Source organism: Pelobates fuscus, chromosome 1 (assembly GCF_036172605.1).
Source record: "Pelobates fuscus isolate aPelFus1 chromosome 1, aPelFus1.pri, whole genome shotgun sequence".
NCBI classification, from domain to species: domain Eukaryota; kingdom Metazoa; phylum Chordata; class Amphibia; order Anura; family Pelobatidae; genus Pelobates; species Pelobates fuscus.
Window position 1 is genome coordinate 439,837,214 of NC_086317.1, and position 576,716 is coordinate 440,413,929.

General features: G+C 41.4%; 2 protein-coding genes across 6 annotated transcripts; one reads left to right on the forward strand and one right to left on the reverse strand.

Annotated features, from left to right (window-relative positions):
* Positions 1-74,622: 74,622 nt before the first annotated feature.
* SACS (sacsin molecular chaperone) lies at positions 74,623-163,644 on the forward strand. The gene is made up of 10 exons (XM_063429749.1): positions 74,623-74,956; positions 94,918-95,339; positions 117,624-117,774; positions 135,372-135,459; positions 135,548-135,633; positions 138,419-138,530; positions 139,383-139,529; positions 141,870-143,352; positions 144,142-144,233; positions 150,768-163,644. The coding sequence occupies exons 2-10, from the start codon at positions 95,320-95,322 to the stop codon at positions 162,314-162,316; spliced, it is 13,728 nt and encodes a 4,575-aa protein (XP_063285819.1). The 5' UTR covers positions 74,623-74,956; positions 94,918-95,319; the 3' UTR covers positions 162,317-163,644.
* Positions 163,645-188,405: 24,761 nt separating this feature from the next.
* On the reverse strand, positions 188,406-451,689 carry SGCG (sarcoglycan gamma). 5 transcript variants are annotated; one of them, XM_063429771.1, is made up of 8 exons: positions 451,439-451,689; positions 332,080-332,274; positions 267,930-268,031; positions 248,626-248,713; positions 222,793-222,912; positions 206,038-206,110; positions 189,794-189,917; positions 188,406-188,912 (listed from the first exon to the last, which is right to left on the reverse strand). In XM_063429771.1, exons 1-8 carry the CDS (start codon positions 451,484-451,486, stop codon positions 188,739-188,741), a joined length of 924 nt encoding a protein of 307 aa, XP_063285841.1. In that variant the 5' UTR covers positions 451,487-451,689; the 3' UTR covers positions 188,406-188,738. The 5 variants fall into 5 exon arrangements, with proteins under 5 accessions (XP_063285841.1, XP_063285832.1, XP_063285857.1 ...); XM_063429762.1 differs by having other exon boundaries at positions 332,080-332,277; XM_063429787.1 differs by lacking the exon at positions 451,439-451,689 and adding an exon at positions 369,149-369,295.
* Between the last annotated feature and the right edge of the window lie 125,027 nt (positions 451,690-576,716).

Consider the following 576,716-nt stretch of genomic DNA (forward strand, 5'->3'; position numbering starts at 1 on the left):
GGAGCATACAATTTGATACGTATTAAAAAGGACCACGAATGGAAGACAGCCTTTAACACTCGGTCAGGTCATTATGAGTATACCGTCATGCCATTTGGGCTTTGCAATGCCCCAGCAGTGTTCCAAGAATTTATTAATGATGTCTTAAGGGATTTTATTCACTCATTTGTTATTGTGTACTTGGATGACATTTTAATATATTCTACAGACATTCACGCTCATCACAGACATGTTACAACAGTTCTGAAGACCCTTCTTGCTAATGGTCTTTATTGCAAATTAGAAAAATGTCTATTCGACCAGTCCGAGGTCCAGTTTTTAGGGTATTTGATTTCCGCCGAGGGTTTTCGGATGGATCCCCAGAAGCTCGCTGCAGTCATAGAATGGCCTCTGCCGCAAGGTCTGAAAGCCATCCAGCGTTTTCTGGGGTTCTCTAATTATTATAGACGTTTTATCAAAGGTTTTTCGTCTATAGTAGCGCCTATAACTCGTATGACTAAAAAGGATGGCAATACACGTGTCTGGTCTACTGAGGCACTTCAGGCTTTTGACTTTCTTAAGACTACGTTCGCCTCTGCCCCTATTTTACAGCATCCTGTCCCCTCATTGCCATATATACTTGAGGTTGATGCTTCCGATATAGGGGTAGGTGCTGTCTTATCCCAAAGAGAGTCTCCTGACAAGCCATTGCATCCTTGTGGCTTCTTTTCTAAACAAATGTCCAAGGCAGAGAGGAATTATGATGTGGGTAATCGCGAACTCCTTGCTATCATTTTAGCACTCAAAGAATGGAGACATTTGCTAGAAGGAACTAAGGATCCTATTCTCATATTTACAGATCATAAGAACCTATCCTACCTTAGCGAAGCTAAAAGATTGTCTTCAAGGCAGGCTAGGTGGTCACTGTTCTTGTCTCATTTTAATTATATAATCACCTATAGGCCAGGTGACCGGAACACTAAAGCGGACGCTCTGTCCAGACAATTCGAGACTATTGACAAACAGGAGATTGATGTCACTCCTGTCATTCCCCCAGACAGGATAATAGCAACTACTATATTGTCTATTTCCTCGTCCCTCTTGCAGGCCATACAAGCGAAACAAGGCATGGCACCCAGCGAGAGGCCTAACGATAAATTGTTCGTTGACATTCCCGAGAGACGGGATATTCTGTCACTTTATCACGATACTAAGACTGCTGGACATCCTGGTATTTCCAAAACAGTGTCAGCCGTTTCTCGGTATTTCTGGTGGGATACCTTACGTAAGGATGTTACTGACTATATAAGTGCTTGTACTACTTGTGCATGTATGAAAACCTCTCGTAGAGTTCCTTGTGGGCTGTTGCATCCGTTGCCCGTTCCCGAGAGACCTTGGTCTAATCTATCAATGGATTTTATTGTTGAATTACCCCCTTCGAATGGTAACACAGTCATCCTAATGATAGTAGATCGGTTTTCCAAAATGGCTCACTTTGTGTCTCTTCGCAAGTTGCCCACTTCCAAGGAATTGGCTCTTATCTTCGCTAGAGAAGTGTTTCGATTACATGGTATTCCCTTATCTATTGTATCCGATAGGGGTAGCCAATTTATTTCCAGGTTCTGGAAAGCCTTTTGTTCGGAGATGGGTATTTCCCTCTCATTTTCTTCCGCTTACCATCCCCAGTCTAATGGAGCTGCTGAACGTGCCAACCAGTCTCTAGAGCAGTACCTCCGTTGTTTTGTGTCTCACCATCAGGACAATTGGTCTGACCTGCTTCCTTGGGCTGAATTTGCTCGGAATAATGCCACTCATGATTCCTCCGGCAAAAGCCCTTTTTACGTTGTCTATGGCCAGCATCCCGTTGTTCTTCCGGCTGCATTCTCCTCTCAGGACATGCCAGTTCTGGATGAGCATTTGGCTGGTTTGCGTAATACTTGGGAGCAGGTTCAGCGTTCTTTGGTGGACTCTGCTGCCCGCCAGAAGGCTCAGGCTGACAAGCATCGCAGAGCGGCTCCTTCCTATGTTGTGGGGGACAGGGTTTTGCTTTCCACACGGAATATTCGCCTCCGGGTGCCTTCTATGAAATTGGCTCCCCGCTTCATTGGTCCTTATCGCATTATACATAAGGTTAATCCCGTTTCTTATGCCTTGGGTCTGCCTAAGAATCTGCGTATACCCAATGTATTTCACACCTCTTTGTTGAAGCCTTACGTACACAACCGCTATACCCGGCATACTCCCCCTCCCCCTCCTGTCTCTGTGGAGGGTCATGAGGAGTTCGAAGTATCTGCTGTTATTGACTCTCGTTTTCTTAGGGGTCGGCTTCAGTACTTGGTACATTGGAAGGGTTATGGGCCTGAGGAGCGCAGTTGGATTTCTGCGGATGCTGTTCATGCTCCCCGCCTTGTACGTTCTTTCCATTCGCGTTTTCCTGCCAGGCCTGGTCCTGCCCGCCCGGAGGGCGTGTCCTCAGGGGGGGGTACTGTAGCGGTACTTACCTTATCCGGGGGCCGGACGCGGTCCTCTCTTCAAGCCGCGCGCGGTCCTGCGGCTGCACGAGCCGCGCGCGGCTCGTCCGACTGTTCTGACAGGAAGGCGGGCAGTGACCGCGAGAAGCGGTCACGTGTCCCGCCTGCAGCTAAGAGCGCGCCGCGAATCTCGGGCGCGCTCTTAAAGAGACAGTGGGAGCCTAAATTGCAAAAAGGCTCCCATTGGCTCCTGTCATGCCAATCACCCCATACACTTACCTGTTGGGGGAGTGGAAGTGACAGGAGCCAATCACATTAGTTTGAAGGCTACTTATACTTACCCTTTTCCCTTAGTTCCTTGCCCTATCGTGGTTTCTGCTACAGTTCCCTTTAGTGCTTGTTGTGTTCAGTTGTGTTTCTCCGTATTTGACCTTGGCTTTGTATTCTGACTTCGTTTTCGCTTTATCCTATTCTGTACTGTTTGCCGGCTTGCTGATTCCTGTGTACCAGTCCCCGGCTAGTTTTCGTTTACGCTGTCTCTTTGTGCCCTTGACCTCGGATCGTTCCTGACTCTGTCTTATCCTATTACGTCGAGTCCGGCCACTCTAAGGTCCGGTAGACGTATCTCTCCTCTGTACTGTCATCTGTTAGGACTGGATCCTGCGTGTAGGGGTATATACTCGTTACAGATAATAAGATAGGTCTCCTTGCTCAGCCCTGAGTCCCCTTACCTGCTTAAGCCTCCAGGGGCCAGAGACAGCTGCAGCGTATTGACAGAATGCCCCTCACTCACTGGGTCCTCACAAATTGCTTGGGAAGGACTAAAAACTTGGCTGTGAGGAGGGTTCCGGGACATGACATGACACACATCATATCCCTGCACTCTGTGTCCATCACATCAATGATATGAAGTGGCCCTTTGGTTATGAGGCTTGGCAGATCTTATTGCTAACCAAAACTACCAGTAGTTCAAACAATGGCCCGGAACGAGGGCTGGCTGGAAATCACCAGCCCACTGTCAGCTGCCCAACAAGGGACATCCCCTCTCAATTATTCTGTCTAACTTTTAAAGCCTACCTTTCCTCAAACCAATTTGTTGTCTCCCCATCTCCTATCTTGCTCAGTCTTTCAATCCCACTGTGGAGGAAAAGCTGTCAGGGCTCAGTGTAAATGGTTGCCAGGCAACGAGTTTTGGCCTTTCAAATGTCAAAGATGCTGTCACGCTAACTGGCATTGTGTGGGCAGCACTAATATGGCTGGTCCATGCGCAATGAAAAATCCTACTCAGAACAGCAAGATTCAGACTTCAAATGTACAATGGAGCTGTGAATCTCCAAGAACTGTGCAGCATTTTCCCCACAGGTTACCAAACGGACAGGAGCTAGTTGTAAGTTTCATGAAGGGGACCTAAGGCTGTGTATGAATTTGTGCCTTCATATTTGCATTTGTGTGCTTTTTGCCTATATGTCTGTCTGAGTGCCTCTGTCAGTTTCACTGTGTGGATGTATGCCTTTTTCATTGTGTGCCTGTATATTGTTGTCCTGGCATGTTTGTGACTGTGTGCCTGGATGTCTGTTTTACTCTCCCTGTATGATTGTCTGTATGATTGAGTCTGTGCGTCTGTATCTTTGTGTCTGTATGATTGTGTGTCTATATGTATGTGTCTGTATGCAAGTACAACTGTATGTCTTATCACTGGACCACCAGGGATAAAACCCCCTCCTGCCAAAAGGTAAGCATGAAGGAGGGCAAATGACAGACTCAGACACTATACACAACACAGAGTCTCTCCCTGTGGCGGTACTTACCTTATCCAGGGTCTGGCCGGGGTCCTTAGCTCTAGCCGTGTGCGGCTCAATCTTCCCTCCTGTGCGGGCTGCGTGCACTGACTGCAATGAGCGGTCACGCGGCCCGCCTGGCACTAGGAGTGTGGTTCGCGTTACAAGAGCGCTCTTAAATGGGCAGTGGGAGCCAAAACTAGATTCAGGCTCCCATTGGCCCACGTCATTCCGACGCCACCACACACGCACGTTTTGGGGGCGTAGGCATGAAGTTTACGATTACGATTTTCTCTATCTAACGTTAAGTCCGGCCATTCCAAGGCCCGGTAATACGTTATTTCCTAGTCTTGTCCCTGCCTATCCTAAATTCTACATGTTGGGGTATTACACCGTGACACCCCAACACACTTACTGCAGTCAGCCATCACACACAACATCAGACAAATATAGTCCAGACCTGTAGGAGAGGATCCCAATCAGACACCCGACCTAGGGCCCTGGGCAATCTTAAGCTGGCACTGAGTCGAATACCAGGCCACTAAAATAAATATTTCAATGTGACAGTACCTAGGGTTCTATAGGAGACCTGTGAAATTACTCACTCTATGAGACAGTACGCACTGTTCTCTGGAATACTGGACAAAGATTGGTGAGCAACTCTTCAGGACAGTGCTCAGGATTCTACTGGGATACCTGGAAGCGGCTGACTCTAGGAGACAGAGATCAAAAGTTTATGGAATATAACCCAAAGTTCTGAACTGAATCAGTGAGGTGACTAACCCTAAATTATGATTTCATTAAATTGAACATTTAGACCAGTGAGATGACTGGTTCTAGGAGACAGTGAAAATGATAATCTTGGAATACAGGACAAGTGAGGTTCTTTTACTTAAATACCAGGTCAGTGCAGTAAGAATACTAAGTCTAGAAGACAGTGTCCAGAGTTCTATTGGAATATTGATCCATTCAGATGTCAGATTCTAGCAAATTGTGCAAAATTCTATTTCAATACATGATCAGTGAAATAATAATTCTTGGATATAGTGGCCATTGTTTTCTTGGAATACTGACCACTGAGAACTTTATCTAGAAGAGTGTGTCCAGGGTTTAACTGGAATACTGGACCAGTCAAATAACTAACTCTTGTAGATTGTGCTGAATGTTCTTTTGAAATACTGTATGGTGACATGCCTGATTCTATGAGAGAGCTCCCAGAGTTCTGTTGGAATATTGGGCAAGTTGACTTTAGAAGACAATTCCCAGAATTCTGTTGCAAGTGAGGTGACAGACTCTAGGAAGCAGTGCCTTTTATATAAATTTCTGAAGTCAGAGATTAGCAAATCACACTATTGTAGAAAGAAACATTTAGCTGGAGGAGTTACATGCCTAAATAAACAGAATTACTGATCCCTGCAGTAAATGTTTTGTCTTTTAAATATATTTTTTAAGTAATTTACATTAACAATACATTCTATAGGTACCAATGCTTACAAAGCCAACTATTACAATATACACTGGACTTTGATGAAGTGATTATTATTATTAGTAGTATTTACATAGCGCCAACTTAATCCACAGTACTTTACAAAATGATGGAAGGGGGGAATTTAACAATAAAATGGACAATTACAAAATTATACAGGAACAACAGGTAGATGAGGATCCTGCTCAAATGAACTTACAGTCTACATGAGTGAAGTGTAAGGACACAATAGGAAGGGCATCAAAGGAAATTATAGAAACAAGGTGGGAAAGTAACAGAACTGGAGGGGAGAGTGGAGTGTGTCTCTTTAGGAGAGAGCCAGAGACAGATATGTGACAGAGTTACTCTGTGAGGCCATCAGCATTTCTAAACAGATGGGTTTTGAGGGATCTCTTAAACACTAGGGGAGAGTCTGATGCGGGTAGGCAGGCGGTTCCAAAGGAAAGGAACCGCCTGTGAAAAGTCCTGCAAGTGTGAGTTAGCAGTGAGGATGCAAGGAGCGGACTGTGGAGTGTTACCGGCAGAGCGGAGAGCCCAAGAAGGGGCACACCTACAAATCAGTGAAGAACTGATTCATTGGGGCAAGAGTTGTCAGCACTTTATAGGTAAGGGTTAGTATTTTAAATTGACACCTTTAGGGTACAGGAAGCCAATGTAAGGATTGACAGAGGGGGAGGTGTGAAAGGATCGACAGGAGGGAAAGATCAGCCTTGCAGCAGCATTCATTACAGATTGTAGTGGGGCAATACGGTTCTGGGGAGGCCAGTTAGGAAAGAAATATGGTAATCTACGTGAGAAATTACCAGAGCATGAACAAGCTCCTTGGCTGCATCTTGGGTAAGAAAGGGCCGGATGCAGGCAATGTTTTAAGGTGGAATTGACAGGTTTTAGCAACATTCTGTACAGGAGGTGCAAATATGAGGTCAGGATCAAAGATAACACCAAGATTACGAGCTTGCAAGGACAGACTGATGCAGGCACCATCAACTTGCAGGGAAAGTTGAAGAGGAGAATAAGAAGATCTCTTTTAGAGAGATTGAGTTTCAGAAAGTGGAGGACATCCAGTCAGAGATTGAAGAAAGACAAGAGGTGACATGTTAAGGGAAAGTGTTTTTAACAGCTTAAGGACCAAACTTCTGAAATAGTCACACATGTCATGTGTCCTTAAGGGGTTAAAGGAACACTAATGTAATAGGAATACAAACCAGTATGCCTAACACTTTTGTGTCTCTTTCTCTAGTTATATGGATCCCTCCTCCCACCCCCTGTGTGTCATAATAATAATAATAAAATAAAGTTTTTACTTACCTTTTTCCATCGCCGAGGCTCCCTCAATGCTGCTTAAAACTCCTCCTCTCGTGATGTCATGGAGGAGGCATGGTCTCTGCTGCTATGGTCCAATCCAATACTTCTACAGCATTGGGGACCTGATGCACATTACAAAATATTCCACTCAAGCTTTGGCCTCTGAAGGTGCTCTTTTTTTTTTTTTCCTGTTGGGCTATTCAAAAAACTGAAAATTGTGGAAGATTCTCAAGATTTTTTTTTTGTCTCCAAACGTGAATGCATTATTACATTGATGTTCTGCTAGTATGATAAAATGCACTATTTCAAATATGAATATGATTTAGCATCTCCAATTGCTCTTTAACACGTCTTTACAAGTTTTGCCTGGGGAATGCTTCTAGTGCTGAGTAAGACTTTTTTGTGAAAAAGCCTTACACAGCTTAAATTCTCATGAAATATATTTAGGCTTAAAACTGATTTTCTACTGAACATAGATAAATAATTTTAGATTTTTTTTTTTATTCTTTATTTTGGTTGTGCATTTATGAAAATTACATACAAGCGTTCTATAGGTCACAGCATCATAAACGAGCTTCAATACTATATGTTTAAATCTGGAAGTGGCATTAGAGGAACATGCACATTTTTATATTAATGTTTAAACAAGCTTTAACCATTTAGTTGCATCTGAAAAGTCCCGCTAAGCATAAAATAATGATGAATAACACAAAATGTTAACATAGAGCTCCTTTAAATAATAAGAATAAGAAGAATAATATGGTAGCTTAAACTATGCGGTTAGGTACAGGAGGCACGTTACAAATTGCTACGGGCATCGGGAGAGAGATTATCTGGTGAGACAGTGTCGTCAAGGCATATTGGGTTGGCAGACATTAACATGGTCAGAGAAGCATTAAACCGCGTAGATGGGGTAAAACAATGTGGATTAGAGCAATGGCATATACTTTGTATAGATTGGTCAACCTTGTGTAGATATAACACTCTGGAGGCTAAGCTAGTGCAGTAGGTACCAAAAACCAAGTAAAAATGGCGCTAAAACTAATATGTACAGTACAATAAAAATTTAAAGCAGCACTATATATCGTGAAAAAGCTCCTCTCACATAAATTGCAAAAAACAAAATTAAAGTGCGCTGTGCCTTTAAGACCATCAACAATATAAGTGAATAATTTTCACACAAACGTTAAATAATAATAATTTTCAAAAGTTATATAAAGTGCACTGTGCTTAAACACACTACAAATCAATTTGAGTGATATAAATACCACATACATATGCAATATCATAAAAGTGCATGACTGCTGACCCTCTCCCTTTTTATCTTCCGTTACCCTTCCCCCCAATAAAACACAGACAACCAAATTGTAGGTAAGGGCAACGGCCACAGCTTTTATTATTAAGCCAGCATAATTTAAACCAACTGTCAGCTGCTGGGTTTTCCCAGCAGACAGCTAACACAACAAATCTTCCAGAGCCTCTTCAGCCTGAAGTCCGTCCTCAACCAGACCAGGCTGCGACTCCCCAAGCCCGTCCGGGCACTGCTCTCAGTTCCACTTGCTGGCGAAGGACAAACCGCAGCTGTGACAAAAGAAACAGAAAAGAAAACACACCAAACACAACACATATAACCATAACATATCCCGTGTTCACACCAACCCAGGGAGGGTGGGCGAGAAACAGCTCTGCTAGGTTCCCTCAGCGTGCTCTCCAGTGGTCTGGTAAGTATTTCCCAGTGACCCCGGTCCAAGTTCATCCCAAACATTGTATCAATTTTTTGTCACCATGGCAACCTCTCCGGGCAGCAGTCATGCTCCCCCTCCTTATCCACTCCGGGGGTTGGCCTTGACTGCTGACCCTCTCCCTTTTTATCTTCCGTTACCCTTCCCCCCAATAAAACACAGACAACCAAATTGTGGGTAAGGGCAACGGCCACAGCTTTTATTATTAAGCCAGCATAATTTAAACCAACTGTCAGCTGCTGGGTTTTCCCAGCAGACAGCTAACACAACAAATCTTCCAGAGCCTCTTCAGCCTGAAGTCCGTCCTCAACCAGACCAGGCTGCGACTCCCCAAGCCCGTCCGGGCACTGCTCTCAGTTCCACTTGCTGGCGAAGGACAAACCGCCACCGCAGCCTCTCCCCTATCCCTGGAGAGGACTGCGTCCCCCCGAAGCCAGCGCCTGTTCAATGGCTGACTGTAATCCCAAATTAAATATATCCAGCCCAATTTCATTTAGGTGGACCCCATCAGCCCTCATTATGTTTGCGTTGTTCCCTTCCAGCTCCACATGACGAGCCACAAAGCCACCCAGCCTACACACAAAACGTGAAATCGTCATGTTGAAACGACGCCTGCCACGCTCCACCGCCCTGGCGTGTGGCAGCGCCCCCCAAGCCGGTCGAGGAATAACTTCGGACCACACCAGTGTGACCTCGCTGAAAAGCGCCATACAGCGGGCCAAGTCGTGCTTGCACGCGTAAATTAAATCCACAGCTCGGCACCATCCCAAGTCATTCCCCCCGGCATGAAGTACCAGAACCACTGACCCGGTCACGAAGCGCCGGAGCGCGACGCACTCCGGATACACTTGGTGCCACTCCAAACCCCGTATCCCCCGCCATCGAACCCTAACCTGCTCATGCGGGAGCCCTAGATTCCGGCCGTATGGTCTGTGCTCAGCGCGCCTAGCCGCCCAATAAATAAAGGAGTGACCGATGATCCAAACATACCGGGGGGAACCTGTGAAGAAAACAACACATCATAACTAACAACAGACTATAACAGATGAGGACGTATATACAGTTGAAACCTGCGAGAATCCCATCGACCCATGCGCTGAATTGCAGCATCGGACAACCGTACCTGTCGCGCCTGAGTTGCTGCACCAATCCGGAAGGAGTGGGGAGAATATCCCTTATCCTCTATGCTCAAAGCCCGCAAACTAGTCTTAAAAACACTGGAGAACTGAGACCGGGTTAAGACTGACCCATCTGCGTGAAGCAAAAAGGACTCTGCAGCCTCCGGCCGTAAGCGCGCGTATTGACCTACCAGCGCCACAGGACACCACCTACCCCCAGTAGCACCAATGCTAACCGACCTCCCCCGACCTAACTGATCTGTTTTGGACTTCCGAATGAAAACCTCCACTTCACTCTGCCCTATGCGAACGTCCCCCCTTCGAAGAGATGCCAGAGCCCTAGCCGACGCGGCCACCAACTCACCTATCCGCAGCGCAGCGTAAAAACACAGAGAAAAGGCCACCCTGAAAAGCAGCGCCTTGAAGGGGGAGAAGCACACCGCAGAGAGAACCCCACAGAGATCATCCAATAAGTGGACGGACACCGGCCGTCTACAATCAGGAACCCTTTCTTTCCTCCATCCCCGAAGAACCCTCTGGACCACGAACTCTTTTGAAAGGTCCTCCCACCCCATACAACGCATCAGGAAAGAAAGAGCCCCTAAACTGCGTTCCACCGATGACACCGAAGCTGCGCGCTCCCGTAAGGAGGACATGAAAGCCAAAGTAGACAGCAACCTACCCTCAGAGGAGTACAAACCGAACTCTCTCGCAAAGACCAGCCACCGATCCCACACTGCCCGATAGGCAGACCACGAAGGAGCCAGCGATCTCCTGAACAGGTCTGCTAGGTTCCGAAATCGAGGGTCCATAAGCACGTGGGACATACCAGACCGGCTTCCTCGGCTCCTGGAGCGACCTCCCGAAAACGATCCCACTGAAAGCGAGAAAGAGAGTCGGCAATGACATTAGACACTCCGGGAACATGGATTGCTCGGAACCAAATGTTAAATTCCAAACAACGCAGAACCAACCGGCGTAACAAAGCCAATACTGGAACCGAGCCAGATGATAAACGATTCACCACATGGACCACGCTCATGTTGTCCGTGCGGAAAACCACCTGAAGGTTCGCAAGCTCCTCCCCCCACAATTCCACTGCTACCACAATAGGGAAAAGCTCGAGAAAAGTCAAGTTACGTATCAGGTCCGCCTCGCGCCATGCAGCAGGCCAAGGCTCCGCACACCAACGTCCCCGAAAAAATGCCCCGAAGCCCAGGGAGCCGGAGGCATCCGTAAACAACTCCAGGGCCACGTTAGATATCGCTTCTCGACGCCAAATAGTCCGACCATTGTACCCTGCGAGGAACTCACTCCAGACATTCAAATCGTCCTTGAGCCGCTTGGTGACCCGAATAAAATGATGGGGAAGGCTAATGCCGACAGTAGCCAGAGACAGCCGTCTACAAAACACCCGACCCATAGGCATGATCCGACATGCAAAGTTCAAGTGGCCCAACAGGGATTGCATCTGACGAAGCTGCACCTTCCGCGCACCCTTCACCCGATCAACCATGGTCGTAAGGGTCCCCAATTTATCACTGGGCAAACGAAAGACCAAACCGATGGAGTCAATCTCTATACCCAGGAAGGAAATAACCGCCTTTGGGCCCTCTGTCTTGTCCTCTGCCACTGGAACCCCTAAATCTCGCATAACTGCCTTAAACTGTCCCAACAAATATTCACATTGCGAAGAGTGAACCGGACCGACGAACAGAAAATCGTCAAGATAATGCAAGAGGGAAGAAAAACCTGACACCTCCGATACGATCCATTCCAGCAATGAGCTAAAAACTTAAAAATAATAACAAGAAATCGAGCAACCCATGGGGAGGCACATATCGTAGAAAAATTCCCCCTGAAACTGACATCCCAACAAATGAAAACAGGAAGGGTGAACTGGGAGCAACCGAAAGGTCGATTGAATATCAGACTTCCCGAACGACATCCAGAGCCCGATCAAAAGAAGCGTATCGGACCCGACTATGCTCCTTCGCAATCCCGTCATTAACCGAAGCCCCCGCTGGAAAAGACAGGTGATGAATCAGCCGAAACACCCCCGGTTCCTTCTTAGGAACGAGGCCCAATGGGGACACCCGCAAATTATCAAACGGAGGAAAGGAAAACGGACCCGCCATCCGTCCCAAGTCCACTTCTTTTTGCAGCTTAGCCGCCAGAATCCCTTCCCTACCCCGAATCGAGGACAAATTGTGCGCAAACGACGCCTCCCCAGACGGAGTAAATGGGATCCTAAAACCGTCGGTGAAACCTTCCCAAAGCACCCGCGCATCCCTATGCCTGGGGTACCGTGCGAGCCACGGAAGCAGTTTTTCCGCCCGTACCGGGGTCCTCCCCCCGAGGAGCGTCATCCTTAGATGCCGTCCTGGGGAGGGGTTTTCCTCTTCTAAAACACCGAACCGCCGGGTGAGCCCCACCACAGTGGGAACACTCATGTTTAAATCGACAACTGTTGTACCACCTGCACTGACTCTCATTGAAGAGCCAGCAGATGCCCTTCTTGATCCCGGCCGACCCTCCACCAGGAGCGCCGGCGGCCGAAGGAAAGGACGATGAGGCTGGACGGCACGGGGTCATGAGAAGTAACCAAAGGTTACCATCTTGCATGCCAAAATGCATGTGCGGTCGAACCGCCATTTTTTGTCTAAATTGCTGGTCGTATTTAAACCAGCATTGACCCCCATAAACTTTATAAGCCCCCCAAATTAAATCCAAATAAGAAAACAAAGACGGGGCCCGCTCTGGAAACCTCGTCGACAAAATACTAGCGTAAGTTGCAAATCCTTGCAACCAATTACCGAAGGTACGGGGGAGCTCCTTACCTTTTCCAATCTCCGTCGCCTCACCACGTCGCGGTCTATCAGCAGATTCCCTATCAAAAGGGACTAACGATATGAGGTCCACATACTCACCCTTCAATATTTTCTCCTTCACCTCCAGCGACACATGCATCCCCAGGGGGGCTATGTCACACACCGGCCCCCCTGCAGTACCCTCCATAGAACCCAACGGAGGGGGCCCCGTGGGAAGCGAAGCGTCCTGCGCAGTTAAGCCAACCTGCCCTAAGCGATCTAATACTAAGCGCAGCAATTTTATGACTTCCCCAGTATTCCCTTGTTCCAGCCCAGAGACCCCCTCTGCCCCTAACCAAGCGCGTGCGCACTCCAACTCACGGTTCTGGAGCAGGGGTCTCTCCATCAGCTCCACATCCGATTTATCCGTCAATACAGGTCCTGTGGCCAGCCTGCCAGGCTGCCCTCCAGGGGGCTGGCGGCTCACCCCCATGGTAGCTCCAGATCTTCTGGGGTCGGTGTGTGGAGGGGAATCCTGCGTCCCTCCCTCCTCTGTGGCTGCAGAAGCACCTTCAGGTCTCCTGGGGTGATGAAGAAGAGGGGAATCCTGCGTCCCTCTCCTCTCCCTGGTGGTCCCAAGATGCCCTGGCGAGTTCCTCCGCCGGCCTGCCTGCACCCGCTGGCCATCTCCACTTTCGGGGGGCCAGCGGTGCTCCGTTCCGGAATCCCCGGATCCATCTTCACCCGGACTTCCGGGTTCGGCAGTGGCCTGTGACGTCTGCGCTCCTTGACCCGCAGACGTTACGTACGCGCCACCAGCGTTCCGGCGTGTGGCGCCCGCCTCTTCCGGCGTGCAGCCGCACGCCCTGACGTCACATCCGCTGCAGCCGGAAGAGAAGGGTGAGGACTGCGCGACCTCACCTCTCCCACAGCGCCATCTTGGGATCCGCCATCTTGATGGCCAGGCCCCGAACGGGCCATCCGACGCGTGGAACACCTCTCCCCGCTCCTTCTTCTTCCGGAAACCGGATTCCTCCGCAGGGGGCCAGCCTCACTCGGCCCTGGACTGGTATTAGTTGGTGGCACAGCCCTGGCTCTCCTCACCGGACTGGGAGACAATCTGGATGGCGGCCTGGAACGGCGGGTACGACGTCCTCTGGTGGGCCCCGACCCCTCTTGAGACTCCTGGGTGTTTTGGACGCTGTGAAGCAGGGCCGTCTTTAAGGAGGGGCAAAAGGGGCAGCTGCCCTGGGCCCAGTTACTCCTGGGGGCCCTAAGGCAGCTGCCCCATGGGCCCCCTGCAGCACCTGAGGTAATCAGGGGCCACAGCCTTTTAATACTGCTCTGGACCGGGCCCTGTAATATGTGGGTTGGCTGAATTCCTACTCACACACTGCCCTGTGATCCCTTTTCTTCTCCGTGGCATGCTGGGAGGAAGTGAGGTCAGATCACTTCCTCCTCAGTGCCTCTGGGGAAGGGGTACACACCACAGGAGGCATTGTGGGGGAGAGGGATTGAGAAAGCTGATGGCAGACTCCCACCAGCCTGGGCCAGCAAGCTCCCACTGGACCCCAGGGAAGCCACCCCTCTGTAGCCAAAAGGTAAGGAGACAGGAGGGTGGCTAAATATTGTTTGTTTTTTTGTTTTGCTTATTTCTGATATCACATTTATTCAAGTGTTGGTGTTTGTAATGTAACACACAGGGAATAAGTTAAAATCATAGAAGAACCTGGCAGGTCCCTATTAAATATAAATGTAAAAAGTATTTATTTTAACATATTATTGCATCAAGTGTTATCAAAGGCTGTACACCATTTCCAAATGTCACTTTTTCCAAATTCTGGACCAGGGTATGTAAGAACAGAGTTGAGACATTATCTTGGCTAAGGTTGCTTGGAGTTGCTGTCCAAGAGCTGCTAGAAGGCAGAGATTAAAATATGTAAATGTACACATATATGTGTGTGTGTGTGTGTGTGTGTGTATCTGGCTGTGTTTATGTCCTTGTGTGTATCTGGCTGTGTTTGTCTGTGTGTCAGTGTTTCTGTGTGTATGTATACCTCTGTATGTGTACGTGTGTGTGTCAGTGTGTGTGTGTATCAGTGTCTGTGTGTGTGTCTGTCTGTGTCTGGTAATGCATACATCCCAGCATTTTAATGCCAACACAAATACATTCCATCTCTAGCACTGTACACATATACACCCCTGCATTTATACCTTCATGTATGTATGTATCTGAATGTGTGTACATACCTGTGTCAGTGTGTGTGTATCTCTGTGTGTATCAAAGTGCTTGTATCTGTGTGTCAAAGGGTGTGTATCTGAGTGTGTGTGTATGTGCCAGTATGTGTCAAGGTGTGAGCATGTGTCAGTGTGCTTATGGGTGTATCTGCGTGTTAATGTGTACGTGTATAAGTGTTTAAGAAATAACACAACATGCAAACAGACCCCTGCAAACACAAACATTACATACAAACAAACACACCAGTTTGCTGAAACACCAATACTACATACAAATGTACATATGCATTTAAAAGACAACACTACATCCAAACACCCCCTGCATGCAAATACAAACATTACATACAAACACATTCCTGTATTAAAAGGCTAAAATTGTATACAAACACCAACTCTACACACAAAAGTACACCTGCATTTAAAAGCAAACACTACAGACAATCACACATCCCTGCATTCAGATACAAATACACCCCTACATGCACATATACACTCTATACAATAATATGCTGACATTCAATTGCACAAACACTGCTCAAAAATACAACCCTGCAAGGATGGTAGATCCCCAGCTGGCATAGCATCGCAGGAGTTGTATGACAGAAGGGGATCTATCTTTTCTTTACTCTTGTGCTACAGGGCAGGCCTGACACATTTTTTTGCACCAAGGCACTCTCTACATTAGTTTCGCCTCTAGGTTGGGGTGGAGGGAGTGATTGCATGCCCAGGGGGCCCAAGCAGATGCTTGCCCAGGGTCCAATCAATATTAAAGACGGCCCTGCTGTGAAGCAGTGCAGCATAGGACTCTGCGCCGTGTGTCCTCTGAAAGGCCTGCAAAATCGTGAGTAGAGCCTCTCTGGGCATGTCAGGGACATGAGCCATGATGTTAGGTTATTAACTGCAGTGGCAAAATTCTGGAACAGCAGTTTTAAAACACTAACAGAAGTTTTTCTTTTTTAAGGTGACCAGAAACAGCACTGCTAGGTTCCCTCAGCGTGCTCTCCAGTGGTCTGGTAAGTATTTCCCAGTGACCCTGGTCCAAGTTCATCCCAAACATTGTATCAATTTTTTGTCACCATGGCAACCTCTCCGGGCAGCAGTCATGCTCCCCCTCCTTATCCACTCCGGGGGTTGGCCTTTAGTGACAAAACACATAAGTGCTAAATGAAAGATAAACTCACTTTTAAACTCACTTTTAAAAGTTTTGAAGTTGCTTCTGTTAACACTTCAGTGAAATACTCAAAGAGAAAAACAGAACAAAAAAACTCATAGGGCAATATGCATAAAACTACAATATTAAAAATATATATCAAAAACACTCACAAGAGTAGAGCAATTTAGTCTGCTCTGAACTGTGTTGGCATCTCAATATATAGAGGCTTGAGGCTGTGATGGTAGTTAAAATCCTTTATTAGACACTCCAATCATTAAAAGTAGTTGTCTGGCTGTGTGTCCTTTTCCTCGCAGATGTGGTATAGTCCCAAACAATTCCGTCGGTCCTTTTCAGGCTCTAAGGGCTACTATCACTCACACTTGTTCAGGGAGGCGGGGCATACAACCGTTGGACGTAATGACGTCAGAGCGTGATGACGCGTTTCGCCGACGTGTTCGGCTTCATCAGATCCGCCCACTAGTCCATCACAGTCTCAATATAAAGCATTTACACAGGGCCAAAAGAGTCCGACATTCTGTCCTTTGATTGGTTATCTTAACCAACATATTAACATCTATAGATGCCAAACCTTTTTGTACACACTCGAACTGAAACAAGGGGATTATTCACTAAATGTCTAAAAAATATATATTTTATTTGTCTACACATACAGCTTATCATTACACCTCTTTGGATATTAATCCAATTAGGTGGGATGAGTTAATATAACTTGTAATATATGAAAACATATACTTATATGATTTACTAAAGCTTTTTTTTTTATTTATTCTCAACAGTACCTACTTGAATAGAGGAAGAAAGGGATAAAATTAGTCCAATATATAATATCATATTTCTGAATCACATTTTAAGTGCTAGATTACATATGTTAAAGTGAAATATGCAACATGCAACATGCAGAAAGTGCAAATTTTCTCAACACTTACAAAAGATTGTATATTCTGAATATTATGTGAATGAGTCTGTATACTTGATCAGGTGATTGTATTTAAAAATTAATTAAAAATCCGCAGGATTCTGATATAAAGTTATAAAAAATTAAAAAGGTCGAATTCTATATTAAGACCCCGTGGTTCTAAGGTTTTCAATTTGTGAACCCACATCATTTCTTCTCTTCCAATTTTAGAAATATAATCTCCACCTCTGCATGGTTTCTTCACTACTTGAATTCCTAAAAAGATTAAGCCCTTCGGATCCATATTATGCTTTGCTTTAAAATGGGCCGAGACACTATGATGAGTGACTCCCCTCAACATGTTATTTATATGCTCTCCTATTCTATTGTGGAGTGGCCGTATAGTGCGGCCCACATATTGTAGTCCACATGGGCAAATTAGCAAGTATATTACATTTTTTGTAAAACAGGTAATAAAATCTTTAATATCAAATTAATTATGGTTATGCTTGCTTATAAACTTGTTTATACATTCGAGGGTCCTGTTTTTGCTATATTTACATCCTGTGCACTGACCACAGGAATAAAAACCTTTTCTGTCATTCATAAAATGTTTTTGTATAACATTGAAAAGATGTTTTAACATCAATAAGAACCATACTGTCTTAGATACTAATCATACCTCACTGAGAAATAAATCACATTTTTATCCAAGAACTTACCGTACAAGTGCAATAGATATGTTTGAAAAAACAGTAACCAGTGATCTTGAAAAATTGGAAAATAAAAATTACAAAAGGTATTTTAACTTAAGTTATAATGAAAAAACTGCTTTAGATGGATTGAGAAATAATAATAAGATCATTATTAAGCCAGCCGATAAAGGGGGGAGTATCATCATTCAGGATACAGAGCAACTTCAAAACTTTTAAAGTGAGTTTAAAAGTGAGTTTATCTTTCATTTAGCACTTATGTGTTTTGTCACTAATGCACTTTTATGATATTGCATATGTATGTGGTATTTATATCACAATTGATTTGTAGTGTGTTTAAGCACAGTGCACTTTATATAACTTTTGAAAATTATTATTATTTAACGTTTGTGTGAAAATTATTCACTTATATTGTTGATGGTCTTAAAGGCACAGCGCACTTTAATTTTGTTTTAAGCTAGTGCATTGCCTAACTGAGGTGTATGGTTATTAGCGTCCTCAAGTGTGTGAGCTAAGCCCACTGACACTAACTAACCCTAACTGGTGTTAACTGAGCTCATGAGTGGGTGTGTGGCGTTCACTGGTTAACCCCTTGAGGACCAAACTTCTGAAATAAAAGGGAATCATGACATGTCACACATGTCATGTGTCCTTAAGGGGTTAAAAGGGGTAAGTGTGTAATTGCGGAACAGGAGCTAGGCTCTTAACAGTGAAACAAGCTGTGTTACTTAAGTGTCCCAGAATGTCTCTTAGCCCACGCCAGCAGCTGGTATGGCTTTGTCCCCAGAGTGGCATTTTCGGTGGTGCTTGAAGGTGTTGCCCTCAGGTCGTCGCCGTTTTCCACAGCCAGGGCTTGTGTTCGATGGCCGCAGGAATGAGAGGGGCATGCTTTGCTTTGGTGGGTTCACCGTTTAGTTCGGGTGTTCCCACTGTGTCCTGATTTAACGCCTCTTCGGCTCCAGGCCTTTATGAGAGCCATAATTTTAGATTTTGACTTAAGGTTCCTGTAGGCCAATACTCACCAAACCGTATGTGGTTTACTCACTAAACATTTAATTAAATGGATTAAAACCAAACTGAAACATTTAGTTCAATATAGCTGATATGGGAAAATATCCTATTTAGCTATAGTAATAATTTGGGTATTTTTACCTCTATTTTGCAACTAGATTTTCAATTTATTGTTGTTTATGGAATATACTGTATATCTATGAATATACTCTGTACCTCCTGTGATACTCTGCCAGTTCTATAACAGATCTAGGAAAGAATTCTAAAATACCCACTAAAGGCTAGGGAGCTGAAGGCAGTGAGCTAGCAGATAGCACATACCGACATAAGAACTCATACCAAACAAATACTTTTCTTCTGAGACATACAATAATAGATATGGTGGTGTGATATTCGAAACCTGCATATTGTAGAAATTGAATATGTGTGTTTCTTAGTCAACTTCCATATTCAGGGCTCAGCAGAATTTAGATGGGATGAACGAGCATGTATTTTATTACAATGTCACCTTGAATATGTAATCTTGGATTGCAATTTAAAGCATAATTAAGATTACTTAATTATACAATTATATCATTGTAAAGCCATCAATTTATATATGTACCGATCAGTCATATTTGGAATATTTATCTCATGTGTAACCTCACGTTAGAGTTTTCTCGAACTCTTTCTTTGATCACTGTCTCCCCAAATTAGAATTTTTTGGTTATCAATACCATATCCCTACCTTAGCTCCCCCGTGTTATCTCACCTACGTCTACAGTTGTAATCAAAATGATTCAACAAACATTGAAATTCAGGTTTATTGTAAAAATTTACAGAATTTCAGCTGTTTGCCATGAAATAAATTTGAGAATTTAGAAGTGATTATACGTTGTATTTTCAGTTGAATTTGGGGAATCCACTTGAAGCATTCATTGTGTTGAGCTATTTCACTTGCTTTTGTTTGATCTGTTCATTGCAAACAGTCGAAAGTCTATAAATAATATTCTGTGAGAATAAATCAGATTTTCAATTGGGGGTTGAATAATTTTGATTACAACTGTAGGAGGGTGAGATAACACGGGGAAGCTAAAATGGGGGAGCTGAGGTAGGGATGAAAAATAAATATCATTTGGGGGGACAGTGATCAAAGAAAGGAGTTAGAGAAAACACAAATGAGTGAAAGGTAACTTAGTGAGCAACTTAGAAATGTGCGGACAAAAATGTAAAAGCAAGCTGAGAAGAGAAACGATGAAGAGAATGGGATTTGGGTGCTTTCAGATTTATTTCTCGTTTTTGCAGACAACTGGCCGCTCAAGTTCAAGAAGATTACCATCACTACAGTAAAAGAGTCCAAGCATTGTTTGAGATTTCCATGAATCTGTCCTTCAGAACACACAATCGGGCTGAGATTTTGTAATGGGCACATGCAGTGGGCCATGTGGCTCAAATCTTATCTACAAGCACCACTTGTGTTCTGTGTTACCCCTTCCATTTTGCCTTGATGCAATGTAACATTTCTACCATATCTCTTTCATATCTTCCCCCTTCCTTTCTAAGAATCTACATAACATCCTAGACAGCATGCAGATATAACTGAAACATTAACCCAGAGGTCTAGGCAAACAATCATCTACTGAAGAACAAGAAATTAGCAGTTATCTATTTTAGTATTTACTCTTTCTTATCAAACCAATTGTTTTTGACTCAACCAAATTCAATCAATAATTTCATATTCTAACCTAATTTAGGCAAACATTCATATCCCATTCATATTTTTTACTCCATTTATTACATTTCACTCCATATATATATTCATTTATTGCATGAAAACCTTTATCCAGTACTGTGTTGTAGCGGTATAAATAAGGTATAATAATAATAAACATTGTGGACCATTTTTATACCTTTTGACCATGAGTTAATGGAATACAATGTAATACATTACTCTGAGTAAGATGCATTTTCAATTTCGAGACCACTTAAACTGTATCAATCCTCTCAGAAGACCGGGCTCTTTAATCTCAAAGTAATTTAATGTCCTACTATCTCAAAGGGTATAAAATCAAATGCTTGCAATACATGGTGTGTACATGATCAATATTAATGTCCATGTTTATAATACTTACTTAGTGTTAACATCAACTATTTTTGAAGAACAGACTATTTGTCAGATTTCTAAAACCTTGAACATGATATAAACAATAAGTCATCAATGCCTGTGCTTAATTGTTTAATAGATACCACAATTCATTTTACCAGAGTATTTACTCTTTCCAAATGGGTATCCAAGGTTTGTATGCTCACGTGACTATTCATTTTACAGGATAACCCCATTTATATCTGATATTGTTCTCTCTTATCCAGGAAGTAATTGCCTAGCATCTTTGGAGATTTTCTCCTAGTAAAAGTCATTTTAAGTAAATACCTTCTCTGAATTTATAAAATTTGCTTTAAACATACTTTGAAATCCTTCTATAAGATTATCTTTATGACCCTTCATTAGAGATGAGAGAACATATTTCTGGTTGGGTTTGTTTCAACATGTTTGTGATGTGGAACAGTATTCATTATACTCTTTTTGTTTGTGTTTGTTTGTTTGTTTAATTTAAATATGTTCACCTTTATTCAAGAATGAGTGTGATGATTCTGGTTATGCTCAATTCTTTTGAAACATTTTTTTTATAATTCTTTATTTTTGTAGTGCATACATATTCAACTGGTCTTACAATGCCACGACATGATAAGTAAGCATTTCAGAAACAGACATAATGATACATTGGCATGGATGTCGGAGAAGAGGCACAATTTTTTGTAAAATAAGAAATCAGGCTAGACACGTATGAAACGGTACAGTATTTTGAACTAATGTCAGGCTACTAAAAAATAAGAAAGTTAGGAATAAATAGCTAACAGCTTTTAAGTCAGGTTGCTTTAACTGGCGATACAGTAATGTGAATATGTTTAGTTACATTATTTTCATCGAGCCCACTATATGATGGTTCAGAGGAGAACTTAAATGGGATGTCAAGTCATAACCACTGATGGTGGGCCCATGGTGATTGATGCCCAATTCTTTTTGACAACATATTTCCCATTCTCTCTCTGTCTCTTTTTCAAGATATAAATACATTCTCTTAATGCTGTGGTGTTTTATTTTTATTATTTTAATTTGTTTTTTTAATTTTAACTGTTTTCCTATTCATCTATTTAGGGTTTCTAGAAAAATGTTAGATTTATAGAATGAGTTATAATTTATTGGATGATAGAATGTTCTCTTAAAATTCCATCAAAGTATGGGCATCTGCCATTTAGTACTTGATGTATTTAGTGCTTGTGGATGCTCTGTGGTTAACCCATGACTGTGGCCAGACTGTGGCCTTGACACTCATCAGGCCCTGATCTCCTTCTGTAATGATATTGATATTACAAAGTGTTGGAGTCCAGTAGCCAGATCAGCAATGTTTTCTGCCAGAGGTAAACTCGTTACCCAGCTGGTTGAGCCCCTGAGCCTTGAGTGGCCTTCTGGTCTTAAGCAGAGATGGGAGACTGGAACAGAGAGATGATAATCGTAGTGAGGCAAGCCGAGGTCAGTGGGAAGGAGAAGCAGCAAAGTCAAAACGGTCCAAAGTCAGCAACAGGTAGGAGAAACAGGAACAAGCTTGATTAGAGAGTATAGGAACCACAATAATCTGGCAAAGGTACAGAGACAGGAAGTGGCTTTTATAGGCCAAGAACCAGACACATGACCAGACACAGCTGAAGAGACTTGTCACTGATACCAATGCTTATAGAGTCAAGGTTACCAGATCTCAGGTACATTTGCAAAAGGCAGGCTGGTGTAGTGGTAAGGAAGAGGTTTAGCAGCATGTAAACCAGGGTTTGAAACCCAGCAGAGTCAGTTCCTCACATTACTCCCACCTCTACAGGCGCAGCCTCTGGATGCCCTATTTCCTGGTTTAGCAGGGTACTGTGCATGGAAAGACTGAAGAAGATCAGGAGCATGAATATTGTCCACTGGTTCCCATGATCTATCCTCTTCACCATAGCCTTTCCAAAGAACCAAATATTGAAGCTTGTTGCAGAATATCCTGGAGTCAAGAATTTTTTCCACCTCGTATTCATCTTCACCATCCACGAGGACTGGTGGTGGGGCAGGCAGGGCTCGACCAGGGAAAGTATTTTTATGAAAAGGTTTAAGCAGTGCAACGTGAAACACCGGATGTATTTTCATGGAATCTGGAAGTTGCAGACGGAAGGTGACAGCATTGATCTGAGCGATGATCTCAAAAGGTCCCATGAACTTTTGACCCAATTTATGAGAAGGAATCCTAAGCTTAAGATTCTTTGTTGACAGCCAAACCTTGTCACCAACATGATAAACTGGGGCCTCCTTTCTATGCCTATCAGCAGCTCTTTTGTAACATTCCTGAGCCTCCGAAAGAGTCTTCTTCAACAGTTCTTGGGAATCTCGTAAGGCGGTTAGCCGGTCAGTGACTGCAGGAATGGAAGTAGTAATTGGGAGACTCACTAGAAAGGTTGGATGGTAACCATAATTAGCAAAAAATGGGCTCAGAGAAGTGGAGCAGTGTTGGGCATTGTTATAGGCAAATTCCGCCGTGGGTAGAAAATCCAGCCAGTCATCCTGCAGGTAACTAATATAGCACCGCAAATATTGTTCTAACGTCTGGTTGGTTCGCTTAGTCTGTCCATTACTTTGTGGATGAAAAGCTGACGACAGATTTACATTAATACCTAGAATAGAACAAAAATATTTCCAAAAATGAGATGTAAACTGCACTCCCCTGTCAGAAATTACTTCATCAGGCACTCCATGCAAGCGAAATATTTCCTGAATAACTAGGTCAGCAGTCTGTTTAGCTGAAGGGAGACCACGAGCTGGTATGAAATGACTCATCTTAGTTAACCGGTCCACAACAACAAGAATGGTAGTGTGTTCCTTAGAGGGGGGTAGTTCCACAATAAAGTCCATGGATATAGATCCCCAGGGACGATGAGGAATAGGAAGAGGCTGAAGCATGCCAACAGGGGATGAGCGAGGAGTCTTATGTCTGGCACATACATCACAAGAGGACACATACTTCTTAACATCCTCATAATATTTAGGCCACCAAAAGGATCGGGTAAGTAGTTCTTGTGTCTTTCGGATTCCTGGATGACCTGCTGGTTTTGAGTCATGGTAGAGACGTAAAACGTCCAGTCGCACTGATTCTGGAACAAACAGACGTTGTTGAAAAATCCAAAACCCATTAAGCATGGTCATATGAAGATCACGAGGAGGATCACGAAAAACTGGATCATCAGCGTAGCCCTTTTTAATGCGAGACATTAGATCAGAAGGAAAGGTAACTCCTAAAAATCTACTCTCAGGCAAGATGGTGGCTTTGGTTACTGTAGTATGGAGGGGGTCAGCTATCCTAGACAAGGCATCTGCCTTGCCATTTCTGGAACCAGGGCGGTATGAAATCAAAAAATTAAACCTTGAGAAAAATAGGGACCAGCGTGCTTGTCTGGCTGACAGTCTCTTAGCTGATTGAATACATTCCAGATTTTTGTGATCTGTGAGGACAGTAATTGGATGGGTGGCTCCCTCCAAGAGATGTCTCCATTCGGCAAAGGCAGCTTTTATAGCCAAAAGTTCTTTATTCCCCATGTCATAATTTCTTTCTGCTGGTAACATCTGGCGGGAATAGAAGGCACATGGATGTAACAACATCTTAGGTCCAGTCCTTTGAGACAGTATAGCCCCAACAGCTGAATCAGAAGCATCTACCTCTACAGTAAATGGCAATTCTGGCTGAGGATGTACCAGGATAGGGGCAGATGTAAACAGAGTCTTTAATCTGGAAAATGCAGTGTCAGCCTTATTGGACCACTGAAAAGGAGTCCCTTTACGTGTAAGTTCAGTGATCGGTGTAATAACGGCAGAGAAATTCTTAATGAAACGCCTGTAAAAATTGGCAAACCCCACAAATCTCTGAATATCTTTTTCATTCTTGGGGATGGGCCAGTCAAGCACAGCTTTAATTTTACTTGCGTCCATACTTAAACCTTTAGGAGTTATTACATATCCCAGGAATTTAATTTCTGTTTGTTCAAACTCACATTTTTCCAGTTTAATGTATAGGTGGTGGGTACCAAGGCGCTCAAGAACAATGCAGACCTGTTTTCTGTGATTTTCAAGATTATCAGAAAATATCAGGATATCATCCAAATATGCCACAACAAACTGATCCAGGAGATCCCGTAGTACATCATTGATTAGATGCTGAAAAGTTGCAGGGGCATTACAAATCCCAAATGGCATTACTAGATATTCGTAATGTCCGTACCTGGTTCTGAAAGCTGTTTTCCATTCATCATTTGGTCTTATGCGAACCAGATTATATGCCCCCCGTAGATCAAGCTTCGTAAATATTTTAGCTGAGAGAAGTCTCTCCAGAAGTTCAGGAATGAGAGGCAAGGAATAGCGGTTTTTAACAGTGATTTTATTAATGTCCCTGTAATCGACACATGGCCTTAGACTGCCATCTTTCTTTTCTACAAAGAATATAGGAGCTCCTGCTGGAGAAGTAGATGGTCGAATAAAGCCTTTGGCAAGATTTTCTTGTATGTATTCACGAAGTGCTTTCAATTCAGGCTCAGAAAGGGAGTATATACGGCCAAATGGGATAGCAGCTCCAGGTAGCAGCTCTATGGGGCAATCATAAGGCCTGTGAGGTGGAAGCTGATCAGCATTCTTCTTATCACAGACATCTGCAAAATCACGATATTGTAGAGGAAGCTTAGTTAAGTTTGTATCAACCATTTCATTAATTGTTGTGGCAACAGGTGTTGCCTTAGAGGGTTGACAATTCATTAAGCAGTGTTCTGAAGGAAAGGACAAAGTTCTAGTCTTCCAATCAATCTGTGGGTTATGCAGAGCAAGCCAGGGTATACCCAAAATCACTGTGTTGAGGAAATTAGGTGGAAAGATATAGACTCATGGTGATTCACTTCCAGAATCAATTTTAAGGGCACAGTTTCATGTGTAACCGGGCCTGACGTAAGTGGAGAACCGTCTACTGTTTCCATTAACACAGGTGAAGATTTAGGAATAGACTGAATTTTATTTCCTGCTGCAAAATTAATATCCATAAAGTTTCCGCCTGCTCCAGAATCTATCATAGCTGTAGTTGAAATTTTATTATCACCATATTGCAAAGTGATAGGCACCACCAAATGAGGATGTTGAGTCATCATACCCTCTTCACCCTGAGTCAGAGAAAACAAGGGTTGTGTGACAGAATCCAGTTGGTCTGAAATCTGGGATTGGTGTTGAATCTGTGCACCCTCAGCAGTCTTAGCTATTGTTCTTTTAGACTTGCTAGGGCAATTGATGGCATAATGCCCTGCACTACCACAATACAGGCATAAATTGTGAGTGCGTCGCCACTGTTTTTCTTCATTGGATAATGACCCTCTTATTAGATCTACCTGCATAGCCTCAGGTTCAGAGTCCGTAGGTGTTTGTGGGGTCGGAGTAGAAATTCTTGAATAGAAAGTAGGAGTAGCACTTGGTTTAAAAGAGCCCTGTCGCAACCTGCCAGACCACAGACCTCTGCAACACCAGACCCTTCTAGCTTGCAAATATGGTGCCGGGACAACTCCTTCTTTAAGCTCCACATTGCTGCCACCAACTCCAGTGTTCCAGCTCACCTGCCACCTGACGGAATCGGCTGAGCTAGTTTATGGGACTGACAACGGGCTGGACTTGATGACCTGAGTAGCTAATTTTGCCTTTAAATGCCATACTCCGAGTAATATGTTCTTTTCTACTTAGATTTTTCATTTCTGCTGTCTCTCCATATGCTGTCTAATGTCACTGCGGGGCAACTTGCTACTATCACTATGCCCAGGGGGGCACTAACCCGATAACGTGTCTACTCACAGTTACACTGGTTTTGACCTTAAGAAAATCTGTGTCTTAGCTACACTATCTGTCGACTACCTATATACTTCACATTGCTTAGACACACTAGCCTTAATTGTTTAACTAACCAATATTTAGGGCTGCATGACTCTGCTCTAACCTTAAGCAGGATACTGAATCGTATGCATATCTAGCCTAACATGTACATAATTTGCTACAATCCTCTGATGTCTTATAGCTGGCTAATAACATGTTAATTGTTATGGCACGGATACTACTTACTATAATCTATCCATGTCACATAGTCTGTTAGCCCCACGTCCTAACATGTTAATTACCTATGATAGATGTCTTATAGCTTGTTAACTTCTTATAGCCTGCTCTGACTTGGCGTCAATCTCAGGTGACTACCTCGACAACTAATTGGTGTAAGTCACACTTAGATACCCCAGCATGCACAGACCAAGTTATTTTACTTTTGTTCATGAGCCATGCTCTTACTTTCTGCTAGATTTAGCACTCTTCATGAGAAAAACCCACATGCCTGGCACTAGAAGTGCGAACCCCGCCTGCTGTACACACACTATGTAGGCAAGAGCTACATCTAATCAGTGGCCCATGACCAGCTTGTATCTAGCAAACACAATATTTAAACATGCCTCATCATGATGATGCAGCCTACATAGAGGTATAGCATGATCAGCCACCAACAACCAGGCAGCGTACATACCACCCACTCACACTCAATACACTACACCTAATGTGCATTAAGCTACTCACCTAACACACTACCAAATGATACTCCACACTTGCCTTTTCAATATATATGGCTTGTTATTTACTTTTATATCTGCTCTAACTGTGCTAACTGTTCATCTTACTATGTTGTTAGGATATTTATAAGATAATACATTGCATGAATACTTATGCATTGTACCGTAATTTAGACTATAACATTTAGAAAATATTTCATTGACCAGCTTGTTTATCATAGGAAAGCGTATTTTAGACTAACTAACTCACTTACGCTAATCGAAAACCTATATTGTTGCAATCTTGATCTCTTAAACTTAAAAATGTGCCTGACTATCGATTACCACAACCTGTATTGCTAATGTTCAATAACATACCTTGAGGTTGCCGTTGTGGCCCACCAAGGATTACTGTTCCTATTGTGCACATCAAAAATAAAGAATTTAAAAAAAAAAAAAAAAAAAAGAGCCCTGTCTTTCCAATCTTCTTTCTGAAAGTCTCCGATCAATACGGATAGCCAACCGCACAAATGCATCAAACTCAACAGGAAGATCAACACGAGCTAGCTCATCTTTTATAGCTTCTGAGAGACCCCTTCTGAAGTGGAACCTCTGGGCTGATTGGTTCCAAGTAGTATCAGCAACCCACTGTCTGAACTCAGCAGCATATTCAGCCACAGAGCGCCTCCCTTGATGTAAATGAAGGAGAGTGGCTTCTGCTGTAGCACAGCGATTGGGGTCATCAAAAACTAGGCACATGGCCTCAAGAAAGTCTTTTAAATTTCCCAAGACTGGACTGTCCTGTTCCAGAAAAGGTGAGCCCCAAGCCAGGGCTTCATCTTTGAATAGGGAGAAAATAAATCCCACCTTCTCTCTTTCAGATGGAAAACGGTTAGGTAACATCATGAAATGCAAACGGCATTGATTTAGGAAACCCCTAAATTTTTTGCGGTCTCCTCCAAATTTTTCTGGTAGAGGCAAGCGGGCATCTTGTGCAGGTGTAACAGTAGTAGTAGCAGCAGCCGCAACATCATGTGCCCTGTAGCTGGTAAGCTCACTATGCATTGATCGAACTTCATTTTGCAGTTCAGCTACCTGATCTTGCAGCACTTGAATTGTCTGTGCCTGGGTCTGCATAGTTCTTGCATTATAAGCAACCTGCTGGGCCAATGCAGAATCTGATCCGACGGTCTCCATGAATGGGCCAGATTATTCTGTAATGATATTGACATTACAAAGTGTTGGAGTCCAGTAGCCAGATCAGCAATGTTTTCTGCCAGAGGTAGCCACTCGTTACCCAGCTGGTTGAGCCCCTGAGCCTTGAGTGGCCTTCTGGTCTTAAGCAGAGATGGGAGACTGGAACAGAGAGATGATAATCGTAGTGAGGCAAGCCGAGGTCAGTGGGAAGGAGAAGCAGCAAAGTCAAAACGGTCCAAAGTCAGCAACAGGTAGGAGAAACAGGAACAAGCTTGATTAGAGAGTATAGGAACCACAATAATCTGGCAAAGGTACAGAGACAGGAAGTGGCTTTTATAGGCCAAGAACCAGACACATGACCAGACACAGCTGAAGAGACTTGTCACTGATACCAATGCTTATAGAGTCAAGGTTACCAGATCTCAGGTACATTTGCAAAAGGCAGGCTGGTGTAGTGGTAAGGAAGAGGTTTAGCAGCATGTAAACCAGCGTTCGAAACCCAGCAGAGTCAGTTCCTCACACCTTCCTTCCATCTGGTGTACAGTCTCTGGGTGCTGGATTTCGGGTGGAGTCCTCCATTCATAGTGATTAGTTTTCAGGTCTTGAAATCCGTGGTGACCAACTCTTCTCTTGGACAGTATATTATTCCAGATGGGTACCTGATGATTGGTAGGACACATGTGTTGATGGCTTGGATCTTGTAGCTGGTATTTCCTCCTCTTAATGGTTGTCATGTGTTTGTAGTACCCCCAGGTACTGGTAGCCGTTCTATATATAGAGAGAGAGCATGATACAGGAGAGGCTGTGGAATAAGTGCCCACCTCCCAACAGCATACAGTGTAAAATACTAGGGAAGGCCAAAAAAGAAACATCCTCCAGCCTTGACAATAAAATGAGAATATATGCATAAAAAGACACAGATTATACATGAGGGGCCAGCAAAACAGGGTAACCGAGACCACCATCTAATAAGCTTGTAGTATGAAACATGTTTCCCTTTTTTGCAGTTTCCCTTGTGTGTATTATCTGTGTGTCTTGGTGAGGAAATTCTGATTGTATTATCAAGTCAGGGTTGAAGGCTGTTTGTTTGTTGGCATTCCCAAGTAGGGGTCTGATCAGTATACTAGATTGCGTGCTTTTCTAGTGTTCAAACATATAATGTGGACAATATTACTTTTAAGTTTTTTATTGGATTACCTCAAATTTTGCTGCTGCATATTTCAATACATATGGTTTAAATACCTAATTTTGAAAAGTCACACACAAATTCACTTCAAATTCACTCTGTGTGCCTTATATTCTCTGCAGGGGGACTTTGAATTCCAGTATTAATCATTCAAAGGCAAGAGATTCAGATAACATGATGACAGCTGTAGTTATTGTCGGTGTTTAAAAAGGAGTTATAGCCATTTAATGGCCTCAGAGGGGTTAGCATAATGTTACAGTCAATTAAGCTGGTTAGATTTTTGCGAGAGATAATTCTTCTGTAATATCTGATTTATGTAAATTGTCTCAACTTGTTAAATAGCTCAGACAGATGCAGCAGAAGTGCAAACTGCAACTAAAAAAAAGAGTGTGGAACTTTGCAACATCTCTTGTTTAAAGGAACATCAAGCAAATCTAAATCCTCACCATTTAGATTTGTGGGGGCCCCCTCACAAGCGTTACAAAAGCTGCTTTACTCACTTTATATCCAGCAGCACATCAGTCTCTGCGCTGCTGCCATCCTACTTCCCTGGCTAAGATGATCAATCTTGATGATCTTAACCCACCCAATTTGCGATGCTAATGCACATTTACAAAAATCACTGTGCGTCAACATTCAGCATCTCCTTATAGAGATGCAATGGATCAATGCATTTCTATTGGGAGTGTTCGGCATCTCATCTGAATGTAGGTGCAGCAAAGATTGCAGGACCTCATCCAGGAAGCAGCACTACTGACTAGATGTGTGCTTAGGAAGTAGTGTAAACACTGCCTTTTCTTGGAAAAGGCAGTGTTTACATCGCTCACCTTGTAGAAACATGTTATATGCCCCATAATTACTATATTAAGCTATAGAGGTTCTGGTGACTATAGTGCCCCTTTAACCCCTTAAGGACCAAACTTCTGGAATAAAAGGGAATCATGACATGTCACACGTCATGTGTCCTTAAGGGGTTAAACTCATGGATGAAAAAAATCCCTTCTTTAACCCATGACTTTTACCTAGAATTCACAAGCCAAAATGCTAACAAGTGTATGCAGAGTAGGTTACATTGCTGCCTTTCTGGATAGAAATTGTAAAATAGAGCGTGTGCAACTTTGTGCTTTCTTGTAATCTTGTTGAATCAATCTCACTATGAAACTGTAAGTTCTAAGCCAAAAATTCCATTTAGATGCATTACACGTTTATTATTAAAATGTCCCCTTAAAATTTAGTTATAAAATCATCTACACTTTAGAAATAAAGAAGTGACAAACACTTTATAAATAAAATTTTATCACTTACAGATAAATATATGCACTTAAACATTTATAACATGTCAAATATTAGAATACTTGAATTGATATATTTTTTTTTTAAATAGAACATGACATTTTTCACCAGTGTTAATCCTTGCCCTGAGGTCCAACAGTTATAATACATTTTACAAATAAGCAATTCAACTGACAACTTTCAAAAATGATTGCTTCAGTAATCTAAAGCAGTGATTCACATGGTCACATTATAATATTATTAATCATTTTTTGAACTCACATTTTATGGTGCTTGTATGTGAGTCGAGAAAAATGGTGGTTCCATCTGGGGCAAGATAACAAAAAAAGTTGATCTAATTTTGATTTTGTAGCAGTTTATCTATAAACTTGCGCAGTAAGAAAAGTCACGTCACATAGAAAATCATGACAAATATAAGAATAACAAAAAAACAAATCAGAGAATTAAAAACATTCCAAATGCGCCCTTCCTATTGAAGATATATACATTATTTCTTGTTTTTGTGGTGGACGTCTACTGGGAAATTTCTCTAAACACATATAGCAAATATATATTTTTTGGACTTGGAAAGAAAAGATTTTAAAAGGTTTTAAAGGCCTTCTTGGAGATTACTGATCTAAATAGCTACATCTAAATGACAGTGAAAAATACTCTATGATTGAATAATGTCCCAACATGCTAATACATGCAGATCAAGTCAAGTGCACAATTTACAGATGAACATGACCTTAAAGAACAAGCAGATAAACGTACGGGAGATTTTATAGATAAAACATATGATGTGCCCTCCACCCCTTCTCACCCCACCCCCCATATTCCCACGCCACCATCCCTCTAAGTCACCGGTCTTTTTAGTAACTAAGGACGAACAACCCACCAAGGTATAATCCCGTTTACAATGTGAACTGAATAACACCAGGCTGTTTCTTCCTTGGGACGAACGGCCCTATTACTCTCCTTACTGCATACCCGCTGACTCTGAAACCCTAAAACATAAACTATACCACACAGCTCCTCAAAACCTCTGTTAGGCCTCACTAACACACAGTTCAAGTCTTCTCATATTGTACCTTATCTGATGTCAACAATGAACTACTTCTGCGTAACCCAGTGTTAGATGTGTACTGGTGTGCCAACATCTAAGGCAAACGCTTCACCTTTGTGTAAACCCGTATTCAATGTGAATCTGTTCATACGAAGATGCTTCTTATCCGTGGGAGAAGGGCCCTATTACTCTGCATACTGTATTCTCGCTGACCTGGGAAATTCGAAATATGAATATAGCATAAGGCTACCCAAAACCTCTGTTAGACCTATATACCACAAAGTTAATGTTTATTAATATTGTTTCTAATACGATGTCAACGTTGAACTATTTAGTGTGTTACCTGATGTTACATGTGTGCCAACGACAAAATTAAAATAAAGATTGTCAAAAAAAAAAACACACAAAAAAAACAAAAACAAACATGATGTGACTTAATTTTGACAGAAGAAAGGAACATTAATGATATGAGAAGAATGGTGATGTTTGAGGGGGGGAATAAAAAACAAGGATAACACCCTCAATAAAGCAATTAATAAGTTATGGCCTATATCACATATTGTAAAAGAAAAAAGGTGATTTGCGCACAAAGAAACAGATATTTAGTTTACCTTACACTTATTAATTTTCAGATAACCAAACCATAGGTAGTCCTTTAAAACCTATATTTAGATAAATTAAAAACACACGTAGTGTAAACTGTATATGTGAGGTAGTGTGAAATTAAAATATTTCTTCAAACTCACAATTTTCAGAGCCTATTAAAAGTTGGCTTTGTACTTATGGTGTTTTTCATCTCATCCGTGAGATATACAATGAAAATGCAGAGAATGCTCCCTCAAGAACTCAGTGCTGGTGAATTGCAGGAAAATCCAGAGTCCAGGGTAGATACTTAATAAAGGTTTTATTTAACAACTTGTTAAACAAAAGTTTGTTTAAGAATAGAATAAAAAATAAATGAAATCGCACAACGCGTTTCAACCATTCAAACAGGGCTTTCTCAAGTGCATATATTTTCCAAATGAGTATATTTGCTCTTATATACCAAAAGAAACATCAGAATAATTAAACTATTTGATACACATGTCTAAATTCACCACCCACGTCCATATATGGTCAAAACCGGAAGTCTCTCGTCTCTCGCCTCTCGCTACTGCTACTACCGCGTCTATTATTATTATTATTATTTTTTTTTTTTAATTCTTTATTTTTGAGTGCTTGAGTGAACATAAGCATCTCACAATGCCACAATAGCATATGCAAGATTGGTATTGTTACAGCATTTTACAGTTATGACATTTAGGTTTTAGCACATTTTTTAAGTATAGAGTTAGTCAAGTAATACATACACGTCTTATGGTTGTACACAGAAATGAAAATAAAGCGTATAAACTAGACGCGGCGAGTAACAGGTAAAAAATAAAGATAAAAATATTAAGGTCAACAATTATACTGTGTTAGCAATCTATTTAAGTATTGTTTTTTTCATTTAAGTATCGTTTAAGAGAACATTAAGCATTGTACGATTCAACGTGTTTGTCGGTAACAGCATTTAAATGGCTAGGGAACATGTTGGTCTACGCATTTATCATGTATATAAGTAACACGCTTATCTATGTTGACAGGCTAGTAGGCAATGTTTGTAATATAACACGCTAGGGTGGGTATGCCTTTGGAAAAGTTATTCAAGCATGCATGGGTTAAACACTATTATTGACAATATGGCATTCAAGAGGTGCACATTTTTTGGAAAGGCATAATTGAAACAATCTAGGAACAATTTTGCATGTAATGAAAGTGATATACGTTTAACTGATATCAATAAAACAATATGAAAGTAGCTAGTGCTTCTCGGTTCAAGCCAGGGTCATGTGGTCGTGTGGAGGGAGGGTGCGTGCACCACAGCTTTGGGCCCGATCTGGGGGCTTATGTATGTAGTCCAGTAGCCCCTCAACCTATGCCTGTTACAGGCATCGTTAGCAGATACTTGCTGTGTCTATGTAAAATTCGCTGCTCAGTGTGGCCCCCTGGTTCCTTTCCATCTGTGGTGTTTCTACGTGAGGCGTCCTCCTGTATAGCCACGCGGTGTTCAGCCATCTTAGGTGTGAGTAGGTGATGTGGCTGCAGGGATGGCTTGTGTATCTTGCTGCTGTGTGTCTGGGAGCGAGTGCGTGGGTTCCGGCAGCTTGGCTCCTCGGTCCGCCATGACGGGTCCTGGCACCTTCGTGGCCGCTTAGAGGGCCTGTTGGCTTGGAGTGGGTACCTGTAATGGCGTCTGCGTGTCACAGGTCGGATCCATAGGGCGATTGTTCTGGCTGCTTGGGTGCTGGACACCCCGCGGCGACGAAGCAGCGTCCAGAGGCCCGTACAGAGCCTGTCAAAGCCCTCCATGCAGCGAGCTGGTATTGTAGCGTGTGCGCCCGCCAGTCTGAGCTCCTGCTGGGCGGCCATCTTGTGTATATTTCGGCGGTCTAGCCGGAGGGCTGATTAGCTTGCCTGGTCTCGCGGCCCAGTGGGGACCGGGATATCCCCCACCGGTCCAAAGGGGGGGGGGTTGGAGACCTGTTTGGTTGCTTTGGCGGGTCCGGTGTCTGCGAGAGCGGCCGCCTCCCGCCGGCTCTGGCTGCTGTAGGCCGCGTGCGGCGTCTTGCTTTTGTAGCTTCCACTTGCTTCAAAGAGGCTTCTATCTGTTCAGGGGTGCACCCCCGATGTGGGTGATGCACCCTGGCAGGTCTTTGGGCTATTTGGCCCTCGTATATGCCTCCTTTTCAGCCCGTCGAGCAGGAGCTTGTGTCCCCTGCTTCTGCTCCGCTCGGCGGTCAGGCTCCGCCCCCCGCGTCTATTATTATTTAATCTCTTTTTTTATTTTTTGGGGTTCTCCATCACAGGGCTGCGACAATAAATAAACAAATAAATAAATAAAAATCATGGAATTTTCTATAAAAGGTTAATATGTTTCTTACCTCTGTAACAGTGTGTAAGATTATGAGGATCATATTTACTGCTTTTGATTTTTTCTAAGTCTTTTGTAACTAATTTCTCGAACATAATAAGAGGGGCAGATTTAAAATGAGAGATTTACACTGTGAGCTGACAGAAGAGCTGAACGGACCGGCGGAGGAGGAGAGAGCTGACAGGAGCTGCAGGAAAGGTAAGTAACATCTCTCTGCAGCCCCCACAGCCCCAGTCTGTATTATGGCAATGCAAATTGCCATAATACAGACTATTGACTCGAGTATAAGCCGAGTTGGGGTTTTTCAGCACAAAAAATGTGCTGAAAAACTCGGCTTATACTCGAGTATATACGGTACCTCTGTATATATATTTTCATCTTGATACTTCATCTATTTTATACATACACACACACACAGACTGTATTTTATATACATATGATGTTTAAAGCATATCCTCCCTATTCATGTGTTATAAATTATACTTAAGTTAGGGCTCAAGATATATTATTAAATTGGGATATATTAGTATAACATCCTGTTATACAACAGTTATGGTTAGCCTACATTACGGCTCCTTTTTCTGTCATGCTCGTACAACATACCACAAGCTCAAGGACACGGTCCTATTTTCTAAGAGTATAATGGAGATATGATGTTATTACAACCATGTACATTACGATTACATGGCACTAACTATTCAGGCCATTTCTTATCATACTCATACGAAATACCACGAGTATATAAGAACACGGTCCTACCTTCCACAGAGGGTTTCGGGTTGAATCACACGCATTGGTTCAACCACTCATACGTCACAACATTTTCTGCATAGATTGTAATTTCACATAATTTCACATGGCATTTACAAACTCAGGCCTTTTCTTGACACACTCAGACGACGTAACACGAGTATTCAAGAACACGGCATATACGTCTCACAAGACTTTCGGTTTTGAATCACACGTTCTGGTTCATACATTCATACGTCACTTTACAGCAACATTTATGATTCTGCATATTGTCATTTTCACATTAAAAAGTCCCTTACATTCCCAGATCAGTTTAGTGACATGCATATCATCTGATCACCTTCCATATATACACATTACAGGGCCAATCCCCTGCTGCCAGGTATCAGACTCAGCGTAACGCTTGTCACCAAGCATGGGCAGTCATGTCACTATCCTACTCATAGACTTTTACACCTCCCACACATACTGCTAGAAGCCCTAATCCCAGCCTATACAGATTACACAGGTCTCACGGGATCCATTCTCACTCTATCCCTTTTTAGGTTTATCCAGGTTTTCATACCTGTCGATTCTCAAAACTTTATACATACTACCAGGTACGTAAGCCTGCTCACGTTGTAGTTCACATACGTTTCATTCTTCTAGGCCATAGAGTACTGACAAGTTAGGGGTATAGGCCCAAATAGGTATCTCCCTTCTTGGCATTTCTGCCTATCGTTTAGTGGTCCGCGAGGCCAACACCCCGCCTCAACGTTTCGGAGGCAAACGCCATCGGGCCACACGTGAGTTAGCCGCCTCGCAATATTTATAGAGAGGGCCTCACCTGTCACTCCCTCCCCCTGTTTTCTTTTACTATCACCGAGAGGCCTACGATTCCTGCCACTACGACGGGTGGCCTCAATAACCCCTCGCGCCAACTCATAGACAGAGCCTCTCATAGCCACTTGGCAACTAGCAGGGCCTCACCTGTCACCAAAGAACAAGATTAATGGTTTCGCCTTACCCGGCATAATTAGCTTGCCAGTACATCCCCTAGGATTTTTCCAAAGTGTCTGGCGCATTCTCACAGTACGGGACAAGGTCCAACTGGAGCAAGATTAATACAGTCATTTTCTGCAGACACTTTGCAGGTCTGAGAACACCGGCCCGTGCATACTGCTCCTCCATGGCCATACTGCCAATTTTTGTCCTACCACTGCAAACGAACCTACTACCTCACAGGGCACTGGTTCCGCTGGTTCAGCAGAGGAAACGCCAAAGATAAACTGGGTCGTCCTATCAAGTTTTTGGGGAAATCCCAAATATGTAATAATTTCAATGTCTGTGCATGTAATTACAGTGGATGTAGGTTATTGCATATATGTTCAAACATGCTTTAGAGCACAGGCGAAAACTATGTGTCCGAATAAAATGTACCCTAAGCAATACTTAACGGATATAAACATTTCTGTACTCACGGCATTACTGTCACAACATCCATCTAGACATCTGGTAGACTTCATCATCACTGGTCTATCACAAGGATTCCATACTGGTCTAATACACATGCCTACAGAAATCATTGAATGCCCTAATTTGCAATCTGCCCAACAAAACCCTACAGCGGTTAGCACACTTATTGCCAAAGAAGTGGCAGAGGGCTTCTTATTAGGACCCTTTCAGTCCCCTCCTTTTTCCACATGGAGGACAAATCCCATTGGTATTGTCACAGGGAAATCTTCCCACAAACAAAGACTTATCATCGATCTGTCTGCACCTCACACCTCTGCCACACCGAGTCTGAACTCCCTTATCCCCTCTGAGGAATTTTCTCTTCACTACTCCACCATAGATCACGCCATTACGGCTATCATGCAGGCAGGTGTCGGAGCACGGCTCAGCAAGACTGACATAACACATGCTTTCAAATTATTGCCTATCCACCCTACACTATGGCACCTGCATGGCATTAAGTGGGCCGGGCACTACTACTTTTTCTCACGTTTAACGTTTGGTTCAAAAGTAGTCCGGCCATTTTCGACGTATTCGCCGAAACACTATGCTGGTTATTGTTAAATGTAGCCAGATGCCCTACAGTTATACACTACTGGATGATTTCTTACTGATCGAAGAGAATATTTCTCCACCCAGTAGCCTCATAGAAACCATCAGTCTTTTTAAACAGGTGGGCGTCCCAGTTTCCCCCACCAAAACCGAAGGACCAGATACAGTTATCACTTTCCTAGGAATCATACTAGACTCAGCCACAGCCAGCAAGCCAGCCTCCCACACACCAAGATAGAGAACATTCTTACCAACATCAACCTTTACTTACACCTTGGTACTTGCAACCGCAAGAATTACAATCTCTACTTGGGTCACTAAATTTTGCCATTCGCATTATACCCCAAGGCCGGGCTTTCATCTCACGACTCCTAAACATGTTCCCACTGTTTAGCATGATGCACACAGGTTACCCCTGGATACCCAGGCCACGGCAGACCTACTTATGTGGAGAAACTTTTAACCACCTGGAATGGGAAAAGCATGTCCCCCCCTGAATTGTCTGACTCTTCACCTACCGTCTGGTCAGACGCGGGTCTACCACAGGTTTCGCAGTAATTTACGGGAATGAATGGCTTTGGGGTAGTTGGCCTCCAGAGGTTCAGGACCTGGAGAGTTTTTCAACTACTTCAGCTCTATTTGAGATATATCCCATTGTGGCAGCTGCCGTGACATGGGGGCATCTATGGGAAGGTTCGTCAGTACGTTGCTACTCAGACAACCAAGCAACGTACCACATCATAAACAAAGGTCGATCCAAATCACTGACCATTATGAGGTTCTTGAGGAAACTCACCTGGCTGGCCGCGTGTCACAATTTCTTCTTGTTTTGTGTGCATGTCCCAGGTGTATGCAACACGGCTGCTGACCATTTGTCTCGTTTCAATTTACAGGCTTTTCGACAAATACTTCCGTCAGCTGCACGCACAGCCACGACCACTCCACCTTTCCACCAACTAGTCATGGACTAGACGCTATAATGCAACATAGCGTCTCCGCCAATACCCGGAAGACCTATGACAGGGCTTTCCTTCTATTCAAAAGATTTCTGTCATCACACAATATCGCACAACCTTTCATTATGACATCCTTGTTGGGTTTTGCTTCCTTTTTGCCACCTCAAACTCAAATTATCATACAACACAATCAAGCTATATCTAACAGGCATACAACATCACATGTTAACATTACAACCAAACAACACAAGTTTCATGTCCTCCTACCAGATCAAAAATATCCTTAGGGGTATTCAGAGATCCGAACCCCCACGTACTGCGCAAAGGCTACCCATAGACGTCAATATTTTCAAAGATCTATCCAAACTACTAGATTTAAAACCCTTTGCCAACAACACAAACCTTGTTATTAAAACCGCCATCTATATGGCTTTTTATGGGTTTTAAGACCAAGAGAATTTACCGCCATCTACACAACCCAGTTCACTCACATTCTGCTTCACTCACACTTAACTAAACACATAGATTACTATATCTTGCCTCTGCATCACTCCAAAACCAATCAACACGCACCTCCGGTAGAGGTTAGATACTATCCTACCCACAACGAGTGGTGCCCCGTCACATTACTGGACACATATACCCAGGTTTTACAAGCATCACCATCTCAACCACTTTTGTCTACAAGGTTCGGTACTCACTACCACCACCTTCATGACCCACGTCAGGTCATTACTTACACAACTAGGCCTAAAAGCAAATAACTATTCGGGCCACTCCTTCCGCATAGGAGCAGCCACTACAGCGTCCAGTGCAAACATTCCAGTACATGTTATCAAGTCACTAGGTCGCTGGAAGTCCTCTGCATACTCTAGATACACACCTAACCCAGTACAAGAAGTTAGAAATGCCTTTCAAGATATGTCTGGTTAAAGTATGTATATTGCTCGTTTCGTAATAAATTTTGATTTTCTACTTTTGCCCTCTTTATTTACAGGTCTACCTCATCGTCGGTTCCAGCACACCACAACCGACTTGCTCTTGTAATACCATCACACACCTAACAGTGTTTGTATCTTCTGTACTATCAGGAGCCCTTAACACAAGTATTAAGGCCTTTTGGCCTGTAATTGTGGGAGGGGCGTATGACTCACCTTCTACCTACTTAAGGGACACCCCTTACCTGGCTCCATACCGTCCGAGGTCAGCGCTGCATCACCCTCCCACCCACTCCTCTTTATCAACTCCTTTTTCTTACATTTCTTCTTGGTGGGCCCTCTTTATTTACAGGTCTACCTCATCGTCGGTTCCGGCACATCACAACCGACTTGCTCTTGTAATACCATCCCACACCTAACAGTGTTTGTATCTTCTGTACTATCAGGAGCCCTTAACACAAATATATATATAGATATGAAGGTATATATATATATAGGTATATATATGTCTAAGTAACATCCACATGAATGCCAGGACCCAAGGTTTCCAAGCAGAGCATTGCCCAGAGCATAACACTCCTTCTGCTAGCCTGCATTCTTCCCATAGTGCATCCTGCTACCATTTCCACAGGTGAATGTGTCACACCCACCTGGGGTTTTGTATCGGTGATGGAACCCAATTCCAGCGGAACAGCACTCCCTTACAATCACGACCCTCAGAAGCACCTTGAAGTGGGTACAGGGTCCTAAAAGGTCTGTGGTGGCACGGAGGCCTTTAATGGGTAGAAGCCAAGCGAGGTATCATATATACATACCCACCAGGGGGCGACCAACTCCTACTAGACCCACAAGGTCTGTTTCTTTATATTTCAAGAGGGGAAGAAGCAGGAGGCGTAGTCAATCAATCTGGAATCAGGTCAGGCAGCAGGCAAGAGTAGTCGATCAATCCGGGATCAGGTCAGGCAGCAAGCAAGGGTAGACAATAATGGAGCCAAGGATCAGGAACCAAGAAGACCAGTAGGGAATCAGGGCAATAAGCAGGTATACAAGAGCAAGGAAAATAACCAAGCACTGACTGGAAGTCATGCTTGGTTTAAATAGGGAGCCAGGATCCGATGACCGGCAACCTCCCACCAGCAGGTGGGGCACACAGGAGGTCAGGGACTCAGCGCCATCTTGGCTTACCTCACAGTCCCTGACCTGCCTCCTCTCATCAGGACTGCAACTCCTCCCCTCCCCCGCCTAGAACGCCGGGTCCACATGGTGGCCACCATCTTGCCGAGACTACATGCTCGCTGCGGTCCTCAGTAGTTAGAGGGGGAGAAGGAGATGCCACAGCCCCAGAGGAGGGGATTTGGAGAGCGGCGACTGCCGCCATTCTGACACGAGGAAGCCGTGGGCGCCCAGGAGCAGGTAAGTGACCGGCTTTGCCGTGACAGAATGACAGACAAGTACCTGGCCATCCACCTGATCTAAACGATATTAGACAAGATGTGACTCTACCTGAGTTTAGAATGTGTCAATGTCAGCACTTTTTGCCGAAAATTTGAATTTCACTGTTCAATTCACTACAAGTATATGCTTAGTAAAAAGCTAATTTTTACTAGGAATTGCTGTTTATACACTTACTAATCTGAATACTACTTGGACCTCTTCCTTCTTAGGAATGAGGAAGCATGGTCTACCTCTATCAGAACAGCTGATATGGATAATCACTCCTATCACAGACAGCCATCCTTCTGGTTGTAAAATAAAAATGTACAATTTTAATTATTGTACATTTTCAATGATTCACAACGGCAGAACCTACAACTGCTACAATGAGGTTGATTACAATATAATACACATTCTAAATGTATTACAACAGAAGGGATGGCTTAATATTGGTTGGTGTTCTTACCTGTAATGAGTAAAACACAGCAGGCAGTATAGAAGACCACCATATGTGCCCTCACTGATTAATACCATAATTTCAACATTTCCATCAAGTGTATACATGCTTTAGTATGTATAATTCATGATAGGAAATCAATTCATTAATGAGGAATCCTGCATCATAAATTCTTCATATGGTAGAGCAGAACTTTTCATATGCTGATCCCATCATCCAGGTGACTGTCAGGACTTATCTTTCCGATCAGCTCCGTTCTGACACTTCCGGGTATGCGGAGCAGTCCCCGCCCCCTTCTCTGACGTGGCTCTCTCAAGCCTTATATAGAAACCGCGCCAGTTTCAAAATTGCTTAGTGATTTGAGTTAGGTTACTTCCGCATTCATATTGCCGGCTAAGCTACTCTTCGTTAACACTTGTGTACCGACCTCTTGGACTGTTTAAACTGATTCCCTGCCTTCTCCTCTCCTTTGATCTCGGACTGAATATTGGACTTTCCTGCTCTCTGCAACCCCGAAGACCCGGACTGAAAGAAGTTTATCCTCTATCTTGGCTCAACTACCTGAATCCTTAAAGCTACAGTAACTGTCCAAAATAAAAAGGAACTTTCAAATCTGCAGTTGTGTTCCACATCAATTCTACTTGTAGCATAACAGTGACAGCCAGTAATCTATTAAGGGGTTGAGTCAAGCAGCGGGGCTCATATGGACCGGACTGCATTGTAAAAAATATTATAGCAGGATTGCACTGACTGTTTCCTCTTAACTTTTGTGTAGCATCGCCAGGAGGAATTAATGTCAGATTACTTTCTCCTAGAACTTATAAAATTCATGCAGTAGGTGAGGAGCCTGCCACTCATGGCACTGTAACAGCTTGATCCACACTGGACCTCAGGGAAGCCACCCTCCAACTGCGAAATTACATAAAAAGGAGGGTGGCTAAACAAAACATTAGTTTTAACGTCTGTGTATGTAGAGTGTGTATGTATGAAGCCATGTTTGTTTAGCAGTGTTACTGTGTGTAGCAAAGTGTAGAGTTTGTGTGTGTAGTAATGTATGTGTATGTACCTAGGTGTGTGTTTAGCCATGTATGTGTGTGTAGCAGAGTGTGCACATGTAGCAGTGTTTGTATATCAGTCTAATTGTGTGTGCATATGTTTAGCAGATTGTATATTTAGGACCTGTGTATGTGCCTGGCATTTTGTATTCACGTTTACATGCATTACTGTGATTGTATATCTGTATATGTGTATCCTTTGAGTGTGTCTAGAAAACATATCTATGTGTTTCTGTGAGTGTGTGTCTTTCTCTTGGAATGTATATATTTGAATATATCTGTGATATCAAAAAAATAGAAATGAGATTCAGTTGAGCACTTTTGGCTCTCTTATGGATTGAGTGCGGCTCCTATGGATATATTGGATGTATCAGTGAGTGATATTTTGGTGGGAGTTTTTCAGGGTTTGTAAGGAGCCCCAACATATCAAAAACATATCAAAAGGCTGCCTTGCTGTCCGTCAACATGTAGACATTATTTGTGTCCAGGAACCATGGTGTATATGGCAGTCCATAGTTAGTACAAATCAGGTACTGCGTATAGTATATAAAAAAAAAATAACTGCATATCTGGAATCCACTTAATTAAATATGCAGCATTTTAGAGCTGAGTAATATGACGTTACAGAACTGCTTTGATTATCTCTCAGGTTTTGGTTTATAACTGTAAGGATATAGAAACCAATTTTCCCCAGGCCAGACGCTCCTCAGAGATGTAGCGTCAGGCAAGAATTCCCCTGCAGGCAGATTGCATACGTGGCAGAACATGGCATGTTAAATATGAATGTGATACTGTATTCACTGTTATTCCCACATATGATACAGTATCCCCTAAAGATGTACAGGCATTCTATAATATTATCCAGGTGATTGATCACAGGATTGCATTACATAAATACTGGGTGGGGTGACAAGCATTCAGTACTGCCCACTGTTTTAAAACCAGAGCACACAGTGAAGGAGAGCATGAGCAACCCCAAACAGTTCTGTGCGAGGGCCCCCTACCACCCTCTAATCTGTGCGATTGAATCCAAACCTTTTTTAAGACTGAATATGGAGGATACCAGTTTCATGCAGAACGTCTATATGGCTTCTTTAGGGCCTCAGGCGAGTGCTGGAACTGAATGTGGAGGGCTGGTTTATTTTTTTCATGGGATAGGAGGGTATGGAAGGCTGTCCCATTAACTAAATTTTCCCAAAGGTCCATGGTGCTATCAGTCTGCCATCAGTATGTGACTCTCCATAAAAATAACATTCTCAGTACTGTAGTTCATGTACTCCCTTTGTCCCTCTTATTTGTAGAGCAGGATTCAAACGTATTCCCCCTCGCCCTAATTACCACTTCCGAGCTGCTACCAACACTAAACTTGTACTTCACTTAACTGTAACTAATTGCACACACATCCATGTTGGTCAGAAAACAAACTACTCTGATAAACTCTTATTCCTAAATTCCAGTTGACTCATACTCTAACTCAAACATACGTTCTTACTCTTCAGCTCTGAGGGGTGAGTTGGATATTGAAGGGACACTCATAGTCGTGGCTATAGTCTTTGAATGACTGCTTCCAGGTCTGTGTGAAATTACTTTAAAGTGATGAAACAAAGAACAGGATTCTCCCAGCATCTAAAGCCCGGCCCATGTGCTGCAGCATAGCCATTGGCTAAAGGGGACTTCTTCATTAGTCGTCCAAATTTTCAGGGCAATGACCATAGCCATTCAAAGTTGACCAGCTAATGAGTAAATTAGTGAAACAAAATAATTATTATATACGCCCCTGGGATGGAGAAGTATATGATGGGGTAGGGGGGTTATGGAGTACACCCAGATAGGAACAATACAACCTGTGTGTTGCTATCTGGGTGTACTCCATAAACCCCTACCCCGTTATATACTTCCCCATCCCAGGGGCGTATATACCCCCCTGGTAATAATTATTTTGTTTCAGTATTTTGAAGTGTTTGTGAGGTACACTATTCAGGGTGGTTTATCCTTCTTTCTGCGTGTATATATAGTAACTATTTTAATGCGTAAATTAGATTCCACCTTAGCATAGTTGCAGCAGAGAGGCCATAATTGCTTCAAAAACAACTTATTTTTTTTTACCACTGTACAGTTAACCCCTTAAGGACACATGACATGTCTGACACGTCATAATTCCCTTTTATTCCAGAAGTTTGGTCCTTAAGGGGTTAAAGTATGGGACAATTCTACAAAATTAGCTGATGACAACTCAATTTATTTGTGAAAAGCACTGAAAAACTGTTTAACACAAAACACTTAGCTACTATTAAGGCAGTCTTGGAACCCATGGCTCTCAATTACTGGTCACCAACCTCCACTGTTCTATCCACAGGTATGGAGCCCGCAGCAGCAACACCATCTCACCAAGATGAGGGTCACCATGCAGGGAGACCAGCCAGCGTATTTGTGGGCAGAGGGGAACATGACCTGAGGTGAAGCAAGGACGATGATGCAACCAAGATAGATTGACTCCCATGGCTTGATTTATAGACCAGCAGCACACCTCTTGCAGGAGAGAACCAGTCATGTGATCTATCAGCCTCTTAAATCCATTGCCACCTTCCAGTCATTTCTTGGTTATTCATTACTGGGATTCTCTGATTGCTTTCCCAGGTATTTTGAATTTGGCCTGCCTCCTGACTTCTTAGCTTGCTGCCTGCGATGACCTTTGGACTTCCTGACATTGTTTTATACCTTGCCCCTATTCACATACCTCATCTTGAACTCCCATTGTACCAATAACAGACCTATCATACTCTCTCCTCGACCCTCTTCAGTCCGGCTTCCGCCCCTTCCACTCTACTGAGACTGCCCTTATCAAAGTCACTAATGACCTTATCACAGCTAAATCCAAAGGTCACTACTCCATACTAATTCTTCTTGACCTTTCAGCTGCTTTTGACACTGTTGATCATGTTCTCCTTCTCCAAACTCTTCAATCACTCGGTCTCTGTGACTCTGTCCTCTCATGGTTTTCCTCCTATCTCTCCCAACGCTCATTCAGTGTCTCCCTTTCTAATGATACCTCCACCATTCGTCCTGTCTCAGTTGGAGTCCCTCAAGGCTCTGTCCTTGGTCCCCTTCTATTTTCTCTTTACACTGCCTCTCTTGGCAAGCTTATTACCTCTTTTGGATTCAAATACCACCTGTACGCTGATGACACCCAGATATATCTCTCCTCCCCAGACCTCTCCCCTGATGTCCTGCAACGTGTCACCTCTTGCCTTTCTTCTATCTCTAATTGGATGTTCTCCTGCTTTCTGAAACTGAATCTTTCCAAAACAGAACATCTTGTCTTTCCTCCTCCTAATATTAATCCTCCTCTCTCGCTCTCCCTTCAGATTGGTGGTACCCATATCAGCCCATCCTTACAAGCACGTTGTCTTGGTGTTACTTTTGATTCTGGCCTTACCTTTGAGCCTCACATCCAGTCTGTTGTCAAATCATGCCAATTCCACCTCAAAAACATCACCTGCATCCGCCCCTTTCTTACACAAGATGCTTCTAAAGAGCTTGTCCATGCTCTAGTGTTCTCTCGCATGGACTATTGTAACTCTCTTCTAATTGGTCTTCCCAATAGCCGTATTGACCCCGCTACAGTCTGTAATGAATGCTGCCGCCAGACTGATTTTCCTCTCTAGTCGGTCCTCTCACACCTCACCCCACCCCTCTGTCAGTCCTTACATTGGCTTCCTGTATCCTATAGGAGTCAATTCAAAGTGCTAACCCATACCTATAAAGCACTGAATAATCTTAGCCCCTCTTATATTTCCCCTTCTCGGTACCTCCGCTCTGCCCATGACCTTCTGCTGCATGCACCCGTATGGCCAACTCGCGCTTGCAGGACTCTTCACGGGCATCTCCCGTCCTATGGAATAGCCTGCATACTGCCATCAGACTGTCCCCTAGTCTTCAATCATTTAAGAAGTGCCTTAAAACTCATTTCTTTAGGAAAGCTTATGGCCTCCCAGACTAACCTCTACCTCACATACCTGTCTCTTGCTCTCTCCTAAAGGGCAGCACTCTACTCTCTCCTCCAGCTCTGCTCCATTCCCACCCTATTTGATTGCTAGTTCCTGTCCTAATGTGTTTTATACCCCACCTCCTATAGACTGTAAGCTCGTTTGAGCAGGGCCCTCTTCAACCCTTCATTCCTGTATGTTTTCTTGTAATTGTCCTATTTATAGTTAAATCCCCTCTCATAATATTGTAAATCTCTACAGTATCTGTTGGCGCTATATAAATCGCAATAATAATAATAATAATAATAATAATAATAAAATAATATCAGAACCCTGTTTCCACCTTGCTTGTAAGGGAAAGCTATTTCACTGCACCTGAGTGCCAGAACCAACCAACCAGCTATCTGTCTATAACAATTATTGAATGTATAGGAAGCCAGAGGAGGGCTCTACATAGAAGCACATAATCAAATATGAGTTAGAAAAATGAGCCTTGAATCAGCAGAACTCAAGCCAAATTTGAGAAAAAGGCAGTTGTTGAGTGGCGTAATATTCATGGGGTGAACTCGTTTTTGCAGTGTTTTTGGTAAAAAATGCATCAAAGTGAACAGTGATAATAGGTATTAACTGGTTAGGAATTAACTGTGTGGGTATGGAGAAGAAAGTTAACAGTAGAAATAATGTACATAGAGGATATATATACCAAATTCACTCTGGATTGGCAATTCTCAGATTCTTGTATAATCCAGTTAAAATTTAGTCATCCCAAACGAATCTGCACCATTTGGTCAGATGGATTCGGTGTCAACTTTAAAATCAGTGCTTTTTTGCATCTGATTCCAATATAATGATAGGATCTGGATGTAAGCTCATTGAGCAGGGCCCTCAACCCCCTCTGTTCCTGTACGTCCAGTGGTCTGATTATGTGTCTGTTAGTCCACCCATTGTACAGCGCTACGGAATTTGTTGGCGCTATATAAATAATAAAATAATAATAATAATAATATTTAAAATTAAATGTTGTGCTAGGATTCACATTTTAAATTCAATTTACTGTTCACCTGCTATTTGCAAGCAGGCAAATCCCTGCGGCTTTGTTTATATTAACATTCTTTAGTTGCTGCAGCACCTTGTCTTGAGTCATCCAATCATATTTTATTCTGCAAGTTCTACACATGCTGATAGCTTGATATGGTATGTGGTATTTTACATAAGCCATCTTATCTATCTAGAACAGTTACTCTACCCTTTAAACGTTATAGAAAATGTGAACATTACTGACACTTCTCAAGTATGGAATGATTGCACCTATATGAAATTCAGGTTATTACGGTCCAAAACTGAAAGGAGTGTGTGAACTCTCATAAGGCCAGTTCTAAATTTAAAGTGTGATCTCTGTTATGGGAAACTGTAGAAATGAGCACATGACCTCTGACAGAGGAAGCTCAGGTCTGTAGGTGTACCACCTACAACTGCAATGAGTCGTGTGGTTTCTGATAGAAGAAGCTTTGGGCTGTTTTATATAAAACCTGTCAATGCACATGTGACCTCTGAAAAAGGAAGTTCAGACTTTGAAAGAAGGCCTACAAATCACAATGTGCACGACCTAATAGGACTTATGGACTTATGGTGGCAATGGCATAGAGGAGGTTCCGTGCTGGTATTGGTCCTCTACCTAAAGTATGTGTGCTGATAATGGACCCCTTTTATGTACAGAATTGACGTTAGCAGCTGGAAACTCTCATCAAAGTTCTATATGTGTGTAAGTGCAGCTTTTGAAATTCTAAATCCCTGAAGTGGTCATGGTGCACCAAGTTACCATTTAGTATATATGTAAAAAGTGGGGGGAAAAAAACAGGAAATGTGTTAAAACCATAATAAACTATTTAGAAAAAACTTGGGGAATGGGAGAATGGGAAGCATTTTGTCATTGATTTTAGTGTGACCCAATTACCAACATACAGTTGTTAAATGTATTTTTTTGTTAATCGAAGAAAATCCTATTTTAATTTTATTTTTCTGACTGTGTTTATTTTTTTTCATAAATCTTTATTGTGTAAAGATGGCAGCGTAACATGGATCATGCTTTTGCAATAATAGTATCAGGCATAAGTTTCATATGAGTTAATCAACTTTACATCTGAACAATAAATTTGTGGATAAACACAGTTACAGCTTAAATTTCCACCCGTGTGGGTGTTTTTTTTATTTATTTTTTTTTGAATGTCCATACATGAGAGAAAAGTTTATAGGTGATAATATCACAGTGAACGACGTAGTCGGGGATTTAAAGGTAAGGGTGTGGCACATGGTCGGCAACAAATAATTTTTTGATCAAACCTGCAGGGGCAAGAAAGATTAATTCCATCATGCAAATGTGAGACATAGCATAGGGGGATCTACTAGGAGTTCCACGTTTGACGAGTGGGATGGGCCGGGTGTCCGTAACATTGAGCCTGACAATGCCCACCAAAGACAAGCTATAGCGTTAGAGTTCGTGGGAGTGGCCTTAACCTAGGTATCTCAAATCACAACCAGACCGCCCTATCTGGGCAGTGGATGTCATTACCCCTAGCCAGTCAGCAGAGCGTAGGGGTACCCCTCTCGTCTAATGTCAATGGTTAGATACGGTTCATATGGCCATGACCTCTCCAGAGGCTTTTCTGTCTTGGGTCTGTCAGTGCTCTAATGTAATGGTTCGGGGATGCGAACAGGAGCTATGTGAGAGTTAGGTTCGGCAATGTGTCATTCCACTGTATCTTAGTCCCCCCAGCCTTAAGCTCTGTGCGAGTCAATGATGCATGTGTTATGTAGGTTATCCTCTCCTTCTTCTCTAATGCGTAATTGTGTCATAAGAAGTAAGAAAGCCACGGCAGAGAAGGCTGTGTCATCTTTACTATGTTGCAGGTAGACCAGACTATAAACTATATTTCATATGCTTGGGGTAGTTGGTGTGGGGGGGGGAAGAGGTGGAAAAAAGAGGGGGGGGGGGGTGTGGTAAGGGGGGGGAAGGGGGAGGGGGAAGGGGGGGAGGGGAAAAGAGAGGTGAAGGGACCGTGGTCGGCCATGGCGGTTGTGTAGGTTACTGTATATGGTGTAAAGGTCAGTTTGTAACTTGAGATTTATGGATTATACGTTGGAGGTGTGTGGTAGTGGCTCAGTGCCTCGTGTGCCATAGGTAAGGTATCGGTAGTGTGCGGTGGCTTATGGTGGTCTACAACCGTCCCTACTGCTCCTGAATTCCCCCAGACCGGCACCCCACCGGCCTGACATATAAAGTTGCTGCGGGAAAATGGTCAAGGTGAGAAGGTAGGATGGGAGGAGAGGGAGGGTAAAGTTGATCACGATCCATCACGTGGTGCCCATCCCCGCAGACGCTCCCTCCGCTGTTCCGGTATTACCATCGTTTCGCCGGTATCATGAGATATATTGGAACCATGGGAACCACATCTCTGCATGTTTAGTTCCTCGGTCCATCAGGGAGGCATGCGCCGCCTCAGCTGCCTGTATGTCTTCGACTCGTTGTATCCACTCCTCCTTAGTGGGTATCTCGGTTGTTTTCCAGTGTACCGGTATAGAAGCTTTAGCTGCATTCAGAAGGTGCCGGAGTATCGATTTCTTATATACCGGGATAGGTTGCGTCGAAATGTGGAGTAACGCTAGTCCTGCACTCCAGTCTGTGATGTCCCCCAGGATGGACGTTATCTCGTCTCTTATCATTATCCAATATATGGTGATGTCTCGGCATGACCACCAGATGTGGGCCATAGTGCCCCTGTCCGTATTGCAACGCCAGCAGGTGGGGGAGGTGGATGGGAAGATCTGGTGTAGCCTTGTCGGTGTTCTGTACCATGATGAGATCAACTTATAATTTACCTCTTGATAGTGCGAGCTCATAGAGCTCTTTTGTTGCCAGATAAGTGCTTTATTCCATTGAGGAGTTGAGAAGGTCGTTCCCAGTTGTTCCTCCCATTGTCGCTGGAACGTACCGGTGGCGGGTATGTCGGCCGTTATAAGGTTTTGGTAGAGTACCGATATCGCATGTTCCAGGAGGTCGCCTCCATCGCAAAGACTCTCGAACCAGGATAAATTCCGGAATAGGTGGTCCTTGTGGGGTATGGTGTTGAAATAGTGTGTCAATTGTATGTATCTCAAGACGGCGATGGGGGTCCTAGGTTCACCCTCCAGCAGCGAGTCCAGAGTGCGAAGTGTCCCAGGCCCTAGCACTCTGTATATTGGTATGTATGTCCCAGTGGTTGCGATAGGCCACGCGCCGGGTGGGAGCCCTCCCCCTACTGATATGTTGTATGTCAGGGGGGTCATCGGGCTAGGCGTGGGAGAGATGTGGGACTGGCCTCTCATGGTCCTCCATCCCTGGATCGTCTGCAGGACCGTCCCGTCCTCTCGGTGTTGCGAGACAGAACTCCCGTCGCCTCCCCAGATCTTAGCCTCGATTGTAGGGCCTATAAGGCCTCTGTCCAGCTCTACCCATTGTTTCCAAGTTGTGCTCGCGTGCCAGTCCAGAATACGCTGCAGTATTGTGGCTTGGTAGTACTTCTTGAAGTCCGGTAGCGCCAATCCCCCTCTGTGTCTGGGTCGAGTAAGTATGTCATATCGCAGCCTGGATCTTCCGCCTCGCCACACGTATCGGATAACTGCCGATTTCAGGGGAGAGAAGAAGGTTGTCGGTAGTGCCACTGGGATGGTCTGCATTAGGTAGAGAAGTCTTGGGAGTATGTTCATTTTCAGAACAGCCATACGACCATGCCAGGAGACGTGCGGATACGACCATTTGGTCAGGTCAGCAACTATCTTTTGGGACATGGGTTGAAAGTTGAACCGGTATACGTCCGACGGGTCAGTGGGTATCCAGATGCCGAGGTACTTCATTCTATCGTGACACCATCGGAACGTGAAGAGTGGTTTCAGTGAGTCGTATTCTGAAGAGGGTAGCGTGAGATTCAAGGCTTCGCATTTCGCAAGATTAAGCTTGAACCCTGATAGTTTCCCATATTTATCAATTTCAGAGAGGAGGCAAGGCAAGGTGGTTCTGGGGTTGCGGATAAAGAATAGCAGATCATCCGCATATGCAGCCACCTTATGACACTTCTCCTTCCATTCGTACCCCTGAATATCGGGGTTCAAGCGGATCGACTGGAGTAGCGGTTCCAGCGTTATTGCGAACAGCAGGGGTGATAACGGGCACCCCTGACGGGTGCCGTTATTGATTGCGAAGTCGGTTGTCGTGGCTCCGTTGACCCTGATCGTGGCCCTAGGTCTGCTATACAGCGCTGCTATCCACGTGAGTAGCCTTTGTCCGCGTCCCATCTGTCGAAGAGTCGCTATCATATAGGTCCAGTTAACGCGGTCGAACGCTTTTTCCGCGTCCGTCGACAACAGCATTAGGGGAGTTTTTGTTCGCCTTACGTGGTGTTGAATGGAGAAGAGTCGGAGAGTGCTATCTCTAGCTTCCCTGCCCGGGATAAAGCCAGTTTGGTCCACGTGTATCAAATTTGGGAGGAGTTGTTTCAATCTAGTGGCCAGAACTTTGGTGAATAGTTTAGCGTCCACATTGAGCAGTGAGATCGGGCGGTAGCTAGCGCAGGACAGCGGGTCTTTCCCTGGTTTTAATAGTACCGTGATGGTGGCCGCCAGTGATTCCATTCCAAAGTTACCCCCTTCCCCAGCTTCATTAATCGCCTTGGTCAGCCATGGAAGTAGGGTATTGGAAAACTTTTTATAATACCCGTCCGAAAAGCCATCCGGTCCTGGGGCCTTGCCTGTTTTAGAAGATTTAAGAGCTGCTGCGAGTTCTTCAGTGCTAATCGGGGAGTCCAGTATCGAGGCCTCGTCTCGGTCAATCGTGTTCGCGATGGTGCCACGTAAGTATTCCTGGGTCCGCTCAGATTGTCGAGTCGGAGACTCCCTGTCCAGCGGTGATGGCAGGTTGTACAGGTTTTGGTAGTACATCCTGAATTCCTCCGCGATTTTTTGTGGGAGGGGTGACACTTCTCCCGTCGCGAGCCGTATCTTGTGTATCTGTCCGGGAGACAAAGGGCCCCTGAGGATTCTCGCCAAGTATTTGCCCCCTTTATTTGCGTGAGCGTAGTAGAAGCTTTTTGAACGCCGTAGCGTTCTGAGGTGCCTTTTCAGGATGAGATCTCTAAGGTTTCTTCTTTTTTCCATCAATTCGCCATATACTGCATTAAGATGGGTTCTTTTGTGTTGGCGTTCTAGGTGCGCTATAGATTGGTAAAGGTCGGTCATTTCCCGCATAGCTTCTCGTCTCTTGATCGTGGCAACGCGTATGAGTATTCCTCGGATGACACTTTTATGGGCTTCCCAGATAGTGATGGGGGACATCCCGGGGGTATTATTGTCTCTGAAGAATTGTTCCAGCTCTTCGGCGATTTGTGTTCTGGTTCCTGGGTCCGACAGGAGAGTTTCGTTGAGTCGCCATGTCCACCTGGACGGTCGGAATAGTGGGGACTCTAACTCCATTATGACTGAGCCATGGTCTGACCACGCAGCCGGCTCGATGACGGCGTTACGTAGCCTAGATAAGCCTTCTTGCGTAACAAATAAAAAGTCGATGCGGGAATATCTGTCATGTAGGGCTGAATAATACGTATAGTCCTTGGATGTGGGATTCAGGGTTCTCCAGCAGTCGACCAGCCTCATGGAGCTCAGAGAGTCTCGGATGTTTTTAATTTGGCGTTGTGGCAGGCAGCTATGTCCTGATGAGGAGTCTAGTGTCGGGTCCAAAGGAGCGTTAAAATCGCCTCCTACCAAGAGGATCCCTTCCGTAAAATCTTCCAGTTTGTGCAAGACGTCGCGTAAAAAGGGTGCCTGTTTCCTGTTGGGGGCGTATATCGTCGCTAATGTGTACACTTTGTCGGTTATAACGCCCTTTAAGAAGAGGTATCGCCCTTGCGGGTCAGTTTCTCGTTCCAGTTCTCTAAATGACATCTCGGCCGCCACGACAATCGCAACTCCCGCCCTGTGGGCCGATGGGTGGTTGCAGAGGTAGGCATCAGGGTAATGCCTATTGTGTAATCTGGGCGCTGAGCCTTCCCTGAAGTGGGTTTCCTGGAGCATGGCAATCGAGATGTGTTGTTTCTTCAGTGCTCTTAGTAAATGCGACCTGCGTTCCGGGGCGTTTAAGCCTCTGCAATTTTGCGTGAGGACCCTCAGGGGTGTGCAGCGGTACGCCATGGCCCAATCACGATCTGTGCGGTTCGAGCGCCAGTCAGGTCCGGGGCCCACGGTATAGGTCCGTGTCGAGGAGCTGGAGAAGGGAGGGGGAGGTGGGGAAGAGATGGGTTGGCCCGTGAGGCACCAGGGGCGTGGGGGAATCCGCAGGAGCTCGATGCGGCCGCTAACAGAGTCTATCAGTGGGTGAGACAATTAGGGTTGAGACAATTAGGGTTGGAAGGGTTCCGACCTCCAACAGTAATCGTGTGTAGTGTTCAAGTGCGCCCTGAATCAGGGGAAATTAATGGCAACCAGGTCCCTTGGGGGGGGGGGGGGAGGTTGGTGAAGGGGGAGGAACTAGCGCTGCAACCAGCGCCGATAGGCACCAGACCTGGGACCCGCCCAGAGGTTGGAAAAGCCTACAGCCTGGCTGTGAAGCCTGGGCACTAGTGAGAGTGTGGGTAGCGTGATGCAAGGTCCGCACCAGATGAAGTGGTAGAGGAGATAACAAGGAGTGTTAGAGATGTAGGGAATTTAAGGTCACCCGTCTCATCCCTCCTATCGAAACTGAGTGGTGAGCTTACTTATGCGTCAAGTGTAAATGGTCACATGTGTCATACAGAGGTTGTATGCAGTATCTTATAAACTTTAAACATTACAATTGTGTGTCAAAACCAGACATATCAACTCTTTACGTATTATTAAATGCAAGATAGAAAACATAGAATGCTGAATAACAATCAATGAATATTCCAGGCTGAAGACTATCCCTGAGTCCTGAATCGGGTCCCCTTAGGCTATGCGTTATCTGGGACTTTCATTAGTCCCTGGCCTTATCTTATGGCTAGGATAGCCTTATGCCTATCCCACGCATGCTTAAACTCCTTTACTGTGTTAACCTCTACCACTTCAGCTGGAAGGCTATTTCATGCATCCACTACCCTCTCAGTAAAGTAATACTTCCTAATATTATTTTTAAACCTTTGTCCCTCTAATTTAAGACAATGTCATCTTGTTGTGGTAGTTTTTCTTCTTTTAAATATAGTCTCCTCCTTTACTGTGTTGATTCCCTTTATGTGTTTAAATGTTTCTATCATATCCCCCCTGTCTCGTCTTTCCTCCAAGCTATACATGTTAAGTTCCTTTAACCTTTCCTGGTAAGTTTTATCCTGCAACCCATGAACCAGTTTAGTAGCCCTTCTCTGAACTCTCTCTAAGGCAGTGGTAGTCAACCTTTTTCTACCTACCGCCCACTAATGCATCTTTTTGGTTGAAAAAATTTCCTTACCGCCCACCAGTTTTCGCGCAAATGCGGAATATTTTTAAGAAAGGGGGGTGTTTTTAAAAAAAATAAATGTACGTATTTATCTTTTTATTTCTACTTAATGCAGGTTTATAAGGATTTTAACTTTATAACGTTTAATGAGAAAACAATAAAGTAAATTGAAATTACCTTTACTAGTGATTAATGAGATCCTTGAGGTTGATGCTGCGAGACTAAATATTTGATATCTGGTTCGATTTTCGTAAGGAACAAACAAAGGTCTCTTTCAGTGATATTCAAACGACTTCTCTGTTTGCGCATAATATGATTTCTCATTTGTGCGTCAGCTCATCTCCTCTCCCTCCTCAATTCCCCTCCCCACCTTTTATTCCCCTTTTTTTCTATTTTTTAGCCGTCCTTATAGCAATGCCCAGTAGGAAGGCTGAGCTAGGTAGCCCACTTACTATAGTCCACTATAACATACAGACACACACACACAGGGGACACACACAAAGACACACAGGACACACACACAAAGACACAGACAGGCACACATACACACACACACACACGTATGTGTGCCTGTCTATGTCTTTGTATGTGTGTCCTGTGTGTGTGTGTGTGTCCTGTGTGTGTGTGTGTGTGTGTGTCCTGTGTGTGTGTGTCCTGTGTGTGTGTGTGTGTGTGTCCTGTGTGTGTGTGTGTCCTGTGTGTGTGTGTGTGTGTCCTGTGTGTCCTGTGTGTGTGTGTGTGTGTGTGTCCTGTGTGTGTGTCCTGTGTGTGTGTGTGTGTGTGTCCTGTGTGTGTGTCCTGTGTGTGTGTGTGTCTTGTGTGTGTGTCCTGTGTGTGTGTGTGTGTCTTGTGTGTATGTTATAGTGGACTATAGTAAGTGGGCTACCTAGCTCAGCCTTCCTACTGGGCATTGCTATAAGGATGGTTAAAAAATAGAAAAAAGGGGAAAAAAAGGTGGGGAGGGGAATTGAGGAGGGAGAGGAGATGAGCTGACGCACAAATGAGAAATCATATTATGCGCAAACAGAGAAGTCGTCTGAATATCACTGAAAGAGACCTTCGTTTGTTCCTTACGAAAATCGAACCAGATATCAAATATTTAGTCTCGCAGCATATACATACAAACAGACAGGCACACATACAAACAGACATGCACACACACATAAGACATACATAGACACACACACATGCAGACACACAAACAATGACACATACATACAAAGACAAGACACACATACATACAGACAGACACATACGACACACAGACACATACGACACACACAAGACATACATACAGACACAGACAGGCACATATACAGACACACAAGACACACATACATACACACACACACAAAGACACAGACAGGCACACATACACACAAGACACATACATACAAACAGACACACAGACATGCACACACACATGCAGACACACAGACATGCACACACACATGCAGACATACATAGACACACACACATGCAGACACAAGACACACATACAATGACACATACATACAAAGACAAGACACACATACATACAGACACACACACACACACACACAAGACATACATACAAAGACACATACAGACACACACACACATATATACACAGACAGACACACACACATATACACAGACAGACACACACACAAGACATACATACAAAGACAAGACACACATACATACAGAGACACACACACACATATATACACAGACAGACACATACACACACACAAGACATACATACAAAGACACATACAGACACACACACACACATATACACAGACAGACACATACACACACACAAGACATACCTACAAAGACACACACACACAAACAAACACACACACACACTTCATATTTAAGTCACCCTCCTGTTTCCTACCTTTAAGGTGCAGGAGGGTGACTTTCCCTGGGGTCCAGTGGTGGCTCAGGTGGATGGGAGTCAGAGTTCCCACTCTGACTCCCTGGTGTTTCCTCCCGCGCGGCTCTCAGTTTTAGCTGGGAGGAGTGACCAGGGAATCACTTCCTCCCAGCTCTGATGTCATCACAGGGGGCCCGGTCGCGCTGTTAAAGCGCCCAGCGCTGACCGGGCCCCCTTACAATCCGCATCCATCGGGTGGCCCTGACAGCATGGGCCACCCGATGGACACTTTGGAAGGCGGCCCCGGCGGTTTACCGGGCGGGCCGGAGCCGCAAATGGTCACGGCGGTACCCAGTCGCACGGGTACCGCCGGCTCGCACCGGCCCGATCAACCTGGAAATCCCTACCGCCCACCTGGAATCCTGAAACGCCCACTAGTGGGCGGTAGGGACCAGGTTGACGAACCATGCTCTAAGGTATCAATATCCTTCTGAAGATACGGTCTCCAGTACTGTGTACAGTACTCCAAGTGAGGTCTCACCAGTAGTGATGTCCTGAATGGTTCGCTGGCGAATAATTCCTGGCGAACATAGCTTGTTCGCGTTCGCCACGGATGGCGAACATATGCGATGTTTAGTCCGCCCCCTATTCGTCATCATTGAGTAAACTTTGACCCTGTACCTCACAGTTAGCAGACACATTCCAGCCAATCAGCAGCAGACCCTCCCTCCCAGACCCTCCCACCTCCTAGACAGCATACAATTTAGATTAGTTCTGAAGCTGCATTTTTTTTGTGTGTTTATTATACATTATCCCCCATAGCCATTAACCTGTGTTTATTATACATTATCCTCCCATAGCCAGTAACCTGTGTTTATTATACATTATCCCCCATAGCCAGTAACCTGTGTTTATTATACATTATCCCCCATAGCCAGTAACCTGTGCTTATTATACATTATCCCCCCCATAGCCAGTAACCTGTGTTTATTATACATTATCCTCCCATAGCCAGTAACCTGTGTTTATTGTACATTATCCCCCCCATAGCCAGTAACCTGTGTTTATTATACATTATCCCCCCATAGACAGTAACCTGTGTTTATTATACATTATCCCCCATAGCCAGTAACCTGTGTTTATTATACATTATCCCCCATAGTCAGTAACCTGCGCTTATTATACATTATCCTCCCATAGCCAGTAACCTGTGTTTATTATACATTATCCCCCCATAGCCAGTAACCTGTGTTTATTATACATTATCCCCCATAGCCAGTAACCTGTGTTTATTATACATTATCCCCCATAGTCAGTAACCTGTGCTTATTATACATTATCCTCCCATAGCCAGTAACCTGTGTTTATTATACATTATCCCCCCATAGCCAGTAACCTGTGTTTATTATACAATATCCTCCCATAGCCAGTAACCTGTGTTTATTATACATTATCCCCCATAGCCAGTAACCTGTGTTTATTATACATTATCCCTCCCATAGCCAGTAACCTGTGTTTATTATACATTATCCCTCCCATAGCCATTAACCTGTGTTTATTATACATTATCCTCCCATAGCCAGTAACCTGTGTTTATTATACATTATCCCCCATAGCCAGTAACCTGTGCTTATTATACATTATCCCCCCCATAGCCAGTAACCTGTGTTTATTATACATTATCCTCCCATAGCCAGTAACCTGGGTTTATTATACATTATCCCCCCCATAGCCAGTAACCTGTGTTTATTATACATTATCCCCCATAGTCAGTAACCTGTGCTTATTATACATTATCCTCCCATAGCCAGTAACCTGTGTTTATTATACATTATCCTCCCATAGCCAGTAACCTGTGTTTAATATACATTATCCCCCCATAGCCAGTAACCTGTGTTTATTATACATTATCCTCCCATAGCCAGTAACCTGTGTTTATTATACATTATCCCCCCATAGCCAGTAACCTGTGTTTATTATACATTATCCCCCCATAGCCAGTAACCTGTGTTTATTATACATTATCCTCCATAGCCAGTAACCTGTGTTTATTATACATTATCCTCCCATAGCCAGTAACCTGTGTTTATTATACATTATCCCCCCATAGCCAGTAACCTGTGTTTATTATACATTATCCTCCCATAGCCAGTAACCTGTGTTTATTATACATTATCCTCCCATAGCCAGTAACCTGTGTTTATTATACATTATCCCCCCATAGCCAGTAACCTGTGTTTATTATACATTATCCTCCATAGCCAGTAACCTGTGTTTATTATACATTATCCTCCCATAGCCAGTAATCTGTGTTTATTATACATTATCCTCCATAGCCAGTAACCTGTGTTTATTATACATTATCCCCCCATAGCCAGTAACCTGTGTTTATTATACATTATCCCCCATAGCCAGTAACCTGTGTTTATTATACATTATCCTCCCATAGCCAGTAACCTGTGTTTATTATACATTATCCCCCATAGCCAGTAACCTGTGTTTATTATACATTATCCCTCCCATAGCCAGTAACCTGTGTTTATTATACATTATCCCCCCATAGCCAGTAACCTGTGTTTATTATACATTATCCTCCATAGCCAGTAACCTGTGTTTATTATACATTATCCTCCCATAGCCAGTAATCTGTGTTTATTATACATTATCCTCCATAGCCAGTAACCTGTGTTTATTATACATTATCCCCCATAGCCAGTAACCTGTGTTTATTATACATTATCCTCCCATAGCCAGTAACCTGTGTTTATTATACATTATCCTCCCATAGTCAGTAACCTGTGTTTATTATACATTATCCTCCCATAGCCAGTAACCTGTGTTTATTATACATTATCCCCCCATAGCCAGTAACCTGTGTTTATTATACATTATCCTCCATAGCCAGTAACCTGTGTTTATTATACATTATCCTCCCATAGCCAGTAATCTGTGTTTATTATACATTATCCTCCATAGCCAGTAACCTGTGTTTATTATACATTATCCCCCCATAGCCAGTAACCTGTGTTTATTATACATTATCCCCCATAGCCAGTAACCTGTGTTTATTATACATTATCCTCCCATAGCCAGTAACCTGTGTTTATTATACATTATCCCTCCCATAGCCAGTAACCTGTGTTTATTATACATTATCCCCCCATAGACAGTAACCTGTGTTTATTATACATTACCCCCCATAGCCAGTAACCTGTGTTTATTATACATTATCCCCCCATAGCCAGTAACCTGTGCTTATTATACATTATCTTCCCATAGCCAGTAACCTGTGCTTATTATACATTATCCTCCCATAGCCAGTAACCTGAGTGTAATATAGAGATACTGTGTGTAATACAGAGATACTGAGTGTAATACAGGGATACACTGTGTAATACAGGGATACAGTGTGTAATACAGAGATACTGAGTGTAATACAGGGATACTGTGTGTAATACAGGGATACAGTGTGTAATACAGGGATACAGTGTGTAATACAGAGATACTGAGTGTAATACAGGGATACTGTGTATAATACAGGGATACTGTGTGTAATACAGGGATACTGTGTGTAATACAGAGATACTGAGTGCAATACAGGGATACAGTGTGTAATACAGGGATAATGTGTGTAATACAGAGATACAGTGTGTAATACAGAGATACTCTGTGTAATACAAGGACTATTGGAGAGGGACAGTAAATGTAATATAATAGAATTAAGGGAGGAAGACATGGAGAGGGACATGGCACTAAACGACTGTGTCCCCTGGGTATTCAGAGGTTTGGTTTTATATTTTGTGTCTCCAATACGTACTGTGATGGTTTTCCCTTGTGTATGTCTTGCTATTACTGCATTGCAGAACATTTAAAAGTTGACAGTTGACAGTTAACTCCTGGATCCGTGAATATAAATTGTCAGTTGACTCCCAGGCTATGTGTCGTGTGGTCCTTGGGAATGGGAATTATGCTGTGTGTCCTGCCTTCTGTATGATGAATCCTGATTTCCAGCGGAGAGCCCTTGGATTAACCCCTGCCGCTCCGCTACAAGGCTCCCATTGGCCCTCGTCATTCCAGCACCCCCACACACGAACGTTTTGGGGGCATAGGCATGACGTGGGCCAATCACTGGTGTAACAGTAGTGTACATTAAAAAAAAAACTAGAAATTTAACTGTGAAATAATAGCAGTCAGTTTCCTTCACACGTGTGCGTTTCAGGGCCTGCCAGGGCACAGTGTCACACCAGTGCAACTCATATCTGGTGTAACAGTAGTGTACATTTAAAAAAAAAAAAAAATTACAGGGGGCTTGTTGTTAACTTTCATGGGGGCCCTTGGTGTTGTACATGACTGGGTGGAGGAAGAGACCTTCAATGACATCAGTGAGGACAAGGAACGGGACATGGCTAGCTTGGTATCCAACCTTGTGCAAATGGGGAGTTTGCGGTTGTGCAAATGGACTGTTTGCGGTTGTTTGCGGTGCGTTAAACGGGGAGTTTGGTCTGTCACTGTGAAGCGGGCGTAATCCTTACACTACCTGATCGATACAACATCATACCTGATGTTTTAAAGCACGTTATTCCAAACAATTTAGGAATGTTAGGTGATTTATGCCCTTTATGGATTAAAACCAGACTCTGCATCAACTATGTCATTTTCCATGGGAGTTTTGCCATGGATCCCCCTCCGGCATGCCACAGTCCAGGTGTTAGTCCCCTTGAAACAACTTTTCCATCACTATTGTGGCCAGAAAGAGTCCCTGTGGGTTTTAAAATTCGCCTGCCTATTGAAGTCTATGGCGTTTCGCCTGGTTCGCCCGTTTGCGAACATTTGCAGAAATTCGCGTTCGCCGTTCACGAACCGAAAATTTTATGTTCGCGACATCACTACTCACCAGTGTTCTGTACAATGGTATGAGCACTTCCCTCTTTCTACTGCTAATACCTCTCCCTATAATGTAAGCTTTACATTAAATCCCTCTAATCATTTTCTAAACTTAACCCTACATACTGATGTGGGATTATTTAAAAAACCTTATTGTATTTGTATTCAATTATTGCACTAACTCCATTTTAACTTTATACTGTGACAATCCTCCATTTTGTCCCCCTAACCTGACTTCTTCAATCCTCCATTTTGTCCTCATAACCTAACTTGTTCATTTTAAAATCACCTTACATGACAGAATTTCCCAGCACATCTAATACAATAGAACAAAGACTGTATTTTCTATAAAGATATGATTAACACAGGAATTGCTGACTTTTCCTTAGATTTGCAACAAAGTATAATTTGAAGGCCATGCGAACACAGTAGTAATGAAATGTTCTATTCATAAGAGACCTTGCACCTGGCCACGAGGCCTGAGATCACCGACCGTGTAAAATGACGCTCAAGACCCCTTGTCCCCCACCCGTGTCCAGAACAATCCCACCTCTTGGTGGGTGGACACGGGATTAACCACTTAGTCTTTTGAGCCAATTAATAATATTGATAGGTGGACACTAATCCCGACACTTGACAATTAATCCAATTAATGATGTTTATTTACTGATATTCTAATAAGCAATGATGACGTAAAATGTCTCTTAAAAGGACCTGCGTGTCCGCTTTTTAATCACTTGCCAATAAATTTTCTCGAAGTTATTTTAACCTGAACCTTGTGTGTCAGACTTAATTACTTCAGCGTATATACGCAATTTATTTTATTGATTTGGACAGGAACAGATAGACATTTAAACATTTTGGTTTACTGCAAAAAGTACCATAACAACTTGGCTGCCCAACGTGGGGCACCGGGCTATGTCTGGCCGGTGAGCCGTCCTAAGGAAGACGCTGTTGGACGGAGGAATCCAGGGGGAAGGAAAGGAGATTGATCACCTCCAGGTACACGGTAGAGACTTCTGCAGAGCCACCGGTATGTTCCGGCCCCTTTGATTGACCCGTCCACGTGTCTGTGACTGCTTCCCGGGAGGACATCAAAGACAGGTAATATCTTGCCCGGTGTCTCGTTACTCATTTGTTTACCTGCATTTTAGTCTATCTGTTGCCTGGGTGTGTTTGAATTGTGTTTGAATTGTTTGCCTGTTTCCCCATTTTGAGATAAAGGGGGGGTGGACCTGCAGGGGATTTGCCTGGGGTTCTGTCTTGCTTGTTTTCCCCTTTTTGGGATAAAGGGGGGTGGACCTAAGGGGATTTGCCTGGGTCTTCAGTATATCTGTCTATCTGTTTGTATTTTGCCCCTTTTGGGATAAAGGGGGGTGGACCCGAGGGGATTTGCCTGGGTCTTCTGTTGCCTGTTTTACTCCTTTTAGGAACCACGGTGCCGTGGTTGTAGGGAAAAAGGGGGGTTGACCTGTGGATGCGTTCCTGGGGGTCTTCTTTGCCTGTTTACCTCTTTTAGGAGCCTCGTGGCTGTGGCTGTAAGGAAAAAGGGGATTGTTGGAACTGTGGATTTTGTGTAGACTCATAATTTCCTGTGATCCTTCTCGTGACACTCTGAGAGCTTAGCTAGCCTCATTGTGCACGTGGTAACCCACAGTTTCGAGTACTGGGGCTAGTGGAATTCCAATTTTGGTAACCACTGTCCCGAGTACCGAGGCTGGGGGGATTCCAGTTTTGGTAAACCTCAGCTTCGGCTGGGGGGATTCCAGTTTTCTCTTGGTAACCGCCGCCCTGAGCGCTGGGGGCTGGTGGAATTCCAGTTTTTCTGTTTATTTGTGGTAGTGAGACTTATAAGTGGGTTTTATAGGGGCACTACGGGGTTGAGGGAGGTGACTTTGGAGTAAGCACATGAGTAAAGGAAAGGAATTACTGTTGATTTCATTTGAACTGTGATGCATACACTGTATTTCAACTGTATTGTTGTCTTGTTTGTTTAAAGAGGAGTCTCATGTACTCCTGTGTCTGTCTCTAAGGATTTTTTTTTTCCTTGCCTTTCATCTTTTCTATACTCTCTATATTGTTATACTATCCACTCCCATTCCTCTTAAAAGAGAAGTGATTGGTCACACACTTCTCACCTCGCTCCAATCCGTGTCTACCACCCCGGGTAGGCGGATTCAGTGACTAGTCTACGTTTTGGGAAGACGCACCTGAGAAAGTCCCACGATTCTCGGGTGGCAGTCGAGCATTGTAGACGTTCTTGTTCAAATTTCCCTCTCTCTCTCTATATCTAGGACGCTGGTATAGGGGTAAAGGGACTATGGGACAGGATTTAGATAAGCCCAGCAAGGGCTGGTTAGCATGTGATTTGGTAGAGAACAGAGAGGGTGAAGAGATGGTTAAAGGTGTTGAAAAGATTGCAAAAGTATGTAAAATTGCTGTACCGACATGTGGGAGATTGCAACCAGAAAGTTGGCGCAAGTTACTAGCAGAAATGAAAGGCAAGCTTACAGATAATGGTTTATTAAAGACTGCTGAAGCATGGTACAGAGTAGCGAAGGCTATTCAGTTAGAAGGTTGGGTTGAGGAAGAAGTAAATCACAAAGGTGTAAAATTGTTTGTGTATCATAAAAATTGTGTTGCTGGGGTTTACCCTCAGCCAGCGCCCCAAAATGGCGCCCAGGGGATGTCCGTCCCCAAGGTTCAGTCAGCCATAGGTGATAGCCAGCTGACTATGTTCCCCACTCCCGATCCTCCCGAATCCCATCCCATCACCTCCCCTGTCTGCCCGGTCCTGAATTCTGATGGATCTTTCTTTACCCCTTCCCTTTCTCTAACGGTCCCATCATCCTCAGCCATCCCCACGCTTCCTTCCATGCCTAATCCTAACATCTCATCTGCCGCCTCCTCCCTGCAATCCCTCTCTATGGTTAATCCCCTTCCATCAGCACCCGTCCAGCTAACTACCCCTCCCTCCCATGCTACGACTCCTCTTTCTGCATCCATCCCTACTAATCCTGTCCTGTCTCCTCCGATAACCAGCTCCGCCCCAGCCCAATATCCTACCTCCTTAACCGTACCTGCCCACCCTACTCTTTTGCCCTCCCCTGCCTGGCCCTACCCCTTCCCATATCCCATGGCCCTGCCCTACCCCGGTTACCCTCCCTTTCCCCAAGCCACTCCCCAGGTTCCGGTCATGCCCAGTCCGGCCCAATCTACCCCGGAAGTGCGCATATCAAATATGGCCGCCGCTCCTTCCCTTAATCCTGAAGCAACTCCTTTCCCCGCCTCCAATATGGCGGCTCCCAGTTCAGCCCTGATGCCAGTAATTCCCGGCGACTACCTGTCCCCAGGTTACGACTCGCTAGCCACCCCTGCATCTGGGGCTCATTCCCAGCCACCGACCCTTTCACCTCACGCGGGACCTGCACCGCGTAGAAGAGTCAATATCATAGAATTCGATGATGACGAGATGGACAGGGTGTCCCATGTCTCATCGGAACTTGCTGCGGGAGCCCCATCTCATCGTTCTATCGATGATCCCTTCGGCCACAAGGGTCGGGGAGAACAGGCCCCTCCTAAATATGTAGCTTTTAACCCCACTCAAGCTAGTGCTCTGATGAAATCACTCCCGGACCCAGAAAAGCAGCCCATGCCCTTCTACCGAGGGATAGTCCAAATTCAAAAGACTTATTCAGCCGCATGGCGTGATCTATTGAGCATTTGTGCTATTAAAGCAGGGGATGCATATTGGCCAAGTATGGCCCGACACCTCAGTACAGATCAGCTCAACAGTGATGTTGATTACCCCTCTGGAGTAACTTTTTGCACCCAATTAAAAGAATGGGCTAAGGACAAACTTGCAGATCAGGCTGCTGGCCTTACTGATGTTATTCAAGATAAAGGAGAATCAGTGGAAAGGTTTCATGCAAGACTGTATCAAATGTTTACAGATTTGGGGTTTGATCTTACTGACAAAATTCATTCACAAATGCTGTCAGGTGCGTTTGTCCAAGGTGTTAAGGACTCTATACGCAAGGGAATCATTGCTGCACGCCCTGAATATAAGGTTGTTCCCCTGGACACCCTACTTTTAGTTGCTAGAGGTTTGGAATCCGCTCAGACCCCAAGAAGATCCACTTCAGCGCCTCTCATGGTATCCCGCTCCACCCCAGTCCCAAAAGGTACTAGACCGGAGGAGGGGGGACATTGTTTTAATTGTGGAGCCAAGGGGCACTTTAGAAGTGACTGCCCAGAACCTAAAAAGGAGCCAAGGGAGCCCAGAAAGCCCTCCAAACCTGCCCCAGCTCCCAAAGCCACCAAACAGGTTCCGATAATTGAGGAACCAGATGATTAGGAAATTGGCAAGCCTGTGTCTGCAACCCCTGTCATGGCAGTGTCTACAGGGGATAAAGGGGGGCCACTTGCCACAGTGACTTTGCCCATTGAAGGCCACCCTACCACATTTCTAGTTGACACAGGTGCAGCCCGTAGTGTTCTGCGAGAACAAGACCTGCCAGACCCATCCTTTCTGTCAAATATTGACGTCTCTTGTGTTGGAGTGGATGGCCAGCCAAGACATAGCCCTTTAACAACTCCATTACGAGTTGGCTCTAGCCTGCTTGCTCGCTTTGTGGTATCCTCCACATGCCCAATTAACCTATTAGGTGCTGATGTTCTCTCACGCCTGCAAGCATCCATCACCTTTACCCCGGATGGGCAGGTAGAAATGTCCACACCTCTATCTGAATCAGACACCTCAGCCTTGTGCTCCTTGCCTCTAATGCTGCATTTAGAAAAGCCCCGTGAGAAAGCAGCAGAATTAAGGTCCAATTTCCCAGAGGCATTAAAGATACAGGTGCCCGCCAAGTTATGGTCCTCAGGCCCAGAGGACATAGGTCACCTAAATGTTCCCCCTGTGGTGGTAAAGCTCATTCCAGGAGCTAAATTACCAAGAAAACCACAATATCCATTAAAACCAGCACAGGCCGCTGCCATTTCTACCCACATCAAGGCACTCTTGGAGAAGGGTGCCCTGGTGAAATGTAAATCTGAATGTAACACCCCATTATTCCCTGTGAAAAAGAAAACTCCAAAAGGTGAGCCAGAGAAGTACAGGACGGTTCAGGATCTCCGTGCTGTCAATGAAGCTACCGTCCTGGACACCCCTCTTGTACCAAACCCCCATACTCTGCTCTCTGGAGTCCCACCATCTGCAAAATTTTTCACAGTCATTGACCTAGCAAATGCTTTCTTCAGTGTCCCACTGGACCCATCCTGCCAATACCTGTTTGCTTTCACTCATGAGATGCAACAGTATACCTGGACTGTCATGCCCCAAGGGGCACAAAATTCACCAAGTCAATTTGCAAAGGCCATGGCCACCATCCTTGACCCATGGCAAGCCGAGCACCCAGAAGTTGTTCTGCTTCAGTATGTGGATGATTTGCTGCTCTGTGGAGATGATATACCCACTGCTGAAAAGTGCTCAATTAGCCTGCTTTGTTATTTGGCAGAACAAGGATGCAAGGCTTCCCTCATCAAGCTACAGTTCTGCCAACCCTCAGTAATTTTCCTTGGACATTGCCTATCTCAAGGTACCAGACATCTTACCCGGGACCGGGTAAGAGCCGTACTGGATATTCCAACTCAAAATCTCTCCATGCCTTCCTAGGCCTTATTTCCTACTGCAGAGCATGGATCCCAGAGGCCTCCCTGCTCATGCAACCTCTCTATGACGCACTTAAGTCTGACCCTTTCTGTTTAACTAATGAAGCAATAGACAATTTCAATGCTCTAAAACGTGCCATTGCTTCTGCTCCTGCCTTGGGCCTGCCTGATTACTCCAAACCTTTCAAATTATTTGTCTCTGAAAGACAAGGCCATGCAACAGGAGTTCTCACCCAAACTAATGACTTAAGAGGCCGCCAAAGGCCTATTGGATATTTCTCATGTCAACTGGACATTGTGGCCAGAGGGACCCCTTCCTGTCTCAGGGCTGTTTTTGCTGCAAGAGAGCTCATAGAAAGAACCTCAGACCTGGTCCTTGGCCACCCTCTGGTTGTTTTGGCCCCTCATGACATCTCTGCCATCATCAACCAAGTCCAGCTCAAGCACGTGTCTCCTGCCAGACACCTACGCCTACAGTGTCATCTTCTTCTACCTGACAACATTTCCATTCAAAGATGTCAAGTTCTTAATCCATCCACTCTTCTTCCACTCCCTGAGGGGGGTATCTATTATGGATTTGTCACAGATGAAACCTACATTTACCTGCTTTGTGGATGTATCAAGAAAGTCATGCATCCACATTTGACATTTTATGAAGATGGGAAGCCTCTCTGTGAAGGCCCAGATTACGCCTTCTGTACCATGTGGTACAAACCAAACATTACTCCCGAACCTTGCTATGAAGATGAGCTTTACCACTGGACTGATGTGAAGCTCACTGCTCAAGATTTCTATTGTGACTCTGAAGGCAATAGCATGGTCTTGGTCCAACTACCTCAACAACTTATCTACCTCTACCGCCATTGGGATACTGCTATCCCACATATTCCTGTTACCAAAGCAAAGACAAGGTCATGGAATGATCTTGGGCCCATGGCAAAGTTATGGGCCACCATGGATGAAGAACAGCTACAGGAAAATGGTATTGTCAAATACCCAACAACTGACCTTCTGGAAGCATGGCCACGCCACTTCCTAGAAAAGGAATTTCAAGATCTGGTCATAGTGAATGATTATGACCCCGAAACACCTCATGACTGTTTTGAACAGATGAAGATGGAGACAGTGCACCTACCAACTGTGCACGAGAATCCATTACCAGATCCAGATTTCACCCTGTTTGTGGACGGTTCAAGATATGCTGATGAAGAAGGAAGATACCATACAGGATATGCCGTAACCACAACAGATGAAGTTATCAAATCATCATCTTTACCGCCAGCAATGTCTGCGCAAGAACCTGAATTACAGGCTCTGACCTCAGCATGCAAAATTTCCGAAGGAAAACGTGCCAATATCTATACAGATTCAAGGTATGCTCTAGGCGTGGCACATGACTTCGGCCTCATCTGGAAGACAAGAGGATTTCTTACCACCGCCGGTACGCCAGTCAAGCATAGTACTGCAATCAAGGAACTAATGGATGCCCTCCTACTCCCTAAAGAAGTGGCCGTTTTGAAGGTAAAGGCCCATGGGAAATTGGATACAGATGAAGCAAAGGGCAACCATTTGGCTGATCAGGCTGCTAAGCTAGCAGCCAGGGATTTTCAGGAAGTGGATGAAGACGTGTCCGGACAAGAAGAAGAAGAAGAAGTCCCTATTTTTACTCTGCAAACTCTTCCTACTGATTTGCGAATTTTGCGAGAACAGCAAGCTGTAGTCACTCCTGAAGAAATCCAGAAATGGAAAAAGAAAGGAGCCGTCCAAAAGGATGGAGTATATTACAACAACTTCAAATTCTGTCTCCCCAAAAACTTATATCCAGCAGTGGTCCAATGGGCACATGGGCCTGCACACTTGTCAAAGGAATTAATGGCCGCCCTCATACAGAAGTATTATGAAGCACCCGGAATCACAACATTGATCAGCAGCTTCTGCAAGGCCTGTGTCATTTGTGCAAAATGCAATCCAGGAAGACCAATCAAGGTGCCTGCAAAACACCTGGCAAAGCCCATGTACCCCTTCCAGCGAATCCAAATTGACCACATCCAAATGCCCAAGAGTGGGCCCCATGAATATGCACTAGTCATAGTGGACATGTTCTCAGGATGGCCAGAGGCCTACCCAGTGGCCAATATCACTGCAAAAACAACCGCAAGACGCCTACTTACAGAAATAGTATGTAGGTTTGGACTCCCAGAAGTCATTGAAAGTGATCAAGGCCCAGCCTTTACAGCAACAGTGACTAAAGAAATTTGGACTGCTCTAGGGGTGACCCTAGCCTTCCACACCCCTTACCACCCACAAAGTAGTGGTAAAGTAGAGCGCATGAATGGCACTCTAAAAGCCAGAATGTTAAAAATGTCACAAGAAACAAAGATGCCCTGGCCAGAAAGCCTGTCAATAGCTTTATTCAGTGTTAGGCACACACCTAGAGGGAAGCATTCACTGTCCCCATATGAGATTCTATTTGGGACAGCACCCAGACTAGGTTGTTATTATCCGCAGCAGTTACAGCTCCAATCAGATGTTTTAGTAGATTATGTAACTGAACTTGCAAGTGCCTTAAACAAAATACATGCCCAAGTTTTCTCTTCAATTCCAGATCCCGAATTGGATACAGGTGCCCATAACCTGCTCCCCGGAGATTGGGTTCTGGTCAAGAAGTTTGTGCGGAAAAATACCCTGGAACCAAGATTTGACGGTCCATTCCAAGTTCTCCTGATTACCGCAACTTCCGTCAAACTGGCCGGTAGGCCAAATTGGATCCACGCTTCCCACTGCAAGAAATCTCCTGCCCCAGAGGAAGCAGATACCGCACAAGCATGTACCTCTGGCACATCTTCTCCTTAATCAGCCTCATAAAGGCCCAACAAGTAGCCATCACCAAAGATATTAGTGGGTATACCTTCTGGTACAATTCATCATGCACCCATGTGGCTACTTACACCTTTGACTATTGTGATATTGTAGAATGCCCGTTCCCCACATCACAAATCCAGAGTATTTACAGAGATATCCCTCATTCAAAAGATCCATATGTTTGTGTAGTTGACAAGCAATGGGGGCACAATTGTAATCATTGGGGGGCGGCGGGATGGAATGCCGGGCCTGCCTGGGGTTACAAGCCAAAAAGTGCCTTATCTAAAGTAGATGATCAAGGTAGATCCCTTCTCCAGAGAATGACTTTAAGAAAGCCTGGGGGGGGTACACCAATGAAATTAATCCTTAACATTGAGCATCCAAGCCCAACGGATGCAGACCAGTATGTGATGGGAATGTATTGGAAAAAGGGTTCCTACCGTAAATTAGGGCATTTCTTCTTAAAAGATATGTGCAACTCTTCTGAGTGGCAAGGGGCCACCCACATGGTCCCTAACCCATTAAAACCTCACATCCAGACCTTTCAAGACATGATGGCCATTGCTAACCCCACCTTTGAAGATACCATGGCCGCTGAAACAGGTTTTAATGATGTAAATCTATGGTTAGAATGGATGAAATATAATGCCAATAAGCATAATAAGACTGCATGCTATGTGTGTGGTGGTGCCCGGCCTCACCTGGGCACTGTACCTCTAATCCTGCCAGTAGATATAGAGGAATGTGTTTTAAGCCTTTTTGCCTATCACTATGATTTTAACAGGTCCATATGTATTGCATGGACAAAGGAGTATCCTCTCCTAACCAAGGATGTCAAACCCCCAGATGGTATTACCGTGTATAAAGGTAATTACACTTGTTATGCTAATTATGATGGAATTGGTAAATTCTTGGGTAACTTCTCTAAGGGGTATTGTGCTACCTACAGGAGTGTCTCTATGAACTTGTTGCAGTTTCACACCAGGTCATTAGGGGATATCTACTGGTTGTGTGGGGATTTACAGTTAAGATCCAGAATGGACAAGGAGTGGTGGGGGGAGTGTACTTTGGCTAAAGCTATTATGCCTATACATATCATCTCTGACACACACCTCAACACCCATGAGTCCAGACACACTAAGGTTAAGCGTGATGCCCCAGTAAAAGGAAGTTTTGATCCTCATGTCTATATTGATGCCATTGGGGTGCCTAGGGGGGTGCCCAATGAATTTAAAGCAAGAGATGAAGTTGCTGCAGGATTTGAATCACTTTTTGCCATAGTTACCACAAACAAGAATTTAAATTGGATAAATTACATTTATTATAATCAACAGCGTTTTGTTAATTATACCAGAGACGCCCTCCAGGGATTGGCCGAACAATTGCAGGCCACATCCCAAATGGCTTTCCAGAATAGAATGGCCCTAGATATGATCTTAGCCGAAAAAGGAGGAGTTTGTAAAATTTTGCCCGACACCTTGACATGTTGTACCTATATCCCAGAAAACACAGGCCCTAATGGTAAAGTTACATTAGCCATAGAGAAATTAAATGACCTGTCTATAGAGTTGAAAAGGAATTCTGGGATACAAGATCCCTGGGAAAGATGGTTTGGCTGGATGACGGGATGGCAAAAGGCTTTAATGCATATTGGTATGGCTATACTAATTTTTCTTTTTCTCTTTGCTCTTCTCTTTTGTTGTATTCTCCCATGTCTGAGAAAATCCCTCCTGAAGACTGTTGACCAAGCGGCACCCACTTTCGCCCATCTTGAAGTTGATGACCAAGATTTCCAAGACATCAACTCACCCTGTCTGCCGCTGCAAACAATCCCTTTTGTTGATAAAGTGCAGGAATTCTAGGAAGGGACTAGCTCAGGGACAGCATCTGTCAGTGAATGGTAAAGGCCCCATGTGGAGAAGTGGTGGGTTAGCTGCCATGGGATACCCTTGGGTGTGAAGTGTTCGAGAGCCATACTGACGGATGAGTTAGCCTATTAGGGTCAGATCTAGGGACAGCCTTGCACTTTGCATTAACACCTAGCTAGCGGCCACGGGGTTTCTGTGCCTTTGGGTTAACACGTCTTCCTGGTACTAACTTAATAAAGTTTTATCTCTTAGAATCTAACATTTCATAGGGGGGACTGATGTGGGATTATTTAAAAAACCTTATTGTATTTGTATTCAATTATTGCACTAACTCCATTTTAACTTTATACTGTGACAATCCTCCATTTTGTCCCCCTAACCTGACTTCTTCAATCCTCCATTTTGTCCTCATAACCTAACTTGTTCATTTTAAAATCACCTTACATGACAGAATTTCCCAGCACATCTAATACAATAGAACAAAGACTGTATTTTCTATAAAGATATGATTAACACAGGAATTGCTGACTTTTCCTTAGATTTGCAACAAAGTATAATTTGAAGGCCATGCGAACACAGTAGTAATGAAATGTTCTATTCATAAGAGACCTTGCACCTGGCCACGAGGCCTGAGATCACCGACCGTGTAAAATGACGCTCAAGACCCCTTGTCCCCCACCCGTGTCCAGAACAATCCCACCTCTTGGTGGGTGGACACGGGATTAACCACTTAGTCTTTTGAGCCAATTAATAATATTGATAGGTGGACACTAATCCCGACACTTGACAATTAATCCAATTAATGATGTTTATTTACTGATATTCTAATAAGCAATGATGACGTAAAATGTCTCTTAAAAGGACCTGCGTGTCCGCTTTTTAATCACTTGCCAATAAATTTTCTCGAAGTTATTTTAACCTGAACCTTGTTTGTCAGACTTAATTACTTCAGCGTATATACGCAATTTATTTTATTGATTTGGACAGGAACAGATAGACATTTAAACATTTTGGTTTACTGCAAAAAGTACCATAACAATACCACTAGTGCTAAAGACCCTCTAACCCCAACTTTCCCGTTAACTTCTTTTTAACGTTACCTTATCCACCTCACTAACCCTTATAGGACTGTTAGAAACGGCATTATTAATGATGATGTAATGTTGTCGCAATGGAACGCGTCTGTTTCGCTATAATGATAGTTGACATTTAAAAAGAGCCATTTTTGTTTTAAAGGACCACTCTAGGCACCCAGACCACTTCAGCTAAATGAAGTGGTCTGGGTGCCAGGTCCTTCTAGGGTTAACCCATTTTTTCATAAACATAGCAGTTTCAGAGAAACTGCTATGTTTGTGAATGGGTTAAGCCTTCCCCTATTTCCTCTAGTGGCTGTCTCACTGACAGCCGCTAGAGGCGCTTGCGTGATTCTCACTGTGAAAATCACAGTGAGAGCACGCAAGCGTCCATAGGAAAGCATTATGAATGCTTTCCTATGTGACAGGCTGAATGCGCGCGCAGCTCTTGCCGCGCGTGCGCATTCAGCCGACGGGGAGGAGAAGAGGAGGATCGGAGGAGGAGAGCTCTCCGCCCACCGCTGGAAAAAGGTAAGTTTTTACCCCTTTCCCCTTTCCAGAGCCGGGCGGGAGTGGGACCCTGAGGGTGGGGGCACCCTCAGGGCACTCTAGTGCCAGGAAAACGAGTATGTTTTGCTGGCACTAGAGTGGTCCTTTAAGTTTTAAATGTACAGACAAAACGTTCCTGGAAAACATGCATGAACAGCAAATCTTGCAAATATGTTCTGCCCATGAATTGTAGCAAAATGAAATAAGAATGGCAACAGTTAAACTTAAATTACGCATCTGGAAAATGCATATATAATGCAATTTATTAGTAACATAATAGTAATAGTAGTCTGTCTATTGCTATAATTTGGTGTTTAATGAATATTACCCTGGCAATGTTTTTATCAACACTTGCAGAACTTTCATTTTAACTTCTCTTTTCCAAACTACCAAATCAAAGTCCCAGTTCAAACTATTCTGGTTGTAAAATCCCAAGCTCACAAAACTGCAAATAATAATTCTTTCCATAATATCTTATCCAACCTCCCTGAAGCTAACGGTTATTTAGGATTTACTAACTGAGCATGTGCACTGCCTCATCACTGAAGGGAACCTTGTAGTCCACCCTCTGTGCTCTGAGCATGTGCAGTGCCCTTAAACATGGCGGCCTGTTCGGAGTCCCTTATCCACTGAGCATGTGCAATGCCCACAACTCTCCAACTCAGCCTGACTTGTGGCAGGGGCTGTGATGACTGCATTTTGGGGAAGTCTCATATACCAACTTAAAAAAATATATCGATTTGTTGGTGTTATCTGGAAATATGGAGAGCTTTATCACCATGACTTGAAAGCAGAAGAAATGTGTCCTGTGTCTTTAAGAGCTATGAATGCAGGGGCTTTAGGTGATGGAGCAGTAGACTTGTTTGGATCCGTCCGGGCTGCAGCCTTCCAGCACTATTTACTAAAGCTGCTGACTTTACAGTAGAATAAAATCCCCTCTGGCTCCCGGGTAACCTTCACTTTACCTGGGAGCTCTGTATCTCTTACCAACACCTAGCCTGGGTCTACATCATTCTGCAACAGCCAGCAAAATGTAAGTACTCTGTGTGATTTTAGAACTGGCTTACAGTTACTGTTTCAGAGAGAGAGAGAGAATCATTTAGCAATTCTTGGTTTGGAACGTTGATCAGATCTGTATTGATGCTCTGGTATGATCATGGCATTGGGAGAACCTTGTCAGCAATGATGTAATGCAGTAGGCTGGTACTGACCCAGTCTCTGCCCAGAGATAACAGAATTCTATTCACTCTTCATTCCTCAGCTGGATGATACAATGTATGGTGTGGGGCTGGATGACAGTATATGATGAATAGTTATATATAATAATAATTAAGGCTGCATTGAAGTCTATATTACATTATATTTATGTTAGTACCTATATTAATATTAATATGTTATAGAATCTATGGGCACTTAATAAATCCTATTAATAATAGGTACAGGGGGCATTGTAGTTTACAGAATGACAGTTGTGGGTACAATGCAGCTCATAATGCAGAACGTGGGATGATGCATAGAATGCAGGATGCAGAGCCCCAATTCAGAATATAGTATAGCCTAGGATGCAGACTGCAAACAGTGAGAAGCTGTAGCCCAAACGGCGAAGGACTTTAATATATACTATAACCCATAATGCAAACACAGACTGATGGTTAGTGTTCTTCAAGATGCAGAGCAGTTTAGGATGCAGAGCACCTTTTAAGAAATACTGTCACCCAGGATGTAGAGCACCTTTTAGGTTTAGGATATAATGTCACCCAGGTTGCAGAGCAGCTTTGAGGATATACCGTCACCCAGGATGCAGAGCATCTTTTAGGTTTAGGATATACTGTCACCCAGGATGCAGAGCATCTTTTAGGTTTAGGATATACTGTCACCCAGGATGCAGAGCATCTTTTAGGTTTAGGATATACTGTCACCCAGGTTGCAGAGCATCTTTGAGGATATACTGTCACCCAGGATGCAGAGCACCTTTTAAGATTTAGTGTCAACCAGGATGGAGAGCACTTTTCAGAATACTGTGCAACAAAGATACAGAGCACATATCGGGTGCATTGTACAATGATGCAGAGCAAATTTTAGGATACATTGTAACTCAGATGCAGAGCAGATTTTAGGATACATTGTAACTCAGATGCAGAGCAGATTTTAGGATACAGTGTAACTCAGATGCAGAGCAGATTTTAGGATACAGTGTAACTCAGATGCAGAGCAGATTTTAGGATACAGTGTAACTCAGATGCAGAGCAGATTTTAGGATACAGTGTAACTCAGATGCAGAGCAGATTTTAGGATACAGTGTAACTCAGATGCAGAGCAGATTTTAGGATACAGTGTAACTCAGATGCAGAGCAGATTTTAGGATACAATGTACAGTGATACAGGGCACATTCTATGATACATTGTACAGTGATACAGGGCACATTCTATGATACATTGTACAGTGATACAGGGCACATTCTATGATACATTGTACAGTGATACAGGGCACATTTTAGAATGCATTGTACTGTGATGCAGAGCACATTTTAGGATACACATTGTACACTGATGCAGAGCACATTTTAGGATACACATTGTACACTGATGCAGAGCACATTTTAGGATACACATTGTACACTGATGCAGAGCAATATAACCCTCTCTGTCACTGACTCACTAACCTTTCATCACTTTCCAGAAGCTGCATTAAGTCTCTACGCCCACACATCCCATACTGTGGGTTCATTTGCCCTTCACAGTGATTCCCTCTGTAGATCAAATTAGAAGATCCTCATCTGATATCATTACAAACAGTTATTTGTGTATAGCTTGGATCAAGAGCTTCAGAATAGATAACTGTGTTCCTATGAGAAGTATGAACAGAGCCAAGCAGTTTATACTATAATAAAACATCTGTTGGGCTACTGATCATAAGTTTTATTTTTGCGGGTTACAAATTAAAAGCGTGAAATGTTTATTTTTATTTTTTAAACGAGTTCTTCTCGTCCTGATTGAACATAGCAGAACTGTTGGTACAGATCTAAAAATACTGACAACTTGTTCCCTGTAGGCTGCTGTGATGGGTTATGTAAATTCCTCCCATGCCATTGTTCAGTGTGACTGATGTCTATTGATAGGATAAGGATTTCAGTTAATACATTGCTTAGGGCTAACATCTTTTTTAACATACAATGCAATGACAACTGTACATGTATTGAGTCATCTACATGTCATCAAACTGTGTGAAACTTTACTTTGTGATTGGCAATAATAAGGATACGTGAATGGATATTAATTCATTCATTGTATATTTTCCTCCCATACACTATAACATGCATTTTCATTAACTTCTTGTTGTAGCTCACTGTGTCAATATATTTGTCTCTGACTTCCTCAAATATTCTGTCAATTTTCTCACTCTTTTTTTTTCTTCACTTTTGTACATGTAAGATTAACTAATTCATTCATTCATTCATTCATTCATTCATCCATTCATTCACTCTCTCTATATATTATTTTCAAATTCTCTCTTATAAACCGTATGATATTAATTATTTTATCTATTTGTTTTATTTTTCTCACTCATTCACTCACATAATTCGTAACTGCCATTCTTTCATCGATTCTCTCTCTTTCCCTTTTTCACTTATATAGTCCATACAATTTACCTTTTTTAAAATCATATACGCTATATTACATTCGTTTATTGATTATTTTTCTCTCTTGCCGTCTAATATAAGCCTTGTCATCATGTCTGTTCATTCTCTCACACATTTTCTCTTTAATTTAGAAAAGCCAATCATGTTTTTTGGTGCTAAGTCATAGCTTACTTGTTACTAGACTATTCTGTATTTTGGTGATGTAGTTGTATCATATATAAGGATTTATTATTTTGTTTCTTTTAGGTATTTTTTTTTTTTTTTTTAATCAATTTCTTTTTGGACACTCGCACCTTTTCCTCCAAAACAAAAATACCTCCAAAGTGATTTTCTTTTGACTCAATGACTTTTGGCCTAAATTTAGCATTTACTTTTTATAACTGTGCATAGATAATCACTGTTGATTTTTTTTTAGCAGCGAAAGTCTAGATACCGCTGAACTGTATTTAACCTTTTGTGTTAACTATAATCTTTTTTTTCCTGTGATCTGATTTAATGATCTACTCATTATTTCCCTTCCTTAATTGTCCTCCTGATATTTGCGAATAAAGTTTATTTCGAAGAGGTAGCAATGCAATCCTGGTTTGCCAATAGGTGGCCCTTCGAGCTGCTGCAGCTTAGCAAATCCTAGAACCCTTTGCCAGCTTGTGTAATGTTAGACGGTAGTAGTGGTTATCGGAAATAACCTCCTAGCAAAGTTGGAAAAATTAATATAGGAAATTAAGTAGTTATTGTGCCATTCCCAAACCCAAGGTCGGGTCATGAAGATAACAACATTTGAACATTTTAGAGGTTGGACAAACAGTTTTTAGTTTTTTCTGGTAGCCAGAACATTCCAACACTAAACCCAGGAAGCCATGTTAACACCATTGATGCAGGGCTGGATTAAGAACCTACTGGACCTGGTGCTGATGAGTATGATGGGCCTAATTACAGAATCTGATAGACAAAAAACATGACAACAGTCATACCTCCCAAGTGTCAGCTGGAGGTGATGGTAGAAGGAAACTCACAGCATGCAATAATATGAAAAATCACACCCTAAGCTAATCTCGCTTTCATCTCTCCATAAAGTCTATCTGTCCATCTTACAAGCCCCCAGCTCTCAGATCTCTCACTAATAACAAACTCTGAATCATTTCTCCTCTGCACTCACTTGTCTACTCCTCTCCATCCCTTCTAACCAGCAGACAGAAACTCCTAGTATTTAGCATGGGACACAGAAAGAAGTGGATGTAGTGAATGTATCAGAAAGGGGACATGTCACCCTGTAGGGAGACCAAAGCAGCAAGAGCATTTTCACACTGTGCATAGCTAGCTTAAGGCAAATTATTTTACAGTCAGACCATCCACAGAAGCCTTGCTCTCCTGAATCCCTCCTAAGTTCCCACACTTAATTCCTGTTGCTGAAAGCAAGAACGTGATGATGATGAGTAAAATAACTTTTTTGAATTTTTATTTTAATGAATGGGCCTATCCTATGGGCATAGGCCTGGAGCTTCAACTTCGTTAGCCCCCAACTAAATCTGTCTCTGCACTGATGAATCAGTGTTATAAATAATGATATTTTCTTATTAAACAAAAAAAACAAAACATTTTAGTACATGTGTTATTTTCTATTTATATTTTTTTACCGGGCCAGATTAATGCAATACTGCAGCCATGCGACACAAGTAGAGCACAGTGATAGGTTAAATGCCATTTAATACCAAGTGTCCTGGAGAACCCAGTTATGCTCTGCTTGTGTAAGACAGTATATTTGGCAATTTTGCTTCCCTTGGTTGATTTATTAATTATATTGTCACTGTCTTAGATTTATATGTTTGTTTTATTTTTATTATTATTATTATTATACGCTAGGGATTATTCAGGCCAAATTAAAACAATTATGTTGAGCTGCAGATCTAATGTCATGTTTTACCTTTGCAACCGCGAGAGAAGAATTATAGTTACCAATGAAACATTTTAACGACCAGAGCAAAACACATACATAAGATAATACATTACAATGATATAACATATTAATTTATGTGTTTAATTTAATGCCATTGTATTCGACAGTACCAAGTCAACTGACAGGCAAGAAGAGTTACACAAATAATGGGATTCTGCTAAAACCATTTTGAATGTTTTTTTAAACCCAGGCGCTGGGAGCTTTACATTAAATGTTTTCACTTTGCATGTAAATAGCATTCTACTGGGAGCAATCCACTCCATGAATCTAGCAATACACTAGCCACAGATGACTCTTCTGAGCACAGATGATTCCTAGTGACTCTTATCACCAGCTGTTTGCTTTTATATTCACGGCAGTGGCGTACATACCGGGGTCCCGGCCGCCCTGCGACCCAGGTATGTTCCCACAGGGCCAGCCTCTTCTCCTGGGGGACCCAGCCACCTCAGGGCCCCCCGAGGCTGGCCCTGCTGTCACCCGGCTGGCGGGTGCGCGAGGGAGCACTCTCCCCTGAGTGCTCCCTCTTCAGCTCCCTCGCGCACCGCACCGAAACCGGAGCCGGAAGATGACGTCATCTTCCGGCTCCGGCATCAGTACGCGCGCGCGAGGGAGCTGAAGAGGAAGCACTCAGGGGAGAGTGCTCCCTCGCGCACCCGCCAGCCGGGTGACAGCAGGGCCAGCAACACCACTGGACCCCAGGGAATCCCCTCAGCTCTCCCACAGGTAAGGAGGCTGGGGGGATTAAATAAAAAAAAAAAAAAAAAAGTTAGAGTGTGTTAGTGTTAGAGTGTGTGTGTTAGTGTGAGTGTGTTAGTGTTAGTGTGAGTGTGTTAGTGTTAGAGTGTGTGTGTTAGTGTTAGAGTGTGTGTTAGTGAGTGTGTTAGTGTTAGGGTGTGTGTTAGTGAGTGTGTGTGTGTGTTAGTGTGAGTGTGTTAGTGTTAGAGTGTGTGTGTTAGTGTTAGAGTGTGTGTTAGTGAGTGTGTTAGTGTTAGAGTGTGTGTTAGTGAGTGTGTGTGTGTTAGTGTTAGAGTGTGTGCGTGTGTGTGTGTTAGTGTGTTAGTGTTAGACTGTGTGTGTTAGTGTTAGAGTGTGTGTTAGTGTTAGAGTATGTGTGTGTCTGTTACTGAGTATGTTTGTGTGCGTCTGTCACTGAGTGTGTGTCTGTCAGTAAATGTGTGCGTTTGTTCATGAGTGTGTGTGTGTGTGTGTGTCTTAAGCACTTACCTTTCTCCAGCGCCGGACTCCCTTGGCGCTGGGAATCTCTCCGTCCCGATCCGCCTCTCAGCTCCGAATGCACATGCGTGGCAAGAGCCACGCGCGCATTCAAACCGCCCATAGGAAAGTATTACTCAATGCTTTCCTATGGACGTTCAGCGTCTTCTCACTGTGATTTTCACAGTGAGAATCGCAGAAAATCCTCTAGCGGCTGTCAATGAGACAGCCACTAGAGGCTGGATTAACCCTCAGTGAAACATAGCAGTTTCTCTGAAACTGCTATGTTTTCAGCTGCAGGGTTAAAACTAGAGAGACCTGGCACCCAGACCACTTCATTGAGCTGATGTGATCTGGGTGTCTGTAGTGGTCCTTTAATAAGTGTATGTCTTTATGCATGCACTGGCGTACATACCGCGGTCGAACGGGTCGCAGCCCTGCGACCAGGTTCCCGCCGCCATGTGTTGCGGCCCCAGCCTGCGCAGAGTAAGCGCTCGCGCGGGGGGGGCCCCCGGATCAGTTTTCGCACCGGGGCCCCATGGGTTGTGTGTACGCCACTGATTCACGGGTTTATTAATCCACTAACAATCACAGGGTTAGTCACGAAAGAGTGGCAACGGGAAACTCCAATTCAATTCAAAGTGAATTTCAAATTTTAGGCTAAAACTAAAAAGCCATTGTGGCCTAAATTTAAAATTAAAATCTTTAATTCCTGACAATTCATACTTTTAGAGAATAATCATTTTAACAAGGAATTCTGGGGAATTGAAAAAGAAACTGCAACATTTAGGCCAAACAGCCTTGTTAAAAACTTAAGTGAGTCTGAGAATTTGTTTTTTGAAATTAGTAGCGCAAACTTGCAGTAGAGATTGTAGCCGTAATAGTCCAGACCAGAAAGGGAGGTTCTCCAGAAAGCTTGTCATTAAAAAATTCTGTTAGTCCAATAAAAAAGGTATTATAAGATACAAATTTTATCTGTTTTTTACATATATATAATGGAAAAATAAAACTGGTCCAAGCTCTTGCACTCCAACTAAATTGTTAGTACCCGGTGCCCAGTCACAAATTAATAATATATACAAAAATTACCGTCACTCTGGGTTTTCTTCTATCGTTATTTAAAGCAAATCCCAGTTGATGTTTCAGCTCCTAAATGGAGCTCTCATCAGAACATGCCTGATGTCCTGATGAAAGCTTTGTTTAGGAGCTGAAACGTTGACTTGGATTTGCTTTAAAGAAAGAGAAGATTATTGCTTACTATTTAAAATATAAGATTAGATGTGTTATAGCCTCTGCATGGATTACCATATTTTGTCATGTATACATACAACTAAATAAGTAAATATGTGTTTTTAGTGCATCTCTTGGCTTGCCATTGCTCTGTGAGGGAGGCCACTTAAAAGGATCACTCTGGTGTCAGGAATACAAATGTGTTAGGTAGCTGCCCTCTCGCTTTACCCCCCTTGAAAAGATGAAAACTCACCTATTTTCCAGCACTGCGCGGGTCTGCCACTGCTTGCCCACCCCTACTCTGTCTCCTTGGCTACGATCATTGAATCCAATGCTTTCCCAAATCGCTGTGGTGCACCAATCACCATCTCCTCATAGAGATGCATTGAATCAGTGCATCTCCATGGGGAGCGTTCAGTGACTGCCACTAGAGGTGTTCCTAGGCTAAATGTTAACATGCCTTTTCTATGAAAAGGCAGGGTTTACATTAAAAAGCCTTTAGGGACATGCTATAGACACCAGGACCACTGCATTAAGCTGTAGTTGTTCCGATGATTATAGTGTTCCTTTAAAGTTCACTTTGATCAGATACAGCACAACTGAACAAAATCATGTGCAAGCAGAGGGGTATTTAAAAAAAAAAATGCACCCCAAGACGAATTTAGACCTTCAATATGTGAATGGTTTTAGCATAGAAATGGGGAGAAAGAGAAAGAGAAGAGAGCTGAAATTAGAGAACGAGAGAGAAGTGAACAGAAATTGTTATTAAAGGAACACTCCTATGTTAGAAAGGCAAATAGGTATCTGTAATTATTATTATTTTATTATTTATACAGTGCCAGCAAATTCCGTAGCACTGTTCAATGGGTGGACTAACAGACACGTAATTGTAACCAGACAAATGGACGCTCGGGAACAGAGGGATTGAAGTCCCGGCTCAATGAGCTTACATGCTAGAGGGAGTGGGGTACAGTGACACAAAGGGTATAAGTAGAGGTAATGAAATATGAAAATGAGCCTCGCCGCCGCATTCACTATAGATTGCAGCGGAGCAATATGGGAACACGTCGGGCCACTGACAAGGGGATTGCAGTAGTCAAGTAATGTAAGAGAGTTCCTGATTTTTTTTTTGGATTCCCCTCACAACTTGGTAGAAATTTAAAAAATAAGTTAAACTGAACTTTAATCCAGCGGTGTCTTGGTCTGGCCATGGCCACCGCTCTTAATCTGAAGTAATTTGGACGTATTGCCTTGGCCAATCAAATGCTTTTCCATAGAGAAGCATTGAGTGCTGTATTGTGCATCTTTGTTCTGTGTCTTTAGTAGTCTATTGGGGAGACCTAACTGCATTCAGTGTCGTCATGTGTCTGAATGTTAACACTGTACATTTTATACAGTCCTCACAAAGAGGTGCCTCTAGTAGCTGTGTGATTGACACACTGACTGATACATGTTAACATTGCCATTTCTTACAAACGGCAATGCTTATCAATATATTTGATTTGTTACATTGCATGGACAACAGCGGTGGCTTTGTGGTCAGAGTATTTCTTTATATGTGCTTATTACAATATAATGCCAATGTCAAAGTTATGCAGATGTCCCTGGATAGATTAGACATAATTGCAAGCATTTCCCCTTGTGATTAATTTCACCAATTTTGTGCAATTTTCTACAATATAACTATGATCTGAGTATTTTTGAGATACCTAGATTTTCCTGTTCAATCATTCCTGTACAAGACTCGTCTCATAGACATCCTAGGAGGTACTGCCTTTATTAACACTCCAGATTCACTATTACATTATTAAAATATTTTTGGAAGACTCTCCTCTTACAGATTACAAAGTTTCCCTCTCTGGGGGTTTCAGATTTGCTCTCTATACATTAATTAATGATCTGTAAACCAGTTAATCACCCATTCCCTACTTAACTCCCCACACAGATATACCAGACATACTTTATAAAAATAATGTTGTGTTATTTACCCAAACCATAGACATCACAAATGAACTCTGCAAACAGATACATTCACTTTCCTCATATGCATCACACATTATACAATCCCCAACAATATTAGGGGAGCACTTCATTCTATACGTTAGGACATCACCAGAGGCCCCAGCTCACTCACAAAAGAATAAGTGGGGAATGGCCTTCACTCAGTCCCATATTAGTACTCTATTTGTCAATATCAATTTTCAATCAAGACCAACTAAGACACAGAGCTATGTGTAATACATTTACATTGTGACATTGTAGTGATTCCTGCGGTACACATTGTATACCCTGAGTTTGTTCAGATGCCATGCATTTCTAGTTACTAATAGTAGAGATATTACCATCTGCTGCAGACATGTATGTTCTGTTCTGTATGTATGTCACTCAGTGATGTATTTCATATAGTGCAACGTTAACATTCCATACCTATTGCTCATTGGCTTTCTGTAGTTTAATACATTCTCCAGATGAGGAATCTGAAGACGAAAGACCATATATTTCACCGTAGACGGCAAAAATATTCTGATACAGTAACGTGTCATGCTAAAGAAGGCAAATTCATCTAATGAGCTGTCTGTATAGTTTTATACCACACATATTAAAAAGGTTATTTGTTAGAGATGTATGCATACAAAGTATCCTAAAAGAATCCTTTCCCCTTGAAACATTTAAATGGGTTAATAAGTAAAGTGTAGGTTTGTAACTGAGAATTTCTTCTACTTGAAAATTCAGAGAGAAGAATAAGAACCAATCGGTAAATAGCGGAGTGACCTATGAACAGGAGACAATAAATCATGTGTTGCACAAAACGTTTTCAGTTGAGAGGAAAGTCCTCTAGGTCCCAGTGAGGGAATCTCAAGTAGGGAGCAGGTTGAAGAGCAATAAATTTATGACTAACATTGACACGTTAAGTGTTTCTGAACTACACTTCCCATAATGCTCTGCCAGCTTTAATGAAGTTTATAAATATCCATCATTCTGCTCAAAGGAATGATCGCAATGCCTGGGTGGTGTGTCCCGTTGTGCTTGCATGTGGAGTTACTTGTTGCTATATAGTATCCACCTATAGGTGGTGTTCCAAAAACAGTGATTTTCCCTTGTTCATACACAAGAAGACATTATGTGATAATCCTAGTCATTGATTCTCCTTCCTCCTCATTTGGAGATCTTCTTAACAAAGTTCATCAATACCAGGTTTACCAAATATGCATATTTTCATACTCCCACACAATTTTTTGTTAAGCATGGCATTTTTGCACTCTATGATCTTGTATAATGTACCAAACTGGTAAATCGATCAGTTAACATCAACATTTCGCCCCCCCCCCCCCCCCCCGCCAGGCCTCTGTCTCTCTCTATAAAATCCTGAGGGCCGTAAAGTGTATAGATTGCTGTACCACTTGGGAACATTGAATGATTTTATGAGGCTTGTATGATCGCCACTTTTGTCTTGTCTTGACAAAGAACGTCAAATAGGCTTTTCATATGACCGAAATACAATGCATTACAGTGCATTTTCCTATGAAGATTCGAGAGTTCTTATATTCTTCTTACTAAGGCTGTTTCAACTATAGATTCTTCAAGAGCTGATCTTATTTTATGTAAAGCATCTGTCAAGGGCCAACATGAATGCAATGCCAGCTGCTTGAGTCTTAAATTTCCATCCCACTTCCATATTGCAGTAAATTCTTTACTGGGGAGAATCCTAAATGTAGCTTTGTCAAAGCTCCGAACTCAAAATGCTTTAGCTATGTATAGTAGCAGTGCACCTACCTCTATAATCACAGTGTTGGTGACTTTAAGGATTTATCAAATCCTGCCTGTAGAATAATGTGCCGTGGGTCTGCTTTGCCAAAGTTCCACGATAAGAATGTCATGAATCATAAAACGAATATTTTCCAAAACCTTAATGCATTTGTGTATTAAGCAGACGTAATATGATTCTGGAGACTTAGAGTCACTCTGGTTGAACTTTCTCTAAAATTTCTTCCTTTTAGAAACAAATGTTTAAAGTTAATTTTTTTTTGGGGGGGGGGGAGGAGACAGATTGGACTTTAAGTGAAAAGGTCTTACTGGAATGGTGGTTTTAACAGGAACAAGTGTTTTATCATTGTTAGAATACCTTCTCACCTACTAGGAAAAACTATTTACCAGCACTTAGTTTGAGGTTTGAGCATCCACTACCATGGACACTCATCTAACTCTTTTCCAAGTAACTCTTTATCGAAAAGCGCAAGTTTTCCTTTCCTTTCCTTAGGTTAGCTATTTTTTTTTAAACCTTTACTTTAAGTGGTATGAAACCACAAAAACTTGTTCTTAATAGTGGTGAATGTTTCTTTACGTTAACCAGGATTTGACCCCAGAAAGTACGCCGCAGGAATAACTCTGGATGTGCTTCAAATTATATTTTACAATTACACAGGCTTTTCGTGAAAGCTCTATTTTGCACTCAAAGCTTTAAGCTATAATGTAATCTGTCCTGCTACCATCAATGCTGAAAGGTGTGCTGCCATTGCCATATTGATTGTCTCTAATGAATCATCATTATCAGCCTTATCAATGTTACATTCTAGATTTGTTCCCTGGTGACTCTGCATGAAATATTTTCGTAAATCAATTATTGTGTGATTTATTTCTAAATCAATTATTAGATTGTTTTTGGTCCTCCATATCAAATGATCTAAGCAGTGAATTGTCAGCTCTGGCCATGGCACTATTAATTTTACAAAAAGTGCAGATTTCAATCCTCTTTAACGCTTTTAGAGAGGGGGAGCTACCAAACAGGGACATGTCTATGGCCAATATAGTCTTAATCCCAAAGCCAGGCAAGGATCCTCTGCTCCCGGGTCACTATAGGCCAATCTCCCTGACAAACCACGACAAAACGATTTTGTCAAAAATGTTTGCAGTATCATAGTGTTCACAGAATCCAAATAGTTCAGCGATCCATTAAGTATTTGGGTATACAACTAGCAGCTGACCTGTCAACTGTCAATTGAACTATTCCCTATTGATAAAGCTCTTGAGAAATGAAAACTGGATGGACAAACCTATCTCATGGGTGTGGAGTGTCCACTCAGTTAAAATGAAAATACTACTGCAAATACCTGATCCAAACTCTGCCCCTTCCCATTACCAAATCAGACCTAGCACCTCTACAAAAAGCAATAGGCTTGTTTATTTGGCCGATTAAATGCCATAGGGTCTCACGAAAGGTTCTATACCGCCCGAAGTTGAAGGGGCAGTTCGGACTTCCACATCTCTACTTCTATTACGTGGCAGCACAATTGGTGCAATTGCCAATGTGGCACGCCTCTCTTGAGGAAAGAAAATGGGTGAACGTAGAGTCACTATGGGAGGAGCAGATCCCCCCCAGTATTTCATGTGGGTACCAAGGGAGAATAGGATACTGTTACGAACTACCTGCCCCGCTATCCTCAATTCGCTTAGATTTTGGGATGCTTCAGCTAAGAAATATGGTTTAGCATTAACCCCTTCACCACTAACAACGTTGTTACGGAACAGAGCATTCCATGTATTGGCCCATATAGGAACCTAGAAAGGGAGGGTCTACAGAGAATCTGCCACTTATACGATAGGGGGAACTCAACCATAGAGCTCACCTAAACCCAGTAGGCTTCTTTAGATACTTACAACTCCAGAACTTTGCGAAACAACCACACAGGGAAGCAGCACACAAACCTATTTTGTTCTTTGAGAATATGTTTCGGAACAAATCTATGCAGAAAAGCCTAATCTACCTAATATATACTCACTGTCAGGATCGGGACAGGGATCCAACACGCAGAATACAAACAGGAGATAGGTACGTATACCGGACCTTAGAATGGCCGGACTAACGTAAGGAGAAAGCAAAGAATGGTCAGAGACAAGCCGAGGTCGAGGGAACGAGAGAACAGGTAAGCGAGAGACGAGCCGAGGTCAAAGGACACGAGAGATAAACTGGAACGAAAGTACAAGCCGAGTCAAAACCAAATAGACAATAGTAATAAGAGCACTGAGGGACCAGACAAGCTAGAACCACGACAGGGCACTGAACCATTGCACACATCCCTCTTTTATACCTTGGTTCTTTAATTGATGACTCCGCCCTTGCCGAGCCCTGATTCGTTGTTCAGAACTAGATTGACAGGTCGGGATGTGATTGCCGTCATGACGTCGGCTCCTGAGCGCCGCGTCATAAAAGGAAGCGGGGCTATCGCGGCCGGTGTGTGAACGGCTATGAGAGCTGTGAGGATTGGGTGAATCAGCCCCCCTGAGAGGACGGCCGCTGGGAAGTCTAACCTCCGGGGTAGAGACTTCAGGTACCCTGACAGTACCCCCCCTCTCAGAAACGCCCACCGGGCGGAAGGAACCGGGGCGAGACGGAAAACGAGCATGAAAAGCCCTGAGGAGGCGAGGAGCATGCACATCTTCCTGGACCACCCAAGACCTTTCCTCAGGACCATAACCTTTCCAGTCAACAAGATATTGCACCCTCCCCCGAGAAATTCGAGAATCGAGAATGGACTTGATCTCATACTCCTCCTGACCCTCAACCTGGACAGAACGAGGGGAGGACACAGCGGAGGAAAATCTGTTACACACCAAAGGTTTCAATAAGGAAACATGAAAGGAGTTCGGGATGCGCAGGGCAGGTGGAAGAGCCAGACGATACGCAACCGGGTTTATACGAGACAGAACCCTGTAAGGGCCTATGTAACGAGGAGCAAATTTCATGGAAGGAACCTTCAAGCGGATGTTTCTGGTACTCAACCATACCCTATCACCCGGGGAGAACACTGGAGCCACCCGTCTGCGTTTGTCAGCGTGTCGTTTGGACACCGTGGAATTATGAAGAAGAATTCGTCGAGTCTGATCCCACAACTTTCTCAGATTGGCAACATGAACATCAACCGACGGTATCCCTTGGGAGGGGGAGACCGACGGAAGAACGGAAGGATGGAAGCCATAATTCATGAAAAAGGGGCTAGAACAAGTAGAATCGCAAACAAGGTTGTTGTGCGCAAACTCCGCCCAAGGAATCAGACCGACCCAATCGTCCTGGTGTTCAGAAACAAAACAACGCAAAAACTGTTCAACCTTTTGGTTGGTGCGTTCGGCAGCTCCGTTGGACTGAGGATGATAGGCAGAGGAAAAATTTAATTTGATGCCAAGTTGAGAACAGAAGGACCTCCAAAACCGGGAAACAAATTGGGACCCTCTATCAGAAACAATTTCAGAAGGAATACCATGTAAACGAAAAATCTCCCTCGCGAAAATCTCAGCCAATTCGGGAGAAGAGGGCAATTTAGGCAGAGGTACAAAATGAGCCATTTTAGTAAACCTGTCAATCACTGTGAGGATAACAGTATGTTTCTTAGAAACAGGCAAATCAACAATGAAGTCCATAGCCAAACAAGACCATGGTTTCTCGGGAATTTCTAGGGGGTGCAAAAGCCCACATGGAAGCGTATGAGGTTGGTTAGTTCTCATAAAGACATCACATGCCCCGACGAAGTCCTTTACATCCTTACGTAACGAAGGCCACCAGAAATCTTTAGAAATCAGGGAACATGACTTGCGTATGCCAGGGTGTCCGGCAAATTTACTGTTATGAAAACACTGCATTAGTTCCAGTTGGAGTTTAGGAGGAACAAAGTACCGATCCCCAGGACTAAGTCCGGGTGCCAGATGCTGTAACTTCTTGATCTCAGCCAGCAACGGAGAGTGAATCTTGATGCTAGTGCTGGCAATAATATTACACTTGGGAACTATAGAAGAAAAAACCATATCAGACATAGTAGAAGGTTCATGTTGGCGGGACAATGCATCGGCCTTAGAGTTCTTAGAACCAGGTCTATAAGTGAGCACGTAGTTGAAATGAGTAAGGAACAAAGACCAACGAGCCTGCCTGGCGGATAAGCGTTTGGCTTCCCCTATATATGACAAATTCTTGTGATCCGTCAAAATAGTAACCGGGTGTAAAGTCCCTTCCAACAAATGTCTCCACTCCTTTAAAGCCATAATGACCGCTAATAGTTCCCTGTCACCAATATCATATCTGCTCTCCCAGACAATTTCTTGGAAAAGAAACCACATGGGTGCAGCGGTTTATTCAAACCTAGCCTTTGGGACAGGATAGCGCCTACACCTGTCTCTGAGGCGTCTACCTCGAGTAAAAACGGCAAAGATGTGTCAGGATGAACTAATATCGGTGCTGAGGCAAACTGTTCCTTGAGAGTACTGAAAGCAACAAGCGCCTCCGGAGACCAGGTCTTAGTATCCGCACCGTGTCTAGTCATGTTGGTAATAGGAGCAATAATAGACGAGTACCCCTTAATGAAGCGCCTATAGTAATTTGAGAATCCGATAAACCTCTGAATGGCCTTGAGTCCCTTGGGCAATGGCCAATCTAAGATTGATTGGAGTTTAACCGGGTCCATCTTAAACCCCTCTCCAGAAATAACGTAACCAAGAAAATGTATCTGAGATTGGTCAAAGCTACACTTCTCCAATTTGCAGTACAAACCATGTTGTAGAAGCTTATGCAATACCCTTCTGACTTGTTTGTGGTGAATCTCAGGCTCTCTAGAGTGTATTAGTATATCATCCAAATAAACTATAACACATTCATGTTGAAATTTCCTAAGAACCTCATTAATTAAGTCCTGGAATACAGCAGGAGCATTGCAAAGTCCGAAGGGCATTACCGTATACTCATAGTGGCCATACCGGGTATTGAAAGCCGTTTTCCATTCATCACCCTGCTGAATTCTCACCAAGTTATAAGCTCCCCTCAGATCTAACTTGGTAAAAATCTTGGAGCCTTTCAGGCGATCAAATAGCTCAGTAATCAGGGGAATAGGATAACCATTTCTGATCGTTATCTTATTCAAGCCCCGATAATCAATGCAAGGCCGTAGTGTGCCGTCTTTCTTATCTACAAAAAAGAAACCGGCCCCGGCTGGAGAAGAGGATCTCCTAATAAATCCTTTGTCTAGATTCTCCTGTATGTATTCCTCTAAGACTAAGTTCTCCTTAGTGGATAGAGGATATACATTACCCCTCGGAGGCATAGTACCAGGTAGGAGTCTAATCTTACAGTCAAAGGACCTGTGTGGGGGTAAAGTATCAGCCCTCCTTTTATCAAAGACTGCCTTTAAATCCAGGTACTGTGAGGGTATCCGTAAATCTGTGGGCTGGTTAGAGTTACTAGGTGTGTCCACTACGCAAACCGGTGAGATTTTCTGTACACAACCCTTCTGGCAACCCTGACCCCAGGAGACTATCTCACCTTGTTCCCAATCAATAATAGGGTTATGCTTTTTAAGCCAGGGGTACCCCAAGACTATAGGAACTGAAGGAGATGAGATAAGCATGAGAGAAATATCCTCCTCGTGTAAAATACCAATGGTCAACTTAACTGGTATAGTCTCACGAGAAATAACAGGATCTGATAATGGTCTACCATCTATGGCCTCAACGGCCAAGGGTGTCTCCCTTAGCTGAGATGGGATAGAGTGGTTCTTGACAAAGGCTTGGTCAATAAAGCTTTCAGCTGCTCCGGAATCTATTAATGCCATAGCATTAAGTACTCCCTTTTCCCAAGTTAAAGAAACAGGTAACAGTAGCCTATGATCCTTGTAATCATATGTAGAGGACAAAATAGAAACACCCAAGACCTGTCCTCTTGAGGAACTTAGGTGCGAGCGTTTCCCGGACGGTTAGGGCAATTTAGGCGTAGGTGACCTCCTATTCCACAATACATACACAGACCCTCCCTTCTCCTATATTGTCTTTCATTTTCTGAGAGACGAGTGTTACCAATCTGCATAGGTTCTGGGAGAGCTAGAGTAGTAGATTCAGAATTCTGAAATGCGGGAGCTAGTCTTAAGGAAGGTTTATAACTTCTATCACGAGTGTTCTGCCTCTGTCTCATGCGTTCATCTATTCGAGAGATAAATGAAATTAATTCTTCCAAATTTTCAGGAAGATCTCTAGTGGCAACCTCGTCTAAGATCACATCTGATAATCCGTTCAGAAATACGTCCATATAGGCTTGTTCATTCCACTTGACCTCTGCTGCCAAGGATCTGAACTCTAACGCATAATCCACAAGGGTTAGACTTTGCTGTCTAAGACGTAATAGTAATCTAGCTGCACTGGCCTTTCTTCCTGGAGGATCAAAAGTCCTCCTAAAAGTAGTAACAAATGCATTATAATTATAGACTACTGGATTATCATTTTCCCACAGAGGGTTAGCCCATCTAAGAGCTTTGTCAATGAGTAGCGAGATTATGAATCCAACCTTCGCCCTGTCTGTAGGGTAGGCGCGGGGTTGTAATTCAAAATGAATCCCTATCTGGTTTAGGAAACCTCGACAGGTATCCGGAGAACCGCCATACCGTAAAGGGGAAGTAAAACGGGAAGAGGCTCCCACTGTGGCTACCTCTAGGCTTGTATTAGCAAGAGAGATGGGTGGTGTACGCATCTCCTCTGCTTGATTACTTGGATGGGATAGCAATGCTTGCAGCGCTAGAGCCATTTGGTCCATTCTATGGTCCATGGCTTCAAACCTCGAGTCAGGAGAACCAATCTGAGCGTTTGTACCTGCAGGATCCATGGCCCTGTCGTAATGTCAGGATCGGGACAGGGATCCAACACGCAGAATACAAACAAGAGATAGGTACGTATACCGGACCTTAGAATGGCCGGACTAACGTAAGGAGAAAGCAAAGAATGGTCAGAGACAAGCCGAGGTCGAGGGAACGAGAGAACAGGTAAGCGAGAGACGAGCCGAGGTCAAAGGACACGAGAGATAAACTGGAACGAAAGTACAAGCCGAGTCAAAACCAAATAGACAATAGTAATAAGAGCACTGAGGGACCAGACAAGCTAGAACCACGACAGGGCAATGAACCATTACACACATCCCTCTTTTATACCTTGGTTCTTTAATTGATGACTCCGCCCTTGCCGAGCCCTGATTCGTTGTTCAGAACTAGATTGACAGGTCGGGATGTGATTGCCGTCATGACGTCGGCTCCTGAGCGCCGCGTCATAAAAGGAAGCGGGGCTATCGCGGCCGGCGTGTGAACGGCTATGAGAGCTGTGAGGATTGGGTGAATCAGCCCCCCTGAGAGGACGGCCGCTGGGAAGTCTAACCTCCTCCGAGGTAGAGACTTCAGGTACCCTGACACTCACCTATGCATTGAAACACAGGAATCAGGTCCCCTAACCTACACAGAACAATGGGAAAAAGATTTAGGTGAAGACCTAGAGGTCATTGAGCAGCAAGAGATTTGGAAAGCCAACAACGCCACCTCCATCTGTGTATCCCTGCAGGAACAAGCATTTAAAATGTTTATATGGTACAAAACTCCAGCCAAACTCCATAGAATGAATAAATTACCAACGAACATCTGTTGGAAGGGATGCGGCTCACAGGCACATATTCATATGTGGTGGGAGTGCCCCCAAATGCAGACATAGTAGAAGACTATAAGGGACCTTTTAATTCAGATATTCTAAAGAGCCCTGGAACTGAACCTTGGCACAAGCGTGGCTCAAATCAGATACTCCACCTATACCAGTGGTTATAGCCAAAATTAAACACACGTGCCTCATGGACAATTGAACTGAGAGATAAAGGATCAACAAAGAAGTTTGACAAAATCTGGGAACACTAGGTGACTAGCAATCTTTCTGATTGACAATCTGGCTGGTTTCTGTTTGGGTTTTTATGATAGTAGCTTGACCATGGGAGCCCATAGGATGATTCGTAGACAGAGATGGGAGACCCCTTTGTTAACCCCCCTTGTGGTCGGGGGAACGGTGCTGCATCTATGGCCCATTCTTTTGTACTTTATTTCGCTGTCTCTCTCCTGCTTCTCTTTTCTTTCTCCCTCTCTTCTTTATTTACCCCACCTTATTACACTCAGAGGATACATTGGAGATACAATTCTATATGGTGGCTCTCCATATAATAACAAGCCGAACAATTTAGAGCCTCTATCAGACACTCCCTTTCTAGGAATAAAGGGAATATACGGTTCAAATATATTTTTGTATTAAAACATTGTAAAGTGCTGCAGAATCTGTTGGTGCTATATAAATGGTAATAATAATAATAATAATAAAAAAAACATTTAAAAAAATGACACCTTTCTGTTGGAAAATGACCGAGCTGTAAACTATATCAATGTAATGTACCCGATTGTTATTGCTTGCTTATTATTGTTTTATTATTGTTTTTCATTGTGTACTTCATGGTGACTTCCACATGCTGTATGTTCTATTTATCATACCAAAATAAAAAATTAAAGAAAAAATACAAAGTGCCGATTTTAATAGAGAGCTTAATTCAGAAGGCTCAGAGCATCTACTTCTTGCAAATACTTCTCATTGAGCTGCATTGCGAAGTCTGTAATTGGACAACCACAGAAAGTCTGGGCGGAGTTAGAAGGGGAGGGCTTTCAAAGGCTGCAGACAAAAGATCTGCAGCATTTGTAAGCTGTTTTTAGGTATACCCACAATGAATAGAAATGCATAATTAAATACATGCACATTTTCATTCGGGTATATATACCAAACTGTGATTTTATTTTTTTTGTATTTGGATTGGAGTGTCCTTTCAAATTATGATAATCAAGAAGAACTCTGGTATTTTTGAACACCCCTTTTACTATTGAGCCTCCATCTAATTGGAATACCATTCCAGACACAAGTCATTTTAGGGACATTAGACGTCAGGTGGTGACTGCTCCCTTTTGTATCACACTACTTATAATGCTGTACTTATTTACCAATAATGTTGTTTTAGAGGAAACTCTCAAAGGTTCAGACCTTATCGCATTTGCATAAAACTAGAAGTTGACCATTTGAGTTCTCTTGTGTGACATTCAATTTATATACTTCTAGTTTATTAATGCTATCTCGTTTTTCTCATTTCAGATTGGCAGCAAGAACAATAAATCATCTTTTTTTTTTTTTATTGGCAAACGAAAAGCAAATTAAACAACACCCAGAATATCCTGTAATAAAATCTAAAAAAAATGGTGTAAGGTGAAAAAAGGAAATGTGAGGTCTCAGAAGAATTGAATGCTTGTTGTTTTTATTTGACTTAAATAGAGAACACGTTACACTGACGAGTGACGACTACAAACAAGTCACTGATCTGGACCAGACTGGAAAATAAATGTATTTTCACAAGTGCTGTGGAGATTTGGTTTACTGTGAGTGAATACGTTGGCGAAAAAGAATTAGCGACGACAACACAGAAAGGAATCATGAAACTTTAAGTTCTAGCTGTTAAATGTTTCCTTTGTGTTGGTCTCAAAAAACACAAAGTTAAGGATGGAACCTGCAGATAAAAGGTAAATTTGTGCCTTAGTGTCACTCCTTTTTTTTTTTTTAAATAAATTCTTTATTTATATTTATTTTTCATATTTAAGTTAGCAAGGAAGGGAATTCCAGAATGAAGAAGAAATGTTATGGGTGTCGATCACATCTTTACAGTGATGATATAACAGGGTACAATAATAAGCATTTATACATTCAGTAATATATTCTGCCACAAAGGAGGTGCAATGTACTTCGACCTTGTTGACAAAGTGGTGATACTCATATATCCTGTATGGTGGTGGAGAAGAAACCTCCTGTTTTATGAGATGTGAGGTTTGGGAATGTAGATGGGTAAAAGCCATAAGGGTGTTTGTGTGTGCGTTGATTTGTATGTTTAAGCATTTTGAATCTGGCCGCGGTATGGAATCATTAAGGTTAGAGAGAGTTGTTAATGCTCTGTAGCTAGTGGGGTGTGGGGTGTACCCTCGGTTGTTAGTGAAGTGACCAGATGGGGCCTACCCCTCTCGGTAGGTTTGAGAGGGAGGGAAAGAAAGCAAGACAGCTAGAAAGGAGATGAGAGATAAGGACAAATAGTAGGGGAGGAGAGGGAGGGAAAGGGGGGAAAGAGAGAGAGGGAAGCCAAATAACCTTGCGTCGGGAGCCAAATATTTAGGGAAGGGAAGTCCTTCCCAAAGATGGTATGTTCTAAGTCTACCCATCTTTTGAAGCCATAGGGGGCATGAAGGTTCTGAATTTGGGCCAGTTGCGCTGCGTGGTAGTAGTGAGTATCACTCCTTCTTACTGACTGTTTAAAAGCATTCTAAGCTGTGGTGCCGGGGACTCATTGAAAAATGTATTTTCTATAGCTTTTCTTAGATTTACATTTTCCTTAGTAAACATCCCATTAAGGGAGCATTATATCACCTTTTGTGGAAACACACAGGGTAACAGAAATATTTAGGTCACCATTCCTGGCTGTTTTTCCATAATAAACACCCCCTCCCAGCCTCGTTTACACATGGACTCCATTTAATTTTCAGTTAATAAATCAGTCAAGGAATGCAAAACAAAGCTTAGTCCATTAATTCTGATTTATCTTTCCCAGGGATGGGCAGCAAAGTTGGGGCAAACATATCGTGAACTTGTATCACCCGTGGCGCTTTTTTTTTTCATATTTCTCCACAATCTTGTTTGCCAGGACTTTTTGTCATTGCCTTTTTTCACAGTCAAGCACAAAAACGCAAAAGATCTTTTTTATAAGTTTATAAGAAAAAATATGCAAAATGGCTAACATCCTGCAAAATGGCTAACAAGAGCTAGATGTTCACAAGTCTCTTCACGTGCAAGTGAACTGAATACAACATTCATAACAGGAGTAGATTCATGAAACTGATAATGTTCAAGAGGTATCGGCAAAATGGCATGAGAATTTAAAATTTCCCAAATTTTGGTCTCCATTTGCCTTTGCCTTAAATTGGTCAATGCACAGCCAGAGCTACTTTTATCAGAGTTTATTTTCATTCTAAAAACTATTTTTCTATTTAATACTTTAATTTCATATACATCTAAACAAAATACGGAAGGCATTAACATAAAACTTCAGTCTGTGACAACATTCCATTGTGGTTTCCATTAAGCATATTTGAAAGTGTGTCCTTTAATTACTTAATTGTTTAAAGGTGCATGTGGTTATAACCCCTTTACCACCAAGGCCATGTAGTTTAAAAAAATATATAAAACAAATAAAAAGAAATAGCCATAATATTTTTGCAGTAATGAATCTTTATAGCATACTCAGAATGCAGTTGATGTTTTTAGTTGACTTAAAGTTTAACCTACAAATGTTTCAGTAGAATCTGATAGGAGGGATAACCTGCCATTTTGTATTCTGCAGAGATGAAGGGACCAAATCGACTGAAGCAAAGTGAAATATAAGCATAGCGTTATGGGTTAAATATTGTTTTGAACTGTCATGAAAAAAGGAAAGTTAGGAAATGTGTACACATTGTTGAAAGAGAAGAGGTTTAAAAGCCAACACGTTCATAAACAAAACCAGTAATTCTGCAGGGCCTGGCTGGCTGCTATTATATGCCGTCAGATCCTATTCACTGCGCAAAAATAGGAAACAGCTTGCATTCCACTTAGACCACTTCATGTTGCTCAGGACCCCATGGGCGAATGAGCTCACACAGTTCAGTATTTTGTTTTTGTCTTTTTGCCAAGAAATTTAAATTTTTCTTTTGTAGGTTTTATGTATTAACTAATGTAAAATCTTTTTATTTAATTTTTTTATTAAAATGCTATGCTTTATCTGTCAATCATTGCTAAATTATATGACTTGAAATCTCATACATTCAATGCTATATTCTTGCATTTTAGTAGAACATTCAACTGTAAATCTGTTTTTCTATAAAGACAGTGGTATTTATTTTTTTTTTAGCTTTTTTTGTTTTGTTTTGATTACATTATGTGTTAGGTAGTGTTGCCACATATGCTGTTTGTAATGGCAAGCTTATAAAAAACAGCCAATAGTTACATTGGATGAAATGTAAACTGTCTACCAAATATACAGATTACAGTAAGTAAAAAATCAGAGCACTTATGATGTTTCGCCTGTGCCCTAATGAATGCTATTACCATTACAATGCCACTCAAATGGAACTCGATATTTTACAAACTCTGTTTTGGCTACAATAATAGACGCAAATTAATTCCTATGCTGAAAGCTCGATTGACAGCTGAGTTGTATATGGCTTTCTTATCCCCCCTCCCAAAGTTATGGTCTCAAGAATTAAGCATTCTTGTGCGTCCAGAATTATTGGATAAAGCTCAAGGGATGCTTCTTGGCTCAAAGCAAAAAAAAATACCCCAAAACACGATCTGTGAGAAACCGAATGTGTAAGAGTGCGAAAAATAAGGATGAAATGAAATTAAATAAGATATGTATTTAATACCTAACGTAATGTTGTACCATGGAGATGTTGTATTGCCAATAGCAAAGTTGTGTCAAACTGTAAACCTAATTGCAAACTTCATGTTAAGAGATCTTAGCGGAGTTTAAGACATTTTCTAAGTCCGCTATTTGGGCTATATTATGTTAGGTCACCACTGACTGCACTCCATTTCACTGTATAGTGAATAACACCCCAAAGTCCATAAATCCTAATGTAACCTTTTCTTTAAATTGTTAGAACCTGGATTCTTTGATGTCTTATGGGGTGTGCTTACTTGTATCATAGGAAAGTTTCTTTTCTTTTTCGTTGAGGTAGTGCTAGTTTTAAATTTGGTTTTAGTGCAATACGTCCCTGTCTATACATTAATTGCATAATAATTTCTTCTGCAAGTTGCAGCCCTCAGCTGATTTGTTTACACTCAGTGGATGTATGTACTACTGGCTGCTTCCTCCACCTTCATGTTTAACATGACCTGAGTCTAAATTTAGCCATTGACTCATTGTTTCTTGTATGCATCGACTGCAGAATCCAGCTAACGCAGCTCCTGATCCGTGCTTGAGTCTTTCCTCTGCTGACTATAGGAGTCGGTAACACATGCTTCCTGTGCTAGATAGCTTTGAAAACATAGGTGACATAAAAATGGATAAATGACATCCATGAGTGGAAGTAGGAAGGACTGACAGTGTACTGAGATTTGTAAATACAATATGGGGGCAGATGGTCTGCATTTAATATTGACACACTGAAGACAAACAACTATTTATAGTGTCTTCCAAATGAGCCATATGGTATGTACGCAGATGTCACATTTACTAGATAGACTATATCACAGCACAGATGGCTGAAATAGACACTTAAAAGTTAAATATTAAAATTGAACAATAAAGAGAACGAATTACCATCTTTATGTGTGAAATCTTAACGAAGTACATGAAGTGATTTTTTTGTTTTAAAGCTAAAATATATAGGTTGGAAAAATACAGTCTAAGCTAATCACAACATCCTGTTAAGTAAATAAAATAGTAGATTTTCCACCCTGATGAGTTCCATTTTAACTTATGACTTCTGTAAGATTTTGTGAATAGACCTGGGAGTGCCGACTACTGTGATGATATTCTAGATATAGTAACACTCAGGTCTGCGCTTTTTTTATTATGTTTTAATACAAGATTTTAGCACTAAATGAACACTCTTGAGCAAAATAATAACTACAGTCCACTGTGATATTATGGTGCCAGTATGTCCCTGACTTCCTGTTTCAGTGTCAAACTGTTTTTGCTGAACTGTTTGGACAAAATTGACTTACGCCCCACATCCAATCCCTGTCCACAAGAAAATAGTTAAAGGTGAGGTTAGGAGGTACAAATGCAAACAGTGGAAGCAGGAATTTTTCCGGGGGCGGGTAGCATAATTGTAATGACATCCATGCTTGGTCCCTTTTTGACAGTGTCATGATAGGGAAGGGGCATAGTCATTATCACATAAAGCCAGGGTGAATAGCGTTTTCACAACTATGGTGTCTGTAATACATGTTTGTATTTCTGACAATATAGTGTTCCTTTAAGCAAATTAAAGGAACATTCTGGTCACCATAACAACTTCATCTAAATGAAAGTCCTATGATGCCAGGATGCCCCTGGGTGCTCTCTTTCCTTTTAAGGGTTAAACCGCTCTCAAATGGTTTAACCCCAAAGGCTTCCTCCAGTTCCAGATCTCCAGGTCGCTCAGTGTCATTCGGCTTCTGAAACGGAGTGTCAGGAAGTGCAGGTTGACGTCGGGCGTGGGTGCTGCAGATTGACTACAGTGGTCAGCTGACGCTCTAAGCCAATCGCTAGTTCCCGGTTCATAATTTTTTTTTTACTTTTTATGTATGGGGAGCTACTGATTGGCTTAGAGTGCCAACTCTAGCCAATCAGCGACACCCCTACCCAGCAGCACTCTGTGCTTCCTGAAACTCAGTAAATAACAGTGCACACATTAACACTGATTTTTTTTTACCTGGGGAGATGAGAAGGTCCAAAGTTTCCCTGCCAGACCCAGGTACCAAAGCCTTATGATGTGGTGTCCAGAATAAAGTGGAGAGTTCACTTCACTTGTCCTTCCTGCTTCAATCTCCTTTTCTTCGCCTTCATTTGACAGTCTTCTTTTTCTTCTGCTCCTTTACCTGTCTGCTTATTTTGTTCCCTTCTGCTCCTTTCTCTTTCTGATCCCTTTCTGCTCCTTGCAGAACCTTTTTGCTCCTTCTGATTCTTTCTGCTCCTTTACCTTTGTGCTCCTTCTGTCCCTTTCTGCTCTTTGCAGACCCTTCCTTCTCCTTGCTGCCTCTTCCTGCACCTTGCTGACCCTTCTCCTACTTTACATTTGTGCTCCTTCTGCCCCCTCCAGCTCATTGCTGATCCTTTCTGCTCCTTGATGTCCCTTCCTGCTCATTTTTGTTCCTACTCCTCCTTTACCTTTGTGCTCCTTCTGTCCATTTCTGCTCCTTGCTGCCCTTTCCAGCTCCCTGCTGACCCTTTCTGCTCCTTCCACTTTACCTTTGTGCTGCTTTAACTTCCAGCTCCTTGCTGACCCTTCCTGCTCCCTGCTGACCCTTCCTTCTCCTTGCTGACCCTTCCTTCTCCTTACAGCCCCTCCCTGCTCATTTATGTTCCTCTGTGCTCCTTCTCCTACTTTTGTGCTCATTGCTGTCCCTTCCAGCTCCTTGCCGACCCTTCCTGTAGGCTGTCTCCCTCATCCCTGGCTTACCTGATCTATAGACAGTCTCTCCCTCATCCCTCGCTTACCTGATCTATAGACAGTCTCTCCCTCATCCCTCGCTTACCTGATCTATAGACAGTCTCTCCCTCATCTCTCTCTTACCTTATCTATAGGCAGTCTCTCCCTCATCTCTCTCTTACCTTATCTATAGGCAGTCTCTCCACCCCTCCCCCCTACTCACTTCCCTGATCTGCAGTCTCTCCCCCCATCCCCTTCCCTCACTTACCTGATCTATATGCTCTCTCTCCCCACCCCCTTGCCTCACTAACCTGATCTGTAGGCTGCCCCCCATGCCTCACTTCCCTAATCTGTAGGCTGCCCCCCCATCCCTCACTTACCTGATCTGTAGGCTGTCTCTGGCTGCTTGTGCTGTTCCTCTGCGGATTCAGTCAGAGAGAAGCAGGGATAAGATGTAGCTTCCTATACCTGTCTCTCTCCATACACAGCGACACCTACTCGGTATTTCAGTGTATTTTCAATCTCACACGAATAACTCCCCCCCCCCCCCCACCTCTCCCCTGCGGACGCCCATGCTTGCTTGTTAGTGAAGGTATGTCCATTGCAGACAATGTGTAGAAGAGCCCTAAGCCTTCAAATGAAATCCTAAATATAATAGGAAACCAGTATTAGGATAGAGCCTTTATCCTCTTTAAAAGGACCAAACTTCTGGAATAAAAGGGAATCATGATATGTCACACATATCATGTGTCCTTAAGGGGTTAAAAAAATAGATGTGTATCGTTTTATGAGAGAATTAAAGTAAATGTGTCATTCATGTAGAGTGCAGGATCAGTGGCCAGGCACCAAAGACCAAAATAAAGGGATACCAGTACTGAGAGAAGAGGGCTGAGTAGCATAAAAGGTAAAGAGTATAAATAAGAGATGGGGTAAAAAACATTACACCGGGAAGGGTGAGAGGCAGAGAGACAATGGAATGAATCTATAAATGGAAATAAAACTGGATATATTGCTGTGAGAATGAGACAGGATTATTGGATTATTCCAAGCACCATGAGCACTTGAAGTGGTCATGGTGCTTGGAGTTTGCATGTGCAGCGTTTCACTCTGAAACTACAATGGCAGTCGTTGGCTGAAAGCAATTAGCTGTCAGTCAATGAATGGATATAGACGCGGCTTCCGACTGCTGCAGATCTGCAGAAGCGTGTCACCACTAGACCACCAGGTAGCCTCAGAGCCTGTGAGGGTGTGGGCTGTGATATTGGGACAAACAATTGCCATGATATACAGGGAGGCTGGTGATGGGAGGGAGGGATATAGAGGAAAAAGACAGCATGGGGGAAAAATTAAATAAAAGGAAACTGGGCCCCATTGGAATTAGACAAATGCAAAGGCTTGGCCTGCAGTTGTGGGAGGGGCATGTTACCCTACTTAAACCCCTTACTCACCTTCCTCCGTTCTGTACGTGCTTTTAGCGATCCGCATGTCCCTATTTCCGGTCGCCATTACCTCCCTAATCCTCGTGGCTTCATTACCTGGCCTGCTGTCTCCACGGTCCTTCTGAGCTCTCCTCTGGCTCTCATGTTATCCCTGGCGCTCCGGGCCTCCGCTGTCCGTCTGGTCGACTCTCCATTTCGTGAGTTGCTTGCCCTTCCGATGCGCCGCGGTCGCTGTCCCACGGCATCATCGCAATTTGGGTCTATCCCCTCTCTAGTCCTTTCGCACGCCTTGCTCGTGTTGTTTGCCTGTTAGGGTGTTTTCCCTTTCCTCTTGATGTTGCGTTTCGTTTTCTGTTTTCCCGCGAACGGCCCGCTGGTTCTCTGCGCTGGGGCTCTGTGGCCGGATGGAGGCTTTGTGCAGTTTTGGTCGCTGCTGTTTCCCCTGCTGCATGCCTCGCTCATGCTACCGTTGAGGTGCTCAGACTGTTTTGATTTTCCTATGGGTGTTTTGTGTGTCCGCAGTGTCCATGCCCATAGAGCTGACAATTTCGTTGTCTGTGTCTGGAGCTTGCCCTGATGGGAGGGTGAGCCACAATCTGGGAAATTCCACTGTGCCAGCCGCGTGCAGGCTGAGCAGTAATCGGCTGGCACAGTTGGAATGGGACTACTGTTTGTATAGGGGGGCAGCCCAGCCATCCATCCCTCCCTTTATATCCACTGTTTTTTCCAATCTCCCCCACGAGCAACCTGCTTGCTAGAGTCTTACAACACTTACTCACTAGCAGCTCGGCTTGCTGTGCGCGTTTTTATTTTTTTTTATTTCTTTCTTTATTTATTTTTCACTACGGACTGTTAACCTTTCACTACCTGCACACTCTATCAAACATGCGTCCATGTGGCCGCCCCTCATTCCATCGTGGGTACACTTGACTCTTCCTCATGCCCCTAGGGTTAGCACAGCTGGATGGTGCATATTTTAGTATTTTTCCCCTCCCCCTTTAAAAAAAAAACAAACATTTTTTTTTTTAAATATACCCGGTTTTTCGCGTTCGGGTTTCCTTTTTACTGCTGTATCAATACGCGGTCTCAAGCTACATAGTTGCTGTTATAGAACGGTTTTTGCGAAGTCAGACCTGCGTTTTAACTTTATAAAAAAAAATATATATATAATAAAAATAAATAATTCTCGTTTCCCTGCTTGGCAGGGCCACATTTGCCCGCCATGCTCGTGCTACATTATTTTCCGGATGGAGGGTTATGTGTTTTTGTTCCCGGACCCGCAATCTGGCCCTCATTACCCCTTTGGGCTATGCACACATGCATTCTATTTCCTTTTTCCATGCATACTCCATACAGCATGACCACCTGGACTCCGACGGGCTCACTCTGCCCTCAAGTTACGGTCGACCTTACGATTCTTCCTCGTACCCCCCCCCCTTTTTTCATCACACAGTACATCCCCTCTCTCACAGTACATCCCCACAGTACATCCCCTCTCTTAGTTAGCTGTTGCTGGCTGCCAGGGTCCTAGTTGTCTACTAGTTGTAATTCCCCATGGCTTCTAAGCCTTAGGTTAGTGGTCCCGCGAGGCCAACACCCATCCTCATACTCGGAGGTACTACACCCCTCGGGCCAAATCATAGTTAGTCGCCTTGCATTGTGGCATAGAGAGGGCCCCACCTGTCACTCCCATTCTATCTTATGTTTAACTGTCACCGAGAGGCCAACACCCCGCCATAACGTTCAGTGGCCACGTTATCCCCTCGCGCCAACGCATAGATATAGAGCCTCTCACGCCGCTTGGCACCTAGCAGGGCCTCACCTGTCACCAAACCTAGTTTTAATTGTTTCGCCTTTTGGCTTTAGCTAGTATGCCAGCACTCACATGCTTTACACCAACACATACTCCACTACCTATTGCGGGGCATGCTCCTTTCGGCCTGACCGCCTGGACTCTGTGACGTGCTTACTCTGCTTTCCGGTTACGGGCGTCCCTGCGGTACTTCCTCATTCACCCTCACGTTCTTTCGATACCCTCACTTACCAAAATTCATTGTGCACTCTGGAATGCCCGCTCCATCTGCAGTAATTTAAAATCAACAACCATACACGACTTTTTCATCTCAAACTCACTCACACTGCTTGCACTTACAGAGACCTGGCTGTCCCCCTCTGATAGCGCTACTCCTGCCTCTTTATGTTTTGGTGGGCTACAATTCTCTCACACTCCTAGACTCAACTGTAAAGGAGGCGGCGTAGGCATCCTTCTCTCCCCTCAATGTACCTTTCAACCAATCATAACTCCCCCTGCCCTATCCTTTTCTTCTTTTGAAGTTCACACTGTCCGCCTATTTAAGCCCACTCCTTTAAGAATTGCTATCATCTACCGCCCCCCCCCCCCCCCCGGTTATCCTAGACTATTCATTGAGCACTTTTCTTCCTGGCTTCCCCACTTCCTCTCATCTAGCACTCCTTCCCTTATACTTGGGGATTTCAATATCCCAATCAATAACCCTAATTGCACTGATGCCTCTCGTCTGCTCTCTGTAACCTCCTCCTTTGGCCTTACGGAATGGTCCAATTTAGAAACCCATACAGCAGGAAACACTCTTGATCTTGCCTTCACCAACTTCTGTAGTGCCTCTAATCTCTCCAATATTCCTTTTCCTCTCTGACCACCATCTGCTGACTTTTGACATTGGCATACCTAAGACCCAATTGACACCACCATCTGAACATCACTCTCACAGAAACCTCCAATGTCTTGACCTAGAGCATTTCTCCACTAATCTCCAAACTCTCCTTTTACCTATCTCAAACCTCACCTGTCCTAGTTCTGCAACCTCCTTCTACAATTCCACCCTCTCCTCTCAACTAGACATCATGGCACCTTGTACATTTAAATGCCACAGGCCCCACCCAACAACAACCCTGGCACACCAAGCTCACTCGATACCTCCAAAAATGCTCCAGAACTGCTGAACGCTGTTGGAGAAAGTCTCACTGTGCATCTGACTTTCTGCACTATAAATTTATGCTGAGCTCATACAGCTTGGCTCTTTCCTCTGCAAAAGTTAGTTACTTCAATACCCTCATAACCACACTCTCCCGCGAACCCAAACGACTATTTCACACATTTAACTCTCTTCTTCGCCCTGCTGTACCTCCTCCACCTACTAACTTGACTGCCTCAGACTTTGCAACTCACTTCACTGACAAGATCTCTACAATCAGAGACGAGATCTCTCATCTTTCTCCTCCCCCTTGCAATACTTCCCCTAACTTCACTCCCTCTGCTGTTCTATGTTCATTCGCACCCGCTACATTTGCAGAGGTTTCTGCTCTGCTCCAGTCCTCCCGCCCCACCACCTTCTCCCTAGATCCAATTCCCTCGCATCTCATCCGTACTCTGTCTTCTTCTCTTTCTCCACCTCTCACTAAAATTCTCAATATCTCTCTCTCCTCTGGTATATTTCCATCGCCCTTCAAACATGCAACTGTAACCCCAATTCTAAAGAAGCCCAATCTTGACCCTAACTCCCCATCCAACTATCGTCCTATCTCGCTACTGCCTTTTGCATCCAAGATCCTTGAAAGAATTGTGTATGCGAGATTGACAGACTTCCTCGAATCAACCTCTCTGCAAGACCCACTTCAGTCTGGTTTCCGCGCTAAGCACTCTGTGGAAACGGCACTGATCAAAGTATCCAATGATCAACTCGCTGCAAAATCTCGTGGTCACTACTCTATCCTAATTCTCCTTGACCTGTCTGCAGCTTTTGACACTGTTGATCATCAACAGCTTCTTCTCATCCTTAGCAATATCGGTCTACAAGATATTGCTCTCTCCTGGTGCTCCTCCTACCTCTCCCAGCGCTCTTTCAGTGTTTCTTTTTCTGGCTCTGCTTCTTCTCCCCAACTCCTCTCTGTTGGTGTCCCTCAAGGTTCAGTCCTTGGTCCCCTACTGTTCTCCATCTATACTGCCTCCCTTGGTAAACTCATTAGCTCCTTTGGCTTCCAATATCATTTCTATGCAGGTGAGACGCAAATCTACCTGTCCTCTCCTGATCTCTCCCCGTCCCTCTTGACTAGTGTCTCTGACTGCCTCTCTGCTGTTTCTAACTGGATGGCTGCCCACTTCCTTAAACTAAACCTGACCAAAACTGAAATTCTGGTCTTTCCTCCCTCAAGTGTTGTTACTCCTGTGTCTGTCTCCCTCCAAGTCAATGGTGCTACCATCAGCTCCACCACGCAGGCTCGCTGCCTAGGTGTTCTCTTTGACTCCGACCTCTCCTTCAAGCCTCATGTTCACTCTATCGTCAAATCCTGTCATTTCCATCTCAAAAACATTGCGCGCATCCGCCCCTACTTAACGCCAGATGCGACTAAGGTGTTGGTCCATTCCACTGTACTTTCTCGCCTTGACTACTGTAATCCGCTTCTCAGTGGTCTTACGTGCTCCCAACTTGCGCCGTTACAGTCCATAATGAATGCGGCGGCGAGGTTCATCTTCCTGTCTGCCCGCACCTCCCATGCCTCACCCTTCTGTCAGTTCCTACATTGGCTTCCTATAAAATATAGAGCTCAATTTAAAATTCTGGTTCTTGCTTTCAAATGTCTACATAATGCTGCTCCCACCTATCTATCCTCCCTTATACACAAGTATGTCCCGTCTAGGCCCTTACGATCTGCTGAAGACTTACGTCTATCTTCTGTCCGTACTCCCACCTCTGATGCTCGCCTTCAAGACTTCTCGAGGGCTGCACCGTTCCTGTGGAACTCGCTTCCCTCCTCCGTTAGATGCTCACCCAGTCTCCACTCCTTCAAAAAATCATTAAAAACCCACTTCTTCATAAAAGCGTATCAATTAAACTCTTAATAGCTCCCAACTGATTCCTCTTCTGCAGCTGTCACTAGTCTAATACTATCCTTACCTTTTGTGTCATTTTACCCCACTCCCTCTAGCATGTAAGCTCAATGAGCAGGGCCCTCAACCCCTCTGTTCCTGTGTGTCCATCTTGTCTGGTTACAACTACATGTCTGTTCGTCCACCCATTGTAAAGCGCTGCGGAATTTGACGGCGCTCTATAAATAATATAATAATAATACACGTTCATCAAAATCCGTCTCTCTCACGCTACCTTCCCTCCCCTCTTAGTTACCTGGCTGGCAGGGTCCTAGGTGTCCACTAGTTGTAATTCACCCTGGCTTCTTCGCCTTAGGTTAGTGGTCCCGCGAGGCCAACACCCATCCTCATACTCGGAGGTACTACGCCCCTCGGGCCAAATCATAGTTAGTCGCCTCGCATCGTGGCATAGATAGGGCCTCACCTGTCACTCCCATTCTATGTTATGTTTAACTGTCACCGAGAGGCCAACACCCCGCCACAATGTTCAGTGGCCATGTTATCCCCTCGCGCCAACGCATAGATAGAGCCTCTCACGCCGCTTGGCACCTAGCAGGGCCTCACCTGTTACCAAACCTAAGTTTAATTGTTTTGCCTTTTGGCATTAGCTAGTATGCCAGCACACACACACGCGCACTCTCACACACACACATTGGGTCGCTTATGTGCCGTTTATTCGTCCCTTTTCTAGCAGGTTTCCGCTGCCAGGCGCTGGCGTGGCACTTTATCCGCCCAGGCTCTCTGGCTAGGTCTGGTACTCATCACACTGTGGAGTTGTGTCTTGGTCTCTTCCTCGCTTCTTATTCCCTCCCCGGCAGCCTTTCGGACAGCTGAACTCTCAGCATCTGTCCGCCTCCAGGGGTAACGCTGTTGTTGCGGGGGCCCTGAGTTCGCTCTTACTTCTCCGCTACTGTTGTCTATAGGGCGGTTTCGGATGGCAACTTGGGTAATTTTCGTCTGCCGCTCTGGCTGGATTCGAGCCAGACTTCCTGCACCTTTTTTCTTCATACGATCTCTCCTGTGCCTCCTCTACGTATTCCACTTGGCTCTGCCTTCGGCCTTTCCCATAGCCGCTGCCGTTCCCTGTGTTTCACGGTCTGCTCGCGGACTACCAGCCTTGTTAGCTCGTGGTCGTCATCTTTCCCATCTGGCTCTTTCTACTAACACTTGCGGTAGATGTGTTAGGGCCTTCTTCTCCTTTGAGGCTCCTTTTTCGCATATTCTGTTACTGTCTCTTTTGCTATGTTGTCTGAGATTGGTTTTCGCTTCTTTTGCCACCTCTAACTTACATCAACTCTGCCTATCCGGATTACAACTTCACATGCTGTACAGGTTTACCATTCATACGCAGTTTCATGTCCTCATACCAGACCTAGTACCATACTCAAGACATTTCCGGCTCCCAGAGAAATTCAAATCTTTGAGATTCCCCATCAGCATCCAATTAGTTCAATCACTATCAGACCTATTAGATGCCTGTCCCTATGAACCAGGCACCAACCTTCAATGTAGGGTTATAACTGCTTGATCCAAGAATAAATCTGACTGCCATTCTGGGGTCAAGAAGGATTTTTTCCCTAGCTTGTTGCAAAATTGGAAGTGCTTCAGAGGCTGGGTTTTTCGCCTTCTTTTGGATCAACCGCAAAGAGCGAATGTGAGGAAGGTTGAACTTGATGGACGCAAGTCTCTTTTCAGCTATGTAACTAGGTAGCCTAGTAGTTGAGCTGTTATACCTGCTCTCACGGTTCTTGGGTCCCACATATTTACCACAACCACCATGTCTATTCCCCATATGTACCACGTACCGTCAAGATTTTCAACATGCATTTACCATATAGCTAGGCAATGTAAGGTCTTTTGTCTTATCAGTTGTTGAATGTTCTACGCTTCTGGCATGTATCCATTTTTGCCCTCTTTTATTACAGGCCTACCGCGACGTCGGTTCCGGCACACCTCAACCGACTTATTTGCCCTTTTTACTATGCTACTCTTTGTACTTTTCCTATACGGCCTTATTTGCCCCTCACACAAATGCAAAGGCTTGGCCTGCAGTTGTGGGAGGGGCATGTTACCCTACTTAAACCCCCTACTCACCTTCCTCCATTCCGTACGTGCTTTTAGCGATCCGCATGTCCCCACCCTCCACTCCCTCTATCTATACTTTTCATTACACCTCATGGGTGGGCCCTCTTTTATTACAGGCCTACCGCGACGTCGGTTCCGGCACACCTCAACCGACTTATTTCCCCCTTTTACTATGCTACTCTTTGTACTTTTCCTATACGGCCTTATTTGCCCCTCACACAAATATATTTTGAGAAGGGAGATATGGGAAAAACCTGCAAGGAGACGGTATGCGATAAAATGGTCAACATTTTTATCCCCTTCATCTTGGTTCCGGCTTTCCAATTCATTCATTCATGTACTAATCATTTGTTTTCAGACTTAAAGGCACACTCTGGACCTCTAAAGAGTATGTCCCCCTTTTCTAATTTACAAAAAGTGCATATTTCAATAGAAATTTGCACTTTTTATGAATTAACCTGGTTACACCCGTCCTAACTGTCAATCAGACAAGCAGTCCTGTTACTTCCTGGTTTGTTTAGCTCGGTGGTGCTAAATTCAAGAGGCAGCAATTGCCCAGAGTACCTGCCTTGCAAAGACTTCTCATTGAGCTGCATCGGGTCTCCAAGTCTGTGACTGGACAGCTACAGAAAGTCTGAGTGGGGTTAGAAGGGGAGGGCTTGCGGAGGCAGCAGAAAAGAGAAATGCAGCATTTGCAATGTTTTTAGATATTCCTTCAATGAAAAAAATTATAATTAAATGCAAGCACGTTTTCATTTGGAGCATATCTACTAAACAGTGGCTTTTTTCGTTCATTCCCTCCCCCGCCCCCCGTTTGGGCAGTGGAGTGTCTCTTTAATTTTGGAGGCAAGACTCTATGTTAAAACATTGGCCAGCACTGAAGTATATTTTATTTTCTAAATCTCCTATAAGGTTAATTGTGAACTGAGAACTAAATAATAAAACGGCTATGCATTAAACTTACTACTGCTGAGTTGGTGAAGGTTTTCACATCAGCCAATTTGTCTTAAATTTTACAGCTGAGTATTTAAACGCACCAAAATGTACAGTTTAATAAAAAGCCCTTAATTTTTTTTGTGCTTAAAAACATTGTTAATTCTACACATAAAAAGGCTTCGAACATACCAGATACACCAGAGATGGTTAGTCATACTGACCACTTTCTAGCTATGTAATAATGAATAATCATACTGCATTCCCAGTACAGAATGACTACATTTTCAGTATTTACTCATTTAACTGTGATATCTATTTCATTTTATGTCAAACCACAACAGGCAGCCTTTCCTAACAGTAACTGTAAACACGTTCGTCGTCATGGGACATAGAATAGTTTTTCTGCATCCTTGGCAGCTACCCAACTCTGCAGAAAAAGATATAATAAAAAAAAAAAATGGGCATCTACAAGGCTTAACCACTGCAGGCTTCCTCTTTAGTTGTTGCAAAATAGTTGTTTTATATTATTGTAATTGTTAAATCAATTGTGGAACTTCTTTTTGCTATGAGCAATGATTTCAATTATACCAAGCTAGGTGTGTTTAGAATGATAGACATTAATAAAAAAGTGAATTGGAACCATTGACTAGAAAATCCCCCAAATTGTCCTTAAAGTGGAACTGTTTCTCCTATGGAAATGACATAATTGAATAAAACATTAAAAATCACCTGTATCTTCTGTTAACCCATGGCCCATGTGATGCTCTTTAATTTTAACATGAATATTAATGATTTAGCAAGTGACATCACAATCCAGTTCATTCCAGGCACACCCAGGGCACACAATGCAAATGAGGAATAGAAGAGAAACGTTGTTTTGATTTCTCCTCAAACTCATTTTAATGTTAGAAAAAAAGGACAACATTTATGACAGTGATTTACAGGAAGCCAAGGTGGAGGTGCTCAGTTCCAGGATAGATGTGTAGATTTATGCATTTAATTTTCTTTTTACAGGCCTTATGAAAAGACATTTGATAAATTTAGGGGATAAGTAAACAACATATTAAAAATCAAGTGTGATATTTCCCCTTTGAATTGAAACTAACACAGCAGTTAGACTCTAGGGGCATGACCTGTACACGAAAGCTGTTTCATTAAAAGGACAATGTAGGCACCTAGACCACTTAGGCTAATTAAAGTGGTCTGGGTGCAGTGTCCCTATTGCCCTTAGTGCTGCAATGTAAAAACTAAGTCTGCCTCCAGTGGCTGTCTATCAGACAGTCACTAGAGGGCTTCCTAGATCCTAACGAACCTTTGGTCTGGTATCTGACACTAGTCAACCTCACGCTCTGCATGAGGACATCCAGCGTCAGATTTTTTCCCCATAGGAAAGCATTGATTCACTTGACAGAGGAGCCGCAACCCAGCGCTGGGGACCTCGTAAGTAAATAAAGGGTTTTTAACCCTTTATTCTCCTGGTAGGGGGGCGCAAGGGAGGTGAGAGGCAGAGGGGCTATAGTACCAGGAACACAGCTTAGTATTTATGGCACTTATAGTATCCCTTTAAGCTAAAGTTGTTTTGGTGCCTATAGCGTCCCTTTAAAGTTCCATTCATGTATATTCTGAATAAAGCTATGCATGTGACAGTGAATGCATGTAACTATAGCTCCTTCATAAAAATATATGAAAGAACATGCCAGAGGACGTGGAGATTTGTATGGAAAGTGCTCACCCAATTGCAGGGTGAGAGTGGGTAAGCGTAGTAAATGAAGTATGTGAAGGGCCCTATAGTTTGTTGCAAGTGGCTACAGCTGTGAACAAATGTGCATGGGGGTACAGCAACTGGAGATGTATGATTACCATAACCTATGCAAGCAACGTAAATTGGTATGGTGCTTAGAGTGTCCTTTTAATTTCTCACAAATTTTTTTGGCTATATACTGATACCTCTCTTGGTTTCCATATTCTCTTTTCAACAAAGCTTCTGTTTATTAATCAGGTTTTGCTTGATGGAGCCCAGTTTATCACCCAGTTTGCTGAAATGAGGCCTGCCGTAGGCATGCACAAGATCTATTGAATGAGATGATGGCCATATGGCTTTTTAGAATAGTCTTCATTCATTGATTTTAGGTCTTAACCGTACATCATAGAAAATGGCCAAGAGCCATATGTGATTATCAGCCATAAATCCTTTAACATCTGCTGGTGTCAAAAGCATAGTATGCAGGGCCAGATTAAGAGCCCAGGGGGCCTGGTGCTGACAATTATGATGGGCCTAATTACAAAATCTAATTGACCAAAAACACTAAAACAGTCCTACCTCCTAAGCGTCATGTATCTGATGGAGATGGTGCTGGAGGGAAACTCATAGGATGCAGCTATGAGAAAACACATACCCTATACTAATCATACGCTTTCATCTTTCAAGTAAACCCATACCCACTAACAGCAGTGTCCAGTAAAGCAGGAAGTATATGGATCGCGTAAAAGGGTTGGCCACTGACAAATCACATAACCAGAACTGCCGAAAGAGGCAAACATACACAAAAAAGGGGCATGTCTGTGTCCCCATGTCTCCCAGTCCCTTAGCGTCTGTGTCCCCATTTCTCCCAGTGTCCCCATGACACCAGGGGACATTGAGAGACATTGGGGCACTGGGAGACATGGTGACACTGAGATACTAGGGAACACTGGGAGATCTGGGGACAGTGAGATTCTTGGGGACACTGAGTGACATGGGGACACTGGGTGACTTTGAGACATGAGGGGACACTGGGAGACATGGGGCACTGAGACACTGTGATACATAGGGGACACTGAGATATATAGGGGACACTGGAGACTTGATAAAGACCTGTGTACAGGGCAAAACATTGCAGTGTCCAATAAACCTGCTTAAATCTATCACAGTGAGTGCCTGGGATTTTTTTCTTTTATACTTGGGGACACTGAGAGACTTGAAGGCACTGTGAGACATGGGGACCCTGGGAGACTAGGGGACACAGACACTACGGACACTGAGAGACACCAGGGACACTGGGAGACATGGGGCACTGAGACACTCTGATACATAGGGGGCACTGTGATACATAGGGGACACTGGAGACTTGAGTGCCTGAGATTTTTATTTTATACTAGGGGACACAGACACTGGGAGACATTGGGACACTGGGAGACTAGGGGACTTTGGGAGACTAGGAAACACTGAGGCACTAGGGACACTGGCACATTACGGACACTGAGAGACACCAGGGACACTACGAGACATGGGGATACTAAGATACTAGGGACACTGGCTGGGAGACCTGGGGACACTGGGAGTGCCCCATATCTACCAAGTCTCAAAGTCGCCCAGTGTCCCCATGTCTCCTTGTGTCCCCCAGTGTCTCCATGTCTCTGTGTCCCCCAGTGTCTCAGTGTCCCCATGTCGCCCAGTGTCCCTTAGTGTTTGTAGCCCCATGTCTCCCAGTGTCCCTTAGAGTCTGTGTCCCCATGTCTCCCAGTGTCCTGATGTCACTAGGGTACTATGGGACACTTAGAGACATTGGGACACTGGGAGACATGGGGACACTCAGAGACTGGGAGAAACATGGGGACACTAGGGACACTGGGAGAAATGGGGACACTAGGACACTGGCTGGGAGACATGAGGACACTGAGAGACTAGGGCCACTGAGAGAGGGTCAAAATGTTGCAGTGTCACTGTGTCCCTAGTGTCTCAGGGTCCCCATGTTCCCCAGTGTCCCAATGTCTCACCGTCCCCATGTCTCGCAGGCTCGGAGCTGCTGTCTGGACTCTCTGCGCAGATCTGCTTCCCCGCGGGTCAGTGAGTAGAGAGAGGCAGGGAGGGAGATGCTGTAACTTCTTATCCCTGCCTCCACACAAACAGTGACCCCTACTGGCCGGTGTGGGTATTGCAGAATAATCTGTTTATACTGAGAGAGACATTTCTATTGCCAGTATTACTGCAAAACCAGCACTGGCTAGGCAGCCTCAAATACCTGAGAATTACTTCTGAAAAATACCTGGCAACCCTAAGAAATACATTAGAAATACCTGGCAACCCTAAGAGTAGTGTGTAAAAAAAAATAAAAAAATTTTTTTTTTCTTTTTACTAAAATCAATGGGCCTATTCCATGGGCCTGGGCCTGGAGCTGCAGCTCCATCAGCCCCTATGTTAATCCGGCCCTGATAGTATGGTGAGATTCGTATTTACTAAGAAAACACAGATTAGACCTGTGCTGCAGATACTCCACACTGAGCTCCCAACAGTGTATATACAACCAAAAAACAAACACGAGTCCTGCGCATACAGTATAGATAGGTGTGCACACCCAGGTGCTACCACAATTTATTTGCGGACAAAGTTAAAGATGCAAACTTTTCGAGCAGCAGCCCTTTCTCAATGCTCGAAACGTTTGCTGCTTTAACTTTGTCCTCAAATAAATTGTGGTACCACCTGGGTGTGCACACCTATACTGGATGCGCAGGACTCGTGTTTGTTTTTTGGTTGTATTCAAATATTATAGCTGACAAGGGAATTGCCAATTTTAGGTCAAAGTAGCTAAATGAGAAAATAGTTGAGCTGTGGAATTTTTCTACCTTGTCTGTGTTGGCCTAGATTGTTCGCAAGCCCTGATTTTGTGATCAAACCCCTAAAAGTTGGAATTTTAGCCTCATACTTTTAGGGTCACACACCCACACCGCTGTGATCTAGACTTCTCAACTTAAAAGTCTTCTGCTGAGATCCAAGGTATACCACTCCCTGTGTTCTTTGATGTGAAGGGATTTCATATGATGGGATTGAGTATATAGCAGTCATATGATCACCAAAGGCTGCATTTTAAACACTGCCAGTGCTTTGATATTGGACCCATTAAAGCCATTACTGAATTAATTTAGCAGTAAACAGGTTGGTCATTATGGAAAATGTACTTTTTTTTTTTCTGTACCCTGGCAGGTACCCAGCCTTGCAAAAGGAAATATAATAATGTGCCCTACCCATACTGTATCTTAAAGAAAATCTGTTTGTTTTTTTTATTAAAAAATGTCCGCTTTTTTGGGGTGGGAAGGTAATATATCTGATAGTGAAAATATTAGTAAAGCAATTCAACTCTAATATTTTACATCTCAGGAAGGAAGGGCATCATGCCATTTTCTGCCAGTCTGCCAACTCCTCCCTTCCCGGCGGTAGCACTTTGACTCCCATCGCTCTCGGCCAGCCGTTGAAGACCTGTTAGGAGATGCTGGCTGAGAGTGATGTGCCCGCTGTGTGCTGAGAGTGATGTGCCCGCTGCCGGCTGAGAGTGATATGCCGGCTGAGATTGATGCACCCCCGGTGTGCGGAGAGTGATGTGCCCGCTCTGTGTTGAGAATGATGTGCCCGCTGTGTGCTGAGAGTGATGCGCCCGCTGTGTGCTGAGAGTGATGCGCCCGCTGTGTGCTGAGAGTGATGTGCCCCCTGCCGGCTGAGAGTGATATGCCCGTTGTGCGCTGAGAGTGATGTGCCCCCTGCGTGCCATGCAGCCACGGCCTGTCCGCAGTGCTGGAGGCGGGATGCTGCTGACAGGGTAGCGGTTTTGGGGATGTTATAGGGGCGGGTCTGTGCGCATGTGTGTCCGGAATTTCCTGCTTGGAGCCGGCCGACCCCCCAGCTCATACCTCGGGGGGCATGTGAGTGCAGTGCCAGGGGAAAATGGTGTGGAGAGCGGTGGGCTTGGGGGTCTCAGGGGGTGATAACCACAGTGTGATAAAATGCTACGGTAGTGCAACGTATCCTCCTCTAACAGTCAGCTCTCACCAAGAATGCCACTCATTCATCAGCCTACATTGGCACAGGGGCTCCAGGCTGGCACTGGGCTGGCACACATATAGTGCCCTAATAATTTGGGGCTGGCACACACTGTGTAATGGTGCCCTAATGACTCCAGGCTGGCACACACTGTGTAATGGTGCTCTAATTATCCCATTCTGGCACTGGGCTGGCACACACTGTGTAATGGTGCCCTAATGACTCCAGGCTGGCACACACTGTGTAATGGTGCTCTAATTATCCCATTCTGGCACTGGGCTGGCACACACTGTGTAATGGTGCCCTTATGAATGCAGAAGTAGACTACCCAACATGTATAGAGTAAAGGAGTACAGGTATATTATAGGCCAATGGTTATGTACTAATGCCCTATCACTGGCATATCTCATAAACCATTATAGCCATGGCACAGGGCACCAGGGTTATAATCTGATGGCGCTATATAAATAATAAAATAATAATACTGATAGTCATGGGGAAGGTTGGCACTCACTGGAGTCTGGATACAGTAGTGGCATGGTAGTGATGTCTCAAATATTTAAGAGATATGGCTACAGCAGTATGCACTTGTATGGGGCACTACGAAAGGCATCAACAGGGAGTAGGCACAACTTGAGCGGGTCTTTTGGAAATATGGCACAAGGAAATTTACAGAACATGAGTGTCACTTGATCAGCAGGAATGTGGAGACTTATTTTTGGGACATCAGCAGTTGTGCACTATCTCATGACACTTAGCCAGCCACATGGAAGTGTGAGCATCAAGAAAAAACAACTTTGTAGCACTTGCAATGTCCAATATTAACCATGCCTGAAATGGCCGGAAAAAGTTCTGTATACAATGTTTAAAGTTAATGTCTTCCTTCCCCTGGCGAATCAAGTTTTTCTACTCAATGAACCAGACCTTGATGATGGGGCTGTTATTAGAGAAAGATTTTATTAATATCCCTCCCTTAGCCATCCTAAAAGTTCAACTCTTACTTTTAAAAAAAAGGCACTCCTTGGTTCAAAAGAATAGGCACTTTAATAGAACCACAGCAACGATATTGGGGATCTGGTGTTTGGTTCCGGTGCAGCAAAGGCACCCTGGCTCAGATTAATGGGAGTGAGTGCAGTTCCCTACACACTCTACAACAACTCTTACTTTTCAACCCAAGACTCCCCAATAACCACATCAGAAAAAGCTGATATTGTATCATAGGACTGTGCACCACCATTCATTAATACCTGGGCTGAATCATGTGTTGGGACTTTAGGAATGAAAGAATAAATTGTGTTAGGGAGAATTATTTTTGTAAGTCTCACGAGTTTTTATAACACAAAGAGAGTGTTCAAAGCATTGCTTCAGGCTCTTTTTGTGTTTCATGCTACTGTCATATAACTAATACTAATTAAAATAAATTCGGAAAACCATCTGTGAATGTACGAATGTGGATTTTAATTTTAATTTCTTTTTTTTTTTTTTATTAGGTTGTCCAGAGTAACCATCCTGCATGACTATGTTGGTTGTCGGACTTATGAGGTGCCCCCGTCTATTGTCATTGGAGAGATCAAGCATTTGATCTATGGGGATACACATTTTCCTGTTTCTGAACAACGATTACTGCTCTACAATAAAGAGGTTTGATATATGCATATTTTTCACTTAATAAAATACCTTACATTTACGTTACACAGGCACACTTCCCAATATTTCAAACTAACAAAGAGGGAAACATTAATTTTGGGGGTGTGAGTGGGGGTGAGGGCAGGGCTTTTCTGAATATTTTTAGGTGTTTTACTAATAACAATTTATGGAATTAAAATGTAATTTAGAACAAGAACAACGTGTCTTATTTAAACAGACTGATTTCTAAACGCAGTTATTGTAGGTTAAAGACACATTACTGTGAGTAGTATTTCTGTGGAGCTCTGGTAGACACTCATACACACTAGCAATACAGAGCTCATAGAAAAGAGGGACAGAGGATTCTGGCCCAAAATGGGACTGTCCCTTCTAAATATGGAAAGATAGTAGGTATGCACAATATATCACTTGGATACAAATGGACTATAAAAAAACAGCACTCATATTGGTGTGTGGGCACTTGATTTTTCTAGGGGATGACCAACCAGAAGCCTGTTAATTTTACTGTTAAATGTTTAGATTTAAAATAGATAGTTTGGCAGCCACAGAGATAGGGTATAGATTAATGATCGGGGACCCACAGTGATGAAATGGGTGGCATGTGTCATGTAACCTTACTTTATAAAAGCATTTGCTAATTTTTCTTTAAGGGTGCAACACCTAGTGAATGAGGTAATGTCAGATACCCAATTTAATCAAGACATCTGGAAGAGAATTATTTTAGCATCTGAAATCAATTAATGGTATTGATGTGACAGTGCATCAAATCTAGTCTAAATCTGCATGTTATAGCAAGTAATGCCACCAACTAATGGAATCCAATGTCATTGATTATAATTGTCTGTGTCTTTTATTGCTGGGTGTTCTTTCTCTGTTTCTTTGTTTATACCTGCAAAGATGCTCCCGTTGTGCTGAACGCTCCGGGAGGAAGTCTCGCACCTAGGCAGACTATCTCCATTATAGATTCATATTGTGTTCATACAGCACAGACCTTGCCCTCGCCAAACAGTCATACTTTTCCTCTCTCATTAGTTCATGCACCCTCAATCCCAGGCGTCTCATTGACACCTTTTTACTCTATTCTTCGCCCTGCTGTGGCTACCCGCCAAACTAACCTTACAGCTGATAGCTTTGCATGCTACTTTACCGACAAGATTGAACAGCTGAGGAAAGATTTCTCCCCACCTTGCCGTTCTCTTTCTCAACCACATGTAGGTCATGCCTTTCTTACCCTTCAGACTTTCTCCCCGGCTACTGAACAAGAGGTGGCTGCGCTTCTCCTTTCGTTGTCCCTGCTGACCTTAAATGTGCCACTGCAGTACCTATTCTGAATAAACATCTCTCGACCCGTCCTCCCCCTCCATCGTCCCATATCCCTGCTCCATTTTTCCTCAAAGCTTCTGGAAAGACTTGTCTTTACCTGTATATCTCACTTCCTCAATTCCAACTCTCTCCTTGACCCTCTTCAATCTGGCTTCCGCCCTCTCCACTCTACTGAGACTGCTCTTATCAAAGTTACTAACGACCTAATCGCAGCTAAATCCGAAGGCCACTACTCTATACTAATTCTTCTTGACTTCTCTGCTGCCTTTGACACCGTTGATCATGCTCTCCTTCTTCAAACTCTTCAATCACTCGGTCTCTGTGACTCTGTCCTCTCGTCCTCCTCTTATCTCTCCCAACGCTCATTCAGTGTCTCTTTTTCTAATGATACCTCCTCCCCTCGTCCTGTCTCGGTTGGAGTCCCCCAAGGCTCTGTCCTTGGTCCCCTTCTATTTTCTCTTTATACTGCCTCTCTTGGCAAACGTATTACCTCATTTGGAATCCACTACCACCTGTACGCTGAAAACATCCAGATATCTCTCTCTTCCCCAGACCTCTCCCGTGCCGTCCTGCAACGTGTCACTGATTGCCTTTCTTTCATCTCTGACTGGATGTCCCTTCCGCTTTCTGAAACTCAATCTCTCCAAAACTGAGCTCCTTGTCTTTCCTCCGCCTGATACTGATCCCCCTCTTTCGCTCTCCCTTCAAGTTAGTGGTATCCACATAAGTCTATCCTTGCAAGTGCGCTGTCTTGGCGTCATACTGGATTCTGGCCTCACCTTAGAGCCTCACATCCAGTATGTTGCCAAATCCTGTAGATTCCATCTTAAAAACATAGCCAGCATCTGCCCCTTTCTTACGCAAGATGCTACCAAAGATCTTGTCCATGCTCTAGTAATTTCCCGCATGGATTATTGTAACCCTCCCCTAATAGGTCTTCCCAAAAACTGTATTGCCCCGCTACAGTCTGTAATGAATGCTGCCACCAGACTGATTTTCCTCTCTAGTCGGTCCTCTCACACCTCACCCCTCTGTCAGTCCTTACATTGGCTTCCTGTATCCTATAGGAGTCAATTCAAAGTGCTAACCCATAACTATAAAGTACTGAACAAGTCTAGCCCCTCTTATATCTCTTCACAGATCCATAGGTATGCCTCTTCTCGGTCTCTCCGCTCTGACCTTCTCCTGTCCGCTGCTCGCACCCGTACGGCCAACTCACGCTTGCAGGACTTCTCAAGGTCGGCTCCCTTCCTATTAGGGAATAATAGCCTGCCTACTGCCATCAGACTCTCCCCTGGTCTTCAATCTTTCAAGAAGTTCCTTAAAACCCATCTCTTTAGGAACGCTTATGGCCTCCCAGAGTAACCTCTACCTCACATTTGCTATTTCCTGTCCTAATGTGTTTTATCCCTAACTTCCTATAGACTGTAAGCTCGTTTGAGCAGGGACCTCTTTAACCTATCGTTCTTGTGAGTTTTCTTGTAATTGTCCTATTTATAGTTAAATCCCCCCTCTCATAATATTGTAAAGAGCTACAGAATATGTTGCCGCTATATATATATTATTATATAATAATAATATCTAACATTAGCTTTCACTGTACTATAGTACGTGATTTCAACTTTCTATTTTTATTTTTATTTTACTCAGTCTCACTTGTACATTAAAGGGACACTATAGTCACCACAACAACTTTAGCTTAATAAAGCAGTTTTTGTGTATAGATCAGGCCTCTGCAGTCTCACTGCTCAATTCTCTGCCATTTAGGAGTTAAATAATTTTTGTTTCTGTTGATGCAGCCCTAGCTACACCTCCCCTGGTTGTGACTTACGCAGCCTGCATGGAAACAAAATGGTTTCATATTTAATCAGATGTTATCTCCTGCTCTGTAAATTGAACTTTGATTACATACAGGAGGCTCCTGCAGGGTCCAACAAACTATTAACAGAGCAGGAGATAGGAAATTCTAAATTAAACAGACTTGCAATAAAGGGAGTGTAAACATCAGATGACTCTTTACAGGAAGTGTGTAGGAAGGCTGTGTATGTCACATGCAGGGAGGGTTGACTGCATAAACAAAGTGATTCAACTACTAAATGACAGACAATTGAGCAGTGAGACTGCAGGGGCATGTTCTATACACCAAAACTGCTTCAATAAGCTAACGTTGTTTGGGTGACTATAGTGTCCCTTTAACTGAGGACTTGTCTAGAAATGACCATTGAATTGGAAATGACAGCTGCACTTTTAGAACTTTGCTCTAGAATTACTGTTTATGTACAACACCATTGTATAAGAACAGTAGGATTTTACATATTTGCATCAGGAGTGCCCAAAAAGTAAAATTATATGTTGTAGACCTGCAACTCCTGTAATACGGTGCCTGCCTGTAGTTCTATCTAGACCATATGGTGAGCCAGTGGTGTCTCCAGGATTCATACTTGGGTGGGCACATAAGGGGCCAGGGACAAAAGTAGGGGGGCAGTTATTAAAAGTGTGTATATATGTATATATATATATTTAACATCACTGCAAATTTGTGATTTCTGTGGGAAAAGCAAGTTTAACATTGTATTAATTATATATATATATATATATATATATATATAAATATATATATATATATATATATATATATATATATATATATATATATATAAATATATAGCTAAACACAAATACACACACCAGTCAAGACATACGACTTGCTTTTCCCACAGAAATCTCACTTTAACAGTGCTCTCACTACTTCAAGGGATTCTGGGTAAGTGTATGCAAATTAGATCTACAAAGAACCACATTTTTGCCCCATAATTCCACTTTAAACATGGATTCCTTGGAGTATGTGATTGCTGTATACAACAGCTTTGAAACACAACTCAGGAAGAAGAGCAAAGCCAGTAAACCACTCATGGACATCTCTGCGGTAAATACTATATATATATCTCTATATATATCTATATATGTATATATATCTATATGTACACGTTTTATAACTGTGTGTGTATATATATATATATATATATATATATATACGTGTGTGTATATATATATATATATATATATATACACACACACACAGGGCTCGACAAATTCCAGGCGTCAGGTCGCCATGGCGACTAGACATTTCACCCTGGCGCCTGGCATTTGTCAGCCCTTTGCTAAGCTGCGCAGGAAACATTAAAGCCGTCCGCCACGGAGATCATGAAGGCGGCGCGTGAGGGAGCAGTAACCTTCCTGCAGTTCCTCTCTGCTCCCTTGCGCGCTGTTTAGTGACATGATGTCACTAATGATTTGGTGTGTTATGGGGTGGAGCATGTATGTATGTATGTGTGTGTGTGGGGGTAAAGGTATGTGGGGAAGAAGTGTGTGTGTAGGTGAAGAGATGATGTGTGTGAGGGGTGCACTGTGTGTGTATGCAAAGGTGTACTCTGTGTTGGTAGGAGTGTACTGTATGTGGGGGGTTCACTGTCTGTGAGGTTGTACTGTGTTCAGGGGGTGTAGAGAATGAGATAGGGAAGAACTTTACAATTTTTACTTTAATAATTGTTTACAAAAAAAAAAAAAAAAGAATATTCCCCTTTCCCTCATCTTACTTTGCAGGGAGGGGGTGTCACAATCAGATCCGTGGTGGTTGAGAAGGCTGCCTATCCATCGGGTACAGAGGAGGTCACGAGATGAGTTATCTCTCTTGGAGCTCTAGAACTTACACAGACTGACCCAGACAAACCCACAGACTGACCCACATACATACACAGACAGATCCATACAGGCACACAGACTGCTCCCTTACACAGACTGACCCATACATACACAGACTGACCCCCACACACAGATTGACCTATACACACACACAAACTGACTCACCCACACAGACCAACCCCCCCCCACACACAGACTGAACCATACAAAGCAAGACTGACCCATACAAACCAACAGACTGAACCCCCCACCCCCACACTGAACCCCCCAACCCCACACTGAACCCCCCAACCCCACACACAGACTGACCCCCCCACACACAGACTGACCAATACACACACACACACACACATACAGACTGACCCTCCTCCCCACACAGAGACTGAACCACACACACACACACACACACACACACAGACTGAACCACACACACACACAAACCTTCCCCCCCCACCCCACACACACACACTCAGACTGAACCACACACACTGACTCACACTTACCAGCAGCTGCCTGGATGCCTCTGTGCAGAGCTGAGCTTCCTCTCCCTGTCTCTCCCCTGCTCTGCTCTCTGTGACCCAGGTGGAAGTCCTCCCAGCACAGTACCCCCTCTGGCCGCTTGTGGGAAAAGGGTGGAACACAGTTCCACAGTGACAGCACTGCTGCAGCTTGTGAAGGGAGACGCAGTCCCCTCAACTCCAATTTCAATTGGGGGAGAGGGGCACAAGGAGGGGCACTGCATGATGGAGGGGGGAGGGGGCATGGCCCCCTCTTCCCTCCCCCCCAGTAACGCCACTGTGGGCATCTATTCCTTGGCCACCTTTTTGTTACATATAGCTTGTATAGCATACATGGTCACACATTCTATGGGTAATGCTGGCCATCCATACTTGTTTATTAAGGGTTACTGATTAGAGGTCATAGCAAAATGAAAATAAACAAGAGGTAAATAATATAAGCAATTGTAAGTTGTGAGACAGAATATGAAGGCAGTGGTATAGCAGACTGCAGTTTAACAGTTTGAATAGCAACTTTGATGATGCTTCGATGCAGAGATACAGGACACACAGTAAGCAGATTCAGGTTTATAAGGCCCCTAGGGAAGGACGTTTAGTCATAGAATGCTACTCAGCTCCTGTTAATCTGCAACAACCGCATAATCTACCAGCACAGTTACACCCAGCGGGAAGGCATGCAATCCCCATCTATGTATAAAGCCGTTATTTTTGGTTTGCCAATTTAACATCTTCAGACTAAGAAATGCATTGTCTAAGTGTGGAAGCAATGCCCAGGATTTTGGTTTGCTTCGTGGTTAATACCTGTAAGGTGATGGTCTATAGTTATCTGTATAAATATATAAATTGTCCTCAAAATAATTCCTCTGAAAATCAGGTTTATTATCAAAATTTACAGACTTCCAGCTGTTTGCAATGAACAAATCAAACAAAAGCAATTGAAATAGCTCAACACAACAAATGATTAAAGTGGTTTCCCCACATTCAACTTATAATGACTTCCCCAGTCTCAAAATTATTTAACACCTTCATGGCAAGCATCTTTAGTACTTAGTAGGGCGCCATTTTGCTGTTATGACCTGCTGCAAATGAGATGCATAGCCAGACACTAGGTTCTGGCAGTGTTCTTGAAGAATCTTAGCCCATTGCTCATGGCCTCAGGTTCAGTAATATTCTTGGGTTTGCATGCTGCAACCACCTTCTTCAGATTTTCTATGGGGTTTTAAGTCAGGTGACTGATAGGCCACTGTAGAATTTACCAGGACTTCTTCTGCAACCAAGCCTTGGTGGAATTTTAGGTATTTCAGGAACATTGTCTTGTTGGAAGGTCCAATGATCCCCAAGTTTCAGGTGTCTCAAAGACGGCATGAAGTTTTATCCTAGGATTTCCTGATACTTCAATTAATCCATCTGCAGTGCCAGAGGATGCAAAGCAACCCTAGAGCATCATTGAGCCACCACCATGCTTAATTGTAGGCAGAATGTTCTTTTTAGCATATGCTTCATTCTTCTTCCTCCTGACATACCGCTGATCCATTGGGCCGAAAAGTTCCAATTTTGTTTAATTGCTCCACAGAACAGGATCCCAAAACTTCTGTGGCTTAATTAAATGATTTAGAGCATATTGTAGTTGAGTTTTCATGTGCTTTTGGGTCAGTAGTGGAGTACATCTTTCTCAAGTTCTGGCACGGAAACTTTTCGCGTTTAGTACGCACCTTACTGTGCTCAGTGAAACCTCAGTGCCTGTTGCCACCAAGTCTTGCTGCAGATCTTTTGCAGTCACTCCAGGGTTTTTCACAACCTGCCTTCTCAGAAATCTGGTTGCAACCATTGGTAGCTTCCTTTTTCTGCTAGTGTTATCACTGTTCCTTCAACTTTGAACTTGCAAACTATGCCCCCTACAGTGTCTCTAGAAACATTTAGTGCCTTCACCATCTTTTTGTATCCTGTAAACATGGAAAGAAGACGTGATAAACACTCTAATATAAACACTTTTGAACACACACATATTTAATTCTATTTATTTGCCTACTAACGGCTGTCAACATTGACGGTTGACCTCCTTTTGATTGGCCAACATTCTTTACAAGTTATCAATAGAATATGAAATAACAGACAGGTGTATTGATAGTATAGAGTTGCCTGATACAGTGTTTCCACAGAGAAAGAGGCTATAATTTCCTAGTTAAGGAGCACCAACACAACATACGTGCATTTAAAAGTCTACTACTGGCATACTCTGGGCATTAACCCAACTTGCATTTGATAGGCGTGGACCTCATATTCATGTAAAACAAATAGTTTTGCTACTTTTTGCAGTATAAGCCCCACCCTTAGCCACTCATCCCCTTTTTAAAAATGTCTTATTGATTGGAAGGTAGCTCAGCTAATGAGACATATGTGTGAGCAGAGATGCTAAATCTACTCTACCCAATAGCCAATCACCACCCTCTTGTTTTCTGTCTAGTATTTTAAAGACATGCTAAAGGGAAAATATAATTCGAGGACAGTGATTGGCTGTGGGGTAGTCATGTCAGATACTCATCTCACACAAATCCCCCACTGTATGAGCCTAGTATATACTTAAAGTTTGTGACAAGCAATGTTGTGGCTACGGTGACTGCCTTTTTCCAGCCGAACAGCCAAAACGTATTTTTTAAAATCATTTTAAGCAAAAGTAAAGAGACATTAAAGGACCACTATAGTGCCAGGAAAACATACTCGTTTTCCTTGTACTATAGTGCCCTGAGGGTGCCCCCACCCTCAGGGTCCCCCCTCCCGCCGGGCTCTGGAGAGAGGAAGGGGTTAAAATCTTACCTTTCTCCAGCGCCGGGCGGGGAGCTTTCCTCCTCCTCTCCTCCTTCCTAGCAACGTCATCGGCTGAATGCGCATGCGCGGTAGGAGCCGCGCGCGCATTCAGCCGGTCTCATAGGAAAGCATTATCAATGCATTCCTATGGACGCTGGCGTCTTCTTACTGTGATTTTCACAGTGAGAAGCACGCAAGCGCCTCTAGCGGCTGTCAATGAGACAGCCACTAGAGGTTCTAGAGGCTGGATTAACCCTCAGTGTAAACATAGCAGTTTCTCTGAAACTGCTATGTTTATAAAAAAAAAAGGGTTAACCCTAGCTGGACCAGACACCCAGACCACTTGATTAAGCTGAAGTGGGCTGGGTGCCTATAGTGGTCCTTTAATGTAGAGAAATCTACTTCATGTATATGGTACTAAATCCTATCAAATTCAAGTTGTGTTGGTTCCCAGAGTGGCTGTAGCATTGTTTCTTGTTTAGTTTCCTAATAAAGAGTAAATCATTTCTTAAAATTAACGTGTTGTTTTGACAACATTGTGCTGTTTTAATTTATGTAGTAACAAAATCTCACTAGTGTTTAAGGTTCAACTCCCAAACGGGATGTCTTGGCATGAAAGATAATGTTACAAGTTTTGGCAATGTGCCACAACTGTGTGCACTCTTGTTGCGGTCCTTTAGTGACTCCCGATTTGAAGCAGGTGTCCCAGCTTATAGAGGTCAGTTTGAGGAGACACAGAACTTGAAATTGGGTCATTAGAATAAACATTACAGATAACATGAGCTATGGTCATTTAATTTAACTTAATCTTTGTCTGTAAGCCAGCTGTCTTTTTTTTTTTTGGTCATTATAAAGAGTCTCATATTTTTCTAGTTTCAAGCATTTTAACTTGCAGTGAATCACCTTGGCTTATGTCATTGGGTCAATCTCTTCCAGTGTTTCTAAATCCCTTGGTTGCACTTACCGGGATATTAATGTCTCAAAGCTAAAACCGTTTTTTATGATGTTTAACTTTGTGGTTTATTTTGTAACACTGACATCATTTTGTTCCACGCACTAAGTGATATTAAAATCTTCTGCAGATAAAAAAAAAAAAACAGGTCTGAGATATCCAACTAGAATTCTAACAAAGCGTTCTTATACAACACAGGTAATGCAGTGACAAAAGATCTCCACAACTACAATCAAAGAAGTCATGCTTTTTTAAGAAAATACAGACTTATAATTGATTCTGACCTTCTAGGGCAAGGGCTGTGCGGTATCCTTACCATGATACTTTGCATACAGCTCACTTGCTACATTATAGGTCCCATGATGCTTCGCAATGTTTAAAGGAACACTATAGTCACCTAAATTACTTTAGCTAAATAAAGTAGTTTTAGTGTATAGATCATTCCCCTGCAATTTCACTTCTCAATTCTCTGCCATTTAGGAGTTAAATAACGTTGTTTCTGTTTATGCAGCCCTAGCCACACCTCCCCTGGCTATGATTGACAGAGCCTGCATGAAAAAAACAAACTGGTTTCAGTTTCAAACAGATAAATAATTGTATCTCAATCTCTAAATTGAACTTTAATCACATACAGGAGGCTCTTGCAGGGTCTAGCAAGCTATTAACATTGCAGGGGATAAGAAAATCTTAAAGGACCACTCTAGGCACCCAGACCACTTCAGCTTAATGAAGTGGTCTGGGTGCCAGGTACCTCTAGGATTAACCCTTTTTTTTTTATAAACATAGCAGTTTCAGAGAAACTGCTATGTTTATAATGAGGGTTAATCCAGCCTCCAAATCCTCTAGTGGCTGTCTCATTGACAGCCGCTAGAGGCGCTTGCGTGCTTCTCACTGTGAAAATCACAGTGAGAGCACGCAAGCGTCCATAGGAAAGCATTGTAAATGCTTTCCTATGCGACCGGCTGAATGCGAGCGCGGCTCCTGCCGCGCATGCGCATTCAGCCGATGACGTCGCGATCAAGATGGAGAGGAGGAGGAAAGCTCCCCGCCCGGCGCTGGAAAAAGAGGTAAGTTTAACCCCTTCCTCTCTCCAGAGCCCGGCGGGAGGGGGTCCCTGAGGGTGGGGGCACCCTCAGGGTACTCTAGTGCCAGGAAAACGAGTATGTTTTCCTGGCACTAGAGTGGTCCTTTAATTAAACAGAACTTGCAATAAAGAAAGCCTAAATAGAGCTCTCTTTACAGGAAGTGTTTATGGAAGGCTGAGCAAGTCACATGCAGGGAGTTGTGACTAGGGTTCATAAACAAAGGGATTTAACTCCTAAATGGCAGAGGATTGAGCAGTGAGGCTGCAGGGGCATGTTCTATACACCAAAACTGCTTCATTAAGCTAAAGTTGTTCAGGTGACTATAGTGTCCCTTTAAAGTGGCAGGAGACACTGGGCAGGGAGGGGGGACATGCAAAGGTGAGTTTTACCTACCTGAACCTGTTCCTCGTGGACGCTGCCATCCTCTTCTGGTGAGTCCTCTTTTGCTCCTGGTGCTTCAACTGCAAGTAACCAACATCACTACTGTACTCTCGCACATGCGCAATAGTAGAGCAATGAGGTCTATGGAGAGGCTTGTGAGACCATAGGATCCTCCATAGATATAACTAATTCATTGCAGCAGTCACTGGTGATGGCTGTGGGACTAAAACTTCTTAAAGGCGGTAGCTCCGCCAAGTGTCAAGAGGTCTTTACGAAATCCAATTTTTTCCAGGTGGTTGACAGTGCCGCTTTAAGAATACGGCCACTGAGCCAATAGGGCAGTGGGATTAGTTTCAAAACTTATTTTCTGTTTCCAGAGGTAAAGTAAGATGGTGTGATTGAATTAAATAGTAGACTCTGAGATAAATTTCAGTCCTCACTACAATTTTTCCAAATTTGGGCCAATTGGGGGTTTCTCAAACTCTGTGCCGAAATTTATCCGGATCACAATCCACCCGAAGCGTGCAATGCTGAAAACACCTCAGTTTGGGTCGTGATTCTGAGTTCTGGAAAAAAAAACAGATGATTGATGGCCAGGGGACACTAAATTTGATTGTATTCACAGATTATTTGTGAAGTGAGCAATAGAGGAAAAAAGGACAAGCAGTAAAAAAAGTAAATAAAATCCTATATTTAATACATATATAATATATAAATGTAGATTTCTTTTTTTCTAATCCTCCTGTTTTTCCCTCTTTTCCCTCCTTTTCTCACTTGGTCCGTGAACCAAATGTAGGGAAAATGCTCCTACCTGTGTACTGCAAAATATACCCATATTAATATATATATATTGTGGCATGCTGATAATTCAATTTATGAATCTGAATCTTGCTTACGAAATTATGCCAGGCCAAACCAACATTTGGATGAAATTTGAGTTTCCTGAAATTTTTTTAAATTTTTTGAAAAAAAATGGGAAGACACTAAGAGAAGATACTAAGACACTAATTTCTGAAAAAATATATTCTAATATTAATAATATTTGACTTGAAAAATGTGTGGAACAAATTTATTATCCACTACCACTGGGTAGCAGAGACATTGGGGAAATGTATAAAGTGTAATTCTAGGGGAAAATATCTAAATGTATAGATATCACCATGGAAACATGGAATCTTAATGTGGGAAATTTGAAAGCATGGACCAGCTATAAAGATGTAGAATATGAAATTTCTTAGAATATCAATTTGCTGCCTCTTCAGGGCACCTATTACAAGGAAGCAGGATGTACATATTTCTTGTTTCCAAAAGAATGATCCACACACGCTTTAAATTACATGATTGTTTGATTGTACGTGTTAGTGAAAAGGACATGGGAAAAGGAAGGGAGCATATGTTTGCACTAGGTCCCAAAGATTCCTACCAGCACCTCTGATACTAAGAATGTAAAGTGTATTAATATTTACCGTAACTGGACAAATAGGTGCACTCAAAGGCTTAAAGGTTGAATTGGCTATTCTTGTTTTAGGATATACAGATATAGCCTGTCTCAATGTCATTTTACTATTTCTGTTCTGTGAACTTGGTCATGTCATGCAAGTCTATTTATTTCAACTGCCAGAGGAAAGATAATGTATTGTCTGTAAACCTCATAGATAGTACAGTATTTTCGTTTGACTTTATGATATTTTTGAAAGATGAACTCTGATTTTGTTTTGGGAAAAAAGACCATGTATAGCCAATTTAACAGGCTTTCCACATGAGCCCCATGCCCCCATCATCAGTGACATTGGACATTGCACTGTAGTCAAGCTCATATTTTATCTCTATAGGATCACAGGAAGCTGCTGTAGTGGTTATTGTGTCAGGTTGCCCTAGTGTCAATGCACCCATAATCAGAATTTTACCCCAGAGAGAGTTAGCTCCGTTAGCAAATTGCACAAATTGCCAGTAATGGAGCTTGAGATTGAACTTAATAATAGAAATTAAAATTAAAAGCCTTTATTAATCCCTCTTGAGGGAAAGAAACGAACACCACAAAAAAATTATAATAAATAAGTAAATAGACAATGTGAAGTATATGTACAGTGATAAATGTGTAAGTCGTCTAGTCCCACCTAGGATACTGGTATGTGTAGTCCTAGGAGACTACCGTAGTAAAGTAAATACTGACCGGTCCCTAAAACAAGGCTCCGTTACAGACCGTGAGCCGAGTATGCAGTGAATGTATGTGGCCATTCACTATTCTGAACAGCTGAAAAAAGCTGTTCTATAGCAGCTCATAGGCGGATAAAAATCCCCCCGGTCTAATTCTACGAGGTGTGGCTGGACAAAGCCTGTTACAAAAGTTAAAATAGGAACAAAAATGTAACAAAAAATATAATGGTATCAACCCAGGAACGATACAAACTAGGCTGGTAATTATCAGTTGCAGAGGGTGTATAGGGAAATAGAGGGGGTAGCGTACGCCCAACTTAGTAGTCAAGTGGGTAAGTAACACTGACTCCCCGGTTCATAATATTCCCGATGACCTTCCAATAGCACCCTGGACTGTCATACACGCCAAATAGGCTAATACCCTGGTTAGTTAGTTGCAGAGGGTGCACAGGAATGTATGGGGGCAGTGTACGCCAAATTTAATAAAAAAGTTGGTAAGTAATCCTGCCTCCCCAATTAATAATATTCCGAATGGCCTTCCCAGAGCAACCTGGGCTCCCAGAGAGTAAAGAACGGAGAGTGAACGGCAGGTGAAAATATAAGTATCTCGAAATTATAAGCCTAGACCTCTCTTAGTATCCTCATTTTCTGGAGCCCCAGTGGCTCTTGACAAAGGCGCATGCTGCGCCGAAACGCGCGTTGAGCGTTAACCGACAAACCTTGTCCTACTTAGGATAACTATTTAGCTTACGAGCGTCATTTTCAGTATGTCCTAGTTAGGAAAGTATTTAACTTATGAGCAATTCTCTTTGGTCCTACCTAGGATAGCCAGCCAGCTTTGTGTTTTATCGAGGAAAGTTCTGAGCACTTAGCGTTATGTCTTACTTAAGCAAACCATTTAACGTAAGAGCAGTTCTTCTTTGTCCTATTTAGGATAGATAGTCAGCTGCATGTTCTATCCAAGTAAGTCCTGAGCATTTAACTTTCTAGCGTAATTAACTATACCGCTTTATTCAGGATAGCTAATCAACTCACGAGTACTATCTACAATGTGTCCTATTTCAGGATAGCAAGTTTGTTTATTTAAAAGCATTCTTCAACAAGTTTACCGTATTTTGGTTAATTACTTAAGTTTCTAACTGCTGTCTTATCTAAGAAAAATACTCTCTACGTAGCACGTCCCGTTCACACGGTGCCGCTGCCACTTAGTTTCAATCCAGGTTTAATCTAAGGGCTACTCTATACTTAGATACCTTGCTGTCTCACGGCTTATATGCCGTACATACAACCCTGTCGTATTAACCCTCAGCTCCCCTGGTAATCACTTACACTCATTTGTTTTGGGGATACCTGGGACGTGTACCCTGGACATCTAACCCACGAAGGGTGTTCGTGTGTATATTTCAGTGGGAGCTGGGAGGATTTAAATACCACTGGGGCTCCAGAAAATGAGGATACTAAGAGAGGTCTAGGCTTATAATTTCGAGATACTTATATTTTCACCTGCCGTTCACTCTCCGTTCTTTACTCTCTGGGAGCCCAGGTTGCTCTGGGAAGGCCATTCGGAATATTATTAATTGGGGAGGCAGGATTACTTACCAACTTTTTTATTAAATTTGGCGTACACTGCCCCCATACATTCCTGTGCACCCTCTGCAACTAACTAACCAGGGTATTAGCCTATTTGGCGTGTATGACAGTCCAGGGTGCTATTGGAAGGTCATCGGGAATATTATGAACCGGGGAGTCAGTGTTACTTACCCACTTGACTACTAAGTTGGGCGTACGCTACCCCCTCTATTTCCCTATACACCCTCTGCAACTGATAATTACCAGCCTAGTTTGTATCGTTCCTGGGTTGATACCATTATATTTTTTGTTACATTTTTGTTCCTATTTTAACTTTTGTAACAGGCTTTGTCCAGCCACACCTCGTAGAATTAGACCGGGGGGATTTTTATCCGCCTATGAGCTGCTATAGAACAGCTTTTTTCAGCTGTTCAGAATAGTGAATGGCCACATACATTCACTGCATACTCGGCTCACGGTCTGTAACGGAGCCTTGTTTTAGGGACCGGTCAGTATTTACTTTACTACGGTAGTCTCCTAGGACTACACATACCAGTATCCTAGGTGGGACTAGACGACTTACACATTTATCACTGTACATATACTTCACATTGTCTATTTACTTATTTATTATTATTTTTTTGTGGTGTTCGTTTCTTTCCCTCAAGAGGGATTAATAAAGGCTTTTAATTTTAATTTCTATTATTAAGTTCAATCTCAAGCTCCATTACTGGCAATTTGTGCAATTTGCTAACGGAGCTAACTCTCTCTGGGGTAAAATTCTGATTATGGGTGCATTGATTCTCTTTCACCCATTTCAGTTTTTTCTTATGTTACTGTTGCTTTTGGGTTATGCCCTATTTACCCTTCAACCATTTACAACTCTAGTGGATTGATCAGTTGGTCTCTCCACTATTGTTGCACTTTCTATTGCCCTAGTGTCATACCAGAATAAGCTGTTAAACCATTTATAATTGGTTTGACACTTGCCTGGCTCTGTTGGACACCAACCGCTCTTCTAATCTGCCTTGCTGTGCTAAAGTGGAAGGTCATACTAACTTTGGACAAGAGCCATTGACAGAGATTGTTATCTAGGAGTTCTCAGCCAATAAGTAATGTGAAAAGTTGGTGTGCTGATATGTAAGTGTGAACTTCTGCTTTAACATAGCAAGGCAGACCAGAAAGACCTCAGACTCTTGACAGGGACAGCATTCTTTGGGAATGGTGCCAAGGGGCTTGTGATGTCAGAACAACTACAGTTTCATGAACACCAAAAGGAAGTCAAATGCTTTCACCACCCTCCCCAAAAGTCTATCTAAAAATCTTTGACCCACTTTGGTTCATTGTGGAACGCAGAGATTTAAACTGTGCAAAGCAGATTCCCACCTTCTTCATCATCACCAAAGTAATAGCAGGCTTTTTACCTTGACAGACTTTGCAACACCCCGTACATACAGTTCATAACACGTGTAATGACATTCTGAGAAGAATTGGAATGTTATAGAAGGCCTTTTTCTCATTAGAACCTTGGTATAAAAAGAAAGTTAGGTGATTCTATTATTTTGACCATCATAATACTGTCTCTCTCATGGAAGAGCAATAGAGAGTGTTTAAATAATGAAAATAAAATGATTTTCATGTACTTAGACAATTTAAAAAGGACTTGGGAGCCCTGCTTTGGTATTTAACTTCCTCTCCAATCTAAACATGGTGCTAGTAAGACAATGAATGCTGCTGATAGTGGTCCCACCAAAAATTATCTGTAAAAATTACTTCCTCTTGGTTCTTGCTTTAGCAGTGATCAAAATAAAATAAAATAAAACTAATAAAAATAATTCATGGATGCAAAATTCTCAGTCTTCAGTGAACAGAAAATTAAACAAGACTGTTGGGGCCACATGACCCCCCATATAACTAGAGTGGATGTGCAGTTTGTCCTCTCTTAGTCCTCTAACAGCCGATAATGACTACTAGTCCCCTAGTAATCTTTGGGAACCAATGTTGCATTGTCCAGTTTAAAGTCTTTTAGACCAAGAATCCTGTGATGTTATGGAAAATCAACTGGCTGTGCAACCACAATGCCTACTAAATGGAAACTTTTTTTGTGTACTTTTTGTATTTGGGCGGTAAATCAAAACTAGATAAGGGTGTTAAATCAAAGCATTGCTCCAAGCACAAGTCCACTTCAGTGATTTGAAAACATCATGAAGCTTGGAGTCTGTATGTGCAGCATTTCATTTTGAGAGACCGTTCCAAAAGCTCCAGGGTGTCACATTACCTGGATCTGCTAGGCATTGTGCTGATATACATATTGATGCTGTACATACATCACTCTTGATGCACAGCTTCACTCCTTCATTGATATTGACGTGAGGCCACACTCGTGTCCATAGTGACGACAAGCGTCATTCTGATGCTAATAGTGAAGCAGAATGATTCTCCATAAGCTCTGTTTAAGGCTGGCTCATAACTGAAAGCTGAGCCAATCCGCATTTATCAAAGGAGGTATGTCGTGCATGTTTTGGCATTATTATTGACACAAACAAATTACAGTTCTCTTGGAATTAACAAAAAACCTTCCTGGCTGCTACCTAGTACCCGGTCGTGGATTCTGTATACCCAAAAGTGTACTACACTGTTTTGGCTTTTTTGTTGTTTGACCCCGACTTGTCTGTTTTCCTTGACCTTAGCCTTTGTAGTTTACCTTTCTGTCTGCACGCAGATATTCTGTTTTTCTGTCTCTGGCTCCAGCTCAGCCAGCCTAAGGACCGGTACGCACGTTTGTCCTGGTTCCCCTTAGGTTTGCGTGTTTGGGTTGGGCTATTGCTGACACAGGGTACTCGAGCAGCTTGTAGTGGTTATGATGTTCAGAGTAACCCCTTAAGTTTAAGTTTGGCTTGCTGATGACCAAGTGTATACACAAGGCAGATAATTTACATATAATATCAGGAGAACATGTATGACGCAAGTACCGGTACATTTTAAATCCAAACTAAAGATACATTTATTATCTTTATACATTGTTTAAACTAGCATCTAACTCCCAAACCACAGAAAGAGCAATGCAAAATAAAATAATGTAATGTTCTGATTTTCTAGCTATGCGACAATACAAGGATTGGAGACCTGGCTTCATCAGACCCCACTTTATTCCTAAATCTACAATCAAAAGGGCTCAAAGGAGGAGGTATCTGTTCGTAAACCTTGGATTCAATACTCATATTCTATTATTTGTGGATCTGTCTGCACATTTGTTGATTTCATTTGTTTTGTAGGTAAATTTGGACAGACAACCCCTCCACTTGTTGATTTTCTTAAGGACATATTGAGAAGATACCCAGAGGGAGGACAAATCCTAAAGGTGAAAATCTTTCATAGTTCTCTCTGCCTTTTAAAGGGGTATATATAGACTCAGTCAATTATATGCAGAATTGTACTCATCTTTATTTTTTTAAAATTCATTTTGCATTCAATTTATTCAATTATTTTTCACATTTCTAAATCTGTCAAAAACATTATTCTGTAGAATATTAATTAGCACAAACGTGCGCAAACAAAACACCTACAAGAATAGCCTACAATGTAATTGGAAGTATTTTGTAAATGTATTTGAAACACAGGCCGCATAGTTTTTTTGATAAAAAACTAAATTAGTTTTGTTGTGTTTTTTTTTTGTTTATTATTGTTCAGAAACAACAAATTAATTAAAATCATGAACATATACAAATATATCTTTTATTTTATTTACTTGCAGACATTGTGGTGGGACATGCATGGTAAAACGTATTGGTTTAATTACTTTAAGGATATGCAGTGCATAAGACGGCAAGCAATCAATACAATTGTTAAAATAGCCCATTTTTTATTTTTGTTTTTATTCTTTTTTACAATTCTTTATAGAGTTAAACTTACAAGCTCGCAGAGACATTTTACTGGAGTGTATTCGACAGTAATAAAGTAGAAATGTAACAGTAAATGTTTAGGGTACTGCACTTTTTAAAAAAAAAATATAGTAAATGAGAAGGCAAGTTATAAAAAAAAACCATGAGAAACACAGCTCCAACATAGTAAACAAAGAAAGGGTGTACAATGGTGAAAACCACTGTGTGATCAGGGTCAATTAGGGCATAAGAGCTGAGAGTCCAGACCACAGCATATTTTGTGCTTAGAAAGGTTAACTGCAAGACATGAGATCAAACTCTAGCAATCATATAGTAAAATATATTTTGCTGAATATAAGGAGCATAACCTGCTCAGCCGATGCCCTTAGAGGGAGGATGCTTTTGTGGTACTTGAGTCCATACAAGATGTCCCAGAGGACTTCAGTCACCGCACTCATCCGGACAATGCTTCCTGTGGTCTGAACAGGTCTGGTCCTCATTGCTGTGACTGGTAAGCGTCCTGGGAGAGACATCGATGCTCGCTGACCTTAGAGGTCATACCGTGAGGAGATTCCTCGTACAACACGCCGTTCAGGTAGGTATATGCCAGCTTGAGAGTTAGGTCGCCGGGACCTAGTCACTGGTCGGGGTCTCCACTTGCGTCTCCCGTTCAGCAACAGCACGTGGAGGAAATCCAAATGCAGTCTCTGATGCACCGTGGGGCAGTTGGGACCTGTGAGGAAGTTGAGGAAGCACTCGGCTACTTAGAGTCTCCCAGAATCGCTCCCACAACTGGCCAACCTTTTGGAGAAGCGGATCCACACTGGAGGGCTGCTGTGAGGAGGCCATAGAAGCTGTAGGCTCAAGCACGGCGGCCATCTTAAAAGACAAGCCTCAGCCCCCATAGTCACCTGATACTTTTTGGCACACCAGGGCAGAGGATCAGCCGCATCTCCTGCCTCTAGTATAACAGCAGGCCGCATGATCATTTGTCACAATGAATGGTGAATATGAGTAAATTTGTGTGATTGGGGAGCCTACTGATCTGATATAGGAGAAAATGAGGAATCCAAAAAAATCTCCATTAATAATGTACCACTTACCAGTAACATTAGAAATGGAGAGTGAAAAATTTTACTGCAATCTACCTGTATCTATTGTCTTGTTTGCTCCTGTTTGCTGACCTATGCAGCATGACTGGTCATCTGAGAGATAATTTATCTAGAGAACAAGCTTTAGGGTCAGTTTAGAAATCTTGGACAAGGTAAGTCCATTTTTAGTAAAAAAAAAAAAAAAAGTAGTACTTGTGCAAATCTAAAGAGAGGCGTTAGCACAGGTTTTATAGTGACAGGTATAGCCCTGTTGTCTCTAATGATATTATTATTATTATTATTATTATTGGTATTTATATAGCGCCAGCTTATTCCGCAGCGCTTTACAATAAATATATAAAAATATATTCTTATAATAAAAACACAATAACAACAACAACAACAATACTATTATTCTGGAACGGTACCTGCTTTCTTTGCAAATGCCTGTACTTTGTAACACAGTGCAGTGAGTTATTTTTCAATAAACTATGAGGTACAGTGAAATGACAACAGATTTGCATACCTTTAACTATATAAAAGGCTAATTGAAACTTAAAGGGATCCTATAGTGCCAGGAAAACAAACCCGTTTTCCTAACACTATAGGCTCCTAGAGTGCCCCCATCCCTCGCGGCCCCCCTTCAGCCACTTACCTGAATCCAGCGCCGATGTCCCCCGGCGCTGGGTCAGGCTCCGTCCACACTCCTGCTAAATCCTATGGGAAAAATCTGACACTGGAGGTCCGTGAGGACGTCCAGCGTCAGATAACGGACCAAAGGTCGGTTTGGATTCTGGAAGCCCTCTAGTGGCTGTCTGTTAGACAGCCACAGAGGGCAGAGTTAGAGCTGCAATTTGAGTCACAGCACCCAGACTACTTCAATTAGCTGTGTGCCTACAGTGTCCCTTTAACTAAGTTATTGAGTTTTTCCAATTCTGCTCTTTTTGTCTACATTTTGCCGTTTTGTTTTCCATGTATCATAATTCACATTTCAGTTAAAAAAGCCTTTATTAGCACTTAATATGAGTGTTTAGATAACTAATGGCAAGGCTCTTGATATATCATTGTAATTTAATTTTCCCTGAAAACAAGTATTTTTGTTACATTTTCTGGAGTCATCAAAAATGTTGAATGTTCATGTTATCTTCTCCTGTGTATTTACAATATTTCTTAGGAATTGATTCAGAATGCTGAAGATGCTGGAGCCAGCGAAGTCCGCTTTATGTACGATGAAACAAAATTTGGCACCGAAACGCTTTGGTCAAAAGATATGGCTCAATATCAGGGTATGTATACTACTCAATGTATCCTTAAAAGTAAAAATATAAAATAAGAATTTTATAGTTTTTTTGTTATGTTTTTTTAATTGTAATCTTTTTTTTCATTTATTCTGTAGTGTTTTCATGTGAAATTTTATGTTTGTGCGTAATATGCAGGGTAAATGGGCATTAAACACTATTTGCATTATATGCTCTGGCTGTGTTTAGGCAACCTTGCATATGAGGTGTGTATATATATATATATATATATATATATATTAAAAAAAGCAATTACACCCCAAGCAGTATGGTGCAATTGATTGGTGCATTAGGTACCTTTGTGTACAAGTGTACACAAAATAATGGAAACAAACTATATTTCATATTTTTAGTTTTTCCACTTAGGGCATATGGATTGTTTGGCCCTGTACTTAAAATTTCAGAGACAGAGAGAGATTTTATGAAAGAGGTAACATCTCCTAGTACGTGTGTTTGTTTTACGCAACAGATCTTGCACGTGGTCAATGAGAGACCCTAATGAACAGATACCCAGAGAGATCCACAGCATTAGGACTGATCGAGCATTATGGTAGATGTTTGGCAATAGCTGGTTAGCTCCTCTGTCCTAAAGGGTGCATTGGTGTAGTCACCAAAATGAAATGTCTTCAAAGGGGAAGCATTTGCTCCTTCACACTGACATTTTTGTAGACCATTTCATAAATGAGGCATGAAAATAAATGTCAATGACCGTAATAAAAGAACAAGACATTTCAATCATTAGCAAATTGACTGTATAGTAGTAGGCATATTTTGTAACTATGTTGACCCTTCTGTTTTGCCCTGACTGCTGAGTTTACACTAATGCTGTTCTTTGTCTAGGCTCTGCACTTTATGTCTACAACAATGCAGTTTTCACACCTGAGGACTGGAGTGGGATTCAAGAAATAGCAAGAAGTCGAAAAAAAGATGACCCTCTGAAAGTCGGGCGATTTGGAATCGGGTTTAATTCTGTCTATCACATAACAGGTGAGAGCTGGTTTCATTGTTCTTTCCAAATAGTTTTACAAAATATAGCCAAGACGCCAGAAGGCGACAGAGCTGCTTTAATGTTATATTTTTACAAGTTAATTTCTGATGACTGTTTTTTTTTTTTTTAATAGTTTTACTTTATGTTTTTATTTTATAGGCAGATGTTTTCCATGTGTTATTTGTTTTTACAAAATTCTACCTCTAATTCTATACCAATGTGGATTATATACACGTTAGTGTGAGAGCTGGGAATTAAAAGAGAATAAAGGGCTTACTTCAACCAAAGTGACCACTTCTGCTTTTAGAAGTGGTTATGGTGGTAAAATTATGTATGTGCCGCATTTCTGCACACTCAGAGATATTTGCACTTTTGTACCAGGTGCTAGGTACACATCTAGAACGTGATTCTGTGCACAGCAACAGCCGTCAAGGGGAAGCCTTCATTTTCCCTTTCCTACCTCCCGTCTTCATTTGCGCCCTCACTGCAATCCTGTCTTTTTTTGTTTCTCTCCCTTTTTGTTGCTCATTTTTAAGTAGTTAAGTTGTTGTAGGAAGTATAATGGTCAGAATAGATAACCTAGTCACAATGACAATGAAAGTAGAAGTGGAACTTTGCCACTGCAAATAGTTTGGAGTAGTATACAATGTGTGATATTGTTAAGTCAATTACCCATTTTGTGTAAAGATATTAAAATTATGTGAGTTAAGTCCAATAAAAAGCAATTGAACAAATGGTAGATAATAGGATTAGAACCCTCTTTCAGACCTGACTATGACCAAATCTTTACAATAGCTAATATACATACATGAGCTTGCCAGCTTTCCTATTGGATATGTGAATGCCAGTATATAGACTCCCTGTATCCATTTATTAAACATATATTATATGCATATGTTTAACTGGTAATATGTCACATGACCAGCGGGGTCTGGTGTGCAATTTGATTGTTTATGTCTGGATGCATGATTAAGGCTTGGTAGCCATGGTTTCCTTGTTTATATTGGTTCTATTAGCTAAACTGCAGTTGGGGAATATTCTATATTCCCATCATGTCCTGAAGCAGTGGATAGCGGTGTAATATATATGATAACAGTTTAGAAGATCTCGAAGGCCTTTGGCAGAAACACTTTCATCTTTATGAAAACAAAAAGAATGTGCTTAATACCCCATATTAGATAATGTGAAAATTTCATTTCAATGTTACTCATGTATTGCAACTCACCAGCTATGTAAATGAATACAGATAAAACCTAACACACCATCAAAAATAACAGACTGAGCATAAAGGAAAGGCAAATCACCATAATCACTTTCTCACACTCCTTGAGTAGGTTATGATGCCAGAAGCTCCTGGTCACAATCTCTGGTCTTCATGCTAACATCCACCACTGTGATGTCATGGTGGAAGCTATACTTCCCTCCACCCTAAGAAGATTGTCATAGTATGCATGATAAGTGTTCTTTGTAGAACTCCTAATTGACTTTTATGGACTCGTCATATCCATCTAGCAGCTGTGTGTTATGTTTGCATTTTGTTTTTAGTGCATCATATCCAACATACTTTAAAAATAGGAAAACAACTCTTGAGTCTTGAGTGTCCCTGTTAAAAAAACTAAACTGACCATAAACCCAACCACGTAGATCACCACATAACTACCCAACCACCACCTTCAACCCTCCTGCATACTCCCTTATTCCACCCCCCTCCCCACTCCCTATTTTTTTCTCCTCTTCCTCCTACTCCTCTATATCTCTTATCTTTCTCTCCCCCGTCCCCCTCTTCCCCATCCTCAACTATCTCTTTCTCTCAGCTTCAATGATGGAGCTGTAAAATAAGACTTGGCTGGGCTAGGGCCGACATGTGCTTTACACCTCACTGAGACACCACTCAGACCAAAGGACACTAATTTAACAACGCCACCTGGAATTGTTGGTGGGAGCGAGTTGTGTCCAGTGTCCCAAATTCTGGAGAGGACACAGAAACCTCATTAACAGGAGACGACCTGGGATAAGTAACAACCAGAATGAGATAGATGCCACCTCAGTGTCACGAAATGTTAGCTTAATGTAAACCCCATGACCACCCACAAATTGTGGCCAGAGTTAAAAAAAGTAAAAAAAAAATAAAAAAAATACAGTCCTCCAGTTCTGTCAGTGAAGTAAAATGTGACTTCTATGTAAGCACATTTTAATAGATACTCTAAAGTCAATAGGACAATGCGTGGATGTATTGTAAATGCATGTATGCATAATTTGCACAATATTATCACATCATATGTTATGGAATATCATTGTAGAATCTTATTTTTGTCCATATTTTTTTTTTCCATATCTAGATGTTCCCAGTATTTTTAGTGGTAATCAGATTGGGATGTTGGATCCACATCAGTTACTGTTTGGACGCCACGAATCAGGCCAGTGCTGGAATATTAAAGATGACGGCAAAGAAATAAGTGAGCTGGTGGACCAATTTGCACCATTCGTTGGAATTTTCGGAAGCTGCAAGGAAACACTTACAAGAGGTCATTTTTCTGGAACAATTTTTAGGTTCCCGCTTCGGGTCCAACCTTCTTTGCTGAGCAGCAACCTTTATAACAAAGCAAAGGTTCTGGAACTCTTTGAGTCATTTAGAGCAGATGCAGGTACAGTGCTTCTTTTCTTGAAGAATGTGCAGAAGGTTTCTCTGCATGTTCGAGAAGCAGATGGCACAGAAAAACTTCTATTTCGGGTGACTGCTAGCGAAGACAAGTCACTGAAACACGAGAGGCCCAACTCCATCAAAGTACTCGAGACAGCAATAGACAGCTACTGTAAAAAGGTTCCTAGCAACAGTGTAACCTGTGTAGCATATCATGTAAATATTGACGTGGAGGATGAAACTGTCAAGGAGATACAGAGGTCATCATGGCTGGTTTGCAACAGTGTTGGAGGCCGGGGTATATGCAATGAATTAGACTGTCTTGCTGATGACTTAAAATTTGTTCCAACAATTGGAATAGCCATGCGTCTTTTCAATAATGGAGGAGAAAAGGGGACTGAAACAGAATTTATAGGGAGGGCTTTTTGCTTTCTTCCGTTGCCACCAGGGGAGGAAAGCAAAACAGGTCTTCCTGTTCATGTTAGCGGGTTTTTTGGTTTGACTGATAACCGTAGGAGCATAAAATGGAGAGAACTGGATCAGTGGCGAGATCCTGCTGCACTTTGGAATGAACTTCTAGTAAAGAATGTTGTGCCAAAAGCATACACCACACTTATTTTAGAAGCAATCAAGAGAATGAGTAGAGAACAAGGCCCAGATTTCCGTCTGTCGCCAGAAAGTATCTACAGAGTGTGGCCTGATGTGAAAAAAGTAAGGACTCACTGGAAACCGGTCATCGAGCCACTGCTGAATGAGTTATTCCAGCACGCGGTGATTTATTCTGCCAATAAGTGCTGGTTGAAAGAAGCTGATGTCAATTTTTCAGAACTTGATGAAAGTAAAGAATACTCACAAACAATCCTGAACTACCTCCAGACCTCAGGGACTCACACAGCTAAGGTACCAAGTAATGTTGCTGCTGCATTCCAAGTTCCTATCAATAATTCAAAACAGGTGAAAAAGGTGACACCAGCACTCGTGCGTCAGGTATTAAGAAAGTCAGCACACAGAGGAGACACTCATGAGAAACTTCATCTACTTGAGTTCATACTCAGTGATGAGGTCTACAGTGAACTTATCGGACTTGAATTGCTTCCCTTGCAGAGTGGGAGATTCATTCCTTTCTCTTCATCTGTATCAGATAAAGATGTCATTTACATAACCTCAGAGGAATTCCCGAGGTACTGGAAACATTTTTCAATATAATTTAAACAAAATGTGTTTATGTATATATGTATGTGTATTTGACTTTCTTAAATATTTTTTCTAGCTTTAAATTTCCAGTTTAGCTGTTTTGCACATATATACATATAAGAAGCTATTAAGGTTCTGATCAAAACACGGTTATTAACCAAAGTGTGGATTGGTAGGAATTTAAAGGAATTTTAACATTCTATGCCACAATGAACAACCTGGTATATACAGAAGCTAAAAGCACAGCTATTGTGTATAATTTATCCAAATTGGCTACTAGAGCCTAAACATTTAAATTCACTTTGAATTCCCACCAATTTACACTTTAGTGGATAACGTTCAGAAAGCTAATTTGGCTTAAAAGTTAAATATATAATAATATATTCCTGGAAATTCACCCTTTAGTGAATAACCCTGAAAATGCATTCACAGAGCTAAATTAAACATATTTTTGATTTGTTTTTCTAGCAGTGCACTCATTTTTTAATCCTAGTTATTCACAACTTTATTTTGTTGATGACATATTGAACAATATTACCACTAATGGATGTGTAAGTGCAGGAAAGTCTGCGACTGAAGTTTATACACTAAAATGGGAATTGAGAATACTTGAAAAATATTTTTTTACATTTTTACTACTTTGGCCTCAAGTTTGCGGTATGCTTGTCAATTCTTTGTAAACCCCAGTTTAGTGTTTAAACCCTTCTGTTTTCTTTAGTTCATTTTATTGTGTTGAAATAATTGTAATTATTTGATCCATATTTATTTCTTTTTAGAACATTGTTTCCAGGTCTAGAAGGAAGACTTCTTTTGGATAATCTGAAGCCTGAGATTATGTCAGCTTTGAAGGAGGCTTCTACCAGTCGAGGTAATAACTAGGATCCATTTTAGTCTTTTTTGTTTTGTGTGTAACTGTAAGCTATTTTATGAGGTATTGGGGTATTCTACACTTTCTTTTAAAATTCCTTTTCCTGTTTTATAGAAAACTGGTTCTAGGTTCAGGTTTTGTCCTTATTAGTTAATTATTCATAATATCACAAAAAGATCATCACTGGATTCTACCTTAGCAAAAAGATACATACTTTTTCAATATAGTATTCTCAGAAACCTTTTTTTCCCTTCATTTAACCTCCTTCTTTCCTGTCATTTGATTTATTCTGATCTCTTTATCTTTTGGTCTACGTTTTGTTTTGTTTTCTCCGCTCTGTGTCATTCTCTTTTCGTTTACCTTCCATTGACAAATTGTCTATACATTTTTTTTAAGTTAGTGGACAGGAAAGTGACTCACACTTAAGTTAAAGCGGCACTGTCACTCCCGCTCCTTGAAAATGAGTATTTTATAAAGAGAGAATCTTTATGAAATCCTCAAATTGTCTGTTAATCCAATCCCATCAAAAGATCTACTGAGACAAAGTAGGGAAATATCAGTATTTTTCCTACACCTGACAAAGTTTGGCACTAGGTGGAGCTAGCGCGGTCAAGCCTTCTCATTTTCCCCAGCTGTCTATAGCGTTGGCTATAGGGAAATTAAGCTCTTTCTGTGGAGCGCTGACCTTGACTCATAGCAGCTAAAGTGCCAGGAGCTGAAGAAGAGTGGCAGGAAGAGGATGGCGGCACCTGCAAGGAACAGGTTCAGGTAAGTAAACCTCACCTTTGCATACCTACCCTTTGCCACTGGACCCTGAGCGGCAATGTCACAGTCAGCGGTCTTTTCAAATTAGACAAAGATCCCAGAGAGTGACAGACCTGCTTAATGGCCTCTCCAATTCTACGTGTGCCCCCCAAATCCCTAGAAACTGTTAATCATATCATTTTGTTCCTTGCATATGTCAACATTATGTCCAGTTTTGGCCTTCAAGGTATTGTCACACTATATTGCCCAAAATTATTTTCTTTGTTTCTAAATTTTCAAAACAATGAATAGAAGTACCTGTAGGCAATATCCCCAATTGGTGCATCAGGAAACAAATAATAAAAATAGTAGTAACCATATTAGAGAGAGTCAAGTCAAGAACAAGTGGAGACAGAGAGAGAGATAAGGGAGGTCATAAAGGGTTGTCTAAGAGTCAAGAAAGCTGGTGGGAGGAAGCGAAGTAGCCAAGTGAGATTGGGTTAGAGTTGTCAAATTATGCTCATAACTCTGATCTCAAAAATACATCCCATTAAAACCCAGATCGATAATGCTATTGGATTTGCCCTGGATATTGTGTACCAAGTCTGATTATTATTATGATTTCCTTAACATTGGATATCTATTCACTAAATGTAGGCAGCAAGGTGTTTTGCCGATGTAGTGGTAGCACTACCATAGCTGCGCTGTGCAGGTGTCTGATGATTAACTTTTTGTTAGTGGAAATCTTTGCAGGGTGTGACATAACTTTCTGTCAAAGAGGCACATGGGGCACTCAAGCTAAATTTGAAGAACACACCAGAAGCACTAGAACAACTCTAGGACCTATCTACACCTTTGGGAAATACATCTTGCAAGGCATATGGGTTTATATAACAGCAGTATAGTAGCTTAAAAGAGAACACTTGCGATTTAAAGCTCTGTGAGTGCATGAGAATGAAGATTTGATAGATTCAATGGAAAAGTTAATTCAGCTCTGGTACCCATTTTCTAGTGTAATAAGGTAGTTGATCAGCAAACAGTGAAAGCAGTATCCTACAGAGGGCAAATATGAAGTGAGCTCATGTTGATTCATTCTTTTTGTAAAATGTAGAAGTAATCATAAGTTGCTCATCGAGGAACGATTGGAGAAAGCCACATGATGGTAGGTCTGGGTCCAGGAAAAAGGCACATGGGTATTTACCAGTACGAAGGAAAGTGGCAAGTGATGATTTTGGGTGGCATGCAAAACCTTCAATGGGTGGGATTCCACCCCTGACTTTGGGGGGTGCAAGACACAAGAGAAACTGGGACATAAAGTGCAAATTTGGTTTCAGTGATCCCATGTCCTGCTACACCTTGACTGTGGCCAATATAGCAGTAGGCATATCAACCGTGTGAAATTACAGACTTTTCTTTCTTTCTTCTTATAATAATGTGATATATCCCATGACACAGAGAGAAAAATAATACTTAAATTCCCCCCCCCCCCTCCTAAAAAATTAGTTATCAGTCTTCTTAATATTTAACTGTCTGCTAGATTTTCTTCTTCAAACTAAGGTTTTGTATTCTTGAATATATTTTATATTTTTCAACCTATAACCTATCCATCCCAGCACCCAATTAGTGTTGCAATGACCTGACCAAGGATACGGTTAGAATGTTTATTTTATTACATTTTAATTTATTGCATTATAGCTCAACAACTCCTATGGGGATATGCAGGTATGTTTGTGAAATGGTTGCAGAATGATAATTAATGTACATGTATTTATATATATATATTGACATGGTTTGCTGTTCCTCTTAAAACAATATAACAAAATAATTGGATGCAAATGAAATTGCTGTATGATTTTAGAAAATTACTAACTATTTAAAATGCATTTTGAAAGGCAAAAACATATTCGAGAGTCCCAAATAACCCCATTTGATTGTAAGAATTGTAGCAATGATATCTGTTTATTGACATATAAATGGTCACTTTTTTCTGGTCCTTCAATGCCTGCAGAAATCAGTATGATAACAGGTCATAGTGTTTGTAACTTGAGATTTATGAGTATTTGAAAATTGCACAATAGGCATTCATTCAATTCATGTAGTAAAGGTTGCATTGATTGAAGGGACATGCATCACTTGACAATTTGTCTTTTAACCCTTTCCCAACAATAGGGCGTACTATGCCATCCTACAAAATGTCTGTGCCGATCTTGAACGGGGCACCTGCTTGATAACCCCCCCCCCCCCCAAAGCATCTTCACCTGTGTGCCTCTTAACCCACCTTTTGTTTCTTACCCCCTTTAGTGTCTTATCCCCTATTTTTTCCCCATTGTGTGTCTTACACCTCCCCTGCGTATCTCTTACTACCCTCCTTTGTGTTTCTTACTACCCCCAGCCTCTGTGTCTTCTTCTTTCCCAGACCCTTTGTGTATTTTACTCTTACCAGCTCCTTTCTGTGTTTCTCTTTCACCACCAGCCCGTCTATCTCCTCCCAGCTTGTCTGTGTCCTTTTTTCCTCTTCTTAAGTTCCTCTGTGTCTCTTTCACCCCCAGCCCCTTTGTATTTCCACTTACATGCCCTTCTGTGTGGCGCTTTCATCCCTAGCCCCTCTGTTGACTTTCTCACCCCTAGGCCCATCTGTGTGTCTTTCTCCCCCCTCATGTCCCTCTGTGCGTCTTTCTCCCCACTCAGGCCCCTTTGTGTGCCGTGCCACTCTCCCCTCCATGTCCCTTAGTGTTCCTCTTTCCTCCCCTCCATGTCCATTAGTGGTCCTCTCCCCTCCATGTCCCTTAGTGTTCCTCTCCCCTCACTTCCCTGTACCTTAGTGTTCCTCTCCCCTCCCTCCCCGTTCCCTTAGTGTTCCTCTCCCCTCCCTCCCCTGTCCCTTAGTGTTACTCTCTCCTCCCTCCCCTGTCCCTTAGTGTCACTCTCTCCCCTCCCCCTTACCTGTCTCTTAGTGCCCCCCATTTCCCTTAATGTTCATCCCACCCCCCACCCATCTTAGTGTTCCTCTTTTAGTGGTTCCCCCACTACCACAGTGTTCATTTTTCCTTTCCTTCCCTCCCCTCACCTGTACCTTAGTGCCCCGCCATTAATGTTTATCTCCCCCCCTAGTGTTCCTCAATCCTTCCTCTTTTTTAGTGTTCTTCCCCCACACTCCCCTGTCCCATAGCATTATTTTCCCCTGTCCCCTGTCTCACAGCATTCTTTCCCCCTCCCCTGTCCCATAGTGTTCCTTCCCCCTGTCCCATAGTGTTCCTTCCCCCTGTCCCATAGTGTCCCTTCCCCCCTCCCATAGTGTTCCTTCGCTCCTCCCATAGTGTTCCTTCCCTCCTCCCATAGTGTTCCTTCCCCCCTCGCATAGTTTTCCTTCCTCCCCACCATAGTTTTCCTCCTCCTCCCTCCCATAGTTTTCCTTCCTCCCCTCTCATAGTTTTTCTCCCCACCCCTTAGTTCCCCTCTCTCTCCCCCCTCTTGGTCCCCGGTGTGTCTCCTACCTTTCTTGTAGAGTGGCTGAGCGGAACGGACCGCGGTACAGGAGCTTCAGTTTCCTGTACTCAGCCGGACTGACAGGAAGTGCTCTCGCAGTGAGCACTTCCTTCCAGTCCGGCCAGGTACAGGAATCAGAAGTTCCTGTACCACGGCGCGCACTGCTCCGCTCGGCCCCGCTACACAGAGTGCCTGGCAGGAGGGAGTGCTGTGCGTCCACCTCCTACCGGACACTCCAATCTAGCACCCTGTGGGCCGGTGCGCCCTAAGGAGGCTGCTTGTGCCGCCTTACGGACGCGCTGTTTCTGGAGAGAGTTATATATTAGTGGACCCGCCTGACAACCCAGGCAAAAATTCCAGAGAATTTAATTTGAAAGCCCTATAATTGACCCCGTAACTTTCCAAAACACCATAAAATCTGTACATTGGGGTACTGTGTACTTGTGGTTCATCGCTGAACATAAATATGAGTGTTTTAGAGCAGTAATATGTATAATGACAACTTGGCCAGGGTTTGTGTTTAAGTACCTACTAAAAAAAGACTGGACATACCCCATTTGAATAACCTAGGTTGTCTAGTTTTGCAAGTGGTATGCAATGATGGGGTTCATTTTCATTCCTGGGCTGCCATACAGTCTCAAAGGCAATATAGGCCCAGAAAACCAATCTGACAAATGTCAATGTTTAAAAACTGCAAGCAAATACCAGAAAGCAAATGCTTTTAAACAAAACCAAAATAAAGCCAGTAACATGTACTATGAAAGGTATGTAATCAATACTTGTGAACTTACTATAAACGTCAGATTGCATTTTTGGGCACGCCTCTCAGCTAAGGGAGTTTCTTCAGCCTCCCCCCTCCCTCTTACTCACCCATATGAGTATCCCTCCCCTTTACCTATCCATCCCACCAATCACATGCGAGGTAGGCTGTGATGAGGCGTGGAAAGGAGGAGTGTTGTGATTGAAGCCTAATTTATAGCTAATTTGCTCTTTTAAATGGGGATGAGGGCCAGTAATGATAAATGTCCAATGGTGCATTCTAAATTAAATATTGTATTTTTTTTTTAAAAAGGGGTTGGGCTAACCTTTTTATCTCTGGTACAAGTGGTCAAGGTTTTAAGTAGTAACATCACAATGCAGGAAACATTTCAAAACGGAATGCATGATAATAGTTTGTAACAATGATTACAATAGAGGTGCTTGCATGGATTTTGTGTGGTGTGTGTAGGATTTCTGCATGTGAATTTAATACTTACATTCGCAAGTAAAAAAAAACAAACAGGATATCTATTAAGAGTTTTTTAATGTTAAAAAAAATGGGTCAGTGTATATGTATTTAAAAAAAAATATATATAAAAAACATTTTTTGTTAGTACAGACTACGTTGTAACGTTAAAAGATCAGTCGTGGCACCATAATCACTGCACGCTGATTTAGTGGTTATTGCTCTATTTGGCAGTTATAAGATACTCTCACAGCTGAGAGTAAATGCAGGATACTCTTATACAGTAATACAATAGTGCTTAGAGGGACCCTTTACAAATAGTAATGTGATGATGCCATTCAGAAGCATAACATCATTTGGGGCCCTCAGAATAAATGTTACAGAGTCAAAAAGGTTTATGGCATGCCATAAGCAAATATATTATGCAGCTTATATGGAAGCAGTAGATTGGTAGTGAAGCTGTTAAAGATAAATAACATAAACGGAAAGGCAGTAAAAACAATTTGGTACTAAATAATAAAAAAAGAATAGTATAAAAGGAAAATTATACAGAAGATATCACAAAGGTAACAAGTAAATTGATAGAAAAACTTGCAGACTCACCCGAGCTGCTTGGCATTCCGATACCTTTCTTAAATGCTATGATTATAAACAAATGGTAGGGTTCAGGTAAAATCAAATATAGGCCAGAGGGTGCCAAGATGCTGTAGTGGAGAGACCAAAATTAAATTCTGATGGATATGAACTAAATTAAGATTGACTAATTTTATAATACTGCAGGAATTCAAATCGTAATGATTGGTGGCCAGCAGACAGAAAAACAACGTCAACTCCTAGTCTGCAATAACATGCAGACTTCCTTAAAAACGTATTTAAAAAAAGTAGGCAGATTTGATTGCATCTAATTTCACGGAATATACTGAGTAGATTACAATTAGTATTAATGTGTTTTAAAAAGATTATAGTGTGAAGGTTCAAATTAGGACTTTACAACCGCACTATCGAGTACTAAACAAAATGTGAAATTAAGGAACAGCTGCTACTGATAATTATCTAATGTACAATTTCTTCTCTTTCAGGGAGATTGTGCACTCAGCTACAACTTCTGAATCCTGAGCGTTTTGTACGTCTTATTAAGGAGGCTATGAATATGCTATGGCCTACCAGAGACTTGGTTGTTAAGTGGTTTCCAGGCAAGGATAAAAAACATCCTGCTATATCATGGATTAAAATGGTCTGGAAGATATTATACATGCATTTTTCTGAAGATTTATCATGCATGGATGATATGCCACTTATCCCTACCAAAATGCTAGCAGAGGAGGAAACATCATTGGAACTCATTCGACTTAGGACACCTTCACCTGTAATGTATGATGATGAATCTGACACTCAACTTCCAGAACATTTACCTGAAATAATTAAGAATCTTGGAGGAATTGTGATGAAGAATTTAGATCCTTCTGTTCAGCATCCTCTTCTTAAAAGATATGTTTATCCGCCTACTCCCAGTGCTCTCCTTCAGATAATGGATAGGATGTCTTTGCAGAAACTGTCCAGCCAAATTGCCTCATTAAGTCCAATTCACAAAGATGCGTTAAGGCGATTTCTTGCTAGCTTAACTGACATTAATGACAAAGAAAAAAAAATTATACAAGAGTTAACAGTATTTCGAAGAATTGAGCTGTCATCGCAACAACGAGATGCTTTCGTTTTCTTGAGAGGCTGCAAAGTTCTCCACCATAATGCCAAACTTCCACCCAACATCAAGTTGTCTTTCCCTATAATCGATAGCAGTGATGAAGAAACAATACGTTTGGCCAAGATGCTCAAAGTGGAACATTTGAAAACTACAGACTGCCTAAAAATTATCTTACAAGATACAGAAAAAGGGTTTTATTCCAAAGAAGAGAGAACAAATATTATGCTCTGGGTCCTTGAAAATCTGACTTACCTAAAAAATGAAAATTCTGCTGTTATTTATTGGCTATCCACTCTTAGATTTATACCAATATTGAAAGACAAAATGGTGGCACCAAATGAACTTTTTGATCCAGAAGTGGATATTCTCCAGAATCTTTTCTGTGGTGAAGATCAGATGTATTTTCCACCTGAGGCTTTTTTATCGTCAGATGTTTTGCACTCACTGAGGCAAATAGGTTTGAAAAACGAGTCCCACTTGTTGGAAAAAGACTTTGTCCAGGTTGCAAAGAAAATTGAGGCTTTGAATTCTGCATCTACCACAAATGATGTTATTGTCTTAAGAAAATCAAAAACATTATTAACTCTTCTGAAGAAAGATTTCAAATTACTACAGTCACCAGAAGCTAAAGCCATTTTGAAAAAGATCAAGTGGATTCCTGCCGTCAAAGAGCGACCACCAAACTATCCTAATTCTTTGGTGTGGCTGGGAGACACTTTCAAACTCTACGCTGCTGGTGAAGTATGTAACTTACATTATGCTGTTCTGGTTGGTTCCTCAGTTCCACTGGTAGAGAGCATGAATGGTACGATTGAAAAAATCCTTGGCATTGCCAAAGAGCCCAACATAGAAGCAGTACTAAAACATCTAAAAGTTGTTGTTGACTGGAATAATTCAAAGACCATTACAGATGAAGATTATTACCAGTTTCAGCACATTTTGTTGGAAATATACAGCTTCATGCAAGGATGTCTGGAAAAAGGCAAAGAATTGATTCAAGCATTATCATTTTCTTGGGTTTGGACAGGAAAAACATTTTGTTTCCCTCAACAAGCTATAATATCATCAATTCATAGCCTCGATTTACAGCCCTATTTGCACAATATCCCAAACACCATGGTTAAATTTAACAAATTGTTCAGGTTTTGTGGTTCAATTGAGCAACTGACTCCTGAACATATCTTTCTTGTCATTAAAAAAATATATGAGCAAAGTCAGCAGAATTTGGACAAAGAGGAGAACAAGCAGAATATTGACATTATGCTGAACATTGTGAGATGGATGTATAGTCATCAAATTCCTACGAGCCTAGACATTCCTTTACCTGTACACTATAACAAAGACCCATCAAAGCTTGTGATGAAACCTATCCATGAATGTTGCTACTGTGATATCAAAGTTGATGACCTTAATGACCTGCTTGAAGATTCAGTCGAACCTATAATATTGGTTCACGAAGATATTCCTATGAAAACTGCAGAATGGCTGAACGTGCCATGTTTAAGTACAAGGCTAATTAATCCTGAGAATATGGGATTTGAACAGTCAGGTCAAAGAGAACCACTGACTGTGAGGATCAAAAATATTTTGGAAGAATACCCATCTGTATCAGACATCTTCAAAGAGCTACTTCAAAATGCTGATGATGCCTCTGCCACTGAATGTAATTTTTTGATTGATATGAGAAGGAATATGGATATTAGAGAAAATCTTCTAGATCCAGGGATGTCAGTCTGTCACGGACCTGCTTTGTGGTCATTTAACAATTCTGAATTTACAGACAGAGACTTTCTCAACATAACAAGGCTTGGTGAATCTTTGAAAAGAAGCGAAGTTGACAAAGTAGGAAAATTTGGTTTAGGATTCAATTCAGTGTATCATGTTACAGATATTCCCATCATCATGAGCAGGGAATTTATGATAATGTTTGATCCTAATATTAATCACATTAGCAAACACATTAGGGATAAATCTAACCCAGGAATTAAAATTAATTGGAGTAAGCAGCAGAAAAGACTCAGAAAATTTCCCAACCAATTCAAACCATTTCTGGGTGTTTTTAATTGCCATTTGCCCCTTGCAGTAGAAACTCCTTATTGTTACAAGGGAACTCTTTTCAGACTGTCCTTTAGGACTCAACAAGAAGCTAAAGTGAGTGAAATCAGTAATACCTGCTACAATACAGCAGATATTTACACTCTTGTGGATGAGTTTAGCCTTTGTGGCTACAGATTGATTCTTTTCACCCAAAATGTTAACTCAATGGTCTTGAAATACCTAAAACCTGAAGAATCTGATCCAGCTTTATCCCAGGACACAGTAACAATTAAAAAGTCATTCTGCACATCCCGGGTTTTAACAACACCTGCAAGAATTTTGAGGGAAGCAGCAAAGGTGATGCATACTTGTAGTATTACCAAAAAACTTCCATCCGACATGCCAAAGTCATCTTGTATCTTACAGATTGTTGTTGAAGAGTACCATCATGTATTCAGACGCATAGTTGATCTCCATTCCCCACTATTTAGAGGTCCAGAAGATGACCCAGTGACCATTTTTGAAAATGCAAAAACTGGACAATCAAAGAGGACCAATGATGAGCTGCCACAAAAAACGGTAGAGTGTACATCATGGCTATTATGTTCTTGCATGGATGTTGGTGAAGCATTGAGATTTGCACTTAATGAAAGTGGACAACGACTTGGACTTGTTCCCTGTGGTGGTGTTGCAGTAATGCTTTCTGAAAACCAAGACAAGAAATGGAATGTGAAACCCTTTTCCAATAACATTGGAGAGATTTTCTGCTATTTGCCTCTCAGAATAAAAACAGGGCTGCCTTTTCATATCAATGGTTGTTTTGCTGTGACCTCAAATCGGAAAGAAATCTGGAAAACGGATACCAAGGGGAGATGGAATACTGTCTTCATGAGAAATGTTATTGTTCGCTCCTATCTTGAAGCATTGTGTGTTTTACGGGACATGTCAACATCCGGTGAACTACTTAATTACAGCTATTACTCAGTGTGGCCTGATCCAGACTATGTGCATGATGATTTCTCTGTAATTTGCCAAGGACTGTATGAAGATATTGCCAAAGGGAAAGGCAAAGAACGCATGAAGGTGTTTTCTGATGGGTCTTCCTGGGTTTCAATGAAAAATGTGAGATTTTTAGATGACTCACTGCTGAAAAGAAAAGATATTGGACCACCAGCCTTTCAGATTTTCTTGAAGTACTTAAAAAAAACAGGGTTAAAAAACCTTTGTGCTGTAGAACTACCTTCTTGGGTAAAAAATGGTTTCATAGAGGCAGGCTGTACAGATGTGTTACTTGAGAACACTTATTCTGAAAGACAATTTTTTTCAGAGGTATTCTTTCCCCATATAGATGAAATCCAGCCAGAGTTACGAGATCCATTAATGCTCTTTGTTTTAAATGAAAGGCTACAAGAATATGGGGAATTTTTGCAAATGACACCATGCATTCCTTCATCAAGCCCTGGTCATCCACTTGTCCTTCCTTCAAGATTAATTCATCCAGAAGGTAGAGTAGCTAAGTTATATTATGACAGTGATGGCAGATTTCCTTTTGGAACTTGTCAAAATTACCTAAACCCAGTAGTGCTGGTGAAACTTGTTCAGTTAGGTATGATAAAAGATTACATTTTGTGGGAGGACTTGATTGAACGCATTGAATCAATTGTAGAAGTCAATAAAAGTGATCACACAGCAGCATGTTCAAGAAGCAATATTATCTTAAGTCTTATTGATGAAAAGCTTAAACTCAGAGACCCAAAAGCTAAAGAGTTTTGCAAGAAATGTCAGAGTATTCCGTTCTTACCATTCCTATCAAAGCCTGCAGGATTTTCCTTACATTGGAAAGGAAGTGACTGCAAAGTTGAGGATATGTTTGCTGCAACAGAATTGTACACAGCTGAATACCAAGACACAGTTTGTCTACTCAAACTAATTCTCAATGAAAATTCACCTTCCTTCAGGGGTTGTGGATCTATATCCTTGGCGGTTAAAGAGTTTCTGGGATTACTTCGAAAACCATCCACTGAATTAGTAATTGAGCAACTAAAAGCAGTCTCCAAGTATTCTGACGGAATTACATTGTACCAAGAGAATATTACAACTGCCTGCTATAAATTTCTTAGTGAAGCCATTTTACAAAATGAAGCCACAAAAACATTGGTAGTTTCTGAGCTAAAGCCATTCAATTTCATCCTAGTTGAGAACATATATGTAAGTCCCGAAAAAGTTTCTTTCCATCTGAATTTTGAGGCAGCACCTTACCTCTACCAGCTGCCAAATAAGTACAAAAACAATTTTCGAGAACTATATGAAAGTGTTGGTGTAAAGCAGGCATTTATGGTAGAAGACTTTGCAGCAGTTCTTGAAGTTATCACACGTGAAAGCAAAGGTAAAAAAATATCAGATCAAAATTTTGAGTTGTGCAGGAGGATTATTAGTGAAGGAATATGGGGACTTATTCGTGAGAAGACGCAAGAATTTTGCGAGGAAAATTACGGTCAGATACTACTGCCAGATGTTAACCTTAATCTCCTACCAGCAAAATCTTTATGCTACAATGATTGTCCATGGATTCGGGTAAAAGACACCGCTGTTAAATATTGTCATTCTGACATCCCTCGAGAAGTAGCAGTAAAGCTTGGATCAATACCCAAGAGACACAAAGCTTTAGAAAGATATGCTTCTAATGTTTGTTTTACATCACTTGGAAGTGAATTTGGACAAAAAGAAAAACTTACCAGCAGGATTAAAAGTATTTTGAATGCTTATCCCTCAGAAAAAGAGATGCTGAAAGAACTTCTTCAAAATGCAGACGATGCAAAAGCTACAGAGATCTGTTTCGTGTTTGATCCAAGACAACACCCAACCGACAGAATATTTGATGAGAAATGGGCACCTCTGCATGGACCAGCACTGTGTGTATTCAACAACCAACCATTTACAAATGATGATGTCAGAGGGATTCAAAACTTGGGAAGAGGAACAAAGGAGGGAAATCCATGCAAGACAGGACAGTACGGTATAGGATTCAATTCTGTGTACCATATCACAGACTGTCCATCATTCATCTCTTCCAATGACATACTATGCATTTTTGACCCGCATGCAATATATGCCCCTGGTGCAACATCCATAAGCCCAGGTCGAATGTTCCGAGATTTGGATGCTGACTTCAAAACACAGTTTTCTGATGTGCTAAATCTATATTTAGGAAAGCATTTTAACCTTTCCCACTCCACCATGTTCCGATTTCCACTGCGAAATTCAGAAATGGCAAAGAATTCAGAAATATGTTCAGCTCCTAGCTCAGACAGGATGGTCCAAAACCTCCTTGACAAGTTGCGTACAGATGGAGCAGAACTTCTCATGTTTTTAAACCATATGGAGAAAATATCAATTTGTGAAATAGAGAAATCAACTGGTGACTTAAAAGTGTTATATTCAGTAAGAGGAAAAATCACGGATGGAGACAGGCTAAAGCGTAAGCAGTTTCATGCATCTGTAATTGATAGTGTAACCAAGAAAAAACAATTGAAAGATATACCTGTGCAGCAAATTACTTACACTATGGACATTGAAGATTCTGAAAACAATTTGACAACATGGTTAATCTGTAACCGTTCTGGTTTTTCGAACATGGAATTGGTATTGAAGGGTATTATATCTGCTCACAAAAATAAAGATATCACACTGTTTCCACGTGGAGGAGTTGCTGCTTGCATAAGCCATAATTACAAAAAACCTTACAGAGCATTTTGCTTCCTCCCCCTTTCTCTTGAGACGGGTCTTCCTTTTCATGTCAATGGTCATTTTGCTTTGGACTCTGCACGGCGGAATTTATGGAGAGATGATGATGGAGTTGGTGTAAGAAGTGACTGGAACAGCAGCTTGATGATCGCATTGGTAGCTCCAGCTTATGTTGAACTCTTGATTCAGCTTAAAAAAATTAATTTTCCTGGTAACGACCCTACTGTTTCCATTTTGCACAACACACCAATTCATGTTGTAAAAGACATTTTGAAAAAGTTCTTGTCTTTTTTCCCTGTAAACAGACTTGATTTACAGCCAGACTGGTACTGTCTTGTAAAGGCTGTATACGTGTATATCCATAAAGATGCTAAACGTCTTTTACCTGTAGTACGGGCACCAAATGTTGATGGATCAGACATGCAATCTGCTGTTATCGTCACATGGGTTAACATGTCTGCAGTGAACTCTGGCAAGCCATTCTTTGATAACCTCCTTCAAGATGAATTGCATCACATGAAAAATATAGAGTACAACATAACAACGAGAAAAACAGTAGCAGAAAATGTTTACAGACTGAAGCATCTTCTTTTAGAAATCGGATTCAATCTTGTTTATTACTGTGACGAGACAGCAAATCTTTTTCATTGCCTTGTTGATTCTGGAATCCCTGTTACCTATGCAACCCCTTTGGACGTTCGAAATTTTTTGATGACGTTTTCATCTCCTGACAGTAGTTGTCACATCGGAAAGCTGCCATGTCGCCTTCAGCAAACAAATCTGAAATTGTTTCACAGCTTGAAGCTTTTGGTTGATTATTGTTTGAAAGATGCAGAAGAAAATGAAATTAAGATCGAGGGACTCCCTCTGTTAATAACGCTAGACAGTGTCTTACAGGTTTTCGATTCCAAACATCCAAAATTTTTAACCACTTACCATGAATTAATTCCATCCCGTAAAGACCTGTTCATGAACACACTGTATCTAAGATACAGCAGTATTTTGCTGTCTTGCAAAGTATCAAAGGCTTTTGATATCAACAGCTTTGCTGAGCTGTTGTCATCTGTGCTGCCTAGAGAATATAAAACAAAAGTTGTTGTTCAGTGGAAAGAAAATTTTGCAAGTGAAACATGGCTTAAAAATGCGTGGCATTTTATCAGTGAGGCGGTGAACGTCAAAGATGAGCAAACTGACATGAACACAACATTTAATACAGTGGTTGACACACTTAAAGAATGGGCTTTACTTCCAGGCACAAAATTTACTCTGTCCTCTAGTAATCTTGTTGTACCAGAGGGTGATGTATTATTACCACTGAGTCTAATGCACATTGCAATTTTTCCAAATGCACAGAGTGATAAGGTTTTTCATACCTTGATGAAGGCAGGTTGTATTCAGCTTGGGCTCAACAAAATTTGTTCAAAAGATAATGCCTTGCTCCCTCTTTTGTCAACCCACTCTGCTAACATTGACAATCCTCTGAGCATTCTAAAAGCCATACAATACATGATTCAGACTTCAACATTCAAGACTGAAAATCTAGCAGAGGCAGATTTTGATGCACTTTTAATGTATTTTAATTGCAATTTAAATCATCTGATGACTGATGAGGCTATTAACAGTTTGAGGTCCCTTCCATGTTACAAGTCCGTCAGTGGGCGCTATATTACACTGTCAAAATTTGGAGCCTGTTATGTTCTAACAAAAAGCATACCCCCAGCTGAGGTGGATAAATGGTCTCACTCTTCATCGTGTGCATTCCTGGAAGAAAAAGTGAATTTCAAAGAATTGTATAACGTTTTAAAATGCGTCCCGGTTGATGACCTAGAAATTTATCTAAAACACCTTCTACCCAAATTTGAAAACCTTTCCTATAATGCAAAACTGGAGCACTTAATTTACCTGAAAAATAGATTATGTAGCGCTGAAGAAACGTCATGTTTAAAAGACCAACTGTTTGCCAAACTGGAAGATCTTTCATTCATTCATGATGCCAGTAATCGTCTTAAGCCTGCCAAGCATTTCTATGACCGGACAGTGCGAGTTTTTGAAGTAATGCTTGCTGAAAAGCTATTTATACCTTTGGATTTCTTTAAAAAACTGGAACAAATGACACAACCGAAGAACCAAGCTGCTTTTCTGTTATCATGGATCAAGTTTCTTAGAAACATTGGTCTTAAGCACATCATTTCCCAGCAGCAGATGTTACAGTTTGCAAAAGAAATTAGCATGAGAGCAAACACTGAAAGCTGGACCAAAGAAATTCTGCAGAATACTGTGGATGTTCTTCTTCACCACGTGTTCCAAGAAAGAACAGATTTGCTGATAGGAAACTTCTTAAAAGAGCTATCTACTATTCCCTTTCTATGTCCGGAAAGAGCGCCTGCAGAGTTGGTACGTTTTCATCCTCAATATCAAGAAGTAAATGGAACATTACCTTTAATAAGATTCAATGGGGCCCAAGTAAATCCAAAATTTAAGCAAACAGATGTAATTCAATTGCTATGGACATCGTGTCCTATTCTTCCTGAAAAAGCAACTCCATTGGGTATTAAAGAGCAGGAGGGGACTATCCTCGATCCTCAAGAACAACTTGACCAGGTTTTGACATTGCTTAATGTAAATATTGACCCATCCCTTGATAAAGTCATAAATAATTGCCGAAACATATGCAACATAACCGTTGTGGATGAGGAAATGGTGAAAACACGATCAAAGGTTTTGAGAAGCATCTATGAGTTTCTCAGTACTGAGAAAAGAGAGTTCAAGTTTCAGCTGAGAGGTGTTTCCTTTGTAATGGTTGAAGATGGGTGGAAACTTCTAAAACCCGAAGAGGTTGTCATTAACCTAGAATTTGAGTCTGATTTTAAACCTTACTTATATAAGCTACCTTTGGAGCTTGGCACATTTCACCAGTTGTTCAAGAACTTGGGAACTGAAGACGTTGTTTCAACAAAACAGTATATTGAAGTTCTTAGCAGAATATTTAAAAGTTCTGAGGGAAAACAGCTTGACCCTAATGAAATGCGCACAGTTAAAAGAGTTGTGTCAGGCTTGCTGAAAAGCCTTCAGAATGATTCAGCCAAGGTGCGTAGTGATTTTGAAAATATTCGTGATGTTGCACTATATCTGCCAAGTCAAGATGGGAGGTTGGTGAAATCAAGCATTCTAGTCTTTGATGATGCCCCACATTACAAAAGCAGAATACAGGGCAATATCGGTGTTCAAATGCTTGTTGACCTTAGTCAATGCTATATGGGGAAAGATCATGGTTTTCACACAAGAATTATAATGCTTCTACCCCAGAAATTAAGACCACGACTTCTTAGCAGCATCCTGGAAGAACAGCTAGATGAAGAAACGCCTAAATCGTGCCAGTTTGGAACACTGTGTTCTCTTCAAGGAAGATTGCAATTGCTGCTTTCGTCCGAGCAGTTCATCACAGGACTGGTAAGGATCATGAAGCATGAAAATGACAACACCTTTTTAGCCAATGAGGAAAAAGCCATAAAGCTCTGCAAAGCCTTACGTGAAGGGTTAAAAGTATCATGTTTTGAAAAGTTGCAAACCACTTTAAGAGTAAAGGGATTCAATCCAATCCCCCACAGCAAAAGTGAGACCTTGGCCTTTTTGAAGAGATATGGCCACGCTGTTATCTTGCTTTACATACAACACTCAGACAGCAAAGACATCAATTTCTTGCTGGCATTAGCTATGACCTTGAAATCTGCAACAGACAATCTAATTTCTGACACATCTTATTTAATTGCTATGTTAGGATGCAATGATATATACAGAATCAATGAAAAGCTTGACAGTTTAGGTGTCAAGTATGACTCGTCAACCGAGCAGTCAAAACTTGAACTTCCAATGCCGGGTACTCCAATCCCAGCAGAAATTCACTATACACTTTTAATGGATCCAATGAATGTCTTCTACCCAGGGGAGTATGTTGGATATTTAGTAGATGCTGAAGGTGGAGATTCTTTTGGATCATATGAACCAACCTACACATATGCCATCATCGTGCAAGAAGTGGAAAAAGAAGATGAAAACTCGGACTCCATGGGAAAGTTTTACCAGATTGATATTGGCTACAGTGAATACAAAATTGTAAGTTCCCTTGATCTGTACAAGTTTTCAAGACCAGAAGAGAGTGCTCAGAACAAAGATAGCACTCCTTCAACTCCAACAAGCCCTACAGAATTTCCCCCTGCAGGTACACGCACACCACCATCTTTTCCTGGCAAAGAGAGCAACAAAACATCATCTTCCAAGCATCAGTCTCCTAAAAAGATCAAGCTAAATGCTTTGCCAGAAATTCTAAGAGAAATTACAACAATAATGGAACAAGCCTGGAAACTGCCTGAATCTGAACGTAAGAAGATTATTAGGAGGCTCTACCTAAAGTGGCACCCAGACAAAAATGCTGAAAATCTAGACATTGCCAATGAAGTTTTCAAACATCTCCAGAATGAAATCAATAGACTGGAAAAGCAAGCGTTCGTGGATCAAAATGCTGACAGAGCTGCAAGAAGAACTTTCACAACAACCTCGGCAAGGTTTCAGTCAGATAAATTTTCATTTCAAAGATTTTATACTTCATGGAATCAAGAGGCCACAAGCCATAAGTCTGAAAGGCAACAATACAATGAAAACTTTTCTTCTTCCATGGGGCCAAATGATTCTAAACGCTTTTTTGTACCACCCACCTTTAAGTCTGTGGGGAACCCAGTAGAAGCACGTAGGTGGTTAAGGCAAGCAAGGGCGAATTTTTCCGCTGCCCGAAATGACATGCACAAAAATGCTAATGAGTGGGTGTGTTTCAAGTGCTATCTCTCAACCAAGCTAGCCTTAATTGCAGCCGACTATGCTGTCAGAGGAAAGTCAGACAAAGATGTGAAACCAACTGCACTTGCCCATAAAATAGAAGAATATGGCCAACAGCTTAGTGGTCTTACCAATGATGTGCAGACATTAGAGGCATATGGTGTTGATAGTCTAAAGACCCGGTACCCTGATATGCTTCCCTTCCCACAAATTCCGAACGATAGGTTTACGTCAGATGTTGCAATGAGGGTAATGGAATGCACTGCGTGTATCATTATAAAACTTGAAAATTTTATACAAAATAAATTATTGTAAAGATTTCAGAGCATATTATTCTTATTATGAAAATGTAGCAGATCTAATTTACATGCTACTTACATACATGCATAAATAAAAACGGTGTTTCCATAGAGATATTCTGTAATTATAAAGTAGACGCTGGCACCTCATGGCACGCTTGCATTACAGAGCTACTTGTTTTGCAATTGTCAAAATATACGCAACACTATGTCATAGTACTTTTTACACATAGGGGTTTATTCACTTATTAGTGAGACAGTGAGTTGTTGATGTGTGTGGCAACTAACATGCAAAATAGCCAAGTTAAAAAAAAAATTGTTCTACTTCACCAATATGATGATGTTTTTTAGAACTGGGCTACGAGGCCTCAATTTTGCCAGTTGATTGCAAAACTCACACACTGAATGTTTGTTTAGAGTATACCTATGCACTTTTGTGATATACAAAGTAGCATGCTCTGTCCAAGTAAAGGGGCCATGAATGTTATATGCACAAATGTGGACTGCATTTTGATGTACACTCAAGAGCTAATTGTAGTTGAACATGGAGCAACACGTTTCGAAACCGTTGTCAACTCAAAATTAGTACATTTATTTTAATATATAGCTACAGACATGTTAAATACCAAATACCGGAACAATTCCTGTGCTAAAAAACTGCACAATTTATGGGAGTGCCATGGCAAACCACCCCTCCAGAGACACCCATCCAAATGCCCCTTAACATAACAGCACAGAAATGGAGTGTCCCAACTAGCTTAGTTGCACTTGTGAGCCATGTCAAATCCTGGCACACATGAGACTGGGCTGGAGAAGGAGCACAGAAAGAATGCCTTTAGTTTAGAAATTCTGCCTCAAGACTTGTCTGTCTGTTTATTGCAAAACTCACTGTGGCCAAATGTTGAAATTGAAGTAAAAGAAAATTGTTAGATTGTCCTACATTCTAAAAATTAGAACAGAACTTGCAGCAATTTCCCCAAGTGCCATTTTGCCCTACCACACCTCCAGGTGTATATAAAATAATTTAGAAGCATGCACACCACGGTGGTACAGGCAAATTGACTTTTCATTTAATAAACCTTGTTGTGAATTAGTTGAAAGCGAACTCTACATACTCTGAGTACTAGAAGGTTAAACAACGGTTTTAGTGCTACAGGTCGCTCAGAGCTAATTTTCTGGCACCAGGACTAGTACAGCTTAAAGTAGTAGTTCTGGTGTCTACAGCCTGTCCCTGCAGGCTTTTCAATGTACAATATTTTGAGAGGTAAAGGCAGTGTTTATATTACTGCCTAGTGACACCTCCAGTGGCAGTCACTCAGACGGCCACTAGAGGTGCTTCCTGGGCCAGTGCTGCACAGTGTGCAGCACTGGCATTTAGCGTCTCCACTCTCTGTATGGAGGCGCTGAACATTTCCCATAGAGATGCATTGATTCAGTGCATCTCTATGAGGAGATGCCTATTGTCGCGCGTGTGCAATAGCCTCCCAATGCTTTACTACGGGAAAGCATTGGATTGGCTGAGGTCATCAAGATTGATGATCTCAGCCATGGAGGTGAGGCCAGCCATGGAAAGACTGTCACAGCGTGGTAGAAAAGGTGAGTAAAAACACCTTTTCCATGCAATCTTAGGGAGGGTAGGGGGGCGCTGCGGTCACGCACATAGTTAGACACTATAGTGTTCCTTTAAAGCTAAATGTATAATGTGAACTGAATTGATTCAGAATGCTGGGCTACATTTAGTAAAGCAAATCTGCTACAATTTTATAGCAAATCAACTGGATCAATTAAAACACGAAAAATTAAATGCTTCCATTGACTGCACCAAATATAGCATTTTGTCCTAGTTTTCAAATTGATCCGGATAGACTATTATGTTGTAAATTGATTGCATGTTTTTGTGCAAACTAAAAAAGTGCACTTTATTTAACCAAGGCTGAACAGTACATTAGACAATCCCCACATATCTGAGTTTTCCTCCGTTTCCATGTTATTATCAATTCTAGAACGTCCCTCTGTCGCACTGTTCCAGGATAACCTTCTCATACACATATAATCAGCTGGATCTGGTTTTATTATTATTGACATTCGAATGTGCATTTTCCAACCCATCGCAAACCCGCAGAACAACAATCCGAGCATTTGCCTTGCATTACAACTGCCTTTTCATTCTATACTGTGTACAACTAGTTTTTTTTTTTTATGTTTTTGTTACATCATGTTTTTTTTTCTTTTTTTTTTAAACATTCAACTGAGGAGAAATGGACATTAGTTAATAAATTACAGATATGCACTGAAACTTCTCAAATGTTCAATGGACGCTGGAGCCTTAATGATTATTTGACTTATTTTTTAATTGGAAAAAAAAATGTACAAAGCTTGTAGATGATTTTAAATTATACTTGTGTAATTGTGTTGGGTTCGTGCAAGAGATCAGCCTCTCTTGCATTTGTATTTCTTGTTTAATACATACCTTAAAATGCTTTGTTTCATCTATATGAATAATTTGTAATAAAAACATTGTTAAAAAAACAGAAAAACAAATAAAATAGTTTTAATTCCTATATGTAGATGCACACACAATTATTTTAAAAAATAGGGAATGGGTGGAGACTTATGTGTACGTTTTAATACCACACCACACCCTGGAGTTGAAGGGGGCCTTTTACTTCTCTTGAAATTACACGGCTGAATAAAATATTGACAATCAATTACAGATTTAACTTTTTGAAGTGGTTATGGTGCGGTGACCTTGTTACAAATATTTAATTTGGGAGAAAAGTATCTTTTATTTTTTTGTATATAGAATGGCTTCCCTGGGCTGTCAGTCAGCTACTTTGAATACATATGTACTGGTTGACAATATCGGTTTTCTGCAACTTTTGTTTTGCCATTCAGGTTTAATTTGACACAATATTTTAGTGTATAGATAAAATGTGGTGTGTAACCATGACAGCGTCAAAGCTCCTGCTTCACATGTTTTAGATAATTTGTCCTGTTTAAATTCATGATAAAGAAAAAATATACAGGTTCTAGTTTTTAATCTTTGCTCCACTTAGGTGCACAGGTCAGAGATACAAATAACTCAGTTTGACCCTGTTCGAAATACATGTCCTTCTTTTGGATCAACAGCAAAAACATATGTGAGGAAGGCTGAACTGATGGACGCAAGTCTCTTTTCAGCTATGTAACTATGCAACTATGTAAATGGCGTGCAAGAAGTTTCAATGGAATCGCTTGCTGGACTACAACTATCATGCTTAGTGAGATTCTGGCTAAAGTTGGTGGGAGTTAAAATGTAATTCCATTGTAATAGGATGGCGAGGCAGCCACTTAACAGCTCATGTGGATTATAATTGCAGTCAACTTCATCTTGTGCTTGGACTGAGCCTGGTAAGAATTTAAGTTCACAATAGCTTTGTGGCATTATCGATTGACCAGGGAGCGCTCCCTAGCCTGCAGAGACATTGAATGCTGGGCTTTTTGTGTGGATGTAGAGGATTGTATGTATGATGTAACTGTGTGTATAAATGGGGAGTGTTTATGGTGTGCTTGGATGTGGTGTGTGAAGGCAGAAGAGTATAAAGTGAGGTTTAGTAGCCTGAATGTGTCTTGTTTTCATTTGATTTCCTGACCTCCATAATCCTCCCACACCTGTACCTCTCTCTATATTCCCTACATATGCCTCTCCCCATCCCCTAATGTCTCACAATCCAATCCAATCCAATTTCCGCAATCCCACCAATCTTCCATCACCCCTTACTGTCCCTCTCTCACGATTTCCATCATCCTCAAATGTCTGCTTTGGGGGGGGGGAAATAAAGTGACAGGGTGAAAAAATAGCAAAGTGGAAGGTGATAGGGAAGTGCAATAGTAGCAACATTCATTACGGCAGTATCTTGTCCGGGAGACTAATTAGGAGATAATTACAGTGGTCAATGCTAGAAATTATTCTATTGATACTCAGCATCTTAAACATGCAATAATGATAAATCACTGTTGGCTGAACACGTACATATATAGAATATGCAAAAAAATAGGTGGCTCGAAAGACCAATACGCCATCAGATGACGACAGATATTGCTCCAAAAGCCAGTGTTCCACATTACAGGATCCTCAATTCATAGAGCAAACTTTTTATGTGGAGGCACAACAACTATGAATGTATGGTAGTTTGGATTCCAGAATTAAAATGTAGAGTATAGATAATGCATTTTGTGTATGAAATACTTAACGATAAGTGAACACATACTGCAAACCGTTTTAAACCCCACACTCACATAACTATAAATTAAAGATACAAATATATATGAATGCCAAAAATAATTTTGCATAATACATGCCAGCAATAATACAAAAATATATATTTTTTTTCCAGAAAATACACAGAAAACAAAACCAGCGTATAGTGGTAATCAAAGGAAGTGCAAGTTTATAAATAAGCAAGATAATTAATAAAATATTCAAATAGTCCTAAATAAATCCTTATGGGGCAAAATTCTCATTAGAGTGGGTAGTTCAAATGACAGTATGGTTCTCTCACTGGAACGAAGGATGAGATATGACACAATAATAAACACAAGGATACCCTGATAGTGTGATTTTGTATGGGAAGGAGTGTTTTATTAAAGCAAATAAAAATACACTCACAAGTATGGAGCTATCATCTTACTCACATGCATCAGTTTATAGTAATATAATCTTTTTTAAGGATATGTGGTGGGTAGTCGTGTAGATCTACCATATAGGTGGGCATACAACCAGTCACAACTTTATAGGGGCGTCTCACAGGTGATATGCAGACAAAGCAAACAGAAAATCAGGGGATGCCAATGGTGTAATCCAGCTGAGGCAAGTAAATAGTAAAAGTGATAAAAATAAATAAAATCACATTCACAAACCGAGAGCTTGCCACTGTTCTTTTCTAAAAAATCCACAAAAAGTTCTATAATGCAAATACAACAAAATTGATGAAATATAGTGCTCTCTATTTATAGCATTATATACAGCAAAAAAAAATCCAAATAAATGTACTCACATTTTCAAGAGCAAATACATGCTCTGTAGGAAATACTTGGGTGGTACAATTCCAACTTGGGATTTATGTGAATGGTGAAAGTGCAGCAATACCAGGGGAATCCACAATGTAGGAGCGATGTCTGATAAAAACAGGACCAGCAATATTCTATAGATAGTAGTAGAGAATTACATTTTATTCTAAATTGCCAAAAATCGAGTATAAAAACAAAGGTATGATATCAATAGTATTAAAATGACAACGCATTTCGCCACTTTAGGCTTTTTCAAGTGAGTATAGGTAAATATGTTTTAGATAATTCCACAAAGCTGTAAAGAAAACTCCAAATTAAAATTGATCAAAAAATGATTTAAAAAAAATATATATATTTATTTGCATATATTAATTCATCTTATTCCATAAAATAGTTATTTGGCGAATTCAATCCCTAGGAAAAAAACATCCTATTCCCTCCAAATTTCAATGAACCGTGCATCAGGCCATAAAATATTAAATAATAATGCTCTCAAGTGATGCAAGAAACTTTTGCCTTGCTTGTAAAGAAAGTGCAAAAGTGTACAAGCGTTTAATGTGCAAGACCAACCTAAAGTTGCAAGTGAAAAATACAGTTCACTTCCATAAGCAGTCATTGCAAAGAGACATGAGAAACGATAAAGTACATTAAATAACTAAAAGTGCACATTTAATAAACTCTAATACAGGATAGTAAAACAAACAAACACATTCTACGTATATATAGAAAATATTAACTCCAAGCGATAAATCTTTATACTAGCCTAAGTATTCTATAGGATAGCCTGACCTATGGGAAAAATTCTATATTTTTCCTTCTGCCATGTGAATTCACCAGGTGATATGAACCAGAACAATGTACATGTAAGAATACATATTAAACAGGATAAAATACAAAACAACCAATGTACCAGCAGCATATACAGTATTCTACTTTTTCTGACGTTTCTCAAACTAATCAAAGATGGGAATAAAATATCTGGAACTTGTCTTTGTGATAATAAATGAAAAATGTGTCTCTTTCGGTAGCCTTATATGAAGCGTGAATATTGGAAGACTGCACTCCCACTGACAAACCCATTGGAAAAAGTAATCCCTTATTTTCTCAATCCCCTGAAAAGCAAAATAATTAACATTATTGTTATTGTAAATGATTATTTTTATTTTCTACATATAATTCTTTCTAATTCTTTCTTTAACATTTTTTTTAAGTCCTCCCTATATATTGTATTCTACAAAATATCACATGCATTCTCTTCTTGCCACAACACTCAATTCCGTTTGCAATTCAAAAGGTTTCCCAGTAGTTTTAAATGTAAAATATGTTGATTTTGTTAGAAAAAAGGCAAGCCCTTGCAGATTTTGTGACCACATTGAAACATGTCTGGGTCTCCAAGCCATCTCTCTTCAAGCCTACTGGTTTGTCTTTTAATAGAAATGTGGGAAGGGGATAAACATCTCTTAGAATCTTGGCTCTTCTTGCACTAAATCTAATTCTATTCTCTAGAACATTGTGAAATTTCACATCTAACATCAATACTGAATACCTCTCAACTTGGCGCCACCACCTGCAACACTGAGAACTTCGCTATAAGCAGGGATCAGCAAAATATGAAATTATCACAAGAAACCATGCCTCACTGATTGGAATTGCCATGATCAGACTTCATTCCTACCATCAGGGTGTTCACTACAGTGAGAATTCAAAGTTAATTTCAAATTTAAGGCCAAAATAGCCAAAGTGGAAAAATCCAAGTCAGTTAAGCTATCAGTTTGGAAGCTTTGGCCTTAAATTTGAAATTCACTTTGAATTCTGGTAATTCTTACGTCAGTGGATAACCCTGCTTATTTACGTTCACATTCAAGTATCTGAGTTTCATGGACAGGCTGAGATTTGTTTTGGTACAAGCTGCACTTCGTCCGAATTAGGGCCAATTGGGTGATCTGTCAAATTCCTCAACACCAAGCAGAAATGTAGCCCAATCACAAACCAAATGAATCGCTCAGTGGACGAGCATCCCTGTTTGATTAATGAACCTGTATTTTTTTTTTATCTTACATTATATATTTAAAGGGACACTATAGTCGCCAGAACAACTACAGCTTATTGGATTTGTTCTGGTGAGTAGAATCATTACCTTCAGACTTTTTGCTGTAAACACCGTCTTTTCAGAGAAAATGCAGTGTTTACATTAAAGCCTAGTGATAACTTCACTGGCCACTCCTCAGATGGCTGTTAGACAGGGCCGGACTGGGGATACAAAGCAGCCCTGGAAAAAAAAATCTATGCCAGCCCCATAAGTCATTGCGCCATATATTGTCGCATGTAATATGTCTTGCAACCCCAGATGATTGAGTAATTGTATATATATATATATTGCTTTTTCTTATATAATTTTTTTTTCTTATATAATATATTGGTCCTTTCAGAGTAAAACATTTAATTATACAGTAAGCATACTCACATGCAGACACAGACAATCTCACTGACACACACAAGCTCATTGATACACAGCCTCATAGACAAACAATGTCACTAATATACATAAGCTCATTGACATAAAAACACAAGCTCACTCACTAGCAGGCACACACACACATGCAAGCAAGCAAGCTCACTAGCAGGCGCACACACACACAGCTTAATGTAGTGGTTCTGGTGTCTATAGCCTGTCCCTGCAGGCTTTTGAATGTAAACAATGACTTTTCAGAGAAAAGGAAGTGTTTACATTGCTTCCTAGTGACACCTCTAGTGACAGACACTCAGACGGTCACTAGAGGCGCTTCCTGTGTCAGTGCGGATTGGCTGAGATCATCAAGCTTGAGATCTCAGTCATAGAGGCAGAGACCAGAATGACGTTGGAAAAAAAAAAGGTGAGTAAAACACTATTTTTAAAAACACACACAGACACTACGACTGACACACACACACACACACCATGACAGACATACACACACCATGATAGACACACACACCATGACACAGACAGACATACACACACACACACCATGATACAGACACACCGTGACACAGAGACACACACAGACAGACACACACACACAGCATACCACAGGCACACACACAGCATGACACTGACACAAAGACAGCATGACACGGACAGACACACACCATGACACAGACAGACACACACACAGCATGACACAGACAGACACACACACACACACAGCATGACAGAGACACAAACACACACAGAGTGACACAGACACACACACACAGCATGACGCAGACACACACACACACAGCATGACACAGACAGACAGACACACACCATGACACCATGACCAGAGAAACTGCTATGTTTATAAATTGGTTAAGCCTTCCCCCTAATCCTCTAGTGGCTGTCTCATTGACAGCCGCTAGAGGCGCTTGCGTGATTCTCACTGTGAAAATCACAGTGAGAGCACGCAAGCGTCCATAGGAAAGCATTGTAAATGCTTTCCTATGCGACCGGCTGAATGCGCGCGCAGCTCTTGCCGTGCGTGCGCATTCAGCCGACGGGGCGGAGAGGAGGAGGAGAGCTCCCCGCCCAGCGCTGGAAAAAGGTACGTTTTACCCCTTTCCAGAGCCGGGCGGGAGAGGGACCCTGAGGGTGGGGGCACCCTCAGGGCACTCTAGTGCCAGGAAAACGAGTATGTTTTCCTGGCACTAGAGTGGTCCTTTAAGTATGAAAATGGTACAGAGGTCCACAGCAATAAAGGTAGTATTGTCTGATGTGTGATGCGTATCAGCGTATGCAGACTTGTGCTTTCGCTTTTAAACGAAACGTAATTTAGACAAAAACTGGTTTATTTGACCATTCATTCCCATAACAAATCACCAAACCCCATAATGGAAGACTGAACGAATCATGCAATGAACACAATCCATTCATTCAATTTATTCATTCAGATACATTCATAAAATTGATATCCTTATGTGGGAGCTGTTGTGTTTAGTAGACAGTTCCCTTATTTGGTATGCTTAAATATGACTATCCCACAAAGAGATACCAAAGTTGGGAGCTATCTATTAAACAGCTGAAAGACCAACATTAAGAAAAGGGCCTTTCTTAATTTAGATTTTAAAGATGCTTATCTCCCTAATTCGGTATGCTCACATGAGATTGCCATGTTTAAGGATGCCAAATTAGGGACCTATATCTACTAATAAACACAATTCCCTTCCTAAAATGGTATCCTTCAATATGGCAAACCTATGTCAGGATACCCAATTAGGGAGCTATCTACTTAACAGCTGAAAGACCAAAATGAAGAAAATCCCTTTTCTTTTTATTAAATGTTCAGATGGTTTGTAGATAGCTCTGTATAAGTGATAGGATGTTTTAGGGATTCTGCTGGTGTACCTAAAATAGAGGATAAAACGTTCTTGTCCTACGCGTTTCGTCCTTATGCCTGCTGACAAGGCATGTCAGCCATTGTACATGTCATTGCTGTTTTTACTAAAAGAGGTCCCTGAGGAAGTCCTTTTGCATAAGGACGAAACGCGTAGGACCGGTGACCTGTTTATATTTATATTTGTTTTTATTTATTTTTGTACACCTCCTGATTTTATGAGTGAATAAATTGCCTTGGAAGTATTCATTTGGTCGGAGTATTTTGATCATCTTGCTGACCCTAATACCCCATCGGCTATCACTTGAGGAGGGACACTGAACAGTACCCCCCATCTACATCGTGGGGAGGCACCTTGAAAACGCTTTACCAATTTGAAATTTGTGAGTGCATATATACCAGTACATTATTTTGAGTACCAAACAATATTTGCACTATGTTTTATCCTCTATTTAAGGTACACCAGCAGAACCCCTAAAACATCCTATCACTTATACAGTTCTACCATACGGTTATCAGCTGGGAAATAACCTTGGGAAGCTGTGTATCTATAAGTTAAGTTTTTTAATCACTTTGTTTCACGGGTGATTTTTTTATTTGTTTGAATTTCGGTTTGTAGATAGCTCCCTTATTTGGTATCCTTATATGGGATTGCCATATTTAAGTATATCAAATAAGGGAGCGATCTACTAAACAGCTCTGTAATTTGGTACTCTTAAATATGCCAATCCCACTTCAGGGTACCATGTTAGGGAGTGATCTACTAAACAGCTCCCCAATCCAGTACTCTTAAATATGGCAACCCCACATCAGGGTACCAAGTTAGCGAGGTATCTACTAAATAGCTCAGTCATTTGGTGCCTTTAAAAATAGCAATCCCACATCAGGACACAAAGTTAGGGCACAATTGCTTCCTAATTTGGTATTCTTAAAAATTGACAATTTCACATCCTACTACTAAACAGCTGAAAGAGTATAATTAAGAAAAGTGCTCTTTAATGTAATCCTATGTGGGATTGCCATATTTAAGGATACAAAACAGGCAGCTATCTACTAACCACAGATCCCTCCCTAATTTGTTAACCTTATATATGGCAATCCCACACAGGGGTACCAAACTAAGGATTTATGTACTTCTCAAAACCACTGAAAGTTTCACCAGCGATTATGGCATTTCATGCATCCGAATTGACATCCGGAACCAAAAATATTGGCTGAATTTTGTCCAAAACAAAAAGCCTAATGGCTGAAATTTGTTTTGAATTATTATTTTTTTTTTTAAGTAACAAATAATATGTTAGAAAACAATAACTTCCCAAACAGCCTGCTGAATGACCAGCCTTATCCCTGTCCCTTAATTGTCAGCCTTATCCTGTCCCTTAATTGTCAGCCTTATCCCTGTCCCTTGGTGTCTGACACTATAATAATTTGTCAGTAGGTGGCAGCACAGTACTATTTAGTTTAAGTGAAGTCAAACTTTGGGCTACTGTGAAAATTAATACTGAGAGCAAATTATTATTATTATTATTGTATTATTTATATAGCGCCAACAAATTCCGTAGCGCTGTACAATGGGTGGACTAACAGACACATAATTGAGATCAGACCACTGGACGTACAGGAACAGAGGGGGTTGAGGTGATTACTTTTGAAATGGAAATTCATGCAAATGCATTGTTGACACTGAGTAACACATCCATCTGTAAATTAATCAATATACAGATTATATATATATATGTAACATTTCCCTGTAACGAATGGGTAATAATGTTCAGATGTCTGAGTGCTTGAATGTTGGGCAAAACTGGGACATAGATGTTTCATTCTGCCAGAAAGTAGTGGGAGTTATGCTCATCAGCGGGACTTGCCCATAGGCATGTGCTGCTGTAACTCCCACTAAGCTCAGGCAGAACTGGAATATGTTTCTACACATTAGAATAACATGAAACTAAACATTAACCCTTACACTGCACTAAACACCTACATTATACTAACACTATTACTAATAATTAACACCTGCATTACACTAAATTAAACAATAACCGTAACACTGCACTTAACTAAACATTAACCCTCACAATAAACTAAACATTAACCCTTACACTGCACTAAACACCTACATTATACTAACACTATTACTAGTAATTAACACCTGCATTATACTAAACTAAACTTTAACCCTTACACTGCACTAAACACCTACATTATACTAACACAATTACTAATAATTAACACCTGCATTACACTAAACTAAACATTAACCCTTACACTGCACTTAACTAAACATTAACCCTCACACTAAACTAAACTTAAACCCTTACACTGCACTAAACTAAACATTAACCCTTACACTGCACTTAACTAAACATTAACCCTCACACTAAACTTAAAGGGAAACTCCAGTGCCAGGAAAACGATCCATTTTCCTGGCACTGGAGGGTCCCTCTCCCTCCCACCCCCCAATCCCCGGTTACTGAAGGGGTGAAAACCCCTTCAGTCACTTACCTGAGGCAGCAGCGATGTCCCTCGCCACTGTCTCCTCCTCCGCGACGCTCCTCCTGTCCATTGTGTCGGCCGGTGGGCGAGACTGATCCCGCCCACCGGCCGAGGAGACCTAATGCGCATGCGCGGCAATGCCACGCATGCGCATTACGTCTCCCTATAGGAAAGCATTGAAAAATCATTTCAATGCTTTCCTATGGGGTTTTGAGTGACGCTGGAGGAAGTGACCTCTAGTGGCTGTCTAGTAGACAGCCACTAGAGGTGGAGTTAACCCTGCAAGGTAATTATTGCAGTTTATGAAAAATAATTACACTTGCAGGGTTAAGAGTAGTGGGAGTTGGCACCCAGACCACTCCAATGAGCAGAAGTGGTCTGGGTGCCTGGAGTGTCCCTTTAACTAAACATTAACCCTCACACTAAACTAAACTTTACCCTTGCACTGCACGGAACTAAACATTAACCCTTACACTGCACTAAACACCTACATTATACTAACACTATTACTAATAATTAACACCTGCATTACACTAAACTAAACATTAACCCTTACACTGCACTTAACTAAACATTAACCCTCACACTAAACTAAACTTTAACCCTTACACTGCACTAAACTAAACATTAACCCTTACACTGCACTTAACTAAACATTAACCCTCACACTAAACTTAACTAAACATTAACCCTCACACTGCACTAAACTAAACATTAACCCTCACACTAAACTAAACTTTAATCTTTACACTGCACTAAACTAAACATTAACCCTCACACTGCACTAAACTAAACATTAACCCTCACACTGCACTAAACTAAACATTAACCCTTACACTGCACTTAACTAAACATTAACCCTCACACTAAACTAAACTTTAACCCTTACACTGCACTAAACTAAACATTAACCCTTACACTGCACTTAACTAAACATTAACCCTCACACTAAACTTAACTAAACATTAACCCTCACACTGCACTAAACTAAACATTAACCCTCACACTAAATTAAACTTTAACCCCTACACTGCACTAAACTAAACATTAACCCTCACACTAAACTAAACTAAACATTAACCCTCACACTGCACTAAACTAAACATTAACCCTTACACTGCACTATACTAAACATTAATCCTCACACTAACACTATCACTGAACATTAACCCCCACACTGACACTATTATTAAACATTAACCCTTACACTAACACTATAACTGAACATTCACCCCTACACTAACACTATTATTAAGCATTAACCCTTACACTATCACTGAACATTAACCCCTACACTGACACTATTATTAAACATTAACCCCCACACTAACACTATAACTGAACATTATCACCTACACTGTTATTAAACATTAACCCTTACACTAACACTATCACTGAACATTAACCCCTACACTAACACTATAACTGAACATTAACCTCTAAACTGACACTATTATTAAACATTAACCCTTACACTATCACTGAACATTAACCCCTACACTATTTTTGAGAATGGCATTGATGTCACCTTATACATGCTTCACCATTATGTATTGTTTATATTACATAATATTTTAGGTTAAGACTAGTATCAGTATAGTGTCAAGCTAATGTAGTGGTTGATTGCTAGTGATTGTGTAGTGTTAGAGTTTAATGTTTGGTAATAGTGTTAATGTAGTGTAATGGGTATGATTAATTTTTGTTTATGCAACTCTAGTACACCTCCCATAGCTTTGACCGATACAGCTTCAATTAAAGGACCACTATCCTCATTTTCCTGGCACTATTGTGCCCTGAGGGTGCCCCCACCATTCAGCCAGTCCATAGGAAAGCATTCTCAATGCTTTCCTATGGTCGCTGGCGTCTTCTCACAGTGAAAATCACAGTGAGAAGCGCAGAAGCGCCTCTAGCGGCTGTGAATGAGACAGCCACTAGAGGCTGGATTAACCAATTTGTATACATAGCAGTTTCTCTGAAACTGCTATGTTTACAACAGGCAGAGTTAATCCTAGATGGACCTGGCACCCAGACCACTTCATTAAGCTGAAGTGGTCTGGGTGCCTATAGTGGTCCTTTAAAATAAAATGTTTTATTTACAATCAGATGTTAACTTCCTTTAGAATATTGTATCTCCTGCTCTGTAAATTCAACCCTAATCACATGCAGGAGGCTCATGAGTAGTCTACAAGACTATTAACAGAGCAGGAGATATTCTAAATTAACAGAATGTGCAATAAAGGAAGTTTAAACATTAGATATCTCTTTACAGGAAGTGTTTAGGAAGGCTGTGCAAATTACATGCAGGGAGATGTGACTAGGGCTGTATAAACAAAGTGATTTAATTCCTAAATGGTAGAGAATTGAGACTGCAGGGGCATGATGTATACACCAAAACTGCTTCATTAAGCGAAAGTTGTTTTGGGTACTATAGTGTCCATTTAACGTTGAAATTTACTTTGAGTTCATCTTGAATTCTCACTTTAGTGAATTACCCTGTGTAAATTGGAGAGAGTGTTTGGGCAGGAAGTATAGAGATGTCTAGTTCATCTTTGCAAATGTAATATTTTGATGCTGGGCCTATGTCCTCTTTTGGATGAATTTAGCAGGTTGTCATCATATAACTTACACAACTAACATAGTAACTTTCCCTTAATCTTCACTTCTTTGAGAAATCCCTAAAAATTCAGCATTTAGTGAATGCAATGAGTGTTTTATGTATACCCTTGGTGTTTTGTTGTCTGTTGTGTCACCCCCTGTCCAGCAAGCATTGTTGGTCACCATAATAACCTCGCTTACATTCCAGTAGTTATACAGCAGGGTAAAAGGTCATTGCTAATCGATTTTATTTAGTAGTTCCATTGGATCTCCAGTAAGAAAATAAACATGCCCTGCCAAAGAGGGAAAATTAACAAAGGAATTTTAAAATATAGGAAGAAAATAGCCCAAGATGAAAAATTATCAGACTCTCGCAATTTTTCCAGGAAAGCTAGTCTGGGTTAAATTTGGAAATCCTTTGTCAGCTTCCGTAACATACAATAACGTTCAAATAAAATATTTTGTTATTGTTATCTGGAGCAAGCGGAATCAGTTGAAGATACAGGGTTAACTGCTTTTAGAACAAAACACAGAAAATATTCTTGAATATAATATTTTTGAGAAAATATTCCGGAGCATATTTGAAAGTATTCTCCTCTGTGAGGCATGGCTAGGAATTTAATACCATCTCCGCAGCAGTTTAACTTTTCCTTTGTGACATTTAATAATCCAAAAGGGCAGCTATAATGCAGTAAAACACTGCGTTTACACAAGATTTAACAGATTCATATCTTTAAATTGTTCTTGAGGCTCTTTCTGTGCAGCCGCAATTAACAACGGCTATCGGTGCTACAATAAAGAGCAAGAACCCAGAACGGTGGCATCTCCACAATGTTTAGGATTTATTCAATGTTCTTATCTGAGAATCTCCAAAATTAAATGACCTATGGATCAGTGAAGCACGGTGCCCATCTTCAACACAGAGAATTTTTAAAGCAGTCCATGACATATATAAATCTGTACCTCTGTAAGTGTGGGTAAATTAGATTTAGAAGTGCTTAATGTTATAAGGTACCTAGGCTTGGGGGTTAAAATAACACTATAGGGTCAGGAACACAAACATGTATCCCTGACCCTATAGTGTTAAAACCACCATCTAGCCCCCTGACTCCCCCTCTCCCTCCTACATATAGTAAAATCTTACTTTCATTCCAGTCTGCTGCTGCTGGCTGTGCCCCTGATCTGCCTGCTTGGTTGACATCATCAGAAGTGTTGATCTGAGCCAATCACAATGCTTTCCCATACCTATATATCTCAGGTAGAAGGTAAACAGCAGGTCGGAAAAATAAGTCCCGCTGGACAGGGCCAGGAGCTAACCTAACGCAGGAAAAAACTACTGAACCTATATGGATTCCGGGAGGCAAATACGGAGTAGCTGGTAAAGACAAGGAAAAACACTGCTTTCTCCTGCAGGAGTCTGAGTACCGGTCCTTGCTTGTGCGAAGTTCTCCTTGGGGATGTGCCGTCGCCGGTTTGGAGTAACCGTGGATGTGTCCGGGGTCATCATAAGAAACTTTGCCCTTCAGGCAGGAGGTTTAGGGCCGTCACCCTTCCCACCGTATTCAGATGGCCGTATACAGTTGTCTTCTTGAACACTATGGCAATGGTGTTTGTCTGGACACCTGCCTATCTCCCTGTCAGTGGTGGGCACTGGGTTTTCCTCCGTGATCTTACCCCAGGCCTGCGGCCAAAAGAGGCTCGGTACCAATAATGTAGGCCCGCCAGTAGGGCACAGGCCCAGCAGGCCAAACGAATGGACACAGAAAGGATAGCCAAGCAAATAGTTACAGACATAGCAGGCCATTCAAGCAGGCACCGACATAGCAGGCTATTCAATGGGCATAGACATAGCAGGCCAATCAAAGGGGCACAGAAATAGCAGACCGTTTTAACGGGCACAGACATAGTAGGCTGTTCCTATGGGCACTGACATAGCAGGCCGTTCTTATGGGTACAGACATAGCAGGCCATTCTTATGGCACAGTCGTAGCAGGCCAATCTTATGGGCACAGACATAGCAGGCCAATCTTATGGGCACAGACATAGCAGGCCAATCTTATGGGCACAGACATAGCAGGCCAATCTTATGGGCACAGACACAGCAGGCCAAGCTTACGGGCACAGACATAGCAGGCCAATCTTATGGGCACAGACATAGCAGGCCAATCTTATGGGCACAGACATAGCAGGCCAATCAATGGGGCACAGACATAGCAGACCAATCAATGGGTTGTGTATTGCCATAATGTTATTAATAACATGTATTTATATATAGCGCCTTCCAATTCCGCAGCGCTTTACAGTGGGTATCGAATGAGAAACGAGGACCTCTGAGTTCGGGTAGAGGTCCCTAAAATGGTAGATCCACAGGGCATCTTGTGACCTAGGACCCTTAGCCAATCAACCCTTTTTGACAGCGTAATGCTGCGTGAGTAACTTGAAACCGGGACCGGCAGTCCCTAAACGCCCAGCAGGTAAATAGTGGTATTCCATCTGTATTGGGTATAAGGGGAAGTTGTACCAGTGACTATCACGTCCATGAATGTAAGATACACTAGCGATACTGTCCTTGAACTGCGAATAGGCATATGTTCACACAGATCTGTTTGAAATTTCTCAGCATTCTATAGATACCATCATCATACCGCTTGAAGGGTATTGTAACCATGGACTCATCCCGGAGTAGGGCTAGACCATAGTCCTCAATGAATACCCCCAATGACCCGATAAGATTGCACAGAATCAGCGCAGACTGGTCTCTCATATCAGTCTGAGTCAGAGCCAGGTCTGTTAGCTTGTATATACGCCATGGACAGATAATGCATCTCAGGGTAGTCCCATCTGAGGCCTCAAAGCAGGACCAGAAAAAATATCTACTGAGAGGGATATGAAGCCTGGAGTTAACTGACACAGCATACACCCTGTACAGAGCCTGTATAACTGAGTTCATATAAACCTGTAACTCACAGAAATCTGTGATATACCCTGACAGAGAACGCACAGTAGACAGCAATATGCACTGCCCGCAAAACTCTCAGTAAATCTCACATTGTCGGTAAATCTCACAGTAGTCTGTGATGTACACTGTCAGGAAAACTAAATCTTGAAGCACACTGGCAGGAAAAACTAAATCTGTGACATACCCTGTCAGTAGAGCACACAGTAAAAGTGTAAACTTAAACTGTGATACACACTGTCAGAAAAATCCAACAGCAGTCTGTGAAATACACTGTCGGCAGAGAAACCACAGTAATCTGTGATACACTCTTGTCAGCAAGATTCACAGCAATTTAGGAATATAAAGTCAATAAAACCCACAGCAGTCTATATGAAGTCTGCTATCTAAAAGGTAAAAGGATGAGCTATACATGTAAGATCACACAATGCATATAAAATATGTGGACTATAGAAACATAAAGATTGAAACACAAGTCCTAATGTGGAATGGCAGTACAGAAAACGTTTCCCATAATAACTAAAAATGCCCCGTGTGGTTTGCAGACTCTGCCAGATAGGGGGAGACTATGTAAGCTGATCTGCGCTCAAATCAGCAGTGACACGTGGCAGAAGTTGCATGGGAATATAATTTGCCAGAGCAACCAGTATGCTACTGTGCCAACTATAGTCCTGAAATAAAAACCAATATTCACATTAGGGAAAGTGAAGGCAAACCTGATAGTACTCTGCCGGCCAGCAGGGCGACAAAACCGAGAACCGATCACCGTGGGACGGAGGAGGGGCCGCGGGTAGGCGCACTCTCCTCCACCCGGTCGGGTGCCCGCAGCTCCGAGAGGGAGCTTTGTGCGGTGGCGTCCACGTGGCGCGCGTGGCGGCCACGTGGGAGAGCGGAGCGGTCGCCGGTAGATACAAAGGGTTTCGGGGAAATCAGGAGACAGCCAGAGGCTAGTCTCCTGAAAACCCCGACACAGTACATACAGCCCGCGGATAGGAAAGGCGGGAGAAAGAGAGTGGGGTAGCGAGGGGAGGGGGAGGAAGGAGATAGGAAGGAATCCCCAAGAAAAAACCCTCAAACCCCCTACAGAAAAGGAAAAGGTCTCCCCAAAGAGACAGGGGGAGCAACAATCTGAAGGAAAAGGATTTCAAATAAAATCTAAATATCTATATACTATACAACCTACATAAGCAGGAAGAAGTAAACATATATCAGAAATAAATATAACTAAACACACAAAAAAAAAATATAGCATAAAGATACAGAAGAAGAAGATAAATGATGTCAAATATCAGAACATCATACACAAGCTACAGTTGATACAGAACGCAGCTGCAAGGCTACTTACGGGTGTGGCCCGTAATGACCATATCACTCCATCATTAAGAGCCTTGCACTGGTTGCCCGTTCGTGAACGGGTTCTGTTTAAAAATGGTTGTTTGGTATATAAGGCAGTCCATGGTATGGGACCAGACTATCTGAAGGATAAATTCACACGCTATACTCCCAGTCGATCCTTGAGATCGGCTGATTTAGCCTTATTGAAGATTCCAAATTTTAAAAAGAAAAAGTGCGGAGGGAGAACGAGTGATGTTCAGGGAGCGCAATTTTGGAACTCCCTGCCTCTGACATTAAGACTTGAGAATGATCTACTGAAGTTTCGCCGGAGCTTAAAAACAGTTTTATTTGCTCAGGCGTATGGGATGACATGAAACTTTTAACCTGGTTCAAATGCATGTGATTATAATGCTGTTGTTTGCTGGATATTGTTTTGTCTGTTTTATTGCTGGTATGCGCATCGAGACCCTATGGGTAATAAGACTGCGTTTCTTAAGAATTTTTAATAAATAAATAAATAAATAATAAATTAAGAACAGTATAACAAAAACGTAAATACACTAAGATAGCAAATATTAATCCCAATAAATCAAAATAAAACCCAAAGCCACCCACTATCAGCAGGAGGCAGTGGTACTCTGACCTGTACTGATGCGGAGCAGCAAAGAAAGAGGAAATGATGCATGGGGAGGGGAGTTTTATAGTACCTAACTTTTTTCTGATTGGTTGTTTTCTGTGCTGCTGTGGAGTTCTAGTAAAGAGAGACTTAAGCAAATACGAAGCCTCCTGTCATGTTATAAAATTACTTTTCAGTTTAATATCACATGTTCTGTTCCCTAATATCATATGATCTCCATTTAAGAAAATGTATAGCTATTTCTTTCAGTGTTTGTCTGCCTTTTGTCTGCTTGAAGCAAGTTGCCCCAGTGGCTAGTCAGTTAGATCTGCAGTAAATAACAGAACCCAGGGTAAACAATTAATTTGAGTGGAATGAATTACAAATGTAACAGTTAAGAGTTCATACCTTAAAGAAAATGAATAGATAAATATTTTCAAGTTTCGGGATGCAGAATGTGGAATTTAAGGGACACTCCAGGCACCCAAACCACTTCTGCCCATTGGAGTGGTCTGGGTGCCAACTCCCACTACTCTTAACCCTGTAACTGTAATTATTGCAGTTTTTTAACTCCACCACTAGAGGGCACTTCCTGGTTTCTAACACAGGAAACCTGTGCTAGAGCGTCTCTGGACGTCCTAACGCTGTGTGAGGACCTCCAGCGCAGTGGCGTACATACCGGGGTCGCAGGGGTCGCGGCTGCGACCGGGCCCGGCCCACCAGGGGGCCCGGCCGCCCTGCGACCCAGGTATGTTCCCACAGGGCCAGCCTCTTCTCCTGGGGGACCCAGCCACCTCAGGGCCCCCCGAGGCTGGCCCTGCTGTCACCCGGCTGGCGGGTGCGCGAGGGAGCACTCTCCCCCGAGTGCTCCCTCTTCAGCTCCCTCGCGCACCGCACTGAAACCGGAGCCGGAAGATGACATCATCTTCCGGCTCCGGCATCAGTACGCGGCGCGCGAGGGAGCTGAAGAGGAAGCACTCAGGGGAGAGTGCTCCCTCGCGCACCCGCCAGCCGGGTGACAGCAGGGCCAGCAACACCACTGGACCCCAGGGAATCCCCTCAGCTCTCCCACAGGTAAGGAGGCTGGGGGGATTAAATAAAAAAAAAAAAGTTATAGTGTGTTAGTGTTAGAGTGTGTGTGTTAGTGTGAGTGTGTTAGTGTTAGAGTGTGTGTGTTAGTGTTAGAGTGTGTGTTAGTGAGTGTGTTAGTGTTAGAGTGTGTGTGTTAGTGTTAGAGTGTGTGTTAGTGTTAGTGTTAGAGTGTGTGTGTGTGTGTTAGTGTTAGAGTGTGTGTGTGTTAGTGTGTTAGTGTTAGATTGTGTGTGTTAGTGTTAGAGTGTGTGTTAGTGTTAGAGTATGTGTGTGTCTGTTACTGAGTATGTTTGTGTGCGTCTGTCACTGAGTGTGTGTCTGTCAGTAAATGTGTGCGTTGGTTTGTTCATGAGTGTTTGTGTGTGTGTCTTAAGCACTTACCTTTCTCCAGCGCCGGACTCCCTTGGCGCTGGGAATCTCTCCGTCCCGATCCGCCTCTCAGCTCCAAATGCACATGCGTGGCAAGAGCCACGCGCGCATTCAAACCGCCCATAGGAAAGTATTACTCAATGCTTTCCTATGGACGTTCAGCGTCTTCTCACTGTGATTTTCACAGTGAGAATCGCAGAAAATCCTCTAGCGGCTGTCAATGAGACAGCCACTAGAGGCTGGATTAACCCTCAGTGAAACATAGCAGTTTCTCTGAAACTGCTATGTTTTCAGCTGCAGGGTTAAAACTAGAGAGACCTGGCACCCAGACCACTTCATTGAGCTGATGTGATCTGGGTGTCTGTAGTGGTCCTTTAAGTGTATGTCTTTATGCATGCACTGGCGTACATACCGCGGTCGCACGGGTCGCAGCCCTGCGACCAGGTTCCCGCCGCCATGTGTTGCGGCCCCAGCCTGCGCAGAGTAAGCGCTCGCGCGGGGGGGGCCCCCGGATCAGTTTTCACACCGGGGCCCCATGGGTTGTGTGTACGCCACTGCTCCAGCGTCGCTCATTTCCCCACAGGAAAGCATTGAAAAGCATTGCCAATGCTTTCCTATGGGGAGCTCTAATGTGCATTAGGTCTCCCTGGCCGTTGGGCGGGATCAGTCTCGCCCACCGGCTGACGCAATCACAGGGAGGAGCGGCGGCGGAGGAAGAAGCAGCAACGTGGGACATCATCGCTGCCTCAGGTAAGTCACTGAAGAGTTTTTCACCAGGGATTGGTGGGTGGGAGGGAGAGGGGACCTGCAGTGCCAGGAAAACTGATTGTTTTCCTGGCACTGGAGTTTCCCTTTAACTGACTTTGGTACTATGTTACACATAGTTCTTTGGGAACACACAGTGGGTAACTTAAAAGAAATTCTCCCATACGAAACAACAGACAGCTTGTAACTCTTTGCAAATTGTCCATTACCAAGTGAAACACAAAACACATAATTCTGTGTATATAATGACCATCCATTAAGCCATAAACCAACAGCAATTTGCTGCCTCTGCACTCTGCACTTCAGTGCTAGTCCGTAAATTAATACTTAAATTTGTGGCGAAAAAATTGGAAATTGCTTTTAGATTTTCTTTTCTTTGGAGCAATAGCAGCGAAAATGAAAGTGAAAGATTGAACTTGATGGATTTTATTCTTTATTCTATTTAAATAAACATATAATTATCTTAGTTCCTCCAAAGTTTGTATGTTGTTTACAAAGTAAATGCCAGCGTACAGTCCATTGCACACATTGTATATCATTTTTGTGCCCTTGTTTGGGTCAGAGAATAAACTGTGGGCAATGATCACACACCTGACAAGTTATCAAGACTTTTGTCCCTCACAATGACTATGATTATTCAAACAGAAGTGATAATTTTGTGCCGTCATCTCTGGCCCGTTGTTCTACCATCAAGTTAAATCCTTACATAATTATATCATTTGTAACCACATACCTGAGAGAATCAGTAGAAGGGGTCATTGGAAAATATGCAATTGGAAATATTACTTGTTTTTCAATATTACAAATCTCCACTTGCAGATTTTACTGGGACTCGTGGCTAACAATGAATCGGTGCTATGATTAGTCCCAGAGATTTCATTTCAGAAGCTTCAACGTTTATGTCCCCTAGATCCCCAGCTAGATTTCAAGTTAAATAAAATATCTAACTATGTTTACCTGTTGGTTGTTCTGTATATTGCTTGCATTGCCCTGTAATATAAATTGCAACCATTGGTTGTTTTCTCTTGCCTGGCTCCCCAGGAGTTTAAGCATGCGTGGGATAGGCATAAGGCTATCCTAGCTATAAGATAAGGCCAGGGACTAATGAAAGTATTTAGAAAATTGAGCAGACAAGATGGGCCGAATGGTTCTTATCTGCCGTCACATTCTATGTTTCTATGTTTCTCTTTGTGTGGTCCTCTTGTTGTCTCAGCCCCTTATATATCAATGTTCTAGAATCTAAACAGTATTATATTTTTATTCTATGACATTTGAAATATATATCTAGTGTCATTTTTCATATACTGTGTTCTCAAACCTATGCGTATGCATTGTTGGGGTGTATATGTGAGCTGAATTAAAAAAAAATGCCTTTTACTTAAATTACCAGAGTTATTTTTTTTTTTAAACCACGGAGCACTCATTATCAGCAGTGTCTGGAGGTTGGAGCAAAAGTGATACTGCTTATGAAAATATGCAAATATACGTTTTATCGAGCTCTCTTATGCTTATACTGCTTATGAAAATATGCAAATATACGTTTTAAATGCCGCCCCCAAATGCCCCCGTGTTCCCCCTTTCATGGGGGGCCCAAGAGGTGGCCTAATGGCCACCTGAAGGACCCCCCCGGCCGGCTCTTGTCTAGCTGTCAGCCGCGGCGAAGGAGCTGTGTTCTCTCTGCTCCCTCTCGCCGCGCGCCGTTTGCTGATGCTGGGAGCCGGAATATGACGTCATTTCCGGCTCCCGGCATCAGCAGACAGCCCGCGCGGCGAGAGGGAGCAGAGAGAACACAGCTCCCTCGCCGCGTCTGACAGAGAAACAAGAGCCGGCCGGGCGGTGAGTGAGCAGTGAGCACAATGGCGTCGGCGTGGTCCCCTAATGTTGAATGCAACATTTCACAATGTACCATTCAAACCGGATAAAGTTGCAATGAATGAAGCAGGTGTGTAACGTGAATTGACAGCCATGCTACCTTGGCAAAGGTCCAACAAAGCTGAATTGTTATGGCTATACATTGTCTGGGAGTGTGTGTGTGTGTGTGTCTGGGAGTGAGTGTGTGTGTCTGAGTGTATGTATGTGTGTGTGTATGTGTCTGGGAGTGTGTGTCTGTGAGTGTATGTATGCATATGTGTCTGGGAGTGTGTGTGTGTGTGTGTATGTGTCTGGGAGTGTGTGTGTGTGTCTGGGAGTGTATGTGTCTGGGAGTGTGTGTGTATGTATGTATGTGTCTGGGAGTGTGTGTGTGTCTGTGAGTGTATGTATGTGTGTGTGTGTATGTGTCTGGGAGTGTGTGTGTCTGGGAGTGTATGTGTATTTGTCTGGGAGTGTGTGTGTCTGTGAGTGTATGTGTGTGTCTGGGAGTGAGTGTGTGTGTCTGGGAGTGTATGTATGTGTGTGTGTGTGTGTATGTGTCTGGGAGTGTGTGTGTCTGTGAGTGTATGTGTCTGTGAGTGTATGTATGTGTATGTGTCTGGGAGTGTGTGTATGTGTGTGTCTGGGAGTGTGTGTGTGTGTCTGTGAGTGTATGTATGTGTGTGTGTGTATGTGTCTGGGAGTGTGTGTGTCTGGGAGTGTGTGTGTCTGGGAGAGTATGTGTGTCTATCTGTGAATTTGTGTGTCTGTAAGTGTGTGTGTGTACGCCTTTATATATGCATACAAGTTTTGGGGTTTTTTTGGTGGTGGGGTGGGGGTGGAACTCGAGTGAGTTCCCACACTTTATTCCCCAGGACTTGACCCCTGCTGATGGATGTTAGAAAACTGGAACCTACCAGTACCTCTTTGGGTTGTCAATATTTGAGGCTTAATTGGCAGGCTGAGTGTGATGTGAATGTGAAAAATTATTTTTTAAATTTGTGGGTACGCCCAAGGCTTTTGATTCACTTACAGTGAGGTAGTCATATTTTAAAAGGTAAGCTGCAACTCTATTGTGCTCATGGTTGAATCACTTTGGATTGTTTAGTAAATTTTCCCAGCTCACCTTTGTACTTTTTTTTTTTTGGTCTAAACTGCATTTCGGGAATCTGGCAAAAGGTTGCTCCAAATCCTGTTCAAGTGTAACATCAAATAACATTAAACCCCTTTATGCTTTTCCTCAAAATCAATGGGATCTCAACTTACTGAGGAAACAAGTTCCACTACAGAAAGCAACTTGCTGTGGACAGTTTTCTGGAGACCAATGAATATAAAGTGGCAGTTCCATCCACTAATGAGCCACTGAAATATCATGAAAACCCAATTTTGTAGCCCGACTCAGGGATAAGAACCTCTGATTTAATGGTTTCAAGCAGAACTCAGCTCGGAATCTCTTGGTAAAAATTAACTGCATCTGAGAGGGCAACTGTCAATGTAATTTACAGCCACCTCAAAAAGGTCCATGTTGCTAAGGGAACATTATGGGGGAGATTTATAAAAGTGTTCTGATCTAAAACATGGTCTAGCTTACTAAAAGTTGGGCAATCACCATGGAAACAAGTGGACAAGCAGGCCCATTTCATTAGTAGCTCCTATTTTACATTTTTGCACCATTTTTTCTTTTTTTGGAACACAGCACTTCAATAAATTGCCTTCAACGTTTTAACTCTATATTTCAGCCTGATATCGTCTTAATAAGCAACTAAGGTGCTAATTTTCATTTTTTTCATGGGGTTATCAAGATGTTTACTGACTTAAGGTTGCTGTTTTCTAAGACTTATCAATGTACTGGTTAAACAATTGTAAACATTGTGGTTATTATTAGTGGCAGCTGGGGACTTTTTAAGATGGTGGAATGCTGTTCTCTTGACATGTTGGGGTCTGCCCACTTAACCCCATGTACTCAACCCTTTACTCAATGAGACATCATTCCCTGCAGCAACTCCATCCATCAACAATGGGGGGGGCAAAACCTAATGGGGATCGCTGCCCCCTACCCCTGTAGATCAGCCTCCACTGTTTTATACTGTACACATGTATACATAAAAAAGTTAATTTACAGCAACGTTATAACATTGGAGAAATCGTCCTGGAATAAAATAAAATGTTTTTGTTAGTTGTTGTACTTTTGAAGCTTCATCCAAAAATTGCACTACTATGCTCCATTCACTACTTACATCTTCATAAGTCTCCCCTAGAACGTCTTCACATCGTGTCCATGTTTCCACATTTTATGACACTCTGGAAAGAATATTATCCCCCATTCTTAACTACATAAGACTTCACAATAAAGTCTAATATATTCTTAAGAATGGAATATTACAAATAAACAATATTCTGTAAAGGTATGTTATTATGGTGGTGGTGGTGGTGGTGGTGGTAGGGGGTTGTTGCATAGTACACTGGTGGTAATGGCACACGGTTTTCATCTTTTTAATACTGAAACAGGTCATTGAGAATAACGTAATAATGTGTAATATAAGCAGAAATGTACGTGAAATAACATAAAATAAAAAGTTTGAACATTTTACAGTTAATTACTCAGTTCAATAATCATGTACCAGTTCAGTGAGGTGATAAAATACTTTGATATTCTTAAGTTTTATTACGTGGCTGATTTCCAAAAACGAAAGCCATAATAGTCTAATTTTAGCCAAGAAGACTTTGCATTGGTAATTCATTTTCTGGTGTGAATCACTTGTGCTATTTTACATAGGCTAAAAAAATATTTAGATTTATTTTTTTCCAAAGTCAATAATCTGAAATACAAATATGAATCCGGTGTGTAGGTATTTTTGTTTCTGAAATCCTTTAAGTCATTCTAGCAAACATCGAAAAGTTCCTTGACTTTATAGACGTATGGTTCGTAGCCAAAAAATTAATAAATCTGTGTCTTAGTCCTTTATTGACAGTCACGGCTGTATTCTTGGCAAGTGGATCTCCTTCCAGCTACAGAGAGATAGAGTTTTCCATCTGGACAAACACAAATTTCATAGAGTTCCTGAGAGCTGTCACGTGTTCCCTTTGATCCACGTGGTAAACTGGGCAGACGGACAGTTTCAGCATCCAACACAAGCTAACGAAAAACACAATTCAAAAAAGGGTATTAAACACCATGAAACTCAATTCAATGATTTCAAATGACAAAGAAATACCATATTTTATTTCACAAGCTGAAAAAAAGGTAGTGTTGAGAACGCCAATAAAGTTTCTACCAAGTACATGCTCAGACACACAAACACTCACAGTGATATATACAGAAACACACTCATACTTACAGACACACACTGATAGATAAGCATACAGACACACTCTTACTTTTCCACAGTCTCGGATACATAACGATACATACCAACACATGCTCATACACAAATGCACATATAAAGACACACACACACTCTCACACTCACTGTCTCTCCAAGATACACATATAAAGACACACACACACACACTCCAAGATACAAATATAAAGACACACAGAATCACAGATAAACACATAAAAAACACATATTCACTGATCTTCTTATTCCTCATATCCTCCATACTATGTCTACTGCCTGTAAAAACAGATAATCAGGTTCCAGCTCCCTACCTGTACCTTATACATTTAACATTTGGAGTTGAAGTAATTCCTTTCTCACTCCATATCCTTTATAGCGCAAGATTTATTTTTGTAGCTGTCTTTCCCCCAATAAATTAGGGTTTTCACTTACACCCATATTGTGTTGCCAGTCTCCATTCTTTTCTTGTATAACCATCTGGGCATTTATGGAGCACCAGTGAGCCACAGCATGAAGCCACGTCCACGTTCACATAAAGTGTATTGGCCTCCAAACATTTTCCTGGTGTATCTTATGGCCAGTTTATGGCCTGGCTGCACCATTTACACAAATAATTTGCCCGTACTCATTTAAACATGAAACATTAAAACTTATTGTACATATCAAATAAACCAACCTGTCCATCGCTGCTGTGGAATTTGATGTCCTTTTGTGAGAGAACTTCAATGTTGCCAGCTTGCGCTTTTATGTGGATTCCTCTAGGTGCGTCCATGCTCAGTGAACGGGTGGGTGACTCCAGCCTAAAATAAGAAGAACATGTAAAGTGCAAGGAATTACCAGACACAAGTCAGCATTGATTCATTCATAAAACAAATATTATTGTCCTTTTGGCACTAAGTAAAATAGTAGATTATAATGTAACTGTAGATGTAGTAAATAAAATGCAGTAAACTGATCCACTAGGTACGTTGGTTCTACAATGACTTGCAACTGACCAGACATGATTTTGGATAAATGGATAGGTGAGTGAAAGAGTGTGCGCAATGTTGAGATGGCGCCAGAGACTAATCTGCTCTGTGTAATTTATTTATTTGAGACGTTAAGAGTGCTATTCAAGCAGAGATATGCCTTTTTACATGACATAAAAGAAAACACAGCAAGGTGACAGATTAGGGCAAATAAACCATGTGTGAAATGATTTTTCATGAAATCTAGAGAAGCTAAAAAAAAAGAAGCTAATTTTATTTCAGTTCAAGACGGAGATACTTGGTCATATAATATGAGGCATCAACAATAAAAAATAAAAAAAATTTGATGAGACATCAGTAAAAAGGCATAAGATAGAAATTATTTTCAAATATTTAGATGGGAATAAATAAGTAAAATTAAGATGGTAGAATAAGAAAAAAAAAAAAAAAAGAGCTATTGCTTCCCCTGTGGCCAACCCAACATTCATATGGCATCCACCTTTAGGGCATGTGCATACTTTACATGTCCTCACCAATACGAACAGTCTCCTGCAAAGCTCATTGTAACAAGACAATACAATACAAAACAGTCCAGTGTTTCTCAAGCTTTTATGAAGAGTACCCGTGCGGGTCTTAAAAAATTCCTAAATACCCTTGCCTTTATTGATTTAAATTCCAAATTAAACATTTAGACACATATTTTTTTTAGTTAATCCCATATTGGAGAACAAGCCTGAAAAAGAGTGTCTGTCAGTGAGTTTGTCCTCTGTGTGTTAGTGTGCGTGTCAGTGTCCTCTGTGTGTCAGTGTCCTTTGTGTGTAAATATGTGTGTCATTGTAGTCTGTGTGTCAGTGTGTGTGTCAGTGTCCTCTGTGTGAATGGTGCATGCCAGTGTCAACTGTGTAAGTGACCTCTGTGTGTAAACATATTTAATGAAAATGCAATATACACTAGTGTTCAAAAGGATGTGGTCACTTAGAAACTCCCTTGTTTGTTTTTTTTTTTTTATAAAAAGCAGATTGTCCATTAAAATAACATCACACCGATCATAAATACAGTGTAGACATTAATAATGTTTTAAATTACTATTGTATCTGCAAACAACTGATTTTTAATGGAATCTCTACATAGGTGTACAGAGGCCCGTTGTCAGCAACCATCTATCCTGTATTTCGATGGCACGTTTTGTATCCTAATCCAAGTTTCTCATTTACAATGGCTAATCGATTATTAGAAAGGCCTTTTGCAATTATGTTAGTCCAGCAGAAAACTGTAGCGCTGATTAAAGAAGAAACCAAACTGGCCTTCATTAGATAAGATGAGTATCTGGTGCATCAGCAATTGTGAGTTCAATTACAGGCTCAAGATGGCCATAAACAAAGAACTTTCTGCTAAAACTCGTCAGCCTATTTTTGTTCTTAGAAATGAAGGACATTCCGTGCAAGAAATTGCCAAGAAACTGAAGCTCTTGTACAACACTGTGTACTAATCCCTTCACTGGGTTCTAACCAGAATAGAAAGTGGAGTGGGAGACCTGATGATAAATGAACAAGAGTACAAATAGATTAGAGTGTCAAGTTTGAGAAACAAATGTCTCACAGGTACTCAATTGGCAGCCGCATCTTCATTAAATAGTATCCGCAAAACACCACATTTTCAACATCAACAGTGAAGAGGCGACTCTGTTATGCTGTCCTTCTATGCAGAGTTGCAAAGAAAAGCCGTATCTAAGTCTGGCCGATAAAAAGAAAAGATAAAGATGGGCAAAAGAACGCAGACATTGGACAGAGGAAAACTGGAAAAAGTGTTATAGAAAGGTGAGTTTGTTGTGGGAGCTACCTGACCATATTGTACATAACCTGCTAGCTAGTCTCCTGCCCAAGGACTATGGGCCGTGTAACCGACCACTCTGTCCCTAAAATACTCTGTCCGTACGTTTTCTCTTCTTTAGTTCTGTTACCGAACAAACTCACGAAATGCCTCTCTATACCACCTATACTTGGACAACCTCTGGGCTTGTTAACCCCTGTTAACCTCTCCTGACACCGCCATCATCGATTCACACTTTGTTATCCGAATGAACACATGGGAAATGACTTGGCGGCCATCTTGTCGCACAAACGCAGGCAGCGGTGTTCGTTGGTTGAGTGCATGGAACTGAAATAGGACAGACTAACTTGCGAACACTGCTGAACTTCCATCCTCGTCTGCTTTAGTTTCCTTATACCTCAGAAGAGCGCTGTTCGGTAAGATTGTTCGCATGAACTAGGTGAACAATCACTACCTAGGATCCAGAGAATCTGTTCAGTGTTTTATTTGTTTTTTGGACAGACTGCCACCACCTTTCTCCTGGAAAAGTCGGTCGGTCAAAACTTTATGATGTTATTGTGGAATCTGAGTGCTTTTTGGATATGTTGGACGCTTAGATTCAGGCTGTCCAGGGATATAGTACTTGTGGGGGTTCCTTGTAATATTGTGTGTGTTTTGAACATTGTATCTGGGAGATAATTAGTTTAAGCAAAGTACACTCAATTATCTCCAAGACACAGAGACGCTGAGGAGGAGTTTGTATGGAACTGTATGAAGACCCCCATCTTTGTATAAATTGCTTGCACCATGACCCATGAAACCAGTTCACTCCCAGCATTAAGTCTCGGCTAATATCTGTGGGGGAAGGCTATGATCACTCAGCTTGCTATAATCACTCAGCAGCTATAATCCCATATACAGCTGTACTCTCTGCAGGAGAGCTTAACCCCTTAAGGACACATGACATGTGTGACATGTCATGATTCCCTTTTATTCCAGAAGTTTGGTCCTTAGGGGGTTAAATCACTGGAAGCTGGATCCAGGACCCTGGTCCAGGGTGGAAAGGGACGGCTAAACCCCAGCCAAGTTGCGGCGGCTAGGGGCTGAAGTGCCGATTGTGTCCCAGTGATAGCTAGGGAGCCTGGTTGGCGGAGTTACCCAATCGGGGTACCAGGCTGTCCACCACTCTATCTATCTATCTATCTATCTATCTATCTCTCTATCTATCACTGAGACCAGGTTTGAAACCCCATCAGACCACAATACCAGTATGTGTTCCTGTGCAAGACAAACAATGAGAAATATCCGCCTGAAATTCTCATAGATTGTAAACTTGTTTGAGCAGGGCTTCCTTTACCTCTTGTCTCCATATGTCAATTACCCGTTGTCAAATATTCCCTTTCTGTAATTGCAAAGTGCTGCGAAATATGCTGGCGTTATATAATTACAACTACTAATCATAATCTACCTATCTGTCGGTGTCTTTCTATCTATCTCATCTAATCTGTCTATATAAATGGATGTCAACTCCAACCTGCTGAGTCAATTTAAAGCTAGCACGGTAATTTAATTGAATAATGTGCAGAACTTGCATAAAACTCTCCAGAGAAACAAATAAGCAAAACCTCTCTGAATTTGCATGGACAAGCAGCATAGGTCAAGTGGTTCCCCACCGACTTCTCTATTCATATTTCTGTACTTCAATATGCTGGTAAGCACACAAAGAAAAGAAAAAAAAACGGATTTGGAGTAAATGGCCATCTTACCTGACCTCATTTAACCTACTAAAAGCAAGAAGGATTATGAAAGAAAATTCATTATGTAGCCCAGTAACACTCAATAGGACTAATGCGTGTTATTCATTATCATCAAGGTCATGGATGTGGGTTAAATCAAACACAACTCTTTGAATTTATTTGTGGGGCTTTAAAAGTGCATACTTGTAGTTAGTGGTTGATGTATATTATATAGAAAGGGACATTAATCAGTCACAACATTAAAACCACTGACAGGTGAAGTGAAGAACACTGATTATATCATTACAATGGCATCTGCCATATATTAAACAGAAAGTGAACAGTCCGTTTTTAAAATTGATGTGTTGGAAGTAGGAAAAATGGGCAGGTGGCAAATAGTGATGGCCAGGTGACTGGTCAGAGCATCTCCAAAATGGCAAGTCTTGTGGGGAATATCTAATATGCAGGGGTTATTAGCTATCAAAAGCATTGCAGGGAAGGATAACCAGTGAACTGATGTGGGGATCGTGATGCATTAGGGAACAAAGGCTCACAAAATGCTGAATAACTTAATGCTGGCCATGATAGAAAGATGTCAGAGCACATAGTGCATCACAGTTTGCTGTGTATGGGACTGTGTACCTGCAGACCGGTCAAAGTGCCGATGAGGACAGTGCCATCTTGACAACATTATGGGCCCCCAGGCAAAGCAGTGCACTGGGGCCCTGCCTACGCAACCAGTCACAGGAATAAAAATTTAAATTATCGATACAATTACTGTTATATTTATTGGTACCTCCAAGAAATGCAATACATTCATACATTACAAACATGCAGACTGCTGAATACACACACAAGGACTGCTGAATACACACACACAGAATGCAGAATACGCACAGGCTGTTGTATACACACACAGGCTGCTGAATACACACAGCACCCCACACATACTGCACTCCTCACACACACACTTTACACACACACTGGCTGCTGAATACACACACGGACGGCTGAATAAACACACACAGATGGCTGAATACACACAGGCTACTGTATACACACACAGGCTGCTGAATACATACACACAGACTACTGAATGAGTCAAAGAAAGAAGGGCGGTTGCGCACACAATGGTATATTGCAGATATAGATAGTTAAATCTAGAAAGTACAATCATAAAAACCCTCATAGGGTAGTATGAAAATACATAATGTGAAATAGAAAGTTAATTGGAGCACTCACAATATTTAGAGCCATATAAGTGGGCTCTAAACTCTGACGGAATGTAGAAGCATCCACTATTGGTGTTGGAAGCAATGCACATCCCCCAGAAAGTCAGCGATATTCTTCTGGATGAAAATTACAGGAACCAGTATAAAGTATAAAATGACTCTTTATTACAGTAAAAATCTAGCACAACGCATTTCGACTAATAAAACTTGGTCTTCCTTGTGTGCAATATCTAACAAGTAAATACCATAGACATATATAACATATATAATTAATACAAATAAACCACACATGGCACAACTTTACAATAATCCCACCCATCTTGTCCTTATATAGAGTTCCATTTTTTTTCTGTGCCACATCTAAAATGCCACATCTTTGTCTTATGTTTTAAAGGAAACTAGAGCAGACAGGAAGAAAGGAAGAAATGAAGAACAGATCCTGACAGAGGAAGAGAAGAGGAATTGATCAAAGAAAGGTAAGTTTGGCATTACAGTGCTGCTTTAAGTTATTGGAGCCTCAATCAAGCTGAGAACTGGAACACTATAGATTTAGGAATACATGTGAGTATTCTTAACATTCGTACTGCTCATTTATGTACTGCCATAATCTTGTCAATAATTAGTGTAGGTCTATCAGCGCAAGAACCAAATAAAAAATATACACTTATTAGGCAGCAAATGTAAACCGTGCGGTTTTCTATAGGCGATATGATGAACCATCCCTGGGGAGGCAATTAGCAGAATGGAATACTGACCTACCTAACCTTACCTTTTAATATATATATATATATAGACTGTAAGCACTTTCTGTAGACTGTAAGCTCTTTCACTGCAGAATATGTTTGCTAATAATAATAATAATAATAATATATAATAATAATAATAATAATATATAATGATATATAAGTATGTAATTTCTCTCGAAATAAAGTAATTATTCAATAAAGATGTTTCTGCTGATATTTTTTGAGTATATTTTGTTGAAATGTTTTAAAAGCAATCCTGAGAAGATAATTAACACCTTTAAAATATGTTTTGTTTTTATAATCTTTCTCAAACTGTTAAACAATCATTTTTAAAGCCACCCCATCATGACTATGGGACTATAAACCCTCTCACAACCCCTCTAGATTTTCTGAGGGCATGTGTCCCTATTAACTCCTCGCTTCCACTTATAACGTTTTGTTTTTCATGAAAAATTAAAATCAATGCAGTGCTATCATATAATAGTATCATATGCATTGCAGGCCTCTGCTGCAGAGTTGTGCATAGCAACTCTTACGTCCCCGGGAGAGAAATCAACCCGTGACACATGATGGTAGGGTGCTTGGTGCTGCCTATTCTGAGCTTGGTACTTTTTTCCTTTTCAGACACCTGCTACTTGGGTACACTGCTTTAGTATATGGCATTAGCTGGACAAGAATTAAAGTCCATTGATTTATAACTGGTAAAGCAGTAGGCTATAGTTGTTATCCTTTTAGCCTTCAACTCTGCATTCCTCTTTCTGCTCCTACAGATAGAGAGTGTGTTACTTTGTAGTCACGTTCATTCTTGATATTGAAGTGTCTAACTAAGTATCAAACAGACACTCTTTTACATAGATCTGGTATTAGGTAACTAGATAGGATTTGGTGCATATCACAAATCCATCTCTATTGGATACCTATCCACTCCACGCCATACCTTTTCTAGCATGTATTTTTGAGCTCATTAGTTTCCCCTACGAGGATGTTTACTTTATCTTTCTTTTGAGAGTGATTAGTATTTTGCTTATTTATTATTTTTTTCTGTGTAGTTTTTATTTCAATAAAGTATGTTTTTATATTTAGTTCAATCTAGACTCTGAGATATCCTTTGAGTGCTCTGGGGACTGTCTGTCCCTAGATCACACCTTCTATTTACTCTTTGTTTATTTACCCCCTGCTTGATATTCTCAGGACACACACGCATTCGCCTAATATAGGGGGTCTGTGTCTTTATGTTTTTTTTTGTTCATCTGCTACTTCTGCCTAAAGTTACAGGCTACTGTATACAATTTTATTGCAAAGACACTTTACACAAAAAAATCTGATTATCCCGTGTATTCATCCAATTTATGGAGCCATTTCCAAGCATCTATGTCTAACTGGTGTGAGTAGCCAGTTGGAATACACATATCTATGTTGCTGTACATTTAAACATTATGTTTTGCTTATTAATTCGTTTTTTTTTTTTTTTTAGTTTTGTCTACTTTGGGATATTTATATAACACAGCCACTGGCCCAACACAATTCTGATTTCACCTTTTTTTTCATATGTGTAAGTATAAAACTACAATTAGAGGAATCAATTCTAGAGAGGGAATTTTTCAATATAAATCATACAAAAATCACAATTACGGTACTAAACCAGCAACATGAATACTGTAGACCATAGAAAGCACTTATAGACTAGTCTTGCAAAATTCTGCTCCATTTGTCACCTCTGTCATGCCCAACAAAAGCATTTCATATCTTACTTTTTATACCTTACTCATATTAACAAAGAAATGTGTGACATATTTCAAAGCCGCAGAAATTCGACTTTTAACCGAGATATATTCATGTTTTCCTGTGTCATTGAAAGGATTATTATTCGTGAAATGTTTAATAAGTCTTTTGGGCAGGTAAGTAGGCAAAAATAATAAGCAGTACCAATTGCTATAAAGGGCAAGGAAGCAGTTACTTTTAAAACTTGCATGGAAAAGTGATAAAGCAAAGACTGATCTCGGGGTTTGGAGGACAATACACATTTCACAGTAGGAATAGGCACTCGCTTGTTTTTTTTTTACTTTGTAATTCTTTTGATACATTTAAGATTTTTTTATTCTGTCAGACAGGGCCTAAAACTTTCTGGCTCAAAATATGTGGAGTTTGAATGTACTAAAGGCACCCAAACCGCTTAATCACAATGAAGTGATCTGGTTGCTGTGCCCCTGTCTGTTCAAGTCTGTAGTGTAAGACATTGCCGTTCTTTAGGAATACAATGTATAAATTGCAAGTTTAACACAAGACTAGTGGCTGTCTTCTTGACAGCCACTAGAGGCGCTTTCTCTGCTAGAACAGAGTAAAACTCTGTGATAGATCAGATATGATTGCCTCAGTTCTCTGCCGTTTAGGAATTAGATCACTTTAATTATGCAGAGCCAGCCACATCTCCCTGCATGTAAACTATACAGACTCTGTTTCAGTGCTCACTATAGGTTCCTAATGTGCATAGTGCAAGCATGTCTAACGATGTGCTCATGCTATGCTTTTTGGAACAGATTCACAAAAAACGGGACACCAGGGAAGAAAGTCAAGAAGTTGAGTGCAAAGAATATATCAAATAAGAAAATGTCATGTAAATTTTAACTGAAATATTAGGGGAAAGATAACAATTTACTGATGTGGAATATCTGTGAAACAAATATCTCCACGTAATTATTATTTCTTGTTTTAAGATAGAAATGCTAAGAATTATAACATTGTCGGCTGTGAGATAAATAGATATTGTGATTTGTACTGGGGAAAACAAATGAATGTGACAATCCTTTAAATGTGTAGAGTCTTCCAGGTGCACCTATTCAATTAGTGATGGCAGGAGTTTATGGATTTCTCCTTATTATATACAGTGTTATAATAAAACACTTCCTGCAGCTGATTTATGACATTTTCTACAACACTCTTGGAGCAATAAAGCTTTTTACTTGACATGTTAGCTAGCACATAAGTGTCGAGAAAAATTCACAAGCATCATAAAAGCTATAAAATTAGCACAAACAAATAAAAAGAAGAAAGACTGTGATCAAGACTAACATCTTTAATAAATATCAATTTCAGCTCGAGTAGCTGAACAGCAAAATAGAGATGGCGACAGATTTTCCAAGCAGATGAAATACCATATATAACATTTGATAGAAATATGAATAAAATCAGAACTAATATTTAAAGGGCCAGTAATAGCACCATAACCACTACAGCTTATTGTTTCAGTTATTGTTTCAGTTATAGCGTAAGTGCTGTCTACTTATTTCACACTGTATAACAAAGAATAGAGCTCTCTCAACAACCTATGACTGGCCTTGAGAGTAATAGTGACATTTCAAAAACAAAACACATATAAACATCTATGAAATTTTTTTATTAAAAATAATTGAGAACCAGGAGCTAATATTCAGACAAGATAAAAAAAAAATATAGAAAACAAGAAGGTCTTCAGCGCTTTTCAGGTACTGATACAGTCCAAAGCGCAGCTGAATCACCAGAACCGGGGTCTCTCGTCCCGTGAAAAAGTAGATAAAAACACAGGAAGAATACGTGCACTCACACTTTTTGGGAGCTAAGAAAGTTGGAGCTACATCTTAGCTCTCAAAAAGTGTGAGTGTATTTATTCTTACTTGCAATTTATTGGAATTGTTACTTCACTATCAGCTTTCTATTTCTTCTTTGTTTTATTATACAGGGTTGCCTGTAAGTCCCTACCCATCCATATATCTTATATATCCAGTGTATCTGTGTGCTGGATGGATTGGGACTTATGGGCCACTCTGTATATAAATACTCCAATGACATTCCAGGTGCTAAAAAAATAATAAAAAAAATAAAATAATTAGACTAATGATAAAAAGATAAAAATAGATAAGATAAGGTATTTTATATTACCTTATCTTATCTATTTTATCTTAACCTTATTTTATAGGGTAATTTTGTAGGGTATTTTGTCTGAATATTAGCTCCTGGTTACTCCACTATTTTTAATAGTATGAAAATATTTCTTCATACTGCTAATATAGAGATTGGTAACCCCTTACCCAGTTCTCAATTGTATTCATTATTTATTCTTCTACTCCCTCCACCCTACAGCCAGCACATTCCAATCACTTATTTTGGGTTGTTCTTTTCTGTTCACTTGCATCATATAAACATCAATACGTTAAAAGATCACTTGTATTTGATCATTTAAAAATGGCACATATATCTATACTAGTAACCTTAGAACATATCTACCGGTATGTCATTTGCCATGTAGTCACTGGATAATTAAGTCAAAAATGAAAAAAAAATCTGATACTTTAGATCTGAGTTTGCAACGACCATATATAATTGCAAAAATAATAACGTCATCCTGTGATACCCCAATTTAGTCACTAAGGGTCACTATTTTAGTCTCACAATTCCTGTGTGATAAGTAGTATTCCCACCCGCATAGTTAAATCAGAGTGCAAGTACTGCCCAAATGAAAACACAAGGGGCTACAAAGTATCACTGGAAGACACAGATCTGTGGGTATGTAGAATATCACATCAGGACTGAAAGTGCAGGAACAGCTATTCCCTACACTGGCCCTAACAACGAGGCTACACAAATAGGGCATCCCTGTATATTTTCCAGCTGTCATGCAGTGGCAACAGTACTGAAAAAACATACCCCTTCATGCACACACATTCTCTATATAAAAACATGCTGCTCATAAACACAAGCCTACAAGGATGTGCAAATGGTCGATCCCAGCTGGCATAGCATCATTGGAGTTTTACAACTTTTGGCGATCCTTGCGCTAGAGAAAGGGCCCCAAAAAGTTCTTGCACCAAGGCCCTCTCTACATTTGTTCCGCCACTGGCTAAAGGCTTGTGTGAAGTTAAGTGTGGCCATTCAGCATTGTGTCAAGTGAGGAATGAGCACTCACTAATGTCCAAAATGAGGAAGAAGGGAGTAAGTCAGACAATGGCTTAAGTACATAAGAAAAATACAGCAGAGCAGTGTAAAAGTGAACAAGTGAAGAATTAGTCAAAACATCTTATTTTACAACTGACAGTTTTGAAAGAGAATTATGTAAGCAAGGCTGTCTCAAAGGAAGGAACACATTGACTTTAGATTTATAACATGCTGACTCTTATGGTAATTAGGAAAAAGACAGACTATACTAAAAGTAATTGAATTTGTCAGGTCACAGATGCTGTCATATTACTGATCATGTTTAAATGACTTTAATTACCCTTTCACATAATAGTCTATCAGCATCTTTATGCTTTTAGAGTTACCTTGAACTAAATATGGAGAGGATCTGATAATATATTAGGTAACATTGTAATACAGATCATTCTGTTCTGATGTAGAACACCACAAGAGTCTGTGAAAACCACAACAATAATTATATTAACTCTTTTATTGCTAGATCAATTCACCTCCGAGTTGCACTGACTGCATTTAACCCCTTAAGGACACATGACATGTGTGACATGTCATGATTCCCTTTTATTCCAGAAGTTTGGTCCTTAAGGGGTTAAAGGGACACTATAGAAACCCAGACTACTTCAGCTCATGTCCCAGACCCACTTAGTCCTGCAATGTAAACCACTGCAGTGTTTGAAAAACTGCAATGATTACTTTGCAGGACTAATACTGCCTCCAGTGGCTGTCAATCAGACAGCCACTAGATGCACTTCCTGTTTGCTAGGTGACTTTGGTCGCATTGAGGCACTGCTTTCCTATAGGGAGGGTCTACTGCACTTGCAGCATGAATGTGCATGTGCATTAGCCTCCCACTTGGATGATGTCGGAATAGGGGGAGCGCCAACCCAGTGCAGAGGAAGGTCAGCACTGAAATTGGGTATCTGTTGAAAGGGTTTTTAAAACCCTTTACATGCCAAGAGGGTGGGAACGGGCAAGGGAATGGGGAACCAGAGGGAACTATAGTGTAAAGAATACAACTTTGTATTCCTTATACTACAGAATCCATTTAAACACTGATATCAGTACTTTTTCTATGAGTTACCCTTAATTTTATTTCAGGTGATTATTCACATTAAGTTTGCAAAATATTCAAAATATTTAAAAAAATACCATACAAAATGCCAAAGAAAAGATAAGAATTGTAAATGTTAAGGAACAGCATGGGACAGTGACTGATTTAGAAATATCAAAAAACCCACACATTATGCTTTCACACTTAACATTAGTTCAGCTTTACATAAAATAAAAAAATTGGATTAATTCTACTTTTTTTTTTGTATTCTTTATTTTTGCGGGTAAAAGGTTCATGCAGTTTTATTGGTTTACAATAATAAAGTCAAAGATAATTTGGCCCATTTTTGAGCTTTTGAAGAAAAAGCAAACAATTAGAATAACATACGTAACTAGCATTTCAAATCAGGAAGGTAAGTCGCATGTAGCTAGTGTTAAAAGTTTCTAGAATTGTTAGATGTTGGTGTATGCCGAGTAGAGCATTCTGTGTCCCCGAGCTTGGGGAGGGGGGAAGAATGTCGCTCTGTGACCTGGCCCCTTAATGAGACACGTAGTTAGTGTCGACTGTGCTATGTGTCCTCCTGGTGTCGGTATCTAGGCTATAAGAATGGCAGACCGTGTGTTACACAGAGTGTTTTTTTAAAGGTGCATGTAGTAATTCAAGGTAATGTCTAGCTAGAACGTGGAAGGGTGACGTTCCCTGTTATAGTAGGAATAGTGCTTCCTCTACCTTGCATTCCTCATGGAGTGGCTGTGTGCGGCTAATAGTGTGAGCGAGAACATTGGCAATTTGTTTTGTGTTAGAGCGGGTCTAACTCGACCACAGTGTGAGAAACTGTTAGTACTTAGGTAGTCAAGAAACTAATAAAAATAAAATCAATGAATAACAATATGTACAGTCCCAACAGCCAGTTTCTGAGATGATCCCTTCTGGGTCTCAGGTGCCCGTTAAGTGCCGATTTACCTGTTGCGCTTTGGATGATGTAATTGGTGGGGAGGAGGCATCAAAGCCGGTGGTGGTGGTGGTGGGTCCAGTTGGCTGGAACGGTTTTAAATTGGACATGTCCCAGGTGTGTGAGGGCGTTTGTCTTGGTGTGAGGATGCTTGGCTCTGAATTTTGTGTCAGTCCTAGTGCCACAAGCACAGAGTCTATTTCCAAAGCATCGGTTATTGTTTTTTTTTGCCACCGTGCGTGATGACCAGGCTCCTGGGGAATACCCAGCAGTATGGGATAGAGCAGAGCACGGTGGTCAGAATTCTGGACAGGTCTTGGTAAAAAGATGGAGTGGTATTTTCAAAGGAGTAAGTAGATAGTCCTCTCACTGCTGACATGACAGTTAGTTGTGCTGACCTTGTTTGGAGCTGTTGTATGACATCATTTGGGGATTCTGCTGGGGCTCTGGTAGCTCTTGGGACGAGATAAACCATGTCGATCATGGCTTGTTTGGCCTGCTTTGAGGTAAGTAGTGTGGTTAGAAGCCTCCTGATATAGTGTGGTAGTTTGTCAGGGATCACAGTCCCCGTGATTCCCTATATTTTGACATTCCGGTTCCTGTGTCGATCCTCCATTGTTCTGGTAAGCAAGGACTGGGTTTGTTGGAGCTCTGTTGTTTGTGCTTCTATGTTTAGGCATCGTGTGGTGAGGCCCTGTGTGTCCTCCTCCACCGTGTTGACTCGCCTCTCCACAGCGTGTATCTCCTCTCCCATTATGGTGAGGTCTCCTGCAAACATTGTGCGGACATTGCGAAGAAGTGCTTTTATACCTCCTTTGGTGATGTCACAATTACTACAGAGCAGGTGATTCCTGTTGTACAAAGTAACAGTCTTTTAACTTGAAGAAATAAACTTGATAATGAAATACATCCTGGTATGCAAAGTGGTTGTAGTCATTTGATTCAAAGAAAATTTATAATTAACATTTGAGTAATTTGGCAAATGACATTCAAAAGAGATAGCAAGGAGAATCCCAGAAGGCAGACTTTAGTATTCCTTATCCTTCTCATATAACTTAAGGTAAGAACAGATTAATAATTGCAATCGTTGGAGAACTTATCTTTTCTTTCACGAATGATGGGAGTTGAAGTCCTTTCCAGAGTAGAATGAATTAGGGTTCCATGAAGTAAGTAAAGAGAGGCAGGAATCAGTAGTTAAGTCTGTTGCTTGAGAGGGAGAGTGGAGTAGAGTGAAGTCAGGATCAAAGCCAGAGGTTCGTTACGCAGGAAATCAGGTTAGCAGAGTTCTATAGCGAAGCGGCAACAATGTAGCAAGTAGCAAGAGCACATAAAACCACAAAGATTGATTGAGCACTTTAGACATGTGACGTCAGACGCATGGACAGAGACTGATCGTCGAAACCCGAAAATCATACTGGTAATGCTGATCGGGATAAAATTCAACATGGAGAAGTTCACCAATCTCCGACAGGGACTCTACAGGCACCCAGACTATTTCATCTCATTGAAGTGGTCTGGATGCAGTGTCTCTGTCTCCTTAACTCGGCTATGTAAAACATTGCAGGTTTAGAGAAATAGCAATTTATACATTGCAGGGTTTGCGACTGCCTCTAGTGGCAGTCTTACTAGACAGCCACTAGAGGTGCTTCCGGCAGTTTCATGGAGTTTTACTCATGCTTTGCATCAGGCCGTCCAGATTCTTCTGAATCCCCATAGGAAAGCATTAAGCATTAAGACATGTGGTTCTTTCTCGCAACGACACAAGGAGGTGGAGACAGAGGTAGCGCCGAGGAATAAGATGAGTGATTAAAGGGTTATTTAACCATTTGAGTGCTGTTGGGAGGGGGAGGGAGGTGAGGGGGGATGGAAGGAATGGGCAGTGCAAGGGCAGAGGTACCAGTTATCCCTGGGTAACAAATGCTCCATTGCCCATTTTTTATGCCTTACAACCTAAGCCACATCACTGGTTGACCTCCAAAGGCAATTTTATGTGCAGCAATACTATTTGTGTATGTTTTTGCACCTTAAGGTTGTTTGTAACCTTTGTACAACCACAATAGATTATAATTAACCTTTTAAAGCATGTTATAATTGCTCTATTAATGAGTCTGTATCTTATCTAATTACCTGCCACATGTATTCAATGCTATATGTAGGTCACACAGTGCCAATGCTAAGGTGCAGGATCAAAGAACATCTAATTTTGGATAGTTTGAAATCAGTTTTTTTACTGTAAAATATGACAAATAATTTTGTCCTGAAAAATATAGTGCCCACAAACTGCACAGGCACAGGATGCACCCATGGAAAAGAGAAGAGAGGTAAGAATTGCAAGGCTTACAGGTTCATTCACTAAGGTCCATCAAGACTAAAAAATCTAGACATTGTTGATTGAATGTCCAGATTGTGTAATTCAGGCCACAAAGGTGCCTGAATTTGTTCCGGACAGCTGAAATACGGGTCGAATGCAGCAAATCTATGCTCAGAGAATTGAACTCCGGGCTCAGATAAAAAAAAAAAATCCAACTACTTGCCCTATTATAATCCAATTATTTGCCAGATGATAGGTAGTGGCTTATGAAAGCACATTACCTTCATTATTGTAATATAATGGTCTTATTGACCGCCATTGGTATTTATTTATCTTTCATTTATTAGCGTAGCAGCTGGCTAGGAAGCGCTGGCAAATCCCTCACATAATTAACCCTTGCGCCATTGAGGATTTTCTAGCTATTGCTGCCAGTGGGCAAAAAGTTTGTCAATTTATCAATTCGCTAGCAAAAAGCAAGAGAATGATAATTTGTGAGCATGCTTCCTGCCAGATGTGTTCAGCTAATCATCGGCCCCGATGCGTTCGTTGATAAAATCTCTAATTCTGATGCTGTAAATTGGTTTGGATGCTAAAATGACTGATTTTTTTTTCAAAGGAATGTTACAGAATTTGTCAGACCGACCTAATCCTGTCCGCATTATGCTTTAGTAAACCTGTAAACTGCCAATGTGATAGGAATTTTGTAATTTTTCGCCAGATCCGGTGTTAAGTGAATAATCCTGATAGTACACAAGTATCACAGTATATTCGGAGACACTTACCAGGAAAATTCCAACTTACCCGAGATAGCTCTCTACATACTGCCACATCCTCTGCACACCACCCCGGTCCTGGATAGTTTACTTGTTACTTTGCACCTCTGGATTCCTTGACCTTGACTATCCCAGGACTCTCCTACTTACTGCCTCACAGAGCCCTGTTTGTGTTAAACCATCAAGGCTTGATAATACACCCCATTAGTCTATTTAATTTTTTTTTTCTATTCTGTTCTATTATTAGCATGTTGCATGTTTATTAACTTAATCCTTACACCTACATGGGCTGAACTGAATGAACATTCCATTAAGATTCTATTAAGATTTCAAAGTGCTTGTACAATGGATGATTAACTATATTATATGCAATCACAGGGGTGTCCAGTCAGTACCTGAGTTGCTTTGAAGTATCAGCTCTTACTAGAGGTGTTTCCACAGAGTGTTCAAACCACGCACCTTCTGGCCCTGCAACAAAAAAACAAAAACAAAAAAAACAAATTAAGGCACGACAGTATCCAACAGACATCAAATAACGCTAAGTAATCCATTAGCTACCATAATATACCACACATTCATCCAATAAAAACGAATAACACAAAACTGTATTCATATATTACAAAAATAGAATTTAAAATGTTTTCATTGAGCTACAAAGTAATGCTTACAGTAAACATTGGCATCCCTCGTACTACCACATAATGTTATCATTGAACTCTACGGAATACTCAAAGAGCGTGTCAGAGTACCTTTGAGGTATGTTCAATGACACATCATGACAGTCAAACAACGTAGGAAAAAGGCAATGGAGAAGGTATAAGATACACATACCTTCTGTGGTAGGTATTCATTTCCAACCCAGGCTTCCCCAAACTCTGGCCCTCCACATGTTCCTGAACTACAACTCCCATGATTCTATGAATGAAATAGATAGGCTGAGAATCATGGGATTCTAGGCAACCTATGCTACATTACTGTTGCACTGATTAGATACAGATTTTGGACTTCCAACAATTTGCAATTATTCTGGACTATTAATGGGGATCTATTCATTATTCCTACATTGAACTATCTTATACTTTACATTTTTATTGTGATTTTTATTGTGATTTTATTGTGCTGCACATTGATTTCATTACAACTTTTAAGTATATTATAATTGTGTCTATCATTGTATTATAAGGTCCTGTACTTCAGGTTAGACCCACTCTATTGAGTACTTGTATATCCATTTTTATATTGACTATTTTAGCTCATGGAAACCTTCACTTTAGGGTGTTCTCTTTTTACTGAGGACCAAGGGAGTTGTAGTTCAGCAACATCTGGAAGGCCGGAGTTTGGGGAAGCCTGCGTCTAGCCTGTGAATGTTATTATTTTAGGAACCACTTAAATTTTCCATGTATATTGTAATAATGGAATTATTTTTGACAGCAATTTTCATATTATCAAGTGTGGAAGGTGGCCGATGGATACTTGCCAGCTACTCCAAATTTCATAGGACAGTCTTGTTTTTTTGTCCCTGTCCCATTTACATTTTTACCTGGGGGACTTAATGACTTTACAAAATGGAATCCTTAAATGTATAGGTTTTGCAATAGAGCAGTGAGGGTGTAGGCTAAGGGTAGACAACTTTGGCACTCCAGATTTTGTGAACTATATCTCCCATAATGCCATTATAGCCATAATGCTGGCAAAGCATCAGGGGAGATGTAGTCCACAACATTATGAGTGTTAAAGGTTGCCTACCCCTGGTGTAGACATTGCTCCTTATCCCATCAGCTAGCACACCAAACAATCTCCTTGGTTGCCTGATCATTAAATTATTGGAGATATAGGTCATCGTATCCTTGCTCTCTATAACCTAGGAAATCATAAACTCCTAAGCTAATGTCCAATAAAGTGAAATTAACTAAAAAATAAATATCTTTTTAGTAACTTTGAAAAACCATGCATATTTTAAATAGTACCAAGTCAAATACCAGATGACGGTACTGAATTTGTGCATATTACCATTTATTTTTTCATAAAAATTATATGATATATCATATTTATAGAAGTCCTTTATATGGCTGAAAATTGATGTTTGTTCCAATAAATCTGCACTTGGACCATACATATGTCCTTTTATTTGTTGTATTAAATGTATACTCGTTGATAGATAGATAGATAGATAGATAGATAGACAGACAGACTAGCAAGGTACCAAGAAGATATACTGTATCATAATTAAAAAGTAAATATGCAGCGAACATCATATTGTATTTTATTTATAATTGCATTCCAGTAAACTTTGCATATATGGTATGTCTGTGTTTGTGATTGCTTTTCTTTAAGTATAACGAATAAAGATATTTTCAAGAATTAAGAGCATAAGATTTAATGCCTGATTTTTATGTGCATTTTGAAATTTTAATGCATATTTAATGGATATTTTTATGGATAAACATCTATTAAAATGGTCACTGAGGGTCTGTTTAGTTTTTCTTTGATGTTTTTGTGTTGATATCATTTTTAATTCCCTGCGTAGTTATGTGCCAACATTGAGCACTTGTGGCAGATTCTATATAAGAAATATATGATTATTATGGTAATACACAAAAAATTGAATTTCAATGCAGATTAGTAGGATGAAGAATATTTAGAGGGTAATTATATTTTACTCCAATTTGGCTAACGCTGTCATCAGCAGAAAATCTTATTGCCTTTGAATTTATGGATAATTATAAAAAGTACAAAAAAAAAAAAAAAAGCATAATATGTAATTTTATAATGCTTTAAAATTAATAAATGATTATCTGTCTCCAAAGCAGCCACCCAAAAAATATTGCTTTATTTGGGAATAAAAAGCTGTTTTTAACAGGAAGCATTGCTATCTATATACTATGTACTTTGTGTTTAAACATGTTGGGCTCAGGGGTACTAATGTGTTGTGTATGCCATTCCCTCAAGATCCACTTTCAGAAGAAAGACAGTCATGATTCATAGCATGCCTATATCATACCTTCCAATTGACCCTATTTACAAGGGACAGTCCCTGTTCAGGACCCAAATCCCTAAGTTGACCAGCACAAAGCCTTAATACTTTGAAACGGAGCATGGTGTGCTACTTCTAAAACTTGAACACTTGTGTACCAAACCGTACTATTCGTATTGACTTGTAGACATTATTGTGAATTTGAGTCCCTGGTGCTTGATGGTGTTTTGAGAATGTTAAAGAGCCATTTTAATGTAAACTAAAATTTTAAGTAGAACAAGCATACTGAAGTGAGTTAAATGTCTGTCAGTCCTTCAGCAGTCATGGACATTCCATTCTACTAAATCACAGCCAAGTAGTTAAGACTCAAGGAGATACACTTGCAATGAGTTAACGGTATATATAATCTAGTGCCAGTCAAAGAGATGGAGAGTAATGTTAGTGGAGTTATCTGACTAGTACGGGAATTGTTAAATGTTGCAATTTTTTCTTGTTATGCTCCCCTTCAACTGCTGATTTTGTAACTATGGCACAACACATAATGAAAAAAATACCCCCCCAAAAAATCGAGAATAACATCAAGCATTGGTATTGGCTTTCCAACTCTGTACTACTTAATAGACAAAGATAATGGTAAGATAACATTTTAGCATTATGTTACTATATTCCATATTTAGACATATCACCGTAGCATACATCAGCTGTTTATCACGATCCATTTACTCCTCAAATTATGATCGACTTTGGCATCCGAAGATCTAATTACATAGTATCGAAAATATAAAGATTTCAATATTTACTTATTGCCCACTGTCTGACCTCATTATGTTTCAGATCAGTTTCAGACAGGATTTAGATAGGTTCTCTTTCTATACGTGATAAAATATGCTGACGATTATGTCAAAACTTTTTCGTATCGTCTACAGAAATCATTATCTTTACCCGCTATCTATGATACTTTGCCAGTGATAAACCAAACCAAAACATATAAATTAACCCAGCAACATGTATATACTAAATTAAATGAACTATGGTTTGAATAGGGGAGAGGAGAATGCCTAAATATTGACCAATTATTGGGCAATTAATTACTGATTCTTTGCATACAGGAACAGTCTCATTGTTATTATTTCCTTATTATCTTATTACCTTTTTATTTTTATGTTACTTAAATTACTACACAGCAAAATACAACGACATTTACTACTCAATACCAATATTTCTTAAACGTTCTATATCCATCTTATATTATTAGATACAAAACATATTTTTCGAAGTAAAAAAAATTATACATGGTATGAACTGTGGGTGAACAGAAACCAAAGATAGGATAACGCTTAAACAAATTAGACAACAAATTATTCAAAAGGAATCAGGCACTCTGTACCCCAAAAAAGGAACAAACAAACAACGGAAACACAACAGGCTGCACTTAATGATATACTAGTAATAAGATATGATTAGAAAATTATGAAAAAGTCAGAGGGGACACAGTCCAAAAATTTCCACTGGTTGCTAAGTAATTTTGCTTTTTATATAGCTGTAAATACCTTCCAGCTACATAAGAAGCAAGATCACCTAGCAACCATGAACATTTTGGACTGTGTCCCCTCTGACCCTTTCAAATTTTCTAATCACATTTAATTACTAGTATATCATTAGGCTCAGCCTAATGATATACTAGTTGTATGTACTGAACGGTGTATGATATGATTGCCAATGTATTATCGCAATGCTAAATAAAATCTATTTTGGAAAAAATGTACCTTTTAAATTGCAAAAGAGAGAAATTTATTACTAAATTGTCATGTTTTCAGTCTTTTTGAGTAGCATGTTCTTGAGGAGAGATGCACCCTGACTCCATGCTTATCTTCTAGTCAGATAGGCATAATATACTATAATATAATATTATATAATGTAATGTAAGGTAATATAATATAATAAAATATAAAATAATATAAATATAATATACTATAAATATAATATAATATAATAAAATATATTAAAATATAATACAAATATAATATAAATATAATATAATATTAATATAATATAGGACTTTAGCCATAACAATGTTTCAAAGTATCATAAACTACCATTTTGTACAAAACATCAAAAAGTTAATTATCCATGATGCTTTCTTTTTCAATGAGAGTGACTGTAATTCTACCTTTTGTGTTAAAGCATCTTTGCACTTCACTCTCCTTTTGATTCAGTGAATCTAAACACTTAATGAGCATAATGTAAAAAATGATATGTCTGCTCATTGCGTAGAAGGTATACGACATGATAGCGATTTCCATGTACTCATAATGGCCAGTAATTATTGATAAAAGGCTGCCCTCTAATTACCGCAGACAGGTAGGCAGTGGCTACATGTAATTATAACAATATTTAGACTCTGTATCTAGGCACCTGAGTAAACATTAACAAAGAACTAGCTGACGGTACGTTGATTTCTGACACTTTAATGCGTTTTTCAGTGTAGGATACTTTAAATGAGATGATTGACCCACACATAATCACAATAATGTGTTGGTGTTACAGTTTGAAATGTAAGGTTAGGAGCCATAAGTATTTTTAGAATTAAAGAACCCTTCTTGGAGGATATACATACATACAGGGTCTTTGGGCTCAAGCAAGAAAACCACTCAATCAAAGACTGTAGTAAATTGTAAATAAAGGTTTGAATAGAACCCTATGATCTGGGGTTATGATACATTTTTTTAGCAAGTGTGGATAGCTTACTATTCTTTCTGTACCAGATAGCCCTCCATGAAAATAAATATCTTGAGTTACTATTCAATGTTTTGTACATTTCCAATGACAATTTCCTAGGACACAATCAGGCTCAGGCACTATTAGGCACAGAGAAGGGGCCACAGGGCCCTAGGGGGGTTATCAGCTAGGACCCCCTTTACTCTTGCTATAGGGATGGTGAATGGGGCGAAGTATTTTTATGACAGTGGGACCCCTGTGAAAATCCTCACTCTAGGAGGCCACCTAATGTTTATTAATAGTTAATCCAGCTGTGTTTGGACATCCTATATGTGCTATGGATTGTTTCTGTTGTAGTGCACATTTGTAATTTTGCTTTTCAGACTAGTTGGGTCAGTGGTACATTATCATATGGTGGACAACAACTGCTACTTTGACAAACGTTGTTTTATTATCAAAATTCCTGCTGTACAAACTTAAATACTTTGAAAAAGACTCTCTACCGCTAACTGTCTCGAAGCTGCAGAAACAGTGAGTTGGTTGACCTTCGCAACCCTGTTGCGGGCGCACAGCGTCATCATGGGCCAACTCTATTCTCATACTTACCTCTATTTCGTATGCCTTTCGTGTAGTCTTTTGTTAACTTCCATATGAACTTTCGGTTCGGTAGTTTGTTTTAGTTTATGGTAGTTTATTTTACTGCTTGTCGGTTCCTATGCATTGGCTTTTGTGAGGTTGCACTAACCTGTTCGGCACTTAGATCGTACACACGAACATTACTTACGATTTGTACAACATGTCTGTTATACAGGGAGTGCAGAATTATTAGGCAAGGATTAATTTTATTATTGAACAACAACCATGTTCTCAATGAACCCAAAAAACTCATTAATATCAAAGCTGAATATTTTTGGAAGTAGTTTTTAGTTTGTTTTTAGTTATAGCTATTTTAGGGGGATATCTGTGTGTGCAGGTGACTATTACTGTGCATAATTATTAGGCAACTTAACAAAAAACAAATATATACCCATTTCAATTATTTATTTTTACCTGTGAAACCAATATAACATCTCAACATTCACAAATATACATTTCTGACATTCAAAAACATAACAAAAACAAATCAGTGACCAATATAGCCACCTTTCTTTGCAAGGACACTCAAAAGCCTGCCATCCATGGATTCTGTCAGTGTTCTGATCTGTTCACCATCAACATTGCATGCAGCAGCAACCACAGCCTCCCAGACACTGTTCAGAGAGGTGTACTGTTTTCCCTCCTTGTAAATCTCACATTTGATGATGGACCACAGGTTCTCAATGGGGTTCAGATGAGGTGAACAAGGAGGCCATGTCATTAGATTTTCTTCTTTTATACCCTTTCTTGCCAGCCACGCTGTGGAGTACTTGGACGCGTGTGATGGAGCATTGTCCTGCATGAAAATCATGTTTCCTGAAGGATGCAGACTTCTTCCTGTACCACTGCTTGAAGAAGGTGTCTTCCAGAAACTGGCAGTAGGACTGGGAGTTGAGCTTGACTCCATCCTCAACCCGAAAAGGCCCCACAAGCTCATCTTTGATGATACCAGCCCAAACCAGTACTCCACCTCCACCTTGCTGGCGTCTGAGTCGGACTGGAGCTCTCTGCCCTTTACCAATCCATCCATCTGGCCCATCAAGACTCACTCTCATTTCATCAGTCCATAAAACCTTAGAAAAATCAGTCTTGAGATATTTCTTGGCCCAGTCTTGAAGTTTCAGCTTGTGTGTCTTGTTCAGTGGTGGTCGTCTTTCAGCCTTTCTTACCTTGGCCATGTCTCTGAGTATTGCACACTTTGTGTTTTTGGGCACTCCAGTGATGTTGCAGCTCTTAAATATGGCCAAACTGGTGGCAAGTGGCATCTTGGCAGTTGCACGCTTGACTTTTCTCAGTTCATGGGCAGTTATTTTGCGCCTTGGTTTCTCCACACGCTTCTTGCGACCCTGTTGACTATTTTGAATGAAACGCTTGATTGTTTGATGATCACGCTTCAGAAGCTTTGCAATTTTAAGAGTGCTGCATCCCTCTGCAAGATATCTCACTATTTTTGACTTTCTGAGCCTGTCAAGTCCTTCTTTTGACCCATTTTGCCAAAGGAAAGGAAGTTGCCTAATAATTATGCACACCTGATATAGGGTTTTGATGTCATTAGACCACACCCCTTCTCATTACAGAGATGCACATCACCTAATATGCTTAATTGGTAGTAGGCTTTCGAGCCTATACAGCTTGGAGTAAGACAACATGCATAAAGAGGATGATGTGGTCAAAATACTAATTTGCCTAATAATTCTGCACTCCTTGTAGTGTTCAGTTAAACATGGAGCATTCGGTTGTTATGCAGCTCTTTGCTCCTCTTTGGGGCCGTTGGTATAATTACAGCTGAATGCCCTATTATAGTAATAGGTATTCCCTGGGTCCATGCGGACATTCGCATAATTGTATGTATATGCTTGATAGGCTGCTGGCCTGTAGAGGCCATAGGGGAGTACTGCACATTTAACATTTATGATAAAATACTTTTATGTTTAAATTTAATTAAGCAGCGCATTGTTGCTAAATTTTGTTCTGCCTATTAGATATGTTGTAACAAGATGTTTTACAGGTTGCCAGGCTTGAACCTTCCTTTTGGCTGTGCCTCTGAGGGTTTTTCAAGTCTCATAGGTTCTGGTGGCTCAGTTTCAATTGTCCAACTCGCTCTAGGTGGACCTTTTTATTTTTTGTCAATTAGTAGTTAGTTATGCTCTCCTGGAGGTTCTGATATTGGTTGTATTATAGATTACAAATTGAAGTCAATCTGCCATTTAACTATCATCTCCTCTCTTTCGATTTCTACAATTTCACATTGGTTAGTGGTTTTAGATTTGTCTTGGGGATCCACGATCTGACCCTCACTGCCCAGATAACCTAATTTGTTCCTTTTTATGTTATTAGGCACTAGGCCCTACTGGTTATACTACCACTTACGCTTTGCTGGTTCATTTTAGGCCTAGTCTATTGGCTGGTAGGTATCCCATATTATTTTTGTTTTCTTCTATTTAACAGTCATGGTATGGGTACTACAGCATTGCCATTACTCTCATAGGTATTGCTCGGGTTTCATCTACTCTGTCCTACTCTATATCCAACTGATATGACAGGTATGTGAACCCAGTGGTCATTACACCTTCCCCCCTCCCCATCCTGCAACTGGTACTAGGGAAAAACTTTGTCTACTGGCTGATAGGTTTTTAGAGTCGGCTTATTTAGTTTTTCTGGCCTTCTTGCCTTGTCTTAGTGGTCCCGCAAAGCCAACACCCATCCTCATACTCGGAGGTATTCACACCAAATGGCCACCTCATAGTTAGTCGGCTCGCATGATGGTATAGAGAGCGCCATGCTAACCTTTCGCTTTACTGGTCACCGAGAGGCCGACACCCCGTTACATTTCGGTGGCCACAAAATCCCCTTGGGCCAACACATAGCTAGAGCCTTTAATGTCACTTGCCAATTAGTAGGCCTCCCTCTTCCATTATTAGATCATTTCTTTGCCACTTTAGGTAAGCTAGCCAGTACGATATCACTTTGGTTATTCATGATTTCTTTTGTCCTATCCTAGCATGTCTGAACTACCAGAAGCTATTAGGATTCCCAGCACTCCTGCAAGGTCCATCTCTCCATCTCACTGAGGGGACAACTCCAGCCTGTCTTCCCTCAGGTCTTGGACCATATCTAGAATCACGGCCGAATTAAGGCGTAGGAATATTCCCTACCCTTCCATTGCCAGGAAGGCTGTATAGACTGCTCAACACCAACACGGATAACACCGGGGCTGGCGAGGGCCCCAGTGGTGCCAAGTCATCCGACCTCCAGGCCGTCCTGTTATCGGTCGTGTCCTCATTGGGATGGATTACTGATAGGTTGGACCATTTGGATGCTAGTGATAGGCCAGAAGAAGCATGGTACATCGGCGGGCCATCGGATAATATGCCAGGTGGTGCCTACCTTTGCCTGCAGGCTGAAGGGGAAGCCCCATTTGTATGGAATCCTCCGCTCCCTGAGAATGGTGGTTACTGGGCGCAACGCCCTTCTGACCTTAAGCGTGAGAACGGAGAGATCTTGAAAAAGCGAGATCTGGGCGTCTCTGAAGGTGATGTTTTGTAGGTTTCTTGCTGCTCTCATTATGTCGTCTTTTAAGGCGTAGGAGAGCAGACAGCAAATCACATCTCTCGGTGGCCCTTCTGGGGGCTCATCTGGGGCTCTGTCCCCTAGGATGCGGGTGAACAGGTCTGTTAGGAGCTCTGGCAGTGTTTCCTCCATGGTTTCTGGGAGGCCCCTTATGCGGATATTGTTTCTCCGCCCGCGGTTGTCCAGGTCTTCCAGGTGTCTCCTAAGGTCTAGCAGGACGTTACCCTGTCTGGAGGTGGCAGTGTCAGTGGCTTGTTGGTGCTGCACATTCAGAGCTCGGTCAGCTTCCAGGGCCTCCACCCTGCGTTCTAGGGCAGTCAGATCCCTCCTCACCTCCATAACTTCCTCCCTGATCGCGGATCTGATTTCTGCCAGCATCTCTGTTTTGTCTGCACGTGACAGCATGTTGGCAGTGATTGTGGCCACATCTAATGCTATTTGGGAGAGTGATTCTCCTCTGGGTGAGCCCTGTATCTGTCTGTCACTGCTACTTGCTCCAGGGGAGGCCGGCGCCATTTTGGCTGTGGCTTGTTTGGACTGCGTGTCTTGCAGCATGCAGACCGGAGTGTGGGGTCTCTTGGTTTTGTCCATTTCGGGCTGATCTGTGCTCATTTATGGGTGCAAGTGTGAGCTGGGGCCGCGGAGCAGGTAAGAGATGCGTCCTACTCCATTCCCGTTCAGGCCCCCGCAGGAGATCTGTTAACTCATGGCAGACTCCTTTCACAATTGGCTTTGTCTGACAATACTAGGAAATCATATGATAGGGCATTCTGTGTTTATAACAGATTCTTGTTTTACTTTCAGATTGTAAATAAATATTCAATGGAAGCTTTTACCTCTTTTTGCCACCTTAAATTAAAATGAACTTACAACACCATCAAATTATATCTGACAGGAATATAATATACACCACCATATACTTACACATTGGCCAAACAACCACAGTTTCCAATCATCTTATCAAATCAAAACCATACTAAAAGCCATTAAGAATTCAAACCCCACACCACCATCTTCTAGATTACCTATTCATAGTCAACTCTCAACTCTTAATATTGTAAAGCGCTACGGAATCTGTTGGCGCTATATAAATGGCAATAATAATAATAACTCTTCCAATCATTACCAGACCTCATAGATACAATCCCTTTCGAATCACACACTAATCATGTCATTAAAACCACTATCTACTTAGCTTTCTATGGGTTCCTCAGACCCAGAGAGTTTACCACTACAAACATCACTTCTCAAGACACCATTAAGATCACTACATACTGCATCGTTGGCTGCAGCACACCACAACTGACTGTTCATATTTTCTATTTTGTTATATGTATAAGTTATATAAGTTATATACTGTCATTACGGCTTGCTTTGCCCTGAACACAAATGAAAAGCTGGGCCTGTAGTTGTGGGAGGGGCATGATTTCCCTACTTAAGGATCGTCAGACCCCTCCGCATTACCATCATTGGTCTGGCGATTTACTCCTCCCACCGCTCCCTTTACTAACAATAATACTCAGCGTACCGCATCCTCTGTTTTGGCCCACCACAACCGATTGAATTCTATTTTGTATATGGTATAAGTTATATCAGTGTTTCCCAACCCAGTCCTCAAGGCACACCTACCAGTCCAGGATTTAAGGATTACCCAGTTTTGTCTAAGGTGTTTTTAGAAAAAAAGAAAAAACACCTTAGACAAAACTGGGCAATCCTTAAATCCTGGACTGGTAGGTGTGCCTTGAGGACTGGGTTGGGAAACACTGAGTTATATAATGTCATTACGGCTCTCTATGCCCTAAACACTATACACAAGAAGCTGTATAGGAGCAGCAATAACATCATATATTAATTAAAGAATTTTAAAATGTTTCCCCTTAGTGTACACAGAACCCAACTTAACCTGTCAATTGAGCTTTATAATTAAATCAAAAGATACATTTGTACAGGATGGAATATTCGGTAATGATAGATTTCTTTATAGACAGTTTATATATCTATATATAATAGCTTTCCACAGGAAATAAACACAATAAAGCAATTCAATAACATACATGAGATGTGTTAGCGTACATGTATTCTGATGTGTTAGATGTGTTAGCGTACATGTATTCTGAAGGACATTAGTAAAATACAAGTATAGGTTTCCATATGTGAAGACATAGATAGATGGAACAAATAATTAGTGTCTGCTGTAACAATTTGTGTGTCTGTCAAAGCCAACTATTTACATTTACACTGGAAATAACAGTTATAGCAATAATCAAAATTGAATAACAATATAAAAAGGAACATGAATTTCAAGGATGTCCCGGAAATAAATACAAATAAAATATTGTATAAATAAAATAAAATAAATATACGGTAGGTTTAATTCTGTGTACTGAATATTATAACATAGTTTACAATTTTTTTTATCTTAAACCATTTTATCTCAAAGTTTACATATAGTTATTTTGAGATTGTCGATTAAGTAATTTCTCTGGGTGATCTATGCAGTAGCAATATATATATATATATATATATATTTATATATGTATTCAAATAGACAAATTCACACAGGCATATGGTGTTCCTGAAAGGGGGCTTAAGAAAGAATAGACTTAACATGTAACACTAAAATAAAAATACCATCAATGTTACTATGATATATGGCAATAAACATTTTCATTGCAGCACAATGTTGTATAGTATTATTTTCTTGTATAAATGAACATTACATTCGCCAGCAAAAACATTTTTTAGCTTCCAGGTTTTAAAAATTAGATGCATTAGATTTGCGTAAATACGGTATGTTTAAGGCCGTAAGGCCTGTATTTGTGGGAGGAGTTAGAGTTCCTATATAAACGCTACTCCCCCCCTTCCTGCCTTGCCGTACGCACGCTGTTCACCCCACCCACCTCTCCCTCTTGTACAATTCATTCGGGGAGGCCCTCTTTTACAGGCCCACCCCCTACGTCGGTTCCGGCACACCACACCAACTTAATTCCAATCACAAGGTATTTCACTATACAATATTAACCGACCACAAATATATATATATACAATCTCACAGAATGCTCTGCTTGATATGCAAATGAGCATGGGAAGGCATCATGTTTATGTTGTGATCCAAAGGTCCAAGGACAAAAAAATCAAGCATGGACTGTACAGTTTCCTCCCTTTGGGACTCATCAGCATAGCATAGCTTTGACCCTTGAGTGAAGTCTTTTTGGTAGTATATAGCTAAGAATTAAAGAAAGTTGTGTTGAGAACAAGTCATTATAAACCTCCCTATTAATTGATGCAAATTCAAAAATTAACTGTTGCACATCACCATAGGATAAAACTATATCTTCACAACCACTGAGAACTTAGCAAGTTTGCTATTTTGCTCTCACTACAACTTTCTATCTCTTGAAAGCTATTCTGCATTTTTCAAATATAATGTTTCATTATGCCATTTTAAGGTAAAGTATTATTAAGGTTTCCATTTTAAGAAAAATACATTTTCAGTAATTTTAAAAAGTAAGATATATACTTTTCTAATAATTGTATTGATGTCATAGTGAGATGGATTGCTATGGCAACATAGAATGCACAGGTTCGAGTGTAAGAAAGTTTTAGATTGAAGCTATAAGTTTCATTTTGTACAAAACAAATTCCCCTACTGGGGGAATGGCAGGAACTAATTTGCATCTAATTGACTGCTTGTTAGTAAGTCAGTACATGAAGCTGTGTATTTGAAATAATTTGCATAAATTCAAACTTTGAGTGCATAAAGACAATATCTTTGTACATTATTGCTGATGGGGCGAGCGTTAGGATAATCAGTGGCATTGTGTATCCGCTGTGGAAGACTCAAAGAAGGACTCTCATGTTGCCCCTCTTTGCTACCCCCTAAACAACAAAGTGGGAAGTGGGTTTGTGTGTGTGTGTGTGTGTGTGAGGGGGGGAGGAGGGTTGACTAAGTGTGAATGTGTATGGGTTGCGTGTATAATATTAATAATAATAATAATATATTATTATAAAACAGAAACACAGGCATACACAGATAGACATACGGACACACACAGGCATACACAAATATACACATACAGACACACACAGGCATACAAAGATATACGCATACAGACACACTCTAACACAGATAGTGTCTGTATACATACACACTCAAACACAGATATACACATACAGACACACACAGGCATACACAAATATACACATATAGACACACACAGCCATACACATATATATGCATACAGACACACTCTAACACAGATAGTGTCTGTATACATACACACTCAAACACAGATATACACATACAGACACACACAGGCATACACAAATATACACATACAGACAGGGCCGGCGCGTCCATAAGGCGGCACAGGCGGCCGCCTTAGGGCGCACCGGCTCTGGGGGCGCAAAATTCCAGTGACCGGCAGGAGGGAAGTGCTCCCTCCTGCCTGGTCACCTCCTGGATCCCCGGAGCTGCTGGGAGGCGTGCGGCTGAAGTTGATTAGGAGGCGGCGAGGGAGCTCTCTGATCTCTCTGACCGTCTCCCTCGCGCGCCTTTTGCTGATGCCGCAGGAGCCGGAATATGACATCATATTCCGGCTCCCGCGGCATCAGAAAACAGCCTGCGAGGGAGCCGGTCAGAGAGATCAGAGAGCTCCCTCGCCGCCTCCTAATCAACTTCAGCCGCACGCCTCCCAGCAGCCTCACTGGACCACCAATGAGAGACCCACGCCAGCACTCCAGGTAGGGAGGCTGGGTGGGACATTTAAATGTAATTTATTTAATTACTTTATTAATTACTGTGTGTGTGCATGTGAGTGTGAGTGTCTGTCAGTGTGTGTGTAAGTGTGTCTATGAGTTTGTGTGTGAGTGAGTGTGTCTGTCGGTGTGTGTGAGTATGTCAGTGTGTGTGCGCACATGTGAGCATGTGTGTCTGTCAGTGTGTGTGTGTTCGAGTATGTGTCTGTGAGTTTGTGTGTGTGTGTGTGTGTGTGTATGTATTTTTCTGTATGCCTGTCTGTATGTATGTATCTGTATGACGGTATGCCTCTGTATGAATGTATGTGTCCGTATGCCTGTATGTCTTGTACGTATGTTTCTGTATGTCTCTGTATGTTTGTCTCTGAATTTCTGTATATATGTCTCTGTATGCATGTATGTAACTGTATGCCTTTATGTCTCTGTATGTACGTATGTGTGTGTCTGTGTGTCTCTGTATGCCTGTATGTCTCTGTATGCATGTTTCTGTATGTATGTATGTGTCTGTATGATGGTATGCCTCTGTATGTATGTATGTGTCTGTATGACGGTATGCCTCTGTATGTATGTATGTGTCTGTATGCCTGTCTATATGAATGTCTGTATGACGTTATGTCTGTATGCATGCATGTATCTGTATGTGTGTATGTCTTTGTATGCCTGTATGTATGTATGTATGTATGTGTCTGCATGCCTGTATGTCTCTGTATGTATGTTTCTTTATGTCTGTATGTATGTGCCTGAATGTCTTTGTATGTATGTTTCTGTATGCCTGTCTGTATGTATGTGTCTGTATGCCAGTATGCCTCTGTATGCATGTATGTCTTTATATGCCTGCATGTCTCTGTATGCATGTATGTCTCTGCTTGTATGTCTCTGACTGTATGTGCCTGTATGTCTCTGTATGATTAATGCTGTCTTTGTATGACAGTGTACCTGTATGACTATGACTTTGTGTGACTGAAAAATGATGCCTGTGTGCCTGTGGCTTGGGAGGAAAGACACACAGGTGAAGATGCATTTTTTTTTTTTTTAAATGAGGGTTGGGGGCGCCAAAATGCATCTTCGCCTGTGTAACTAAAAATCCTAGCACCGGCCCTGCATACAGACGTACACAGGAACACACAAGAACACACAGATATGCACATACAGACACACACAGGCATGCATATACTCCTGCCCCTTATCTCTGATCCATTGCTGCCATGAGGTAACAGGGCAGGAGAGCAGCACAGAAATGATTTTGCTATTAATTTAATTGTTGTTTAGCATATTGCCAAATTGGTTTTAACAGTTTTACAACGGGTGTACACAGCTTAGTCAGGGCCCTGTGGAAGGCAGAGATCCAGGGTCCGGTTGCATAGTGACCATTGTTACCCTAGTTCTGCCACTGGTGTGCATTACTTTGTTCTTGGTTTTTGTTTAATAATTTTTTCTTGCTATTATGCCCTGTGTAACTTTACACTAACATGACTTATAATATGCACACCTGCAGAGTCTTTGCCTGTACCGCTGTTCACCAAGAGGTAATGACATTGTTGGGGTTTGTTGACCTGGACTGGAACCCCAAGTGAGCTCTCAAAAAGTCTCAAGTCTAATACCCTCACCCATTAATTGCTTGACTAGATTCTCCTGTTTGTAATTTTGTGCTAATGTGCTAGAACATTAAAGGGACACTGTAGGCACCCAGACCACTTCAGCTCATTGAAGTGGTCTGGGTGCACTGTCCCATCACCCTTAACCTTGAGCATGTAATTCTTGCAGTTTTTAATAAACTGCAATAATGACCTGCTAGGGTTAACTTCTGCTCTAGTGGCTGTCTACCAGACAGCCACTAGAGGGACTTCTGGATCTTTAGACGAACTTAGGAGGACGTCCAGCATCACCAGAATCCCCATACATTGAAAAATGCTTTCCTATAGGGAAATCCTAATGCGAGCGCAGAGTGAAGGAGGATCCGAGCCAACTCTGAAGGACAACAGCACTGGACTCAGGGAAGTGACGGAAGGGGTTATTAACCCCTTCTGCACCACAATGGGGAGCCTTGACAGTGGGGCAGCTATAGTGCCAGGAAAACAAGTTTGTTTTCTTGGCACTATAGTTTCCCTTTAATGATGAGGCTGGACCCAAAGTTGAGGTAAGAGGGGGGTCTTACTACCCTCTACATATAACATCTCACTCAATGGAGGTTAGTTTGAATAGTAACACATTGAATAAATAGCTATGGAATATCACTGTGTTTTGGAATCAAAATAATTATTTGTTATATATAGCCCATGTCTGTTTGATATATTGTTATTTAAAACAGAATTATCATGCTCAATCATTGCATTATATATGTATATATATATATATATTATATTGCATTATATACAACATTTCAGAGATGAGAAGTCTATAAGGAAGCCGGGAACAAGCTTTCTATGTGTGTATAACATACACATTTGGCATTTACTAATCAATACAATGCATACTTTAAAAGAACAAGACTTACCAGTGACTCTGAGTTTCCCCGTTCCAACTACAACTTCATCTTCATTAGCAGAAAACAGCATTTTGCCATTTCTAGAATTGATCTGAAACTGCTGCCCATAGGTTTCGATCACTTTGGGACCTGAAACACAATACAAAATTGATAACACAAATATTGGAAATGTTTAAGGAATCAACAAAATGGTAGCATTTTTATCACTTGCACAGCATTGATTAAGGTGAAATACAATGGATCTATCACTGAAAGTTGGTCCTTTAACATAAGAAGTAATTCTAACCCAGAACCCATGGGTTGTAGTGAGCATGGGGTATGGGGATATTCAGGATATTCAGGATATGTTATGGTAGATTATTAACATATAATAACTTCCAGGAGTTCTGTGGCATGGGACATTTCCAAAACCTGCAGAAAAAAAGAATTGTCAGGAATTCAAAGCGAATTTCATATTTAAAGGGACACTATAATCCCCAGAACAACTACAGCTTAATGTAGTGGTTCTGGTATCTATAACCTATCCCTGAAGGCTGGTTAATGTAAATGCTGCCTTTTCATAGAAAAGGCAACATTTACATTGCTGCCTCGTAACACCTCTAATGGCAGTCACTTAGAAGACCACTAGAGGTGTTACTTGTGTCAATGCTGCACAGGTTGGCTTGCATCTAATGGCCCTTGGAGTTACTAAATAACCTCTATTTATTTAAATATGCACAGGGATTAGGGCTAGTGCACATGTAACTTTTTATTTGGTTATTTCAGTATTTTAACCATTACATACCATTATGATACATGTCCCAAGTCCATTACGTATAAATTCTATGCAGTGGGGAATCAATATACATTGACATATAACCATTGCTGACTATTCTGAATGATTACATGTTCTAAAATGTTTACCATAATAATAAGAGAGGCACTGGGAGTACTTTGGAACTCAGTGGATTGGTAGGTAGATAAAGGACTTTAGTATTACTGAGATCACAAATATGATGTAAGACAGATTAAGTCGATAGGAAACAGGAGGCAAACACATGGCTTAAAATCCACCCGAAATGCCAAAACAATCATTTTGCAGTATTAATAAGCGCTGCATCCCCACCCTCAATTGGGGACTTGCCCAAGCAGGATCGTTCCATCTTGCTTGCAATATAGTATAATGAAACTGTGACGAATGATAAATGATTATTGTATTTTTTATATTTCTACTATTTTTTTTTCATAGAAAATGTGGTTAATTCTATTCTGAAAAGGGACCACACTGCACTTATGACACTGTCAGTTAACCATTGAATATATCACTCTTTTTTTTTTATCCTCCCAGTTAAAAAAGTTTTTGCAGTTAAAAAATTGCTTTAAAAATTCAGAGTAACAATGTATAGCACAGTGAATGAAGGTCTACCCCCTCTATTAATATTTGTTACAGACATATCTTTGTCAATGATCAGTATGCATAGGAACACACTTATCAAAGATTTTTCCCTTTTTTTTTTCTCCTGTAGAGAAATTATGTTTACATTGTCACTGACATAATAAACTATTTAAAATGGATTTTGACACATTTTAGATTAGCGTTTTTGAATTCAGCATAAAAAGTAGATAATGACTGTGTTCCATTGTTTAATATTTAGATTTAAATATTCTACTGAAATGCACAGCCAATGATTTTAATACAAATTATCTGTCATTTCCAATGAGTTCTATATCAACTCATGCAAATTTCCCGAACATATTCACAGGGTGAGTTCCTATTACAGTTAATGTTGACTCAGTCAGAGAAAAACAATTCAGTTGGCGGATGTTTCACAGGCTTTTGTGAAGAAGAACCCCTTTTATGTCTTAAAAAAAAACCTTACTAACTCGAACCGTGGTCAGGAGAAGAATCTTTACTGGCCTATCCAAATTAGTTTGCTACCCCCTCAAGTGTTCTACATCTCCCTTTAGTGAGTCCCTTTCCACCATTTCCCCCCTTCTAGTTTCTCTCTCAGCCAATCTCTCTTTTTTCTTCGGGTTTGTGACTTTCTGATTTATTTTCTCCAATATCTCTTTCCTGTTATGTATCTGTCAGTCTGTTTTTCTCCTCTGTTGTTTTAATCCTAACTAGCATTTTCAACTCAAGGGTGTAGCTTAAGTACACCCAAAAAAACACCAGTAGAACAAAGTGCAGAGAGATGAAAATAATAATTTATCCCTTTTAAAACACAAATCTGTAGATCTGAAGGGTCCTTTTAAATCTTCATAAATTAGGTACAAATATTACAGTCTACAGAAATAACAAATCCATATATGGTAATATTGATACCAACCTGCTTCATTCTAACTTGAACTACTCAACCAACCTGCTTTGATACCAACCTGCTTTGATACCAACCTAAACTACAATACTAACTCCTATTGCAAAGAGTAATTTACCTGCTTTATCAGTGCTCCTTCCAACAGGGGGCTGATTCACTAAACTTCCATTTAATTTGCAATTCTGATACCTTTCTACTCTGTTCTGATTTGCTTGTCTTTCTATATATCCTATACTTTCAACTTTAGGTATTTGCTATTATCTAATGATATCTTGGTAACAACCTGTCTGGTGCATATTACCTAAACCTCTAATTCTATAATTTTACCTTCTTCCTACTTACCAATAATTCCGCTTATAGGTTCTCCTTCAAACTTCCCTATAATTCCGTTTGTAGGTTTTTCCTGCTACCATTTGCCTAACTCTCTTTTCTATTATCACTTTTTTATACTTACCTCCCTCTTTGGCTTGCTACGTCTAATAATTGTGTAGAACTATGTCTAAACTCACCAATAAACATCCAAATGGTAACCCTGGCAATCGCCTCTAACCTGACCTGCTCGAGATCATGGCACTGTCTTCACATAGTGGGGAGCATACTCCTACTCCAGCATTCTATTGTGCATTGTAACATTCTAAATCTACATAGTAGAAAGTCCAAGTCCAAGATCCTAGCTCCATGGACAAGCTGACCCAATATAATTGCCAGCCATCAACTTTATTGTCTTGTATTATCTTTTGTCTCAACTTGCCTCTCGAGTATCTTCTTTAGATTGTGTGCACACAGGCTAACTGTTCTATCTTTTTGTAGGAAAGTTTTAAAATGCAAGACTTTAAGCCCACTGACATATTTCTCACTTCCTCCAATACGGGTAGATCTAATTATATGTTATATTCAATAGAGCTCTTATAAATGAGCACAATTGATAATCTTTGTAAAGAGCCATGGATATAAGAAACACAAACAATTAAATACATAGCGAGAGAGAGCAGCACCAAGATCGCTTTTTTTTTTTTAGCAAATTTCAGCATTTAAATTAAGGGTCACTGTGTATTGAAAACCAGCAACAAAGGCTGACATGAATCGAGGCTTTGAATTAAATCAACGTAGCCCAAGTGTAGGAAACGTACAAGCTGTGGGCTGGGAAACAAGCATGATTAAAGACGACGTTATCGAACATTTCATCTTTCAGATAAAAAGCGTTGCATGTTCCCTCTTTTACGTTATCTCCTATTAACACATCAAGCAATCATCTTTCACAGAACTATCCCATGGACTGTGAACATAGCTTACATTTTTTTTCACAACAATAAGTGCACATATTTTACAGGCAACATAATACATTCTAAACAAAAGTCAGGCTAATTCACGAAACAGGAGATTGTCCTTAATGAACTAGGGAAATTAAAGGTCAATTAAAAGGGCATTGATGGAGAAAGAAACATTTCCTTGATGACATTGTGAATGCAGAGAGGTCACCAATTTTAACGGAGTCTCAGGGCTGGAAAATGTGAGAAAAAAAAGCTTTAAAAAAATATTTTTATTGCAAATGGGTGGGTTGAATACAATTATGGAAAGGGGCATTATAGCCTTAGGAATACAGGTTTGTATTTCTAAGGCTATGGTGTACCTTTAACAGTTTAGCCCAGGAATGTCCAACCTTAGGTAATCCAAGGGCTGCATTAAAAAACAAGTAGTATCCAAGGGGGCACGTAAAGCCATACATTCATTACATACTTTATAGTATTTGTTAATAGCATTACATTTTTTATTTTATTTTTATGAACACATATTTCTTAATGCAATAGAAAAAAACAACTGGTGACAAATGTAAGCATGCTTTGAGTATGTATTTGTGTGTAGTGTTGGCATTTAAATGCAGTTGTATGTTTGTATGTACTGTTGTTATTTGAAAGCAGTGGTGCACTCATGTTTAGTTTTGTGTTTCAATGTGTTTGTATGTAAAGTTTGCATTTGAATGCTGGGATGTATGCACATACACTGACACACAGATACACTCTGACTCATACACACACTGGCACACAAAGATACACACTGACTCATACACATACACATTGACTCATACACACACACACAGTTACACATTGACTCATACACACAGATAAAACATACATAAATTATACAAACAGATAATGCATACACACAGAACACATACAGATACACAAAAAGATAACACACATAGACACAAATGTCATATATACACAAACAGATAACACATATACACACAAATATCACATACACACACATATATACACACAGATAGCACATACACACAAAGATCACAATTGATGGGTTTTTAGCCACCCCCTGCTTCGATACCTTTTTTTTTTAATTCTTTATTTTATTTGTGCTTGGAATAACAGTAAGCATGCAGAGCCACAACAGCTGCTGCAAGCGTGGTCGTAGCATTGTACATTGCGGCATTTCAAAACACATTTTTTTTATAATATGGAATTAACAAGTTCTGAGGTATCATCGATTTGTAGTGATTAATAAACATGCTATAATACGAAGTAATTGAGCTAGGCAATCTTGGTAGTTAATAGTAAGTAGCAAACACGCTAACATGCTAGGCTAGGTATGTATACAATAAAAGTTGTTGCTCTTAGGATTATGCATCTGAGAAGGCTTTTCTATATATATAGAGGCCTAACTGGTTAGTCGGTAGTGCGTCAGCAGAAACAGTAGAGTCACAGAGTAAATAAGGTTGTGTCAGCTATGTCAGTAAGTCTGCAATGTCGATCACAGTGTGTCAGGGTACCTGAGGCCTCTACCTCTAAGAGAGGTAGAGACTTGGTGGTTTATCCATCCAGGCGAGCTGTTTCCTCCGTTCCTCGCGGTTCATCCAGCCACTTAAACACCGGCCGCGAGGAATCCACACCCTTTTCTAGCAGGACGCTCAATACGTGACGTCATGACGCTATCACGAGCGATCTGTCACTCAAGTGTCCGATATCCAATCGGCACTTGTCAGAGGCGTGCTTACCATCCGGAGCCAGGGTATTTAAGCTTGCTTCTCTCTTCAGCTCATTGCCCTGTCGTGGTTCTAGCTTGTCTAGTCACTCAGTGCTCTGGTATTCTAGTTTGCTCTATTTGGTTTTGACTCGGCTTGTTGTACTACCCTGTTTCTCTCTTATCCCTTGACCCGGCTTGTCTCTCGCTTATCTGTCTTCTCGTTCCCTCGACCTCGGCTTGTCTCTGACTATTCTCTATCACTCTCGGTACGTTAGTCCGGCCATTCTAAGGCCCGGTATACGTACCTTTCCACTCTTTGTACCCTGCGTGTTGGATCCCTGTCCCGATCCTGACATTACGACAGGGCCAATGGATCCTGCAGGTACAAACAGTCAGCTTGGTTCTTCTGATCCCAGGTTTGACGCCATGGAGCATAGGATGGATCAGATGGCTCTAGCACTACAGGCACTTTTGTCTCCTGCTAGTAACCCACCTGAGGAGACACGTACTCCTTCTATTTCTCCTGCAGTCTCAGGTCTAGAGGTAGCCACTGTAGGTGCTTCTTCCCGTATTACCCCACCAGTACGTTATGGCGGGTCACCGGAGAAGTGCCGTGGTTTTCTGAACCAGATTAGCATCCATTTCGAATTACAACCCCGCTCTTATCCTACAGATAGAGCGAAGATTGGATTTGTTATTACTTTACTCATTGAGAAAGCTCTGAGATGGGCCAATCCTTTATGGGAGAATGATAATCCACTAGTCTATAATTATAATGCCTTTGTAGCTGCGTTTAGAAGAACTTTTGACCCTCCTGGTAGAAAGGTCAATGCAGCTAGATTACTGTTGCGCCTTAGACAGGACAATCGAACACTTGTGGACTATGCACTAGAGTTCAGGTCCTTGGCGGCAGAAATTAAGTGGAACGAACAGGCTTATATAGATGTGTTTCTGAATGGGTTATCAGATGTAATTCTTGACGAAGTCGCTACTAGAGAACTCCCTGAAAATTTGGAGGATTTAATTTCTTTTATATCTCGTATTGATGAACGCATAAGAGAGAGGCAGAACACTCGAGATAGGACCCGTAGACCCTCCTTTAAACTAGCGCCTACCTTTCAAAATTCTGAGTTCGAGGACTTACGTATTTCTGAACCTATGCAGATAGGCAGTACTCATCTCACAGAGAGAGAGAGACAGTACAGAAGAAGGGAGGGTTTATGTATGTATTGTGGAGTCAGAGGACATTTACGCCTAAATTGTCCTAATCGTTCGGGAAACGCTCGCACCTAAGTTTCTCTAGAGGACAGGCCTTGGGTGTTTCTACTTTGTCCTCTATTCACAATTACAAAGAGTTCAGGCTTCTGTTACCCGTTTCTTTGAGGTGGGAGAAGGGAGTAGTAAAGACTATGGCACTAATCGATTCTGGAGCTGCTGAGAGCTTTATAGATCAGGGTTTTGTTGCCAAGCATGCTATCCCATCCCAGTTAAAAGAGACACCACTGGCTGTCGAGGCCATCGATGGTAGACCGTTACTTGAGCCTGTTATTTTCCATGAGACCATACCGATTAACTTAACTGTTGGCATCCTGCATAAAGAGGATATATCCTTAATGCTCATTTCTTCTCCGTCTATTCCCATAGTCCTGGGGTACTCCTGGTTGAGGAGACACAACCCTATTATTAATTGGGAGTCAGGGGAGATAGTTTCGTGGGGAGAGAATTGTCAAGAAAAATGCTTGCGGAAGGTCTTACCTCTCGGATTAACTAATACATCGAATACCTCTGACAATCCTACAGAGACACAAATTCCGCCTCAGTATCTAGATTTAAAGGCAGTATTTGACAAAAAGAAAGCCGATACCTTACCCCCACACAGGTCCTTTGATTGCAAAATTAACCTACTCCCTGGTACCATGCCTCCCAGAGGTCATGTATACCCATTATCTATAAAAGAGAACTCAGTTCTAGAGGAGTATATTCACGAGAATTTAGACAAGGGATTCATCAGGAGGTCCTCCTCCCCTGCCGGGGCTGGATTTTTTTTTGTTAAAAAGAAAGATGGTTCTTTGAGACCTTGTATTGATTATCGAGGCTTGAATAAGATAACCATTAAAAATGCCTACCCGATTCCCTTGATCACCGAACTCTTCGATCGTTTGAAGGGCTCTACAATTTTCACCAAGTTAGACCTCAGAGGGGCATATAACTTGGTGAGAATCCAGCAGGGACATGAGTGGATGACGGCATTCAATACTCGATATGGTCACTATGAATATACTGTTATGCCTTTTGGGTTATGCAATGCGCCAGCTGTATTCCAGGATCTGATAAATGAGGTTCTTAGGGAATTTCAGCAAGATTGCGTCATTGTATACCTAGATGATATACTCATTCATTCTAGTGAGATTGAGACTCATCACAAGCAAGTCAGGAGGGTTTTGCACAAGCTTCTCCAGCATGGCTTGTACTGCAAGTTGGAGAAATGTAGCTTTGATCAAACCCAGGTAACCTTTCTCGGCTATGTGATCTCTGGGGAGGGATTTAAGATGGATCCGGATAAGCTCCAATCCATTCTAGAGTGGCCTTTACCCACAGGTCTTAAAGCCATACAGAGATTTATTGGTTTTTCTAATTATTACAGGCGCTTTATTAAGGGCTATTCTTCCATTATCGCACCTATCACTAATATGACCAAACAGGGGGCTGATACTAAGAATTGGACTACTGAAGCTCTCCTTGCGTTCAAAACTCTCAAGGAGCTTTTCGCTTCCGCTCCAATTTTAGTTCACCCCGACACTTCTCTGCCTTTTCTACTTGAGGTAGACGCATCAGAGACTGGTTTAGGTGCTGTCCTATCTCAAAGGTTGGGGGTTGATAAACCATTACATCCATGTGGATTTTTCTCTAAAAAATTGACCGGTACTGAAAGCAGATATGACATTGGTGACAGAGAATTACTAGCGGTTATCAAGGCTTTGAAAGAGTGGAGACATTTATTGGAAGGTACATTACATCCTGTTACCATTCTAACTGACCACAAAAATTTGTCTTATATCGGAGAGGCTAAGCGGTTGTCCTCCAGGCAGGCTCGTTGGTCGTTGTTTCTTACCCATTTCAATTACGTTCTGACTTACAGACCTGGGTCAAAGAATTCTAAAGCCGATGCGCTATCTCGCCAATATGAGCCCTCTGCTTCAGTTGAACCACTTATGTCCTCCATTGTACCCAAATGCAATATTATTGCTAATACCAGTCTCAAAATTCATTCTCCGCTACTTGACCAGATCTTGAAGTCACAACATCTAGCTCCCGGAAACACTCCTGAGGGAAGAAACTTTGTTCCTCCTGAACTTCAACTGGAGCTCTTACAATGTTTTCACGAAAGTAAAGTAGCTGGTCATCCTGGTATTCGCAAGACATACTCTTTGATATCCAAGGATTTCTGGTGGCCTTCACTTCGAAAAGATATTGAGGAGTTCGTCGCAGCTTGTGAAACTTGTGCCAAAACTAAACTACCTCATGCATCTCCATGTGGCCTGTTACACCCCTTGGACATTCCTGAGAAACCTTGGTCCTGTTTATCCATAGACTTTATCGTTGATTTGCCTGCTTCCAAGAGACAGACTGTTATTCTCACGGTGGTGGATAGATTTACTAAGATGGCCCATTTCGTGCCATTACCTAAACTTCCGACTTCTCCTGAATTGGCGGAGATTTTTGCAAAAGAGGTTTTTCGCCTACATGGGATTCCTTCAGAGATTGTTTCTGATAGAGGCTCTCAATTTGTCTCACGTTTCTGGAGATCCTTTTGTTCTCAAATGGGCATCAAATTGAACTTCTCCTCGGCCTATCACCCTCAGTCTAACGGAGCTGCTGAACGTACCAATCAAAAAATCGAACAGTATCTGCGTTGCTTTGTTTCCGAACACCAGGACGATTGGGTCGGTCTGATTCCTTGGGCGGAGTTCGCACACAATAACCTTGTTTGCGATTCAACTCGCTCTAGCCCTTTCTTCATGAACTATGGCTTTCATCCTTCGATTTTTCCTTCGGTTTCCTCTTCTCAGGGGATACCGTCGGTTGATGATCATGTCGCCAACCTGAAGAAATTATGGGATCAGACTCGGCAAATTCTGTTACATAGTTCCTCGTTGTTCAAGAAACACGCTGACAAGCATAGAAGAGCTGCTCCTGTTTTTGTTCCTGGGGATAGGGTATGGTTAAGTACTAAGAATATTCGACTAAAAGTTCCATCTATGAAATTTGCTCCTCGCTACATAGGCCCTTACAGGGTTCTCACTCGTATCAATCCGGTTGCGTATCGCCTTGCTCTGCCACCTGCCTTACGCATTCCTAACTCTTTTCATGTCTCCTTGTTAAAACCCCTTATTTGCAACAAATTCTCCTCTAAGGTCTCCTCGCCTCGTCCTGTTCAGGTGGAGGGTCGGGAGGAGTACGAGGTAAGCTCCATCGTTGATTCCAGAATTTCAAGGGGAAAATTGCAATATCTGGTCAACTGGAGGGGATATGGTCCTGAGGAGAGGAGTTGGGTACCTCAGGAGGACGTTCATGCTTCTCGCCTTCGCAGAGCATTTCACCTCCGCTTCCCATCTCGCCCCGGTTCCTTCCGCCCGGTGGGCGTATCTGAGAGGGGGGGTACTGTCAGGGTACCTGAGGCCTCTACCTCTAAGAGAGGTAGAGACTTGGTGGTTTATCCATCCAGGCGAGCTGTTTCCTCCGTTCCTCGCGGTTCATCCAGCCACTTAAACACCGGCCGCGAGGAATCCACACCCTTTTCTAGCAGGACGCTCAATACGTGACGTCATGACGCTATCACGAGCGATCTGTCACTCAAGTGTCCGATATCCAATCGGCACTTGTCAGAGGCGTGCTTACCATCCGGAGCCAGGGTATTTAAGCTTGCTTCTCTCTTCAGCTCATTGCCCTGTCGTGGTTCTAGCTTGTCTAGTCACTCAGTGCTCTGGTATTCTAGTTTGCTCTATTTGGTTTTGACTCGGCTTGTTGTACTACCCTGTTTCTCTCTTATCCCTTGACCCGGCTTGTCTCTCGCTTATCTGTCTTCTCGTTCCCTCGACCTCGGCTTGTCTCTGACTATTCTCTATCACTCTCGGTACGTTAGTCCGGCCATTCTAAGGCCCGGTATACGTACCTTTCCACTCTTTGTACCCTGCGTGTTGGATCCCTGTCCCGATCCTGACACAGTGAGAATAGACAAGATTAAAATGTTGGTCAGTATGTGAAACTTAACAGTATAGTATGCAGGCTATATTGACTGACCGGGTCTATTACTAAACAGATAGGCATGTTTTCCCAATAGGGGGGGGACCTACTGTCCCCCCCGGCCCCCACCCCTGAGCGGCGGGTGGGGGCCCTAAAATTCACGATAGGGGGGGACCACAATAGGGGGGGACCTATTCTTTGGAATTTTCCCACGCTGTGTAAAATGACACACAGCACTCTGATTGGCTTAAACCAGCCAATCAGAGTGTTCTTAGCCTAATTGCACGGCGGGGCAAGGCTTTATAAGCCTTCCCCCGCCCTGCGGAGCTCAGTCTGCGCGGAGCCCTCCATGGGTGAAGATGGATTATTTTTTTGCGCTCGGGTTTTTTTTTTTTTTTTTTAATTGCGTCCGTTATTATGGCTTTTTATTTGGCCTTTTTTGGGGCTGAAGAAAGAAGATTTTAGAAGAAAGAAAACATTGAATGGTAAGTTGTTTTTATCTCATATTTTTTTTTACAGGTTTTTAGTTAAAGGTCCCCCCCTCATTATTTTTAGGGTGAGGGGGGTAGGTAGGGAGATAATTTTTCTTTTGGGGGGGAAGGGTTAACTAGATTCCCCCCCCTTTGTATTTGTATCAGGGGTGGGGGCCGGGGGGGACAATAAGTCCCCCCCTTATTGTGAATTTTAGGGCCCCCACCCGCCGCACAGGGGTGGGGGCCGGGGGGGGACAGTAGGTCCCCCCCATTGTGAATTTTAGGGCCCCCACCCGCCGCTCAGGGGTGGTGGCCGGGGGGGGACAGTAGGTCCCCCCCCATTGTGAATTTTAGGGCCCCCACCCACCGCTCAGGGGTGGGGGCCGGGGGGGACAGTAGGTCCCCCCCCTTATTGATAATTTTAGAAAGCGAGCTGAGCTGACAGCTCAGCTCGCGAACGCGCATTCTGCGCACATGCGCGGTAAAGCGCTCAGGTTCTTCATATGGCGGCTGTCAATGCCGCTCTATGAAGAACGCGATTGGTGCAGAGCGAAGCCGCGCATGCGCACCACATCGCGATGACGCTTCTCTCTGAGAAGCGTCCTATTGGGCCCCGCGATTTCGTCATTTTGACGAAAAAGGGGGCGCGGCATGGCTGGGAGCTCGGCGCTGGTACGGAGGTAAGTTTTTAATATAAAAACGCTCCGAAAATAATTGTTAATCAATGAAAGTTCATATAAAAGCAAGAAGGAAGGCTGGGGGTCCCTTTAATTGTTGTTTTTTTTTTATCAAGTGTGTAAGTTTTAGACAGTTTATTAATGTGAATAAAATCCTTTATATTGTTTTTTTTCCAACAAGTATTTTATTGGTTATTTTTGTTTTTTTGGGAAAGGGGGTACAGAAGGAAAATAAGGGGAGGGGAGGTCGGGGGGGGGGGGGGTGGGAAACAAATATACATATATATGCATTTCTCACAGAAGATGGTACCACAAGTGTGGTAAAGGTACTCACAAGAATAGTTCGTTACATAATGGACATAAGTTTCAGATAACAGTACAAGATAACGGTATGTCATGTTACAGTATAGTATATTACACATCACAGCATAGGATACCACAATTCAGACGCCCCTACCATCCTACCTCATTGGAATCTGAGGGCATTTGGGAGTATTTGGGGGTAGGTACAAGATGTGCGGTGGTTCCACTGTAAGGATGAAGTGGGGAGTGGGAGGTGTTAGGATGTGTGTACGGCTCCTTCTAGCTCTGCCCACCTCTGCCAGTTGCTTCTCGTGATATTAGAGTGTTTCAATGTGGTCATAGATAACAATTCGTATTTGAGGAACTGATTAATCATGCGTTTCACCATTACCAAAGGTGGACACCCTGTTTTTTTCCAATTGCATGCAATGACATACCTAGTTGCCAAAATTGACAGTATCACTAATTGCTTGTCTGCGTGGGGTATATTACCTGGAAGAACGAGAAAGATACCTATGGAGGGTGTGAATGGTGTGAGTGCAATTCCCAGTTGCTCCCAGATTTTTTGCGTTTCTAACCACAGTGGCCTAATCTCGGGGCAGCTCCACCATACGTGAGACATTGTTCCCTCTTCTGTCTCGCATCTCCAACAGTTAGGAGAGGTATTTGGATATATCTTGTGGAGTCTGGACGGTGTGTAGTACCACCTGAAAATAAGTTTCTTGTGGGCTTCAATATGTGAGTAGCAGGAAGTGATGCCTTTCAGGGCGTGAAGTGAGGTTAGCCATGTTTGATCTGTGGGTGAATAGTTGCACTCATTTTCCCATTGTGTGCGGTATGTAAAGGCTGGGGAGGTCTGTTGATTCTGTAGTATAGTGTAGCAGATTGAGAGAGCTTTGGATTTAGTCGGTGAATTGTGACAGCGCTCATATAGACGTGACAAATCTTGGTGTGGTCTGTGTGTGGCTTGTGTAGGGGTAGTGACCACACTCGAGACCAGACTCTTCAACTGAAGGTATGGGAAGATGAATGACGGGGGTAGCCGGAATTTGTTTTGTAGTTCAGGGAATGGCATAATAGTTCCTGTCTGGCAAATGTCTGAAATGCGGTTCACTCCCATGTCTGTCCATCTGTGCAAGGAAAGCCACGGGGAGACCGAGTTAAGGGCTGTGAGTGGGGCCCAGGTGGAAAATGTCGGTTCTGCTGTATGGGGGCCGTGGAGATGATCCCATGTGTGAATTGCATAAGTAGTGAGTGGCAGGAGCGTCCTGCATGTACCTCTAAGGGGCTTGGGTGTCCACATCAGATCAGTAGCCGAGTGTTTGGGGTCATAATTATTCTCTATGTCTGCCCATTGTAGTGCATGTGGTGGTGCGTGCAATTTTATTGCACCTTCTAGGAGAGCAGCCTTGTGGTATTTTGCGATATTGGGGAGTCCCAAGCCCCCCTCCTTTGTAGGGAGTTGTAGGAGAGACATGGGTAATCTCGGCTTCTTTTTAGCCCATACATAGGTGGAGATTATGCTTTGTAGTTGCTTGCATATAGTGGGCGATAGGGGTATCGGTAACATCCGAAACACATAAAGCAGCTTTGGGAGAAGAATCATCTTCACAGCATTGATCCTGCCCAACCAGGACAGTAACACATTTTTCCATTTGTGGAGGGTTTGTTTGCATATCAACGGAAGGGTAGAAAAATTATGTGTGCTAATACCTCTATATGTTGCTGCAATTTTCACCCCCAGGTATGTTAGGTGAGTCTGTCTCCAATCAAAGGAGTGTGTAGATTTAAGTTTTAGGATATCTGTCACGGGGAGGCGGATTGGCAGTGCTTGGGTCTTAGTTTGGTTTAGTTTGTAGTAGGAGATTGTGCTATATTCGTTAAGTGTGTCAATGAGGTGTGGTAAGGAGCGGTCTGGTGTAGTGAGGGAAAGAAGAATGTCATCTGCGAACATAGATAATTTATATTCTACTTTGTTGATGGTGACACCCTTTATGTCATTATGTGTTCTAATTTTGTGCGCCAAGGGTTCTAGCGATAAGATGAATAGTAGAGGGGAGAGCGGGCAGCCTTGGCGGGTGCCGTTCGTGATCGGGAAAGGGCTCGAGAGGAATCCCGCGTTGGATACTCTCGCGGTCGGTTTAGAGTATAATGCCATTATGCCAGTTATGTAGGATGTGGGAAAACCAAATTTGAGTAGTACTTGCTCCATGTATGCCCAGTTGAGCCTGTCGAAGGCCTTTTCCGCGTCCAGCGCTAGAAGAAGGCCTTCCATTCGGTTTGTTTCCATATGTGCTAGGATGTTCAGGACTTTCCTCGTATTATCCGAACCTTGTCTGCCTTTAACAAAACCAGACTGGTCATTGTGTATGATGCGGGATAATATGTGTGTGAGGCGGTCCGCTATGATCTTAGCATATATTTTAGTATCGCAATTTAGTAATGAGATCGGCCTGAAATTTTGGCAGACTGTGGGTGGTTTACCTGGCTTAGGGAGCGTGGAGATATGCGCCTGAAGCATGTCGGGGGCAGTGCGCCTGTGGTAAAACAATGGTTAAGAAGTTGTGTGAGGTATGGGGTTAATGTGTCCGAGAAAGTCTGGTAATAGAGATTGGTAAATCCGTCAGGTCCTGGTGATTTATGCAGGGGAAGTTTTTTAATCGTATCGTGTACTTCTTCTACTTTAAAGGGTTTAGTGATTGTGTCAATGTCTGATTGGGAGAGCGTTGGCAGTTGTACGGTGTCTAAGAAAAGTCGAATTTGTTCCGGTGATGGTGGAGGTGAAGAGGAGTCATCTTTGAGGTTGTAGAGAGAGCTATAGAATTGTGCAAATGTTTCTACTATTTCTTGTGGGTTCATAGCCTTTGTCTTGTCCTGCTTAAAAACGTATGCCACTCTAGAGTTGGCCATACGTTGTTTAAGTTGGGATGCCAGGGTCGCTCCCGCTTTATTCCCATGGGCAAAGAATTTATGTTAAAATTTTTGTAGGATATAGTTGGTTCTATCTAGTTCAAGATCTGCTAGTTTGGATTGTAGGGTTCTCAATTTTGCATAGTGGTCTGGCGAGGGGGTAATTTTGTTGCAATGAGTAAGGACTGCTATTTGTTGGATTAGGTCATCAAACTCGCGCTTTCGCTGCTTGTTAGCGTAACTAGCGTGTTTGATGAATAAGCCCCTAATGACAGCTTTATGCGCTTGCCACAGTGTGGTTATTGAAAAATCCTTTATATTTTAAAGAAATCTGTCGATTACACAATATAATTAACCCAGCATCTTGAATTTCTACTACAGTGGGATATTTTATTTTTCCTACCTACTATATTTTACCTTCTAGTGTATTGGTTTATTTAATTAATAGAACCTCTACTAGATCATTTACACAGCTATTTTATATTCTTCGTACCACTATATGGGAAGAAAATATACAATTAGCTGATACATTTTATGCTGAATATTGCCACTTTGTGAAACACATATTTAAGCCACCGTTAAATACCATTTCCACAGAGTCCTGCAAACACTATTGTGTATTCAATAGGTACTCAACTTTTACTTTTTTGAACCGCAGGTGGCGGCTATTTCTTGCAGTGACATAGTGGTTAGGGTATCCATACCAGGTCTCAGCATTCAACTGTGGTAGTTATTCACCAGTGTTAACTGGGGCTTATCTACTAAGTTACTTTTTATTTACTATAAAACGTAAGCAAGCTTCAACTTGTTACAACTAATAGATTAGGGGGGCAAAAATCCCTGTAACGAAAAGGAAATACATTAGAAAAAATAATTTAAAAGAATTTGATGAATCTACCAGAACATCATTATATAAACTCCAATGATAAAAGTCACGGTAGGGAATGATACACTCGCTCCTTATGAAATCAGCAATCTTTCATCATCCACTAAAATGTTCATTTTGAACTTTTCATAAGTGAAGCGCTCAATAACTTTTAAAAAACATTTTTTAAATAATTCAATAAACTTTGTAATGTAGCTTTTCTAATCATCTCCATATTAAATCACCGGTATTAATGGACCGACTACATATTAATTAAACGGCACAAAAGATTTTTGCAGAAGAAAGATCTCAAAGAGAAAAAAAAGACATCCACTTCCTAGTTACAAATACCAAGGAGCTATTTGGGAAGATGAATTCTAAATGACGCTCATCTGGGATTCATAAAGAAAGGGAGCCTAATGAGATTATTATGTTCGTCATTAACTCAAGTTTGCAAACCTGGCTTGAGGGTGTTTTGTTTGAAAAAAATACCTTCTATACAACATGCTTCATTAACAGTCTCTTTCATTTCCCATTGTGTCTTAATGAATAAGTATGTTGCTACAACAACATATTTGGTTAAACTAGGGTACTTTGAAAGTAAATCTAACAATTCTGATGCCGTTACTGAAAAAATTATATAAGTATTTTATTTTTTATTTTGCAAACTAATGGACAATTGCCTATGCTAAGTTACCATGTGAATTGCAAAAGTATGGAAAAAATAGACAAGTTGGACAAAAGTCAAATGAAATGAATGTCACAACTTGTTTGTATTGTGTTGTGTTTGTATTTCTTTTATAAAATAATTTGTGAGTACTCTGTGTCAGAAAGTAACATAAATGTGCCGCTTCACCATAATCATTTTCACGGACTAAAGCCTTCAAAGTAGAGACAATATTAGATAAACCAAACCAGCCCTATATTCATCAAACAAGTTCCAACATTCCGCCGTTGCTACTATAACAACAGCAATATGACACATACTTTATCAATTATCAATCAATATGTAGCACTGTAATTGCTTCATGTCATTGAAGAGGCTACAGTGACCGGAGTCCCTTGGCGATATCCTTCCATTCAGTCTTAAACAGTTTTTAATGTTTTAATGCTATACAACAGTCGACAGCAGCCCATCTTCTCTGAGGAAGCACTAGCCTGAGAAGAAATGGGTGGCTGTGATTGGCTGAGAGTGTCACTCACAGCCAATCACAGACATGAATTGGTATGACTAATAGGAAGTTTGTGATCTCTGCCTTAGCCATACCTCTAAGCCATACCTGTGGGCAGCCAGGGACCCTCATTCAGGAATAAACATGTAACATCGAGCTGAGGGACAGCACCAGAGGACTCCAGGCACTATAACCAATTCAATGAGGTGAAATGGTTATAGTGCCTACAGAGACCCCTTAAATCATCAGGAATTTATATTTTATGCATCCAAACCTAGATATTTGAAAAAAAAAATGGCTTCTAGATATGAGTTAGTTTTAAAAGTTTTGAATATGAATGAACATGATTGGAGAATGGACAATACAGGTGGCACCAGTACTTTACAACACGTGCTGGCCTCGCAGTTCAAACACATAACTCTATATTGACAAAGAAAAACATAATATCCAGTATGCTATAATTTAAACATAAAACACTATTTAAAGTCCAAACAATCCATTGTAAACCCACCTCCCTTCACAAAAGTAAAAGCAATTCTCACATTTCACTACATAACATGTAATTTTGGATTTAAGTTTACAGTTATAGCCGGCATAGCTTTGTGATTAGTAACATCTTCCATTCTTTATTTTTCTTGGAAAACATTAATTAAACTATCATTCTATACTCTGCAAAACATGGATAATGAACAGGTTTTCACAAGAAAATAACATATTATCTTCCAAAATATATTTGTGTAACGCTGCTTCAAAAATCAAAGATACTAATTGCTGCTCTTGTATAGTACATTTCTTTTAACATATGTTTTTGACAATCTTTATTTGAAGAAAAGTTTGTTGTTACAAAGTAAAATAACAGTAAGTCTGAAAAAAAACTAAACAAAAAAAAAAAAAAAAACTTATTTTTTTCTCACATTGACAGTTACATATTCATCCAATATAATTTTCCTCTAGACTTTGTTTGATTGAGGACCATTTCCTTGTGAGTCAGTATAATCGCTATATTCCTTGACCCATATCTAACCCGCTTTTGTCATCCAGGATCGCTACAGCCAAATTTCTGGTATGTCGTAATTGCTTTCCCCCCCCTCTGTCAAGAGTACAGCTTCATTATCTAAGCTTGAGTTAAGTTCTAGAAGTAAAGAATCGATTGAAGATGAACAAAAGGTGGAGGTGGGAGAATGTTGGGGTAAGAAGGATAGAGAATTACCAGTGTAATTTATCCCCGAGGGCAGTTGCTCTAATCACATGATGTGTGAAATGCGCATGCTCTGTCGGGCCTGGTTACATGCGCAATGTGCAGATGTCACATGCAAAACCTACCCAACATAAACACAAGCCACCTTGAATTGTTCCGGGGTGCCTGATTGACAGTACTGAGAGGAACACTGCATGGAATTTACAAATCTGCAGATCTTAAACACTTTTAGAGCTAAGAGTGGCAGCTGAGTGATTTATGAACCAACGGCTTTCCAGTTGCGCAAAGTTCTAGTGGCGCTTAGAGTGACCACTTAAACTAAAGGGCTATGTTGCACAGTGCTTCATACCAATATAAACTACAGCAAATAAAAAGTAATGTTTAACTTTAATCACGCACGCGCACAAAAAAAAAAATTGAAACTTTGTAGCTGATTGTGAAATAAACAGCTGTCCAGCTGGCTGCAAGACACAGTCCTTTGAAAAAAAATGTCTGCTAACAAATTGGTAGGAAAGAGGAAAAATTACAGCGTTTTAACGGCCGAAATTTGAACATTTTAATTTGACAGCAGCATACAAATTCACTTTGCTCTGACAGTAAATTATTGAGCCAACTGTCAAAAGGGGGAAATGATGGAGGTTTAGTGTGATTAAAATAATGAATGACTTACATAATTAATGACTTTCTACTATAACTCCCTGAAATAGATCAAAACAGGCTTTCAAAAAGAAGATGCAGCCGTACATTAATTCCATCTGTATCTCACACTAGAATTCCATGAGCATCTCACACTAGAATTCCATCTGCATGTCACACTAGAATTCCATCTTCATCTCACACTAGAATTCCATCTGCATCTCACACTAGAATTCAATGAGCATGTCACACTAGAATTCCATCTGCATCTCACACTAGAATTTCATCTTCATCTCACCCTAGAATTCCATGAGCATCTCACACTAGAATTGTATCTGCATCTCACACTAGAATTTAATGAGCATCACACACTAGAATTCCATCTGCATCTCACACTAGAATTCCCTGTGCATCTCACACTAGAATTCCATGAGCATCTCACACTAGAATTCAATGAGCATGTCACACTAGAATTCCATCTGCATCTCACACTAGAATTCCATCTGCATCTCACACTAGAATTCAATGAGCATGTCACACTAGAATTCCATCTGCATCTCACACTAGAATTCCATCTTCATCTCACCCTAGAATTCCATGAGCATCTCACACTAGAATTGTATCTGCATCTCACACTAGAATTTAATGAGCATCACACACTAGAATTTAATGAGCATCTCACACTAGAATTCCATGAGCATCTCACACTAGAATTCCCTGTGCATCTCACAAAAGAATTCCCTGTGCATCTCACACTAGACATCAATGGGCATCTCACACTAGAATTCCATGAGCATCTCACACTAGAATTCCATCTGCATCTCACACTAGAATTCCATCTGCATCTCACACTAGAATTCCATGAGCATCTCACACTAGAATTCCATCTTCATCTCACCCTAGAATTCCATCTGTATCTCACTCTAGAATTCCATGAGCATCTCACACTAGAATTCCATCTGCATCTTACACTAGAATTCCATGAGCATCTCACACTAGAATTCCATCTGAATCTCACACTAGAATTCAATGAGCATCTCACACTAGAATTCCATCTGCATCTCACACTAGAATTCCATCTTCATCTCACCCTAGAATTCCATCTGCATCTCACACTAGAATTCCATGAGCATCTGATACTAGAATTCCATCTGCATCTCACACTAGAATTCAATGAGCATCTCACACTAGAATTCAATGAGCATCTCACACTAGAATTTAATGAGCATCTCACACTAGAATTCCATGAGCATCTCACACTAGAATTCCATAAGCATCTCACACTAGAATTCCTTGAGCATCTCACACTTGAATTCCATGAGCATCTCACACTAGAATTCCATGAGCATCTCACACTAGAATTCCATGAGCATCTCACACTAGAATTCCATGAGCATCTCATACTAGAATTCCATGAGCATCTCACACTACAATTACATCTTCATCTCACCCTAGAATTCCATCTGCATTTCACACTAGAATTCCATGAGCATCTCACACTAGAATTTCATCTGCATCTCACACTAGAATTCCATGAGCATCTCACACTAGAATTCAATGAGCATCTCACACTAGAATTCCTTGAGCATCTCACACTAGAATTCCTTGAGCATCTCACACTAGAATTCCATCTGCATCTTACACTACAATTCCATGAGCATCTCACACTACAATTCAATGAGCATCTCACACTAGAATTCCTTGACCATCTCACACTAGAATTCCATGAGCATCTCACACTACAATTCCATCTGCATCTTACACTAGAATTCCATGAGCATCTCACACTAGAATTCCATCTGAATCTCACACTAGAATTCAATGAGCATCTCACACTAGAATTCAATCTGCATCTCACACTAGAATTCCATCTTCATCTCACCCTAGAATTCCATGAGCATCTCACACTAGAATTCAATGAGCATCTCACACTAGAATTCCTTGAGCATCTCACACTAGAATTCCATGAGCATTTCACACTAGAATTCCATGAGCATCTCACACTACAATTCCTTGAGCATCCCACACTACAATTACATCTGTATCTTACACTAGAATTCCATGAGCATCTTACACTAGAATTCAATGAGCATCTCACACTACAATTCCTTGAGCATCTCACACTACAATTCCATCTGCATCTTACACTACAATTCCATGAGCATCTCACACTAGAATTCAACGAGCATCTCATACTAGAATTCCTTGAGCATCTCACACTAGAATTCCATCTGCATATTACACTACAATTCCATGAGCATCTCACACTAGAATTCAATGAGCATCTCACACTAGAATTCCTTGAGCATCTCACACTAGAATCCCATGAGCATTTCACACTAGAATTCCATGAGCATCTCACACTAGAATTCCATGAGCATCTCACACTAGAATCCAATGAGCATCTCACACTAGAATTCCTTGAGCATCTCACACTAGAATTCCATCTGCATCTTACACTACAATTCCATGAGCATCTCACACTAGAATTCAATGAGCATCTCACACTAGAATTCCTTGAGCATCTCACACTAGAATTCCATGAGCATTTCACACTAGAATTCCATGAGCATCTCACACTAGAATTCCATGAGCATCTCACACTAGAATTCAATGAGCATCTCACACTAGAATTCCTTGAGCATCTCACACTAGAATTCCATCTGCATCTTACACTACAATTCCATGAGCACCTCACACTAGAATTCAATGAGCATCTCACACTAGAATTCAATGAGCATCTCACACTAGAATTCCTTGAGCATCTCACACTAGAATTCCATCTGCATCTTACACTACAATTCCATGAGCATCTCACACTAGAATTCCTTGACCATCTCACACTAGAATTCCATGAGCATCTCACACTAGAATTCCATCTGAATCTCACACTAGAATTCAATGAGCATCTCACACTAGAATTCCATCTTCATCTCACCCTAGAATTCCATGAGCATCTCACACTAGAATTCAATGAGCATCTCACACTAGAATTCCTTGAGCATCTCACACTAGAATTCCATGAGCATTTCACACTAGAATTCCATGAGCATCTCACACTACAATTCCTTGAGCATCCCACACTACAATTACATCTGTATCTTACACTAGAATTCCATGAGCATCTTACACTAGAATTCAATGAGCATCTCACACTACAATTCCTTGAGCATCTCACACTACAATTCCATCTGCATCTTACACTACAATTCCATGAGCATCTCACACTAGAATTCAACGAGCATCTCATACTAGAATTCCTTGAGCATCTCACACTAGAATTCCATCTGCATATTACACTACAATTCCATGAGCATCTCACACTAGAATTCAATGAGCATCTCACACTAGAATTCCTTGAGCATCTCACACTAGAATCCCATGAGCATTTCACACTAGAATTCCATGAGCATCTCACACTAGAATTCCATGAGCATCTCACACTAGAATCCAATGAGCATCTCACACTAGAATTCCTTGAGCATCTCACACTAGAATTCCATCTGCATCTTACACTACAATTCCATGAGCATCTCACACTAGAATTCAATGAGCATCTCACACTAGAATTCCTTGAGCATCTCACACTAGAATTCCATGAGCATTTCACACTAGAATTCCATGAGCATCTCACACTAGAATTCCATGAGCATCTCACACTAGAATTCAATGAGCATCTCACACTAGAATTCCTTGAGCATCTCACACTAGAATTCCATCTGCATCTTACACTACAATTCCATGAGCACCTCACACTAGAATTCAATGAGCATCTCACACTAGAATTCAATGAGCATCTCACACTAGAATTCCTTGAGCATCTCACACTAGAATTCCATCTGCATCTTACACTACAATTCCATGAGCATCTCACACTAGAATTCCTTGACCATCTCACACTAGAATTCCATGAGCATCTCACACTAGAATTCCATCTGAATCTCACACTAGAATTCAATGAGCATCTCACACTAGAATTCCATCTTCATCTCACCCTAGAATTCCATGAGCATCTCACACTAGAATTCAATGAGCATCTCACACTAGAATTCCTTGAGCATCTCACACTAGAATTCCATGAGCATTTCACACTAGAATTCCATGAGCATCTCACACTACAATTCCTTGAGCATCTCACACTAGAATTCCATCTGTATCTTACACTAGAATTCCATGAGCATCTTACACTAGAATTCAATGTGCATCTCACACTACAATTCCTTGAGCATCTCACACTACAATTCCATCTGCATCTTACACTACAATTCCATGAGCATCTCACACTAGAATTCAATGAGCATCTCACACTAGAATTCCTTGAGCATCTCACACTAGAATTCCATCTGCATCTTACACTACAATTCCATGAGAATCTCACACTAGAATTCAATGAGCATCTCACACTAGAATTCCTTGAGCATCTCACACTAGAATTCCATGAGCATTTCACACTAGAATTCCTTGAGCATCTCACACTACAATTCCTTGAGCATCTCACACTACAATTCCATCTGCATCTTACACTAGAATTCCATGAGAACCTCACACTAGAATTCCATCTGCATCTCATACCTCAAACCTCTATATCATTTAACTACCCACGTTCTAAATTCCCCTCTCCATTGCGTGTGCATCTTGTGTACCACTCAATGTATATTACTGATTTCAACTCAATAAATAGGACCTGAAAGAATGGAGTACATGGACGTTGTGGCAGCCTTATACAATGCATGATCACATACTGTAACTAAACCAAAATAGTCAGGTGTTTTTCAGAAAAAATAATTATTCCATTCTGTGTGTTTTAAAGCTGGTATTCAGTGTGTGACATACACATACTCCATACAAAACCATGCTTACATTCAAACATACAAACACAACACTGCTCAGTGCTAAATACAATCCCGAAAGGATGGACAAACACTGCTCAGTGCTAAATACAACCCTAGAAGGATTGGCAAATGGAGATACTCAGCTGGCAAAGCTTTGTGGGTGTTTTACAACAGAAGGGGATTTACCTTTTTGACACTTTTGCGATAGGTGGATCCAAAAATATTCTTGCACCAGGCCCCTCTCTACATTAGTTCCCTCACTGAACTCAATGTATACAGCTTACGTCCCTGATGTCTTCCTTTTCCATTCCCTCTAAACCTGACATCTCCACTAGCTGTATATATCACTTTGCTCTGCTCCCTGTATATCTTTTAGCTCCAATCCCTCTTCACCTATTAGATCCACTCCATGTAAATCTTTTAAATTCACATCCCATTCACCTCTCAGCTTCACTCCCTCTATATCGCACATCTCTCTGCCTATCCCTCATCTCCATGCCATGTAGCCTTTCAACTCCGCTCCGTATATACCTCTCCTGAACTATACTTCTCCATTAGAAGCAATTTTTAACACCCTATATAATTCTTAGTTGGCGAGTTTATTCTTTTGCATCCTAGTTACTCTTTGCTACAATTGTGATTTCAGTATTACAATTTTTTTTTATTTTACTTGTATAAATTAAACAAGATAGTTTATTATATTTTATATTATAATATCCCTTCATTTTATTCTTTAGCTATATATTTGCATTTTAGATTTTTTAAATAAAAGCCATCAATATATAACATTTTTCACATATGTGTTCAAAACTAGCTGCATCTCTAGTCATCAATAAAGGAGAAAATGGAACATGTAGATATAATCATGACAGAACGAGAGATACAGGGTGCGCCAGAGGGATAAAATAAATGTGTTTTATATACTCTGTTAACAAAAGTAACCTTTTTTGACTACCTTTATATTTTGGTTAATCTTTATACTTTTATTATTTTACTTATTGTATACCTTGTTTTATAACAGAAGCACTATATCATCCAAAGAATCATCCAAAGAATCCTATGTGGGGATTGTTCCACCCACACCTGGCACATAGAGCAGTTTTTCTGCTCTTTATATTGTAAGTATATTTCTTATTATTACTTGAACTTACTTTTATAGAGAGCACTATGGACCTTCTCCTTTTTCTTTAATTGTATATGACCTACACTGCAACTACGATTAGAGGGATATCCTACAAGTGGGGAGCTTAAATACCACTGCACGCTGTCTTACCTGTTGCTGGTTATCGCTTTCTGACATGTGAGTTGGCACATCGTAACCTCAGTGTTTTCTGTAGCAAAATTTACCTACAATATTGCACCATTGGTTCAGTCTGTTTTTTGCTCTCTTTCATATGCTGTTGAGGATTTTAGCTATACCAAAGATAAATAAATTCTGTCCATCTTGGATAGCAGTGATAATCTGAGAGTGTTGGTTAAACACGTAGACTCTTGACGGCATAACCAATACCAGTAGAAACTGGTCCATAGAGGCTGCTGTGGTGCACCCACCCTCTCCCGCCCTAGTTTTGTTGCAATAATAAAAAAAAAAAAAAAATATCTCGGCATTGTAAGGACTACTGATAAGTGTGTGTTAGAAAAAAACATGTGTCTGTCATGATTATATAGATACAAAGGAAGGGGAGTGGAATAGCGCTACAAAACTGATCACAAAGTAGGATGGGCTGCACTCCTGAAGAGAGGGGTAACCCTCAAACCCTTCTAGAAAACTGGAGAAACAGAATGAGAGATACAAGGTGCGCCCGATGGATAAAATGCATAGCTAATAGAACAATACAAAATATAAAAAGGTACCAGAAGTAAGCAATAAAAAAGCCTGAATGTCACGTGGACCAGTTTCTACTGGTATTGGTTATGCCGTCAAGAGTCTACGTGCTTAACCAACACTCTCAGATTATCACTGCTATCCAAGATGGACAGAATTTATGTTGATAAATGTCAAATTGACTGAGGAAGGAGGCAGTCCCTGCGTGTCCTGGAAAGAGTCCTATTTAATGTCAAACCCCACTTAAACATGCATAAGCATTTCACAGAGATGTAGTGTTTAGGTTGTCTAGATAGCCCCTTTAACATGTTTAAAATCCCAGGTATTACTTAATTTAATAAGTGATTTATTTTTCATAACTTAATTGTGTGGAGCACACGTCACATGCATTGTGCCAATATTTGTAATATAGAGAAATTTGAGTTGAGACTTACCCACTGTCAGTCTGCCTGTAATGTGACCGTCAGAGTTACGTGCGTTTACAGTCACATTTTGTGAAGAATGCAACAGAAGAGAATTGTCCTGTGAATAAACAGAAAGTAAATCTGCTTCAATCAAGTGTTTGCTTTAACATTTTAATCAATAAACAAACTCATGTTCTCAATGACAAAACTACTGCACAGGAGCGTTAAACAACCTTTTCTCTAAATCTGCACATTAAACTATAATTGCAATGTCAAAATCCAGCATTCTATATGGACAGATACATGGGGATTTGTGAATTACCTGGGCAGAAGGAAGAGAATTCTCCAACCCCTGTGTGGTGGTTTGTACATTAGTAAATATAGAGTGATCTTGAGACAATTAACATTTTTGTGTTTCTACTGCTTTGCCTATAAAATTTGATTCATGTTTTTTTGAATAAAGCTAACTGAGGCCGGGGCTGATGTGCTGTTGTTCTCATTAGAAATCGTATATTTCTCATGGCAGAATACAGGAAAAAAATCTGTTTAATCTCTATCATCAACCTTTCTTTTTTTTACAACTGTTAAATGACTAAAAGATGACAAAAAAACCCAAGCAAAAGTAAAAATAAATAAATAGCAAAATCAGATCCTCCAAGCAATGATATTGATATGCCTCTGCCTCCAGTAAATATTTTCTGAAATGAAATGCTTCATAGGGTATTTAGTTAGACATGGAGGTATGCTGGTGGCAAAGGGCTTGAGGACCATCTAGCCACTAAAAGGGTTAACTCTTTTGGAAGAATGCACTAGATGTGCTCTGGTCTAATTTAGGGTCAGGAAAGTGGGGACTGAAACATATCCTTACAGCCAGACAAGATGGGCATCCTCTGGCTTTATAGCTATAAGGGCACTGGAATTGGTATCCATAGTCTGTTAATTATTTGACTGGCAACTTACCTTTTGGCTCAATTCAACCTCTAAACCAGGGGTAGGCAACCTTCGGCACGCCAGATGTTGTGGGCTACATCCCTCATAATGCTCTTACACCCATAATGCTGGCAAAGCATCATGGGAGGTGTAGTCCAAAACATCTGGAGTGCCAAAGGTTGCCTATGCCTGCTAAACTTTCACTAAAAGGGACACTGTATGTACTATAACCATTTCATTTAATTGAATTGGTTATAGTACCAGGAGTCCCCTGGCCCTTCCTTCCATTTAGTGTTAAGCCATTTATAAGCAGTTGAAAGCAGACCTGCCATTTTCGGAGCTCTTTGCATATTTTACACCAGACAGATTCAATGTGAGTCCAGTGGCCTTGAGCCACTCAGGCTGTCCCTCTTGGCCACCGCCACCATCTTCACTCTGCTGTCCTCTTTGGCTACTGGTGCTTTAGTTGCCAGGAGCTTCGGTCACAGTTTTATTCTCACACGTGCGTGAGAGTACAACACTGAGGACCATACAAGACCGTGGGATCCTCCATAGATGGAACCTGAATCCCACAGCCATCATTTCTAATGGCTGCTGGGATTGGACAAACGTTGATGGTGCCTTTTGTAAACTTTTGTCAACCTCAGGCTTTACTAGAAGACAAAGTACTTTGTTTGTCTTATGTTATCTTTGAATTGTGTTGGAATTTCATTGAAATTTTAATGCAGCCTTGATCAGCATTTTACAATGATTATATCTTTATAAAATACTGAAAAGTACACAGCCTAGCCCCCACCATAGGAATGGCTAAGGCAGAGAAAACAAACATCATTCTAGTCATACCAATTCATAGCAGCAATGATCAATGTGATAGGCTGAAAGTGGTATTTGCCAATCACAGCCGCCCATTGTTGCTCAGGCTAATGCTTCCTTGTTAGTCCAAGCAGCTCGTAGGGGATGGGCTGCTGGGGACTCTTGTTTAGCATTAGTCTCTTTTTCATGAAAATTTCTTGGAGATATCTGAATGCACAGACACTTACTGAAAGCAATATTGAGGTTTTGAAAGAAAAGATGGGCTAACTAATATTAAAAATCAAACACATTTTAATAATGTTTGTACGACAGTAGTCATCATCCCTGGTAGCTGAAAATGCACACTTTATGTAGGTCCACAGGTTATTCTTATGTTTTAGTCACCCTGTGCCCTTTATAAGTGCAGGGTGTGTAAAATGTATTTATTGTTTATTTATTGTTTATTGTTAAATGTTTTATGTGCTCTCCTGTTCTTTCAACAAACTAGGTGGATTTAGCTGTGGAGCCTGTACAGCGCCATCTGTTATAGAGATCTTGAAACAACTATATGCACTATCTGAATAGTAAAGCTTGTTAATATGCACATTCAGACAGATTTGCATAATATGAATTCTGGAGTAAGGGGATATATGTCTTGTTAGTTCCTGTCTTCTCCACCACTTTTTAAATATGTTAATGCATTATTATGAGTTCCTGAATGCTTCACCATATAATTTGGTTATTTGTATTTTATTAAGGATGTCACAGTAAGTTTAATGTAATGTGCAAATGAGCTAGTCCTGAGTTACAATAACTGTTATTTTAGTTGTGGTATTATTATATCCCTTTTCTTGTGGGGAGTGTTGGGTCTGTGGGTTCCCTTTGATCTGGGACCCTTTTCTGGGTAGCCATGGTTGTAGCCCTTTTCCCTACCATTCCCTGCTCCCTCTCACCTTCCCCATGGTTTTTCACTGCTGCCTGTCAGGTCCCCTCTGCTTGGTGGCTACGCTCGCCACTTTCGGGAAGGTTACCACACTGCTACACACTCCCTTCTGGGGTTCACGACCCCAGAAGGGAGTGTGTAGCAGTGTGGTAACTTTCCCGAAAGTGGCGAGCGTTGGGACTCGCCCGCCCTCCAGGCATTCACCTTTCACACACGTTCCTGCATTGGCGTTCTCCTGTTTCGGGGGCATTATTCTACCGACTGCGCGCTAACAAAGAACTACATGTGTTCGGTAGATTTTGCAGGTTCGACAGGCTGTTCCCTGCCCAAATGCGATTCAACCTTTGCATTTGTCTCCCTTTTTTCCCTCTCGGTTTCTTTGCTGGGCGCGTCTCATTCTTGGCCTTTTGGCGTTTGTTTGTTTTGTCCATTCACCTGTTTTCATGTTTGATTTTTCCCCCGATCGTTCCCTTCTACCTCCGCTCGCATTTTTTTGGGTGAACGTTTGTAAATTTTTCCCACAAACCGCATTTTGCAACCATTTTTCGCGACCATTTTGATTCTTGCATCGCAAGATCTGCGGCGGCCATTTTAAACCTTGTTGGTTGTTAGTTTCATCAGGATAGTCAGAAATATTTTGTCTGCTGCCAATGTTGTCAAAAACTGTGCAGATTTCACCTCTGCTACATACTACCTGCCACAGTGACCTGTTTCAGGTTAGTTACAACCTTGGGGGTGAGTCAGCTGGTCAGGTCTTGGCCTAGTAACCCGGCTTGGGGTGAGCCCCCCCATATTGTGCTGCCGAGTGGAGCTGTACTTGCAGTCTCCTTGTTATTGGGTGAGCTCCAGCTTTTGCGTCAGTCTGCATTATCGTGTGTCACGTATTTGACCACTGTACCCCAGGCAGTCCCTGTGTCACCAATCAGGACACTACCAAAGGGCCACCTAAACACTCTCAAAGGAGAGAAGTGTCTGACGACCCAGACTCCTAGTCAAAGGACCATGGACGCCTGGCAAAATGCCATTGGAAGGGCAAAGGGTTCAAGCCCTTAAGAAGGGAAGACAGGCATGACCAGTGATCCCCACAACTCATAACGCCTCTTCGGACAAGGAGCACAATATACCTCCCTCATTATCAGTCCTTAATGAATGGCAAGCTAACAACTTCCATTCAGATGATGGCACATGGGGCCTCAATTCTTTTGTCAAAGAAACATTCTTGGGTGGGCCCCTGCAGATGAGTGACATGACCGAGGAAATGGTTTTGGAACCACCGGACGGTGAGATTTTCTTTGACTCCATTGGCCAAAAGATAACAGATAGTGAAAAAAGTGATAAGTGCTCTCTATCCAATAAAGCAGCTATTCACCAACAAGGAGTTCCTTTTACCTTGTGAACAATAGAACAAAACAAGCAGGTAAATTAGGTGGACAGCGCTAAGAATTATTATAATAAAATCATACATACACAGGTAGCAGCAGATTTCGCAATTGTGTGTCTTACTCTTAAAAAAAGGGAAATAAAAGTACAATGATAGTGCAGTATGTTATGAATAATATGGTTATAAAGATATATTCCAAAGGGGCACTCACGTTTTCCAGAGCTTATAAAGCTCTATTTTAGGAGCCTGGACGGAACAATCCCCGTCTAAGGATTTCTTTTTGCTGGTATCAGATTCCCAAGGTAGTGCGATTCATCATATGAAAAAAATAAGGATGTATACCAATGGTACAGTACGTATGTAAAAGTAGGATAAGTAAATAATATTTGGCCTACTTACATTTGCTAGAGCAATGACCTGCTCTAGTGTATGGAGCTTTAGGTGGAACAATCCCCACCTAGGGATATATGTAGATCAGGAACAGCAGAGTGATGGTGAGAGTATAAGGAGCTCAAGAATGACTGGGTATTAAAACAGAATCTTTATTAATAAACAGAATAAATAAAACTATTTAAAAGTGAACTATATAGTAAAAAGAAGTATAAATAAAACCAGTCCTTTGTAGGCAATCCTTAATCTCCACTTGACATGTTTCGCTTACAGCTTTCTCAAAAGTGTAAGCGAAACATGTCAAGTGGAGATTAAGGATTGCCTACAAAGGACTGGTTTTATTTATACTTCTTTTTACTATATAGTTTACTTTTAAATAGTTTTATTTATTCTGTTTATTAATAAAGATTCTGTTTTAATACCCAGTCATTCTTGAGCTCCTTATACTCTCACCATCACTCTGCTGTTCCTGATCTACATATATCCCTAGGTGGGGATTGTTCCACCTAAAGCTCCATACACTAGAGCAGGTCATTGCTCTAGCAAATGTAAGTAGGCCAAATATTATTTACTTATCCTACTTTTACATACGTACTGTACCATTGGTATACATCCTTATTTTTTTCATATGATGAATCGCACTACCTTGGGAATCTGATACCAGCAAAAAGAAATCCTTAGACGGGGATTGTTCCGTCCAGGCTCCTAAAATAGAGCTTTATAAGCTCTGGAAAACGTGAGTGCCCCTTTGGAATATATCTTTATAACCATATTATTCATAACATACTGCACTATCATTGTACTTTTATTTCCCTTTTTTTAAGAGTAAGACACACAATTGCGAAATCTGCTGCTACCTGTGTATGTATGATTTTATTATAATAATTCTTAGCGCTGTCCACCTAATTTACCTGCTTGATTGGCCAAAAGATGTTTGACCCACAAAATATCTGCCATCCCCGCTCAGGTTATTGGCTGCCGCCCCCTCATCTGTTAAAATTCATGCACTTCTGGCTGCGCAAGCCACTGGACAAAGAAGTTTGCAAATGCTTAAGGTCCAAATGCGCCAGACCTTTGCTCCCAGATAAGGTCACAAACACTCCTGAGTTTGACCAAATGATGTTGACCTTCATGGCAAGGGGAGGCAGAGTACCAAGGAAAGGAGTCGAAAAGGGGTTTAAAAGAGCCCAGGACAAATTCCTGGATATGATTGGGCCACTTGGCTGTGTTATGACATTGGCAGATGAGGCATATGCTCAAGATGAATAATTTACAGCAGATTGGGCACACAACGTATGTGAGTGGGCCCAATGAGTGTGGCCCTCACTTCAGAGAGACACTGGGCAGCCCTAGACCCTCAAGCTCGAGGTCAATTATTTGGTCATCAGTTAATGAAAGAACTGAACAAACACGTTAACGTGTTTACATCCCTGAATGTAGTGCAGATATCATTACACAGGGTGTTTCGGAGCAACACACACAGGATTGGCTGGTTGGCAGAGGGGTCGTGCCACCAGCCGCTTCTGGCCATCAGGCCCCAGATACTCATACCCTCCACCATTCTATCTGGAAGTGGGCTGCCAACAACCCTTCCAAGATTCCTGAGGTTCCAACAGAGGCCGCAGTGGCCATGGATGAGCTTGTGCAAGTTTCACATCAGGTAAGCCACAATTGTATAACTGTGCCTTCTGTGCTAACTGCAGTACCCCCTGCGGGTCGCCTCTCTCATTTGTTCCCAAAGTGGATAGAACCTTCGTCGGATTCCTAGGTTCTACAATCGTTCATGTTTATCGCATTGAGTTCTCCAGTGCAATTCCATCCTCCATGTCCGCTGCATTTCACGACTGCAGATGCCCAGCTTGTGGATCAGGAACTTGGGGACCTCAGGTGAAAAGGAGCCATTGAACCGGCGTCGACTCCGGGACCCCGGGACTCCTTGTGAGGAAAAAAGACAGGAGAATTACAACCGGTAATAAATCTACGGGATCGCAACGCACACGTCTCACACCACCATTTCAAAATGGAAGGTATCCATCTACTGAGAGATCTCCTTCAGGAGAAAGATTTAAAGATGCATATCTGTCCTTGCCAATACACACCAACAGTCGGTGCTTTACGAACGTCCTAAAACCAGTGATGGGCCACTTGCGAGGACAAGGCGTACGTTGCTTGATTTACCTGGACGACATTCTACTCTTCGGATCAGATCCGAAGTCATCTAGCCTCAACCACAGATTACACTGTGACCTTGCTAAAATCCCTCGGTTTCCTGGTGAATCGGACTAAATCAGTTTTGATTCCAACTCAATGTGTAGAATTTCTGGGATTCGACATGGACTCGATGTTATGTACACTCCGACTTCCAGTTGCCAAAGTCACGCCAATTCGGAGAAGATATGCAAAATAATGCATTGGGACGTGATCCCATTCAGAATGCTGGCTCAGAATGGGCCTTCAATCCTCCTCCATCCAGGCAATTTTCCCAGGCCCACTGCACTATCTGGCCATGCAACGCCTAAGCTCGTTTCCTCAGGAGAAATCCCAAATACGACCAACCGGTCCCCATGACAGAGGAAGTACGGCTAGAACTTTGATGGTGGCTCAAATGTATGCAGGCATGGAACGGCAGAGCCATTGTTGGCACACGGACAGACGGCAGTCAATGGGGTTGGGGTGTCACCGATGGGCAGATGGCCACAGACGGTGTCTGGATGACAGAAGAACTCACCCTGCACATCAATTGCCTGGAAAAATTGGCAGGTGCCTTCGCTATACGAAACCTAGTGAAAGGGAGATCCGATTGCTGTATCCTACTTTGCATAGACAACATCTCTGCAGTTTGATACATCAACCACCTAGGTGGCACTTTGATGTAGACCTTGTCTCGTTTTCTCCAGAAGTGGTCACTTTTCGGGGGTCTCAACGTACTAAGTCGAATTCAACAGCGATTTTCTACCTGTTTTTCCCATCGGAACCCCAACTTTGTGTCGTCCAGGCACCACATGCCTACGTGACTGCTACAGCTACGCATCAAACTCCTTCATCCAGACAATTGTTGGTGTCATATGTTAGAACACATGGGCCGGTATCGGTTACCACATTGTCCCGATGGGTCCCATGGCTTTTATCTCTAGCTGGGATTGACCCTTCATTCGGTGCTCACTCGGTTCGGGGTGTGGCAGCCTCTTCCGTCCTCGTGGCAGGGGTCTCGTAATCAGACATCTTACTTGTGGCAGACTGTTCACGGCTGAACTTGTAACCTATGTAACCGTTCGGACGTTTTACCTCTGCCTATCTTCTCATGCCGCCTTCTCACTTATGCCTTAGCATTAAAAGTGCAAAATATGAAGCCTCCTGTCATGTAATAAAATTCAAGATCATACTAGCTTTAGTGTACTAATAATCTTGATTTTAATAATGGCAGGAGGCAAGTATTTCCCCAACCCCCCGCTATTACTTTTTCCTTCTCTGTAGCTGGGTTAACCTTATTCAGGTAAGTCATTGCCGATATATACATATATATATATATATATATATATATATATATATATATTTATATATATATATATATATATATATATATGTATATATCGGCAATGACTTACCTGAATCCGAGAAATCCAAGGTGCTTACACTCCAGGTATATAATGACTGTGATGCCCGGTGCGATTTCAGCAAAAAAATCATAGGTATCCAAAAAACCAGAATGCACTCCAGGGTCTTTGTAAAGTAAAATTTTACTTTTAATTCATATACAAAATAAAAAAATAAACATCAACGTTTCAGCTCACATCTGGAGCCTTCTTCAGGATGGCAGATATGACATGACATACATAGCAAACATAAAATATACACATACAAGTTAAGTGCTTACCATCACCAAGTGTGTGTAGAACTAAAACCGCCAAAATGCACGAGAGGAGAGCAGAGTAGATCGTTCAGCCGATACACAGATCGGGTCTGACGTTTATTGTGTTCCAGCGTTGCTAAGCAACAGCTGGAACCTACTTCTTTGTTAACAGAGTGAAATGCCACTGTGGGAACAACAGCTACAAATTAGTAGTGTCAATAATGTATCGATATACCAGTACCCGGGCTCAAGGAAAAATAGCCAAGTCCCAGTGAGCTGCACTGAAGCTGATAACAATATTTAATGAAACTGCAGTGTCCAAAACAAGCTTGAGTGCCAGTATACTGCAGAAAAGAGCATCTCAGAAATGATGACAGGGTCCTGTGTTAAAGACCGTGAGAAATAGCATCTAGAGGTATGTGCTGGCGGGAGTATCTGCAGTATGGTAACTAGGAGGTACAAACTGCAAAATGTTGCCTGGTATATTCTGTAGGAACCGGCTTAATGACCAACAGGCTATGGGAAGAGAGGGGTTAACTACAAAAACTGGAAATCCTAGTGTTATGGTATGTGCTGGCAGGAGGATCTGCAGTATAGTAACTAGGAGGTGCAAACTCCAAAGATGTTGCCTGGTAGATTCTGCAGGAACTGGCTTAATGACCAACAAGCTATGGGTAGAGAGGGGTTAACTGTGAATTCCGTCACTAATTGTAACATCAGTACACCTATCTCTAACCACGTTCGCTCCCAACATCAGGGCGATACCTCACACCTTAGTTTCCAAGCGATTGAGAGGCTAACTACAAATACTAAAAGGCGATTTTAACCTAAGATTGCTCAAAAGGGAGTCCAAGTGGATCCATGAACTTAAGACCCTAACACCCTTAGGAGGAGTTTAACTTTACTCCATTTATACACTAGCAATGGCCGTCCTGCACATATCACTCCACAATCCCTCATCACCGCTCCTCATGTAAATAGCAGTAGTCTTCCTATACAATTAGTTATTTTTCCACTACTATTTTTTAGTCTTCATTTAACAACATTAGGCTGAAACTTTCATTGTATAATGTTATCATGCTTAAGTCTTCATTTCTGTCACATAATGGCTGCAAAAAGTCATTATTAAGCTTAAGTTTTATTTTGTAACATAAGGTTGTAAAGAGTTAATTGATTAACACTATTATGATTATGCTTTCATTTAGCAAGTTTAACTTTGAATAGCTCTTTCAAGTTTCCTACCAGTTAAGTCTTATGTTCTATTCCACAATGTTTGTGGATAACGCCAGGCAAATCGTTTTGGTTAAGAACCATGCCTAGTATATATTTCACAAGCCTTAATACTCTCAGTAATATTTTCGTATCATTCACGTTATATATATATATTCTATATATATATATTTTTTTTTGCATCTTTACTACTAATCTCTACCAAACATGTAAGAGTTAATTTTTTGCTCCACTACTTACCCACCCATTAAGGCATAGAAGAGTTCTCATTGGTTAAATTTGTTTAAATCCACCAATGAGAACTTCACCAGACATTTAAATCTGATGAACCTGTGAGGTGAAACGCTTGTCAGGGGAAACATCACTGGCGCTATCCACCAGTCAGTTTACTAAGAGTGACCTGTCACTGCACTAAGGGTGACCTCTTACCAATTAGAGCTTTCTATCGGCATCGGCTCGGCCGTTACCCAGCAGCACTTGATTTCCAGCCCACTTCTTTCATTGTAGCAGTATTGGTGGGAAATTTTCTATTTGTATTTCCATAGGAGATTGTAGGCTTTTGGCTAAGGGGGTGCCCTCGAAGGCACAAGTACTTAGGGACCGCAAGCATAGGAGGATTCCTAGTGTTTTGGTAGTTAACCCCTCTCTACCCATAGCTTGTTGGTCATTAAGCCAGTTCCTGCTGAATCTACCAGGCAACATCTTTGCAGTTTGCACCTCCTAGTTACCATACTGCAGATACTCCCGCCAGCACATACCATAACACTAGGATTTCCAGTTTTTGTAGTTAACCCCTCTCTTCCCATAGCCTGTTGGTCATTAAGCCAGTTCCTACAGAATATACCAGGCAACATTTTGCAGTTTGCACCTCCTAGTTACTATACTGCAGATACTCCTGCCAGCACATACCACTAGGATTCCCAGTGTTTTGGTAGTTAACCCCTCTCTACCCATAGCTTGTTGGTCATTAAGCCAGTTCCTGCTGAATCTACCAGGCAACATCTTTGCAGTTTGCACCTCCTAGTTACCATACTGCAGATACTCCCGCCAGCACATACCATAACACTAGGATTTCCAGTTTTTGTAGTTAACCCCTCTCTTCCCATAGCCTGTTGGTCATTAAGCCGGTTCCTACAGAATATACCAGGCAACATCTTGCAGTTTGTACCTCCTGGTTACTATACTGCAGATCCTCCTGCCAGCACATACCATAACACTAGGATTTCCAGTTTTTGTAGTTAACCCCTCTCTTCCCATAGCCTGTTGGTCATTAAGCCGGTTCCTGCAGAATATACCAGGCAACATTTTGCAGTTTGTACCTCCTTTACCATACTGCAGATACTCCCGCCAGCACATACCTCTAGATGCTATTTCTCACGGTCTTTAACACAGGACCCTGTCATCATTTCTGAGATGCTATTTTCTGCAGTATACTGGCACTCTCAAGCTTGTTTTGGAGTCCAGACACTGCAGTTGCATTAAATATTGTTATCAGCTTCAGTGCAGCTCACTGGGACTTGGCTATTTTTCCTTGAGCCCGGATACTGGTATATCGATACATCATTGACACTACTAATTTGTAGCTGTTGTTCCCATAGTGGCATTTCACTCTGTTAACAGGCAGTGTAACTATCACTTGAGGATTTCTTACAACAGTTATTTGAACTAAAATGTGTTTGTATACCCCCCTTTTAATTATTTACATTAAAAGTGAGGTTTTAATTATATTTCCTCTATCCTCTTTTGTGATCTCCCCGAGCCCAACCTATCCTAAAGGTCACCCCTCCATAACGAGGCAACTACCACTCTGCAGGACACTCTATCGTTGATCCTGTCCCTTCTCCTGTCTCCCTTCCTTATTGTTTAGTTTTATAGTGCATTTTGTTGCACTAGGGGTTAACCCCCGCTCAGGAGTAAGATTATTGTACTATCTTCCTTCCCCTTGTTTTTTGTGTATGTTATACTATCTGCCTGTTTCTGATTGGTTCCTTTTTTCTTTGTGTGCTTTGTTGCTCTGGAATAGTAAAGGGATTTATGCAAAATAATCACCTCCTGTCATTATTAAAATTAAGATTATTAGTACGCAAAACTAGCATAATCTTCAATTTTCTATCATATGTTTCTGCAATGACAGATATTACTTTGCAGAACAAGTTGATAAAAAAAGACACTGTTGGACTGTCCACTAAAATATATATTTGAAACGTAATGTCTTACACTGTAGAAACAATGAGTAATTGCTACATCTTCACCACCTTGAAATATCTTGTATCTTGATAACTAAACACAAATTTTACGCTATTTTGGCTCTAAGCACCAAAACAACTTTAGCATAATTAAAGTGGTTTTGGTATATAGTATATTTGGTATATAGATCATGAAAGAAAAGATAATAAAGAAAAATAAAGGCAAGTGTCAATGGAGGAGTCAAATGTATAGTAAATAGTTGTGAGAGCACACATTAAAATGAATTGTTACCACGAATTGGAAAATGGTAGTTGAATCTACAAACAGAATAAAACATATACATAGGGTAATATAGTTAAAACTGTATCTATGTCATAAAAGTGATCGAATCCACTCACATGGTTGTGAGACACTCTACAAGCTGGCTCAGACTAAAAGATTTATATGCAGATGAAATGGTAGCCACCTGGTTAGGATCTGGATACTGTGTTCACAGCTATTGCCTTTTTTTTTTTTTTAATTCTTTATTTTGTTAAGGCATATATAAAGGGTACAAAATGAAGAAAAGGGAAATGCAGGGGTGTTCCACATTTATGGATTAGTACAGAGATATTGTCATTAATTACATTTCCAGGTAGTAAGTGCCTCATTTTTCTTTTTATATGGCATTCAATATGAACAGGAACGTTATTCAAACAGTATAAATCAACGTAAAGCATGATGTCAGAAAGTAGTGTATTAAACTGTTGAGTGACAATTTAGTGATGGAGCGTCGACGTTAATACTTAACAAGAAGTAACCCAATTAGGCTAGTGGTTTTAAGCAGAGGTATACCATAACGTCTTGTTATGTGGTGTATGTGTAAAGGGCTTCCGTGGCAGTCAAGGTATGGTGAGTGGGTTCCTGGTGGTGCCTTATCAGGGGTCGGCTGCCTTCGTGGGTCGTATCGTCTGGCCACCCATGAGGGGTTGAAGGGTGGGTAAGTCAGTGGTGCAGTGTGTTTGTAGGCGTGTGCCTCTTAGGTAGGTAGTTGGTGAGGGGCAGTGGCAGAGGCCCCTGTCGTTCTTGTGTTCCCCTAACCTATGGGGAGACGGGGGGGGGGGGAGATTGTGGTTAGAATTAACGGGTTCGTCTGTTCGTGTGTCAGCATTGGTGGAATATCTGGCGGTATACGCCATGAAACATAAAACACAAAGTGAAAACATGAAATTAAACCAAAACTAGGTACATTAGAAAAGAGAGAAGAACATGGAATATTCAATTGCTACAGTCCGCTTTGCAGGTTGCCACTATATTGTGGCTCGGTGGTAGATAATTCTTTCTTTGCCGCCAACATTGGGGAGGTGCACTGAAGTAGTGCTGGTCAAGCTGCGATTAAGTCACTGAGTCTTGATCCTGAGATGGGTTGCGATTCCGAGCTGGAACAAAGGGTGTCACATTGGGTATGTCCCATTGGTGATGTGTTGCCGGTCTCGGTGGAGTTCCAGCGCCTCTCATCAGGTCCAGGGCTGTGAAAAAGGTGGGGGCATCCGTTGGAGAAGACGCTGTGTGCACCTTTCCGTCTTTGATGACCGTAAGGGTTCGGGACGCCGACCAGCGGTAGGCCACGCCAGCCTCTCGCAACTTAGTTGTAATAGGTTGCATGGTTTTTCTCCAGTGAAGTGTTGCCCTGGTGACATCCTGGTAAAATGTCAGCTGGTGTGATTCAAAGTACATGGGGGCCCGTTCTTGGAACGCCTTCATGAGCTTTTGTTTGTCTGTAACGGTTTGGCATTTGAGAATAATATCCCTGGGCAGGCTCGTTGGGGCGCGTTGTGGTCTATTGACCCTGTAAGCTCCGTCCAGCGGGATTTGTTTAGCTTGTTTGGCGGGTAGGGATGAGGCCATCAGCCGCCTAAGGAAGTGCGGCAGTTCCTCCGCGGACACCGCATCGGAGACTCCGCGGATTTTTATGTGTTTGCGCCTACTCCTGTCATCCAGGGTGTCCACTCTGTGCGTCAGAGAGGAGTGCAGAGTTCTCATTTGTTGCACAGTGTCCCCTAGGGCTGCCAGGCTCTGCTTGAGATCGATCACGTCTTCCTCCGTGGCTTGTACACGGTCAGTGACCGCTTGTACTTCAGTTTTGACTAGGGCAATGTCTGTGTCAAATAGTAGCTTGATTCTATCATAAAGGTCTGCATTGTCCTTTTTAGTAGCGTGTGCTGGGCTTGGGGACTCTGTTACGAGGGCTGTTGCTGTGTCTGGGTTCTTGCTGCCTTTCCCGTTCCCCCCTTCAGGCTCCTGAGGCTCTATGGTGTCTGGGACGGCTGGGGGTGGTGAGAGTTCTGTTGTTTTGGGCCTGGAGCATTTGAGGAGCGTCCCTATATCTCTCGCCTCTGGAATGGGTGCCCCTGTCTGTTTCTGTGTTTTTCGACCCATGATTGGAGTGTCAGGGTCGTTTTGGTAGGGGTGTAAATACTCACTCCAGTCTGCGAGGAGCTCGGCGTGGTAAGTTGCGGCCTTTAGGCTTTCAGACCGGAGCTTCTGCCGGGTCTTGCGGGGTGGAGCTGAGGCGGATCCGAACCGGAATAGCATGGGTCGATGCAGCAGGCAATTCTTAGCGGAGCTGTCTGTAATGGCGTCTAGGCTGTAGCGGTGCCAGGCCACGCCCCCCCACAGCTATTGCCTTTTAAGTGCAGCGCCAAAGAAAATTCAGGATGCCGAATATATATATATAATATATATATATGTAAAAAAAACACTGTACGGTTTATTGGAACAAACAGTAAAAACAATTCCTTACAAATAAATAAATGATAGTCCACCTAAGATAATTATTTATTTGTAAGGAATCGTTTTTTAATGTTTGTTCCAATAAAGCTTGCAGTGTTTTTTTACACCTATATTCGGCATCCTGAGTTTTAAAAGGCTGACTACCAGCGTTATGATTGGCCACACCCCTGAATACAAGCGTTATGATTGGCCGTCGAAGGAGCACGGCGACCAATCAAATAAGGAATACAGTTATATGAATACAGACTTTTACAAGACACAGACATTCCTATTGATAAAGCCGACCGGCGAAATGTGTCTCGGAGAGAGAGGAGGGTCCACTCTACACCATATATTTGGGACTGGTATTACTTACTTATATTAGCTTTTAATTCTATTTGTGTTTTATCAATAAAGTGTTATTTTATGTAATTACCAGTCCAGTGGACCTTTACTGTTTCCTGATCCTGTATACAAGAAGGATAGTGACTCCCTTAAAGACACACACATTCTGACACTAAGAGCCTGGTATAATTGGCTCTACTAAAGGTGAGCAGTTTATTGCACTGACACTTTGGATATATTTTTACCTCAACAATTTTTCACTAGGGCATTTTGTCTCCCTTTTGTCTCCATATCTGAGAACCACTGGGTCAAGAATTTGGAGAGGGTTTGGACCAAACATACCCCTGCTTCTGAGACCTGAGCCTATCCTTATAGGGTTTATACCATGTGAGTTTGGTCTACATTCTTGTGCATCACATTTTGGTCTCATTGATATACTACACTATTTTGTGTCCATTTTTCTGTTTTGGAGAATATTGTTATTATACATCCCATCAAGTGGGAGAACATTGTCATTTTACACCATCTCAATATATAGTGGGGTAAGTTTATTTTATATACTAGCGCTCCACTTAGTGAGTCTTTTTGGGTGGTGTGTTCCACCGGGTTCACTTTTCTTGACATGTTTTATTCTATTTGTAGATACCATTTTTCCAATTTGTGGTAACATTTCATTTTAATGTGTGCTCTCACCACTATTTATCATATATTACACTTGTGTTTTGTGTGTTTGGAGTGATACACACGGTGAATGGAGCTCCATTTTCATTATCTTTTTATCAAGCTTTACTATTTACTTTTTTTTACTGTCAATGGAGGAGTGTAATAATATAGAAACAAGTCTTAAGGAATTGAAACAAAAGCATTGACAAGTTGCTTTAAGCACAAGTGATGAATGCTGTATCACTTTAAGGAGTGCTGGACCTGCTTTTTTTTTTTCTTTTTTTCTTTTATTTACTGGCTGATTGAATCATTTTGATGGAGAATAATTAGCTGGTACTTCATCTTGCTGCTACTACACATTCTTTGTCTCTGAACTGGAGAAAAAGTCCGGGAGATAATATAACACAGATTCATCCATCAAACAGCTTTATTTCAAATGAATGTTTCATTGTCTATAATGTTTATTATAAATTGTGAAAATAAGTAACTAAGCTTACTACACTGAGCACCACTGAGATGGAGGGTGAAAAGAAAATGTTAAGATATTTATTACAATAGATTAAATGTCGCAAAGAAGAACAAAGAATATAAATCAGGTTGGATTTATTTAAAACGTATGCTTCTATTAACACTGCAGGTCTTTATGGCTGACATTTAATCTATTTGTAGAAATTACTGCTGTTCTATATTATTTCCAATTAGGGAAGATAAAACTGTTCTCAAATCAAAACATTAGAAAAAATATAAAACTTTGAAAAAAATACGATAGGAGAGAATTGTTTCTTGTCTGATATAATTAATTATTTATGTCACACGGACAATATAAGACATTTTAAAATGTGTTTGCCTCATTAAGTGCCTACTTGTTAAAGATTTAAACATTTCAAACCCTCGGTAGATTGTGTTTTTCTGGTGAACCTCATACATTAATTAAGTATGTGGCTAAATTCTACAGAACAATAACAAAAAAGCTAAAAAGTTAAAATGGTTTGCTTCTAAAGAAAATGATTGGATTGTTACTGCCAAATGTATTATGCTGTCAACAGATTTATAAACGGAAATATAACTCTATGTATAGAAGAATAACAGAAAATATAAAGTTAATTTCAAACTTTATTCTCTTTTTTTTTTTTTTTTTTAAATCCTGTTATGATGGATATCTCTAGGCTAATTAATTATTTTTTGTGTTTATATATTTAGAAGGGAACGTAAGAAACAGAGATGTTCAAAAGGCAGATATTGTAGAACCACACATTAAATGATGCATATCCACCGTTTAGATAGCAAAGTATCATGGAAGCTGACGTTCTATAACAGGGGTCCTCAAACTCCAGCCCCCCAGATGTTGCTGAACTACAACTCCCATTATTCTTTGAATTACATAGATAGCCAGAGAATCATGGGAGTTGTAGTTCAGCAACATCTGGGGGGCCGGAGTTTGAGGACCCCCGTTCTATAACATCTGGGCAAACTACCTTTTGGGCACCCCCGATATAAACATAAAAAAAACATAGATACCTCGTTGGTAGCCGTTTATCAAGTGTGAATCTATCTAACTGGCAGCAATGTTTTTTTATATCAAACCATACCAATATGGATTTAAAATACTGGAGACAGCATTGTTTAGCTGTAATGCCTATCATGTGGGACTGCACCCTCATACTTATTGAGCTGTAGTAGTTATGGTGTTCAGAGTGAACCTATAGTGTTTTAACTCTTATGTGGCAACAAGTATATCTCAGAAAAAAAACTTTTGTGGCACTGAAAGCACAAGGTGCTGCAGGAGACACAGGCATTGGGCCGATTCACAAAATGGTGGTCCTAAAACAATGGTACCATAGTAGGCCCAAAGCAACTTACATGTAACTACCAATGCTTTCTGTCCTGCATTACTCTGACCATACAGTTTTCAAAGCCATTGTACAGGCTTTCAAATATATGTGATTGTTCCCTTTTGCTAAAAAAAAACAAACAGGCTACCATTAAATAATCCCTTGTAAGCAGACTCTGAATTTCTTATAGTTTGCACGGAGACAGAGTAGCGTATCACAGGCTAGAGTCCTCATTTGGCTCTCCTCTAAATAAAACAAAACATACCAACAAATAAACAGTCAGACAATCTATCTACCTTAACCTCTTTTAGAAATAAACAAGATAAACAAGAACGATTAATGATATATAGGTTTCCATTTTATAACTTACCCCCTCTCTATCACTGTCTCAGCCTCATCCATCTTGGATTGTGGATGTTCTACTACCAATCCTATTCCACCTCTCACGCATTTTCTATCAAATTGTCTCACAACGGCACTTACCAAAGCAATACACATCCTTGGGTGATGTGAGCTGATACAATTGTATACATGCATATATTATAGACAAAAAGTGCACTCACGGGTCTTTGTAACAGTATATGTCCAAAAAGATACACCTCGGTTCTGTCAACGTTTCAGTCCAACACAGGACTTTTTTCAAGACCACTGTGTGTGCCAGAGTGCATTTGTCTGTGTGTGTGTCTCTATATGCATGTCTGTGTATCTGTGCATGTGTCAGTGTATGTGTGTGCATCTCTCTGTTTGTTAATGTATGTATGTGTATCTGAGTGTGTGCATCTCTGTGTCATTGTATGTGTTTGTATCTAAGTGTTTGCATCTCTGTGTGTTAGTGTATGTTTGTGTATCCTCATGTGTATGTATCTGTGTATATCTAGCAATGTGTGTGTGTGTCTATGTGTTTCGAGGTGTGTATCTGTGTGTGTGGTAGTATATGTATATTTGCTTTCAAGCACCAACACAACACATAAATGCACCACTGTGTTCAAACAGCAAAAATGCACACATATACACCCCTACATTCACATACATATGCTTTATACATAACAAGCTTACATTCCAACAAACAGACACTGCACACAAATACAACTCCACAAGCATGGACACATGGGAGATCTTCAGCTGGCAAAGTATTGTGGAAAATGTATGACAGTTGAAGATCTAGCTTTTGTCCAATCGTGCTCTACAAACATCAGAACACTTGCTCTCTCTAGTCCTACCTCTAAGTGGCCCTGGTTACAAGTGGCTTGAAAGAGTTAACAACTGAAGGTACTTCAACACTAGTCATAGCCATACAGTCCTGCTACCAACATTAACCACCATCATGGCCAATGTTCTAACCCTATCTCATCTCATCTCTCTACAGGTTCATCATTGTTACCCCACTGCTTTACCTTCTCAACTAATGCTCCAGACCTGCTTTTATTTACTTGTTCATAGTATGTCATTGTAAACAAAGTGTTTGCAACAAGGTCCACTGACTTCTACGTTTGCTATTAAATGATAATGTGTGTGTGTTTAGTTAATAATGACATTATAATAAAAATGATATAGCTAACTATAACTTTCTACTTAACTCCTTCCACTTTTACGAAGAATCATCAGATTTTCCACATCTATCTAACTGTCCACTGTCTCTCCCCACACCCCGTTATCACACAGTTATGTTTTCCTGATTTTTAAATCTGGATACATTTTCATATACTGCAACTTCTTATAGCTGCCAAAAATGAATATACAATATCTGTGGAGTAATTTTGTTCCTTAAAAAGGCTCCCAGCAAGAATGTAATAGCACCTTATGTCAAGATTGCATTACCTGAATGTAACGTGTCATTATTTTTTTTAGTAGTTTACAATTATGCCATAGACTAGAAGCAAGTATTTTTTTCAAGTGGGAAACAGGAATAAAGATATTTGGAATAATAGTCTTTTTTTCAATCTTTCATTAAAGCACTATTATGAATACATCTATGACAAGTCACTGTATTCTGATAGCGTTGAATACTTGCTAAATGCAGACAATTGAATACTCACTCACCACTCGCGAATGGATTTCTTTGGCATACAGTGGATACAGGAATTCTGACTCCCCCTCAAGACGAAGACCCTCACTGGTTACACGTAAGTGTCCCATCCCAGCCTGAGGAAAGAATGTACAGATAACGTTATACAATTTCTATTAATAATATGATAAAAAAATCAATTAACCATCAAAGATGATTACAGTAAACCAAAATAAAACAAAATCCATTTGTTTTTCATACTATAGTTGACTCTTTATTAAAGCAGATGATGGAAGAACTCATATTTAGTCTCAAACTGTTCCTGCCGAGACGGAACTTGAATTGACCCTAATTACAACTCTCTAACATAGGTATGTATGAAATCTAAGCAAGTACAGAGCAAAATAGTCGGTAAGCTGACAATCTAAAGAATATAAACACACACACACGCACACACACTCTCTCTCTCTCTACATTGTATGGATCATAAATTATAAAAGGGTAAAATACATTTTAAAAAATAAACATATATATCATTAGGATTCCCAGTAGATGTACAGATTAGTAGAGCCGCAGGGCGATATATTTTAATCAGTAAAGTCATATTCTAATCAATGGAGTCTTTTCTTTTTTTTTACATTTATACATTTTTATTGGAGTTTTCATTGCAAATGTAATAGAGACATTGAAATATAACGGAACAACATGTACCGACTGCACAATAAATCTAGCTCAAGTAGGTAACAGCGAAGAGTGTAATATCGGGAAGTGATACAGTTATTACAGTAATGATAGAACTCTGCAAGACGTGTAAGCAGATATCATTGTGTCAGTCGTAAAACTTTTAGTTTGAACCCATTGGAAGATGTAAGGGCAAGAACTGTGAATACATTGTGTACTCATGATAATTTGAATCATATCTATCTGGGTCAGTGGTGTACTAAGGGGGGGCGAGGCGGCGGGGGCGGTCCGCCCCGGGTACCACTCACTAAGGGGGTGCCCGGGGCGAACTTTCACAGGGGCGGCATTTCGCCGCCCCTGTGTCTTATGTAAAGGGACTGGCTGCTTATGAAATTATCCATGCGATTTCCCATCCAGCAGCAGTAGGTCCTCTGTTCTCGCGATCTGCGAGAGCGTTACCGTGGGTTGCCATAGCAACCAGCTGCAACGCTCTCACGGATCGCGAGAAACAGATAATCCTGCTGCTGCTGGATGGGAAACGAGCATGCAGAGTTCTGGGCCCCTCTTCACTGCCCATCTATGCGGTGCCACCGGACCAGGGGCAGGCTGGGCCGGGGGGCAGGGAGGCATTTGCCCCCCAGGCCGCCCTAAATTCTATTAAGACCGGCCGCTGCAGGGCAGGCCCTTTAAATGCTGCAGCCGCTTGAGCGCTCTGTTAAGAGCCTCAGGCGGCTGCAGCACATCTTCTCTTCTCCCCTCCCCTGTAGCGTGGCCGAGCGGTGCCCGGCCGGAGTCATAGGAAGGTGCACACTCAGTGTGAACTTCCTGTCAGTCCGGCCGGTTACAGGAAACAGAAACTCCTGTTCCGCGACGAGTTTCTGTTTCCTGTAACTGGCCGGACTGACAGGAAGTGCACACTGTGTGTGCACTTTCCTATCACTCCTGCCGGGCACCGCGGACCGGAGAGCAGCTCGGCCACGCTACAGGGGAGGTGAGGTGAGGGGGGAGTAAGTGGAGGAGGGGGGAGGGGAGAGTAAGTGGAGGAGGGGGAGGGGGAGTAAGTGGAGGAGGAGGGGGAGTAAGTGGTGGAGGAGGGGGGAGAGTAAGTGAAGGGGGAGAGTAAATGAAGGAGGGGGAGAGAGTACGTGGGGGAGGGGGGAGTAAGTGAAGGACGGGGGAGAGTAAGTGAAGGGGGAGAGAGTAAGTGAAGGAGGGGGAGGGGGAGGGGAAGAGTAAGTGAAGGGGGAGTAAGTGAAGGGGGGAGAGTAAGTTAAGGGGGGGAGAGAGTAAGTGAAGGGGGAAGAGTAAGTGAAGGGGGGAGGGGGGAGTAAGTGAAGGAAGGGGAGAGTAAGTGAATGGGGGAGAGTAAGTGAAGGTGGAGTAAGTGAAGGGGGAGAGAGTAAGTGAAGGAGGGGGGAGAGTAAGTGAGGGGGGGAGAGTAAGTGAAGGAGGGGGAAGAGTAAGTGAAGAGGGGAGAGAGTAAGTGAAGGAGGGGGAAGAGTAAGTGAAGGGGGGAGTAAGTGAAAGGGGGAGGGGAGAGTAAGTGAAGGGGGGAAGAGTAAGTGAAGGGGGAGAGAGTAAGTGAAGGAGGGGGAAGAGTAAGTGAAGGGGGGAGTAAGTGAAAGGGGGAGGGGAGAGTAAGCGAAGGGGGGAAGAGTAAGTGAAGGGGGAGAGAGTAAGTGAAGGAGGGGAAGAGTAAGTGAAGGGGGGAGTAAGTGAAAGGGGGAGGGGAGAGTAAGTGAAGGGGGGAGAGTAAGTGAAGGAGGGGGGAGAGAGTAAGTGAAGGAGGGGGAAAGTAAGTGAAGGAGGGGGGAGAGTAAGTGAAGGAGGGGGAGAGTAAGTGAAGGGGGTGAGTAAGTGAAGGAGGGGGAGTGACAGAAGGAAGGGGGGAGTAACAGAAGGAAGGGGGGAGTAAGAAGAAGAAGGGGGGAGTAAGAAGAACACAAGGAGGAGGGGGAAGAGTAAGGGTGAGGAGAAAGGGGAGATGAGGAGGACAGAGGGAGGAGAGGGGGTAGGAAGAACACAGGGAGGGGGAGGTGAGGAGAACACAGGGAGGGGGGAGGTGAGGAGAACACAGGGAGAGGGGAGGTGAGAAGAACACATGGAGGGTGGGTGAGTGTGAGAAGAGACCGCTAGGGGAGGGTGGGGGAGAGGATAGACCACTAAGGGACAGGGGAGAGCTCTAAGGGGCAGAAGGGACAGCTCTATAGGACAGGGGGCAAGACAGGGAGCTCTTTCACACTACGCACACACACACACACACCCACAATGCATCCCTATATATACACAGAAACACACAATGCATCCCTACACACACAGAAACACAACATGCTTCCCTTACACACAGATAAGCACACAATGCATCCATTACACACAGAAAGACAACATGCTTCCCTTACACACAGATAAACACACAATGCATCCATTACACACACACAATGCAACCCTTGCACACAAAGACAATGCATCCTTTGCACACATGCAAAAACACACTGCTTTTCTTACATACACACAAAAAACACAATGCATCTCTTACACACACTCAATGAACACACATACAGACACACACCTTGCATCCCTTATGCATACAAACAAAGATTCACGCAATGCATCCCTTACACACAACCAGAAACACACAATACATCCCTTATACACAAATACACACTGCTTCCACTACAAACAAACACACTGCATCACCTGCACAAACTGGTATCCCTATACACTACATACCATAAGCACACATATTAGATCCTCTACAATAACACATAGCACATCCCCTACACACTCCACTCCCTGTGAGCGAACTCATGGGTGGGTGGAACATATAAGTGGACTTATGAGTGGGCCTTGTGGGCATACTCAACGTCAGGCACTGGGGCCCAGACCTTGAGCTATGTAAGGGGCCCCCCAAAAATGGAGCTGCTTCCAATTCTCCCAGAACATTGAATTTTGTGACCACAGTTGCAAACAGCCTCCAGAGATCTTGTTCTACACCAGACCAGTGGAGCCAAACTGCAGCCCATCATCGTCCTCATCTGGTTGTAAGTAGGCAATCTAGTATATTATTAGTGACACTAATCTATAATTTACCTCACATTAAAGGGACACTATCGTCCCCAGAACCACTTCAGTTTTGATGAAGCCGGTCCCTGCAGGCTTTTTAATGTAAACACACACTGTGTGCAGCACTGGCGTTAGTTCGTATGGCAGATCATATGGGTGGGGCATTGTGATGTCACATGGGGGGCGGCAAATTGAGCTGTTCCCCATGCAGCCACAGGTGCCGCTGTGCTGGGAGATTGTGATTACTCTTCACTTCCTCCCAGCCTACAGAGCAGCGCATGGGAGAGAGAGAGGAGGAGCCATGATTTAACTTACAACAAATCCAGTAAGCAAATCTTTATAAATTTGGGGAGGGGGGTCAGCTCTGTTCCACAGTTTATTGGTGTTTACTCTGATGTCTGTATTAATATTGAGGGATTTCTAAGTAGTAACATCAGTGTGTGTCAGCAGGGCCAGCCGTTGGGGTGTGCAAGTTGTGCGATCACGCAGGGCGCCATGACAACAGAGGTGCCCGGCGGACAACACAGCTCACAAGTTGGGGACACCAGCATATTCAATTTAAACGATTCGCTGGTGGTCCACTGGTGCGCACCAGCAGTAGGTGCAGTCAGATTATATCCTCTCCCTCGTGGTTCCGGTGCTCAGTTAGTGAGTCAGAGCACAGGCTCTCAGCCTGCGCTCTGACAACATTGAAAGTCAGAGCTGTGAAGGAGCGGGTATGGCAAAGATCTACTGATTAGCATAACATCAATATCCATTATAAAACCAGGAAAAGGTGGGCATGGATGGTGAACGGATTTGGTGGTGCAATGGGCCACTTGACTGGTTTTGCCCCCCAGACCTAAGGCTGCCAGCCCTCCCCTGCACCGGACCACCAGTCGAGGAGGATGGGACGGGCAGGTAAGTGGCAGCACTTATTCCACACAACATACACACTGCATCTGCATACACTATACACACACTGCATACACTATTCACACACTGCATACATTATACACACACTGCATACACTAAACACACTGCATACACAATAAACACACTGCGCACTTCATACACTATACACACACTGCATACACTATACACAGTGCATACACTATACTCACACACTGCACACTTCATACAGTACACATTACATACACTACACACACTGTATATACTACACACACTGCATACACTATACACACACTGCACACTTTATACACTATACACACACTGCATACACTATACATACAAGCTCCATACATTATACACACAAGCTGCATTCACTACACACACACTGCATACACTACACAGGCTGCATACGCTATACAAGCGCACACACTGCATCCACTACGCAAACACACTACATTCACTACGCAAACACACAGCATTCACTATGCAAACACACTGCATTCACTACGCAAACACAAACTTATACATGTGTATCTGTATGTCTGTGTATCTGTATGTGTATCTGTTTGTGTGTCTGTGTTTGTTTCAGTGTTCAGTGCCAAATACATTACAAAAAATTGCTGTTGTTTTTTACATTTCTAAAGTTGGGAGGGGGGGAGGTGTGCCAAATAAAGGATCCGCCCCGGGTGCCAAATACTCCAGGTACGCCCCTGATCTGGTTATATCCTTTAGCAATGGCTTTCTCTTGATCACCATCATCCCATTGTCCCTAAATATTCATGAATTTGGACATATCGCCCACCACACTAACAGACATTTCTTCATACATTTTATTGGAATCTAACTGGAAATCCCTTCTGAGATTGTAGGTGATTTAGAAGATTTCCATGCACATACAACGCCCATTTTAGCTGCTAGAAGAATCTGTAATACCATATGTTTAGGTGCTCCTATAAGTAGGTCAGGGAACATATCTAGTTGGAAATATTCTGGTTTAAGGGCAAGATTTGTCTTCATAGTTTTCTGTATTAAATTCATCACTATATCATCACCATCTAATGTTTTGATATAACGAGACCAAAATATACGCAATATGTTGCCCTCAGAAACCTGGCAAAGCCATCAGTTTGATGATGGTGATGGATAAAGCTTTGCTAGCCTGCTCGGGATGAGATACCATCTCATTAACAATTTTATATGAGATTTCCAGTGTGTAAAACACCTTGAGGTGCCCTTAAACTGAACCACTTTTAGCCACTGGTCTGGGGTAAAATGAGTCCCTAAAAATTGTTCCTATTTAATCATGTAATGGAGAGATTTTCTGGTGCCAAATGCTCACCTGATGGTGAGTAGCACACCGGTAAGGGCTTGTCTACCGAGCTTGTAATCTATTTAATTCCCTCTTTAGATGTGAAAACTGTTTACTTTTAACGCTAGGACTTACCGTACCTTTGTTTATTTAATACATCTAATTCTTGGATTAGCTGTGTCTGCACCTCACTTGAAAACCTTTTCCATCAGAAACCCTCTTTACTAAGCAGTCCCCTGAGTACAGATTTATGATTGCCAAACATTCTACAAAGAAGTCTGATATGAGGTCTTTTCTAATGCCATAAACCCCTGTTGAGCATAGAGGTTTTGCAATAGGTATCTTATGCCCAACTTCTTACATTAGTTGATTAGTGGAACTATTGTATAAATTGATAGCTGTTATCGCTGTTCATTATTTAGTGTACCGCAATCCACTGGGGAGGAGAGATGCTACCTTCCAGGTTGTGTATGCAAGACATCTTGACATCTTATTGTAGAAGGTATTACATAGAGATACTATTACTACATGTCCTGTAAGGCTGAACTCTCTGACATGCAATTTAAAGGTAAAACAGATATTCTTTAAGATGTGGGAACAGACTGAGAAATCCCAAAGATCCCTAGACACCTGTGTCTTTTTAGAAAGAAGGATCGTGTCTCAGGGAAGAAGAGACTCAAAAGTCTAGAATCAATGTTCCATGTGTCATTTGTGAGAAGAGAGGAACGTTTTAATGAAGTTAGTCAGGGAGAGACTGACTGGTACCCTGTGACAATAGATACTGATAGCTATCAGCCACATTCTAAAGAATAGAATGTTGGGTTCGTGTAAATAAAGCTGCATGTATACAACTGTCCAGATATGGATATCACCTACATTCCTACTGAAAAAAAATCATAGGGTGTATGGAAATTGGGGAACTATTATTAGAAGCAAAAAGGGAATAGCATTTATTGTTTCAAGGTGATGCTGCAATTTTAACCTTGATAAAAGCAGCAAGTTGTGTCCTGATCCAGAACACTGACGCTTCTTTTATCGCATGATAAGTTGAACAACATTCACAAGCTTAGCTAGACTTGTAGTTCTCTAGTTACATACAATGGACTGAAAGTCGTGTATTCAGAGCGTTATTTCTATAAATATTATAATGTGGAATTCTTGATCCTTTTTATATTTATATTTTGAGACAGTTCATTTATGAGCTAATTTAATGGTATATTTAAAGACTCATCTGGCTGCAAGGACGAGGTGTGTTGTCAAGATTGCTTCTGGGGAAACCATGCATAAACATTTGTCATCAAAGGTCACTGGTAGTTTTGGCTGAATCCTCTGCACATTGAATACATAGCTTTTTTTTTACAACAATATTAATTATGGATATAATGTAATTTTTTTTATATTTTAGAACCTGAAGGTGAGTTTATGTGTCTTTAAAACATGGTTCGTGGCATGACAGTTGAAAATATTGTTTGATATGCAATAGCAGTATGCTATGATTTAGCGCAAACCTTTAACACACACACATATGTCATGTTCCTTTCTCAAACCTGCTAGAAGTCATAGTTAATAGTTTCAGAATACCGTGAGGTCCGTGTGTGTGCCTTGATTAGATATTAAAGGAACAAAACATTCACATTTCAAAGACCAACTGTTCTGCCTGCTCGGGGCACTGGCAGTCTGATTAACAGCAGTTTAAAAATATCCCCACTGCTTTAAGAAACAAAAGTGCATCTTTAAAACTATATCATAGCAACTAAAGAATCTGAAATGTTTTTAAGTATCGAAGAAAGCTACTGGTGCAAATTCCCCTCTTCGCACAAGTATGTGGGGAGCCATTAACTAGAGTGCTTAGCGCACACATTTTCTTCTAACAGAATCAGCATTTTAAATAAAAATCTTACGGGTTCTTTTTAATTATATTCCCTCCAACTAGTCTGAGGATTCCTATCAGTTAGCTGAGCATTTGTCATGGCTGTTCATAACTTATTACAAGCTTAGCGCACAGGGGACCACAATCATAACAGCTTGCTGCCTGGTGGGTGTATAATAAACAGCTCTTATCATCCTTCCATCTCATTGCTTTTCCTCTTAGCTAATTTGCCGGGAATATAACCTACGATCCTTAGGTTTGATCCATTTTTACAGGTGCATACTGAATGATCTCACAATCCATTCTAATTTATAATGAAATTTAAAGGGACGCTCCAGACACCATAACAGCTTCATCAACATTAAATTGTGAGGGTGCCATTATGTCCCTAGCACTGACATACCTTTATGGGTTAAACCAGGCGTTAAACCAGGCGTCCCCCTTGCTGAACTACAACTCCCATGATTCCCAGCCTATCTATTTCATTCATAGAATCATGGGAGTTGTAGTTCAGCAACATCTGGAGGGCTGGAGTTTGGGGAAGCCTGGGTTAAACAGTTCATGAAACAGCTTAACCCCAAAGTCTCCTCTACAGCTCTAAATCTCTCCACCCCTCCACTATCCACTTGCTGAAAATCTTCAAAGTGAAAGCGTAAGACTGCAGTAGGCAGGGGTGCCACTTTTTGGCATAGAGAGGGGCGCTGATGTTTAGCATTTGGCAGTCCTAGGCTTCCGTTTTGATGCTTTTCAGCTAGTAGATTTCCAGCAAGCAGATATTGTAGGGAGAAGACCTTTCCAGCACTGGGGAGGGGACTTTGGGTTAAATAATTTGTGAATGGTTTAACCACTATAGATAAGACAGCACCAGGACCTCCTGGCACCATAACAACTTCATTTTGATTAAGTTGTTATGGTATCTGTAGTGTTCCTTTATATTAAAATAAGAGAATAATAAATGTGTCAAGTTCTTATTGCTTATGAATATATGTACTGCTTATATATTTTTAGATGTTTATTTCAATATACGTGGTATGCAGTAATGAACACATTAATTTAGAGTTAATGCTTACATTATTCAAATAATAGTCTGCTTCTACACACGTTGCAATGAGACCTTTTTGTCTGCATATAAAATCAGAATAGGTTTTACCATAACGGAAGCTTAAATTTAAATAGTGTCTCTGTGCACTGAGCTGCTCTCGCAAGCTTTGTAGTGGTAATTAGTTAAAGAAACTCCCGAAAACTCATTCTAAAATACTGTTAGTCTAATAAAAAAGGTATTACGAGGTACTGCAATAATCAGTTATATTGCAGTTGTAATTACAAATTTAGTGGTAAACGGTAAACAATTATATACTGTTTCATTGAGATAATAAGGTTGAGTAAAGATTGTTAATAAGCAATCAGTGAACGCAAGGTTGGTAATGAATCTGATGAAAGGATACTGTTATTTTTCTAACTCTTTTAAACGTAGTACGTGCTCAGATTATCTATTACAATAAGTAAAAAAAAACGAAAATACTGTGTCTTTGTATTTTTTCAATATACGACTGACAGCTTATTTTATTTTAAACATTTACAGTTATTCAATGAATCAATCAAGGTCCAAAGCAAGGTCCAAAGCAAGGTCCAAGATCAATATTTTATCTTAACCAGTGTTCTTCTAAACCTGTCTTTAGAACCCTCCAGATAGACATTGGCGGCTCGGTCATTTCCACTGAGACACCCCATGCATTAGTAGGACTAATTTTAAACTCTGGCTAGCACAAAGTTCCGGAGTCCAAGTTTAAAGAACACTGTCCTACATAATATATCTAACACAAGTAATTGAAAGAAAATGGGATCCTTTTTGTTGCTTGCTTTGCAAAGAAAACCTTTATATGGTTTTTATATTCTATGCTTTATTTGGCAATGTCTCAGATATAAACTGGATATTTATAACCTGTGAATTTTTAATGTCTTTTTTTCTCTTTTAGGCAGGACAATCTTTTTAGATTTTGGAAGTGTATTAATGCTTACCTCTTCCATGATGTGTGCCGTATTTTGTACGGCACCGTTATCAACGTACGGACAGGGTTATTTACAAAAGTAAGAATTTAAAGAAAATGTTAAGGCCAGAATAACTGACCTAGTGAATTTTTCCAGTTGGGCTATTTATCCTTAAATTTCAAATTCACTTTGAATTTTCATCTTAGTAAATAACTCTGTTAGTTTCAGCCAGCATACAGGGTAGAACAGCAGTTTAAATACCCATCACAAGTTAGAGTAGAGTAGACAAAGAGACCCCCTCTAGACTGTCTCAGGCATCCGATCACTGCAACATCATGCCACAGCAATCAATGCCAACAGCCAGCTGGAATGATCGCATCATGTACTGGGCTATTGCTATATTCTTTTTAAGTATGAGTAATATATGAGTAATGGCATGCCTTAGCTGTCATCAGTACTGACTGCTGTACTTGGGGGTAGTAGTAGAATACAAATTTGTGATCTTTGCAGTAGTAGGACTCACAGTTTGGGAAACTCCCGACGAAAATGAAATGTGTGTGAAAAACAAACAATTTAATATAACTTTCAGCTTAGCAGAGGTTGCTAATTAAATGGTTAAATAAATAGTGTACAATTATCACTGGGTCCACCTTTAACCCCTTAGTGACCAGACCGTTTTTAATTTTCTTACCGTTAAGGACCAAGTCTGTTTTTACATTTCTGTGGTGTTTGTGTTTAGCTGTAATTTTCCTCTTACTCATATACTGTATCCACACATATTATATATAGTTTTTCTAGCTATTAAATTGTATTTCTAAAGACATTATTATAAAAAATTGATAAAATATGATGAAACAATGAAAAAAACACACACTTTTTCTAACTTTGACCCCCAAAATCTGTTACGCATCTACAACTGCCAAAAAAACACCCATGCTAAATAGTTTATTTTTTATAATAATATATATACAATGTGACAAAATGGCTTTTGTCACTGGGTCTGCATGTGACAAACTGCCCTGCCCCCTATCTCACGGAGGGGTCTAGGTTTTGGGACATCTACGACTACCGGATGGGCATGTATGTCTGGGCTCACGAACGCGAGGTGAGCAAAGACATGACCCACCTGGTAACAAGGGAGTGGGAGCTGGAGCAGGACTACCAACACCTGCTCAGCTTCGTGCAGCCCCAACCTACCCGACAAGCAGAACCAGACCTCACTGACTGGTCCTGCGATGACCTCCAGATGGCAGGTAGAGATGGGACCGAGGTCTCTCTACCGGCCCTACAGGGATGCTGGGCAACCAACCCAGATCTCCAGCGACAGTGTGAGTCCCAGGGAGCCGAAGGTGTCATCCTTCCTCCCCAGTGGCAGCGTGAGTTCCAGGGAGCCGAAGGTACCGTCCTTCCTCCCCAGCAGCAGTGTGAGTTCCAGGGAGCCAAAGGTGTCGTCCTTCCTCCCCAGCGGCAGGCTGAGTTACAGGGGGCCCTCCAGCAGCAGAGTGGTATGCCGGGAAGGCAGTGTGAAGTATGTATGGGAGAGGAGCTTGCTACCCCCTCTCCCCAGCGGCAGATTATTAATGTGCAGGGAATTGGGAGCCCAGTCTCCATTCCCCAGCGGCAGATACAGCAGGGAACTGGGAGCTCAGTTTCCATTCCCCAGCGGCAGAGTGCCCTATCGGGAGAGGAGCATGTTACCCGCTCTCCCCAGCGACAGCATAGTGTACCGGGGGGAGACTGTAAGCCCCACAACTGTGCAGATGGGATCGTGGTCTCTGCACCTACAGCACAGGGTGTAAGGACAGTCAGTCCTGTCCCCCAGCAACAAGGCTGCTTAGCCAAAGGGGAGACAGTCGGTCTCCCCCTCCAACAGCGGAGCTATGTATCCAAAGGGGAGACAGTCGGTCTCCCCCTCCGGCAGCAGAGCTGTGCATCTAAAGGGGAGACAGTCGGTCTCCAGCAGCAGAGCTGTGCATCTAAAGGGGAGTCAGTCGGTCTCCAGCAACCAGGCTCCAACCAGACTACTCCCGTGGTAGTGCTGGCACCAGGGCAGAGTACCGCTGGTCTCTGCCCACTCAGCAACTGCCAAAACAGCCTACCAGTCCTCCACACAGCGTGGTGAGGCACCTGGACCTGGACAAGTTTTTCCCTTACTCAGGTGTAGTAACCATTTATTGTGGGTGGGCTGTACTGCTGTTTCTGTTTTGGGGGTGGGCTGCTGGACTAACAAGGGCACTGACCGGCAGGAGGTCAGATACCCTGTTAGTCTGTTTGGAAAAGGGGAAAATTTGTGGTGAAACCGACCTCGCCACTGGGCATTGGAGAAGCCTGTTTGCCCGCCTCCTACCTGCTGACTATGGCCCCTGGGTTATGTGGCCCTTCAAGTACAATATTTGGGCATATTGGATTTGTATGGTGCTGCTGCTGGCCCTTTAAAAACCATCTGGGGACATACTGTGGAGTTACTGGGTGGCCACCATTTCATGTATCAGAGGCACATGGTGAGAACAATGGATGAAGCACACGGTGAGAACAATGGATGGCGGCCATTTTAACTCACAGACATTGTTGTGACTTTTCTACACGGTGCTATCTCGCCGGTATTTGGTACACAACGACATCGTGCAGTAGTTTTAAACTATACAACAGGGGACACATTATACAGTAATTATTTTTTATATAATCTGTATATGTTCTGCAGAATCTGCATTAAACTGTATCTTCCAAACTACTGAATGGATCTGGGTGAATTTTGGATATGTGGTTCACCCAGATCCCCTGGTTCTGATGATATACTTATATGGGGTTATTGCATGTTTTGGGGTCCCTGTGATATGTTTTATAAAACTGTATTCTTCTGCCTGTGATAATGAGATTACCCATTGTGTTCAGTAATCCTATTACAGGCAGAGGGGAGGATTTTGTGTGGGAGTGTCTGTGTGTATTGTACAGATTGATTGGTTGTTTTGTCCCTCCCTGTGGGCGGTCCTGTATTCTCAACAACTGTAATAAAAACCAGGCTGGGAGTGCCAGCCTCAGTTCCTGCTTAACCCTCAAAGTGAAGTGTCGTCTCATTATTGGGGGAGGATTTATTGTATGCTGTTCCAGTTTGACTGCTAGGAGTGTAAACCTATTCGTATGGTTTTTCCTATTCAACTGTCTACAGCATTCACATGCTTTAGAGTACTCATATGCTTCTCTGATTTGGTGGTTGTGGTGTCTTCTGCAGCGCTTGGAGTCCTCAGGAAACGCTAGGAGCATCCTTTAACGGAGGTACCCAGTCGGGGTGCCAGGTGATCCGTTACAAGAGGTAACCCAGATTTTCCAGCAGGAGACATGGGCCCAACCCCGCAATCAGGGCTCAACAACGCACTGCCTCGGATAGTAGATGTGCTCACATCCACGGGCGCAATACACCCAATAACCACCCTTTTTCCGGACCAAAGACATACCCTACTACACACTATAGCGCGTGAACAAATACGGCGCTACACACGCTCGATCCCCCAACAACCGAGCCTTATACGGGAATGTACGGAGTTCGAATCCCTATGCAGAACGGACACACCGCCCCCCAGGGCGATCTCTCAAATATACACCTCGCTGGCAACCGGACGGTACCTCCTGGCACCGCCATGCATTCGGAGATGGGAAGAGGACCTTGAGGAGCCACTCACAGACGCAGACTGGTGTGGTGTATCACCAAATTAATATAAATATTACACAAGGTTCGTCTACATTAAAAGGTATTTATTTAGAAGGCAACAACACAATACTATAAATGTATCACAAACACACAGCCCAGACCCACGGAGCAACAACCCTTTTAAATCTATCTATCTATATAGTAATCCCCTTCCCCATACGTTTGATCTCACCCACGGTTAGGCCTTCACATCTAGTAATGGCTCACTGCTGCAAGTCCAACATCACATCCACCAAGGAAGAAAAGGAAGCAACAGAGTATAACATGGTTCACCAAGATAGCACATGGCGTCTGCACATCTGCTCAGTAGCAGAGCCAAGAAGTAACAGAGAGAAATGAGGATAGTGGGGGGAGTGGTTATCTCTTTCCTGACTTGTAAATTACCATATCAATTACCATATCAAAGTAAAGCTTATCCCCCTGTAAGAAAGATCTACATGAACTTGATCACATGACCCCTGGTCACCATGCTAGTTTGATGACAGAATGTCACCACAACTGGGATAAAATAATTACACTCATCCAGAAGACTCCCGGCTCAGCGAGGCTCCAGGAAAGCTCATATAAACTATTCACGAGGTGGTACGTCACCCCAGCGGACCTTCACACCAGAGACAGCTCAAAATCGGACGCATGCTGGAGATGTGGAAGAGAGACCGGGACGTTCTTACACCTCTGGTGGGACTGCACTCTCATTAGACCATTCTGGGTAACGGTGGGACGAGTGATCACCGAAACTACGGAGGAATGCCTCCCAATGACGCCGGCCCCCTTCTTGCTGCGCCACACGACGATGCCCATGCAGGTATATATGATACCTAGGCTTCTCAACGCAGCGAAAACAACAGTCCCTATCTTTTGGAAGCAACCACGCACCCCCCCGCTCAGACGATGGGTGGAAGAGTTGGACCCCACCCGATGGGTGGAAGAGTTGGACCCTCACACACACGACCACACCCTGACTTGGACACACATAGACACCCAGATACTAGAATCGGAACCGAACTCTATGACAACTATGCTACGTATGATTGAGGCACACACACAGACCCACACAAGACAAACGTTTCTCATTTTGTTTATATTATGATCACCTATATGATTCTTATACAATTGAAAGTTTCTTAATACAAGTACCTGACTCTGCCAGTGTTGCCCACTAGATGGGGCTGAGAGAACACATGCTCTCGCTTAACCTTTGCTCAAGGAGCTTCTAATAGTAACTTTCACAGCATTGTTACCAGCCAACCTATGATTGTTAACTGTAAAGAGTTCACTTTGTTACCGCTATATTGCAACCGTTGATTTGACCTGTTGCACTGGACGGCTTACCGTTGTACAACGCTTTTCCACATCTGAGCTAAGCCTCTGCGTAGGCAAACACATTCAAATTGTCATAAATGTAAAGTACTTGACTATACGCAACGTTCACAAAAATAAAAACCATTTAAAACAAAATGGACAGGCCCACAGAGAAGGGACAGTCTTCTCCACAAAGCACTTCCTGCATAGTCCTGATGCCCGCTGCACAGTGGGAGAGCATCTAATGATATTCTGCTCTTTGCTGCCCCGCCATTGCGCTTTAAATCTGTGCTGCCCAGAGACACAGAGCTAAAGCGCGATGGCGGGACAGCGCACCAAAATCGTAATTGTCTTGCCAAAACCGTGACAGTTGGGAGGCATGTAATTGGCAGCAATAATTGGAATCCAGCCTTTTATTTTAGTGGTTTTCTATGTTACATTCAAGCAGAATCCAGGAACGAGCAACTAGTCCAAACATCTTAAAGGTATCAGCCGTCAAAAACCAAGATAACAAATACACTATATGGACAAAAGTATTGGGACAGCTGACCATTACACCAACAGGGAGTTTTATGAAATTGCATTCTAAATACATAGTTGATTCTCCCCTTTGCAGCTATAGCAGCTTCTAATCTTCTGGGAAGACTCTCCACAAGAGTTTTGAGTGTTTTTGTGGGAAGGTTTGCCCATTCCTCCAGTAGAGCATTTATGAAGTCAGGCTCTGATGTTGGAAGAGAAGGCCTGGCTTGCTGTCTCCATTCCAGTTCATCCCAAAGGTGTTCGATAGGGTTAAGATCAGGGCTCTGTGATGGCCAGTCAAGTTCTTCCACACTAAACTCCTTCAACCATTTCTGTATGGACCTTGCTTTGTGCACTGAGGCATAGTCATGCTGGAACAGAAAAGGCCTTTCCCAAACTGTTCCCACAAAGTTGGAAGCATAACATTATCCAAACTGTCTTGGTATGCTGAAGCATTAAGATTTCTCTTCACTGGAAGTAAGGTGCTTAGCCAAACCTTTTAAAAACAACCCCACACCGTTATCCCTCCTCCACCGAACTTTACAGTTGGTACAATGTAGTCAGGCAGGTAACGTTCTCCTGGCATCCACCAAACCTGGACTCGCCCATCAGACTACCAAACAGAGAAGCATGATTCATCACTCCACAGAACATGTTGCCAACTTCTCCAGAATCCAGTGGGGGGTGTGCTTTACACCATTCGATCCGATGCTTGACATTGTACTTGGTGATGTGAGGCTCGCATGCAGTTGCTATGTAATGGAAACCAATTCTATAATCCATGTTTTCCAGTTTTTGTGTTGCTATTAATGCGAGTAGAAGTTTGGAACTGTTCAGCTATTAAATCAGCAGTGCATTGGCAACTTTTAAGCATCATTCTCTTCAGAACTTCAGTGACCCTGCTCTGGGACTTTACGTGGTCTTATGCTTCGTGGCTGAGTTGCTGCTTTTTCTAAACATTTCCACTTTGCAATAATACCACTTACAGGTGACAGTGGAATATCTAGCAAGGCTGAAATTTCACAAACTGAATTACTGCCATCCTATCACAGTACCACATTTAAACTCACTGAGCTCTTCAGAACAACCCATTTTGTCACAAATCTTTGTAAGTGCAGACTGCATGGCTAAGTGCTTCATTTTATACACCTGTGGCAATAGGTCTGATTGAAATACCTGAATTCAATAATTAAGAGGTGTGTCCCAATCCTTTTGTCCACATAGTGTATAATTGTTCTATATTGATAAAGCAGTGAATATTTGTTAATGTCTACTTTTTTGCAGTTTATTACAACTTGCCTTCCTCCCATAACCTGCAAATTTTGGAAATTACTGCTTGCCAGGAACACCATTATATTTAGAACAAAAGTAATGTATTTTTTTCAGCTTTTAAAGCCTTATCATTTATTTTATTTTATGGCTGATTTGATAAATATAAAAAAAAAAAAATAATTTCCTGTACTTTTCTATTTGTTTAAGTAAATGTGACCATTTTGCTTTCTTACTAGAATATGCTATGTTTATTGACAACATCATGACCATTAACAAAAATCAATGTGCGTGTATAATGTACCTCTGGTCTAATATCTCTCCCAGGACCAGAAGAGAAGTAAGATGCATTGAGAGTTAGTATTCATAATGTCAATAAGTTTTTAGCAAAAGGAAATATTTATAGTATGCATATTATAGCTTTCGGATGCATTTTGCTGGAAAAGGCAGCACTCATCGAAATTTGTACCATTTACCGGTTACAGGAAATCACTCACTCATAGTCCAATGAACTGGCTGTGAAATGAACAGTCTAGTCTGATAAATTATTTACATCATGCCCTTCAGACATGGCTGTTTAAGTTGCTTTATTGATTGCTTGGGATATGTCACATTTGCTATTACATATGCTAGCTTTGAGATTAAAGGGACACTATAGTCACCAGAACAACTACAGCTTAGTGCATTTGTTCTGGTGAGCAGAATCATTCCCTTCAGGCTTTTTGCTGTAAACAGAGAAACTCTGAACTCTTTTCAGAGGAAATGCAGTGTTTACGTTACAGCCTAGTGAAAACTCAACTGGCCAATCCTCAGATGTTTGCTAGAGGTGCTTCCTGGGGCAATGCTGCAGAGTAAGCAGCACTGTAATTCAGTGTCTCCACCCTATGCATGCTTACACTTTTTAAATTTTCCTCACAGAGATGCATTGATTCAGTTAATCTCTATGAGGAGATGCTGATTGGCCAGAGCTGTGTTATTAAAAGATATATCCTAGCTTGTGAAGTAGATTCACAAAATATAAAGACTATATTATCATGGCTGATCCTATGTACAAGAATTAACATACAGACTATGAAATGCCCAAAGGGCGCTAAGATAAAGCTCCGATGTGAAATTATCTAACCCGTTATCCATGGGGAAACAGGGGTGGGGGGGCGGGGGGGGGAATGAAAATTTCAAATGACGTTTGTAAGCTATAAATAGCCTTAGTTTGGCAACACTTTACTCCAGCAATATCACAGTCAAGACCATGGCGAGCTAGTATAGTGACAATAGCAACTTAAGAAATAAAATAAAAAGGAAGAAAAAGAAAAATGATGAAACAGAAAATTATGTAAGATTTGTGCAAAGAAAGTATGTACAATTATGTGACTAAGTCCCCTTCCTCTCCAGGTTTTCCTCAAGGGTGTGATTCTGGTACCATCCCAGGCAAGTTTGGAAGTCGGTCATGTTGTTGCTGTGATTACGACCACCTGACCTAGGGCCTGTAGGAAAGTAAGAGCCTCCAGAGGTCCAGAGGATTTGAACGACTTGGACTGACTTGGAATATGACCATCAGTAGGAAAGTCCCGCATTTTGGATAATCTTGGTTGCATAGACTTTCGTCACAGCAGTGTAGATCTATTAGGGTCTTGACAAAAGTGAGGCTAAAGTACTCAAATACATAAGGTGTTTTCCCTTTAAGTGAATTTAGAAGATGTTGTTTATCAGCATACATGTTGCAACACAAATAATATACTGAGTAGCTGAATTTGGTGCTTGAGGTAATTTTGTGAATCAGTACATCACATCAAAAGAAAATTATTTGGCTTGCTGTGTTGAAAACATTAAAGCCACTAGGCATCTCACAAAGTGGTGATTCCACCACCCCTCTGATTTTAATGTTCTTATTTCTGCCCCTGTCATCAAGGCTGGTCTACTCTTAGTGATAGTTGTGAGTGTACTGAATGTAACTTGTTGTACCATATATCCCAGGGTAACCAAACCTTGTTTCAGGTCCAGGATATCTTCCTCTGAGACAAATCAAATAATGGGTAAGTGGGATAATTAAAGTGCAGAATCGTGCAGGCAACACTCCCTGAGGTCCCTTCAAACAATATGCACAAAAAAACTGTATCAAACCCAAAGTTATAATATAAATAAAGCTGTGTTGCATTCCAGGCTGGTACGCCAACCGGCTTATTTAAACTTCGGATACTGAAGAGTGAACATCTAGCTCCTGAGGAAATCGCTAAGGACCAAACGCGCTGAGCAAATTGAGCAAGTAAAACCCCCAAAAGGACATCGGCACAGCGGATATCTCAGATTTCTCTACTGCTTCTTATCTGCAGAGGAACTTTGTCTGGTATCCAGAGGTACAGATTGTGAGCTGGCATTCCTGGGGACTTAGCCTATTTGTAGGCTGAAAAATGCTTTTGCACAATTGATGTTTTTAATTGTGGCAAGAATTTTTAGTGTTCTTTGTATTGACTTTTATTCACCATTGTAATTAATGATGATGATTCCCTTTATATTTTTCTCTTTCATGTGAGGTTGCATTCTTCTCTTTAAATGATCTGCCTTACGTTTGTGATGTTGGTGCCCTGCACTGTATTTTAACCTTGGGTTTTGTACAGTTTTTTTGTGTATATCTTCCTCTGAGGCATGCACTTGAGTTGTTACTGCCTCTACCTACACCTTCTCCACAGTCGGTTAACAGAGAACAGGTTAACAGTGAACAGTTTCTGTGTATCTCTCAGCAGGTTTTGTATATCTTGTTTGTAGTGGTAGGGGAATAACCCTCCAGTACAATCCAGTACAATTTGGGCACCTGGCTTCGTAGGCAATGCAAAACTACAACGGTTTCTCCTATCTCTTGTGCCATTCTTATTGTCACTACCTGATGCATTTTTGATTGATTTGTTTCATATTCCTCTTTTGCTTGCATTTGTATTTTTCTTTCTATTCATTATAATTGTTAAAAAAATATCCATGGCAAAAAGGTTAAATAAAACAAAAACACTACTATAACACTCGCATGCTGTGCAAAAAATTCAGACACTGCAATTTCTTCCCTTAACTGCCATTTGGTGTCTAGTAGCATACAGTCAAAACTTGTTGATCACACGGTTACAGTAAAACCTAAAACAGATAAAATTCTAGATTGATATGACCAGAGGAATATTGATGGTGACTGGCGTGCCTGTGTAGTCTATGTGTTTAAATGTGTATTGACATGCATTATAAGCAGGGTCCACTTATTGTACTTTACATCTGTATATATTTGCTTTTATTATATCTGTATCTTTATTTCTGTCTGCAAGAAAACTGCATATTGATGAGAGTTAATTAGCATCCTGGTAGGACAATAATTACTAATATTTGTATTTTTTTATGTGAAAAATGCACATGCTCCTTGTGAGTTTTATTAAAATATTATATGACTTGAAATATTTTAGACATCAGTTTCTCATTAGTTTATAAGCACATATTTAAAATGATGCAATAAATGTAAGTAGGGCAGCAAATCAAACTAACTTTATATTAAAATAGAAAAATAATAAATGTGATCCCTCTCATCATTTAACCATTTCCTCGCAGACCATGTATACATTTACAAAAAAAATGCATAACATATGTTCGAAACCTAGAATGCATAATTAGCACATACATTTACAATAAAACAGCAGTTATGTTTATAGCTTGCTGTCACAGAAAAATATATACTTTTTATTTATTCATTCAATCTTTACAGACGATAAAAAATTATTCAGTATCCTCTATCTTACAAAGATTTGAATTATTAGCATTGAAACAAAGATAACATTTTTGTTAAAGAGGAGCTGTCACACCTGACGTTAACATTTCCGCTTAGGGTCCACTGGCGGCGGAGTGCAGTGGAAGGTACAGTTAGGCCCGCAAATATTTAGACACTGACACAAATTTTGTTATTTCATCTGTACACCGAAATAAACTTAAGTTACAATTAAATAATGCATATGTGCTTAAAGTACAGTCTCTCAGCCTTATTTTGAGGGTATTCACATCCAAATTGGAGCAAGAGTTTAGGAATTACAGCTCTTTAATATGAAGCCCTCTCTTTTTTAAGAAATCAAAAGTAATCGGACAATTAACTTAAAAACTATTTTCTGGACAGATGTGGGCTATTCCTTCATTATTTCTTCATCAATTAAGCAGGTAAAAGGTGTGGAATTTATTCCAGGTGCTGCATTTACATTTGGAAGCTGTTGCGGTAAATCCACAACATGCGGTCAAAGAAGCTCTCAATGTAAGTGAAAAGGCCATCCTAATGCTGCAAAAAAAAAAAAAAAAGTCCATCAGACAGGAAGATTAGGAATTGCCAAATCAACAGTTTGGTAGATTCTGAGAAAAAAAAAGAATGCACTGGTAATCTCTGCAACACAAAAATACCTTACGCAAAACAAATATGCCTTACGTCAATGAAAAACAACAGTACAACAGTAGTGGATGATCGCAGGACCCTTTCCATGGTAAAGAAAAAACACCTTCACAAAAAAAAAAACAGCCAAGTGGAGAACCCTCTCCTGTAGGTAGGCATATCATTATCCAAATCTACCATAAAGAGTAAACTTCACAATTGCAAATGCAGAGGGTCCACCAGAAGGTGCATACCATTCATAAGCCTCAAGAATAGAAAGGCCAAATTAGACTTTGCCACAAATATCTAAAAACGCTAACCCAGTTCTGGAACTGCATTCTTTGAACAGATTAAACTGATCAACCTTATCAGAATAACGGGAAGAAAAAGTATGTAAGAAGTAAGTAAGAAAAAGAAGGCTTGGAATGTAGAAGAAGGCTTGGAATGGCTCGTGATCCGGAGCCTACCACATTATCTGTACAACACGATGGGCAAGCTAAGCTTTAAATGGCACTGGCTCACTAGTGCTTATCAATGATGTTACAGGAGCAGCTGGATGTATTCTGAATTGTAGACATGTGCAATTCGTTTAGGTCCAAATGTAAATTCGGACGAATTTTGTAAATTCAGACATTTGGCCAAATTTTCGAATTGCCGAACCGAATTGCCGAAGTGCCGAATTTTGGAAGTGCCGAACCAAGCCGGATTTCCGAAGTGCCGAATTTCGGAAGTGTTATAGTGCTTTGGATTTCTGAAAAGTGGCAAAACAGGAGAGGGAGGGAAAATGAAGGGAATGATTATGAATATAACCCTACCCCTAACCCTACCCCTATCCCTAACCGTAACCCCAACCCCTAACACCAACCCTAACCCTACCCCAAACACTAACCCTAGTAGGGGTAGGGGTATGGTTAGGGGTAGGGTTAGAGGGAGGGTTAGGGTTAGGGAATTGCCAAAGTCCCGAAGTGCTGAAGTCCCGAATTCCCAAAGTGCCCATGCACATCCCTACTGAATTGTATAGAGATATATTGCCTGTTGATCGGATGGCATTTCCCTTTACAGGTGGACAATGAGGCAATGAAATGGAATATTCTGCAATGACCGAGTCAATCACCTGATTTCGAACTGAGCGAGCATGGGTTTCATTTGCTGAAGACAAAACATAAGGCATGAACAAGCTACAACTGAAGACAGCTGTAGTAAAGGCCTGGCAAAGCATTACAAAGGAGGAAACCCAGCGTTTGGTGATGTCCATGCTTCAAGCACTCATTGCCTGCAAAGGATTCTTGACAAAGTATTAAACATTAACATTTTATTTATGATTGTGTTATATTTGTCCAATTCATTTGTCCATATTTTATTTGCAGGGCTCAAATGTAATTTGAAAATCTTAAATGTTTTATACGATATTCTTGTTCAACCCCTTGAACTAAAGCTGAAAGTCTGCACTTCAATTGCATCTTGGTTGTTTAATTTCAAATCCATTGTGGTCGTGTACAGAGCCAAAATGATAAAAAATAGTGTCAGTGTCCAAATATTTCTAACCTAACTGTAGCTATATTTACCTGAAGCTGTTGCCCGAATCTTTTTCCTGGTGGTTTAATATTATTGTTTTTGGTCAAACGTATGTAGGGAAAAGAGATTAAAGTTACGGGAAAGACAATACAGTTTGTTTGGGAAGGAAGAACGTTAAATCTTGCTTTTAAAGGAAAGGAGTTAAATCCCTTAACATCTGTAATGTAAGCATCAAGCTGCTATATTATTATTAGTGTTTTGCAAAATCATCTAGTATATGAAGGGCTTAGAACAGTCAATTTTCTTTTAAACACAGTTTTGTTTTTTTTTATGATGAAAGCGTAGACCGTGTAAATAAGCAACGAATTGCCAAAGGTATAAAGTAGCTTTATTATCCATTAAAGGTCAAAGCTTTTTATGGATGACCTGTTATGTTATTGCTGATCATGCATGCTTCTGCTAAACTACAACTAATTCATCATGGTCTGTGGTCTTATAAAATATGTATATTCTGGTCTCATAAATTAGTAAAACAGCATATACAAGATAAACCACATCCATTTTATTGTCCAGAGTGTGATGGGACAATTGCTGATTTAGTATTTTAGAAAGCATGTAGTTAAACATCCGGTATAAACATTCTAATTGTACCATTTACTTGCTGTCTGCTTGAGGTTTTAAATGTTCTAGTGCTGGTCTGGTAAATGTATAGTCAGAGGCAGAGATCATTGAGGAGTCCTGTGTAGCAAATCACGTTATTTAAAGGGAAACTCCAGTGCCAGAAAAACGATCAGTTTTTCTGGCACTGGAGGGTCCCTCTCCCTCCCACCCCCCAATCCCCGGTTACTGAAGGGGTGTAAACCCCTTCAGTGACTTACCTGGGACAGCGGCGATGTCCCTCGCCGCTGTCTCCGCCTCCGCGACGCTCCTCCTAGTGATTACGTCAGCCGGTGGGCGAGACTAATCTCGCTCACCGGCCGAGGAGACCTAATGCGCATGCGCGGAAATGCCGCGCATGCGCATTACGTCTCCCCATAGGAAAGCATTGAAAAATCATTTCAATGCTTTCCTATGGGGTTTTGAGCGACGCTGGAGGTCCTCACACAGCGTGAGGACGTCCAGCGACGCTCTAGCACAGGAAACCTGTGCTACAAACTAGGAAGTGACCTCTAGTGGCTGTCTAGTAGACAGCCACTAGAGGTGGAGTTAACCCTGCAATGTAATTATTGCAGTTTATGAAAAACTGCAATGATTACACTTGCAGGGTTAAGGGTAGTGGGAGTTGGCACCCAGACCACTCCAATGAGCAGAAGTGGTCTGGGTGCCTGGAGTGTCCCTTTAAAGCAGTGGGGTTACATTCTACATGGGTTATATTTTTTTAGTAAAAATATTTTTTTTTCCTTTAACCCCTTAAGGACCAAACTTCTGGAATAAAAGGGAATCATGACATGTCACACACGTCATGTGTCCTTAAGGGGTTAAAACTGTAGAGTAGATTTTTATGTTTACAGCTAAATCCTAAGAAAATAACACTTCTGGTAGAGATCTCTGTCCACACTCAGAAGTAGAAGACACCTGTCAGCCAACCTGTGCAGTAATCCATTCTCCTTACCATGTAAAGCAAGATTGCGGTAGGGTAAGTCCACCCCTACAATCTGGATGTAAGAGGCCTGGAGTATTTGAGGCTCTGATACTCTTTGAAACTAAAAGTGATGCCTATGTTAGTATTATAGTAAGAGAAATGCAGTCAAGACAAGTCATCCTCAATAGCAGCATATCATATATCTTATCATCCACCCTCTCTTATTAGTCATCAAGTGTTACACATCCTGAATAAACACTAATTTTTTCACAGAGCTCATGGACCCATTACTATCTTTCACACCAATAAACTGAATTCCTTTAAATCTTTCTTTACACTTCCACATGGCTCAGTTACTTGGCTTCCTTAAAGTGCTGGCAGGAAGTTATGTGGCCAGAAGTGGAAGGAGGCTGCTAGGACTCTGCTAGGTCTCTCCTTTTTATGAGATGTATACATCCTCATACACACACAGTGTGGGAGGGTGTTTGGGAGTGAGAGTGAGGGGGTAGGGAGAGGGGTTAAAATGTGTGTATGTATGTTTATATATCAGTTCATGTCCATGTGAATGTGTGTGCCTTTATCAGTGTGTGTTTGTGTGTGTAGGTCTATATCTGTCTGTCTATTGATTTTCTCACCCCTCTGGGTGGTATTTTGTTAATTTTACATTCTGGAGTCCTCTATCAGAGGCCTGTGAATCTGAGGGTTCGGCGCAGTATCTTAGCTGTTCCTACAACAGCACTCTTCTGGACAGAGATCTTAGATGTCCCATCCGGAATCTGCTGAAGCCATTCTCCCAATGTGGTGGTTATTGCCCTGAGTGCTCCTATCACAGCTGGTACTACTACTGCCTTCACTTTTCACATCCTTTCTAGCTCCTCTTTCAGTCCTTGGTATTTGACCACCTTCTCATGTTTCTTCTTCCTGATGTTATGTCAATAGGTATTGCAACTTCCAGCATCATTGAAGTTTTCCATTCCTACCTACCACTACGACGTTGGGTTGCTGGCCACTACTTGATTGTCTCTTTGGATCTGGAAGTCCTACAAGATCTTAGTCCTGTCTTTGTCAACTACCCTTTGTGGCACTTTCCATCTAGTAGATCGTATTCTGTGCAGATGTTTCACACATAATCCAAGCAACATAATTGTGCGTCTCATTGTATGCTGTAAATGCTAAAATCTTACACACGGTTACTATGTGCTGGATTGTCTTGTGGGCCTCTCTCTCTCTGTATATATATACATATATGTACACACTATCGTTGAGACATGGACTCCACAAGATCTCTGAATTGTGTTGTCTTCTGGTATCTGGCACTAATACATTAGCGGCAGATCCTTTAAGTCCTGTCAGTTGCGAGGTGGGGCTTCCATGGATTAGATTTGTGGTTCCAGCACATGCCACAGACATTCAATTGGATTGAGATCTGGGGAATATGGAGGCCAAGAAAACTCTTTGTCATGTTCCGCAAATCATTCCTGAAACTTTTTTACAGTGTGGCATAATACATTATCTTGCTGAAAGAGGCCACTGCCACCAGGGAACACCATTGCCATGAAAGGGTGCACATGGTCTGGAACAATCTCTAGGTAGGTGATACATGTTAAAGTATTATTCATATCAATGAAAGGATGCAAGGTTTATAAGTATATAATTCAAAAGCAAATAAGCTAAAAATGAAAGTTTCTATTTGTGAAAATCAAGTTGGTTCACTAATATTTCAGGTGTCCATCGTCATCTCTGAAACACTAAGGAATGTAACAAAGTACAGAAAGCCTGAGCAGTCTCTTAACTGCTCAATGTTTGTTAGTGTTACAAATATATTTGCAATAATGTGATCTAATTATTTACAATATTACACAATGTTTTTTGTACACACACTAACACACACACACACACTCAAACACTAACACACTCTAACACACACACTCTAACACTAACACACACACACGTTTTGTTTTTTTTAAATTTCATCCCCCATCCTCCTTACCTGTGGGAGCGCTGAGGGGTCCAGTGGTGTCACCGGGCGAGCAGGCAGGCTGGCGCGCGAGCGAGGGAGCACTCTCCCCGGCATCAGTGCGGTGCGCGAGGGAGCTGAAGAGGGACAGTGCTCCCTTGCGCGCCCGCCAGCCTGCCTGCTTGCCCGGTGATACCAGGGGCCAGCCTCGGGGGGCCCTGAGGTGGCCAGCTCCTGGACACCTCAGGAGAAGAGGCTGGCCACAGTGGGTACATACCAGGTCGCAGGGTGGCCGGGACCCTGGTATGTACGCCACTGATCATGGGCACTCTGACTGGTCAGCGGCCATGCAGCTTTATACCTAGCAAACGGAAATGCACTGTGTGCTCTGACACCTTTTTATCATGGCCAGCATTACGTTTTTAGCAATTTGAGCTACAGTAGTAGCTTCTGTGTGATTGGACAAGATGCTTTGCTCCCCAGTTACATCAACGAGTCTTGGGCGTCCATTAACCTGATACCAGTTGATCGGATGTTCTTGCTTGCACTACTTTTTGCAGGTACTTTTTTTTTTTTTTTTTAACTAAGCTTTGGGATGTTTTAAATATAATTGCATTTTTAATCAATATTTTTTTGATTGTATAGTTTCAAAAATGATAAATTAATACTGAAGAAACAACAAATTTTTACAATGTTACGGCTCATTGCACATAAGGACCGATGAGACTTAGGTGAGATAGTTTGAGAAAAAAAGAAACATAATTGGTCTCTAATAGTCACCACCTGAGGATAATCACAAAAATGTAAAACCAAAAAGTCCCATTAGACCAAATACATTAAACATGAGCCATCCTGATATTTAATCATCGCGTTACAGAAATGTTTTTATTTACTTCACGTTCTTGTTGTTCTTTATTTGACTTTTGGCTGTTAATAGTTTAAACAATTAAACATTTCTGGAATGACTGGGTTGTATATTTCTGATTAGTGTACATCATGGATGTACCTACACTTTAACTTTTTTGTTTTGTATGTCTATAACATTGTGTGATGCAAGCTATTGAACTTCATTTCAGTTAAAACTCTTACAGTTGCTGAAACATCGACAGCAGTCTTTAGAGAAAATATTAATGCATAAACGTTAATGATAGTTTTGCTTCTAACATTCCGGAGTGGAACTTCAATACAATCAGATAGTAGTAAAAAAAATAAAATAAAAAATGTAAAACCTACATGACTTAAGCCTCCAGCTTTCTGAAGACGTTAGCAGTCATTAGCAGTGCGCCTCCGAATCTGGGGCTTTAAGCAATGTCTTTGGCTGCATAACAGACAATTTTTAAACAGAATCTAAATCCCGTGGGCAGTAATTCATAAAACGTCTTGGGAGAGATTCTGGTGAGATCTGTTATCTTTGGCTTTTAAATCATGTAAGACATTTCTCCCTGGAAAGAAAAGAATGATACATTCACTTGATACAGTGTATAATGTGAATAGTAATCTATCTGTAATGTCTCATAGGAAGTGGAGATAACATCCTGGGTTCTACTTCTAATGAGGACATCCACACCCTTTGGTCAAAGTAGAATTGTATTTTTACTGGAGCTTAGTCATGTTCTAGAACGGAAAACGTAATATTTTGCTCCAGATAGGCTTAAGGTTGAGTTGATAGATGCCTCATATGCATGCCCTTTTAAAAACAGCATCATGGAGCTGTCAAATATCCCAAGCATTAAATGTGCCAATACATTCGCCATAATTGCCCAATTAATTTGCCCCGTTAGCATTCTTATGTTTATGATTTACTCTGTAGTCTTGCAGTACTGTAAGGGGCATATGTTAAGATATCCCAGATGATATACTAATCCCATCCATTTTACACATACATAGTAATAGTAACATTAAAGGTACACCCTGGGCACCATAACAACTTCATCGGAATGGTTTAACCTGGCCCATTCGCTCTGCGCACAAACATTCAATGCAGTCCAAGTCTCAATCAGAAAGCATCGGACAGGGGCACCTGACTCTCTCAGCCTATCAGTAGCATCATATTTACAAAACAGTTTGAGAAACATACTTACTTTTCTCTAACCGTTTTGTGAATGGAGAGCTGCTGATAAGCATATCAGTGGTGCTCCTGTCCAAGGCTTTCTGATTCAAGCCTTGGACTGTGGTTGATGTTCGTGGGCAGTGCGATCAGGCACCGGATTCAAACAGTTGGGGTTAATCGTTTGTTAGCTGTTTCATTTCTTGAGGTAAGTTGGTGCCGTGGATCTCCTTACACCATAATAACTTAATGTCAATGACATTGTAATGGTGCCTAGAAGGTTCCTTCAACACTGTTGTGGCATTGTAGTGACACAACTCCTGGAGATGTAGGCTACTAGGAGTTGCTTGGACAAGATAGTGGTGCAAAGGATAGGGCTATTACCCTCGACTTCCTAGTGAAGTTAAATTAATTTAAATTTAGTTTTTGTTGGAGTAGTAACATCATTCATCATATATGAGTGTGTTTTACAGACTAACCAGTTCATGATGAAATAACAAGGTAACAACTGTATTTACTGTTATATTAACAGACTCAGTTTTCTGTTCTAAAATTTGCAACAGTGGAGCGCTTATTTTACTTTAAAGTGCAAACTATACACGCATACCAGTGTACAATATAGTAAAACTAAAGTTTGTGTTCCAATTGGAAATATGTCCGTCTTTTTACCTTTAAGTACAAATAAAGTGCATATAGTGTAAAACCTTAAGTAACCACAAATAATACGTACGAATGGAACACTCACATGATACAGAGCTATAGAACCTCGGAGATTTTAAATTCACTTTTGAATCCCCAGTAACTCATACCTCAGTGAATAACTCTATTAATGGTTTTCACAATACACAATTCCCTTTTCTTCTGTTTTAAAAATGCTCACCTACCCAGTGTAGTCACTTATTAAAGTGTTTTCTCCTTAAATTGAATATCACTATAGATTGTAAGTAAGCCTTTTCAAGCATTATCTGTATCAGTTTATCTCCATCATATTAATTCTTGCAATATATGTTTAACTTTAACTCTGTGGAATTTGTAGGCACAATCAGGGGCGTATTAGCCGCGAGGCAAACAAGGCATTTGCCTTGGGCGGCATTTTCCAGGGGGTGGCAAAAAAAGCCGCCCCCAAATGCCCAAGGCAAATGTCTTGTTAGCCTTGCGGCTAACAGACATGCCGGCGGGCTGCTGGGCGATCGGGCGGCACTGCCTGGCGGGCGGCCGGCTGGCGAGGGAGCACTTCCCCTGAGCTGTCTGCTCAGCTCCCTCGCCAGCCGCAGAGTGAGGCTGGGAGGCGGAGCCGGAATATGACGTCATATTCCGGCTCCCAGCCTCACTCTGAGGCGCGCGAGGGAGCTGAGCAGACAGCTCAGGGGAAGTGCTCCCTCGCCGGCCGCCCGCCCGCCAGGCAGTGCCGCCCGATCGCCCAGCAGCCACTGGACCACCAGGGAGGAAGAGACACCCCCCCTCCCCAGCATTCCCAAAGGTAAGGAGGCTGGGGGGGGGGGGGGTGTTAAATTAAAAAAAAAATGTGTTAAAAATAAATGAAAATAAAATGTGTTAAACATAAATAAAAAAAAAATGGCTTAAAAAAAAGAAAAAAAAATGTGTTAATGTGGGTGGTGGGTGGGTGAGTGTGTGTCTGTGAGTGTGTGTGTCTGTGAGTGTGTGTGTCTGTGAGTGTGTGTGTCTGTCAGTGTGTGTCTGTTAGTGTGTGTGTCTGTTAGTGTTTCTGTCTGTCTGTTAGTGTGTGTGTGTGTCTGTTAGTGTGTGTGTGTCTGTTAGTGTGTGTGTGTGTCTGTTAGTGTGTGTGTCTGTTGGTGTGTGTGTGTCTGTTAGTGTGTGTGTGTCTGTTAGTGTGTGTGTGTGTGTCTGTTAGTGTGTGTTTGCCTGTGAGTGTGTGTGTATGTTAGTGAGTGTGTGTGTCTGCTAGTTTGTGTCTGCTAGTGAGTGAGTGTGTCTGTTAGTGTGTGTCTGTTAGTGAGTGTGTTTGTCTGTTACTGAGTGTGAGTGTGTCTGTTAGTGTGTGTGTGTGTGTTTATGTTAGCGAGTGTGTGTTTCTGTTAGCTAGTGTATGCGTATCTGTCAGTGAATGTGTGTGTGTGTATTTAGAATGCGGGGCGGGGGGAAAGGTAGGGTGGGGGTGGCGCGGGGGGAGGGGGGGCGCCTGAGTTTTGTCCTGCCTAGGGCAGCACAAAACCAGGATACACCACTGGGCACAATACATATTAATGCTCACTAATATTAGCCTGCTCCCATACCTTACACACTTACAATACGTTTGTAATCTTACACCTATGTGCTTAACCACAGTCTATATTTTGGAACATGATTATTCACAGATGGCATACATCATTTTTTCAATTCAACAACAGCTGCAAAACGTCGCCCTGCCCTAATACTCCTCACACACCAGACCCGTAGCACATAAATCTTTCTTATTTGGATCTAATAAAACTTGTGCACTAATTTTTAGAGGTGGTTTCTAATTTTATATGCTTTTTACAAGTATGCATAATGCTGTGCACTCACAGAGGTCATTTGTGAAGGTCGTTAGAAAACACACAATATTAATGCTTAGTAACGGGATACAAAGGCTTTATACCGACACATTTTGATTATAATTTAATCACAGCATTTAAAAGTTCTATAGAAATTACAATTATTTGCATAATTTAGGTCACAATAGATAAGTGAGATTTATATCAGACCCAGAGGAGATAGATATTTATTTCACAAATTTGCTAATATTCCCAAAATTTGGTTAGCAGTTAGCAATGCACTACAAGCAGGTGTTTTTATTTCCTGTGATTTTTAATATGTTATATAAATAATACAATAATAACATACACGATAATAAATAGGAAGAGCGCTTACAAAGCAAAAGAAGTGGCTAAAACATATTCGCAATTCTAGTCCTTTCTTTATACCGTTACAATCCTTGTCCTGTCATTGACATATGTAGATCAGCATTTGGCAGCAGTTTTGCTCATTAAAAGACATGAAGTAAACTGCTGAGCAAGCTAATAGAAAGCACAGTGTGTGCGCCCCCTTGTGGGTCCCTGTTTATTCCCCCCCAAGTGTGTCAATTTACATTCTATTTTGTGCATCTCTTTATTTTCCTCTGCATTCCCACCCAATGCCTGTGTCCTCTCTATCACACTTTGTGTATTCCTCTTCATCCCCGCATTGTGTTTTCCCTTGTATTTTCTCTCCATGCTACATGGTATGTGTCTCAACATCGACCTTTGGTTGGTTCTCCACATCCCCATCAGATCCATTGCAGGTAGGGGTTCGGGTACTGTGGAGTAGAGAAGTAGAGGGGCAGCATGATACTAACTTTATTTTTTCTTTTTACATTAAGTAGCAAATTCATAAATCAACAACCTGTCCTGATATAGAAAATCACTAGTATAGTTCTCCTTCTGACTACAAAAGGAAGGTTGTTGATTAGAAACATAGACGGCAGATAAGAACCATTTGGCCCATCTAGTCTGCCCAGTTCTCAAAATACTTAAATGAGTCCCTGACCTTATCTTATAGCTAGGATAGCCTTATGTCTATCGCACGCATGCTTAACTCATTCCCGACCTCGGACGTACTAGGTACGTAAAAAAAAAATGGTCTTTAAGGACCTCGGACATACCTTGTACTTTTGCGGAATTCCTACTTACTTACTCGATCGCCACCGTACCTCCGCCGGCGATGGGTGTACCTGTCCATCTAGGGGAACTGTCTGACACCCCAGATAGAGCTTGGTTGCTTCTTCTAAGTGTTGCTTCTAAGTGTCTGTGGTTGGAGATATTCTGGAGAGTTTTACAGAAGCTTCAACTGCCTAAGAGTTGTGCTAAGAGTTTTCTTTTTTACTGTTACAGGTAAGATTCATCTGTAGGAAAAGGTTACTGATTACACAAGGTTTGATTTCCTGTTGGTAATTATAAGGCATTTGATTGGATCAGGTAGCTACTTGCTATTGATTGCTGTGTAAATTAGCTATTGTTTGCTAATAAGCAGAGGCCTACCCAGGTGTTAACCCCTTAAGACCGCAGGACGTACTATGCCGTCCTTATTTGGGCGGCTCTAAACGCCGCAGGACGGCATAGTACGTCCTGGGCGGTCTTCAGCCCCACGTGGCCGGCGGAACATGTCCGCTGCAGATCGCGGTCGGGGGGCATGCCTGGCCCCCCAGGCAGCCCCCCTGTGCCTGGGGACCGCGGTCTGCAGCTTCCGATCGCAGTGACAGGCTGTCACTGCGATCGGTATTTACCATGTGTCAGCCGATTTGAAATTGGCTGACACATGGAGCCGGCCGCATTCTTCTGCAGCAGATAGCGGTCGGGGGACATGCCTGGCCCCCCAGGCAGCCCCCCTGGGGTCAGTGACCGCGATCTGAACTGTCAGGCTGCAGTCTGATCACACTGACAGGCTGCCATAGCCTGTCAGTGCGATCAGTGTTACTATGTGTCAGCCCATTGGCTGACACATGTAACTGCAGCCATTAGCCCCCTACAGATCGCGGTGGGGGGCATGCCTGTACCTCCCAGGCATCCCCCTGTGGCCAATTACCGCGATCTGTAGGAGGTGATCACAGTGACAGCCAGTCACTGTGATCACTGTTAGTATGTGTCAGCCAATGATCTCAGATCACTGGCTGACACATTGTCTCTGCCCCTCTCCTCACCTCACTTCGATCTGAGAGAGAGAGGCAGAGAGATCGTGGTTTTTGCAGCTCCTGTGGAAAAAGAAAGTTTAAATTTTTTTTCAAAGTTTTAAAATTTATATTTTATTTAACCCTTTCAGTGCTGATCACAGCATATTACTGTGATCAACCTGATTAGGGTATTTATTTATTATTTTTTTTTTGGATCAAAAAAAAATTATTTCTAATTTTTTTTGATCCTTTGTGTCAGTCGCAGCAACCCAAATCTCCATTACCCTTTCCCCGCTGCCGTGATCACTATACTGTACAGTATATCTGCTGTACAGTACTGTATCAGTGATCACTGTGATCAGAGGGCTCTCTGATTAGACTGACCTTTTTTAGGGTTATTTTTACATATCAAAAAATAACCCTTTCAGTTTTAAAAACTTTTTTGGGGGGGGGGCGTGGCCGGACCGTGCATGGGAGCAGACGTGTAGACGGTGAGCTCCGTGCCCTCGGCCTATATTCACAGCTATCTAAGCCTGCAAACGAGCCCTAAATGGTGAGAACTAAGCGACACCTGCTTCTGGGTACCCCCAATACCGGTTCCCCGAGGAGCAGTAGAGGTACCCTGGACGACTTTGTTTCCACGCCGTCGGATTCTCGCTCCGCCGGGCCGACCGCTAAGATGGCGTCGGCCTCCCCCGAGGTGGAAAACGCGGGAGTCCCCTCCGAAGATGGAGACCAGATGGACGCATTAACTATGATTCGGCAAGAACTTACCCGGATCTCGTCCAGCATGCTCACGAAGACGGACTCCACTGCAATGCTGAAAGAATTCCGAGCAGCCATGCGTGAGGAGATAACCGCCATGCGCTCCGAGCTGACAGCAGTGGAGGTACGGGTGGAGGCACTGGAGACGGAAGCTGAGGCCAACCGATCCCAACACAGGTCGGCCGAGATAGCCACCACTAGACAAGGGAACCTCCTATTAACACTGAGGCGACAGGTAGAGGATTTAGAAAACCGGAGCCGCCGCCAAAACATACGCATCCGCGGCCTACCGGAGCCGGACTCAACCCCACTGCCAGAAAAAGTACAGGCCCTATTCAGGCAGATATTAGGCCGCAATTGCCCTGAGACAATCCAATTTGACCGGATTCACAGAGCCCTGGGCCCCCCAAGGCAAGATGGGAAACCCAGAGATGTGCTATGCTGCCTCCACGCCTATAGCCTGAAAGACGCACTAATGGCGGCTACTAGGGGCTCCGATAATATAATGCTCCAGGGAGCAAACGTGGCACTGTTCCAGGACCTCTCTAGCCTGACCTTAGACGCGAGGAGAGCACTACGGCCCATAACGGCCATGCTGCGAGAGAAGAATGTGCCCTACCGCTGGGGCTTCCCATTCAGCCTGCAGATACGACAGGGCAACACCTGGCTGCACATCCGATGGCCTGATGATGTGGCCCCCACACTGCGAGCGCTGCGACTACCCCACGTGCGCACCCGTAACTGGCTGCTGGAAACGCCGCTGGCTCCCAACCGGAGACGGGAAACGAGCAGCCCACCGCCGGACGCACGGAGAATAAGAGAATCCCCAGCCCGGATGCTTGGTGGCCCGGCAGGATCTGAAGAGTGACACCCTACCGGAGCATAGACACGGCCTACTATTGAGGTACCTGGGGTGGGCATCGTGGTTGACCATAGCGGGCAATAGTCTGTAGGTTGGGAGGTGGGAATAAACCTCGGACGCTGGCCACAGGTGACTCTGCTACCGCTCCCCCCCCCCCCGTGCAGAAATGCATTGAAACGAACTTTGGGACGCTCTCCAGGAACTGTACCCGCTCTCTTCCCCCCCCCCCCCGTGAATTATCAGGGTAAGCAAACAGATTAAACGTTAGACCTTCCCGGGATTTGGGTGGGGGACGGGTCTTTGGAGGGCATGGGCCTGATTGGACTCGAGAGAACAGACTAAACTTCCTCGCTTGGCTGCTTTCAGGGGGGTGGCTGGGGTGGGGGGAGACGGGGGTGTATAATGTGTTCCACTGGGTTCCGCTAAGCACGTTGGGCCTCGATGCCCGGGGAGTTGGGCTTTGAGTATTGGTCAGTTAGACGAGAGTTAGACCCCCTACCATGTTAAAGACCAGTTGAAACCAGATGCATACCTAGACCTTAGTATTAGATATAGTTTTAGTTTTGCTTATGCTTGTTTTGCTCATATTAGAACGGCCGAGGGCCGGACGTTGTGTCTTACACATACTAGTTGTCTCACCGCGCCTTACACAGAGTGCTCTGACTCTACCTGTACGGATCACGCGTACGACCCCGCGGACAGACTGAGGGTAACGGACGGGAGGACCGCGGGTGACTGAGTTATTTAAAGGGATTGGGGACTCAGACCTGTCGGACGCCTCCCACACAGTCAAGTCCAATTAATTCTGATAGCGGGATATCCGCTACTTCCTGACCTACCTCCCGACCCTACGGACTCCCCCTTCCCCCCCCTTGACGAGTTTCCCCTACACCCCCGCCCTCCCCACTGACTACCTGCCCCCCTCCCCCCCCCCGGCCCACAGAACTCACCCCCCCCCTCCCCTGTCGGCTATGGCGGGGCGTTCGGGTGGTGGTTTTGACCCGGCCCCCCTGCGGCTCTGGACCAACAATGTGAGAGGTCTGAACACCCCGGAAAGGAGGTCCCACCTGCTTCGGTCCCTGTGGACGGCTCGGGCCTCTATAGCATTCCTCCAGGAGACCCACTTTAAGGGTACTGCCCCCCCCTCCCTGGGGGACTCGAGGTTCCCAACTGGGTATTTCGCAAACCACCAGTCGGCAAAAAGGGCGGGAGTGGCAATCCTTTTCGCCCAACACATTCCGTTCTGTTGCATGGAATCGAAAATCGATCCTAACGGGCGCTACTTATTTCTTAAGGGTACGATTGCCGATAAGAAATACACGTTGGCCTCACTCTACGCCCCGAATACGGGACAACACCGATTCCTCTCAAAGACCCTCCAACTACTAGAACAGTTCCGAGAGGGCCTGCTCATCGTTGCCGGTGACATTAATGTTCCGTTAGACCCCAGACTCGACACCTCTAGAGGCTGCAGCTCACACTCCGGGCTCTGTATCCGGACGGTCGGGAAGGTTTTACGAGACGCGGGACTGGCCGACGCCTGGAGAGTTCTCCACCCTGAAGATAAGGACTTCTCGTTCTACTCACAGGTCCACCTTGGCCATAGCCGCCTGGATTATATCCTGCCTGCCTGAACTGCTGACGAGCCTTAACTCGGTGCTGGAGGGTGGGAGGTTCCCGGAGGACACCTTGATGGCAACAGTAGCGGTGATCCCGAAAGAGGGTAAGGACCCCACGTCCTGCGCCAGTTATAGGCCTATCTCCCTCCTCAACGCGGACCTCAAGCTCTTCACAAAGATTCTGGCCCGCCGTGTGGGGGGGGTAGCACCGGACCTGGTTCACCCGGACCAGACGGGTTTCATTCCGGGACGGGAGGCGAAGGACAATACGACCCAAGCCCTCAACATAATTCATTCCGCTACGTCCTCTTCCCGGGGGGGCCTCCTACTCTCCACTGACGCCTAGAAGGCTTTTGATAGAGTCGACTGGCAGTTCATGGAAGAAACCCTCCGGAATATGGGTTTCGGCCCAAACATTCGCTCTTGGATAGCGGCCCTGTATACGTCCCCGAAGGCCGCCTGAGGATAAACGGAGCGCTATCCCCTGCCTTCTCCATCAACAATGGCACGCGACAAGGGTGCCCCCTGTCCCCCCTCCTGTTTGCCCTCACGCTGGAGCCCTTTCTAGCGGCGGTCAGACGGGATGGGGGCATTACGGGAATTAAAGTAGCTAACACGGAACACAAAGTAGCCGCCTATGCGGATGACCTGCTTTTCTTTATTGGTAACCCGATAATAACGCTCCCCAATCTGCTGCGGGCCTTTCATACGTATGGAGCGCTCTCCAACCTGCGCCTGAACACAGAGAAATCCGAGGCACTACCCCTGGTGCTCCCCCCCGACCTAACAACCCAACTGAAAGCTAACTTCCCTTTCCGATGGTGCACGCAACGCATTAAATACCTTGGCATCTGGCTGACGAGGGACATGACAAAGCTATACGCTGAAAACTTCCTCCCCCTCCTGCGGACACTGGCCACGGACATGAAAAGATGGGGAGGGTCTTGTATATCCTGGTTCGGGAGAATAAACGCGGTCAAGATGAACCTCCTGCCGCGCCTCCTGTACCTATTTCAGACGATCCCCATCTATATCCCCAAAACCTTCTTCACCGAGGTATCCACGGCAATCAGTCGCTTCGTGTGGGCTTCAGGAGTCGCCAGACTTAGATACACGCACTTGATCAGGCCAAAGCGCCAGGGGGGGTAGCACTACCCTCGATTCAGGCCTACTACCAGGCGGCGCATCTCCTCAGGATGATAGACTGGCACGTGCCAGACACGGATAAGCAATGGGTAGGGTTGGAGCGAGCTGCCTCCGGGGAACGTCTACCCTGGGCAACCTGGCTGCCGAGGCCCGCGCAGGCAAATGAGATTCGCTCACACCCACTCATTGGAGCTACCCTACAGATCTGGGCGTCTTTACGGTACAAACTCGACCTCACCACTAACCCAAGCCCGTTGACCCCAGTGATCCATAATCCGGAGATTGGAGGCGGACTGGCCCCCAGGGACATTGCCGACTTGACTGACCTGAACACTCCATATCTGGGCGAATGGTGCGCGGGAACTCGCCTAAAACCGCTAGAGACGCTAACCACCTCAGCCCCCCCAACGGGGCTCACCCGGTTTCGTTACCTACAGATCCGGCACTACCACAGCTCCCTCCCGGGTAGGCAACTACTACTCAGGAAAAAGACGGGCTTTGAGACCCTCTGTACGGAGGAACGACACCTACCACGAGGAATTTCCACGCTGTACTCTATGATAATACAGGCTGCCAGACTCCCCCCTGCGCGATACCAATCTAAATGGGAACAAAGCACGGGCACAGTCCTCTCGGAGGCGGATTGGGAGAAGATACACGTCCTCTCTCATCAAGGTACGTCCAGTGCGAAACTCCAAGAGACCAACTACAAGCTCATGACGAACTGGTATCGGACCCCCCATAGGCTGTACCAGATGGGGTTGCTACCATCGGCTACATGCTGGAGGTGCGGGACGGACGAAGGTACGGACCTACACATCTGGTGGTCCTGCCCTCCCATCGAGGCATTCTGGCGACAAGTCCACGAGAAACTCCGGGAGATACTGGATTCGGACATACCATTGCAACCCCTGCCGATGCTACTACACCACTCCGCGATGCCCCTGGGAGCATACAAGAGATCTCTTACGCGACACTTCCTAAACGCAGCCAAGAGCCTAATCCCCACTCGCTGGAAAACCACAATAGCCCCAACCATAGCTAACTGGATGGAAGCGGTAGAAGAGATATACAGTATGGAGAGCCTCACAGCTGACCTCAGGGGGACGGCGGAAAAGTGCGCCAGACTCTGGGCCCCCTGGATTGCGTACACGGCTCGTGTACCGGCGGGTACCCGGGGCCGGGGGACCGAATAGACGGGAGTTTGTGAAGACACGAATTGTTGGGCTTTGTGTCGGGGTGGCGCGGGCGGACCCATCGCCGGATACCTCCCCGCGGTTGCCGACTCTCCCCCCCCCCCCCTAGCCCTCCTCCTCGGCCCTATACTCACCCCGTCCATACGACAGTCCCTCCGCCTCAAGGCCCATAGACTGAGCTACGGTCATGGACATAATATAATGAGACGAGACGATGGACTTACACGGCCACGCTCGAGTAATCGGGGTCGAGGTTTCTACTCTCACCACTGGGCATCACATCGACATGGACAAGCTCGGACAGGGGGCATTGAATACTCAGACTCACCCACCCGACCTGACCCCCCCCCCTTAGAGGGACAGACGAAGACGGGTTACACACAATCTAGCTGCGCAGTTGCGCCCGATCAGTACATCTTACATAAGAGATTCAGAAAGGTGAGAGTCCCAGCACTGACAGGCGCGATTAGACAACCTAGGGGAAAAATAAACACTGACTTCAGTTGGAATTTATGTAAACGAAGCTGAGATAGGAGGCCACTAGGGCCTATCAGACATTCCCCGTGTTCTAAGCAGGATTTTGTTTGTTGATTTTAGACGAGATATGTACACATGAAAATACGCAATGTTATGTAACTGTAAAGTTTACTACCGCTTCTGTACACGGAACAGTTTGACTTCCCTCCCTCTACTCCCTTTGTAAACCCTTCTTTTATTTGACGTATTGGATAAAAATGGAAAAACCTAATAAATAAAGATTGTCTAAAAAAAAAAAAAAAAAAAACTTTTTTGGGTCAAAAAAATTTTGGGTCAAAAATTTTTTTTGACCCTTTGTGTCAGTCGCAGCAACCCAAATCTCCATTACCCTTTCCCCGCTGCCGTGATCACTATACTGTACAGTATATCTGCTGTACAGTACTGTATCAGTGATCACTGTGATCAGAGGGCTCTCTGATCAGACTGACCCTTTTTAGGGTTATTTTTACAGATCAAAAAATAACCCTTTCAGTTTTAAAAACTTTTTTGGGTCAAAAAAAATATTTCTAATTTTTTTTTACCCTTTGTGTCAGTCGCAGCAACCCAAATCTCCATTACCCTTTCCCCGCTGCCGTGATCACTATACTGTACAGTATATCTGCTGTACAGTACTGTATCAGTGATCACTGTGATCAGAGGGCTCTCTGATCAGACTGACCTTTTTTAGGGTTATTTTTACAGATCAAAAAATAACCCTTTCAGTTTTAAAAACTTTTTTGGGTCAAAAAAATGATTTCTAATTTTTTTTGACCCTTTGTGTCAGTCGCAGCAACCCAAATCTCCCTTAACCCTTTCCCCGCTGCCGTGATCACTAAACTGTACAGTTTATCTGCTGTACAGTACTTTATCAGTGATCACTGTGATCAGAGGGCTCTCTGATCAGACTGACTTTTTTTTAGGGTTATTTTTTTTTTCAATAAGTATTTTATTGGATATTCTTTTGGGAGAGGGGGTACAGAAAGAAAAAAGGGGAGGGGAGGTCGGGGAGGGGGACACAAATATACATATATATGCATTTCTCACAGAAGATGGTGCCACAAGTGTGACAAAGGTACTCACAATAATAGTTCGTTACATATTGGACATAAGATCCGGATGACAGTACAGGATAACGGCATGTCATGTTACAGTATAGTATATTATATATCACAACAGAGGATACCACAATTCAGACGCCCCTATCATCCTACGTCGTTGGAGTCTGAGGGCCTTTGGGAGTATTTGGGGGTAGGTACAAGGTACAAGGTGTGCGGTGGCTCCACTGTATGGTTGAAGTGGGGAGTGGGAGGTGTTAGGATGTGTGTACGGTTCCTTCTAGCTCTGCCCACCTCTGCCAGTTGTTTCTCGTGCTGTTAGAGTGTTTCAATGTGGTCATAGACAGCAATTCGTATTTGAGGAACTGATTAATCATGTGTTTCACCATTACCAAAGGCGGACACCCTTTTTTTTTCCAATTACATGCAATGACATACCTAGTTGCCAAAATTGACAGTATCACAAATTGTTTGTCAGCGTGGGGTATATTACCTGGGAGAACGAGAAAGATACCTGTGGAAGGTGTGAATGGTGTGAGTGTAATTCCCAGTTGTTCCCAAATTTTTTGCGTTTCTACCCATAGTGGCCTAATCTCGGGGCAGCTCCACCACACGTGAGACATTGTTCCCTCTTCTGTCTCGCATCTCCAACAATTAGGAGATGTATTAGGATATATCTTGTGGAGTCTGGACGGGGTGTAGTACCACCTGAAAATAAGTTTCTTGTGGGCTTCAATATGCGAGTAGCAGGAGGTGATGCCTTTCAGGGCATGAAGTGAGGTTAACCATGTCTGACCTGTGGGTGAGTAATTGCACTCATTTTCCCATTGTTTGCGGTATGTAAAGGTTGGGGGGGTCTGTTGATTCTGTAGTGTAGTGTAGCAGATTGAGAGAGCTTTGGATTTAGTCGGTGAATTGTGACAGCGCTCATATAGACGAGACAGATCTTGGTGTGGTCTGTGTGTGGCTTGTGTAGGGGTAGTAACCACACTCGAGACCAGACTCTTCAACTGAAGGTATGGGAAGATGAATGACGGGGGTAGTCGGAATTTGTTTTGTAGTTCAGGGAATGGCATAATAGTCCCTGCCTGGCAAATGTCTGTAATGCGGCTGATTCCCATGTCTGTCCATCTGTGCAGGGAGAGCCACGGGGAGACCGAGTTAAGGGCTGTGAGTGGGGCCCAAGTGGAAAATGTCGGTTCTGCTGTTAGGGGGCCATGCAGATGATCCCATGCGTGGATTGCATAAGTAGTGAGTGGCAGGAGCGTCTTGCATGCCCCTCTAAGGGTTTTGGGTGTCCACAACAAATCAATAGCCGAGTGTTTGGGGTCATAATTATTCTCTATGTCTGCCCACTGTAGGACATGTGGTGGTGCGTGCAACTTTATTGCACCTTCTAGGAGAGCAGCTTTGTGGTATTTTGCGATATGGGGGAGTCCCAAGCCCCCCTCCTTTGTAGGGAGTTGTAGGAGAGACATGGGTAACCTCGGCTTTTTTTTAGCCCATACATAGGTGGAGATTATGCTTTGTAGTTGCTTGCATATAGTGGGCGATAGGGGTATCGGTAACATCCGAAACACATAAAGTAGCTTTGGGAGAAGAATCATCTTCACAGCATTAATCCTGCCTAACCAGGACAGTAACACATTTTTCCATTTGTGGAGGGTTTGTTTGCATATCAACGGAAGGGTAGAAAAATTATGTGTGCTAATACCTCTATACGTTGCTGCAATTTTCACCCCCAGGTATGTTAGGTGAGTCTGTCTCCAATCAAAGGAGTGTGTAGATTTAAGCTGTAGGATATCTGTCATGGGGAGTCGGATTGGTAGTGCTTGGGTCTTAGTTTGGTTTAGTTTGTAGTAGGAGATCGTGCTATATTCGTTAAGTGTGTCAATGAGGTGTGGTAAGGAGCGGTCTGGTGTGGTGAGGGAGAGGAGAATGTCATCTGCGAACATAGATAATTTATATTCTACTTTGTTGATGGTGACTCCTTTTATGTCATTATGTGTTCTAATCTTGTGCGCCAAGGGTTCTAGCGATAAGATGAATAGCAGAGGGGAGAGCGGGCAGCCTTGGCGGGTGCCATTCGTGATCGGGAAAGGGCTCGAGAGGAATCCCGCGTTGGATACCCTCGCTGTTGGTTTAGAGTATAACGCCATTATGCCAGTTATGTATGATGTGGGAAAACCAAATTTGAGTAGTACTTGTTCCATGTATGCCCAGTTGAGCCTGTCGAAGGCCTTTTCCGCGTCTAGCGCTAGGAGAAGGCCTTCCATACGGTTTGTTTCCATATGTGCTAAGATGGTCAGGACTTTCCTCGTATTATCCGAACCTTGTCTGCCTTTAACAAAACCAGACTGGTCATTGTGTATGATGCGGGATAGTATTTGTGTGAGGCGGTCCGCTATGATCTTAGCATATATTTTAGTGTCACAATTTAGTAATGAGATCGGTCTGAAATTTTGGCAGGTTGTGGGTGGTTTACCTGGTTTAGGGAGCGTAGAGATGTGCGCCTGAAGCATGTCGGGGGGTAGGGCGCCTGTGGTAAAGCAATGGTTAAGAAGTTGTGTGAGGTATGGGGTCAGTGTGTCCGAGAAAGTCTGGTAATAGAGATTAGTAAAACCATCTGGTCCTGGTGATTTATGCAGGGGAAGTTTTTTAATCGTATCATTTACTTCTTCTACTGTAAAGGGTTTAGTGATTGTGTCAATGTCTGAGTGGGTGAGCGTTGGCAGTTGTACGGTGTCTAAGAAAAGTCGAATTTGTTCCGGTGATGGTGGGGGTGAAGAGGAGTCATCTTTGAGGTTGTAGAGAGAGCTATAGAATTGTGCAAATGTTTCTACTATTTCTTGTGGGTTCATGGCCTTTGTCTTGTCTTGTTTAAAAACGTATGCCACTCTAGAGTTGGCCATACGTTGTTTAAGTTGGGATGCCAGGGTCGCTCCCGCTTTATTCCCTTGGGCAAAGAATTTATGTTTAAATTTTTGTAGGATATAGTTGGTTCTATCTAGTTCAAGATCAGCGAGTTTGGATTGCAGGGTTCTTAATTTTGCATAGTGGTCTGGTGAGGGGGTAATTTTGTTGCAATGAGTAAGGACTGCTATTTGTTGGATTAGGTCATCAAACTCTCGCTTACGTTGCTTGTTAGCGTAGCTAGCGTGTTTGATGAATAAGCCCCTAATGACAGCTTTATGTGCCTGCCAGAGTGTGGTTATTGAAATATCATCTGATATGTTGTGCTGGAAATATATTTCCAGCTCTTGTTTGATTTGTTGCGTTATAAGGGGTTTTCTGAGTAGCGACTCATTTAATCGCCAGGAGCTTCGCCCCGTAGTGGGGAAGCGGGTCGATAGTGACATAGTTATAGGTGCGTGGTCAGACCATTGTATGAGGCCTATTTGTGTGGATTGCACTTTAGATATTAGAGAGGAGTGCAAGAGGAACCTATCGATTCTCGAGTAAGAGTTATGTGCTTGTGAGTGGAAGGTGAAGTCTTTGTCAGAGGGGTGTAGGGTCCTCCAGACATCTATGTATTGATTTTTGTGCAAGTGTGACCCTATGGCAGTGGTAGAGTGAGTGCGTCTATTAGCAGTTTTGCGGGAGATTCCCGCAGTGGAAGACGTGTCTAATACATCGTCTAGGATAAAATTCGTGTCACCTCCTATTATTACAGTTCCGAATTTATGGGTGTCCGCTAACAATAATATTTTCTCTAGATAGGGTAGCTGGTTGTCATGTGGACCATATACGTTAATAAGGGTATATTGCTCATTATTAATATTGCATTGTAGAAGAATAAACCTGCCTTCCTTGTCTCCAATTTTTTTTTGTAGGGAGAAGGCCACATCCTTACTAATCAGGATGGAGACTCCTCTCTTTTTTTTGGTATAACCTGTGTGAAATCCTATGGGATAGTGTTTGGAGGAAAATTTAGGTTTTTTAGCATTCAGAAAGTGAGTTTCCTGAAAGAAGGCTATCATAGCTTTCGCCTTCTTGGCTTCTTCGAGAGCTAGTCTCCGCTTGTGGGGGGAATTTAGGCCTTTAGCATTCAATGAAAATATATTTAAAGCCATGGAGTTACAACCAGTGTGCTGATAGTGGCACAGATGCGTACAGGTGTTACATGGTATAGTACATGAGTAAACGCCCTATGTATCAACAGGTGTCGTGGGATCTTAAAGCAAGTTACCATTGTCGCAGGTGGCTGAAGACTGGATTGTGCATAAAGTACATTTGTGGGGGGACAAAGGGTTACATCAGGGGTGGGGAAGACAATACGGTATTGAACAAAAACTATATACAAAGGAGGAGTCAGACAGGGGGTATCTGATCCAGAAAACGAGTTTAGTGGCCCCATGGAGCCTAGGTGGAGGGGAGGGCAAACTGTGGGTTGAACTGCCCGGGAAATTATGGCGGCAGTACTGAGGGTCTGTATAGAACCATCACTATGTAGCGGGTGTGTACGGCACATAATGCTCCAGAGACACATATGTAGTCTGGCTCTCTATATTGCTAGGTATCCGAAAAACCTTATTAAGCACAAACATACACATTAGCATTGGAGAATAGAGCATAGGAGCACAACAACATACTGGAATCATATGCTTACATATCTTCAGGGCACGGTGCCATAATCAGGTCTATACAGTTCTTTATGTAATGTCAGTTTATGTTACTTGTGTTTTGTCCCAGTGGACCATTCGTTAGGTATTTTCAGAGGAGATGATCGGAGACCTTGAGATGGAGCTTTGGCGTCTTGTAGGGTCACCGGTATGTTCCAACTCTGGAGTAGTTTCGCTCCTTCTGCTGCCGTGGATATGTGGTAGTCTGTGCCATTCCGCTTGATGATGAGGCGGGTAGGGTATCCCCATTTATACAGGATCTCTGCATCTCTGAGCGCCATTGTGACTGGGTTCAGTTCTTTGCGTTTAGTTAGCGTGGCGGCGGACAAGTCCACGAACAATTTAACATGTTGGAATTCAGGTGGTATGTTATCCGGATTTCTTGCGGCTCGCATAACCAGTTCCTTGGAGGTGAAATAGTGCATCCGCAAGATCACATCTCTTGCTGCTGTAGGTTGCAGAAATTTCGGTCGTGGTAAGCGGTGAATGCGGTCTAGTCTGAGGTCTCCTTCAGTGAGGCCTGGGCATAAGGCCTTAAAAAGACCGATGGCATAATCCCTCAGTTCTGAAGGTTTGATTTCCTCCGGTATACCTCGCAGGCGAATATTGTTGCGCCTGTCGCGATCCTCGTGGTCAGCAATCTTGGCTTCCAGATACGCCATTCGAGCAGCTATCGTATCGTGCGATGCCGCCAGATCATTGTGAGCACTGATTACTTCCTCCATTTTGTCTTCAATTGCACTCGTGCGTTCACTGATCTCTTTAATATCAGCTCTGACGTCGCGAGCTAATTTAGCGAACTCCATTTGTAGATTTTGCTGCAAATCTTGTAGCATCTTGTGCAGGGTGAGTTCTGAGGCAGGGGCATTAGTCCCCATAGAGATAGAGGTGCTATCGCTGGTTTCAGACGCTGCTGTTGGTGATTCTGGGCCTCCGGCGCCATCTTGGATTTTGGTGCGCGGCGGTGTGAAGGAGGATACCCGGGTCACTGCCGGTCGAACTTTCGTTCTCTTGGGCGCTTTCTGGGACATGGTGGTATAGGTTGTCGATAGCTCTTTGACAAACCTAAATTAGGGCAGATATTGCTCTTGTAATCGCTGTTTAGTAGGAGCCCTCACGGGAGCTAACAGATCACGCGTCCATCTCCGCGCGCTGCCAGGCCACGCCCCTTTTTAGGGTTATTTTTATAGATCTGAAAATAACCCTTTCAGTGTACTGATTGCAGCTGCCTATACTGTGATCAGTACATTTATATTATTTTTTGAGGGCGGGTAGTAGGTGTTAGGCAGGTAGATAATTAATTACCCACTTTAGTATATAAATTAATTAATTTGTCCCCCTAGAATGGCATGTCGCTACTCAGCCGAGGAGGCGTATGCCATTCTGGCAGGCAGTGATAGTGACACTCTGCAAGACAGTGACACTATCACTGCCTCTGACATTGAGCCTCTGAGTGAGACCTCAAGTGATGGTGCCCCACCACCACTCACAAGAGGACGCTCAGCAAGCCCAATGCCAGGCAGAGACTGGGTGCCTCCAAATATGATGGCCCCAGAAATACCGCCGTTCACTGTTACACCTGGCATCACTGTAACAGTGGACGACTGCGAGCCAATTCGTTTTTTTGAGCTCTTTATGTCAGACGATATATTTGAGCTCATGGCTCAGCAAACGAATTTGTTTGCTATGCAGTATCTCTCTGCACATCCGGGGTCCCATCATGGTCGCAGGAATATGTGGAGACCCACGGATGTCGCAGAGATGAAGCGGTTTTGGGCTTTAACCCTAATGATGGGTATTGTAAAAAAGCCCAGTATCAGGTCCTACTGGAGCAAGCAACGTATCCTGGCTACACCTCTTTTCCCTGAGGTTATGTTGAGGGATCGCTACCTGCAACTGCTGCGATTCCTTCATTTTAATGATAACTCGCTGTGTCCCCCTAGAAACGACCCACTGTTTGACAGGCTATATAAAATTCGGCCCTTTATTCAACTCCTGTCAGACAAATTTTCTGAAAATTATGTCCCCGATAAAGATATTTCAATTGACGAGTCCCTTATGAAATTTAAAGGTCGACTGCTATTTAAGCAATATATTCCATCGAAGCGGTCCCAATATGGCGTTAAATTTTATAAATTATGTGAATCCTGTACTGGTTACACATGGGCGTTTTGCATTTACCAGGGGAAGGATAGCCATCTTGACCCACCAGGATGCCCTGATTCTGTGGGTACAAGTGGCAAGATTGTTTGGGATCTAATCCTTCCCTTGTTGAATAAGGGATATAGGCTATGGGTTGACAATTATTATACCAGTATAGAATTATTTAAAAATTTATATTGTTTTGAAACCCTAGCCTGTGGCACAGTGAGGAAGAATCGCAGGGGTTTCCCCCAAGCCCTGGCAAGTGGCAGAAGCAGTAGAGGTTCCTCTTCAGCTCTCCGCCAGGATGAGTTGCTTGCTCTTCGCTTCAGAGATAGGAAAGATGTATACATGCTGTCTACGATGCATGACGAAAGTACAGTGCCAGTGTCTGTGAGAGGTAGCACTGAGCATCTGGAAAAGCCGAAGTGCATTGTAGACTACAGCAAGTTTATGGGGGGAGTAGACTTGGCTGACCAATGCATACAGCCCTATCTGGTGAACCGAAAAACTAGGACCTGGTACAAGAAAATTGCAATCTACGTGAGCCAGATTGCAATTTTCAATGCCTATGTCCTCTATACAAAAGAGGTCATAGGTAGGCCCTGCCCTTTCCTCGAATTCACATTAAGCATTTTGTCCCGTATGTTATTTACCCAGCCCCCCAATCCCACTTTGGAATCAGGAGATCTCCAAAGACTTTGTGGCAAACACTTCCCTTCCCGAATCCCATCCACCCCTAGTAAAAAAGCTCCCCCAAAAAAGTGCCGTGTTTGCTACAAGAAAGGAGTCCGAAAGGACTCCAGTTTTTATTGTCCAACCTGCCCATCTCTACCCGCCCTCTGCATAACAGACTGTTTCAAAGTCTACCATACAGAGCTGAATTTCTGAATCACTCTGTATGGGACTTTGGCAGTTTGTTTGCTTGATTTACCTGGATTTCTGACCTCGGCTTGTCCTGACTACGCTTTGTTAGCTGCCTGTACCGACCCATTGGTTTGTTTTACCGACTACTCTGAATTCTGGATTCCCCTGACCTTGGCCTGTCCCTGTTTACGCTAGCCATTCTAAAGTGGCTACACCAAACAACTCAAAATACTACATTTGTAGTACTTGAAATGTGACTTCCCAATAAAAAACTGATCACAGGGTTAATGCTGTGATTAGCACTGAAAGGGTTACAAAAAATAGTTTTTTTTTTTCGTTTTTTTTACTTCTCAAACTTTTCGCACAGTGACTCTCTATGTGATATCAAAGATCTATCTGCCTCTCTCTGCCTTCAGATCAAAGTGTATGTGGGGTACTGTTCTATTCATGAGATATAATAAAAACCTGGAAACATGGTACATGTAGGTACTGTTATATTCAAAAGACAGTGTTAAATCAAAATACTAAGTCTCTAGTGCACTAACTAATATCAGGATTATGACATTTCCAGTGAAAATGCTATTTATCTGATTAAAAAGACAAAAATCAAAGTAGAAATCGCTACATGGGCCCAGCATTTCTGTTAAAATGGCTAGACCTAACATCTCAAATTATGCCATTTGTTATACTCTGGGGTGCCTACTTTTGAAAATGGTTTGCCATAACGGTGGGAATGTTATTACCCAGGCTGCCATACTCTCTGAAAAGCTACATAGGCCCAGAAAATAATATTGGCAAACTTACAAGCTGAAAGGGCATCTAATATATTTCGCCCTGTGACTTATCAGTAAAATCTGAAATAATAGTACGTGAGGGTACCGTTATATTCAGAAGACAGTGTTAAATCAAAATACCAAGTCTCTAGTGCACTAACTAATATCTGTATTATGACATTTCCAGTGAAAATGCTATTTATCTGATTAAAAAGACAAAAATCAAAGTAGAAATCGCTACATGGGCCCAGCATTTCTGTTAAAATGGCTAGACCTAACATCTCAAATTATGCCATTTGTTATACTCTGGGTTGCCTTCTTTTGAAAATGGTATGCCATAATAGTGGAAATGTTATTACCCAGGCTGCCATGCTCTCTCAAAGGCGAGATAGACCCAGAAAATCACTTTGTTAAATTGCCAACTTTGAAAAGGACATCTAATATTTTTGTCCCCATGACTTCCCCCCCAAAACAGAGAATCTAGTACATGGGGGTACTGTTACATTCAGGAGACAATGTTAAATACAAATAGTGAGGCTTTGTTGCAATAACTCATATCAGGAATATGAAATGTCCTGTGAAAATGGAGTTCATGTGCGTGAAAAAGCACAAATAAAGCTATAACCCCTATGTGGGCCCTTCATTTCTGATAAAGTGGTTAGACCAAACATCTTGCAATGCACCATTTCTTATACTCTGGGTTGCCTACTTTTGAAAATGGTATGCCATAATAGTGGAAATGTTATTACCCAGGCTGCCATGCTCTCTCAAATGCGATATAGGCCCAGAAAATCACTTTGCCAAATTTCAATGTAATAAAGCCTAAATGGATAAGCCGTATATATAACTTTCCAAAACACCATAAAACCTATACATGGGAGATACCATGGCGCTCGTGAGACCTCACTGAGCAGAACTAGGAGTGTTTCAGGGCAGTAAACTATATACTAACAATAATATTATCAGTGAAAGTACAGATTTTATGTGAAAAATGCAAAAAAAACAAACAAACACTAAATTTGGCTAGGGTTTGTGCCCAAGTGGCTACTACAAAAGACTGGGCATACCCCATTTTGAATACCCTGGGATGTCTACTTTTTCAAATGGTATGCCATGATGGGGGTAATTTTCATTTCTTGGCTGCCATACGGTCTCAAAGGCAGCCTGGACACTGCAAACTAATCTGACAAATTTCAAGGTGAAAAAGCATAAATGGATAAGCCGTATATATGACCCTGAAACTTTCCAAAACCCCATAAAACCTATACATGGGGGGTACCATGGCGCTCGTGAGACCTCACTGAGCAGAACTAGGAGTGTTTCAGGGCAGTAAACTATATACTAACAATAATATTATCAGTGAAAGTACAGATTTCATGTGAAAAATGCCAAAAAAACAAACAAACACTAAATTTGGCTAGGGTTTGTGCCCAAGTGGCTACTACAAAAGACTGGGCATACCCCATTTTGAATACCCTGGGATGTCTACTTTTTCAAATGGTATGCCATGATGGGGGTAATTTTCATTTCTTGGCTGCCATACGGTCTCAAAGGCAGCCTGGACACTGCAAACTAATCTGACAAATTTCAAGGTGAAAAAGCATAAATGGATAAGCCGTATATATGACCCTGAAACTTTCCAAAACCCCATAAAACCTATACATGGGGGGTACCATGGCGCTCGTGAGACCTCACTGAGCAGAACTAGGAGTGTTTCAGGGCAGTAAACTATATACTAACAATAATATTATCAGTGAAAGTACAGATTTTATGTGAAAAATGCCAAAAAAACAAACAAACACTAAATTTGGCTAGGGTTTGTGCCCAAGTGGCTACTACAAAAGACTCGGCATACCCCATTTTGAATACCCTGGGATGTCTAGTTTTTCAAATGGTATGCCATGATGGGGGTAATTTTCATTTCTTGGCTGCCATACGGTCTCAAAGGCAGCCTGGACACTGCAAACTAATCTGACAAATTTCAAGGTGAAAAAGCATAAATGGATAAGCCGTATATATGACCCTGAAACTTTCCAAAACCCCATAAAACCTATACATGGGGGGTACCATGGCGCTCGTGAGACCTCACTGAGCAGAACTAGGAGTGTTTCAGGGCAGTAAACTATATACTAACAATAATATTATCAGTGAAAGTACAGATTTTATGTGAAAAATGCAAAAAAAACAAACAAACACTAAATTTGGTTAGGGTTTGTGCCCAAGTGGCTACTACAAAAGACTGGGCATACCCCATTTTGAATAACCTGGGATGTCTACTTTTTCAAATGGTATGCCATGATGGGGGTAATTTTCATTTCTTGGCTGCCATACGGTCTCAAAGGCAGCCTGGACACTGCAAACTAATCTGACAAATTTCAAGGTGAAAAAGCATAAATGGATAAGCCGTATATATGACCCTGAAACTTTCCAAAACCCCATAAAACCTATACATGGGGGGTACCATGGCGCTCGTGAGACCTCACTGAGCAGAACTAGGAGTGTTTCAGGGCAGTAAGCTATATACTAACAATAATATTATCAGTGAAAGTACAGATTTTATGTGAAAAATGCAAAAAAAACAAACAAACACTAAATTTGGCTAGGGTTTGTGCCCAAGTGGCTACTACAAAAGACTGGGCATACCCCATTTTGAATACCCTGGGATGTCTACTTTTTCAAATGGTATGCCATGATGGGGGTAATTTTCATTTCTTGGCTGCCATAAGGTCTCAAAGGCAGCCTGGACACTGCAAACTAATCTGACAAATTTCAAGGTGAAAAAGCATAAATGGATAAGCCGTATATATGACCCTGAAACTTTCCAAAACCCCATAAAACCTATACATGAGGGGTACCATGGCGCTCGTGAGACCTCACTGAGCAGAACTAGGAGTGTTTTAGGGCAGTAAACTATATACTAACAATAATATTATCAGTGAAAGTACAGATTTTATGTGAAAAATGCCAAAAAAACAAACAAACACTAAATTTGGCTAGGGTTTGTGCCCAAGTGGCTACTACAAAAGACTGGGCATACCCCATTTTGAATACCCTGGGATGTCTACTTTTTCAAATGGTATGCCATGATGGGGGTAATTTTCATTTCTTGGCTGCCATACGGTCTCAAAGGCAGCCTGGACACTGCAAACTAATCTGACAAATTTCAAGGTGAAAAAGCATAAATGGATAAGCCGTATATATGACCCTGAAACTTTCCAAAACCCCATAAAACCTATACATGGGGGGTACCATGGCGCTCGTGAGACATCACTGAGCAGAACTAGGAGTGTTTCAGGGCAGTAAACTATATACTAACAATAATATTATCAGTGAAAGTACAGATTTTATGTAAAAAAAAGAAAACACAAAAAAAAACGCTAACTTTGGCTAGGGTTTGTGCCCAAGTGGCTACTACAAAAGACTGGCCATACCCCATTTTGAATACCCTGGGATGTCTACTTTTTCAAATGGTATGCCATGATGGGGGTAATTTTCATTTCTGGGCTGCCATACGGTCTAAAAGGCAACCTAGGTCACTCAAACCAATCTGTCAAATTTCTATGCAGAAAATAAAATAATGGACAAGCCGTATATTTGACCCTGTAACTTTCCAAAACCCCATAAAACCTATACATGGGGGGTACTGTTTTACTCATGAGACATTTCTGAATACAAATATGTATGTTTTATTGCAGGAAAACCGAATAGTATTCTGACATTAACAGTTAAATTGCCATGCTGAAATTGAAAAATAACAAGATTTCATATTTTTTTCAAGTTTTTTAGATTTTATTCATATAAAATGGAGTTCCATACATGAATGTTTGATATTAAAGCCCTGTTTCCCCTGAACAAAATTATATATAATAAGTGTGGGTGCACTTAGTATGAAAGAGGTAAATTATTGTTGAACAGACATATAGTAAAATTCTGTGGTTTGTTTACATTTTTTTTGGATCACAACTTGTACATTTGGCTGCGGTCTTAAGGGGTTAAACATTCCTAGTGGGAGGTGATTTTAGGAGTATATAAGGGCTGTTGTCATTAGCTTGGCTAATAGAGCTTGGTTGCTTCTTCTAAGTGTTGCTTCTAAGTGTCTGTGGTTGGAGATATTCTGGAGAGTTTTACAGAAGCTTCAACTGCCTAAGAGTTGTGCTAAGAGTTTTCTTTTTTACTGTTACAGGTAAGATTCATCTGTAGGAAAAGGTTACTGATTGCACAAGGTTTGATTTCCTGTTGGTAATTATAAGGCATTTGATTGGATTAGGTAGCTACTTGCTATTGATTGCTGTGTAAATTAGCTATTGTTTGCTAATAAGCAGAGGCCTACCCAGGTGTTAAACATTCCTAGTGGGAGGTGATTTTAGGAGTATATAAGGGCTGTTGTCATTAGCTTGGCTAATAGAGCTTGGTTGCTTCTTCTAAGTGTTGCTTCTAAGTGTCTGTGGTTGGAGATATTCTGGAGAGTTTTACAGAAGCTTCACCTGCCTAAGAGTTGTGCTAAGAGTTTTCTTTTTTACTGTTACAGGTAAGATTCATCTGTAGGAAAAGGTTACTGATTGCACAAGGTGTGATTTCCTGTTGGTAATTATAAGGCATTTGATTGGATTAGGTAGCTACTTGCTATTGATTGCTGTGTAAATTAGCTATTGTTTGCTAATAATCAGAGGCCTACCCAGGTGTTAAACATTCCTAGTGGGAGGTGATTTTAGGAGTATATAAGGGCTGTTGTCATTGGCTTGGCTAATAGAGCTTGGTTGCTTCTTCTAAGTGTTGCTTCTAAGTGTCTGTGGTTGGAGATATTCTGGAGAGTTTTACAGAAGCTTCAACTGCCTAAGAGTTGTGCTAAGAGTTTTCTTTTTTACTGTTACAGGTAAGATTCATCTGTAGGAAAAGGTTACTGATTGCACAAGGTGTGATTTCCTGTTGGTAATTATAAGGCATTTGATTGGATGAGGTAGCTACTTGCTATTGATTGCTGTGTAAATTAGCTATTGTTTGCTAATAAGCAGAGGCCTAACCAGGTGTTAAACATTCCTAGTGGGAGGTGATTTTAGGAGTATATAAGGGCTGTTGTCATTAGCTTGGCTAATAGAGCTTGGTTGCTTCTTCTAAGTGTTGCTTCTAAGTGTCTGTGGTTGGAGATATTCTGGAGAGTTTTACAGAAGCTTCAACTGCCTAAGAGTTGTGCTAAGAGTTTTCTTTTTTACTGTTACAGGTAAGATTCATCTGTAGGAAAAGGTTACTGATTGCACAAGGTGTGATTTCCTGTTGGTAATTATAAGGCATTTGATTGGATTAGGTAGCTACTTGCTATTGATTGCTGTGTAAATTAGCTATTGTTTGCTAATAAGCAGAGGCCTACCCAGGTGTTAAACATTCCTAGTGGGAGGTGATTTTAGGAGTATATAAGGGCTGTTGTCATTAGCTTGGCTAATAGAGCTTGGTTGCTTCTTCTAAGTGTTGCTTCTAAGTGTCTGTGGTTGGAGATATTCTGGAGAGTTTTACAGAAGCTTCAACTGCCTAAGAGTTGTGCTAAGAGTTTTCTTTTTTACTGTTACAGGTAAGATTCATCTGTAGGAAAAGGTTACTGATTGCACAAGGTTTGATTTTCTGTTGGTAATTATAAGGCATTTGATTGGATTAGGTAGCTACTTGCTATTGATTGCTGTGTAAATTAGCTATTGTTTGCTAATAAGCAGAGGCCTACCCAGGTGTTAAACATTCCTAGTGGGAGGTGATTTTAGGAGTATATAAGGGCTGTTGTCATTAGCTTGGCTAATAGAGCTTGGTTGCTTCATCTAAGTGTTGCTTCTAAGTGTCTATGGTTGGAGATATTCTGGAGAGTTTTACAGAAGCTTCAACTGCCTAAGAGTTGTGCTAAGAGTTTTCTTTTTTACTGTTACAGGTAAGATTCATCTGTAGGAAAAGGTTACTGATTGCACAAGGTTTGATTTCCTGTTGGTAATTATAAGGCATTTGATTGGATTAGGTAGCTACTTGCTATTGATTGCTGTGTAAATTAGCTATTGTTTGCTAATAATCAGAGGCCTACCCAGGTGTTAAACATTCCTAGTGGGAGGTGATTTTAGGAGTATATAAGGGCTGTTGTCATTGGCTTGGCTACTAGAGCTTGGTTGCTTCATCTAAGTGTTGCTTCTAAGTGTCTGTGGTTGGAGATATTCTGGAGATAAACTGGAGGTAATCTGAGGTATTCAGGAGGATAAATAAAAAGTTAAGATTCGTTTGATTTAAATAATTGATCTCATTGGAATGGCAGACTTAGTTCAGTGTAATAGTTGCTATACATTTGTTTCGCGTTCCACTTTTTGGAGGTTTAGTTGTTGTCTAATCTGTAGACAGTTCTCTATCTTGCGGCAGGAGATTGTATTTTTGAAGTCTGAGATTTGTAAACTATCTGGTAAACAAACTCAGGCTGGAACTGCTGCAAAGCCACTGCCACAGAGACTGGCAGATGGATTACTGTAGGATCTGGTAGACTTAGAGTTGTGGATAAAAGGCATATTGCACAGTCTGTTGTTCTACATAATTCATTTGGTGTCAAGGAGACCATTTGGTGTCAAGGAGATTCATTTGGTGTCAGGACACCAGTGCAATGGTGTCATGGAGACAGGCACTGAGGCTAGTGGTGTTGTGCAGAGAGGCACTGAGGCTAGTGGTGTTGTGCAGAGAGGCACTGAGGCTAGTGGTGTTGTGCAGAGAGGCACTGAGGCTAGTGGTGTTGTGCAGAGAGGCACTGAGGCTAGTGGTGTTGTGCAGAGAGGCACTGAGGCTAGTGGTGTTGTGCAGAGAGGCACTGAGGCTAGTTGTTTTGTACAGAGGCACTGAGGCTAGTGGTGTTGTGCAGAGAGGCACTGAGGCTAGTGGTGTTGTGGAGAGAGGCACTGAGGCTAGAGGTGTTGTGGAGAGAGGCACTGAGGCTAGAGGTGTTGTGGAGAGAGGCACTGAGGCTAGAGGTGTTGTGGAGAGAGGCACTGAGGCTAGTGGTGTTGTGCAGAGAGGCTTGAAGACTATGATGAGGCCTAATAGAAAGCAGTTGTTGTTGGGGGATTCCATCATAAGAGGTGTGGAGATTGACAATGGTGGTCTTGTGAGGTGTCTTCCCGGAGCTACTGCTCACAGAGACAGGAGACGTATCTGTAATATTGTTAAGCAAGCAAAGCAGGAAGGTGAATTGGATGTACTTGTCCATTTAGGGACAAATGACTTGGCTTGCAATGAGGTTTCAGAGGTTAAGGAAGTTTTTAGTGTTTTTGCCAATGATATACGGCAGGTTGCTTCCACACTGTCATTCTCTGAAGTTCTGCCTGTGCATAACACTCAGAATGACAGGCGGATGCGTATTAGGGACTTTAACTTGTGGCTTGGTGAATGGTGTCAGGAGCAAGGATTTGGCTTTATTGCTCATGGTAGCTCTGTTTGGAATGGAAATAAACTGTACAAAAAAGATGGTTTGCATCTTTCTCAAAAGGGAACAAATGTTCTCAGTGAGCAGTTCAGAGGTTTTGCTAAGATGTATTTAAACTAGGAGGGGGGGGCAAAAGGGTGATAAAACATCAATCCAATTGTCCCCCAAAACAAGGACAGAAGGTGCCTGTAGCAAGTGTGTTAAAAAATGATAAGCTTAGAGTCATGTCTACAAATGCTCGCAGTTTAGGGAATAAGATCCATGAACTTGTGGCAATAATGGCAACTGATAGTGTAGATTTAGTCGCTGTTACTGAGACATGGTATAATGAAAAAAATGACTGGGACATAGTAATACCAGGGTACTCTTTATATAGAAAAGACAGGGAAGGCAAGAAAGGGGGAGGGGTGGCCCTGTATGTGAAGGATAGCATAAAATCTAGCCTAATAAAGGTTAGTGAGACGAACATAGAGTCCATTTGGGTTACGTTAGAATTTGGTAATCACACAGTAGTTCGTGTAGGTGTGATTTATAGGCCCCCAGGACAAATTGAAGAGTTAGATAATCTACTAGTTGAAGAAATAGCTAAAATGACAATGAAGGGGGAAGTTATCACCATGGGTGACTTTAATCTTCCTGATGTGAATTGGAAAACAAAAATAGCTACTTGTGCCAGAAGCACACATATTCTAAACTCCCTACTGGGATTGTCTCTAAAACAAGTCGTTGAGGAGCCAACTCGTAAAGAGGTCATACTAGATTTAGTGTTAACAAATGGAGATTTGGTATCAGATATTACTGTAGGTGAAAGTTTAGGATCCAGTGATCATTAGTCAGTGTGGTTTAATATAAGAACAGTGACTGAGTCACACCACACAAAAACAAAAGTTTTAGACTTTAGAAAAACAGACTTTTCTAAAATTAGAATATGTGTAAAGGAGTCATTATCAGACTGGAGCAACTTAAATGGAGTCCAAAATAAATGGGATTATTTAAAAGCTGCACTACTGAAGGCAACAGAAAATTGCATTAGGCTTGTCAGTAAAAGCAAAAAATTCAAGAAACCACTGTGGTACTCCGCAGATGTGGACAAAATAGTAAAATACAAAAAGTTAGCATTTAGTAATTATAAAAAAAACCAGAGTGATGAAGACAGAATGACCTATAAGATTAGGCAGAAAGAGGCTAAGCAAGTTATAAGAGCTTCCAAATCACACACAGAAGAGAAAATAGCACAGTCAGTAAAAAAGGGGGACAAAACTTTTTTTAGATACATAAATGAGAAAAGAAAAGTAAAACAAGGATTAGTTAGATTAAAAACAAAAGAAGGAAGGTATGTAGATGAGGATAAAGGTCTAGCTGACTGCCTCAATGAATATTTTTGTTCGGTATTTACAGCTGAAAATGAAGGAAAGGGACCTCTGTTAAAAAATGGATAAATGAGTCATTTATTACATGTGAGTTTACAGAGGAAGAGGTTCTATTTCAACTGTCAAAAGTAAAGACAAATAAGTCAATGGGACCTGATGGAATACACCCAAAGCTATTAAAAGAGCTTAGTGGTGTACTAGCAAAACCATTAACAGATTTATTTAACCAATCATTGTTAACAGGAGTAGTCCCAGAAGATTGGAAGTTAGCGAATGTTGTGCCCATTCACAAGAAAGGTAATAGGGAGGAGTCGGGCAACTATAGGCCAGTAAGCCTTACTTCAGTAGTGGGGAAAGTGATGGAAACCATGTTAAAGGATAGGATTGTTGAACATCTAAAAACACATGGATTTCAAGATCAGAGACAACATGGGTTTACTTCAGGGAGATCATGCCAAACTAATCTTATTGATTTTTTTGATTGGGTAACTAAAATTATAGATAAGGGTGGTGCAGTAGACATTGCTTACCTAGATTTCAGTAAGGCTTTTGACACTGTTGCACATAGAAGGCTTATCAATAAACTGTAATCTTTGAGTTTGGATTCCAATATTGTTGAATGGGTAAGGCAGTGGCTGAGTGACAGGCAACAGAGGGTTGTAGTCAATGGAGTATATTCGAAGCTTGGGCTTGTCACCAGTGGGGTACCTCAGGGATCTGTACTTGGACCCATTCTCTTTAATATTTTTATTAGTGATATTGCAGAAGGTCTTGATGGTAAGGTGTGTCTTTTTGCGGATGATACTAAGATATGTAACAGGGTTGATGTTCCAGGAGGGATAAGCCAAATGGCAAATGATTTAGGTAAACTAGAAAAATGGTCAGACTTGTGGCAACTGACATTTAATGTGGATAAGTGCAAGATAATGCATCTTGGACGTAAAAACCCAAGGGCAGAGTACAGAATATTTGATAGAGTCCTAACCTCAACATCTGAGGAAAGGGATTTAGGGGTGATTATTTCTGAGGACTTAAAGGTAGGCAGACAATGTAATAGAGCAGCAGGAAATGCTATCAGAATGCTTGGTTGTATAGGGAGAGGTATTAGCAGTAGAAAGAGGGAAGTGCTCATGCCATTGTACAGAACACTGGTGAGACCTCACTTGGAGTACTGTACACAGTACTGGAGACCATATCTTCAGAAGGATATTGATACCTTAGAGAGAGTTCAAAGAAGGGCTACTAAACTTGTTCTTGGATTACAGAATAAAACTTACCAGGAAAGGTTAAAGGATCTTAACATGTATAGCTTGGTGGAAAGACGAGACAGGGGGGATATGATAGAAACATTTAAATACATAAAGGGAATCAACACAGTAAAGGAGGAGACTATATTTAAAAGAAGAAAAACTACCACAACCAGAGGACATAGTCTAAAATTAGAAGGACAAAGGTTTAAAAATAATATCAGGAAGTATTACTTTACTGAGAGGGTAGTGGATGCATGGAATAGCCTTCCAGCTGAAGTGGTAGAGGTTAACACAGTAAAGGAGTTTAAGCATGCGTGGGATAGGCATAAGGCTATCCTAACTATAAGATAATGCCAGGGACTAATGAAAGTATTTAGAAAACTGGGCAGACTAGATGGGCCGAATGGTTCTTATCTGCCGTCACATTCTATGTTTCTATGTTTCTATGTTTCAGACAGTCCCCCCTTGTCAAATTAAGACCCCATGGGCCATGTGACCGCTTTGAAAGAGCGGTCACATGGCCGAAATAGGCGTCTATAGTGCTGCCTGCAGGGGGACCTGAACTGACAGGCAGAAAAAATTAAATAAAAATGTTAATACATTTTATGAGATATATATATATATATATATAAGATATATACATATATTATATCTATATATAATATGTATATATATGTTATATATAATGTCATACTAAGTGTATTTTTATTAATATATACATATATTAATATAAAAATACACTTAGAGCAAAATTACACACGTATATATATTATCATAAAAAATAAATAAAAAATGTTATTTTATTGATTGCAATTTGGGGGACCTGCCAAAAGTCCAGAGAATTTAATTTGCTAGCACTATATTTAACCCTGTAACTTTCCAAGACACCATAAAACCTGTACATGGGGGGTACTGTTTTACTCGGGAGTCCTCGCTGAACACAAATATTAGTGTTTCAAAACAGTGAAACATATCACAGCGATGATATTGTCAGTGAAAGTGAAGTTTTTTGCATCTTTCACACACAAACGGCACTTTCAATAATGATATCATTGTTGTGATACGTTTTACTTTTTTGAAACACTGATATTTGTATTCAGCGTCTCCCGAGTATAACAGTACCCCCATGTACAGGTTTTATAGTGTTTTTGAAAGTTACAGGGTTAAATATAAAGCAAGATTTTTTATTTTTTCACATTAAAATTTGCCACATTGGTTATGTTGTCTTTGAGAGTATATGGTAGCCCAGGAATGAGAAATACCCTGCATCATGGCATACCATTTGCAAAAGAAGACAGCCCAAGATATTGCAAATGGTGTATGTTCAGTCTTTTTTAGTAAATACAAATACAAAAAGAGAAGTCCTGCGCTTAGTCCCATTACTGCTGGGCCAGCAGCAACGACTACAATACACATCAGCCCCAATATATAGTAAAAACCAAAGAAAAGAAAATGTTACCTGCGCTTTCTCCTTAATCCCTATGTATATTTAGACAAATGGAGGTCATTTAGTTGCTCCAATGGCCATTGGAGGGAATGCCCGAATGCCAACGTCAAGGCAGACCCCCCTAAGCGGGTCCTAACACTGACCCTTCAGCCTGCTTCCTTGAGCTTCTGGCAAAGATATCTCTAATGAGACAGAAAGGGGTATTTTTTACACAGCCTTTTGTATCACACAGCCTGGTTACAATGCTGCTGCCCATCCCATGTGTTCCCTATTAAGGGTTAATAAGTATAGGGGTGTATATAAAAAAATACCCCTTTCTGTCTCATTAGAGATATCTTTGCCAGAAGCTCAAGGAAGCAGGCTGAAGGGTCAGTGTTAGGACCCGCTTAGGGGGGTCTGCCTTGACGTTGGCAGGCGGTCATTCCCTCCAATGGCCATTGGAGCAACTAAATGACCTCCATTTGTCTAAATATACATAGGGATTAAGGAGAAAGCGCAGGTAACATTTTCTTTTCTTCAGTCTTTTTTAGTAGCCACTTAGTCACTAACAATGGCCAAAGTTAGCGTTCATAATTGTTTTTTGCATTTTAACAAACAAATATAAATCCTAACTTTGGCCAGTGTTTGTGACCAAGTGGCTACTAAAAAAGATTTGACATAGCCCATATTGAATACCCTGGGTTGTCTACTTTTAAAAAATATGTGCATGTGAAGGTTGATTCAGAGATGTATGACAGATAACAGTGTTACAATGTCACTATTGATACATTTTAAAAATATATATTTTGAAACAGCAATGTCCTACTTGTACTTATAGCCCTATAACTTGCATAAAAAAAAGCTAAGAACATATTAATATTTGGTATTTTTAAACTCATGACAAAATTTTGAAACTATTTAGCATGTTTTTTTTTTGGCGGTTGTAGATGCATAACAGATTTTGCGGGTCAAAGTTAGAAAAAGTGTGCTTTTTTTAAAAATTTTCATCATATTTTATCATTTGTTTTATAGTAAATTATATGATATGATGAAAATAATGGTATCTTTAGAAAGACAATTTAATGGCGAGAAAAAAGGTATATAATATTTGTGGGTACAGTAAATGAGTAAGAGAAAAACTACAGCGAAACACAAACACCACAGAAATATAAAATCAGCCCTGGTCCTTAACGGTAAGAGAATTGAAAACCCTCACTGTGTTAACCTCAACCACTTCAGCAGGAAGGCTATTCCATGCGTCCACTACCCTCTCTGTAAAGTAATACTTCCTGAAATAACTTCTAAACCTTTGTCCCTCTAATTTCAGACTATGGTTCTCTAAGGTGACCATCATGAGTGGGTGTTGGACAGATTAGCTCTACCCTTACCCCATTGCTTATGTGGTATGGCTAGTGATGTAAAACAATATGCACTGCTTACAGTCCCTATGAAATAATTTTTAAGCTTCTACAAAGTCACCGGTTACTTACACTTTTCAGCACTAGGCATGTGACATGAACAAAGCCCCTCATTCTAGTGTATTACAAGTTTAGAAGAAAATATATAAATATATTTAGCTGGAGGCAACAAGATTACATGTTAGAAGGTGTAGAATAACAAAATGTACCTGAATCTTAGGAGAGGCGTGCAGGTTCTGCAACAGAAGAGGAACACTAGACTAAAATGACTTGAACCGCGTCAGTCATGATCTTCATTCTCCTCCTTGGTGTCCTAACTGTACATTCACTTTGGAATAAAGAACTTTTTCCTGGCCTATGGATCGAGGTGTTTTCTCCTTTATAATGGAGGTGACCTGGGAATTCACTTTAGTCTTGTATTACTAGTACACACTGGTTACTTAACAATTGCCTTAATTTATGTCTTAGCGCACCAATTTATAAACAAATTATCCAATCATTTTTATTTATATTATCAGTATTATCTATACATCCAACTATGGTATAAAACCTTTGTTTTTTTAATACCAAAGTACTCATCCTCAGGTACAGTTGCAATCAGTGGAGGGTCCTACTTCAGAAGAAATAAACAGATCACCCAAATATTTCATGACACCAGTCAGAAGTGCATTGAATACAACAATATGTTTCTCACCTTCTCCCCTTTCGGGGAGTAACAGTAGCTTGACTGTTCAGAATGTTAGTAAAATCTTGTCTGCCTCTTCCTTAGCAATTTTCACGTATTCCCGCACAGAACAGAGTGACCAACATACCGTATGTGCGAGGGCAGGAACATAGCATACGGCTGTTTCTCCGTCAAGTCTCTTTTTTTCTTCTAACTTTTGTAAGGACTCTGAAATCTAGAATATCCCATCAAATACATGATATTTGGATATTATGCATCTCTATGCTAAGGAGATTAATCAATATTAATTGATAACTTTGCTGTTACAGTTACTATGGAATCGCTTCTTGCTCTATATAAATTCTAGATATATACATTTTCCGTAGTGCAAACATCACTATTCATGTATAGTGGACCACAGAGAAGGATGTTGGACTTGTTATTTTTATAATAGCTGCCAAAGAAACCATTTAGCTATGCAGTGGCAGCAGTACTAGCTCAAGATCCGTAAGGAGTTGTTGGAGGTTGGTTGCTTTGGTAGTCATTGGTGTCATACAGGGTTATTTAAGGTCAGGGTTTCTGAACTAAAAGCACAGCTGACATATAGAATTTTTCCAGTTTGGCTACTTTGACTTTGAATTTGCAATTCCCTTTGAATTCTTACTTTATTGAATAACCCTGATAGTGTACATGCATGCGAATGGGAGCACTCATTCATTCTCCTTCTTATGCAGTTCTGCTTGCCAAAGCCATTATTAATAACTAATTGTCAGCTCTTCCTTTTTTGATTATTGCCACGCAGCTGAACCTATTACCAGCGATATCAAAACTAACAACAAACTCAGGTGAAACTCGCAAACCCTCCCAAATAATACAGAATTCTGGCGTGTACAACAAAACGATGATGACGTAACGGCACAACATGCACTGGTAGTATATTTATCAAGATAAATGAAAACACCTTGGAAGAATGTAGTGTCCACCACTAAACAACAAAGTGTTAGAAGTGCAATAAAGATACAACGTTATCATTAATTGTCACACTACTCTATTCTCATAAAACTTCAAACTGAACAATTAGCAGATACACCCAAGCAGAGACTCACATTGAAGTAAAAGACACCATGGAACATTAGCAGACTGATCTCCATAATAATTAACATCAATTGAAAAATGATTAATTGCAACATTACTTCTCTAGAACTTATTATAATGGCTCAAACTAAAATCTTTAACTCACTAATTAATGAAGTAATCAGGCAGGGAGAAATAGAAATAAAAGCACTAAACTATAAAAGATTTTGAAATTACAAAATGAAAGTAATCTATTTTCTGCCTACAATTAAATACCTTCTGCAGTGATTTTAAGGAAGGTACACATTTATAGTGATTATATAAACTTTTTGAGAATATCCAAAACTAAGTTAAACTGCTGCAGTTATTTGTAACAAGAGAGCAATGTAAACATTTGTCATTGGCAGTAATATGAATTATCTCCATTACATTGCATCCTTACCTAGCAATACTTCTAACAGTTTAAGAATAGATAGTCCACGAGGACAAATACCGGTAGCCACTCATAACAGAAATACAATTAAAACTGGGTTCTTGTAAATAATGTTAATATTGTATAGTGAATACAGTTATCTAGCTAAAACCAAGGTGCTTTTCAAAGGACATTGCTGATGAAGTCTGCAAATGTGCCCTGGTTTGTAGATGTTGCAGTCTGCAAATGTGCCCTGGTTTATACCCAGAAATCAGAGGAACTATCATTGTGTAACTTGGAGTTGCAGATAACCATACTTGTTCCTGCTGCAACTCCAAACAATCTGTCTGCTACATGTGCTCAGCATCTTTTACTCTTTGTATTTGCATTCCTGCACACATGGCATCATGGGATGAATATTAATTAGCATAATATGCCAGGCTTTGCCTTCCATTTGATATTTCGAAAGGCTGAGCCTGTAGTTGTTGTAAGGGCTATCCGGCCTATCAATACACAGGCCACACCTTCCTCTGGGCCAATACTTCCTGGTTCAGCCCATCCGCCGCTCACTTTATCAAGCGATTCAATTTTGGTGCGCCCTCTTTTAACAGGCCTACCCGAACGTTGCTTTCGGCACACCACAACCGACTTATGCCACTACTACTATAACACGGCTTTTTGTCCATGACCACAAATAAATATAGAAAGGACGGAAGAATAGCTTTAGCTATCTATAAGAACATGCCCTTACCTCTGAAGTGACAGTCCATTTTTTAGTTAAGAAAATAAAATCATGGCAAAACAGCAATTTATAAGGTATACAAAACAGTTTCAATTAAAAAGAGAGATCACTTACCGGTGAAAACCACATTACTTTAAGAATCCAAATAGTCAGAGCAAAATTTACTACTAGGATGATAAGGAGGAGCAATACGAATAGATATAGGCATCGCTTTCTCCAGCCGTAAATTCCAATGTTATAGACATATTCGTTCTCTGGCCTCTCTAGGCTGGCTCCTTGCGTTGTAGTTGTGTATTGTTCCCGGACCATCTGCTATGGGAGAAATACAAAAAAAAAAAAAACAATTAATCTAGAAACAATTTTAGTTGTTTATTTAACAAAAACTAAACATTTGGAAACACATTCTACAAAACCTGGGTTGCTCCCACTTTAGTTTATGTGTGTGTGCCATTGCTTAATCTGATGATTGACACTGTATACCGAGTTTTAATTTTTGTTGCCCACATCAGGTTTATAGAATTTATAGCAAAAATTCAGTGAATGTCTATGTGTGTGCGCGTGTGCGTGAGCAGAACACCCCTTGAAACATTACAGCAAACTTTGTCAGAGACTAGCGATAAAACTATTGCATTAGAAGTGTCTGCTTTTTATAAAAGCTTTTGTGCAGAAATGTTCCGTTCCATAACAGCTCTTAATCTCACAGTCCCAGCACACCAAATCCTAGGTATATAAGGTATTCCCAAAATTGTGACAACTAAATGCTGTGCTAGTTGTGTAGGAATTATTATAAGCATCACTGTGAAAAAATATCATTTAGCTTTTTTCAGTTTTACTCATTTTTTTTTCAATAGCTAAGTATTTCCTTATCCTGTGCTAAGCTATTTTTGAGCTTTTCTTTACCGCTTACCTTTAAGCAATACTTTAGTTTGTTACATCCGTAAATTATATGTTGTTTTTCTCAGTAGAATCAACAGAATCAAAATGTATGATTATTATATGTATAAATTCTGACAGGCTAAAAGGCTACAACAACAAAAAAATGTAACAATTTTACTTAATAACAGACAATAATAAAACAAATAAAAAAAAATTGGCTTTTTTATTTTCTCTACAGTTTTTTGTCTCTTCTCTTTAGTGAAAATCATTGCAATGATATTAGGCAACTTTTCTAAAATAAGTAGAAACAGAGAATAAGGTTCCGTGTTTTTCTACAGAAATATGCAAATAAAGTTTAAATCAATAGAAAAAAATAGTTAGCTTCTTTTGTCATTTCACAAAAAAATACAAATCTAAAAAGGGGCTTTTCAACTGTTTTTTCATGTACTATTATTGCGGGTTTCCATATCTTCCTGATATTTTACCACTGTTTATTATTATGAGTTCCAAAGAGACCTGCTATGGACATGTCTGTTTCTTCACCACCTGTCGACAGTGAGTCTATTTCTGAAGCACATTTTCAAACTATTTTAGATGACACTGTAAATAAATCTAATGCTATTTTGAATCCAATGAATTATATGCAAGAGACTTTTGTTCATAAGCCTAGGACTTCTTTTGATCGATTTTGGACAGCAGAAGAGTCTGAGCGCAATCTAGTCAAGTGTATGAGGATGTCTGGGAAGGCCACCCAGAAAATGAAGCATTGGTTCGATAATGTTACTAACTCCCCTAAGCATGCTAAAAGCCACTCTACTGGGAAAGACCACAAAAATAAAGATGATGTGTGCTTATTCTGCAATACTGAAGAGTTTATTGCCCTTTCAAATCCCTCTTCCTGAGAATGAGAAATTGGCTTGGAAGGTCATATTACAAAGTAAACCTGATTCTTTCCTTACCTCTTCAAGTAACTCTTCATCCCTAAGTTCACATTCTGGAGACTCTAAATCTGTTTCGTAAGAAATGAACTCAGTATTTGAAGAGTCAGTTAATTTATATAATACTTATATTACAGAATCTGTAATTTTGGACTCAAAGGGAAAACCCCTTTTTTATCTTGACCAAATCAAACACCCAGTGTCTTTTTAATGGGTCCCTGCCTCTCATAAGCAAATATATGGAGCTGTGGATGAGACCAGCTCAAGCTGCTAAATTTAAGCTGTGGCTAGATTGCCCAAGAATCCTAATTGCAAGAAAGGTGTAACAGACCCCAGAATTGTATCATACTATAATTACATTTATAGCAAGCTTTTGGGTGTTGTAAGTCTTCTAGCTAAAATAATGGAACTGATTGAAGAGGCAGAACAATTCTTTTGGTTTACACCAATACTTTAGGTGACTGGGTTCAACGAGCCATATGCTTTTTGGATAATGTTAATTGTGCCATGTCAAGTAAACGTAGACATTCAGTTCCTTTGAAAATTGACCCACAGCTTAAATAGCTGTGGACGGTTTGCTATTTGGGGAATCTTTCAAGAATCTTTCAATAAAGATTTAAACAATGATGTGAATATATTCACTTCAATGGACGAAGCTCAGTCCTCTCTTAAAAAAAGTTTTTAACAAAAGATTTTGGTAGGGCTAGGAGAGGTAACAGTGACTTTTTCAGTAACTTAGCTAATATCTGGCAGGGTCCAAAAGTTTGGTCTACTTTCTGACCATAGAAACTTTGAAGTCAAAGAGGAGCCTCTTGACCACAAACTTGCTTAAGTACAACTCTAAATAACCCTTCTTCCCAGGGAGGGTCAGAAGACTATATCTGGGCACTTATCACAAATGATGAATGGGTTCAAGACACTGCCAGGGACTACTAGATACAGTCTCCGATTTCATGTCTGATTCAATTCTCCTCCCAAAACACACTTCTAGTTTATCGGAAAGTTTTAGATTTAATTTCCAATGATGCTATAATTCAAGTTCCTCTATAAACCACAGGATTTATAAACAATTTGTTTCTTGTTAGTATGGCTTCAGGCCACAGCCCTGTTATCAACAAATGCAATCTAAATAATTACGTGAGGTATCATCAAGAGGGAAGGAATTAATTTCCTTCACAATTTGTTAATCTATAGAGATTGGATGATAAAGATCAATTTGAAAGACGCCAATCTTTTAGTTCTATCATCTACAATGGTGGTGTGGCAGCAGAGGAGTCACAACGATTTTTACCTAGACGACAGTCTTATAATGTCTCAGAATATACAATCCACTCATACTTACATACAAAGCACCATTTTACTTCTCACAAATCTAGGGCTCTAATAAGAATCTACCCTAGTTCTAACTCGAGTGGTCTAGTTTTCAGGATTTCTAATAAATTCTTTAATTGCAACTTTGAGTCTTTCTTTAAAAAACTCAAGATCATTCAGAAAGCGATCAATTTGGTCCTCAACAATTCATTATTGAGCACTCCAGAGACTAAAAGCGCAACATCTCTGCAATGGTAAGTTATTGCAACAAAATTTCTATCCCTCAAGAAAAAAAGTGTGGAACCTTTGTGGTGGCTATACCACATGCACAGATGGTATAGAAAAGCAACAGTTCCCTCCCTAACCTGGTGATAGAGTCTAATGCCAGTTGTTTGGGTTGGGGAGCTAAGTGTGACTCCATTACCACCAAACAGGGAAATAGCCCATAGATTAACTTTGTTTAAACATCAATTGCCCAGAATTGTTGGCAGGTTTTTTGCTCTTTGAAGTTTTGCAAAGGAGAGAACTCATTGATGTTTGCTTCTCAAGATGGAAAATGTTTTAGCAGCAATATGTGAACTGCCTAAATGGGACAAAGTCCAAAATTCAAGCAGATATTTTTTGGCACTTCTATCTATATTGGCACATTCTTTTGAGAATGGACTATCTTCCAGGTCTTTCCATAGCAGACAGGAATTCTTGCTTTTTGACAGATAACATCAATTGGAACTCTATTGTTTTTGGACAATTAACATCCCTGTGGGGACCAGTTTTCCTTGATCTTTTTGTGTTTCATCTCTACCGCCATCTCTATCCCTGCGTAACATTAGGCTAAGATGCTTACCTTATCATTTGCCATGATTTCTCGATTTCCTCTCCACAGCTTGTTTCAGAAGGTGACAATAATACTCATGGTCCCAATGTGGAAGATGCACCCTTGGTTTCCTAAATTACTGAGCATGCTTATTGATTTTCTGAGAATTCTGCTAGCTTGTCTTGATATTCTTCACATTCCCTCTCGGAGTTTCCAACCACTAATCCTGTTTAATCAATTGAACTTGTTAGCATACCTCATATAATGTCACTTGGATTTGATACAGAATTTTCAGAATCAACTAGAAGCATACTTTTTCTCCAAGTACCAGAGGTAATTATGAATGAACCGAAAGACTTTGGCTACTTGGGTGCATGGAACAGGAAGTGGATCAATGTTGCCAATATCATGAATTTGCTATTGTTCCAGTTTGATTCGGGTAAGTTTTATTGTTCCATTAATGTGCACAGATTGGCTATATCTTCGAACCATGCTCACATCAATGGATTTCCTGTAAGTAAACTTCCTTTGGTTTTCAAGTTGATTAGATGAATACATTTTAAACCACCCCCATGTCCTAAATATTACCACACCTGGGTTCTCCGTTTATTGGAATCCTGGGGAGATAATGATTCTCTGTGTTTAAAATGATTATTCTTTCAACTTAGTGCTTTATTACGTCTGATCCCTTTTTAAACGTGTTTTAGATGTTAAAGCTTTAGATTTATCACATAGTCAATGTTTCTCCAATGGTGTTTGTTTTAAAATTCATTAGACGTAGTAAGTCTGGTCTTCGATCTGTATTCTATCATTCCTTTCCAGATCATTCTGTGTGCAGTTAAATGTTTGAAGGCCTTTGAAAATGAAACAGAACCTTTTAGAAATCCTGTCCTTCCTCAACTCCTTATTTCCTTTCAAATGTCTTTCTCCCTGTCTCCTCTCCTACTTTATCTAGATGGCTTAGATCAACTACATCTGTGGCAGGTATTGACATTTCTGTATTTGGCTCTCATTCTCTAGGAGTGCTGTGTTAACTAAAGTTTTTCAAACCCGAGGTTCTTTGGCTGACATACTTAAAGCTTCAAATTGGTCTTCTAACTGTACATCTAAAATGTTCTATTTCAAACCTGACATGCATGTATTTAGAGTAATTCTGTAATTTATAGCATTTTTATAACTCGTTTGTATATGTATAGTTAGCTTTTAGCACAATATGAGCCTCCTACACATTATAAAATGTAAGATTTTAATAAGTCTTTAGGGACAGAAAATATAGATTTTGTTCTAGACGGGGATCAAACATTATCCTGCCCTACTAACCCACCCTTGTTTAATTTTGTCAATTTGGCATTAACTATTATAATCTACAATCTTCATCACAATGTTTGTTCTGAATTTACTGTTATTCTATTCTGCTTGATTTTTGCAGAACGAAAGAAGATTCTTAGGGGTTACTTGCTTTATACATGCTTCATGTTGATTGGTCACTGAGCGTTCTACATTTGCATATCAAGCTCGGTTGTGTCTGTTCTATTTCTTTGATGATTGATAAGTAAAGAAGGAAGTTAATGCATAAACATTGCCTCCTGTCTTATAATAATATCTATATTTTCTGTTGTCATAGGCAAGGGAAATCTTAAATTATACCATGTGGTTTTGTCCCCAAAAAATAATAATAAAAAAATGTATAGCTTATTATACTGCCCTGTTCCTTCTGAGATAAAAAAAAAGATACCCAATCTGATTAGATTTAATTGAAATATAGTCTACGGGAGCTAAACTGAGCCTTGTGTTATTTAAAATTAAATGTACTTTTTTTTTCATCTAGGTGATCAGTGAGCACCTGAATAAATTAATACAAAAATGGCATGTATTATGTTTTTTCATTTAAATCAAGAGGCCTTGGGGGCCTTTAGTCATTTCTGATCTGATGCCATGATCCCTCAAAGATAACCCTCCCCAGTAAACCATAGTTTTATTTCTTTCTTTATTTATGGTCTTTATGTTTATAACCCCAAGACTAAAAAAGACAATTATCTTTGAAATAATGGCTTGCGACACATAAGAGATCCAAGACTCAGGGGTTAAAATATTGTCCCCACATTTGGCTCCCTTCAGAATGATGTTTTTAGATTTGAGAAGCCTTGAGACGTCACCAGGTGCTCATGTGGTGGCATCACCGCTTCTATGTATCGAGCCAGCAATTGAGCCAGCAATGGATATGCAAGAAGAAAAAGTAAAGAGGTTGTGTCAACTGGGGGATCACCAAGAATGGTATGTATTTAGCATGGTAGCCTGGTTTCATCCTGGACAATAACCCTAAATGTGTAGGTTATGGTATAGTAAATCTCTTGGGGCATTTCTTAAAATTCATTAGCTGCATGTTGTTTTTTTTTTTTTTAATACAATGTTTAATAAATGTTGCTCCATAGTCTGCACTTTTTGCCTCTCCATTCCAACCTGCAGCATTTCCATTTTTGATCCGAAATACATATATGAATATGATGTCTATGACATCATTAATAGTTTTTGGGGGGAATAGTATTGTATACATAAGAATTTAACAATTGAACTAATCTCCGAAGCCCATCAAACACAGTAGCACTATAGGACGTTAATTGAACATCATTTCTGTTCTGCTGGCTTGAGGAAGTAGTTTCGAGTGTATGTTATTTATTTATTTATTTTAATTCATGATTTTTACAAATTTTTGTATGTAATGCATTAAACAAAAAAGAGTGAGTCATCTTAAGCCTGAATTGTCACTTTACATTTTATATCGGTTTGTCCCTTAAAAGCAAGTTTATTAGCTCTACTTCGTGTGGGTGGTTAGAATACACTTTATTTTTATAGGTTTGTTTTTTCTTATACTACACTATGATCTTTGTTTATATGTTTTTTTTATATTTTGAGTTTCGCTGTATTTAAAGACCAAAGAGGACATATTACAAGATTTTGTGTGAAATGCATGTACACTGAGGCTATTTAGCGCTCGACCTCACTGTTGTTTTTAGTTTAATATTTTTTTAATTATGTTTGCACAATAATGAATTTTCTGTAGAACATTTTACATTTTACGTACCATAACACATTTTGTTTTACATTGAAGTAATAAATGTAAAGTTTAATTTTGCCAACATATTCACATTAAACACTTTTAAACATTTAAAATAGTTGAAACTATCAGTCTACGCTAAAACAATAAAAAAACGTCAAGGTTTTATTTAAAAGCATCAAAAAATAAGGTAATGGAAACCGTAATTGTGCATAATTCTGCACAAATGGCTTAAGTATTAACCTGCAAATGAGTTTCAATAAAACATTATATGGTAAATGAACTTTGTAGAGCACAAAGCTTTTAGATAAACCGTCAAACACATAACAAACCTAACAGAACACAACAGAATGTGACTAATGTTCAATGTAATATGTGAAATAAATGAACCTAATTCTTATGGGCAGGTCATTTATGAGAACACACTATAATATTCAATTTTTGCTGAAAATGGAAATGCATCATTAGAAAAAAAAGTACATTTTTGAAAATGTGGCTTGATTGCTCCACGGAGAAATACATGGATGCTTAAATCTACTGAATTACTGTTAGATTAAGTGTAATTTTTATACAGGAACCTAGTCAGGCCTATAATCAGTGTTCTTTCCCAAAATGTACTGTAAGCAATTATTGGCGTACTTAAGGCACTAAGTGTATTTAATATTTTGCTTGTTAATGCACTACATGCTGAGAGGAGCCTTCTTGCTCCAATTCTGTCCAATGACTTGATCCTACAGGTACTTGGCACAAATTGTCTCGATAGCTTGGAGTTTAATTATTGTAAAACAATTTAAGGACAGGGAAAAAACAGGAGAAAGTACACAAGCCTTTTGCATGCACCGGGTGTACTTGTACATAACTAAGCTATTTTGGTTTTTACTAAATTAACCTCTGTACTCACGATCTTGTGAGCCCTTAAAAAAAAATTAAACTTTTTTTATGTCACACTACGGTGATTCTGGAGCCTGTCAATGAAGATCTAACTCTGAAAACGGACTTTTAAGAAAACCCAACTAAAAAATAAAGATGTGCATGATTTAAAGGGATGCTCTAACAGCCAGCAGCATGATTGGGGTGATATTAGCCAGCCTGGAACGAGGCTAACTAAGACAAATGTATGCATATTTCTATGCACTGAATCTGAATGTCATTTACTGGCTGAGAATGATCAGCTTACACTCTCAGCCAATGAATGGTGATGGCATTGTCATCCAGAGCTGCAAGGAGGGTTGGAGTCTAGTGGGGATTTGTTACCGGGATACGGGTCCAGTGTACTCCTTAAATCACAGTAGGCTGTAATGTTTATAGTACTTGAGGTAATCCTTTAACATGGCTATTTGAAGCCAACACTTGCTTACCTCGACACAAAGAACTGAGAATGGGGGGAAAAAATTAAAAAAAAAATCACACTATCTCAAACAAATTAGTTTAACTCTCTCTTCATGCTCAGCTGAAATCAATATTGCTGCTTCAAATCAGACAGCAAAAAATACATAAAAAGAGGGCATCACCCTAAACCATAAATATTGGCATGACAAATGTATGCTTAGCATTCTATTATTATAAATGACAACCATTACAGTATATTTATATATATATATATATATTTTGATCTATATATATATATATATATATATATATATATTTGTGTAAGGGGCAAATAGCCGTATATGGGGTAAGCATCCAGCATAAGCGTAGGATAGTATAAAGGGAGCAAGTCGGTTGTGGTGTGCCGAGACCGACGATACGGTAGGCCTGTAAATAAAGAGGGCCCACCAAGGAGTAAAAAAGTAAAGTAAATGGAAAGAAAAGAGAAAGTGTTGAAATGAGGAGTGGGTGGGAGGGTCATTCTGATGCTGACCTCAAGCGATATGAGTCAGGTAAGGGGTGTCCCTTATATAGGGGAGTGAATTAATTTAAGCCCCTCCCACAAATACAGGCCAAACGGCCTTAATACTTGTTTAAGGGGCAAATAGCCGTATATGGAGTAAGCATCCAGCATAAGCCTAGGATAGTATAAAGGGAGCAAGTCGGTTGTGCTGACGATACGGTAGGCCTGTAAATAAAGAAGGCAAAAATGAATAATCAAAGATTTAATACAGTCAACAAATATATACAAATTAATCAGACATTTCCTTAAATGCATTACAGTATTTAATTCCTGGAAGGATTTTGAAGTTAGGAATCTAGGACCGAAAGTGGACACCATTTGTTGTGGGTAGGATAGTATGTTATCTCTACTGTTGGTGCGTGTTGACTCGTTTCGGAATGTGGAAGAGCCAATAGGTAATGATATATGTGTTTATGTACGTGGGATCGTTGAAGACAATGATCTGTCTGAGTGGTGGTGATGGTAGTGGATTCTCTGGCCTGAGAAAGGCATAAAAGGCAATGTGCATGGCTGGTAATGGCCGACTTTGTAGTATAATTGAATGGTTGTAGATCTAATAGGTCCGATAAGGATGAAAAGTTGGATGGCTATTGGTAATCTCTGAGAGGAACGTGGGGGAATGAATTCCTGAAAACCTCTGAGTATATTCTTGTCTGGTATGATAGCATGAAGTTACAGTAGTTTTGGCCATAGGTTATCCTGTGTTGTTGAATGCCTGTAAAATATATAATTAATGGTGTGTGAGATAGTTTAAGTTTAAGGTGGCAAAAAGAAGCAAAACCTAGGAGAAATGTTATGACACTGGTTGAGCTATGTCGTGTTCCAATGAGATTCTTTAAGCCAGGTGAAAACCTGTGTTATGCGTTCTACAAGTATGGGACGAAAGTGTTAGGTGGGATAGTGCATGCTATGCTGCATGAGAATGTCTAATCCATGATTTTGTCTCTGGAACAAAAGAGTGGCCGTGACTGTATGGGCGGCTGTAGAAAGCGTATGATGAACATGCCTGGAATATAAATGAGACAATTGTCATCAGGGATGTATACCCCCACCTGGTACATGAAAGTAAAAGAAATGTGATAAGTGGCCAACCAAGTGAGATGCCCAGAAATATCATGACCTTATGGATGAGTAGTGGCGTTTGTTGATGATATGACATGTGCTTAGTTGTCTGAGTAACAACGGATTGATGACCCTGTCCATGATTTACCCCATGCCACAGCAGCTGCTACAATGGGGTAGATCCCCCAAAGGGGCTGAGGTGGTGGAAAAATTTCCAAATATGGATGCCATGGCCAACAGTTCCAAAGAGATCGTTCCCGGTAGATCGCTGCCAAACCTGTGGTAGATGCCGCGTCTGACCCTCTGGTTGGAGAAGTGTCAGACAATCCTGGAAGGAACATGCTTTTACCATGCCAAGTGGTTAAGAAATTCCCCCCCATGTGCAGGTCTGCTGTTGCTGGGGTGTCTAGGGACATCCTCTGATCGTCATGTTGGAAGTGTGGAAAAAAGGGGAAAGTACTCTTGATGTGAAAGAGTGGTCTTGTGGTATGATTGGCATGGTAAAATTAAGGAAACTGGTAGGGATTGTAGTTCCTTGCAGTTGTAAGTACTAAGCAGGAGGTAGTGATTCATGTAGTTGAGAATGTTCCCTACTTGTCTTGTGGTAACTTGCGTGTATGCATGCCGACTCAAGTCGTATGCCCAGTAATGTGATAATAGTGTCTGGGCCTTCTGTTTCTTATGGGGTACTGGGACGCCCAAGTGGTCAACCAGACTAAGCTTCCGTGAGGCTTCTAGTGAAAAATATGTTATCTTTGATCAACAAGAAGTCTTCTAGATAGTGTATGACTGTAAGGCCTCTGGATATGTTATCATAACCAGCACAGAGTATCTGTGAATATCAATAGTAGGCTAATCTGCAGCCTGAAAGTTGAGGGGGGAAAGGATTGCCCATTTTATGCCATGTAAGTGCCAATGTTTAGGATAGATGGTAGCCGTTTACTGCATTGATGATATTGGTCTTACTTAACCAAGCTTCAACCCATGCTTGCGTGATAGCTGTAAAGGTAGATCAATGGTGTTGTATAGTAAGGAAACTTCTCGGAGGGTATGAGGGAGTTGAGACTTGGGGTAGCGGAGGTGTGTGGTGCCAATAAGTCTATGGTTAGTCTTTGTTTAAGGGAAGATTCCTTGTGACAATACCAATGTGTTTGTGTTTGGTGCCATGCTGTAAATGGTGGAGATTGGAAGACCCCTCTGCAAATCTTGGCTATGAGTGTGTATACAGCCAATGGTTATGTTGTGCTGACTGTAAGTGAGGGTATGCTATATTCATTGAAGGTTTTATTTATGATACCTGTATGGGAACCCTTTGAAGCTCCAGAGCTTTAGTAAATCTACTACAAGTCTGGAAGGGTGATGAGTCAGTAGTGTTGAAAATGCATTGGTGTGTACAGATGGTGAGTACGTTATTTGTAAGTTTTATTGGGACACATGGTTTGTCATGTGCCCTGAACCATTTGAACATATATGCAACAGTCTATATGCAATGCAACTACTCATATCAATTGTCTCTGGTAGTTCAGAGGTGCCTGAGAGTGCTCGTCCATTTGTTTGGGATAAAATCCCTTCTGTATGGGTACCTGCACAAATAAACATCTCTACATATTCCAAATGCCAACCCAACCAAGGGATGGTCAGTTCCCGATTTACCTGGAATTAGTGATGTCGCGAACATAAAATTTTCAGTTCGCAAACGCGAACTTCCGCAAACGTTCGCGAACCGGCAAACCGGGCAAACCGCCATAGACTTCAATGGGCAGGTAAATTTTAAAACCCACAGGGACTCTTTCTGGACAAAATAGTGATGGAAAAGTTGTTTCAGGGGGACTAACACCGGGACTGTTACATGCTGGAGGGGGATCCATGGCAAAACTCCCATGGAAAATTACACAGTTGATGCAAAGTCTGATTTTAATCCATAAAGGGCATAAATCACCTAACATTCCTAAATCACAATGGATATGGATTGACACCTGACATATGACATATTGACACCTTGACATATGGATTGACACCTGTCCTCAGAGACCCTGATACACACTGACACAGAGCAGAATAGGGACTGTTCCCCCTACATAGGGTCACTTGGCAGATATGGATTGACACCTATCCTAAGGATCCCTGATACACACTGACACAGAGCAGAATAGGGACTGTTCCCCCTACATAGGGTCACTTGGCAGATATGGATTGACACCTGTCCTAAGGATCCCTGATACACACTGACACAGAGCAGAATAGAGACTGTTCCCCCTACATAGGGTCACTTGGCAGATATGGATTGACACCTGTCCTCAGGGACCCTAATACACACTGACACAGAGCAGAATAGGGACTGTTCCCCCTACATAGGGTCACTTGGCAGATATGGATTGACACCTATCCTAAGGATCCCTGATACACACTGACACAGAGCAGAATAGGGACTGTTCCCCCTACATAGGGTAACTTGGCAGATATGGATTGACACCTGTCCTCAGGGACAGGTGTTACACACTGACACAGAGCAGAATAGGGACTGTTCCCCCTACATAGGGTCACGTGGCAGATATGGATTGACACCTATCCTAAGGATCCCTGAAACACACTGACACAGAGCAGAATAGGGACTGTTCCCCCTACATAGGGTCACTTGGCAGATATGGATTGACACCTATCCTAAGGATCCCTGATACACACTGACACAGAGCAGAATAGGGACTGTTCCCCCTACGTAGGGTCACTTGGCAGATATGGATTAACACCTATCCTAAGGATCCCTGATACACACTGACACAGAGCAGAATAGGGACTGTTCCTCCTACATAGGGTCACTTGGCAGATATGGATTGACACCTATCCTAAGGATCCCTGATACGCACTGACACAGAGCAGAATAGGGACTGTTCCTCCTACATAGGGTCACTTGGCAGATATGGCTTGACACCTTTCCTAAGGATCCCTGATACACACTGACACAGAGCAGAATAGGGACTGTTCCCCCTACATAGGGTCACTTGGCAGATATGGATTGACACCTATCCTAAGGATCCCTGATACACACTGACACAGAGCAGAACAGGGACTGTTCCCCCTACATAGGGTCACTTGGCAGATATGGATTGACACCTATCCTAAGGATCCCTGAAACACACTGACACAGAGCAGAATAGGGACTGTTCCCCCTACATAGGGTCACTTGGCAGACATGGATTGACACCTATCCTAAGGATCCCTGATACACACTGACACAGAGCAGAATAGGGACTGTTCCCCCTACATAGGGTCACTTGGCAGATATGGATTGACACCTATCCTAAGGATCCCTGAAACACACTGACACAGAGCAAAATAGGGACCGTTCCCCCTACATAGGGTCACTTGGCAGGTATGGATTGACACCTATCCTAAGGATCCCTGATACACACTGAGACAGAGCAGAATAGGGACTGTTCCCCCTACATAGGGTCACTTGGCAGATATGGATTGACACCTATCCTAAGGATCCCTGATACACACTGACACAGAGCAGAATAGGGACTGTTCCTCCTACATAGCGTCACTTGGCAGATATGGATTGACACCTATCCTAAGGATCCCTGATACACACTGACACAGAGCAGAATAGGGACTGTTCCTCCTACATAGGGTCACTTGGCAGATATGGATTGACACCTATCCTAAGGATCCCTGATACACACTGACACAGAGCAGAATAGGGACTGTTCCTCCTACTTTGGGTCACTTGGCAGATATGGATTGACACCTATCCTAAGGATCCCTGATACACACTGACACAGAGCAGAATAGGGACTGTTCCTCCTACATAGGGTCACTTGGTCACCAACGATAACAAAATATGTGCAGTGGTTGAGTGAGTGTCTTCCATAATCACAGCCTTTTATCTTCAGATTATAGATTATTAAGAGTTCCACAGTAAATTGTTTGCTGTGACTGCATATTATAAATATATGACAAAATAAACACCAGTTTATAAAACCATATTAAGCTGTTCTGAATTTACCGCTTCAAATAATGCAAAAAGGATGGTGAACGAACGTAATTATTTTCATTCCCAGGCATACATGCAAGGAAAGCAGTGTCAATGGTGCATTCAACCTCAGTAATCGAGAATGGAAGAGGACAGTACACCACTCGACACTGCAAGGTTCTAGAATGGAATGAAGGCAGACCTGGTGCTATAGGATAATACCAGGGTAATGGGACCCACCAAGGTGTGATCAAATGGCAAAAACATCTCCATTCATTAATGTAGAAATAAATTCCCATTTGTGCTTGGCATCCACGGTCTGGAACAGTTTTTTTTCCAGAGTCAATACATAAACTATATATTTAGGTAGACATAGAAAGAAACCCCAGAAATGAGAAATGATCATTAGTGGATCCAGAAGGCTTCTTCCCTAAAAAAATAAATATATTTCTTGCAAACAGCAAACGATAAATGCTGTTCCCCCTTTAATTTTTTTTTTCGAAATTTTAAAATGTATTTTTTTTAAATAATGGATAAAAGACATCTCATTAAAATGGGAGATCAATTACTTTCCTAATAAAGAAACACAGATAGAAGTTTAAAAAACGCTATTTCCCTTCTCCTTAAAATCAACCTTTGGTATGGGAAAGGCAGCCGCTGAGTGACTGAAAGTCATTGAACTACATACAGTCATTAAATTTAATGGGTACATTTAATTGGCAAACTTCAATTTTTCAATCACACACTAATAACTCCAAAAATGTATTCTTCTAAAGACTAACTTCTTAAAATACACTTTTTATTTTTACAAATAAAATCCAATTTCCCCTGTTTTCTCTATTTCACACTGTCGTGTGATGGACTTTTTCCATGCTGCATCTTTAGGGATTCGTAAGAGTTTGGTTATTACTGAGTTATAACAGCAATGGATTTAACCAGGAAATGTTCATTACATAATTTTTGGGTTCTAGATTTTATTGTTAACGTCATGATACTAATTGTATTGACCTCAGAATATTTTTTAAAGGTTTTTTACGTGCCCTAAAATGCCATGCTCATTCCATGGGCTCTAGAATGTGAGGCCCCTGATTGGCAAAGCTGACAGCACCGACACTAGTTTTTCCCATTGAAACAGGGTTTTCTCAAATGTTGAGAAAGTCCCATTTAAAGCGTCTAAGCTAGTTGTGGTGATGTCAATGTCCGGCAGCTTGAGATAATAAGTCCATTAGATGCCAATTTGTAGGAATCTGCACTTGATGCTCTGTAGGGAGTAAGTTGCCTTATATAGTTACATTTGTGCTACATAGTGATTATACTACAAACTGTAATCGAGGACATTTGAAGTCTTGGTAGAGAACATTTTATCTCTGTGTGATCTGATTTTAATGATTTTTTTTGTCAGATGTGAGCTGTGCGTTACAGGCGTTCCAAATAGTTCAACTGTGATACAAAATCAAAAGGAGAACTGCAAATATTTATTACTCTATTATTCTATATTTAAAAGAAGAAAAACTACCACAACAAGAGGACATAGTCTTAAATTAGAGGGGCAAATTTTTAAAAATAATATCAGGACATATTACTTTACTAAGAGGGCAGTGGAACGTTTCTAATGTTTACTGCAAGTTAGCAACGGGAGAATACATTGAACATTTTTCACTGTAATTTAAAACCCCTATAGAATTGCTTCACCTTTTTTCTCAGCCTCTCACCTCAACTCGTAGCTCACATTTCTAATTACGTTTTTCTGCTTGATCTGTCCTTTTCGTTACCATCTCGACGTAAAAAACGGTTCTGCTTATTGCTAGCCTTAAGGTATTTAAATATAAATTTGTATTTCGTTACACTCTCATCTCTTCCAAGAAGTTATTCCGAAATAATTTGTGGTCCAAGCCAGGAGCCTTAAAAATATTTAAAAACTTTGTATAAATTTGCGTGTGGATGAGAAATGATTTGCCAGTTCCTCTGCTCTGCAATACGAGACTATATCAAGTCACTGACATTTTGCTTAATTATTTTTTAGTTTGAGTATTTCTTTAAAAGCAAATCTGTGAAAATGTATCTAAAACCTTTGAGTATTTGGTGCCAAAATGGGAGATAAGTCATGCTCGACTCCCCATTCAGAAACAATATCTACATAAGTCACAAGTTATTTTTTTATATATGTATTACATATATTTAGTTTATGCGTTTGTGAAATATATATCCATCTCAATAAACCTACCACTCTGCAGAAATCATTATGTTACAATTTTGCAATGCAATTAATCACTATTAATCATCATTGATCATCAGGGTTAATCACTATATTCACTGTTTCTATTAGGCCACAATAGCTTAATAAAACGTTCTCCAAGTGAGCTATTCATTCATTTTGGCTACTGTGGCCTAACACATTAAATAGCTACCTCTTTTCTGTGACCCTCTCACACTTTCAACTAACACACTCACTCCTGTCCTCTACATCCAAAAAAAAAAAAATGCTATAACATCAAGCCCACCTCCAGCACTATACTCACTATACTGTACTACAGTATGGACTGAGATGAGTGTTCTACTACAAGTCATTTAAAATGCAAAACAAGAACAAATCAAGAACATCTAGAATCAGCCACTAGTTTAAAATATCTGAAGAAATGTTCTTTCCTTTGCCAACAGTCAAACAGTAAGTAGAGTAACTGCTTACTGTACGCTACACATGTTTTGTATAGTTTTGTTTAAAAGTATTTTAGAAACCTCGAGGCTGTATTGCACATGCAACATACCTAATTCTGACCCAGTATGGCTAAACTTCTGGCTCCACCACCTACAGGTTCAAGCTCTGCCTTCTTATGTGTCTTACCCAAAGACACTTAGTGGTAATGTTTCTGCAGCTCTGGGATATGCACAGACAGGCTCAGTTTTAGAATATTTAGAGATTATTGATGGCACCAAAGTCAGAGTGAGAAGCCTGAAATAACTCGAAGGTTGCTGGGAGATTGTCCCCCGATGACCAACAGATTTGTTTGCCTGAGTTACTGAAGAGCATTGATGACTATATACATATATCCGAATGAGTGAGCTTTGTGTAACATAGAATTTATTTTCAAACATGTACAGCTATTTTACCCCAATCGTGTTGATATTGAACTCATAAAGAAATATTTACTAAAATGAGAATTCAAAGTAAATTCAAAATTAATTTCAAATGTAAGGCCAGACCAGCTGTACTGAAAGCATAGCGGACAGATCATTTTTTTTTTTAATTTAGGCTATTTTGGCCGCTATTTTGGCCTTAAATCGAAATTCACTTTGAATTTACCTTGATTTCTCACTTTAGTGAAAAACCCTGTAAATATTCTATAATTTTTTAATCACTAATAGAGATATTTATTAAAGAAAGAATTCAAGTGAATTTAAAATTTAAGGCCAGAGTAATCAAAACTGGTAACATGGCTGACTTAGAGAATTCTTCTAGCTTGGCTGTTTTGACCCTAAATTTTAAATTCACTTTGGATTTACTTTGAATTCTCACTTTAGTGAATAATCCTGCCATATGCAAATCATTAGGAATTCAAAATGAGTTCAAAGTGAACTTAAGTTAAGGCCAAATAACCAAATTGGCCATTCTGGCATAACATTTTAAATTCACTTTGAATTAATTTTGTATTCTCAAAAAATCATAAATAACACAATAGTCCTGCTTTTTTTCCTACTATATAACAATATGAGTTTAAGAACTTCAAGTACAAAAACATATATAGCATACTTATAAGAAAATGTAACAACATTGTCTATCACCAATAATCCTTCCATCAATAGTCTTTAAAAAGGAATTTCCGAGCTTTTACATAGTATAGATTTCCTGGCAGACTGTATCTAGTTTGCACACATTATTTATCTGTAAAGTAATTTTTTGACAAAACAGTAGTTAACAATTCTAACAAGAATATTGGTGTTGACATGTTGTCTTGCTTGTCATAGCTGGGAAATCTAGAATATTCTATACTAGGGAATATTTCGCGTACAGTACCTCCATATTTTATTCAGGACTAGAACGGACTGCTTAGACAGAAAAGAATGAGCAAGTGATATTGAAAGGGACAGGTAAAGTCAGCGAGGCTGCAGTGAGTCTTGTCAGGCAGCTCTTAATCCCAGAATCTCTGAGGTGAGGACTGAGGTGAAGTCAGATGTGTCCCAGATAGGCCGAGTATAAATAATCTCTATGATGTTCCATTGCATTCCACTAAGCTAACCTAATTTACAATGTGAACCGTTTATCTGTGTCTCTGGCTGTTGTTTCAAAATTTTTAAACAGGTTATAAATGGCTGATGTGCATTGTTCTATTTGAATTTTGTTTATTTTAATTAATATAATTGAAAATATTTAATGTTGTAATGGTGTATAAACATTACACATTTTCTGATATGGGATGTCTATATGTTACACTTCCCAACAATTGGAAGTAATGTAGTTGAGAAGCAGCAGGTCAGGGTCACAGTCTGAGTGTTTCAGTGATGCAAAATGTATCATCGGTGAAAGGCATGTTCCAATAGTTGGTGTCAGTCTGAATGTTATGCTTGATAGGCTGATGGCTGCACTAATGGAGACGCAGACACCCCCAGGAGTACCTATGTGTTGTGTGCGGCATAGGTACTCTAATATTAGGAAAAGTTCATTTATCACATCAGGGGAGATGGGATCTGGTGTTCAAGAAGCAGGACATCAGACAGGAGTCCATAGTTGGGTCTGACAGTAAAATTCAGAACAGTTGGACACTCGGATATGAACCTAAAATGACATCTCATGTTTTAAATTAGTAACTTTGACTCATAAACCTCATCTTGCAACAACAGCTTTCTGTGACATAACAATCACACAATGCCTTCTACATGAAAACTAGATATGAAGTTTAATGTTATTTGAGTGCTGTATATCTTGACTAATGGCTGAAGTCAGACTGAGGTCATCCAATACTTATTACGCATCACGAGGGCTTCAGCATTAATTGTTTATTAACTGAGCCTTGGCCTGCCTTCTAATACGTGGTCCCGAGGTTCAGAATGATGTTAAATTTTCACTGATTGGAAAATGATACACATTAGAAAAATAATGTGTATTTAGGAGCATTGTTTTATTATAAAAAAACAAAACAAAAAAAACTATGTTCCGCTTTAATTTTTATATAATTTATCACAAATAATACAGGGTTATTCACTAAACACCAAATTTTAGAGAATTAAAGAGGAACTGTCTCTTCATAACAAAATTTTGAAAATCATCGAAAATTGTATTTTATCTAAACTTTTTCTGAAACGATCCTCTGTGCTCTTTAAAATTAATATTTGTCAAATGACATCATAATCAGAATAGTAAAACCGAGGATAAAATAGTTGATTTGTAAAAATTGGCCAACTCAGTTACAGTCTATTTTAACCTCAGTTTTGCCATTCTGATTTACTTCCAGGCATTTTAATATTACGTCTAAATATCTCTAGAATTAACAAATGTGTATTTGTGAGTTTTAAAAATAAAATTAAATATAGTAATTCACACCTCTTTATCCTGGAACTGAATTCCTCCATCTTTCTCCCTGTCACTCATTGTTAAAAAACTCTATCCTTTGTATTTGGCAGTGAGCGCCGGACAAGCATTCAGAGAAGAGGAGAAATGAAAACAAAAATTCTAGTTCTCGTGCTCATTTGCAATGTTTGCCCATTGGTTTGCCTTGTCTGAACTGGATTTATTTTGCTAAAATTCAAAGATTGGTGAAGAGCCCTAAATAGAAACATATGCCTAATACCGTAATATCCTCCACAATCTTTTTATCACAGGTTATACGTAACACAGTGCATAGAAAAACAACACAATCTATTGCCGCTCTCAAGATATTGTCAAGATGTTTATAAAATAATTTTGTGTTGAGGACACATTAGTGTGTAAACTATAAATAGAAGGACCAGCTGCTCCAGAAACTAACTGTACGAAGCAGTCATCAAACTTATTCATCGCTGTCTGTCTCTCGGAGACAGAGTATTTCTGGCACAATGAGTTGCAATTATCTGATTCCTGAATTTGTGCCACAAGTCACAAGGTTTTCGAGCAATGATTTACAATACGTTCGCATATACAAAGAACAGATACATCTTAAATGTACGTGTACACATATAAATCACCTATATTTTGCTAAAATTCATAGAAAAATAAAAATAATTTTGAATAAACAGAAAGACAAAGACAAAGTAAGAAATCGATAACATCTGCAATTCAAATTGGCCATATGTTCTAAATTTAGTATGCAAACCCCCCTTAGCTAGAAAATATGCAATAGTGAGCCTGTTTAAAATGATACTATAGGCACCAGAAAAACTTTAGCATAATGAAGCAGTTTTGGTGTATAGATCATGTCCCTGCAGTTTCACTGCTCAATTCTCAAGTCATTTAGTAGTTAAATCATGTTGTTTATACAGCTCTAGTCGCACTTCCCTAAATGTGGCTTGCACAGCCTTCCTAAACACTTCCCTAAAAGGAACCAAAATACACAGTCTGCTTAATCTAGAATTTCTTATCTCTTATCTGTTAAAGGCCTTCTAGACCCCACATTAGCCTCTTTTGTGTGATAAAATGTAAATGTACAGAGCAGGAGATAAAAACCTCTAAGGGGGGTAGCTTTCCTAGGGTCCAGTGTGCTGGCTGCGGTATTTGGGAGATAGGGCTGTCTCTCCTGACCTAGCATCACTGCCTTTTTTCTCCCACACAGCTCCAGTCTCTCCTGACAAGCTGCCGATAAGAAGGGAGTCCGGTCACGCTGATAAAGTGCCACAGCACCCAACCGAGCCCCTGCAGACAAATGCCTACTGGGAGGCCAAAATTGCGTATGTTCCACCACTGCCACTAATTTTTGGATATGCACAGACATTGTCCAATCCTGCCTGTAAATCAGCAGAGGTCGGATAGGGCAGCCAGGCCCCCTGTAGAGATAGGTCCGGTCACAGCTGCGACCCCTGCGACCGTGGTAGTTCCACCACTGAATTTATTTAAATATATATATATATATATATATATATATATATATATATATATATATATATGGGAGCGCTTATACAGAGTTGGATCAACAAGACAACACTATTTCTAAAATATTTGTATTGACTTTGATATATGTATTTTTTTTGAGCTCTACTATTTCTAAAGATAGATATATTGACAGAGAGAAAGACACACACACACACACACACACACCAGACACATCTATTGTATGTACTTCTCTATAATACTTGCTATACTTTTCTGTGACAAAATGCAGACTGGATACAGCTCTATAAACAACTCTATCATTAGTCCTCTAATAGCTATTGTAAAGTGTTTGTTTTCAAGATAATGCAGGTAAAATAAATAAAACACAATGTGAAATGTTGCTGGGAGTTCAACTGCTGATGAAATAGCGAAGATACAACTATCATACGGGTGTATATATTGCATCTTTAAGTCCAGAACAATCACTCATAGATTTCACATATATTTATAACTAGCTTATACGGCAGTAAATGATAATAGACTAATAGAGAAGGTGTAGTAAGTGTCAAACAATTAAGTGGGCAACAACATACGTCCACAAGCGTCCTAAATTGAGTATAAGCTCAAAAACAGAAAAGTATGTGCGCTCCTGGAATAACTAAAGTGACACTTAAAGTACAAATGTATATTTATTAGTAAAAAAACTCATATACGGCAGTAAATCCCCTGTCAATATATGACTTAAAGGAACACTATAGTATTAGCAATGCAAACATGTATTCCTGACCCTATAGATATATCCTACCTATTTTAATGTCTGGGGTTTACAATGAACTGTCATATAAAGTGATAGTTAAAATACATTATTATCCATTACTGAATATTTTTCATTCTTGTTCCTTTTCCCGGCAGTGAAATGGTTAAATAAGACACCTTTAGGCTTATGGTATTTATGGTATTTTTTCTCCAGACAGGCTATACATGAAGAATTGCTTAGAGAGGGTCTACAAAGCACCTGTAGAGCAGTGATGGCCATTTGTTCCATCAAGTCCCTTGGTAGACTGGTATCCATACCACACAGCTATTGGTGTGGCTGGCTGAGAATCATGGGGAAAAAAGCTCACAACAGCCACATTGTCAAAGTTTAGCCATCACTGCTCTAGATAAATATTAAGGCTAAGACATAACAATAAAAACAAATAGATGACCTTTAGCAAGTCGACCACATGTGGCACGCACTCAACATTTTTACTTTGTTTTACAAAAGTGATTTACAACAACATTCTCATAAACTGATAGTGAGAAATGTCTGTGTCACTGACAATACCACATGCGGATACTGTTCTATACGAAACCCCGCGGTTACATCCGCAGGTGAACAAACCAATTACTGTTTAAACTGATTCCACTATGCCATCAACACATCAGTCAAGAGTCAGACTCAACGTACGTTAACAGGAAAATGACACCACTTGACAACATAAAAAAACAGTATAATTAATATAAAGCATTGCAAATAGAATGTAACATTTCTTTCCATGCTTTGTGTTCTAAATACAGAAGAGGAGAGTGTTGGATGCCATTGGTAGTGAACTACTTTCCATCCAATAGTAACTGCTAAATAATCATTCCATAGAGTCTGCAGTACACGGAGGTAGCTATGGTGACACATTTACAGGGCTATTCACTAAAGTGAAAATTCAAAGTGAATTACACCTTCAAGGTGAAAATAGCCCAACTGGAAGCAATCTCTAACTCTATGTTTCCAGTTCAACTAATTGGGTCTTAAATATGAAATTCACTTTAAATTCTAACTTCAGTGAATAACTCTGTTAATCGATATGTAGATAGGTTGATGAAGCCAACTTTCACTTAATTTAATTAAATCTATTTACTGGGTGCTCTATACCATGCACAGGCAACATTTCTGCACTACATTTAGTGGTAGTAGAAGAAAGAAAAATAGTATCTCAACAATGCTTGTCGAATAAAAATATTTAGGAAAAAAACAATGAATTATAGAGTTACCATAAAAAATAAATAAATGAAACACACAATGGATTATTCTTTACTAAAATAAGCTTAAATCAATCTTAAAGGTACCATAACCACTACAACTTATTGAATTGGTTACGGCGCAGGGAGTCTTCCTCTGTGTGTTCTTTTTCAGACTGTTTTCAAGAGGTTGGCAAAAATCTGAGCTTTTCTGGTTGCCAAAGCGCAGCCGCACTGCTGCAGCCAAGAAAATGTAGAAACTCCATAAATAAATACAAACATAGATAAACAATAAATACAAACATAGATGAACAGGCTAGGAGCAATGCACCAAGCTTTCCTAACAGATCATAGCCTTCTTACCGCCGTCATTGCTCAAGCAGCTTGCTAAAAACTGAGATTTTCACACAAAGTGTTACCTTCAACCCCAGTGTTTCTCAACTGTTTACAGAGGTGAACCCCTGCCTCGAGAGTACTATCTAATGATTTACATTCCAAAAGAGACATGTAGACACTGATATTTAAGTTAATCCCATATTGGAAAACAAGCCTGATTAAAGGTAGTGAATAATATTTTGAAAATAAATATGACACAATGTAAATATTGTTTATGTAAGCAGGCGCGTATGAATTATTAATCTAAAGTATAAAAGTCACAAAATGAAAACATAATACACACAGAATAGTTACACACAGAGGACACTGACACACACATTTACACACAGAGGGCACTGGCACACCTACACAGTGAACACAGACACACACAACACACAGGTACACACAGAGGACACAGAAACACACTTTTACACACAGAGGACATCGACACACACACTTACACACAGATGACACCGGCACACACACACAAATGTCAGCACAGGGGAAACTAACACATTCACTGACAGACACACTCTCACTGATTTGACACACACTGACAGACACACTTAATAACACACACACACATTCACTGACAGACACACTCTGACTTATTTGACACACACTTGCAGACACACTTAATAACACATGCACCCATTCATTGACAGACACACTCTCACTGATTTGACACACAGTGACAGACACACTTAATGACACACACACACACATTCACTGACAGACACACACACACACACACACACACACACATTCACTGACAGACACACACACACACTCTTCCTAAATTGACATACACTGACAGGTACACACACATAAACTGGGGTTTAGTGTGGCTGCTGTTATCTTCATGTTCTTTCTGCACTGCTCCCTCGCACGCTGTTTAGTGATACTGGGACGATGTCATAACACGGTTCCAGGCATCAACCATGGGCATGTGGGAATAGTGCTGGAAGAGTACATACATCATCACCCCCTCAACCACCTAGGTTATGTGTACCACAGGTTGAGAACCTATGTTTTACATAATCCCTTTTGTATTGGTTGTTATTTGTAACATCTTGTATTTTTATCTTGAGATAAGCGACTTAAAGTATCCAGACGTCTCAGTAAGTGAACACCGTAATATTTGAGTTTATAAGAACCTGACTCTTGTACACACATAGGCTCATATTTGTGTAAGATAGAAGCCCACGGTGAATACTCGTTCTAGAAGCAAATCAAAGTAAAAATAGTAGTTCACAATTTTTTTTTAATTTTTTTTTAAATCTCCTTGTTTGAAAAAGATCACAAATAATACATTTTATAAAGAAACCTGAACTTAGAGGTCGGGAAATTTAGCAGTACAGTCACTAGGGACGAGCACGGGCAAAAAAAATGGCTTTGGTTCATTTCATTTCAATTTGTTAATTTTCAACTTTCAAGTTTTCACTAAATTGGTATCCTTAAATATAGTAATCTCACATAAGGGTACCAAGTAAGGGAGCAATCTACTAAACAGCTGCATGAAACATTAAAATGATTAAAAGGGCTTTTTTCCCTTAATTTTGATCTTTCAGCTTATTAGTAGATAGCTCCCTAATTTGGTATTCTTTCATGGGATTGCATTAATTAAGGGTACCGAATTAGGGACTTATCTACTAAGCAACCAAAACAGCAAATTTAAGAAAAAAGGCTCTTATTCTCATTATCTTTGCAATGACAGAAATTTCGATATATCTGCAGTGTGGAGGCTTGTGCAAAAGCCAAAGCATGTTTTATACAACATTATCCATTGATACAGAAAGGAAAAGTTTTTTTGTTTTGTTATACAATGGTAATTGGCTCGGTCGCAATCCGTCAAGGTTTTTACATTTTCATAAAAACAAAAAATCAGTAAAGTAAAAACAAATAACTCAAAAAATTAGCATAGCCTAACAGAGCAGTGTTACTGATATCATTTTGAATGGTGTGAATTGGCAGCCTCATCGTTGATCCTGCTTAGCTGCCACTCCCTCTACAGGGGACGGAGAGCTGCATTGCGCACCTGTTGGCCATGGGAAACGCCACACACCTGCCCACGCGCACCCCCAAAAGTCCACCGGCCAGGGCTCTTTTATGGGCTATGAGTCATGATCCCAGACGGAGTTCCCCCAAGGGAACCCGAAAAGTGGAGTGCTAAGCTTCCCCTAAACCCCTTTGTCCTTCCTTCCTGTTTCATCACTATTCTCTTCACCAACCCCCCTCCCCCCCCCGAACACTGATCTCACATCTCGCCAGAAATGTAATGTCCTCGAGAGCACTTTTTTTTTTTTTTTTTTTTTTAATTCTTTATTTTATTCGTGCATAGGCTAAGAATACAAGATTGCACTGCCACAACAGCTGGTGCGTGAATAACTTCAAATAGAATATAACAATTGTGTGACATGAGGAACCGTGCACATTTTATAATGTGAAGGGAAAGGCATGGTTACAAGAAGGGCCTATATGTCTCAGCAGTTAGTAGCATTAGAATTGGCTTGTCTTATAACCCTTAAGGTTAGCATGCTAAGGTAATATAGGTAGGTGGAGTTGAGAGCACTTTTTAAAAAAAAATTGACTTTACAGTTGTTTAGTAGACCAGTCGTGTCACTACATTTTAATTCATTTTTTAAAACGGTACTCGGAATTGTAACAATAGAATTCAGCATTAAAACTGCTACACAATTATGTTTATTTTAACATTAAACTTTACTTAAATAATGAAAATAATACCATGAAAATAAATAGGAACAAATGCACAAGCATTTAGTTAAAATCTTTTCAGAACACTTAACAACGGTTAACAACAAAAACAAGTTGTTTTCCTGGCACTATAGCTCCCTATGGTGCCCTCTTCCCTTGCGCCCTCCCTCCCCGTGGTACAAAAGGGGTTAAAAAAGCTGAAGTGGTCTGGGTGCCTACAGTCTCAATTTAATTATTCCCCACAGAGTCATATAAAGACAAATACACACATTCATACAAACTCACATACAAAAATACAGGCACACAAAGTACTTAGACACATAGTAATACAGAGACAAATGCACACATTCATACAGACACATACACACTCATACAGATACATAGTCATACACACACACATACAGACACATGCACACACACATACTGAAACAGTCATACAGACACACATGCACTGCAGACAAACACACACCCATACTGACATAGTCATACACACACACACACACCAATTTGTTGCCCCTAATTATGACAATCCCAAGTAAGGATACCTAATTAGGGTGCAATCTACTAAACAGTTGAAAGATCAAAATTAAGAAAAAGCCAATTCTCTTAATGTTACTGTTGCAGTTTATTAATTGAGAAGTCTCTAAATTGCTATCCTTATGAAAACGAATGAGTCTGAAAAAGTTGTTTCTGTTTGCTCTAAATTCATTAGTTTCCATTTTTTTTCCAGTTTGTAATTCACTTGCAAATTACCAAATTTGTTCAAAACTATTTGCACCGGTCTGGTCACTACTACTGCAACGTATGCCTCGCTTTTAAATGGAAGCTATTATGTCTGTTTGATGGTAACAGTGGCTGACTGATTTCTACACATGATAAGAGACTTATGTTTAAATTCCTTCTCTCATTGATATTGATGAGAGATCATGGATTGGCTGGTAGCACCCATCCACCCATTGGCTACAGCTTAATTTAGTGGTTCTGTTGAGTATATCATGTCCCTTTAGGCATTTTAATGTAAACACTTATTGTTTCATTAGTGCCTTGGGACACCTTCAGTGGCAATCACACAGACGGCCAATAGAAGTGCTTCCTGGGTCAGTGCTGCACAAAATGCAGCATTGATGCTTAGCTTCTCCACACTCTCCATGGAGACGCTAAACTTTCCCCATAGAGATACATTAAGTCAGGAGATGCTAATTGGCCAGCTTGGTGTTTTGCGGCGTGTGTAAAATTAGACTGAAAGCATTGGATTAGCTGAGATCATCAATTCTAATGAATTCAGCAAAGGATGAAGGTGGGGGTGGACCCGCGCTGGAATAAAGGTAAGTTTTACTCCTATTTAAGGAGGGCAAGGGGAGCTTTTTAACACTATATGGTCAGAAACACATTTGTATTCCTAACCCTATAGTGTTCCTTTAAAGATAAAATTATCTTCCTTTATTGGAGAAGGCTGCCACAGATATAGAATTGTGTATATTAAAAGTCTTAGGAACCTAGAAAGGTATATTTTTAAATGTATATATGCTGTATGTCTTCAAATAAATTCATATTTGTTAGATATATCATATTATATTACGAAAAAATTCTTGTGTCATATAATTTTAAAAGAAAGTATTGAAAACAGTGTTGCTTTTGATGTTTTTTTTTATTGTAATTCATACCTTGCTGGATAGAGTGTGTTTGTGTGTGTGTGTGTATGTGGTGTGTGTGTATATAGCCAGTCTTGCTTCTTCAAGCAAACCCTATATAATTACATTAGAAGTCCTTTCACCTTAATATTTTACTGAAGCACAAGGTCAGGACTGCACCTGGGAGCTATAAACACCTACTTGTCATGTCTATTAATCAAAACATTTTTTTTACACACACATACATATACATAATCAACTCTTCAAAACATAAGAATCTTTACTTAATATAGAATTGCAACCCACTGTGCCCTCAGAACAGTCTCAATCTATCAGGAAATGGACTTGGCAATCGATATGTTTTTTTGGATGCTCGTTCTTGTCGATTCAAGTGTTTTGCACAGACTGAAGGTTCCATCTTCTATTGTTATTAGTATACGTGTTTGTCTCAGTCAGAAACCACCAGGATGCCAAGACACCAATGGACTTCCCCTTTGTGTCATCAGTTGCTGCCATTTCTCCGTGGATGTATAAGACAGATGTAAGTTTGGTCCCATCCAAGAAAGGATGCCATCTCCCATTTGCCACCTCATACATTCCGCCAGCCATTTTACAATGTAGTTGACAAGTACTCCCTCTTTAAACTCCTACACACTTATCTTTCTATTATAGTTAAAACACTTCTCCAGGGTGACGATTGTCTGGTTTGATGGACCTAATATAGACAATGTCAAATTTACACTTCCACAATATTGATGCAGCTGGAGAGAAAGTGGGCTATGGGTGCGGGGGAGAGCCCTGCTTTTTTGTAAAATAAACTCACAATAGATTAGGCCAAAAAATATGGGAACGCTATACATTATAACCACTGCTGCTATGAATGCCCCTATAATTCCAGGTGAAGGAAATGCATGCATAGCTAGACAGTGAATGCACAAGTGAAATACTCTGTAGAATACTTCTAAATAGAATAATTATACATTAAAAGTATCACATTGTTATGCTCATATTATTATACTCTATTACATGATATTATTAAATATGTTTTTATTATTATTTTATTTTAAACCAAATCTACCACATTTGGGACATTCCAATGAAAGACTATTTACGAGACTGGTTACTTGTAAGTACTGTACATTTGTGTTCAGTGCCATTTTGGTAGGGTAAAATAGGAGGACATGTGATAATGCTTAATTTGCCTGTAAAATACTGATACATACTAACGTTAGCATCCTTACTGTTTTTGATTAACTTTTTCTTTACGTAACCAATTTTGTTGATGCATTTTTTGCTCACTTAGGTTTTGAATTAAAATTTTTCGATAAGCTTTTAAAATAATTATTTACGTTTTTTTGGATAAACTTTTTTAAAAAATGTAATGTTGTGAAAAATATTTTTACGTTTTGATATTTGATATATTTGATAAATTCTTTATTATATTTTTTATATTTTACTATTTAAAAAGACAATAATTTTAATGTTTATTCTACAACACTAAATCATTTGAAAAGCTTAAAAAAATAAATAAATATATTTATATATATATATATATAAAATTGAGGCTTTAATTTGTATTAGAAACCTGACTCAACATCCACATGACTTGTTTGCTCCTACATTGCTATATGTTTACTCCTGCATTGCTTTGACACAAGGGTTCATAGTTTACTAGACAATCTTCCTATCCTCATTTACATGGCAACACCTGCCTTGACTCTTTCTCTTGATGGCTCGACTGATGACAAGTCCATAAAGGTTAAATTTAGACAAAACCACTAAAAGATATGAGTCAAAAGTTAATAAAAGAAAAATACAGATGCACTCAAGCAAAAATAAATGTATAATGATATTGGAGCTGTTTCATTTTTTTTGTCGCATAAAAAAAGACCCCAAAAAGTTCCACTCCCATAAATGGTTAATGGAACGTCAGCGTGCCCCTGAAGACAGAGTTTAGTTGTTTGTTCCATTTGAACTATATACAACAGTCCCAGAGTCTTTTGATGTCCCAGAAAGAAAGGGCAATGCCACATATAATATCATCCAAAACAGCGTTTAATAATCAGAACTCTGGGAACACATTCGGGTACACTCCCTAAAACAATTTGAAAGACGAAATGTAGACACATTCTGAATAAGCCATTTCGTCATTTAAACATTCATGTTATGATCTTTAGCTGCCTAATTATATAATCCTCTAGGGATCACGCTCATGTTATACAGCTTTAGAATCACAAAACCAATAGGGCTGCAGGTCAACTGAGCTGGATGTGGATGTAAAACATATCCATATTGTTGACTAGGTTTCCTACAGTATTACTAAACCTTTCCTAATAAAAGTTAAAAAATAGATCTGAGTAAGCTACGCACATCACGTGCTAACAGACGGCAGTATCTGATTTGATGTAAAAGGCTGGGTTGGATAAATTCAGTGTCTACTACTGTTAGACTATTGAAAACATTGCACTCTAATGCTGGCAAGTTAGTAAATTAGTTCTAATATATATATTAACTTTGATCCTTTAGTCTATCCCATATTAATTTAATTTTGTTTATGTTATTTCATTTTAATTTCACTCTTTTCTTAATTTTTTGCACTTTTGCTCTTTGTTGTTGAATCTTACATTACCTTCATTTAGTATAGCTTTACATATTTTTTTTATTTCTTTTTCATAAATATAGTATATGTATTTGTTTACCTTCAATATCTCTATGTATCCGTTTGGCCTTGCTGATATACAATCATTTATATTCGTTGAATTAAATACGCAGGTTTATTGTGTTAAATTACAATCTCACATTCACATTAATACATTTGCTAATTGCCAATGCGATCGTAATTTGGTAATTTGTTCAGTGAATAACACTGATAGTCTTTTACGCGCATTTTAAGTTACATTTTAGGTAACTAAGCAACTACCTGAATATAATGTTTTTTAGTTTAACCGTATCTCCGAGGTCATTGGTGTCCTGGGGTTATGCAAAACGGCATTTCCATCTTGATCAGTCATACTACTTATCGATAGAACAAATTAATATTTACGGTACTTTATTTTTATTTATTTTTTTAGAAATATGTGATTTTCATTGCATTTAATATATCGTGATAAAGACCCAGTGGTGATCCAATATTATATAATATAAAATACAAATTGCATCTAAAATGTCTGCTTCAAAAGTAACAGTATATATATATATATATATATATATATATGAATTCTTTGGAACTTCTACTACTTTGGACCATAAGAGACTGCAATATAAATTCTGACAGAACAAAAAGACTGGGAAACTTGAGGGTGTCGGAAAACTGCTTGCCATTCATCAACCGAGCTGGCTTGTCTAGTGACAATGGAACAGCAGAGCTCATAAGGAATAAAAGGATTTAGGCTCTAGTGGTAAATACAATTACTGGTCTTATCAAATATGGCTTATACACAATATCTCCTTCACTATGACAGTACATTAATAAAAACTTCACACTGCGCCTTACCAACTGCGGGTGGGGGTGAATTTGTGTCTTTATCAGTGTATTATAAATGTTTTTGCATAGGATACATTTTAATTAAAAAAATGTATCAGAAGACATCTTAAGTTCCTCTCCCCTCTGCACCTTCACAATGTTCAAAGCAATCATAATGCCAGGCATGATATTGTATTTATTGATATCGTACGGAAGGAAACATAGGCCTAAAACCAGGGAAGGACAAAATTAAAGCTATATAAAACAACACTGCCACTATGCAGGTTTTTCTTTTAAATTAATCTTTTTTTTTCCCCCTTCTCTTTCTCCATATTTCTCTCTTTTTTTTTTTAATTCAAAAGTAAAGTTCCGTTTCACTTGCTACGGTAATTTAAGCTACAATACATCAGTTAAAAGAATGCCACAGAAGGGCAAGCTGAAGATATTATAGACAGAGGAGAACATAATGGCTGCACACAGAAATTGAGATCCAGTGCAAGGAAAAATGACAATGATAAAGGTAAGTTGGGGAGAGCATAGTCAATAAGATACAAAGGGTGTAAAGAAAGGAAAATTAAAAGACTACAAAAAAATGACAGTGCCGCTTTAAGACTTGCAAAGCATTGTGGGAGTTATTTTACTGAATATTGTCTTGATCCTCACCAGAGATTTTTTACTTGAGCTCACTCGGGGTGTGATGTGCATGTGTTGTAACAATGATGTTTAGTCACAAAACTGGGTAATGTGGAAATTCACAAAATAACTGATATATATGAAAACATTTTTTTTGCAATATAGCAAAAGTAAAGTAGCTGACTTATTCTCGTTATCTTGTCAATTTCTTGACACTGCACACTGGTATATTGTTAATTTAAGCCCTGGGGTCTGCTTATGTGAGGTATTTAGGACTCCCGGATTTCTACATTCCCATGATGCAGAGATACAATCCTGGTTGCTAAAAAAAATAAATCAAAATACTCCCAACCCTAGCATTTACTCCCTAATAAACCATTAGGGCAAAGCACAGAATAATATTCAGCTGGTTTGTGCATTGTTGTGTGGAAGACAAAAAGATGCAAGGCTATCTCTGTTAACCATTTACACGTTCAAGGCAGAAAAGCCAAGCTGGGATAACCTGGATAATTTTTCCAGTGCACGTCTTTTGCTTCTTCCCAGCTCTTTTTGTCTCTTTCTCCCCCCAGTCTCTTTGTTGTCTCTTTTTCATCTTCTCCAGCCCTTCCTTATGTCTCTTTCTCCCTCAAGCCCCTTTTGTGTGTCTCTTTGCTATAGCCCCTTTATGAATCTCTTCCCCCCTTCCCCAAACCCTCTGTGTACATCTTCCTCCCAGCACCTTGTCTCTGCCCCTCAGCCCCAGCCTGTCTGTGTGTCTCTTTTTCCCCCTCCCCAGCCTGTCTTTGTGTTTCTTTTTCCACTACCCCAGCTACTCTGTGTAACGGAGCTCCCTGTAGCCCTGGCTGGGTAACTCCGCCAAGGACCGCTTCCTAGCTGGAACAGGGGACAAACCGCAGCACTTCCGGGAGCAAGTTCCCTCTGCTCGAGAGATACAGCAACCCCAGATGATGGTTTCAACCTTGTAAGGTATCATCAGTGAGGTATAGCCAATATCCCTCTAGGCACCGTGAGCAAGGGGTCAGAATCAATAGACAGCAGTTGAAATAGCCTGAAATCTTTTGTTCAGAGGGAACTTACTGGCATTTTGGATCTGGACTGCAAATATGGGAGAGAACAGTCTGATATGCTTCAGAGATGTTCTCTCTGTAATGGCACAAGATGAACTAAAACCAGCTTGATATCTAAGCGGGGACCCACCGAAGGGCAGGCTATTTCAGCTGCTGTCCGTTCTCAGTATACTCTTGCGTCCCCGCGTTTTTTGCTCTCTTATATTTCACAGGGTCCATAGTCTGTGGCAGGAGGCTGGCAAGGAGGCTCCTCCAGGAGCTTGTGGCAAACTCACTTGGAAAGGGGAGTTTGTCACACTCTGTCTTCCCACCACAAAGTCTTTGTCTTCCCCCAGCCCCTCTGTGTGTCTCGTTCTTTCCCCAAACCTCTAATATTGTTAATGTAAGCTCTAGGGTCAGCTTATGTGAGCTATTTAGGACTCCTGGATTTCTACATTACCATGATGCCGAGATGCAATCCTGCTTGCTAAAAAAAATCAAAACACTCCCAACTGTAGAATCTACTCCCTAATAAACCAGTAGGGCAAAGCACAAAATAATATTCATCTTGTTTGTTCATTGTTGTGTGGAAGACAAAAAGAACCAGGGCCATCTAAGTGTAACCACTTACACATACAAAGCAGAAAAGTCAAGCTGGGAAATACCTTGAGAATCTTTCCAGTTTGGCTTGCAATTCTCCAGTCAGTTCACTATAATTCTCAGTTTAGTAAATAGCTCCGTATATGGCCAGAGTCTCTGGAAAGCTTCTATACACTCCTGCCAACCATTGGAATAACTCAGTTATCCTCATATTTAGATCATATGTAAACACAGAACAAAAGCACGGACATATCAATGCTGGAGGCACAGCATTACCAAGTTAAATATGTATCTTTCTTGATAAAGCACAAAACATATTTAAGATAGATAGTAAAACAACTGCCATATTACCATATCACTAATATATGTACTATTTTCATGTCTGCTAAAGAAACCCATTCTGCAACAGCACACACTACGTGCTAAAATAAAATTGTTTACTGCCACAACACATCTTTTTTCTGTTTCTGGCTAGCTACCAAGGCTTTAGCAGTCAAAGTGAACCTACGCGTTTCACTTATTCTGCCTCAGTCTTGATAATAGTCTTAGATACGTGGTTGAGGCTTCCAAAGTTGCACAAAGGCATGTTCTATGAGAGATAGTTCACAATTTATGATGTTTCTATTGTTTCAACCCTGGTCCTTGGCACAAAGAAATAATTAAAAACTAGTCTAATACGCTTTGAAGAAAAACTACCAAAATTTGGACATTAAACTAGCAATGTTTTGACCACTTTCCTGTTTTTGTCAAGCCTCCAGAGAACAGTTAAATACGGTTAGATTATGTTTCAGATAATGGGATTTTTTTCTTCACTTATACAAGCGTGCTGGGCTTCACCTGTACAATAAGTGCTGGGCTGCTGTTATATTCTTGTATTATTGGCCAGCTTATGTGGGAACGAGTCTCCATGCTCCTTTCTTAAATACTGATAGAGCCTGCAAATAAGTAGGTCACACTATACTTTTTATTACCATGGCAGAGACGGGAAAGGATATTTTTACATCCACCATCTTTGGCATCCTTGAGGCAAAAATGAACACTAGTGAAAGACTGGTGACCTCTGCCTATCTGTTACAGCTCCGTTACAGCCCAGGGGATTAAGAAAACATTGACTCTATAGCACCAGGGAATTTTGTCATCCTAGAATTAATGTAGATGCTGTCTGTAAGTTACTGAGATAAAATTCTCACAGCCACAATGCAAAGTTATTATATTTTTTTCCAACAGTCATCAAAAATGATATGTAACAATTTATGTACCCTCCAAAAATCTATGAGTTGACTCACTGGTGACCCATTGCCTGCCCTATCAGTCCTACATAACTCTCTGTGGTGGGAGGTATGCTTTTATGTACCAGTGGCGTGTCAAATGTCAATTGTGAGGGCAGGGATGATGCAAGGCCTTTTGGCTACACAGGTTAAGATGCACCTGTGTTTTTCTCAACCCCCACTTCACCTGTGCTCTCAGCCCCCTCTTGTGTTTCTTATCCCCTCTGTTGATAGTCTTAGCAACTTTAGTGGCTCTTACACCCCCACCGTGTGTCTCTTACAACCCCAGTTGTGTGTCTCTTACTTCTTCCCAGTCCATTTGTGTCTCTTCGGCCAGACACTTTGTGTTTCCTTTTCCCCTTCTCCAGCCCCTCTGTATGTCTCTTTCCCCCTCAGCCCCTTTTGTGTTTCCTTCTCCCAAGCCCATTTTGTATGTCTCTGCACTGCAGCTTTTTTGTGCATCTCTTCCCCCCATTCCATAGGTGCTCTGTGAGTTTCATTCCCCCAGCACTTGTCTCTGCCCTCAGTTCCTCTCTGTGTCTTTGTTTCCCCTTCCCCAGCCCCTCTGTGTATTTTTTTCTCCTTTTCTCCAGCCCTTCGCTGCAGCCCTTTTGTATTTCTCTTTCCCCCTTCCATCGGTCCTCTGTGAGTTTCATTCCCCCAGCACTTTGTCTCTGCCCTCAGTTCCTCTCTGTGTTTGTTTCTTGTTTTCCCCTTCCCCAGCCCCTCTGTGTATCTTTTTTCTCCCTATCCCCTTTGTGTGTCACATTCCCTCCAGGCCACTCTGTGTCTCTCCCCAGCCCCTTTGTGTGTCTCTTTCCTTCCCATCCACTCTTTGTCTCTCCTTCAGCCCCTTTGTGTGTCTCTTTCCCTCCCAGTCACCCTGTGTCTCTCCTTCAGTCCCTTTGTGTGTCTCTTTTCCTCCCAGCCACTCTGTGTCTCCCCTGCAAGCCCCTTTGTGTGTCTCTTTTCCTCACAGCCACTCTGTGTCTCTCCTTCAGCCCCTTTGTGTGTCTCTTTCCCTCACAGCCACTCTGTGTCTCTCCTTCAGCCCCTTTGTGTGTCTCTTTCTATCTACCACAGCCCCTCTGTGTGTCTCTGTCTCCCACCCTAGCCCCTTTGTTTGTCTCTGTGCCAAACCCATCGGTTTGTCTCTTTCTCCAATCCCAGACCCTTTTTGTGCCTGTTACTTATAACACATAACTGCCTGTGACCTAACATAAAAATTCACATTAAAATAATATGTAATGTTACCCTTATGAAATTGCTACTTACAAGGCTCTTTATACAAGCTAGCTATCAGTTTATATGTAAAGCTATATGAATGAAGAGTGTCCACTCTTAGAATGCAGTAGAGGAGATATACATAAATGTCTCGTCCACATCCCCGTTCTCTTAGGATTTGGGATGGGGTGAATATATAATTTGGATATGCAGGTTACCACGGTTTAGAGGCCCAAAATAATGTGCCTCTATGCAGGACAAAAGGTTGTCCAAAAAACACAATGACAATTGATCTTGCTGTACCCCTGAATTACCAATACTGAAATCAGGGGGTGGCAATCTTCTGGTCATTACATGTTTGACTCAGTCCCACCAATCAATAGAATAATATTTAAAAAATTAAAACATAACTTTTCCATCCTCTGCCCCTTTAGATTTTAGATAGGTGCATTTCACAAGATTCAAAATCCTTTTCAGTGACCCTGAAATGTTAGCACCTAAGCAAAAAAAAAAGAAAAAAGTTAAAAGATAAAAGATAAAGATAGTGATAAGAAGAAATCTGAGTCCACTTAAACTTCAGGCCTACAATGCCCTAGCTCCAGCATTCAGCAGATATTTGATGTAGATTACCCTGATTCACTAAGGAACACTCCAGGCACAATAATAATCAGGTGACACTCTCAGCCTATCAGTTGATTCCCATTGAGAAAAATAAATAAATAGAAAAATACAGTACGTACAAGGACAATGGTGCTTGATTAGGTATAAAATAAAAATCTCAAAAAAAAACTTCAGCATTAAAATATATCTATAAACTGTACATTCATGCAAGTGGCCACTTTTAAAATGTACACAAAAACCTGACCCCCCCCCCCCCAAAAAAAGCAAAACAATATACGGTAACATTTGTTTCTTAGGCCAGCAGATTTAATTGTAAATGATTATTAAGCTATCACTATCAGATAAAAAAGAAAAAAATAGTTTTAGTATGTGGATATCGGGTAATAAAGTCAGCATACTTTGACTTTCAATGCTTAAAACATATAAACAGCCAGTCAATCGAGAAGCCGATCAAACAAATACATAACAAAGTTGCTACATAAAAAATATAAAAGGATTTGAATTATCTGAATCCACCCCCCTTAACCAAACTTCTTGGTTTTATTTACAAGGATTACGTAATTATACTGCATGTAAGCTCAAACTACTGAGAGAGAATATTTCCCAACATGAAAGTAATATATTTTAACACAAGCATCCCATATCTTTGTACGAGAATGTGCGATTAGATACGTAATAATATCACAGCAACATACCTTTGATTTCACAGCAAGCAGCCTGCTGATTATGTAGCAAAAAAAAAAGTTAGTTTTAAAAAGTTTGATTCGAGCAGAGACTATGTCTTAGCTTTACCAGTTGCCTTCGTTCTGGAGTAGGAGATATTTTAAGGCCTGGACAAATATCACCGAAGGAAAATGCATTCACATGTTTGGCTGAATGCAACATTCCAACCCACGCTGAAAAGCACATAGCAAGCTAATTTTACTCTATGATATTGTAGCTGTCTCTTCAGCTGAAAACTGAAAGTCTTCTTTGTGTTAAAATGGTGAAACAAAAACTGACGTCACGTCTGCTAGTGGAGTTTGTGTTTTTCTTCGTAAGAAGATATTTTAAAGAAAAACGAATCAACCCATTCTCAGAATTAAAGTTTGTGAAAAATCACAATATTAGTATTAAAAATAGATTTATCCTTCCAATTAGGACTTTCTAATTTCGTAAAACAATATCCAAACAATAAACAGGTTCGTTATTTTTTTTATTTTTTTTTTACCTTATGCTGTTATTTAATAGCGATCATCCTTTTTCAAGAGAACATTGTAGTTATAATTAAAATTGTAATTGTAAATATTGTTTAACTTTAATAGTTAACTCAGAACATGTGAATAGATAGCATGCATATAGTTCAGATAGTACAAAGACATTTACATACAGTAATGTATATTTACACAATTAAATTTTTTTGTTTATTTGCGTATCCTTTACAGAATTATTGAAGAGATAAATTGAGTTTTATATTATATAGCTTCCCTTATAAGGACAACAACATGTAAACAATGACAAATGCACTGTTTATTTTTGATTTTTTTTTGTAAAGAAATAAATTCTATTTTTGGGAATATAGATTCCTAAACAAATGCCCACTGAATTTCAAAATTGTGTCTGCAAGTGAGCAAAATGTTGAATATCGTTATATTTAGGTTTAGTGCCCCAATTACAGGGAAGTGACTGAATATTATGCAGAAAAACGGTGGTTCTTGTAAGGTTGAGTTTAAATGTAAATAGTCACAGTTTTGGACAAAATTGCAAGCCATAGGATTTCTTAAAATCTTCATCCACTTTATTTGCCTAGGTATTAAAATCAATAGATACTCTGCTATTGCAGTGTAGCGCTCTTTATATACATGGTAAGTCTATGTATAAATCCCATGCTAAATCCCGTGGCCACTACTCTATCCTAATTATCCTCAATCTTTCTGCTGCTTTTGACACTGTTGATCATCATCCGTAATCTCGGTCTATGACAAGCATGTCAAACATGCGGCCCACAGTGAACATATTTGTGGCCCGCCTGCTGAGGCTGCTTTCAGCTGTGACTGCGACCAGCAAGACAGGAAAAATATGTCCCGATTCTTGCTCTCCCGGCCACAAGAAGGCAGTGTGGCTGTGTGTCTGCTGAGAAGAATAGAGCAGCCACTCCCCCTTCCCTCCTGCTCGCAGTGCCAGAGGAGCATCTGGTCTGCTTCAGCAGGGCTGGAGCTGGAACTGGAGGATGGGCAGCAAATTGTTAGGTAGGAGAAGAGGGGCTCTGGGGGAGGGGGAACTGTATAAATCTGAGGGAGGGGCACTCTATTAATTTGGGGGAGGGAGGGGGCCAGTGTATTAATTTGAGGGAGGGGGCACTGTATTAATTTAAGGGTGGAAGGGGGCACTATTAATTTGGGGAGGGAGGGGGCCGTGTATTAATTTTAAGTAGGGAGGGGGTCAGTGTGTTAAATTGGGGGGAGGGCAGTGCAGAGTGGTGGTGGTGGGGGGGTCAGTGTGTTAAATTGGGGGGAGGGCATTGTATTAATTTAAGAGAGGGAAGGGGCAGTGTATTAACCTGGGGGAGGGAGGGGGCCAGTGTATTAAATTGGGGAGTTGTGGCAGTGTATTAATGGGAGGGAATGTGCAGTGTATTAATTTGGGAAAGTCTAGGGGGCTTTTTTGTATTAAATTGGGTTAAGGGGGGCAGTGTATTTATTTGAGTTAGGGAGGGGGCCAGTGTATTAGAGAGGTGGGGGGCAGTGTATTAAAGTAGAGTGGTGGGAGTGGGGGCAGTCTATTCAATTAGAGTGGAGGGAGGAGGGGCAGTGTATTAGATTAAGGGGCAATGTATTAGATTGGGGGAAAGGGGCAGTGTATTGTGGAGTGGATGAGTTGAGGGAGGAGGGCAGTGTGTTGGATTTGGGGGCAATGCATTGGATTTGTGGGCAGTGTATTAGAGTGGGAGGAGGGGCAGTGTGTTAGATTGGGTCTGCATGGAAGCGCTCAATGCTCCCCATGGAGATGCTGATTGGCCGCGCAGATTTTCCCCACACATGCACAATAGCCTCCCAATGCTTTCCTGTGGGTAAGTATTGGATTGGCTGAGATCATCAAGTTTGATGATCTCAGCCATAATGAAGAACACTCATAGATCTTCAAAATCTACAAGATAACGTAATTTGTTTTTTACAGCTGTGCAACAACATACATTCACCATTTTAGTCCCATTACCAAACATTTCTTAATATGTCAAGGTAGTTGGACTGAAATGTTGTTTATATGCAAATTAATTTGTTAAAATAAATTTGCTCTTTTGTTTATTTTGAAGCCCTATGAGCGCAAGGACATCCAGTGTCAGCTAGGCAACTTTTTTTATACTGTACCTTTCTAAATAAACCTACCTTTCTATGGAAACTGAAGTTTGTTTGTTTTTTGCAGGCCACATAAATGTAAACCTTGTTTATTTGGCCTGTCTTAGCCTTTGAGTTTGACATGCTTGGTCTACGAGATACCGTTCTCTCCTGGTGCTCTTCCTACCTCTCCCAGCGCTCATTCAGTGTTTCTTTCTCTGGCTCTGCCTCTTATTCCCAATCCCTCTCTGTTGGTGTTCCCAAGGGTCTGTCTGGTCCCCTATTGTTCTCAATCTACACTACCTCCCTTGGTAAACTCATCAACTCCTTCGGCTTCCAATATCATTTCTATGCAGATGACACGCAAATTTATCTGTCCTCCCCTGATTTCTCACCACCCCTCTTGACTCATGTCTCTGACTGCCTCTCTGCTATTTCCAACTGGATGGCTGCTCATTTCCTTAAACTGAACCTGTCCAAAACAGAACTTCTGGTCTTCCCTCCCTCAAGTGTTGCTACTCCCTTGTCTGTGTCCCTCCAAATCAATGGCGCTACCATCCGCTCTACCTCTAAGGCTCACTGCCTAGGTGTTCTCTTTGACTCCGACCTCTCCTTCACCCCTCATGTCCAATCAATCACCAAATTCTGCCGCTTCCATCTCAAAAACATTGCACGCATCCGACTCTATTTAACGCCTGATACGTCACAGGTGCTTGTTTATGCTGCTGTCCTCTCTCGCCTTGACTACTGTAATCCGCTTCTCAGTGGTCTTACGTGCTCCCAACTTGCCCCATTACAGTCTATAATAAATGCGGCAGCAAGGCTCATCTTCCTGTCCGCCTGCACCTCCCACACCTCCACCCTTAGTCAGTCCCTCCATTGGCTTCCCGTAAGATATAGTGGCTCAATTTAAGATCCTGACACTCGCTTACAAATCTCTACACAATGTTGCTTCACCTACTTATCCTCACCAATACACAAAAAAGTCCCATCTAGGCCCCCATGCTCTGCCGAAGACCTATGTCTAACCTATGTTCATGCTCCTACCTCTGATGCTCACCTTAAATACTTCTATAGGGCTGCACCGTTCCTATGGAACACCCTCCCCCTCTCTGTTAGACTCTCAACCAATCTCCACTCCTTCCAAAAATCTTTGGAAAGTTACTTCTTTAGGAAAGCATATCAATTAAACTGTGAACAGCTTTCCCTCCCCGCACCCCGATTCCTCTCCTAAAACTGTCATAAAAACAAAACACTAAGCCCTCAATGAATACTATCCTAGCAACCTACTTTTCTACCCTACCCTTACCTTTTGTGTCCTGTGCGTCAAACTTGTCTGGTTACAATCTTGTCTGATGCGATTGCTATGTGTTCTCTGTGTTAAACTGCAGGAGCAGGAAAGTTAGGTTGAGCAGCAGTTGGCCACATAACAGTAGAGTCTGGCTCAACATGGCCGATCAGCCAGATTCAGAAAGTGAAATTTTCACAAAAACAATGTACATCATTTTCAAACAAAATTATCCTTAAAAATTAAGAAGAATATAATGTTTTTAAACATAATACATTTATAAAAAAAACAAGAAGTGAAAATGTATGACAGATGTCCTTTAAGAAAAAAAATGTAGTTTTATATGCAAATGAGGCTCTCTTATAAGTACCCTATAGTGCAGAAAGGTATTAGATTTGAGGCTAGAAAAACACCTACTATTGCAGGAAGATTATCTTCTGTAAAGAGTATAAAAAGTATATTTTACCTGGATGGGATATATAAGTATTTACAATTACAAATGTTATACTTGTCAAAATATAATACTATATAAAATTCTGAATTGTTTAGGGCGATTTTGTTAGAAAATAAATGTATTTATAACTCCAGTGTAACCTTAGAATTTGACCCTGAAATGCCTTTAGTTAATACATACTTTGTGTTTCCACTCAAGTTTCAAGGATATTGAGAACTTTTCTCCTGAAAGAGTTTAAAATAAATTCCAACTCATCCCTAATTTGTTTTGGAAGATTTAGCTTTGTGCAAGATCGGGTCTAGATGCTGGACATATATATAAAAAAAAGTTAGGGACATTCCTGATCAGTTTGTGATATGAAATGTCTCTACTCCCTTTTGTACTCTTTATTATGTAAATAGTGATTATTTAAAGGAGGATAATCACTTTTCTGGAAAGGAGACAAGTGTATTGGAGTTTGGGGTTTATTGTGTGTGTGGGTTGATTGGGCAGTGTGTGTCTGTGGTTGAATTTGGGGGGTTACTGTGTATGGTATTCAGCTTCCCCACACATTATTGTTGATTTTGTTGATTTTTTTGTTGTCTCCCCAACCCCCCCACTAATCTTTTGGTTAGAGTGGGGGCAATTATCTGGTCCCTGGTGGTCCAGTGTGCCACCTGGTGATGCATCGGTCTGTCAGTGCAGGTCTGCATGTCTGGCTTCATCTGGTCCCTGTTGGTCTAGTGTGCTACATGGTGGTGCATTGGTTTGTCAGTGCAGGTCTGTGTATGCTCCCTTCTGGTCTGTGACTGAGAGGATGCCTCATCAGTAGAGATGTCCCGAATAGTTCGCTGGCGAATAGTTCCTGGCGAACATAGCTTGTTCGCGTTCGCCACGGCGGGCAAACATATGCGATGTTCGGTCCGCCCCCTATTCGTCATCATTGAGTAAACTTTGACCCTGTACCTCACAGTCAGCAGACACATTCCAGCCAATCAGCAGCAGACCCTCCCTCCCAGACCCTCCCATCTCCTGGACAGCATCCATTTTAGATTCATTCGGAAACTGCATTCTTAGTGAGAGGAGGGACAGTGTAGCTGCTGCTGATTTAATAGGGAAATCGATAGCTAGGCTAGTGTATTCAGTGTCCACTACAGTCCTGAAGGACTCATCTGATCTCTGCTGTAAGGACAGCACCCCAAAAAGCCCTTTTTAGGGCTAGAACATCAGTTTGCTTTTTTTTTTCCCTGTCTAATTGCAGTTGCCTGCCTGCCAGCATGTGTGTCAGGCTCACAGCGTATAACGTGCCCACTTGCCCAGTGCCACCACTCATATCTGGTGTCACAATAGCTTGCATTTAAAAAAAAACAAAAAACTTTTTTGACTGTGAAATAATAGCAGTCAGTTTCCTTCACACGTGTGCGTTTCAGGGCCTGCCAGGGCACAGTGTCACACCAGTGAAACTCATATCTGGTGTAAGAGTAGTGTACATTTAAAAAATAAAAACGTTTTGAATGTAATAGATTGAATAGCAGTTAGTTGTCTGCAAGCGTGTGTGTCAGGCCTACAGCGTCTGCTCTGCCAACTTCTGCCAGTGCACAGTGCCACTCATATCTGTTGTCACAGTAGCTTGCACGCATAGTACCACTAATCAAAAAAAAAATTACAGGCAGAGGCAGGCCACCCCACAGGGGCCGTCGTGGTCGTGGTGCTGTGATTCCCTTTGGCCCTAGAATAATGCCCAGTGTTCAGAGGCCACGTACCCTGAACTCAAAAAGTTCTGAGGACATAGTTGACTGGCTAACACAGGACACCCAATCTTCTATAGCTTCCGCTCGGAGCCTTGACGCACCATCCTCCTCCAGCTTAGCTTCGGGCACCTCTCAAGTTACCACTCGCCCGCCTACCGCCACGACCAACACTAGCACCACAGCCGCATCACTTGATCTGTCAGAGGAGTTATTTACACATCAGTTGGAAGAAATGAGTGATGTGCAACCATTATTGCCAGAGGATGTAGATAACAGGGGTATGTCTCAGGCAGCATTACACACATGGACGTACGGTGTGATGATGATGATGTTGTACCCGCTGCTGCTTCCTTTGCTGAGTTGTCAGATACAAGTGAAGCGGTTGATGATGACGATGCGTCCGTGGATGTCACATGGGTGCCCGCTAGAAGAGAAGAAGAACAGGGGAAAGTTCAGATGGGGAGACAGAGAGGAGGAGGAGACGAGTTGGAAGCAGGGGGAGGTCGTCGCAAGGAGCTAGTGGCACAGTCAGACAGCATGCATCGGCACCCGGGGTCAACCAGACAGCACGCCAATCAACGCATGCTGTTGCCACCACCAGAATGCCGTCATTGCAGAGCTCAGCAGTGTGGCATTTTTTGTGTGTGTCTGCCTCTGACAACAGCGATGCCATTTGCAACCTGTGCCAAAAGAAACTGAGTCGTGGGAAGTCCAAAACTCACCTAGGTACAACTGCTTTGCGAAGGCACATGATCGCACATCACAAACACCTATGGGATCAACACATGAGTACAAGCAGCACACAAACTAAAAGCTACCATCCTCCTCCTGGTCCAGCATCTTCAGCCACGTCAACCACTGCTGTCCTCCTTGCCCCCTCTCAACCATCCGCCACTCCGTCTCTCGCCTTGAGCAGTTCCTGCTCATCTGCCCACAGTCAGGTGTCTGTCAAGGACATGTTTGAGCGTAAGAAGCCAATGTCACCAAGTCACCCCATTTTTGCCCGTCATCTGACAGCTGGCTTGTCTGAACTCTTAGCCCGCCAGCTTTTATCATACAAGCTGGTGGAGTCTGAGGCGTTCCAAAATTTTGTAGTTATTGGGACACCGCAGTGGAAGGTACCTGGCCGAAATTTCTTTGCACAAAAGGCAATCCCCAACCTGTACTCGATTGTGCAAAAGGAAGTAATGGCATGTCTGGCACACAGTGTTGGGGCAAGGGTCCGTCTGACCACTGATACCTGGTCTGCATGGTCAGGGCAGGTATATCACCTACACTGCGCATTGGGTAAACCTGCTGACGGCTACCAAGCATGGAATGCGTGGCTGTGCAGAGGAGTTGGTGACACCGCCACGACTTGCAGGCAGGCCTGCTGCCACCTCCTCTACTCCTCCTACTCCATCCTCTTCCATAACCTTCTCGGCTGAGTCCTCTTCTGCTGCTGCGTCTTGCTCCACATCAACGACACCCCCCAGCTCCCCAGGTACTATTCCACATCACGGATACGGCAGTGTCACGCCGTCTTGGGGTTGACTTGCCTGAAAGCAGAGAGTCACACCGGACCAGCACTCCTGTCCGCCCTGAACGCACAGGTGGATCAGTGGCTGACTTTGCACCAACTGGAGATCGGCAAAGTGGTTTGTGACAATGGAAGAAATTTGTTGGCGGCATTGAATTTGGGCAAGTTGACACATGTGCCATGCATGGCACATGTGTGTAATCTGATCGTACAACGCTTTGTGCATAAGTACCCAGGCTTACAGGATGTCCTGAAGCAGGCCAGGAAGGCGTTCCTACACAGCCATGGCGCACTTTTCAGATATCCAGTGGCGAAACAACATGCCAATGAGGCGCTTGATTTGCGACAGCCCGATATGTTGGAATTCAACACTCCTAATGTTCGACCGCCTGCTCCAACAAGAAAAAGCCGTTAACGACTATTTGTATGACCCGGGTGCTAGGACAGCCTCTGCGGAGCTGGGAATTTTTTTGCCACGTTACTGGACGCTCATGCGCAATGTCTGTAGGCTCATGTGTCCTTTTGAGGAGGTGACAAACCTAGTCAGTCGCACCGAAGGCACCATCAGCGACATCATACCATTTGTTTTCTTCCTGGAGCATGCCCTGCGAAGAGTGCTGGATCAGGCCGAAGATGAGCGTGAAGAGGAAGAGTTGTGGTCACCATCACCACCAGAAACAGCCTTATCATCATCGCTTGCTGGGCCTGCGGCAACGCTGAAAGAGGATTGTGAGGAAGAGGAGTCAGAGGAGGAATGTGGCTTTGAGGAGGAGGAGGAAGACCAACCACAACAGGCATCCCAGGGTGCTCGTTGTCACCTATCTGGTACCCGTGGTGTTGTACGTGGCTGGGGGAAGAACATACCTTCAGTGAGATCACTGAGGACGAGGAATGGGACATGAGTAGCTCGGCATCCAACCTTGTGCAAATGGGGTCTTTCATGCTGTTGTGCCTGTTGAGGGACCCTTGTGTAAAATGGCTGAAGGAGAACGACCTGTACTGGGTGTCCACGCTACTAGACCCCCGGTATAAGCAGAAAGTGCCTGAAATGTTACCGAATAAGGGTGATGTCACAGCACAACAGGAATCTAACAGGGAAAGAGGTGAAAGTAATCCTCCTCCTCCCACGACCACGCCGGCAAGGACAGGACGCTTTACAGACGTGTTGTTGATGGAGGACATGCAGAGCTTTTTAAGTCCTACGCATCGCCACAGCCCTTCGGGGTCCACCCTCAGAGAACGACTCGACTGACAGGTAGCAGACTACCTCGCCTTAACTGCAGATATCGACACTCTGAGGAGCGATAAACCCCTTGACTACTGGGTGTGCAGGCTTGACCTGTGGCCTGAGCTATCCCAATTTGCGATAGAACTTCTGGCCTGCCCCGCTTCAAGTGTCCTGTCAGAAAGGACCTTCAGTGCAGCAGGAGGTATTGTCACTGAGAAGAGAAGTCACCTATGTCAAAAAAGTCTAGATTACCTCACCTTTATTAAGATGAATGAGGGATGGATTCCGAAGGGACTGACAGTGGGCGATACATTCGACTTAAAAAGGCCTGATGAGGGGGACGTAACAGGGATTAAACTGATAAGAATAGTACTACTTAACACACCACTCCTATCTGGTGGCACATTAGATTGCACACGCACTGCCCCAAATTTGAAGTAGGCATCTTTTTCCATCTCCCGGTTCCTAAAATCGATGCCATATACACGTCCCCTGATAGGGGACGTAACAGGGATTAAACTGATAAGAATAGTACTACTTGACACACCACTCCTACCTCGTGGCACATTAGATTGCACGCGCAGTGCCCCAAATTTGAAGTAGTAGGACCGACCAAGCATCTTTTTCCATCTCCCGGTTCCTAAAATCGATGCCATATACACGTCCCCTGATAGGGGACGTAACAGGGATTAAACTGATAGGAATAGTACTACTTAACACACCTTATAATAATGCAGAGAGAGGCAACGCAGAGAGAGGAGTCTGAAGAAGAGGAGTCAGAGGAGTAAGGTGGCTTTGAGGAGGTGGAAGACCAAACACAGCAGGCGTCCCAGGGGGCTTGTTGTCACCTTTCGGGGACCCTTGGTGTTTTACGTGGCTGGGTGGAGGAAGAGACCTTCAATGACATCAGTGAGGACAAGGAACTGGACATGGCTAGCTTGGTATCCAACCTTGTGCAAATGGGGAGTTTGCGGTTGTGCAAATGGACTGTTTGCGGTTGTTTGCCGTGCGTTAAACGGGGAGTTTGGTCTGTCACTGTGAAGCGTGTGTAACCCTTACACTACCTGATCGATACAACATAATACCTGATGTTTTAAAGCACGTTATTCCAAACAATTTAGGAATGTTAGGTGATTTATGCCCTTTATGGATTAAAACCAGACTCTGCATCAACTATGTCATTTTCCATGGGTGTTTTGCCATGGATCCCCCTCCGGCATGCCACAGTCCAGGTGTAAGTCCCCTTGAAACAACTTTTCCATCACTATTGTGGCCAGAAAGAGTCCCTGTGGGTTTTAAAATTTGCCTGCCTATTGAAGTCTATGGCATAGAAACACAGAAACATAGAAACATAGAATGTGACGGCAGATAAGAACCATTCGGCCCATCAAGTCTACCCAGTTTTCTAAATACTTTCATTAGTCCCTGGCATTATCTTATAGTTAGGATAGCCTTATGCCTATCCCACGCATGCTTAAACTCCTTTACTGTGTTAACCTCTACCACTTCAGCTGGAAGGCTATTCCATGCATCCACTACCCTCTCAGTAAAGTAATACTTCCTGATATTATTTTTAAACCTTTGTCCCTCTAATTTTAGACTATGTCCTCTTGTTGTGGTAGTTTTTCTTCTTTTAAATATTGTCTCCTCCTTTACTGTGTTGATTCCCTTTATGTATTTAAATGTTTCTATCATTTCCCCCCTGTCTCGTCTTTCCACCAAGCTATAAATGTTAAGATCCTTTAACCTTTCCTGGTAAGTTTTATCCTGCAATCCATGAACCAGTTTAGTAGCCCTTCTTTGAACTCTCTCTAAGGTATCAATATCCTTCTGAAGATATGGTCTCCAGTACTGTGTACAGTACTCCAAGTGAGGTCTCACCAGTGTTCTGTACAATGGCATGAGCACTTCCCTCTTTCTACTGCTAATACCTCTCCCTATACAACCAAACATTCTGCTAGCATTTCCTGCTGCTCTATTACATTGTCTGCCTACCTTTAAGTCCTCAGAAATAATCACCCCTAAATCCCTTTCCTCAGATGTTGAGGTTAGGACTCTATCAAATATTCTGTACTCTGCCCTTGGGTTTTTACGTCCAAGATGCATTATCTTGCACTTATCCACATTAAATGACAGTTGCCACAACTCTGACCATTTTTCTAGTTTACCTAAATCATTTGCCATTTGGCTTATCCCTCCTGGAACATCAACCCTGTTACATATCTTAGTATCATCCGCAAAAAGACACACCTTACCATCAAGACCTTCTGCAATATTACTAATAAAAATGATTAGTTCGCCCGTTCGCGAACATTTGCGGAAATTCGCGTTCGCCATTCGCGAACGGAAAATTTTATGTTCGCGACATCTCTACTCATCAGCAATCTGCACTTAGTCTGATGTGCAGACCTGCACTGAAAGTTGGCTGGGGCTCTGCAGAACTGGCTCTATAATGGTAGCAACCGCTCGATATCTGGGTAGAAAATTACATTTGTTTGCAATAAACAAATTAATTTTGCAGTTGTTAAAATTCTGTTTACACATTTGTAAGGTATTTAGCATTAAGATTAAAGATTTAGCACTTGACATCTTAATCCAGTTCAGCTAAGGCACTGTTATTGCAAACCTTGAGAATAAAAGGGTGAGAATAAAAAAAATTAGGGGTTATGTATAAACAGTGTCTGTTCTGAAGAGTGATGGAAACATGGAAATGGACGGAGTCACCAATGCAATGTACTTGAGATCCACTTGGTTCCATGGTGACTGCTCAACTTTTATTACTCTTTAGACCACTTTTTATACAGAACTCCCATTGTTACTTTTTCTTCACCTCAACATACTATGTGCAATATAGCTTAAAACAAAGCCTTTAACAACAATTGCCAAGGAACAAAGATGGAGGCACTTAGGATAGAACAGTGAGGATATGCACATTTCATTTTATTTGTTACACCTCACAAACTTATATTTACTATATATAGGCGATAAGTAAACATTTCTTGAGAAGTATGGTTCCCCTTTAAGTACGCAAGTAAAATTTCTAACTAAAGTTTGATGTTAATTTAGAAATGCAATGTTTGCAGGATTCAATGCGCTCTCCCTGTGCTAAACTGCTAAATGACAGCATATAATATTTTGTACACGTTCATTGTTCTAATATTCAAATTAACAGCGCTGGCTCCTCGGAAGACGTTACCTCTGAAATAATTAAAGAAAAAGACGTATCCTAACTTATTTTATTCCTGTCCAAGGGGAAAAGAAGTCTTTTTCACCAATTAAGTCTATCACCCAAAGTACTGAGAGCTCCACAGGGCTCCTACTGCCTTGTACTACAGACCAAAGACTCTCTATTAAACCAACCCCATGCAGATTCTTCCAGCAAGCTCGGCCTGTTAAGAATAAACTGATTAATCACATGCTGAAGTTAAAATGAAAAGCCAAACAGAGAAAGTGCTGAGGAAATCTTTAATATGTCTTACACATGCATTTATGGTTGAATTGCACAATAGAAAAAAGGCTGGTACATAAATTCAATATGCCACGAATGATTATTTAATTAACGACAACAGGAGATTCCCGCTGTATGAACAAGCAGCTGAAGTGCAAAGGAAAATCAAAATTCATTTATGCGCAAGTCTTCATAATGCTATAAAGCTTGCTATGGTTTTTGGCCAGTATTGATAATCATTTTAGAGTTGCCATAGTTTGTGTGAGCACCATGCTTGCTATTCCATTTCTCTGACAGGGTTAGTCACGAAAGTGTGAAATGTCAATAAACAGCTAAACTGGAAAATAAAAGTTCTAAGTCAGCGTTGTTTTCACTTTGGCTGCTCTGGACTCATTTTTTCAAGGAACACTCTCAGAACTATAACCACTTCAGTGCATTCTAGCGGTTGTCCCACGGCACCATATGACAGTAAGCGTTCAAACATTTCATCATCTTAACTCATACAAAGGTGGGATGTTAGTCACGCTATGAATAGGGTCTCGATCAGCTATGAGTTGGTTTGGTTATACAGAAGTAAAAACTTGTGCTGTAACAAATCAGCTCAGACCAGAAGCAGACAGACAGGTTAATACGTTTCAAAACATTCTTAAATGGACAGGACCAGGCAGGGCCGCCATCAGAAATGTTGGGGCTCCTAACACAGCTCAGGGTCTGGGCCCCCAGAGACCCACCGGTCGCGCTATTACATGGCCCCAGGGACCAGGGGTCTAAAAACACTAAAAACACAGTAGTGGTTGTGGTTGTTATAGTTTCCCTTTAAATTCACTGAAATCCTAGTAAATCTCTCGAGTAATCCTAAATCTGTGTTTGTCCAAGACATTGAAAAAAAAGGCTACTATTTCGCAGTGCAATACAAGTCACTAGTCACACTTGCACCATCCAAGTATCTTTAATGTACTACACCTTTAACGCACTACAATGGGTATGCTTTATATTAAATTTCCTATTATTACATTCTGAAATTAAACTGATACACAATGGACCCATCAGAAATTCCCCAGGAAGAGTATGTACAACAAGGTGAGAATTCGGGACTTTTACGTTTTTTTGGGGGGTGGAGGCAAATGATTATTTAAAACAGATTTCACTACTAAACTATTTACAAATAAATCACAACTAGAGTTGAGCGAACTAAAATTGTAAAGTTTGGGTTCGTACCGAACATTGCGATTTTTTGACCCAGAACCCGAACCCGGACATTTCAGAAACAGTTCGGTTTCGAGTTCGGTGTTCGGTGATTTAATGGTGCGTTTTGAAAAGCGGCAGGGCAGCCAATCAACAAGCGTTTGACTTGTGTGCAGGCCCATCATGACAAGGCTAGCAAACCAAGCAATTGCTTGGGGCCCCGAGCTGTAAAGTGCAAATAGCTTTCCTCCCTGTTCCCACGATGCCTCCTGTCAGTATTGCCGAACGTCCTGTCACTTAGACAGAACGCCTGTAAAACTGACGAATTGCGCCCTAACAGAATGAGAACAGTTTCTCCATTCGTGTTAGACAGCAATTCGGGACTTTGTTCGCATCGCAATTTCATTCGAATGAATGAAACTCCGATCCTATTCTTTGCGGCGGCTGCATCTTGCAGCCGCTTAGTAGATAACTCCCTAATTCCCACGGTATCAGGGAGCTATCTACCAAAAGGCTGAAAGACCTAAATTGGTCTTTCAGCCACATTTGCTAATACTAAGTAAAGATTACTTAGTATTAGTAAATTCAGCCCCTACTCGCTATATCGCGATTAGGGACATGTCTAGTAAACAGTGAGCAGCCAGTGGCTGCTCACTGTAAAAAAAAATTTTTTTTAAATAAAAAACCTATTGGCCCACACCCCTGAAAGATGGGTGGGGATCCTAAAGTAAAATAAGGGGGGGGACACCTATTGTCCTCCCCCCGGCCCCCACCCCTGAGCGGCGGGTGGGGGCCCTAAATAACAATGAGGGGGGGACCTACTGTCCTCTCCCCCGGCCCCCACCCCTGAGCGGTGGGTGGGGGCCCTAAATGAAAGCTCAGCGCAGACTGAGCTCTGCACAGCGGGGGAAGGCTTATAAAGGGGATTTTGATTTAGGGCCCCCACCCGCTGCTCAGGGGTGAGGTCCGGGGGAGGACAGTAGGTCCCCCCCTCATTGTTATGTAGGGCCCCCACCCACCGCTCAGGGGTGGGGGCCGGAGGGGAGGACAGTAGGTCCCCTCCATTGATATGTAGGGTCCCACCCACCGCGCAGGGGTGGGGGCCATAGGGGAGGACAGTAGGTTTCCCCCTTATTCTTATTTAGGGCCCCCCCCACCGCTCAGGGGTGGGGGCTGGGGGGGAGGACAGTAGGTCACCCCCTCATTGTTATGTAGGGCCCCCACCCACCTAAATTCCTTCAAACGGCCCTGCTCGTGTGCCCTTAGAAGCCATCACAGCCATGCCTACTAATGTTATACTCACGTGCACTTATTATTTGTTTTCTTTTTTATATGTCCCAATATTTTGGGGGCTACCCCAATAAAAAAAAAACAGTGTTGGCTACCTCCTCCTGCTCCACCGCTGCTTCCACCTCCACCGCCACGGTCACTGCCTCCTCAACCTCCTACTCCACATCCACCTCCTCCTCCTAGTTCAAGATTATTATTTTAAATTTTTATGTATTTTATGTTATTTTAAGTTATTTCCCTATCCACATTTCTTTGCAGGGCACTTGTCCTACTCTTACCCCCATTTTACTTCCTTATGGAGCCCTCTAGCCCTTTCCAGGACTTTTTTAGAGCCATTTTAGTGCCCAAAAGTTCGGGTACCTATTGACTTCAATAGAGTTCGAGTTCGGGATCAAGTTTAGGTCCCGAACTTGAACTTTTGACGAAGTTCGGCTGAACCCGACGAACCCGAACATCCAGGTGTCCGCTCAACTCTAATCATAACCTTGATTTTAAGATAGCACACCAATTGAATTAAGAAAAAAAAAAATCAAACTTATGCATATAGGTGAGAAATAGGAAACAGAATAGTTTTGGGGGAATAGAGATCATTGGGGATAACATTCCTTACATATATTAATAAGTTAAATATGTTTTAAGTCTCAAAAAAGAAACATTTGCTTTGAACGAAAACAATGATTGCATTCTTTTCATGTTTTGGGAGCAAGTTTAAATTCTCAGAGATTATGCTGTATCCTTTGTCTTGAAATCCTGGTTCAGAATGATTACTGTTGAACCACAGCAATCTGTTTCAAACAAACATGGGAGTCAATGACTTGACAGACGCCCCCCGATACATTCAGGGCCGGATTAACATAGGGGCTGATGGAGCTGCAGCTTTAGGCCCATATCTATGGAATAGGCCCACTGATTAAAAAAATAATAATTTAAAATACTTTTTTTTACTACTCTTTATATGCTATTGCTTAAGTATGGAAACTTAAGAGGGATGTAGGGGAGACAAACTGGTGTGGACTGGCTGACAATTAAAACTAGTTAAGGTAACGTATACAAATGCTCTTGCTGCTTCAGTCTCTCTAACACTGTGGCTTGTTCCCTTTCTTCTACACTAACTTTTTCTCAGTCCCAGACTGTATAACAGGAGCTTCTGCCTGCTACTAAGAAGGCTAGGAGAGGAGTGGACCAGTGAGTGCTGGGGGACATTCCTTAGAAAGCTTGGAGCGAGATTATCATTAGGTGCATTTATGCCAAACTCAGGGTGCTGTCTGCATAGTATGCCCTTAGTTGGCCAGTCTGCATAATTGGCAGGCAGCCTGACGTGCATTCAAGCCAGGTTGACCATCTAATTCTTCGTGCGATTCTGGTTACGTGATTCACATCAGTGACCCATCCTTTAACCCCGTCCACCGAAATCCTGCTTCACCGGACACTGCTGTTAGGGGGTATGGATTTACATGAAAGATGAAAGCAAGAGATTAGCATAGGATATGTGTTTTCTGATAGCTATATCCTGTGAGTTTCTCTCCAGCACCACCTCCACCAGATACATGACCCTTGGGAGGTATGACTGTTTTTGTGTTTTCTCTCGATAAGATTCTGTAATTAGGCCCATTATAATTGTCAGCAATAGGCCCAACGGTCCTTAATCTGGCCCTGGATACATTGACTCTGACAACCCTGGTCTATGTACTAAATAGAACCAAAGTTGTAAATTTATCCAACAAGAATTATGCGTAAATGTCTATATATTGTACTTTGCTGTTACATCAATAGAAGCAACTGTATGTAGCAAAATCATTCATCATTTTCTTGGTGATTTTGGCATGAGAAAAAGCTACTGTTGAAACCAAGTCAGTACCTTTTTGACACCGCTCTGCTTATCCTAAACTATGTTTTCATTTTATAAGGGAATCATTAATCGTTAGAAAAATACATTTTATAAGTGTTTGTCAGCTGAAACCAACCATAGATCTCTCAGAAGTTGCAGATAGTATCACAAAAAGATAGGCAGTTTGTGAAGCTCAGGACACCCAGAGATTCAATTACCTTGTTGAGTTTTTATGACTTTGATTGAGTCACTGAGAAAAAAAAAAAAAACTAGCTTCCGTACTGCGTGACCTTTTACAGTACTAGAAATTGCTCTTGGTAAAACAAACAAAACTCTCACAAAGCCATGAAATGTACAGATCAATGTCTGGTTGGAATAGATATTAAAAACATGCTCAAAGTTACACTGAAGCTACAAAACTGAAAAATCTGCCTATTTAAGTATCTAACATTTTAAACATTTTAATGAATAATGCCTGTTAGCATTTACATTACATTTTTTTAATGAATAATGCCTATTTCCAACAAAAACTCAGATTTTTTTTATAAAATAAGTTTAACTCACCTGAAATCCAGCACCCGACACAGCTCCAGGTGCTGCTCAGCACGCCCATCTTGATGTCACAGCAGCCACGGCCAGGTCCAATCGAAGGCTTCTTATAGAGACATACTTGTGAGGGGAGAAGTAGAGGCAGTGGGATAGAGAGGAAATGTAATTTTTTTTTTTACTGTAGAGTAAAGGAGGTGGGGAGGGCTGAAGGAAAGGAGGGTGGGGAGACATAAGATTTCCCTTGCAGGCTCTGCCTGAAAGAGGGGTTTCAGATTACATCTGTTGCCAGCGTGCAATGACGCTGACGACCGAAATTATTTTTGCACCGAATTCACATCAAAATATTTTAATTCCAGTAGGAGAAATTATGACGCCTTTGCAACACACTGCATGGAGCCTTACATTTTTTTAAAGAACATTTTAACTTTAAAATTAACATGTTGTTTTTAAAGTTAGTTGTGTTCCTTTGTCATATTAAATGAACACTATAGTCACCTAAATTACTTTAGCTAAATAAAGCAGTTTTAGTGTATAGATCATTCCCCTGCAATTTCACTGCTCAATTCACTGTCATTTAGGAGTTAAATCACTGTTTCTGTTTATGCAGCCCTAGCCACACCTCCCCTGGCTATGACTGACAGAGTCTGCATGAAAAAAAAATGGTTTCACTTTCACACAGATGTAATTTACCTTAAATAATTGTATCTCAATCTCTAAATTGAACTTTAATCATATACAGGAGGCTCGTGCAGGGTCTAGCAAGCTATTAACATAGCAGGGGATAAGAAAATCTTAATTAAACAGAACTTGCAATAAAGAAAGCCTAAATAGGGCTCTCTTTACAGGAAGTGTTTATGGAAGGCTGTGCAAGTCACATGCAGGGAGGTGTGACTAGGGTTCATAAACAAAGGGATTTAACTCCTAAATGGCAGAGGATTGAGCAGTGAGGCTGCTGGGTCATGTTCTATACACAAAAACTGCTTAATTAAGCTAAAGTTGTTCAGGTGACTATAGTGTCCCTTTAAATTGATTATCTTTACAAAAAAAAAAATAACAATTCAACGTACCTTTATTCCAATGCCAGGTCATGAAATCTGATGATCTCCAATATAATCCAATGCTTCTCATAGAGAAGCACTGGGGAAATGTCGCATTTGTAGCTATTGTCGCAGTCTACTATTTGGATCCATCATGGTCTATGCACAAAAAAATACACTTCAGAAAGTTGTAATGGTTTTGGTGCTTAGAATGTCCCTTTAAGGATTCTGTCCTAAAATACTTTGCTTTACGAACTATTACACCGTGATTTACATGAGATGTGAGCGCAAGCTGCATTAATATTTGCTGTACAGTACAATAATTACATTTCTTCACAAAGTCACTGCAAATATAATTCATCAACGCAACATGCCAGCAATTATACGAGCCATCATTTGTCATGAACATTTTAATCAAGAGTTGAACCATGGTTTCATTTTTATTAGTAATGCAACAATGTCACGGAAGAATGCACAATTACCATTATTCCAAATCTTGTTGAGCTGTCATGAAAGGCCAGTATGACTTTCATGCTAACATATTCCCTAACTTATATTATATACTGTGTTTCAACTGTTTGGTTGGTGTCTATTTGACTTTTTATGCTATTGTATTTTTTTATTTTACTAGATTCCAAAAAAGTTACCTTGGTATCGCGTATTCTGATCTCTTAGACTTTGTCCAGAGCACTAATTATTTTTTAAGAATGCATACATTTCTGCGAATTTCCAATAGGAAACAGAACTAAGTGGTAGAGTAAATATTAACCTATTATTGCCATTACGGTATACCATATGTTCAATCAAACCTTTCTTATAACCCCTCGTCGGTTTAACCCCTGTATCACAACTCAGCTTTAAATTATATGTGTCATCTTGCTCAGAAATGCTTTATACTTGAGAAATGGAGGTTCTTCCGAAAGCTTGTCATTCAAAAATTCTGTTAGTCCAATAAAAAAGGTATTACACATTTTTATCCATTTTTTTTACATCTACATCACTGGACTAATACAGCTCTACAATCTCTACTTGTATATATATATATATATATATATATATATATATATATATATATATATATATATATATATATATATATATATATATATATATATATATACATATATATACAGAATCTTTCATTCTATGTGTATATTTATCTATTATTTTTACCTAATTTAAGGGACTTGTCTGACAACCCAAGCAGAAAGTCCAGAGACTTTGCAAGCCCTATATTTAATTCTGTAACTTTCCAAAACACAATAAAACACTCACTGTACATGAGGGGTACTGTTGTACTCGTGAGACATCGCTGAACACAAATACGTGTATTTTATTGCAGTAAAAACTAACAGTATTTTGACATTCACAGTTAAAAAGCCATGTAGAACTCCCGGGAACCATAACCACTACAGCTTATGGTACTTGGAGTATTCCTTTAAGAATTTTTAAAACTGTTCATGATACTTCATCACAAGTGTAAGTGTGTGTCACAATCCTCTATCATATATTCACATGTACTGACATTTGACTTGTCAATAGATGCAGTACACACATAATATGTAGATTGATTTCAACCACATTCCAGCAATTCTGAAGACTTTGTAATATTTGTACAAGCTTGGTGTTTACAATACCAAACCCTGTGCATTACAGTTACCCATGGGCTCCATATGTAAAAGTGAATAAACATATGAATTAGACATGTGCAATTTGTTTCGGTCCGAATTAAAATTCAGCCGAATTTTGGATAATTCGGATTTTCGGGTGCTTCCGAATGTCCGAATAGTAGAATTGCCGAAGTGCCGAAGTGCCAAATTGTCGAAGTGCCGAAATTACCGAATTTCCGAAGTGTAGTAGTGCCGAAGTGCCGAATTGCTGAAGTGCCGAAGTTCCGAAGTTGCCGAAGTTCCGAGGTGTCAAAGTGCCGAAGTTCCGAAGTTCCGAAGCACAGTATTGCCTAAGTACTAATATACTTACCCAGTGAAAGAAGAAGAATGTTACACTGTATACAATTTCAAATAAAAAGTATACAAACATAGACAAGATTCAGCTGTAAGCGTTTGCAACACTTACAACAATCAAGTAACATACATACATATACAATGTAAGTTACTTGGCCAGTCAGTGTAATGACAGGAATGAATAAGTAGATAACTCCCTAATTCCCACGGTATTAGGGAGCTATCTACTAATTGGCTGAAAGACCTATATTGATCTTTCAGCCAAATTTACCAATACTAAGTAAAGATTACTTAGTATTAGTAAATTGTGGCGAAACCGACCTCGCCACGTGTCTTTGGAGGGGGCTGCTTGCCCGCCTCTTGCCTTTGGACTATGGACCAGACCTTATGTGAATGTGTTAACCCAGATAGTTATGCCATGGAGCCCATTCGTGTAGTTAAAGACTTCGGCTCCGTGGCGAGTGAACTGTGTGAGTAGGATCTGCGCGCTATTCGGTAGTTTTGTGCGCGCAGATCCCAGCTATCTGGGGATAGGTGAAATGTCTGCGTGTTATGTGTAAAAGGTGAATTTATGTATTTTAAAGTGTTTTACTGTCTTTGTGCTCCCATGTGCTCAATGGAGTCTGTCTCTGTGCTGGGAGATAATTGGATTACTTCTCCAGCACAGAGAAGGCTCTGTAAAAACCGTTCTGAGCTGGAAAGCTAGGGGTTTTAAAATATACTTTACTAACTTTTGAACCCCTGGTCTGATCCATGCCATTTTTTAATATGTTGTTCCCCTGAATGGATTGATTGTGGATATGTAATTATGTGTGAATGTGATGTATGGTTTTGAAGTTATAAATATTGTGTAAAAAGTATATTTTAAACTGTATGAATAATGGGATTATGTGTCACACTAAGGGGAGGGGATGTGTGGAAGTTAACATCTATGTCATTGGTTATTTTATGCCTCCCCCTGGGTGTGGCCTGTATGTGTACTCTTGTAATAAAAGCCAGGCTGGATGTGCCAGTCCAGAGTTCCTGTTTAACCCTCAAAGTGAAGTGCCGTCTCATTATTGGGGGAGGATTTATTGCATGCTGTTCCAGTTTGACTGCTAGGAGTGCAAACCTATTCGTATGGTTCCTATTCAACTGTCTACAGCATTCAGAGGCTTGAGAGGATTCATATGCTTCTCTGATTCGGTGATTGTGGTGTCTGCCAGAGTGCTTGGAGTCCTCAGGAAGCGCTAGGAGCATCCATTAACGGAGGTACCCAGTCGGGGTGCCAGGCGATCCGTTACATAAATTATGCCCCTACTCGCTATACCGTGAGTAGGGGCATGTCTATTAAACAGTGAGCAGCCTGTGGCAACCTAATGTCCTCCCCCTGGCCCCCACCCCTGAGCGTTGGGTGGGGGCCCTAAACAGGAATAAGGGGGGGACCTAATATCCTCCCCCCTGGCCCCCACCCCTGGGCGGTGGGTGTGGGCCCTAAATACAAATTGGGGGGACCTAATGTCCTCCCCCCTGGCCCCCACCCCTGAGCGGTGGGTGGGTGCCCTAAATACAAATTGGGGGGACCTAATGTTCTCCCCCCTGGCCCCCACCCCTGAGTGGTGGGTGGGGGCCCTAAATACATATTTAACCCCCCTCCCCCAGGTGACTAGGGGACCCCAAACCCCTAGTCACCCCCTCCCCCCAAAAATAAATTCCTAACTACCCGCCTCACCCTAAAAATAATGAGGGGGGACCTTTAACTAAGTACCTGTAAAAATAAAAATAAACTTACCATTCGATGTTTTCTTTCTTCTAAAATCTTCTTTTTTTCAGCCCCAAAAAAGGCCAAATAAAAATCCATAATAACCGACGCAAAAAAAAAAAAAAGCGCCAAAATTATCCATCTTCACAATTTACTAATACTAAGTAATTTTTACTTAGTATTAGTAAATTTGGCTGAAAGACAAATTTAGGTCTTTCGGCCTTTTGGTAGATAACTCCCTAATACCGTGGGAATTAGGGAGTTATCTACCAAGCGGCTGCAACAAAAGTCCCGAAATGCCGGAGTTCCAAAGTTGCCGAAGTTCCGAAGTTGCCGAAATGTCTAAGATCCGAAGTTAAGAAGTTGCCGAAGTTCCGAGGTGGCGAAGTGGCGAAGTTCCGAAGTGTTCAAGTGCTGAAGTGCCAAAGTGCCAAAGTTCCGAAGTGTCATAGTGCCGAATTGCCGAAGTCCCGAATTGATTAAGTCCCGAATTTCGGAATGCCGAACCCCGAATTGATTAAGTCACGAATTTCGGAATGCCGAACCAAGCCGAATATTTTCCCCATGCACATGCCTAATATGAATGTGATATAAGTATAAAACAAAGAAAACAAAAAAAGTCAAGACACCTAATGATAACTATCCACCTACCTCAAATCCTCACAGTTTGTACGATTGTTTGATAGCCTTCATTACCTTCAAATATCCCTTTTCTATAATGGTAAAGTTCTGCAGAATGTGCTGCTGATATATAAATTCTTATAATAATACTATTTTTACTTTTAGTAAAGTGTTTCCTTCTTTTACAGCAGGGATCTCCTCTCTCAAATCTGAAAACGGTGAAGCTTTATTCACCATTTATTCAGCTTTATTCCCACCAAATAAATCCAACATGTCAAAAGCCACAGTCACCAACATGGAATTTTATTTTTTTATTTTATTGAACATTTTTGGTGCCATTGGTTCTGTGAACTTGAAAGGTTTTAACAAACTACCCAGCAGTCACTGGGTTACTTTCTAGTCTTTTCACAACCACAACACACAATCGTTTACAGAAAAAGCAAGCATGAGACACATACAATAAAATTAAATCTAATCATTGAGAATGAATTTGTCAAGGAGCAGAAAATGTTTATGCACAATCAATTTGGTGTCTAATGTACTAAAGCAATTTACGTGACCAAATAAAATTTGTGTGCACTGACATATATCATTACCAGTTTATTTCATTGACTTTTACCTCAAAGAAACGTAATGTGAAATCAGAAGAAAAACCCTCCACAAACATTACAGCAAAATGTCAGAGTACTCAACGGTGAAATTTAATATTTAATCTATTAAGCGGAAAAAAGGAAAAACCTTTTGTGAGAAAGTCTGCTTGAAGACATTGTTCGACTGACAAGAGCAATCAATTTCCTCCTGTGTCCACACAGCTATACCATAAAATGTCTGTCAATTGTAAAAGGGCCCATTTATAAAACATGTAGGAAACATGGCGTCCAGACGTTTTTATACAATACGTTCCAATAAAAAGGTAAATCTGCGGGTATTCCAACTAACCTGGCAGTATTGATTGGTAAGAAAAGAAAGAAGAAAACAAGAGCACTCAAAATTCCACACACGTTTGATGAAAGAAAAACAACTGGTTGTACTGTGGTCTTACCAGTGATTTTTAAAGAGGTAAAAGTAGAATATTTTCATCCCAATAATTAAATCCCCTATTTATAAATGATAATTACCTTACTGGCCTTTGCAACTGCTGATTGACATTGCACATTGTTGCCAAGTTTGTTAACTATAACAATTCCCAAACCCTCCTCATTTTTTGTTATCCCTAATTCACTACCTTTAGGGTGTAAGTAGCTTGGCATTCCTTACCCCGAAATGCTTAATCTTTAATTTGTATACATTTCATTTCATCTGCCATTTGAGTGCCCAGTACTTACACTGTCCAAATGGCATTCAAGGCATACAACTCACATTAGGGTGCATCATGTGAGAGCACTGTGTTCACTGACTGCCCTTACTAGTGGTTCCCAATCCACTCCTCAAGACCAGTGCTCCTCAACCCTCTCCTCAAGGCACACCCAACAGTCCAGGATTTAGGAATTACCTGGGTGTGTCTAAGGTGGTTTTTTTTTAACACCTTAGACACACCCAGGTAATCCCTAAATCCTGGACTGCTATGTGTGCCTTGAGAAGAGGGTTGAGGAGCACTGCTCAAGACAACTATCAATTCTGCAGGTTTTGTCAGTATCCATTTACAAGAACAATTTGGAAATTATACATTTGTGGACTTGATGTACCGTGAGGACTGGTTGGGCACCACTAGACTTGATAAGACGTTGGCTACTCTGTTGTGTTGAATTGATCTATCCCTGCTGCAGTAATACATTTCTGTTCTAAAATTTCTCAGCAGTTATACTAACTAGCAATACTAACTCTATTTTGCTAACAAGAAACTCCATTTCATGAAGGTGGGCCTGTCGCGTCTGCCATGCTGTATCAAAATATGTGGCAAGAGTCAGGTAATAATTTTTGAAATAACTCTGTGTTCTGGCCTTGTTCTAGCTAGTTTGAGTACGTTTTTCATATCTACTTTGTTACATAACCGGGTGATTTTTGAAGTCTATGACCATCATATTAGAACTAATTCAATTAATAAATATTGGTAATTCTGCATTTAGTAGACATGTAAGCATATTTGTGGAACTCTCTTCCTTTCTCCATTAGACTTTCATCTAGTCTCCACTCTTTCATTGAAAACTCACTTAGTCAGGAAAGCATATCAATTAAACTGTGAACAGCTTTCTCTCCCAGCATCCTGATTCCTCTCCTGCAACTGTTATCCAAACAAAACACTAAGCTCTCTGTGAATACTATCCTAGCAACCTATTTGCTACCCTTACCGTTTGTGTCACTGTGTCACTATGGTTACAATTACGTGCCTGTTAGTCCACCCATTGTTCAGCGCTGCGGAATTTGTTGGCGCTTTATAAATAATAATAATAATAATAATAATAATTTGTTCGATGAGCTTACTCTTTCATACTGATTTTTGGTTTTACTTTGAATGAGTAATATTGCAATATTAATAAATAAATCAGTCCATAATGGGTTAACTTTTGTTTGCTGTACTTGGTCTGACTTCATTTTAGTCTCCATCTGGAGCGAACTTACCACAAATCCGAACCTTCCAGTTACACAGAGATTTCTAGGTTTTCGACATGTTAAGGAATCCCCTTATTTAATGTTCTAATATTTTAGGCAGCACTGAGCTAGTCACGATATTGCTTTACTAATTGGGCAATAGACTGGGCCATCAAATTACTGTGAGTGAAACTTCTTCAGCCCCCTCTCCCCCCCTTACCAACCCAACTCATTTTCTAACCAGCCAACTAATGACAGAAACAAGGCATTTTTGTGCAGCAACAGGAGAGAGAATCCCAACACTGGAGCCTGCTCTGCATGATCACACTGAGCAGACTCCCTCTGTCCTTCACCTGTCAGCATGTTGCAAGGTTAAGAGATGTGTCAGGCATGCCCAAAGCACATTTTCAGCATTCCTAGGGATATGACACTGATTGGTTAGATCAGTGTCCCCCCTGGAGTGGGTGTAGAAAGCATAGGAATCAAGTAAATATTAAAGATTCAAACATATTTACCTGTCTTTTTTTCAGCCTGCAGAGTAAGGCATCAGGCTCATTCAGAGCTTAATCTTTTAAATGAGATAGTTGTCTCAAAGTGATGCAGGTCACTTTAAATGGACACTATATTGATAGGAATACAAATCAGTAATCTCCCTTGTTATTTTTAGCCTCCCCCAAACTACACTTAAACATATATAAGAGGTTAATTTAGTCACCTTTTCTCCAGCACCGAGCCTCCCTCTCCTCCTCACTTTACATCATACTAGGAACATACCTTCAGGATAAGGATCCAAACCAGTGCTTCTCATAGAAGAGTATTGGGACCGTGGGCAGATGTGCGTCACTCGCCATGATCCATCAATGATTCTCTAGTCGTAGACAATCATTGAATGCAATGATTCTCTATTTCAAGCCATGATGGCACTGCATATGCGCTAGTGACGTCATAGAATGTCTAGGTACGAGAGCCGGGAAGTAACAGTCATGGTTCTCCTAGCCAGAGAGCTTAGAGGCATGGCCGCGTTTCAAGCCTTCTAACTATTAAGGCAAAATGTTTTGGGGGAACTTAGAAAGAGAGATCTACTGTAGGTAATATAACAACTTCAATTAGATGACTATAGGGTTTCTTTAATCCAAGGAATCTGTAGGTGGAAAGAGTTTATTAATAGTGATGTCCCGAACTGTTCGCCAGCAAATAGTTCCTGGCGAACATCGCTTGTTCGCGTTCGCCACGGATGGCGAACACATGCGCTGTTCGGTCCGCCCCCTATTTGTCATCATTGAGTAAACTTTGACCCTGGCCTGTACCTCACAGTCAGCAGACACATTTCAGCCATTCAGCAGCAGACCCTTCCTTTCCAGACCCTCCTACCTCCTGGACAGCATTAATTTTACATTCATTGTGAAGCTGCATTCTTAGTGAGAGTAGGGACAGTGTAGCTGCTGCTGATTTCATAGGGACATTGATAGCTAGGCTAGTGTATTCAGTGTTCACTACAGTCCTGTACAGTCCTGTATCTACAGCATCTGATCTCTGCTGTAAGGACAGCACCCCAAAAAGCCCTGTGTATGCTCCCTTCTGGTCTGTGACTGAGAGGATGCCTCATCCTCAGGCGAATAGTTCCTGGCGAACATAACTTGTTCGCGTTCGCCACGGCGGGCAAACATATGCGATGTTCGGTCCGCCCCCTATTCATCATCGAGTAAACTTTGACCCTGTACCTCACAGTCAGCAGACACATTCCAGCCAATCAGCAGCAGACCCTCCCTCCCAGACCCTCCCACCTCCTGGACAGCATCCATTTTAGATTCATTCGGAAGCTGAATTCTTAGTGAGAGGAGGGCAGTGTAGCTGCTGCTGATTTAATAGGGAAATTGATAGCTAGGCTAGTGTATTCAGTGTCCACTACAATCCTGAAGGACTCATCTGATCTCTGCTGTAAGGACAGCACCCCAAAAAACACTTTTTAGGGCTAGAACATCAGTCTGCTTTTTTTTTTTTTTGTGTAATGTAATTGATGTTGCCTGCCTGCCAGCCAGCCTGTGTGTCAGGCTCACAGCATATACTGTGCCCACTTGCCCAGTGCCACCACTCACTCACTGGTGTCACAATAGCGTGCATTTAAACAAAAAAAAACCTTTTTTTAATGTAGTATAATAGCAGTCAGTTTCCTTCACTAGTGTGCTTTTCAGGGCCTGCCCAGTGCCACCACTCACTCACTGGTGTCACAATAGCTTGCATTTAACAAAAAAAAAACTTTTTGGACTGTAATATAATATCAGTCAGTTTCCTTCACTAGTGTGCGTTTCAGGGTCGGCCAGGGCACAGTGTCACACCAGTGCAACTCATATCTGGTGTAACAGTAGTGTACATTTTTATTTAAAAAAAAAAAATACAATTTTAACTGTAATAGATTGAATAGCAGTTAGTTGTCTGACAGCGTGTGTCAGGCTCGCAGCGTATACTGTGCCCACTTGCCCAGTGCCACCACTCATATCTGGTGTCACAATAGCTTGAATTTAACACAAACAAACTTTTTGGACTGTAATATAATAGCAGTCAGTTTCCTTCACGAGTATGCGTTTCAGGGCCTGCCCAGTGCCACCACTTACTCATATCTGGTGTCCCAATAGCTTGCATTTAAAAAAAACTAAACTTTTTGGACTGTAATATAATAGCAGTCAGTTTCCTTCACTAGTGTGCGTTTCAGGGCCTGCCCAGTGCCACAACTCACTCATATCTGGTGTCCCAATAGCTTGCATTTAATAAAAAATAATCTTTTGGGACTGTAATATAATAGCAGTCAGTTTCCTTCACGAGTGTGCATTTCAGGGCCTGCCAGGGCACAGTGTCACACCAGTGCCACTCATATCTGTTGTCAAGGTAGCTTGTCATTAGTACCACTAATCGAAAGAAAAATGTCAGGCAAAGGCAGGCCACCCCGCAGGGGCCGTCGTGGTCGTGGTTCTGTGATTCCCTTTTGCCCTAGAATAATGCCCAGTGTTCAGAGGCCACGTACCCTGGACTTGAAAAGTTCTGAGGACATAGTTGACTGGCTAAAACAGGACACCCAATCTTCTACAGCTTCCGCTCGGAACCTCGACGCACCATCCTCCTCCAGCTTAGCTTCGGGCACCTCTCAAGTTACCACTCGCCCGCCTGCCGCCACCACCAACACTAGCACCACAGCCGCTTCACTTGGTATGTCAGAGGAGTTATTTACACATCAGTTGGAAGAAATGAGTGATGCGCAACCATTATTGCCAGAGGATGTAGATAACAGGGATATGTCTCAGTCAGGCAGCATTACACACATACGGTGTGATGATGATGATGTTGTACCCACTGCTGCTTCCTTTGCTGAGTTGTCAGATACAAGTGAAGCGGTTGATGATGACGATGCGTCCGTGGATGTTACGTGGGTGCCCGCTAGAAGAGAAGAAGAACAGGGGGAAAGTTCAGATTGGGAGACAGAGAGGAGGAGGAGGAGACGAGTTGGAAGCAGGGGGAGGTTGTTGCAAGGAGCTAGTGGCACAGTCAGACAGCATGCATCGGCACCCGGGGTCAGCCAGACAGCACGCCAATCAACGCATGCTGTTGCCACCACCAGAATGCCGTCATTGCAGGGCTCAGCAGTGTGGCATTTCTTTTGTGTGTCTGCCTCTGACAACAGCGAGGCCATTTGCAACCTGTGCTAAAAGAAACGTCGTGGGGTGAGTCGTGGGAAGTCCAACACCCACCTAGGTACAACTGCTTTGCGAAGGCACATGATCGCACATCCCAGATGCCTATGGGATCAACACATGAGTACAAGCAGCACACAAACTCAAAGCCGCCAACCTCCTACTGGTCCAGCATCTTCAGCCACGTTAACCACTGCTGTCCTCCTTGCCCCCTCTCAACCATCGGCCCCTCCGTCTCTCGCCTTGAGCAGTTCCTGCTCATCTGCCCACAGTCAGGTGTCTTTCAAGGACATGTTTGAGCGTAAGAAGCCAATGTCACAAAGTCACCCCCTTGCCCGGCGTCTGACAGCTGGCTTGACTGAACTCTTAGCCCGCCAGCTTTTACCATACAAGCTGGTGGAGTCTGAGGCGTTCAAAAAATTTGTAGCTATTGGGACACCGCAGTGGAAGGTACCCGGACGAAATTTCTTTCCACAAAAGGCAATCCCCAACCTGTACTCAATTGTGCAAAAGGAAGTAATGGCATGTCTGGCACACAGTGTTGGGGCAAGGGTCCATCTGACCACTGATACCTGGTCTGAAAAGCATGGTCAGGGCAGGTATATCACCTACACTGCGCATTGGGTAAACCTGCTGACGGCTGCCAAGCATGGAATGCGTGGCTCTGCAGAGGAGTTGGTGACACCGCCACAACTTGCAGGTAGGCCTGCTGCCACCTCCTCTACTCCATCCTCTTCAGTAACCTCCTCGGCTGAGTCCTCTTCTGCTGCTGTGTCTTGCTCCACATCAACGGCACTCCCCCAGCTCCCCAGGTACTGTTCCACATCCCGGATACGGCAGTGTCACGCCGTCTTGGGGTTGACTTGCCTGAAAGCAGAGAGTCACACCGGACCAGCACTCCTGTCCGCCCTGAACGCACAGGTGGATCAGTGGCTGACACCAACTGGAGATCGGCAAAGTGGTTAGTGACAACGGAAGAAATTTGTTGGCGGCATTGCATTTGGGCAAGTTGACACATGTGCCGTGCATGGCACATGTGTGTAATCTGATCGTACAACGCTTTGTGCATAAGTACCCAGGCTTACAGGACGTCCTTAAGCAGGCCAGGAAGGTGTGTGGCCATTTCAGGCGTTCCTACACGACCATGGCGCACTTTTCCGATATCCAGCGGCGAAACAACATGCCAGTGAGGCGCTTGATTTGCGACAGCCCGACACGTTAGAATTCAACACTCCTAATGTTCGACCGCCTGCTCCAACAAGAAAAAGCCGTTAACGAGTATTTGTATGACCGGGGTGCTAGGACAGCCTCTGCAGAGCTGGAAATATTTTTGCCACGCTACTGGACGCTCATGCGCAATGCCTGTAGGCTCATGCGTCCTTTTGAGGAGGTGACAAACCTAGTCAGTCACACCGAATGCACCATCAGCGACATCATACAATTTGTTTTCTTCCTGGAGCGTGCCTGCGAAGAGTGCTGGATCAGGCCGTAGATGAGCGTGAAGAGGAAGAGTTGTGGTCACCATCACCACCAGAAACAGCCTTATCAGCATCGCTTGCTGGACCTGCGGCAACGCTGGAAGAGGATTGTGAGGAAGAGGAGTCAGAGGAGGAATGTGGCTTTGAGGAGGAGGAGGAAGACCAACTACAACAGGCATCCCAGGGTGCTCGTTGTCACCTATCTGGTACCCGTGGTGTTGTACGTGGCTGGGGGGAAGAACATACCTTAAGAGAGATCACTGAGGACGAGGAACAGGACATAAGTAGCTCGGCATCCAACCTTGTGCAAATGGGGTCTTTCATGCTGTCGTGCCTGTTGAGGGACCCTCGCATAAAAAGGCTGAAGGAGAATGACCTGTACTGGGTGTCCACGCTACTAGACCCCCGGTGTAAGCAGAAAGGGTCTGAAATGTTACCGAATTACGGCAAGTCGGAAAGGATGCAGCAGTTCCAAAATCAATTAAAAAGTATGCTTTACACAGCATGTGCATGTCACAGCACAACGGGAATCTAACAGGGGAAGAGGTGAAAGTAATCCTACTCCTCCCACGACCACGCCGGCAAGGACAGGATGCGTTACATACGTGCTGTTGATGGAGGATATGCAGAGCTTTTTAAGTCCTACGCATCGCCACAGCCCTTCGGGGTCCACCCTCAGAGAACGACTCGAACGACAGGTAGCAGACTACCTCGCCTTAACTGCAGATATCGACACTCTGAGGAGCGATGAACCCCTTGACTACTGGGTGTGCAGGCTTGACCTGTGGCCTGAGCTATCCCAATTTGAGATAGAACTTCTGGCCTGCCCCGCTTCAAGTGTCCTGTCAGAAAGGACCTTCAGTGCAGCAGGAGTTATTGTCACTGAGAAGAGAAGTCGCCTAGGTCAAAAAAGTCTAGATTACCTCACCTTTATTAAGAAGAATGAGGGATGGATCCCGAATGGACTGACAGTGGTCGATACATTCGACTAAAAAAGGCCTGATGAGGGGGACTACTTAACACACCACTCCTATCTGGTGGCACATTAGATTGCACGCGCAGTGCCCCAAATTTGAAGTAGGAGGACCGACCAAGCATGTTTTTCCATCTCCCACTTCCTAAAATTGATGCCTTATATACACGTCCCCTGATAGGGGACGTAACAGGGATTAAACTGATAAGAATAGTACTACTTAACACACCACTCCTATCTGGTGGCACATTAGATTGCACGTGCAGTGCTTCACATTTGAAGTAGGAGGACCGACCAAGCATGTTTTTCCATCCCCCGCTTCCTAAAATCGATGCCTTATATACACGTCCCCTGATAGGGGACGTAACAGGGATTAAACTGATAGGAATAGTACTACTTAACACACCACTCCTATCTGGTGGCACATTAGATTGCACGCGTAGTGCCCCAAATTTGAAGTAGGGGGACCGACCAAGCATGTTTTCCCATCTCCCGCTTCCTAAAATCAATGCCTTATATACACGTCCCCTGATAGGGGACGTAACAGGGATTAAACTGATAGGAATAGTACTACTTAACACACCACTCCTATCTGGTGGCACATTAGATTGCACGCGCATTGCCCCAAATTTGAAGTAGGAGGACCGACCAAGTATCTTTTTCCATCTCCCGCTTCCTAAAATCGATGCCTTATATACACGTCCCCTGATAGGGGACGTAACAGGGATTAAACTGATAGGAATAGTACTACTTAACACACCTTATAATAACGCAGAGAGAGGCAACTCAGAGAGAGGAGTCTGAAGAAGAGGAGTCAGAGGAGGAAGGTGGCATTGAGGAGGTGGAAGACCAAACACAGCAGGCGTCCCAGGGGGCTTGTTGTCACCTTTCGGGGACCCTTGGTGTTGTACGTGGCTGGGTGGAGGAAGAGACCTTCAATGACATCAGTGAGGACAAGGAACGGGACATGGCTAGCTTGGTATCCAACCTTGTGCAAATGGGGAGTTTGCGGTTGTGCAAATGGACTGTTTGCGGTTGTTTGCGGTGCGTTAAACGGGGAGTTGGGTCAGTCACTGTGAAGCGGGCGTAACCCTTACACTACCTGATCGATACAACATCATACCTGATGTTTTAAAGCACGTTATTCCAAACAATTTAGGAATGTTAGGTGATTTATGCCCTTTATGGATTAAAACCAGACTCTGCATCAACTATGTAATTTTTAATGGGAGTTTTGCCATGGATCCCCCTCCGGCATGCCACAGTCCAGGTGTTAGTCCCCTTGAAACAACTTTTCCATCACTATTGTGGCCAGAAAGAGTTTTAAAATTCGCCTGCCCATTGAAGTCTATGGCGGTTTGCCCGGTTCGCCCGTTCGCGAACATTTGTGGAAGTTCCTGTTTGCCGTTCGCGAACCAAAAATTTTATGTTCGTGACATCACTATTTATTAATTGTTAAAAAAAAAAGATTTCAAATGTCTAAGCAGTTCAACCAGTTTGGAAAAAGAGCAGTGGGTTACTATGTTACAGAACTTGTAAGAAATACATGTCTATACATTTAAAATGACACTGCTGAATAGGAATTAACTACTCTCGTGCCTGCATTGAACAACTGCACAGATCTTATGGCTTCTTGGCACTTCTACAACAACTAATGTCACTCTGTCTTCCAAATACCCTTACTGAGGATTATGTTAAGAGGGGACACAGAATGTGTATATTGCAAAACAAATGAAATTTATATAAAAGAGCCATCAGAGGTACGGGGAGGCTAGTGAAATGTAAAATGCCCCTTAATTATTAATATCATATTTCACGCCATGGGAAATGGTTTTGAGTTACATGTTCTAGATCTTTGGAGGTAAGTTATTATTTTAGAATTAGTTATCAACATTTACACAAGCAATCATAGCACAAACTAATTCTGTAGTACTGGATACAATAAAAAAGTGTATAATTCCAAAGCTTAATTTGACAGACAGAAAATGAACCGTGCATAGATTGTCTTTCTAGTAATACTATTATTAAAGAAATATATAAATGTAATGTTATTTTCATATGACCATAATAAGTATCAAAAGAGCCATTCATTCATATTTATAAATGATCTCAATACATTGTTCATCATCCTGGATCCTATGACTTGAAGACTGCAAATTATGGTAAAATCTACTTATGTGACATGGGACCATGACAAGATGAGACAATTTTAAAATCTGTATGAAAGCTATCACAAACAGGTTCTTATTATCTTAGACTGGAAGATCAAGCATATTTTATTTTGAAGATGCACATGTGTAGACTGCTGAAAACCTTGCCTTAATGTTTTGAAGATATAGTCTTTGTTCTCAAAATAAATAAAGTAAATTCATAGAGAATCCTTTTGCTATTTACTATTAGCTCTGTGAAATAATCTTTATTTTTTCGATGTTGCCACATGCTATTGATTTATATTTTTTTATCTGAAGGATGTCTTTGAAATTTATTAATGGTCATTTACTAAAGGTCACATTTACAATAGTTAATCCGGTGTAGAAATGTAGAAAAAAAAGCAGTAAAAACTAGACTTGTGCACAAATGCGCTTCAGCTGGCACGAATGAATAAAATTCTTTTTAATCTAACTCTGAACTAATCAATTTGTCATTGAATAAGATAAGATAGATAGTAAGATCACGGGCAGAACCCTCTACCTGTTGTATCGGTCTGTTCTTATAGTGTTTGTCTTTTACCCAATTGTACAGTGCTGCGGAATTTGTTGGTGCTTTATAAATGCCAGTAATAAGTAAATAAATAAATTCACTTCCTGTTCTTGTAGTAGTGTGGCCGAGTGTCATGGGATTAACAGTCCTAGAGGAATGCACAATTCCTATCTGCTGTGAGGGGAGGAGGAGGGTGGTCATAGAATAAAAGTATATCCTACCTTTTCTATTGCAGTCCTGGCACAAAAATCAAGTCGTGACAGACAGTGTGCATGCTGTGAGAACTCTCAATCCCATGTCACTCGGCTGCACAATGTGTACACATTATGTAATTTAAAAAAAAAAAAAAACCTGCAAACGCAGAGTAATTACAAATCAGGTACCCATTAATAATACTGTAGTAACGCTGTGTGGGTATCTCTCTGGCATACCAGGGGGTAGCCATGGTCACCTTGTCGAGATCCCACCTTGATTTTTAATGAATTGTAGATTAAGTAACACGACTGTTACGATGTAATTGTTCTAGCACTGTTTCTAAAATCTTTATTTTTTTTTTATAGACATGAAGCAGTCAGTAAGTCTAGAAAATTGTTCAGACAATTAGCAAGATTTTCAAGGGTCAATTAACTATTAGTTTTCTGAGTAAAAGGGTCAAGTTTAAATTTTTCAAGGGTCCAGCATTAACTATTAGTTGTTTGAGTAAAAGGACATCATTAATTTTCACAGATGTTTAATAACCGATTTGTCCTTCTGAGGTTAGCCAGTAGTAGGAAACACCGAGTTTGTATTCAGGCATTGCTCTGTTATCTCTTTCATGAAAGAGAGGACATAACAAAGGGATGTCAATATTAGAGCAATATAACTCACTTTTATATGCAAATTAATAGTTTAATGTTTTTGTGACCTCCACTATCCCTTTTGAAGATGGAGTGTTCTGAAGATATTGCTGATTTTATTCTGCAACCTTGTACGCTTCCCTGACAATTTAATTAAATATCAGATAACACGATAACATGGATTCAAGGATTAATTGAATTCACTGTATGTTTTGTATAAAGAATAATTTCAGAGTAAAGTGTTCAAAGTGGAGCAATTAACAATAATATTTCATTAGGGTTCTTGATAGATGTTGTTACATTATTATACATTTGCACCAGAATAAAAAGCTGCAAATAGACTATGAATATTGCTATGCCATTGCCAGAGGTGTAACTAGAAACCACAGGGCCCTGGTGTGAAAATTGCTTTCTCAATTTTCCCTCCCTTCAGCACCTACATGTATCTCATTTCCTCCCTTCAGCCCCTCCATGTGTCTCTTCTCCTCCCCTGCAGCCCCTTCCATGCCTCTGCTTCCTCTGCGGCCCCTCCATGTGTCTTTCCCCCCCTCCATGCGGCCCCTCCATGTGTTTCTCCCCCCTACCCTGCAGCCAATTCCATGTGTCTCCCATGCTCCACTGCAGCCCCTCCATGTGTTACTCCACTTCTCCCTGCAGCCCCTTCTATGTGTCCACCCCCTCCCTGCAGCCTCTCCATTTGTCCCCCCCCCTTCAGCCCCTCCATGTGTCTCCCCCTTCCCTGCAACCCCTTCATGTGTTCCCCCCCCGCAGCCCATCCATGTGTCTCCCCCTCCCCTGCAGCCCCTCCATGTGTCTCCCCCCCATACCTGTTTGCCTCGGTTGCGATACCCGTATGACAGGAAGTGCTCTCTCAATGAGCACTTCCTGTCAGATCGCAGTGCCGTGCTACACACACAACATAGTGCTCCCCTCCTGCGGGTCAGCCTGCAACCACGGTTCCCGGCTTAGGTATGCAGATGGTACACGGTCACAGGAGTCGACCCCTGCAACCATGATAGTTACGCCACTGGCCATTGCATCCTCTATACAGCAAAATGTTAAAGAATTAGCAAAATCACGTACAATTTAAACCTGCCAATAGTTAACCTTGTTATAAAGAATAGGTATTTTTTTATTGTTTCTCATTTTCATCACTAAACCACTTTATTATAACATTATTTCATTTAAAAGGTAGCATAGAATTTATCTAGCATGTGTTATTATTAATATTATTATTATTTATATAGCACCAACATATTCCACAGCACTTTAAAGTTATAGAATGGTGATATTTGACAGCAAGTAATTGACACAGATAGTATTAACAGAGAGATGGTGTGAAAGCCTTGTACAGATGAACTTACATTCTATGAGGAAGGGGTAAAGACACACAAGAGGAATAACAGCATATCAGAGGGGAGGAGGGACTGATGAACATGTTTAAATAAGTTAGTTAACACGTGAAAGAACAGAGAAGTGAGTTGGGCTATAGAAGTGCTGGAACTGAGGTGGATAATTGTAAAGAGAAGGAAGAAGTCACCCAGGAAGAAGGTAAGCTTTCCTAAAGAGGTTTGTCTTTAGTGACTGGAGGCAAGGGGACAGTTTGATGGCACGGAATAGGGAATGCCATAGGAATGGTGCAGCCAGTAACGGAACTACCATGGTTGTAACACTCACAACTGAGACAGAGACCAGGAGTTTTTGGACAAGATAAGGCCCATGCCAGGAAGAGTCCCCCGTACAAAAGTCCCCCCTTGCAATTTGGCAATATACAATATAAATTACCTCAGGGCAGGTGCAAATGCACCCCAGTTATTTTTAAATAAATTGACAGCAGCTGCTCTCAGACCCATTGTCAGGATCGGGACAGGGATCCAACACGCAGAGTACAAACAGTAGCCAGATACGTATACCGGACCTTAGAATGGCCGGACTAACGTAAGTAGTACAGTATAGAATGGTCAAAGACAAGCCGAGGTCGAGGGTAACAGAAGACAGGTAAGCGAGAGACAAGCCGAATCAAGGGTAACAGAGATAAGCAGAGTAAGGTAAACAAGCCGGGTCAAAAACAAAAGGGATAATAGAATACACAAGCACTGAGTGACTAGAACAAGCTAGAACCACGACAGGGCAATGAGCTAATGAAAGAAGCTCTGTTAAATACCCTGTTCAGAGCAGTAACCACGCCTCCGAGGCGTCCTGATTGGTCCTGCAGCAATTGACTGACAGGTCGTTCCGGGGGAGTGTCCTGATGACTATTTCCTGCCTAGATGCTGTAAAAGGCAGTCACTCCCTCGCGGCCGGCCTAGCATGACCGGATAGACCGCGGGGAAGGGAGCCATCAGACCGTCTGCATGAAGGAACAGCTAAGTCTCTACCTCTTTCGGAGGTAGAGACCACAGGTACCCTGACAGTACCCCCCCTCTCAGATACGCCCACCGGGCGGAATGAACCGGGACGAGATGGGAAGCGAGAGTGATACGCCCTGCGGAGACGGGGAGCATGAACATCCTCCTGAGGTACCCAACTCCTCTCCTCAGGACCATATCCCTTCCAATCAACCAGATATTGTACTCTCCCCCGGGAGATTCGAGAATCAATAATAGAGTTAACCTCATACTCCTCCTGACCCTCCACCTGAACGGAGCGAGGAGGGGCTATTGTGGAGGAAAATCTGTTACATATGAGTGGTTTCAGCAATGAAACGTGAAACGAGTTCGGGATGCGTAAGGTATTAGGAAGAGCTAAACGATACGCAACTGGATTGATACGGGTCAGCACCCTGTAGGGTCCAATATAACGAGGAGCGAACTTCATGGAGGGCACTTTTAAATGGATGTTCCTCGTGCTCAGCCATACCCTATCACCAGGAACAAAGACCGGAGCCGCCCTTCTACGTTTATCAGCGTGTTTCTTGACCAACATAGAGTTGTGCACAAGGATTTGTCGAGTTTGATCCCACAACTTCCTCAAATTGGCAACATGAATATCAACCGACGGTACCCCCTGGGAAGGAGAATCCGAAGGAAGAATAGACGGATGAAAACCATAATTCATGAAGAAGGGGCTTGAATGAGTAGAATCGCAAACGAGATTGTTGTGTGCAAACTCCGCCCAAGGAATCAAACCGACCCAATCATCCTGGTGTTCAGAAACAAAGCATCGTAAATATTGTTCAATTTTCTGGTTGGTACGTTCAGCAGCTCCGTTAGACTGAGGATGATAGGCAGAAGAAAAGTTTAATTTAATACCAAGTTGAGAGCAGAAGGACCTCCAAAAGCGGGAAACAAATTGGGAGCCTCTGTCCGATACAATTTGAGAGGGTATCCCATGTAGGCGAAAAATCTCCTTAGCGAATATCTCTGCCAATTCGGGAGAAGACGGGAGTTTAGGCAGGGGAATGAAGTGTGCCATCTTAGTAAACCTGTCAACCACGGTGAGGATAACAGTCTGTCTTTTAGAGATAGGTAGATAATAAAGTCCATGGCCAAACAGGACCATGGTCTTTCTGGAACCTCCAAGGGTTGCAGGAATCCACATGGAAGCGTATGGGGTTGTTTGGTTTTAGTACAAACTTCACATGCAGCGATGAACTCCTCAATATCCCTCCGTAAAGCAGGCCACCAGAAGTCCTTAGAGATCAACGCGTAAGTCTTGCGAATACCAGGATGTCCCGCCATCTTGCTATTATGTAAACACTGTAAAAGTTCCAGTTGAAGAGCAGGAGGAACGAAATGACGGCCCGCAGGAGTCTGTTTAGGTGCTAGATGTTGCAACTTAATGATCTCGGCCAATAATGGAGAATGAATCCTGAGATTCGTATTAGCAATGATATTGCATTTCGGAACTATAGAAGAAAGAACTGGTTCAGGTACAGTAGAAGGTTCATATTGGCGAGATAATGCATCGGCTTTAGAGTTTTTAGAACCAGGTCTGTAAGTCAGTACATAATTGAAGTGAGTCAGGAATAAGGACCAACGAGCTTGTCTAGAGGATAAGCGCTTAGCCTCCCCAATATAGGACAAGTTTTTGTGGTCCGTCAAAATCGTAATAGGGTGTAGGGTCCCCTCCAACAAATGTCTCCACTCCTTTAAGGCTTTAATGACTGCTAACAGTTCCCTTTCCCCGATGTCATATCTGCTCTCAGGCCCAGAAAATTTCTTAGAGAAGAAACCACAAGGGTGTAACGGTTTATCCACCCCTAACCTTTGAGACAGAACAGCCCCAACTGCTGTCTCAGAGGCATCGACCTCGAGCAAGAAAGGCAGAGTCGTATCAGGATGGACTAGAATGGGAGCCGAGGCAAAAAGTTCCTTGAGAGTCTTGAAAGCACCCAGAGCCTCCTTAGACCAGAACTTAGTATCAGCCCCTTGTTTGGTCATATTGGTAATAGGCGCAATGATAGAGGAGTATCCTTTAATGAAGCGCCTATAGTAGTTGGAAAAACCAATAAACCTTTGGATAGCCTTGAGTCCTTTGGGCAAGGGCCAGTCTAAAATAGATTGAAGTTTTACAGGATCCATTTTAAAACCTTCCCCAGAAATCACGTACCCAAGAAAGTCTACCTGAGACTGATCAAAACTGCACTTCTCCAATTTGCAATATAGACCATGTTGCAGCAGCTTGTGTAATACCTTTCTGACCTGTCTATGGTGAGTCTCAATCTCCTTAGAGTGTATTAGTATGTCGTCCAGGTAAACGATAACACAATCATGCTGAAACTCCCTAAGTACCTCATTAATCAAATCTTGAAATACTGCAGGAGCATTGCATAGTCCAAATGGCATAACAGTGTATTCGTAATGGCCATACCGGGTATTGAATGCCGTCATCCACTCGTGACCTTGCTGGATTCTCACCAAATTGTAAGCCCCTCTGAGATCTAACTTGGTGAAGATTTTGGAGCCCTTAAGACGATCAAATAACTCGGTAATCAGTGGGATAGGATAGGCATTTCTGACAGTTATTTTATTCAAGCCTCGGTAATCGATACAAGGTCTCAGCGTGCCATCCTTCTTCTTAATGAAAAAGAACCCAGCCCCGGCCGGAGAAGAAGACCTCCTGATGAATCCCTTTTCTAAATTCTCCCGAATATACTCCTCTAGAACCGAGTTTTCCTGAACAGACAAAGGATATACATGGCCCCTCGGAGGCATAGTGCCGGGTAGAAGCTTAATCTTACAGTCAAATGACCTGTGTGGAGGCAAAGAATCGGCATTCTTCTTGTCAAACACTGCCCTTAAGTCTAGGTAAAGGTCTGGTATTTGTCTTTCTGTGGACTGAGTAGGATTCTCCGGTATGTTAATATTAGCTAATGGAGAAACCTTGCACAAACACCGATCCTGGCAGCCCTGGCCCCACGAGAGTATCTCTCCTAACTCCCAATCGATAATAGGGTTATGTTTTTTCAACCATGGGTACCCCAGAACTATGGGAACGGAAGGAGACGAAATGAGCAGAAGAGATAAATTCTCCATGTGTAGGATACCAACATTTAAATTAATGGGTATGGTCTCACGAAAGATAACAGGGTCTAGTAGTGGTCTACCATCTATGGCCTCAACGGCCAAAGGTGTCTCCCTTAGCTGGGATGGGAAATTGTTCTTACTAGCAAAGGCTTGGTCGATAAAATTCTCAGCAGCACCGGAATCTATCAATGCCATAGCCCTCACTACTTCCTTCCCCCAAGTTAAGGAAACTGGTAGCAGAAGCCTGTGATCTTTATAATCAGGAGTAGAGGACAAAATAGAAACACCCAAGGCCTGTCCTCTAGAGAGACTTAGGTGCGAGCGTTTCCCGGGCGGTTAGAACAGTTCGAGAGTAAATGACCCTTGGCTCCACAATACATACACAAACCCTCTCTTCTCCTGTGCTGTCTTTCCTCCTCAGAGAGGCGGGTATGCCCTATCTGCATAGGTTCAGTAAGCAAAGATATCGTGGAGTCAGGACTTGGAACAGCGGGAGCTAACCTAAAAAAAGGTCTCTGGTTCCTCTCTCGAGTGTTCTGTCTCTCTCTTAGACGTTCATCTATACGAGAGATGAACGAAATTAAATCCTCTAAATTCTCAGGGAGTTCTCTGGTAGCAACCTCATCAAGGATTACATCAGATAGGCCATTCAAAAATACATCCATATACGCCTGCTCATTCCACTTGATTTCTGCCGCCAGAGACCTGAACTCTAGTGCATAATCCACCAGTGTTTGGTTCTCCTGTCTCAGGCGCAACAGTAATCTGGCTGCATTAACCTTTCTACCTGGAGGGTCAAATGTTCTTCTAAAAGCAGCTACAAATGCGTTATAGTTATAAACTAATGGATTATCGTTCTCCCATAGTGGGTTGGCCCATCTCAGAGCTTTCTCAATGAGTAGGGTGATAATAAATCCTACTTTTGCCCTATCTGTAGGATAAGAGCGAGGTTGCAATTCAAAGTGGATACTAATTTGGTTTAAAAAACCACGACACTTCTCAGGAGCCCCACCATAGCGTACTGGGGGGGTAATGTGAGAAGAAGCACCCACTGTGGCTACCTCTAGACCTGAACCGACAGGAGAAACAGGGGTATTACGTATCTCCTCTGGTGGGTTGGCACAAGCTAATAGAGCCTGTAGCGCAAGCGCCATCTGATCCATTATGTGTTCAATGGCTTCAAACCTAGGATCAAGAGCAGCCAGCTGACTGTTTGTACTTGCAGGATCCATTGGCCCTGTCGTAATGTCAGGATCGGGACAGGGATCCAACACGCAGAGTACAAACAGTAGCCAGATACGTATACCGGACCTTAGAATGGCCGGACTAACGTAAGTAGTACAGTATAGAATGGTCAAAGACAAGCCGAGGTCGAGGGTAACAGAAGACAGGTAAGCGAGAGACAAGCCGAATCAAGGGTAACAGAGATAAGCAGAGTAAGGTAAACAAGCCGGGTCAAAACCAAAAGGGATAATAGAATACACAAGCACTGAGTGACTAGAACAAGCTAGAACCACGACAGGGCAATGAGCTAATGAAAGAAGCTCTGTTAAATACCCTGTTCAGAGCAGTAACCACGCCTCCGAGGCATCCTGATTGGTCCTGCAGCAATTGACTGACAGGTCGTTCCGGGGGAGTGTCCTGATGACTACTTCCTGCCTAGATGCTGTAAAAGGCAGTCACTCCCTCGCGGCCGGCCTAGCATGACCGGATAGACCGCGGGGAAGGGAGCCATCAGACCGTCTGCATGAAGGAACAGCTAAGTCTCTACCTCTTTCGGAGGTAGAGACCACAGGTACCCTGACACCCATCCCCCTGTTACCATAAAATATTGCAATTCATGTAGGGTTCTCTCACAGCTTCTCCCAATAGTCATGAGGCAGCAGATAAGTTCCACAGCAGATACCACAAAGCCCCCAGGGCTGAATTTACATACATACATTTACACACATACGGTACATTTATTTTAGGGAGAAACTCCAGGCAGATTGCCACGTGGTTTCACCCAATGACACCAAAGAAAAATAAAAGGGAAAACCCACTGATAGAGGAGGTAGAGGAGGAAGAAGAAGAAGAAGAACAAAGCCGAAGAAGTAAAGGAAGAGCCGGTAGGCATCTTTAACTTGGCTAGAATCTCCTCTGCTCACTATTTATGTATAGAGGACTTACATTTGCTTCCTCCAACCATGCCAATAAATTTAACGCTGCTATTGACAAGAGATTTACCAGGAAGAGTATAAAAAAGCATTTCTAGCAAATCCTGATGTACTCACAGAAAGAGGAACCTTTCAATGTATTTCAACAGAGCAATTTTAAACCAAAATCTACTGTCTATCCTGTCAACTTGATTTTGGCCGGTATGGAAATGTTTGAGGAATTGGTGATTGATCACAGTAGGAAAATTAAGTGGAAGATATATACCACAAACAATCTTACAAAGAAACAAACAGAAGCTTTATAAGACCTAGCCAAGAATCCTGATATTACTATCAAACCAGCAGAAGGGGGTTAGGGGTGGGGGAGGGGGGGGGGTTCTAATTGTGCCCAAGGCATACTATCTGGATGAACCTAATAGGCTATTAAGCAACCAAAAAATATATGAAGTCCTCAGAAGGATGAAAGATGCATTTAAGACATTACTAATGAAGGCAAAAGAAACAGGGATTCTAAAGGAGTCAGAATTCAATTACCTGAATATCGCACATCCTAAGACTCTGGTCCTCTATTTTCTGCTCAAAATACACAAAAGTCTGTGAAAACCACGAGGAAAAATGATTAATTTGGGCATGGATTCTATTACTTATCAATACATTGATCTATTCCTACAATCCTCTGCGACTAAAGTCAAGTCACATTTAAAGGGCACCACCAATATGATTCATGAATTACTACATTTTGGTAGACATAGATGTATTCTCCTCATGCACAATCCTTGATCATAAACAGGGATGTGATGTGGTTTGGAATGCACTTAAGAAAATGGGAGAGTTGGAAGATGCACAAATCCAGTTAATTATCGAAAGGGATATTCCTCATCCTAAAGAACAAATACCTGTTGTTTGAAGGTCAATATTTTTTTTTACAAAAGAAGGGCACAGCAATGGGGACAAAATTCACCCTGATATCTGGCAATTTTTTCATAGGTGATTGGGAGTAACAGCACATATGGAATCAAAACACTTGGAGCAATAACATCCACCATTATAAATGCTACATAGATGATGCTATGGCCATCTTTATGTAGAGCAACAATTCTTTTTTTCAGATTCTCAGAGAGTTATTTCCCATGAGGTGCCATGTTGAACTTCCAGTGACCAGTATGAGAGTGATAACACCAAATTTAACACAGCTGCTCCCCATTCACACCTGAGACCATGTAACACTAACGAGGTACATGACACAGGGGAGGAAAAATGGCTAATTGGGCCCAATTTGGACTAAGGGGTGTACTCACTTTTTTGCCAATGGTTTAGACATGAATGGCTCTATGTTGAGTTATTTTGAGGGGACAGCAAATTTACACTGTTTTACAGGCTGTACACTTTACATTGTAGCAGAGTGTCATTTCTTCAGTGTTGTCACATAAAAAAATATAATAAAATATTTACAAAAATGTGAGGGGTGTACTCACTTTTGTGAGAAACCTTATGTGAAAAACAAACTAATCAAATACAGACCTTCTTTCTAGAGGTAGAGGTGTTAACAGTTTAATCTTAAAGAACACCTGCCACCATCCATCTTAAAAACATTACCTATAACAAGATCAGAAGAATATGGCGTAATAGCACTGATATCCAGTTAATATCTAGAGACGAACTATGAGCCATTGGAATTCTGCACTGCCAAACAAAAGGTAGACATTATAGAAAGCTCCACATTGGTAAAAGAAAGAATGAAAACTGAAGAGATCTGACAATGGAAGGCTTTTCCTCCCATTATATTGGATAAAAACCAAGGAAGACAAAGAAAGTATGAACCTTAAAAAAATCATTTACTCAAGAAAGCAACATTTTTAGTCAACGAGCTACTGTAAAGACACAGGATAATTTTTAGAGGGGCACCAAGTATAAAGAATGAATTGCAAGAGGTTATGCCTGCCCTAATACAAAGGACCCCAAAAAGGGTTTCTTCCTGTATTGCCTGCACACATAGTAAGAATCAATCTCTGAAAGGAGTCCAAGAAATTCCATCCAGCAGCTCCAAGGAATTTTTCAAAATAAAGATTTTCTTAACATGCCAGAGTTTGGATGTTATTTATGTGTTGCAATGCCCATGGGCATCAAGGGACCACATGCATAATATCAACAAGAAATACATGCATGTGTATCAGCACACTTGGATTTCACTGATCAGATGCGAGCCTTTTAAAATTAGCAGCAGTCTGGTATTGGAGAGGAAGAGACAACAACAAAGAACTAAAAAGGATAGAGATACCATTGATTCAGACACCTTACACCCCAAGAGGTTAAATGCTGAATTTGAGTTGTGTCATTTTTTTAATGTAGGACTCCTCCCTGTTTTTACTTTCCTACATTTTTATTTATATATTTTTTTTATAGTTCTTACTTTATTTTTAATACATTTTGAAAACGCTTTTTAAAATGTATTTTGTTTTAGAATCCAGCTGATGGCTTCATGTCCGGAGCTCGCAGAAATTTTAGAGGATCTGTCCTAGGCTGCATCATAATTGTCTTCCCCTTGTGGACAGCTAGTATCTTAAAGGGGTGGCCTCAGGCAAACCTGATCTGGTGGGTATGGAACAGATCCACCAGGGGCCTCCACACTTCTGCTTTCTCTGTAGCTAGTGGGCTCCTCCATGTTCCCCTCTCTGGCCTTTTTTCAGGTTAGCCACGAAGACGGAAGTTGCTGCAGTGTAACCTGTTTGCCAGGTCATTATAGGCCTTTTCCAACTTACGTAAGTGGGTTTGCATGGCTGTGGAGCAGTACATCACCTGGTTATGGGCCTCCACTAATTTTTCCTCTTTGCCCTCAAACTCTGCAATGCTCGGATTTCATTGTTTGTTTTCGTGGACCCTCATGTGATCTCCTGGTGCCAGGTATGTCTTAAGTTCTCCCATCTGTTGCAGTATGTGTTCTGTATCCTCCGATACACAGGTTGGGCTTTAGGATGCAGCCTACTGAGACAGCAGGGGAACTTCCTCTTCTCGGGTGCCTTCTTGGATTGAGGTCTGAGTCCAGCATGTTAAGACAAAATGTGTGACAATGGATACATCTTTGCCATTTTGCTTGTTTTTTTGTTGTGTTTGGGTACCGACGATAATGTACACTCGTGTCCCTGTGGGTAAGATCTTGAATTTAAATTTGTAGCAAATTGCATGGTGCCCAGAGTGGAGTTGCACTCTAAAGCTGCAATATAGCTCAGCGTCCAAACCATGCCCCCACCAGACACCGACATTAAATCATGAATGTCACTCCCTCTCAAGCACCATATTAGGTTACAGATAAAAGTTTTGCCTTAATCCCAAGTGTGAGCCCTACATTCCCAAGCATCGATTGTTCAAAACACTGACAGCTTGCATTAGTAACATGTAACATTCTTGGGATTGAACACATTTACTACAAAAGCGCTACATAATACAAAACTAAAAGGTTACATTCGTAAGTAAGGGACAGGGCCGGATTAACATAGGGGCGGATGGAGCTGGAGCTCCAGGCCCATGCCTATAGAATAAGACTTTTGATTTAAAAAATCTTGATTAAGTATGGAAACTTAAGAGGGATGTAGGGGAGCAAAACTGGTGTGGTCAGGCTGACTATGAAATTAGTTAAGGTAAAGATGACTTTGCGCAATATGCAAATGCTATTGCTGCTTCAGTCTCTAACACTGCTGCATGTTCCCTTTCTTCTACACTCACTACATACACTTTTCCTCTGTCCCAGACTGTGTAACAGGAGCTTCTGCCTGCTAGTAAGGTTAGGAGAGGAGTGGACCAGCGAATGCTAGGGGACAGTCCGTAGAAAGTGTAGAGCTAGTACATCAATAGACGCATTTATGCCAAGCTCCAGGTGCTGTCTGCATAGTATGCCCTTTGTTTGTCATCCTGCATGATTGGCAGACAGTCTGACATGCATTCTAATTCTTCATGCAGACACGCCCCCTTATTGGCCACGTTTGTCCCTATGGGTGGTTCTGATTGTAAACCCTGTTTAACTGGACACTGCTCTTAGGGGGTATGGATGTACTGGAAAGAGGAAAGCAAGAGATTAACATGGGGCTTGTATTGTCTGATAGCTATATCCTGTGAGTTTCCGTCCAGCACCACCTCCGGCAGATACATGACACTTGGGAGGTATAACTGTTTTAGTGTTTTCAGTCAATAAGATTCTGTAATTAGGCCCATCATAATTGTCAGCACCAGGCCCACTGGGATCTTAATCCTCCCCTGGTAATGGAACATTTATTATCGAAACAAACAAAATCCACTTGTGTGACATGACATTTTATTAGAGACACATTGTAAGGAATGCTAAAACCTGTATTTCTGCAGCAAAGCTTGCCTTCAGAAATGGCAGCTGAGAAATTTTATACCATTCATAAACACAACACTCATATATGTTCTGGGCTCTTCTATTTGACATTGATTTTCAAGTAATCTATTGTCAACATATTTACGTTCAGAAATATGATTCAAGGTTACACTTTGCTTGTCTAGGTCATATTTAGTAAATCCAAAGGAATCACCAACACGTTAAATGCTATAGTGATTGCTAAATTACACAAACTAAGTCTTCATTTTAACCCCTCAAGGACCAAACTTCTGGAATAAAAGGGAATCATGACATGTCACACATGTCATGTGTCCTTAAGGGGTTAAAAATCAAAATGTGAAATTGCTTGCACAAAAAAATATCTACCAACCTTCAAAATTGTGTCATGCTGTCAAGGTGCAGAATAACCAATCACGCGATTCTGGAATTCTCACTATCGTAGAAAAAGATAGCACATTACCTGTCCTTAGAGTGGCCAGACTTAATGCAGTCATAGAGGTCAAAGTGAGAGGATAATCAAAGATAGGCCAAGGTTGAGGGATATCAGAAGACAAACAGAATGATAAACCAAGTCGGGTCAGGGGTACCAGGGATCAGAATTGTCAGCAAAAGTCTAATCAATGCCTAGATAAATCAAATCTTTATATATATGCAATTTGATGCTAAGAAACCACAGCAGGGCAATGTGTTCCAGGGCTTGAGAGGTTTATATAGTGACTGGCATTGGAGTTGCGTGTTATGTAATTTCCACACAACCAAAATGTGAAGTGGCATGGACCATAATTTAACGCAGTGCTATTTTCATGTTTTAATGATGCGGCTATGAAGACAGGTGGTCAGTGTCAATATTGACAAGAGAATGACACAGGTATGAGGAGAAGCAATTTATGTCAAAATTGACAACAGAATCATACAGGTATAAGAAAGTGCCTCTGACAGCCACAGGTAAACTTGCAATTTTCTTTCTAATGGAGATGACAACATTTTTATATTTCTCCTTTTAGGCAGGATATGACCCTTGATTCATTCAGAGGATCGACACAATTCACTAATCACTGACAAGATGAGAATGAGATGAGAAATCTCATGGTATTTTAATGAAGATATGCTCATGAGCAATAGCTTTCTATGACAGAAAGCCCTTGACGTAAGCATCTTAGGGGTAATTATCACTGAGGACTCCGTGCTAAACAGACCATGTCACAACACAATCCACACACATATATAGCACACACAATATAACAAATAGCCCATCCACATACAGAACATAGACACCACAGACATTCCACATATCTAACACACAATACTACAATCTGCCCACATTCATATATAACACACATAATATTACAAACATCCCCCATACATACACGTCAACAATACCACACACAGATAGAACCCCAAAAAGCAGCCATTGTACCCATACCTGATGTAAGCAGACTTCCCCAACATACATGCAAAACACACACGTTGCCCCACAAACATGCTTACAAAACAATAATAATGATATGGACAGTGGCTCTTGACAGGTAAAGCAAAGATAAGCTGAAGAAGCATTGGGGCAGAAAGATAGTGGCACCGAGGAGGGGGAATATAAATTAAGACAATCTCCATAATTGCCTTCACCCAGGCACCACCATATAAATAGACATGTCATCATGGAGGGGGGTCTGTTCTGTATAAAATTGTTTCCTTAAGACTTGCTACTGTTTCTAAAATGTCAATAAATGTTATATTTAATAAAATTAATAATTTGTTCATTGTGAAATTCAGCCTGTACTATCTACCTATCTCAATACTAAAATTAAGTGTAGAGAACCCATCACAAAAATACTTGATAAAAGTGAAAAGATGTGGTATTGAAGAAAATATTCTTCAATAATAAATTTCAATTCATATACATTTTATTGCAATTTTTAGGTTCACACACTAGACGGGTCTTGTTACTTGCCTCACTGTGATGGCTGTCCAAGTCTACCGGACATGTAGCAAGGAATCTAAGTATAGAAGTGAAAGTCCGTGTGATACTTCATATAGATTCTTTACGAAGCTGATCAGAGCTCATGGTTTAAATGGCAGTTCTATATTTAACTCTGTTCTATACAGGTTTGCTCATCATAGGGAAACGCTGAACACAAAGCACCAGTATGCAATTCCAGTGGGGATTTGCACGTAGTTGTTCTGGGGACTTCATTCAACCTATATGGATGCAGGAACTAATTTTGCTGTTAATTCCCTTTCATCGTACATGTTAAGTAACTTAAGTTGTATAAAAACAAGAAAAACTCAAATTGGCTTTCACTACAAGCTGACCTGTTACTTCAAACAGAACCGCATGGCCTAATCTATGTGATTGAGAAGACAACTGGCTTTCCCGCAGTGGGCAAGTGTGTGTGTGCTCTATGTGTAGGTGTCAGAATGGCGGCCCTTAGCTTTCATCATTTGTAGAGTGCAAAACAAGGACATGAATGCTGCCATAGATACAAATTATTTTTAGATTCTGGCCAAAATGTGATTACTCAGTGATTTACAGGATTATTCACTAAACTTTGGATTTTTATGAATTAGATCCAAATATAAAATTAAAACAAAATAGATTTGGAATAAATTCCCAAACTCAATCAAAGTCACAATTTGACTTTTTTTTGCCTCAGTTATTCCATCTAAATTTAATTAGATACAATCTGAAGTTTAAGGAATAGCCCTGTATGGGTTATTACTAATTCATGGTCTGCATAACGCTGTGTATATGAGTTTTGCATGATTGTTTAGAATAGAAGAGCAATTTAAACTGGTAGAATGTTAAATGAATGACCCCAGTTAAAAAACATGCACCCTATAAAGTTTTGAAATTACCCCTATAAATCCCACTTTAGCACCTCTAACTTCCAATTCAGAAACACTTTCTTGTAAAGCATTACTATATTACATGTAGGAGCAGCAGGGCCTAATTAAGGTTACCTAGCACCTTGGGCAGGAGGCTAGTTTGGGGCCACCTTCTAAAGCCCTGGCTCTAGATCCATGCTTGTATCTACATCATAATAACATAAGGCAGCAGGTGAGACAACTAGAAGATGGGGAAAAAAATTAAAGGTTGTGCAATTCACAGGTAAATGTTCTAGTAACTGGCCTGAAATAGCCTGCATATAATTGGTGAAATTAAAAAAAAATTGCTTTAAAAACAGGTAAAATTGGCTTGCATGACTCACCAAGCAATTCCGTGTCCAGCAAACGTGTTTCATGGAATGCAATTACTCATAACCTACAGTATGTCAAATTTGTAGTCTTTCATTAAGATTTCAAATAGAATTCTCAAAACCAGGGATGGCTTTGCTGATGCACATTTTTTTTTCTAGACTCTAAATCTAGTGAATACGTCACAAAGGAATATTATCGACAAATGTATATTTTGTCCATAGGTCAAACATTGATGGTACATTAGCTATCAAAACACGTGCCATGTAATGCCTTTATCTCACCTACACAGCTTTGACACAGATACATTTAAAAGCTATAGCAAAATCCTCTAGCAAACTGACCTTGTAGTATAAGTCTGTGCTGGTCCACTGATCTAGTTTAAAAGAATACTTAATAAAGCTAATGCTGGAATTCTGTTATTACTGATCTGTTCTAAAAATGATTACTTTTCAAATCTGTGTCTTTTTCGTGTTTGTGGTGTCTTTGCCATTATTTAAGTTGTGCTGTGCTTTTTTTTTACTGTCTTAAAGGAACCCTATAGTATTAGGGATGCAAAATTATATTCCTCACACTATAGTGTCCCTCTGCCACCACCCCCGACTCCTCCAACAAAGAAAGCAATTAAAAATCTTTTTTACGCTTACCTGATTACAGCTCTTCCTGGCTCCTCCAACGTCAGTGATTAGAGGGGGAATCTAATGAACATGCACAGTGAGCGTCACGCTAACATCAGGCCTTCTCCAAAGGAAAGCATTAAATCATGCAAAATGTGAGGATGCCCTGCATTGTTCTACAGTTTTAAGGACATGGCACAATTAATGCCAGGAGGAATGGGAACTCCCTGCTGAACATCTGTAGTGATTAGTACTATTAATGCTGGCATACTTTGAAATTTCCCATTTTGCAACATTTTGCCTCTCCTTATTATTAACTGCCCACTAACTTTACATAAGATGAAGGAGTAAGAAACTATTTTTGGGGCCCCTGACGTTGTCCTCTTCTGATGCAGAATATTCATAACCTCTCACTTCTCACACATGGTTGAGGAATGAGAGGGAGTCAGTTTTGTCTTCTGTTAAAAGGTGATTTCGATGTTTCTCTTGATTTATATTAACAATGTACCCATTAGCAGCCAGTAGAGCCATTTGACTTATTTATTTCAGGGCTTGCCTTAGTGACCCAATGGATTTTCAGGACAATTAATATATAATTTTGTTTCAGAGTATTTCCGTTTGTGAAAGTTCAGATCAATTCAATATTTTAGTTTGTCAGTTTTGATAATAAAACACATAGAGATACAATGAAGAATCTATAGCTTAAAAGCTGACAATTTGTAGAAATCATTCAATTATTTATATAGAAGCAATATCATATAAAATCAAGCAATACACAAGAAAAGAAAAGGGATAGGCATTAGGAAGCCTAGAAAATTAAATATTAAAACATAACCTTTTTTAAATTTTGTATGATTATAAAATCGTGCAATAATAAAAATGGTACTGATGTAATCAATAACACTTTAATTGAATGGATGTAATCCTATCCTGTTTTAAATACATATTGTTTGGTGTAACGCTAATGGCAGTAGCGGGGAGATCAAAGCTTGCAGGTTCTACATAAAACAAATAATACATTTCCAAATAAGGACACACAGTGTAAAGTATCAGTTTATATATGAACCATGACATAGAAGTAGCAGGAATAATGGAAGTGGCTATGCAAAAGGAAAGCTATAGCCCCGAAGAATCTGTCCCTTAGCGTGGCTTCGAGGGCATCTTTACTAGACTAAACATCCCAATCATTCATGCTACAATAATCTGGATAACAAATCCCATGCTATGGTACAGAAAGGAAGGAATGAAATGATCATTAGGGCTCTATTCTACAGCCAATGTTGGCACTTTGCTCACAAGGCATTCTTCATGGCACACAGGGACGGGCTTGGAAAACAATTTGACCTGGCCATTTTCTAATCAGAGGGGCTAGTAGGGGTGAAATCAGGAGGGGGCGTGTTGTGTCATCACCAATAACAAGCACTTACCCCCAAAGTAAGCAGGATAGCTCAATTTTCTTCCAAGGCCACCTAGCTCTTGCTTGGGGAAAAAGGCCCTGTGTAATGCGCAGTGCTGTATTTGCTTGTGACTTTTCTCTGGTGTCTCCATAAGTGGGTTACCAGAGGCCAGGAGAGAGCATTGTGCATGCATTTGGTGGCTAATTGTGGTATTGGGGATGTGTAGAGAGAGCTGTGTGTGGTGTTTTGTGTGAATAAGTTGGTTGCAGTTTTGTTGTGTGGCTAGGGGCTGTAATGTATTGTATCTATTGACTGTACAGAGCACGGCCGGCATTCGGAGTGTGCAAGCAGTGCGGCTGCACTGGGCGCTATGGCAATAATGGCGCCAGGTTGCCGACATAGCTCGTACACGTAGGGGCCAGTAATGCAGTGGCAAAATTTCAAAAGCCGGCCACAAATAAAGGAGATGGGGTGGGGTTAAACATGTGGTGGGGCAGAAAAAAGGCTATATTTCCCAAACAACTAGACACCAGGGACTGTAGTGCCCCTGCTCCCCCATAAGCCAGTGCATGACACGGAAAAAGGTACCTTCACAGATACCTTAACAGTACCCCAATATCTAAGGGTCCAACATTAGTTAATTTAGCACTAGTACTATTTAATTTGTCTCCCACATTAAAATCAGTGTATAACCCATTAATATTAGGGTATTGAGAAGTAGTGGTGGGATTAACACAATATGGCCACATGAAGCAAACCTATTTTTTGCAAACGTTTTTTGATATGAATTTTCTCCGAACAAGGAACAGCTGCGATCAGCTGGGAGTCCTGATGTGATCCCTGTTGTCACAGGCTGTGCACCTAGAACGTGCAAACTAATATCCAGCCAGTGACGTTCAGACGCAAGGAGGTAAAGATCGAGAGAAGACGTGGTGACCGCAAGACGCGAAAGGACGCAAATGATGTCATGATGTTATGACGCTGAAGTGTACACCCGGAAAAAATGCACCAAATTGGTAATAAAAAGCCAGAAGAACAGAACAACAAAAGGACACTGGATACTTTCAGGAAGGCTTAACTAATTGCAATTTGGACTTTTTATAAGGACTTTTTATTTTGTGGTAGTGTATACCATACCAACTGCCTACATATGTCCTATTTTTTATTATTATTGTTTTAATAAATTTTCTACTATTGCCAAGATCCTGCCTCTGGAATATTTTCTAAGCCAGTTATTGGAACCCCTGCGCTGATTATATAGAGCCTGGTATGGCTCTACACTTGTGAGTTGACATCTCATATTTTATTTATAATCATATTATCATACAGATTTCACTATATATTGCAATGTCTGTTTTTTATAGATTTCTCAAGGAAGAATTGTATTGTAACTACTAGACGCTATTATTGTGAAGTATACCCTAAGTGTCTCACTGGGTGTTGTATTTGTGTGGTAATCTTATTATCACTTATATGTGTTGTGTGTGTGTGACTGTCTGCCTGTTACTGTGTATGTGAATGCCTGAAACTCTGTGTGTGTGTGACTGTCTGCATCTAACTGTGTGTGTGTGACTGTAATTGTGTAAGACTGTCTGTAATTGTGTGTATGTGACTGTCTGTCTGTATCTGTGTGTGTGTGTGTGACTGTGTGTGACTGTCTGCAACTGTGTATGTTACTGTGTGTGAGTGATTATGTGTCTGGGACTGTGTGCATGTGGTTGTTTTTGACAGTATATGTGTATAACTGTGTGCATCTAACTGTGTGTCTGAATATGTGCATATTACACTGCAAAAATACACACCTGCATTCACACAAGGATGTTATGTGAGTGCCAGGGATGTACTATGTGTAGTTGGTACAGTGTGTGTCTATAGGGGATCTAGCGTGTGCATAAGGGTTTCAAATTATTATTATTATGGGATGTACTGTGTGTGTCAGGAATGTTGTTTGTGTGTAGGTGGTTTAGTATTGTCTATAGGGAATCTAGTGTGTGCGTAGGGTATCCAGTGTTTGTGAATGATGCAGTGTGTGAGTGGGGTGGGCCTTTATCGTTTGTCTCTGTGGGGGATGAAAGTAGAGTAATATATATATATATATATATATTTTTTTTTTTTTTTTTTTGCTAAATTCATTATACATGAAAAAAAAAATATGTTCTCCCCTCCCTTTTTTTTACTTCTGGCCAGGGACGGGACACTGAAAGTTGTTCAGTGATGTTTGGTATCTCTAGACCTGCACCTCCTTCAGGTGCAGGTGAACATCCCTCTTCTTGTGAGTTCCGGCGTTCCTCTGTGTTGGAGCATTGCCATGGTAACATGTGCCAACACTCCCAACCAGAGAGGTCGCGGAGGAATACTCTGCACCTGGCAAGTGCAGATTGGAGCCTCCGTGGTCCTAACTTATACAGGTGATCTCCCCACCAGCCATTAGTGTATGAAGCATGGCTAGCATCAGCTCTGCATTGATCTCCCCTGTTAACCTCAGTCCATGGTCATCGTGGCCCACCAGGCATTTGTCCAGTTTGCCCAATGACCAGTTTAGGCCTAACAGCACATGGAGTGATTGCAGTGCTTTGGAACTTGGCTGTACGTATGTTTTTCTACACCTTTCCTCTTTTCCTTTTTTGTACTATAGCAGGAAATTCTGTATCCAGATTATTGTAACTTGATTGGGTTTTGATGAAAGAACCCAAGATGCTCATTAGCATCAAACTCAGGTGTCCACAAGGAAGCATGCCTCACACAATTCCCAACTCTAATTTAAGAGCTATTTCTGTACAGTATGTAAAACATTTTTTGCAGTTTATTATTCCTAAACTTGATTATTGCTCTAATGTGCAGCCTACAGTCTGGACTCTATATACTACAGCTTCACACTATAATAGCTGTTTGCTTAATGTGTGTGTTGGGGGGTCCACTTTTCTGTGTAATTCTCCTGTGAATAAAACCCCATGTGTTATAGAAGACCAATGGATGGAAAATGTGAGATTCGAATTGCAGTTAAATTCAGCCTCCGTATGGGGTGTGGGGTATGTGGTGGTGGGGGGGGGGGGGGGGGGGGATAATAGGAGAGATGTGGAAAATAGAAGATTGTCTCTAATTACATTATATTGGGAACCAGACAGCTTTACATCCAGCGTTACATCCAATTCATACCAAGAATTGGGGCAGTGACTGTCATACTTACCCATTCCGGAACTCCCCGATCCGGCGGCAGGTCAGACGCCGCACACTCTGCGTGGCTGTCTATTTGTATGAAGTTGTGCCGATGTCATAATGGCGCAATTTAAAGTGCCGAACATATCGGTTCGCATGAACTGAAACTCCCGAATTTGGCATTTGGCCGAATTAGGGTGTTTAGGTGCTCTACAGTGATGCAGACCAATGGGATTGATTCCCTGGCTTTATAAGCCAGGGCCTTTCAGTAGCAAGTTGCCCTGTTGTGGTTCTTTTTGAACCAAGAGTGCGCTTTATATTATATTTGGATTTCTTGTGACTGACTTAGGCTTGTTTATCGTTTCTCCGCTTTCTGAGTTCCTGACCTTGGCTTGTCTAACTGTTTTTGCTGTATTCTCCTACGTTTTACCTTGGCTTTCTTCCTGACTACGTTAAATCCGGCCATTCTATGGCTCAGTAATACGTCATACCTCTCCTTTAGCAGATATGGGTCTGTGTGTTTTAGGTTCTCCTACTTTAGCTGTGAAAATGACTGGATGAGAGCACTCAGCAAATCTTTGGTCATTGCCCCCAGTTTTTACTGTACATAACTGCAAACAAATGAAGTACAGCTGTTTACAGATATAAAGGCTATTTCCCTAGCATTAAACTTTCCCAGCACTTCCGCTAACGAACTATATCTGCTGACTTACGGAAGCCAGCCTGTGAGTTGTGATAATAAATATCAAGGATCTTTGAACTGACTTTTGAGCACAAATGAATTCAGTAGCAGATTGGTTATTTACACCATCTAGTAAACCGAGGTGTTTGTGTCTAAGACCTGTTTTTTTTTTTTTCTAAACGTGTTGGACCCCAATGAAAGCCTTCACTGACTGAGCTGCCTTCTAATATTCTATCTTATTCGCACTCATATTTAGTTGAATAGATTCTGCAAATTCCATTCGTCACACTCTCAGATACATCCTGAGGACATCTTCTAAATATCTTGGGAAACTGATGATCCTTGGACCACAGTATGACTGCCACTGAGCTACAATGTTAGAGATGAACACTCATTTTATAACCATTTAATTAAATGGCACAGAGTAAAATTGTTTCCATTCAAAAACTCTGTGAACAGATAGAAAAAAAAACCATAAAGACGATTAACATGCAGAAACAAACAATTTAAATTAGAAAGGGAGATCTTGAATTGTTATTCCCTGCACAGCCTACAAATATCCCATAGAAGATTATTAAATTCAGATTTCCATTGTACCTTAGTAATAGTAATATCTAATCTAAAATTATAGGGTTGATTAAAAATTAGAGAAGTCATTAGACAAAGATAAGTTCTCAAGTGGGCCTCCTGTGCTAAAACTGAAATTAGAAAGGGGAGTTTTAAAAAATAAATACATTTAAAACAAATGTCTTACACTGGGCATTGATAAATTAGTGTCTTGGTATAAAATTTAATTTTGTGTTATTGACTTTCATTAACTGGTAATAAAGTAGTATACTAGTTGATCATTCTCTTGGTCATTACAGAGACTGCTTTAATCTATTCCTCTTATAGTGGCTATATTTTATTAGGCTTCCCTACAAGTGGTTTCAGCCTGGCTCAGACTGACCTTTTCATGCAAGCCCCTGGTATTAGCCAACTTCTTATAATTGCCCCTTGTCCAGACAGACTTATGTTGCCAGTCAAGAAAGAAAGATATTGTATCTTCCGAAGCACACCCAACATGGGAATTTTACTAGGAGATTAAAAAGGTGACCGGCAAAAAGAGAATTCTTATTTTTTTGTTTTGATTCTCTGTTATATTATACCTTTTAAAATAGAAAATGTTGTGTAAATTATTAAGGTCATTATCTTATGTACTGTTGATTTAAAGCGGCACTGTCACCCACCCCCTGCAAAATCAGTATTTATAACATCTTTATGAAATACTCAATTTGACTTTGTTGGAATTTCACTGGAATTCCAACCCAGTCAAAAGATATACTGAGACAAAGTATTCTCAGTATATTTTGTATGCCTGACACACAGTGAGTGGACCTACTGCTGTCTAGAAGGAACCAACCCCTAGCCATCACCAGTGATGGCTGCATGGAATTAGTTTTGTCTCTGGAGGATTCTACATGCACAAGGGAATAGCAGTGAAGCTGGAGTGACAGGAGCAGAGAAGGACTGGCTGGAAGAAGATGGCAGCGCCCATGAGGGACAAGTTCAGGTAAGTTAAATTCATCTTTGCCTGCCCCGACTATAACCCCAGCGGCAATGTCCTCGTCCAGGGTCTTTGTAAATTATGTAAAGTCCCCAGATGGTGACTGTGCCATTTTAAGATGTACCATTTCTGACTTTGCTGTTTGTCGTGCCCTATGGACTCACAATAGCAAAAGGGTTTAAACTAAAAAAGGAGACCAGCTATCATCTACCCACCATTGCTCTCATGAAGCAGATATGTTCAGTTAAACTACCAATAAAGAAGAATTGGTGGAACCCTGAGTGTTTGAGAAGAACAGTACAGCTGACTTCTACTTACTTCTACCCATATATATTTTCACTGTGTCTATGTTCTCCGTCATATTGCCAAATCCTAAAGAAAATTCTATAGCAGAAATCAAAATTAAGAAATCGCACATCATTGATTAAATTTCTGCGTGCACAAAATGAAAACTATTTCAATTATGGTTAACAGTTTGAAAAACTTTTTTGAAAATAAAATTGTTCAAATAAATTCATGAAAATGTAAAGCGTATGACTTAATTAAAAACTACTTGTATGGTCTAAGAAATCTGAATGTAAGTAATAGTTTAGATGTTTTTATTAAATGTTCCAACATTTTATTTATTTATATATTTTGTGCAAATAGGTTGGACACAGACACAGTTAGTCTTATATTTATATTTAATAAACGTTATTTTAATATTGTTACTATTGTTCTCTCTCTATCAAGGTTCTCTGTTTTTCACACTCCTTGTTTTTTTCTTTCTTTTTTATTGATTCGGGGTTACCCCCTTTTCTGGGAGAACAGCTTAAGGTGACCTTTTAAGGTCGTTGTCTCGCTGTCCCGGTTTGGGCAGTGGACCAACGTCCTTAACTTTATTTTACTGTTAGGTTGGAACCGTTGCAGTGGGACACTTATCATGAAGAACTTATCCCTCTAGCAGAAGAGAGTTTTCAGAAGAGTCATGCCATTTAAGTTTGGAAGAAATTCTAGAAAGAAACTACAATTCAGGCTTTTAGTAAAGTGGCCAACAAAGTGGGTTTTTATCATATTTCTCACAGATTTTTTAAATGTTTTGTTAACTTACAAGGTGGATAATACTGCTATGGTTAACTAGAATGTTAAAGTAAAACCTCATGTTAAAGAATTTTCATTTTTGTTTAGCAGTAATTTATGTGGTTATCATTTATATTTAATGTGAAGTATTATTCTGAATTTAATTTGTTCATCTTTTTATTTTGTCGTTCTCACGGCATACTGAGTTGGGTTTTCATCTTTATGGTAGACCTTCAATAAACAACCACTAATGGTGAAAATATTGGGGGAGAGCTACAATGATGCTATAAAGTGTAACAGAAAATTATATCAGGAAACCTGGAATGAGGTCAGTAAATAGGATGCTTTGAAATATGTATATTTTCTCTATTTTTTTTTTTTCTCAGTCCACATAATTTTGATAGCAGCAGACAAACAAATTAAGAATGCGCCACAGATCAAAGACCTATTCCTCTGAAGATTCTGTTTTGTATTCAGTGATATTAATTAAATGATTACTCAAGAAAATTCCCCACGGACTTTATTAAGCCAGGGGAACATATTATGTTCAAATTCTGAAGGTAAACTATTCAAAGCACTAATTAAATCAAAATACACCCTGTTCATATAATATTGTCTGCTATAAGAACATGTTAAAGGACAGCCAAATATACATAATTTATTAGAACGACAGAACACATAAATGAAATAACCGATGAAGACATGTTTATTCTACAGACTTTTATTTATGTATTGCTACTTCCATCAGGAAAAAAAAATAATATTTTCAACTACAGGACGAGAGAAATATACCGTGACACAAACAATGCTAAGTTATGATGCATGTAGAAGCAAAACTAGCAGATCTATAAAGGGTGCTATGGTTTTTTTTCTGACTCTAAAGATTTTACTATAATAATTGCTGCTTGTAAATGAATGCTCCAAGCACCATAACGACTACAACTCAACAGAGTGCTATCGTGCTTCCATTTTAGAATGGTTTAACATCCTACTTAAGGTCTACTGGGCACAAGAAGATCTCCTCACTGTACTAATCCTGGCAGTGCAGGGCTTAGTTCATTGGTTGACAACAATCAGCTGATGCATTGCAAAATAATTAACGGAAGCGCCTAGCAGGAACCGTAGGCTTCCACCAGAGAGGTGAAGAGCAGTGCCAGGTGGACCCCAGATTTTAGAATGGTTTGACTACTTACAATGGGGGCACCAGGGCACACTCTTTTCATGCAACCATGTTACCACCAATTTATGCCAAATTCAAATTAATAATTGGTGATTTTTTTGACACACATAGCAATTAAAGAATACATGTAATGAGAACTTTAAGGGTAACTGCCAAAGAACACCCCAATATGTGTTCAGCAACATCTCCTGAGTACAGTGATACCTCCCATGTATAGGTGTGTCAGGTTCTCTGGGGGCTAAAATACCTTATTTGGAGGGTGCGCATTCCAGTTTTCCAACTTGGAATTTTCACAGCTGGTCATCATGCACCCATGTCTATTTGGGACATTTTTGAACCCGGCCAATGTAATTTAACCTCATCAAACCATATATTTTTGAAATGTATACAACCCAGGGTATTTGATATGGGGTATGTCCAGTCTTTTTTAGTAGCCATTTAGTCACAAACACTGGCCAAAGTTAGCATTTATATTTGTTTGTGTGTTAAACATGCAAAAAAACTATTATTAATGCTAACTTTGGCCAGTATTTGTAACTAAGTGGCTACTAAAAGCAGACTATTTGCAATACCTTGGGTTGTCTTCTTTTGCAAATGGTATGTCATCATGGGGGTAATTCTCATTATTTGGCTACCATACCTCTCAAAGGCAACATAACCAATCTGGCAAATTTCAATGTGAAAAAAGGCCTTATATTTGACCCTGTAACTTTCAAAAACACTATAAACCCTGTACATGGGGGGTACTGTTATACTCGTTAGACTTCGCTGAACACAAATATTGGAATTTCAAAACAGTAAAACGTATTACAACAATGATATCATCAGTAAAAGGGACGTTTGTGTGTGAAATATGCAACACAACACTTTCATTGACAATATCATCGCTGTGATATGTTTTACTGTTTTGAAACTAATATTTGTGTCCAGCGACATCTACGGAGTAAAACAGTCTCCCCCCCCCCCTCCATGTACAGGTTTTAGGATGTCTTGGAAAGTTACAGGGTCAAATTAAATTCTCTGGACTTTCGGCCTGGGTTGTCAGGCAGGTCCCCCAAATTGCAATCAATAAAATGTATTAATGATGTAAAAATATTACATAAATATGCATGTAGAATTTAAATATATATATATACATATTTATATATTTGAAGTCTACGTGTACATTTATGTAATTATGTAAATGGACATGTATTTTTCATATTATTTTCATTTATATATACATAGATATATATAATTTTATTCTAAGTGTATTTTGATATAAATATATAGAAAAACAATCTAGCTACACTCCTGGATTTGAAAACTATAACTTGATTTATTGTGCAAAAAAGATCAGATGATCAACGTTTCAACCTCTAAAAGATCTTTCTCAAGATCAGAAAATTGCAAACTATAGCAGTGTAAATATATACAGAAATCAAATACAAACTTACCGATAATGTGAAGTGAATCTCCACCACCCGATTGTAAACCTGGAAGTGAAGGAAGCTGCGTCACCACGGTAAAAAGTGTGGCAACCAGGGAACCATTGCCAAGGGCAACCAAACACCCGCAATTCATATAGATAGCCTAAAGCTAATCTTCCGAAACGGAGGATCATACAGGGACCGCGGAAGCTGGAGTGAACAAACACATGGACTAAGTGAAGTCCGTGAAACATAAATAAAGCCTAAATGTGCCATACAAAAGTGAAACAAACCATGCATATAGTGAGAAATAGCTTCCTACGTGCCCCGAGTAAAACTTAATGTATTCCTAAAATAAAAGCATAGACTCCCACAGATACAAAAAAGGTAACTGTGGGACAGAGATCCTATAACAATCTATTGTTGATAGAACAGGCTGGGGAAAAAAAATCTTACTTAAATTGGCTCATATTATGTAAACCATACACCTCTACAATATATATATATATATATAAATGGTTTAACAAAGTTATATAATCTCTAAATGCAAAAGAAACATAGCTGAAAATAAGCAAATAAATAAATAAATAATTAAACAATACGTAATCTAGATAACCCCTATGAGGGCTCTACAAGAGGCCCAAATCCATATGTCAGTATAAGTGCAAACAGCAAAGTAAAAGAGAACATGTCATCAGATGAAATTACAGTTACCTAACAAAGGTGCAATTTAAAGCAATGTAAACTTATAGAAACATGGAGCACACTATGTTCTCATCCAGACCATTTGGGGATACAGTGTTCAAATGAGGTATCCAATAAGCCTCAGTTTGCAGTAATGCTCGAGATCTGTCACCCCCACGGGGTAAAGGGCGGCCATGATCAATAGCAATAAATCGAATGGACGGGAGACAATGCCCCATAGTAAGAAAGTGCTTGGCTAATGGTTTATCTGTTTTTTGATCTCGGTAGGCAGTGTTGATGGTTGAGCGATGGCCTCGAATACGATCCCTAACCGCCAAATCAGTCTTGCCAATGTATGCCCACAAGGGCAGGTAATCAAGTAAATCACATGGTCCGTGGCACATGTTATACAATGTTTAATAGCACATCTTATGCCACATCTGCTGTAGCTGGTCCTCCTTGTTGTTAGTTTCACTGTTATATCGCAGAACTCATAGAAATTGGAATATAGGGAGGGAATCCTTGAATTGTTGAGGAGAAACACGTTGCCTGTAGTAAATTATTGCGATCAGTCTGTTTCCGATATAACTTATATCCTACAGACCTCTTATCTCTAAACTCTATGACATACACAAACTGTATGTATTCATGGTGCCAAACAGGAGTAAATGTGACTGGTAATGAAGATAAGTTAACTTGTTCTATCATCAGATCCAGTTCTTCTGGGGTTCCCTTCCAAATGCGGTATACGTCATCCACAAAGCGTAAATATTTTAGGATCTTATGTTGATATTTTGATAGAATTATTTTTGTTTAAAGCAGAACATAAATGCAATTATCCATTGCAGTTCCGGACATTTGCAGGTAAAAAGTATCCTCAAACTTGAAATAATTACAGGTGAGAGCAATGGTCAAAAACTCCAATGTTCAATTGGCGGACCTGATATTTGATATAAATGTATCTCAAAATACAGTTAGAATAAAATTACACACATATATATTTATATTTTTTTTACATTTTTATTATTTATTTTTAATTAATTATTATTCTTTTTTAGAATAATATATACACACTATATATATTGTTATATATATTATGTATATATGTGTGTAATTTTACTTTTAATGTATTTTTTATTAATATATGTATATATTGATAAAAAATACACTTAGTATGACGTTATACATAAGATATATATATATATTTATTTAAAATTTTTATTTATTAAACTTTGTTTTTTATTTTAAAACTTTTTTAAAAACTTTTTTTCACTAGCAGGGGGACTGACTGTCAGTTCAGGCACTCCCCACGCAGGCAACATATAGACGCCTATTGCAGCCATGTGACTGCTCTTTCAGAGCGATCACATGGCCCTTGGAGTCGTATTTTGCTGAGGGGGGCTGCCAGACAGTCCCCACAGTGAAGAATAGGGAGGGAAGAGGGAGGGAAGGGGGGGTTAATTTTTTTTTTTTATTTTAAAAAAAAAAGTAAAATTATTTTTTTTCTTCACTGAGTGCCTCAACCCTTCGAGGCACTCAGCACAAGCAGTGCATCGGAAGCCTCCCTGATGGCGCCACGTGGCTTCCCTGGGGTCCAGTATCATATGGCTGGGTCTGCTGGGAGTTGGGTCCAGACTCCAGGCTCTCCCTCCTTCCCTCTATGTATACCGCATTTGTAAGCTGGGAGGAAGTGCGTTGTACTCACTTCCTCCCAGCACAGTGGTATCACATAGAGCAGGGTCCCAGTCGCGCTGTTGAAGGGCCGTGGTGCCTTACCAGGCCCCTGATTAAAGATGGTCATCAGGTGGCCCCATCAGATTTCTGGAGGTCTTACTGTGCGGCGCCCCCTCCTCACGATTTTTGTGACCGTGGCAGTTGCACTACTGGGCCCTCCGGGCACACTCCTTGGCAGCTTCTCAGTCCACCCTTTTTAAAGGGCAAGTGCAAATGCCGGCCCTCCCTTGCCCTCCCCTGCAGACGCCCATGATTGTTGCTCATATTGATGAAAAACAGACTGATCAGAGAGTCCACTGCCAAATGCATCTTCAGTGGGGATGTGAGCTTCAGAATTGGACAATGGTGCTAGTTGTCAGGATTACAGTATGATCCAGTACGTAGAATTGTGTAACACAGAGGACTGTTAGGTAACGTATACCGGACCTTAGAATGGCCGGACTAACGTACCAAAGAATAGTCAGGAATAGCCGAGGTCAAGGGATACAGAAAGAGACACAACGATAAGGAAAAGGCAGGGGTCAGGGATGCCAGAAAACAGGGAAGTCAAAAACAATGCCAAAGTCAAATAACCAGAATTACCAGAATAAATAACGCGTTCTCGGACAACCACAAGGGAAACCACGACAGGACACTGAGCAAGAGGCGAACTGGGCCTAAATACCCCTCCTCTGGATCTGATGACCCCAAAGGCAGTTACCAGGTTTCCATTTGCATAATTGCTGCTCAGCACAAATCCTCCTGTGGATTTGATTGCTGCTCAGCACAACTTTTCCTGTCAGGACAGTAATGTTGTTTGGCACAACTTTTCCTGTCTGACATTTTATAATACGTGACACTAGTCTGATGAATCATATTTTCTGTTAGATCAGGTGCATGGCATGTCCGTTGTTTGCTTGGGGAAGAGATGGCAGCAAGATGCACTATGGGAAGAAGGTAGGCTCGCAGAGGCAGTGATACGCAATGTTCTGCTGGGAAACCTTGGGACCTGGCATTCATATATAAATGTTACTTTGACATGTACCACCTACTTAGAAGTTGTTGCAGACCACATATGCCCCTACATGGCAATGGTGTTCCATGATGGCTGTGGCCTCCTTCAGCAGGATAATGCACCCTGCCACACTGCAAAAATTGTTCAGGAATTGTTTGAGGAACATGACAAAGAGTTCAAGGTGTTGCCTTAGCTTCCAAATGCCCCAGATTTCAATTTGATTGAGCATCTGTGGGATATATATCCAACCCATGGAGATCCCACCTTGCAATTTAAAGCATTTTCTGCTAAGGCGTTGGTGCCAGAGACCACGGGATATGTTCAGAGGCCTTGTGGTGGGCATGCCTCGATGCAGTAGAGGTGATATGGCAGCACGATGGGGGCCTACACGAATATTAGGCAGGTGGTTTTAATGTTGTAGCTGATCAGTGTATGAAGTATAGTACTGGGTGTTGCAGTGAATGTGACCCACTTGGAATTTGCTAAGACAATTGGTAAACAAAACTTTACTTTAGTTGAAAAATGTTGCTCTTGAATTGAACATTGTCTGAAAGACGGAGTGCAGAGAGTGGTTATGAATGGAAAATTTTCACATCTTTATAAGAATTTATATTCTTTTCAGTAACAAATGCATGATATAACATTTTAAGGTAATTATAGCATGAATTTGTTAAGGTATACAGGGAATGTCTACAATGAATCATACAAATGAGTTTGCAAATATAATTTTATTGACATTTAATACACCCTTGTGAATAATTACTACATAACAACCTGCATTACCAAAGGTTTACACCGCATGGTTTGTTAGCAATTTTTGTTTGTTAGATATTCAAAATAACTCTTTAAAATGTCCTTTATAGTCAGCAAGAGAGTTCTTCACGGTAACAATACTTGAACACAACGAAAAGATTTTTATACGCACGTAGGAGTAAGTAACACAGAGAAAAAAAAGGGTAAAAGATAGGATTAATAGATAATTAACCCCTGAGTATGTTTCATATAGCTCTTTCATCCATGATCAGTTTTAGGCCAAATAATATATGTTTTTTTCTAACGTGTTAACAGTCGTGTCCTGAGGGACACGTGCTACACATTTAATGGTTTCATGGAAAATTTCGAGGGTGGTGGTGAGACTAAGGAGCTGTTAAAACTTTCCCCTTTGTGTTTTGCCTCTAATTCTAAATCATGCTAAACATTAATAAAATGTTGTACCAAGAGAAAACAGTAGCAAAAAGTCCCCGGTGACTCAATTAAATTCTAAAACATACTGATGCATAACAACTGCACACCATAAGGAAAATTCTAAAAAGAACCTGTGCTGCACGGAGAAGCTCTGAATGATTGCATTTCTACAACCTTCCCAGAATGCTTTGTAATACACCACATGCAAAATTATTCCTCTTCAGATCTCGTCCTCACTCGTATTTCAGTAATATCCTGCAATTTTAAAAATAGCTATTGGGCCAGCCACGATTAATTGCTTAGATTTCCAAGAGTCTAGGCAGGCCAGTTTTTTTTTTTTTTATATATATTTTATCTCTTAATGTACAGATTTAACACATCAGTATGTTCTGGGATGTGCACTGTTTTCTCACTATATAGCCTGATTTAAATTATGTAGCATAATTCACTTGTTGCAGAAAAAGCAAGAAAAAAAAATAAAAATAAAATATAGAATGAATATAATGTGTATTGCTTAGTAGAAACATGGAGTCCTGCCAAATCATTTTTCCAGTAGCAAAAAAAATGCAAAAGTTGAAAAAAGTCCAAATCTGTCTCCTACTGCACTTTTTTTTATGGAACTGTGTCCAGACAAATGGGCCATGACTTACAAGTCATACAGGCTTATTAACTAAAGTGAGAATTCAACGTGAATTTTAAGTCCAAGAACAACGAAGCTCAACTAAAAGCATAGCTAACTTAGATAGTTTTTCCAGTTTGGCTAATTCAACCTTAGATTTGAAATTCACTTTGAATTTTCACTATAGTGAATAACCTTGATAGTTGTTTAATCATTCACACTGCCCTTCACTTTACAAATGTGCTGCTGAGCAAAATTCACACAATTTTGATGCAAATATCATGGACAAATATCTCAACACAATGTGCCAGAAAACATTGCAGTTCAGAAAAATGGTCATAACAGTGACCTCTTCTAGAGTAGAATATGTGTTCTCATTACAAAGGAAATGGTCTAATGCAACTCCTTGACTGTGCTAAATATATAGATAATTCCGTAGATGTTAGTATTTAACCTTCGTACGCTATGGTTCCGAGAGTTGTGTTTATCCTATTTTGACATCTTGACTATGGCAGACATGCACGCCTAATTACAAGACAGTGCAAACTAGTCAGAGATTTATTAAACCTTTATGCACGGCTACCTCCTTCCCAGTAATTAAACTTCCAATGCATGTTACAGATGTTTGCAAAAAACATGTCAGATCAAGTGTAAACATAAACAATAACCATGGACCAATTAGGGAAGGGTACATGACAGCCAATTGTTACTGTTTCCTTGATAGGCCATACCAAGGTAACCTGATTTATCTTTTAGCTATTAGAGGCATCAAGTTACCTTGGTAACCTGGTCTCTGAGGATTTTCTTGGTGACCAATATTCCAATCACATGATAACGATGTAGTAGAGGAAGTATATGTCATTATACAACTCTAATTTCCCTCCCTGTTTCCTTACAATAGCTTATTAATCTTGCTCTCTATAATAACTTCATTGTGGATTATATGTTTAGATCATGTTTCAAATAACAAAATTGGAATCGCGTTCACGTGACCCTTATTCTATTGATCCTGTTATACCAATTAGAGCCTTTCTTATTTTCTAATTTGATTTCTGGAACTTTCAGGAGTTGTAAGTAATTTTCTTTAAGATTGGATACTAATTCCTGGGCATTGGCACTTTCTCACGGTCAAGTGAATTTCATGTGATGTCATCGGCCTCAGTCAATTTCTATTTCTTTCTTCTGCACTTTATGCACTTATTAAGGTAAGTAATATTATTTTTTTTATATTTGTATGTTGTCTTTGATATAAATATATTGTTATGTCATTCTTATTATATGTAATGTTAGATGTTCAGTTGTGTGAAGGTTTAATGGTATGATGTCATCATTATATGACTAGTCTGTTTTGCACACGTTTTAATGACTTTGCACATGACTCTGATTGCTTTTGCACATGGCACTGCTTTTGTGAATATGTTTTGTTATAAATCCTGCTGTGTTATGAATGTTATTAGCTTAAAATGGCTCTGTAAGGAGCCAAAACATTCTTGGCCTTGTCCAATACAGCTGCCATTGACCTCACCCAACCCAAGTGCCTATCTCTTACTTCTGTTTCTCAACCTTTCAAGTCAATATTTACAAAAACTAGTTGTGGCAGACCTGTCATCAGTCTCTGGGGTTGCCCGAACCCATATGAAGTTCTTGCAAACAGATCCGTACTCCCTGTTTGGGAACCGGACAGAACTTGTGTGGTCCCCCCCTGTTATTAACTGAGAATCCCGACCACCCCTGGCTGTTAACCACAATTTAGGAGTACTTGAGTGCTTTCTCATTTTGTCTCCCGAACACAGGCAGCGGTACTTCTCTGGAACTCTTTTGGGCCGTCACCTCGTGGCCGGCTGGTGACATCTTCACCCGAATAGCGAACCTGTTCCACCGAACCAATCTGAGCGCTTTTCGGATGTAACTGATAGATAATTGATTTATCTAAAATTCCAAGCTCAATTATAGCTCAGACCCAGTGCCTCTTTGAAAAATTCCCTGTAAACTTGGTAAACTCCTGGAGACCATATACTATGGGGCTCTGCACAAAAAGCCGTGTGTGGGCTAGTAAAAATCAGTTGACTCCCAGAACTGTGTGTTGTGTTACTGGGGTAATGGGCTGTATTCACTAACCAGTCCTACCGTCCAGCTCCCGAGGAATCCAGTGGAGATATTCATTCTCAGCATTGCAGCTCCGCTACATTAGTATTTTAAGGGTTTTATAAATAGGCTTGCCCTTCTTTTTGTCAGGACAGTTAAACAAGAAGATCAACACTTGCAGACGCAACCTACCCACCCCAACATTCTTTAACACTCTTATCATGTTTAATATACTGTGGTTTTATTTGCAGGTTTTTCTTCTTCATTATTCTCACGGCACTCGAGAACCTTACCTGCTGAAATAATAATTTAACAATGGACACCCATAGGCAGGTTTTATTGCAAAAAAGAACCAGTAAAGTTGAAGTTGGTGATAAGGGCTCGAATCATTCGGTTGAAGAACTTTGGAAACTACTCATTGTCCCAGTTGCAGCAGTTGGTTGTGTTACGTTATGTTTAGTTTTGTTATATTTGCTAGCTTGTTCCCGAAGCTCTTATACCTTACTCATGTTGTCTGTGTATAATCGGGCTGAGTATTGTTTGGTGGGTAGACTGGAGACCTATGCAGTCCTATATTTCAAAATAGCTTATACACTTAAAGGGGATAGAGAGACAGACAGACAGACACACACACACACTAATTTTAACAGTATTTAAAATCAAGTTATATATAAATTTCAAATGTTTTAGGCAACTATGTTATTAATGCAATTACTATCTTAACACATTCAGGATCAATGACATATTAGGGCTGGTAAAATAACAAGGTATTTACTTGAACCTGGTCCCCGAAGGAGTTAAAATTTCATTAACTATCAGCAGTAAGTGAAAAGGTTTCCGGTGTAATTTTTGTAAAACTTTGCAATTAAAAATGATGCCCTTCTCTGTTCTAAATCATATATTCCCTTGATCTCTGCATGTATTCTTGAAATTACTAGATTTTGCCAGTTTTCTAACACTGCAGGATATTGATAAGGAACATTGTCAAGTTCAAACCAAACTGTGTTAGAAATTAAAGTGCCTTTTGTGTACTTTTGGAACGTAATCAAAATGCACATAGGTAATATTTGAACTGACACAGTGAAGCATATAGAGAACGCGGGAGAAAAGGCCCTGCATGCACAAGACAATGGTTATGGCCTATTTGGCTCGTCTTCCAATACACCCAATAGGAGCAAATTTTACTCTAGAACATATCCAGAACTGCCAGAGATCAGCAACCTAGAGCACCTTGTATGTAGCACTTACACAACAGTACATGTGTAAATTGAAGTACAAATAAAAAGACATGTACTTAATAGCCTAAAAAAAGACAAAATAAAGTTCCAATAAAAAGTTGCAATAATGATTGTTCCTTGTTTTTTCTAATTAGCATTTTAACCAATAAAAATTAAAATGGCGACCATAACAGTGCTATAACGAAAATGAGACAATAGCAATGTGTATTTACCGTATACACTCGAGTATAGCCGACCCGAATATAAGCCGAGGCCCCTAATTTTACCTCAAAAAACTGGGAAAACTTATTGACTCGGTGGGAAATGCAGCAGCTACTGGTAAATTTCTAAATAAAATTAGATCCTAAAAAAATTATATTAATTGAATATTTATTTGCAGTGTGTGTGTATGAATGCAGTGTGTGTGTATGAATGCAGTGTGTATGTGAATGCAGTGTGTGTGTATGAGTGCAGCGCGTGTGTATGAGTGCAGCGCGTGTGTATGAGTGCAGCGCCTGTGTATGAGTGCAGTGTGTGTATGAATGCAGTGTGTGTGTATGAGTGCAGTGTGTGTATGAGTGCAGTGTGTGTATGAGTGCAGTGTGTGTATGAGTGCAGTGTGTGTGTGTGTGTATGAGTGCAGTGTGTATATGAGTGCAGTGTGTATGAATGCAGTGTGTGTATGAGTATGAATGCAGTGTGTGTGTGTATGAGTGCAGTGTGTGTGTGTGTATATGAGTGCAGTGTGTATGAACGCAGTGTGTGTGTGTGTATGTGTGCAGTGTGTGCAGTGTGTGTATGAGTATGTGTGCAGCATGTGTATGAATGCAGTGTGTGTATGTGTGTGTGTGTGTGTGTGTGTTGCAGAGCCTTGGTGGGGGGTGGGCAACTTTATTATTATTTTTTTAATAATTTTAATATTTTTTTATTATTATTTTCATTATTTTATTTTATTTAATATTATTTTTTTAATTATTTTAATTTTTTTTATTATTATTTTGTATTATTTTATTTTATTTGTACTATTATTATTTTTTTAATTATTCATATTTTATTATTTATATTTATTTTTTTTCGTCCCCCCTCCCTGCTTGCTAGCTGGTCAGGGAGGGGGGCTCTCACTCCCTGGTGGTCCAGTGGCATTGGTAGTTCAGTGGGGGGGAGAAGGGGGGCAGGCAGGGAGCACTTACCTCTCCTGCAGCTCCTGTCAGCTCCCTTCTCCTCCGCGCCGGTCCGTGCAGCTCCCTTTGTCAGCTCACACTGTAAGTCTCGCGAGAGCTGCACTATGACCCCGCGGCTCTCGCGAGATTTACACTGGGAGCTGACCGAGGTGCTGAACGGACTGCCGCGGAGGAGGAGAGAGCTCACAGGAGCTGCAGGAGAGGTAAGTAAGATCTCTGCAGCCCCCACAGCCTCATTGTCTGTATTATGGCAATGTAAATTGCCATAATACAGACACTGACTCGAGTATAAGCCGAGTTGGGGTTTTTCAGCACAACAAAATGTGCTGAAAAACTCGGCTTATACTCGAGTATATACGGTACTTATATGTCTGTTTTCTTTAGAAAAAAAAAGGCACATCGATGGAGATATGATAGCTCTATACAAATATGTACAGGGTTAGTACATACAATTATTTACTAACTTGTTTACTAGTCGGAATGCGGAATAGGATTTTAAATGGAATCCATCTCTGTTTTTAAAAAACAATATATGATACGTAATAATATGTAATATTAATATATAATATGTATGGGGACACCTTAAGAGGCAAGGAACCTCTATTACAGTACTGAGGTTTATGTTTTACCGCTTTTAAATTGAGCTCAGAAACATGTGAGTCGAATACCACGCATCAACTGTGTTTAACATTAAATACAGTCACGCTACATTGTTAATTTCTCTGTTTGTTTCATAGATCACAATCACATTGCTTAAGTGAAATCTAACTGTAAAAAGCTCTTTATTGTGAGTGCATCCATAGTCCCATATACTGCCCCACAGAATGCCAACACAAATCCAGTGACAAATGCAACTCTGAGAGAGCTGCTACATGGCATCCAGCTAACCTTAAAGGCTGACATGGCCTCACTTCGGGCTGATCTCACTGGCTTGGTGAGCCGGAACAGTGGAGATGGCAGCGGCAGACCAGGCTCAGCAACTTACCACTCTCTCCAATAAAGTGCAGACTCTCAAGGCACAGCAAGCAACCTTCGAGCACCGCTTTGCAATGATTGAGGATGCCAGATGCCGAAACAACCTCAAGATTAGAGTTATCCCAGAGGAGATCCAAGCCGCGGAACTCCCGCATTTAATCAAGCTACGTTCGATGGGATATTCCGAATCCCGAAGCCAGTGGCGTACACACAATCCATGGGGCCCCGGTGCGAAAACTGATCTGTGGCACTCATGTTTTATGCCAACCAATCTGGGGACACCCTGAAATGGAGAAAAACCCTACAACCCTTCATCACACTGCTATGCACTCAAGATATTCCATACCGCTGGAGATCACCACGGCTATTCCACATATTGAAAGGGGACTCTGCCCACACTGTCCGTGATCTCAAGGAAGCCGCAGCCATCTTGGAAACCCTCGGTCTTCTACGAGACTCGCTAACCAGTCCTGGAACAAGCAGTGCACTACAACAACACATATCTTGGACCCCGCAAGAATTATCCAGTTCATACCTCAGAGGGCCCAATCGGACGTATATGCTGCAGCCACGTCCTGAGGCGGTAATGGACTTTCCTGGTCCCAGAGGAAAGATACCCATGTCTATAACTTTTTTATAGTTGGGGGTTCAGCTGAACCTATTATTATAATTTACTTTGTTGATCTGCTTTTATTTTTATTTTTCGCGTGTTTAACTGTCTTGATACCTGTTGATGCTTTTAATACAGGCTCACACTAGCACACCCTACCGGGAATCGTATAGGTCACTAGGCCTCCTTCCCCCCCTTCTCACCTCTCTACTAGAGCAAATAGACATACACTGTCGATGAAGCCCAGAGGTGTAAAACAAAGACATCCTACGGATAGCCACATTAGGCCACCACATTCATGCAAATATCCTAAATCTAAGTATAGGCCAGGTGTAAACACATAATACATGATATGTAGCTCTTTCAAAACTATACTTCACATTCTTCCCTTCATATCGGCAATAACTCAGCAATCTATAGGTGTACATAGCTGATAGGGAAACACACAACAGAGATAGCCCACATCATACCCTCGGCAGGGTCTGAAACCAAAGTGACCACCTGGATTACAAATAGGCCACTACTTAATTAACAAAAAAAAAACTCAACCCACTGCCTAGTCCATCACAGTACATTGAACACAGCCATTCACATTTACGTTGTTACAAATTGTATACTTTATGCAAACGTGTACCTGTTTAATTTTGTTCACTCATGCCGGCGGGATGAGTATAAATTAAGAATATAAAGAAGAAAAAAAAAACATAATCTGTCCATATTTACTTATTTTTTATGTTGTAACTTGCATGTGTCCTTTAATTGTGTTTCTAAAACAAAAATCTTTAAGTGACATACATCAAATTAATTCTCCATATCTCTTTCTTTGTTAGAAAATCAAGGCACTGATATACCTTTACATACATTGCCAAAACTACCAATAACTTTTTAGTTACTATTTTTTGGGGATGAAGCAAAGCTGAATTTGGCCCTGCTGTGTGAAACTAATGACCTTATTCTTGAAGTGATAATCTATACAGAGATGCAATTGTTCAAGGTCTGTGTAATGAGATTTTATTTTGCAGAAATTCAATACATCTTTTAACGTGTATAAAAGGTGGTTCTGTTTTATTTTATGTTTGCAAATCAGGCTATAGATTCAATGACATTTGCATCTAACACAAAGAATATATATTTTGCTATATTTAATTCTATTCATGGCTTTGTAATTTCCAAAATCACCACCGGAGGCATTGTAAATTAACTGTGGACACTAAGCTGTTATTATATATAGTATAGTATGAAGGGTTTAAGAGTTTTTCAATTTAAAAAAATCTCTAAAAAAAATTAAACCAAAAGTCTATAAAGGAATACATTAAATAATAGGTAATTATATAATATAATTTAAAAATTCTAAAACAAAAAAAATAAAATATATATATTTCTAAATGTTCCTCCTTTGCATAAATTCTGAGACTATAATTGTAGGCAAAAGTGTGAAGGTCATTTATTTTTATTGCATGCACTATGACATCATGAAATGTGAAGTTGGGGGATTTATTTGATAATGCGTCTGTGAAGTTGGGGAATTTATTTGATAATGCGTCAACTTCAGTTGTATTGGGTATTTTTTATATATTTTATTATTTTAGATTTTATGTTTATGTATATTTTTAAATGAGTTATAAGAGCCAGCCCTACAAGGGTCCAGATGGTCTGAGATGGTAGTGTAGGAAACATGGAGCATTTGAAGGGGGGCAGCATTTTGTCGTTCTTGCTCCCCTGCATATGCAGCAGATGGCAGTGCCATTCCTTAGTCTCATTTGCGGAATAGCCAGAATTTCTCTGGATTGTCATTGGAATGGAGGTCAATTGTGTAGATGTAGCTGCACTTAGACCTTGGAACCAGGCAGCACGATGACTCGGGCCTTCCCTGTGTATTGTCTAAGGGTCAATCCCTGGGTGTAGAGCCACTCTAAAACCCAGCCTAGAACACATTTCTAAAAGGAACTAATATCTAAAAAGACCAGAGAAGAAATACGATTTGTAGGAAATATAAACATAGAAACATAGAATGTGACGGCAGGTAAGAACCATTCGGCCCATCTAGTCTGCATAGCTCATTTTATACTTTCAGTATTTTCTCTTGAGGTAAGAAAATAAATATAATAGAAGTATATGTGTTAATAAGACTAGTATACATGGTATATACAAGAAAAACTAGTTGAAGAAATATCACAGTGTCAGCACCTCCCTCGTGTACCTGTCAGTATGTCAAGGTACTCCGTCAGTTTCTAAACCACATTAAAGAGATGATTCAGAAACCTCTACCAGGGTAGGCAACATTTGGCACTCCAGATGGTGTTCACTACATCTCTCGTAATGCTCTTACAGCCACTAATGCTGACAAAGCACCAGGGAAGCTGTAGTCCACAACACCTGGAGTGCCGAAAGTTGCCTACCTCTAAGCTATAATATTAAAACTCAATGCATTCTGAATGGAATACAGCAATAATTATAGAATGGTTTCAATAAATGTTGGAGCTATTGAGTTGGGGGGAGTCTTATTACTACTGATCATACAGAGAACAGAACAGGCAGCAATAATATCTGAATTTCTGCGTTATGAATATTTAATACACACCCATCAAGCATGCCACGGCTTACTGCTTATTAGTGCATTAAATATTCATGAATAAAGGTGTATCCGATATCTAGTGCACAGGGGTTGAAGAGTGAGAAAATTATCTAGGACTGTTTCACAGTTAACCAAAAGGTTTAGAAATGATTCCTTATGAACTGTGCCAAATGAGTCATATTGAAATATCACCCCATCTAAATAAAGTGTATTAGATAACTGGTGTATCATAACAATTTTCATTTTTCAAAAAGGTAAGTTGCGCAAAAGTTTGACACAAAATATATGTCAGGATCGTTTCAAACTGAAACATTGACCAGAATAAATATACAGAATTTTGTAACTGTTGGGATAAAGCCCTAAAGCACAGTTCTTGTAGTAACTATAGCATTGCCTAACTCTGTATCAAGCAAACTAAACTTTAGTTTATTGTGTTATTTCCTCAAATGCAAGATTTGGGGGGGGGGGGGATTTATACAATTGTATGTATGTATTATAGTTAAACGGGCAAATTATGATTTTCCTTTATATCCTAACAATTTACGCATCTTCGTTTAACTCCCTAAAGTAAGAAATGCCTGGAATTCAAATTAAATTCAAACCGAGTAATACATTTAAATCGGTTTGGAATGACAGCTGGCTTGGAGGATTTTTTTCCAGTTCTGGTAAAATTCACTTTGTATTCCCTACAATTCTCACTTGATAACCCTGTATGGAATTTTTCACATAGTGGAGAAAATATTTCTGACCAACGAATATAATTTACGTGTTTTTTTTTTGTAAGTTTTTTGGCCGTTGGAAGAACGAAAAAATAGGTCCTCAAAACAAGATCATGGCCTACAGGAGATTCGCAGATGGTCAAATGTTTGCGTAAATATTTTTCGCTTATCTCTCTTGGAGAGATGTCAAAGAAGTTACACATTTTAGCCCAAAATAGATGAACTGGCAACTAGGTAAATGGATATGGTCTCCTGCATCGCCCTATGTTTTTTTATTCTTTGCTTTTAGCTTTAAAATGTTCTTGGTTGTTTTGTTTATCATATGGAAGTGTAACCTTAAGCCATAAACCGAAGAACCTCACTTGTTGCACAATATGTTTCCCATCATATATTTTGAAGTTTCCTGACCAGATTTTAGCATATTGTGCACACTGAGTAACAACAGCTTCTGGCAAAGAAGCACACATTGTTATACAAAAATATTGTGTTGCAAAACTGACAAAAACAAATGGAGTTATAAAAAGCGTGAAAAAACAAATGTTCAAAAAAGAACAATTCTACATGTGTCTGAATAGCTATTGGAGTAACAATTATAAAAATCATGGCGACTTTATAACAGAATAAGAATTCTTTGCAATTTTCTGCAGCTTGTTCTTCATCCTAGCATCAAACAATAGCTCTGTTAGCTGTCTGAAATGCCAAGAAAGCTCTCTTACTAAAAATCCGAAACATGTATAGAGGCAATTGGCAAGTCACACTTCATACAACTGCCAGCAGAACTTAGCAGGGGGAATCACAGTCCCATTTACTCTCCATTCATAGATATCTCCGGTTATATATTATCGTAAGTTGCATGACATTTTAAATCACTCTTTGCACAGAAGTTTGTTCCTTCACTACTTGATAAAAATTCTGCATTTAACAGCAAGTCAACGATAATTCTACTTTTATATTTTCTAGCCACGAGCTAATCTTACCACCTACGGAACAGAAAAAAAAAAAAAAAAAAAAAACTTAAAGGGACAGTCCAATTAGTAAAAAATAAATATATAGCATTTATTTATTTTTAATGGACTGTTCCTAAACCAGGGTTGAAAATTTCAAGTCCAGTGCTACTATCCAGGCATTTATAGTTAATTGCCACTGCAAGTGTCCATGGCAAACTCACTAGAGGGGAATTTCTACTCACAAGTGTTAAATTTGCACATGACAGTGTCTAGTGATAAGCAGAAATATTGAGCCCTGCTAGACTACTTAGATTACTGACCCTGCTTTCAGCATTATTAAACTGTACTAAATTGTCATGAATTCCGGCACACGTGGAGTCTCCTTTATTCAGTCTTATCCACCTACTTGTATCCAATTAGATGCTTCTCACGTAGAAATACTGGGAAACACTACAAATGCGCTAAAATTGTCACCATCCGCCAACAATACTTTTCATAGATTAATTGAAACCACTCACTTACACTTTCAGATACAGAGTGTGAGACTGGAATCAGTGAATCTGAATCTCCCCCTGTGAAAAAACCGCCAGTAGGCATTACTAAGGGATCATTTAAAACGACAGGTTTCTCTTTAAAAACACCACTTTTATAAAATAAAAATGGAGGGAAATAAAACAAGCTGAAATGCTTTAGGGGACTTGAGTGGGGCCTATAGCTGTTGTGGAGCTACAGCACCCAATATGTGAACTATAATGGGGCTTTATCAATACATTCATTTAATACACATTCCGCTAGATAAAACTTACTTTACTCCTTTTAAGGAAGACACACTTAAACCCGCAGGACTAATGCTTTTATACAGGGAAATTATTTACCATGCCTTTCACATGTCATGTTATGAGGTAATTCACTTAGTCGAGTGTGTATGCAGAGATTACGACCAAGCAGTTTATTCACTAAATACCAACGTGTGGAGAGCTGACAAGTGACTGGTGAAATGTAGGCCTCAATTGCTGAGTTGGGGTAAAATTCTACAGAGTAAGTGATATTTTACAACTGAGTTATTTTGGATTAACCACAAGTATCTCTTCAGAAAACAAACCTCTTAAAAAGACAGAAAACTTTAAGAAATAATAATATATCTAATCATATATATTGTCTACATTTTACACATTTTCAGAGCAGCCTTTAAACTACACACAACCTGATAATGGAAACACTGATGAAAGGGGCATTCTGACCATAATAATCGTTACATTTATTTTAGAGTTTATGGTAAAAGCTGGCTTTTAGTGCCATCACCTCAGCTCTTTGAAATTTGAATCATGATTCAGCTTGCATCTAGTACCAAGCCCTTCACCTGCCACTTAGGAGGATAGCTATAATGGGCTGCAAGTTGGTGATGCTACCAGTCACTGGCATCCAAGATTGTATGGTTTTGGAAACAGAAAAAAATAAAAATACATAAATATCAAAAGAAATAGCGAGAAGTTGGACCATGTGCCTATATTTTTGTCAAAGTACTCAAAAAACAATATGACAAAAAAAGAGGAAAATTCCTCACAACCATAACCACTATGAGGTACTGCATCTATCGTGTCCCTTTAATAGCACAAGGTGGCTAAAGATGAAAACAAATTCCAGCATTAATCCAACCATGGAATAGTTTAGCACATGTATAACAATATACAGTATGCATTTTTAACTCAGTTTTGTCAAAATTCTGCTCAGAAACAATGACAACATTCATTTCAAGTGTACTTTATTTAAATGGTTTCTCCAACCCTTTTCAGTCCCCTCACCAAAAACGCTCAAAGAGTGTTTTTAAAATAAATGTTGTGATAAACACCCTTTAACATGGACATTTGCCACAAACTCCTGGAGGAGTGTGGAAGCTGGCCTCCTGCCCACCGACTATGGTCTAGGTTGGAGACCATTTTCGGGAGTTAACCTCCCCAGCTGCCTGTGACAAACTCACTATTTTCCTTATTCTAAGGACAGTTCACTCCTAGTTCGTTTTATAAGTTTCCCCGAACCCAAATAGATTTCCTCAGTTCGGTAGTTGCAATCTATTGAACACCGACCACCGCCTGGCTCATTAACTTCAAACTAACCACAAACTTAAGTGCTCTCTCTGTGTGGCCGCCGTTCGTATAACTCGAACAATCTTGTCTCCTGAACGCAGGCAGCAGGACTTGGTCGTCGAGTGTATGGAACTCAAAGTCAGATACATCCACGTGCGAACACCTCTGTGATCTTGCGTCAACGCCTGCTTCTATTCCGGACAAGACAGGAGATCGCTGTTCGGTAGGATTGTTCGCACGAACTAGGCGATCAATCGCTACCTATGAGCCAGGGGATCCGTTCGACAGTTGGTTCATTTTGGAAGTGACCGACCGTTACTACTTTTTCTCTGGAACTAATTTGGGCAGACGCCACGTGTGCGGCCGGTCAAAACTTTACCCCGGTGGCAATTCGGCTGTGTTCGTGGGATCTGAGCGCAATTTGGACATGGTGGGCGCTCAGATCCAGGCTATCCGGAGATATAATACTTGTGGGGGTTCCTATATGTGTTATGGGTATTATGGGGTGTTTCAGTATAATATGTTGTACCTCTAGTGCCTGGGAGATAATTAGTTTAAGGAAAAGCAAGCTTTCTTATCGCCAAGACACAGAGGAGCTTGGGCGAGCTTACTGTAAAAATGAATGGAGACCCCATGCTGGGGGTCTGGGTATATAAACAGGCCACTGTGCTATAATAAATCAGTTCATTGTAATTTTTTATCAAGTCTTGGCTTATGTTTGGGTAGCTCAGAGTTATAATCACTGCTTCACTTCGGGACCTGGAAGACTTCAACGGATATACTCAGTCGCAGTATTGGGGATCCGTTACAAATGTTATATATATACCTTAATCCAGCACTGTGCAAAGTTCCCGGCGCTGATCGGTGCAGGTTCTAACTGCAAGGGATAAGCAGATTATGCTTGTCGGCAGCGTGCAGTGCATGCTGACAACAGATGTATTTTATACACAGACTTTACATTACGTGTGCCGTAACTAAGCCCCAGCACACAAGTACAAATAACTCTGGATGTGCAGACTTATTCTACTATGACAACTTCAAAAAACTAAAGTGATCATGGTGGTTGGGGCAACCTTTTAATGACCATTAGCTAGGCGCATAATAAACCAGTTTGAATATTGGTGGATTCTGTTGTCCCTTTAACAAATTTATTAGAAATGTTGCCGTCCCTTTAACAAAATTATTAGAAATTTGGGTGTACTGAAACTCCCCTGATCAGATTTGTATGGCTACTGTAAATATCTTTTCAAGTCTCCCACACATTTTTTTGATACAGTAACAGCACTTCCATGTCACAAATCTTTTAAAAGTCTAGTGTTTTATACAGCATTGTATCCAGTGAGAGAATGCAAAAGGTGGACTTTAAGGTCCCATGCTGAAAGATTACTGTGAAACAATCAAACACGTATGTAATCCAAACATTTCACAGGTCACAAATCCTAGTATTTACTGGCTATATGACATCCACAAAGTACTTCAAATTACTGAGGGGGCTGTTCACTAAACAATAGGATTTATACACTAAATTCAGTGAAGTGGAAAAGGCATGAGACCAAAATAGCATAACTGGAAAAAAGATCTGACATTGTGCAGCCAGTTAGTTATTAAATACTACTTTGAAGATCCCTCAGTGTGTTTTGGAGAATTGACTACTGACTGTACAGTTATGACAACAATTCCAGCAAACAAAAAAAAAAAAAATCATCATCAATCACATGTGAAATAAATATTTTTTTTTAGCAGGTCAGTTTTTTAAACATTCCAAAACAGAATCTATAACCCCTGACCCTTAGGCAAAGCAATACATGTGTATTGTTATCTAAAACAATCTTAAATAAATGGAGGAGGGATGTCCATTCAGTAAAATAACTCAGCAGACAGTAACAAAAAACAAATAGAATTCACACACAAATTGCCTCTGTAACAATTATAACACATACGTATAATATATATCAGCACAGTTTATTATACACTGGTGTTTCCCTAACATTTTGAAATCAAGAATTCACTTTTTTTTTTTTTTTTGCCAGGAGTCTCAATATATATTTAACTATTTAAGGCACTGTTTTTTTTTGTTTGTTTGTTTATCTGAAAGCAAGTTTGAAATGAACTATCTACAACTAGATTATACAAACATGTACATAAAGGTAAAACATATTAATATAATTTGTATCAGATAAAAAATAATGTGTAGGAACCAAAATTTACATTTTACAATATCAGTTTTTTATTTAGTGGGTAAGGAACACAAGATGTAACCATTCAAGTATTGTTGCAATAATTCCACAAGTTATTTAATTCTGTGTCTGTGGTTATAAAGTATAGAGGGTGCAGGTCTGACTCCAAGTTAGGCTGTATGCTGGTGCTTGCTAATCGTTAGAATTCCAGCTGTGTTGGGTGTTTCCCATTAAGCACAGCCAGATGAGCAATGGTTGAGAGTAATGGGGATATTGACCGCAACAGCTGGATCACTGAGTTGGTTATCACTGCAAAGTATCGGTATTTCCACAAGTGAGTGGAACATAGTTATATCTGATCTCTTGGTTTGATGGCATAGGGTGGCGAGATTAGAATTTATTTGAATTAATTAATAATAATTAATATATACAATAACTAATAATATAGCTCTATTGAGTGGCAGTGAAAGAGCCATTCCATGTAATACTGATAGTGTGCATACCGCAATCCACATGGTACCATAGTGTACACATCCTCTATACAGCCTCCATCCATTGTGGTCCCATAGTGTACACACCCTATATATGGCATCCATCCCATATGGTCCAATAGTGTACACATCCCATATACAGCATCCAATCCATGTGGTCCCATAGTGTACACATCCCATATACAGCATCCACCCCATGTGGTCACATAATATACTTATGCCATGTGGTCCCATAGTATACGCATCTTATACAGCATCCATCCCATGTGGTCCCATAATATACTTATCCCATGTGGTCCCACAGTACACACACCTTATACAGCATACATTTAATGTGGTCCCATAGTGTACACATCCCATGTGGTCCCACAGTATACACATCTGGTACAGCATACATTCCATGAGGTCCCATTGTGTACACTTCCCATGTGGTCCCATAGTGTACACATACTATATACAGCATCCATCTTGTGTGGTCCAGTAGTATACCCATCCCATGTAGTCTAATTGTGTACACATCCCATAGTATTCCCATCCCATGTGGCTCCATAGTGTACATATCCCACATACAGCATCCATCCCATGTGGTCCCATAGTAATTCCATCCCATCTGGTCCCATAGTATACCCATCCCATGTGGTAATTCCATCCCGTGTGGTCCCATAGTATACCTCTCCCTAGTGGTCCCATAATATACCTCTCCCATGTGGTAATTCCATCCCGTGTGGTCCCATAGTATATCTCTCCCTAGTGGTCTCATAGTATGCCTCTCCCAGGTGGTCCCATAGTATGCCTCTCTTATGTGGTCCCATAGTAATGCCATCCAGTGTGGTCCCACCGTATGCCTCTCCCTAGTGGTCTCATAGTAATTCCATCCCGTGTGGTCCCACCGTATGCCTCTCCCTAGTGGTCCATAATGTACCCGTCCCATGAAGTCCCATAGCATACCTCTCCCTAGTGGTCCATAATGTACCCGTCCCATGAAGTCTCATTGCATACCTCTCCCAAGCGGTCCCATAGTGCACCCGTCCCATGTGGCACCCACACCATGTGGAGCCCATAGTATAAGGGTCAATAGAAGATTTAGGGACACTCACCCGGTGTCCTGGTCCAGCTAGGGAGATGCTGTCAGGCTGTAAATTCATTCCCAGAGGAATGCTGACCCTTGGGCTCACAGGGCTTCATCCAGGCATCTTTTCCAAGTCCCCCCGTCTCTCTCTCAGGGGCTCAGATAGTGATCTCCATCTCCTTATAAAAACAGTGTCAGCCGAGGAAGGAGGCTGTCCGGGGCGCCATCCAGCGGTATGGGAGCCAGGCGGGTCTGTGCCAGGGGCATCCAGCAGCCCTGCTTCCAGGAGGCACCGCTAGCAGCTTTGAGAGGGCACAGGCTGGTTACCAGCGCGCACACCTGTGCCCTGCATCCCTCTCAGCTCTGCAGGCTGCCTGCTCACTGCCTCACGTGTCAGGCAGGGCTAGCCAGTATCTCCAAGGGGATCCATCACTAGTCATTAACCCCTTCCTCTCCGGGACACACTGCACACATAGCTTTACTCATTTATGGCACATTAGTCACATGTGATTTAAAATGTTTTATCTATTTCTAGAGGGATATATATATACACAGTGATTTCTCCAAGGCTGCATGGAACACAGGGCATTCAACTTTGATTTTTTTTAATTCATTATTTGAATTAAGAAGTAAGTCTAGCATAACCCTTTCAGCATGTGCAACTGTTTAGGTGGATTTTTCTTTGTTTGTGTAGAATCTATACTGCATTGATGGCTAGCCATTGCTGTTTTAACATATCTAGATGTTTTGGATTGCATTACTAAGGATGCTCAGCCAGCCTGGCTGAGGATCATGAGAAGTGTAGTCCACCACAACAGGAGTGTCAGTGGTCAGTCTGTCCTGGAGCTGGTGTGAGTCTTTGTATGTGCAGCTCTTTTAAGTGAACAGCACGTCTCTTAGATCTCCAGGCTAAATTGCATTTTATTTTAATTGGAGTAGATTAATTTCCCAGTTATGACAGTGAGGGTTATTCATAATGAGCAATTCAGGGACAGAGTGCTAAATGTGGAACAATAAGTAGCAACATTCCATTGGTTTCCATGGTGATTGCTTCACTTTTAAAATGTTGGTCCAGGATAGACTACGTGTGCATAATTACCATTGTGGGGTTAATGGCTTAGATGGAGCTGCATTACTTACTAATCTCAGACTATAAAGGGAGCATGGGAGTTAGCCTGCAGACCTAGAGACTCCTGAAACACAGTCTAATTTTATAGACATTGCTTTGTAAAACATAGGTATGAATTATATCATTCTATAATAATCACAAAACTCCTACAATTTTAGCATCGAAACCAAAATTCCAACAGCAATAATAGACAATGACTTATTTATGAGAATATCTGCTTTGAAATAGTGAAAAGTATGTTTAAGCAGTATTCACACAAGCATTATGAGTAACGCACACATCACAAGGTGAAATATAAGCAGGAAAACAATAGCTTAGACATACAGCACAATGTGAAATAAAAAAAAAACGGATATTTGATATATGAGATATGGAGAAAGGAATGGAAGAATAGGTTGAAAAACGACTAGGGGTTGTTTGGTAGAGCAGGCTTCCATAAAACTCCTGCCCTCCAGATGTTGCTGAACTACAACTCCCATGATTCTATGAATGAAACAGATAGGCTGAGAATCATGGGAGTTGTAGTTTAGCAACATCTGGAGGGCTGGAGTTTGGGGACGCCTGTGGTAGAGGGTGATGGAGAGGAGAAGTTTGAATAGGGTATAGGTGGGTTGTCTAAGTATCCCAGGTTTTTCTAAAGTGTTCTAAATGTAGAACTGATTTTAATACAGTTTTATATGTTTACTGTAAGAATTCCTCCTTCCCTCTTGAGAGGGCTTCTGCCCTTTATATTCTCGCAAGATTCTAAAACTCTGAGATCTGCTCACCATACACACTTAACAAGAATCACTTACTCAAAGTATTGGTAGAAATTATGTGTTTCTTAATTTATTTGGCAAAATATGGTATATTGGAGGCCTTTTAGTCTAGAAATTGCCCAAGAAATGTTTCCGATATTTACCAAATTAATCTAGATATTAAAAATAATTAATTGCACTCTTAATGTTTGCCTAAAAATCATATTTTATTATACACTTAATAAAAAGTAAAAAAGTGCACTATAACATTAGGAATAGAAACACCTAATGCTATAGTGTCCTGACACCTATATAGGTCCCCTGAACACCCCATGTGAGGTTTTGAAAATTAGTATTTTTTACCTTTCAGACCTCACTGCCTCGGACTCCAAAATTGCACTCCACCTCTTTGGCTGAGATCATCAGTGCAGGTGATCTCACCCAATCCAATGTTTCCCGATAGTGCAACATTGGGAGGCTTGTGCGAATGAACGGCAAAACACCACACTGCACACATCAGATGGTATCTCTGAGAACATCTCATTAAATTGCCATTTTAAACTCTGGTATTTGGACAGAAGGAAAGCAGCCAATATACGCATTTTAACCCTTCAATGTAAGCATTGCCATTCCTATAGAACAGCAAAGTTTCAGTTGCAGGGATAAGCAGTCAGGGACACGGCAGCCAGACAACTTCATTGAGAGGGACATGACAGCCAGACCACTTCATTTAGAGGGACATGGTAGACAGACCATTTTATTGAGATGAATTGGTTGTGGTGACTATAGTGTCCATTTAAGGAGATTTCAATTATTGAACCCTCATGGAATCCACTGTTGAAAAATAGTAGAGTGTGCCTTGGTTGGAAATTATTGTTTATTTAATAGTCTATGTTGGGGAAGCGGTAGAATGTGTATGTTTTTCTCTTAAAATCATATACACAGTTATAGCATAGAAAAAACACAACATAAATTTGCAAAATTTGTACAACGAGAAAAGCCAAAAAAAAGGCCATGAAGTTAGTTAAAGGAACACTATAGTCACCTAAATTACTTTAGCTAAATAAAGCAGTTTTAGTGTATAGATCATTCCCCTGCAGTCTCACTGCTCAATTCACTGTCATTTAGGAGTTAAATCACTTTGTTTCTGTTTATGCAGCCCTAGCCACACCTCCCCTGGCTATGATTGACAGAGCCTGCGTGAAAAAAACAACTGGTTTCACTTTCAAACAGATGTAATTTACCTTAAATAATTGTATCTCAATCTCTAAATTGAACTTTAATCACATACAGGAGGCTCTTGCAGGGTCTAGCAAGCTATTAACATAGCAGGGGATAAGAACATCTTAATTAAACAGAACTTGCAATAAAGAAAGCCTAAATAGGGCTCTCTTTACAGGAAGTGTTTATGGAAGGCTGTACAAGTCACATGCAGGGAGGTGTGACTAGGCTTCATAAACAAAGGGATTTAACTCCTAAATGGCAGAGGATTGAGCAGTGAGGCTGCAGGGGCATGTTCTATAAACCAAAACTGCTTCATTAAGCTAAAGTTGTTCAGGTGACTATAGTGTCCCTTTAACCTCTTAAGGACACATGACATGTGTAACATTTCATGATTCCCTTTTATTCCAGAGGTTTGGTCCTTAAGGGGTTAAGTGTGTTTGCCTGCCCGCCGGGTGACCGGCCCCCCAGGAGCCCAGCAGCACCACTGGGCCCCAGGGAATCCCCTCAGCACTCCAAAAGGTAAGGAGGCTGGGGGGATTAAATTAAAAAAAATGTGTTAGTGTGTGTGTGTGTTAGTGTTACTGTGAGTGTTAGTGTGTGTGTGTGTTAGTGTTACTGTGAGTGTTAGTGTGTGTGTTAGTGTTACTGTGTGTGTTAGTGTGTGTGTTAGTGTTACTGTGTGTGTTAGTGTGTGTGTTAGTGTTACTGTGAGTGTTAGTGTGTGTGTTACTGTGTGTGTTAGTGTTACTGTGAGTGTTACTGTGAGTGTTAGTGTGAGTGTCAGTGAGTGTGTGTCTGCAAGTGAGTGTCAGTGAGTGTGTTACTGTGTGTGTCTGTTACAGAGTGTGTTTGTGTTAGTGAGTCTGTTTGATGTCTGTTAGTGAGTGTGTGTTTGTCAGTGAGTGTATGTTTTGTAAGTGAGTGTGTATGTATGTCTGTCGCTGAGTGTGTCTCTGTCAGTAAATGTGTGTGTCTGTTAGCTAGTGTGTATGCGTCTGTTCGTGAGAGTGTGTGTGTGTCTTCAGCACTTACCTTTCTCCAGCGCCGGACTCCCTTGGCGCTGGGGATACCTCCGCCGCTCGGCTCCGAATGCGCATGCACGGCAAGAGCCGTGCGCGCATTCAAACCGCCCATAGGAAAGCATTACTCAATGCTTTCCCATAGACGTTCAGTGTCTTAGAATCGCGGAAGCTCCTCTAGCGGCTGTCAGTGAGACAGCCGCTAGAGGCTGGTTTAACCCTCAGTGAAACATAGCAGTTTCTCTGAAACTGCTATGCTTTTAGCTGCAGGGTTAAAACTAGAGGGACCTGACACCCAGACCACTTCATTGAGCTGATGTGATCTGGGTGTTTGTAGTGGTCCTTTAAGTGTGTGTGCATCTGCATGCACTGGTGTACATACTGGGGTCGCAGTGGTTGCAACCCTGCAACCTCTGCGACCAGGTGCCCACCGGCATGTGTTGCGGCCCCGGCCTGCGCAGAGTAAGCGTGCGGGGGGGGGGGGGGGGGGGTCCACGGATCATTTTTCGCACCGGGGCCCCATAGGTCATGTGTACGCCACTGGACATTGACCTCAAGTACATCCTGAGAAACATGAAGGATACTATATAACCACCACGCCATACAATCTTAGATACACGTTTGCCAGTAACTGGGAGAAGGTCCGAAAGCCAATAGAGAAGGATGTAATTTCAGTGGGAGTCACAAAGAAGAGAATGCAGAGCATTAGTGGAAGCATATCCGTAAATGCAGTCACGTTTCCATTCATAATAAGTACACTTTGAATTTCAAAGAATAAAAACACATCACAATCAACAAGATACTATTACTGGTTGTCATGGTTATTATTTATATATGGTATGGTAGTTCAAGCCTTTCTAGGATATGGTGTCATTTAAGAGGCAGCAAGTCAACATGAATCCATTTTCATACTTTCTGTTGTTTTTATATTTCAAGTTGTGTACACGCAATCACAGAGGAAACACAATTTATATACTTTGCATTGGAGAGTTATGGTTTAGGTGCTATAATTACTGAGCACTGTGTTTTTCTATTGGTGTCCTTCTCTCTCCATCTCTTGTGGGCCAATGTGGATCAGGATATTAGATACATGTGGGTGCTTGAAGGATTAGCTTGTTTTTTTTTAGTAGTAATTAATGCTATGGGTCTTAACAAAGACCTTCTTCCCAGTTACTAATGATGTCAAGATTCCGTTTGCATCATGACATAAAGTGCTGTATCCCATCTGTAGCACACCTCAGGCTTTGTGACGCATGACGTGATCATGGTATATAAACTGCTTTTGACTTACGTGTAAATATTTCTGAATGATATAAAGTATACAGTTTTAAAGCTCATCATCATGGTCGCTTTGTTTTGTTATCCATTAATAGATTGTGCATTCATCCCTGAATTTAAATTTGCGCTGGCATTAATTTGCTAACAATTTGTCCCATGCTACATAGCAATCTAGGTTGCAAAAAGACTGAAGTCCATCAAGTTTAACCTTTAGAACGTATTCCTTTATGCTCTTGATCCAAAAAGAAGGCAAAAAAAACGTAATTGTAGTGATTTCCAGTGATACCACAAAAAGGGAAAAAGATTCTTCTTAACTCCATAATGGCAATCAAATTACTCCTTGGACGAACTACTTGTTTAAATACATATCAATTGTATCCTTGAATATTCTGTTTTTAGTAACCTTTTGTGTGGAACTGTATCAAATGCCATAGCAAAACCCACGTAGATCCCATCAAATGTTAATAGATATGCATTTGTGTTATATGACATTGTTATTTATGTGAAGCCTTTATTACATAAAATCTACCCATTTAATCAGTACATGACACATCTCATATGCAAATAATAATTTGGTCATCTTTGCACTTAAGTGAATGATAATAAATGTTTTTCTTTATTTGTGGTGATCTGAACTGGTAGCTCTAATTACAGGGAAATGCTGCAAATGAGGGACCTTACTTGTTTGTTTGTTTATTTGTTTGTGTGTTTATATAATACATTATACACAAAATTATTTTGACTTAAAAAAAATAGATGTAATTAACCATACTGCATACAGTTGATATCAGCTTTGACCAACCCCTTTTGGACTTAAATTTTCATATGTGTCTGACACTTGGGTCTATTCCCTAGAGATCGCTTTAGTCCGACATTACAACATACAACTTATAGGGACACTATAGGCAACCAGACCACTTCAACTCATTAAAGTGGTCTGGGTGTACTGTCCCAGCACCCTTAACGCTGCAAAGCTAGTTATTGCAGTTTTTTTTTTATAAACTGCAATAATTAGCTTTGTGGATTAACTCCTCCTCTACTGTCTGTCTACAAGACAGCCACTAGAGGGACTTCCGGGCTTTTAGGTGACTTTTGGTCGATCTAACTGATGCTGAACATCCTCACGCTATGCATGAGGATATCCAGCACCACTGGAATTCCCGTAGAAGAGCATTGCATAATGCTTTACTATGGGGAAATCCTAATGCGAGTGTGGCCATTGCAGCGCATGCACATAAGGTCCCCGTCAACAGCTGATGTTGGTGAGGGAGGAGAGGAGGCGGATACAAGCCAGCGCTGAGGATCATCGGCACTGGACGCAGGTAAGTGACAGAAGGGGTTTTTAACCCTTTCTGCACTGCAGGGGGGGCACTATAGTGAGCTATAGTGACAGGAAAACAGCTTTGTTTTCCTGGCACTATTGTTTCCCTTTAAATAATGTCAAGTGAAAAAGCCAACTATCGCCAACTGCAACAACTGCAACTTTCTGTGCTTACTGGGAATACATCACTAAAGCAACTGAGGGTCTATATTTTAACCATTTCAAGTCTAAGTGTTATAACAGAGATCTTTTGGTACACAGGAGAATGTTATTTTCTTTATTTATATTATTATTATTATTTTATTATTTTTATTATCTAAGGCTCAGTCAATTGCTTAATTTCATAATTCTTTTATTAAACTGTATTTTTCCATGACGGAATATGACAGCTGTTGTCTTGCTCTCCTGCTATCTTGCTATGATGACAGCGTGTAGTCAAGATACAAGTTTTGAAGTGAGTTGTCACTTATTTTGGCATTCTCTCTGTTCCCCACTGACAATGTCACTTCCATATCACCAGTTAGCACGTCAGACAGATCTGTCTGGTAAATTGTAGAATTGCCAGCATTCTCCTAATATCACTATTATTAATCTGAGAACAATATTATTGTACAGACATCAAAATCTTAAAGGAACATGCATCACTTTGAGACTGCCTTTGTTTAAAAGCTTTTTTCCTATCTACCTTCTTTTTTCTTTCTTCTGGTTTTCCTGCCCACTCCAGGGGGGCAGTGATCTCAACAATCAGTGTCCTATCCCCAGGAATGCTGAAAAATGCATTGGACATGTCTGACACATTTACACAGTTAAAATAACTCTCCAGCATGCAACATTCTGACAGGGGAGGGATGGTGGGGGGGGGGGGGGGGGGGTGGTAGGACAGGGAGTCGGATCAGCGATTCATGCAGAGAAGGCTCTGGTGACAGGTTTCTCTCTCCTGCTGCTGCACAATAGTGATGTCGCGAACATAAATTTTTCGGTTTGCAAACCGGCGAACCGCCATAGACTTCAATGGGCAGGCGAATTTTAAAAACCCACAGGGACTCTTTCTGGCCACAATAGTGATGGAAAAGTTGTTTCAAGGGGACTAACAACTGGACTGTGGCATGCCGGAGGGGGATCCATGGCAAAACTCCCATGGAAAATTACACAGTTGATGCAGAGTCTGGTTTTAATCCATAAAGGGCATAAATCACCTAACATTACTAAATCATAATGGATATGGATTGACACCTGACATATGACATAGTGACACCTTGACATATGGATTGACACCTGTCCTCAGAGACCCTGATAAACACTGACACAGAGCAGAATAGGGACTGTTCCCCCTACATAGGGTCACTTGGCAGATATGGATTGACACCTGTCCTCAGGGACCCTGGTACACACTGACACAGAGCAGAATAGGAACTGTTCCCCCTACATAGGGTCACTGGGCAGATATGGATTGACACCTAACCTAAGGATCCCTGATACACACTGACACAGAGCAGAATAGGGACTGTTCCCCCTGCATAGGGTCACTTGGCAGATATGGATTGACACCTGTCCTCAGGGACCCTGATACACACTGACACAGAGCAGAATAGGGACTGTTCCCCCTACATAGGGTCACTTGGCAGATATGGATTGACACCTGTCCTCAGGGACCCTGATACACACTGACACAGAGCAGAATAGGGACTGTTCCCCCTACATAGGGTCACTTGGCAGATATGGATTGACACCTGTCCTCAGAGACCCTGATACACACTGACACAGAGCAAAATAGGGACTGTTCCTCCTACATAGGGTCACTTGGCAGATATGGATTGACACCTGTCCTCAGGGACCCTGATACACACTGACACAGAGCAGAATAGGGACTGTTCCCCCTACATAGGGTCCCTTGGCAGATATGGATTGACACCTGTCCTCAGGGACCCTGAATCACACTGACACAGAGCAGAATAGGGACTGTTCCTCCAACATAGGGTCACTTGGCAGATATGGATTGACACCTGTCCTCAGGGACCCTGATACACACTAACACAGAGCAGAATAGGGACTGTTCCCCCTACATAGGGTCACTTGGCAGATATGGATTGACACCTGTCCTCAGGGACCCTGGTACACACTGACACAGAGCAGAATAGGAACTGTCCCCCCTACATAGGGTCACTTGGCAGATATGGATTGACACCTAACCTAAGGATCCCTGATACACACTGACACAGAGCAGAATAGGGACTGTTCCCCCTACATAGGGTCACTTGGCAGATATGGATTGACACCTGTCCTCATGGACCCTGATACACACTGACACAGAGCAGAATAGGGACTGTTCCCCCTACATAGGGTCACTTGGCAGATATGGATTGACACCTGTCCTCAGGGACCCTGATACACACTGACACAGAGCAGAATAGGGACTGTTCCCCCTACATAGGGTCCCTTGGCAGATATGGATTGACACCTGTCCTCAGGGACCCTGAAACACACTGACACAGAGCAGAATAGGGACTGTTCCTCCAACATAGGGTCACTTGGCAGATATGGATTGACACATGTCCTCAGGGACCCTGATACACACTGGCACAGAGCAGAATAGGGACTGTTTCCCCTACATAGGGTCACTTTGCAGATATGGATTGACACCTCTCCTCAGGGACCCTGATACGCACTGACACAGAGCAGAATAAGGACTGTACCCCCTACATAGGGTCACTTGGCAGATATGACACCTGTCCTCAGGGACCCTGATACACACTGACACAGAGCAGAATAGGGACTGTTCCCCCTACATAGGGTCCCTTAGCAGATATGGATTGACACCTGTCCTCAGGGACCCTGAAACACACTGACACAGAGCAGAATAGGGACTGTTCCTCCAACATAGGGTCACTTGGCAGATATGGATGGACACATGTCCTCAGGGACCCTGATACACACTGGCACAGAGCAGAATAGGGACTGTTCCCCCTACATAGGGTCACTTGGCAGATATGAATTGACACCTGTCCTCAGGGACCCTGATACACACTGACACAGAGCAGAATAGGGACTGTTCCTCCTACATAGGGTCACTTGGCAGATATGGATTGACACCTGTCCTCAGGGACCCTGATACACACTGACACAGAGCAGAATAGGGACTGTTCCTCCTACATGAAAGACCCCATTTGCACAAGGTTGGATGCCGAGCTACTCATTTCCCGTTCCTCCTCCTCAGTGATCTCAATGAAGGTATGTTCTTCCCCCCAGCCACGTACAACACCACGGGTACCAGATAGGTGACAACGAGCACCCTGGGATGCCTGTTGTGGTTGGTCTTCTCCTCCTCAAAGCCACATTCCTCCTCTGACTCCTCTTCCTCACAATCCTCTTCCGGCGTTGCCGCAGGGCCAGCAAGCGATGCTGATAAGGCTGTTTCTGGTGGCGATGGTGACCACAACTCTTCCTCTTCACGCTCATCTATGGCCTGATCCAGCACTCTTCGCAGGGCACGCTCCAGGAAGAAAACAAATGGTATGATGTCGCTGATGGCGCCTTTGGTGCGACTTACTAGGTTTGTCACCTCCTCAAAAGGACGCATGAGCCTACAGGCATTGTGCATGAGCGTCCAGTAACGTGGCAAAAAAAGTCCCCAGCTCCCCAGAGGCTGTCCTAGCACCCCGGTCATACAAATATTCATTGACGGCTTTTTCTTGTTGGAGCAGGTGGTCGAACATTAGGAGTGTTGAATTCCAATGTGTCGGGCTGTCGCAAATCAAGCGCCTCACTGGCATGTTGTTTCGCCACTGGATATCTGCAAAGTGCGCCATGGCGGTGTAGGAACGCCTGAAATGGCCACACGCCTTCCTGGCCTGCTTCAGGATGTCCTGTAAGCCTGTGTATTTATGCACAAAGTGTTGTACGATCAGATTACACACATGTGCCATGCACGGCACATGTGTCAACTTGCCCAACTTCAATGCCGCCAACAAATTTGTTCCGTTGTCACAAACCACTTTGCCGATATCCAGTTGCTGCGGAGTCAGCCACTTTTCCACCTGTGCATTCAGGGCGGACAGGTGTGACTCTCTGCTTTCAAGCAAATCATACCCAAGACGGCGTGACACTGCCGTATCCGGGATGTGAGATAGTACCTGGGGAGCTGGAGGGGTGCCGTTGATGTGGAGCAAGACGCAGCAGCAGAAGAGGACTCAGCCGAGGACGTTATGGAAGAGGATGGAGTAGGAGGAGTAGAGGAGGTGGCAGCAGGCCTGCCTGCAAGTCGTGACGGTGTCACCAACTCCTCTGCAGAGCCACGCATTCCATGCTTGGCAGCCATCAGCAGGTTTACCCAATGCGCAGTGTAGGTGATATACCTGCCCGGACCATGCTTTGCAGACCAGGTATCAGTGGTCAGATGGACCCTTGCCCCAACACTGTGTGCCAGACATGCCATTACTTCCTTTTGCACAATCGAGTACAGGTTGGGGATTGGCTTTTGTGAAAAGAAATTTAGTCTGGGTACCTTCCACTGCGGTGTCCCAATAGCCACACATTTTTTGAACACCTCAGACTCCACCAGCTTGTATGGTGAAAGCTGGCGGGCTAATAGTTCAGACAAGCCAGCTGTCAGACGCTGGGCTATTGGGTGACTTTCTTACATTGGCTTCTTACGCTCAAACATGTCCTTGACAGACACCTGACTGTGGGCAGATGAGCGGGAACTGCTCAAGGCGAGAGACGGAGTGGTGGGTGGTTGAGAGGGGGCATGGAGGACAGCAGTGGTTGAAGTGGCTGAAGATGCTGGACCAGGAGGAGGATGGCGGCTTTGAGTTTGTGTGCTGCTTGTACATATGTTCGCCCGCCGCAGCAACCGCGAACAAGCTATGTTCGCCGGTGAACAGTTCCCAGCGAACTGTTCGGGACATCTCTACTCCTAAATGACAGTGAATTGAGCAGTAAAACCTGAGAGGCATGATCTATACACCAAAACTGCTTCATTAAGCTAAAGTTGTTTTGGTGACTATAGTGTTCCTTTAATATGAAAAAGGTAAATTGTGGTTGAACAGACATATAGTCAAATTCTTGGTTTTATTTTGATCAGAACTTGTACACTTGCTTCTGTCCTTAAGGGGATAAGGTTTTATGTGTATTTTCCTATGTAAAAAAAAAAACAAAAAAACTTTTTTTCCCGCTTATAGCCTAGAAATGTTTTAAAAAAATGTCAATTCCCTGTTCTCTGTAATTACATTTTAACAGCATTCTGTGGGCTCAATATCTTAACATTTTAGTTGGCCAAGAAATTCTGATAACAGTCCGGTTTTTAAATGTAAAAAATATTCTACTTTCCAAGCTCCCCTCCCTTTCTTTCATAACATACTATTAAAAGATATTCTAAAAGAGTAAGTAGCTAAAGATCAAATAGCTGTCTGAGCTGCTGCTATAAGAAATGGTAAGACCTGGTGGTCCAGATAGTTTATACATAAGTCTATGTTTTTGATTTTAAAGCAGTCAGAAGTTTTAAAAAAAAGAAAAATAGAAAGTAAAAAAGATGCTATTTAGCATATGTGAACTGAAAAATGTGAACTGAAAAAAAAAAAAGAAAATAAAATGTTTTTTCTGTACTTATTCTACCCAGGCATTCTAGCAACTTTTTTTTTAATGAAAGATCAAATCATTTCACTTTGTAATTGCACCTATTATGAATTGTCATGTTGCTCCATTAAAGGGACACTATAGTCACCTGAACAACTTTAGCTTAATGAAGCAGTTTTGGTGTATAGAACATGCCCCTGCAGCCTCACTGCTCAATCCTCTGCCATTTAGGAGTTAAATCCCTTTGTTTATGAACCCTAGTCACACCTCCCTGCATGTGATTTGCACAGCCTTCCATAAACACTTCCTGTAAAGAGAGCCCTATTTAGGCTTTCTTTATTGCAAGTTTTGTTTAAGATTTTCTTATCCCCTGCCATGTTAATAGCTTGCTAGACCCTACAAGAGCCTCCTGTATGTGATTAAAGTTCAATTTAGAGATTGAGATACAATTATTTAAGGTAAATTACATCTGTTTGAAAATGAAACCATTTTTTTTGTTCATGCAGACTGTGTCAATCATAGCCAGGGGAGGTGTGGCTAGAGCTGCATAAACAGAAACAAAGTGATTTAACTCCTAAATGACAGTGAATTGAGCAGTGAAATTGCAGGGGAATGATCTATACACCAAAACTGCTTTATTTAGCTGAAGTAATTTAGTTGACTATAGTGTTCCTTTAAAAATAATCACAGTCTATTGGAAACCAAACAACCTGTAAACCATCAATGCTCAACTCGGTGCAACCTTAAAATAGTATCAAGCTTTTCCCGTATTAGCCCTACTCTTGAAATCCTTGCCAACATCAGAATAATTCACTATAAAAATACAACCCACAGGATTGACACTGAGTCGAACGAAAAAAAAATGTCAGAGTTTTCTATTACATATATAACAGTCTGTTTGGCATATTGAAAAATCTCAGCAGTTGAACATAGTTATTCAATTCTGAACAGCACAAGGCTTTGTTGCATTAAATTGCAGCAAAGAGAAGACTAAGGTTTTACATCATGAGGATACTAAGTGTTTTTTAACATTATATCAGCATTGGAATAATTATTGGCATTGTACGTTATTTATTACGAGCCAACGCATTTCACAGTGTTGTATTGTTGGGTTGTAATTGCAACAATCAAAATAACCTTCAGATAGAGACACACCGAAATCCTGCTGAGTGACGTTTTATTTTCAGTAGGTACTCATCAGATGTAGTATAATTGTAGTAGACACATGGAATACCTTTAACCCTATATCAGTTGCATGTTATCATAACAGTATTATAGTATCATAACAATCTTGCCTTTAAAATAGTATTTGCCAATGTGGGATGGCCACTCATTTGGTGGTTTCTAAAGAATTGATGATTCTAAGTAAGCAGGACATTCAATAATGATCTAACATCTGGGAGTTGCTAAGCTATAGTGGCTTCCTTGTCCAGAGTATGGTCCACAGTATATAATTTAAGTGTTAAGCCCACCACTATGTAATTATTTAAGTTCAATACTTACTGCTTTAATGGCTTCCACAGATTCTCCTCAATTTTATGCTTTCTTGTTGTGATGTTTAAAGGGGCACCTATTGCAGAGGGGTATGGTGCTCAGCCCAAAAGGAGTCTCATATGGATTGAAATCATACACAGAAAAAAGGAACTTGGAGGGAATTCTTAAAATATGTGTTGGTGTAATGTGATGTACTGGTGGACTTAACATAATTTGGCCATATGGTGTGACCAATCTCCATATTTAATGTGATCTTATGTAACCTGGTACGATATAAAACTGTATTTATTTTCTCTGTGTGTGTGTGTTTCTGTAATGATGGGGTGCATTGTAATGTATGTGGAACTTGAGGGTGTCATCTTTACAGCTAGATACATAGACATAAATAATAAATATAAATAATAAATATGAATGGACATATGAAACTTGTTTATTCAATGGACATTAAAACTGTAATCACTAAACAATGAGCTTTGATAATCTAATAACTGACATAAAACACTTGGTTGTCCCCAGCAAACACCCCAAGGGATGTCATACTACAGCTACAGACACGGGAAGCCCAATTAACCCTTATGACAGCGGTGAGAGGAAAAGCGAACCACCTTTTTTTAAAAAGCCACCTTGTCTTTCTACCAGGACTTGCCGATTCAAACCACTGACCACCACACTCCGCCAACACTCCATCCCATACCGGTGGGCATTCCCCAGAAGCCTGGTCATCTCTCATGGGGGAACCACAACCCGCTTAACAGACGCAGTGGAAATGGACGGGATTGCCGACATACCCAGCACCGACCACCCAAGCCGCAAGACAGCAGGCCCCTCACATCTGGGACATGGCCAAAATACAACCGTTCCAGACGACCGGAACCTCCACCTCGTCCTCCAGCGCATTCAGATCGCAAAGGGTCGGCCGCTAACCAACGGGCATCTGAGTCAGGAAGGTGTATACAGGGGAACAGACCACCACAATTGTCCAACTATACTGCTGAGTTTTAATTTTTGTTTTGATTTTAATCTTATGTTCCGTTGTTGATGTTATCTGCCCAGACATTGGATGTCATAATTATCTTAATGCCTCAAAATGTACATCGTCCAACACTAGAAAGAGGACAAACTCATACAGACCACTCAGGCATGCGGGGATAGAGTGCTGAAGACGGCCTCGAATAGGGCGACTGTAAAAGGGCCAAACATGGACAGCCTGCCCCCTGTAACAAGTAACTAGACCTACCTTACACACCACCTTCCCGGGACCTAGGGGGAGAAGGATGATCACCCCATCCGAGAAGGGCGAACTGCCGCTCCGACATCTTACTTTTACTAAAGGTAGCCCAGACCTCGCAGGGGGATGGGGAGGTGGTGGGAGAAGCGAGACAGAGCACCACAGACATCCCCCTAATGAAGCCCGGTGGGATTGGGACCTGCCGACCCCTATACTTTAAACACCTCATCAACTTACTATAAATGGCTGCCCATTACACCGGCGAGAACAGGGATGGTGCCACGGCACACCGCCGACATGACCTGCCGCCCATTAGCACCCCCGAACCTCATGCCAGCTTAACGACTAAGACCAGCCAGCTCACCTCGCAGGCGCATAACACCGGACAGGACAGCCCGACTAGTGGGAGAACGGAGGTCGAGGGTCTCCTTGTAGCCTGGATACCCGAAACAGAGACCTAACGCCGACAGCCCCACAGGCACAGACAGCCCCCGAGACAAAGAAATGGTACCCGCCCAGCCCCTGCTTTGACCTCGGACACAAACGCAAGCGACTAGAAAAGCTAAGACCTGCAGGCCGAGACCGGTAAAAATTCTGCTTAAATATGTCATTATGTTAACTTTAACGCAAAACATAAATTAACAGTGCAGTAAACTTTTAAATCGTATGCAAACTAACAGTGTACAATGTTGATATACTTATGCTGACTCATATTATTGCCGAATGTTAAATGTACTACTGCACTGTCAAAAATAAAGAATTTATAAAAACAAACAAAACAAAAAAAAACACTTGGTTGTTTACTAAAGTCAGTATTGTTGGGAATCCAAAGTGTATTCAAAGCTAATTTAAAATTTAAGGCCAACTTAGCCAAACTGAAAACACAAAATAACACAGAGAATCCTTTCCAACTCAGCAGTTTGGGCTTGAAATTCACTATGAATTAATTTCAAATTCCTGGCAATTCCCAATTACTCTCTACTCTAAAATAGTGACATGGGGGGAAAAAAAATTTCCACCTTTGCGGACTCTGAGATACTTTACCTACAGTTGGTATTTGCCATGACTGACTGTTTGGTGACCATATTCCCATGTCCTTCTTGATATTTGATAGATTGAAATGAAACCACATGAGAAGGTACCGCCCTGTTACATACAAACATCTCTAAGTAATTTCCAGTAAGGTTGAGCTTTTTAAGGTTTCCTGTACACACAAATGTTTCTGGTTCAAGGTATAGGAGTGGTAAGCAGCATATTCCGTTGAGTGAAAGGGAATTTCTAACTTTACTGAGTAGCTAATAGACATTCTGTGCTCAGAGGGTATCAAGGTTTTACAGTAACTGTATTTAAGACTGTTTCCTGGAATATAGGAGTATTATTGGTAATAGCCTACTATTATTGCAAGGGCTTAATTGCAAAATAGATGCCTAACACATATGCACTGTCTGTAGAGAATACTCTAGCTACAGAAACTGTTAAATCTATCTATATTTTTTAAATAATTCATTAACCACTTAGTATAAAATATAAAGCTATTATTAAGAACTATTTATACAGAAATAGATCCACCGTTTACATAGAAACATAGAATGTGACGGCAGATAAGAACCATTCGGCCCATCTAGTCTGCCCAATTTTCTAAATACTTTCATTAGTCCCTGGCATTATCTTATAGTTAGGATAGCCTTATGCCTATCCCATGCATGCTTAAACTCCTTTACTGTGTTAACCTCTACCACTTCAGCTGGAAGGCTTTTCCATGCATCCACTACCCTCTCAGTAAAGTAATACTTCCTGATATTATTTTTAAACCTTTGTCCCTCTAATTTAAGACTATGTCCTCTTGTTGTGGTAGTTTTTCTTCTTTTAAATATAGTCTCCTCCTTTACTGTGTTGATTCCCTTTATGTATTTAAATGTTTCTATCATATCCCCCCTGTCTCGTCTTTCCTCCAAGCTATACATGTTAAGATCCTTTAACCTTTCCTGGTAAGTTTTATCCTGCAATAGATGAACCAGTTTAGTAGCCATTCTCTGAACTCTCTCTAAGGTATCAATATTCTTCTAAAGATACGGTCTCCAGTACTGTGTACAGTACTCCAAGTGAGGTCTCACCAGTCTTCTGTACAATGGCATGAACACTTCCCTCTTTCTACTGCTAATACCTCTCCCTATACAACCAAGCATTCTGCTAGCATTTCCTGCTGCTCTATTACATTGTATGCCTACCTTTAAGTAATCAGAAATAATCACCCCTAAATACCTTTCCTCAGATGTTGAGGTTAGGACTCTATCAAATATTCTGTACTCTGCCCTTGGGTTTTTACGTCCAAGATGCATTATCTTGCACTTATTCACATTAAATGTCCGTTGCCACAACTCTGACCATTTTTCTAGTTTACCTAAATCATTTGCCATTTGGCTTATCCCTCCTGGAACATCAACCCTGTTACATATCTTAGTATCATCAGTAAAAAGACATACCTTACCATCAAGACCTTCTGCAATATCACTAATAAAAATATTAAAGAGAATGGGTCCAAGTACAGATCCCTGAGGTACCCCACTGGTGACAAGCCCAAGCTTCGAATATACTCCATTGACTACAACCCTCTGTGCCTGTCACTCAGCCACTGCCTTACCCATTCAACAATATTGGAATCCAAACTCAAAGATTGCAGTTTATTGATAAGCCTTCTATGTGCAACAGTGTCAAAAGCCTTACTGAAATCTAGGTAAGCACCACCCTGATCTATAATTTTAGTTACCCAATCAAAAAAATCAATAAGATTAGTTTGGCATGATCTCCCTGAAGTAAACCCATGTTGTCTCTGATCTTGAAATCCATGTGTTTTTAGATGTTCAACAATCCTATCCTTTAACATGGTTTCCATCACTTTCCCCAATACTGAAGTAAGGCTTACTGGCCTATAGTTGCCCGACTCCTCCCTATTACCTTTCTTGTGAATGGGCACAACATTCGCTAACTTCCAATCTTCTGGGACTACTCCTGTTAACAATGATTGGTTAAATAAATCTGTTAATGGTTTTGCTAGTACACCACTAAGCTCTTTTAATAGCTTTGGGTGTATTCCATGAGGTCCCATTGACTTATTTGTCTTTACTTTTGACAGTTGAAATAGAACCTCTTCCTCTGTAAACTCAGGTGTGATAAATGACTCATTTATCCTTTTTCTTAACTGAGGTCCCTTTCCTTCATTTTCATCTGTAAATACCAAACACAAATATTCATTGAGGCAGTCAGCTAGACCTTTATCCTCATTTACATACCTTCCTTCTTTTGTTTTTAATCTAACTAATCCTTGTTTTACTTTTCTTTTCTCATTTATGTATCTAAAAAAGGTTTGTTCCCCCTTTTTTACTGACTGTGCTATTTTCTCTTCTGTGTGTGATTTGGAAGCTCTTGTAACTTGCTTAGCCTCTTTCTGACTAATCTTATAGATCATTCTGTCTTTCTCACTCTGGTTTTTTTTATAATTACTGAATGCTAACTTTTTGTTTTTTACTATTTTGCGGAGTACCACAGTGGTTTCTTGAATTTTTTGATTTTACTGACAAGCCTAATGCAATTTTCTGTTGCCTTCAGTAGTGCAACTTTTAAATAATCCCATTTCTCTTGGACTCCATTTAAATTGCTCCAGTCTAATAATGACTCCTTTACACATATTCTAATTTTAGAAAAGTCTGTTTTTCTAAAGTCTAAAACTTTTGTTTTTGTGTGGTGTGACTCAGTCACTGTTCTTATATTAAACCACACTGACTGATGATCACTGGATCCTAAACTTTCACCTACAATAATATCTGATACCAAATCTCCATTTGTTAACACTAAATCTAGTATGGCCTCTTTACGAGTTGGCTCCTCAACGACTTGTTTTAGAGACAATCCCAGTAGGGAGTTAAGAATATGTGTGCTCCTGGCACAAGCAGCTATTTTTGTTTTCCAATTCACATCAGGAAGATTAAAGTCACCCATGATGATAACATCCCCCTTCATTGTCATTTTAGCTATTTCTTCAACTAGTAGGTTATCTAACTCTTCAATTTGTCCTGGGGGCCTATAAATCACACCTACACAAGTTACTGTGTGATTACCAAATTCTAACGTTACCCAAACGGACTCTATGTTCGCCTCACTAACCTTTATTAGGCTAGATTTTATGATATCCTTCACATACAGGGCCACCCCTCCCCCTTTCTTGCCTTCCCTCTCTTTTCTATATAAAGAGTACCCTGGTATTGCTATGTCCAAGTCATTTTTCTCATTATACCATGTCTCAGTAACAGCGACTAAATCTACACTATCAGTTGCCATTATTGGCACAAGTTCATGGATCTTATTCCCTAAACTGCGAGCATTTGTAGACATGACTCTAAGCTTACCATTTTTTAACACACTTGCTACAGGCACCTTCTGTCCTTGTTTTGGGGGACAATTGGATTAATGTTTTATTTTTAATGTTTTTTTGGTATAGATAAAATACAAGTAATCCATATTATAATTTTTGATTGAGTGAGTGGCTTGTGTTTGTTTGTAGTTGGGGAGCGTATACAAAAAGTTAATGAACATTCTTAAAAAGACCCAACCAACAAGATTTGTTCAATAGGGTGCCATTCACCTGCCATTTATGTTTGTCTTATTTTGCTAATGTATTTGTACTTTCTTCCATTCTAAACTGTGTTGCCCTGGAAAATATCAAAGCATCTCATAACAGCTTAAATATCTTATTAGGATAAAAAATATATTTATGGGTTTCAAAATTAATTTACACGTGATCCATGAAGGGAAAGACATAAATATGTTTTTGCAAAAAAACTGTAAATAATAAATGAAATGTAATTAACAATAGTTATAATGAAATTAAAGTATGATTTTATTTTTATTCAGTTTTTTTTTAGCACTGGTAGAGCTTTATTATATGTGTAATGTATTTTACTTTAGACACCAATATCAGTTGGCTTTGTTGTTGTTATTTTTTTTTTTTTTTTTTGTGTGCAATTTAAGATACAAGGGTTTCTCAGGGAATCTCACCTATAGCGAAATTACCATCCTGATAACTCTTTGTAATGTTCATTCATGCATGCATGCATCTAACAGGTAACATAATCAGGACTTGATAGAGGTTTGATTGCCTTTGGAAGCCTTGTGAATTCATTATCCTAAACAGATCAAAACACATGTCCCATGACCACATAGCCAAAACATAATTCCTACCAGTAAAAATAACAAAACACATAAAAATCAGGTTTTATTTTAATCTACAAACTAGTGGTGTAAATACCAATAACTTGAAATTATATATGTTAATATAAACTATAAAGACATTTATAGCCAAACACTTGGTTCTGTTTTAACAAACCCATTTTAACATTATATAGCCTGAAATAATGAACCAGCACAAATTGGTCCATATGCTTTGTGCCTAATTATCAATCTGGTCTTTCAATAGTGTCTTACAGATGTCAATGGTAAATTTAGATTATGACTTACTGCTTCACCAACTTTCAATCTGTTTTAGCATATTTTGTACTTCCAGCTGACATATGCATCAAAATTGAAGCACATAAACGAATAGGAGCTTCTAAATAGAGTTCTACGGAAGACCCCCTCCCACCACAGTAATATTTAGAAGTGAAGGGACCAATAATTATAAAATGATGCAATGGGTGGATTGGGATATTACAAGTAATGACCATTTTTAATTGTCACCCCTGCTGCCAATGCTGTCAAATGTTTTGACTGGCAATTTGCAGAATTGTTCCGACATCTGACACACTTCTGATAGATTAACATTCTGGTATGTACATTTCCAGGGTTTTCATTATGTTTAGAATGAAAAGATCTCTCCAGGAGATAAGTGAATCTCCTGCTGTTTATTTTACAAAATGTTCCATCACAATGTTAAGTTTGAGGTTGATGGTTCAATGAAAGTGGCATATCTCACAACATGAATGGCAGGTATCAATAGTATGTTTAAAGCAAAGATTTGTTTACCGCCTGAAATTTGTGAATTCAACGGAATGAGGAGAAGTTAATTTCAGTTGAGTACCAATGGGAATAAGTGGTTTGTATAGTTCCCTCTGCCCTTCTCCATCCCTTATGTTCCCCTTCAGCATGGAAATGGTTACAAAAAAACTTTCTGTACTCACCCGATTCCCGTGTCGATCTCCCTCAGCGCTTTGTGGGTGCTCCGTGTCCTCCAATGCCATCTGCATGTCCTATAATGTAATCTTTGCCGTTTCACAAAAACTGCACTGAGTTAAACTGCAGGACTAAGTGGGATTGGGACATTGCACCCATACCACTTCAATGATCTGAAGTGGTCTGGGTGCCTATAGTGTCCCTTTAATTTGAATAAAGCATACAAATAATGAAGTTTCGACCAACAAATGTGGTCTTTATCAAATGTCTGATTCGATGAAGACCACATTGCGTTGGTCGAAATGTATATGAGTTGAGATTGGAAAAGATATTTACCTGAGCTGTGTTTTAAGCTGTATTAATGGATAAATCATTATTTATTGGACAAATAGCTCATTTGGCAAATTCTATGGGTGACATGGTATCTCTCCTCCTCTCCATACAATGTTTGCTATAATTGTGTCGGCTGGATTTGATTTATGTGTAAGAAGCATTTATTATGTACATATCACCATTTATTGGACTGCATCCACTGCACCAAAATTATCGAAAACATTATTTCAGGTTTACATTCGCACAAACATTCACTGTGCTCAAAACTTGGAATCAGGAAAATTTTTGCACGAGAAAACATATCTGTGCACACCAACTAAGAAAAATTAGAAGGCACATTGTCCATGATAACGATACTTTCTACTCCCTCCCTGCACTAGGAGTAAAATAAACATAAGGCCAATTTGATATATTTGATATATTTGATATATTTGATATATTTGATATATTTTTTATATTATTCACTTGTCACTTGCGGAATTCAGAAGTGTTCATTCCAGTTGTTTTGTTGTTTTTTTGTTTTTTCAATTGTGTGTTGCGCAAGTATTAAGGCCGTTTGGCCTGTATTTGTGGGAGGGGCTTAAATTAATTAAATCCCCTATATAAGGGACACCCCGTACCTGACTCATATCGGTTGAGGTCAGCATCAGAATGATTTCCACTTCCGGGTCATCCAGACGCCATTTGACCTGATTACTCCATGAGGTTTTCTAAGCGGAGCTGTGTCAGGAATCCAGCCACAGGCTTTTCCGGCCTACCACCTTCTTTTTCAATCCATCGCTGTGGATGGTGTCCAAGTGACTCACAAACCGTAAGTCGACCTACCTGTTACGCCAGGCATCAGTCCCACGGCACCATGCACGGGTCATATACAATTTACCAGCCAATATAAATTACACATAATATTGTTTTAAACATAACCATAAACCATAAATTAAACTCCAGCACAGGCTCAACTTCAGGTTTAATTCACAATAATTTACATTTCACATCAAGACCAGCAGTGGTTCTATCAACACTGCCACCTACAGGTCTGTCAAGTACATTGACAATTTTCAAACACCAAAACACTGACACCTATAGGTCAACAGACAAACAACATTTCACATACCAATCAGTATCCAACTAGACTGCCACCTATAGGGCACTCGGCAGATCTCCAGTGCACTTGCCTTTTGCAACACCTTGTTCACTGACCCCTACCATTTAATTAGACATACAACAATTCACATAGCAAGTAGTATATCAACATCTGGCATAAATACATATATTATTACATAGTAGCACAGGGCCGTCTATAATATGAATAGGACCCTGGGCAAAGAATTTTGTTGGGCCCCCTCGGCCATGCGACCCTCTCAATCCACCAACCCCCCAATTACGCCCAACCCCCAATCACACTGACATATTGACACATACACACACACACACAGACAGACATATTAAAACATTCACAGATACATACTGACACACACATACACTGACACACAAATATATACTGGCAGACATATTGACACACATTCAGACATACTGACACACACACACAGACACACATACATACACACAGGCACATACACTGACAGATATACTGACACATACACTGACAGACATATTGACACACACAGACATGCTGATACACACAGGCATACTGACATACACACAGACACACTGACACACACAGGCATACTGACATACACACAGACATACTGACACACACAGACAGACATACTAACACACGCACATACACTGACAGAGATACTGACACACACACACAGACATACTGACACACACACAGACAGAAATACTGACACACACACACACACACACACAGACATACTGACACACACACACACACACAAACATACTGACACACACAGACAGAAATGCTGACACACACACACACACACACACACACACAGACATACTGACACACACACTGACAGAAGTATTGACACACACACAGACATGCTGACACACACAGGCATACTGACACACAGGCATACTGACACACACACAGACAGACATACTGACACACACACAGCCAGACATACTGACACACACACAGACAGAAGTACTGCCACACACACACACATACTGACACACACACAGACAGAAATACTGACACACACACACACACACAGACATACTGACACACACACAGACATACTGATATACACACACAGATACACTGAAACACAGACAGACATACACACACAAACATACTGACATACATTTAGCCACCCTCCAACCACCCTTACCTTTTCTGGAGGGTGGTTTCCCTGGGGAACAGTGGCAGGCTGAGGCAGTTGGGAGTTCTCCTCTGAAACTCCCCTCCTCCCTGCCTTTCTCCTCCTGTGCGGCTCTGATCTCCGGTGGGAGGAAGTGACGCGCGGCACTCACTTCCTCCCAGCCGGCTGACGAACAGGAAGGGGCCCGTCGCGCTCTTTAAGCGTAGCAGCGCCCGACCGGGCCCCTGCTGACACATGCCCACCGGGTGGCCCTTAGTGCATGGGCCACCCGGGGGCCCTCTTTAGCATGCGGGATGGTGCGGCTCTGTGCAGCCGCACCACCGGGTCCAAGGGGGGCTGCCAAAATCGCGGGGCCCACGGAGCAGCTGCTCTGGGCCCCCCAGGAGCAACTGGGCCCGGGGCAGCTGCCCCGTTTGCCCCGCGCTAAAGACGGCCCTGCAGTAGCAGACGCATCTGTAGATACGTAACTGGTAATATAGTTCACATATAGTTTCACAGCACGCTGCTCACACAACAAACTTTCCCCTAGCAAGGGGACATACAACATACAAGGTGGGGACAGACCAATTTTTAACTTGTACATATGGCACTTAATGGGTTAAGATTGATACATATTTAACCAGTATGGCTACGATGTTTAATATTTACACATCACGGCACTTTACTTTTCACATATACTGTACGTATTAAGATAAGCTTGGTCTATGCCATATTTCCTTATGCCATACGGTTTTATCCATTCAGGTTACAGTTACTACTAAAAAACCTATACGGATTGTCAGGTTCAATACCATACTACCAGGTACATACACCTGCTCACGTAGTTATCCATCTCTTACCTTCCCTGGAATAGTAATAGCGTACTGGCAATTAGGGTTCTAGGGTCCAATAGGTATTACCCCCTTTTTTCTCGGCATTATACTTCGGTTAGTGGTCCTGCAAGGCCAACACCCCGCCTCACACTCGGAGGCATACACCCCTCGGGCAACTTGTGAGCTAGCCGCCTCGCATTGTATCATAGAGAGGGCCTCACCTGTCACTCCCCTTCCTATTTTTTGGTTACTGTCACCGAGAGGCCAACATCCTGCCACAACATTCGGTGGCCACACAAAATCCCCTCGCGCCAAGCATAGATAGAGCCTCTCAAGCCACTTGGCAACTAGCAGGGCCTCACCAGTCACCAAAAAACACCAAGCCTAATCGTTTTGCCTTACGGCTTAGCTAGCAAGCCAGTACAAGACCCCTGGGTTGAAATAATAATTGCAATCTTTATTGGTATTTAAGTACCGTATATACTCGAGTATAAGCCGACCCGAATATAAGCCGAGGCCCCTAATTTTACCCCAAAAAACTGGGAAAACTTATTGACTCGAGTATAAGACTAGGGTGGAAAATGCAGCAGCTACTGGTAAATTTCTAAATAAAATTAGATCCTAAACAAGTTATATTAACTGAATATTTATTTACAGTGTGTGTATATAATGAATGCAGTGTGTATATGAATGCTGTGTGTGTATGCAGTGTGTGTATGAATGCAGTGGGTATATAATGAATGGAGTGCAGTGTGTGTATATGAGTGCAGTGTGTGTATGAGTGCAGTGTGTGTATATGAGTGCAGTGTGTGTATGAGTGCAGTGTGTGTATAATGAATGCAGTGCAGTGTGTGTATGAGTGCAGTGTGTATATAATGAATGCAGTGCAGTGTGAATGCAGTGTGTATGTATGAGTGCAGTGTGTATGTATGAGTGCAGTGTGTGTGTATGAATGCAGTGTGTGTATATGAGTGCAGTGTGTGTGTATGAGTGCAGTGTATATATAATGAATGCAGTGCAGTGTGTGTATATGAGTGCAGTGTGTATATAATGAATGCAGTGCAGTGTGTGTATGAGTGCAGTGTGTATGTATGAGTGCAGTGTGTATGTATGAATGCAGTGTGTATGCAGTGTGTGTATGAATGCAGTGTGTGTATATAATGAATGCAGTGCAGTGTGTGTATGAGTGTGGTGTGTATGAGTGTGTGTATGAATGCAGTGTGTGTGTGTGTGTGATAGTGCAGTGTGTGTGTGTGTGTGAGTGCAGAGCATTGGTGGGGTGGGCATTTTATTAATTATTATTATTTATATATTATTATAATATATATATATATTTTTTAATGTTGTTATTATTTTTTTTCTTATTATTATTTTTTTATTTTCTTATTATTTTTTTTTTATTATTATTTTTTCGTCCCCCCTCCCTGCTTGTTAGCTGGCCAGGGAGGGGGGCTCTCACTCCCTGGTGGTCCAGTGGATGGGCTGTAGGAGGGGGGCTGTCAGGAAGCTGTAACTTACCTTCACCGCAGCTCCTGTCAGCTCCCTTCTCTCTCCTCCGTCCGTGCAGCTCCCAGGTCAGCTTCCTCTGCAAGTCTCGCGGCCGCGCGGAGCGTTGCCACGGTAACCCGTGGCAACGCTCTGACCCCGCGGCTCTCGCGAGAGTTGCAGAGGAAGCTGACCTGGGAGCTGCACGGACGGAGGAGAGAGAAGGGAGCTGACAGGAGCTGCGGTGAAGGTAATTTACAGCTTCCTGACAGCCCCCGGTCCTTGTCTGTATTATGGCAATGAAAATTGCCATAATACAGACAACTGACTCGAGTATAAGACGAGTGAGTGTTTTTCAGCACAAAAAATGTGCTGAAAAACTCGTCTTATACTCGAGTATATACGGTATTTCTCAAAAAGATGGTGAAGAATCACCTCTTCCTAGCACCCCGGCTAGAATTGATACACCTTCAAGCAGAGGAGATCCTGGACGATCCCACACATTACCACCGACCTAAGGAGGTGACAAATCCCCTACCCTGCCACAGCAAGGAAAGCAGAGTTATTCAAACTCCTCCATACATCAACGGACAACACGGAGGCAGGGGAAGGCCCAGCTACACCAACTCAGGTGACACCCAAGCCATGCTAGCCTCACTCATAAACTCATGAGCCCAAAAAATTATGACAGACTGGCAATCTCGAGTCGGTCACCACAGCCCTCACAAGGCTGGGCCTCACGCTACTCTACAACCAGCACCAACCGAAATTCGGTTACCTGATACAATCAGTTCTTATGACACACAAGACGTTAACCCTGCACGTATGATCCCAGCACATTGGGGAAACAAGGCATATATATGTATGATAATGTATCTGTGATGGTCAGATCCAGGGATTCCAGGTAAATCGTGAACTGACCATCCCTTGGTTGGGTTGGCATTTGGAATATGTAGAGATGTTTATTTGTACAGGTACCCATACAGAAGGGATTTTGTCCCAAACAAATGGACGAGCACTCTCAGGCTCCAGGTACCAGCACCTCTGAACTAACAGAGACAATTGATATGAGTAGTTGCATTGCATACAGGGAGTGCAGAATTATTAGGCAAGTTGTATTTTTGAGGATTAATTTTATTATTGAACAACAACCATGTTCTCAATGAACCCAAAAACTCATTAATATCAAAGCTGAATATTTTTGGAAGTAGTTTTTAGTTTTTTTTTAGTTATAGCTATTTTAGGGGGATATCTGTATGTGCAGGTGACTATTACTGTGCATAATTATTAGGCAACTTAACAAAAAACAAATATATACCCATTTCAATTATTTATTTTTACCAGTGAAACCAATATAACATCTCAACATTCACAAATATACATTCCTGACATTCAAAAACATAACAAAAACAAATCAGTGACCAATATAGCCACCTTTCTTTGCAAGGACACTCAAAAGCCTGCCATCCATGGATTCTGTCAGTGTTTTGATCTGTTCACCATCAACATTGCGTGCAGCAGCAACCACAGCCTCCCAGACACTGTTCACCCAGAGGTGTACTGTTTTCCCTCCTTGTAAATCTCACATTTGATGATGGACCACAGGTTCTCAATGGGGTTCAGATCAGGTGAACAAGGAGGCCATGTCATTAGATTTTCTTCTTTTATACCCTTTCTTGCCAGCCACGCTGTGGAGTACTTGGACGCGTGTGATGGAGCATTGTCCTGCATGAAAATCATGTTTTTCTTGAAGGATGCAGACTTCTTCCTGTACCACTGCTTGAAGAAGGTGTCTTCCAGAAACTGGCAGTAGGACTGGGAGTTGAGCTTGACTCCATCCTCAACCCGAAAAGGCCCCACAAGCTCATATTTGATGATACCAGCCCAAACCAGTACTCCACCTCCACCTTGCTGGCGTCTGAGTCGGACTGGAGCTCTCTGCCCTTTACCAATCCAGCCACGGGCCCATCCATCTGGCCCATCAAGACTCACTCTCATTTCATCAGTCCAGAAAACCTTAGAAAAATCAGTCTTGAGATATTTCTTGGCCCAGTCTTGACGTTTCAGCTTGTGTGTCTTGTTCAGTGGTGGTCGTCTTTCAGCCTTTCTTGCCTTGGCCATGTCTCTGAGTATTGCACACCTTGTGCTTTTGGGCACTCCAGTGATGTTGCATTGGAGCTGTTGGCCATGGCATCCAGGTTTGGAAATGTTTCCACCACCTCAGCCCCTTTGGGGGATCTACCCCATTGTAGCAGCTGCTGTGGCATGGGGTAAATCATGGTCAGGGTCATCAATCCGTTGTTACTCAGACAACTAAGCACATGTCATATCATTAACAAACGCCACTCATCATCCATAAGGTCATGATGTTTCTGGGGAACTCACTCGGTTGGCCACTTATCACATTTCTTTTACTTTCATGTACCAGGCGGGGGTATACATCCCTTCCGATAATTGTCTCATTTATATTCCAGGCATGTTCATCATACGCTTCCTACAGCCGCCCATACAGTCACGGCCACTCTTTCGTTCCAGAGACAAAATCATGGATTAGACATACTCATGCAGCATAGCATACACTATCCCACCTAGCACTTTCGTCCCATACTTGTAGAATGCATAACACAGCTTTTTACCTGGCTTAAAGAATCTCATTGGAACATGACATAGCTCAACCTGTGTCATAACATTTCTCCTAGGTTTTGCTTCTTTTTGCCACCTTAAACTTAAACTCTCACACACCATTAATTATATATTTTACAGGCATTCAACACAGGATAACCTATGGCGAAAACTACCATAACTTCATGCTATCATACCAGACAAGAATACACTCAAAGGTTTTCAGGAATCCATTCCCCCATGTTCCTCTCAGAGATTACCAATAGTCATCCAACTTTTCATCCTACTCTGACCTATTAGATCTACAACCATTCAATTATACTACCAAGTCGGCTATTACCAGCCATGCACAATGCCTTCTATGCCTTTCTCAGGCCAGAGAATCCACTGCCATCACACCACTCAAACATATCATTGTCTTCAATGATCCCACTTACGTAAACACATATATCATTAACCATTGGCTCTACCACATTCCGAAACGAGTCAACACGCACCAACAGTAGAGATAACATACTATCCTACCCACAACAAATGGTGTCCACTTTCGGTCCTAGATTCCTACCTTCAAAATCCTTCCAGGAATTAAATACTGTAATGCATTTAAGGAAATGTCTGGTTAATTTGTATATATTTGTTGACTGTATTAAATCTTTGATTATTCATTTTTGCCCTCTTTATTTACAGGCCTACCGTATCGTCGGTCTCGGCACACCACAACCGACTTGCTCCCTTTATACTATCCTACGCATATGCTGGATCTTTACTCCATATACGGCTATTTGCCTCTTATACAAGTATTAAGGCCATTTGGCCTGTATTTGTGGGAGGGGCCTAAATTAATTAAATCCCCTATATAAGGGACACCCCTTAACTGACTCATATCGCTTGAGGTCAGCATCAGAATGACCCTCCCACCCACTCCTCATTTCAACACTTTCTCTTTTCTTTCCATTTACTTTACTTTCTTACTCCTTGGTGGGCCCTCTTTATTTATAGGCCTTCCGTATCGTCGGTCTCCGCACACCACAACCGACTTGCTCCCTTTATACTATCCTACGCTTATGCTGGATCCTTACTCCATATACGGCTATTTGCACCTTACACAAACAAGGATATCCACTTTAATGGTAATTGATTTATCAAGACTTCTTTTGGGGAATTATTTTGCACTGTTGTCTTATCAGGATATATGATTAGATTTGTTTTTATTTAAATACAATCTCACTTTAATAGTGGATTTGCAATGTCATGTTTAAATAATTCATCTATTCCTCCTTGAAAGAACAGCTATTTAGTTTTGATTAATGATTTCAGGGACGTTACACGGACCGCATGCAGGTGTAGATGTCAGTAATAAGGACTTTTTGTACTGAGAAGGCACAAAAGCCATGGATATTTTCCTTTGCTTACATGATGTTTATAGACACACAGAAAATGCTCGAGATGGATGGTTTATTATGCATTTTGTAACTGCCTGAGTTTAAAGAGCACCTTTAAACAATTTAGTATTCACTGATTTAGCTCACATTTTGTTCGTTTAAAATTAAGCAAAAAAAAAAAAAAAAAAAAAAAAAATATTTTTGAACTTGCTATGTTTATTGTGGTGTGTAGTTAAGTTGGCCAGGCCAGGAAGTAGCTGAGAGCTTTTTGTGGAACCAAGTACAGTAGCTACTGCAGCCATTGAACCATGGACTTACCTAAACTGAAATGGGTGTTGACAGGGAGGAGATGAGGGGGTTTGGGCTTCGAATGTGGGACTCTATAGCCCTGGATCTTTTTTTCCCCCCTATCTGAAGGGCTAGTGCTTGAAAATGGGCCCCGCCTTCCCATGCAGAGGGATAACTTTATAGGCTGGTGTGGAGATCAAAGATCTCTCTCCACAGCTCGTTGCACCCACTCTCTCGGGGTCAACCTGGTACATGGCTATGGAGACACCAGAGGCCAGGGGTGGACTTTAGGAAGGGGTCATCAAATTGTTTTTTTGGATCATGCTCACTGGGTTTCTTGACCCTAGAAATTCTCCTGGGGGCTGGACACAGCCTTTTCTGTAGCCGGAAACTCCTGCCAGGTGCTTTAATTAGTTCTACTGACTCCTCTCATGCAGGACCAACTCATTATCTGAGTGTAAGCTGTGTGTTCTCAGCCTATGAGCTAAGCCCTGGGCGGGTGGCGAGGGAGCACTTTCCCCTGAGCTCTCTGCTCAGCTCCCTTGCGCGACCCGCAATGATGCCGGGGGTCGTCAGTGAATGTTTGTGTGTGTGTTTCAGTGAATGTGAGTAAGTGTGTGTTAGTGAATGTGAGTGAATGTGTGTCAGTGAATGTGAGTGTCAGTGAATGTGAGTGTCAGCGAATGTGAGTGTCAGTGAATGTGTGTGTCAGTGAATGTGAGTGAGTGGGTGTTAGCGAATGTGACTGAGTGTGTGTCAGTGAATATGTGTGTCAGTGAATGTGAGTGTCAGTGAATGTGAGTGAGTGTGTGTCAGTGAATGTGAGTGAATGTGTGTGTCAGTGAATGTGAGTGAGTGTGTGTGTGTTTCAGTGAATGTGTGTGAGTATGTGTGTCTGTCAGTGAGTGTGTGTCTGTCAGTGAGTATGTGTTTCAGTGAATGTGCGTCAGTGAATTTGAGTGTGTGCATCTGTCAGTCAGTGCGTGTGTCTTTTAGTGAGAGTGTGCCTCTGTCAGTCAGTGCGTGTGTCTGTCAGTCAGTGTGTGTGTGTGTTAGTGAGAGTGTGCATCTGTCAGTGAATCTGTCAGTGAGTGTGTGTGTGAGTGTGTGTCCAAGTAAGTGTATTTCTGTCTATCAGTGTGTCAAATCAGTGAGTGTGTGTATGTCATTGTTTGTCAGTGTATATGAGAGTGTGCGTCTGTCAGTGAGTGTGCATCTGTCAGTGAGTGCGTCTGTCAGTGAAAGTTTGTCCTTGACAGGAAGGGGTGGGGAAAATTTAAATTAGGGGTGGTGCCCGAGCACCGTCCTGCCTAGGGCAGCACAAAACCTAAATAGACCACAGGGTGGGCTATAAAACACATTAGGACAGGAGATAGCAATCAAATAAGGTGGCAGTGAAGCAGAGCTGGTGGAGAGAGTAGAGTACTGCCCTTTAGGAGAGAGAAAGAGACAGGTATGTGAGGTAGAGGTTACTCTGAGAGGCCATAATCTAGGAGAGAGTCTGATGGTGGTAGGCAGACTATTCCATAGGAATGGAGCCTCCTGCAAGAAATCCTGCAAGCGTGAGTTGGCCGTACGGGTGTGAGAAGCAGACAGGAGAAGGTCACGGGCAAAACGGAGAGACCGAGAAGGGGCATACCTATGGATCTGTGAAGAGATATAAGAGAGGCTAAAATTGGTCAATGCTTTATAGGTATTGGATAGTACTTTGAATTGACTCCTATAAGATACAGAAAGCTAATGTAAGGACTGGCAGAGGGGTGAGGTGTAAGGGACCGACTAGAGAGGAAAATCAGTCTGGTGGCACCATTCATTGCAGACTGTAGCAGGGCAATACGGTTTTTAGGAAGACCAATTAGGAGAGGGTTACAATAATCCATGCGGGAAATTACTAGAGCATGGACAAGCTCCTTGGTAGCATCTTGTGTAAGAAAGGGGCGGATGCGGGCTATGTTTTTAAGATGGAATCTACAAGACTTGGTAACAGCAGCAAAATGAACAATAAAATAAAATCACAAACAATTACATAAAATTCCAACAAAGTCCAAAATCCAACGCGTTTCGTCCCTCTTCAGTATTACAATCTATAGATGACTCTACTATGCTCCCAAAATGACTAATTATACGGCTAAATCTGCTAGATGCATTGTAAGGCCATCAGTAATTTATACTTTTTGATGCGATCAGTGATTTTCTAGATATAACCTTGCAAGTTTCTAAAATGTAATATGGAATACATTACCATGTTTATATTTATGACAAATCATTTCCATACACAATGTAAACAGCGAAAATGGGAAAATGATAAATGTGTCCAAAAAAAATTAAACATAATAGAACTGAATGCTAGCAGTCTTATTCTTTTCAAATTATATGCTTTCCACTCATCAGAATCAAACCTGGGTTTATGTAAATATAAATACATATACCGCTGGGTGATTATGAATGCATTCTAGTATGGAAGATGTCATACGATGTTCAGTATTGCTTCCAGCGAGACATATACAGGTTTGAATAAAAATTATGTGTTTCTTCAAAGGAAACGGGTATTTAAAATCATACAGGAATAAGCCTTGGTAATTATGAGTAGCATTTTTTTTCAATCAAAATATGTACTGTATACTCAGGAAATGTGATAATGTGAAAATGGCACTGTAGTCTAGTTATGATATATTTTTTTTCTTCCCCACTGAAATAATATATTACACTGGAATCAAATAGATAAGCTGAATTTATTCAGATAACAAAACCATGATGTGTATAACTGCCAATCAAGGAAAAGTACGTTCAAGGTTATATTTAAAAGCTCATTCTGGATTGTGTTTACTTAACAGTGAATTGTGTTGGCTTTTAAATGGTCAAAAACATTTGATCAAAGTGGTCATGTTACCTTGGTAAAGAAAAAAGTATCACATAAGATATTGAGGTTCCATAGGATTTCGAGGTACCTGTTTTTTAAACTTGTGCATGTAATGATATTAAAAAATAAAGGGACACTGTAGTCACCAAAACAACTTTAACTTAATAAAGCTGTTTTTTTGTATAGATCATGACTCTGAAGTTGCAATCACTTTTATTTCTGTTAATGCATCCCTAGCCACACTGACAATTTCAATCACATGTAAGTTTTTATCTCCTGCTCTTTAAATTCAACTTTAATTACATACAGGAGGCTCCTGCAGGGTCTAGCAAACTGTTAACAGAACAGAAGATGAGCAATTATATATTAAACAGAATTTGCAGTAAAGGGATTGTAAACATTAAGAAATAAAATTGTGTTGAAAGCACTCAATTCATGCAAATACAATATATTACCAGACTTGGTTCAAATGGGAATATCTAAAATAGTAAAACATAAAACACAAAAACATAGGGTAATATTGTTATAAAAAAGTGTTCAAGTATAACGTGTAACTGGTTAAACTCACATATTGCTGAGTCACTTTAACAAGCTGACTCAGACTTAGGGCTTGTATGGAGATTAAATTTTTTCAACTTTGGACGTCCTGTATCGATTATGGTGGGTCTGAACTGGAAAAACTTCTTCAAAATTACTCCAGAAGGCAAGATCCAATATAAAATTTCTTTATTGTAAAATAATTTTGTTAAAATAAATCCTAGTCAAATACAGGTAAAATGTCCTTAAAAGAAATGCACCACTACGCGTTTCGGCACTCACAGCCTTTCTCAAGTGGTCTAATCTTCTCATCTCCGAATTCTTTTTTAAATACTCTGAAATTTGGCGCCCTTTCGTCGGCGTCCCCTGTGTTTTCCACTTTCGTCATCTTTAGGCGTCTTTCGATTACGTTGCGTCATGACGTCTGGCGCGTGCGTCATCAGTCATCGTCCAGACGTTTGCTTGCGTCATGACGTCTTTTGGGCGCCGGACCCGGAAGTAGTAACGGCGCCATTTTTCAAAGTCCAATTTCATACAAATTTGCCAGTCTCTTATACTTTCCATTACAAAACAATGATATGTGTTAATTAAAAGGGAAAAATCGTTAAATCAATACTCGTTTTCCATATAGAACAATAATTATATAGAGGGGTACTCTACACCTATTTAGAAAGGAAGAAAATAAAAAATGTTAAATATTACAAATATATGTAATAAAAAGGGGGCTTTTGTAGCTCATCAAAAATCCTTTTAAAATTATCTAAAAGACAAATAAAATTATATACATGCGTTAATCTCAAAATCAATATTGAGGCCATGGGGGGACAGTGATTCCAAGTTAAAAATCCATTTCATCTAATTTCTGCTAAGGAGACTATCTATATCTCCCCCTCTCCAATGAGTTTTATATTTTATGTTTAGCTTGGTGACATAGATAAATTCGAAACATTTTTGGACATTAATAGATTTATACGAAAACTATGTTTGAAAAAATTCTTTGATCAAAAAAGGATAAATAATGAGGAAAAAAAAGAAGAAGATAATAAATTTAAACATACCACCCTTAAAAATAAATCAAAATTTTTCCCAAGCCACTTAAAGTCAGATGCTATGAGAGTCTTTGAAAAGGCATGTACTAGTGAGTTGAGAAAAAATTAAACCCAATAAAGGACAACAGAATAATCTAACTAAGAGTGAAAGAAAGGCATTACAGGACTTGAAGAAAAATTCCTCTATTGTGATAAAACCCGCAGATAAGGGCGGGGGGGTTGTGATATGGAAAAAAGAGCAATAACTTAAAGTAATTTTTGAACAACTACAAGACAAAGAGACATATCTACTACTACAAAATAACCCGCTAGAAGATATAAAAGAAAAGTTGAGTGTATTTATAAATCAAGGGCTAGAGTCAGGACTATTAAATAAAAAAGAATATGACTTTTTAGATGTGAAATTTCCTAGGATCCCGGTTTTATATGTTTTACCAAAAGTACACAAAAACACAGAAAATCCTCCGGGAAGACCTATTATTTCGGGAATTGGTTCCCTGTTATCACCCCTATCACAGTTTTTAGACCAATTTTTACAAGATCCAGTGAAGAGATGTCCTTCATACCTCAAAGAGACTATGTCACTTTTACAGATTTTAAATAGTTTTAATTGGGAAGAGGGTTTTTTTTATGGTGACTTGTGATGTCAGCAGCCTCTACACCATTATTGAACATGAAAAGGGTTGTGAGGCTGCTAGGCATTTTTAAAGGAAGGATACAGATATGAACCTTGAACAGATTGATTTTATTATAGAGGGCATCCAACTGATTATTTTAAACAACTTTTTCTGGTTTGAAAACAATTTTTATTTGCAAACCAAGGGTACGGCCATGGGGACCAGATTTGCCCCGAGCTATGCTAACTTATTTATGGCATTTTGGGAGGAATCCGAAATTTTCTCAAGGCCAGAGCTCGGGACAAATCTGGTCCTCTACAAGAGATACATTGATGATATCTTTTTAATATGGAGAGGCACACAAGAATCCCTAAATACTTTTTAAAATAATTTAAATATTAACAATTGGAATATTAATTTAACATGGGAAATTAGCTCCGAGACTGTCATTTTTTTAGATTTAAGCATCTACATAGAAGACAATAGGATACAAAGTAAAACCTTTTTTAAGACTGTAGACGTTAATAGTTTTATTAAAGGACCACTCTAGGCACCCAGACCACTTCAGCTTAATGAAGTGGTCTGGGTGCCAGGTCCTTCTAGGGTTAACTAATTTTTTTATAAACATAGCAGTTTCAGAGAAACTGCTATGTTTATCAATTAGTTAAGCCTTCCCCTATTTCCTCTAGTGGCTGTCTCACTGACAGCCGCTAGAGGCGCTTGCGTGATTCTCACTGTGAAAATCACAGTGAGAGCACGCAAGCGTCCATAGGAAAGCATTATGAATGCTTTCCTATGTGACCGGCTGAATGCGCGCGCAGCTCTTGCCGCGCGTGCGCATTCAGCCGACGGGGAGGAACGGAGGCGGAGCGGAGGAGGAGAGCTCTCCGCCCAGCGCTGGAAAAAGGTAAGTTTTTACCCCTTTCCCCTTTCCAGAGCCGGGCGGGAGTGGGTCCCTGAGGGTGGGGGCACCCTCAGGGCACTCTAGTGCCAGGAAAACGAGTATGTTTTCCTGGCACTAGAGTGGTCCTTTAATCTTAAAAGTTGCCATTTTAAACCTTGGTTAACCAATATACCAAAGGGACAATTTTTAAGATTAAGACGCAACTGCACAGAAGATGAACAATATGAAGAACAAACAAAGATACTTATTAACCAATTAGTGGAGAAAGGATACAATCAAGACTCTCTAAATAATATTAAAAATGAAGTAGGACAAGAAATAAGAGAAAATATTTTAAAATATAAGAAAAAAGAACAAAAGGAAAACAATAAGATTGTACCGGCCATTTTTAATTTTAGTTCTCATAGCAAAAAGTTACAAAAAATTATGAAGACAAACTGGCATATTCTAGAACAAGATGATAGTCTACAGCAATATCTAGGAACACAACCCAAAGTGATATTTAGAGGAACAAAAAATATCAAACAAACTCTGACCTCAAGTTTTTTAGATAAAGAAAAAAATCCTCAAAGTGTATCCATGTTTAAAAAAGAAAAAGGCTTCTACTATTGTGGAAGATGTAGGGGTTGTACCCTGAGAAAAAATAAGAATAAAAAAGTCACCCATTTTACCTCTTTTCAGAATAAAAAAACACATGAGATTAAATCATTCATAACATGTAATTCAAAAAATGTGATATACATGATAATATGTCCCTGCGGTGTACAGTATATTGGGAAGACATCGAGATTACTGAAGATAAGAATTAGGGAACATATGTATAATATAAATAGAAAATTTACCCTGCACAATGTCTCTAAACATTTTTTAGAAGTACATGGAGGAAACACCTTTGGTTTTGAAATTATAGGAATAGAGGCCATAAAAACTCATTGGAGAGGGGGAGATATAGATAGTCTTCTTAGCAGAAATGGCCTCAATATTGATTTTGAGATTAACTCATGTATATAATTTTATATGTCTTTTAGATAATTTTAAAAGGATTTTTGATGAGCTACAAAAGCCCCCTTTTTATTACATATATTTTTAATATTTAACATTTTTTATTTTCTTCCTTTCTAAATAGGTGTAGAGTACCCCTCTATATAATTATTGTTCTATATGGAAAACGAGTATTGATTTAACGATTTTTCCCTTTTAATTAACACATATCATTGTTTTGTAATGGAAAGTATAAGAGACTGGCAAATTTGTATGAAATTGGACTTTGAAAAATGGCGCCGGTACTACTTCCGGGTCCGGCGCCCAAAAGACGTCATGACGCAAGCAAACGTTGGACGATGACTGATGACGCACGCGCCAGACGTCATGACGCAACGTAATCGAAAGACGCCTAAAGATGATGAAAGCGGAAAACACATGGGACGCCGATGAAAGGGCGCCAAATTTCAGAGTATTTAAAAAAGAATTCGGAGATGAGAAGATTAGACCACTTGAGAAAGGCTGTGAGTGCCGAAACGCGTCGTGGTGCATTTCTTTTAAGGACATTTTACCTGTATTTGACTAGGATTTATTTTAGCAAAGTTATTTTACAATAAAGAAATTTTATATTGGATCTTGCCTTCTGGAGTAATTTTGAAGCAGTTTTTCCAGTGCAGACCCACCATAATCGATACAGGACGTCCAAAGTTGAAAAAATTTCATCTCCATACAAGCCCTAAGTCTGAGTCAGCTTGTTAAAGTGACTCAGCAATATGTGAGTTTAACCAGTTACACGTTATACTTGAACACTTTTTTATAACAATATTACCCTATGTTTTTGTGTTTTATGTTTTACTATTTTAGATATTCCCATTTGAACCAAGTCTGGTAATATATTGTATTTGCATGAATTGAGTGCTCTCACCACAATTTTATTTCTCACTGTATTTTTGTGTGTTGGCGTGGTTCACACTAGGTTATAGTAGCACCAAACTATACCTTGTTTCCCAAATAACTTTTACTTGTATATTTGATTGTAAACATTAGATGACATTTACAGGAAGTGTTTAGGAAGACTGTGTAAGTCACATGTCAGGAGGTGTGCCTAGGGCTGCATAAACAAAGTGATTTGCTTAAGAGAATTGAGCAGTGAGACTGCAGGGGCGTGATCTATACACCAAACCTGTTTCATTAAGCAAAAGTTGTTTTGGTGACTATAGTGTCTTGGTTTAGATCAGATTAGGTAAAATGAATGTTTCATAAACTACTGTATTTTTTCTGCACTTATTATTTTATTTGGTCTTTAGGTGTGTAATTGTGTATCCCTTAAAGTGGTCAGTATAACATATTTTTATTCAATGGCTCTGTTCTTCATCTCAAATCAGTATTTACTTAGAATGTATGCACAAGCTTCACATCCAAATACCCCGATATACCCTGTACTGGATATGAAATTATGAGATGACTGGCCACACAGATTATAGAAATGCAACCTTTAGAAAGGAACACTTACTGAAATAGGACACTAAGTACCAAAGTACCTCTGCCAGAACTGTCTAAAGGGCTTAACCCCAATTTGTAATATATCAGGAGAGCAAAAAAAACAAACAAAAAACGAATGAAACTGCTGAAAGAATTGCACTCACAGTAAACAACAAACTCGCAATCTAACCAAAGTATATAAAGAGTAAAGACTTGACTCCCATGAAAGTAAAACAAACTGTTGCTGAAAAGGTAACAGTGTCATTACCTTGTAATAAAGTATCCTTCTCCACCAGGCTTTATTGAGTTACGGCCAGAAGAGAGGATACCAAGAGAATACTCAGTAGGTGCATTGATTGGGATGGGTTCTTAATTTATGTAGGGTAGGGCAGAAATATGGTAGTAAATTAGGAAATGTCAAAACTACAGATAACTAGAGGGCTTATCATCCTAGTATATCTGCAGGTTAAATCCCTATTATTACCTAGGTTGCTATCACTGTAGACAGCCTAGAGACACATGCCCCTCTACTCCCTACAAGATTAGCAGGTATGCCAACCTCACAATAATCACAAGGAAGGTCAATAATAGCTCAGTAGTGGCATCTAAGATAGAACTGCAGTCTAATCATGAACCTTCCTTTATCCTTGGCAATTGATCTGTTTCCATGAACAGAAAATGTGAAATTGAAGGCATCACTTGGCTAAATGATCATTTCATAAAGTTGTGATGGTGCTTAGATTGACCTTTTCTCATTGTAATCTTTAAATCAAGCTGTCAGTGTTTTGGATGTGTTAGGGTATGGTGTGAAAATTAGTGAAAACTAGTACAAAAATTAAAGGAACACTATAGTCACCAAAAACAACTTTAGCTTACTGAAGCCGGTTTGGTGTATAGAACATGCCCCTGAAGTCTCACTGCTCAATTCTCTGCCATTTAGTAGTTAAATCACTTTGTTTATGCAGCCATAGGCACACCTACCTGCATGTGACTTACACAGCCTTCTTAAACACTTCATGTAAAAAGTCATCTAAATACCTTTAGTGTAAATTCTGTTTAATTTAGAATTTCTTAACATTATATTTTCATGCACAGAAAATCCTGAAGCATTTGAGGTAGAATCAAAGAGGGGCAACCATTTTCAGTTTCTCTGCAGGCACCCAGAGGGACTGAATGGAATTCTGGAAAATAAGTTTGCAACAATATATGTTTCTCTGCTTAGTGAAGACAGGATTCTATACAAAGGGCAGGGAAGTAGGGTTTTACTTGCAAAATGTAATTTTGCATAGTTTTGAAATAAAAAAAAAGTTACCTTGTATATACATAATAAAATAATAAAATAATAATAATAGTGTAATAGAGTGAGGTTAAATAGAAATCACCATTTTTAAGTTCAATCTCAAAAAATACAAGTTTGAAAATAAAATAAAGGTTGAATTGACACACAGAAAAGATGCCAAAGGTCTTGTCTAATTTGGAATTACCCTGAAAAAATACATGTATTCTATTGTACGCAACATCCCTTTTTCTGTCTTTTATTTTAAAGTTCTAACAAAACACATAGTTCCAGAGCTTATGACATACTGTCGTTGCCACTGTTTTTGTTGATTAAAAAAGCCTGCTTCCTTACAATGTAACTTTTCAGCATTATTATTTTTATGTAAATTAGAAACATTGTGATTGCCTTTTCAAAATTTTTCTCTTGCATTAAGGGAGCTCTATAAATTTCCAAGGGTTTGCATTTACTAATTAATGTGCAATGACAGGTCTGCCACCATAATTCAGAGTTACTGAGATGCTATTGTGAATTCAAAAAAAGTTCAACATGCTTTTTTTTGTTATGTTATTTAAAAAAGAACCAGCATGGTATTTTCAGGTTAATAACATCCCCTTTTTTATTACCACTCACAGAGCTAGAGCATCTAATGTATCCTAGTATAATAAAGGATATGCTTTTTGTAATTACCAAATGTATGCATTTTATCTGTCTCCACTGGCCAAGGGTGGGATGTATTGTATTCTTCGGTAAAGGAATAATTCAGTAGTCATGGGAGCTCTCCCAAAACTCCACATAAAATCCAAAAAGAAACATGCAGTCCATTAAATAATAATAATAATAATAATAATAATAATAATAAAAAAAGATCATGATTTAGTACTATTGCCATACAAAATATAATTAGGAGACAAGGAAGACTATTAACCCCTTAACGCCGTTACGGCGTGCTATGCCGTCACGGGTTAAGTGGGCTTTAAAGCCGTTATGACGGCATAGCACGCCGTAACGGCTTGCAGCCCCAGGAGGTAAGTTATACTTACCTCCGCCGCGATCCGCTTCGGGAGGACTGCCTCACAGCCCAGGCAGCCCTCCCACGGCAAATGAGGCCCCCGGGGGCCATGTGATCGCTCTCAAAGAGCGATCACATGGCCCCCTATAGCTGGCTGTGGATCTGCCAGCAGGGGGACTGTTTGAAATATCAGACAGTCCCCCTGCTGGTGGGAAGTATAAAAAATAAATAAAAGACAAGTGTAAAAATAAATTAAATATATTTTTATATATATATAATATGTACGTCATACAAAGTGTATTTTAATATTAATATAAGTATATATATTAATATTAAAATACACTTAGAATGACGTTACATATATATATAATATGTATATATATTATATATATAATAGATGTACATATATATATTATATATAAATACGTATAATTAAAATAATAAATAAATTAAATAATAAAATAAATAAATAAAATATTGAAACAAAATTTAATATAAATTATATATGCATATGTAATTTCATTCTAACTGTATTTTGTTATTAATATATATATATCGGTAACAAAATACACTTAGAATGACATTCTATATATATCTATATATATATATATATATATATATATATATATATATATATATATATATATATAATACAAATAACCGCAAATATATATATAGATAAATACATATAATTACATAAAAGATTACATTAGTATACACGTAGAATTTAAATACCTATAAATGCATATATATTAAAATTCTACATGTATATTTAAATAATCTTTTAACGTAATTATGTGATTTGATTAATTAAAATTTGATTGACATGCATGACAACACAGGGAGAAAGTGCAGAGAATTTAATTCGCAAGCACTATATTTGACCCTGTAACTCTCCAAGACACCATAAAACCTGTACATAGGGGGTACTGTTTTACTCAGGAGACTTCGCTGAACTCAAATATTCATGTTTCAAACTGGTAAATTGTATTACAACGATGATATTTTAAGTAAAAGTGAAGTTTTTTGCATTTTTTACAAGCGAACTGCACTTTTATGGTCTATATTATTGTTGTAATATGTTTTACTGTTTTAAAACACTAATATTTGTGTTTAGTGAAGTCTCCCGAGAATAACAGTACCCCCCATGTACAGGTTTTATGGTGTTTTGGAACGTTAGAGAGTCACATATAAGGCTTGCATTTCATTTTTTTCACATTGAAATTTGCCAGATTGGTTATGTTGCCTTTGAGAGCGTATGGCAGCCCAGGAATGAGAATTACCCCCATGATGGCATACCATTTGCAAAAGTAGACAACCCGAGGTATTGCAAGTGGGGTATGTCCAGTCTTTCTTAGTAGCCACTTAGTCACAAACACTGGCCAAATATTCGTTTTTTGCTTTTTTCACACAAAAACAAATATGAACGCTAACTTTGGCCAGTGTTTGTGACTAAGTGGCTACTAAAAAAGACTAAACATACCCCACTTTCAATACCTTGGCTTGTCTACTTTTTCAAATGGTATGCCATTATGGGGGTAATTCTCATTCCTGGGCTACCACACCGTCTCAAAGGTAACATTACCAATCTGGCAAATTTCAATTTGAAAATGTAATGTTATATATTTGACCCTGTAACTTTCCAAAACAACATAAAACCTGTTAATGGGGGGTACTGTTGTACTCGTGAGACATCGCTGATTACAAATATGTGCATTTTTTTTGCAGTAAAACCTAACAGTATTATGACATTCACAGTTAAAATGTCAGACGGAAATGCAAATTTAAAAATAAATCTTATTTTCTCACATTTTTTTTACTTTTATTCATAATAAATGATGTTCCATATATGAATAGTTAATGATAGATTAAAGCCCTGTTTCTCCTGAACAAAATGATATATAATAAGTGTGGGTGCATATAATTTGAAAGAGGGGAACTACGGGTGAACAGACACATAGCGCAAATTCCAGTTTTTGTTTACGTTTTGTTTTGATCAGAACGTGCACTATTGACTCCGTCCTGAAGGGGTTAACAATTGAGCCAAATGTACACGTTGTGAACAAAACAAAACGTAAACAAAACCTGGCATTTGCGCTACATGTCTGTCCAACCGTAATTCACCTCTTTCATATTAAATGCACCCACACTTATTATATATCATTTTATTCATGGGAAACAGGGCTTACATGTAATATCAAATATTCAGCCATGAAACATAAGTTAATATGAAAAAAATGGGAGAAAATAAGAAATTTTATTTTTTTAGTTCTACATGACATTTTAACTGTCAATGTCATAATACTGTTTGCCTTTACTGCAATAAAATACACATATTTGTATTCAGCGATTTCTCACGTGTAAAACAGTACCCCCTATGTACAGGTTTTATGGTGTTTTGGGAAGTTACAGGGTCAAATATAGCACGTTACATTTGAAATTGAAATTCGCCAGATTGGTTACGTTGCCTTTGAGACTGTATAGTAGCCCAGGAATGAAATTTACACCCATAATGGCATACCATTTGCAATAGTAGACAACCCAAGGTATTGCAAACGGGGTATGACCAGTCTTTTTTAGTAGCCATTTGGTCACAAACACTGGCCAAAGTTAGCGTTAACATTTGTTTGTGTGTGAAAAATGCAAAAAACGCCAATTTTGGGCAGTGTTTGTGACTCATAGGGGTCATTTTCATTCTTGGGCTACCATAGAGTCTCAAAGGCAACATAACCAATCAGGCAAATTTTAATGTGAAAAAATGAAACCCAAGCCTTATATTTGACGCTGTAACTTTTGAAAATATGATAAAACCTGTACATGAGGGGTACTGTTGTAGTCGGGAGACTTCACTGAATACAAATATTTGTGTTTCAAAACAGTAAAAAGTATCACAGCAATAATATCGTCCGTGTAAGTGCTGTTTGTGTGTGAAAAATGCAAAAAAGTCACTTTTACTGGTGATATCATCGTTGTAATACATTTCACTGTTTTGAAACACTAATATTTGTGTTCAGCGTAGTCTCCCGAGTAAAACAGTACCCCCCATCTACAGGTTTTATGGTGTCCTGGAAAGTTACAGGGTTAAATATAGTGCTAGCAAATTAAATTCCCTATACTTTCGGCATGGGTTGTCAGGCAGGTCCCACTAATTGTAATTAATTAAAATACCTAATTAATCCTAGAGGGAGCTGAAGTGGTCTGGGTGACTATAGTGTCCCTTTAAGCAATGAGCAGTCACTATTAGAGTCGGCAAAAACATGTCATAGGGACAAGCTCAAAAGGATTTCTAAAAAGTGAAAGTAGCCCTGTCATGTTTTGTTTTCTTTAAGTTTTTTCTTTACTTTGTATCTTAATAAATCTACCCCCCCCCCCCCCCTTTCCACTTGCCTTTATTTATATTTATTATCTTTTCTTCCTTATGCTAGTTTTCATAACTGGGTGCAGCCATTTTGTTGTCCTCTGCCCATGATGTCTGCTGTTCACCCTTCAGTGGGATTCACTTTACTGATAGATTGTGGATAAATTTGATTGATAACTGATAAAGAACCTTGCTTAAGCTCCACCCATTGCAATGTTTTTTTCCACTTGACTGCTATACATAAGGAAAAGTAATCATAAATCCGATTTTCTTCCTTCCAAAAGGGAAAAGGGGACTAAGAGGGACAAACCCATTTAGTATAAATAAGAAACATAAACTATGTACAGTAAAATGTATCATTTATTTTTGTCAACAGATCCACTTATATTGCTGAGTGGTTTGAAGGTTCCGTTTCAAACAGTATATAAATAATATGGCTGTGATTAAGGGTTAATTGACTGTCAATAATGGTTATCTGGATAACCAAGAAAATCATCTTGCACTAGACCATTTGGTATTAAAAATATATCCAATCACAGAACAGTGTCAATTAGAATTGTGCACAGGTAAAAAATTCAGTTCAGCCAAATCGTTTTGGCCAACTGAAAAAAAAAGATATTTATTTCAGTCGAGTAATCCATTTAGTATTTCGGTTAGGACGAATTTCATCCATGCAATAGTTTTGGGGCAAAAAATTCCGATGACTCAAAAATGTTTCAAAATAGGTCAATCAGTGCAAAATAAATACATAATATAAATATTATTATTATTATAAATATTTTGCCACCATAGGGTTCACAGATCAAATAGGAAGAAGTAACCAATAGAGGCAAAGAGAGGAGGAGCAGTTAAAATATATATATATATATATATATATTTCTATATTATATATTTTATTAAATACACAATATGTAAATATAGATTCATATTGTATTTACTTTTTACTTGATATGTGAATAAGACCAATGGCTGTCCCGTAACCACAAAGATAATTTTTTTGAGTCAACCATCAATCAGTTCAGTTTGTTTCATGATTCGGTCGTATGGCGATTTGGAATTACGGAATTTGGATGACCTGACGATCAATACGATACTTAGATGAATCACAATTCACAACGTATATGTATGTATTTAGGTGACAGAACGCCATGACCAAAAACTGTGATGAATACTCTCTCTCTCTACTAGAATATCACACTGTTTTGCAAAGCGCTGGTCAAATCTGTGGCACTTAAAGAGTTAAACAAATCTGAAAGGAAGTGTTTTTTTTTTTGGTTTTTTTTTGAGAACCATGTTGATATTTCATATATCAAAATCTGGGAAGTTGGGGAAAGAAGGGATGGTCTCAAATTCCATGAATGGCATCTGACGCACCCCTACCCTGAACTTTAGCCGCCTCTTTTGGCCGTGGCACAATTTTAGGTAGCTTGAGGCAAGCTCTTATGCCATGGTAGAAAGCCACTGATATAAAGAATTGGAGACTCCAGTAATGCAGGACAATATGAAGTTCCTATAGAAATATAGTCATAAAACCGTTACGCACAGGGTAGACTCCATCTAAATCAAGATTTTCCAATTCAGTGAACTGGCTATCATATTAGTTATGGGTTAATGACGTAGTCTAGGAAAACATAAAATAATAAGCATCCTTATTGAATTTATTGTGTTTTGCACTTTCAGTGAAATTATAAATGTCAAAAGAAAAGAAAGTGTGTTTCTAGAAATATGCTTGCCCTGTGCATAAAAGTGCCAGTGTATATAAATGGGTATGCCTTTCTAGTTAATCTCTCTGCCATGTAATTGCAGTTGGCAAGATATAGCTTATGTCAGATTTGTTTCACTAAACATTTTCTATTCCTTTGAGATATACACAGAATGCAGTAGCTGAACCACAAACAATATCCACAGGCGCGTAACCCAATTTCTTTTGAAAAGGCTGAACATCAATCATTGCCATTTTGATGTAGATATAATTACATTGGAGGGGGTAATAAAAATACACACAAGGGACAAATCATCAAAAAAAAAGGTAGATGGACGCTCATTCATAGCCTGCCAATTTTGGCATCTCAATTATCGAAATGGAATCTCCGAAGACAATTAGTCATTTACTAAACGTATTCAGCATTTGTCACAGACTGTACAGGATACCAGTCTATTTATAATGCTCATTAGTATTAATAAGGATATCCAATGTAATTTTCTATTTTCTAGACGTTAACAGACATGCTTGGACCTTTGTCGCTCAACGGGAGTCTCCAATTGATATGTCTCCAGCTGTTGTTGAGCTGCATTCCCCACCTCCACTTCTTCTCTACATCAACACAACCTGTTTTAGAAAAGCCCAAGTTGAACAGCGTCAGAATGAATGTTTTTTTTTTAATTCTGAATATAAGGTTTAAGCGAGCGAATGCATTGCTAAGTATACAATGGCACATTTGTTATCGTACCCTTAAAATGATTCCACTTCAGCAACATTAATTTCAGTATTGTAAATTCATTAGTAACGTAGGGTTTGGGATGCGTTACTAAGCATGAAACTGCGATTTATGGTGGTATTATTAGATTTGACATCTAAATAATGAATCTGTTGATTTTGTGCACATGTGTACGTACTATGCACATTACTTTCCTTTCACTTACCTCATTGCCATACCGGTCCTGATTTTCTCATGTTGCCCGTTAGGTTTGCCATTGTGTACAACTCTTGGTGACCTACATTAAGGTACAATATGGTTACTTTTTTTTCTACGAATGTGGTTTGTTGCTAATTAATCATTTCCGTACAGCAGGCCTTGTGGTTTAGATGACATCTTCCAGAGCTTCTGCTACAATACTTTCAATCCTACCCAACCTACTTTCTAATGAGCTGATTCAGGAGATTTTGAGACCCTTGTATCGTAACTGGATTGCAGACTTCAAAATAATTTGGATATTAATTACATGGCTGTACAGAATATGCATGAACTTAAACTGTGGCCTACACTGCTGTGTTCAGCCTATGTAAACTATGGCAAAGGGACACAATATGTGGCTTAGACATATCCTGCCATATTATATCCTGTCATAGGCTATATACATCAAGAAAGAAGATGATATTGTCTCATGCTCCTATAAGCCAGCGTCTGTTGATGCTGACTGGGACAGGTACGCCCTGTCTGCCCCCTCCCTCCGGTGTTGTGTGGAGGTCATGGTTTCTCCTGAAGGTCCTATTAATATTTACCTATGGTTGCTATAGCTGGTTCTTGGTTCTTTCCCATGAAGACAGAAGACTGTGGCATGCATGCTTGGCTGGGAGTAGGCCAATATATTTATGTTTTGTTATTTTTTTAATTTTAATGTTTTACTTGTGTTTCTAGTTTCTCACGTTTCTCTTACGTTCTCAGTAAAGGTTTCACTCTTCGTTAGCCAAAAATGTATTCTCTATTCTCCAAATCCTTAGTGTTATCTGTTGAGTCCTTGCTGGTGATCAACCCACATGTGGGGTCTTTTCTTTCTTACCATTCTCCCTCGGAATTTCACCTTCTTTCTTTTTGCTTTGTTTTGCTGTATTTTCGTGTCTCTAAAATGATATTGTTTTGGGCAGCATTGCTTATTATAATTCCAAACCCAAGTGCATCTGTAATGATTACACATGGCTGCCTCTGGGTATCGATGTGCTGCTGATTGCTTTGACTAACCTTTTGTGTGTGCTACTTTTTGTGTATACAAAATGTCCAAATGTCGGTTATGGATACCCATATGCTGCTGATTATATTGCCCAATAGTTCATGTTTACAACCTGTTAAGAGTATAAGGTGTTTAACTGTCCGAACCCTAGAGCATTTTTCTAAATTGGGTTTGGTTGCTTTTAGATATCTATCTGCTGTTGGATATGTTGCCTAATCGCTAGTGTTTGCTAATACTCGTCCACATGAGGTGCCAATATCTGTTCTCATTTGCTGCTCTTTTTATTTATGTTTTTGTTGTATTCAGTCCTTCACTTAGCCTCCTTCTATACCTCTTCACTTTTGCACACACTACTTGAAAAAGCTTAATTTTGTGACTTCAACAGATGCTGATAAGATTAGGTGCATATACTGAATTGCTACTTGTTTTGATGTCTTATGCTGGATATCTTTTGTCTGATATGTATCTTTTCAATAAATCTTAAATGATGACATTTTTTAAAAAATATGTATATTCTTCGCTCAACATTAATTACCCTAATTATGATACATTTACAATTATCCTCCACCTGCAAACCACTGAAGTTGTAGGTCAAGTTTTAGTAGGAAAAAAAACATATAAAATGAGTGAGTCCCCACTCGGATCAAACAAGTTTTGGGCTCACTTGTGCCATTACAGATGAAACATTATCATTTGCATATCACACTATTGCTGCCAGTTCCCATTGCATTAGACATACAGAAACCGGGACAATTGCTTCGATCTTCTATGGGCCTTGTTAGAGAGGCCTAGGCACAATGAATATGGATGTATGGATTATCTTTTAAACTTATGGAGACCTAAAGCAAATGCACTGAAGCAAAAATAAATAGAGTATATGAGAACCTTACAAATGGGCAATATCTCAGTTTCATGCCCTTCGTTTAGTACCCAACCAGGTCTATAATGAGTTTTTTCTCACTTGTGCATTATAGAAAGAATCTATATAATTTGCATATCAGACCGATCCCAAACATTCGAGCAGTCCACAACTGAAATGCCAGGACGTTCCCTATCCACGAGATATAGCACACCCAGATAATTCTTCAAGTATTAAATCTTCCTGTTTATGGTTCATCGATCAGGCTTAGATCTTAAGTAACATAAGACTCCAAACATATTCTATAGAATTTAAAGTATGCATTGGTTACAAAAGTCCATATCATCACACCTCCAGGCATTGACAAAAGAATGCTATCCCTCAAATCCAAATAGAAAGGGGACTTTTGAGAGAAATACAAGAGAGGCAATCAATCACTTTGAAGAGGCTACAGCCTCCAGTGGCTGGAAGTGCAGCATCGGTGTGGAAGTCTACTATATCAAGAACTCTCCTAGCAATGACCTTTTGACGATAGTTGCAAGATGTAATATGCTAATCAAAGTAATGTATTTCTGGATTTTTTCAGAAAGCATGAATGTGTCCAAGATTTTTAAAAATCGAATTTCACCAGAAGTGCTATCTGTTAAACAAAACTGAAACTTTTAACACATCCTAAAACATGATTCCTATCGTAAAATAAGGTGGTGACATCATTATACCATTCGATGTTTCTAATCCGTAGGAATTGAGTGCTTGGTGGAAATTGAGAAAAGTTGAATGTAGGCAGAGTACCTGCTTCAGTCCACAAAAAAGTATAGCTTTGGATGAAAAGTACATTTATTCCAATACCAAGGTCAAATAAAAATGTCATCGGTTCACAAACATAGATGAATGCTTAGTCAGTCAGTGTCCTAATTTCTAAGCCATTTAGACAACAATTTAAGATGTGTTGTTCATAAACAACAGAATTGTGTCGAGATTTCTGCAAACCTGCATGTGATGTTGGTACATAATTGCTCAATAAAGGTATATTTGCATCAAACATTGGCTCTACTATGCATTAATATGAGGATGATAAAACATATATAATTTTTGTATTTCTCCTACAGACAATTTTCCAACCAATGTGACCTTAAAATAATTAACTTTGAGTTTCACTGTGTAACGATGAAATATTACAAAGTAGGAAATTTCAATGTACCATTTGTAATTCAGTAATATAAGAGAATTGGTCAGGGGTCTGAATACATTTGCAAGTCACGGTATGTATAATTTTTTATCTATAGATATTTTTAGAACTCTGTCTTAGATTTGTGTTTGAATGTTTCAGCTTATTAATTGCAAATTATTAACAGATCTGTACAAAATGGTACAGTAGGTGTAAAGATTGAGTTGCTCTCCTAATATGGAGAGGAGCAATACGTGTAATTAACTCTACTTAACTTGACCTCTGTAATTCAGAATAAATTACTCAGTTCAAGGATAATGGACTTGATCCAGAAACACAGCATGCCTTTAATGCAAACTAGATTGAGTCTAGTAAATGTAATGGTCTTTTTTTAACAAAGGTCGATAACTAAAATGGCAAGGACGGTGTTATAGAACTTCAACTTTTTGTTGCAGTAAAGCAATAAGCATTGGTAGCTTAAAGCATTTCTGTGACTTGTCATAAGAGGTCAGGTATATGGTAAAAATACATACCTTGACATATATTCTTTGGGAATGAATTCTGAATAGTGTAATGAGAGGATGTTCCAAAAATGGAATAACAAAAATATGGTTTCACTATTTTCCAAACAGAAAGTGAATAGGTGTTTAATGCATTTGGAGAAATTTTTTGTATTTTTTTTTTTTTTTTTACTAGGTAAACTATCTAAACAAAAATATGTGAAACTTTAATAATTTGTAAACCTAGTGGAAAAAAAAACCTTTGTGAAAAATGCAGCCATTGCCAAACATATATATATAATATGCAAGGGTGTGCACGCATAATGCACCATTAACTGCTATTGAACATTATCCGCCTCCATTTTGAAAATCAGGACTCCTTCTCTCCAGGGAGGGATACCCAGACAGGTTCAGCAACACTTGCATTCCATCTAGAGTGGTTAATTACTTATCCTAAAACACAGTGGTGGGTGGAGAACTCTAATGCAAAGACAAAGGGTCGAAGGTTTGTCCTATCCTCTTCATTTAGAAAACTAAATGCTTGTAACAGATATTTACCCAGTTCAAAGTACATTTATTTTGCTGGAAAAGGGCCATATACACTTTTCAGCTGATACACATATCATTTGTATATACTAAATATACTAAGGCAGAGTATATATTAGGGTTGTATAATAAGCACATATTTCACATATAATATACTAATCACATTTACTGAGGATGTGTTTAAACACCATCTCATACACAGAGATATCATTCACATATATTGACGGTGTGTCTTATCAGTACCTCATACACAGAGACAATATCAGTCACATATACTGAGGCTGTGCTAAGTACATCATACAGAGACTATATCTGCTATATACTGTGACTAGAGTTGAGCGAACCCGAACTGAAAAGTTCGGGTTCGTACCGAACATTACGGTTTTTGGACCCCGGACCCGAACACGGACATTTCACTGTATGTTCGGGTTGAAGTTCGGCGTTCGGAGATTTAATGGCGCGTTTTTGAAAGGCTGGCCAGTGCAGCATGTGAGCTATCTACCAAATGGCTGAAAAACCTCATTGTTATTTAGGGTCCCCACCCCTGAACGGCAGGTGGGGGCCCTAAATAAAAATGAGGGGGGCCTACTGTCCTCCCCCCGGCCCCAACCCTGCGCAGCGGGTGGGGGCCCTACATAACAATGAGGGGGGGACCTACTGTCCTCCCCCGCAGCCCTCACCCCAGAGTGGTGGGTGGGGGCCCTAAATAACAATGAGGGGGGACCTGAGCGGCGGGTCGGGGCCCTAAATTTAGAATAAGGGGGGGACCTATTGTCCTCGCCCCAGGCCCCCACCCCTGAGTGGTGGGTGGAGGCCCTAAGTTAGAATAAGGGGGGGACCTATTGTCCTCCCCCCGGCCCCCATCCCTGAGTGGTGGGTGGGGGCCCTAAGTTAGAATAAGGGGGGACCTATTGTCCTGCCCCCTGTCCCCCACCCATGGGCGGTCGGTGGTGGCCCTAAATAAAAATGTACCCCCCCATCACCCCCCTCCATCCAAAGAATAAACCCTACCTACCCCCCTCACCCTAAAAATAATGAGGGGGGACCCTTATCTAAATACCTGTAAAAAAAATAATAATAATAAACTTACCATTTGATGTATTCTTTCTTCTAAAATCTTCTTTTTTTCAGCCCCAAAAAAGGCCAAATAAAAATCCATAATAACCGCCGCACTTTAAAAAAAATAATAAATAAACAGCGCAAAAAAAATAAATCCATTTTCCCCCATGGAGGGATCCGCACAGACTGAGCTCTGCAGGGCGGGGGAAGGCTTATAAAGCCTTGCCCCGTCCTGCAATTAGGCTCAGAGCACTCTGATTGGTGGGTTTAAGTCTCTACATTTACCTGTCACAGCACTCTGATTGCTTAGCTTGAAATCCACCAATCAGAGTGCTCTGTGGACGTGATGACATCTGCCGCACGCATAACAGGAAGTGAATGGGATGCCATCTTGGAAACCCTGTCAAGATACAAAGAATGGACGGAAAAGGCGGGGCAAGATTGTAGATGATGTCGGTTGGTTTCTTTCATGTTGGGAGGTTTCGTTATTGGATGCGGAAAGGTTTCTAACCTCTTTGCAATGGCGGACCATAGCGGAAACCCCTTATTTGGGCATTTCCATTGCTACACCTGTTATGGATTGTATCATCTATTTTGGTATGAAATAGAAGGTTGGAACTCAGTAGAGACATGATGAAAACCGTCCACAGTCGAAACCTGTTGTGCTTGTAGTTTTGCACCTATGTTTGTTGTGTTTTTTATTTATTGTAATAAAATATTTAATTCACTTATATTTTGGTTCCTGAATCTTCAATATAGAAGAATAAGACTGTGGTGGAATCTCGGTAAAAATAAATTTAGTAGGCCGAGATTACCACGTGGCATGTGTACGTGCATATGCTGACGTATCGATCAGTTGGTTGCACGAGGCAAGATACGATCAGTAGTGTACGGAGCATGTGCAAGAATACAGGATATAGTATTCCCCTCCTCCATTGTGCTGGACAAGCCATGCGGTCAAGCAGGAAGTTAATTCTTATTTGTATTGATTGGTCAAGAGAATGTGCGGGTGGAGCTTAATATGGGAGGAGTTATGTGCCTATATAAGGAGCCTGCACTATTGTCCGGGGCTCAGAACTTGCTGTATTTTGGTGACATTAGTCCCTCTGAGTCCCGATCGGTGATCCAATAAAGAATCTCTTCCTTCCTGAAGAAACCTGTGTCCATCTCTCTGTGCTTTGCTTCTGTCAGTTTCTCCGGTATCATTTGGTGCATTGGCCGGGAAGCTCATCGTTCAACGGTAGCTGAGAGGCAGAGGCGTGAGACGGTCTATCTTTGCCCACGTTCTCTACGGCTGCACCCCTGAACTTCTGCGTGGACCTCCCTTCGTCTCGGCGCCACTGGTCTGTTGTCCAGGAGATCATCGGCCTCTACGTAAGAAGTGCTGGGGTGTCCCCGTCGATGAGTGTGAACTCAGGTTCAGGAACGAGGAGGTAAGACAACTGCTGTTTTAGACGGCAGACCCACTAGGGGTATACCGATTGTGCGGTAGGCCCATAAGGGGTTTGAATTGTGTATGGAATCTGCCCCCTCTGTCGGAGGGAAGGAGCGAAGGCGCACCGCTCAATCGAACGCTCTTTAGTAAGACCGTTTGATTTGGTTAGTCAGGCGGGGTCCTGTGTAAATAGCCCTAGCCGGACACCGGTGTCTTGTCTAGACTAGCGTTCTAGGGTGTATATTACATTCGCTAGGTCGGAGGGACCGGGAGACTAAGCGGCGCCTGTGTAAATTCGGTTCGCTAGCTCTCAACCTATCTTGGCTAAGTGGGAAGGCGTGTAAATTTGGAACCCACTAGATTTTTGATAGTAATCGACTAAGAGGCGCCTGTGTAAATTCGGTCCTCTAGCTCGCTATATGTGGTGCTTGGGCAGTGTGGCTAACCAAAACGGGTGTATGTAGTTTTAGGTAGTCCATTCAAGGTACTGGCCAATAGTTTAGTTGGGATTGTAAATGTGTTAAAGATTGTTTAGTAAAGTGTATATCTTGTTAGATAGCACGAGCTCAGCCGTCTAGTGAGAGTGTTAATAGTGTGTTGCTGTATCATAGTGCACGGTACCATAACCCTGTATATTTACTGACACTGTATATAAGTACTAATCATTGTCGTCTATTGCATGTTTAACACCATAACCACTAATAATTGTATTGTGACCTTAAATTGTGCTTTGACCTATGCTAACCGTACTGTAACCGCTATTTGTAAAAGACGATGTTACTGGGGTGTGTTATAGACGGGTAATTCATATATAGAGAATTATAGCGTGGGTGACTGTATAGTTTCGCCAAAGGGCATAATATTGATTATTTAGTGACTGGTGTAACAGCTGTGTGTGTACGGGAATTCCCTGAGTGTTTATTGTGTTATCGTGTACGTTTCACTTGGTAACCGTACCACGTGGTGCTGTTGCCAGAGGAAACGGGTGTGACTGTTGAATAGAACGCGTGCATAGTATTCGTTGTCAACGACGTTCCATTGATAAGTATGGGCGCGTCGGAGTCAACGATTCCGGATCCCTTAGGTTGTATGGTGAAGCATTTTAAAAAGGGATTTAAAACATGTGATTTTGGGGTTAAAATGTCTCCTGTACGTTTGGTCACTTTGTGCACTAGGGAGTGGCCTACTTTGGTTGCGGCATGGCCACCACGTGGCAGTTTGGATCCAACTCTGGTACAGCGTGTACACGTGGCTGTATCAGGTAGGCCTGAACTTTACGGGCAGTTTCCTTATATTGATTGTTGGAGACAGGCCGTAAATGACTCGCCAAAATGGATTCAGACATGCCACGAGGAGCAATGTCGCCTCATGGTGGCTAGGACTTGTTTGTCCACTAGGACTGGTGTTAGGCCCATTCTGGACACGCCCCCTGAGTTCGAGATCCCTTTGCCGCCCCCTTACTTTCCTTTAAGAGGAAGTGACGCGAATGCAGGAAGTCCTGCACCCCTTCCCCCATTGCCCCCATCCACTTCCGCTTCCTCCTCCAGTACAGAATCCACCCCCTCTCGTACTAAATCTCCCCTTCCGGAACCAGAACCAACCCCCATTAGATCTGAATATCCTGATTTGGCACCACTTCAGACTTCCGGTCAAGCTTCTTCTAGCTCGGCTCGAAGTGTTCTATTTACTAACTTTTCCCAAAACCAAGCTCCCACATCCTCATGCTTTATTACCCCCCGACCGGAACCTCTAACTGACGCCCCTTCACGTAGCCCTATACTAACCCGACAACTGACCGGTACCCAACAACTTAGACATTATCAGATGCCTCTTCGTCTGAATCCTGGGTCAGCCTATATCGATGCCGCAGGTCAAATGGCACATGCTGACCCAGTCTTCGTATATGTCCCGTTCACGACTACCGATCTCTTGAATTGGAAGACCCACAACTCCTCGTATACTGAGAAACCACAAGCTATGACCGATCTGTTCACCTCAATAGTTCAGACACATAACCCGACATGGGCTGATTGCCAGCAGTTATTAATGACTTTGTTTAATAATGAGGAAAGGACAAGGATTAATCAAGCGGCCATTAAAGCGCTAGAGGATAGAGCCCGTGCCTTGAATCAAGCCAATCCGGCAGCATGGGCCGCAACACATTACCCTAACACCGATCCCGACTGGAATGTAAATGGCGCAGATATGGTTCAACTCAGAGCCTATAGAGACGCAATAATTGCTGGCATGAAAGCCGGAGGGAAGAAAGCCATAAATATGTCGAAGACAGTTGAGGTGATTCAGAAAAGTGATGAAGCGCCCAGTGTCTTTTATGACCGATTATTGGAGGCATACCGCTTGTATACCCCCTTTAATCCGGAAGACGCTGATAACTCCCGAATGGTGAACTCCGCCTTTGTCAGCCAAGCTTACGGAGATATTAAGCGCAAGCTACAGAAATTAGAAGGGTTTGCAGGTATGTCTATTACCCAATTAATGGAGGTAGCGAATAAGGTATACATGAATAGGGAAACAGAAAGTAAGAAAGAGGAAGAGCGCAAGATGCGTAAAAAGGCAGATATGCTAGCGGTAGCGATCGCAGGCGTAGATAGACGGGGCCCAGATAGAGGCGATAGTAGATGGAATAGGGAGCCTTTGAGTAGGAATCAGTGCGCGTATTGCAAGGAAGAAGGGCATTGGAGGAACGAGTGTCCGCAAAGAGAGCAGTACGAGAGAGACCAACCCAGGGCAGGTTACGGAAACTTTAGAGGCAGAGCGAGAGGTAGAGGAGGCCCCGGAGGGAGTAATGGTAATAGAGGGAGCAATGGGAACAGAGGAAGTGTTAGGGAAGATAGGTATTTTCCAGCAGCGCAAAGGTCCCGCGATAGAGAAGGTAGGGACTTTGTAGGATTGGCTGACACGGTCATGGAGGACTATTGATACCGACCGGGCTCCATCCCCCTTGGTCGAGCGGAGCCTATGGTCGATGTATCAATAGGGGGAAAATGGAGTGCGTTCATGATCGACACTGGTGCTGAACATTCGGTGGTGACTAATCTAGTTGCTCCTCCATCTGGAAGAACTATTACTGTAATAGGAGCAACTGGAAGAAGTGCTGAAAAACCGGTTCTTAAAAGTCGACTCTGTACATTGGGAGGCCACGTAGTAAAACATCAATTCCTTTATATGCCTGAATGTCCAGTCCAATTGCTGGGACGTGATATGCTATCCAAATTACAAGCGCAGATTACGTTCCTACCAAATGGAACAACATCTCTAAAGTTTAATGGACCTTCAGGTATTATGACATTATCCGTACCAAAGGAAGAAGAGTGGCGACTTTATACAGCGTTGACTAGCAAAAACCCTAGGAGTGATGAATCCTTATTCAACATACCAGGAGTTTGGGCAGAGAACAACCCACCAGGACTGGCCCGCAATATTCCACCTATTAAAATCGAACTAAAACTTGGGGTTTATCCAGTGAGCCTACGACAATATCACATTCCGCAGAAGGCTAAGAAGAACATTCAATCTTATCTGGATAAGTTCATACGGTATGGTATCCTAAAATTCTGTACTTCCCCCTGGAACACCCCATTGCTGCCTGTTCAAAAGCCCGGTACAGATGAGTATCGACCTGTGCAGGACTTGAGAGCAGTCAATGATGCGGTTGTTAGTATACATCCAGTTGTGCCCAATCCATATAACCTGCTTGCTTTAATTCCGGGCGGGGCAACTTATTTTACAGTCTTAGACCTCAAAGATGCCTTCTTTTGCCTCTGAATTGCCGCAGAAAGCCAATGTATCTTCGCTTTCCAATGGGAAAACGCTGTGACGGGCTCAAAACGCCAAATGACTTGGACAAGACTGCCCCAAGGGTTTAAAAATTCACCTACCCTATTTGGTTCAGCTCTAAGTCAAGATCTACTGGATTTCGAGTCTATCCCAGGAGAGTGTGTATTGTTACAATATGTAGATGACTTGTTGATAGCAGCAGTTACAAAGGAAATATGTCAGCAAGCAACGCACGATCTGCTACACATTCTCTGGAAGGCAGGATACAAGGTGTCTAGAAAGAAGGCTCAGTTGTGTTTGCCAACTGTCAAATATCTGGGATTCCATATCTCTGAAGGTCAAAGAATTATGGGGCCAGAGAGAAAAGAAGCTGTGTGCCAAATATCGATACCCAAGAATAGAAGACAAGTGCGAGAATTCTTGGGGGCAGCAGGCTTCTGTAGGATATGGATTCCCAGCTACGCGATACTGGCAAAACCTCTGTATGCAGCTATCAAAGGTACAGAGCATGACCCCTTCTTATGGACTCAAGAACAGCAAACGGCATTTGAAGATGTGAAGAAGGCTTTGATGAGTGCCCCAGCATTAGGTCTACCTGATCACACACGACCATTCTACCTGTATGTACATGAGCAAAGAAGAATGGCTGTGGGAGTATTGACACAGTACTTGGGATCATGGCAAAGACCTGTCGCCTATATGTCTAAGCAATTGGATGCAGTGGCCAGCGGACTTCCACCTTGTCTAAGAGCCGTAGCTGCAGCCGCCCTGCTAGTAGCTGAAGCCGATAAACTCACTCTGGGTCAAGAACTTTATGTACGAGTTCCACATGCAGTACAGACGTTGTTGGATTACAAAGGAAATCATTGGTTTAGTAACAGCCGTATGACCAAGTATCAAGCAATATTGTGTGAAAACCCAAGAGTGCATTTAGAGACTGTAAACACCTTAAATCCAGCTACCCTTTTGCCACAACCTACTGAAAGTCAACATGATTGTTTGGAAGTGATGGATGAAGTATTTTCAAGTAGACCAGATCTTCGTGATTTTCCCATCCAGAACCCCGATGTTCAATATTACACCGACGGCAGTAGTTATGTGAAAGAAGGGATCCGCTATGCAGGATATGCAGTAACAACGATAGACAAGGTGATAGAAGCTCGGCCACTGGCAAAAGGAACATCAGCACAAAAGGCAGAATTGATAGCACTGACACGAGCGTTACAATTGGCTGAAGGTTTAAGAGTGAACATCTACACGGACTCCAAGTATGCGTTTTTAACCACTCATGCCCACGGAGCTTTGTATAAAGAAAGAGGACTACTGAATTCAGAAGGCAAAGAAATCAAGTATGCAGCTGAAATCCTACAACTATTGGAAGCAGTGTGGGAGCCGAAAGAAGTCGGTATTATTCATTGTCGAGCGCATCTGAGAGGAGATGGTGATGTGATCAAAGGAAATCGGATGGCAGATAGTGCAGCTAAGCGTGCCGCTGAATCGGGAAGACAGGAGTATGTGGGGCATATAGCTGCTCTTATACCAACTCCACTGTCTCAATGGACTCCAGTTTATACAGCTCAAGAAGAGGAGTGGTTAAAGACTGAACCTGGAAAGTATTTGGAGAACAAATGGTATCAGTTAGAAGATGGAAGAATAGTCATTCCAGCATCACTAGCGGTAGAAATTGTCCAGAACTATCACAACGGGACACATTCTGGGAGAGACAGCACAGAAGAATCTCTCAGAAAACATTTCTACATACAAAGATTGTCCAACTTGACTCAGGCCATTGTACGAAGATGTGTAACGTGTGCTAAAAATAATGCAAGACAAGGACCAGTAAAGCCACCAGGAGTCCAGTTTATGGGGGGACTCCCCATGTCCGATTTACAAATTGACTATACAGTAATGCCTAAATCGGGTGGCCATCGTTACCTGCTGGTAGTTGTGTGTACCTATTCAGGCTGGGTAGAAGCATGTCCTACTCGTACAGAGAAAGCAGGAGAAGTTGTGAGATTCCTGCTACGAGAAATAATACCCCGATATGGACTACCCTGCTCTATAGGATCGGACAATGGTCTAGCTTTTGTTCATCAGTGCCTACAACAACTGACTCATATGCTTGGTATAAAGTGGAGGCTTCATACGGCATATAGACCCCAGAGTTCTGGTAAGGTAGAGAGAATGAATAGAACTATTAAGAATCAGTTGGCTAAAATGTGTCAGGAAACCCAACTTAAGTGGAACGTTCTCTTGCCCATAGCTCTATTGCGAATCCGCAGTACACCTACCAGAAGGATGGGCCTCTCTCCTTTTGAAATCATGTATGGGCGACCACCTCCCGTACTTGGTAACTTAAGGGGGGATTTGAGTCAGTTGGGAGAAGGAATTACCCGGCAGCAGGTTGTAGAGTTGGGTAAGACTATGGAGGAGGTACAGAAATGGGTACAAGATAGATTACCTGTGTATATTTATCCCCCAGTTCATAGTTACCACCCAGGAGATCAAGTGTGGATTAAAGAGTGGAATAATGTACCGTTAGGGCCCAAGTGGAGAGGTCCTTATGTTGTTCTTTTGTCTACCCCTACAGCGATAAAAGTGGCTGAAGTGACTCCGTGGATTCATCACTCCAGGGTTAAACCAGCAGCAGTCGATTCTTGGCAAGCTACAGCAGATCCAGAGAATCCCTGCAAGATCTGGTTAAAGCGCACGACTCAGTCGGAGTGACGAGGAACCTTGTGGATTACAAATTTTATTGTTTCAGAGATTTGGTAAAGTGAGTGTTTAGACGGCCATAATAAAGCCTGTCCGCTCACCAACGTGTGATTTAAAAGCCAGGAAAGTCTCGAAGGGACCCCTGTGAAGACGAGCAGAACTCCATTCCCTGCAGCCCTTACATCCTGGAAGCTGAGGTGCCTTCGCACGGACGAAGACTGAGGATGACGACGAAAGATGTGCTTATAATAATGTTTATTTATGTGTATTTTTATATTCAGGAAGGTAGAGGTACCGACACTCCTAGCTGTGAGGTATGCATTAAGACTACAAGAACAGGTAACCATATTTCCCAAACCCTAATTTGGCATTCGCAATACGAGTGTAAAGGAGATGTATCAAGATGTAGATACCTAAATATAGAATATAGTGTGTGCCATTTAGAAGTAGGAGAACCTAAGTGCTTCAGTCCAGAGTATCAACCCCGTACAATTTGGTTGACTCTCAGGAATGGAGATCCTCAGGGGACCCTAATTAATAAGACGGTATTAGAATCCGTATATTCTTCAGGTGTTCTGCTATTTGATGCGTGTAAGGCGATATCAAGTGGTAGAAAGCCGTGGAATGTATGTGGGGATCTTAGATGGGAGAGAACGTATGGGTCTAATGATAAATATATTTGTCCCAGTAATAAAAATAAGTATGTGAGTCCTAGATGCCCAAATAGAGATTATAACTTTTGCCCATATTGGTCTTGTGTGGGGTGGGCAACTTGGGGACAGAGAGCAGACAAGGACATGATTGTGACTAAGTTGCCTACCAATCCATACTGTAAGTCTATGGAGTGCAATCCAATCCATATACTTATAAATAACCCCGACAAGTTCTTAGATAAATATGGTAATTTATTTGGGTTTCAAATATATGGGACGGGTTTAGACCCTGGGACAGTATTGTTTATAGGGATAGAGACTGATACGGTAACCTCCCAAACTCATCAAGTATATCATTCCTTCTATGAAGAGATGAGCATAGATAATAAGATCCCCCATAATGCTAAAAACCTGTTTATTGATTTAGCTGAAAGTATTGCTGGTAGTCTTAATGTTACCAACTGCTATGTGTGTGTAGGTACTAACATGGGAGACCAATGGCCTTGGGAAGCAAAGGAGGTAATGTCCGGTTCTGAGGCAGTTGACCAATTAATATCTACACAAGCCGATTATCATATGAGTGTTAGAGGTAAATCTGAGTGGAGATTAAAGACCTCCATCATAGGTTATGTTTGCATAGCAAGGAAAGGAATGATGTATAATACTTCTGTAGGAGAGTTAACTTGTCTAGGGCAAAAAGCTTATGATGATGATACAAAGAATACAACTTGGTGGTCGGCTTCAAATGTCTCAGAACCATCTAACCCGTTTGCTAGATACGCCAATTTAAAGGATGTGTGGTTTGACCTATCTATCACATCTACCTGGAGAGCCCCAGCAAATTTGTACTGGATCTGTGGTAAGAAAGCCTATTCGGAGTTGCCACAGGACTGGGAAGGGGCATGTGTGTTGGGTATGCTCAAACCATCCTTCTTCTTGTTACCTATTGAAACAGGTGAGACTTTAGGTGTTAAAGTGTATGATGTGAATCATAGGAAGAAAAGGGGACCCATAGAGATAGGCGCCTGGGAAGATAATGAATGGCCTCCCCAGCGTATTATAGATTATTATGGGCCAGCCACGTGGGCAGAGGATGGTACCTTTGGTTATAGAACCCCTATTTATATGCTCAACCGTATTATAAGATTACAGGCAGTGGTTGAGATCATTACTAACGAGACATCACAAGCGCTCAATCTTCTAGCGAAGCATAATACCAGGATGAGGACAGCAGTATACCAAAATAGATTAGCGTTGGATTACCTTTTGGCAGTAGAGGGAGGTGTATGTGGGAAGTTTAACCTGAGCAATTGCTGTCTTCAAATAGATGACGAAGGACAAGCAATAGCTGAGCTTACTAGCCATATGGTTAAACTAGCGCATGTGCCTACTCAGGTATGGAAAGGGTACAATCCAAGTAGTTGGTTTGGTAGCTGGTATGAGTGGTTTGGAGGGCTTAAGGCAGTGGTAGGTGGAGTCCTACTGATTTTAATGTTGTGTCTACTCCTGCCATGTCTTATACCCTTAGTAGTTAGGTCTGTGCAAAGCCTGATAGAAAATATAGCAGAGAGGAAGGCTGCTGCACAGATAATGGCAATTTATAAATATAAGGCTCTAGATCAGGGAGAACCAATGCAGGAAGATTAGTGTTGAAGATTCACATCATAAGATAAGTCTGGTCTGATTCAAGGTAACTTGCGGTGTATGCAAACCAAGGTTAAGTGATGCCTCAAGTAATTGTGAAATATCAAGAGGCATCAAAGGGGGGAATGTGGTGGAATCTCGGTAAAAATAAATTTAGTAGGCCGAGATTACCACGTGGCATGTGTACGTGCATATGCTGACGTATCGATCAGTTGGTTGCACGAGGCAAGATACGATCAGTAGTGTACGGAGCATGTGCAAGAATACAGGATATAGTATTCCCCTCCTCCATTGTGCTGGACAAGCCATGCGGTCAAGCAGGAAGTTAATTCTTATTTGTATTGATTGGTCAAGAGAATGTGCGGGTGGAGCTTAATATGGGAGGAGTTATGTGCCTATATAAGGAGCCTGCACTATTGTCCGGGGCTCAGAACTTACTGTATTTTGGTGACATTAGTCCCTCTGAGTCCCGATCGGTGATCCAATAAAGAATCTCTTCCTTCCTGAAGAAAGATAATTGAGTTTCCTACTGTATCTACTCAATTATCTCCAAGCTAAAACGTATACATTTTTATACATTTTTATAACTTTCTCATTTTACCTAGTACATTAATAAAACTTATATTTTTGTGAACAACATAAATTGGGGAACAACATACTCAAATTTCGTGAGAATCCGTCCAGTAGTTCCAGAGATATTAAAAAGTCCCTTTGGACCGACCGCACGCCTTTTTGCAAGGCCAGAAACAGTTCCACAGATTCAGGCTGTGTGGTCGGTCAATGTTTAGCCGGAAAATCGGTAAAGTTCCATCCGAAGCCGGTGTTCGAATATTCGAACGCACTTCGGCTTGTGTCGAAGTGTCGAAGTAAATGCGGTTTACACTTCCGCGATGGTCGCTAGCCGTGTGGTTATCGATTCCCATAAAAAGAGATGACAAAGTTCCTTTCGACGGTTGGTTCGAATGTTCGGCCGGGACTCCGCCTCCGCTGTGGTGTCGAAGTATCGGAAAAGGTACAGGTTACAGATGACCGCATTCGACTGCATTAAAATGGCCGCCGCCACGTGTTCGACTGTAATGGCGGCCGCTTCGACTACCTCGGTGACTTCGACGGCTTCGGCACTTCGACGGTATTCGAAGTGCCAGTTCAAAGATTGCAATGCTGTTCCCAAGTAATTAAAGGTACATAATTAGAACTAGTGTTTCTGTAACAGTGCTCCCTTTTTGTGGAACACTCTGGCAGACACCGTCTGACCCCTTTTCGGGGCAGACTAAGGCTGTCCAGACCGCTGGTTATGCTGGGCTGAGGTCCGTTTGTCTGGACAACCCGTCCGCGTTGCCATTCTGTTTCCCGGGACGGTAGGTAATGGTGAAATTGAAGGGTTGCAATGATAAACTCCAACGTAATAACCTGCCGTTATTTCCAGAGACCCGGTTTAGCCACACCAACGTGTTATGGTCGGTGACCAGAGTGAATTCTTGTCCATATAAATAGGGAGTCAATTTCTTTAATGCCCACACCAAGGCCAAACACTCTTTTTCGACCGCTGCATAGCTGACTTCGCGGGGCAGGAGCTTCCGGCTGATGTAGGCCACTGGATGCTCCCTTCCATCTTCACCTACTTGGCTGAGGACGGCTCCCAGCCCGAACATGGAAGCGTCTGTATGGACGATAAAACGTTTATTAAGGGCTGGGGCCGCCAAGACAGGAGCATTAACCAAAGCATTTTTGAGGGCCTGGAAAGCCGTTTCACAGTGGGGAGACCACAGGACCTGTCGAGGTAAGTTTTTCTTGGTCAAGTCAGTCAGGGGTTTGGCAAGTGTGCTGTAGTCGGGTACAAATCGTCTGTAGTACCCTGCCGTGCCCAGAAAGGCTAAAACCTGGGTTTTAGTGATGGGGGTGGGCCAATTGGCAACAGCTTCTATCTTGGCTGGCTCTGGTCGCTGTTTTCCGCACCCCACCGGATGACCCAGGTACTGTACCTCGGCCATCCCAAAGTGACATTTTTCTGGTTTCAGAGTCAGGCCAGCAGCCCGGATCTGATCCAGAACCATTCCTACATGAGCTAAGTGATCCTCCCAGGACTCACTGTGAATCGCTATGTCGTCCAGGTATGCACAGGTAAAACCCTGGAAGCCATCCAGGAGCCTATCCACCAAGCGCTGGAATGTAGCTGGGGCGTTCTTCATCCCAAACGGCATTACCTTAAACTGGTATAAGCCGAATGGGGTGACGAATGCCGACTTGGGGATAGCCTCCGGGGTCAGGGGAATCTGCCAGTAACCCTTGCAGAGGTCAATAGTGGTCAGGTAATTTCCCCTGGCTATACGATCGAGTAGCTCGTCGACCCTGGGCATAGGGTACGCGTCCGTCACTGTTTTTTCATTGAGCCTCCGATAGTCTACACAGAACCGGGTTGTCCCATCTTTCTTGGGTACCAGGACAACCGGGGAGGCCCAGGGACTATCGGAGGGCTCAATCACCCTGAGTTGGAGCATCTCATCTATCTCTTTCTTCATTCCGGTTCTAACTGCCTTGGGGATGCGATACGGGGGCTGGCGTAAGGGTGTTTGCCCGGGGGTATCGACCTGGTGAGTAGTTAAGGTGGTGTACCCTGGCTTCTGGGAGAAGGTGAGGTGTTTGGACTGGAGGAGTGTATTGAGCTGCTCCCTTTCAGTGGGGCTAAGTCGGTCTCCTATCTGAACCTGGGTTACTACCCCTGTGGGGGGACTCTTTTCTAATAGGTCGGGAATGGGTAGACTGTCGGGGTCTTCCTGGGGAGGACAACATACGGCGGTCACGTTCTCGGGTCGCTCCAAGTATTCTTTGAGCATGTTTACATGGAACGTCTTCCTAAGGTTGTTGTCGTGGCAACTAGCTATGACATAAGTGGTGTCGCCCCGTTTCTCTACGATCTGGTAGGGGCCCTGCCATGATGCTTGCAATTTGTCTGTCTTCACCGGCTTAAGTACTAACACCTTTTGTCCTACGGTAAAGATTCTCCTTCGGGCCCCCCGATCGTACCATACCTTCTGTCTTCTCTGGGCCGACTGGAGGTTAGCCTGCACTGATTTTGCTAGCTGCTCCATGCGGTCTCTGAGTTCCAACACGTATGGTACAATGGGGACACCGTCAGTTTCCGTCTCTCCCTCCCAGTGCTCCCGGATCAGGTTTAGGGGGCCCCGTACCTTTCTTCCGTAGAGCAACTCAAAAGGAGAGAACCCTGTCGTTTCCTGGGGCACCTCCCGATAAGCAAATAGGAGATGCGGCAGGAAACGTTCCCAATCTCGGTATTCCTGAGTGAACGTTTTGAGCATTTGTTTGAGGGTTCCGTTGAACCTCTCACAAAGTCCGTTCGTCTGGGGATGATAGGGGGAGCTCAGAAGGGATTTAATTTTGCAAACCTGCCAAAGTTGTTGGGTCAATTCGGCTGTAAATTGGGTGCCTCGGTCAGACAGGATTTCTTTTGGAAATCCTACCCGGGAGAACACTTGTACCAGTGCATTCGCTACCGTATCCGCTTGGATGTTGGATAGGGCGACAGCCTCGGGGTACCGGGTAGCGTAGTCTACTATGGTAAGGATGTAGCGCTTACCGGAGGGACTAGGGGTGGCCAGTGGTCCTACTAGGTCAATAGCAACCCTGCTAAAGGGTTCTTCTACAATGGGCATATTGACTAGATGGGCTTTAGGGTGATCGCCTCGCCTTCCTACTCGTTGACACACATCGCAAGTATTACAATAAGTCCTAACATCAGCGTGTACTCCTGGCCAAAAGAATGTGTGGGTAATGCGGTGTAGCGTACGGGTTACAGCTAGGTGACCTGCCAAGGGGATGTCGTGTCCTATTTTGAGGATTTCTCGACGGTATTTGTGGGGCACTACCAGCTGTCGCCTACGTTGTCCCTTTTTCTCTGTCAAGCGGTATAGTTTCCCTTTTTCCCATAGAAAAGTTTTGTGATCTGCCCCGCTCCCCCCGGTCTCTGCTCGTTCCCGGTATTTTTGTAACGTCGGGTCAGTCCTAGACTCGGTCTCGAAAGTATCTGGGGTGTCCCAGGGTATGGGGCCTAATATGTCAGGAAAAGTCGGGGTTGGTCTTACCTGGGTCTCCCGCACTGGTGAGGGTTCTCGGTCTGTCCGGGCTTGTGCTCGGGTAGTCACTGGGTTCGCCTCGTTGTTGTATGCTGGAGCATAGGCAGAAGTCATGGGGCCCAAATCGTTGCCCAGTAGTACTTCAGCAGGTAAATTGTCCATTATGCCCACGTTCACAGCCCTCTTTCCCGCTCCCCAATCAAGATGTACTTTAGCGGTCGGAATTTTGTACACATCCCCCCCCGCCACTCTAACGGCCACGGTCTGCCCTGACCGCCTGTGTTCTGGCACCAAATGACTCTGTACTAGTGTGATGGTAGCCCCTGTGTCTCTCAACCCCTCGGTAGATCGCCCTTCGAGCCATACCTTCTGCCGATGGTGCTGGCGGTTATCCGAAGCAGCATATACAGGGTCTGCCTCGTGAAGCGGCCCCAAATATTCCTCCATAGAGGCCTCTTGGTTAACACAGAGGGCTCGGGCAGGACGGTATGGCCCAGAGGGGTAATTGTAATTCCTGGGCGTCTGGTGCGTGTTAAGAGGGCAGTTAGCCATGAAATGCCCTGGTTGCTTGCATCGGTGGCAAGTTGGTCTGGGACGATCAGAGTTGTTATTGGGGAACCCTGAGTGTCGGGTGGGCCCTGCGGGTACCGGGGCTCGGAACTCCGTACGAGGAGGTGCACGGTAAACCTCTCTGGGCTCAACCCGTGCTGGAGCCCGGAAGTTCGTTGGCTCGTGAAGACGTGAATCATAATGTTCATCAGCTAATTTGGCCGCTTCTTCTAGGGTGGAAGGTCGCCTGTCTCGCAGCCACTCCTTCCCCTGCTGCTCCATGCCATTATAAAAATGTTCTAAGAGAAACAATTGTAAAATTTCCTCACCAGTCACAGCTTTACTTCCGCTCATCCAGTGATTTGCCGCTCTCCGCATTCGGTGTGCCCATTCCATATGGGTATCGTTAGGCTTCTTTTTCGTGCCCCGAAACTGCCGGCGATACGTGTCTGGAGTTACAGCGTACCGTCTTAGCAGTGTCTCTTTAACTCGCTCATACTGTGTCACTTCCTCAGCACCCAAGGTACGAAACGCTTCCAGGGCTCGCCCGGATAGTTTCCCAGACAGGATCGTGGGCCACTCTCTGATGGGAATCTGGTGCAGGGCGCATTGCCTTTCGAAGTCCGCCAAGTATTCATCAATTCCTGTCTCGCTCTCTAGGAAGGATCGAAATGCCGCAAAGGGTATCTTTGGCTTCCCAGCATTTTCGACAGGAACGATTACCTGCGGGGCTTCAGCATTGCGTTGTGCGTTTGCTAGGTCAAGTGTGTAGGCTCGGGCCTTTCGTATATCCTCGTCTGCCTCCGCCATCAACTGCTGTATTAGTTCTATAGGTGGGTTTGGCCCATATAGGGGGAGCCTCTCCCGAACAATTCTTGCCTTTTCATCACCATTCGTGGTTGGTGTTTCCGCCATTGTGACGCTTTGATCCAGTTCTGTCAGTTCTGCGATCAGTTCTCTCCTTGGCCGGTTGCTGGCGTACCCTCCTCTGCTTTCCAGTAAATATTTTAGGGTTGTACGCTTCAATTTTGTGTAGGTGCTCTCCATCAATTCCGTACCTCTCCTAGGAAATCCAGAATAATCCCACCGCTGCCACCAAATGTTACGGTTACCCTTAGGCTTGCTGAGAGCTGGACCGCTTAGTTGTCTGGATTCCTAGTTGCTGAAGAGGGGAGAGCTGCTTTCCATAGTATTCCATATGAGTCCTGTAAGTGTAGAATCATCCCACTAGCTATAGCATAGCTAGGATACCTTTCTGCCCAAAAAACGAGTCGAGGCTGCGATTTGAGGGTCAAGTAAGAACTGAGGTCTGGAACACCCAGCCTGCTTTTTATTACAGTCAGGTACACACAGACCCCTCCCAGGGGGAGGTATAAAATAACCAATAACAGCATAGTACAGCCCCCTGGTGCCCTCCCCTCTGCTTGGGAGATAATTGAGTTTCCTACTGTATCTACTCAATTATCTCCAAGCTAAAACTTATACATTTTTATACATTTTTATAACTTTCTCATTTTACCTAGTACATTAATTTTTGTGAACAACATAAATTGGGGAACAACATACTCAAATTTCGTGAGGATCCGTCCAGTAGTTCCAGAGATATTAAAAAGTCCCTTTGGACCGACCGCACGCCTGTTTGCAAGCCCAGAAACAGTTCCACAGATTCAGGCTGTGTGGTCGGTCAATGTTTAGCCGGAAAATCGGTAAAGTTCCATCCGAAGCCGGTGTTCGAATATTCTAACGCACTTCGGCTTGTGTCGAGGTGTCGAAGTAAATGCGGTTTACACTTCCGCGATGGTCGCTAGCCGTGTGGTTATCGCTTCCCATAAAAAGAGATGACAAAGTTCCTTTCGACGGTTGGTTCGAATGTTCGGCCGGGACTCCGCCTCCGCTGTGGTGTCGAAGTATCGGAAAAGGTACAGGTTACAGATGACCGCATTCGACTGCATTAAAATGGCCGCCGCCACGTGTTCGACTGTAATGGCGGCCGCTTCGACTACCTCGGTGACTTCGACGGCTTCGGCACTTCGATGGTATTCGAAGTGCCAGTTCAAAGATTGCAATGCTGTTCCCAAGTAATTAAAGGTACATAATTAGAACTAGTGTTTCTGTAACAGTGAGTGTTCTCAATTATTTCAGCACAGATACCACTTTAAACAGTCTGCGCTATGTCGCTTTTATGTTTTTATTAATAGGTTTTATTCTGCCTTCCTCTGCTATTGTGAAATACACCTACCATCTGTGCGCTATCACCTTATTCCCGATTACGATTTTATTAATGTACAAGTGTTTTTGTGGCATAACACTTGGGTGAATTTGTGCTGCACTGGATTTTGGGTATTTTTGTGGCGCCAGATATCTTTAAATTTCTTTTTTTTTTTACAATAATAATACCGCAGCTGTGTTATCACACTAACTAATACATAGAGCTTATAGACACATACTGAGGCGGAGTCTTCACAGTAACTCATACATAGAGCATATAGTGGACATGGACTGATGACGTACAGAGATAATATAAAGTCACTTAGATAATGTCGATGGTAGTGCAGGGTAAATGGAAAAACCTTCTGGACATCAGCTTGGTGCAATACTTTTCCAAAACCTTCCCTACAGTCAGTAAGAATTTGTTCCATATATTAAATAGGTTTGACTATGTTCAAGTAATAGCACCCCTCCATGTCACAGGTATTAAAGGGACAGTAACCAGAACAACTACAGCTTAATGTAGTTCTTCTGGTGAGTATAGTCAGTTCCTTCAGACTTTTTTTTCAGTAAACACTGTCATTCTATGAGGAGATGCTGATTGACCAGGGTGGCGTTTGGCCCTGCCCCACCCCACCTCCTTAACCAGGGCCGGCGCCACCTGTAAGGCTGAAAAATCTCATTGTAAATAGGGTCCCCACCCCTGAACGGCAGGTGGAGGCCCTAAATAACAATGGGGGGGCTACTGTCCTCCCCCCCGGCCCCCAAACCTGCGCGGCGGGTGGGGGCCCTACATAACAATGAGGGGGGAACCTACTGTCCTCCCCCGCAGCCCCCACCCTAGAGTGGTGGGTGGGGCCCCTAAATAACAATGAGGGGAGGACCTACTGTCCTCCCCCCAGCCCCCACCCCTGAGCGGCGGGTGGGGGCCCTAAATTTCGAATAAGGGGAGGACCTATTGTCCCTTTGCCAAAACCTTCCCTACAGTCAGTAAGAATTTGTTCCATATATTAAATAGGTTTGACTATGTTCGAGTAATAGCACCTGTCCATGTCACAGGTATTAAAGGGACACTATAGTAACCAGAACAACTACAGCTTAATGTAGTTCTTCTGGTGAGTATAGTCAGTTCCTTCAGGCTTTTTTTCAGTAAACACTGTCATTCTATGAGGAGATGCTGATTGACCAGGGTGGCGTTTGGCCCTGCCCCACCCCACCTCCTTGACCAGGGCGGAGCTACCTGTAAGGCGACCTAAACAGCCGCCTAGGGTGCACCTTAGCAGGGAGCGCCGGAGCCCTGTGCCCAGAATCACCGGTGCGGTTCCTCATGCTGCGCCGCCTGAGCGCTTTTGCAAGCCTCAGGCGGTGCAGCACAGCTGTATGGAGGGAAGTGCAGAGTGCTCCCTCCTGCCGGTCTCTCTATGAAGCATGGCCGGGCGGCGCGGAACGCGGGACAGGAACCTCTGTTTCCTGTACCCGGCCGCCGGTGGACTGACAGGAAGTGATCACTCAGGGGGCTCATGGAAGCCCATTCAGTCCGCCGGCGGCTGGATACAGGAAACAGACGTTCCTGTCCCGCATTCTGCGCTGCCCGGCCACGCTACATAGGCAGGAGGGAAGAAGAGGGTAAGGGCCACTGGGGGAGGGGAGGGGGGGAGTAAGAACCGCTGAGGGAGGAGGGGGGAGTAAAAAACACTGGGGGAGGGGAGGGGGGAGTAAGGACCACTGGGGAAGGGGAGGGGGGGAGTAAGAACAACTGGGGGAGAAGGGGGAAAGTAAGGACCACTGGGGGGTGAGTAAGAACCACTGGGGGAGGGGAGGGGGGAGTAAGAACCACTGGGGGTGGGGGGAGTAAGAACCACTGGGGGAGGAGAGGGGGAGTAAAGATCACTGGGGGAGGAGGGGGGGAGTAAGGATCACTGGGGGAGGAGGGGGGAGTAAGGACCACTTGGGGAGGAGGGGGGGAGTAAGGACCCCTCGGGGAGGAGGGGAGAAAGGACCACTGGGGGAGGAGGGGAGTGTCAGGGTACCTGTAGTCTCTACCTCAGAGGAGGTGAGAGACTTAGACGTTTATCCTCCCAGAGGGGTTGTTTCTTCTGTTCCTCGCGGTCCTCTCGGCCATTTACAAGCCGACCGCGAGGGATCCACTTCCTTATATGACGCGACGCCCAGTAGTCGACGTCATGACGCCAACCCGGGTCGACCTGTCAGTCAAGTCCCGAGCACTAATCAGGACTCGTCGGGGGCGTGATTACCCTTTAGAATCAAGGTATAAAGTAAGGCTTTCGGCATCTGCTCATTGCCCTGTCGTGGTTCTAGCCTGTCTAGTCACTCAGTGCTCTTGTATTCTAGTTGTCTCTTTGGTTCTGACCCGGCTTGTTTGTACTACCCTGCTTACCTCTGTTACCCTTTGACTCGGCTTGTCTCTCGCTTACCTGTCCTCTCGTTCCCTCGACCTCGGCTTGTTCTTAGACCATTCTCTACTTACTCCTTACGTTAAGTCCGGCCATTCTAAGGTCCGGTATACGTACCTACCACCTGTTTGTACTCTGCGTGTTGGATCCCTGTCCCGATCCTGACATTACGACAGGGCCAATGGATCCTGCAGGTACAAACACTCAGGTTGGTCCTTCTGACTCTAGGTTCGACGCCATGGATCACAGAATGGACCAGATGGCTCTAGCACTACAGGCGTTACTATCTCGTTCTAGTAATCAACCAGAGGAGATGCATAATACTTCTATCTCTCCTGTGAGTTCAGGTCTAGAGGTAGCCACTGTAGGTGCTTCTGCCCGTATCACTCCACCTGTACGTTATGGTGGTTCTCCAGAGAAGTGTCGTGGTTTCTTAAACCAAATAGGTATCCATTTCGAATTACAACCCCGCTCCTATCCTACAGATAGGGCGAAGGTTGGATTTATTATCACATTACTTGTTGAGAAAGCTTTGAGATGGGCCAATCCATTGTGGGAAAATGATAATCCGTTAGTATATAATTATAATGCCTTTGTAGCTGCTTTCAGAAGAACTTTTGACCCTCCAGGTAGAAAGGTCAATGCAGCTAGATTACTGTTGCGCCTTAGACAAGATAACCGAACACTTGTGGATTATGCACTAGAGTTCAGGTCCTTGTCGGCAGAGGTTAAGTGGAATGAACAGGCTTATATAGATGTATTTTTAAACGGGTTATCAGACTTAATCCTTGACGAGGTTGCTACTAGAGAGCTTCCTGAAAATTTGGAGGATTTAATTTCTTTTATTTCTCGCATTGACGAATGTTTAAGAGAGAGGCAGAACACTCGAGAGAGAAACCGTAGACCTTCCCTTAAACTAGCTCCTTCATTTCAAAGTTCTGAATCCACAACCTCACTTTTTCCAGAACCTATGCAGATAGGCAATACTCGCCTCTCAGAAGAGGAGAGACAGTACAGGAGAAGGGAGGGGTTGTGTATGTACTGTGGAGTCAGAGGTCATTTACGCCTAAATTGTCCTAATCGCTCGGGAAACGCTCGCACCTAAGTTTCTCTAGAGGACAGGCCTTGGGTGTTTCTATTTTGTCCTCTAATCTTAATTATAAAGATCACAGGCTTCTGCTACCCGTTTCTTTAACTTGGGAGAAGGGAGTACTAGAAACTATGGCATTGATTGATTCCGGAGCTGCTGAGAGCTTTATCGACCAAGTTTTTGTTACCAAACACGCTATCCCATCCCAGTTAAGGGAGACACCCTTGGCCGTTGAGGCCATAGATGGTAGACCTTTAGTTGAGCCTGTTATTTTCCGTGAAACCATACCCGTTAAATTAACTGTTGGTATCTTACACGAGGAAGACATATCTTTATTGCTTATTTCTTCTCCTTCTGTTCCCATAGTCCTGGGGTATCCTTGGTTAAAAAAACATAACCCTATTATTGATTGGGAATTAGGGGAGATAATCTCATGGGGTCAGGGTTGTCAGGACAGGTGCTTACGGACAGTGTCACCGCTTTGCGCAGTAAACACACCGATTAATTCTACCTACTCTACAGAGGCACAAATACCGCCCCTGTACCTGGATTTAAAGGCAGTATTTGACAAAAAGAATGCTGATACTTTACCTCCACACAGGTCTTTTGATTGTAAGATTAATCTACTACCTGGTACTATGCCCCCCAGGGGTAATGTATATCCTTTGTCCACTAAAGAGAACTTAGTCTTAGAGGAGTATATTCGTGAGAACCTTGAAAAAGGATTCATTAGGAGATCCTCCTCTCCTGCCGGGGCTGGGTTTTTTTTTGTTAAAAAGAAGGATGGTACATTAAGACCTTGCATTGATTATCGAGGTTTGAACAAAATAACCATTAGAAATGCCTACCCAATTCCTTTGATTACCGAGCTCTTTGATCGTCTAAAAGGCACCAAGATTTTCACCAAGTTAGATATCAGAGGGGCGTATAACTTGGTGAGAATTCAGCAGGGACACGAGTGGATGACGGCGTTCAATACCCGTTATGGGCACTATGAATACACAGTAATGCCTTTTGGTCTCTGTAATGCACCGGCAGTATTTCAGGACCTGATCAATGAAGTTCTTAGGGAATTTCAACATGACTGCGTTATTGTATATCTGGATGATATACTTATACACTCTAGAGAGATTGAGACTCACCACAGACAAGTCAGAATAGTATTGCGCAAGCTTCTTCAACATGGCTTGTACTGCAAATTGGAGAAATGCAGCTTTGACCAATCCCAGATAAACTTTCTTGGTTATGTGATTTCTGGGGAAGGGTTTAAGATGGACCCGGATAAGCTCCAGTCCATTTTGGATTGGCCTTTACGCAGGGGTCTCAAGGCCATTCAGAGGTTTATTGGATTCTCCAACTATTATAGGCGCTTCATTAAGGGTTACTCTTCAATTATAGCTCCTATTACCAATATGACCAGACAGGGGGCTGACACTAAGAACTGGTCTACTGAAGCCCTTCTTGCCTTCAAAACACTCAAGGAACTGTTTGCTTCTGCACCAATTTTAGTTCACCCTGATACGACTCTGCCTTTCCTACTCGAGGTAGACGCCTCAGAGACAGGTATAGGTGCTATCCTGTCCCAAAGGTTAGGTGTGGATAAGCCCTTACATCCATGTGGTTTTTTTTCCAAGAAATTATCAGGTCCTGAGAGCAGATATGACATTGGTGACAGGGAACTACTAGCAGTTATCATGGCTTTAAAGGAGTGGAGACATTTATTGGAGGGCACCTTACATCCTGTTACTATTTTGACAGACCACAAGAACCTGTCCTATATTGGGGAGGCCAAGCGCTTGTCCTCCAGGCAAGCTCGTTGGTCTTTATTCCTCATGCATTTCAATTACGTGCTCACTTATAGACCTGGTTCTAAGAATTCTAAAGCCGATGCTTTGTCTCGACAATATGAACCTTCTGCGATATCGGAGCCGGTTTTGTCTTCTATAGTACCCAGGTGCAATATTATCGCCAACACGAGTCTTAAGATTCACTCTCCGTTGCTTGGTCAGATCATGAAGTTGCAGCATCTGGCGCCTAGACAGACTCCTGGGGCAAGGCATTTTGTTCCTCCTGAACTCCAACTGGAACTCTTACAGTGTTTTCACAACAGTAAGGCGGCTGGGCATCCGAGTATTCGCAAGACATGTTCCTTGATCTCTAAAGATTTCTGGTGGCCTTCTTTACGGAAGGATATTAGGGACTTCATCGGAGCATGTGAGGTCTGTATGAAGACTAAGCAACCTCATACGCTTCCATGTGGTTTGTTACAGCCCTTGAACATTCCAGAGAGACCATGGTCCTGTTTGGCTATGGACTTCATTGTAGATTTGCCTGTTTCTAAAAAGCAGACTGTGATCCTCACGGTGGTTGATAGGTTTACCAAGATGGCTCATTTCGTGCCCTTAACTAAACTCCCGACTTCTTCTGAATTGGCGGAGATATTCGCGAGAGAGATTTTTCGCTTACATGGGATACCTTCCGAAATTGTTTCCGATAGAGGTTCCCAATTTGTTTCACGTTTTTGGAGATCCTTCTGTTCTCAACTAGGCATCAAATTGAATTTTTCTTCTGCCTATCACCCTCAGTCTAACGGAGCTGCTGAACGTACTAATCAAAAGATTGAACAATATTTGCGTTGTTTTGTTTCTGAACACCAGGACGATTGGGTCGGTTTGATTCCTTGGGCAGAGTTTGCACACAATAATCTCGTTTGTGATTCTACTCGTTCCAGCCCCTTCTTCATGAATTATGGCTTTCATCCTTCCATTCTTCCCTCGGTTTCTCCTTCCCAAGGGGTACCTGTGACAGACCCCTTTTGGAGTGACAGATACCATCTCGGAGAATTGCCGTTGTATGTGGATTATTGTGGATTTCGGGTACTTGTGGATCCGTACGGTACACACCGCCACGTGGAGAGAACAATGGGTCGCGGCCATTTTGACCGCATGGACTAATGACCGAACTTTCCACACGACGAATTTCAACCTTACCGATAACGTACGCCCATGCTGGTCGACAGATCCAAAGTACCGAAATAAAGACACCGGATCCAAGAGAGAGTTTTTGTTTATGTTATATGGTTCCTGAGTAAATGGTGCAAACGTGTATCTAGCGAACGGCCCAACCGATCTAGGGGATTTTCACGTATATTGTTCCCTTAGATCTCCGTTCCCTAATACACGTAGCACATTGTATTTTCGTTACATATTGTGTGTGTTATTAAACCTGTAATAATTGTAAAATATTCTGCCCGGTACAGTGGGAGTGACTCCCACTGTAAATGTATTATCTCCTCCGGATACGGGGAGGAGTTGTTGTACGGCATAAAAGCCCGAGTTGCAGAATAAACGTTATTCCTACTTTGACCCTCAACACAGAGTCTCGTCTCGTGCTTGGAGGGGATGGCTATTACTTGGATTCGTAATTACTGGGAACCTGTTATGCTTTAGCTGACTTCATCTTGGGGGGGAAAGGACACCTTCTCAGCGGCGTAAACCCCTACTACACCGGGGTGCCGCTACAATTGGTGGCAGCGGCGGGATCGTTCTTTCACCCCAGAAGGACAGCTACCGAGAGCAAACAGGATGGAGGCCTACTAAGGAAGGTTGAAACGATCTACCCTAAAAGACTTGTTGGAGAGCCGTGGTCGTTCGGCTAGCAACAAAATGAAACGAGACATTTTGGCAGAGTTGGTCGCATTGGACTTAGCTGAACAGAATGGCGAACTGGGTGTCGAACCAAACCCAGAACCGGAGATCGCATTGGTCCGAACCCCGGAAGACGAACGATTCGACCACGAGGTGAGGGTAAGGCTGGCTCACTACGGACCAAACCCATCACCTAGGATCGTGACTCAAGTAATTGCGGCGGTCGATGCCAACCGGCGCCAGACTTCCACCAGCGCCAGTCCAGTTGCTGGGACTTTGCAAACTCCCGAGGAAAAGAGGAAAGTACACTTTGCCGTTTTTAAAAATTTTGTGGAAGCAGAGGGGGAGATTGACCAATACTTAGCGGACTTTGAGCGTCAATGTGCCTTGCATAAAGTACCCTCCGAGGAGTGGGTCAAAATTTTGTCTGGCAAATTATCCGGACGAGCCAGTGATGCTTTCCGGGCGATCCCGGACCATGAGGTGGGAAACTATCGATTGGTAAAGGAAGCTGTGACGAAACCAACCTCACCACTGGGCATTGGAGAAGCCTGCTTGCCCGCCTCCTACCTGCTGACTATGGCCCCTTGAAAATTGGTACGTTTAGAGAACTATATTTGGGCATATTGTATTTTATTGTGCGACTGCTGGCCCTTTAAGCACAGTGAATGGTATTTTATTGTACTGCTGCTGGCCCTTTAAGAACTGTCTGGGGACATATTGAGACTTTGGGTAACAATACCCTTTAAGACTATGGCCCCTGAAAAGTATGAACTTTTATTGTGTGTGTATGGCCCTTTAAGAACCGTCTGGGGACATCTTGTAACTTTGGTGAACAATGCCCCTTTAAGACTATGTCCCCAGACCTGTAAAATAACTTGTTCCTGGCTTTCCCACACTTGGTTCAGTAAATAGGGCTTACTGAACCAAGTACCACACAGGCGGACCACCCAGAAGCTAAAGTATGCAGGCAATTTACCTCCCAGGCTGTGAGGTTACTGCAGGTTAATTGCACGTGGCGGCGGCCATCTTTGTTCAGTCGAATGCAGTCAGCGGTGTATGCTAAAGATTCTGTGGAACTAAAATCGGCTACACATTTTACCGAACACCGCTGACCCTTACCTTCTTCCATACGGAACTTGCAGCTCCAGAGACTAAGTCCCGTTCGAAATGGGACTTAGTCGTTTTTTCGCATGAAATTGACCGGCCGCACAGCCCAAATCTATGGAACTGTTTTGGGCAGGAAAACGTGCTTGCGGTCGGTCATAAAGGGACCTCCAGCTAACTTTTGATCCGCTGGAGGGATTTGGCTGAATTTTGGAAGGGTGTATGTCTAAAGTGTGCTGATTCTAAATATATGGTTTTTGGGAAGATTGGATGTACGGTTTTAAAGTTATAGCACATGTATAAAAACTGTATTTTCCCTGGCTGTAATAATTATGTTAACTGGTTATCTGAGGGGAGGGAACTTGTGGGTTGTAACCGTTATGCTATTGGCTGTTTTACCCCGCCCCTGTGGGCGGTCTTTTATGTGTAAGATGGAAATAAAAGCAGACTGGGTGTGCTAACACCTGAGATCATCTTGTACCTTCATGAAGTTTCGGCTCATGTTTGGGGGGATTGGAGAACTACACTCTGGGGATTGCTATAATCACTATACTCCCCAGGGTATAATCGCTGAGCTCTGCTAAGAGCTGGTTCCTGTTCCTGCGCTCTGGAATTCGGAGAGGTCCATCTACTGGAAGCGGGACCCTGGTCTTGGGTCCAGAGTGGGTAGCGTGGCGAGACCCCAACCAAGCTGCGGCGGTTCGTGGGAGTCTACAGTGATTATGGTGTCTGGTGGAGTGCTTGGAGACCTCGGAAAGCACTAGGAGCATCCGTCAGCGGAGGGTACCCGGTCGGGGTGCCAGCGGTTCCGTTACAGAAGCTCTATTGTCCCGATATGCGGTAACCCCCGAAGCATATCGGAGACGCTTCCGAGAATCCCGAAAGCAAACCGGTGACTCCTACACAGAATGGGCCTGCCGATTACAACACACGGCTGGCCACTGGATGGATGGGTGCCAAGCTACCACCGCGGAGGAGGTATTACAATTGTTTTTGTTGGAGCATTTTTTTGAAAAGGTGGACAAGGAGCTCAGAGAGTGGATTCGGAATAGGAGACCCCTTACCCTACCCGAAGCCGCCCGGTTGGCCGACGAGTACGCAGACGCCCGCAAACCCGACCCCTCGGTCCAAAAGACAGCTCCCCGAGTAGAAAGCCGCCCCGTCGGCCCTACTCCAACCACCCCCGCTACTCAACCTAGCTACAACACTTCCTCCCGCTTCGCCCAGTCCAGTGTCCCGGACCGCCGGCGGTGCCATAGGTGCCAACAGGTGGGCCACCTGAGAGACAAATGCCCACTAGATCCAGCTCGACAAGCTTCTTGGAGGAAGCCCGCTGAAGGGAACACCCGGCCCTTTACCTCAGGGGCCCATTGCATTGAAGCCCAGCCCCTGGGGGAAGAGCAATGGGAAATTTTGCACGAGGCCAACCCCCTATATGCGGCTGCCGTAGACAACCGTCAACATCACCGACAAACAGTCCGAGTAAATGGACAAGTTGTCAGTGGATTACGAGACACTGGGGCCACCCTAACATTGATCCAACACGACCTGGTCCCCGAAAAGGAACATACTGGACAAACGGTGGCCGTTAGAGTGGCCGGGGGTGCGGTGCATCGCCTCCCCACGGCCCGAGTGCATTTGTATTGGGGGGTGGGAGCTGGCCAAGTGAATGTGGGCCTGATGAAAGGGCTACCAGCGGAAGTACTCTTGGGAAATGATTTAGCCCCGCTGTTGTCCGCTTTTGCTCCTCAAGGCCCTGCTGGAGCCTGCCCTGTCACCACCCGGGCTCAGGCTCGTGCCATTGGAATCGGCCCGCCGGTCGTGGAGACCCAGGTAAGATCTAACCCTCCGACTGTGACCTTAGGACAGACCCCCTTAGACTGGGATACCCCTGAGACTTTCGGGAGGGAGACGCGGGAAGACGTCACTCTACGGAAGTATAGGGATAAGGCTGACAAAAAGGAACTAGGGACGGATGGGGAAAGCTACGAGTGGGTGGGGGATAGACTGTATAGGATCCCCCAGGAGCCCGCAACAGGTAAAAACCCCGTCCCACAGAAGCAACTAGTGCTACCGAAAAAGTACCGACAAGAGATCATGAGGATCGCTCACGATATACCCTTAGCTGGCCATTTAGGAGTACGTCGCACGGGCCATAGGATTACCCAGAATTTCTTCTGGCCAGGGTTTAACCGGGACGTGCGACAATACTGCAGAACCTGTGACACTTGCCAACGGGTGGGTAAGAGGGGGGATCGCCCAAAGGCCAAATTAATGTTGATGCCGATCATTGGGGAACCTTTCTATAGGGTCGCCGTCGACATTGTAGGCCCCCTAGCGCGACCTAGCCCATCCGGTAAGAAGTACATTCTTACTGTGGTGGACTATGGGACCCGGTACCCCGAGGCAGTACCCCTGTCAAATATTGAAGCTGAGACAGTAGCCGATGCCTTGGTTAAGATATTCACTCGGGTGGGGTTCCCTAAAGAAATCCTATCCGACCAGGGAACCCAGTTCACTGCCGTACTCACACAGCAGTTATGGAAAGTGTGCCACATTAAACCCCTGCTCAGTTCCCCGTACCACCCCCAAACTAACGGTCTCTGTGAGCGCTTTAATGGGACTCTCAAACAAATGTTGAGGACCTTTACGGACGGTTGCAGAGACTGGGAAAGATTCTTACCCCACCTGTTATTTGCATATAGGGAGGTCCCCCAAGAATCTACGGGTTTCTCTCCCTTTGAGTTATTGTATGGGAGGAGGGTGCGAGGACCCCTCGATCTCATTCGGGACCACTGGGAAGGGGAGACCGAACAGGCAGGGACACCTATTGTGCCATATGTCCTGGAACTCCGGGACCGCATGGAGCAACTCTCCCTATTGGTAAGGGAGAATCTCCAGGCGGCCCAGGGGCGACAGAAACGATGGTACGATAAGGGTGCCCGGCAACGACTATTCCAAATAGGGCAGAAGGTATTGGTGCTAAAACCGGTGAAGGACAACAAACTGCAAGCTGCGTGGCAGGGTCCTTACAAGGTTTTAGCCCAACTCTGTGATACCACCTACCTTATTGCCAGCTGTGCAGATGAACGGATCCAACGATCCTTTCATGTGAACATGTTGAAGGAGTACCAAGAACGGCAAGAAGATATTCACGCTGTTTGTGCCCCAGCTACTGATGACCCCGAAAATTTACCCCTACCTGACCTGCTAGAAAGGGAGACTCACCCCGACCCAGTTAGCCTAGTGAAGCTGGGAGAGCGACTGAACCCTACGGAGCTGGAGCAAGCTAGACAGCTCCTATGGGAGAAACAGAGTACCTTCTCCCAGGAGCCAGGATACACCACCCTGGCCATACACAAGGTAGAAACCCCAGGGCAGGCCCCCCTCCGACAACCCCCTTACCGTATTCCGGAAGCCGTCCGGGACGGGATGCTAAAGGAAATACGGGAAATGACCCAGCTGGGGGTCATTGAGCCATCAGACAGTCCCTGGGCCTCTCCCGTAGTCCTAGTCCCCAAGAAAGACGGAACCACTCGGTTCTGCGTCGACTACCGACGACTGAATGAAAAGACTACCACTGACGCTTACCCCATGCCCCGGGTAGACGAATTATTAGATCGCATAGCCAGGGGTAACTATCTCTCTACCATAGACCTCTGCAAGGGTTATTGGCAGATTCCCCTGGCCGAGGATGCCGTCCCCAAGTCGGCATTTGTCACCCTGTTTGGCCTATACCAATTTAAGGTCATGCCATTCGGGATGAAAAATGCCCCGGCTACGTTCCAGCGAATGGTGGATCGGCTCCTCGATGGATTCCAGGAGTTTGCGTGTGCATACCTGGATGACATTGCGATCTACAGTGAGTCTTGGGAGGAACATTTAGTCCACATAGGAGTAGTACTAGATAAGATTCGGGCCGCGGGCCTGACACTAAAACCCGAGAAGTGCCATTTAGGAATGGCCGAGGTCCAATACTTGGGTCACCGAGTAGGGTGTGGGAACCAGAGGCCAGAGCCTGCCAAGGTTGAGGCAGTAGCGAACTGGCCCACACCTAATACCAAGACCCAAGTATTGGCCTTCTTAGGGACAGCCGGGTATTATAGGCGTTTTGTCCCTGATTATAGTACGGTAGCCAAGCCCTTGACTGACTTGACCAAGAAGAATTTACCTAGACAGGTCCTGTGGTCTCCCGCTTGCGAAGCCGCATTCCAATCGCTCAAACATGCCCTTGTTAATGCTCCTGTCTTGGCTGCCCCAGTACCTAACAAACATTTCCTTGTACATACAGACGCTTCCATGTATGGACTGGGGGCTGTGCTGAGCCAAATCGGGGAAGATGGAAAGGAGCATCCGGTCGCATACCTCAGCCGAAAGTTGTTACGGAGGGAAGTGAGTTATGCGGCCGTAGAGAAAGAGTGCCTGACCCTGGTATGGGCATTGAAAAAACTAACGCCTTATTTGTATGGACAAGAATTTTCCTTGGTAACCGACCACAATCCATTGGTATGGCTTAACCGGGTCGCAGGAGACAATGGCCGATTGCTAAGATGGAGCTTGGCCCTGCAAACGTACAATTTCACCATCAGCTATCGACCCGGTAAGCTAAATGGCAACGCCGATGGGTTGTCTCGACAACTTGACAATTCTCCGGACAAGTGAATTCCGGTCATCCCTAAGTTAATCCGAAAGGATCAAGCCAGGTCTGCCGGAGTGTACCACTAGGAGGGAGCCGTGTGACAGACCCCTTTTGGAGTGACAGATACCATCTCGGAGAATTGCCGTTGTATGTGGATTATTGTGGATTTCGGGTACTTGTGGATCCGTACGGTACACACCGCCACATGGAGAGAACAATGGGTCGGGGCCATTTTGACCGCATGGACTAATGACCGAACTTTCCACACAACGAATTTCAACCTTACCGATAACGTACGCCCATGCTGGTCGACAGATCCAAAGTACCGAAATAAAGACACCGGATCCAAGAGAGAGTTTTTGTTTATGTTATATGGTTCCTGAGTAAATGGTGCAAACGTGTATCTAGCGAACGGCCCAACCGATCTAGGGGATTTTCACGTATATTGTTCCCTTAGATCTCCGTTCCCTAATACACGTAGCACATTGTATTTTCGTTACATATTGTGTGTGTTATTAAACCTGTAATAATTGTAAAATATTCTGCCCGGTACAGTGGGAGTGACTCCCACTGTAAATGTATTATCTCCTCCGGATACGGGGAGGAGTTGTTGTACGGCATAAAAGCCCGAGTTGCAGAATAAACGTTATTCCTACTTTGACCCTCAACACAGAGTCTCGTCTCGTGCTTGGAGGGGATGGCTATTACTTGGATTCGTAATTACTGGGAACCTGTTATGCTTTAGCTGACTTCATCTTGGGGGGGAAAGGACACCTTCTCAGCGGCGTAAACCCCTACTACACCGGGGTGCCGCTACAGTACCGTCGGTTGATGTTCATGTTGCCAATTTGAGGAAGTTGTGGGATCAGACTCGACAAATTCTCCTACATAATTCCATGTTGTTCAAGAAACACGCTGATAAGCACAGAAGGGTGGCTCCGGTTTTTGTTCCAGGTGATAGGGTATGGTTGAGTACAAGAAACATTAGTTTAAAGGTTCCTTCTATGAAATTCGCTCCTCGTTACATTGGTCCTTACAGGGTTCTAACTCGAATTAACCCAGTTGCGTATCGCCTAGCTCTTCCAGCTGCCTTACGCATTCCTAACTCCTTTCATGTTTCCTTACTGAAACCGTTAGTCTGTAACAGATTTTCCTCCACTATATCCTCTCCTCGCTCTGTTCAGGTTGAGGGTCAGGAGGAGTATGAAATCAACTCCATCATCGATTCTCGAATCTCCCGGGGGAAGTTACAATATCTTATTGACTGGAAGGAATATGGCCCTGAGGAGAGGACTTGGGTACCTCAGGAGGATGTACATGCTCCTCGCCTCCGCAGGGCTTTTCATTCCCGTTTTCCATCTCGTCCCGGTTCCTTCCGCCCGGTGGGCGTTTCTGAGAGGGGGGGTACTGTCAGGGTACCTGTAGTCTCTACCTCAGAGGAGGTGAGAGACTTAGATGTTTATCCTCCCAGAGGGGTTGTTTCTTCCGTTCCTCGTGGTCCTCTCGGCCATTTACAAGCCGACCGCGAGGGATCCACTTCCTTATATGACACGACGCCCAGTAGTCGACGTCATGACGCCAACCCGGGTCGACCTGTCAGTCAAGTCCCGAGCACTAATCAGGACTCGTCGGGGACGTGATTACCCTTTAGAATCAAGGTATAAAGTAAGGCTTTCGGCATCTGCTCATTGCCCTGTCGTGGTTCTAGCCTGTCTAGTCACTCAGTGCTCTTGTATTCTAGTTGTCTCTTTGGTTCTGACCCGGCTTGTTTGTACTACCCTGCTTACCTCTGTTACCCTTTGACTCGGCTTGTCTCTCGCTTACCTGTCCTCTCGTTCCCTCGACCTCGGCTTGTTCTTAGACCATTCTCTACTTACTCCTTACGTTAAGTCCGGCCATTCTAAGGTCCGGTATACGTACCTACCACCTGTTTGTACTCTGCGTGTTGGATCCCTGTCCCGATCCTGACAGGGAGAAAGGACCACTGGGGGAGGAGGGGAGAAAGGACCACTGGGGGGAGGAGAGGGGGAGCAAGGACCACTGAGGGAGAGGGAGGGGGAGTAAGGACCACTGAGGGAGAGGGAGGGGGGAGTAAGGACCACTGAGGGAGGAGAGGGAAGGGGGAGTAAGGACCACATAGGGAGGGGGGAGTAAGGACCACTGGGGGAGGGTGGGGGGGGGAGTAGGGACCACTGAGGGAGAGGGTGTGGGGGGATAAGGACCACTGAGGGAGGAGGGGGGAAGGTCCACTAAGGGGTTTGGCAGAGGGAGGACCACTAAGGGGGGGAAGATGGGAAGGACCACCAAAGTGGGGGAGGGAGGACCACTGAAGGAGGAGGGGGCGAGGTCCACTAAGGGGTTTGGGAGAGGGAGGACAACTAAGGGGGGGAAAGACCTCCAAAGGGGGGTAAGGAGGGAAGGACCACTAAGAAGAGGGGAGGAGGGTAAGGATCACTAAAGGGGGGAAGAGGATAATGACCACTGAGGGGAGGGAGATTACCACTAAGGGTGTAGGGGGAGGAGGGGAAGGTCTACTAAAGGGTTTGAGAGGGAGGACCAATGGGGGGGGGAGAGGGGAAAATAAGTCCCAGGCCACCCACAGTCCGGCCCCTTCTGTATGCATAGCTAAGGCAAAGATTACACACTTCCTTGTTGTCATACTGTCACGGTAGTTTACCCCAACTCGCAAGATTTAGTCCAACAATTGACAATATAGAGCAGAGATACGTCTTACCGGACCTTAGAATGGCCGGACTCGACGTAGAGGAGAGAAATACAGAGGTCAAGGGTACAAAGAGACAGCTAAAACAAGAACTAGCCAAGGTCTGGTACACAGTAATCAGTAAGCCGGCAAACAAGACAAAAAGGAGAAGGGAGGAGGGGAAGGACCACTAAGGGGGGGAAGAGGGTAAGGACCACTTAGGGGGTGGGGAAGAGAGGAAGGACCACCAAAGGGGGGGAAAGGAGGGGAAGGACCACTAAGTAGAGGAGAGGAGGGGAAGGACAACTAGGGGGGGGGGGAGAGGGTAAGGAACACTGAGGGGGGAAAGATGGTGAATATCACTGAGAGGGGGGAAAGGGGTAGGACAACTAAGGGGAGGGCAAAGACCAATAAGGGGATTGGGAGAGGGAGGACCACTAGGGGGAGGGAGAACCACTAAGGGGGAGAGGGGTGGGGAGGGGGGTGAGAAGACCCTCAAGGGGGGACTGCAGAGGGACAGGGGGCCAAGGGAGATCACTAAGGGACAGAAGGGAAGAACACTGAGGGACAGGAGGGAAGGGGAAATCACTAATTGACAGGAGGGGAGAGCACTATGAATTTAAAAAAAATAAAATAATATAAAGAGCTGCTCCTGTCTCAGTCCCTATCCTACCCCACAAACCCTCTCTTTTACACTACACACATACACAACGCATCCCCCCCCCACACACACAGAAACATACAATGCATCCCTACTCACACACAGACACACCCGAAACACACAATGCATCCCTTACGCTCACACAAACTCATTCTCTTACACACAGTAACAAAATGCATCTCTTACACACTCAATGCACCCCTTACAGACACACACTGCATTCAATTACATACACAGAAACACACCTTGCATCCCTTACACACACACACACCCAGAAACATACCATGCATTCCTTACACGCAAACACACGCTGCATCCCCTATACACACACTACATCCCTTACACAAATTGGTATCCCTATACACTACATTCTATAAGAACACACACACACACATTACATCCTCTACAATAACACATAAAACATCCCCTACACACATACACTCCACTCCCTGTGAGAGAACTCATGGGTGGGCCATGTAGGTGGATTTATGGCTGGGCATTGTAGGCATACTCACGGTCAAGCCCTGGGGGTCCAGACCTTGAGCTGTGTAAGGGGCCCCCAAAAATGGTGCTGCTTCCTGTTCGCTTATTGTTGTGAGCACTGTTACAAACAGTCTCCAGAGAGCCTCTTCTACACCAGACCTGTGGAGCCAGACTGAGCCCATCATCAGCCTCTTGTCCTCATCTGGTGGTAAGCATGCAATCCAATATATTATTAGTGGCACTAATCTTTAATTTACCTCACAGTAAATGGATACTATAGCCACCAGAAGCACTACAGCTTAATGTAGTGGTTCTGGTGTCTATAGCCTGTGCCTGAAGGCATTTTAATGTAAACACACTGTTTTTTCAGATAAAAGACACTTTGTGCAGACTGACATTGCCCCATATGGCAGAGCATATGGGTGGGGCACTGTGATGTCACATGGTGGGCAGGACATATGGGGGGGGGGGAGGGGGCGGCGAATGTTTTTCTGCCTAGGGCAGCAAAAATCCTTGCACTGGCCCTGTCCTTGACCAATATCATCAGAATTGACAATCTCAGCTAAATCCAATTCTGATCATCTCAACCATCGCTGGCAGACTCGCTTGGTACTGCAATAAAGGTGAGTTTTAATGCTATTTAAGGGGGGCCAACCACTTTTGTGTTCCTGACCCTATTGTGTTCCTCTAATATTTTAATGTGACAAGTGTCACATGGATATCCTAAAAAGTGGATTAATCTCATAAGAGCAGGCATTAGGTTAGAACAGGAAACATTAGGTTACAGCAGAGGTACTTTGTAAGCCTTGATTTATACTTAAGGTATATTATTTAATGAAATAGGTGTATTTCTTGTATTTAGGGGCAACAGCGGGAATAGAATACAAAGAACAATCTTTAGCTCAGGTAAGGATTTATTGCCTTAACCTAAACTATGACATAATTGTGGTATGTGAAATAACTGTATGCATCGAACTTGAATACTGTGTTAATGGAACACCCCACTGCCGACATAAAAAAAAAAACACTGTTTAGTAGATATACTCCAAACATAAACATGCATTTAATTATTCAATTTTTCATTGCGGCTATATCTCAAAACAGCCTGTAATAGTTGTGGCGGTCCAATCACAGACACCACAATGAGCAGTCTTTGCAAGGCAGGTGCTCTGGACAAGTGCTGCCTCTTAAGTTTAGCTCCACTGAGCTAACTAAACCAGGAAGTAACAGGACTGGTTGACAGCCAAGGGGGTGTAACCAGTATAATTTATAAACATGCTAATTTCTCTTGAAATGAGAAGAGGACATACTTTTCACAAATAAAGCACTTAAGCAAGCTAACGTGCTTAAAGGGTCTGCAGGGTCTCTTCCGTGCAGTATGAGATATGTGCACAATCCAAGAGCCTGGAGTTGCAAGGAAATTATTCCTTAAATGACCACTAAAGGACACATATAGGACCACTGAAGAGGTCTGGGTGCAGTGGCTCTGTAGTTGTAACCCTGCAATCTAAAATATTGCAATCTAAAATATTTTTAGAGAAACTGCAATGTTTTCATTGCAGGGTTGACACACCTCTAGTGGCCATCTTCCAGACAGGCATTAGAAGCGCTTTAAAAACGGTGTCAAAGTCTATTCTCAATCAAATGCAGTATATAGAGTAGCATGTGATTGGTGCCGTGTGGCGTTTTGCCGTGCATGCGCACTAGACTCACAATGTTTCCCTATTGGGAAACATTGTATCAGCTGAGATCTTCAATCTTGATGATTTCAGTTAATGAGGCCGAGCAGCGGGATGGAGGCAAGGCCTAAAAGGTAAGTAAAACTCAAAGGTTCAGGGCGACCTAATAGATAAATGAAAACTATAGCATTAGAAATACATCTTTGTATTCCTAACGCTATAATATCCATTTAATGCCATGCAACCACGACAGGTACAAGGGGATACTGGTCAACATATCCATCTGTATCCAGCATTGGCAATGGAACTAAAATCCTCTTCTATTGAGGCTGAAAGAATATGAGCCCTATCAGGGCTATCAATTACCTAATGCATCTTTTGTTTGTGCAATAAACAACCACAAAATAGACATTTGTTGCCCAACGTGTCTTTATTCAAAGTAAACGCACCCTTGGGTTAACAATGTAGAACTCAAAACCCTGCAGATTAAAATTACTAGCCCTTCCTTTATGGGAAGATGCTTGCTTAATAATAAATAATAAACACTTACGTGCTATTTATCCATATCCAAAAACGCACTGAGAATATTTTTTTCTCTTATTTTAAACTTTTGACGACTAAATTGACTTTACAGAAAAAAAACTTCTTGCAGGCGGATGAGAGTTTTACTTTCTATGTTTCCAAGATCAATAAGGTTGGCATGTCTAGCACATTTTTATTGTATTTTGATGAGCTTTGTAATGCGGATTTATAAAAAAAATCTCAATGTAGCACCTTTAGGTGAACTCTAAATCAAAATCCATCTAATGGTAGGATTATAAACCTAAAACCGACTTTTAGGTCAGCTGTGTTTGTATTAGGACAGTGACATTTTGCTCTAAACATCTTCAAGTGATCCTTCATTGTTAAATCATTTTAAAGAAAATGCTACAAAGCCCCAGCCTTTATCTAATGGATTCTTATAATAGGAGGACATGACTTCTGGATTGACTTTTTTTTTATCCTTTGAATATATTCTATTTTATCCTACTACAAACGAGCCAATCTGATATAACACAAATAAGAGCCTCTGCATAAACCAAGAATTGCATGGTTACTAAACAAATAATTCACACATTTATCAGATAATGAAAAAAAAAATAGTATTTATATTTTATTATTAAACATGTATATTTTAAAAACATCAAAGTGCTCCATTTTACTGACGGTGTACAGGATATGGGAAACCAAAATCCAACAAAACGTGGTTCAAAGTTTTATTTTAAAATGGATTTTGCAAGTCCATTGTCACCTTACTACAACTCACAGTTTAGTAAATAGTCTCCACAATCTATGTAATACTAGGATCCATCTTAGTAAATAAAACATAATGAACAAAAAAAAAAGTATCTTCAAATGATGAGTGATTTGATGAAGAACCAGCCAGCATCACATTTTTCAATGCGCTATAGGGGTTATTTTCTAAACCATCTAAATTGCTGAAAATGTTGAACGTAATTGCAGACCAAAAGTAGAAAAGCTGGAATAATAGCCCAAAATTGCCTAAAACATGAGTTCTCAAGAACACAAAGGGCTCCTCCGTGCATCTTAATAGTTGGATGAGTGATTTCTCAATTTCTTTGACATTCTTGAAGGTGAAGGTCATGTCTAGAAAAAGATCTTAGTTAAGGATTAAATATTTGAATAGGCCAAACTAAAAATTATATAAATATACATAATTTTACAAGAGTGTGTGTGTGTGGGAGGGATTGGGGGGGGGGGGGGGGGCAGGGGTAGCATTTTTTTTTCATCATAAATGTACTCTACTGGGACTGACACCTTTTTCAAAATTACATTTTAAGAAAAATTCATTAAATTATTATTTTAACTTAATTCAAATTAAACATAGTAAAAATAAAAAAAGATACTTATATTAAAAGCTCATGATTTATTTTGTTATAAATACCCATGCTGTACAGCGCCTAAATAGAACTCTCAACAAACAGGAAGTGACTTCTGCTTGATAATTATTTTATCAATGTTGAGGTTATCAAGTATCCCGCACTATGTGGGTTTCTACTATAGTTCAAAATATAGATAACTGCTAATAGCATGTTAGATTTCTTTGAGCAACAAGGGGAAAACTGCAGGTTGGGAGGGAGGAGTAGAAAGTGTGAGCTAATGTATAAAAGCTATTTTTTAAGTGAAGCAAAATCAGGTTAGAAACAAATGACACTCATGCTTTCATGTATACAAATGGGTACTGATGCACATGATCAAAATTTAATTTTGCCTCTTTGTAAATCAATGGTAAGACCCTGACCTTAGATATGTGGTGTAATTTTGGGGATCGTTTTAAAAAAGGATATTGCAGAACTATAAAAAGTGCATAGGTGATCCATAACATTAGTAAGGGGGATGGAAAACATTAGTTATGAAGAAAGGCTAGAAAAATGAATTTAAGTTCTTTAGAATAAGGTGCCTCAGAGAGTATATGATAGGACTATACAAATATATACCGGGTCAGTGCAAACCTTTATGTATTAACCTGTTCATTAGGAGGAATATGCAACATATGTGTTTTCTTACAGCAGAGGAAAGGGTTTTTTACAAAAAGAATATTAAATATAAGGAATTGGAAATGGTTACAATTATCGGTTGAATTTGATGGGTTTACGTTTTTTTCCAACCTAGATTAATATGTAACTATATAAAACTCAGCATTTCTGAGGTTCCATTTAATACAAAATGCCTTGTTACAATAAGTGTTTATATTAAAATGCAGCCTATACACTCAAACCAGAGTCTGTTTTGTCTAGATGCTGGTATAAGGTGAAAAAGATGAGATTGTAATAAGGCCTTATACAAGGAGCCATCTCAAGGCTCCAATAAATGTGAGTGTGCACTGTGTGTACAGAATGTATTATTAATTTTGGTTTTCTGACATACTACACTATTTTGGTATTTCTGTTTATATTACCTGCCCATACCATGGTTACTTGGTTTAAGATCTCAGACCTATATCTAGAGGCGGGGATTGTACCGCCAAGGCGCTACATATGGAGCTAAGAGAAGCCCTTTACATTGTAAGTGTGTCTCTCTTTTTGGTCTCATTTTAATGCAGGGGTTGAAATCATAACCCCTGAATATGATGTGCATGCAACTAACAGGAGAAAAAAAGGGCACTACATTCTAATTAGAACTTTTTAATGACATTTGAAGAATTTTGAACTAGAATTTACTGGGCATCCAGTTCAGAGGCCATACTAGAGATTAAATGTGGCACTTGAAAAATCACCTCTAGGGGCATACTGAGCATGTCCGAGGTGCTCTGTGATTGGGCAAACAACAAAAATACAACCTAAGTTATGCACACGCCCAGTTGCCCTCAATAGCTTAACCAGACAGCCATCACTCATTATCAGTGAGTCAGTTAGTACTGTAGTGGAAGAATGGGAGGGGAAATTATAGCACTGTACAGTGCTGCACGGTTTATGTTTACCGTTTATAAGTTAACCTTTTGCCAACGGGAAGCAATGTTCGTAATGCACTCTTTTACAAAGCATAAATAATAACTGTTGAAGTTATCACCAACAATGTGTAAAGTGAACAAAGCTTCTCCCTTCTTGTGTTTTCCCCACAACAAGCACCAATCAAACATTAACCAAAGACAAATAATCAAGGGTAGTGACTACAAGTAGTGATGGTACACCACACTTCTCAACTGAAGTGTACACTCAAGCACTTAGGGATTGGAGATTATAACAGGTTGCATCAAAGTGCCAATTAACAGGGGACATATCAGAGCTTCAATGTGTAATATCAAAGGCCAGAATAATTAAAATATAGCAATATTGTGGCTTCACCTTAAAGAACACAGGGCTCATAGTATAAAACTTTATAACAAATTTATTAGCTCAGTAAAAGTATAATTCAACGCAGTCCCATTTTAAACAGCACCATGAGTGCATAGATTGCATAGTACATTGAAGATGAAATTAACCAGAGCCTTTTACCTCTGGCATTAGATATTGTTTTTATTATTAAAGCAATTATGTAAGGGGGCTCTGCCCTAAGTATCCCTATGGAGGAGCCCCCACTGTCAGTGAAAATGCCTCTATTGGCTGTGTGATTGAATGGAAAGTCTTCATTTCTGTCATTGCCAAATGCCGTGAATGCTTCTCACAAAAAAAACAATCCATTCTGTACTTCACGATGAGAAACATCTTATTGGGTCTCAATAATATTAACATGCAGAGGAACATTCGTTTGTAATAAATACATATATTTATTCATAAGGTTAGCATGTCACCTTAATATTGCCAGGAATGAAAAAAAGAACAGAAAAAAAACTGAGAACACAGAAGATTCTCAGTATATTATTTCTGGTTAAATACATTTTTAAATAATAAATACATTAAATAAATAAAATGTTGAATACCTGGGAAGAGGATGAGGCAGACAGGAGGGTTCAAAGATAAGAAGCATTGCAGAGGTCAATGCAGGTGGAGAGCCAAAAATAGTCAGCTGAAAAAGTCAAAGGCGAAAGAGACAAAAAGTACAAAAAAAACACAAGGATAACGGAATTTGAAAATAATTTGTAAAAGCCAAGAGGAAATGTTACTGGTGTATTATACTTTATTTTGTTTAAATATTTTACATTACATTTTTTTTCTATGGCAACATAATATTCAAATCAAAGCAGTTAACACGTTGTGTAATGATTAAATGCAACTTGCAAAAAAAAAAAAAAAAGGACACAATACTGTCCTGTGATATATCGGACTGTAACTTTGAGGTATACAGTAGATGTCTTCATTATATGTCGCAGTATTGATACAAGTGAACCAAATCTTAGAACAATTCAAAGTTAGAAATGAAATTTTAAAAATAACAAAAAAGCAACAACCTCGCAATCACAATCTTTGGAATTCAGTTTAAAATCTTGCCCCTAAAATTAGGGTTTGCTGTTTTATACCCCGTGGGCAATTTCTGATAATATCAACTTGGAAGAGGGAAGAAGTATAGGAAATAGGAAATACTGTCACTTGCTCTGGGAATTTAAAAGTTAATTGCATGGCACATGCATATCGTACTGGGGTACAATCTTGGGGATGTACTATAAGCACTAGACTTGTGTATTTGCTTTTGGACCAAAATCCAATCTCCAGAAAGGCCAATGGACTCATTATGAAACAAACAAAAGGCAAATGGTTGAGCAATTTTGTTTGTTTCGTAATTCGGAGGAGAGTTTGTCCCCCCAGGTGGGGGCATGGTGGAACATTGGAATTATCATATTAATAGCCCCCGCCTGCGACTCTTAGGTGTGACCTGAGGGGGGGGATTTTAGCAAGGCCTTCCCATTTTTTTTTTATAGAGTCTTCATCTACTGGTGGGGGCATGGCGGTTGACAGTGACTTGTCCATTAGTGAAGCTTAGGCCGCGAATCGGGTGAGGTGCACAGGGAATTCTATGCTAGGTTCCCCTTGCATTTTGCAGGCCCTTTTCTCCATGGGATGAGGCCTTTTTTTAGCTGCAATAGATGGCTGCTTACTGTTTAGTAGACTTGCCACCACCCGCAGCAGAGTGGATGGGCCATAATGGAGGTACTATACCTCCCTTATACTAACATTGGAATCATACCGACCCCCAAAGGCTTTTTATCCCGTAACATTTCAGGTTTGTCCGAATTGTTTCTCATGGACGAAATCTGTCCAAACTGAAAAGCCACATGAACAAAATTTGGTCTGTCCAAGCTAAAAAAAAATAATTAGATGAACTACAATTTTTTGTCCATACACAAGTTTAATAAGCATGAGATGAATTACTTGTCTGTGATAACTAACCTACACCAAGAAGTCAATTATATGGGAGTGCAAATGAACACATAGGCTTTTCTACTCATTGCTAAGATGTAACTGCATTGTGCATGACTGAACCCAAGTAACACTTGTCTCCCATGGTACACAAACAGTTTTCAGCAAAGACTGCGGTGTCATTAAAGGGAAACTCCAGTGCCAGAAAAACGATCCGTTTTTCTGGCACTGGAGGGTCCCTCTCCCTCCCACCCACCAATCCCCGGTTACTGAAGGGGTGAAAACCCCTTCAGTCACTTACCAGGGGCAGCGACAGGTCCCACGTCGCTGCTTCCTCCTCCCCCGCCGCTCCTCCTTCTGGTTACGTCGGCCGGTGGGCGAGACTGATCTCGCCCGCCGGCCGAGGAGACCTAATGCGCATGCGCGGCAATGCCGCGCATGCGCATTAGCGCACCCCATAGGAAAGCATTGAAAATGAATTTCAATGCTTCCCTATGGGGAATAGAGCGACGCTGGAGGTCCTCACACAGCGTGAGGACGTCCAGCGACGCTCTAGCACAGAAAACCTGTGCTATGAAGCAGGAAGTGTCCTCTAGTGGCTGTCTAATAGACAGCCACTAGGGGAGGACTTAACCCTGCAAGGTAAATATTGCAGTTTTAAAAAAACTGCAATAATTACACTTGCAGGGTTAAGGGTAGTGGGAGTTGGCACCCAGACCACTCCAATGAGCTGAAGTGGTCTGGGTGCCTGGAGTGTCCCTTTAAGGAAAAAAAATAATTAAAATTGGAACAGCTTTAAAGAGAGCGAAATAAAAGTATGTTTTTCAAGGGTTTAAGATAATGGGATTTTACTAATTAAATACTCTATTTCTGCTTCAGTAATTCCATTCTAAAGGCCTAGTGTTTGTTGTATGTTTCTGAAAATGCATTTGCATATTGTTAATGTCACTAAAAGGGAATTTAATTTTTTTAGATCTGCCCTCCTCCTTTTGATTCTTTCAGATATTGATGGATTTAGCATATTAGGAGTAACTTCAAGTTCATAAATAAAGTGCATGCACTTGGCATACCATCGAATCCATATACATATTGTTTTACAAAAGCCAATGAAACCCAAAACACTGTGGAATAAGTCCAGCAGTTTTTTAACATTTTAACATAAACCAACATTGATTTGACATTAGCTGGGAAAGCTATTCTACAACTGTACTAATAACATAGTGGACCATTTTTTTAATTGTACAATAGTATATAACAAAATAAATTCTGCGAAACACCTTCATCAGACTTTCCATTCTCTAAATCAAGCTTCCCCAAACTCCGGCCCCCAAGATGTTGCTGAACTACAACTCCCATGATTCTCAGCCTATCTATTTCATTCATAGAATCATGGGAGTTTTAGTTCGGCAACATCTGGGAGGGTGGGGGGGCGGAGTTTGAGGAAGCCTGCTCTAAATGGATAACCAAAGCACTAGAAAGGTAACCAATAGGGACCTTCTGAAAAAATCCTGGGACTCAATCTAGAATCCTGACCCACAGGTTACCCTCTTGAAGTATTTAGGCTTTATCTCTCTCTCTCTCTCTCTTTTTTCAATTTTATTTTTTACATTGATTATTTTCTTTACTGTTACTTTTTCAGTAAACTCAATGTTTATGGGGGTTTAAAGTGTTCTCTGTACATGTAGTTTTGTAAGTGTTTGTTGTACATTCCATTGTTAATTTGTTAGTTTGCTATTTGTTAGTTTGTCAAAATTTTCTGTAATAGAAAACATTGGTTTCCTTTAATCTCCCTCCATTTTTGCTCATAGCCTGTCTTTCTCAACAGTTTAAACGTTTATACATTTATTCCTTATTATCTCTTCCTTGGTTCTTACCTACATCCATTTTCAAGCCAAAGCCATAACGTTCACCTAGCACTACCACCCATGCTGGTCTCATTACTCTATAACATGCTTCTCCAGGTACTTCTCAGTCACTTAAAATGGCTAAATTATCACATTATCACTTTTTACTGCATGAGCATGACTCTCAAAGATGTTTGAGAATATACCTTAATCTTTCATTATTTTTGATTTTATCTAAATAACACAGCCAGTCTAGGAACTGAAATTTCACAGCTACTGACCAAGTAGAGACAAAAATATTTTCTGACCTAAGTGAATAATTTTTAGAGGATACATCTTATTGGGGCAATGGCTAGAGGTGTATCTCTTCATTGCGTTATGAGGGTCACTTAGTGGACCTCTTGTAAAACATTTGTTCAGCATTATTTATGGGGCACTAAAATACGATTATTGATTGTGAATTGTAAGAGCTAATACTAAGTAATGTATTCACTAAAGTCCAAATTGCCAAATATCCAAAATGGCAAAATCCAGTCCAAATTAGCCGATCTGGAAAAAGTCTCAATCTCAGCTGTAGTCACAGTTTGGCTATTACTAGATTGCTATTCTCCAAAACTAATCATGAAACTTGTTTATGCTAAAGAATTTATTTATGTCGTTTGGGTCAGCATGAGGTCCTGGTCACATGTATTCTGAATGAGCAATAATAGGGGTGTTATATAATTTTAATCATATTTGTGCATGGTCTTAGCCAAAAGCCTTTTCTAAATGACTTTTTTCATTGGAGTAAATTAAGTTTACAAAAAAATTCTTTAATGGCATGTGAGTACCTCCGTTACTGTTCGGCTTACTATTTTTATCGCCTCACCGATTCGTAATGCTCGGCGGCAGATGCCCTCTTTGACTCTATGGATCAGCCTACGAGGATGAATTATAGCCAGTGATTATAGCAGTGGCAATAGTCATTACACCACACCATGAGTTGAGACTACATGTAGAGGTCAAAACCTCTTCCCAGCGACAGTAAAAGAAAGCATGCAATAGAATAATTAACATCACCATACAGTTCCCCATCAAGTCCTCTTCTCACAACCCCTTTGCGTTTCTTGATGAAAACATCCCTCAGCCCAACTAAAACAACCAACTCGCTGCCATTTTGTCCATATTACTCTTGTTAACAAAATATGTGGATTAAATATAAAAGTCTTTGTTCTTTATTAGACCAACGTGCCGTTTAAATATAGTTTAAAAATGTATATAATTTATAAACATAAAAAATGCCCCAGTAAAATTCCTACCAAAGCAATAGGAACCCCTGCCCTGGGTCCAAGACAGATTCCATTGAAGAATGTAATGTTAAAGTTTTCCTTCGTAGGTTTGTGGAGCTGTACATCATGTGCTTATGCATTACATCCCTCACACCAGTGAACTATCATAACCACACATGGAACAAAAATAACATAGTAATTGATTTATGGTGTCACTTTTACTTATAGAAAAGAGACAGGATGTACTTTTTGGTGGGATTCGACTTTGGCCTATGTGTTTTGATATCCAGGAAAGAAAAGTGAAGCTGCAGATTGATTTATGATCGCGAAGGCTTTATGAAGGCCCTTATGCACTAAGGCATTTCAGCTGAGAATTGAAACACGTTATGAAATCTTTACAAAAGGTCCTTGCATTGTCTTCAAATGCCAAAGAGATAAATTTAAGCAACCTTGAAAATATTACTGTGTTAATTATTTTATTGCTAAATCAGGAAGGGAATTGTGATTAGAGGTAAAGTTTCAATTATTAAAAAAAAAAACAAAAAAACAAGGCATTTATTGTTTCTTTTTAATAATTGCATGAAAACTAAAACAAGATATCCAGTCAGCCAGAAGAAGAAAAAAATAATTATAAAAAATCCAATGCTTTATGCTGTATTAAAGGAGGTGAAGTCAAGGGGTCAAATTAGAAAAGAAAAAAATATATATGTTTTTCGTTTTATCTTATTCTTTTATTACAGACAATAAGAAGCAATGGATTGGAAACATATCACAGACAAACATAAAATCTAATTTAAAACCCCCCACGAAATAACTAATCAAAAGATCATTAAGAATGTATTTAAAAGTCCATACTCTATCCAAACTATCAGTAAAGGAACAATAAATTATAGTTACTAATGATATTAATACACATATGTTATCCTTGCTGCCTAGTTTTGGATCATTAACCCTCGCCCCCCCCCCCCCCCTTAAAAGTTTAGATTAAACCATTGAATACACCTCTCATCCATTGCCAGATCAGCCGTCTTATGTCAGCTGCCCACCTTCGTGAGATCATCATTATGATGTCCTTCTGCCAGGGGCTTAATGCCAACATTTGGCCTGGGGGCAAGTACAACCCTGAGATCCATAGAGCAGCAACTTGGCCCCCATTTAAATAACCAAAAAACAAAAAAAAACATTGTAATGAACTACTTAAATAAATCTAATTTTAATACTTTTTAAGATAATAATAAAATAGTACGAGGTTTGAAGAGTTATTACTTTATACTTAATTATTTTAAAAAAAAGTTTTAAACTACGTGCATCTTGAAAAGTTAAAAAAATAAAAAACAAAACATATGGTGCAAAAGCTAGACGCACATTGCATGTAATAGATTACATCATGTTAAAGGAAAACTATAGTGCCAGGAAAACAAACTTGTATTCCTGGCACTATAGCTTCCCAATCTGTCAAGGTCCGCCCCTCCCACCTCCCGGTGGTGCAAAAGGCGTTAATAACCCCTTCTTTCACTTATCTGGGTCCAGCGTCGATGTCCCTCTGCGCTGGCTCAGCTCCACCCACGCTCCTCACCTATCAACGTCTGCCAGCGGAGGAGACCAATGCGCATTTGTGACAATGTCCTCGCTCGCATTATTCAATTCTTTCCTATGGGGATTCCGGGGATGTTGGAAGTCCTCATGCATAGCATGAGGACGTCCAGCGTCGTTTAGGCAACCAAAAGTTGCCTATCCACCCGGAAGTCCCTCTAGTGGCTGTCTGGTAGATTGCCACTAGAGGAGGTGTTAACCCATAGCAGGTAATTATTGCAGTTTACATAAACTGCAATAATTACATGTTTAGGGTTAAGGGTGATGGGAGTTTGCACCCAGACCACTTCAATGAGCTCAAGTGGCCTGGATGCCTACTGTGTCCTTTTAAAGCAAAAAATTATAAATTACAATTCATTTACAAGATTCATTATTAAAGTGAAAAATCTAAGTGAACTTCAAATATCAGACTAGAATGGCCAAACTGAAAGCACAGCTGTCTTAGAGAATGTTTCCAGATCAGCGTTTTAGATCCTAAATTTGGAGTACACTTTGAATTCACTTTAAATTCTCCCTTTAGTAAATAAACTGCTAGTAAATGTATGCATTTTTGCTTTGTATTTCTATAATTTAAAGGGGCAGTATGACCACTCTGATACAATTATGCAGCAAGATGGTCAACCCTTTAAAATAACGGGGCAAAATTACTACCTTTCCAACAAGCCTGAAACTGGGCACAAACAACAACATAACAAACTGCTCCAATCGAACCAAGACTGATGAGTGTTTACATATTCACAATGCAATGTTCAAGCTGTGCTAATGTAAACAAAAAAAAGCCATGTACTTCCCTATACGTGAACCATGTCTCCCCAGCACAAAGTCCTCACACTGCCTCACGCTCCCTAAGATAAACTTTAAATCTCCTGATCACTCCTTCCTTGACCTCCTTTTCTAGGATACACTCAAATAACCCAAAAATTCAAGCCTAACAGCTTTGCGGAATCATGTACTGTCTGGACATGGCTGGAAGACATTAGGTGATGCTTGCACTCCAAACCTCATTTTGATGGTGACGTTGCTATTCCGGTACCGATGTGTGTACTGTTGACTAGCAAGAAGCAGTTTTGACCAGGTTAAATTGAGCTGCACACTGAGGCTGAGGCAGCACTAAGAAACCATTATTAGGTTTATTCACTAGCCATCTGTTGCACAGGTTTCTAGCCCTGCAGACCATGCCCTACCACCCCCGCTCATTTACACCCATGGCAGTTCCCATCAAATCACACACATGCAGTACTGCTTTTATTGTGCGGTACCCCCTGGCCCAGTTCACCCCTACCCAATTTATTGCTTCTCTGTTGAGCAACATTGAAGGTCCTACTGTGCATGCATGGCAACTGCCGTGCTTCACCATTCAGGTCCTTTTTATATAATAGCACTTCTCTACGATAAGTTTTAGCTTTATTTTGCATCATCATGCTAGGTGTGTGTACAGCTCTCTGATGAATCTCTTTCTCTAACTATGAAATAAAGGATCCAATTTCATTACTAACGAGGATGAGCCTGAGATCATCAGAAAGTTATAGCAAATGGTCTTGTCCTAAATATGAGCAGTCAGTTGTCCAGCATGAAGAGTAAGATCATCCACACAGTGGGAAATAATGTAGACAAGATGGTAGAACTACAGAGAATATTTTGTTAATAAGTAAAAAGAAGCTACTGTATGTTATGAGCGTTTGCCCATTTTCAGTGCTGTCATATTCTCTGTTTTTGGTGCAATGCATTTGCCTAGGATCACCCAAAGTTAAAAGACGGACCCAGTTGTGTGCTCGCTGTGCCTAGAGGAGTGTCAGCTACACCTCGCTGATGAGGCCCAAGCAAAGTCAAAATGATTTCCTGGGATTGCTCCTTCTCCTGTCCAGAGGGGACTTGCCTGCATTTTTGATTTGGACTACCCTTGTGGGTAGGATCAGTCTGATATGCAAATTATATAGGTTCTTTCTGTAATACCACAAGAGAGCAAAAAGCTATTTTGAGACCTGAGCAGTGACTAATCGAACGGCAAGCTATTGAGTCTTCTGGACTTTTGTGTATTCTCAGAGATCTCATATCCTCTGTTATGTAATATCTAAATAACTGCATATTGGGAGGAGACCAAGAGTAGCTTATTCCTGCTAATGCCATTCTATTTTGATCTTGGAACAGTCTGAATCTGAGCTTGGTTTAGAAAGATGGTGCTAAATCAGGTGGGACTTCCCAGATAGAGAGAAGAAGGTGTAAGTAAAACATATCAATAATAACAATAATCATTACATTTATTGGCATAATTATGGACACAATTGGACTAAATCTTATTGTAAATGTAATATCCTAGTAAACAAACCACAAATCATGGACAATGTTTTCTGAATTAAATCTCCCCAGTGTGTTATGCTTCACCTGATAAATTGTCTCCTGATCCAGTGATTGTACCTGATTCTTAATTTGACATGATTCTTGGTTCAATGCACTGCTTCTGTTTCTATCAGATCCCATGTATACTGAGTATCACTAAGTTTCTGGGCTCCTCTAATGATATATGGAGTAATATAAAAAAGCTCTAATGGAATTAGATTTATTATTATTATTATTATTATTATTATTATTGCCATTTATATAGCGCCAACAGATTCCGTAGCGCTTTACAATATTATGAGAGGGGATTTAACTATAGATAGGACAATTACAAATAAACTTACAGGAACAATAGGTTGAAGAGGACCCTGCTCAATCGAGCTCACATTCTATAGGAGGTGGGGTGTAAAATGTATTTTACTTTGGAATACTTAAACCTTTCCCAGAGATTTTTTTTTTAATCATGAGAAATGTTTGTCAGATTTTTAATGGGGTAAGATATTCGAAATTTAAAATATCTCATGTGCGCAATATATATTTAGCTACTTAAATATTTTAAGCATCTGGGATAGAGTGCCCAATACTATTCATTAACGTAGGAAACATTTAGAAAGGCTACCTTATTGGAATTCATTTTACATAACATAGTATGGGGTATTTATTAACATAATAATTGTAGGTTATATTGGATGACTAGTCAAATAGCCAAATGATGTTGGGTAAAGTTAACGGAATCTATTTTTGAGGTCAGAATATGTCACAAAAATGTTATTACCACTTTGTAAGCGGTGCTTTTGAATTGACTTAGAGGGCTGTGAGTTAAATGTTTATTTAAGTTAGTGGTTCTTTTGGCAATGTAATATGTCACCATGGATGAAAAATGCTAGCCGCTCCAATTTCTCCTAAATTGCTAGTGCAATAAAAAAAAAGTATGTAGCAAAATTGAGATGCTTACTAATGTCTTTGAAATTTAATCAACAAATTTCAATCATCAGCATACTCTTAAAATACTCAAAATCAAAATAATCAAATGGGCATATCAAGTCGTTTTAAACGGTTTTATCTTGCATACAAAGTTCCCAGGGCTGGAAGTTAAATCACAATTCAGCCTCGGTATGCAATTGAGTTCTTTTAGATGTAGAATTAGCTAAGAGTCCGACGGTTTCATTAAAGTGTTAATAAATATTTTCGGAAGGGTTGTGATTACTTCAGCTTTACTGATCGAGGTAAGATACAGGGGTCTTTTTCACCAAATCAACAATGATATAAAATGTAAAGCATATCTGAACTGTGTGACTGTGATTGCTCCAGCATTGATCATATGTCAATAATTATCAAACAATATATTGTCATTTACCCATACTTTCCAAAGTAGCTGGCAAGCAAAACAGATTAAATAAAAATAAATAGACTAACAGTATTAGCTGGTCCTTTCTGTCCTAGTAAAATAGGAGAGAGATTTTGATGAAGGAAGTGCTAATCCAGAACAATGTCAAGTTTACTCTCCAACAGAATTACAACATTTCTACGATGAATTAGAATTAATAAACACTTTTAATTCATGCCAGGTTGGCATCTCTCGTTTTCTGATAAAAAAGCAGGGGTATGTAGAAATCTAAATGATGCTCAAGCGTGACTGGAAAACAGTACAATAGATTTTCTGTACAGGTGATTCTAATCTTGTTAACAGTTCTAATCACCTGTGTGAATCCAGAGAGCGTGTTTAATATTAAACATGGCACGCCATATCGAATGACTGGAAATACAATTTATTCCTAAAACATTCCCTATAACACAGGCCAGTAAACCTTAAATGAACTCAAAAAACGGTACATTGCAGAGGTTGTGGTATATATCAACTCTCTCGTCGACAGTATTGGTTATAGCTAATATTGCTCTTCTAATAAAGGGTAGTCAGGCATAGTACCAGATTCCCGATTAAGGGGTTATAAACACCATTAAATCGTTCAGTCAAACACACACCCACACAGACACAATTAAATGGGATGTTTATGCTTTTTCCATTTCATGGGATTTTTAGAGGTCACCTACAATTATTAACTCACAATATCCCCCCAGACACTTAGCACCATGAGTTTAAGATTGCACAACTCTCTGCAGCTACCATACAATTCACAATCGTCATTTATAACAGCACATGGCTTCCAACTAGCCATAGCTTGCTTTATGCATACCTACCAACTTCAGTATCCTGTGAGAGAGAGGGCTGGCAAGTGACAGATTTGAGCCAATGGCTCCCCCAAAAGGGACAGACCAGCCTGAAAAGAGGGCAGGTCGGCCCTTAAAATTGAAAGGGCAAGCTGACGTAAAGGGTAGACCTTGCAAGGAGCACTGTTTTAGCGTTCTTTGCAGGGTCCTAATGCTCTGATCATAATGCGAGCGCGTCTAATGATAATCAGACAATCCCTAGTGTCCTGCGTTTGAGAGGGTGGGACAGGACCCGGAAATTGTGACTGTCCCACCAAAATCCTGATGGTTGTGAGGCCTGACTTGCAGTAATATCTGGCAAGAGCGTGAGCAGTTCCACAGCATTACTGAAGGGTAGAAAATAACCACCTAAGAATATACAAAAGTAATATATTTAGTAAACACACTTACATTTCTAAAATACAAAGCTTTGCAAACTGCTACTTGCAATTCTGTTACATACACTTTAGATATATATTAGAACATAAGACATTATGCATGCACAAAGAAATGAAGCGGAGTATGTGAAAGCTGTTCATTAAAATCTAGAAACCAATTAAGACACAGCCTCAGAGTTATTCCTGTGTGAGAGGCTGTTGGGCAGATGGGAAGTAATGCCTTCCCCTTCCTGTCCAGCCTCACACACAGACATTGGAGGAGCTGGTACAGCACTGAGTTTTACACTCTCTATAACGGTTACTGCAGCTCTGCTATCAAGCAAACAAAGGCTGACAGGACTACAGAGGACATTGACTAAGTCTCGCAATACTTATTTTTTTCACACCAGCCCTCTTAAAGGGACACTATAGTCACCAGAACACCACAGCTTATTGTATTTTTTTCTGGTGAGTATAAATATTCCCTTCAGGCTTTTTGCAGTAAGCACTGTCTTTTCAGAAAAAAATGCAGTGTTTACATTACAGCCTAGGGATACCTCCACTGGCCACTCCTCATATGGCTGTTAGAGGTGCTTCCTGGAGCAGTGCTGCACACTGTGCCATTCAGTGCCTCCACCCTCTACATAGAAACACTAAACTTTCCTCGTAGAGGTGCATTGATTAAATGTATCTATATGAGGAGCTGCTGACTGGCCAGGGCTGTGTTTGGCGTGTGCTGACTCTGCCCCTGATCTGTCTCCTTGACAGTCTCAGTCAATCCTATGAGAAAGTATTGTGATTGGCTTTTAAATAACACTTCTGATGATGTCAATCAAGCAGTCAGATCAGGGACAGAGCCAGCAGCAGCAGACTGGAATAAAGGTAACATTATACTATATTTAGGGAGGGCAAGGGGGGGGGGCAGGGGGGCTAGATGGTGGTTATAACACTTTAGGGTCAGGAACAATTTTTTTGTGTTTCTGACCCTACAGTGTTCCTTTACACTTAAAAGATACAATAGGCGGCCAAAATGACCCTGGTTAGGGGACCTGGAACTACATACACCCTCCCTATGTAAATAATGAAGGGGGGGACTGGTAACCTGCCTAGGGCTCTATGGGATCTTAATCCTTCTCTGCCTAATGGGAAATCCATCCCTGTATATACATCAGTTTCCTGCATTGGAAATGTAACCATTCAGGGCTATTCACTGAAATTTTGATTGTCTAGAATGTAAAGTTCATTCTACATTTTAAGCTAAAATAGCCGTAAATAAAAAAAAAAGTCAATTATGTTTTCAGTTTGGCTATTTCGGATAAAAAAAAAATCTAAATTCACTTTGAAATCACATCATATTCCCATCAATTCACACTTCAGTGAATAACCCTGACTGTGTTATAGCTACTGCAGCCAAAAATGGTAAGCTGTCACAGCATGAAACAGGTAACTTTGGCTGCAGATTGAGGCTGAGATCCACTGGGGCAACTTAGACAACTACCCAGAGTACCATTGAATGAGGTATACATATATCTATTATGGACATCTCCATGATCAGTAAGTAGAGGAGTTATTCTGACTTCAAATATAAAAATGGCAACATAGGTTTTACATTTCTAAAGGACACTGACCGTACCCCCACTGCTAGACTTATTAATTTGTTAAAATTAAATCGCCAGGTGAGAGACATTAAAGAAAACTCCAGGCACAGGAAGAGAACAGTGCTGAATTGAAAAGAGTATTATATGATTTATAACTAAAATACCTTTATTCCTAAGGGACGTAACAGTCAAGCTGATTTATAGTGGTTTTTAAAAGAAGAAAAAAGCATGATTTATATAGCTGATTTACTGTAAGTAGCCTTCCTAAGTAAAAAATACTTAGATCTAAAGATCTGTAAATGTACTTGATAAAGAGAATAACACAATCATTAAATTAACTAAAGTGTGAATGTAAAACCATATGTGTGGATGTATATAGAAAGAGCTAAAGATTTTAATACTTTAGTTTCTAGCCAGCTTTAAAAGTTGTTCACCACTTCAAGTAGTTGTGCATGGCATTAAGTGTTACTATTTAAGGAGTGTGCATGTGTGTGTGTTTGTGTGTGTGTGTGTGTGTGTGAACTACATATAATTGCAACCCTGTTCTCCACCATATCACACAAGTCTGCCCTCATCCCTCCCCAGTGGTTGTCCATTTCCCCCCATTCCCTTACCAGTAGATGAAGCCCATTATATATACAGTGGGACCTCGGTTTACGAAATCAATGCGTTCTCCGGGACGTTTCTTATTGCAAACAATTTGTAAACCGAAACGCGGTTTCCCATAGGAATGCATGAAAACCAAATAATCCGTTCTGGAGGTCAGAAAAAAGTCAAAATGGGCTGGTATGGAAACCCACCCACAATGCAGATCACACAGTAAAAGGCATGCAAACGACGAAGCTCAGCTCCCTACCTTTCCACTGCTTGAGAAATGCACCAAAAAGTCCCAAAACAACTGCAAACAATTTCCAGAATGGCTCCAAAACCCGATGCAAAAGCCGCTCCAACACCTCCACACTCGACACCACGTGGTACCCACAGGCTCCAGCATGCAGGGGGCGGTGCTAAAAACCTCCCAGGTGCAATGCATCCTGGGGAAACTTGCTTTGTATTGCGAAAAAAAAAATGGTAAACCGAGGCATTATTTTCAAAGGATTTTCATTTTGTAAACCGAAAATGATGTTAACCGAGGCGTTTGTAAACCGAGGTCCCACTGTATATAAATATGTATATATGTATGTATATCTGTGTTCAGACCTGTGTGTCCATTCTAAGTAGAAAGTGTTTTAAGCACGCCACTTTTATTTTACATTTGCGTTTGTTAAGTGTTGTAAAAAAAAATTAGGAAATATTTTTTAAGAGCGTTTGTGGGCTCGCTTAACATTTTTACAAGAACATTTTTTTTTACATTTCCCTTTGAACTTTATATAAAATTCCAGTTTTACACTACTGTATTTTCACTTTACAATAAGATAAGTAACATAGCAAAATGTCTTTCACCTCTGACTCATGAAATAACGAGCATGCACACCCTTTACCAAGCCAATCTCTTGATCTAAGAGCGATTCATTGTTATTCTCTATTACACCTTTCAATAAATCATTTAATTTCCATGATTTCACTTACTACCTTCTTGTTTACTGTTTCGTCTCTGCTGCTTTCCCCGCAATTAATTCATCTCCTTCCTCCTCCGAGTAATCACCTATGAAACTAATCATATTAGGCAAACAACTGCCAAACCTGGGTACTTGACACACGTTACCATTTTTAGAGATCAAAACATATTATTTAACCCTGGAGAATGGGGAATCCAGGGCTGATTTAAGATGTTTATATAGGGAATTAGAAAAAGCAATTACTGTGGTTACTAAAAAAAAAGGATGGAAGCAATTTCATTAGGAAAATGTGATGATAAAATATAGTTCCCTGGGGTCCAGGATATACTATATTCCTTTCCTCAGTTTATGGATAAACGTTCTGCACTTGAGTGGCTTTCTTATGTTATTGAAAATGCAGACTTTGCATCAGATAGGGAAATGTTAAAATGAAATAAAGAACTGAGAAAATAACAAACTAGCTTGCATAAACTTAGAGGTGATTATTTAATAAAATAATACCATATTACAAGAATCCAAGAAAAGTTATGGATATAAGAAGGAGACATGTTACAGTTATAGAATTCTATAAAAATAAGACAAGGTTTTGTAAGCCTGCATTTAAAAAGCTAGAAACATAGAGGATGGGGAGGGACTTAGGTAAGAGAAAATAAGGTAAGTTACAGAAATTCTTTATTCTTTATAACTCATCATTTGCCCATCTTTGCAGGGCTGTATTTGTGAGCAGTATTTCTGCGTTTGAATGTATGTTTTTGTATAGAGTATATGTGTACATTTGTATGTACTATTACCAGAGCCGGACTGGTCCACCGGGAGACCGGGAAATTTCCTGGTGGGCCGGCACACTATCGGCCGAACACGCTCCCCTCCTGCCAGTCACAGAATGTAGCGTAGCCGAGCAGGCAGACCACAGGTAGAGGAGATTCTGTTTCCCTACCCAGTCTGACAGGAAGTGCTCACAGAGAGCACATGACTGCTTCCTGTCAGACCTGTCAGACTTCCGGTCTGCCTGCTCGGCCATGCTACAGCAAGGTACAGAGAGAGGTGGGAGGGGGGCTAATGGAACACATAGGGGCTGGGGGGGGAAACTAATGAGACACCTGGGGGCTGGGAGGGAAACTAATAGGACACCTGGGGGCTGGAACTAATGGGACACATGGGAGCTGGGGGAGAACTAATGGGACACCTGGAGGAAACTAAGGGGACATATGGGGGCTTTGTGGGGGAACTAATGGGACACGTGCTGGGGGGAACTAATGGGACACATGAAGGGCTGGGAGGGGGTATAGGGACACATGAAGGGCTTGGAGAAGTTATAGGGACATATGAAGGGCTGGATGGGGTTATAAGGACACATGAATGGCTTGATGGGGGTATAGGAACACATAAAGGGCTGGGAGGGGGTATAGGGACACATTAAGGGCTGGGAGGGAGGTATAGGGACAAATGAAGGGCTGGGAAGGGGGTATAGGAAGGCATGGAGGGCTAGGAGGGACCTATGGCGGGACTGAGGGAGATAATAAGGCACATGGAGTCCTGGGAGTAATGAGACACATGGAGGGCTGGGGAGAATGGATTGGGACACATAGAGGACTGGGGGGATGGATTGAGAAACATGGAAGGATGAAGGGGCCAATGAGACACATGTAAGGCTGGAGGGGGTGGAATGAGACACATGGAGGGCTGGGAGGAGGGCTATAGGGACACATGCGGGGCTGGTGGTCTTATAAGACATATGGAGGGGCTAATAAGACACATGAAGGTCTGGGGGGATGAATTGAGACACATGGATGTCTGGGGGGATGGATTTAGAAGCATGGAGGGGTGGTGAGGCTAATGATACACATGTAAGGCTGAAGGGGGTGGAATGAGACACATGGAGGGGCAGGGGAGAAAGAGACAGAGGGGCTGGGAAAGGGGAACAGGAGACACACAGAGGAGCTGTGGGGAAAGAGACACAGAGGTGCTGCAGCCAGGGTAAGAGACTAGCAGAAGGGCTGGAGAAGGGGAGAAAGATACAAAGGCTAAAAGACACATGAAAGGGTCTTGGGGGAGAAAAACTCAAACAAAATGCATCTTCACTTGTGTCTCCTGCTCTCCTTGTAATTTAGAGTCGACTGGTGAGAGAAAGATTTCGTATTAAAGGGACACTATAGTCACCAGAACCTCTACAGTTTAATGTAATAGTTCTGGTATTTATAGCCTGTCCCTGTATGCTGAGCACTGCAAATGTTACCTTTTCAGAGAAAAGGCAGTGTTGACATTGCTGCCAAGGAACATCTCTAGTAAGAGTCATTCAGACGCCCACTAGAACGCTCCCTATAGAGATGCATTGATGCAATGCATCTATTTTAGGAGATGCTGATTGGTGTGATGGTTTTTGGTTTTGACACACATGCGCAATAGCCTCCCAATGCTCTCCTAGGATAATTAAATTGGCGTTGACTGAGATCATCCAGTTGTCAGCCAGAGTGAAGAGCACTCTACTTCAAAATAAACAAGGTAACATATTTATTTTTTTATTGCGGTGCAACAGCATACATTTTCAGTGAAATTACTAAACTATTCTTAATATGTCAAGGTAGTTGGACTGAAACATTGATTATATACAAATGCACGTCTGCTTACAACAAATCCGCTCTTTTGTTTATTTTGAAGCCCTATGAGTGCTTTCTTTCACATTTGAGTGATAGTTTTCAGTTTTCAGGTTTTCTTTTTCCCGTTTCCATATCTGCACTCTATGCTGGCGCGATGCTTAATGGGGCTGGTATAGATTTTTTTTCCATGGATGCTTTTCATTCTCAGTCCGGCCATGACTATTACCATTGGAATGCAGTGGTGTATTTGTGTGTAATGTTTGAGTTTGAATGCAGAGGTGTGTTTGTATGTAATGTTGACTTTAAAATGCAGATGTGCTTTTGTGTGTGTAGTGTCGGTTTTGTCAGTTAAGCCCCACATAGCCAGGTACAATAGAGGAAGCTTATGTCAAACTGAGCATAACATACAACTAGCGTTTTGTTCTTTCACAGAGCTCTAATGTCCCCCCCAAGTAGAACTGATGTGCTCGCCAATAGTTGCTTCTTGGGGCCCACGGAAAAATATATAATGCTTAAACTACCTGTGGTAGAAGGAGCTGCAGTGTCACTCAAAGCGGAAGCATGGAAAGGATAGAACCCCCCAAAAAATCAATTGCCTCCTTTGTGTTAAAGCAGATGAACATGCAGCAGGCTAAGCCTAGCCTCACACTAGAATCAGTAACCCAGGGTAGGCAACAGGAACTTGTTGTTTTGTTATTGAGTGAACAACACTCTCAAAAATAATTTCAAATAGAATTCTGAGCAAGCAAACAAAATTTGTGGCAACTTCATCACCAGAATTAATTCAACAACTGGAATATTCTACAGCAAACCTACCTATTTTTTTTATCTTTATTTTTTATTTTTTATTTTATCGTGCATGAAGAATACATGAGACAAGCAATGCCACAACAGCTATTGCCTGCGCGTCAGTCAACATGTAAAAACAGATGTGTGGAACAATGGAAATAGGGATAAAGCTAGAAACTACAATATCAAAAGCAAACAACACTTGCATGTTTTGTTCATGTATTTCTGCTCATTTTGTTTTTATCTCTGATGAAGTCCACTGTGTTGGACGAAACGCGTTAGATTTTATTCATCTATTTTTTTATACCTTATTTTATCGGGCAATCGTGCCTTAATAAACCAATTTTTTCCATTTAATTCCTGATTGTATCCTGAGTTACTTGAGCCTGCTAACTATCTGCCATCCTCCACGGTGGAAGCGGTCCAGTAAATCCTTTGGTGGATTTCAAGGCTCAAACCTCATTTATATCTTGTGAGTGTAACCAGTATTGCAGTGTGTTATTCACCTTACTGTACATCACTATGTGTTGTTTGTTTTTTATATTGTAGTTTCTAGCTGTATCCCTATTTCCATTGTTCCACACATCTGATACTTAAGAGGTCTAAGTGAGAAAGACCTCTAGGGAAGCTATCCAGTCTGTACTCAGTTAAAGGACCACACATACTCGTTTTCCTGGCACTATAGGGTCTCTAGGTCCCCCTCACCCTTAGGATCCGCCTGGCTGGATGGAGAGGAAGGGGTTAAACACTTACCTTTTCTCCACCGCCGGCCTCCCTCGGCGGTGGGGACTCTCCGCCTCCTTTCCCCGTCATCGGCTGAATGCGCATGCGCGGCACAAGCCGCGCGCGCATTCAGCCAGTCCATAGGAAAGCATTCCCAATGCTTTCCTATGGACGCTGGCGTCCTCTCACTGTGAAAATCACAGTGAGAAGCGCGGATGCGCCTCTAGCGGCTGTCAATGAGACAGCCACTAGAGGCTGGATTAATCCATAGGCAGGGCCGGCGCTACCTGTAAGGCGGACTAGGCAGCCGCCTAGGGCGCCACTTGGGAAGGGGCGCCGCCAGGAGCGCCGGCCCCCCTAATGCTGCAGCCGCCCGAGCGCTCTGTAGAGAGCCTCAGGCGGCTGCAGCTTTGCCCGGGCTGGTGCGTCCATGAGGGCGCACCGCCCGGGCACAGCATGAGGAGAGGGAGGGGGCTGACAGGAGGGAAGCGCTCAGCGCTCCCTCCTTTCACTCCCTCTCTGTAGCGTGACCGAGCGCAGTATAGTCCGCCGGTACAGGGAGCATCTATCTCCTGTACTCGGACGGACTAACAGGAAGTGAACACTGGTGTTCACTTCCTGTCAGTCCGCCGGGTACAGGAAACAAAAGCTCCCTGTACCCGCGGACCATGATACAGAGCTCGGCCACGCTACTATAGAGGTAGGGGAGGGTGGGGGGAATAAATAGAGAGGGGGGGGAGATAAATAAATGGAGAGGGAGGGGAGGAGGAGAAATCAATGAAGAGGGAGGGGGGGAGAAATAAATGGAGAGGGGGGGGGGAGGAGAAATAAATGGAGAGGGAGGGGAGGAGGAGAAATCAATGAAGAGGGGGGGGGGAGAAATAAATGGACAGGGAAGGGGGAGAAATAAATGGACAGGGAGGGGGGAGAAATAAATGGACAGGGAGGGGGGAGAAATAAATGGACAGGGAGGGGGGGAAATAAATGGACAGGGAGGGGGGGGAATAAATGGACAGGGGGGGGAATAAATGGACAGGGGAGGGGGGAATAAATGGACAGGCAGGGTGGGGGGAATAAATGGACAGACAGGGAGGGGGGAATAAATGGACAGACAGGGAAGGGGGAATAAATGGACAGGGAGGGGGGGATAAATGGACAGGGGGGGGAAATAAATGGACAGGGAGGGGGGGAAATAAATGGACAGGGAGGGGGTAAATAAATGGACAGGGAGGGGGAGGGAATAAATGGACAGGAGGGGGAGGGAATAAATGGACAGGGAGGGGGGGATAAATGGACGGGGGGGATAAATGGACAGGGAGGGGGGGAAATGGACAGGCAGGGTGGGGGAATAAATGGACAGGCAGGGTGGGGGGAATAAATTGAAAGGGGGGGGGATAAATTGACAGGGAGGGGAATTGACGGGATTAGGAGGGGGAATGAGAGTGGGGAGGGGAGAAGAGAGTGACAACGGGGGAGACGAGAGTGACAAGGGAGGGGGAGAAGAGAGGGACACGCAGGGGAGAAGAGAGTGACAAGGGAGGAGGGGAGAGAAGAGAGGGATAAGAGGGGGGAGAAGAGAGGGACATGGGGGGGAGAAGAGAGGGACAAGGGGGGTTGAGAAGAGAGTGACGAGGGAGGGAGAGGGGGAGAAGAGAGTGACAAGGGAGGGGGGAGAGATTGACATCCATCACACACACACAATGCACCCCTTGCACACAGAAAAACACACAATGCATTACACACAGACACACACACACAAGCAATTCAACCCTTACACACAATGCATCCCTTACACACACAGAAACACACAATGCATTCCTTACACACACTCAATGCACCCCTTACAGACGCACACACTGCATCCCGTACATACACAGAAACACTCATTGCAGCCCTTACACATACAAACACAGATTCACACAATGCATTCCTTACACACATATCAGGACATCCCCTACTCCTGTGAACAAACTAATTGGTGGAACATGAAGGTGGACCCTGGGGCCCAGACCTTGAGCTGTGCAAAGGGCCTTAAAAAAAATGGAGCCTTCTTCCTGTTCTCCCAGAACACAAACAGCCTCCAGAGAGCCTGTTCTACACCAGACCAGTGGAGCCAGACTGCAGGTAGAGCCCATCACCATCCTCATCTGATTGTAAGTAGGCAATCTAGTATATTATTCGTGGCACTAATCTCTAATTTACCTCACATTAAAGGGACACTTTAGTCCCCAGAACCACTGCAGCTTAATGTAGTGGTTCTGGTGTCTATAGCCTGTCCCTGCAGGCCTTTTAATGTAAACACGGTGGCACTGCAGCACTTGCGTTAGTTAACATGGGGCATTGTGATGTCATATCGGGGGGGGGGATGGGGGGCGGCAAACTTTACTTTTGCCTAGGGCGGCAAAAATCCTTGCACCGGCCCTGTCCATAGGTAAACATAGCAGTTTCTCTGAAACTGCTATGTTTACAGCAGAAAGTGTTAATCCTAGATGGACCTGGCACCCAGACCACTTCATTAAGCTGAAGTGGTCTGGGTACCTATAGTGGCCCTTTAAGTACATTTTATCTATTTTTCTGTGATTTATAGATTTTTTTCTGGTAAACATGTAAAAACAGTTGTGCGGCATATCAAGACATTGCACTTTTTATATTATACGGTAATACAGTATATTAATAATAACAAGCAAGGATAAGGTCTGTCTAGCTAGCTAGTATACAAGATTTAGGCTAAGTATTAACGTGTATAAGTGCGTATTTGTTTTTTTTTGTTTTTTTGTGTCTGTCACAATATGTTTTGTTATACCCTCTGTTTAATGTATCGAACACTGCAGGAATGTGCTATATAAACGTTATATAAATTGATAAATAAATGATAATACTAATATTGCTTGTCAATGAGTGGAAAGGGGCTTTATTGATAGAGAGGTTTAAATCTTACAAAATCTATTTCTCCTGTTTAGGAATTGATCTAAGTATTCATTATAATTATCCATTTTCATGAACTCTGAATTTTTAAGAGCTGATAAAAACGATTTATTAATGTACTTCAAAAGCAATTAAAAATGCACTATATCCAAATGACTACTTCTCCAGGCATGGTTCAGCCAATTGATAATAATTAGAATTATCCTGTAAAGTGTCCAAATATAGCTTAGGAACTTGCGCTCAAGAGGGAGCTGATATTAAAAGAATACTCCTCCCCACATGCCAACACTGCCCATGTTATAGTACTGAATGTATTGTTCTAAATATGACATCCTACCCAGGTAATTTATACGATTCAGGGCATTGCAGATATTACGATATTTTGACGCATTGGGAAGGTGCAACAATGAGCCCGATTAAGGCTTTTTTTGCTTGTGAGTGTGGTAGTGTTACCAGTTTAAGGTATATTATTAAATATTGTAGTACAGTATAGCGTAAGTATAGCAATACAACTGTAACAAAAAAATCTGGGTCGTCGGAACTGATTTGTCCGTAAAAAAACTTTTGTCGGAGTGAATCAGAATTCATCAATGTGGCGTTTAATTTTGGACAAATTTTGTCTGTTTGATTGTTTTAGGAAAAATATAATGAAAATGAACCTTTCAGTGTGCTACACAATGTATACATATTATAAATATTCACAGATCAATATAAGTACTAAGGATGCAAAAAATCCCACAGCTGTTCATAAAAAATAATTATACTATTTTATAATAAATAAAAAGAACATAGTACAATTTTTTTTTTTTATTATTAAATGTATATCTTTTCTTCAGTTTGTTGCTTTTGCCATGATTTTCCTATCATAGCTCTATTGTTGTATTTTACCGTTAAACATCAAATAAGAAAGAAAGGGAAGCACGTGGGGCGCATTTTACCTTTTCACTGTTTTTTGTCTCTGCTGAACTTTGTGGTATTTTCTAATGGTAGCAATTATCTTATTTAAAGTTCAAAATGCTTGTTTTATTGATGCTATCAATAACATCTCTGGTGTTATATCTATATATTGAGATATATTACACTGTTCCTCACTTGTGTTTTGTTGACGATGCGGTTTTAAATGGAATTAAATTTGGATTGGGAGACTCAAAGATATGGGAGAACTCCGTTCCTGCTGCTATAAAGTCATGAGCCAACCTTCAGGAGCATAAATCACCATGTAACAGCCACATGAGATACGTAACAATGTACACTCAGCACAATAAAAAAATTAAAGGCACTTTGAAATTCTCAATGGGCAGAACAGCGCCGTGTAAATAAGACAAATGCCTCAATGGCAAAAAACAAGCAAATACATATGAAAGTTTTGATCTCGGTAAAGCTGGTCTTAGGAAAAAAACAAACTGTTCTATCGCTTCTAGATGTAATATAACAGCGGATTTCAATCATTCCTGGAATTGACATGCTTTGTTAGGCTACATAAAAAATATCGGCGAGCAATGCAAGTGAATAAAATCTTTACAAAAAAAACATTTAGGTGATTTTAAGTGGTTATGGTGCTATGAAAGGCTTCACCATAGTGAGTTTAACCCCTTTGCTACCAGAGGTCTAATAGATTGTCAGAATGCACAGAATATCACTCATTGGATGAGAGCAAGCAACTGATGCAGATGAGCGTCAGGATCAGCATTCAGCACAGCACAAGTCAGATGTTGTTGGCTTGCTGCATGGGAGACCTTGTGCCCAGCAGGGACCCAGTTAGCCGGGGCCAATCATGGGGGGCGCAGACCGCCTAGATGCTCTGTAAATAAGTTGGGTTTTCAGGGCCAGGTTCCGCCCCCCAGGTAGAACCTGCCTCCTCTCATCAGGTCTGCCCCCTCTGGCTGCCGGCACCAATAGCGTAGGGGAGGCTAACAAGTGGAGGTGGGATCTACATGAGGGGGAGCATAGCCTAGCACAGAAAACCCCTCCTGGTCACATAATCAACCCTGCAGGTAACAGGGAAATCGATGTAAAATGGTTTGCCCCATAAACAGGGAATGTCTCCACAACACCCCTACCAGCATTACTACTAAAGTGATAGTATAGTAACCCTTTATCATATAATAAATGCTTTTCCACATTGGAAATTAACTCACAGTGTCAGGAGCCTGACTCTATGCTCTTAAGAAAATGAGTATAATACAGACATGATTAAATAAATAGTGTATGTTATTAAATACAACAAAGTAAATGCTGCAGAACACCCAGATGTAGTATTATCCTTGTACGCATTAACACAGTTCATCATTTGGAAAAATTAATATACGACCACTTAACCTACTTCCTGTCCTCCAACTCCCCTCTTGATCCTCTGCAATCTGGCTTCTGTCGGCCTACAATAGCCTGATACTGCCCTCACCAAGGTTACTAACGACCTTCTATCTGCTAAAAGCACCAGCCACTACTCTATTATTTTCTTACTTATCCTCTCTGCTGCCTTGACACAGTTGACCACCCTCTCCTTCTACAGACTATTAGCTCTCCTGGACTCTGTGGCACAGCTCTCTCTTGGATCCACTCCTATATTTCTAATATGTAACAGGAAATTGTATGTGTCATTTACAGGTGACTCCCCTCTACAATGTCCCTGTCAATTGGGGTACCTCGAGGCTCTTGGGTTTTCTGTCTTTAATTAATTAATAGCGCAATTTTGTGTACCAGTTCAAAAGAAGGATTTTGTAGTAGTGGATACGTTCAATTAATAAGTGGAATGGAAGATTTTAGATAAGAAGAAAGGGTAGAAAGCTTTAATTTGTTTAGTTTAAGAAAAAATATGTCTCCCTATTTAAAATTAGGACTAGAGAAACAGATTTCTGTTCCTGTTTTATAATAGGATTATGCAAAAAGCACAAGGTCACCCACTGAGAGTTGAAGAAAAGAGATTTTGCATACAGCAGAAGACAACACCAACACTGACACATATAAAATCTGAAAACTAACCATAAACTGGTTACAGGTTTTGAAATCCTTGAAATCTATATTTTTTGAGTGAAAATTAGATATTAGAAGCCTTTCGTTTCCAATTAAAGATAAGCCTTAGATACCATATATATTCGAGTATAAGCCGACCCGAATATAAGCCGAGGCCCCTAATTTTACCCCAACAAACTGGGAAAACTTATTGACTCGAGTATAAGACTAGGGTGGGAAATGCAGCAGCTACTGGTAAATTTCTAAATAAAATTAGATTCTAAAAAAATTATATTAATTGAAAATGTATTTACAGTGTGTGTATATAATGAATGCAGTGTGTGTGTATGAATGCAGTGTGTGTATGAATGCAGTGTGTGTGTATGAGTACAGTGTGTGTGTGTATGAGTGCAGTGTGTATGAGTGCAGTGTGTGTATGAGTGCAGTGTGTGTGTGTATGAGTGCAGTGTGTATGAGTGCAGTGTGTGTATGAGTGCAGTGTGTGTGTGTATGAGTGCAGTGTGTATGAGTGCAGTGTGTGTGAATAAGTGCAGTGTATGTATTAATGCAGTGTGTATGAATGCAGTGTGTGTATGGGTGCAGTGTGTGTGTATTAGTGCAGTGTGTGTATGAATGCAGTGTGTGTATGAATGCAGTGAGTGCAGTGTGTGTGTGTATGAGTGCAGTGTGGATGAGTGCAGTGTGTGTGTATAAGTGCAGTGTGTGTGTATAAGTGCAGTGTGTGTATTAGTGCAGTGTGTGTATGAATGCAGTGTGTGTGTATGAGTGCAGTGTGTGTATGAATGCAGTGTGTGTGTATGAATGCAGTGTGTGTGTATGAATGCAGTGTAAGTGTGTGTGATGCAGCGTGTGTTTGTGTATGTGTTGCAGAGCCTTGGTGGGGGGTGGGCATTTTTTTTTTTAAATTCTTTATTTTATTTGTGCATATAGAGTACAACCAGGTTTGCGCTGCCCCAACATCTAGTGCAAGACAGTACATATATACATCGTTAAAACACTTGTAGGGAATAGAGAAATAACAATGCACATTTTTTGTTTGATATAAAGATTATGTGGCAAATTGGTTGTAAAACATTGAAACATTGAAAATGCTTATTACAGGCTAGCTTAGTATGTCTGCAGTAATGGGTCATATTGGGGTCGCCTTGTTAAAAACAGTGTACAGATAGCGGTTCTAGCGTTTTTAAAATTAATTAAACATTGATTAACAGTTACTGCAGACTGCAGTATAGTTTGTGTGTGGGTGAGGTACGTTTGTGTTTCTGTGTACAGTTGTGTACTACCGCTGCATATTAGAGGCTTGGGTATACTAGCCTGGATGAAAAACAGGACTGGTTGAGCAATCACAGGGTACAGCAGTACTATGAAGTGTTAATTGCGTCTGTTAGGCAGACAGGTGAATAGGCAGCAAAACGAAATGACCAGTGTAACGAGCCCCCCATGTTTTCCTCTCTCAATCAAAGCTACAGTTTGTGTGGTAACTCAGGGTTCCTAACAACATCATTATTAGAATTGGTATGGTAAGCAATATGAGAGGTCTTAGGAAAAGGTAAAATAAAATAAGACATCAAAAGAAAGCATACGATACTTTGCGCCTTATTCTCAAGCATGTTGGTGTTGGAATAAGGATGGCTTGTTCAGAGAGTCCAGCTTCAGCCGATACCTCGACGTGGGGGGGAATACTGTCTGTCCATGAGTTGTGCCAGGTAGGGGCTGGGCACGGGGGCCCTCCAGCCCTGGGTCGTAGCGAAGATCATCATTGTGAGGCCACAGGCTCAGGCCCTCTGTTTCGTGGCTAAGTCCCTCTGGGGTAAGGGATGGTTGGTGCTCCCTCTGTTTCGTCGCCGGCCTCCGTGGCATATGTCTGGTTAGTAGCTTGGGGGCAGTTACTTTGCCTGGGGTGGAGGATCTCTTCCCCCCCGCTCACAACTCCAGTCTTGCACTTTGCCAGCCTGTGCGATGGTACCTGTCTTCTTTCGCCATGGGGACGATTCAGCTTACTCATTCTTGGTAAGGTTTGCAGTGTTGCTCGGGGTGCTTGCAGCCGTTCGTTTAGGTTTTGCCAGAAGCAGGCAAATGCAGCTTCTATACGCCGCATAACATCGATGTGGGTCTCTGTTTCAGGAACGCAGCTCGGTGTGCTTGTCGCGGCCATTTTGGATGCGCCATGTGCTTGGCTGCCCGTGTGCTGCGGTGAGTCAAACTGTAGGTTCAGCCTGTGACTGCTCCTTCTGTCGTTTAGAGCGGACCGAGATGACCCCCATCGGTCCATGGGGGGGGAGGGGGGTAGGAGGTGGTAACCCCGAGGAATCTCTGTCCAGGTCAGTCAGCGTGGGGAGCGGCCGTCTCGATCTCCGGCAGGCCTCAGGGTATTTTGTCGGGTCCCCGAAGGATTACAGGCTTGGGTTTGGTGTCGGGAGATTCCCCCGGGTGTCCCCGACATGATAGCTGCCTTTTAGTGCGCGATTGTGCTGTTTTTTAGGGGAATTCCCCCCAGAAAGTGTGGATTAGAGTGGGAGCTGAGGTTCAGCACAACCACTCGGTCTGGCTGCTAAGCTCCGCCCCCCGGGGGGTGGGCATTTTTATTATTATTTTTTTTTTAATTATTATTTAAAATAATTTTTGTTATATTATTTATTTATTTCTTATTTTATTATTTTTTATATTATTTTAATATTATTTTATTATTATTATTATTTTTGTCCCCCCTCCCTGCTTGATACATGGCAGGGAGGGGGGCTCTCACTCCCTGGTGGTCCAGTGGCATTGGCAGTTTAGTGGAGGGGGCTGGCAGGAAGCACTTACCTCTCCTGCAGCTCCTGTCAGCTACCTCCTCCTCCGCGCCGGTCCGGTCAGCTCCCCTGTCAGCTCACACTGTAAGTCTTGCGAGAGCCGCACTATGACCCCGCGGCTCTCGCGAGACTTACACTAGGAGCTGAAAGAGGTGCTGAACGGACCGGCGTGGAGGAGGAGGGAGCTGACAGGAGCTGCAGGATAGGTAAGAGCTCTCTGCCAGCCCCTTGTCTGTATTATGGCAATATAAATTGCCATAATACAGACATTGACTCGAGTATAAGCCGAGTTGGGGTTTTTCAGCACAAAACATTTGCTGAAAAACTCGGCTTATACTCGAGTATATACGGTACATTACCAATACTGTCAGTGTACTATAGAATGGAGATTCGTCTTTGCAAGGTCATGCTGACAAGATCAATGAAAGTAGACTATTTCAACGATGATAATTGGATCACTGTTCAGATGTCCTTTATCAATTGATATTGCCATTTACCCTTGAATGAGCCACGAAGCCAGAGGCGTAACAGGGCATTTGTGTTAGTAAAATGCCAGTAGAAATTGCTTTGTTTGAGTTTTCATTTTTATTTAAAGGGACACAATAGACGCTATAACCATTTCATGTTATTGAATGGGTTGTAACACCTAGAGCCCCTGTACCGTTGCTCGGCTCAGTATTAAACTATTATCAAACTGTTTAAGACTAAATAAGGATCACTGAATGCGTGTTTGACATGCTTGTACTACACTATATTATTTTCTCTGTTCTATCCTACACTTCCAACGAATATATATACTACCATAAAGAACGCTTGCTCTATCACTATTACACCATATCCTTAGGGATTATTCTGCCTAAGTGCACAAGTTGGAGCTGAAATGAAGCTCCAGAAAAGTGCAAGTGTACATCTTGCTGATTATATCTCTCAAAAGAATACTAAGATATACTACACTATTAGCTCTTGTCTTTTTTTCGTCTGTCTTTTATTTTGCATATACATCTAAGGAATTACAAAGGCACCCCACCAACCACCATAAAAACATTTTTACACTTACCTGACTCCAGCCTCCAGTGGTAGACAATCACTAGAGGCCGTCTTAACACTACATTGCAGTTTCTCAAAAAACTGCAATGTTTGACATTGCAGGGTTAAAGCGCCATTTTGTTTAAACACTCCTCCAACTCTTTTACACTTTATTATCCCCCAATCACATCCAAATGCCTCGAGTCCCCTTTTCACATTTTTTTACAGCCTCGTTTCTTCTCCAGGTCTTATTATTCCTGGAAATGAATTTTAGCGCATCACCGTCATCTGCCCACACTGGCCTGGTCAAATTTCTGCACATGCCCACTTCACGGGACATTCGGTAAGGGCAAAAGGAGGCAACACGAGAAAATGTAGGAAAAGTGAATATTATGGGAAAACGTTCCTAGACACAGGAAGTGACCTTTACCTAAGCTCCACCAAGAGTCCAAGAAAGCCAAGCGCAGGTCAATTAACAAGACAACGTAGTCCCTACTTTGTGTTATGTATTTAGTTAGAAATAGATGAGAAATTAAAAAAAGAAAGAGGAAGAGAAGAGGAAGCAGTCCGGAAAAGGTAAGTACACCTCTGCTTTAAGGAAACTGGGACACTGCACCCAGACCATTTCAATAAGATGAATAGGTCTGGGTGCTTATAGTGTCCCTTTAAGCATGACTGACTACATCTCGTTTCTTCCTTTGCTACACCATCTATGTAAAAGCATGTACATAGACTCTGTGAGTGCAATACCTCCACCTTGTGGAAAATTAGTGGTACTGCATAATCCACGCCATTTGTACATATTTTTTATTTATATTTCAGTTCAAAGAGTTTTACCAGGGATAATACATTTAGATCTGTCTAGTTTTCAAGTAGTTCTTAGAAAAGTAAGATTAGATTAGTTATGGATTATCAGGACTGAAGATCCTGGAACAGTGAAGCCTGTCAGAATGGTGAGAGTTACTTGTCACAATATAGTAAATCTAGTTTCCACAGGATAACCTTTTGGTGATCATGTCATGTTTGTTCTCATCTAATACGAAAAAATGAGTGTTTTAATTTAATTTCCAAAATAGTTTACAATTTACACCAAAATGCAATTTACTAGTGTATGTAATCACAACTGTGAAAAACAAAAACACTCTGGTAGAATGCAAGAAATCGCAGAGTATAAAAATGGCAAAGCAGGTTTCAATTCATTAGTTTGCAAAAATGACTTACATATTAATACATACATATATATATACAGAAAAATACCAGCACTCCAAGGGTTTCCAAAGTATAATCTTCTTTATTCTCAATGACATCAACGTTTCAGCTCCCTTACAGAGCTTTCATCAGGATACATGGTGAAATAAAGAATAAAGAAGATTATACTTTGGAAACCCTTGGAGTGCCGGTATTTTTCTGTATATTTTGCTTAGCTACCAGAGCACCAGGTATTATTGGTTTTTATTTAGTTGGAGTGGAAGGGCTTGTTACTTCTATATATATATATATATATTTTATGGTATAAAACCCCCTGCTTGGAGTAGGATATACCAGCAAAGCAGATTCTGAGCTCTTTACAAGGAGGGAATAAGAAATCAAGTTATGTGCCTTTATATTTGAATAATCTGACATTTCAAAGCTATTTAAAACCCAATAAAAAGGAACTGCCTCTCTAAACCTTAGACACCACACAGCTACACAGCTCAGTTTAACATTACATATACGTGTAATGTTAATCACATATAGAATCTACTCTATTATACCTCTGTAGAATATATACTGGAATAAAAAACAAGGCAATTAAGGGCCAAGAAATAAAAACATACATTCACACAGACACACCCACATACATACATACACTCAAATATACACCCACACATACACATATACACTACTACATACATATCTCTATATAAAAAAAGGCATATTTAGGTAATAACATTCTCTCTTCAGATTATCAATCAACAGGAAATAAATGTGGCCTAAAACATAGCAGAAAGTGGGTATGGACTATGTGTGAACCCTTTTATCATCCTGTTGGCAACTTGAGATCCGCTGGTCATAACAAAGTGTCCTACGGAGGGCACTGCAATCGTAAAGCATTACAGTTTATTTGTTCTTCATCCTGTGTTTCTGAGTTATGTGCTCTTGATTGACAAACGTGAACACAAAATTTGTCTGACTGACGTGTGAGTTTATACTCTATATTCAATGCTAATTGGTGATGTGAGTGTGATTTGCTTGATGACTGTTACATTTGTACTTGATTGGTTGTTTTCCTCTGATCTAGCTAATTTGTTAGAAACTTACGTTGTCGTATCTGGGTGTGATGTGTTTTCATGACTTCTGCCGGCATCTGTGTTATTCATGATGTGGCCAAATCGATCAATATTTCAAACCATTATGTGTTCAGTATAAGTAAAATCATAGATTAATTATTAATAACAACCATGAGAACAAAATGTCACTGATGTAAATAATAATCTCAGCAATTCTCTCTAGACAGTAAAGAGAAAATATAAAGTACTTACCACTATAACTTTTTTAAAGTTCTGAAACTGAAACTACATAAAAATAGTCTTTACTGGAGAAGTCGTGCGATAGGCTGTCAGTTCAGTCCATTGATTTATTGTCCTCTAGGGATTAACATGCAAAGTAACATATAACAAGATATTTTTTTGTTTTTTTCTTTCCTCTATATTTGGGTTTGATAGATTTATCTCCCCACTTCTATTTGTTTTGTGTTTAATAAATCCCTGTAGAAATGTTTAGTTACTTGTTATCAGACTATCAGGATGAATTTATAATATGGTAACAAAAGCTATATTATAGAAACTGAGCCATCTAGTGGCAGGTTTGGTTATTACAAACATGAGAATCGTGATATCATTATCAAGTAGTTATTATTATTATTATTATTATTATTATTATTATTATTATTATTACTATTATTAGTATTAGTTGTAATCGTGGTAGTATTAGTAGCAGTTATTCCATGAGCTACTAAGCCATGTTTATATATTTTTTTACAGCTGTGATTATTAGTTTTAAAATGTAATTGTACCTTATCAAGCTGATAAAGGATATGTTAAAATGTACTCTACATACTATAACCACTACAGTTAACTATAGTAGTTATGGAGACCAGGGGTTTCTGGTAAGGAGTCAAACCATTTCCAAACACTAAGCTGAATCCTTCCAATTCACTGTTATTGCTAAATCAGAAGTTCCCTCCTACATACTTCCACATTAGTGATTGCAATTTCAGCCATGGTTGGATGAAATTCATTGGAAGAGAAAATTGGCCATTAAAGGGCTAGTTTACGCATAAAAAACTGTAGCATAATGAAGCAGTTTTGGTGTATAGACCATGCCCCTACAGTCTCACTGCTCATTTAGGAATTTATCCTCTTTTGTTTCTGTTTATGCAGCCCCTATTAACACTTCCCCTGGCTATGACTCAGAAAGACTACACGAAAAATGTTTCCTTTTCAATCAGATATGTCTGCACAGTGTGTTTACTCTAGAAGTTTTATCTCATGTTCTGTAAATTGAGTTTAATCAACCACATGAGGCTCCTGCATGGCCTAGAAGGCTATTAACAGAGCAAAACATAAGAATTTCTAAATTATACAGAAAGTGCAATACAGGAAATGTAATTATTAGATCTCTCTTTACAAGAAATGGGTAGGTCGCTTGCAGGGAAGTGTGACTAGGGCTGCATAAAAACGTGATTTAACTCCTAAATGGAAGGGAATGGAGCAGTGAGACTTCAGGGGCATGATCTATACATCATAACTGCTTTAATGAGCTGAACTTGTATTGTGATTACAGTGTCCAAATAGGGATAAAATGGATTAATCTATTGCAAAAGAGGTAATTTGGGTTTAGCTATATCAGAGAAGAGGGATATCACCCGGGGACTGAGGATGCATTGTCAAACCATTCAAACCTCTTTGATTATCTACCAATATCAAGGCACAGCATCAGGGGGGGGGGGGGGGGGTAGTTATGGTGCTCAAATTGGCAATTTACCCAAATCTGTGATTTATAATATAAATGGTACTTTAACTTAACAGTCTATCGCACTGGCTAACACAGGTGAATGCTGTTATGAAAAAAGCATGTTTCTGAAAAGGTCATTCTCTCTGCTAAACATTCGAGTTTTACACCCCTGGTCTATTGGCCTGAATTGAAAATAATGTCAATTTGTTTTAAATTCTATTATCATTAATGGTTAATAGGCTTACAATGTTTTTTCTGCTAAGTTTCAAATTATTTTTCTATTAGGTACATTTTTTATCTTAAATTTGGGGCAAAGTTGTAAGTGGATCTGTCTACAATTGATTCATTATTTTCCAAACATTGTATAAGCGCTATATTGCAAAAATAACAGCAAAAATAAATAAATAAATAGATCTATTTCATGAATGTCCATATAGATATTCACAACAATAATAAAGTGACATAGATATATTGCATCACACTTAATCCAAGAAAATACTAGACAAGAATTATATGGGTACACCTATTAGAAAAATTTTGTTCCGAATAATGATGAAATTAGAACTTTAAACAAAGGTCTAAAATTTGCCCCCAGTGTTAATTCATTTTCAGCATACATAGACATATTGAAATACTCTAGAACACTAACCTTAAAAAGATTTTTTGAAATTAATAAGTACACAGACACTAGGAAAAGTGATAATCATACTGATCTAAAGAATAAATCAAATTTTTATCCAAGAAACTATCGAACAAGTGCTATAGATATTTTCGAAAAATCTGTCATTGACGATCTCGAGAAATTAGGGAAATGTAACCATAAACGCAACTTGAATCTAAGTTTTAATGAATATAAAGCTTTACAAAGCCTAAGAAACAATAGAGAAATAATAATAAAGCCCGCTGATAAGGGGGGCAGTATTGTGATTCAGGATACTACCAACTATTTGAAAGAATGCCATAGACAACTAGAGGATAAAAAGATATATAGGTAGTGATGTCCCGAACAGTTCGACGGGAACCGTTCGCCAGCGAACATAGCGTGTTCGCGGTCGCGAACACGCGCGATGTTCGGTCCGCCCCCTATTCATCATGGAGGTGGTTGGGTCTGGGAGGGAGGGTCTGCTGCTGATTGGCTGGAATGTGTCTGCTGACTGTGAGGTACAGGGTCAAAGTTTACT

What these genes read in the sequence shown, in the direction of transcription:
- SACS (XM_063429749.1), top strand. Translation starts at nt 95,320, where the DNA reads ATGGAACCTGCAGATAAAAG. An exon ending in AAAAGGGCTCAAAGGAGGAG is followed by an intron (nt 135,460 to 135,547) that starts GTATCTGTTCGT and finishes TTTGTTTTGTAG; the next exon opens with GTAAATTTGGACAGACAACC. An exon ending in GGAGGCTTCTACCAGTCGAG is followed by an intron (nt 144,234 to 150,767) that starts GTAATAACTAGG and finishes CTTCTCTTTCAG; the next exon opens with GGAGATTGTGCACTCAGCTA.
- SGCG (XM_063429762.1), bottom strand. Translation starts at nt 451,486, where the DNA reads ATGAATTTACAGCCTGACAGCATCTCCCTAGCTGGACCAGGACACCGG. An exon ending in AAGAAATCCATTCGCGAGTG is followed by an intron (nt 248,714 to 267,929) that starts GTGAGTGAGTAT and finishes GTTTATTCACAG; the next exon opens with GACAATTCTCTTCTGTTGCA. An exon ending in GGGGAAACTCAGAGTCACTG is followed by an intron (nt 206,111 to 222,792) that starts GTAAGTCTTGTT and finishes TTTTTGTTGCAG; the next exon opens with GGCCAGAAGGTGCGTGGTTT.